At 47.4% G+C, this 576,716-nt stretch overlaps 1 protein-coding gene across 3 annotated transcripts; it reads right to left on the bottom strand.

Moving 5' to 3' along the window:
- Positions 1-103,365: 103,365 nt before the first annotated feature.
- Positions 103,366-535,704, bottom strand: cplx1 (complexin 1). Of its 3 annotated transcripts, none has more exons than XM_072512169.1 (4): positions 535,547-535,704; positions 361,348-361,474; positions 149,410-149,585; positions 103,366-106,822 (listed from the first exon to the last, which is right to left on the bottom strand). In XM_072512169.1, the coding sequence occupies exons 2-4, from the start codon at positions 361,376-361,378 to the stop codon at positions 106,625-106,627; spliced, it is 405 nt and encodes a 134-aa protein (XP_072368270.1). In that variant the 5' UTR covers positions 361,379-361,474; positions 535,547-535,704; the 3' UTR covers positions 103,366-106,624. The 3 variants fall into 3 exon arrangements, with proteins under 3 accessions (XP_072368270.1, XP_072368271.1, XP_072368268.1); XM_072512170.1 differs by lacking the exon at positions 535,547-535,704 and adding an exon at positions 363,250-363,424; XM_072512167.1 differs by lacking the exon at positions 535,547-535,704 and adding an exon at positions 361,618-361,756.
- Positions 535,705-576,716: the final 41,012 nt, after the last annotated feature.

The raw sequence follows: 576,716 nt of genomic DNA, 5'->3' as shown, positions 1-576,716 counted from the left end.
TCCATTTTAAGTCGGGAAGTGGCCAACCCAGGTGGCTACAACATAGAAACTTAGACTTCATCTCACATATTAGTAACATATTTATTTTTCAACTGAACTTAAATTCCACAGCCACCGTGGTGGGGCATGGGTTGGATTCTCCGCCGCGCACCGGCAGCAGCGGAGTTCCCGATGCGGCGGAGAATCCAGCGTTGGAGGAAAACCGGAACCAGCACCATCCCCAATGCTCCAGCCCCCTGTTGATGTCGGGATCGAGGTTCGCGCCCCGTGCCAACAGGAAGATGCAAATGGGTCATTAAGACCCATTTGCATCCTTTTAATGACTGGGCACAATATTCTCTGGGCCCTCATGATTCTCTAGTCCTCTGGGTTGGGAATTACATGGGCGCGAAGCGTGTACCTTACTCTGTTGACCTTATGGTGGGCCAAGAGGGTAACTCTTTAAGGGAGTTGCCCCCACAGTCCTTTGGAGGGCCACCCTCCTACCCCCACAATGAAAAGACTGGCCACCCACCCCCAGTAGACCCATCCACTGCCTCCTTCTTCCCCACCAGAGATGCACTAAATAAAGATCAACCCAGAAAGATCCCTTAATTAAAGAGATCCCCACAGAGATACTCTAATTAAGGAGACCCATTCAGAGACCCCCTAAATAAAGAGATCCCCCACAGAGACCCCTAAATAAAGGGACCTACCCACAGACCCTCTAAATAAAGAAGCCCCCCCACCACAGGCCAGCCCAGAAGAGAGTCCGCTGTTAGGAAGCCCCCCAGAAGGGAGATCGCTGTCAGGAAGCCCCCAGAAGAGAGATCCCTGTCTGGACGTTAGAGAGCAGTCCAGACAGAGGCAGTGAAAGGAATTATTGCTTTAGCACTCACCTGTGCAATACACCTGCTGGCTCAGCAGAGGAAGTAGCACCCGTCAATTCCAGGAAGAGAAAATCAATCAGCTGGATTTAAACCCCTCAGGTCTTTGACCTGCAAGCCATTCATTTATTTCTCTTTGATATTGATTTTACCAGGCTGTGATATAAAACTTCCACAAGCACCTATCTGTCAGCATTGTTCCATTCATCTCCCTTCACGGTTAAGTAACTTTGAAGTGGTCAGCTGTGAAACTAACCACAATGTTTTAAACATCAAGCTATGATTGACAGCTCCTGGACCACTTCAAACAGAGTTAAGTGCTTTGTTAGCTGCTTCCACTGGAATTCCACCTGCTGATTTCCATTCTGTATTTAGCTTCTATCTGCAACACCTGTGAATTATTGGATCACCTTCCACTGTAGAAAAAATGACATGTAGTTGCCACCATCATGGAAATGTCAGCTTGCTAATTTGCTATGTCGACCACTCAACACATATATTTAGTCAACTGTTTTTGTGACTCTGGTCAAATCTGACAATTTTCCTTTCCTTCTTGGTTAAATGTTTGAATTTCATGTGGCAATATGCCTCCATATTTGTACCCTGACACACCTGCCCTGCCTTTCCTCTCTTTGTCACAATTGTACTGGGCCAATACCCTGAGAGAATCCTATCTGCCTTCATATTCATCAGCCAGCCTTGTTCAGTCTGCATGGGCCCAGCAGAAGAATCTTCTGAAGGCTTCTTACAGCCGCTTACCCACAAGAGCATCAAATAAACGTGAGAAATGGAAGAATGAGACAATGCATCCAGATTACCTCAATATTGTATGAGCATTGGGGCAGTGAAGTCACATGGGTGTCTGTCTGATCTCTGGGTATGACAATTCCCCAGGCAAAAGGCAAAGGACAATTTGGGCTCATAGGATTTTCTGTTTTCTAATTATCCATCTTCATACTTTTGTTACACTTCCATCATTCACCAGTTATACAAAATCCTTCTCCGTTATCATATTTCACTGAAAATTACATAAAATATGCACAGCGATTACCTTGTAATGCCCTAATTTAAGGTTTACCATAGAAAATAAACTTCTTCCCCTCAGTCCAGTTGCATAAGCAGTACAACACATCAGTTCCGAAGAAGAGTCAGATTGGAATGGATACCTTAACTTTGTTTCTCTCTCCACAGACGTTGAGCTTTTCTGTTTTATTTCAGATCTCCAGTATCAGCCATATTTTGCCTTCACTTGAGCACAACCCATCATCCTTATCCTCTGAAGATCATGGAATCCATTAAGTGTTGCAGCAAATAGTCAGCCACGCTGTATTAAATTTGCCTAATGATGTCCACAGAATTATAGTTACCAGGAGCTAATAGGGCTAACTATAAGGCAGTGCAAAGAGTAATAGGATTAATTTCTGGAGTTTACAAACAGCTTGAAGAACTAAAATTAGTTTTATTTAAAAAATTACATTTAGACAATAAAAAACACAATACAGAATAAAATTGTGTTGCATTCCTACATCCTATCCCCAAATGCGCATGGAAGGATATGCCTGCTTGTTTTTGTATGTTGGCTACTCGGCCTTCATTGATTGAACCAAGGCTTTTGACTCAGTCAATCGGGAAGTGCAATAGAAGATCTGGTTGTCCAGAGAACTTCATCCGATTCCTCCATGACAGTCCTCACCGCCGGATATAAGACAGAAACCTTTCAGGTCAAGACTGGAGTCAAGTAAGGACGTGTCATCGCTCCCACCCTTTTCTCCATCTTCATTGCCATCATCATTCACCTTGTCAACAGCAAGCTTCCCAGTGGAGTGGACATTACCTATAGGATGGCCAGAAAGGTTTTCAACCTCAACTGTTTGAAATCCAAGAAGAAAACAACACTGATAATGCTCATGGAACTTCAGTATGTGGAGGACATTGCCATCTTCACTCTCTCAGAAGAGAATATCCAAGCCATGCATCGCACCTTTTTGGAAGCATACCAAAGAATCGGTCTCAGCCTCAACCTAAAGAAGACTCAAGTCTTGCCCAGGGCAAGATCGGTCTCCCTTCCATCAAGATCAATGGAGGAACCATCCCAAAAGTGGAATATTTCCCATACCTGGAAAGCCACCTCCCCTCTAAGGCTGACATCGATGCATAGATCTAACATTGTATTCAATCCATGAGCACCTCCTTCAGATACCTCAGGATGAGAGTCTTTGATGACTGCGACATCCGTGCTGACACCACGATCTGTGTGTACAAGGCGATTGTCCACTCAACTCTTCTATACTGCTCAGAAACTTGGACTACATGCAGACACCACTTCAAGGCCTTGGAGAGGTATCATCAATGCTGTCTTAGATGGATTCTCTGCATCAAAAGGGAGGACAGGCATACTAACATCAGTGTCCTTGAACAAGCCAAGAGCACCAGCATTGAGACCATGATCATCCAAAACCAACTCCGCTGGGCCAGCCATGTGCTTCGGATGACAGAGTCCCAGTTGCCAAAGCAAATCTTCTTCGCCTCGGTCAAGGAAGACTTCCGAATAAGAGGAGGACAAATGAAGCGCTTCAAAGGTACCCAGCAGACTTACCATAAAAATGTAACACTGATATCAATGCCTGGGAGACCCTTGCTCAGAATAGACCTACTTGGAAGAACGTCCTGGTTGAAGGGACACAATTCTTCGAGGACACCCGACTGCAAGAGGAGGACCGGAAAAGGAGTCTGAGAAAGGAATACCTCTGATCTAAAGTCTAAGGACCGATCCCACCTGCCAGAAACACCTGCCAAGTGTGCAGTCAAAGATGTGGCTCTAGGATCGGGCTCATCAGTCATGCAATAACCCAAAGAACCCATCACCAGTAACACAAAGGTTCTTAGGTGGACAATCATACTTGTTAGCGAGTGATCGCCGAAGAAGAAGATGTTATTGGAGTTTTTCCTTCTGATTTACCTTTGTTCCTTTGTTTTTTTAATTATTTTTGATCCGTGGACTCATAATTGGAATGTGCCTTTAGTGGACTTAAGCTGAGGCAGCCAGTTAGTCAGGACAGTTTGTTCCAGGATTTGTTTTTGGAGAGGAGAAAACAGACTCATAGGCGCAGAGGAAATTTTAAGGGCCGGCTCTGGAGGAAGTCAGTTCTGGCAACCTATGGATTGGCCAGGGACAGTGTTCTAGCTGACAGCAGTGATGGGTTCTTGCAGGATGCTTTTGACTGTGCTGGTTATAAGTTATTAGACCTTGAATGAAGAACTCTTTCTCTCTGCTGAAGTAAGGACTACTTTATTATTTTAAAGCCAGTGAGTGCCTGACACACCTTTACTATATAGTTGAAATGATCTTAAATCTACAAAGAAAATAAACAACTTTGCTAGAAATGAAAATGAAATGAAATGAAAATCGCTTATTGTCACAAGTAGGCTTCAAATGCAGTTACTGTGAAAAGCCCCTAGTCACCACATTCCAGCGCCTCCAGCGAGGGAAGGCTGTTACGGGAATTGAACCGTGCTGCTGGCCTGCCTTGGTCTGCTTTCAAAGCCAGCGATTTAGCCCTGCGCTAAACAGAGAAAACACACTCAAGCTTAGAAGGAAGAAGCATCTAAGTGAAAAGTTTGAACTCCTGAAAGATTTTAATTGTAAACCATCCTCGTGCATCGGAGATCTTTTATCCCCTTTATTTTGTTATAATTTTTCTCCCTTTTCCACCACTTTTTTCCTCTATGTTGTCTGTGTCTGTGTGTTTGTGTGTAAAATGGGATGAGTTGGAAAGGGGGGGTTGAGTAAGGGGTATTCGGTAGTCAGTTACATTTTGTCAGTTTGATTATATTACTGTTACATAACAAAAGGTTATTTGTGTTAAATTTACAAACCAGGTGACTGCCTTTATTGAGCTCAGACAAGGCCTTCAGGCATTTTAAAATAATAATGATAATCTTTATTGTCACAAGTAGGCTTACATTAACACTGCAATGAAGTTACTGTGAAAAGCCCCGAGTCGCCACATTCTGGCACACAGAGGGAGAATTCATAATGTCCAAATTACCTAACAGCACATCTTTCGGGACTTGTGGGAGGAAACCGGAGCACTCGGAGGAAACCCACGCCGACATAGGGAGAATGTGCAGACTTTGCGCAGACTGTGATCCAAGCCGGGAACCAAGCCTGGGACTCTGGCGCTGTGAAGCAACAGTGCAAACCACTTGCTACCATGCCGCCCAATTAACCATTAAACAGGGAGAAACATAATAATAAAAACAAACACACACATGTATGTGGTGATTTGCTGGTGGGTGTGGTCAGATGTAAAATGCTACAATTATTACGAGGTCAGGTTTGTGATAGATGCCTGAACAGGGTGACACATACTTTTTTATCAAACGAGGAAGAGGAAGTACAGCTTTTCAGCGTGTTTCCTCTGCTGAAACTTTCCCTTGACACTCCGTGTCCCTTGAATCCCTTTGCAGCCTAATTTCAGTTGTGTTGCAACTCTAGGGCTGGAATTAACCACGCACTTGCCCAGGAAGTTGTGACAATGGTTCCCTTCTTAAATAGATAATACCTAAATGCCAGTGCGCAGCTGTTATTTCTGTTAACATGTGCAGAAATCCTTCACGCAAACGTTCATTCATCTGCCTCCATATATGAGTACCACCTTTCTTCTAAAGCCTACTTGCCACTAAAATCTCTCCAATTATTGAAGCAAATCCTGCAGAAAATGTGGGTGGGGATTGCAGCATGGCCAGGACTAACCAAAGGAGATGAGATGGAACGGAAAAGTGCACAAAAAAATGAAAATGGAAATAATTAAAGTGGGGAGGGAAAAAAATAAAATAGAAGACTAGTAAAGAAGGAGAGGGCAAAGGTAAGAGAAGCGAAGAGGAGAGACCAAGAAGGCCGAGAAGGGACATTTTTCATGTGGGGAGGGAAGACCTAACAGTTCCGCCTTACAAAATAATGTAACAGCACAAGAGATCCACAAGTAAACCGAATATTGTTCAAGAAGATTTTCCCTGGTGATACTGACCTGACAAACCATAATTATAACATTCACAACTGTAGTCATTTGAAATAAAACTATATTAAAATGGGAGCAGTATGCAATATGGCAAGACAAAACAGAATAACTTTATTTGACTCGTCATTAGCCTTGACTCATGCAACTAGATATATAATAGAAATGACAGGAATTGTTCCTTCCTCTCCTAACAACAATGAACTTGGGTTTTGAAACCTGATGAGATAGCTGATCAATGTAAAAGCTAATAAGATACGCACTTATACCCATTAGACAAATAAGAGCTTAGGACAGCAAAAAAAATAGTAACGCTAAACAGTTTACTATGATGTTTTCAGAATAAAACCAATTACAAAATATTAAATGTCCTTTTTTTCCAAAATTTAAGCTGTTAACAAGGCAATATGTAATTACATCAAATTCTCTTGACGCACTTTAGATGCAATTATCTGTTCAACCTCACCATGACAACAATCACTGTAGTTTCAGAATTTGTGAAGTGTACGCAGATGGATAACACACTAAATCTGAGAGATGATTTAATTCTCCCAGGAGCTATTTAGAAGCCGATTTTAGCATATTTAAACAAGAAGGGATCAGTTTGTGCGCTTGACTCTTTACATTATTTAAATCAAGCATTCCCAACTTTATGAGTTATCTTTCCATCGCATTTAATAATGAGTGTGCAAATATCTTGGTGCTCATTTCATTTAGCATATATAAAAGAAATCATAAAGGTTTATATATATTTTGGAGCTACCAAAACCAAACAGCGTGTGAAAAACAGTGATGAGATACCAGCAGGAAACTGGAGGGTGATATAAACTCACTCAAAGCCCACTTACACTGAGCTAAAATCATAGTTACATCGGTCACCAGAAGTTCGAGAAGTCACTGGTTTACTTTGCAAAGATAGCTATCTGCTCACTGCTTGGAAGACAAAAGTGAAAGAGTGAAACTAACAGTAAGTCGCACCAGGCTGGGTGGTTTCAAGGGGCGGGATTCTCTGTAGCCCGATGCCGAAATCGAGATCGGCGAGCGGGTGGAGAATGGCTTCAGACGCCGGAATCGGGGCAGGCGCCAGTTCGATGCTCCGCCCCTTCCAAATATGCGTCATCGGAACGTGCACCATGCGCGGTCGCAACGCCGCTGGCACATCGTCAACCGGCCCACCCGGGATGCTCCGCCCCGGATGGGCCGAATGCCCGACGGTGCAGGCCACGTGTGGTCCCAACGGTCGGGAACCTGGCGTGCCAGCTGCGGACATTGTTCAGTGCTGCCATAATCAGCCAGGATCTGTGCCGCTGGCCGGGGTGGGGGGGGGGGGGGGCGTCTGCTAGGGCTGGAGGCAGTGCTGGGGGGTTGCCAGGGGGTGGGCTGTGGGGTCGGGGTGAGGGCGTGCGCGGCTGCAGCTTGTCAGCCCTGCGCATGCGCGGCCTGGAACCCGGCAATTCGCCAGCTGTTCTCCACGCGATCCACGGGTGTTCCACGCAACACCGGTCGGTGCTAGCCCCTCACCAATACCGTAATCGGTGAGGGATTTGTGCTGGTTGTCCTGTCGTGGAGCACCACGGATTCCCCGTTGGCGCCAGCACTTAGCCACAGAAACGGAGAATCCAGCCCTATATCATTTATTTACTTGGGATCCAGCGTATCTAAGCAAGTTTGGAAATTGAGGCACAACACCATAAAGAGGATATAACTGTCACAAGTGGGATGCAGGGAGGCAAAATGTGGTGGATCCTTGAAGTGCCCCGATTATTTTTGTTGAGGCAGGTGGATCCCCTAATACAGGGGACCAAAAGAGAACTTAATAAGGCTTGAGTGGATGGGACCTCAACAGCCTCTCAGAATAATTGTGTTTGGTGGTGTTTCAAGATGTATGGTGCAGGCAGGCACTGGTGAAGTACGTCCAGAGGGGCTTATACCACTTGCTTTATGCTGTTTAGGTGCCTTCCCACTGACGCTGCCACCTTATGCTGGGGAATTTGGTCTGAATGCTATCGCTGCATTGATGTCACATATCATGAAGAAACTCTGATTGTCAGTGTGTAAATTGTTAAATTATGTCAAAACATTGAAAATGTTTATGACATCTGCAATAATTGATTCAATCACATTATATCCTTTTCAGAGGGTTAGAAAAATAATCAGTGCCAAGAACTGCCTGTGCATGTCCTGATGTCTAATTAAAATCGTTACTTTTGGCTTTCCTCTTCTGATGTGTTCAGTTTCTGACAAATCGAGTGCCTTTGTATTTGCTCAATATAAATCATCACTTCTTTTTGTTTTTGCTGAACTGGGAACTAGTGGGCATTTGCCGTTTTCAAGCTTTATTTTGTGAGTTGATGATGTTTACCATGCAGCAACGAAACTTCATGAAAATTTATGAACTTTGCAAGCCATAACTTATATACAACAAATCAGTGGTGCAGAGCTGAATATTTGTGCCATAAAATATCTCTCTAGCGCATGTTAAAAGCTTGACAAATGCCAGCAGGTTCTGCAATTATAAAACAAATGAGCAGTTTCCAACAGAGTACTCACTTTTGTGAATGCATATGCAACTCAGATCGATGCAATTCTCAAGTTCCTGATAATCTCATTGTACCCAGTGAGTAACCAAAATATGAATTGACAAGTGGAAAAGGACGAAGGACCATCTAGAACATAGAACATATAGTGCAGAAGGAGGCCATTCGGCCCATCGAGTCTGCACCCACTCACTTAAGCCCTCACTTCCACCCTATCCCCGTAACCCAATAACACCTCCTAACCCTTTTGGACACAAAGGGCAATTTAGCATGGCCAATCCACCTAACCTGCATGTCATTGGACTGTGGGAGGAAACCGGAGCACCCGGAGGAAACCCATGCAGACATGGGGAGAACGTGCAGACTCCGCACAGACAGTGCCCCAGCAGAGTATCGAACCTGCAAACCATACCAATGAAAGATTATCAAGTAATCTACAACAGATTCAGGCGTGACGGGCGGGATCATATGGCCTCGTCGGGCCCGACTCAGTGACGCAACAAAACCGGCAAACCTCGTGAGAGGCCTCTCTCAAGATCTATGATGCTCTAACAAGATTTCCTGAGACGTCACAATTTGCATATTCACAAGCTTTGCATATTCAAGCGAGTGTCGGAATTACTGCAAGGCACACACGGGAGTACTATTTAGTCTACCTTTATTGACTTGTGCACAAGGACAGCAACTCATAGAACATACAGTGCAGAAGGAGGCCATTCGGCCCATCAAGCCTGCACCGACCCACTTAAGCCCTCACTTCCACCCTATCCCCTTAACCCAATAACCCCTCCTAACCTTTTTCGTCACTAAGGGCAATTTATCATGGCCAATCCACCTAACCTGCACGTCTTTGGGCTGTGGGAGGAAACCGGAGCACCTGGAGGAAACCCACGCAGGCACGGGGAGAACGTGCAGACTCCGCACAGACAGTGACCCAGCGGGGAATCGAACCTGGGACCCTAGCGCTGTGAAGCCACAGTGCTATCCACTTGTGCTGCCTTGCTGCCTAACTCAGTGGGGCTCACTGCATTGCTCTGCCTGAGACCAGCAAAGCAGAAAACGTTGTAGCTTTTTCAACCAATAGATTTATAGGTTGCAGTCTAATCCTTCACTTGCATGTCACACACCAATAATACCACAGTTAAAAATTCTACCCAATAAAAAACTGGGCAAATGGACCAATAAAAAAATGAGCACTTTCAATCCTTCTTTTGCATACTTATCTCCCCTCCTGCCCTTGGAGGTTACGGTAGTTTACAGAAAAGCCCATTCTTGTTACGGCTACCTCCATCATTCTGCCTCCACAGACCCACGTCATTCAATAAGAACCTGGATATTATGGATTCCACACTGAACCATGTCCTTCACTAAGAAACAGGATATTACGGATTCCACACTTTCCCCCTCTTTTGTCCTTCAAGGATAACTCTGAATCTTACTCAAGCTCTATCTCCCCTAATTGTTGGGCTTCCTTGTTCGTACGATTGTGATTATTGAGGAGGAGAAGGATCTGTGCTGCGGGTTGTTACCTGGGGCTTGAAGGGTCCTTTACTGGCAGATAGAGCGAATGCAGCAAAGGAGGAGCTGTATGACTATGTACAGGACGATAAGAAGGGCAAGACCGACCACAAGATACTTGAGCAGGGTCGTAAAGAATCCTTCAAACCACCCTCCAATATCAGAGAGCCATCCCCACCAATCAGAAGGCTTTTCTTGAGCCACAGAATGGGAAGGGCGGCCTTACTCCTGTATGTCGCTCACATCCGTCTCGATTCTTTGGTCCTCATTAACATAAAAACAGCCAGATTCGTTAATGGCTGTGCAGACTCCCCCTTGCATTGCCAATAGGAAATCAAGGGCCATTCAATTTTGGAGTATTACTTTAGAGAGGGACTGATTCTCTGATTGCAATCCCTGGATGGCATCCATGATTCTATTCTCAATGAATTCCATAGTGGCAGGGATGGTAATGATAGCCCTCCTTAATTCTGAGACTCCCAGACCCAGGATAAGGGCCCGGGCAAACTAGTGAAAACCGGTACTACGAGTAACCAGTGGGTTCGAGATTGACCTTTTATGATGCCCCGGAGGTCCCAGGTGGTTATGGAGGGAGTGAATGGCAAAGTGTTGGACCCCAAAGGCTTCAGGGATAATATTGCCAATGGTTCAGGTTCCTGCCCAATCAACGGGAAGTGTCTTTTCGGCCCTATTCCCACAAAGCCAGTAGGAACCATTGCAAACAAGAATCGGGTACCAAAAGATATCAAAGCCAATTCCAAACAAAGGTAGAATTGGTCTGGGCGTACCAGCGAACTGGACAGGTCCGACTAAGTCGTAATGCTAACAGTGCCAGTAGGTCTGGCCATCCAGAAGTGTTTTATAATTACAGGGGCCAAGCCCTTCTTCGACGTAGCCGTCAGAGGCCCAAATGATTGTGGAGTTTCCCAAGGTCAGATTATACGCCCGCTGGCGGTCACACTCATTCCGGGAGTTAATATATATGCGACTATCTCAGAGAAAGGGGCCTGGAGTAGGCATGTCAACTCATTACCCTTGAATTCCGAAAAGGATGCCATTGAGCCTGACTGGTTGTAGAAGTGGAATTGAGCTTCCTGGTAATCATAATCAGCAAGGTAGTCACAGGACCTAATGGTAACTCACCCACCCCAGTACTGCCCGGGGTATAGTTCCTTCTAACGCATAGAAGGCTGACCCCTTAACGGCCTCCTTGGGACCATTCAGAATCTATGGGGAGGGCCAAAAGTCACATCTATGAGGAAAAAGGGTTAGTTGGAAAGTGAGTTTAAATCCAACAATTGGTCCGGTTGCCCTGTGAGGTAACTGTTTGCATCTTTTGGGTCGCAGAATTATCAGTCCATGGTTGGCAGTTAAGTGTCAGTCAACCTAATCTACTTTGATCTAAAAGCAGGTGGAGGGGGGGCGGAGTCAGCTCGGGCCAATTTAAAAGAGCAACTTGTAACTCACTCCCAGTGAGTTCTCCCAGTGAGCCAGAGAAGACACAGCCAGAGTGAGACAGCAAAGAGTGAGTTTGGGAATTTGAAGCTAGGTGGGAATTGAATCCAATCGGTAAGACTGTTCCTTTTTAAATTTCAGGAGTTTAAATTAATCTAGAATTGTGCAGTGAATGTTAACAAGGGCTGCCCCACCCACTCACATAACTGGTTCGCAGTTAAGTGTCAGTCATCTTAATCTACTTTGACCTAAAAGCAGGTGGGGGGCAGTCAACTCAGACCAATTTAAAAGAGAAACTTGTAATTCACTCCCAGTGAGTTCTCCCAGTGATCCAGAGAAGACACAGCCAGAGTGAGACAGCAAAGATTAAGTTTGGGAATTCGAAGCTGGGTGGGGAGGAGGTGCTTTTTAACCTTGGTAAGTGACTGGTAAGTAGTTTTTCTTTTCATTGTCTAATTTATTTATTTATCTTTTCTTTCGTTTTTTGGAATTGTAGTTGTATAAGTGAACCTAAGGTTTAAGACATGGCAGTGGATCCCAGACCCGTGTCATGCTCCTCGTGTGCGATGTGGGAGCTCAGGGACATGTCCATTGTCTCTGGCTCCTTCATTTGCAAGAAGTATGTCCAGTTGCAGTTCCTGTTAGACCGCTTGATGGCTCTGGAGCTGCGAATGGACTCACTTTGGAGCATCCGCGATGCTGAGGACGTTGTGGATAGCACGTTTAGCGTGTTGGTCACACCGCAGGTGAAAGTCACTGAGGGAGATAGAAAATGGGTGACCAGAAGACAGAGCAAGAGTAGGAAGGCAGTCAGGTGTCCCCTGCGGTCACCCCCCTGCAAAACAGATATACCGCTTTGGATAATGTTGAGGGAGCTGGCTCACCAGGGAAAGGCAGCAGCAGCCAGGTCCATGGTACCGTGACTGGCTCTGCTGCGTAGCAGGGCAGGAAGAAGAATGGCAGGGCTATAGTGATAGGGGACTCAATCATAAGGGGAATAGACAGTAGGTTCAGCGGATGCAATCGATACTCCAGGATGGTATGTTGCCTCCCTGGTGCAAGGGTCAAGGATGTCTCGGAGTGGCTGCAGGACATTCCGGCGGGAGAGGGTGAACAGCCAGCTGTCGTGGTGCACATAGGCACCAACGATATCGGTAAAAAATGGGATGAGGTCCTACAAGCTGAATTCAGGGAGTTAGGAGTTAAACTAAAAAGTAGGACCTCAAAGGTAGTAATCTCAGGATTGCTACCAGTGCCACGAGCGAGCCAGAGTAGGAATGTCAGGATAGATAGGATGAATGTATGGCTCAAGAGATGGTGCAAGAGGGAGAGATTCAAATTCCTGGGGCATTGGAACCGGTTCTGGGGGAGGTGGGACCAGTACAAACCGGACGGTCTGCACCTGGGCAGGACTGGAACCGATGTCCTAGAGGGGGGGGGGGGTGTTTGCTAGAGCTGTTGGGGAGGGTTTAAACTAATGTGGCAGGGGGATGGGAACCGATTCAGGAAGTCGGAAGGAAGTAAAACAGGGAGAGAAACAAAAGGCAGTAAGGGGAAAGTGTAAGGCAGAGAAGCCATAGTCAAAAATCAAAATGGGCGACAGTACAAGGTACAGTGACTGAGGGAGCTCAGTGAATAGGCCCAATAAAACTAAAAGGAATAAAACGGGAAGTAAAAACATAAATGGTAAGCGACGTGGCAGGTTGTTACATGAAGATATGGGTTCAATGACAAGGAAAATTAGGAGAAACGTTAAGAGGAAATATAACTTAGGAGAGGTTACTGATCGAGGTGTTAAGATTCAAAACAGAAGTATAAAAGCCAGCATAGGTGTACTTTACCTGAATGCTCGTAGTATTCGGAATAAGGTAAATGAGTTGATGGCGCAAATCATCGTGAATGACTATGATTTAGTGGCCATTATTGAAACATGGTTAAAGGATGGTCACGACTGGGAGTTAAATATCCGAGGGTATCAAACTATTCGGAAGGACAGAGTGGATGGTAAGGGAGGTGGTGTAGCTCTGTTATTTAAGGATGACATCTGGGCAATAGTAAGGGATGACATCGGTGCTGTGGAGGATAAGGTTGAATCCTTTTGGGTGGAAATCAGGAATAGTAAGGCGAAAACGTCGATAGGAGTAGTCTGTAGGCCACCAAATAGTAACATTATGGTGGGGCAGGCAATAAACAAAGAAATAACTGATGCTTGTCGAAATGGTACAGCAGTTATCATGGGGGATTTTAATCTACATGTCGATTGGTTTAACCAGGTCGGTCAAGGCGGCCTTGAGGAGGAGTTTATAGAATGTATCCGCGATAGTTTCCTAGAACAGTATGTAATGGAACCTACGAGGGATCAAGCAGTCCTAGATCTGGTCTTGTGTAATGAGACAGGATTGATTAATGATCTCATAGTTAGGGATCCTCTTGGAAGGAGCAATCACAATATGGTGGAATTTGAAATACAGATGGAGGGTGAGAAGGTAAAATCAAACACTAGTGTTTTGTGCTTAAACAAAGGAGATTACAATGGGATGACAGAAGAACTAGCTAATGTAGACTGGGAGCAAAGACTTTATGGTGAAACAGTTGAGGAACAGTGGAGAACCTTCCAAGCGATTTTTCACAGTGCTCTGCAAAGGTTTATACCAACAAAAAGGAAAGACGGTAGAAAGAAGGAAAATCGACTGTGGACATCGAACGAAATAAGGGAGAGTATCAAATTGAATAAAAAAGCATACAAAGTGGCAAAGATTAGTGGGAGACTGGAAGACTGGGAAATTTTTAGGGGGCAACAGAAAGCTACTAAAAAAGCTATAAAGAAGAGTAAGATAGATTGTGAGAGTAAACTTGCTCAGAATATAAAAACAGATAGTAAAAGTTTCTACAAATATATAAAACAAAAAAAGTGGCTAATATAAATATTGGTCCTTTGAAGGATGAGAAGGGAGATTTAATAATGGGAGATGAGGAAATGGCTGAGGAACTGAACAGGTTTTTTGGGTCGGTCTTCACAGTGGAAGACACAAATAACATGCCAGTGACTGATAGAAATGAGGCTATGACAGGTGAGGACCTTGAGATGATTGTTATCATTAAGGAGGTAGTGATGGGTAAGCTAATGGGGCTAAAGGTAGACAAGTCTCCTGGCCCTGATGGAATGCATCCCAGAGTGCTAAAAGAGATGGCTAAGGAAATTGCAAATGCACTAGTGATAATTTACCAAAGTTCACTAGACTCTGGGGCGGATTGGAAATGAGCAAACGTGACACCACTGTTTAAAAAAGGAGGTAGGGAGAAAGCGGGTAATTACAGACCAGTGAACTTAACTTCAGTAGTAGGGAAGATGCTGGAATCTATCATCAAGGAAGAAATAGCAAGGCATCTGGATGGAAATTGTCCCATTGGGCAGACGCAGCATGGGTTCATAAAGGGCAGGTCGTGCCTAACTAATTTAGTGGAATTTTTTGAGGATATTACCAGTGCGGTAGATAACGGGGAGCCAATGCATGTGGTATATCTGGATTTCCAGAAAGCTTTTGACAAGGTGCCACACAAAAGGTTGCTGCATAAGATAAAGATGCATGGCATTAAGGGTAAAGTAGTAGCATGGATAGAGGATTGGTTAATTAATAGAAAGCAAAGAGTGGGGATTAATGGGTGTTTCTCTGGTTGGCAATCAGTAGCTAATGGTGTCCCTCAGGAATCAGTGTTGGGCCCACAATTGTTCACAATTTACTTTAGATAATTTGGAGTTGGGGACTAAGGGCAATGTGTCCAAGTTTGCAGATGACACTAAGATGAGTGGTAAAGCAAAAAGTGCAGAGGATACTGGAAGTCTGCAGAGGGATTTGGATAGTTTAAGTGATTGGGCTAGGGTCTGGCAGATGGAATACAATGTTGACAAATGTGAGGTTATCCATTTTGGTAGGAATAACAGCAAAAGGGATTATTATTTAAATGATAAAATACTAAAACATGCTGCTGTGCAGAGAGACCTGGGTGTGCAAGTGCATGAGTCACAAAACGTTGGTTTACAGGTACAAAAGGTGATTAAGAAGGCAAATGGAATTTTGTCCTTCATTGCTAGAGGGATGGAGTGTAAGACTAGGGAGGTTATGCTGCAATTGTATAAGGTGTTAGTGAGGCCACACCTGGAGTATTGTGTTCAGTTTTGGTCTCCTTACCTGAGAAAGGAGGTACTGGCGCTGGAGGGTGTGCAGAGGAGATCCACTAGGTTAATCCCAGAGCTGAAGGAGTTGGATTACGAGGAGAGGTTGAGTAGATTCGTACTGTACTCGTTGGAATTTAGAAGGAGGAGGGGGGATCTTATAGAAACATATAAAATTATGAAGGGAATAGATAGGATAGATGCAGGCAGGTTGTTTCCACTGGCGGGTGAAAGCAGAACTAGGGGGCATAGTCTCAAAATAAGGGGAAGTAGATTTAGGAGTGAGTTTAGGAGGAACTTCTTCACCCATAGCGTTGTGAATCTATGGAATTCCTTGCCCAGTGAAGCAGTTGAGGCTCCTTCATTAAATGTTTTTAAGATAAAGATAGATAGTTTTTTGAAGAATAAAGGGATTAAGGGTTATGGTGTTTGGGCCGGAAAGTGGAGCTGAGTCCACAAAAGATCAGCCATGATCTCATTGAATGGCGGAGCAGGCTCGAGGGGCCAGATGGCCCACTCCTGCTCCTAGTTCTTGTGTTCTTATGTTCTTATGCCCCCACAGAATTACCAGTCCTTGCCCCTGCAAGGGCCGCCCAGGAGAAGGTCAGGATTACAGTCCACATCCCGATGGTCCAGTCAAGGTTCTGGTTAAGGCACTTTCATCTGTGGTCAGTGCCCACTTGGCGTGTGAGGCATGGATCCACAAAGGTCTTCCCTCGACTTTCACGGCTGTGTGGGTGGGCCGCAGAACCTGTTAATGGCTTCCCCAACAAGGTTCCAGGCAGTGTTTCCTCCGGAAGACATTCGCGAGGACCAAATCTCCCGGCTGGTATAGGTGGCACCCTTCAGTGGTAGCTTTCTTCTGCACCTCTGTGACAATGCAAGCTTTTAAGAGAATCAGTCAATGCTATGCAATAACCCAGCATTCCCCCATCCATGGAGTGGATGCCCATATGCTTAACCATGAGGCGTGGGGAAACAGGGAGGCGCATGAGACGTCCCATCACTATTTTCTACGATGACAGGGAGGTGGTACGGTTGGGATGGGAGCACATGGTCAAGAAAGCCAAGGGTAAGGCCTCAGGCCACTTTAGATTTGTTTCTTCACACAACTTAGCCAGATTGTTCTTTGGTATACTGTTCTGCCTCTCCACTGCCCCCATAAACTGGGAATGGGAAGGACAGGAGAGGTGGTGTTTACACTGTAGTGCTTTCAGCAATTCTTGCATACTTTTCTTGTAAAATGGGGACCATTGTCACTGGATATGATCTCAGGCATCCCAAAGCTAGGCACATATTTGCATAATAGTAATTTGGCTACAGTAACAGCATCATTCCTTTTAGTTGGGTATGCTTCTACCCATCACAAAAACAAGCACTCAACAACAAGCACGTAGGTATATCCCATACATTTAGGCATTTGTAAAAAGTCCATCTGTAAATGCACAAAAGGGCCCCACAGCTGTGGGCCAAACGCTGCAGTCACTGGAGGTGTCTTTCCTGGGTTATGGCACTGGCAGAGCAGGCATTGGGCAGCAACCTTCCCTGCCATGGTAGAAAATCTGATAGCAAAAATGGAGCTATACAGCCTGCTCATAAATAGCCAATACCCCTTCCATCCATTCAAACTTAATTTTGGCTTCTCCTATTGGAGGCGAGAAACCATAAGGCCAAGAATCTTGGCCTGGGAACCACGAGTCAGGGAAAGGGTGACATGTGGGGCTACATTCAGTGGGGTTTGAAAAAGCGACGCAGCAGAGGGCGGTAGGGTGACAGAGGCGGTGACGCCTTTGGGGCCAACACAATGTGAGGCAATGTTAAGAACATAACACTCACCCAAGTGGGCAGATACCTCTCGGTCATATTGAAGATTGGAGCCATCCGCTGAGTAATGGGCTGTGCAGTGGAGATGACCATGCCAGTATTCTAGGGAATGAGAGCAGTCGCCTAGGGTTTCTAGAACACACTCAGCAGCCGATTGATGAAGGAATATATTTTGCAGGCAGGACAAAAGGTTGACATTACCAAAGTTCCACCACCACACATGGGGTTGAAAGGAGTGTTCAGCGACCTGCAGTAAAGCACAGACTGTTGGGCAAGTTGACTCGGAGACTTTGAGGTGGACACCTTTGGGAGAACAAATGAGTGTGCAACTTATTTTGCAGAGGAGGTCAAGACGTAGGAGATTGATAGGATCATCGGAGCCAAGGAGGAATCGGTGTTCACCAGATTGTCCTGTGAGGGAGAATGGAACCTTTTCTGATAGAAGTAGAGACAGTGGTTGGCCCGTTACTCCGACAACACCAACGGTCTGCTGTGAAAGGCAAACACTAGGAGCCTTATCTGTACGAATAGAGTAAGTGGTGCCAGTATTGATGAGAAAGTTCCATTAACTACCAATGGTATAGTAGATTCTCCAGCAATAATGACAGGAGTTTGACGGGTGTGGCATCCATATTGGGAGGGTCCGGTGGACCAAAGAGTTTGTTTCTGTTATCAGGAACAGCCTGGGAGGTCAGAGGTGGTAGAGGCAGCAGCAACATAGCAGCGGGGGTTGGCAACTGCTGGTTCTGAGGGCAATTCTGGGACCAGTGCCCCTGGAGACCACACAACTTCAATCCAACACCGGATTTGGCCATTTTTAGTTCAACTATCCCAACTTCCAATCAACCCTATCAAATTAATATGATCTCATCCTGACGTGTGTGAATTTGTATCCGGATTAAAATTCCTCATGTTTATCACAAATACCCTGGGAATCATCAGTAAACATGGATTGAGGTTGATAGCTTGTGAAAAGAAAGATTTGTTATTTACATTTCAGTTTGTTAGCTGTTTGACTCAAACCACTTGAACTATGATCACAAAATCTCAATATCATATGACACAAATATCACCACACTCACAAACAAAGGAACCTAGCACTTCAGTGCTTTGACCGAAATTAATTCGGGAAACGTCCTTGTGGTTATTGTTCTAAAATTCCAAATTATGAACTCAAGGTTACTTCCCTGAAGATAAACCATAGGACATCCACATGATAGGGCAGCACGGTAGCCTTGTGGATAGCACAATTGCTTCACAGCTCCAGGGTCCTAGGTTCGATTCCGGCTTGGGTCACTGTCTGTGCGGAGTCTGCACATCCTCCCCGTGTGTGCGTGGGTTTCCTCCGGGTGCTCCGGTTTCCTCCCACAGTCCAAAGATGTGCGGGTTAGGTGGATTGGCCATGATAAATTGCCCTTAGTGTCCAAAATTGCCCTTAGTGTTGGGTGGGGTTACTGGGTTATGGGGATAGGGTGGGGGTGATGACCTTGAGTAGGGTGCTCTTTCCAAGAGCCGGTGCAGACTCGATGGGCCGAATGGCCTCCTCCTGCACTGTAAATTCTATGATACAAACAAAACACACAGATTCTCACAGCTCGTAAGTATCACAGTTAACTGTTAGCCTTCTCTTAAGGCTACAGATTTTTAAAGAGACAGCAATTTCACAATCGCTTAATTAAAATACTAAACAAGAGCTTCCATTCGCCTTTATCAACTTTTATTTATTTTATTCCATTTAAGTCAATTTCCAATGATTGATTTTATAGTCATTAGCTATTCTTAAAGACGTATTTATTTGGGGGTAATTTAGAACAAATCAGGTCTGCTGAAATGGTTAATTTTCCGACAGAACCTAAAGGGGCAGAGAAACTTGGAACGCCATTGCGTCCCTTAACATACTCTAAAAACTTATATTATTCTATTACTTTTATTCTGCCCGAATTTCTTTCCCTTAAACTGATTTAAAATTCCGATGTTTCAATCTTACTGTTTTCTTTTTAACTCAACTGTTTGAAAAGTTCAAATCGGATCTCAACAGTGATTGAAGCTCGAAACATTGTGCAAATTTGGGGCTTCCCCCTCACAGGAAACCTCAACACTCAGTAAAGTTCAAATCAGATTTAATCATCTTATTGATAAGCTTTTGTTCTCGACCCCTAGAAGGGGGACTCTTGGTCGACGCGCTTCCCATGGTGAAAATTCAGATCTTACCTTGTCGGCTGGCGTTCAAGTTAACTTTGATCAAACAGCCAGGGACTCGAACCTTGCTAACTGTGCCTTCTCAGCTGAGGACTCTATCCTCACTGGCCTTGCCTCATCAGCTAGGGACTCAAACCCTACTGACCTGGGGGCTCAAACCCAGTTCCACCGGGGATTTGAACCCCAAGGGGGACACAAACTTCCCTTCCGACCAGTATTTATCAAACTTTTTATCCAGTGACCCAATTTTACCAAGCGGCCGACCTTCACGACCCACGCCGGCCGAAATTTGTGACCCATGCCTGTCGACTTTCACGACTCATGCCGGACAACCTTCACGACCCACGCCGGCTGACCTTCTTGACCCACGCCGGCCAACATTCAGGACCACGCTAGTCAACTTTCGTGACCCACACTGGCCGATCTTCGTGGCCCACGCCGGCTGACATTCGCGACCCACCATTTTCTCTCACCTTCAATGTGAGAGGTGAGCCTGCTTGGTCCTCACAATCTCACTCCAATCAGGTTCACAGGAGGAGAGGGCTATGAAAATATCGGGTGCAGGATTCAGCCGGTTCCTTTTGCCGTCTTCATCTTTGTGAGGACAGAAAATCCAACCTCGCACATGTAGGTCATTGTGAAGGACAAAAGCAACAAAATGCTTGTTTTACTCAGTTCTGGTTACTTCTCGGAGATGCTACTCCAGAATGCTGACAGTCTAATTGACTTGTGCCTGTTTTAATGTGCTGTGAAAGCTGAGGCGCAGAAGTTCAGTCAGCTTCATTTGGAGTCAGGCTTGCCAGTCCATTTACAGTTTCCTTACTAATGTTAGATAAAAGCAAATTACTGCGGATGCTGGAATCTGAAACCAAAGAGAAAATGCTGGATAATCTCAGCAGGTCTGGCAGCATCTGTAGGAAGAGAAAAGAGCTAACGTTTCGAGTCCAGATGACTCTTTGACAAAGCTGGACTCGAAACGTTAGCTCTTTTCTCTCCCTGCAGATGTTGCCAGACCTGCTGAAATTTTCCAGAATTTTCTCTTTGGTTCCTTACTAATGCTGTTTTCTTCATTGTGTCATAGCAGTGTGGGGAACATGTATAAATTTTGTCTTTGCACTCGCAATTGCCAAACTTTCAATGACTTTTTGAAAGTCGCGATTTCTTCACAGTGCCAAAAGCAATCATCATCCTTCCCTTACAACTTGAGGTTCAGTTCATGTAGAATTGAAAAGATGTCTGCAAGGTAAGAAATAGTTAGCATCCAAGTTTCATCAGCAAACAAATCAGCCAGAGTGGACAATTTCTCGAGGAGGAAAGCGTGGGTTTCCTGGTCGCGGCTGCCACTTTGAAAATGCCTGCTTTAGATCAACAATAACTTACCTTGATAGTGTCACATAGGTGAGCATATGCGTTTCTTCTGCCAAAACTTCGTAATGCCGAAATTCATCTCCCAGTTGTTGACGAGTGAGGCATTACTCTATTGTCATGTGAGAGTACCTTTAAGAAATGGGTGTTTATAAATGGGTGTGTATATAAATATCTGTCGTGAGAGTATCTTTAATAAATGGGTGTTTATTACTGCAGTGATGTCAGAGAGGGAATGGAGCTGGGCTGTCTGGCAGCTTTTTACTTTCGTTTTAGGCTGTTTGCTGCAGGGTGTGTTTTGGTTTCGTTTTCAGAGCTGGATAGCTGCAGTTACAGCCAGAAGGTGTATTAGAGTCTCCCTCTGTAATCTAAAGAATGTAAATCGATCCTTTGGTGATTTAAAACTAATAACTGCTCGCAGTAGTGACTGTAACCTGATGTGCTTCTGTTTGAAGTTTTTTTTTAAAGTATTCTGGATGTTAAAAGGACAGCTTACGGATTACTTAGCGTTGTATTCTTTGGGGGTTGTATTTGAATTAATGGTGGCTAAGATGTTCACTGATTGTTTTAAAAAGGTTAACTTGAATTAATAAAATAAACATTGTTTTTTCATTTTGGCTTTTCCATTTCTGCTGTACCACACCAGTAGAGTGGGCCGTGTGCTCCCCATACCACAATTTATTAAAAGTTGTGGGTCAGGTGATCTCCATGATACACTTTGGGGTTCTCTAAACCCTGGCCCATAACACTATGCACCCATGTCCGGGGTTAGTCATCTTGGTGGAACCTCCAATTACTTTCGTAATTACTGCAAGGCACACACAGGAGTACTCTTTAATCAATCTTTATTTACTTGTGCATAAGGAGAGCAACTCAGTGGATCTCACTGCATTGTTCTGTCTAAGCCCAGCGAATCAGAAACAGTTATAGTTCTTTCAACCAATAGATTTACAGGTTGCAGTCTAATCCTTCATTTGCATGTCACACACCAATAATATCACAGTTAAACTTTCATTTTAAACCAATGAAATGACAGTAATTCCAGCCAGGGCAAAAGGACCAATAGAAAAACAAACACTTTCAATCCTTCTTTTGCATAGTTATTTCCCCTCCCACCCTTGCAGATTACGGTAATTTACAATAAAGCGCATTCTTGTTATGGCTATCTCCATCATTCTGTCTCCACAGACCCACATCCTTCACTAAGGAAGAAGATATTGTGGATTCCACACGAGCAGTTAGCCTCATCTGAATACGTCTGCGCCAGAGCATCCCAAGGCGCAGGATCAAATGCCCGTGTCTGAGAGACCTCACTGTGGTGGCATTTAGCTCTGGTTTCCACAAATGTGGACTAGGCTTAACGGCACTTGGGGGTGGACTCCCAGGCAATTGAAGGCCCCTGGGTGGTTGGACCTGGACCTGGGCAGGGTTGGTAGCCTGGCTCCCCTGTCTGATGCCACCCAGGTGCCCTGACAATGCCAGCCTAGTACCTTGGTGCTGTCACCTTGACCATGCCACCTGGTGATACTGGCAGTACCTGGGTGGCATTTTGCCTGTTCTGCTGCTCCTTTTGAGCTGGTGTGAGGGTGGGTTTGAAGACCCCCTAATTGGTAAGTTGGGGCCACGTAGAGTGGTCCGGAGGGCACAGTGAGGGGGCTGAGGCATCGGGATGGAGTTTAAAAATGGCACCACAATCTCTTCCTGCACTAACAAGCTGAGCTCATCAGTGTAGGAAATTAATGTTGGGATGGCCTTGGCGGGGCGTTCCTCGCCAGGGCCCAAACAAAAAAGAGTCCCTATTAATAGAGGAGCCGGCACCAAGAATCATCCCACGAACGGCGCCCACAATGGGACTCTTTGTTAAATCATGCCCAACAAAGCAAAAGCTCCATGGTGGAGAGCTTTGAGAGTCATTAACATATTTATTTTCTCCAAAGCATGTTCCACGTGTCTGAAATTACTGATATACTTACACCAAAAAGTTCAACAACTCCTGATAACATTTTCACCGAGTAAACTTTAACATAAAGGCTAAATGTTGTACAATTGATGTTTTATGTAGAACATTCAGATACAAAATGCAATATCTGATGGCAATTCTCAAAAACATGTCTTGTGTACATCTATTCTTTCAGACTGATGACCTTAATTGAGAACTGGGAATTGTGAATTTTGCTGCTTTTGAGGTAACAGAGGCTAGAAACTGTTATGTTTTTAAGGGGTTTTACTTTTCTTCACAGTAAAGACAAAGGTCAACCCAGGTTACTTAAGCAGTTGTTTATTGCAGAGGTGTTGCTTGCTCAAGATGGTAGGGAGGGAAATCTCCCAAGTACCTCTGATGGTGGCACCATGTGACACACTATACAGAAGGGCTTTGATTACATTATATAATGGAAACATTCTGATATTTTTCCGTGCTCCAACTGGCAATGTTCAGTGCTTTTGTTTTGTGACGACTCACTGCACAACACACAATACTTTTTTTTTAAAGCAAAAATTCAAACGTACCTATTTGAGTGATAACAGGGGACATACAAACTGACTTTTGTGAAAGACATATGGAGCCTCCTAACTATCTTTCACCATCCAACCCATGTCTCCTTTATGTTATGATAACTGGTCATTTTTCATCCTTTCTTTTTGTTTATTTTCTTTCTGCCTAGGCCCTGCTGTGGGCCTGCATTTACATCAGTACACGACAAGCCACAGGCGGGTGGTTTCTGTCCCCTTCTGGGAAGTTCGTACTCCACAAGTCCAACCGGAAGATCGATGATGGTTTCCCCATGGTCCTCGTGGGGGTTATGACAAGAATTATGGGATATTATTAGTGTAATAATTCAAGGATGGCGACCACCAAGTTTAGTGATTAAATAAGCTGTTTATTATAAGGAATAAACTATGTATGGAGTATCAGAAATGTGCCATTGACTACTTCGACTCCAATCGCAGGCAGGGTGGGAAAACCCAACCCAGCTCCAGGATTCATGATCTCCGGCCCAATTGACTGATCAGGTCACGTGACCCCCCTAAACGCTTGTCCCCTTAAAGGGGCTCACTACTGCAATTGGGAATATAACCCGAAAGGGAAGAATGGGAAAACTTGGAAATAAAGTGTACCAGCAAAACCCGTCCATAGTCTTGTCTTGTATTTCTTAAAATGGAAGTCTAGTACCACTGGGGTCAGCACTGCTGACTTTTAGTGGGATTTGAAAATTGTGAACTTTTCTTTCCTTCTGGGAAGCTAATAATTGTTTTATTTACGAGCCTTGATGTTTTAACTATTGATGCTTTTATATAGAAATGCTTATTCTCTTCCATAACTTCATTATTCATTCTTTCCAATTTCCTAATTGAAACTCAAGGCTTAGCATAAATAATGTCAATTTCTGATATGTGCAGGACTTTGGAAAGGGCTAATTTAAAAAGTGAGGTAAAAACAAATGACACAAACTACTCTGGAACATTACAGCAGTTTGAAAAATGTTGAACTGATTAAACAAATGAAGAGCTCACAGTGAATTGTTAATGGAGTGAGGGTGAAACAAAGTGAGAACAGAATGGAAATTTGATGATAGAAGGAGTTTGCATCAAAAGGGGCAAGAGGAACAAAGTAACATTCACGACGCCGCAAACGCGAACCGCATTCGGGTGGAGAATTAGGCATCCAACCAAAACCGAGGTCCACGCCCGCTGCCGATTCAGGCTCCATGCTGGTGGTGACAACAAGGTTTGCACCTTGCGCTGTTGGCGACATGCAAAACTTGCATTTACATGCATTTAAATACTGCAGGTATTTACAAACTGAGACTGGGAGCCATGGCTGCTGACAGGGAGAGAGAAGCTAGGCAAAGTTTGAAAAAGTATTCAAAATTGTACCGTTGGCTGTCAGGGCCAGGGGTATTTTCAGGGAGCAACTTGGTGACAACTCCGTGGATTTAGGCTGTCCCCCTCGGGATCAGGATGGCCTGGCTCAGACTGCCATCGCTGCAGTGTGTGTTTTAAACACACCCCTTGTGATGAACGGTTACTGCCTTATCATCATGTAAGGTGATGTCCCCTTTAAGACCAGGCTTGGAACCCTGGGGACTCCGCCTCTGGCTCCGCCCATCTGGGAGCCATACATAAAGGCCAGCCTCATGGTCTGTATAGCAGTCAGCTCTCGTCCAAATCTGTAGCATAGTTATTAGCCTAATAAAGCCTTCTTTACAGTTTAATCTCTAAGCATCATTATTGAGGGTACCTCAATTTATTAGGCTAAACTAGATTCAGGATGGACGCAGGCCTAAAACCAGAGAAGCTCAATCTGGAAGCACGAACGCCGGAGGCAAAGGACATTTTTAAATACTGGCTGCGGTGCTTCGAGGCCTACCTGGACTCCGCAGAGACTCCCATCCTGGGGCCACGCAAGCTGCGTCTACTCCACGCCCGGGTGAGTCACAGAATCTCCGCCACGCTCGTAAAGGCGACGATTTATGAGGAAGCGATTGAGTTGCTCCGCAAGCGGTTTGTCAAACCCGTCAATGAGGTGCACGCCCGGCATCTGCTCTCTACCTGCCGGCAGCGCTCGGGGGAATCGCTTGACGAGTTTGTTGAGAAACTCACCGCGCTGGCCAGGGACTGTGACTATCAGGATGTGACAGGGGAAGTCCATATGAACCTGCACATCAGAGATTCTTTCGTGTCCGGCATCCGCTCGACCTACATCCGGCAGCGACTGCTCGAAAACGGGGCAAAAGACCTCCAGGAGACGCTAACGCTTGCCTCCTCGCTGGAGGTGGCCCGACATAACTTGGGTACGTACCCCGCGGACTCTGCCAGCCCCCCCCGGACTTCCTCAGACTCGCCCGTATTACAGGCCTGCGCCACGCAGCGACCCGCTCACCATGGGGGCACATCTTGCTACTTCTGCGGGCAGGGCCAGCACACACGCCCACGCTGCCCAGCCCGCTCCGCGATCTGCAGTGACTGCGGGAAGAAAGGGCGCTTTGCGAGGGTCTGCCTGGCCAGACCCAGGGGCCAGAAAAACAAAGAACAGCCGGCCCAAAAATCAGGCTCTCAGGCCCGCAGGCCTCGCAATGCTGCTGCGCACCGACCCGCCACGTCCTCTTCTGACGCGTCATCAGCCTCGTGCGAATCATGGGAGCGGCCATCTGGTCGGTGGCCATCTTCTCGACCCGACACGTGCGACCAACGGCAGCGGCCATTTTACGACTCCGACTCCCCGCGACTGGGTGTGATCACACTCGATCAAACTCGGCCAAAACACCTGCAGAACTCCATGATGCAGGTCCAGGTCAACGGGCACGACACTGCATGCCTCTTCGACTCCGGGAGCACGGAGAGCTTTATCCACCCTGAAACGGTAAGGCACTGCTCCCTACGCACCCATTCCACATCCCAAACCATAGCCCTCGCATCTGGGTCCCACTCGGTACAAATCACGGGGTACTGTATTGCGGATCTCTCGATCCAGGGTGCCAAATACACCCGTTTCAAATTTTATATCCTCCCTCACCTCTGTGCCCCCCTGCTGCTCGGACTGGATTTCCAGTGCAGCCACCGAAGCCTGACACTGAAGTTCGGCGGACCCTTGCCCCCCCTCACGGTGTGCTGCCTTGCGACACTGAAAGTCGCACCCCCCTCGCTATTCGCTAACCTCACTCCCGACTGTAAGCCCGTCGCCACCAGGAGCCGGCGCTACAGTGCCCAAGATGTGGCTTTTATCAAGTCAGAGGTCCAGCGTTTACTGGGAGAGGGGGTCATCGAGGCTAGCAACAGCCCTTAGAGAGTGCAAGTGGTAGTAGTCCGGTCCGGGGAGAAGAAACGGATGGTCGTGGATTATAGCCAGACCATAAACCGATTCACGCAGCTTGATGCGTACCCCTTTCCTTGCATCGCGGAAATGGTGAATCGGATCGCCCAATACTGAGTCTTTTCCACGGTCGACCTCAAATCTGCCTACCACCAGCTCCCCATCCGACCAAAAGACCGCCTCTATACTGCCTTCGAAGCAGCCGGCCGGCTCTTCCACTTCCTCAGGGTCCCCTTTGGTGTCACAAATGGGGTCTCCGTCTTTCAAAGGGTGATGGACCAAATGGTGGACCAGCACGGTTTGCGGGCTACATACCCGTACTTGGACAATGTCACCATCTGCGGCCATGATCAGCAGGACCATGACGCTAACCTCAAAAAATTCCTCCAGACCGCCCGAGCCCTTAACCTGACCTATAACGCGGGCAAATGCGTTTTCCACACCACCCGGCTGGCCATCCTCGGCTATGTCGTGGAAGACGGGGTCCTAGGTCCCGACCCCGACCGCATGCGCCCCCTTAAGGAACTCCCTCTCCCCCGCAGCCTCAAGGCCCTCAAACGGTGCTTGGGGCTTTTCTCCTATTACGCCCAGTGGGTCCCCAAGTATGCGGACAAAGCCCGCCCACTCCTAAAGACCACCACTTTTCCCCTCTCGGCTGAGGCTCAATTGGCCTTCAACCGCATCAAGGCCGACATCATCAAGGCCGCCATGCACGCGGTGGACGAAACCATCCCTTTCCAGGTAGAGAGCGATGCATCAGACATCGCCCTGGCTGCTACCCTCAATCAAGGAGGCAGACAAGTAGCGTTCTTCTCCCGAACCCTCACCGCCTCCGAGATTCGACACTGTGCAGTCAAAAAGGAGGCACAAGCCATTGTGGAGGCTGTGTGGTGCTGGAGACACTACCTCGCCGGTAGGAGGTTTACCCTCGTCACCGACCAACGGTCGGTCGCCTATATGTTCGATAACACGCAACGGGGCAAAATAAAAAACGATAAAATTTTGAGGTGGAGGATCGAACTCTCCACCTACTCGTACGATATCAAATATCGTCCAGGGGAGCTCAACGAGCCCCCAGATGCCCTGTCCCGCGGCATATGTGCCAACGCGCAGGAGGACGGCCTGCAAGCCATCCACAATGACCTCTGCCACCCGGGGGTTACCCGGCTCGTCCATTTCATCAAGTCCCGCAACCTACCTTACTCAACCAAGGAGGTCAAGGCCATGGTCAGGGCCTGCCAGGTCTGTGCGGAGTGCAAACCGAACTTCTATCGGCCAGACAAGGTTCGGCTCGTGAAGGCCTCGGGCCCCTTTGAGCGACTGAGCGTGGACTTCAAGGGGCCCCTCCCGTCCACCAACCGTTATGCCTATTTCCTCACCGTGATCAATGAGTTCTCCCATTTCCCATTCGCCATTCCCTGCACCGACATGACCTCAGCCACGGTGATTAAGGCACTGCACAGCATCTTCACCCTGTTCGGTTTCCCTGCTTATATCCACAGCGACCGGGGTACATCGTTCATGAGCGATGAACTGCGTCAGTATCTGCTCAGCAAAGGCATCGCCTCGAGCAGAACGACCAGCTATAACCCACGGGGAAACAGGCAGGTGGAGAGGGAGAACGCGACCGTGTGGAAGGCTGTCCTTCTGGCCCTGCGGTCGAGAAATCTCCCAACCACCCGCTGGCAGGAGGTCCTACCCGATGCCCTACACTCCATTAGGTCACTCCTCTGCACGGCCACAAATGAGACCCCTCATGAGCGATTGTTTCTCTTCCCCAGTAAATCTACCTCCGGGGTCTCGCTTCCACCTTAGCTGACGGCTCCGGGACCTGTTCTTCTCCGGAGGCACGCGAGGAGCCATAAAACGGACCCGCTAGTTGAAAAGGTCCGACTGCTCCACGCCAACCCCAGTTACGCCTACGTGGAGTACTCCGACGGCAGGCAAGATACGGTTTCCCTTCGGGATCTGGCGCCCGCTGGATCCTCCACCACAGACGCCCCTTCCCGCGCCGCTCCCCTGCAGGACCCGTCGCCCCCTACAACCACCCCCTTCCGGCCCTACCACCCGTTGGTGAGCTCCTGCTGTGCGCCCCCCCTTGCGCCCCCCCTTTACACACCCCGCCGGCGCCGGCTCGGCTACCCCCGGCCCTGCCTAGTTCCTCTGCCCCGACCCGGACCGAAGCTCCGACCGCTGTGCTCCCGGATGTGCCCTCAACCGGGACGTCCGTGCCCGCCGCACCACCGCCCGAACTGAGGAGATCGAGGAGGACGATCCGGCCGCCGAGACGGATGGACCTATATTGGCACTTCACCCCCGCCGGACTCCTTTTTAAACGGGGGGTGAATGTGATGAACGGTTACTGCCTTATCATCATGTAAGGTGATGTCCCCTTTAAGACCAGGCTTGGAACCCTGGGGACTCCGCCTCTGGCTCCGCCCGTCTGGGAGCCATACATAAAGGCCTGCCTCATGGTCTGTATAGCAGTCAGCTCTCGTCCAAATCTGTAGCATAGTTATTAGCCTAATAAAGCCTTCTTTACAGTTTAATCTCTAAGCATCATTATTGAGGGTACCTCGCCCCTTTAGTACAAGCTACAGACCCCTGGCTGCTCACTCTGCTGACTGCTCACTGTAAGTGTTCACAAAGCCTCTGGTCATTAGGGAGCCCACCATGGCCACCCCTCTGGAAACCCTCAGACCCCAGTTGACCTCAGTGCACTCACCAGAAGCCCTGTCCCGCTGCAGGTGAAGCAGGCGAATAGCAGAGCTCACCCCAAACAAAGGACACAAGCACCGTGGCCACTGGCACCCTCCTTGGCACATTGCCCCTCTCAGGGCAGAGGCCTCACCAGTGGCACTATCAGCTAGCCCACTCCACAGGACCACCAGCTGTCTCCAAGCCCTGCCTGCCCACCGCACTCCTGCTCCCATCCATCCTGCCCCCGATCAGGCTGTCACAACCTGTGTCACCACTAGAGCCAACTTCACACTGCAGCTGCACTCCCAGAAGACACACACTTCCCTGCCTCACCTGCCCACACAAGCCTCTAAGCATAGAGGTTAATGGTGACACACAGTGACCCTCCACACCCCACAACCATGCGCCACCCTGCTGGCGGGATAACACACGGCCCACCCAATGAGGGATGGCAGGGATGGCAGCTGAGATAGAGGCTCCCCACATCAGAAGCCTGGTGCCACTCTCTGATGAGGACAGGGGTGCAGTGGGGAAAGCAACATCTGGCTGAGGGGTGGGTGTGGGGGGGCATGTGGGGGGTGGGGCTGAAGTGCAATTCAGGTTCACCATGTAGTTTTTGGATGGGCAAGGGAATACCCATCTTGCGAACATGTCTTCGCTTTACCCCCCTGCAGGGAATTAATTTTGGAGTACAGCCAGGAATAGCTGACCACAGATCCCATTGTAAATGCACGGAGGCTGGAATCACAGGGCCTGCTTAGGTGTGGGGGTGCACCCTGGGGGCACTCTGCACAAGAGGAGCCTGCACCAAAAGAGTATGGGCCAACTGGCGAGGATCCAGTGCCGGCCATCCAACAAGCCAAGAAGGAGGTGTGAAGGAGGCACTGCATCAGGGCACATATACACCGTCAGCGCCTGTCCTTCGAGGAGATGCCGACCGCCTGTACCGCCAAAGACCTTGGCTAACCAAGGAGACCGTGCACCACCATTCCAGATGATAGCGCACCTGGCCCAGCAGGAGGAGGATAGCTGCTCCTGGTGGCTATCAAAGTGACGGTCACCCTGAACATTTATGCCTCTGGGCAAGCTGTCCTACAAGGCAGCCTCAAACTTCAGGCCCTGGTCCACTCCGCCTCTGAGATTGACCCCAGGTGGAATTGTCCTGGGGACCCTTCCCCATGCCATCCTCTAACACCCTACACCACCAACCTCCCACACCCAGCAGACCATCGATACCCAGCCCAGCCCATCCTTCACACCCTCAGACAGAGGATTGAGTCAGGTTGGAATGTTGGTCAAAAGGTATTTAATAGTGACTATATATATTAGTGTAACCTGCCCCCAACCTCTAACCTATGTGCTGCACACATACCAACGTAACTGGCGTCTAACTTCCTTATTTTACATGGCCTACCACTTCTTCTAGATGTGATTCCAGACAGCACATCAGACGTGGAGGCGGCCTGCTGCATATATTGGCCTCTGCCCTGGGATGCCGTTGGCGGCCGTCCTCTGGAGGGTCTAGACCTGGATAGGTCTGGCTGACTTTTGGGTGTCACAGGTGACAGGTGCCACGTTGTTCTGCCCGCTGCCCATCAGATGCGTTAATGTCAGGGGGAGGGGGGGAATTTAGCAGTGGTAAGGTGTTCCAGCACCTTCCTTGCTGGAGGTACTGGCATGAGCCCCATCACGTCATTCTCCCTCGGGGTACTCGATGGCAGCCAAACCACTCTCTGGGACAGAGGTGAGGCCAGTGTGAGCTCCAGAAGCTTCACCGTCACCTGGCGCTGCCATCTCTGGAGGCCCGCTCTCGTTCTAACTAGGGTCTCAATGCCTTTCAACCAGGGAGTAGAGGGACAGGGCCATGTCCCTCAGCGAGTGAGTCATGTCCCTCTGCGCCTTGGTCATGCATCTCGGGGGCTGTGCCAGGTCCCTCAGCCATGACTCTCTGGAGCACCGCAGCATTGTCCATGTGAGCCTGGTACATGGGTGCCTGTGACTGGGCCCCCCTGTCCTGAGCCTCAGCCATCTACCGCACAGTGTGACCCAAGCCTTGGATGTCTTGACCCATGGCTGTGACTTTTTGATCCAAGGCTTACAACGTGGACGCCACCTTTCATTGTTGGCCTGGGTACCATGAATTGTTGAAACGATCTCCTGCATCCTGATGATGGTGGATTCCTCCAACTGCACCTACAGGCCCCTAACAAGGTGTTTCATCTTCTTGCGGCACTGCGTGCTAGTCCACCTGCCAAGATTCACCGTGCTCAGTGCCTCGGTTATGACCGTTGGCGGCAGCCTCCTGCCCGCCACTTCTCCACCGCATCCACCATTTTTCAAGCTCTGCGTCCACGAAGCGTGGTGCTGCTCTTCATGGTGCCATCTTCTTGGCTAGAATGAGAGTGTGTGGAGAACTGAGTGCTTATAAGAAGCTCCACTCGTCACGCTCTCCAGTGCCAATTCTGACCCCAGCGAATTGGATGCCGGCAGGAATGAGAATTGTTTTAGATCCACTTGGACAGAGTGCTGGCCTATTACCATGTCCTGAATTCCTCCAGAAATAGTGCCCCAAAGGGAACACTAACTGCATGCAACTCAGTCCCAAACGGAAAATGTTGCCTTCCTGAAACAGGAGGAAGTTATTGTAATCTATGTTAATTTAGCCAATTCATCCAATTTATATTAACCAACAATCTCATACAGGTTTACTTCGATCCCTACATCCATAAGTTGACTTTAATTTTCTATGGCCAATTACAAACTGGAAGTGGATTGATCGCTGGGTAAGGAATGATGTAGAGAATACAAAATTCCACTTGCGAGCTGCCTTATCTATCTGTCTAGGGTTTCTCTGAGTTCCACCATCAAGTGTTGGGCTCTCATTCTTGTTCAGTACAATTTTACTTTAAATGATCAGGTTTCAGGAAAGAGATCTTCCATTTAAAATGCAACAGTTAAACTTCCTGACATTTCAGCAAAGGGTGAGTGTAAGGGCCCTTTGGCATTTGGTCAGAACTGATAACACTTTTCATTTCAGAATTTGAGACATTGAGAGACCTTCAATCTTCAGATCTTATGGCAGTGTTTGGTTGAAGATTCTGAACGTTTCTGGACTTCCTTTTATTTATTTTTCTCAATGCAGCCTCTGTGCTTTGAGGTTGGTAGTCTGGTTTTGCCCTCATGGATCACCGCCTACCCTGCAAAGAACCCTCAAAATGTTGACTTCATATTGAGGCTGGCTTTCAACTAATAATGTAAATAAAGAACAAACATTAGTATTGGCAATATGGTTCTGTTTCTTCAGCAGTCTCACTTTCTCCCAAGTACAGCAGATTCTGATGTGGGTTTAGTACTGCAATTACCTTTTGTTGGTGATATGTTTGGCCCCGATACAGATAGGAACAATATATGCAACAGTAGAAACTAAGTTATCCCTCGCTAACAGCACTATCAGTGTTCCCATACCACAATGACTGCAATGGTTCAAGATGGGTGCTTACCACCAACTTCTCAAGGATGGACAAGAAATGTTGGCCTTAATAATAATCTATATTATTGTCTTAATAATAATCTATATTATATAATGTAGGCTTACATTAACACTGCAACGCGACACCTGTCCAAGTACACAGAGGGAGAATTCAGAATGTCTAATTCACCTAACAAGCACGTCTTTCTGGACTTGTGGGAGGAAACCAGAGCACCCAGAGGAAACGCACGCAGACACAGGGAGAACATGCAGACTCCACACAGACCCAAACCAGGAATTGAACCCCCTGTGCCATCCTTGACAGCGATGCTCAGATTCCAAGAACAAGTAAAAGAATATTAACCACATAACTGAGTATTCTATGGATGCAAGTTTTATCTAAAATGTTGGTTATGGCTATTGCTCTTTTCTTTTTATGCCGTTGTTTATACCCAGACATCTGCTTTCATCCAATTGTTTGAATTTGAGTTAGTTCCGATTTTTTTCCTTTCGCATAAATGTTTATTTGAAACTTTTTGTGATACTCCATTAATCCAATGGTTTTGTTGTTACTAACAGGGAGAGAACTGAAACCCTGTGCCCTTACCCTTACTTTCTGTAATCATTGGAATTTTGGAAAAGAAGGTGGGTCTGTTCCTCAACCCCTGAGTGCGTGGCCAACTTTTAAATAATCAGCAGCAACTACTATCTGTTTAAATAAAGAGCATTATTTATTTACACATTCACACCTAAAGTCTAAGCATTACATCATTCACTCACAAACACACACACATACTTGAGAAAAGCACAGTTCAAGAGGATAGTGCACATTTACAAGTTGTAATTTAAAAAGACGTCCTTAGGTCGCATGTTTGGCTTGTCGTTAGGAAAAACAATCATTGCAGGCTCATTGAAGAAAGTGTTTCACTCCTAAAAGGCAGTATAAGTAGTTTCAATATCTGGGGCTCTATATCAGCATGGTTGCAGGATTACCTTGAAGAGATAATTTTTTCAACAGATCACAAAATTGGTTGCTTGTGGTTTTCTTTGAGACAAACCAGTTTCTATCTGGTCCTTGGGATAAACTAATCTTTCCACTAAAGGAGGAACTCCCATCCATGGTTAGTCAATTAGGAATTTCTAATGCAATATTTTACAAACTTTTTTTCTTAGTACCCACTTTTGCCAACTGGCTGACCTTTGGGACCCACGCCGGCCGACCGACCTTCGTGACTGATGCCAGCTGACCTTTGTGACGCACACCTTGCTTGCTTACCTTTCTTGCAAAAAGGGTGCCTGCTTGGTCCTCACTACATCAATTGCACTACCCTCATCTACATACCTGATCACATGCTCAAAAATTTCAATCAAATCGTTCAGCATGACCTCCCTCTGACAAAGCCATGCTGACTATTCCTGATCAAACCTTGTCTCTCCAAGTGAAGATAGATTCTTTCCTTCAGAATTATCTCCAATAGTTTCCCTACCACTGACGTGAGACTCACTGGTCTGTACTTTCCTGGCTTATCTCTACAACCTTTCTTCAATAGTGGAACCACATTAGCTGTTCTCCAGTCCTCTGACGCCTCCTCCGTGGCCATAGAGGAAGTAAAAAGTTGGGTCAGAGTCCCTGCAATTTCTTCCCTTGTCTCCCAAAGCATTCTGGGACACAATTCATCTGGACCTGGAGATTTGTCCACTTTTAAGCTTGCCAACACCTCCAATACCTTGTCACTCCTTATGGCAATTCGCTCAAGAACTTCATATTCTCTATCCCTGACTTCCATATCTACCTCCTCACTCTCTTGGGTGAAGGCAGATGCGAAGAGTTTGTTCAATATCCTACCAATGTCCTCTCGCTCCACCCACAGATTTCCCCCTTGGTCCCTAATGGGCTCTACTCTTTTCCTGGATATCCTCTTCCCATTGATTTGCCGATAGAATATCTTGGGATTTTCCCTACTTTTATCAGCCAGAGTTTTCTCATATCTCCAGACTTGAAACATGAATTGCATTCTCGCCTACAAATGCTGTCAGACCTGCCGAGTTGTGCAACATGTTCTGTTTTTAAGTACTTTTGAAGTTTAGCCATTGCTGTAATGTAACAGCAACCATTATGCGCACAGCCCACTCCTACAACAACAATGAGAACGATGACTAGTTAATTTTTTTTTTCTGATGTTAATTAATTGGCAAGGACATCACGGATAACCCCCTTGCCCTTCTTGAATGTAGCACCTTGGGATTGTCTTTATCCACACCTAAAGGCAAGATAGGGCCTTGCTTTAACATCTCATCAAAAAGATGGCAGCTCCAGAAATGCAGTACTCCCTCAGTACTGCACTGTAGTGTCAGTTTAGATAGTTGCACTCAAGCTAGGGCTGTGAATGCAGGAACATGTGACTCACGTTCCATGCGCAGTAGAAGCATGTTTTATTCATAAATTTAAACATGGACTACATTCTGTATTTTCCGGGTGTTATAACCTGCCTACTTACGATTGGCTGGGGACTAATGACTATCCCACAATCCTATGGGAGTATGAACTTCCCCAATGAGGGGGGCGGAGAAACTCCTAGTATAAATAAGCTGGCCATTTCAGGAACCAGCAGGAAGGAGAAGGTAGCAAGGGGAGTTACTGCTACTGTTAGGTATATATTATTATAGTAAATAAACGTTATTACTTTGTATCCTTAAACAATATCACTGAAAACGAGCGCCAGGTGGTCATATTGCTCACCGCCTGCGGGCCGCATACGTTTGGGGTGATTAGGAGCCTTACGTACCCAGCTGCGCCAGACACCAAAACGTTTGACGAACTTGTGAATATAGTGGGGCAACACTTTAACCCAACCCCGTCCACGATAGTCCAGCGTTACCGGTTTAATACCGCTGAGAGGACCCCTGGAGAATCCCTTGCCAATTTTTTATCCAGGCTACGCGGGATTGCGGAATACTGTGACTATGGTGAGACCTTGTCAGAAATGCTACGCGACCGTTTGGTTTGCGGTATTAACAATGCAGCAACCCAGAGAAAGTTGTTAGCGGAGCCAACATTGACTTTTCAACAGGCAATACAAATAGTCTTGTCCCGAGAGAGCGCAGAGCGAGGAGTACAGGAGCTACAGGGAATGGAAGTGCATGCCTTGGGGCGCAACGCTTTCCGCCCAAAAACGCCCCCCCGCGCTCCTGCGGTACCTTGGGCGAGGCAACGACCGGACCAACGCCAGTGGCCATCGGACATTCCTCCCCGAAGGGAGCCTTCTCCAGAGCCAATGGATGAGGAGCCATGTCCGTGTCAGACTTGTAGGCGCCGACCCCGTCGCGGACGGCGGTCCTGGGGACTCCAGAGGCGCCGTCGTTCCGACCGAAACTTGGACCAGCCCAGGGGCCGTAACTGGGACCAGCCCAGAGGCCATACCTTCCATGTGGATGAACCTGTGGCGACCACTCCTGAGGACGTAGAGACGGAGGACAACTGCCTGCAGCTGCATTGTGTGGCAGCTCCCCGTGTGGCCCCCATTAAGGTGACAGTACGGGTCAATGGCCACCCGCTGGAGATGGAGTTGGATACTGGCGCAGCGGTCTCCGTGATCGCCCAGAGGACATTCGAACGCATCAAGCAGGGTATACAGACCCTTACATTAACTGACTCACAGGCCAGGTTGGCCACCTACACGGGGGAACCACTAGACATTGCAGGAACTACAATGACCCCTGTTGTCTATGGACGCCAAGAGGGGCGTTTCCCACTTATCGTAGTGCGTGGCCATGGGCCCAGCCTGTTGGGTCGGGACTGGTTGCGCCATTTGCGGTTGCAATGGCAGCACATCCTCCAAACAGTTTCTGGAGGGTTGACTGAGGTGCTAGGACGATACCCAGAGGTATTCCAGCCTGGTTTGGGGAAAATAAAAGGGGCCGTAGCCCGTATCCAAGTTGAACCAGGAGCCACGCCGCGCTATTTCCGGGCGCGCCCAGTGCCTTACGCTTTGCTCGAGAAGGTAGAAGGGGAGCTCACTCGTTTGGAGAGTTTGGGTATTATTAGGCCCGTCCGTTTTGCTGACTGGGCAGCACCAATTGTACCAGTAATGAAGCCAGATGCCACAGTTCGCTTGTGTGGCGACTATAAACTTACAGTGAATACAGTTTCCCGACTCGACCGATACCCAATGCCTTGCATAGAGGATCTCTACGCGAAACTTGCAGGTGGACTCTCATTCACAAAATTAGATATGAGTCACGCCTACCTGCAGTTGGAGCTGGACCCTGCCTCCCGACCATATGTAACAATTAACACACACCGGGGCCTGTATGAATATACACAGTTGCCCTTTGGAGTATCCTCTGCCTGCGCAATTTTTCAACGTGTTATGGAGGGCATTTTGAGAGGTTTACCACGTGTGGCTGTCTACCTAGATGACGTGTTGATTACAGGGATGTCGGAGCAAGAGCATTTGGAAAATCTGGAGGCTGTCCTTAGACGCCTTTCGGAGGCTGGAGTCCGTTTACGTCACACAAAGTGCGTATTTCAGGCAAAAGAAGTAGTCTACCTAGGTTATCGGGTGGACCGCGAGGGTCTGCACCCCGTCACAGAGAAGGTGCGTGCAATTCAACATGCCCCCACCCCGACTGACACTTCGCATCTTCGTTCTTTTCTCGGTCTCGTAAACTATTACGGGAAGTTCCTTCCCAATCTGGCAACTACGCTGGCCCCCTTGCACCTGCTGCTAAAGAAAGATCACACCTGGGTTTGGGGTCAGCCGCAAGAAACCACTTTCCGGCGGGTAAAGCAACAATTGTCGTCGTCTGGGTTACTAACCCACTATGATCTGGGAAAGCCTTTGCTCGTCACATGTGATGCATCCCCGTATGGTATTGGGGCCGTCCTGTCCCACAAGATGGAGAACGGGGCCGAGCGACCGATAGCTTTCGCCTCCCGCACATTGACTGCAGCGGAGAAAAAGTACGCGCAGATCGAGAAGGAGGGCCTGGCAGTGGTTTTCGCGGTGAAACGCTTCCACAAGTATGTGTACGGCCGCCATTTCACTATCGTGACTGATCATAAGCCCCTGCTGGGACTCTTCAGAGAGGATAAGCCAATACCGCCCATTGCTTCTGCACGGATCCAGCGCTGGGCTTTGTTGCTTGCTGCATATGAGTATTCTCTGGAGCACGAACCAGGTACGCAGATAGCAAATGCCGACACACTGAGCCGATTGCCTTTATCGACCGGCCCCATGTCGACCTCCACGACCAGTGAGGTGGTTGCAACCCTAAATTTTATGGACACCTTGCCTGTCACGGCATCACAGATCCGTGAGTGGACCCAGACGGAGCCAGTCTTGTCAAAGGTTCGGCACATAGTCCTGTATGGTGGGCAGCATAGACAGCTCCCAGGCGAGTTGCGGGCATTTTCCTCCAAGCTGTCAGAGTTCAGCGTAGAAGACGGCATCCTCTTGTGGGGGACGCGTGTGATTGTCCCGGAAAAAGGCCAGGAGCTGATATTATCAGACTTGCACAATGGGCATCCGGGCGTGACCAAGATGAAAATGTTGGCCCGGAGTTATGTCTGGTGGCCAGGCCTCGACACCGACATTGAGAAGGTGGCCCAAAACTGCTCCATTTGCCAGGAGCATCAGAAGCTTCCGCCGGCCGCGCCCCTACATCACTGGGAATGGCCAGGGCGGCCTTGGGCACGCTTACATGCAGATTTCGCAGGCCCTTTTCAGGGATCCATGTTCCTTCTACTAATTGACGCCCAGTCCAAATGGCTGGAGGTGCATAAGATGCAGGGGACAACGTCCTGCGCAACAATTGAAAAGATGCGTTTATCATTTAGTACGCATGGCCTCCCCGCGGTGTTGGTCACGGATAATGGCACTCCATTCACGAGTGAGGAGTTTGCTAGGTTTACAAAGATGAACGGCATCCGCCATATCCGCACTGCCCCTTACCACCCGGCTTCAAATGGGTTGGCAGAGCGTGCAGTGCAAACATTCAAAAGAGGCCTAAAGAAGCAGTCTTCCGGATCAATGGACACGAGACTGGCTCGCTTTTTGTTTACGTACAGGACCACCCCCCATGCAGTGTCTGGGGTAGTTCCCGCAGAACTCCTAATGGGCCAAAGACTTCGCACCCGCCTTAGTATGGTCTTCCCGGACATTGGCGCAAAAGTACGCCGCACACAAGAACGGCAGGGACAGGGATTGTCTCGGCATCGTCCGATTCGGCAGTTTGCGCCCGGTGACCCAGTATTCGTGCGGAATTTTGCTGGTGGTGCCCAATGGGTTCCTGGTATAATCTTTCGCCAAACAGGCCCTATATCTTACCAAGTGCAAGCCCAGGGTCGTCTCCAGCGAAAACACGTAGACCACGTCCGGTCCAGAAGATCATCCCCTCAAAAGATTCCCCGTCCCCGGAGCTCATTTCAACAGCCGCAAAGACCAGAGACAAGGGAAGGTAGTCCTCAAAATCTTCCACTGGTGCCTCACTCGAAGCCTGCGCAGGTCGTTACGGGACCGAATGGAGATAGAGACGCTGACATGACGGAGGCAGCAGACTCTGACTCCGAGATGGAGACACAGGATGCATCAGAGGGGGAATGCTCGGGTTCACAGGCCGTGGATGTACAACCGCGCCGTTCATCACGGAAGCGCCGGTCTCCGTCTCGTTACACGCCGCCTGATCCAGCGCCGCGTGCAAATGGCGTCCGGCTTGCGGCCAAACGAGTTTGACGCCTTCCTTCGCCAGGGTCTTCGGTGGATTCCTTGGACTTTGGGGGAGAGGGATGTTATAACCTGCCTACTTACGATTGGCTGGGGACTAATGACTATCCCACAATCCTATGGGAGTATGAACTTCCCCAATGAGGGCGGCGGAGAAACTCCTAGTATAAATAGGCTGGCCAGTTCAGGAACCAGCAGGAAGGAGAAGGTAGCAAGGGAAGTTACTGCTACTGTTATGTATATATTATTATAGTAAATAAACGTTATTACTTTGTATCCTTAAAACTCGTGCTGGATTCTTCGTGGCCCTTACAAAACCGGGATTCTGTATTCAATTTTTTGGAACTGTATTTTATTTAAACATTGACATTAACAAAGTAGCTAAGATGGCTACTTAAAGTCAGGTGACTTTTTATGATTTCTGCCTATGACTCTAAACCAGGGTATTTTTTTAAATAAAAAATCTTTATTGTCACAAGTAGGCTTACATTAACACTGCAATGAAGTTACTGTGAAAAGCCCCTAGTCGCCACATTCCGGCGCCTGTTCGGGTACACTGAGGGAGAATTCAGAATGTTCAATTCAACTAACAGCATGTCTTTCGAGACTTGTGGGAGGAAACCGTAGCACCCGGAGAAAACCCACGCAGGCATGGGGAGAACGTGCAGACTCCACATAGACAGTGACCCAAGCTGGGAATCAAACCTGGGACCTTGGTGCTCTGAAGAAACAGTACTAACCAATGTGCTACCGTGCCGCCCATGTTTACATGGATTTAAGCACAGCCTTTGACAAGGTCCCATGTGGGAGACTTACAAAGAAGGCAAAATGCACATGGCACACAGGGGAACTTGATAAGTTGGAATTAAAATTGGCTTATATGTGATGACAGACGGCAGCTTCAGTGACTGGAAACCAGTATCCAATGACATACCACAGCGATCTGTGCTGGGTCCCCTATTGTTTGTCATTTATGTAAATGACATAGATGACTATGTGGGGGGTAGGATCAGTAAGTTTGCGGATGACCATAAGACCATAAGACATAGGAGCAGAAGTAAGGCCATTCGGCCCATCGAGTCCACTCCACCATTCAATCGTGGCTGATTTCAACTCCATTTACCCGCTCTCTCTCCATAGCCCTTAATTCCTCGAGAAATCAAGAATTTATCAACTTCTGTCTTAAAGACACTCAACGTCCCGGCCTCCACCGCCCTCTGTGGCAATGAATTCCACTGACCCACCACTCTCTGGCTGAAGAAATGTCTCCTCATCTCTGTTCTAAAGTGACTCCCTTTTATTCTAAGGCTGTGCCCCCGGGTCCTAGTCTCCCCTGCTAATAGAAACAACTTCCCGACATCCACCCTATCTAAGCCATTCATTATCTTGTAAGTTTCTATTAGATCTCCCCTCAACCTCCTAAACTCCAATGAATATAATCCCAGGATCCTCAGATGTTCATCGTATGTTAGGCCTACCATTCCTGGGATCATCCATGTGAATCTCCGCTGGACCCGCTCCAGTGCCAGTATGTCCTTCCTGAGGTGTGGGGCCCAAAATTGCTCACAGTATTCTAAATGGGGCCTAACTAATGCTTTATAAAGCTTCAGAAGTACATCCCTGCTTTTATATTCCAAGCCTCTTGAGATGAATGACAACATTGCATTTGCTTTCTTAATTACGGACTCAACCTGCAAGTTTACCTTTAGAAAATCCTGGACTAGGACTCCCAAGTCCCTTTGCACTTCAGCATTATGAATTTTGTCACCGTTTAGAAAATAGTCCACGCCTCTATTCCTTTTTCCAAAGTGCAAGACCTCGCACTTGCCCACGTTGAATTTCATCAGCCATTTCTTGGACCACTCTCCTAAACGGTCTAAATCTTTCTGCAGCCTCCCCACCTCCTCCATACTACCTGCCCCTCCACCTATCTTTGTTTCATCGGCAAACTTAGCCAGAATGCCCTCAGTCCCGTCATCTAGATCGTTAATATATAAAGAGAACAGCTGTGGCCCCAACACAGAACCCTGCGGGACACCACTCGTCACATGTTGCCATTCCGAAAAAGAACCTTTTATCCCAACTCTCTGCCTTCTGCCTGACAGCCAATCGTCAATCCATGTTAGTACCTTGCCTCGAATACCATGGGCCCTTATTTTACTCAGCAGTCTCCCATGAGGCACCTTATCAAAGGCCTTTTGGAAGTCAAGATAGATAACATCCATTGGCTCTCCTTGGTCTAACTTTTTGTTATCTCTTCAAAGAACTCTAACAGGTTTGTCAGGCACGACCTCCCCTTACTAAATCCATGCTGACTTGTCCTAATCCGACCCTGCACTTCCAAGAATCTAGAAATCTCATCCTTAACAATGGATTCTAGAATCTTGCCAGCAACCGAGGTTAGGTTAATTGGCCTATAATTTTCCATCTTTTTCCTTGTTCCCTTCTTGAACAGGGTGGTTACAACAGCGATTTTCCAATCCTCTGGTACTTTCCCTGACTCCAGTGACTTTTGAAAGATCATAACTAACGCCTCCACTATTTCTTCAGCTATCTCCTTTAGAACTCTAGGATGTAGCCCATCTGGGCCCGGAGATTTATCAATTTTTAGACCTCTTAGTTTCTCTAGCACTTTCTCCTTTGTGATGGCTACCATATTCAACTCTGTCCCCTGACTCTACGGAATTGTTGGGATATTACTCATGTCTTCTACTGTGAAGACTGGCGCAAAGTACTTATTCAGTTCCTCAGCTATTTCCTTGTCTCCCATCACAAAATTACCAGCGTCATTTTGGAGTGGCACAATGTCAACCTTCGCCTCCCGTTTGTTTTTGATGTGTTTAAAGAAACTTTTACTATCATTCCTAATGTTACAGGCTAGCCTACCTTCAAATTTGATCCTCTCTTTCCTTATCTCTCTCTTTGTTATCCTCTGTGTGTTTTTGTAGCCTTCCCAATCTTCTGACTTCCCACTACTCTTTGCCACATTATAGGCTTTCTCTTTTGCTTTGATGAATTCCCTAACTTCCTTTGTCAGCCATGGCTGCCTAATCCCCCCTCTGATAACCTTTCTTTTCTTTGGGATGAACCTCTGTACTGTGTCCTCAATTACTCCCAGAAACTCCTGCCATTGCTGTTCTACTGTCTTTCCCACTAGGCTCTGCTCCCAGTCGATTTTCGTCAGTTCCTCCCTCATGCCCCTGTAGTTACCTTTATTTAACTGTAACACCTTTACATCTGATTCTACCTTCTTTCTTTCAAATTGGATATTGAATTCGACCATATTATGATCACTGCCTCCTAAGTGCTCCCTTACTTTAAGATCTTTAATCAAGTCTGGCTCATTACATAACACTAAGTCCAGAATGGCCTGTTCCCTCGTGGGCTCCATCACAAGCTGTTCCAAAAAGCCCTCCTGTAAACATTCAATGAATTCCCTTTCCTTGGGTCCACTGGCAGTATTATTTACCAGTCCACCTGCATATTAAAGTCCCCAATGATCACTGTGACCTTGCCTTTCTGACATGCACTTTCTATTTCGTGGTGCTTTTTGTGCCCCTGGTCCTGACCACTGTTAGGAGGCCTGTACATAACTCCCATTATGGTTTTTTTGCCTTTGTGGTTCCTCAACTCTACCCACACAGACTCCACATCATCCGACCCTATGTCGTTTAGTGCTATTGATTTAATTTAATTTCTAATTAACAAGGCAACCCCGCCCCCTCTGCCCACCTCTCTGTCTTTTCGATAGGTTGTGAATCCCTGGATGTTTAAATGCCAGTCCTGAACCCCCTGCTACCATGTCTCTGTGATGCCTACCACATCATACCTGCCAGTCACAATCTGGGCCACAAGCTCATCTGCCTTGTTCCGTACACTGCGCGCATTTAAATATAGCACCTTTAATTCTCTATTGACCGTCCCTTTTTGTTTTCTTAGTGTGGTGGACCTTGGTTTACTGAGCCTTTCCATACACTGTGTCATATTTTGTGGGATGGGGACTATCGTAACCTCTCCTGAGTTCTGTCTTTTCGTGCTTTTTTGTATTCCTAAGCAGCTACGCTTCCCACTGATTACTTCACCTCTTGGTTCCCTGACTTTCCCTTCCCCCCCAATCTCTAGTTTAAAGTCCTATTGACCACCCTATTTACTCTTTTCGCCAGAACACTGGCCCCAGCTCGGTTCAGGTGGAGACCATCCCAATGGTATAGGTCCCCCCTGTCCCAAAACTGATGCCAGTGTCCCATGAAAAGGAACCCCTCATTCCCACACCACTCTTTCAGCCACGTGTTAACTTCCCTTATTCTTGCCTCCCAATGCCAATTTGCACGTGGCTCGGGCAGTAATCCGGAGATTATGACCCTTGAGGACCTGTTTTTTAATTTGAATCCTAGCTCTTTATAATCTCTAAACAGGCCCTCTTTCCTAGACTTTCCTATGTTGTTGGTACCGACATGGACCACAACAACTGGATCCTCCCCCTCCCTTTCCACTATCCTTTCAAGCCGGTCAGAGATGTCCCGCACCCTAGCACCGGGCAGGCAACATATCATGCGGGTATGACACAAAGATTGCTGGGTCTTTAGCAGTGAGATTGAGTGTCTTGGTACAGGAAGATATAGACGGGATGGTCAAATGGGCAGAAAAGTGGCAGCTGGAATTTAACACTGAAAGGTGTGAAGTGAAACACTTTGGAAAGAGAAATGTGACAAGGGAGTATTCATGAATGGCCTGACACTGGGAAGTTCAGAGGAACAAAGAGATCTTGGAGTGTTTGTCCATAGATCTCTGAAGGCAGAAAAGCAGATTGATAGGGTGGTGAAAAAGGCATATGGGACACTTGCCTTTATCAATCGATGCAAAGATTACAAAAGGAGGGAGGTCATGTTGGAGTTGTATAGAACTTTGGTGAGGCCACAGCTGGAGTATTGTGTGTAATTCTGGCTGCCATATTATAGGAAGGATGTGTTTGCACTGGAGAGGGTGCAGTGACGATAAAGCAGGATGTTGCCTGGGATGGAACATTAAAGTTATGAAGAGAGGTTGGATAGGCTTGGGTTGGTTTCGCTGGAGTAGAGAAGACCTAATTGAGGTGTACAAGATTATGAGGGACATGTGCAGGGTGGATAGGGAGTAGCACTTCTCCTTAGTTGAACGGTATGTTTTGAGGCTACACATGTGCAAGATGAGGGGCATGCGGTTTAGGGGTGATTTGAGGAAATACTTTTTTACCCAGAGAGTGGTGCCGGTCTGGAATGCACTGCATGGGAGCGTGGTAGAGGCGGGATGCCTCACGTCCTTTCAAAATGGATGCGCACTTGGCACGTCATAACATTCAAGGCTATGGGCCAAGCGCTAGCAAATGGGATTATGTCGGCAGGTCAGCTGTCTTTCATGCGTCGGTGCAGACTCGGTGGGCCGAAGGGCCTCTTCCACACTGTATTATTCTGTGAATCTGAATGACTCATTAGTTATCCAGACTAAAGGCGACAAGGTGGCGCAGTGGTTAGCACTGCTGCCTCACAGCGCCAAGGACTGGGTTCAATCCCAGCCCCAGGACACCGTCTGTGTGGAGTTTGCACATTGTCTGCGTGGGTCTCACCCCCTTGACGCAAATATGTGCAGGGTAGGTGGATTGGCCACGCTAAATTCCCCCTTAATTGGAAAAAAAAAGAATTGGGCATTTTAATTTTTTTTTAAATTAGTTATCCAGATTCGAAACATTAGCACTGTTCTCTCACCACAGATGCTTTCAGACCTGCTGAGATTGTCCAGCATTTTCTGTTTTTGTTTCGGATACCAGAATCCATAGTAATTTGCTTTTAGTCAAAAGTACATAATTGGCTTTAAAGTGCTTTGAAACAGCCGGAGATTGTGAAAAGCAGAGTAGAAAAGAACGTTTTTCTTTTTAATTGCATCATGTATAAAATAGTATAGTTTAACTATGAGCAATACTTAATACCTCTTACTTCCTTTTAAAAATAAATAAAAGGTGCTGCACATTTTGCATGTTACATAATTTTGCATTTATTTCTTTAAAAATAATTACAAAAACTCTGCACATCATGACCATGCATGCAGACAGTGGAGTGACATACATTTAGAAGTGCTGGCTGTCAGGCAATTGCAGTGCCTCCCTCTATACTTCCAGAAACGCTCAGACAGCAATAGATCAAGTTTAATTTTGTTTTGTTTGAGTATTGGCCATTTCAGCCACACCCAAACTTAATTAATAGGGTCAACACTGAGGGAATATTTTTTAGTCAGCATCTGTTTCTTGATATACAGTATTCAACAGGTTTGTTTCGAATCACTAGTTTTCTGAGCGCAGCTCCTTCCTCAGGTGAATGAAGAGGTGGGTTCCAGAAACACATACATAGTCAATGATGCAAGACGATACTTTGAATGCGAACCTTTGCAGGTAAATAAGTCTTTACAGGTCCAGACAGAGCGACTGGAGAGAGGGATAATCACAGGTTAAAGAGGTGTGAATTGTCTCAAGCCAGGAGTTAGTAGGATTTTGCAAGCCCAGGCCAGATGGTGGGGGGGTGAATGTAATGCGATATCCAAGGTCACAGTTGAGGCCGTACTCATGTGGGCGGAACATGGCGATCAGCTTCTGCTCAGCAATTCTGCGTTGCCGTGCATCCTGAAGGCCGCCTTGGAGAACGTTTACCCAAAGATCAGAGGCTGAATACCCTTGACTGCTGAAGTGTTCCCCAACTGGAAGGGAACATTCCTATCTGGCGATTGTCGCGCGATGTCCATTCATTCGTTGTCACAGCGTCTGCATGGTCTCGTGAATGTACCACGCCTCGGGACATCCTTTCCTGCAGCATATGAGGTAGACAACATTGGTCAAGCCGCACGAGTTTGTGCCACGTACCTGGTGGGTGGTGTTCTCACGTGTAATAAGAACAAAGAACAAAAAAAATTACAGCACAGGAATAGGCCCTTCGGCCCTCCCAGCCTGCGCCGATCCAGATACTTTATCTAAACCTGTCGCCTATTTTCCAAGGATTGACTTCCCTCTGTTCCCCTCCCGTTCATATATCTGTCTAGATGCATCTTAAATGATGCTATCGTGCTCGCCTCTACCACCTCCGCTGGCAAAGCGTTCCAGGCACTCACCACCCTCTGCGTAAAAAACTTTCCACACACATCTCCCTTAAACTTTCCCCATCTCACCTTGAAATCGCGACCTCTTGTAATTGACACCCCGACTCTTGGAAAAAGCTTGTTGCGATCCACCCTGTCCGCACCTCTCATGATTTTGTAGACCTCAATCAGGTCCCCCCTCAACCTCCGTCTTTCCAACAAAAACAATCCTAATCTACTCAACCTTTCTTCATAGCTAGCACCCTCCATACAAGGCAACATCCTGGTGAACCTCCTCTGCACCCTCTCTAAAGCATCCACATCCTTCTGGTAATGTGGTGACCAGGACTGCACGCAGTATTCCATATGTGGCCTAACCAAAGTCCTATACAACTGTAACATGACCTGCTGACTCTTGCACTCAATACTCCGTCCGATGAAGGCAAGCATAGTATGCCTTCTTGACCACTCTATCGACCTGCATTGCTACCTTCAGGGTACAATGGACCTGAACTCCCAGATCTCTCTGTACATCAATTTTCCCCAGGACTCTTCCATTGACCGTATAGTCCGCCCTTGAATTGGATCTTCCAAAATGCATCACCTCGCATTTGCCTGGATTGAACTCCATCTGCCATTTCTCTGCCCAACTCTCCAATCTATCTATATTTTGCTGTATTCTCTGACAGTCCCCCTCGCTACCTGGAACTCCACCAATCTTAGTATCATCTGCAAACTTGCTAATCAGACCGCCTATACCTTCATCCAGATCATTTGTGTAATTCACAAACAACAGTGGTCCGAGCACGGATCCCTGTGGAACACCACTAGTCACCCTTCTCCATTTTGAGATACTCCCTTCCGCCAGTACTCTCTGTCTCCTGTTGCTCAGCCAGTTCTTTATCCATCTAGCTAGTACACCCTGAATCCCATGCAACTTCACTTTTTCCATCAACCTACCATGGGAAACTTTATCAAACACCTTACTGAAGTCCATGTATATGACATCTACAGCCCTTTCCTCATCAATTAACTTTGTCACTTCCTCAAAGAATTCTATTAGGTTTGTAAGACATGACCTTCCCTGCTGCCTATCACTGATAAGTCTATTTTCTTCGAAATGTGAATAGATCCTATCCCTCAGTATCTTCTCCAACAGTTTGCCTACCACTGACGTCAAGCTCACAGGTCTATAATTCCCTGGATTATCCCTGCTACCCTTCTTAAACAAAGGGACAACATTAGCAATTCTCCAGTCCTCCGGGACCTCACCTGTGCTCAAGGATGCTGCAAAGATATCTGTTAAGGCCCCAGCTATTTCGTCCCTCGCTTCCCTCAGTAACCTGGGATAGATCCCAACTGGATCTGGGGACTTGTCCACCTTAATGCCTTCTAGAATACCCAAAACTTCCCCCTTCCTTATGCCGACTTGACCTAGGGCATTTAAACATTCATCCCTAACCTCAACATCCGTCATGTCCCTCTCCTTGGTGAATACCGATGCAAAGTACTCAATAAGAATCTCATCCATTTCTTCTGACGCCACGCATAAATTCCCTCTTTTGTCTTTGAGTGGGGCAATCCTTTCTATAGTTACCCTCTTGCTCCTTATATACGAATAAAAGGCTTTGGGATTTTCCTTAACCCTGTTAGCCAAAGATATTTCATGACCCCTTTTAGCCCTCTTTATTGCGCGTTTGAGATTTGTCCTACTTTCCCGATATTCCTCCAAAGCTTCATCAGCATTAAGTCACCTAGATCTGGGGCGGGATTCTCCGATATCGGCGCAATGTCCGCCGACTGGCGCCAAAAACGACGCGAATCAGTCCAGCATCGCGCCGCCCCAAAGCTGCGGAAGTCTCCGCATCTTGGGAGAGCCGAGCCCTCACCTTGAGGGGCTAGGCCTGAGCCGGACTGATTGCCGCCCCGCCAGCTGGCGGGAAAGGCCTTTGGTGCCCCGCCAGCTGGCACGAAACTGACTTTGTCGAGCGGCGCATGCGCGGGAGCGTCAGCGGCCGCTCACGGCATCCCCACGCGTGTGCAGTGGAGGGGGTCTCTTCTGCCTCCGCCATGGTGGAGACCATGGTGAAGGCGGAAGGAAAAGAGTGCCCCCACGGCACAGGCCCGCCCGCGGATCGGTGGGCCCCGATCGCGGGCCAGGCCACCGTGGGGGCACCCCCCGGAGCCAGATCGCCCCGTGCCCCCTCCAGGACCCCGGAGCCCGCCCACGCCGCCGTGTCCCGCCGTCCCAGAGGTGGTTCAATCCACGCCGGCTGGTGTGGGTTGACAGCGGCGGGACTTCGGCCCATCGCGGGACAGAGAATCGCCAGGGAGGGCCCGCCAACCGGCGCGGCGCGATTCCCGCCCCTGCCAAATATCCGGTGCCGGAGGATTTGGCAACCGGCGAGGGCGGGATTCACGCCAGACCCCGGCGATTCTCCGACCTGGCGGGGGGTCGGAGAACCCCGCCCCTTATGTATGCTTCCTTTTTCATCTTAGCTAATCTCACAATTCCACCCATCATCCATGGTTCCCTAATCTTGCCATTTCTATCCCTCATTTTCACAGGGACATGTCTGTCCTGCACTCTAATCAACCTTTCCTTAAAAGACTCCCACATTTCAAATGTGGATTTACCCTTAAACAGCTGCTCCACATTCCCTAGCTCATGCCGAATTTTGTTATACTTGACCTTTCCCCAATTTAGCACTCTTGCTTTCGGACCACTCTCGTCTTTGTCCATGAGTATTCTAAAACTTACAGAATTGTGATCGCCATTCCCAAAGTAATCACTGACTGAAACTTCAACCACCTGGCCGGGATCATTCCCCAACACCAGGTCCAGTATGGCCCCTTCCTGAGTTGGACTATTTACATACTGCTCTAAAAAACTCTCCTGGATGCTCCTTACAAATTCGGCTGCATCTACGCCTCCAACACTACATGAGTCCGATTCAATGTTGGGGAAGTTAAAATCTCCCATCACGACCACCGTATTGCTCCTACATTTTTCTATAATCTGTCAACATATTTGTACCTCTACTTCACGCTCTCTTTTGGGAGGCCTGTAGTAAAGTCCCAACAATGTTACTGCACCCTTCCTATTTCTTAGCTCTATCGATATTGCCTCAGTGCTCGAATCCTCCATAGTGCCCTCCTTAATCACAGCTGTGATATCATCTCTGACCAGTAATGCAACTCCTCCACCCCTTTTACCTCCCTCTCTATCCCTCCAGAAGCATCTATACCCTGGGATATTTAGTTGCCAATCTTGCCCTTCCTTCAACCAAGTCTCAGTAATACCAATAACATCATATTCCCAGGTACTAATTCAAGCCCTAAATTCATCTGCCTTACCTGCTACACTTCTCGCATTAAAACAAATGCACCTCTGGCCACCTGTCCCTTTGCGTTCATCATCTCTTCCCTGTCTACTCTTCCCCTTAGTCACAATGGGTTTATTATCTGGTACCTTACTGGATTTTGTTGCTGCCTCTTTACTGGCCTCTAACTTCCTAATCTGGTTCCCATCCCCCTGCCACATTAGTTTAAAACCTCCCCAACAGTGTTAGCAAAAGCACCCCCTCGGACATTGGTTCCAGTCCTGCCCAGGTGTAGACCATCCGATTTGTAATGGTCCCACCGCCCCAGAACCGGTTCCAATGTCCCAAAAATCTGAAGCCCTCCCTCCTGCACCATCTCTCAAGCCACGTATTCATTCTGACTATTCTTGAATTTCTACTCTGACTGTCTCGTGGCACTGGTAGCAATCCTGAGATTACTACCTTTGAGGTCCTACTTTTTAACTCATCTCCTAACTCTAAATTCCGATTACAGGAACCTCATCCCATTTTTTACCTATATCGTTGGTGCCTATATGCACCATGACAACTGGCTGTTCACCCTCCCCCTTCAGTATGTCCTGCAGCCCATCTGAGACATCCCTGACCCGTGCACCCGGGAGGCAACATACCATTCGGAAGTCTCGTTTTCGACCACAGAAACACCTGTCTACTCCCCTTATGATTGAATCCCCTATGACTAATGCCCTGCCAGTCTTTTTCCCGCCCTTCTGTGCAGCAGAGCCAGCCACGGTGCCATGAGCCTGGCTACTACTGCCTTCCCCTGGTACCCATGTCGATGATCTGGCACATCTTGCAGAGATTGCCATGGCAGGATTGTGTGGTGTTCCCCTGAAGGCTGGGTAGTTTACTGCAAACAATGGACTGTTTGAGGTTGCGGAGTTGTTTGAAGGCAAGTAGTGGGGGTGTGGGGCTGGCCTTGGAAGATGTTCATCTTCATTGATAACATGTTGAAGGCTGTGAAGAAATGTCATAGTTTCTCCGCTCCAGGGAAGTACTGGACGACGAAGGGTACTCTGTCGGTTGCGTCCCGTGTTTGTCTTCTGAGGAGGTCGGTGCGATTTTTTGCTGTGGTGCTTTGGAACTGTCGATCGATGAGTCGAGCGCCATATCCCGTATGAATGTTCAGCTGGCACTGCTCCTGGATTTCACCAGCCTCCAACCTCGTCAGCTACCTGGGGCTGTTTAGCACAGGGCTAAATCGCTGGCTTTGAAAGCAGACCAAGGCAGGCCAGCAGCACGGTTCAATTCCTGTAACAGCCTCCCCGAACAGGCGCCGGAATGTGGCGACTAGGGGCTTTTCACAGTAACTTCATTTGAAGCCTACTTGTGACAATAAGTGATTTTCATTCATGTCATTCATTCATCAAGCTACAGCTAGCTCCCAAGGCTTCCTCTAAGCCCTAACCCTTTCCAGAAATGGAGCCAGCGACCATCGCAACTTCTCTGGACGTTTCTGGGCCTTAACTACCTAAAGTCTTTACCAGCAGCACCTTTTCGCCTGGAGTCTTTTCTTCTTCCTGCTTCTGAGCACACCCAGCCACGTGGCCTTGCTGGAGCCCCACCTCTTAGCTGCATTTAGTTATAACTTGGTTCCTCAGGCTTCTTCAAATTCAGGAAGTTACAAAGGGGATTCTGCTGAGCCCCAAATTCATGAATCTACCAAATGGTTCCGAGGGTTAACACTGAGCCCGCAGCCCAGCTCCACAGAGCTAGCAACAGCACTTTAGCTGAATGGACCTTCTTCCCCCGCTCCTAATTCTCTGACTAGAACTGACTGGCCTTTAAACTGATCGCTATTACCTGTTGAAATACTGCAAGAGGTTCCTGCCTTGTATCCTGAATGTTGCAATCACTACCAATGCTAGCTTACAAAGCACACAGATGAAAAAATGATTTCATTGCCATATGCATAGTAAGTTCTGATATAGGTGTTCTGCTGTGGTTCTATGTAGATCTATCATATTATCCAATATTTTAAAAAATTATATAAACACTCAAAATAGACATTAAAAGAATTGTCTGTAAACAATTGAAAATGCACCCATAAAGCATCGCACTATTATTGTTCAAAATCTCCGGCAAGAAATTTAAATGGGTACAAATTAAGACAAGTGACCACACATTATCCTTACACTTCGTGCACAGATGGAACCCTTATATCCTGAGCGATTGTTGGAAATGTTGTGATGAGGTACAATACTGAAATATTGTTTGAAGTGATCAAAAATTTCAGATTTACTCAGACTTTCTCGGGGCAACAATAAAAACAGAAATAAAAATCACAATTCTCCACTCAGTTGGTTTCTGCACAGTGACCTAGATATAGTATACATTTTGTTTTCTCCCCTCTCCCACTAAGACAGCGTAAAATATTTGCATTGTAACATGCATCCAGTTGGGTAATGTCAGTGTAAAATCAATCTTAAAGATGCCAGCCTTCTCTTAGCAATAACACTTTCAATTTTGGGACAGAATGTTGCAGATTTAGCCTCCTCTCCACAACTTTAAGCATATAATAAAGGATGCCACCTCCATGCATTACTGAGGGATCGTTGTCCTCTCACATGTGCCATCTTTGGGCTGAGATGTTAAAATTGAGATCTCGTCCGACCTCTCAGGTGGATGTGAGATCAATGGAGGAGTGCAGTCAGAGCCAAGTTTGTGGTACCACAGCTGTTCAGGAGATGAGGAAGAAGAGCAGAAGAGCAGCAGTGATAGACGATTCATTGAAGGAATAGACAGGTATCTCTGTGACCATACACAGAACTCCAGCATGGTATGTGGCCTCCCTGACATCAGGATCAAGGATGTCATGGAGCGGCTGAATGACATTCCATTGGGGGAGGGTAAACAGTCGGCGGTCGTGGTCCACTTCGGAACCAATGACTTGGGTAGGGCGGGGAGAAGTAGGTTTCAGCGAGCTAAGAAGGAGCTTGAAAAGCAGAACCACTAAAGCATGAATCTCAGGACTACTTCCAGCCCCACTTGTTAGTGAGCATAGGAATGGGAGAATTGAGCAATTCAATTGGGTCCAGAACTGGTGTGGGAGGGAGGGTGTCAGATTTCTGAAACATTGGGATCAGTTCTGGGGCAGGTGGAACCTGTGTAAGATGAACGGGCTGCATCATAGGAGGACCAGGACTGACGTCCTCACAGAAATTATCACTAGTTCTGTTGAGGAAGGTATAAACTAGATTGGCAATGGGATAGAAACTTGAGAGGGAGCTCAGACTCAAGGGAAGCAATAGGGAAGCATCAAATAGGATCAGAATAGAGAAAGAGAATAGAGAATAATGTTAAACAAAGCAGAATTAATGCAGTCTTTCTGAATTCACAAGCATTCGCAAAGACATTGATGGTTTGAATGCATGAATTGAGGCAAATGGGTATGATTTAATTGCCATAACGGAGATGTGGCTACAGGGTGACCAAGATTGGCTGTTTTGAATGGAGGGCTGTGACAAGCGGTGTTCCATAGGGATCAGTGCTGTTTGTAGTATATGTAAATGATTTGGTGGAAACTGTAACTGATCTGATTAGTAAGTTTGCAGATGACAAAAAGGTTGGTGCAATTGCGGATAGTAATGAGGACTGTCTGAGGATGCAGCAGGGTATAAATTGGCTGGAGATTTGGGCGGAGAGATGGCAGATGGAGGTTAATCCAGACAAATGTGAGGTAATGCATTTTGGAAGGTCTACTACAGCTGGGAAATATACAGTAAGTGGCAGAACCCTTAAGGGTATTGACAGGCAAAGACATCTGGGTGTACAGATCCATAGGTCAATGAAAGTGGCAATGGATGTGGAGGCATGCTTGCCTTCATCAGCCAGGGCATTGAGTATAAAAATTGGCAAATCATGCTGCAGCTGTACAGAACCTTAATTCGGCCAAACTTTTAATATCATGTTCAATTCTGGTTGCCACACTACCAGAAGTATGTGGAGGCTTTGGAGAGGGTACAGAAGAGTTTACCAGGATGTTGCTGATTTCAAGGGCATTAGCTATGAGGAGAGGTTGGATAAACTTGATTTGTTCTCACTGGAACGACAGAGGTTGAGGGGCGACCAGATAGAAGTCTACAAAATTATGAGGTGCATGGACAGAAGCTTTCTCCGAAGGTGGAAGAATTAATTACTAGGGTACTGTTGGGACTCTTATTTTACCTTCTAATGAGAGTCGATAATCCGGTTGATTGGATGTGTCAAAAAATACAATTTTATTGGTATTTATTCACTTGAATACACTTGAATAAGAACTGAATCAAAACCTAGAAACAAAATATCAAACAATAAATATGAGGGTCAAACACGTAGCAATAAAAGCAGTAAACATAAAAGCAGAAAGAAATCACTTTAAATACAAACAAACGGATAGACGATTCATTCGGCAGGAATTCAGGAATGAGACCTCGATCAGGAGGTCTTACTTTTAAGGGAACCACTATCCATGGTCTAATCCCTCATTTACCCTAATTGGTTTCTAAGTCTCAGCTGAGACCTACTGATTTGTTCAAATGGATGCCCATTACTGAGAAGATAATTTATTAATCAAACATTAGCCATTACTTAAGATTGACAGGTCCATCAAACTTAATTCAGCGTCTACGAGCACAGTCTCATGAAAATAGGTTTCTCATGCCACCGCTGGCCATAGACCTTGCTGTAACTAATTAGTGATATATTCTTATTGCTAAAGGCACTGAGATACAATAGTCAATTCATTGTATGAAACATTCACTCAAACAATGTCCAAATGTCCACAGTCAAGACACAAGAGTACAATAGTTGGATCATTATCTAAAACAATGACTGTATTCTCACAGTCAAGTCATTTTTAATTAATTCCACTCTTTAGTTATGCATTCAATTAGCACCTAAAACCATGAATAAGTCAATGAATCAATAAATCTATAATCTATCAGGGACATGGGTTTACGGTGCAAGGGGCAAAGTTTAGAGGAGTTGTGTGAAGGAAGTTTTTTACATAGAGGGTAGTGGGTGCCTGGATCTCGCTACCGGAGGAGGTGGTGGAAGCAGGTATGATAGTGATGTTTAAGGGGCATCTTGACAAATACATGAATAGGATGGGAATAGAGGGATATGGACCCTGAGTACAGAAGATTTTAGGTTAGATGGGCAGCATGGTCGGCGCAGACTTGGAGGGCCAAAGGGCCTGTTCCTGTGCTCTACTTTTCTTTGTTCTTTGTTCTTTGAATATCCAAGGACATTCAGCATTTAGGAGAGAAAGGCATATAAAATGGGGGTGGGGTATTACTCTTAATCAGGGGCAAGATCAGTACATTAGTAAGAGTGGATGTTAGATGGAAGAATCAAGATATAGGCTGGAATTTCCGGCCGTTCACACCAGTGGCATCTTCTGGTCCAGCCAATGGCCCATCCATGCCACAGGTTTCCTGGTGACGAGGGGTGAATTCAATTGTAAACCCCATTTTCAGTGGCAGGACCAGAAGATCCTGCCACCAGACAATGGCAAGCCGCTGCCACGAAACACACGATGGGTTCTGCGTAAAATCCCGCCTGTAGAATCAGCTTGGGTGGAGCAAAGAAACAGCAAAGGGCAGCAAACATTGGTGGGAGTTATTTACAGGCCACCAAATGTAGTGTTAATGTTGGCCACAGTATATATAATAAATTAGAGCTGCACATAATAGTAACAATGGACAGTTTATGCATAGATTGTGTTAACCAAATCAGCACTAACGCTCTGGAAGAGGAATTCCTGGAGTGTGTAGAAGATGGGTTTCTGGAGCAGTACGTTGTGAATCCAACTCGGAATCAGATTATTTTGTATTTTGTGTTGTGCAATGAGAAAGGATGAATGAATAACCTTGCTGTAAAGGAGCCTTTGGGAAATAGTGACCACAATATGATAGATATTGCATTAAGTTTAAATGCAATATAATTCATTCTGAAACTCGGAATTTAAAACTGAAGAAAGGAAATTATTAAATTATGAAGAGCAAGTTGGCTATGGTGAATTGGCAAAATACACTAAAGGATTGTCTGTAGACAGACACTGGCTAGTATTTAAAGAAATACTTCATGGTCTACAACAAATACACATTGCTCTAAGGCACAAATATCCAAAGGGAAAGTTAAATCAACTGTGGTTAACAAAAGAATTTAAAGATGGCATTACATCAAAGGAAATGGTTTATAAGGATGCCCGAGCAATTTGATTCCAGCAAAGGAGAACCAAGAAACCGATTAAGAAAAGGAAAAGATAATTTTCTGTTTGAGAGGCTCTGGGCGGAATTCTCCGTCAGCAGGATCCTCCGCTTCGCTGGCAGCGTACCCTCGCCCGCGGTTTTCCTGAAGGTGCGGGGGTGGCCACAATAGGAAATGGAAAATGGCCGGCTGCCGGGTCAGAGGATCCCGTTGCCGTCGAGGCCAGGCCGCGCCAGAAAACATGCCTTATGGTACGGAGAATCCTGCCCTTTGTTCTTCTGCTGGAATTTGCGCTCCCGCTGGGAGCACGTGCAGTTAAAATTCAGGTCACGCAAATGGCCAAAATGTATAGGAGGTAGTGTCAGCAACTTTCCAGCACCTACAGATACAACTAGAAGAATCCAAACACCTCCAGGTGCAGGAAATGATGCTGACAATGCGTGGGACCCAGGCCAATACTGAAAAGGTGGCATCCATGGTAGAAGCTCTGGGGCAAGACGTCAGGCCCATGTGTCAAGACATCCAAGGCTTGGGCACACTGTTCTCTCCATGGCTGAGACACAGGACAGGAGAGTCCAGTCACTGGCGGACATATCCCGGGCAGAGAGGAACATTGCTACGGTACTCCAGAGCTTGACGCATTCACAAAGGGTCATGGCTGAGGGCATCATGAGCATTGGCCGGCTGTTAACTGACCTTGTCCAGTCACGGAGAGACATCACACAGGCACAATGGAATACGACAGAGGCAGTGAGGGACATGTCTCAATCACTGAGGGACATGACCCAGTCTCAGTGCTCTATGGCTGAAGGTATCGACACAATGGCTCAGATGAGGGCGGCCTCCAGGACTAGCAGCGACAGGTGATGTTGACAACTCCAGAGCTCACTTTGGCCTCACCTCCATCCTATGGAGTAGCCCAGGAGTCAGTGAGCACCTCAGGGAGTGATGGGGCCCTTGTCAGTGTCTCCTGCAGGGGAGGTGCTGGAACATCTCAGCACTTCCGAATCCCCGCCACCTGACTCTAGCGCATCTCATAGGCAGTGGGCAAAACAAGGTGCCACTTTGTCACCTTTGACACCTGAACGTCAGCCAGGCCCATCCAGATCTAGGCCCTCCAGAGGATGGCCACCAAGAGCATCACAGGCAGACACACAGCAAGCCACCTCCTCCTCTGATGTGCTTTCTGGGTTAATACCTAGAATGAACAGTAGGTCACGTAAGATAAGAAAGATAGATGACACTTGAGTTGGCACTGGTGTAGTAGATAGAAGATGGTTAGGGTTAAGAAAACACAATTGCACATAATCACCATTAAACACTTTTACGCCACCATCCGCCTGCCTATAACTCTGTCTGACAGACGTGACGGATGGGCTGGGTGTTGTGCATCTACCGAGTGGGAAGGGGGAGGTGGAATTTGGAGCAGGGCAGGCGCCCATGACACATGAATGTCCTACATGGTGACACCCTCACCGAGAAATGGCAGGCCTTGGGGGGCAGCAGTGTAAGCCGGCCTTGTATGACAGCATCCCCAGTAAATCAGCCCTAACCCTTCACCAACTCCCACACTCCCGCCGCCCCTCCAAGATAAATGGGGCCATGATAAAGTTTAGAAACATAGAATAAATAGGAGCAGGAGGAGGCCCGTCAAGTCACTTTAAGCCCGCTCTGCCATTCATTATGATCATACTGATCATCAAATGCAATAGCCTAATCCCGCTTTCCCCCATATCCTTTGATCCCCTTCATCCTTAGTGCAATATCTAATAGCTTCTTGAGTTTGGCCCGTACACATGCAATGATCACTGGGGCGTCATCCTAAAGACATGAGTCAGACTTTGTCAGACAATGAGTGTTGCTCTCTTTGGTTGGCTCTGAATATGGCGACCACATAAGGTTCAAACCCGAATATTGATCAAAGAGTCGGTACACCAGTTAGTTAGTTCAAAGTCAATACTATTTATTTACACACACAGTTAAATATACTCATGCACGAAACACTACAGACTAAACTATCACTACTGCTAAAGCCTATACTTAGCTTCGGGCGCCTACTCAGTCAGAGGAAGTGGTAGAGGGGAAACAGCTAAGGTCGTCCGTCTGGTAGCGAGCGTTGACCTTGGACTTACTTGACTCTGGTGCAGCTGGTGGACGGGTCTCTCTGCTGTGAGAGCCAAGTCCCAGAGAGCGATTTTCTCTTGGGGCCTTCTTCTTATACCTGAAGGGGCTTCGCACGCTTTTGGGCGGGTCTTGAACTTGGCCCCAATTAATTGGACCGCATCTTGATCATCCGCATTGATCCTGACCAATAAAGGGGTGGGTGCCCTGATGGCTGGGCGTGTCCTAGGTGGCCGTTGGCCTGCTTTGTTTTCTGCTTTCGGTTTGGGGAACTGGCGCCGCGAGGTCTGGAGCCAGATCGGTTACTTAAGTATCTTCCTTTGTTCCCGGAGATGGGCCATCCATATGCTAATGGTCCTACAGTTTCAGTCTTGACTGGGAGCTGCGGCTCCAATATGCAGACAGGCTCTGTGCCTGCTTGCTTTCTTAACATTGTCCATTTTTCCCTGCAATCTTTGCAAATGTCCATTTTGTATTCTGGAAGTGGCCATCCCAGATAGCTACACCCCCTCCTTGTGATCCTCAACGCGAAGCGTGTAGGTTTAAATAACCGCGTTGTCTTCCCAAGTTGGGCACCCATAAGCACTTCATAGGCTCTACACTGCTCTGTCCTATGAATTGCAACTTTTACCTAAATTATTTATGTACATACATCATTATAAAATTCTACGGGGCGCGATGACATTCAGGCATGCATTACAAAATAAAAAACTGGAACCTCTAACTATCCTTAGCTAAACTATCCTTACTCAGACAATCAAAAGAATTTACAACATTTTAAACTGTACAAATAGCAGCAACACAGGTCTATCTGGCTTGGCAGTCAAGCACAGAGTTTTACATTTCTTTTTATTGGAATAAACAAAACACACACAAAAAACGGATGCACTTTAATTCACTTAAAGGGGTTGGGGGGTTTGTTGAAATCTAAAAATAGGAGATCTGAGGGAGTATATCAGAGTGCGAGTGCGGGAGGCTTTCCTCTGCCATTTCTTCAATCTTAGAGTCTGAACGACACTGCCGAGTATCGCAAGTACTAATCGTGATTCCTCAACGTAGGATAAGGAATACCAGGTGATGAACCAGTCACACCAGGTCGGTGTACTGGTAACTATCTCAGGTTTAGTGTATGGCAGGTGTGGGAAACATTCACGGCCTGCGAGGTAGGGGTCAGGGCGGTATCGTCCGTGTGCAACTGGAGGGATCCCGCTAAGATCCAACTGTAGAGCATGGTGGTTGTCTTCACCTTCCCTTCTTTCTATCTTCTTTTTTCTTTTTCTGATGTTCCTGAGGTTCCGGAGTTCTATGGACACAAGCATAATATCTGTTATTATCTTGCTTAAGATCTCGTATGTCTGTCTGTCTGTCCTCTTATTGCCAATTAAACATTATAATTGGTCACCATCTGTGACTCCCTCATTTTTTTTTTAAACCAAATATTTTGGACAAGACATCCGAGAAAAAAACTGACACAGTGCGAGCCGTCTTACAGCCTGTGCGATCTACCATCCCAATGTTCGAGGATGTAAATAGCACTTGGAAGCAACCTAAGGGTTGCCATAAAGAAACAAAAGAGTTTTGAACTTAAAGAGCCAAAATGGGGTGCATATGGGCCGCGGTGGGTAAGAATGGGTGGAATCCCCGGGTAGAACGGTGACCAGTGCCGTGTGTGGTCTACCCGAGCGTAGCTGACCAGATGGGGGGTCCTCAGACAGGGCGGGGAGCAGTGCCGTTTCTCCACTGCCTGAGCGACCGGCAAGAACGGAACGAATATGTGGTCATCGTGGGGGCTGCCTCTCGTGATAACCTTCAAATCAGGAGAGTAGTTATGATTGGTTGTCTGCCGACAAACTAGTTCCATTAACTGCCAGTGGGCGTTAAAAGAGTGGTGGCGTGTGGCCATGAAAACTTTAAATTGACAAACAACATTTAACATTCACAATAACGAACAAACATACATTACAAACATGGTGCAGGTTCCATCAGAAAGGACACCGTAACTCTCCATTGGTTCCTTTTTACCATCATCTGGGTACCTCATTGCTCAGTAGCGAACAGAGTCGCAAAGGGATTTGTTTGGTGGGAGTCAGACTCTATGTCATCATCTTCTCCGGGCTGCCATACTCTTGACTGGAGTAGGTTTGCTAAAGCTGCGTGGGGCGAATTGGGGTCATCATTCCAGATGAGCCTGAACAAATTATCTCGGTGCGAGAATCTTTTGTCGAGGTTGGAGCTGCTAGGTTTTAATCTATAATCATCGGGCGGTGGGTCTGGGTCAGGGGCTTTAATGGACGTCATCTCGAAGGGGTCACTGGAATCATGTTCGGAATCGCTGGGTGTGGGGCCTGGTGCAGGGGTGTAATCGTAGTGTGGTGTGCTGGGGCTGTCGCTATCGCTGCTGGTTGAAGGAAGGGAGAGACGGAGTCATGTGTGGAGTCGAAGTCGTGTCTGAGGACAGGCTGGACTGGTTGTGGGAGGGTAGGAATACGTTATTCGTGGGCGGGGCGTGCTCATCTGCTGCTGCAAGCGAGATGTGGTGTGAATGGTTGTTCTGCGAACCATAAGCCTCAAGCTGGTTTATGTGAAACCACGCAGACTTGCCATTGGGATATGTGATCTTGTATACCGAGGGGCTGACTTTGTCAGAGATGGAGTACGGTCTGGAAAATTTTGGGGAAAGGAATGAACTGGTGTTGTATAGGAATAGCATCACTTGCTGCCCTACTGCAAACTCGGTGGCGTGTGCCGTTTTATCAAAGCAAGCCTTGCTTTGTTTCTTCCGTGTCCCAAGTCTGACAGCTGCTGCAAGCTGGGCTGCCTTTACGTTATCAATAATCTGCTGTGTTGCTTTTTCATGCGTGAGGGCGGTGACTGTGGGGCTGGCCAAATCCAGTCCTAATAAATACTCTGTCCCTTTCATGGGGCGTCCGGTCATGAAGGTGTGGGAGGTGTATCCTGTGGACGTGGATACTGTGTTTCGAATGAACATTAATGCAAATGGGAGAACTGTGTCCCAGGTACTGTTGTGCTTTGCACCATTTTTCTGAGGGTGGCTTTTAGAGTTCTGTTCATCCTTTCTACAATGCCGCTTGATTGGGGGTGGTTTGCTATATGAAACTTTTGTTTTATTCCGAAAATTGTGAGGACGTTTTTCATCACTCGTCCTGTAAAATGGGAGCCTTGATTGGACTCTATACTGCGTGGGAGGCCCTATCTTGTAAAGATGTGCTGTGTTAGGATTTTAGATGTCGTTTTGGCCGTGTTTGTTCTGGATGGAAAAGCTTCAACCCATTTTGTGAAGGTGTCGATGACGACCAACACATACTTAAAACCATTTCTGCAGGGGGGTAGGGGTCCTATATAATCTATTTGCAAATTCGTCCAGGGGCCATTAATGGGGCGGGTGTGACTTAGCTGGGCTTTCCTTGCATATCTGTTTGTATTGTTCTGGGCACAGATTAAGCAATTCTCAATGTAATGAGTAACATTGGCTTTTAAGTCAGTCCACCAGCAGAGAGGTCTGAGGTGGGCTAGGGTGGGTTCAATGCCCTGGTGTCCATGATTGTCATGGAACTGACAAATAATTTGGTTCCTGTCCTGGCTGGGGACTACATAAATGCCGTCTTTTAAAATCACACCGTCATGTGTGGTTATCGCGTTTTTAAACTTATCATAAGGGGCTGGGAAGTTGCCTTTTAAAACTTCCCTGAGCTTCTCATCTTCTTTTTGAGCCTTTGCCAAAACTTGAATGTTGGTCTGTGAGACCTGAACCGCGTGTACTGGGGCGCTCTCGTGGGGGTTCCAAAAGTGACCATGTCTGGAACCTGCCTTTGCCAGGGCGTCTGCTTTAACGTTACCAGGGGGGGAAGAACGATGATGACTGTGAACTTTAACAATGCCATATTTCCTATATTTAGCTCTCTCTAGGATATGTCGGAGTAATGGGGCTGAGGGTAGGGGCTTTCCGTCTGCGGAAACAAATCCTCTAGTTTCCCACAGGGGTAGGAATTTGGTTAAACTGTTGCAGACATATATACTGTCCGAATATATGACGGCTGGGGCCGGAAACGAGTCGGGGTGATCTACAATGTACGCTATGGCTGCCAGTTCTGCTGCCCGTGAGCCTAAGTGTCCTGGCAATTTTAACGAAATCACTTCTAGGGTGCGTCCCTGCGCATCCTCTACATAAATACCGCAACCGGTGATTCATTTCCCATTTAAAACTGTGGAGGAGCCATCCACATAGATTCTAAGGGTGCGCACGTGTCTGTGGGCTGGGGTCTCTGGGGTGTAGTACCAGCTTTCCTGGGATCTGACTTAGGTATAAAGGGTCCTGTATTATGTTTAGTGGAGACGATCTCACACTCATGTTGGGTACCTGCATATTGTAAATTATCAGCTAGGAAAGTGTGGGTCTTGGTTCTCTTAACTGTTATGTCCCGTCCTTGTAAAATAAGGGTCCAATAGGCTGCGCAGATTTGGCTGACTGTGCCATCCTTAAGTCAACCATCTAGTAGTAGCTGTGTTGGTTGTGTGTTCAGTGAGAATGGTGATGGGGTTGAGTCCTGTAATGTAGGTGAAGTATTGTACTACCCAAAAAACTGCGAGCAGGTGCCTTTCGCAGGCAGAAAATCCTTGCTCGACAGGATCTAACACGCGTGAGGCATACGCCATGGGGCCTAAACAGTCATGGCGTTCTTGGAGGAGCACGGCCGAAAGGGTTCGGTCAGTGCTTGCAACTTCAATTGCGTACGGGGAAAGTGGTTCTGGGATCTGTAATGCGGGGGCTGTGCTGAGGGCTCTTTTTAATGCATCCACGGCATCCGTGTGCTGTGGAAGCCATTCCCAAGGGGCTTGTTTCTTGGGATGTTCGGATAGGGGCGCTGCTTTTGTGGCAAAACCGTCAATGTGGTTTCGGCAGTACCAACCAGTCCTAGAAATGGCCGGAGGGCTGTTACATTATGGGGAAGAGGCAATTTGACGATCGAGTCAATTCTCTTTTGCTCGATCTCGCGTTTACCATGTGTGATTACTGTCCCCAAGTAAATCACTTTTTCCTGCAAAATCTGGGCCTTCTTGAGGTTCACTTTACATCCAATCTGTTGTAGGTGTCCTAAAAGTTTGGCGAGAAGCGAAATGTGCTCTCCCTTTGTGTCCGTCTGTGGTAGCAGATCATCTACATACTGGACCAGACAATCGGGTTGGGAAAATTTTGCTAATCCATTTGCCAGCTGTCGGTGGAAAATGGAGGAGGAGTTGTGGAAGCCTTGTGGAAGGCATGTCCACGTATATTGTTGTCCCTGGAATGTGAATGCGAATTTATATTGGCACGCTTTATCCAATGGAATGGACCAAAAGCCGTTGGTAATGTCCAAAACCGAAATTGTTTTTGACTGAGGTCCCTGTTTGAGCATGGTCTCGGGACCCATGGCTACGTTGGGGGCTGTTACTGGGGTTACTTTGTTCAGTTCCCGGTAATCAATGGACAGTCGCCATGATCCATTGGGTTTCCTGACGGGCATAATTGGTGCGTTATTCGTGGAGGCTACTGATCGGAGTACGCCTTGATCAAGCAGACTCTGTATTACCTTTGAGATTTCTCCCTCTGCTTCTTGGGGAAAACCGTACTGCTTTTGGGGTCTGAGGTCAGGACCTGTAATGTTCACTAAGCCAGCGATCTTGCCAATTTGACGATCGAGTCAATTCTCTTTTGCTCGATCTCGCGTTTACCATGTGTGATTACTGTTCCCAGGTAAATCACTTTTTCCTGCAAAATCTGGGCCTTCTTGAGGTTCACTTTACATCCAATCTGATGTAGGAGTCCTAAAAGTTCGGCGAGAAGTGAAGTCGTGCTTGTGCTGTGCAAATGTTGCTTTGTGTTGCTGCAGGACTTCCCTAACTTGTTTGTCCTGACTCATGGCTCGAGGGTCGAACCAGAAGTCTCCTACTGCGCTGATTCTATTTTCATACTCTCCAACTGTGAGCGTGGCGGGAGCTCGTGCTGCCTTTGCCATTCTTCATACACATTTATTTACCGGATCAAATGATTGTGGGAGCTCATGAAGTCAGTTCCTAAGATGTGTTCGGCTGTCTGGGGTAGATCGACCAGAATTACGGGGTGTTTAGTTTTAATGTTCCCTATCTCGATTGCTACAGGGGCTGTGATGGGTCCCTGCTGTAAATGACCTGTAAAACCATTGAATGTAATGGTGTCGGTGGTGGGCCACGTGTCTCATTGAAACATTGTGGAGGAATTGAGCGTGGTGCGGGACCCTCCTGTGTCCCAAAGGAATTCTACGGGGTGTCTCCGGACTGTGCCTGCCAGTACCGGTCTACCGGACTTGTCCCAAAGGGTGTCGCAGACCCAAGATGGGGAGCCCGAACACCATCAGTCGGTGCCGTTCATATCTGCGTTCTCAGAATGGATGCTAATGCTGTGGATTGGCTTTGCCCTATTCTTATTTACGGTACCTGTCTGTTGGTTTCTCTGCTGCTTCTGGGGCGCATTGCACTCTCGTGCGTAGTGTCCTAATTGTCCACAATTGTAAAACTCCTGGGATTTGGGTTGCTGTGGGCTGTTCCTGCCCTCATTTACCCATGCGGGGTTCTGATGCGTTCTAACTGGATGCATGTCTATCTGTTCTTCCTCGGTTTTAACAAATGCGGTTTTGCCTTGGTGGACTGTTCCCAAGTGCGGAACAATCTCTTCAAAACATTTCTCGTTGTGCGCCTCATCTGAGGGGTCGTAATTTGCGCACGCTCTCTGTCCTGCCTCTGTCGCATGAGAGACTAGGATGCAAGTCCATTTGGGCATATTATCTGGGGACAAATGGGCGCGGGCTAACTCTCCAAATACTGCCGCGAAATGTATCCACAAGCGTTCAGCAAACCTGTGGGGTCCTATGTCTTCTTTTGCCTACACTTGTTTAGGCCTTCTACGGGGTCTCCTTTGTTATAGCTGATCGCATCTAGGATCACTGTGTGCATTTTTTGGAGTGTGCCTCCTCCTACATTCTGTGGGTCGGGAAGGGCTGCCACGACTGAAGGGTTGAGGCTTAAAACTGTGAGCTTCACTTGCTCCTTTTCATCCAGGCCGTACATGGTCGCCTGCTGTTTTACTCAAGCAAAGTAATGGTGGGTGTCCGATGTGGGTCGGAACGGTGTAATCTTATCGCACGCGTCCCGTAATTGAGTGACTGTTAATGGGGTGGTGTATAGGAAATCTGGGTCTCTTGTTGTGGCCCTGTGCTGTGTGGTTACAGGGTTCATAGGATTGTGTTCTGCCTGTGCAGTCGAGGTTGGGGGTGCTTTTTGTGTTTTTTGTGGTTTGTCCTGTGTACATGTTCCATGTATATATTTATGGGCAGTCTCATTTAACTCCTGCCAATTGGGGCCATTTTCCTGGACTAACTGGGGTCCAAACGTGCTCTGAAACCCATTCTGAATGGAAAGCAGAGATTGCAATTCTGCAATTTGCTTCCGGCACTTTGCGTGATCTACTGAGCTCTGCCTTTGTTCCGTCGTGGAAGTGTGGAGAGCTCGTAGCACTGATTTTAAGTTGTTGCACTGTTTCTGCAACTGCTCACCCTGTTGTTCGGTTTCCTGTCTTACCAAGACTGTGCGTTGTGTGTCTTGGTTGGCCTTATCATATTGGGTCTGAAAACTACTCAAATGGGCGAGACAAGACTGGTGTGCCAGCTTGGCATCAGCCAACTCCTTTTCCCTCGCCGCTAACTGCTTTCTCAATTCCCTGTTCTCCTTCTCAAATTCGCTCACATCTCCTTCACTATTCCTGTCTCTCTCTTCAATCTCTCTACGGATCGTCCAAACGACCTCCTCTGTGCCTCGCAATTGTGCCAAGCAGAACACGATTGCCATACCCTTGCGAGCTTTCCCTAAGGTCTTCTTATGGATCTCTGTCAGGTTCTCCCACCAAGTATACCTTATACTCCCGGGACCTGTTTCATCATTGGCGCAGAATTCACTCCAAAGGGGCCATCCTTTCCCTTTGAGATAGTTTCTGATCTCTTCTTCCCATACGGGACACTGTCCTACTCTACTGGTCGCTGCGACCTCGAATTCCAGGGGGTTAATAAGGCGTTCCATTGCCTTCATGTTAGTAAGCATGCATTAACACACTTCCGAATCTTGGAGGTTTGATCAGTATCGTTCTTACACTTGTGGGTTTTTTTGTTTCCAATTGGATTCCAATTCAAATTTGGGTTCTCTCGGAGTGACTAGGCCACTTCTAGGTCGAATCCCACCAGAGTCGCCAGTAAATGTTGTTCTCTTTGGTTGGCTCTGAATATGGCGGTCAATATAGTCACCTTCCTTAATCCTAGTTATGGTTGCTTTAGAGTCGCCAGGTATCTTTTGATACCCTTGCGAGCTTTCGGTTCAAACCCGAATACTGATCAAAGAGTTAGTACACCAGTTGGTTAGTTCAAAGTCAATACTATTTATTTACACACACAGTAATATCTACTCATGCACAAAATACTACAGACTAAACTATCACTACTGCTAAAGCCTATACTTAGCTTTGGGTGCCCACTCAGTCAGAGGAACAATGGCCGTTGTTCGGTTCTGAGGGTCCTGGGGTCGAAGTGGTAGAGGGCAAACAGCTAAGGACGTCCGTCTGGTAGAGGGCGTTGACCTTGGACTTGCTTCTGGTGCAGCTGGTGGACGGGTCTCTCTGCTGTGAGAGCCAAGTCCAAGAGAGCGATTGTCTCTTGGGGCCTTCTTCTTATACCTGAAGGGGCTTCGCACGCTTTTGGGCGGGCCTTGAACTTGGCCCCAATTAATTGGACCGCATCTTGATCATCCGCAGTGATCCTGACCAATAAAGGGGTGGGTGCCCTGATGCCTGGGCGTGTCCTAGGTGGCTGTTGACCTGCTTTGTTTTCTGCTTTCGGTTTGGGGAACTGGCGTCGCGAGGTCTGGGGCCAGATCGGTTACTTAAGTATCTCCCTTTGATCCCGGAGATGGGCCATCCATATGCTAATGGGCCTACAGTTTCAGTCTTGTATGGGGCTACGGCTCCAATATGCAGACAGGCTCTGTGCCTGCTTGCTTTCTTAACATTGTCTATTCTTCCCTGCAATCATTGCAAATGTCCATTTTGAATTTTGGAAGTGGCCATCCCAGATGGCTACATGAGCAACATCAGAGCTCATCCCACAGAGCGTCGTCATCATCCTCTGTCCCGTGGACAAGACCCACTGATACTGCCTTTCCAGGGCCAACTCTGTGGTGATGCAGATATGACCCTTGGAGGAGGGAGGGGGAGTCGTGGTAGTGGGAAGGAGTGGAAGGCTATGGGAAAGTTGAAGGACTGAAGGAGAGGGAACTGGAGGAAAGACTGTGGGAGAGGGAAGGTGTAGAAGGTCTGAGGGAGAGGGAAGGGGTGGAAGGACTGTGGGATAGATGAAGAGTGAGAGGTTCAGTGGAACGGGAAATCTGTGTGGGGTAGGTGGGGGGAAATTAAGTTGGGGGTTGGCTGGAAGAGGTGGGACAGGGCGACAGATCTGCCGGTGGCCAGGCTTCCAAGTTGGTAAATCGGGAGGTGATGCGTTTGTCCCATGTACAGCAGCCCTGGATCACATGTTGGAAGGCCTGCCTTGCTCGCTCAGGCTGTATGCCCAGGTCCTCCTGGACACTGTCCTCATCCTACGGACAGCACGGTAGCACAGTGGTTAGCACAGTTGCTTCACAGCTCCAGGGTCCCAGTTTCGATTCCTGGCTTGGGTCACTGTCTGTTCGGAATCGGAGTGTTCTCCCCACGTCTGCGTTGGTTTCCTCCATGTGCTCCGGTTTCCTCCCACAGTCCAAAGATGTCCAGGTCAGGTGGATTGGCCCTGATAAATTGTTCCTAGTGTTGAAATAAAAGGTTGTGTGGGGTTACTGAGTTACGGGGTTACGAGGATGGGGTGGAGGCGTGGGCTTAAGTGTGGTACTCTTTCAGGGCCGGTGCTGACTCGATAGGCCGAATGGCCTCCTTCTGCACTGTAAATTCCATGATGATTCTATGATCCTCCTCGTCAGATGAGGCCTGCCATTCTTCCTCCTCCAGCATGTCACCCGCTGCTGCACAATGTTATGAAGGATGCAGCAAGTCACCATGGTGCTTGAGACCCTCTCAGCACTATATTGGAGCATGCCAGCAGAGTGGTCCAGGCATTGGAAGCAAGTGATTGCCCTGCTCGATGATGCTCCTGGTTGCTGCATCAGCATCATTATAATGGTTCTCTGCCTCGGCCTTGGGCCTCTGCATAGGCGTCATCAGCCATGACCTCACCTGGTAACCCTTGTCGCCCAATAGGCAACCCCTCACCAAGGGACTGATTCAAAGGTGCCGGAAACCGATGAGTATTACAGGATGTATGAGTCATGCACGCTGTCTGGATATCGGCCGCAGATGTGCATATGTGCAGCTGCTGGTCGCATACTGACTGCACATTCATGGAGTGGATCACTTCCTATTGATGAAAGACACCCCTTGTTAAATCTGTACTTGGAGGGCGACATGTGTGCCATGGATCACCCCAGACCTGGGGCATGCCAGCAATGGTGGCAAATCATGCTGCCTGGACATCCTGGTAGGCCAGGTCCAGGTAGAATGTGATGTCGTCTGATGTCAAAGCACTCCGTGCATTCGCAATGGCAGCAGCGACTAGGTAGATAGCGAGCATGGCTGCCTGTTGACCAAAGTCCATGTCTCTTCAGGTGGAGTGGGTAGAGTCAAAGTATGTTTGCAAGATGAGGGAGAGCAGCACTTAAATGGATCCCGTAGAGCAAACCCCACACAGCTCGCAGCCATTCCACTGAGGAGATGAACCCCACAATTCGGGATTGCCAAATGGGCCAGATTGTTGGACGCAGTTCAGACCAGGCCTTGTGCCCCCGAGGGTCGCGGAGGGTTACTCACGGGACAGCCAGTGCCACCTGAGAGGCAGTGGCAATGACCGACAGCTCGGGGAGCATCACCAGGAGGACCGGCACCCAGTGGTGTAAGTAGAATTCCGCACTTTCGGGCACTGTTGACGTCGGAGTGGTTGGCGCCGGTTCTCCCGCCAGCGTGGGGACTTAGTCCCCAGAAGGGAGAAATCCAGTCTCCCAGTCCCCGCAGGAGAAGTTGGCCCACAATTGACAGGAGAGGGCCCAGACATCAGAGTCCTCACTCCCTACAAGGAACGCGCCCTGGAGATCGCGGGGCTGGCCGAAGACAGATCGGTCACCGACATAGAGGTTGGCGTATGGCGCAGAGGTGTGAATCCACCAACCACCACCCAGATGGCCTGTTACACGTGAGTTGTTAATGCCATACAGACTTACTTATCCCTCCCACTGACCACATATTCATTCTCCCGTAGGATCTCCAACCGACGGTACTGGCCCATCCGGGATGCCCCATCCCCCCCAGCCTCCCATAAGAACACCTCAGAGGGGAACTCCGAGGAGAACACCGTATTTGCGGCACAGCTGTCATCCCCACCCTCCGCCAGTGCAGAAACACCCACCCCGGTGGGCGATAGTAGATGTCAGGCTTCTGGAGCGCATTCCGGTGAGCACCACACAGTTGCTGAGGCACCTCAGATGGAGGCACAAACGCCCAGGCGAGACAGCAGACCAAGGTCTGCTGGATCCCAGGACCCAGCTGGGTCCTAGTCAGATGCTGAGCTTCTGGACAAGGTTTACCCGGAGCTGATGCAGTCAATTGGGTGCGGCCGTGATATTCTGAGGGGGATAGAACATAGAACATACAGTGCAGAAGGAGGCCATTTGGCCCATCGAGTCTGCACCGACCCACATCAGCCCTCACTTCCACCCTATCTCCGTAACCCAATAACACCTCCTAACCTTCTTGGTCACTAAGGGCAGTTTAGCATGGCCAATCCACCTAACCTGCATGTCTTTGGACTGCGGGAGGAAACCGGAGCACCCGGAGGAAACCCACGCAGACACGGAGAGAACGTGGAGACTCCGCACAGACAGTGACCTAGCGGGGAATCAAACCTGGGACCCTGGCGCTGTGAAGCCATAGTGTTATCCACTTGTGCTACTGTGCTACCCAAACGACATGCCAGCAGGTCCACAGCTGACTGGAGGGGCGCCAGAGGCTGCGGGCACAAGAGATAGCGCCGGCAATGCTTGGCACCGAGGCCAACACAGCTAGGGTGGCGACTGCAGTGAAGAGCAACGTCAGCAGTATGAGTGGAGGTGTCCAAGGCGTTGTGCAGTCGTTGATAGCCACGGCTGAGTGCCTCCACAGCATGTCACAGTCACTGGGGGACATGTCCCAGTACAACATGGACCTTGATGAGGTGCTGTGGAGCATGTCCCAGTCTCAGGTGGGTATTGCCGAGGCTCTCCAGAGCATGTCCCAGTCACTGAGAAGCATCTCCGAGGGCATTAAAAAACACTTCACATGATAAATATGACACCTCTGGCACTTTCTTCTGCTATGCGGGCCAACCATCAATCCCCTGCCCCAGCCCTTGGGCATGAAGGTCATGGGCTCCATGCCCTCCTCACCCAGGCACACCTTGTGCCCTTGATGGGTGTGAGCGAGCACTCAACAAACAGGCCGGAGTCAGACTATGGGATAGATGAGGGGCACCAGCTCAATGGGTTATCATCACCCCTCTGCCTTCGACAGTGACCCGCTGACAGTGCCGACACAGTCCCATCACCCTGTTACACAGACCCTGTGACGGTGAAACAGGGTGGTGGGGGGAATGTGTGGGAGGGATGGGAGGAGGGGTAAGGGAGAGGTGGATGTTCAGGGAGTGGAACCCCTTCTTGTTGATGAAGGGCACTTCCAGATGGCCCGGTGCACGTAAGGCGACCGTGCCATCTATTACCCCCTGAACCTGGGGCATCCCGGCAATGGCGGAGAATCCTGCTGCTCAGGCAGCTTGTTGTGCCTGGTCCAATGAACCTCATGGATCCACTTGTGGGCTGTAGCTTGTGAGATGCCACACATGTTCCTGCTCGAGCCCTGGAATGATTCTGAGGCGTAGAAGTTCAGGGCTGTGGTGACCTTGATGGTCATCCATGAGGACATGGTACAGGTGCCACACTGTCTCCTTGTTGAGGCGGAGCCTCCTACGGCACACCTGTCCTTCAGATGTTGGAAAGACCAGCGACGCTTGTACACCTTGGCCGTCGCCGACCTCACCTTCTGGGTGCCTCCCTGGCCTTACTGGCGGCCAGGTCCTCGGGTGTGGGGTGGGGCTTTCACATGGGCCACCGATCCAAGTTTCTGTCAACGCTGCTGCTGCCGCATTCTCCAGCTTCTGGCTGTCTGACCTGCCAGCAGCTCCACGAGAGCAGCCTTCGCAGGGTCCAAGATATCATCCATCCCGTGTAATATCTGTAAGAAATTGTCGAGGGTGTGAGACTGGCGACCAACGGTGTCTTCCACCCCAGGACCCTCCATTCCCCCATTGCTCCCTCTCTCCACACCCAGCCCCCCACATCCCCTGCCGCCTGAAACGTCCTGCCCACACATCCCCTGTCCTCAGACTCTATACCCTGTACCCCAGACACCCACACATAACGTTACCTGGGTCGGGTGCTGGTCCGCTTACCAGTGCATACACCCACCCTCTGGTCGCGGAGGTGTCCTCGATGCTGGGGCCCAGCCACTTGGTGTCCGGACGTTGGCCGCTGCGTCCATGGTGTTGCTTCCTGCGACAGTGTTCCGTTGCAGTGTCCAAATCCCAAAAGTTGCGCTTATTAGGTGATTTGGACATTCTGAATTCTCCCTCAGTGTACCTGAACATACGCCGTACAGTGGCGACTAGAGGATTTTCACAGTAACTTCATTACAGTGTTAATATAAGCCTACTTGTGACACTAATAAAGATTATTATTATGTTCTGATTGGGATTCTAGGCAATAACACCCACATGCTACATGGCACTGTCATGTGGGCACACATTTAAGAAATGGGTGTTTATCAAATAGCTGCAGTGATGTCAGTGTGTGGGTGGAGCTGGGCTGTCTTTCTGTGTTTTACTTTAGTTTTGAACTGAAAAGCTGCTTTGTGGCTCTGTTTTTGGTTTTGTTTTCAGTGTTGGAGAGCTGCAGTCAAAGCAAGAAGATGTTCTGATCTCTGTCTCCACAAGCTAAAGAATGTCTTCAGCTCACTTGATGATTTCAAAGTAATAACTGTTGCTGCAGAGAATTTAAACTACTGTCTTTGTTAAAAAGGTTTTAACTTATGGATATTGCTAGGAAAGGTATTAAGGGTTACCTATAGAGTATTGTATCTGTGGGGTTACGTGTGTTGGTGGTTGATAAGATGTTTACTGTGTGTTTATAAAATGTTAACTGGGTTCATAGAATAAACATTGTTTTGTTTTAAAAATACTTAAGGCCTCTGTTGCATCACACCTGGAGAGTGGACCCTTGTGCTCCCCATAACCAAAATCTATTGAAAGTCGTGGGTCAGGTGAACTCCATGATCTCCTTTGGAGTTTTCTAAACACTGGCCTATAACAGCACGAGTACCCACGACAATCCACTTGGGAACTGTGAAATGCTCACTCAACTATGGTTGCCAATTCCCAATTAGCAATAGCCTTCAGCCACATGACCAAAGACCTCCACGGTGTAGCCACTTAAAATGGCCAACTCCCGATTCAAAATGGCGAACGGCAAAGGCTGATGGGAAAGTCAGCCAACAAGACAAAAACCAGCAGCTGCAGGTTGGCTGTGTATTTACCTCTGGAAAGACCAGACAATATCGATACCAGCAACCATCAGCATAACAAAACAACAGCCATCTGCATACTAATGAGCAATCCCCGGGAACAATAAGCAACATTTAGACACACAAAGCCAAAACAGACTCTTCGGCGCCAGCAGGAGCCTACACAAAAGGAGGTGAACGAGCACCTCAAGACCACCCATCGATCAGGGAACCGCTCCAGCATTGGAGAAAATCGAATCAAGCGATTGGGACAAAGTCCAATCACTTGGGACCAGGTACAGGGTCCGCCCCGAAAGGCGGGAAGCCCCTGGGGGCTATAAGAATTGAGCCCCAAGTTCAAATCGCTCTCTTCTCTTCCTCTCCACCTCTTCGAGCTCTTCGTCCTGCCCGGGTCACCCAGCAACAACGAACCAACATTGACCGTGACCGGAGCAGTGAAGATCGAATCGTAAGTTTAATTCAACGCTCGCTACGAGATAGGCGCTCCTAGCTACCAATCTGTACCAACTTCAAATCCCGCAGGCTCAGAACCCGAACGAAAGGCCATTTGTTTCCTTGACGTGGTCGGCCAGTTCCAAGTTAAGTATAGGCCTGTTAGTTGTAGAAGTAGCTTAGATGTAGAATTTATGCGTGAGTAGTGATTATGGTGTATAATAAATGTGCTTTGATTTAAACCTTACTAATCGGTGTATTGGATTATTGATCATTACTCGGACTTGAACCATGTGGCGGTATCATAAAGATACCTGGCGACTCAAGAGCAAAGGTAATAAAACAGAGCAATTGAACTAAGGCAAAATTAGCAACAACAGTCAGTTGGAGTTATGGGTGGTCGATGGGACAGACAGGCAGGGCCTTGGGTTGCCCCTATAATGGGTACACAGGACCTGTGGGTGGCATGGCAGACCCTTGGGCGCTGAGACACCCACTGCACCCCCCTCCCCCACTGAACCCAGGGGCGAACCCCCCCCCCCCCCCCGCCCCCCACCGATGTCGGCCCGACCAAGGCTGCCTCCCACAGGGGCTCCCATGCCATCCCACCCCTCCTCCAGAACTGGGTCAGCAACCTAATGCCCTCCAGCTCATTGCCCCGGGGCGAAGATGGCTCCTCACCTCCTCGGATCCCCGCAGCAGCCATTCCACCAGCTTCAGGTTTTTAAAAAGGTGTACTAATCGGCACCCATGTGACCACTTGCTCGAGAGGTGGTTAGATCACAGGAGGCTGATAGATAGGGGCTCATCCAGTTAGCAGTATGGAGATTGGCCTTAAGTGATGATTATTGGCCTCTTTCCATGCCACGGTGGGATCTTGATTTCGCCAAAGGTAGCTGGCCGGTTATATCACAAACCAATGAGCGCCTGGGGCGATTCTCTATTTTGGCCTCTCCCACGATCTAACGGCCTCATCACGTTCTCGCTCAAGCAGAACATGGCTATTAAACCATACCCTAAGTGGCTAGCCTAGAGAGAAACCCCTCCTGGGCCCAAATAAGTGATTAAGTGTGGTTAGATAACGGTGGGGAACTCACCGACAGGCAGAAACTCCCAGCCAAACCCACCTGAAATGACACTTCGAAACTTTACATTGCGCAACTAGACTAAAAACAATGGTATGCAAGGATAGCATGTAATTAAGAAGGCAAATGGAATGCTGCCCTTTATTCTGAAGGGAATTGAACATAAAAATAAGGATGTTATGCTTCAGTTCTGCAGGACATTGGTGAGACTCCACTTCTTGAATGATGCTGTAGTTTTGATCTCCTTATTTAAGGAAGGATATAAATGCATTTAAGGCTGTTTGGGGATGGGGGATTTACTCGATTGATACATGAAATGAGTGGGTGGTCTTATGAGGGTAGGCTAGGTTTATTTCCACTGGAGTTTAGAAAACTGAGGGGTAACCTGATTGAAGAATATAAGATCCTTAATGGTCTTGACAAGGTGGACGTGGACAGGATGTTTCCTCTTGTGAGTCCAGAAAAAGGGGGCACTATTTTAAAATTAGGAGGTGTCCTTTTAGGACAGAGATGAGAATTTCTTTTCTCTCAGGGGTTGGTGCAGCTTTGGAACTCTGCCTCAGAAGGCGGTGGAAGAGGAGCCATTGAACACTTTTTAAGTAGAGATTCTTGTTGGGCAAGGGAATTAAAGGTTATCAGGAGTAGATGTGAATGTGGAAGTTGAAACACAAACAGCCATGATCTTATTGAATTGCGGAGCAGGTTGGAGGGGCCAAATGGCCTACTTCTGCTCCTACTTTGGATGTGATATTTTCCCGGACAAGCTGTAGGTCTGTCTTGTGGCTCAGCAGGTGGTTGAGAAGAAGGCAGCAATCTGCTACTGATGATATTATTGGTGCCGCTATCATGTTCCTCCTTTGAGATCCAAGACAGAGCTGCATAAGCGGCTGACAGCAAGGGAGTGCAGATCAAAGCAAATCCCTACACTACTGCCAAAATTACCTCCAGAACATTGGGAATCATTTTAAATCAATGAAACCATGCTCTCAGAACAAGACCAGTGAACAAAATTATTTTACTGAAGCAAGGAACTATTTCTTATCTGGCAATTGATCAGCACTATCAACCTTCAAGTGCCACTCACCTTATTTTACCTGGCAAATCTCAGGAAACCCATGCACTCAGAGTTAAAGGCAAAATCCCATGTCAAAATACGATGAATTACCTTTTAACATATTTAAATCCCCGAGCCACTTGTCCCGCAGTGGTTTCCTGAGCATTAACAAATTATCTTAAGTTAAATGTGGAAGTCGATGAGTTCTTGTCAGCTTCCTGCCCCTTGCTCTGTATCCCACTCACCTTAGCCCAATGACTTTCTGAAATGGTTTAATTTATGGTTATTGATAGAACTTTAACGCAATAAGATATTGCCTTGAACAAAAACAAATGGTGGTTCCTATTCGATTGAAATTATATTGGAATGTAACAAATGCAGGGCTGAATAATTTGTATTGTAATGCTAACATTGAAAAGTTTTAAAAAAGTATGGGTAGTATTCAATTGTCCGAATGCACTCCTTCCAGGTCTCCTATATTCTAACTTCACAAATTACTACTTATTCAAAACATTCTGGCACATCATAGGCGTGATCCAGCAGACAAAAGTTAAAGTATCGTTTTGGTGCGTTTGGCGGGGTGTTTCGCATCAGCCACGTTGGCGAGATCACGGCATGTATTCAACAGCACTTAGTGCCAAAAATAAGCCCCCCACAAGAATCTCAACATTCCTCGCTCCCTCGCCATCTGATTCGCCTGACTCGTGCCTCAGTTACTTGCTGCTAACAAGGGGGATCTGTTTTTAAACGCACCCTCAGCACTCACACCCAGTCCACACACAAGCATGGCAGCACACAGACCTGCTCCTCGCTTTAGGGATGATGACCTGGCCAGGCTTCTCGATGCTGTGAATTGTAGTGATCTGTACATCTGTACATACATCTGCACATACACCAGGGACTGCAGAAAGATGTAACAGCCACAGAATCATTAGAGGGCATCAGAGAGATTGGTATAAAGGGGTGAGCCCAAGGCAGGATCCGCCTCTTTCAGAAGCACAGGGGTGGGGAGCAGCAGCAGCAGCAGCACACGGAGACAGCTCAGCATAGGCAGCTTACCTTAGCTTCACTGGTCATACCTCTTGACTGTTTTACATCTAGCTAAGCTCTGGAAACAGAACGAACCTACCGAATAAAGTATTTGTGTTAACTATTCAGACTTAGAGAATAATATATGGTACCGGAGTGATTTCAGACAGCTAGCTAGACACCAGCAAGAGAAGAAAAACTTAAACCGGATATTCGACTGTGGAAGACTTTGCAGCAAATGGATCCTTGACTAACTGATTCGATGGAACTTGTTGGATCTCTATGGCGGCTGGAAACAACCGGTAATTTAAGTTATAACTGAAAATGTTTGAACAGATGTTCCAAATATTTATTACAGCTAATGATTTAAGCCATGCCTCTGATGCAACAAAAATAGCCCTACTTCTCTCAACAGAAGGGCATGAAGCTAGAGAAATCTATAATTGCTTTAATTCCTTAAAAGATGAAGACAAATCGAAAGTAGAAATCATAATCAAAAAATTTGCTAAATGCTGTAAGAGTCCGTCTGGTGAGATGCTGGAAAGATTTAACTCTTGTCAGAGAAACGGAGGGCCCATCCCTGATTTTATTACAAATCTCAAGTTAATACCAGAAGGCTGTGATTATGCTGATTTCAGAGACAGTGTGATAATGCATCAATTAATCTCTGGACTATCTGATAAAAATTTGAGGGAAGAACTATTACAAAATAAGCATCTAACTCTAGAAATCACTATACAAAAATGCCTTGCTTATGAACAAAAACAAAATCAACACTGTCAGTCGTTACAAACACAGAATCAGTGACCAGAAAAGAAAAACGGAAAAAACGGCGCCAAAACTTACCTCGAAGCACAGACAGGACTGAAGGAAGTTCGGAGCGGCAGCCATCTTGAGGAAGGAACCGCCGATGCGCAGTTGTGCCAAGAGCGTATAGTGAAGGAAACTCGAATTGCGCATGCAAAATCGAGTCCGGCACATGACGTCACTAGCGGCATGATGTCAGATGACCCGGACCACGCCCACTTAAAAGGGAAATGCATGAAAATTAACAAAAATAAATTTAAAGCTGCAACACCCAATTTTCTTGCCTCAAAAGACAGAACAATGCCCGAACTTACATCAGCAGTAAAAAATAACTTTCACAACACCCTGGAACAAGTAGTTAGCACCGCCCTAGAAGATGATATGGTCCTTGTAGACTACGACTCAGACAAAAATTTCATCTTGGGAGATGGCTACCCCAGTACCAAATCCGAACCGCAACTAGAGGTGTTGTACCGTGAAGACCCCAACGATGAGTTCTTCGGAATGGGAAATCTTCAGCCCAGCATATATGACATCCCGACTCGTGAGTGCAGGATTATGCTGCGGCCTGATGCCAAGAAACAGAGAGTGGTCCATGCACCACGAAGGGTCCCAGCCTCCACACAAGAAGATGATTTGTTCATTGAACATGAAGAGAACGATCACAACTCTGAAACAAAAAGCGATGATTTGTCTATCGAACAATACACACAATACTGCTCAGACATGGCTGAGTTATTCGGAGATCCTGATCACAGCATCAGCAACATGGTTGAACAGCAATACGACTCTTCTCATGGTAGATGAATCCAATACCATGATGCCATGGCAGATCGTCGATACATTGGATGACAGCAATACCCAAGACGAAGACGACGCCACACAGAGAGCACAGAATGACTCCACAGAGAGCACGATGAAGGGCGCCACAGAGAGAGCGATGACAAACTCCACAAAGTGAGCGACGCAAGCCTCCACAACGAGAGTGACGCAAGCCTCCACAGACAGCTCGGTGACAGACTCAAAAATGGAAGCAAGCAAACCCTCCATAGCGAACGCCATGCATGTACAAGACCATGAAGATCTATCAAGCTTCTTTGAGCCACCATAAAATGACACTGAATGTCTACCCACTGTACGTGAGACAAGTGAAGAAGAAATCACAATTCCCATACAGGATGTGCAGGATCACAGCGAGACTGACATATCTCAGCTCGTCTGCACAGAAGCACTCAATAGTCAGAGGACAGCCACCCATGAATCCAGAGAGACCACGTCAATTGAAATCTTGAAGATTTTGACTCCAGAAGAGGAGCACCAAAAGTCCAGAGAGACCACGTCAATAGAAATCGTGAAGATTTTGACTCCAGAAAAGGAGCACAAAGAGATCACAGATGATTCAAATGCATCTGAAAAGACTCCAAAAGAGGAGCACCAAGAAATCAATGATGATTCAAGTGAACCAGACATGACTCTAGAAGAGGAGTACCAAGTAAGCAAAGAAGAGGAATCGAATTCACCACAAATGACTGATGTCACCAACATCAATGAAACATCAGATCATTCTCACAATTCTCAAGAAGATACGCTCAATGTAGCAGAGACCACAAAGGACACGGACACCAATAACTGTGGCAATGACTCAAATCATCCACACGGCACACTCAATGAGCACAACAAGAACAACAAAAACCGCTCAAAGCACATCAGAAACAAGAACAACAACAGCAACAACAAAAGCAACATGCAGCGCAACAAGAACAACAAAAGCAACAAGAAGCATCCCAGAAACAACAAGCACGACAAGAAAAAGAGCAAGAAAAAAAAGCGAAAACAACGAAAACAGAATCAACAAGCGTGACAAAAAGAACAACAAGAACGACAACAACAAGAACGGCAACGAAAACAACAAAGACAGAAACAACAGAAACATCAACAATGAAACAATGACCTGTACAACATGGTACAACTCTGCACGTGAAGGATAATGCCACAGCACACTGCGAAACAATGACAAGACTGCAAGCATGCCATGGCATGATAAAGAATCATCTACTCCAGAACAAACAAGCAAAACAGCTTTCACGAACGATGACATGCAGAATCAATATCACAAACACAAGAAAAATGTCAGACAATGGTGCGACACAGAATCGCTACCCGCAATCAAATGGAACAGGGGAAAAAGGTGTCCACATCATTAAACGGCTCGTCAGCAAAGCAGCCGAGTCACGTTCCGACACCAACCTAGCTCTGTTAACGTACCGAGCAACCCTATTGAGCTCAGGACTGGTGCCAGCGCAAATGCTCTTCGGCAGAGACATCCGGACAACCCTACCGGCAAAGCAATTCCAAGACCCCGGCAACGCACCGGTTCTCGACGACATGCGGGCACTATGCTCCATACAAAAACTATACTACGATCAACATGCGATCCCACTCAAGCCACTGACAATAGGTGACACCATCAGAATCAGGGACCCAGGAGGTGGATGGTCTGAGTCAGCCACGGTGATCAGGCAGGAGGCACCGCGGTCCTACATTGGCAAATCGTGTGGGAGTACCTTTTTGCCATAACCGCCGGGATCTATTCGAGATTCAACCTACAATGCCAGTATTTCCCAGACTGGACTTGACCGAGTCCATGTGTCCACAGGACGCTCCTCTCCACACAACACCAGACAGTACTCTTGATGACATCAAACCATCATCCCTACTACCCCCATTAAGATGCTCCAGCAGAAGCCATAAGGCACCCGACCGGCTAGATTTATGACGACACTTCAACACACGCACAAGACGAATATGGACATTTCTCACGATGGACTCACAATACAGTTAATTGTTTCTGTATTACTTTAATCATTTTCACAGTGTGCAGATTTGCATATTCTCACCACTTGTTATGTACAGTTTTCTTGAGGCCAGTCTAGGAAACATGTCCAATAAAAGGGGGGGGTGGATGTAGTGATCTGTACATCTGTACATACATCTGCACATACACCAGGGACTGCAGACAGATGTAACAGCCACAGCATCACTAGAGGGCATCAGAGAGATGAGTATAAAGGGGTGAGCCCAAGGTAGGATCCGCCTCTTTCAGAAGCACAGGGCTGGGGAGCAGCAGCAGCACACACAGACAGCTCAGCATGGGCAGCTTACCTTAGCTTCCCTGGTCATACCTCTTGACTGTATTACATCTAGTTAAGCTCTGGAAACAGAACGAACCTACTGAATAAAGTATTTGTGTTAACTGGAAGTCTACAATCTTTATTCACTTGGGAGAATAATATATGGATGAGATGCGAGTCACCCTGATTTTCCAAGGGGATGGAGAACCAGCAGCAGGGTCAGCAATGCCACCTGGGAGGCAGTGGCAGCAGCTTTCAGTGCGGGCAGCATGGCCAGAAGGACCACTGTCCAATGTAGGAAGCAGACGAATGATCTCCAATGAGCTGCAAGGGTGCGTTACCACCTCTCTTCTGGCATCTGTTCCACCTGCCACCACTCAAATTCCCAACCCCCCTCCTCCACCCCAATCCACTAGCTGATGCCCCACACCCTCTCCACATTCGATCTTTAAGCTTGTACCTCAGAACCCCCAGGCTTCACCAGCACAACCCATTCATGTGTAGGGCAGTGCCCATACATACCACGTGTTATAGACCCCAACCCATCAAGCCTGTGGCTCAACATGCCCTCTTTTTGCCCCTGCAGTTAAAGATATCCCAGAATACACAGGAAAGGGCGAGGACAGGGGGAGGACTCCCAGAGATCTGATGCTCACCCCCTATGAGGACTGATCTAGCAGGTTGCGAGTTTGCCTGAGGAGACAGCAGTCATGGACAGCGAGGTTGGCATGCGGCAGAGAGTTGAGGATCCACTCTCCCTTCGCCCAGATGGTCTGTTGTTTATGTTCCACAAAATTATCCTTCCCTGTCACTGACCACATGACCATTGTCTCGCAGGATCGCCATCTGATGAGGCCGGGTCATCCGGAGTTGAACCTCACTCCGCCACCCACAAGAAAACTTCTCAGAGAGAGCTCCGAGGATAACATGGGTGATGTGTCACAGCATTCACCTACACCTTCCACCAGTGCAGAGACACACACCTCGGTGGGCAACATTCGTGGACAGGCTTCGGTGCACAATCTGGTGAGCACCACACATCTGCTGATGTACATCAAGTGGAGGGAGAAACGTCCAAGAGAGACAGCAGTTGGAGGTCTGCTGGATCCCAGGACATAGCTGGGTCCCAGCCAGATGCCGAGCCTCTGGATAAGGTTCTCCCAGCGCTGATGCAGATGATAGGACAGAGCCATGAAATATTAGAAGGGGGAATCAGCAACATTCCGCAAGGCCATTTGGAGGCGTTCCAAAACCTTCAGGCACAGATGATGATGCCGACAATGCATAGCACCGAGGCCAACATTACTAGGGTGCTGACCGCAGTGGAAAACCTGGAGCACGATGTCTGCGCCTTGAATGTTGGTGCCAAGGCATGACTAAGTCTGTGACGACCATGGCTAAGGGCCTCAATGTCATTTCCCAGACTGAGGGATGGGTTCCAGACGTAGATGGACATTACCGAGGCACTCCAGAGCATGCCCTAGTCACTAAGGACCATCCCTGAGGGCATGGTGCAGACAATGGGGAGCCTCCAGGACTGGCAGTGCCAGATGACACAGAGGCTTCTGGAGCTCAGTCCAGCTGCCCCTCTGATCCATTGATTCCCCCAGGGCCCTACGAGCACCCACAGGGAGGAGAAAGCGCTGGAGGCCAGCCTGGGGCCTGCCATCAAGTAGACTACGGCGTTCTTCCGCTCTTCTGAATCTCTCCCTCCTGACACTGGTGCACCTCAAGGGCAGATGGCAGAACAGGGTGACACGCCACCGCCTGTGACACCAGTAAGTCAGCCATGGTCCTCCAGTTCCATTCGGCCGGGGCCCTCCGGCTCCAGGCCCTCCAGAGGACACCTGCCACGGTCATCAAAGGCCATAGGATGCAGAAAGCAGCAGGCTGCCTCAACCTCCGATGTGTATCCTGGGGACCCACCTAGACATAACAGTAGAACATGGAAGATGATGAAGAGTGAGGAGCACTGAGTCGGCACACGGGGCAGTGGGGTCTCACTATCTGTAGCTAGTGGGCATGGAAATCCTCGTATTAAAATGTTCTCTATTAAAACATGTCACAACTCATATACGTGAAGCCTCTGTCACATTAATCTTCCCAGCGGGCTTGCCCCCCCAATGCTGTAAACATCCCCCCCCCCCCCCAGGCACAGTGCTCCAATATCGAAAGGCTCCATTCTGAGGACAGATGTGAGCACACTGCCAGCAGAAAGACAGACAGGAATTAGACTTTGTAAGATCCTGAGGCACCAGAACTTTCCTCATGGCAAGTAGTCATCACCCTCCTTCCTTGAATAGTGACTGCTGACAGTGCCAACACAGGCCCATCACCCTGGAGTGAAGTTACACAGACCCTTGGAGGATGGAGCAAGATAGTCGGGGAGCGGGCGGTGTGATTGGCGGGGGTTGGGGGCAGAAAATGGGTGTGTGTGGTGGGGGAGATATGGGGGAAGTGGGGAAGAATGTGGGGGAGTGGGGGGAAATTAGTGATTGGGGGAATGGGTGTGTGTGGGGGGTTATGGGGTGAGTGCGGGTAAATGGGAGTGGAGTGGAATGGGGGAGTGGATGGAGTAAATAGGGAGGAGGAATGGGGAGGAAATGGGGGGTTGCCCCACTGCTGTGCCAGATTGAGGAGGGCACAACAGACCACCACAATGCGGGAGACACTTTGGGGGGCTGTACTGCAGGGCACCACCACATCGGTCAAGGCATCAAAACCACATTTTCAGCACCTCCATGCACCACTCAATGACAACACAGGTGGCAACATTGGCCTCATACGGATCTCCGCCTCAGTCTCAGGCCTCCGCACCCGTGTTGTCAGCCAGGATCTCGGTGGATATCCCTTGTCCCCCATTAGCCAACCCTTATCCTGGAGTGGTCTTTGAAAATACTAGGGAACTCCGAGTGCCCCAAGATGCAGCCTGGGCATGTTGGTGAGCTTGGTCCAGGTCGAAGCTGATATCATCTGATGCCCGGGCATACAGAGCATCTGTCAGCTCCCCGATGCACCTGTGGGCAGATGACTGCAAGATACCACATGGGACCCCGCTCGAGCCCTGGAATGACCTGGTGGCATAGAAGTTGAGGACTGCCTTGACCTTCACGGTCATTGGGAGCAGGTATCCTCCTCTTCCACAGATTCTGCACTGTCTCCCTGCTGAGATGGAGTCTTCTGCGACATATGCTGTCTGCCAGTGCATGGAAGCATGAACAACACCTGTAAACACTGAGCCTTTGCTCACCTCCCGTTATGGCTCCCTCCTCAGCCTAATTGGTGGCCGAGTCCTCGGGGTGTGTGCACATGAGGTGCCACCTCCAGCCTCTGATTGCTGCCTTCAACCCACATCAACTGCCACAAGGGCTGGTTTAGCACAGGGCTAAAGAGCTGGCTTTTAAAGCAGACCAAGGCACGCCAGCGGCACGGTTCAATTCCTGTACCAGCCTCCCCGAACAGGCGCCGGAATGTGGCAACTAGGGGCTTTTCACAGTAACTTCATTTGAAGCCTACTTGTGACAATAAGCGATTTTCTTTTTTTTTGACAAGCACAGTGAGGGCACAGCCTCCGCGTGATCCAAACATTGTTTTATCGAAAGGATTTGGAGGAGTGTGACCAACAATCAGTTCGGTCTTCCATCCCAGGACCTTCAAATCCCCCAAGCCTCCCGCACCCTTATCATGACTGTCCTGCCTTCTCTCAGAGTGCCATCTAGCAAGCTAGTTGTGCTGGCAAATCATGCCCTGCACTTTCACCCAAGGCCACATTAGGAGATCCGAGGCCCCAGACCTCTGCTGGGGAAATTAGGAAGGCGATGCTCATCCCTCTGCTCATCTACACACTTACTCTTTGGCCATGTGAGGATTATCAGTGCTGTAACCCTTCTCTTTAGTGTTTGACTGTTGGCAGCTTCTATTGTGCTGATGCTCCTAGACTACAGGCACACTCTTCAGGCATCAAAGTTTGCTGGACATGCAGTGTACTAATCATCCTCTCAGACATGGCAACTGTTCCTTCGAGGTTGTGATGAATGATATCTGTACACACATGTACCGTTAATGCGTAGGCCCCTTTAAGACCGGGTTTGGAACCCTGGTGGACTCCGCCTCCGGCTCCGCCCCCAGGAAGCTGTACATAAGGTTACGTTCAGTAGGGAGCGTGCAGTGAGCATACTCCTCGGCAGCTGTCTGGTTCTCTGGTAATTAAAGCCTTTGTATTATCAAACTCCTCTCCTGGATCATAATTAAGGGTATCTCAATTTAATTACCAAACTACATCATGATGGACAGCGGTCTCAAGCCGGAGAAGCTCAATTTGGACGCTCGGTCGCCGGGGGCCACTGAAATTTTTAAATACTGTCTCCGGTGCTTTGAGGCCTTTCTGAATTCCTCAGAGACTGAAGTTGACGGACCTCGCAAGCTGAGCTTACTACATGCCCGAGTGGGCCACCGACTATCCTCCGTGATCGATAAAGCTACGACGTACGAAACGGCGGTCGAAATCCTACAGAAGCGCTTCGTAAAGCCGATAAATGAGGTACACGGCCGACATTCGCTCTCGACCTGCCGCCAGCGCTCCGGGGAAACGCTACATGAATACTCGGAGAGACTCACCGCGCTCACCAGGAACTGCGACCATAAAGAGGTGACGGCAGAAGTCCACATGAACTTACATATTCGTGATGCTTTTGTGTCCGGTATCCGATCCACGTACATCCGGCAGCGGCTCCTAGAAGGCAGAGCGAAGGACCTCCAAGGCACGGTAACGCTCGCCTCTTCCCTGGAAGCGGCCCACCATAATCTCCGCATGTACTCTGCAGACCTTGCAAACCCCTCTCGATCCCCTCCAGACTCGGCCACGCTTCAGGCCTGCGCCGCGCGACAACCCTTTCACACCGAGGGCCCCCAATGCTATTTCTGTGGGCAACGCCAGCACTCATGCCAGCGTTGCCGTCCCGCTCTGCTATCTGCGGCGAATGCGGAAAGAAGGGGCACTTCGCGAAGATCTGCCTGGCTGGGCCCAAAGGCCAGAAACAAAAGTCTCATCGGGCCCCGAAATCGAACTCCCGGGACCACATGCCCCGCAACGCGGCCGCACAGCGGCCGGACACGCCTACTTCCGACGCGTCATCGGCCTAGTGCGAGTCATGGGGGCGGCCATCTTGGTGGCAGCCATCTTCAAAACTCAAAACTTGCGGCCATTTTGCGAGTCCGATTCAACCGAGGACTCTGATTGCCTGCAACTAGGAGTGATCACGCTCGATCAATCTCAGCCGAAGCACCCGCGAAACTCAATGATGCAGGTTAAAAGCAACGGCCGCGACATCCTCTGCCTTTTTGACTCCGGGAGCACGGAGAGTTTTATCCATCCAGACACAGTAAGACACTGCTCCCTGCGCACCTATCCCGCCTCCCAAACTATCGCCCTCGCATCTGGGTCTCATTCGGTCCAAATCACGGGGTATTGTGTCATGAACCTCGCTATCCAAGGCGCCAAATACGTCCGTTTTAAACTTTATGTCCTCCCTCACCTCTGCGCCCCCCTGCTGCTCGGTCTGGACTTTCAGTGCAGCCACCGAAGCCTGGCCCTGAAATTCGGCGGATCCCTGCCCCCGCTCACGGTATGTAGCCTGGCAACACTCAAAGTTGCACCACCCCCCCCCTCTTCGCGAACCTCACCCCCGACTGTCAGCCCGTCGCCACCAGGAGTCGGCGGTACAGTGCACAAGACATGACTTTCATCAAGTCAGAGGTTCAGCGGCTATGAAAAGAAGGGGTCATAGAGGCTAGCAACAGCCCTTGGAGGGCACAAGTACTGGTCGTCCGCTCCGGAGAAAAACAACGTATGGTGGTGGACTATAGCCAGACCATAAACCGCTTTACGCAACTTGATGCGTACCCACTTCACCGCATAGCAGAAATGGTGAACCAAATCGCCCAGTATCGGGTATTCTCCACAGTCGACCTAAAATCGGCCGATCATCAACTCCCTATCTGCCCAGAGGACCGCCCCTATACGGCCTTCGAAGCAGCCAGTTGGCTCTTCCACTTCCTCAGGGTCCCTTTCTGTGTCACAAATGGAGTTCCATTTTCCAAAGGGCAATGAATCAAATGGTGGACCAGTACGGCTTATGGGCTACATACCCTTACTTGGACAACGTCACCATCTGTGGCCATGACCAGCAGGACCATGACGAAAACCTGAGGAAGTTCCTTCGGACCGCCCGGGCCCTCAATCTGACATACAATAAAGAGAAATGCGTGTTCCACGCAGCCCGGCTAGCCATCCTTGGCTACGTCGTGGAAAACAGGGTCCTAGGGCCAGACCCCAACCGCATGTGCCCCCTTAAGGAACCTCCCCTCCCCCGTAGCCTCAAGGCACTCAAACGGGGTCTGGGGCTCTTTTCTTGTTTTGCCCAGTGGGTCCCCAGATATGCGGACAAAGCCCGTCCACTCATTAAGACCACGGTTTTTCCCTTGACGGCTGAGGCTCAGTCGGCCTTCAGTCGTATCAAGGCCAATATCATCAAGGCCGCCATGCACGCGGTAGACGAAACCATTCCCTTCCAGGTAGAAAGCGACGCATCAGACGTCGCCTTGGCTGCTACCCTCAACCAGGGGGGCAGACCTGTAGCGTTCTTAGCCCGAACCCTCACCGCCTCGGAAATTCGACACTCTGCAGTCAAGAAGGAGGCACAAGCCATAGTGGAGGCCGTGCGGCACTGGAGGCACTACCTAGCCGGTAGGAGGTTCGCCCTCGTCACCGACCAACGGTCGGTCGCCTTTATGTTCGATAACGCACAACGGGGCAAAATAAAGAATGATAAAATTCTGAGGTGGAGGATCGAACTCTCCACCTACACGTACAATATTACATATCGTCCGGGAAAGCTCAACGAGTCCCCAGATGCCCTGTCCATGGCATGTGCGCCAATGCGCAGAAAGACCATCTGCGGGCCATCCACGATGACCCCTGTCACCCGGGGGTCACCTGGCTTGCCCATTTCATCAAGTCCCTTACTCCACCGAGGAGTTCAAGGCCATGACCAAGGCTTGCCAGATCTGTGCGGAGTGCAAAACGCACTTCTATTGACCAGACAAGGCTTGCCTGGTAAAGGCCTCTGGGCCCTTTGAGGGACTAAGCGTGGACTTCAAAGGGCCCCTCCCATCCACCAACCGCAACAGTTATTTCCTCACTGTCATCGATGAATTCTCCCACTTCCCCTTCGCTGCCCCCTGCCCCGATATGACCTCGGCCTCCATAATCAAGGCACTGCACAGCATCTTCACGCTGTTTGGTTTCCCCGCTTATATCCACAGCGACCGGGGTGCATCGTTCATGAGCTATGAACTGCGTCGCTATCTGCTCAACAAGGGCATTGCCTCGAACAGAACGACCAGCTATAACCCGCGGGGAAACGGGTAGGTGGAGAGGGAAAAAGCAACAGTTTGGAAGGCTGTTCTTCTAGCCCTACGGTCAAGAAGTCTCCCAATCGCCCGCTGGCAGGAGGTCCTACCCAATGCCCGACACTCCATTAGGTCGTTCCTCTGTACGGCCACAAATTAGACCCCTCACAACCGTTTGTTTGTCTTCCCCAGGAAGTCCACTTCTGGGGTCTCGCTTCCACGTTGGCTGACGACTCCGGGGCCAGTTCTACTCCGGAGGCACATGAGGAGCCGTAAGACAGATCCACTGGTCGAGAGGGTCCAACTACTACACGCAAGCCCTGTCGAGCACCCCGACGGAAGGCAGGACACTGTTTCCCTGCGAGACCTGGCACCCGCTGGCTCGCCCGCCGACGCCCCCCCTTCCACCGACGCTCCCCTTCCCGCACCGGCTGTCGACTCCAACAGCAACCCCCCATAGTGCCCCCCAGCCGGCGCCGGCACAAATCACCCTAGTCACCCCGGATACCCCTCCTGCTCCAACACGGGCAAAGGCTCAGACAACCGTGCTCCCGGATATACTACCACCGAGGACGACCGTATCCGCCGCACCCCACCGGAGCTGAGAAGGCCGACACGGGCAATCAGACCACCCAAAAGACTGAACTTGTAATTCCACTTCACCCCCGACGGACTATGCGTTTTTTTTAAACAGGGGGTGAATGTGATGAATGATATCTGTATACACATGTATCTTTAAGGCGTAGGCCCCTTTAAGACTGGGTTTGGAACCCTGGGGGATTCCGCCTCCGGCTCTGCCCCAGGAAGCTTTATATAAGGTTACGTTCAGTAGGCAGCGTGCAGTGAGCACACTTCTCGGCAGCTGTCTGGTTCTGTGGTAATTAAAGCCTTTGTATTATCAAACTCCTCTCCTGAGTCGTAATTGAGGGTATCTCAGAGGTGGAACTTGAGAGTTGAGGGGTTGGATTCTCCAAAGCCCTGCGCCAAAATTGCGTTTGGCCCGGGGGCGGAGAATCAACTTACGCGCCAAAATCGGGTCTGGCGTCGCATCCGGCGATTCTCCAGGACCCGAGAATCGGCCTACTCGCGAATTACTCCACGCGGCTGGGGGGCCATTGCCAGAGGCCCACCCAGCGATCCCCCGCTTCCAGCCAGCCAAGTTTCCGACAGTGTGGTTCTAACCACCTATTGCCATTCGGGAACCTCGCGTGGCGGCTGCGGAATCAGGGGGTGTGCAGGGAATCGGTCACCGGGGGAGGGTTTATGGACAGCCGGGAGACATATCTGGCCCGTCCGATGCAAGTGCGTGTGGCCAATCGGGGGGGGCCTACATTTCGGAGCTGCCTCCGCGGTCCGAGTCCGCCATGGCGCTCAGCATGGCCGTTTTAGGCCGCCGCCATGCGCATACACAGACTCCAGACCGAATGTGTGGGGGCCTGTATCCACAGCTAAAGCTCCGTGAATCACTCCGGGTCCCTGCTAGGCCCTGCAGAGCATTGAATCGGTTTATCTTTTTTTGAGGAAACCCGGGAGTGCAACGGCAGCGAATTTACGCTGGCGTGGGGACATAGCCCCATTTGGGGAGAATCAAGCCCGAGGAGTGTGAGGTGCTATCATGAGGCTAATTCCTCATTTGAAATAGCATTCAACTGCTCACAGTCAAAGGGGTGAGCTTGACTTTCAGGAGAGAAGCTGCTCTGTCCTGGGTTAGTTTGGTAGGGCAGACAGGCTACAGCTGTGTTTGTCCTTGTTACAAGTCTCCGCAATATTTTAATATGTCTTGAAGGCCTCACAGATGCAAAGCCCTTCACCAATACCCTCCCCCTCCCAGCAACGACCCCTGACCTGGAACACCTCAGCCCCACAACCAAGCCCAACCCTCCTGAAGCTGAAGGTCCCCCTGAGCAATGGGGCAGCAGCTCCGGTGCCCTTGAGCTGCATGCCGGAGAACGGAAATGATTACTCACCTCCTCACTTCCCCTCAGTAATCATTGCACCAGCTTCCCGTTTTTGAAAAGGAGTGCTAAAAGACGCTCACCTGACTTCCTGCTGATTAGTCAGGTAATTCCCAGGAGGCCGCTGCATTTAGCTTCAATCTCGCCAATAAGGTTGAAATGAATGCAAATTAGGGTTACTGATATTCTCGCCATTTTTGGATGAGATCCAAAACTCACCATCTGGTGCAGGCCAGATGGATCACAAACTGGTTTGCACCTGGCGCGAATCTCCATTTTGCCCGCTTCGCTCTTCATCCAGCGATCCTGGATCCTCGCCGGGCAGTCACTGAATCAGACCTCCTGGGTAGGATTCTCCAATAATCGTCGCGATGGCCGGAACCCGGCGCCAAAAACGGCACGTCGGGCCCCCCGAAACGTTAGAAATGCTCCGGCCTGGAATGGGCTAGCAGCGGCGAGATGACATTCGCGATGGCGTCACCAGTCACGGACACGCGACGTCGCAGCACAAAAGACGCCCCCCCAACCAGAGACCCGTCAAAATGGCCGCCCGCCGCGCAGCGCCGAGGTTCCAGGAGCGGGACATCGGGGCGCTCCTGTACGCAGTGGAGCAGAGGAGGGAGGCCCTGTACCCCGGACACGGCCGCAGGGTCGCACCATGCCTCAGCCGGCGCCTGTGGAGGGAGGTGGCAGAGGCCATCAGCATCGTGGCTGTGACAGCAAGGGCAGGCGTCCAGTGCCACAAGAAGGTCAATGACCTTGTCAGGGCAGCCAGGGCATCCCCGACCCAGGTAGAGGCCCAGAGGCCATTGGGCACCCCGAGGGAGGAGGTGCTGATGCCCGTTCCGGGTCCCCCTAGAGGGCTGGTCCCGGAACACCGCAACACCTCAGACTCCCCCCCCCCCCAACTTACGTCCCAGGTGCATCTGGTAGGCAACGGGTAGGACAGGCTGGCAGCTCACCATCCCAGTCGCCTGAGCCGCAGCCTGGCCCATCTAGGCCAGGCCGTCCCAGGAGACGGCCGCCAAAAGGATCCCGAGTCACAGGGCAGAAATCACATGAGTCCACCTCCAGTTCTGCTGTACCGTCTGGGGAACCACCTAGACATAGTCAAAGGGCCCGTAAGGCCAAACAATTAGACACTGAGTAAGTTGGCACGGGTGCAGGGCACAGATTAGTTATAGGGGCTAGGGAACGTGTATGAACTGTTTATCATTAAAATCACTTTCACACATACAGAAGCTGCCTTTGTGCTCTGTCCGATGCGTGCAGGGGTGTGGTGTGAGATGAGCGCCAGTGTGTGCCTGAGGGGTGATAGAACGTCGGCCTCAGGTGAGTGTGCCCCCCGGGTCGCCCTCGCTATCCCCCCGGGCAGACCACGGGACCGTGCGCTGTAGTGTCACTGCGGCATGCAGGGACAGTCCGGGTGGAGGGTAGTACTGTGGCCATGGGTCAGACATTGTCTAACGATGTAGAGCCCAGAGCTCATCGCAGGGCGGGTTGTCATCATCCTCCATGGCCTGCAATAGGCCCGCTTCCACCGGCGACCGTGTGAACCCGGCCCGTTGTGCCGCAGATGGATGTGCAATGGAGGGGTGGTTTGCATGCGGGTGGGATGAGGGTTGTTGGCGGTGGATGGTTGGGGATGTGAGGGTGGTTGGTGGTGAGTGGGTGGGTGGGGTGAGGGTGGTCGAATGGTGCCGTGGTCTGCAGTCTGTGCCCATACTGGGTGATTCCCACGCCCCCCCCAGCCCGTGAACTGGGTGGCTATCAGCCTGTCCCGTGCCGCTGGCCCAACCGGTAACGGTGGGCAGCTTCCCGTCCATGTCCAGCCCGTCTGTCCTGACCATTGCCCCCATCCTCCTCATCTGGGAGGTCTGCGCCTCGTCTTTTTGCTCCTCCACGTCCCGCTCCTCTGCCTGCAGCACATCGCCCCTCTGCTGGGCTATGTTGTGCAGGACGCAGCAGACCACAACGATGCGGCCGACCCTATCTGACGGATACTGGAGGGCCCCTCCAGAGCGGTCCAGGCACCTGAAATGCATCTTCAGCTGCCCAAAGCACCTCTCTATCACACCCCTGGTGGCTGCATGGGAATCGTTGTAGCCGATTTCCGCGTCAGTCTGTGGCTCCGTATAGGCGTCAGCAGCCACGATCGCAACGGGTAACCCTGTCGCCCAGCAACCAGCCCCTCAGCCGGGGGGGGGGGGGGGGGGGGGCGTCCCTCTGACATGGTGGGGGATGAAAGATTGCGCCAATACGAATGAGTCATGTACACTGCCTGGGTACCGGGCACAGACGTGCAGGACCACCATACGGTGGTCACAGACCACCTGAATGATCATGGAATAGGTCCCCTTCCTATTTATGAACACGGCCCTGTTTTCCGCAGGTGGCCGCACGGCAACGTGCATCCCATCGATCGCACCCTGGACCATGGGCATCCCGCTGCCTGGGCATCATGGCTGGCCCGGTCCACAGGGAACTGGATGGAGCGGTCCGCAATGGCATATAGGGCGTCTGTCACTGCACGGATGCATCGGTGCACTGATGCCTGCGAGATGCCATCAGGTGGCAGATATGGGCGACGGTTTCCTGGCTCATCCGGAGTCTCCTCCTGCATGCCCGGTTTATGAGGTACTGGTAAGACGAGCGGGGCATGTACACACGGGGCCTCAACGGGCGTCTCCGTCGCCGTGGCACCACCACCTCCTCCTCCTCCTCCACCTCGTCCTGTCATGGCTGGCGGCCCTCGAGCCTGGCCGGCTGCCACCTGCCACCCTTCGGCACATTCCTCTGCGACAGCCTCCGCGGCCTCCCTGGCACGCTCCTCCTCCTGCTCCCCCAGGACAACATGTAGAAGTGCGGCTCCCGCGACGGCGGCCAACATCGCTGGGTGGTCACCAAACACAACGGTCTGCAGGGGGTGGGGGTTGGGGAGTGGGGTGGAGGGGATAGACGACATGTCATCATTCCCCCCCCCCCTCGCAGCCAGGTGCGTTGGGCTGCATGGTCACTACTGTTGGAAGCTGGCACCTGGCCAGGCGGACAACCTCCCCAAACCTACCCCTCCCCGGCACTCGCCCCCACTACCCGGCACTCGCCCAATTCTCCCCGGCACTCGCCCACTCTTCCCCGGCACTCGCCCCCCCTCCCCAGCACTCACCCTCTCCTCCGCGGCACTCGCCCCCCCCCCCCCTCTGCCCTCCCCGGCACTCGCCCTCTTCTCCCCGGCACTCGACCACACTTCCCCGGCACTCATCCCCCCTCCTCCCCGGCACTCGCCCCGCTCCCCGGCACTCCCCCTCTCCTCCCCGGCACTCGACCCCCCCCTCCACCCAGGCACTTGCGCCCTTCCCCGTCACTCGCCCCCTCTCGCCACCTCCCCGTGCACCCCCCTCCACACCCCACTCCACACCCCCACACTCCACACCCCCCCCCACTGCACACGCACCTCCCCCCACTCCACGCCCCCCCCACTCCCACCCACCCCCCCACTCCACTCCCCCCCACTCCACTCTCCCCCACTCCACATCCTCCCCCCATTCCACACACACACCCTCCCTCCCCACCAATTGCAGCCGCACCGTCACTTCTCCTGCGGCCACCCCACGCCAAGACCTACCTCCACGCTGGCCGGCGTCAACCATCACAACTGGTTGACGCCGTTAAATAGGTGGTTTAATTTACACCGACGTGACCGACTTTGGCCCATCCGGCCGGGAGAATTCGGGCAGTCCTGGGGCCCATAGCGTCGCACTGGTCCATTCTCCGAGGCGGGCAACGCAATTCGCGGCAGCGTGATTTTTGGGGGGCCGGAGAATTCGGCAGCCGGCGGGGGCGGGATTCACGCCGACCTCCGGTGATTCTCGCCCCCTATCTTTCATTAAATTCTATTTCTGTATTGGTGTGCCAGTCCAAACCGTCAGTCTTTCTCTATTCCTCAATATTTTATTTGAAAAAAACAATGATTTTCATCTGTAAGTCCCTTACCTCAGCTTGATTGTGCAGTTACTGTGTTGAAGCACATGCCCTTCAATCTTCTCTGTCTAGTCTGTTGTACACCCCACTGTACCTCTAACTCTGTCCTACTTTCTGTGGTAGAATGATTCTTCAGTTGCTTCAATCCTACACTCTTGGTACCCTCTGCAAAATAAATTACTTGAAAACTTTTTTATCTCTCAGCCACCACTCCTAATTCATCTCCCAAAATTGCTTTGCATTACATTATGTTAGTGATGCTATAAAAAGAGCAATCTGTTCTTGAAAGAACAGATTGTATATGGGCTGCAGATTGAATAGTCTTGCGAAACTACATGTCATTTACATGTTCCAAGATTTCAGATTTTTTAAATGTATACTTCCTTCTTCTCATTCCTTGATATAATTTCCTCCTACATGCTGAGGTATTATTTGATTGCTTTTTGAATTGTGTTCACCTGTATAGAATCAGCAGTTTTATTTAATTAAAAAGTTAATTTAATTTATGCTTCTCACATCATTTTGCAAAATTGACAGCTTTCATCCAATCTTTAATAAGTAACCTTTTTAAAGGAAGTGTTTCTGATTGCATTAAAAGCATAAAGCCAAAAGATAAAATGTTCTCAATTTTGCCACTAATAGCAGAGAAATTGTACCCGAGTATTAAATTAGGATATGATTCAAGATGGAGTCATTTTACTGTTAATAATCATTTTTCTAATTAAACCAGAACATTATTAAGACTGCTGTTCTCTAACTGAGGAGTTTACATGCATAGAGCTATTTGTGCAAACCATTTAAATCTGTTTTTGTTTTGTTAATATTGCTGAGTCTCTCAATCTATCAATCCATGTGCATATATAGATATATGCATATAAATTAGGAGTAACATTTTCAAAATAATACATAAGTGCACATTTACACCAGCATTGCAGATTGCAGATGACGGGAAAGTTGCAATGAACAAAAAAATGTCAACTAACAAGGGATATGCTATCAGCCGACTGCTAACTGCCAGAGCCCATCCAATATGCTCCAGACATAAAATTCTCCATCACAACCACCCATGATTAGTAACGGATAGTTTTAACCCAGGATTGAATCCTTAGTGAATGGCAACATGAATTATTCATTTTATGAGTTTTGATTATTTTAAATAAATGGATTGGACAATGTGTTTCATGAGATGTTCGTTTATTCGCCAACTTTTCAATTCATGTAGAAATGCAAACTCAGCAGACCTGTAATTGTGTCATTAACAGAGTGCTAGGATATTTACCGTCGGTAGTACTTAGCAAACAGAAGAGCATACAGTAAAATAACCTTTGCTTTAGAGCTTGCACCAAAATATTCCTGCTGTTGAGCTGTTTGCATTTTAAATAAATGCCAGCATTTTTTGGGATCATCAAATCAAAAGTATTTTCTTTCTTTAAATTAGCTTTAAATTTTAACACATTTTACAGGGTTTAAGAAAAACATTCATGGGATGTGGTCATCACTGGCAAGTTCAGCATTTGTTTCCCATCCCTAATTGCCCTTGAACTGACTGGCTTACTCAGAGGGCAGTTATGAGTCAACCACATTGCTGTTGGTCTGGAGTCACATGTAGGCTAGGCCGGCGAATGGCAGAAGATTTCTTTCTCCTAACGGACATTAGTGATCCAAATGTTTTTTTTAAGACAATCAATGGTAGTTTCATAGTTACAATTACTGAGACTAGCTTTATATTCCAAATTTAATAACCATGGTGTTAATAACCTCAGCACTAAGAGCATTAGCCTGGGATTGCTGGATTACTACTTACCATTACCATAAGACCATAAGACATAGGAGCAGAAGTAAGGCCATTCGGCCCATCGAGGCCACTCCACCATTCAATCATGGCTGATTTCAACTCCATTTACCCGCGCTCTCTCCATAGCCCTTAATTCCTCGAGAAATCAAGAATTTATCAACTTCTGTCTTAAAGACACTCAACGTCCCGGCCTCCACCGCCCTCTGTGGCAATGAATTCCACAGACCCACCACTCTCTGGCTGAAGAAATTTTTCCTCATCTCTGTTCTAAAGTGACTCCCTTTTATTCTAAGGCTCTGCCCCCGGGCCCTAGTCTCCCCTGCTAATGGAAACAACTTCCCTACGTCCACCCTATCTAAGCCATTCATTATCTTGTAAGTTTCCATTAGATCTCCCCTCAACCTCCTAAACTCCAATGAATATAATCCCAGGATCCTCAGACGTTCATCGTATGTTAGGCCTACCATTCCTGGGATCATCCGTGTGAATCTCCGCTGGACCCGCTCCAGTGCCAGTATGTCCTTCCTGAGGTGTGGGGCCCAAAATTGCTCACAGTATTCTAAATGGGGCCTAACTAATGCTTTATAAAGCTTCAGAAGCACACCCCTGCTTTTATATTCCAAGCCTCTTGAGATAAATGACAACATTGCATTTGCTTTCTTAATTACGGACTCAACCTGCAAGTTTACCTTTAGAGAATCCTGGACTAGGACTCCTGTAAGGTTTTCGGGCAATTCGGCCCTTTTTGGACTGTTCAAGAGTAAAATCCAGAGACTGGAACATAACCAAATTTCCCAGCTGGCTTGGCCTGCTGAGCTGGGTATGTGTATGGATATTTACAAAAAAAACCCCCGGAGCTACAAGGAAGAAGGAGCCAGACAACTAGATAAGATTAAACACAGAGACAAAGGGGCATGGTAATACAAAGGGGCCTGCCTGCAAGCAGGACAATGGGATGGTCATAGCCCCATGCAGATGTAAATGACTTTGCCTCCACCAGAGCAGAATCCAATCAACACCCCATCAACATAGCGAGGTGAGAATAGCAGCGATCTCCGGAGCAGATGGAAGACTTTGAAAATCTTCACAAGGGAGCTTGACCACGTTATCTCAAAAAACAGACTGTCTGGGCTTAGTATATTGCGCTGGAAAAGCCCCGGAAAGATAAACGGTAGAAAAAACCAAGTTGGAGGCGGACCTAGGGGAGGTACTCCAATCTTGACAGAAGCCACCGGCAGGAACTCACTGGTCAGAGGGGGCGGAGCCCGCGCCTAACTCAAACTACCAAGTTGGAGGTGGACCTAGGGGAGGTACTCCAATCTTGGACGGTCTGATTGACAGGAACCATGGTCGGAGGGGGCGGAGCCCGCGCCAAGCTCAAACTACCAAGTTGGAGGCGGACCTAGGGGAGGTACTCCCATCTTGACAGGTCTGACTGGCTCAAAGGGGGCGAGACCAGCGGGAACTTTAAACCTTACCGATTCAATGCAAAAGGCCACCGGCAGGAACTCGCTGATCAGAGGGGCCGGAGCCTGCGCCAAACTCAAACTACCAAGTTGGAGGCGGACCTAGGGGAGGTACTCCAATCTTGGAAGGTCTGATTGACAGGAACCATGGTCGGAGGGGGCGGAGCCGGCTTCCGGTTAGGGATAAACGGCAGGCCTGATCCAAGCTCAAACTACCAAGTTGGAGGCGGACCTAGGGGAGGTACTCCCATCTTGACAGGTCTGACCGGCTCAAAGGGGGCGGGACCAGCGGGAACTTTAAACCTTACCGATTCAATGCAAAAGGGGCTGGCCGAACACAGAAAAAACCCAGGTAAAACGGATATAAAAGGGGCTGTGTTTCGATTGAGGGTCTCTTGGCTTGACCTCTCCACCTTCGACTTGACCTCCCGCTCGAGCCGCAGCCTTGGACTGTAAGTACCCTGCAGCAGCGTGTGAAACTCCCTTGACTTTGATAGTGGTTTTGGGGCAGGGGGCTTGATTTGTGTTTTGTACCATTGCTAAAATTGTGTAACGATAAGATTTTACGTTGTGTCCGTTATAGTACTTCCTGAATAGGCATAGTCTGTGTTAGAGCTTAAGGTTTTATTATATTTTCTTCTGTTTGATGATTTTGACCTGGGTTTTGCAATAAACCTCGATTTGCTGATAAATTGGAGTCGTTTAAATTCTTCAATCTCTCACCAGCGATCTCTGACCAAGTCATTGTTAAAATATTCCTCACCCGAATTCCGGGGTCGAGAATCTGGGGTCATCTTGAACTATTCGAACCCGTTCACTCAGGACAGGCTGCTGGTTAGGTAATAAACAGCAGTGTCCTATTCTCTCTCTTGGGAAAGCTACTCCAGCGAAGTAGGAACCGGGTGGGTGTTTTCCCATCGGCAAGAGAGCGAATCACCTGGGCATTGGTGGGGGTCTGGATATCGGTGTGATATAAGCCTCAGGCTTCCGGTTAGGGATAAACGGCAGGCCTGATTCAGTGCTCTCTCCCGCGGAGCTGTCCCAGTGCGGCATCCCCTGGCCTCTGAAGTTTCAGTGCCAGCTGGAGGGAGACACACACAGATACTCAAACCCCAGATATCGGCCCAGTAGTGGAGTAGCAAAGATGGAACCCTCTACACTCCCAAGTCCCTTTGCACTTCAGCATTATGAATTTTGTCACCGTTTAGAAAATAGTCCATGCATGCCTCTATTCTTTTTTCCAAAGTTCAAGACCTCGCACTTGCCCACGTTGAATTTCATCAGCCATTTCTTGGACCACTCTCCTAAACTGTCTAAATCTTTCTGCAGCCTCCCCACCTCCTCCATACTACCTGCCCCTCCACCTAACTTTGTATCACCGGCAAACTTAGCCAGAATGCCCCCAGTCCCGTCATCTAGATTGTTAATATATAAAGAGAACAGCTGTGGCCCCAAAACTGAACCCTGCAGGACACCACTCGTCACCGGTTGCCATTCCAAAAAAGAACCTTTTATCCCAACTCTCTGCCTTCTGCCTGACAGCCAATCGTCAATCCATGTTAGTACCTTGCCTCGAATACCATGGGCCCTTATTTTACTCAGCAGTCTCCCGTGAGGCACCTTATCAAAGGCCTTTTGGAAGTCAAGATAGATAACATCCATTGGCTCACCTTGGTCTAACCTATTTGTTATCTCTTCAAAGAACTCTAACAGGTTGGTCAGGCACGACCTCCCCTTACTAAATCCATGCTGACTTGTCCTAATCCGACCCTGCACTTCCAAGAATCTAGAAATCTCATCCTTAACAATGGATTCTAGAATCTTGCCAACAACCGAGATTAGGCTAATTGACCTATAAATTTCCATCTTTTTCCTTGTTCCCTTCTTGAACAGGGGGGTTACAACAACGATTTTCCAATCCTCTGGGACTTTCCCTGACTCCAGTGACTTTTGAAAGATCATAACTAAAGCCTCCACTATTTCTTCAGCTATCTCCTTTAGAACTCTAGGATGTAGCCCATCTGGGCCTGGAGATTTATCAATTTTTAGACCTCTTAGATTCTCTAGCACTTTCTCCTTTGTGATGGCTACCATATTCAACTCTGCCCCCTGACTCTCCTGAATTGTTGGGACATTACTCATGTCTTCTACTGTGAAGACAGACACAAAGTACTTATTTAGTTCCTCAGCTATTTCCTTGTCTCCCATCATTAGATTACCAGCATCATTTTGGAGTGGCCCAATGACTACCTTTGCCTCCCGTTTGTTTTTAATGTATTGAAAGAAACTTTTACCATCATTCCTAATGTTACTGGCTAACCGACCTTCATAATTGATCCTCTCTTTCCTTATTTCTCTCTTTGTTATCCTCTGTTTGTTTTTGTAACCTTCTCAACCTTCTGACTTCCCACTACTCTTTGCCACATTATAGGCTTTCTCTTTTGCTTTGATGCATTCCCTAACTTCCTTTGTCAGCCATGGCTGCCTAATCCCCCCTCTGATAACCTTTCTTTTCTTTGGGATGAACCTCTGTACTGTGTCCTCAATTACTCCCAGAAACTCCTGCCATTGCTGTTCTACTGTCTTTCCCACTAGGCTCTGCTCCCAGTCGATTTTCGTCAGTTCTTCCCTCATGCCCCTGTAGTTACCTTTATTTAACTGTAACACCTTTACATCTGATTCTACCTTCTTTCTTTCAAATTGGAGATTGAATTCTACCATATTATGATCACTGCCTCCTAAGTGTTCCCTTACTTTAAGATCTTTAATCAAGTCTGGCTCATTACAGAACACTAAGTCCAGAATGGCCTGTTCCCTCGTGGGCTCCATCACAAGCTGTTCCAAAAAGCCCTCCTGTAAACATTCAATGAATTCCCTTTCCTTGGGTCCACTAGCAGCATTATTTACCCAGGCCACCTGCATATTGAAGTCCCCCATGATCAGTGATCTTGCCTTTCTGACATGCACTTTCTATTTCGTGGTGCATTTTGTGCCCCTGGTCCTGACCACTGTTAGGAGGCCTGTACATAACTCCCATTATGGTTTTTTTGCCTTTGTGGTTCCTCAACTCTACCCACACAGACTCCACATCATCTGACCCTATGTCGTTTAGTGCTATTGATTTAATTTCTTTCCTAATTAACAAAGCAACCCCGCCCCCTCTGCCCACCTCTCTGTCTTTTCGATAGGTTGTGAATCCCTGGATGTTTAAATGCCAGTCCTGAACCCCCTGCAACCACGTCTCTGTGATGCCTACCACATCATACCTGCCAGTCACAATCTGGGCCACAAGATCATCTACCTTGTTCCGTACACTACGCGCATTTAAATATAGCACCTTTAATTCTCTATTGACTGTCCCTTTTCGTTTTCTTAGTGTGGTGGACCTCGGTTTACTGAGCCTTTCCATACACTGTGTCATATTTTGTGGGATGGGGACTATCGTAACCTCTCCTGAGTTCTGTCTTTTTGTGCTTTTTTGTATTCCTAAGCAGCTACGCTTCCCACTGTTACTTCACCTCTTGGTTCCCTGACTTTCCCTTCCCCCCCCAATCTCTAGTTTAAAGTCCTATTGACCAGCCTATTTACTCTTTTCGCCAGAACACTGGTCCCAGCTCGGTTCAGGTGGAGACCATCCCAATGGTATAGGTCCCCCCTGTCCCAAAACTGATGCCAGTGTCCCATGAAAAGGAACCCCTCTTTCCCACACCACTCTTTCAGCCACGTGTTAACTTCCCTTATTCTTGCCTCCCTATGCCAATTTGCACGTGGCTCGGGCAGTAATCCGGAGATTATGACCCTTGAGGACCTGTTTTTTAATTTGAATCCTCGCTCTTTATAATCTCTAAACAGGTCCTCTATCCTAGACTTGCCTATGTTGTTGTTACCGACATGGACCACAACAACTGGATCCTCCCCCTCCCTCTCCAGTATCCTTTCAAGCCGGTCAGAGATGTCCCGCACCCTAGCACCGGGCAGGCAACATACCATGCAATACTCTTTATCCTGCTCACAAAGGATACTACCTATCCCCCTGATAATAGAATCCCCTACAACTACAACTTGCCTATTTACTCCCTCCCCTTGAATGGCCTGCTGAACCATGGTGCCTTGGTCAGCTGACTCATCCTTCCTGCAGCCCTGTTCGCCATCCACACAGGGAGCAAGTGCCTCATACCTGTTGGACAGGGTCAAAGGCTGAGGCTCCTGAGTTCCTGACTGCTGGTTCCCTTTACCTGCCTGACTTGCAGTCACACCCTGCTGTCCCTGGCCACTGGCAGGATTTAAACTACTTACTCTGACAGGTGTGACTGCCTCCTCAAACACAGTGTCCAGCTAAGTCTCCCCCTCCCGGATGTGCATCAGTGTTTGAAGCTCAGACTCCAGCTCATCAACTCTGAGCCGGAGCTCTTCGAGCAGCCAACACTTACTGCAGATGTGGTCGCTGCAGCTCGTAATGGGATCTGCCAGCTCCCACATCAAGCAGCTCAAGCACATCACCTGACCAGCTATCACTAATTAATTAATTAGTTTCAATTAAGTTTACGAGTTGAGCTGTGTTTTTTAAAAAATTTGGGGCAGATTTGCTATCAACCAATCAGATCACAGCTTCCCTCTGACGTCACTTTTGGGGGGAAAAACTGGAAAACAGGAAGTTACCGTTAAGTTTTTATACTCACAGAGACTGCTCCTCCTCCTCCGAACAGCTCCCAAAATTAGGCCCGAAGAAAGAGAGAGAACAAAACAGTCGGGAAAAAGCACCTTCTCCCACTCTTCACCGAATTACCTCACTGCACCAAATTACCAAATTCTCACTCAGGCTGTGCCTCCTTGACCAGCGCAATGCTTACTAAGTGCGCTTTCTGTCTGTCTTTTATACAGACTTTAGGATGACTCACACTAAAACTTCAAAGAGAAGAATACAATGTGTACCTTTGTGCCCCTTAACAAGCCTCAGGTGACTGCCAGATAACTGCCTCTCAGCAATTAGGGTGGGGGCAGCTTCAGCCAATCAGACACTAATCTACACTGTACTTTTAACTGAAAAACAGCACAATTAGATTAACCACTTACCTTTCCTGGTTACCTCACTGCACCAAATTACCAAATTCTCACTCTGTCTGTGCCATAGTGCCAACATCTCCCTGAGAAATAGATGGCCAATTGTTGAACATCTTCTAACACTAGTGTTCAAAGTCTTAGCAGCTGGATTCTCCATTCCTACGACTAAGTGTTGCCTTCAGTGCAGGATTCATGAATTTCCATGACAGCAAAACTGGCGCCGCAGCTGGACCGATTCAGCGAGTGTTAAGGGGCTCGCACCAGCGCCACGTGGAACATAATCGAATCAAAAGAGAAATGATGCCGGACTTGTCAGATCCATGATTGACATTCTGGAGGCTAGCAAGTTGTAGCCGCAAATACACATTACAATCCCCACACACACTCATCCCAGCCAACAAGATGGCACTGGTTGCGTTGGAGCGCGCCCATATGACTGGTGGGTTGGCTGGGGCCAGAGGGGACACCCATATGACCCGTGGCCCTATGTTCACAGTGGGCAGTCAACGGCGTGCGCAGCTGCATGGCTGCCTTGCAGGGCACGGCAATGGTGTTCCATGCCTCCTGGCCATCCCCGCTATACACCCCCCCCGGCAGAAGCCCCACAGCCAGCGGTACATCTGTCAGTGAACTATGGCAATGTTGGACACTTTCCGTACCCCCTCTCTCTCCCTCAGCAGCCACTGCGCTTGTTTCACGATTTTTAGAAGCACAAGTGAACCTCGCCGTTGGGAATTCGGCCCATTGGAGGCGGGAAATTACGGAGGCCCCGGAGAATATTGGGTCGGGCCCGCTAATGATATGCCAGCGGTGTTTACTGTACAGGCGTTCTGGAATGCATCGATGCCGCTATCGAGGCAATATAGAATTGTGCTTTGGCGTGAAACGGGCGTGGCCACGATTTCGGCGTCGGAAACGGTTATCCGCCCAATCACGTTTCCCGATTCTGCCGTTGGCTGATGGAGAATCCCGCCCCCGGTTCTTCCACAAAGAAAGCAAAGTGAATGTTTTTATAAACCATTTTATTTTTAAAGAATAATGAGATCAGTTTGTGACAGTACTACAGTGATTTGCACATTTATGACATGCAATGAAATTACAGTTTTCTATCAGATGAACAGAGTTTACATTCTCATAAATCAGAGTGGCAGAATTTTAAGTTTTGCTGGGCTGCAAAGGTTAATCTTTCTAGCTTGCTATGGAAAAAAGTCATTGCTGAACATATTCAACCTTACTACATCTGATTTAATTCCTTGCAAGAAATAAAATGGCACAACAGAAATGAAAGATGAAAAGTTATTTAAAATATATTACAATTTTACATTTCAACATAGCTCCCAGAATGTAGCAACTACCATAATAAGACTTCTTAGCAGTTCCTTATGCAGAACATTTAAATATGTGGAATGACTTTGTAAAAACCAATAAAAAAAACGCTTCAAATTGAGCACTTTTAAAATTACAATGCTATAGATCCTATCAAAACATAGAGGCATGCCAGCTGAGAATAAGGTTGAACGCGTTCAGTTTCCATTATCTTTAACCTTGTGGCGCCTTTAATTGAAATTCACAATCAGTAAAGATAACACCTCTGTACGTGCATTTCTTCTACAACTTAGTGAATATTAGCTTGAGTGATAAAACATCTGAAGAACAAGCATGGCTTTCATAAATATTCTTCATAAATACATACACCAGGTGTACCATTGTGTTGAGCAATGGGAATTCAACATTAAAAAGCAGATCACATTTCCAAATGGTTGTGGTAATGTAGTAACTATGTAGTATGGTTGATGAGAATGAGAAGTGAGCTCAAGCGAAATACCCTGTTACAGAGACTGGTCCAAAACTAGACAGATGTTTTGACAGTTCACACACAGACAGACAGACATCACTGTTGCTTTAAGTATAAATTATTCAATACACTCTTCTGTTTAGGAAAAGATATTTTCCTTTCAATTTTCCTCTAGTATTGCAGTCTAACTGATATGGCTTTAACTATTGAAAAAGAGTTCAACTGAAGAAGCTTAGCAACCCTAAATTAACTTTAAACATTAACTTAGGATTCTCCTGAATGGAGACCTGGTTTTGTTTTAGTAGGACTGCGGTGGGAAACAGCAAGCATAACACAAACACAAGCAACTCTCCTGCATAGTGGTTTGAAATCCAAGAACCAATACCTGAGATTTTTAAACTAATTTTCTCTAAATTTTAACCTAGTTTTATGCTATGGGAGCAATTAAATCAGTGATATCCAAAGAGAACAGTTCTCTTTGCTTTGGTGTAAAATGAAATGCAGGTGAAACACAATTATTAGTTTACTGAAATTCAGTAGAGCTGAACCAGTGTTATACGCAAGCAGCAAAGCTCACCATCAAATAAAAATCCACATACACAGCACAAGTCAGTCTGCGCCACATCCAAAGACAGATTGCTAATAGTTTCACTCTGTGGTAGCATTTGGAACAGGTCAGTCATATATACATGTGAGTACATTACTGCTGAACAGTTGTAACAGATCACACGTCAACTATTCACTTAAGTTGATCTAAACTACTGAAAATGTAATTGGTGTGTGACTGAGGAAAGAAGAACGTCTAATGTGATTTCTTTTTTGCAATGAAAGTGATTTAAATACAAGTTTTTTTTATTCTTATGGTGGAATTTCATTTACCCTATTTTGGTTTATAATTAAGCATTGTTTAATTGCATTATTTAATGTAGCCTTATCTCATGAGAGGTGACAAGAAAAAGTGTTAAGCCATATATTAACTCTCAAAGAGAAATTTTAGTTCCAATAAGAAAGTGCTCCAGGAATGTTAAGGTTTACATTTGGCAATATTCTGCTTAGCCTGTCATTAAATATTGAGAATGTCTTGTTCCTACGTGCATTATGTCGTCGAAAAGCAGTGCATGACAGTTAGTGTCTAAAATAGAAATAGCTTCTGTTACAAAAAGTAACCAAAGTAATAAGAACTTTCAAAAACTTACAAATGTATAAAATATTAGGTCAATGGCTACAAAAAGTTAAGTGGAGCAGGAAAAAGGCTTCTTAAATAGGATGGCAGTCTGTTACTTTATATAATCAGTACTCAATGGTTATTTTGCAATACGCCACAATTTGTTAAATTTGTTTATAAACTTTATTCCCCCAAGTTCCTGATAGCTGAAGACATCAAAATATTCACACGTTGAACCAAAAACAGTTTAACAGTGGAAAGAAACAATGGCAGTTATAAAGGCCCCACACCCAGGCCGCTCCCACAACTCCAAGAAAGGCTTTGGGCATATCAATATTTAGGAATGTTTCAGAAATAATTCAATTCATTATTCATTTAGTCATTGTATTGTGTAAAGGCGAAGGAATTGAATTAATCATTTTTCTGGGCACTGTGTTCCATGGATTGATGATCGTTATTAAATCATTCTCAATGATGATGGTAAAATTGGATTGAATTTAGTGCAATGGTGGCCTCTTATTATTTTTAAACAAACATGTTTTCTCTGTGATGTACAAAAAAATGACACTGCTACCTTAGTACACTAAACCAGTGAGATCTTCCTTCCTTCCCCAAAAAGCAATAATGCTAGATATTTTTTACAACGTAAAGATTATCAACTTATATTGCAAATTTCCATTATTTAACAGAAAGGCAGTTCCATTTATGATATTGTACAGTTTCACCATTTTAGCAAATCATGCAAAGATATTTGCTACAAAACAAGTGACTGCATAAAACTTTTAAAAATCTCAGTAGAAATCACTGTGAAAATTGTCAGATCTTACACGCATACAACGCAGGGTGCCTAGCTGCATGCCACCCCAAGTTCTTCTGTTACAACCAACAACCAAGTCACACATCACAGTACATTTAGCAATATGGCAACTTAAAAGGGCAAATTCAAAAATGCCTGCAATACGGTAGAAAAGCTCAGCGATGAACACAAATTAATACTGCCAGTTGTGAGGTTGAGAGTTTTTATATCACATGAGCATACGTGGAATCTACAATAGAGACATTTAGGAGTTTACAGGAAGCTTACCGGTTTCCCAGACTCCTCATGCTCATGTCAACCCCCTCACCATGGCTTACATCATAGAGAGGCACAAAAAATCTTTTGTAATTATATTGCAGTAGGAGTATAAGCATTTTATTCTAGTTAGAGAAAAAAAGAAATGTATTTTAATATATGGTCAAAACATATGTAAATCCTATTAATGTAACTTAAAATAATTTACAATATAAAGTATTCTTTTCTTAAACTACTTCTTGAACATGTCTTGAAGTGGCCCAGGAAGATACTTAAGGACAGTATCAAGGATGCTTTCTTCTTCCTCTTCCTCCTCATCACCACAACCAGCAGGAATTGCTTTCTTTGGGCGAGTCAAACTCCCCTCTATTGGTGCTTCCATTGCAGCCTTTTCCTCAGCTTCTTTTTCCTCCTTCTTCTTTAGTCCGTACTAGTGTTTAAACAAAGCAGATAATTTAATATGGCCCCATCTAGAACCAGCAGAAGCATTGAAGAGCATGCCAGATTTTCAATAGTATTTCCCATCCATGCAAAGTTTGTTAATCAAAGTCATTTCAAATAAGCTCCGGTTGAACATTTGCAAAGTAACACTGTTAAAAGTCTTACTTGGCTATTGATTAAAATGTAACTTGTACCCAATAAATACAGATAGACTGCCATAGATACGAATGGTGGCCTAAATTTCCTCCATGTGAAACACCCAAATGTTACTGGGCTTTGAAAATATGCCCTTTCCCACATTGATTATGCTGATACCAAATTATGCTCAAATTTCCAGATTGTATTAAAATATGCTTCAACATAAACATTTGCATCAAGTATATAAATCAGTATGAACAATCAGGTCTCAAGGGAAAGCATCAAACCCATACCATACATTCCACCTTTAGTTCTAAAAATTAACATTTCAACTCATTCAACTATCATTCATGTGTGTCAGGCACATGTTATAGAAATCCCAAAACTGGGGAAACTTATCAAATTTTAATGTGACTTATGCTGATTACAATGTTACTTACAATGAGAAGAATAAAAAAATAGTCAAATATATTTGAGTTTTGCAAATGCAATGCTGTACTAACCTACTGACTTACCGTTGTCATGTGACTCTGCCTTGTGGACTCTGCCTCTGGAGACAGACATCTTAAGATCAGTTCAGTAAAAGCCTCTCACAGAAACACACTGAAGAAGTACAGCATTGCTTATAATTGCAACAAAATATTTGCAATAAAATGCCAGAAAGATGTCTTCCTACTGCACCTGAAAATGTGTCTGTAATTTGACGATAGCCCCCGAGCAAACGCAATTATTTGTATATGAGGAAATGCAATCTATGGTCATGGCCAGTTTTATGGGAAGAGATACACTCAGGTGAAGGATTCAATAGATGACTGAAAAAGATGGAGTTTTGGGTGTATTATTGTTATGTGCACAACTCAGGCACCAAAACTCGACAATCCTTTTGATCACTTAATTGGTTTGAGGTTGGATTAAGCATGACTTTGGGAGCAAAAAGAAAGGAAATTCAAGGCGAACATATTTGTTAAGATACTGTTTCACAATTGTGATGTGTCATCACAATTTGCTCATTAGTTTGCCAAAGGGGAATCTTCAATCTTACTGCATCAGTTTCCTGAAATTATTTCAAACTAAAGTAGTTATAGAGACAACTACAGGAAGCTGTGCCGAAAGAAAGAATAAGTGTTAACTTCAGCACACAGTCAAAAGTATTTTCATACACCTTTGTAATGCAATTCCATTACATTTGTCCATGGGGTCCATAAACATTCCCAGATCTTCCAATCAGGATCAGAAACTCTTGGCATGATTCAACCACCGCGTTGCACCCAGCGTGGAGCCGGCCACAATGAGTGAATCCGGGAGAGACCCAAATTGAGCTCCACGCAACGGGCCAATCGTGAGTCGCCCGAATTGCTGCGCCCGGCATGATCCGGATCATGCCCTCGCTGGAGGTGATCCAGATAATGATATTGAAATGAGCCATTAGGCTCATTAAATAACAGGACACCTTATTCACCTGGTGCCTGGAGTCAACGGCCACACCTGTGAGACCTTGACCGGGCGCCATTTAGCACATTTCCACAAATGTAGATAGCGTGATGGCACCTTGGCATTGTCTCGCAGGCTATTTGAGCCCCCGGGTTGTCAGGGCCAGGGCAGCACCCTGGCATCTTGTCACTGCCAGCCAGGCACCCTGGCAGTGCTACGTGGCCCTTTGACAGTGTCAACCTGGCACTGCCAGGGTAACCATGTGGCACTGCTAGGGTGCCAGTCTGGCCTATGTGCCACATTGGCACTGCCAAGATTCGGGGTCTGTGGGGGGGGGGGGGCCATACCACTGAAAGGGGAGGTGAGGGGGGTTTTGAGGGTACAAAAAAAGATTGGGGGGAGGTCCTGAAAGCGGAGGGGTCCTGAAAAGAGGGGGAACACATACTGTAGAGCTCGGGACAACCGTTCAAAATGGTGCACCAATCTATGAGGAGCCAATCCTGCTGAAGAGCTTGGAACCCCTGAGAAGGAAAACTGTATAACTGTGGATTCGATGGGAAGAAACTTCCTGAGGCCAAAAAAAAACGTAAATGCCGTTGAATAGTTGGGCCAATTTTGGTGCTGCAGCTGCCGAGAAACACCCCATTAAATGCGCCCGAAACTGCACATAGAAATATTCTTGGTTTGGTTTCTTGTCACGTGTACTGAGGTACAGTGAAAAGTATTGCTCTGCGTGCAGCTCAACAGATCATTCCGTACATGAAAAGAAAATACTTAATAGAACAAACATAAAATACACAATATAAATATATAGGCACAGGTGAAGCATATGGAGTGTAGTACGTAGGGAAGATGTGTGAAGGAATCAGATCAGTCCACAAGAGGGTCATTCAGGAGACTGGCAGCAGCGGGGAAGAATCTGTTAGTGCGTGTTCTCAGATTTTTGTATCTCCTGCCCGATGGAAGGAATTAGAAGAGTAAGTAAGCCGGGTGCGTGGGGTCTTTGATTATGCTGCCCACTTTTCCAAGGCAGCGGGAGGTGCAGACAGAGTCAATGGATGGGAGAATTCGGGTGAATCGCCAACCCTGATCAGACAAAAAATTGCACATTTGCCTTCCACTTATTTTTTTGAGCAATATTCTGATGGAGGATCCTTCACATATGGTTCAGTGCTGGAGCCCTCGCATGGAGAAGCATAAAGAATTCACACAGAATATATGCCCCCTTTCTAAGGTTGACGTATTCTAGTAAAGAGTCCCAAAGCTGCTTTGAAAGGTACCAATGAAAGTGGTCCTGAGGATAGGGTAGGTAAGTGAGTAGGGTGACAAAAAAATAAGGTGACAGATGGACAGGGTGGCATATGGGTCATGGACAAGTGCGTGAGGTGGGTAGGGTAGTATGTGGGTTGGGTGATAGGTAGGTTATGTGTGATGATTGGTGAGGTGGGTGAACTAAGTAAGGGGCAGGTGGGTTAGTAGGTTGTGGGGTAGTCAGGTCAGATCAGGAGGGGTTGTCAGGCTGGGATTTAGTCAGATGTGGTTAGGGGATAGTTAGGTCGTCTCGGGGGGAGGCAGCGTTGTCAGGGGGAGTTGGCGGTCAAGAAGGGGGGGTCAAGGGGAATAGTTGGGATAGCTTCCAGGGTACACTTTGTCTTCAACTATTCGTAGACTGGAAGATCTGGACCATTATGTTGTCACACTTATATCTATTTCACAGTTAAGTAATGACCTTTTTGTTCAGCTGTCTGGGCATTCCAATTTTCTGCATTTCGCACAGAGATGGATGAGACTGTACCCATCTGTATGAACAGGTAATCGTGAATTAATGTGCGTGTGAGTGAGCAATTGAATTGAGCCTGTGAGTGCATAGTTTGGAACAAAAATAAATTCTTCAATTGGCACAAGTTGTACCTAAAAGGTTAAGAGATGAGGCTAAATCCAGTTACGTGTAAATGTGTTAAAAGCACTCAATTAGGTATGTCGATGTGTAACTTTATTCACAGGTCTCAGGGCATACTATGACATTTGTAAGGAACATGCAGGTGATAAGCGAGGAAACATATAAATTAAATTTAAAGGAATGGAAATCACTGAAGAAAAGACTTTTGAACTCAGTGACAATCTCTCCCAAAGCTGGAGATGCTGGGGGATTAAGAAAGAACAGACATAAATTAGAACAAAGAAAGTCTGTCTCACATATCGTCTGTGGCCACAGCTGATCAGCTCAGCCACTTTAGAAGTCATCTCAAAGGTTAGAAGTTGATTCCCTTCTTGCAAAGCTCTGCATCTGATTCTGTTAACCCAGACACCAGTTACACTTCCCCATAGAGTGTGCCAAGTATGTGTGCATATACGATTGGTGCCACCTTGGTGAATGGAGCATATCAGATTGCATTGGCTTATGCATTGGCCCCATTATATTTTATTTTATTCAGCATCTGTAGAGCCTAGCATTCAGCATGTCTTCACAACTTTAATGCCATTTTGCCTTCTGTTGTGGGTTTGTTTTCCATTTGAGCACAAAGCTCTCGGTTGTACTTCCATGCAGTACTGAGAGTTCTACACAGTTGGAGGAGCTTTTTTTCAGATATATTAAACATCGAGGCTCTATCTGCCCTCTCAGGGCATGTAATAGATCCCGAAGCACTATTTTGAATCCATGGAGTACTGATCAATACTAACCTCTTAATCAACATCACAAAAATTGATTACCTTGTCATTATCACATTTGTGGTGTTGGGTGTTCTGACACACAGATGAGCCAACACAGTTGCATATGGTACAACACTTCTTTATTTAAACTCACTATTTACAACTTGGTCTTTGCACTCTGCACGTGGGGGGCTCCCTGCTTGTGGTGTTTCATCAGCTCTTTCTGTTCCCTTCTCCCCAGACCTACTGACCTCCAGGTGTCGTGCTCGTGCTTTTTATGTGGTTGGTGTTCTTGTCTGTGATTGGTTGTGGTGTTGTGTACTCTGATTTGCCTGTTAGTGTGTCCATCATGATGTGTGTGTTTGAATATCATGACATCCCCCCTTTTTACAAAGATATGTGCCTACGTGGTAATAAATATGATCGTGACGTGAGTGCATCTAAGAGTGTGTGTGTGTCGTGTGCAGCATGTGTCTATGACGGAACTATGTACATGGGGCGATGTCGAGTGCGTCACATGAATCCAGTTGTACCATAACATAACAGAAATGCGAACGAGAGAAGAAGAAAAAAAAAAATTTGATCAGTTGCCCAGTCAGACGACATCTGGAACGATAAACAACAACAGGTTATCATGTAAAATTGTCCAACTTATTAAGCATATGAACTGTATTATAAGTCCATTCTAATGGGTTTGCGACGAATTCGGGTTGACCGCCTTAAGGGTGGATCAAGAACCACCGGCTGCTGTGCAGGCATGGCCATGGGTGGCGATGGAAAGGGCGTGATGTGCGGCAGCTCCACAAAGTCATCCTCGGAAGCCTGTTGAGGATCTGGCGTGTTGTGTGGCTGTGAGCGTGGAAGTCGGCGAAGGGCGCGCCGATTGCGGCGACGCACGGAACCATCCGGCATGCGAACCAGGAACGAGCGGGGAGCCACTTGTCGGAGGACTTCGGCCGGTGCTGACCAGCCACCATACGGTTGATGGACGCGTACTTTGTCTCCGGAGGACAGGGGGGGCAGGTCCGTCGCTCGTGTGTCGTACCGCCCTTTCTGGCGATCACGCTGCAGTTGCATGTTCCGAAGAACCGCCTCATGGTCTGTTGTCGGTGCCAGGACGGAAGGTACCGTCGTCCTGAGGGAGCGACCCATTAGTAGCTGCGCTGGCGAGAGGCCCGTGGATAACGGGGCCGATCGATAGGCCAGCAAGGCAAGGTTAAAGTCCGATCCGGCATCAGCCGCCTTGCACAGGAGCCGCTTTGCGATGTGGACACCCTTTTCAGCCTTCCCGTTCGATTGTGGATGCAGAGGGCTGGATGTCACATGAGTGAAACCATATGCTGCGGCAAAGGACGACCATTCACGGCTGGCAAAACAAGGTCCATTGTCTGACATGACAGTCCTTGGAATGCCATGGCGAGCAAACGTTTCCTTGCAGGCCCCAATGACTGCGGACGACGTCAGATCATGGAGAGGCATGACTTCCGGGTAGTTTGAGAAGTAGTCTATAATAACAATGTAATCTCTGCCGAGCGCGTGAAATAGGTCAACACCCACCTTCGCCCAGGGGGACGTCACCATCTCGTGTGGTAGAAGTGTTTCCGGAGGTTGCGCTGGCTGAAACCTCTGACAGGTTGTGCAGTTGAGCACCATGTTGGCTATGTCTTCATTAATACCCGGCCAATATACCGCCTCCCGGGCCCTTCGTCTGCATTTTTCGACGCCCAAGTGGCCTTCGTGTAGTTGACGAAGAATCATCTGGCGCACACTGTGTGGAATGACGATCCTATGCGATTTCATAAGGACCCCGTCTATATTGGTGAGATCATCTCGCACATTATAAAACTGGGGGCACTGCCCTTTTAGCCACCCTTCCGTCATGTGGCGCATCACTCGCTGCAGCAGAGGGTCAGTCGCCGTCTCTGCGCGTATGTGGGCCAGACTAGGATCATCAGCTGGCATATTTGCTGCTGTCAGAGTCACGTGTGCCTCAATTTGACGCACGAACCCCTCTGCATCTGGTGGTGTGCTCACTGCTCGGGAAAGAGTGTCCGCCACGATGAGTTCCTTCCCCGGAGTGTAGATCAGTTCAAAATCGTACCTCCTGAGTTTGAGTAAGATGCGCTGGAGGCGAGGAGTCATGTCGTTCAGGTCTTTGTTAATGATGTTGACCAGGGGGCGGTGGTCAGTTTCGACCGTGAATCGTGGCAGGCCATACACATAGTCGTGGAACTTGTCCAGTCCAGTTAACAAGCCCAGGCATTCTTTTTCGATTTGCGCGTAGCGCTGTTCGGTAGGGGTCATGGCTCGTGAGGCATACGCAACCGGGGCCCATGATGACGTGCTGTCTTTTTGGAGGAGTACCGCTCCAATACCAGATTGGCTGGCGTCTGTTGAGATCTTTGTAGGGCGAGTCGTGTCAAAGAAGGCCAGCACTGGTGCCGTGACCAGTTTGTGCTTGAGCTCCTCCCATTCCCGCTGATGCGACTGGTGCCAGTTGAATTCCGTCGATTTTTTTACAAGATGGCGCATGTTTGTTGTATGAGAAGCCAGGTTGGGAATGAACTTCCCAAGGAAGTTGACCATGCCGAGGAATCTTAAGACAGCCTTCTTGTCAGCCGGTCGTGGCATGGCTGTGATGGCGCTAACCTTGTCTGCATCGGGACGGACCCCGGACCTTGAGATGTGGTCCCCGAGGAATTTCAGCTCCGTCTGGCCGAAAGCACACTTCGCACGGTTGAGACGCAGGCCATTTTGCCGTATGCGGGTGAAGACACGTCGCAGACGATGCATGTGTTCCTGCGGAGTGGTGGACCAAATGATGATATCGTCCACATATACACGTACCCCTTCGATGCCTTCCATCATCTGTTCCATAATGCGGTGGAATACTTCAGATGCCGAAATGATGCCGAATGGCATCCGGTTGTAGCAGAATCTGCCAAAAGGGGTGTTGAATGTGCATAGTCTTCGGCTGGCCGGGTCCAGTTTGATCTGCCAGAATCCTTTGGACGCATCCAATTTAGTGAATATGTTGGCTCGCGCCATCTCGCTGGTGAGGTCTTCTCGTTTCGGGATGGGATAGTGTTCCCGCATGATGTTGTTGTTCAGATCTTTTGGATCTATACATATACGGAGCTCGCCAGAGGGCTTCTTTACACAGACCATGGAGCTGACCCATGGCGTGGGCTCCGTGACCTTGGATAGGACCCCTTGGTCCTGAAGAATCTGCAGTTGTGCCTTGAGGCGGTCTTTGAGAGGCGCAGGAACCCTGCGAGGTGCGTGAACGACAGGGATGGCGTCCGGTCTGAGTCGAATCTTGTACGTGTGTGGCAATGTCCCCATGCCTTCAAAAACCTCCTGGTTGTGAGCGAGGAGGGAATGGAGATTCGCGTGGAACTCAGCATCCGGGAAGTCGGATATCTCATCTGGAGAGAGAGACATGATGCGCTGTACCAGGTGAAGGACCTTACACGCTTGTGCGCCCAGTAACGAGTCCTTTGATGAGCCCACAACTTCGAAGGGGAGTGTGGCCGTGTACCTCTTGTGAGTCACCTGTAGCTGGCAAGATCCTATGGACGGGATAACGTTCCCGTTATAGTCAACCATCTTAAGCCGGGATGGTGTGATGGGTGGTTTGACCTTCATGGCCTGGACTGCAGAGTAAGCAATCAGGTTGGCGGATGCGCCGGTGTCCAGACGGAAGGCGACGCGCGATCGGTTGACCGTCAGGGTGGCACACCACTCATCGTCTGGATTGATGGCATTGACCTTGTTGACATCAATGACGGCAACTCGGAAGTCATCCTGGTCATCTGCATCACTTAATTGGAAGTCTTGATGCGTGGGCTGGACGGTCCTGACTCGTGTGCGAGGTTGTCGAGGATGCGCCGGATCCATGGGTTGAGCCGCACGACAGCGGGCTGCGTAGTGGCCTATCATGGCACATCTGTTGCACTGTCGGTATTTTGCAGGACATTGCCCTTTTAAGTGTAGACCTCCACAATTTCTGCACGTCATGACGTCACGGCGTTCGTTGCGCCACTGCGCATGCGCAGTGCGATCTTGCGGTGGGCGCGCCTGCGCAGTGCGTCCCTCGTTGTGGCCGTTATTTTTGGCGCGCACCTGCGCGGGAGACCGCGAAAAGCGCGGGAAGCGGCCGCTGTCGTCCGGGCCGTGGGGCGGGAAGAAATCGACGGCCTGGATGCGTTCAACGTCGTGGGCGGCCTGGCTTGCCGATTCGACGGCTGGGGACCCCCTCCGTGCCAACTCGGACGCCTGAAATCGGGCAAAACGGCAGGTAGCATTTTCATGGAGGACACAGGCTTCCACAGCAGACGCTAAGGTGAGGCTCTTTATTTTAAGAAGCTGCTGGCGTAGGCCACTAGAGGCAACGCCAAAAACAATCTGGTCCCTGATCATGGACTCTGTAGTGGTGCCGTAACCGCAGGACTGCGCTAGAATCCGGAGGTGCGTCAAAAAGGGTTGAAAAAGCTCCTCCTTACCTTGCAGGCGTTGCTGAAAGATGTATCTTTCAAAAGTTTCGTTTACTTCAGTTTGAAAGTGCTGGTCCAGTTTGAGGATGACCGTGTCATATTTGGCCTGGTTTTCGCCTTCTTCGAACACCAGTGAATTAAAGACATCGTTCGGGTGGGGGCCTGCGTAGAAGAGGAGCATTGCAATCTTCGAATCATCCGAGGCATTCTGTTTTTCGGTGGCACGGATGTACAGGTCAAATCGCTGCCTGTAGAGCTTCCAGTTGGTGCCTAGGTTCCCCGTGACTTGCATCGGCTGCGGTTTGCCGGTGTGGTCCATGTCCAGAATGGCAGGTTAGTAGGCAGGTATCGATCCACTCCTGTACCATGTGGTGTTGGGTGTTCTGACACACAGATGAGCCAACACAGTTGCATATGGTACAACACTTCTTTATTTAAACTCACTATTTACAACTTGGTCTTTGCACTCTGCACGTGGGGGGCTCCCTGCTTGTGGTGTTTCATCAGCTCTTTCTGTTCCCTTCTCCCCAGACCTACTGACCTCCAGGTGTCGTGCTCGTGCTTTTTATGTGGTTGGTGTTCTTGTCTGTGATTGGTTGTGGTGTTGTGTACTCTGATTTGCCTGTTAGTGTGTCCATCATGATGTGTGTGTTTGAATATCATGACAACATTGTTATCTGTTGGCCTTGCTATGTGCAAATTGTTATTACATTTTATATATTATAATCGTGACTACACTCCAAAAATACTTCATTATTTGTAAAGTATTTTGGGATGGCCTGTATTCATGAAAGGTGCTAAACAAATGCAAATCTTTGTTTTGGCGTTGCAATTTATCTTGAAAGACAAGAGTCTCCTCAGGCACTAAACATCTACCAAAGGGGGATTTGATCATTGCTTTCAGCGGTGAATTAGTATGGAACATCTCTCATGCAATACAACCCATTTGATAACACTTCAGGGCTCTCCTCTTCCTCCTGCCACTTCAGGTGAAAGAATTACTAATGGAGTGGCTGTACTAGTGCTGGAGAAGAAAAGAAAACCAGGCGGAATCGTATTTGGGACCGGTTGATCGTCAGGGTGGCACACCACTCATCGTCTAGATCGATGCTATATACCAACAGCGGTTGGTGTCTTTGGTCGGTTGGTGACACCCTGTTTTTTGTCACGATGCCGACTCGAAAAGGCGCCTTCGGGTCCTCGGTGTCACTGTTGTGTGGGAGGTCGGAATCGGACTCGGTGACCGTGGGTTGAATTGCCCGGACATTCCTGCAAGACTGGCTGAAGCGATATGAATTGGCAGGCTCAGCTGCTCGGCATAAGGCAGCATGGTGGCCAAGTCTGCCACATCTTAGGCATTGTCGAGATTTGGCAGAGCATTGCCGTTTTAAATGGGCGGAGCCACAGTTGCCGCACATCGTAGCGTCAGCATGCGCGGTGCGGTCGTGCGTGGTGCACGCCTGCGCATTACGTTCTTCGACGTCGCCGTCCCCTCGTTTGGTGCACACAAGCGCGGGAGTCCGTGAAAAGCGCGCAAAATGGCCACCCTCATCCAGGCTGAGGCCCTTGAGTTGCTCAATTGCTCGGACCCGTTCCGCCTCGTGGGGACCTTGCCGCGCCATTTCAGCCGCTTGGATGTGGGAATACCATCTTGTGGTGTTTTCGTGTAGGACACAGGTCTCAATGGCGGTCGCTAGGGTGAGCTGCTTTACTTTGAGGAGCTACTGTCGTAGGGGGTCCGACTGAACACCGAAAACGATCTGGTCGCGTATCATGGAGTCGGAGGTGAGCCCACAGCTGCAAGACTGCGCAAGGATGCGGAGGTGAGTGAGAAAGGATTGGAAAGGTTCATCCTTACCCTGCAAACGCTGTTAGAACACTTAGCGCTCGAAACTTTCATTCATCTCTACGCTGCAGTGAGTGTCAAACTTGAGGAGGACCGCCTTGATCTTTGTTTTATCTTCATCATCCACAAAGGTAAGAGAATTGAAAATGTGGATGGCATGGTCCCCGGCCGTGGATAGGAGGAGAGCAATCTTCCTGGTATCCGAGGCGTCCTCCCTGTCTGTGGCCTCAAGGAAGAGTTGGAAGCGCTGTTTGAATATCTTCCAGTTGGCCCCTGGGTTGCCGGCGATGCGGAGCGGCGGTGGCGGGCAGATGTTGTCCATGTTGCAGGATGACGGAATGCTGGCGGAAGGCAGATCACTTGCAGGTAGGTCTAAGAAGTGCTAATATCCCTCAACACCTGGTATCATGTTGTGTTGGGCTCTCTGGATCCATGGAACACATACAGGTCACCAACATTTGAAATAGTGCAAAACTATTTTATTGAGTCATTAATTGTTTAATATACTCTCACTGTGGGTTAACACAATATTAGCTTTAACTAAAGACCTTTTGCCTAGTCCTAACTAGTCGATGTACTCAGCACATGGTGAATGTCTGTGCTGCAGGCTGTGAGCTCTGTCCTACTAGGAAGCTGCAGCTCGAATGAGCGAGAACTCTGATGCCCCCTCTCTTTATAGTGCGTGTGATCTAACTGGTGATTGGCTGCGGTGTTGATTGGTCCCACTGTGTGTCCATCAGTGTGTGTATCTGCACCATGATATACTGGTGTATATTATGACATACTTGTGACACTAATAAAGATTATTATTATTAAATCCACCATCCTTGTCACTTTCCTCAAAAGCTGAATCTTAACCCTTAATCCTTGCAAACTGGTGTCCTTCTCCAATCTCTCTTTTCTCTCTAAATTTTCTGAATGCATTCTTGCTTCCCAAATCCATAGCCATCGTACCCACACCTTTGTGTTCGAGTTTCTCCAATCACGCCTCTGTCCCTGTCACAGCACCTAATCAATTAGAGAAAATTAGCATTTCTGGACAATTGCCAGGTAAATCCTTACGTGGGAACTTCCTCGAGGGAGTACCTGGTTTACCCATTGGATGTCCAGGAGAGAATATTTCCATCTTTGTTATTTCTCTCTTAACACAATAATTTTCATGAAAGGTGCTAAACCCCCCAACTCCGCACCCGGCCCCGATCGACCCTCTCTCTGATCGATCCCCTCCTTCCCCCTCACTGGTCACCTACTTAAATGCCCCACTTCCTGTGACTTTTTGACTAACCTGCTCCCTGTGAATCAATAAGATCTTGTAGGTCCTCCCTTCTCCCCCACTGTGTACAACTAATATTTAAGAAACAAGCAAAAGGCGAGAAAATGTTTCTGTGATTGAGAGAATACTTAAACCAGTTAAACAGACTGGTGTACTTCTCTAAATTCATCAAACATGCCAGATATGTTCCAAAAAATCTTCAGGATATCTATCATCGCCATTCCTACAGTTATTGAAAATCTGTGATAACATTGTTTTTGAATGAAATCCACAATGGCAGAATTTTATAGCAATGGTTTTTGTAATAAAACCTGACATTATGAAAATAAATATATTTATTTTATTACCGGATAGTACTGGAGAAAATAACTATTCCATATTTTCCCGCTTGATCTGATTGACATTCTTCAATTCTGTCTTTTGTTTCTAATATATACCCTATTATTTAAGTTCCTTATTTCCATCCAAGCCTGGGATGCTATTTTCGAATATAGCACTGAGTTTGGTAACTGATTAACATATTCTCGAAATGAGTCCGAGTAACATATGCGCTGTCAGGTGCAGAATGAAACTTCTCCCCTTGACTAACTAAAATGATACTCACTGAGGTGGAAGATGAAAGAATTCTCAGGAGGGAATGCTGACTGCGTCTCTAACCAGCAGGAAATTATAAGCATGGAGCAAGATCACAATTTTGGTTTGCATTTGCTCGGTGATCGTAACTGTGATCATCCATGAGCAGCAGGTCAAGCCTTATTGAAAATCAGCACTGGTGGTCCCCTGAGTCAAATCTGATCCAAAGTAGAATAAATCCATTAACTCTGCTATTTCATGCATTTTAGTTCTTCCATCTTAACAAAAGTACTGACTCTGGTACGTTCATGCCAGGATTGTGAAGATCTTCCGGAGTACACCAGATAGGCCTATATGTGTATATGTGTGTATTTTAAATATAAAATAGCAAATAATAATTAACATGATTTGTTTAGTGTTACACATTAGAATTAAACCTTTCAGTTTAGCATTTTATGTTTTTGTTGACAACTTGTTTTGCGCCACCATAAAGTTCTTAGTTTCTGAAATAAACAATTGAATTAGGTGACCTAAGTTTAGTCTGTGCCCTCCAATAACATTCCAGTTTTGTTGTCTACCGAGAGAGTTTTGCTATTCCTAGATCCAGGGTGTGAAAGAAGAGAGAGAGAGACACACACTATCACCACTTTATTGTGAACTCTTGTATGCCAAAAGAGAGACCTGGTTGTGACCCTATTCCTGCCCAAAATTTGATTAAATGGAGAAAACCGTGGGCTGGATTCTCTGCCCTCCACGCCACTTTTCTGCCTCGACCCGCCGACGGGATTCTCCGTTACACTGGCCAGTCAGTGGGTTTCCCATTGTGGGGCAGCCCCACGCTGTCGGGAAGCCCCCGGGTGCTGGCAAAACGGAGAATCCCGCCGGCAGAGAATTCCACCCCATGAGTTTTAGCTCTGATACCTGTCCAGTAAGTCAACTTAAAACTTTGAAATGATTCACAATTGATCAATGCTTATCTCTGTTTCAAATGGTTAAATCTGAGTGGATGCATTGTAACCCTGAGACTTTTTATTGAAATGAATACTTTAAAAAGTGATTGCACCAGAACTAATCAAGCTGCAGGTAGGTGGTGAATTGCAAGTAAGGTTGAACATCAGCCATTAAGGTTTTTAATGGAAGAATTGTACTTGCAAGGTACAAATATCATGAATGTTCTCCAAGCAGCCCCATGATGCCCATTATTTGATTCACTAAATTTCAGAATCAGTACGGAACTGTATTGAACACTGTAATTGGTGGGAACCTTAAGTAGCAGTCTGGGCACCCACTGAGATGAATTGAGAGGTCAACTAGTCCTTGAAACTCAGGGTTCTATCCCAGCTCACACTGTCCATTGGCAGTCAGTGTACAGCAGCCCAACCTGTGGTTCTTAGAAGTAAAAAACTAATTTAGAATTGTTATAACCTGCACAAGACCTACAGGGTTGGAGCAATCAGTCTCCCCATGAGTCTCGCTGAGTATGAGCTCCCCCGCTAAAGGGAGGCTGAGGTCATTGATTGATTTCAATATAAAGTTGGCCAGGTATGGAAACGATAGTGCGAGACCCAGCTGGGATCTGATGTATATTGTAAATATAATTTCTTCGCAATAGGCACAGAGCTGGATTTTCCGTTTCTGCGGCTAAGTATGGAGGATCTGTGGCATTTTACGTGAATAAAATCGGGCCCCCCCCCCTCTCTCTCTCTCTCACCAATCCTGCGACCGGTGAGGGACAAGCAGCCACGCCACGTGAAACACCCGGCTTCCACAAAATAAACGGCCGCAGAGTGGCCGGGTCCGTAGCCGCACATGTGCACAGCGATGACCTGCAGCGGTCCCACCGTAAAACATGCCGCCGGCCTTGTGTGGACCTGACCTGCCAGATAGTGCCCCCTGGCCACTCTCTCGCCACTCCCCACCAGTCCCCCCAACCCTCGTGGACCACCCCCCCCCTCCCCCGGCCAGCAGCACGGCTCCCGCCCAACTGTGTTGCCGCTGGACACAGTCCGCAGCCGCCGTAGTTGGGTTCCCGATCGCTGAGACCGCACGTCAACCGCGCGGTCGGGAATTTGGCCCAACAGGGATGGGGCATCGGGGGAGGGCTTTCAGGTGACACGCTGAGGCTGTTCCAATGGCATACGGCGCGCAGCGCGATGACGCCGATTCAGAGGGGGCGGAGCATACGAAACCTGCGTCAAACAGGCGGCGCCCACGATTTTGCCGTCAAAAGGGATTCTCCGCCCGATTGCCGATCACAAAATCGGCTTTGGGGACTGGAGAATCCCGGACATAGATTTTTTTCATCTCGGACTCGATTCGAATGGGCCTAGGAGAAACAGTAATCAATGCTCCTTCTAGCCCCACAAACATTCCACACTCACACCTGAAGCCTGATGCTGAAGTCGCGACCTGCTCAATGAGCTGCTCCTAAAACTAACAGGAATTAAATAAGGGACGACTAAAAATGGTCCGGGCTTCCAGCCGCTTCCAGCAGAAAGGTGACAGCCCCGCTCCGTCTGCCTCCTTTCCAATGAAAGCAATCATTTAAACATCAGCTCTCATTGAGGATAAAATACTCTGGGCCTCTGGAATTCAAAACACAACTGAAGATAAATTTCCTGTGTTACAGCTTTTTCTTGAATTTTATGATATTAAAAACTTACAGCTTTGACACAAATTGTAAATCAGAACTCTTTCACTGAAGGGTTTATTGTTGAACTTTGTTGTATTCTTTCAAGGGATGTGGGTGTCACTGGCAAGGCCAGTATTTATTGCCCATCCCCCTTGAACAGCTTTAAAATATGTGACGTAGGAAAACCAAGACACTGTTAGGTAAGGAGGGATAAGACTTTGGGTGAGATTTCTACGCCCCCTCCTCCCGCTGCATTTTTTCCAGCAATGTAGGTGATTCACCAGTGGCCACTAGTGGGATCTTCTGGTCCTGCAGAAGTCTACAGTGTGTTGTGTGGCTCTCCCATGCAGCTGCCAGGGAACCCGCGGTGGGAAGTTCCCCTTCGGCCGGACTGTAAAATTCCGATGTGGTAGTCACCACTGTTTGTATATATGACGTATATGAGAAGTAATACGGTTAGGCTCCTGTATAGTTAGGCTACAGGTACGGGGGTAGATCCCTGCCTGCTTGCTCCGCCCAGTAGGTGAAGTATAAATGTGTGTGCTCACCGAGCTGCAGCCATTTCGGCAGCAGCTGTAGGAGGCAACACATCTCTGCTTAATAAAGCCTTGATTACTCTCTACTCTCGTCTCGTCGTAATTGATAGTGCATCAATTTATTAAGCGGAGATTTTACAGCGATGGACCTACGCATCAAGTCAGATCACCTGCAGCTGCACCCTCAAGCAGACAACCCCACGTCGGCCTTCGACCACTGGCTAGCTTGTTTTGAAGCCTACATCGGATCAGCGACAGAACAACCCTCAGAAGCACAGAAACTCCAGATCCTGTACACATGGTTGAGCTCCGAGATTTTTCCCCTTATCCGGGACGCGCCCAACTACACTGAGGCCATGGCGCTTCCGAAAGAGAACTACACCCGGCCGATCAACAAACTCTACGCCAGGCACCTCCTGTCCACGAGGCAACAACTCCCGGTGAGTCATTGGAAAATTTCTGGCGTGTCCTGCACATCCTGGTGAGGAACTGCAATGGCCAGGCAGTTTCGGCCATTGAACATTCCGAACTCCTAATCAGGGAAGCTTTCGTTACGGGCATAGGGTCAGCGTAAAACCGCCAGCGCCTCTTAGAAAGGGGTATGCTCGACCTCACGGCAATCAAGAAACTCGCGACCTCACTAACGGTAGCCTCCCGTAATGTATAAGCATACGCCCCCGACCGCACGGCGCCCCCCTCCTGGATATCGTGGACCCCACCAGCGACCGGCCCCAGCCAACCGCAGGCCTGCCTGCGTGGCAGCCAACCAACCCCGGGGGGGCCAAAGTGCTATTTCTGTGGGCAGACAAAGCGCCCCCAGCAGCGCTGCCCGGCGCGGAGCGCAATCTGCAAGGTCTGCTGGATGAAACGACGTTTCGCTGCGGTGTGCCAGGCCCGGTCGATCGCCAGTGTAACCAGCTCCATTTTCCCTGCACGCCCCACGTGCGACCCGTGGGCGCCGTCATTTTCATCCTCGCAACCCACATGCGGCCCGTGGGCGCTGCCATCTTCCTCGCATCAGAACACGTGCAGCCATAGGTGCCGCCATCTTTAACGCCACCCGCCACGTGCGCCCCATGGGGGCCGCCATCTTCGCCGCCATTTTGGACGGCGCCTCAGGACCCCTGCTCGTCGGGCACCTCATCGGGCCGCTCATTGCCCGCAACCGCCGCCGACAAGCCCGGGGCCCACCAACACCAGCCGCAGCTCGCCTCCATCACGCTCGACCAGTCCCGGCCACACACCCTCGCAACCGCGACAATGACGGTGAAGGTCGATGGCCACAAGACACCTTGCCTTCTCGACTCCGGGAGCACGGAGAGCTTCATCCACCCTGATACGGTAAGACACTGCTCCCTCGCGGTGCACCCCATTACCCAACGAATCTCCCTGGCCTCCGGATCCCACTCCGTGGAGATCCGGGGATACTGCACCGCCACCCTCACCGTCCAGGGCGTAGAGTTCAGCAACTTCCGGTTCTACATCCTCCCCAATCTCTGCGCTGCCTTGTTACTCAGCCTGGACTTCTAGTGCAATCTCCAAAGTCTAACTCTGAAATTCAGCGGGCCCCTACCACCCCTTACTGTATGCGGCCGCACGACCCTTAAGGTCGACCCACCTTCCCTGTTTGCAAACCTCACCCTGGATTGCAAACCCGTCACCACCAGGAGCAGCAGAACAGTGCCCAGGACAGGATTTTCATCAGGTCAGAGGTTCAGCGGCTACTGCGGGAAGGCATCATCGAGGCCAGCAACAGCCCCTGGAGAGCCCAAGTGGTAGTTGTAAAGACTGGAGAGAAACACAGGATGGTCATTGACTACAGTCAGACCATCAATCGATACACGCAGCTCGACGCATACCCCCTCCCATGCATATCTGCTTTGGTCAATCAGATTGCACAGTACCGGGTCTTCTCTACAGTGGACCTGAAATCTGCCTACCACCAGCTCCCCATCCGCAAGGCGGACCGCCAATAAACTGCGCTCGAAGCAGACGGCCGCCTTTACCACTTCCTCAGGGTTCCCTTCGGCATCACTAATGGGGTCTCGGTCTTCCAACGGGAGATGGACCGAATGGTTGACCGGTACGGACTGCGGGCCACCTTCCCGTATCTCGATAATATCACCATCTGCGGCCACGGCCAGCAGGACCATGACGCTAACCTTTTCAAATTTCTCCACACCGCCAAACTCCTGAACCTAACGTATAACAAGGAGAAGTGCGTGTTCAGCACCAAGCATACTTAGCCATCCTTGGCTATGTGGTGCAAAATGGAGTTCTAGGGCCCGACCCTGACTGCAGGCGCCCCCTCATGGAACTCCCCCTCCCCCACTGCCCCAAGGCCCTCAAACGATGCCTGGGGTTCTTCTCATACTATGCCCAGTGGATCCCTAACTATGCGGACAAGGCCCGCCCACTCATTCACTCCACAGTTTTCCCCCTGACTGCCGAGGCTCACCAGGCCTTCAACCGTATCAAGGCCGACATCGCCAAGGCCGCGATGCATGCGGTCGACGAGACCATCCCCTTTCAAGTCGAGAGCGATGCATCAGACGTCGCTCTGGCCGCCACCCTCAACCAGGCAGGCAGGCCCGTGGCATTCTTTTCCCGCACCCTCCATGCCTCCGAAATTCGGCACTCCTCCGTCTAAAAGGAAGCCCAAGCCATCGTTGAAGCTGTGCGGCATTGGAGGCATTACCTGGCTGGCAGGAGACTCACTCCCCTCACTGACCAATGGTCGGTTGCCTTCATGTTCAATAACACACAGCGGGGCAAGATCAAAAATGATAAAATCTTGAGGTGGAGGATCGAGCTCTCCACCTACAATTACGAGATTTTGTATCGCCCCGGTAAGCTCAACGAGCCCCCCGATGCCCTATCCAGAGGTACATGTGCCAGCGCACAAGTGGACCGACTCCGGGCCCTACACGATGGTCTCTGTAACCCAGGGGTCAGCCGGTTCTTTCACTTCATAAAGGCCCGCGACCTACCCTACTCCATTGCGGAAGTCAGGGCGGTCACCAAAATTGCCAGGTCTGCGCGGAGTGCAAACCGCACTTCTACCGGCTAGACTGAGCGCACCAGGTGAAGACCTCCCGTCCCTTTGAACGCCTCAGCATGGATTTCAAAGGGCCCCTCCCCTCCTCCGACTGAAACACGTACTTCCTTAACGTGGTCGACGAATAATCCAGATTCCCCTTCACCATTCCATGCCCCGATATGACGTCTGCCACAGTCATCAAAGCCCTCAATAGCATCTTCACTCTTTTCGTTTTCCCCGCTTACGTCCACAGCGACCGGGGATCCTCCTTCGTGGGTGATGAGCTGCGTCAATTCCTGCTCAGCAAGGGTATTGCCTCGAGCAGGACGACCAGCAACAACCCCCGGGGTAACGGGCAGGTGGAGAGGGAGAACGGGACGGTTTGGAAGGCCATCCTGCTGGCCCGATGGTCTAAAAATCTCCCGGCCTCCCGCAGGTAGGAGGTCCTCCCCGACGCCCTCCACTCCATCCGATCGCTACTTTGCACTGCAACCCCTCCATGAACGCCTCCTTGCCTTCCCTAGGAAGTCCACCTCTGGGGTTTCGCTCCCAACGTGGCTGGCAGCTCCAGGACCCGTTCTCCTCCGCAAGCACGTGCGGCTCCACAAGGCGGACCCGTTGGTCGAGACGGTACAGCTACTCCATGCAAACCCGCAGTACATCTCTGTGGCGGACCCCGACGGCCGGCAAGACACAGTCGCCCTCAGGGACCTGGCACCAGCTGGGTCCCCCCTGCCCCCCCAACTGCCCCGTCGCCACCCATCCTCCCCCCAGCGCACCTCACCACAGCCCCCACTCCAGGACGATCCATCCTCCCATTGGTTCCACCCAGGGATGAAGATGAGAATTACATGCTCCTGGAGTCACCAGTGACCAAGCCGGCACCTGCATCGCCACTGGGACTGCGGCGTTCACAACGGAGGATCAAGGCACCCGACCGGCTAAATTTGTGAACTTTTCCCCAAACTGTGCACTTTAAAAATGCTCACATACATGTAAATAGTTTTCCACCACCTCCGCTGGACTCTTTTTTAACAGGGGGTGAATGTGGTAGTCACCATTGTTTGTATATATGATGTATATGAGAAATAATATGGTAAGGCTCCTGTACTACAGGTATGGGGGTAGATCCCTGCCTGCTGGCTCCACCCAGTAGGCGGAGTATAAATGTGCGTGCTCACCGAGCTGCAGCCATTTCGGCGGCAGCTGTAGGAGGCAACACATCTCTGCTTAATAAAGCCTCGATTACTCTCTACTCTCGTCTCGTCGTAATTGCGAGCGAGAAGGGCTGGAAAATCCCGCCCTTTGACTCAGTAATGATGAAAGAACAGCAATCTATTCCCAAGTCAAGTTAGAGTGTGCTTTGAAGGGGAACTTGAAGGTGGTGGTGTTTCCATGTATTTTCTGCCCTTGGGGTCCTTCTGGTTAGTAGAGGGTTTCAGGTTTGGGATGTGCTGTTATAGCCTTGGCGCAAAGCTGTAGTGCAACTTGTAAATGGTGCACACTGCAGCCACGGTGTGTGGGTGATGACGGAAGTGGATGGTTAAGGTAGTGGATAGCATGCATGTCAAGTGGACTGCTTTGTGGTAACCTATCTTTTCTCTGATGCATCTGCTGTGGAATGTGAATCTTTAGAGTGCAACGGGCATTACATGATGTGCTTAAAAAATATTGGGGAGGGTGGCACGGTGGCGTAGTGGTTAGCGCTGAGGAACCGGGTTCGAATCCCGGCCCTGGGTCACTGTCCGTATGGAGTTTGCACATTCTCCCCGTGTCTGTGTGGGTTTCACCCCCACAACCCAAAGATGTGCAGGTTAGGTTGATTGGCCACGCTAAATTGCCCCTTAATTGGAAAAAAAACAATTGGGTACTCTAAATTTTAAAAAATATATATTGGCGAACAGAACACCCAGGGCTGATTTTTATCACGGAGGCTACAAATCCTGACACTGGGGCTGAAAGTAGGAGGTGACAACACTTCAGTCAAAAACAAGACCTGGGGAATTAAATTCTAGGCGTTAGCCAATTAAGCAGTCACTGCCAGGACCATGATCCCTATTAAGAATGATGGTCCACCCCAAAAAGTCTGATGGTTGAATCTGAAGACCAGCGGCCCAGCAACCATCAGCGGGCAACTCTGAGGCTACAGTTGCAGGATGGGACTGCATCAATGATGCCCCTTGAAGAGGGGGACGTGAGGTTGATGAATTTGGTGTCCAGACTGGCAGGCCTTTGGAATGGGGTGGGAAGGTGTCGGGCAGTGGAAAGTCACTGATGGCAGTCATCGCCATTAAAATGGGGATGGCCATTCCTGCAGGTGCCCTGCATGGACCAAAAAAATCGAGCCCACTGGGAGGACATCAGATTTCACTGAACAGCCTTCCAACACAGCAGCAGGCACCTCAGCCGCTGGCAAAATTCCCAAGGAGACATGGGGGAAACCTTAATTGACCAGTGAAGTGGTTCAGTTGGGCTCCCACTTTCCTGAAGTGGGCCCATTGTGGCAGAATCTAGAACGAGGCAGCAGAGTTTCAGTATAAGGAGTCTTCCATTTAAGATGGAAATGAGGAAGAAGTTTGCCTCTCAGAGAATCAATAATCTTGGTAATACTCTGCTATATAGAGCCTCAAGTTTGGGTCCTTGAATACATTCACGGCTGATCTACAGAGGAGTCAATTGTTATGTGGGGCAGGAAGAAAAGTGGAGCTGAGGCCACAAGTAGGTCCGCCACGATCTTATTGAAAAGCAGAGCAGACTCGCTGGGACCGAATGGCCTATTCCTTCCTATTTCCTCTGTTCTTATGACATTCCCACTAACTCCCACCCCCCCTTCCAGGTGTTTGTGTGCTATTTTGCCAGCCTTCCCATCTCCCAACCAATCATCAAGGGACTGGTAAAATTCTAGCCCCAGTTGTTTAATAGAACAGTATTTCAGAATAAGTAAAATACCCAAAGTTTCTGGAAGTACTGTACATATTCACTTATATATAATTGAAATCAAAACACTTGGATTTGAAACCAGTTACATTCTTCTATGACCTGCTGCAGCCCTGAACATTCTGTGATATCTGCGCTCTTCAGTTCTGGCTGCTTTCAGATCACTAGTTTTCACTGCTCTACTTTTGGCAAATATGTCTCCAACTGCCTAGATCCTCAGCTGTGATATTCCCCCGAACCTCTCCAATTCTTAACGCTCCTTTTCGTACCTCCTTAAAACCTACTTCTTTGGCCAAACATTTAGTTACCTGACCTAATGTTGGGTGTGATTCGCCGGTACGATTTCTAAGTGTGGTAGCGAGTGGGAACTGCGCAAGCTTCCCGCCACCCAGCTCAGCAAGGTCGGCAACACTGTTCAATGTTAATTGGTCCATTTAACGAGGCCCCGCAGGCTTCTGACCGAAAATAAAGGTCACCAGCCGATTTGCCGGCAGCGGGCTCACCAGCCCCCCCGCTAACAAGGTCGAGCAGCACTTAAGCTGCACTTGCTCAGCCAACTCCAGCCAGCTCGGAACAATAGCACCCAGGAGACCGGCCCCAAGATTCAGACAATGCGGACCTGGGAGGCTCCTAGACGCAGTGGAAGCCAGGAGAGATGTCCTGTTCCCCGAGGTCTAGGAGGGCGAGTCACAGGGTAGCCAGTACTACCTGAGACAAGGTGGCGGCGACTGTAAGCTCCGGGAGCATGACGGGATGGTGGGAGGCCTCCAGTGCCGAAAAAAGGTCAGTGACCTACAACAGGCACCAACGCCACCCTCCCCCTACCCTGCGAGATCTTTCCACCCCCACGTGAGCATTCACCCCCCCCTCCTGCAACTCTCCATGCAGCCCCCAATGCTCCCTTCAGCCCCCCCTGCCTTCAGCCCCTCCTTCACACACCCCCTCCCACCACTGTGAACCACATGTGTGGCTGACGATGCCCTATCTGTGTCTCCTCAGGGAAAGCTCTTCCACAACCGTCGGGAGAGGGCCCAGACAGATGGAGGCCTACTGAACATAAAAATCCTCACATCCTTGGAGGAGCATGCGTTGGGGGTTACTGGGATGGCCGAGGACAGGGCAGTACCCACGTGGAGGTTGGCGGAAACCACAGTGGTGACGATCCACAGGGCCCCACCCGGTACTAACCGGGAGGGGACATTGGGTGGCAACTTGGATACGTCCCATGGAGTGGCGATGTTGGCCACCAGCTCCCCTGAGTTCCACCCCTCTGATAAGACTGCGTCTCAAAGTCAGCACATGGGACAAGGTGGCATGGCTGTGTATGTGCCGCCGACAAGTGAGCCGGGGCCCTCCGGCCCCAGAAGATGCCTTACAGGGGTATCGAAGGCCATGAGACATGGTGAGCAGCTGGCTACATCCACCACAGATGTGCATCTTGGGGAGACACTTAGACGTAGCGGTAGAGCTAGGAAGACCAAGCACTGAGGACACTGGGGGGAGCGAGGAAAGGATGTTGGTAGGGGAGGGGAGGTGGGGTGGCGGCACCATCGTGAGAGTGGGAAATTGTAATACACATTAAACACCCTTGGGCTCAACTGGTATGAAGCCTCTGAAACGTTTTTCCGCAATGCGTGCCGACCTCCAAATCCTTGATCCATCTCTCCATGCATTCCCCCCCTCCCCGGCCACACTGCGTGCAGGTGATGGGTGTGAACGAGCATTCAGCAGACAGGCAGGGGTCAGATTATGGCATAGATTGGGGAGCACTGGCGCTCAGTCCTCTGCGCGTTATCATCACATCCCTGCCCTCGACAGTGACACGCTGACACAGTCTCAGCATCCTGGAGTGACGTGACACAGACTCGGGGTGTTTGGCTGCTGCGTGTGTGGTGTTGCCTCCAGATGTTTTCAGGCACGGTGTCCAGACATCAGTCTGATTGGGATGCGAGACAATGACTCCTATATGCTATTTGGCCCGTCCACTCCTCCTGCAGTGTCCCCCCCCCCCCCCCCCCACCAATCTCCAATGGCGGCCTTCCACTGCGGAGGCTCCCCCATTCCCAGCTGGGATTCCCCCCACAACCCCCCAACTGAGGATCCCCTGTTCCTCGCCGAGCACTGGATTGGCAAGCCCAGTGCCCCCGGGCTCTTTGCCTGTGAGCAAAGATGGCCACTCACCTCCTCGGTTCCCGACAGAAGCCCATCCGCCAGGTTCACGTTTTTCAAAAGGCATACTAATCGCCGCTAGCGTGACCGCTTGCTGGGGTGGCTGAAGAATCCCGGATGGCCGTTGAATATGGGGTAGGTCTCATTAATTGAACGGAAATAGGGCTAATGAGATGATAATCGGTTTCTTGCCATGCTACGGTGAGATCCCAATTTCGCCTTTGGGGGCGGGCCGGTTGCATTGCAAACTGTTTGGCGTCTGGCGCAGTTCTTGTTTTCAGTCTCTCCCGCTATTCATCAACCTCATTTCACTCGAGCGAAAGCGTAACGAGGTCAGAGAATCGCGCCTGTTGGCTTTTGTGTATTGATGTCTAATTTTGTCTGATAACACTCCTGTAAAGCACTTTGGGACACTTTTATTCCATGAGGTGTGCGATGTAGATGGAAAGTTATTATTGATGTGACTGGTCACCATGTGGGGTTCCAGCTGCAACAGGAAAAAAGGCTCAAAACATTTGTCAGCTGATTAAATAGAAGTCAAGACTGCTTTATTTTATTGGGTAATGTATTTCTGTTTGTGATAGCCCGTAACAGCTAGACCTGTGATCTCTGCTCACCCTTCCTCGGTACATTTACCTGAAGGATGTATTTCTGCCCTCGAATGGACATGAGTATGAGGGATGAAGAGCTGTCTAATTGTTTGACGCTGGTACTCGGCATACGTTTCCCTTCTTCAGTCATCCAGGTGGTGGGGGATGTTAGGCCTATCTCTGCGCCATGTTAGTTCAGGGCCATGCAAAATTAATTTATTTTTTCTCATCAGGAAAGCAACCTCAGTGCACTTTCCCCTTTTACGTGTTCTGTCAGGTGCTTGTCACTGCAGACCTGCTGATTTATTCTCTGTAATGCGAGGACCCAACTGCTTAATAGATTATAAATGCAGTGATTCAGCTCTTCACATTTATTCACATCAGAAGGCTTTCGACAAGGTCTCACATAACAGATTGCTATGTAAAGTTAAAGCACATGGGATTGTGAGTAGTGTCTTGAGATGGGTAGAAAGCTGGTTAGCAGACAGGAAGCAAAATGTCGGAATAAATGGGTCTTTTTCCGATTGGCAGACAGTGACAGGGAACTGTGCAAGGACCCCAACTGTTCACATTATATATCAAAGATTTGGATGGGAGAACTATATTGGGCACGATTCTCCGGCCTCGTTACGCTCTCGCTCAAGCGAAAGAAGGTCAGTGAATCGCGGGAGAAGCAGAAAACGAAAAGCGTGACAGGCGCCAGTTTGCCATGCAATCGGTCTGTTCCCGTACGCAAAATCAGGATCTCGCTGTAGCATGGTGAGAAACCAATTCTGACCACTTTTTCCTATTTCCATACAATTAACAAGAGCCACCCCATATCCAACGGCCTCCCGTCATTCCGCAGCCTCCCCAGCAAGTGCTCACGCTGGCGCCGATCAGTGCTCCTTTTGAAAAACGTGAACCTGGCGGAAGGGCTTCTGTGGGGAGCCGAGGAGGTGAGTAGACATCTTTGCTCACAGGCAAAGAACCTGGGGTGCTGGGCGTGCCACCGCAGTGCTCGATAGGAGGGGTGGGGAACCTCGGCTGGGGGTGGGGGACCCACTGCAGGGATGGCCGCCATGGGAGGGTGGGAGAGGACCTTGGGGGGGCAACCACACACGACACCACCATGCCAATCCCTGGATTGTGTGTACCTGTTGCTGGGGCAACCCTTGTCCCCGCCTGTCAGCCCCACTGAACATCCATAACCCTCACCGACTACCAAAGTCTCTGGCCGTGTGGCTGAAGGCTGCCGCTAACAGGGAATTGGCAATTGTGGTTAAGTGAGCACTTCACACAACCCAAGTGGATCCCTGTGGGTGGGCGGGCCATGTAGTATGTGGGACTCATTGCCTTGCATCCCAATCGCACTTTGATGCATGGACAATGTGCTTGAACACTGCGGAAGGCAACGCCACACATGCAGCAACCATTATCCGACCACCCAGAGAATGGGACACAGCTTCGGGGAAATGTCCACAGCCGGGGGGTGGATGGGCGCCTTGGGGAGGGGGAGATGTCTGGGAGATGGACCAAGGGTTCGAAGGTCAGCTCTCATTGCCGAAGGTGACTAGAGGCCTTGTACAATTTGTACAGAAAGGTGTTTATTGTGTTTGACAATTCCCCACCCACCTGATGGTGCTGCCCCTTCCCATTCCCTTCACCCCACCACTGACCCCCCCCCCCCCCACCCCCACCCCCACCACCCCCGGCCCCCTCCCATAGTGCCCTCAGTGATCCTTGATGTACTTTGCCCTCGTAGCTCTACCATTACGTCTAGCATATACATCTGAGGTAGAGACAGCCTGCTGCTTATCAAGTCTCATGGCCTTTGACGCCCCTGCCGGACAGCCTCTGGGGCTCTGGGTCGGAAGGCCCTGGCTTCCTTGAAAGCAGCACATGCACAGTCGTGCCACCCTGGCCAGTGTGCTGGCTGTGATGTGGCCTCATCAAAGGGGTGGAACTCGGGTGAGCTGGTGGCCACCGTTGTCACTCCATGGGACTGGTCTGGGTTCGCACCCGGCATCCCCTCCTCCCTCTCGGTGCTCATAGGGCCCGCGGGATGGAGGGGCAGCTGGTTCGAACCCCGGCAGCCCCTGCATCGTCTGGCTCTGCCAGCCTTGGCGGCTCCTTAATGCCTGCACCATCGTGTTGACGTCCTCAGCGATGCTCCTCATTGATTGGGCCATGCTCTGCAACATCTATGCAATGCTCACCTGTATCAGAAACAAGCTCCGCAGCCTCTCGGCCATGCTCATCTGAGAGACATGTCCCGCAGAACCTCATCAAGGTCGGCCTGGTACCGGGTGGACATTCCCCAGCGAGGCAGACATTCTGTCTAGAACCTCAGCAATGGCCGTCATCGACTGCGCGGCGCCTTGGACGCTTACACTAATGGTGCCGACTTCATGCAGCAGGCTCTCCACTGTGGCCGCCACACTAGCAATTGAGAGTACCCAATTCTTTTTTTTCAAATTAAGGGGCAATTTAGCGTGGCCAATTCACCTACCCTGCACATCTATGGGTTGTGTGGGTGAAACCCAGTCAGACACAGGAAGAATGTGCAAACGTCAGACAGACAGTGACCCGGGTCCTCGGCACCATGAGGCATCAGTGCTAACAATTGCACCACCGTGCCGCCCTGGCTGTGAGGAGGATGCAGAGATGCTTCAGCGGAATTTGGACAGGCCTAGTGAGCGGACATAAGCATGGCAGATGCAGTATAATGTAGATAAGTGTGAGGTTGTCCTACCGTAGCAAAATAAGGAAAGCAGGTTATTCTTTGAATGGGTGTAAATTGAGAGAGGTGGATACACAGCGAGACCTTGGTGTCCTCATGCATCAGCCGCTGAAAGTAAGCGCGCAGGTACAGCAGGCGGCAGAGCAGGCAAATGGTATGTTGGCCTTCATAGCGAGAAGATTTGAGTATAGGAATAGAGATGTTTTACTGCAATTGTATAGGGCAATGGTGAGGCCACACATGGAGTACTGTGCGCAGTTTGCTGTCCTTGTCTGAAGAAAGATGTTCTTGCTATGGAGGGAGTGCAGCGAGGTTTACCAGGCTGATTCCGGGGGATGGTGGGACTATTATATGAGGAGAGACTAAATTGGTTAGGATTATATTAATTGGAGTTGAGAAGAATGAGAAAGGATCTCATAGAAACTTAGAAAATTCTAACAGGATTAAATAGGGTAGGTTCAGAAGGAATGTTCCCGATGGTGGGGGAGTCCAGAACTGGGGGTCATAGTTTGAGGATAAAGGGTAAACCTTTTAGGACTGAGGTGAGGAGAAATTTCTTCACCCAGAGAGTGTTGAATCTGTGGAATTCGCTACCACAGAAAGTAGTTGAGGCCAAAACAGTGTGTAATTTCAAGAAGGAGTTAGATATAGCTCTTGGGGTTAAAAGGAACAAAAGGTATGGGGGTAAGGCGGGATCAGATTGAACTTGATGATCAGCCATGATCATAATGAATGACGGAGCAGGCTCGAAGGGCCGAATGGTCTCTTCCTGCTTCTATTTTCTGTGTATATTTCTGAGTATTCTTCAGTCCCCTCTACGTTGTACCACTGAATTGAGAAGGGGAATGCTGTGCATTTCCTGGTGGCTTGCCTCATGCAATATAAAATCAGTGTTCTTTGTTCTCTGTATCAGCCTAAGTGAGGTGCAGAGGTTGCAGATATGCATCGGTGCCTGTCAGTGTACTGGGAGACGCATCTATATGCCTGAACAATTTAGGAAACACTCCCTTTTAGGGCAGTGCAGGGTGACAATTCTGAAGAGCTTAATATTTTTCTTCAGTATGTCTGTTAAGAAGCTTTAATGTCGAAAATAATACCAGCTTAGCAAAGGTAAGCTCTCGCTCAGCAGGAATGTGAACAGTTGTCATAGCAGCCCCAAATTTACAGCATAGAAAATTGATTTCAATCATTTTGCCCACCCACCCACTCAAATTGCGATGAAGCACAAAGGGGAGCTATTGCATAGCACATGCCTTTCTGCCTAGGGTACTGCAAAGTTCCCACGATGTATTCAAATCATGTTGCTGAGTTTGCCTGATAATGTTATTTTCAGAAATATGGTCAGGGATAGAAAAGTATTCTAAATTTAAATACTGCCTGCACTTTAGCTTCCTTTTTTGAGATTCATCCAGCAGTACATATTATCTGCTTTTAAGTTCACTTTCATTAGGTTGTTCTTGACTACTTTTATGGTTCATATTTCTTTTCACTTTTTCAGATCCTTGCCTAAATATCAGCTGCAGTGGGCAGCACGGTAGCCTTGTGGATAGCACAATTGCTTCACAGCTCCAGGGTCCCAGGTTCGATTCCGGCTTGGGTCACTGTCTGTGCGGAGTCTGCACATCCTCCCCGTGTGTGCGTGAGTTTCCTCCGGTTTCCTCCCGCAGTCCAAAGATGTGCAGGTTAGGTGGATTGGCCATGATAAATTGCCCATAGTGTCCAAAATTGCCCTTAGTGTTGGGTGGGGTTACTGGGTTATGGGGATAGGGTGGAGGTGTTGACCTTGGGTAGGGTGCTCTTTCCAAGAGCCGGTGCAGACTCGATGGGCCGAATGGCCTCCTTCTGCACTGTAAATTCTATGATAATCTATGACAGGTAGGGGGACCTTATGCCAGACGCTTCACACCTCCAGGGCAGTCAGGACTTGCTGCTGAATAAGGTGATGCAGGGGGACCTGCAGAAAAACACAACACTTCTTTTTCAAATTAAAGATCAGCCCTTCCACATGGGTTGGGAGGTGGGCATGGAAACTTTGCATGGTGGTATCTGGGGTAAGGAGGAGTTGTTCAACATCCTCTCCTATAGAAACAAGGGGCCAATGTCATGTGAGAGTACCTTTAAGAAATGGGTGTTTATCAAATAGCTGTGGTGGATGTACCTTTAAGAAATGGGTGTTTATCAAATAGCTGCAGTGGTGTCCACAGTGGTTCACGTCACTCCTCGGCGCCGGTACGGCCCGCCCCGCCGGGTAGGGGAGAATCCCGCCCAAGGTGTAATTTTGATCTCCCTCTGCATGAAAAGACAGTGGTGCAGTGGAGCTGAGCTGTCTGTCTGTTTTTACTTTTGTTTTTGAGTTGTCAGCTGCAGTGTGTGTTTGGTATCGTTTTCAGAGTTGGAGCTGCATCCAGCCAAACAAGGGGCGGGATTCTCCGGCGCTTGTTTTTCGGCGGGGGTGGGAAGTGCGCCACGCTGGTCGGGGGACGTTGGCAGCGCCCCCCCCCCCTCCCCCCCCGGCGATTCTCTGGCCCACAATGGGCCAAGTGGCTGACCATTTTTGGCGGGTCCCGCCAGCGTAAAATGCACCAGGTCCGTACCGGTGGGACCTGGCTCTGCAGGTGGCCTGCGGAGTCCTCGGGGGGTGCGGGGGGATCTGGCTCGCGATTGGGTCCCACCGATCCGCGGGCGGGCCTGTGCCGTGGGGGCACTCTTTCCCTCTGCGCCGGCCGGTCTAACAGTCCGCCATGGCCGGCATGGAGAAGAAGCCCTTGCGCATTCGCTGGGATGACGGCAACACACGCTGGCTACACTTTGGGGTTCTCTAAACCCTGGCCCATAATACCAGATTGCCTGACTACAATGGGCAAGGAGATGATAGAGATGTATCTGTGGAGGTACATGTGCATGTCAGCCCCATGTGTCACCAATTGTGGAGAGGTCAGCATACGAGAGCATCAGCAGTGAGCATCCTTGATCCAGGAGCACATCCTGCAAAAGACCTGGCTTCATCGCCACATACACCCTTAACTTCCTAATCGAGCTCTAAAACCAGCAGCTAATAGCACACCTGTAAGTGCTGGCATGTGCTTTTGTATGCGCCACTTCATCTGAGATCCCTTCTCACACAAATGTAATTCAGATCTATAGTTCAATGTGTGCAAAAAATGAAAAGTAATGGGTAGTGGTATTTGAGGGGGTGGTGGGAGGAAATAATCAATGTTCTAGCACTCCGTTATTGAAATCAGATGCATATTGATTGAGTCAATCGGATTTACTGCTTATCTTGCTGAACAGCATTCGGAGATTTTTTATGTGACTGACAGGATTGCTGTTTTGAACAAAGGACACTGTGTTTGCTCATGTGAGGTACTCACGTCTGAATGCATGAACCCTGCGGCAGTTTTCAAGTTGCAATCGATTGAGATGATTTGTAATATTTTGATATAATTGTGTTTCTTTCAAAATGGATCACTGCACCTGACCAATCCTTGCAAAAGAGCTGAAGTTTAAGGTACCAATGGGAATTTGGCTGAGAAAATTCCCTCAAATATCTACAATTACACTTCACTTTTAGCAAAGAAGTTTGCAGGAAATTGAGAAAGGCTGGAACTGAATACCAGACAAGATAATTCGAGGTTTCTCTGGACTGCCGGTTCATGGTATTTACAATGTAATTTTAAGTTTACAGCAATCTTTTGGTCTTTGAACAATCTGTAATAACACTGAATAGATTATTCCATCTGTGCAATTTTTTTTAAAATGAGGCTGTAAGTGTTTAATATCTCCCATGGATTTGGTTGGTATGTTCCTGGCCTGACAGGCAGGAGTCTCAGAACATGGGCGGGATTCTCCATTGGCTGACACTGAATTTGTGAAACATGATTGGGCAGAGAATAGGTTCTGACACCAAAATGGTGGCAGGTGCGGATTTGACGCCAAATCACAATTCTCCGTCATCTTGACAGCAGCGTCAATGTGGTCCAAAATGCCCATGCAGTCAACACCACTTTCATGTCATTAGCGGGCCCGACCCGGTATTCTCCGGGGCCTCTGCGATTCTCCGCCTCCGATGGACTGAGTTCCCGACGGCGCGATCACTTGTGCTTTCAAAAATGGTGAAACCGACGTAGCAGCTGCTGAGGGAGAGGGGTACAGAAAGTGTCCAACATTGCCATAATTTGGTGACAGTTGTGCCGCTGGCTGGGGGGCTTCTGGCAAGACCAGGGGGGAGTAGCGGGGGTCGCCAGGAGGTGGGCTATGGGGTCGGGGAGGACATGCACGGACCTCCATTGTCGCAGCCGGAAAGGCAGCCATGCAGCTGCGCACACTGCTGACAGCCCACTGTGAACTTAGGGCCATGGGTCATATAGGTGTCCCCCAGGCCACCCCCTAGGTGCCCTCTGGCACCGGATGACCCATCAGCTGTACGGGCACATTCCAGCACAACCAGTGCCATCTTGTTGGCTGTGATGAGTGGGTGCGGGGAGTGTATTGTGTTTACGCAACTGCAACTTGCCAGCCTCCCGAGTGTCAATACAGGATCCGGAATCCCGCACCATTTATCATTGGAATCGATTTGTGTTCCACGTGGCACCGGTGCTCGCCTCTCCATAGTCGTTGAATAGATCCAGGTTTGGCGCCAGTTTTGCTGTTGTGAAAGTCCACAATCCTTTGGAACGGAGAATCCAGCCCCATATCTTTCCCAATACATTGAAGCCAGAGTTGCAACCCAGCCCTTGCTCCCATTCCCGTCTAGATACTGCTTCAGGTCCTTGCTCCCTCCCCCCATAGCGCCTGATCACCTTTTCCAACTAACTCAAGCCCTTACCCCTCACTCTCTTTCACGCAAAACCAAAAAAACAATTCCCGCCACCGTCCTCACCATTTCATAGAGAAAAGAAAGATACTTTCTTGCACTTTTTCAAAATAGTGTCATGGCATTTTTATATCCACCTTCATGGACAGATGGGGCATTGGTTTAACATCTCAAATAAAAGTCGCAGCATCCCTTTCAGTGAACAATGTGGTATCTATTGTGTATTCATATATTTCTAGTGTTTCCTCATTCAGTCTTGCAATGGAACAGGGAAACGTGAAGAGACCGATCACTTAACGTCATTGGCCATTTGCATGTAACATGGCAGCCTAGAGTGTTTACATCTTCCTAATAAAACTCTTCATTTGTTTGAATGTCTGAGATCTGCAGACCTTAATCCACCTCGTAACAACTGGCGACGAGGAAGAAGCTTTTGTAGGCACCTGGGGAAAAACATTGAACAGCGTTTGTAGGCATCCAAAAAGAAAAATAAATAATTAAGGTTGTTGCTACATGAAAGCTTGCGACCCGGGGGAGCCCAGCAACGGTTGCAGCTACCAGATGAACTTAAAAATCATTGCGGAATCCGAAGGTCAAACAACTTTGGAAAGAAGCTCGCCATGTGCTCTGCCTCAAATGGCCCATAGCATTATCAGGAGCACTGAGAGTAGCAAGCACCCTGCAATAACAAACTTAGAGCTGGGGTGTTCTAAGACACAAAAGGAAAACAGGCTGAGCTCAGGTTTGCCTGGTTTTCGGGGAAAAAGGAAGCAAGGTAGTGCTAAAATAACTGGCACATCGTGCACAAACAGGTCCTTCCATAGTGAAAAATGGCAGGAGGTTTTGGTGCTGTGGTACGGTTTGATGAGAATACAGAGTGATGGAACTCATATACAAGGACAGCACAGTGGCATAGTGGTTAGCACAGTTGCTTCACAGCTCCAGGGTCCCAGGTTTCGATTCCCGGCTTGCGTCACTGTCTGTGCGGAGTCTGCACGTTCTCCCCGTGACTGCGTGGGTTTCCTCCGGGTGCTCCGGTTTCCTCTCACAGCCCAAAGATGTGTAGGTTAGGTGGATTGGCCATGATAAATTGCCCTTTGTGTCCAAAAATGGAGGTGGGGTTATTGGGTTACGGGGATAGGGTGGAGACATGGGCTTAAGTAGGGCACTCTATCCAAGAGCCGATGCAGACTCGATGGGCCGAACGGCCTCCTTCTGCACTGTAAATTCTATGATTCCATACAAGGAGATTCAACTATTTGGTCCAAGAGAACAAAATGGCAACAGATATAAAAGTCCCAACTTGCCTGAGTATAATGGAGTGGAAAACACTTAAGCTCCTTAGGAGTCTAGTACAGTCGGAAAAGTCAGGAATGAAAAACTACGGTGAAACTTTGAGGGCCACTATTTGCCAAAACCATTAGTCATCGCAAAAAGGTTGGTTTCAGAACCAAGAAGATGTTTCAATTGCAGTTTGTAGCTACCCTGAAATGACTGGCTGAACATTTCAAATTTGGAAATGAATTAAACAATACCATCAGAGATAGATTAGTCTGTGATTTAAGGAAGCTATTTAAAACGGTTGTTAACTGAAAGCAACCTGACCTTAAAGAAAGCTTTGGAAGTTGTTGTATCCATGGAATTAGCAGCCAAAGAAGCTCAACAGTTGAGTTCGAGCACAAGATGTTGGCCAAAACTCTAACAAAGACAGAGACTCGCATTAATAATAATAATCTTTGTTCGTGTCACAAGTAGGCTTACATTAACACTGCAATGAAGTTACTGTGAAAATCCACTAGTCGCCACACTTCGGCACCAGTTCGGGTACACTGAGGGAGAATTCAGAATGTCCAATTTACCTCACAAGCAGGTCTTCCGGGACTTGTGGGAGGAAACCAGAGCACCCGGAGGAAACCCAAGCAGACACAGGGAGAACGTGCAGACTCCGAAGAGACAGTGACCCAAGCCGGGAATCGAACCCAGGTTCCAGGAGCTGGGAAGCAACACTGCTAACCACTGTGTTATAGGTGTGCAAAAACCAGGCACTCAACAGCAGATTGTTGGTGCAAAGACATCGTGTGCAGAAATTGCGGCAGAAAGGGCCACATTGTACCCGCTTGTTGGAAAAAGAAACACACTTCAGGCAAAAGTGTCCACTTGGTACAAAAAGGACGCGAGGAGAAACTTAATTCACAGTCCAAAGATGAACTGTCTTAAATGTACTAGCTATCTCTGGTGTACCAATATTGAGTCACTGTATTATTGGATGATCAGCTGGTGAAGATTGAGGTGGACGCTGGGGTAGCTGTTTCACTGGGGTAGCTGTCTCGCTGGGCTAGCTGTCTCGCTGGGGTAGCTGTCTCGCTGGGCTAGCTGTCTCGCTGGGGTAGCTGTCTCGCTGGGGTAGCTGTCTCGCTGGGCTAGCTGTCTCGCTGGGGTAGCTGTCTCGCTGGGCTAGCTGTCTCGCTGGGGTAGCTGTCTCGCTGGGCTAGCTGTCTCGCTGGGGTAGCTGTCTCGCTGGGCTAGCTGTCTCGCTGAGGTAGCTGTCTCGCTGGTGCCAGAGACTGTTTATCAAATAAAGTTCCGACATTTTGCTCATGAAACCCTCAAAGACAGCATTAAAAACCTATACTGGAGAAGTGGTTCCGTTGAGGGGTGTTGAAGAAATGCTTTTATAGATTGCTGGTGCTTTTATTGTGAGGGTCTGCGTGTCGCAACAAGTCAAGCACATTGGACATCAAGGCTGTTTTACTGCACCTTGAACGTCAATCGGTTCTGATGGAATTAGGCCATATAACAAGGCCTGTACAACAGAGGCTCACGGACAGAGACTAATACGTAACACGACCAAACAGCAAGAATTCTCCATTATGTTGACATGTGAGGGGTGATAAAGTGTGTTTCGGTTTTCTTTGTACATGAACTACTGTAGTTTTGTGTTTGTACTGATATTTTGGAGTAAAAAGGTACTTGCGTGTGTATGGCATGGCGCCTTTTCCTTGTTGATTAATGGTTGATGTGATATGTGGACTGTTAAGTAGTAGATTTCATCACTTTGTATATAAGTACTGTTGAATGTTTAATAAACAAAATATTCCCAAGTGGTGCTACAGGTTATGTCTACTGCTGGCTGCTGCTGCAAATGGCTGGAGGCTGCTGCTATTTCCTTCTGTAGTTTGAAAGAAGGGCAATTTTTTCGAAGTTACTTAGAACCTGGAACACTGGGCTCAGGGTGACATACGAGTCCAAAAGACAATCAGGTTTTAAACAAGAATACGTTGCGGGACCTAGTGTGTGACATTGATCCAACTGGGCAACCTGATGAAGATGTTGAAGAAATGCTTCTGCAGATTTCTGATGCTTTTGTTGCTGGTCTGGTGAGTGCTGCATGTAACTGGCACGTCACTGCGGGTGAAACACCCTGGAAGTCAAGGATGTTCAACTGCATTTTGGTCACCAGTAGAATATGTGGATGTCAGGAATTGGTTCCAATGAGATTGGACTGTGTGGAAGGGTCTACACAGCTGCGGCTCCTGGTCGGAGAATGGCACTGATACATGGAACAACCAACGAGTAACACATTGGTGAACATATAATTTCAAAGAGAAATTTTTGGATATGATAAAACATTCTCAGGCTTATCCTCCATTTCTGTTGCGGAAGCTGCAAGTAATGTTACCATGGGCTGGATTCTCTGTCTCAGACACTAAGTTCTGACGCCGGAACTGATCGGTGGTATGCTATGACCACGGAGGTGGCACCGGTCCCAGAGAAATTCAGGATCCGTTAAAGGGCTAGCACCTGCGCCACATGGAACTAAGAGCAATTCCAATGAAAAACAGATCTGATTTCCAGGGTCAGGATTGGCACTCGGGAGGCTGACAAGCTGCAGCTGCATAGAAACTCTCCTCTCCCCACACATGCTCATTCCAGCCAGCAAGATGGCAGCACAAAGAGCGGCAACCCGGTTCGTAGGTGCAGAGCTTGAGACCCTGATGGACGCCGCACAGGAGAGGCGAGGCATCCTGTTGCCAAGGGTGGGAAGGAGGCTGCCACCCACCGCCCGGCCAGGAGAAGGCAGTGCACAACAGCAGATAGAGAGAAAGGACTTGAAGAGGCCAGCTGGCCCTGGTCAGTGGGCCCGGGGAGAGGGCTGTTGCCGAGGCGGAGGTTGGCATTGGGGAAACAAGTGAGCCCCCGCTGAGTTGCAGTCCCAATGGCAATCCCACACCATACCCACACCACCCCAATCCCACCACCTCACCTCCTCCATACCACCTCGCCACCTCACCTCCCCCACACTACTCAAATCCCACCACCTCACCTCCCCCACAACCCCAACCCCAGCACCCCACCTCCTCCACACCACCCCAACCCCACCACCGCACCTCCCCCATACCACCTCGCCACCTCACCTCCCCCACACTACTCAAATCCCACCACCTCACCTCCCCCACAACCCCAACCCCAGCACCCCACCTCATCCACACCATCCCAAACCCAGCACCCCACCACCTCCACACAATCCTACCGCCCCCACACCACCACCCCAATGGGCGATCCAGTCATGCATCATGTGTAGTGTCTTGCAGGATCAACTGGCGATGAGGCAGGGCCTTCTGGTGTCCCTTGCCCCTGGCCACAACACCAGGACATCTCCAGTGACGAGGTGGCACTGGACAACGACGCAAGCCGCCAAACGCTAGCCCGCGACACCCAGAGCACCAGTTCGGGGGTCACCACTAACTTCCAGCTGTCTCCAACAGCCTCCACCATGCCAGAGACGCTCACCTTGGTTGGTCACTTTAGTGAAGAGGCCCCTGGAGCATTATCTGGTGCACACCACACACATATTGTGGTACATCAGGGGGAGGTAGGAATGCCCGAGAAGGCAGATGTCGGACGGCTGCACAACCCGAGGGACGACTTGCCTTCCAGACTGATCTGGGGCTTCTGGAAACGGCGGTCCCATCAATGCTGAAGATGCAGACATAAAGTTGGAGACTACATTAGGGGCTGTCACCAACCATCCAGCACCTGCAAGTCCAGTTGGAGGAGTCCAACCACCTGCAGGGGCATGAGGCGGTGCCAACCATGCGTGCCATCCAGGCCAACACCGCATATGTGGCATCCACAGGGGAGGCCTTGGGGGCAAAGGTATCGACCATGGGTCAGGATGTCCAAGGCCTCGGGCACTCTGTGCGGACGGTGGCTGAGGCACAGGAGAGGCTGCCCTGTTACAGGCAGCTATGTACCAGAGCCACCTGGACATTGCAGCGGCGCTCCGCTGCTTGGCCCAGTCACAACATTTCATGGCTGCGGGCGTCTATGATGTTGCCTGGACGCTGGCTGACATGAGCCAGTCACAGAGGAATGTGGCACAGTCACTGAGGGTCCGTAAGTCCAGCAGCACAATGCTGTCCATGAAGATCAGCTTGGAACTGGAGGGAAGGAAGGTGTGTACAGCGCATTAGGAGCAGTGCACCAGAATGGCATAAAGGTTTTGTTTCATTCACCTCAAAATCTCTTCTGGCCTTGTGAACGTTACTCTTTAGCAATCGAGTTTTAGACAGGCATAATTTCAAGCTGGTGTCATGCAAGATTGGAAGGCCTGATGGGATGCCAGCAGGTAGCCATTTTAATGAGCATTCATAAGTGGCAAATGAATGCAAATGATGTTGAAGCCATCAGCCAGCAGGAAGACAGAGCCACCATTAACCCACCATTGGGAGGATTGCAGCGTAATTTTACATCGGCGAGTTTCTAGTTTTTTTGGCTCCCAGCAGATTCTCTGCTCCCAACCACCACCAAACCTCCAGCGGGCAAATGAGGGAACTGTACCCAATGTTGTGTTTTTTGCATGCACCCTTCATTGAATGTTCATGTTAGTATCCAGCATTGTATTCACCACTCTGTGGAACATGGCTGAACTTGCAGGCCCAGCTGGCCTTCCCTTCTATGCATTATAAAGATCACAGGAAGTGGGGATAATTGAAATGTTGTAGGTGAACTCAAAGGACTTTACCATCCAACACGCCGAGATGGACCTGCATTTGGGCAGTATTGGCACCAATCTTTAGGCCCTTCATTTTCTTACCTTGACCAACTGTCCCCTCCACAGCCAGGATGCCAGGCCCTTCCCACTTCACCCCTCCATGCACCTGACCCCAACCTCTGTCCTCCCTTGGATTTCTCTTCCACTCTCCATCCCCTTGTCGCCACTCCACGCCCTGCCACCACTGAGTCACCCTTGCTCCCCATGAGCCTCCATACAAGCTGCCATTATGCTGCTCCACTCCCTTTGTACCAGAGTTCAACAAGGAAAAACTGATGACTTCAGAAGCTGCAACATGTCAACTCGTGGATGCCACCTTTAAATGAATGCCAAGCAGATGTCGCGAGATTCTCATATGGTGCTGACTTTGTCTTGAAGCTAAGACTTTACCTAAAAAGTCTTACTCTAATGTGTACTCATGTGTTATAGGCATGAACCCACCTCTGGCTGGAATGAAACAAATTTGCTGCTGACTTTATCCCTGCATCTCAGGCAGCTGTTGAGTGATCGGAATTTCACATCCTGCCTGATTCAATCACCCCTCACATCACATTTCCTGCTCTTGTGAGATCCAGAAAATCCAACCCCGGTCCCCACGCTTGACTCCATTCCTCGGCCTTTCCTCCTTTCCCTGTCACATGCTTGATTTTCATTTGTTTATTTCCCTTTAAAAATGTATTCTGGGTTCTTCCTTCATTGTTCCTGGAAGGGCATCCCGTGAACTCACAGCTTCTCCAATCTCCAATTTAAGACTTCTAGTTAAGTACTGTCCTAGTGAGCAATGGACATATTTTTTTTTCTGATTACCTGACCAAACACTTCGTTATTTGAAATATTTCCATTAGATTGCCATGCCTTTTTGATGCAGCTCTGACAGCAAACGATTTCAGTCTACTGAATTATTTTCTAGTATTATGATGTGGTAGTCTGTGTTAGAAGGATTATGGTACCTGGTAATGCCGGAATACCATTGGTGGAGAATGTATTTGTTCCCATTGGTTAAGCCTGTATGTTAGCTTCGCCCTGCAAGGCGGGGTATAAGAGCCCGTGCCGCCCCAGCAGCTTTCTTCTGTACCTGCGCTGCTGGGGGAAACATCTAGCGTATTAAAGCCTTCAATTGTCTCCAACCGCGCTTCTGGAGTTATTGATCGTGCATCATATGATAAATGTACGTTGCAGATTAGTTTCAGGACCCTGCGAATAAATGTAACTATGGGTTCCAGAGTGAGTCGAATTATATTAGCGTGAAACTAGATAGATTTTCTAGTAAAATAAATTTATTAATCTTTGTACTGTGACTCGGCATACTTATCTCACCTGCGCAACGTACATTAACATGCCACTCCACTAAATGATCAGCAAAGTCATTAGTCAGCCCTAATGAAGATGGCTTTTTTAGGGAGTTAAGTTCAATATTATTGACTTGGAACTGTCTCATTCTACAACATTTAACGGATGTATCTTTTATTGTTTGCAGTTAATGTATATCATGTACTTCAATCCATAAAGCTCACATATATTGATAATTTGGAAATTAATCCCTCCAGGCCAATTTTCTAAAGACATCATCATTCACTCGGCACATCCAACTCCGCAGAAGTGATATTAGTTGGCAAATGGCGCAAGTTGATATTCTCACTGAGAGAAGCTCGAAGAAAGGTTAATGGAGAAGAATAGGAACTTACCCTGGTGCAGGTAGGGATGTTCGTTGAGGCATGGGTTAAGAAGCTATTACTAAGAGAAAGCCGAGTGAAATTCATGTCATTTGAATCAGGTATTTGTTATACCGGATGGGGAATAATACTTGTGAAATTAGACTTTGGATTACCCTTTCTGGTAGATGAGGTGAGAAATGGCGCTACTCGTTGAGATCATAGAAGATGATTGATAAGGCCAACACTTGGGTATACTTGATACTTCTTGTCAATATTTTTTTACACAGTGATTTTTGATCAAAGAATGCTGCTCCTGTATTCATGCCTGAAACTGTACCACTCTATATCAAATCACAATCTGCAGCGGTCTCATGTCTCTCCCGTCAAAAGGAAAGTTAACCGCACTCAAATATTTTGGATTTGTTTACAGATTAAAGTTGAGCTGCTAATGAAAAGATTACCAGCTTTATTGTAAACTATCCTGACCTTGATTTGAGAAATATTAAACTTTTTTGGAAGGGTGATTTAAATGAAGATTATTGAAAACAAACTGTACAACAAGAACGGCAATTAAGCAATGTATTACAAGCAACCGAACCAATGAAATACTAAAATCCAATTCATATAGTGAATTTGAGAATATTCAAATTGAAAGGTGGCAATCCTGATGATAAAGAAGTGAATTTTGTTGTATTATTGTACAAATACGGGATGGTGAGTTGGTTGAAAATCTAATAACGTTAATATATAATGAGACTATTTATATGCATGATGATAAAATGATGAAGAAAATTAATAAACAGCCAGGTTTTCTCTCCAGATATTCTGACATTTTGTCAAAAAAAGCAGGGCACCATGTTGCGCACTGTTATTCTTTTGGGGTGGGACTTAAAGATGCTGGCTAGCCCGGCTCTATACAGATCAGGGCCCCATTTTTAAAGGGCGCCCCGATTCAAAGTTAAGAAACAGCACCCCCCCACCCCCCGCAATGCCAATGGACATTGTGGCCATGTCAACGTGGAAGTGCCAACCTGACAGTGCCAGGGGACATTGCCAACATGGAAGCACCATCCTGGCAGTGCCAGGGAGCCAGGGGGCAGAATCAGGGATCTGCCCTGCCATATCTCTGCCCGCTCAGGAGCTGCACAGGCCTCCGCACCCTCGGCGCGGTCATCTCGACTGCTGCAGAACAGTTGTGATTCCTGCTGGCACGACTTCATGCCAGCGGGAGGAAACATACGGCAAACCCGGAAGTTATGGGGCAGGATTCTCCGCTGGCGCGATGCTCCGTTCTGCCAGCGCCCGGGGATTTCCCGACGGTGTAGAGCTGCCCTACAATGGGAAACCCCATTGACCGGCCGGCGTAATGGAGAATCCCACCGGCGGGTTGAGGCAGAAATGTGGTGCGGCAGGGCGGAGAATCCATCCCAAGGTTTTGGCATATTCCAATCTGTTTACATTTATGGTAATCAGGTTCATGCCCTCGCTGAGGGACGGGGATCATCTCATTCTGAGATCTCCCCAGCACAAATTCTGTTATGGCTCTCTCACGCGAGTTAGTGGCGATAACGGGATTTGAGTCCAAGACGAACAGGCCCGGAATATCCAACTCCCGAGTTGACCTTTGAGAGATGCGAGATAAAATGGCATTCAACCAATTAAATGGCTGGTGATTGATTGTTTCAAAATAGCAGGCAGTCTCTGCCTACTGTATTATTGCTGAACACCGTGATGCCAGGACTGTCAACCCAAAATCATCATGCCAGGCATTACATTGCACAGGTCACCCATTTTCACAAGGTAAAATTCAGAACTTTATATCTTAATAAAAGAAAAGATAGTCAGGATGAAATTGGTCCTCAATGGAACATGTCCTGCCGATTTGCTCTGGCCTGTTATGTGTGATCACTGCAGGACAAATTCACCCCAATATTTCTAATAATAATAATGATAATAATCACTTATTGTCACAAGTAGGCTTCAATGAAGTTACTGTGAAAAGCCCCTAGTCGCCACATTCCGGTGCCTGTTCGGGGAGGCCGGTACGGGAATTGAACATGCGCTGTTGGCATTGTTCTGCATTACAAGCCAGCTGTTTAGCCCACTGTGCTAAACCATCCCCGTCTTTATGGAATTATTATTTCTTTATGGAATTACACATCTATGAAAAAATAAACATTAATCAGCAGGCATCATAAAATAAATCCTACTCCTGAAGAAATTCAAGTCCTTCTAGCAACCATGTCAGTTCTCTATCCTTTCCACCTGCCATTGAAAATACGGCGGGAAATTGGGGAAGCCCTGGGGAAATGCTAACCCTTTGTTTTTTTAATCAGCTATGAGTGATGTAATGGAAGGTCACGCAGAATTTTGTAAAAGGGCAGGAACATGATTATAACATAGCCAACCGTGCATAATTTAGTCATTTAATAAAAAATACATCTGTCCCTCAGGATACGTTTTACATTCCCAACCTGACAGTACTGACCTTTGTTATGTGTTAGTTATATCCTATCACTCAGCTAAAGTGCAATTTAAAAATTTAACATGCACCATGTATTAAGACTGTGCAATATTTGCCAAACGAGAGAACAATGGTAAGCCATGTGAACCTAGAACCCAAAGGATCTTTTTAATACAGATTTTTAACTTGGCAATTATTATGCTGGAAGTTGTGTTCAGATTTTGTAGAATCATAGAATCCCTACAGTACAGAAATAGGCCATTCAGCCCATCAGGTCTGCATCGACCCTTCGAAAGACAACCTTATCTAGGCCCAATCCCCCTCCCTATAACCCCAGCCTAAGAGGCATTTAGCATGGCCAATCCACCTAATCTGCACATCTTTGGACTGTGGGAGGAAATCAGAGCACCGGGCAGAAATCCAGGCAGACATGGGAGGTTTTGATCCATTCTTTCCTGTGCTATAGTCCTTACCTGTCATTAACATTATTACAAATATAATTGATAACAGTTAAAGCATCCACTGTTCCTGAAGGAGCAATTAAGTTTGTTTACCTTATCTCGTATTTGTTGCCGTACTTTTTCCCGTTCGACTTCCATTCTAATATGTTTTTGCTTACGTTCATCTTCCTGTTGACGAAGGGCCTCTTGTCTTTCTTCTTCCTTCTTCTGTGCATCAGGGTCTTTCTCTTCATCACCTCCCAACATCTTCCCCATGTCTTTGGTGGCCCCTGTATGAAAGAACACGATGTAATATAGCCGTGAAGATCAAAAGTAACAGGATGTCTTTTCTTCCTTAGATATTGGCTCCAGTTTTGTGATGGAAACACAAGTGAAGCCTTGGTATGAGTGCATCTGGTCCAATCTCTGTGAAAGTGGACCAGGTCAGACTTTGCAATGGGTCTTAAGCTTATTTTGAATAGGTATGTACCACATACACCTTAACGTGCCACACACCTGGCCAGGTAGTGTAAAATCCAGGAAGGTTGCAGCATTGACGGGCTATAGTTTGGCATAAAAGAGGCAATAGTGATGGGGCAGAAAATCGCAAAGAAGGATTACAATGGCAAAGTGAGCCACAATGCTCCCATTAATTGAAGATTTGTAAATCTTGCTTGATAGCTTAAACCATGCTGAAGGGTGCCTCCATGTTAAGCCATAGGCAGCCTTCCGTAGATGCCAGCTGCATGCGGGGAAGGTCATAACTGAGTCACCCTGCTCCCTCTGACCTGGCTGCAAATTAAGAAGATGTTTGCTGGTATTAGGAGCAGGATGATGCCAAATGTGCTTTGCATTATTGCAACCTTTCCTTGGGATCCATTATCATGGAAATTATTGCCTCCACTGGGAAATTTGAAGCGTTGCGTATAAATGTGTAGCCTTTGCTACACAGATGTTCTGTCCTGTTTGAGCTATGGCACATATTATTTGAATCATCGAATCTTGCAGTACAGAAAGAGGTCATTCAGTCCACCATGCCTGTGCTAATTCTTTGCAAGAACTATCCAATTAGTCCTACCATCCCCTGCTCCTTTTCTGGAGCCCTGCAATCCTTTTCTATTTAAGTAATTTTCCAATCCTTTTTGAAAGTTACTGCTGAATTTGCTTCCACTGTCCTTTGAGGCAGTGCAATTCAGTACATAAAAATGAAATGCCCCCCATCTCTGTGGAACGGAGACAACAGCTGAGGAACTCAAACGGGCACTGAGGAAACCAGGCTGAGGGGGTTTGAGAGTGAGTTTAAGTGGCTGGGTTGTCTCATGCATATATCATTGTACTGCAGTAACCTGGTTATTTATTTATAATCAAAGTGCTTAAAATGTGGATTCTTCCGATGAAAAAAATAAAACAGAATTATTTTAATGGTTGCAACTATAAAAATGTCCACAGGTAGACTAAAGTGCAGAACAGAGCGCCTTTAAGTTGACAGCTGTTAATATTTGGTTATGTAAATATAAATTGTTAAAAAAAACAATACTACAGTATTTGACCCCTAAGCACTTATACTCTTGTTCACTCTCACAGCTTCAACAGTAAGCTCCAACAAAGTGCCAAAATGATGTATTTTACCATGGATACAGTATTACACACATTCCCCAAACCAAATTACACATGCAGATTTAATCAGGATTAGCTGCCAGAGAAAAATCTGTTGCTGTTGTTGTGTTGGAAGAGCTGGCACTGAAACACCAAAGTGGTATTTAAACAGTGCCACTTCACTTGCATCCATTCTAGTTCCTTACAACTGCCAACGTGTCTCGGAGCATCTTAGTTCATCCTCCGGGATCTGAAGTTGCTGTAATGTTGAAGTCTAGCTCTTTAGGGAGTGGTCTAAATGTACCACTTCCCGCACGTATACGTAGCTGGTGCAACCAGTGTCCCTGTAAATTGGTTGCACTGAGGGTCTCACTATTCTGTATGCGTGATGGAGACTGGCAGAATAGTGCAAAGTGCTGTCCTGCCACCATTCCAAGTGCTGGCACTGAGGCAGAGCTAACTGGCCCCAGGCAGACTTACAGTTGGAAATAGCCAGTCAAAATTTTTTTTGAAACGGATCCTCTGCATACTGGTCTCAGACAAAAAAGGGCTGACCTGCCCATCTCTGGCTGTCATCTTGTGAGCAAAAGCCATGTGTTGGAACTGGCACCACAAGAATGAAAGAAGGTCATGTCTGTGCGGTCTGGTGATCTTCCATTTATCAGATGAAACCAGAGTGCTCAGTGTGCAACGTCCATTTCCCTTGGCTGTGCGCCTAGTCAGCAGGATGAGTTTGACTTGGGGCCTGAAAAGATTTAATTTTCTGCCCATTCATAATCAATTAGTGAAAAATATAGCATTCAGAAGCTGCTGGTAATGAAAATTACTGATGTTCATTTGAATTGTGTCCACTTCAATTAATTAACCTTGGATGAGAGAATTCTTTAATCCTTTTCTTGCAACTTCACAGAAGATTTAGGGCTAAAAATTGGTTTGCGATTTCTTTATCTGAAACAGGATCGTAATTAGCAACCTGCCCACACTAATTCTGGTGAAGGTAGGCAGCATGTAAATCTGGTGCTGCCACCTCATTCTATAATTGTAGAGTAGGGCCGGGCATCTACAGCGATGCTGACTGCCTCTATGTTCAGCAGGTAGTTGAGCAGCATTCAGAAAGAGCTGTGGTGCAGCCAGCCTTCTGTTCTTAAAGGCATCCTGTCCTTCTTAAAGAAACGGCACTGAATGATAAGAGGGTGCTGCTTAACACTATCGCTGCAATTTTCAACAAGGAAAACATAACTGGGCATTGTGAGGATTCCAGGGTTAAAGCTATGGTGCTGGGACCCTCAGTGGAGGGTGGGGTGGACAGGAGGAAAGATACCATATTTATGCACACCAGGATACCCTCAAGGACCACTCTCCAAAAGGAAACAGGTGGTCAAAGAGCTCAGTCCCCAATGTCTAGACCTAAGCACATTGCAGCAGTGCCCTAAAAAATCTACTGACCTTACACAGTTGGTCACGGTCAGTGAATGCCACTTTAAATGACTGTGACAGAGCCCACAGCATTGCTGCAAAACATTGAGAATGATGGCATGCTCTTGCCTTATGCCCCTTACTCTCAACTAACGTTCATCCTGCTATCTGACATGAGGAGCAAGCTACAGATGGTGTCACCATGAATGTCTTACTTTCCACCCCACTTTCCCTTCCCTCGCACTAATCTTTGACTTCTGATTTTCTGCTTCTGGACACTTAGAAAATGCCACCTGCTCAACCACAGCAGTCCCAGGATGAGGAGAGTAAAAGCACAACACTGTTGAGACCCGTCACTTGATCTGACAGTCGCTGCCACCAGTTCAGGTACAGACCTTTCATCTTCACTGTCACTGGCCACAAATGGGTTCCAACCATGTTGGGAAAAGGAGGGCTCATGCGTCTGTCCCCTGATAGGTGAGGTGGCAGACTATATCAGCTACAGAAAGTTCGGATGAGGACCTCAGTGGGCTCGCATGTAGGTTAATGCTGATCAGGATGCACACAAAGATGCTGGGTACATTGGCTGGTGCAGCCTTCATACGTAACCGCTGCCCTCCCTGAGAGAGTGGTGCAAAACTTACTCCCAAATCCAGGATCTCGCCTCCAAAAACACTCCAGAGTACTTCCAGAGATTTTGTCAAAGCAGAAATTCCTCCAAATCCCATTATCTTCAAGTTGGTGCCTGGCATCTGAGTGCATCTTGTGGGTGAATGCTTGATCTTTTGTACACAATGTATGAATATTGAGTGATCCTGCATGGTCTAAATATCCAATCAACCAATGAGCCATGCAAACTCAAGAACAGACAAGTTCAGTTTCTTTCAGTGCATTCTTGGGACATCTCAAGACGATGCACCACACACGCCGCACCAGAAGCAGCTGGTGGACAGTGTGTACCCCAGGAGATTGATTGGCTTCTGTTGCACCATCTCCAGCTGCGCTACGGATCTGAACTTAATGCTCTGTCTATTTTTTAACTTGCCTCTCTGTTTCTTTGGTTGTCTCAAACTGCCAATCCTACATGAAGACTGTTACAGTGGACACAATGGATACGGGGGAATCATCAGTAGATCTTGTCGTGGGTTTCATGGAATATGAACTTCCCTATTGAGCAGGCAGGATCTCGCCCACTAGGAAACGAGCAGCTTCAACCACTTTCAACCCAGACCGGTATTCTGTATGCCCCCAAGCTTGGATTTGTGTGCTGTAAGCCTTTTCCGTTATAGATATAAAATAATATGGTTTTGGAAGACCGGCCTTGACGAGATTATTACATTGGCGACAAGAAGTAAACAAGTAATTTTTTTCTCCGAGCAACCTTCATTGTCAATAACAAGTCTCTCTTTGGTAAACTTGAACCGTATGAAGTACGTGGAGAACATTAGGCCGAATATGCAAAGGACATGCGTTTCTTCTTCTGGACAAATAATATTGAGGGACATGAAGAACAGAAAATTGCCCGACTGACACCATGCAGGCCCCCGACATTCAGTGTGATTAAAAAGTCTAACCTATCCAGATGCCCCATGACTTGAGGACTTTAACGAGTTAATAGACTTGGTAAGAAACCACGATGATTTGAAGCTCTCTGTTGTACTCCAGAGATGTCGCTTTAACACAGCAGGGAGATCCCCGGGGGAACCTGTCACCGTGTTTTTGGCCAGATTACGAAAATTGTCAGAACATTGTGAATTTGGACCGCCCCTGAATGAAATGTTACAAGACAGATTGTTATGCAGAATAAATAACTTGACAACCCAAAAGAAATTATTGGAAGAACTCAACCTGGATTTTAAAAAAGCCATCAAAACAGCTCAATCACTGAAAAATGCAGAAAAAGGGGCTCAGTGGCTACAAAGGCCAGCAGTCAGCAATGTCCTTTAGTTATGGGGAGGTGCCTGGTATAACAGTGACCATGTCTCAACTGAGGGGGCTTGTGTAAGTAAGATGTCAAGTAACCCATTGCAGTATCGGAGCTCAACTCACATCACCCAGCAGTCAAGGTAATGTAATGATGGCCCCAAGAATGCCAGGGAACTTGCTTCGGAAGATTGCAGATGCCAGACGATGGACAATTGCAAGCACTACCAAAGGGCACAGCCAAGACAATGTTATAGGATAGACAAAACATGTGCTGTTCAGGGAAGAAGCCAAGGCCAGAACAGTCCTGCACCATGCAGGTATACTCACTTCCAGCAACAGGGACAGTGCAACTAAACCGCATCATTACGACTAAGGTTGTCCCAATAATGGTAGAACTGCTGGTAAACCATTGAAAATGGAGATGGACATGGGAGGAGATGTATGATAACCACCAATCTGGTATACAACTCTGGAGCTTAGAAGCCACAAAGCCAGACTAGCCACCTATATGGGGAACCATATGAATAAAGGACACCACAATGACCCCAGTGACATACAGGCAGAAATTAGCCTGACGCCCACTCATCATAGTGTGGGAACAAGGACAAAGCCTTATAAGGAAGAGATTGGCTCCAGCAGATCAGGTTGGAGATCTTCAGGCATGGGAGGACTGTATGAAGTCATCAGTTTTCCAGAAAGGACTTGGAAAAGTATGAGGAGCAAAGCCAAGGTTTATGTCGACTTTGATGCCTTGCCTCAATATTTTCAGTGAGACCGGTTCCATTCACCCTATTGGAAAAAGAGGAGACCGATCTTGGGTACATGGAAAATCTAGGCATAGTAAGACCCCTACAGTTCGCAGAGTGAGCCACGCTTTGCATCAGTATTCACCAAAGAGAAGGAATTGGTAGATGTTGAGTCTGGAGAAGGGGGTGTAGATAGCCTGGGTCACATTGTGATCCAAAAAGACGAGGTGTTGGGTGTCTTAAAAAATATTAAGGTAGATAAGTCCCCAGGGCCGGATGGGATCTACCCCAGAATACTGAAGGAGGCTGGAGAGGAAATTGCTGAGGCCTTGACAGAAATCTTTGGATCCTCGCTGTCTTCAGGGGATGTCCCGGAGGACTGGAGAATAGCCAATGTTGTTCCTCTGTTTAAGAAGGGTGGCAGGGATAATCCCGGGAACTACAGGCCGGTGAGCCTTACTTCAGTGGTAGGGAAATTACTGGAGAGAATTCTTCGAGACAGGATCTACTCCCATTTGGAAGCAAATGGACGTATTAGTGAGAGGCAGCACGGTTTTGTGAAGGGGAGGTCGTGTCTCACTAACTTGATAGAGTTTTTCGAGGAGGTCACTAAGATGATTGATGCAGGTAGGGCAGTAGATGTTGTCTATATGGACTTCAGTAAGGCCTTTGACAAGGTCCCTCATGGTAGACTAGTACAAAAGGTGAAGTCACACGGGATCAGGGGTGAACTGGCAAGGTGGATACAGAACTGGCTAGGCCATAGAAGGCAGAGGGTAGCAATGGAGGGATGCTTTTCTAATTGGAGGGCTGTGACCAGCGGTGTTCCACAGGGATCAGTGCTGGGACCTTTGCTCTTTGTAGTATATATAAATGATTTGGAGGAAAATGTAACTGGTCTGATTAGTAAGTTTGCAGACGACACAAAGGTTGGTGAAATTGCGGATAGCGATGAGGACTGTCTGAGGATACAGCAGGATTTAGATTGTCTGGAGACTTGGGCGGAGAGATGGCAGATGGAGTTTAACCTGGACAAATGTGAGGTAATGCATTTTGGAAGGGCTAATGCAGGTAGGGAATATACAGTGAATGGTAGAACCCTCAAGAGTATTGAAAGTCAAAGAGATCTAGGAGTACAGGTCCACAGATCACTGAAAGGGGCTACACAGGTGGAGAAGGTAGTCAAGAAGGCATACGGCATGCTTGCCTTCATTGGCCGGGGCATTGAGTATAAGAATTGGCAAGTCATGTTGCAGCTGTATAGAACCTTAGTTAGGCCACACTTGGAGTATAGTGTTCAATTCTGGTCGCCACACTACCAGAAGGATGTGGAGGCTTTAGAGAGGGTGCAGAAGAGATTTACCAGAATGTTGCCTGGTATGGAGGGCATAAGCTATGAGGAGCGATTGAATAAACTCGGTTTGTTCTCACTGGAACGAAGGAGGTTGAGGGGCGACCTGATAGAGGTATACAAAATTATGAGGGGCATAGACAGAGTGGATAGTCAGAGGCTTTTCCCCAGGGTAGAGGGGTCAATTACTAGGGGGCATAGGTTTAAGGTGAGAGGGGCAAAGTTTAGAGTAGATGTACGAGGCAAGTTTTTTACGCAGAGGGTAGTGGGTGCCTGGAACTCACTACCGGAGGAGGTAGTGGAGGCAGGGACGACAGGGACATTTAAGGGGCATCTTGACAAATATATGAATAGGATGGGAATAGAAGGATACGGACCCAGGAAGTGTAGAAGATTGTAGTTTAGTCGGGCAGTATGGTCGGCACGGGCTTGGAGGGCCGAAGGGCCTGTTCCTGTGCTGTACATTTCTTTGTTCTTTGTTCTTTGTTCTTTGTCTTTCCTTTCCTTAATGGTTGGAGATACATTGCATGGGCTCCACTACCTTCTATGTTACAATCGAGAAATCACAACAGAGTTTCTGTACGCACAGAATACCAGAAGTCCTGGTTTCTGATAACGGCACTGCCTTCACCAGGAGTGAGTTCCAAAACTTCATGTTGTCCAATGGCATCAGACACATCAGAACAGCGTCACCCATCGTCGAATGGGCTGGCGGAACGGGCGGTGCCGACTTTTAAAACCGGCATGAAGAAACAAACTGCTGCATCCATAGACACCAAATTGGCATAGTTTTTATTCAATTATAGGATTACTCCTCCCACAACAACACAAATTGCCCCAACTGAACTGCTAAAGAGACGGCGGCATCGTACGAGACTAAGCCAACTATTCCCAAACCTGGAGGGGAGGTTGGAGTCCCAACAAGAGAACCAGAAAGTAAATTATACGACTCAGGCGATCAGGTTTAGGGAAACAACTTCGGAGAAGTCCCAGTTGGACCACTGGGATCATAATGGAGAGAACAGAACCAGTGGCTTACAAAGTGAAGATCCGGGTAAGGTCATAAAGGAGCACCTCAAGAGCAGGGAGTCTGCCCTTGGCCAAGCCTCACTACCAGCCATGGAGGTGTCTGCCAACAGATCCAGGCAACACCGTGAAGCTGACCCAACGCTTGCCCTTCTGGAAAACAGGGACCCAGATTCTGGGGCGGAAGCAGCGGAGGCTGGTGCCCCTACTGAAGTGGACCCTGAAGAGGAACCCATGTCAGTAACTCTTCCGGGCTCCCTCTAGATAAGAAGTTTCCCAATCCGGTCCCACCCTCGACTGACTCTGACCTTTCGCCAAGCGGCAGAAGATACTTTCTTGCAGCGGGGGTACTTGGGGAGTGTTATAACCTGCCTACTGACGATTGGCTGGGGACTAATGACTATCCCACAATCGTATGGGAGTATGAACTTCCCCAATGAGGGGGGGCGGAGAAACTCCTACTATAAATAAGCTGACCAGTCCAGGAACCAGGAGGAAGGAGAAGGTAGCAAGGGAAGTTACTGCTACTGTTATGTATATATTGTTATAGAAAATAAACGTTATTATTTTGTATCCTTAAAACTCGTGCTGGATTCTTCGGGGCCCTTACAAAACTGGCGACGAAGGTAAAAGTTAATAGCTGTCTACACTGCTGAAGCCACCTCCCTGGATTTTTGTTGGATACAGGTTGGAAGTTGTTTTCTATTATACCATGCCTCTGTACGGACGTTTGGATGTTTTTGATGCTGCGCTGGAAAGCTGGAACCAGTACACACAACGGATGCGTTACTATTTCCGGGCAAACAATATCACTGAAAACGAGCGCCAGGTGGTCATATTGCTCACCGCCTGCGGGCCGCATACGTTTGGGGTGATTAGGAGCCTTACGTACCCAGCTGCGCTGGACACCAAAACGTTTGACGAACTTGTGAATATAGTGGGGCAACACTTTAACCCAACCCCGTCCACGATAGTCCAGCGTTACCGGTTTAATACCGCTGAGAGGACCCCTGGAGAATCCCTTGCCGATTTTTTATCCAGGCTACGCGGGATTGCGGAATACTGTGACTATGGTGAGACCTTGTCAGAAATGTTATGCGACCGTTTGGTTTGCGGTATTAACAATGCGGCCACCCAGAGAAAGTTGTTAGCGGAGCCAACATTGACTTTTCAACAGGCAATACAAATAGTCTTGTCCTGAGAGAGCGCAGAGCGAGGAGGACAGGAGCTACAGGGAATGGAAGTGCATGCCTTGGGGCGCAACCCTTTCCGCCCAAAAACGTCCCCCGCACTCCTGCGGTACCTTGGGCGAGGCAACGACCAGACCGACGCCAATGGCCATCGGACATTCCTCCCCGAAGGGAGCCTTCTCCAGAGCCAATGGATGAGGAGCCATGTCCTTGTCAGACTTGTAGGCGCCGACCCCGTCGCGGACGGCGGTCCTGGGGACGCCAGAGGCGCCATCGTTCCGACCGAAACTGGGACCAGCCCAGGGGCCGTAACTGGGACCAGCCCAGAGGCTGTACCTTCCATGTGGATGAACCTGCGGCGACCCCTCCTGAGGACGTGGAGACGGAGGACGACTGCCTGCAGCTGCATTGTGTGGCAGCTCCCCGTGTGGCCCCCATTAAGGTGACAGTACGGGTCAATGGCCACCCACTGGAGATGGAGTTGGATACTGGTGCAGCGGTCTCCGTGATCGCCCAGAGGACATTCGACCGCATCAAGCAGGGTATACAGACCCTTACATTAACTGACTCACAGGCCAGGTTGGCCACCTACACGGGGGAACCACTGGACATTGCAGGAACTACAATGACCCCTGTTGTCTATGGACGCCAGGAGGGGCGTTTCCCACTTATCGTAGTGCGTGGCCATGGGCCCAGCCTGTTGGGTCGGGACTGGTTGCGCCATTTGCGGTTGCAATGGCAGCACATCCTCCAAACAGTTTTTGGAGGGTTGACTGAGGTGCTAGGGCGATACCCAGAGGTATTCCAGCCTGGTTTGGGAAAAATAAAAGGGGCCGTAGCCCGTATCCATGTTGAACCAGGAGCCACGCCGCGCTATTTCCGGGCGCGCCCAGTGCCTTACGCTTTGCTCGAGAAGGTAGAAGGGGAGCTCACTCGTTTGGAGAGTTTGGGTATTATCAGGCCCGTCCGTTTTGCTGACTGGGCAGCACCAATTGTACCAGTAATGAAGCCAGATGCCACAGTTCGCTTGTGTGGCGACTATAAACTTACAGTGAATACAGTTTCCCGGACGACCGATACCCAATGCCTCGCATAGAGGATCTCTACGCGAAACTTGCAGGCTGACTCTCATTCACAAAATTAGATATGAGTCACGCCTACCTGCAGTTGGAGCTGGACCCTGCCTCCCGACCATATGTAACAATTAACACACACCGGGGCCTGTATGAATATACACGGTTGCCCTTTGGAGTATCCTCTGCCTGCGCAATTTTTCAACGTGTTATGGAGGGCATTTTGAGAGGTTTACCACGTGTGGCTGTCTACCTAGATGACGTGTTGATTACAGGGACGTCGGAGCAAGAGCATTTGGAAAATCTGTAGGCTGTCCTTAAACGCCTTTCGGAGGCTGGAGTCCGTTTACGTCACACAAAGTGCGTATTTCAGGCAAAAGAAGTAGTCTACCTAGGCTATCGGGTGGACCGCGAGCGTCTGCACCCCGTTGCAGAGAAGGTGCGTGCAATTCAACATGCCCCCACCCCGACTGACACTTCGCATCTTCGTTCTTTTCTCGGTCTCGTAAACTATTACGGGAAGTTCCTCCCCAATCTGGCAACTACGCTGGCCCCCTTACACCTGCTGCTAAAGAAAAATCACACCTGGGTTTGGGGTCAGCCGCAAGAAACCGCTTTCCGGCGGGTAAAGCAACAATTGTCGTCGTCTGGGTTACTAACCCACTATGATCCGGGAAAGCCTTTGCTCGTCACATGTGATGCATCCCTGTATGGTACTGGGGTTGTCCTGTCCCACAAGATGGAGAACAGGGCCGAGCGACCGATAGCTTTCGCCTCCCGCACATTGACTGCAGCGGAGAAAAAGTACGCGCAGATCGAGAAGGAGGGCCTGGCAGTGGTTTTCGCGGTGAAACGCTTCCACCAGTATGTGCACGGCCGCCATTTCACTATCGTGACTGATCATAAGCCCCTGCTGGGACTCTTCAGAGAGGATAAGCCAATACCGCCCATTGCTTCTGCACGGATCCAGCGCTGGGCTTTGTTGCTTGCTGCATATGAGTATTCTCTGGAGCACAAACCAGGTACGCAGATAGCAAATGCCGACGCACTGAGCCGATTGCCTTTATCAACCGGCCCCATGTCGACCCCCACGACCGGTGAGGTGGTCGCAACCCTAAATTTTATGGACACCTTGCCTGTCACGGCATCACAGATCCGTGAGTGGACCCAGACGGAGCCAGTTCTGTCAAAGGTTCGGCACATAGTCCTGTATGGTGGGCAGCATAGACAGCTCCCAGGCGAGTTGCGGGCATTTTCCTCCAAGCTGTCAGAGTTCAGCGTGGAAGACGGCATCCTCTTGTGGGGGACGCGTGTGATTGTCCCGGAAAAAGGCCAGGAGCTGATATTATCAGACTTGCACAATGGGCATCCGGGCGTGACCAAGATGAAAATGTTGGCCCGGAGTTATGTCTGGTGGCCAGGCCTCGACACCGACATTGAGAAGGTGGCCCAAAATTGCTCCATTTGCCAGGAGCATCAGAAGCTTCCGCCGGCCGCGCCCCTACATCACTGGGAATGGCCAGGGCGGCCTTGGGCACGCTTACATGCAGATTTCGTAAGCCCTTTTCAGGGATCCATGTTCCTTCTACTAATTGACGCCCAGTCCAAATGGCTGGAGGTGCATAAGATGCAGGGGGCAACGTCCTGCGCAACAATTGAAAAAATGCGTTTATCATTTAGCACACATGGCCTCCCCGAGGTGCTGGTCACGGATAATGGCACTCCATTCACGAGTGAGGAGTTTGCTAGGTTTACAAAGACGAACGGCACCCGCCATATTCGCACTGCCCCTTACCACCCGGCTTCAAATGGGTTGGCAGAGCGTGCAGTGCAAACATTCAAAAGAGGCCTAAAGAAGCAGTCTTCCGATCAATGGACACGAGACTGGCTCGCTTTTTGTTTACGTACAGGACCACCCCCATACAGTGACTGGGGTAGCTCCCGCAGAACTCCTAATGGGCCGGAGACTTCGCACCCGCCTTAGTATGGTCTTCCCGGACATTGGCGCAAAAGTACGCCGCACACAAGAACGGCAGGGACCGGGATTGTCTCGGCATCGTCCGATTCGGCAGTTTGCGCCCGGTGACCCAGTATTCGTGCGGAATTTTGCTGGTGGTGCCCTGGTGTAATCTTTTGCCAAACGGGCCCTATATCGTACCAAGTGCAAGCCCAGGGTTGTCTCCAGCGAAAACATGTAGACCACGTCCGGTCCAGAAGATCATCCCCGCAAAAGATTCCCCACCCCCGGAGCTCAGTTCAACAGCGGCAAAGACCAGAAACAAAGGAAGGTAGTCCTCCAAATCTTCCACTGGTGCCTCACTCGAAGCCTGCGCAGGTCGTGACGGGACCGAATGGGGATAGAGACGCTGACATGACGGAGGCAGCAGACTCTGACTCCGAGATGGAGACACAGGATGAATCAGAGGGGGAATCCTCTGGTCCACAGGCCGTAGATGTACAACCGCGCCATTCATCACGGAAGCGCCGGTCTCCGTCTCGTTATACGCCGCCTGATCCAGCGCCGCGTGCAAATGGCGTCCGGCCTGCGGCCAAACGAGTTTGACGCCTTCCTTCGCCAGGGCCTACGGTGGATTCCTTGGACTTTGGGGGGGAGGGATGTTATAACCTGCCTACTGACGATTGGCTGGGGACTAATGACTATCCCACAATCCTATGGGAGTATGAACTTCCCCAATGAGGGGGGCGGAGAAACTCCTACTATAAATAAGCTGACCAGTCCAGGAACCAGGAGGAAGGAGAAGGTAGCAAGGGAAGTTAGTGCTACTGTTCTGTATATATTGTTATAGTAAATAAACGTTATTATTTTGTATCCTTAAAACTTGTGCTGGATTCTTCGGGGTCCTTACAAAAGGGAGAAACAGGCTTAAGGGGAGAGGCCATGAAGGACATGGGGGACCTTCAGTAGATCTCCCCTTGGGCTTCTTAGAGTATGGAATTCTCGATTGAGCAGGTGTGAGCTCACCCACTGGGAAATGACCAGCAGGAATTTAAAACCCACAGCTTCAACCCAGGCTGATAGTCTGTAGGTCCGAGTTTGGATTTGTGTGCTGTAAACCGCAGCTGCGGTCTTTACCGTTAGGTAAATAAAAGGTGTCAGAAGACTGGCCTTAGCGAGATTATTCCAAAAACCTCAGTGAAACATGAGACAGAATTTAGTGCTCTGCCCCAAGATGAGTTTGAAGTGCCGGGGGAAGAGTGGGGGGGTGGGGGTGGGGAGGGTTGGTGGGGAGGGAGGGGAGTGAGTGGAGGTTGAATTTAATCGGTTGCGAGGGCCCCTCCTGCCTTCTATTCTCTACCTCAGTTAAGCCCAGGTGGGAAGACTTGTGAATGGCCTTCCCGCCCCACCACCAATTGATGCTCTTAAATGGGTAATTAATATCCACTTCAGAGCTTCACCTCACCACTGCTGGTGTTCAACCAGGGGTGACACAGCAAACCTGGGTCTCTGGTGGGTGCACTGCCAGCAGCTGCCACTGCCCGGCACCAAACCCCCACTCCCTCGCCCCTGTGTCGCTGCCTGAAATGAAGAGCTATTGGCAGCCGGTTGGCCAGTGGGAGGGCGGTGGGGGGGAGGGTTGCAATTGTGCCCAATGTCCTTGATCCCAGAAAAGTCCAGACCACCACTGGCCACTTAAATGCATGACTGGCATTAATATGACAGGCTTTCCCCATAGTTTCCTCAAGAGGAATATTGTTGAATATTGAATATTGGTAAAACCAAAGCTTAACTTTCACAAGCACCTAAGAGCCTCCTGTCTCAATTACTATAACAGCTCCCCCTTCACCCTCACCCGGGCACCAGCTGCCACCCAGAATTGAATCCATGAGGTACGCAACCCTTGTGAGCTGTTTGTCACAAAGTTGAACTTCATCCATTGCTCCAAAGCTGCTTCCTTTCGATCATTGTTTCTCCTGCCACCAGAAAACCTAATCCAAGCCTGTATCGCATATCATCTGATTTTCTTTTTTCAATGTTCTCCTTCTTTGGTTTTCTGTCTCCATCCTCCATACTCTACGCCATCCAGAACACTAGGGTTTGTGCTCATCTGTGTCAGTGCCTGTAACCTATCACATCAGTCCATACCAAACTCTGCTGACTCCCTAAGTCCCAAAGAATCAGCTTCAATATTTCCATCCTTGACTTTGAATTATTGTGTCCCTATCCGCTTGCTCCTGTTAATCTCCGAGATTCCCACCATTCTTTTGTTTTGGTTTGTAGTGTATAGTCCTCCAATGCTGAACACTTTTTATTGGGCCAACAATTTTAATTTTGGTTTCCCTTAATAGTTTTGAATAGTTACTCTCAGCAATTTTTGAGTAAACATTGGAATAATAAGGAGAAACTACTTTTATAATAAAAGGCACCAACAGTGATTCTGTTGTATTATCATAAATCATTTTAAGATGTTACAACAGAGAAATAAACATGTAATCTTTTCTAATATCTGTACTGATTTACTATGAGTTTTCTCTTAGCTCGGTTTCCCCCCATCTTACAGGCGGGATTCTCCGAGCCCGCGCCGGGTTGGAGAATCGGCGGGAGCGTGGGAAATTCATGCCACTCCGACGCTGGGCCGACGATTCTCTGGCAACCAGAGTGTTGGCGTCAATCGTGCCCGCGTGGTCGCCGCGGCGGTCGGGCGTTGCTGAAATAGGCTCCTGCGACGATTCTCTGCGGGCGACGGGCCGAACTCCCGCCGAGTCCCACTGCCGTGGTTCTAACCTGGTACCACCCGGCTAGTGCTTGGACCCGCGGCCGCTGTGGACGTCCTGGTTTGGGGGCGGGAGTGATCTGACTCCGGGGGGGGGGGGGGCCTCCACGGGTCAAGGCCCGCAATCGGGGTCATCCGATCGGCGGGCGGCTGCGATCTGGTGGAGGCCTACCTCCTTCTGCACGGCCCGTGTAAAGTCCCCGACATGTTGCTCAGCGCCGGCATGGAGACAGGCACCACGCACATATGCCGGCGCGGACTTACGCCTGCCATGCAGGGCCACCGTTTGGCGCCGGTGCAGCACGTAGCTCTCTGGCGCCGTGCAAGCCACCTGAACAGCGGTGAATTGCTGGGCCAGGAGACCCGCTGACGCCGGCGTACACCGCTCCGGTGTTTACGCCGGCGTCAACACTTGGCCGGATTTCGGTGAATCCCGGCCTACATCTATGCTGTCTTTTTAAGTTGAAGTGTAGAATGGTTCAGTGTAAAGACATCTGAATAACATCATCCATAGTGCTCTTTGTGTGATTATCAAAGTGGTGCAAAGACCAATAAATTTTCCTTTCAAAGGCTCAGTCTAGATGTTAATTATGTAGGTACTCAACCTGGGTTTTCCAATTGAGTCATGTTTTAATATAAAGATGCAGAGCTGTAAATCATTTGAATTTTCCAATACCCTCAATACAAAATGTGAAAGATTTTCAAAGTTTGCAGCAGAATTCTATAACTGCTATTGGCATCGGCATTACTGTCACTACGAGTCGTGATTTGATTTACCGCAGTATCAAACCAGCATTCAGAACAACAGTCAAATGCACTGTCACAGTTGAGAAATTAAAAACAAAATATTGCCTGTTCTAATTTCCTCATCTTAATTGTTCTCATGACCGACTGTTCTCTGGAAAGCAGCATAAGATAATCATATGACGGCACCAAATTAATTTTATGTCACTGGCTAAGTCGTCTCATCGATGCCAACAGGTCAATGGTTAAATAATACTGAAGAGGAGTACTAGAAATGTTTGGGGATGAATAGAGATGTATGGGGATAAGAGAGGGTGCTTAACTGCTTTCCTTCTGTTGTCCTGTAGCTTGAAGCACTATTGCCAGTGGGAGAGGGAGAAGGGGGGAAACTGTTGTTCATGTGTACGTGCATAAAATCCATTTAATGGGGCAACAGATGGATTAGTGTTTTAATCTATGTGAGGCTTTCTACGCAGTTTAAGTAAAAAGGTACCGCACAGCCTTTTATAAGACGAATGTGTCTTGCATATTATTTTTATTTTTACAATTAAGGGACACTCCTCTACCCTGCACATCTTTGGATTGTAGGGTGAGACCCACACAGACACAGGGAGAACGTGCAAATTCCACACAGACAGTCATCCGGGGACAGGATTGAACCCGGGTCCACGGCGCCGTGATGCAGCAGTGTTAACCACTGCGTCATTGTGCCACCCGCGTCTTACATATTACACAATAGTATAAGGAAGCACATGAAAAGTAAAACTGGAGATCATTAATGTAAGATCATCACCAAGAAATTACCAAGGGAATCCTTTGCCCAGTGTTGTGAAAATGTGCAACTTGCTTCCAGAGCAAATAGTTGAGGTGAATGGTATTGATACATAGATATACAGAAGATAGGAGCAGGAGGAGGCCTTTTGATTTGATTTATTATTATTGTCACATGTATTAGTATACAGTGAAAAGTGTTGTTTCTTACATGCTATACAGACAACGTATACATGGGGAAGGAAGGAGAGACTACAGAATGTAATGTTACAGTCATAACTGGGATGTAGGGAAAAGATCAACTTAATACAAGGTAGGTCTGATGGCAGCAGGGAAGAAGCTGTTCTTGAGTCTGTTGGTACATGACCTCAAACTTTTGTATCTTTTTCCTGACAGAAGAAGGTGGAAGAGAGTATGTCCAGGGTGCATGGGGTCCTTAATTATGCTGGTTCCCTTTCCGAGGCAGCGGGAATTATAGATAGAGTCAATGGATGGGAGGCTGGTTTGCGTGATGGACTGGGCTACATTCACGACCTTTTGTAGTTTCCTGTGGTCTTGGGCAGAGCAGGAACCATACCAAGCTGTGATACAACCAGAAAGAATGCTTTCAATGGTGCATCTGTAAAGGTTGGTGAGAGTAGTAGCTGACATGTCAAATTTCCTTAGTCTTCTGAGAAATTAAGAGTCGTTGGTGGGCTTTCAAAACTATTTTGTTGGCATGGGGAGACCAGAACAGGTTGTTGGTAATCTGGATACCTAAATACTTGAAGCTCTCAACCCTTTCTACTTTGCTCCCATTGATGGGCCCTTCGAGCCTGCTCCGCTATTTATCACGATCATGGCTGATCATCCAACTCAATACCCTAAATAAAAATGGTGTGGAGATGCCGGCGTTGGACTGGGGTGAGCACAGTAAGAAGTTTTACAAAACCAGGTTAAAGTCCAACAGGTTTGTTTCGATGTCACTAGCTTTCGGAGCGCTGCTCCTTCCTCAGGTGAATGAAGAGGTATGTTCCAGAAACATATATATAGACAGATTCAAAGATGCCAGGCAATGCTTGGAATGCGAGCATTAGCAGGTGATTAAATCTTTACAGATCCAGAGATCTGCAAAGATTTAATCACCTGCTAATGCTTGCATTCCAAGCATTGTCTAAAGCATGTATAAACACGTACTGACCATATCACATTGTGTTTACAATAATTGTACCTGCATATTTTACTTTCCATATTAATAGAGCATTAACTCCTATTAAAATTTAGATCCAGGCCACACTTTCATATTTCGAAAAAAAATCATTCAAGGGATGATGCTCGGCCAGCATTTATTGTCCATCCCTAATTGCCCTTGAGAAGTGATGGTGAGATGCCCTCTTGAATTGCTGCCGTGCATGTGGTTTAGGTACACCCATAGTTCTGTTAAGAAGTTCCAGCATTTTGACCCAGCGCCAATGGAGGAACGGCGATATATTTCAGTCCGAATGGTGACTTTAGTTTCTGGACAGCGGTAACCTCCAGGATGTTGATTGTGGGGGATTGAGCAATGGCATTGAATGTCAAGGGGTGATGGTTAGATTCTCTCTTGTTGAAGATGGTCATTGCCTGGCACTTGTGTGGTGTGAGTGTTACTTGCTACTTGTCAGCCCAAGCCTGGATATTGTCCATGTCTTGCTGCATTTGGACATGGACTGCTTCAGTGTCTGAGCAGTTGTGAATGGTTCTGAACATTGTGTAATCATCAGTGAATATTCCCACTTCTAACTATATGATGGAAGAGAGGTAATTCATGAAGCAGCTGAAAATGGTTGGGTCTAGGATATTATGCTGAGAATAACCTGCAGTGATATCCTTTAATTGTGATGATTGACCTCAAACAGCAATAACCTATCATTTGTGATAGGTATGACTCGAACCAGTGGAGGGTTGTCTCACTGATTCTCATCAACTCTAGTTTTGCTAGGGCTCCTTAATGCCACACCAGGTCTAATGCTGCCTTGATCTCAAGGGCAGTCAATCTCACCTCACCTCTGGTATTCAGCTCTTTTGTCCATGTTTGAACCAAGGCTGTAATGAGGCCAGGGGCTGAGTGACCCTGGCGCAACCAAAACTGAGCGTCTGTGGGCAGGTTATTGCTCAGCAAGTGCCGCTTGATAGCACGGTTTTATATTCCAAGCCTCTTGAGATGAATGACAACATTGCATTTGCTTTCTTAATTACGGACTCAACCTGCAAGTTTACCTTTAGAGAATCCTGGACTAGGACTCCCAAGTCCCTTTGCACTTCAGCATTATGAATTTTGTTTAGAAAATAGTCCATGCCTCTATTCTTTTTTCCAAAGTGCAAGACCTCGCACTTGCCTACGTTGAATTTCATCAGCCATTTCTTGGACCACTCTCCTAAACTGTCTAAATCTTTCTGCAGCCTCCCCACCTCCTCCATACTACCTGCCCCTCCACCTATCTTTGTATCATCGGCAAACTTAGCCAGAATGCCCCCAGTCCCGTCATCTAGATCGTTAATATATCAAGAGAACAGCTGTGGCCCCAACACTGAACCCTGCGGGACACCACTCGTCACCGGTTGCCATTCCGAAAAAGAACCTTTTATCCCAACTCTCTGCCTTCTGCCTGACAGCCAATCGTCAATCCATGTTAGTACCTTGCCTCGAATACCATGGGCCCTTATTTTACTCAGCAGTCTCCCGTGAGGCACCTTATCAAAGGCCTTTTGGAAGTCAAGATAGATAACATCCATTGGCTCTCCTTGGTCTAACCTATTTGTTATCTCTTCAAAGAACTCTAACAGGTTTGTCAGGCACGACCTCCCCTTACTAAATCCATGCTGACTTGTCCTAATCTGACCCTGCACTTCCAAGAATTTAGAAATCTCATCCTTAACAATGGATTCTAGAATCTTGCCAACAACCGAGGTTAGGCTAATTGGCCTATAATTTTCCATCTTTTTCCTTGTTCCCTTCTTGAACAGGGGGGTTACAACAGCGATTTTCCAATCTTCTGAGACTTTCCCTGACTCCAGTGACTTTTGAAAGATCATAACTAATGCCTCCACTATTTCTTCAGCTATCTCTTTTAGAACTCTAGGATGTAGTCCATCTGGGCCCGGAGATTTATCAATTTTTAGACCTCTTAGTTTCTCGAGCACTTTCTCCTTTGTGATGGCTACCATATTCAACTCTGCCCCCTGACTCTCCGGAATTGTTGGGATATTACTCATGTCTTCTACTGTGAAGACTGACGCAAAGTACTTATTTAGTTCCTCAGCTATTTCCTTGTCTCCCATCACAAAATTACCAGCGTCATTTTGGAGCGGCCCAATGTCAACTTTTGCCTCCCATTTGTTTTTAATGTATTTAAAGAAACTTTTACTATCATTCCTAATGTTACTGGCTAGCCTACCTTCATATTTGATCCTCTCTTTCCTTATTTCTCTCTTTGTTATCCTCTGTTTGTTTTTGTAGCCTTCCCAATCTTCTGACTTCCCACTACTCTTTGCCACATTATAGGCTTTCTCTTCTGCTTTGATGCATTCCCTAACTTCCTTTGTCAGCCATGGCTGCCTAATCCCCCCTCTGATAACCTTTCTTTTCTTTGGGATGAACCTCTGTACTGTGTCCTCAATTACTCCCAGAAACTCCTGCCATTGCTGTTCTACTGTCTTTCCCACTAGGCTCTGCTCCCAGTCGATTTTTGTCAGTTCCTCCCTCATGCCCCTGTAGTTACCTTTATTTAACTGTGACACCTTTACATCTGATTCTACCTTCTTTCTTTCAAATTGGAGATTGAATTCTACCATATTATGATCACTGCCTCCTAAGTGCTCCCTTACTTTAAGATCTTTAATCAAGTCTGGCTCATTACATAACACTAAGTCCAGAATGGCCTGTTCCCTCGTGGGCTCCATCACAAGCTGTTCCAAAAAGCCCTCCTGTAAACATTCAATGAATTCCCTTTCCTTGGGTCCACTGGCAGCATTATTTACCCAGTCCACCTGCATATTGACGTCCCCCATGATCACTGTGACCTTGCCTTTCTGACATGCACTTTCTTTTTCGTGGTGCATTTTGTGCCCCCGGTCCTGGCCACTGTTAGGAGGCCTGTACATAACTCCCATTATGGTTTTTTTGCCTTTGTGATTCCTCAACTCAACCCACACAGACTCCACATCATCTGACCCTATGTCATTTAGTGCTATTGATTTAATTTCATTCCTAATTAACAAGGCAACCCCGCCCCCTCTGCCCACCTCCCTGTCTTTTCGATAGGTAGTGAATCCCTGGATGTTTAAATGCCAGTCCTGAACCCCCTGCAACCATGTCTCTGTGATGCCTACCACATCATACCTGCCAGTCACAATCTGGGCCACCAGCTCATCTACCTTGTTCCGTACACTGCGCGCATTTAAATATAGCACCTTTAATTCTCTATTGACCTTCCCTTATTTGTTTTCTTAGTGTGGTGGACCTTGGTTTACTCAGCCCTTCCATACACTGTGTCATATTTTGTGGGATGGGGACTATCGTAACCTCTCCTGAGTTTTGTCTTTTCGTGCTTTTTTGTATACCTAAGCAGCTACGCTTCCCACTGATTACTTCACCTCTTGGTTCCCTGACTTTCCCTTCCCCCCCAATCTTTAGTTTAAAGTCCTATTGACCACCCTATTTATTCTTTTCGCCAGAACACTGGTCATAATTTCATTTGGGGCTTCAGCATGCACCTCGGCTAAGGTGAGCATATGACTGAAATGCATGAAGGAAACTGATGGCATTGTTTACATGCATGACCTGGTTGTCTCCATAAAAACATTTTAAATGTGAGTAAAGTTTTGAAGAAAGTGAATATGCCCCATTTTACTGCATATGTAACATGAAAGGTGCTGAAAATAGGTTTTGGTGTGGGAAAACAGCAACTCCCTTATGGTGTGACCTTTATTTGTTTGCAACCAAAACCTGTGCATTTGTACTGGAAGGGCCAATGTGTATTTCCTCAACAGCTTGAACAGCAGTAATGGACTCTCACACTGTGTAGAAAAGCTCAGCATGGCCATTGATCATGGCCAATTGCCATCTGCTTTGCTTGGCAAGAAATAGGCAAGTAGCACAATGAAAATAACTTACTGCCCTATTCTTGCCGTCATCTGCCTGCCTTGATTCTGGAGCAGGATGGGAAGAAGGAGTGCAGCAACCCTGTCCAGGACAGCTGGGAGACTCACTAAATTATGCAGTTTGTGGCAGTCTGATCATTTGAATAGGATTCAGGTGAGATTTCGGGCTTCTACTAGTTGTAGTGCACACCTTACAAACCCCTCCCAATGGAACTGTACGTGGAACAAAATAACTGGTGGTCCTTAAAGGGATGAATGCTCTATCTGACTGCACAAAACCTGTCCCCAAGTTTGGTCACTGCCCCCCACCCCCCCATATTTTGTCTGCTCAACCTATGAAAGTGGTCCTGCCACTTGGTTCCACAAATTAAGTGCTGGATTTCCCATTCCACTCTGAATAAGTGTCCTTCCAGGCTTGAGACCCGTTACAGCTCACCTATCAAATTAAAATGCTGCCCAACCATGAAAATGGTTCACCCCTCTCATTATTAAGTTTAGGTAGGTTGCTACATATAACTCCCTGTTCGTCAAAAAAAAATCACCCTGTCATTCCAGTTGAGGACATGTTTCACTCTTATTCGTAATGTCACCTGACCTCCCCAATTGTGTTACAGTCTTTTATTGTGATTTCAAAAGTAATTGGACCAATGCTTCAATGTACTGCAGTCTAATTTTAACATTTCGCGACATATTCACTTAAACGTTTATCAGATTGCATCCATATTCAGAAGGAGAGTTGCTGGCATTTTAAAATCTATGTGTTGAGGTGGTCAATACAAAGAGGTTCCTAAGAATTCAAGCTTAAAGTCTGGAACCATCTAAACTTGAATGTCTCAAAAACATTGAACAAGTGCTAATCTATGTGCGGTGTATGATTTAGATTATTCTTTACTGGCAGAATGCAAAGATGGCAATGAGCTGGAGTAGGGAATAATAAATGGTTCTGATCTGACCCTGTTTATCTGTGTAGAGAGGTTATTTGCACTTACCAGAGCCTCAGGGCTAGTGTCAAAATGTAACATGTGACAAGTTGGGCTATAGCCACACCACAATGACCCATGTTCACGCTCTCATTGATTTAAATGTATTATTTTCCTTAGGCTGTGTGCTATGCTGTCTCTATTTATCTATTTGTCTCTACTCAGATGTTCATAAGCCATCACCAAATCCTCATTCCCGCAATTGCCATGGGAACACTGCCGTATTCAACCTGTACATCATAAAGTAATTTTGGCTTTGCGAGTATGATTTTGATGCTTTGGGATCTTTGCATTCTTACCACATATAGGTGGGAAAATTATTCCTTACGAAGGAATTTGATTAATTTGGGGCAAGGGGGGAGTTAATGAATGGGATCAGCATGTCTTTGGGTGAGCTTATCAAATCTCCAGTAGCTGCTAAAGTGTACACAATAACCTACATTTTAACCCAATGTACTTCTGTTATAATGAACATTTTAGTTGTGTTCTATAATGGAAGACGGGACAATGGCCTGAATTTTTCAGAAGGCGTGTTCTGGTTTCCTGCCATCCAAAGAGTTTCCCGCCTACTTCAAGTGTCCCAGTCATTTCATGCTCCAATGAGCGTTATGGGGCTTCAGACTGGGACTTCAGCCCTCATTCGTGAGGATGTCCCGCCTTAGAGAATTGCCGACCAATCTGATGCAGGGATGTTTGGAGGGGAGGCTGGAAAGGAATTGCAGAGGAAGTTGGAGTGGAGGTTGTAGGAAGGTTTGGGGGAGGTTGGGCAGATTGGGGGGAGGTTAGAGAGGAGGCTGGGGGGAGATTGGCGATGTTGGGGGGGGTTTTGAATGTAGTTGGGGGTAGGTTAGGGGGATTAGGGGGAGATTGGAGTGGATGCCAGACGTAATTGAGAATTGATGGCCATTTAAAGGCTGCTCACCACCCAGCCTCAATTTGTAGGCTGGTGGGAGGATTTAGCCAGCATGGGGGGGGGGAGCCTGAAAAAAAGACTGGGCCCTCGGGCAGAAAAGGGACAGGAGTAGAGGCAGAGGGGTGCGGGGGCGGTGTGGAGCGCCTCAGTTACAAGCCTCCCTTTGACTGTGGGCACAGCCCACTTAAGGTCAGCTGCTGTACCTCACATCAATCACCCCCTTTGGGCACCCCCATCATCAACCCCTCGCCCTCTCCAAGGCCTTGTCTACCCTCTCCATGCTGGGACCCCTTCTGCTTATCTTGTCCTCCATTCTGTGGGCAGCACGGTAGCACAGTTGCTTCACAGCTCCAGGGTTCCAGGTTCGATTCCCAGCTTGGGTCACTGTCTGTGCGGAGTCTACACGTTCTCCCCGTGTCTGCGTGGGTTTCCTCCGGGTGCTCCAGTTTCCTCCCACAGCCCAAAGATGTGCAGGTTAGATGGATTGGCCATGTTAAATTGCCCTTAGTATCCAAAAAGGTTGGTGTGGTTACTGGGTTACAGGGATAGGGTGAATGTATGTGCTTAAGTAGGGTGCTCTTTCCAAGAGCCAGTGCAGACTTAATGGCTGAATGGCCTCCTTCTGCACTGTAAATTCTATGATTATATGTTCCAAGGATTTAGGCGCAGGCATATTCAAGCACTTCCAGTTCTATTCACTGACCTCTTGTCAGATTTGTCAGCAGTTCTCCAAGACAGGACTTCCTCCCAAGTGAGTCGCGGTTGTACCCTCTGTAGCCAATGAACACTCATTCGAGCAGGAAATGGCTGCTGGGCACTCTCAGCTGCGGGGATATGTTCCCTACCGACTCTTCAGAAGGTTGGGAGAACCCCATCTGAAAAATTCAAGCCCATATTTCCCATGGATAATCAAAAGTAGCAGGATAGAGCTCTGGGATGTGCGCAGATTGCAGGTTTCCCCCAAGCTCAGAATGTCACTGACTGGATGTGTCATCATGCAACTGTCTGAACCTGAGCCTGTCACCCTCATTTTATTCCACTGATGCATAACTGTTGTGTAATCATCACCAGTGTTTCATGTAGTTCTGATCCTACTTTTCTGGCAGCTACCTTGACCTATCTATCGTGCAACAATCTTCTATATCCTACTTTTTTAACCCTATACAAGTAGAGAGAAGCTGGCTGCTTGGTTATCCCCAGTACTATTGACTCATTGTGTCGAGGACGGTTCTTCCTTGTGGATGGCTAGCTGGAAGTCAGATGTCAGTGTCGGCAATGGGTTTGTAGATCCTGACCTTAGTCTTTCCCACATTGAGGACATTGGCTGGTGGTCAGTAGAGGTGGGAGTAGATTATTGGCTTGATCAGCTTCCCAAAGCTTACAAGATCATGGGACTTGCCCTGAACACCAGGAAGACCAGAGCCCTCTACAAACCCACGCCAAATGCAACAAATCCAACACCCTTAATTGAGATTCATGGTGAAAGGTTAGAAAATGTCCCTCACTTCCCAAACCTTGGAAGATATTTTTCTCAAAAAGCTGTCATTAATGAAGAGGTTATACCACTGAATCCAATGTGCGAGCTCAGCCTATGGTAAATTATGGACTTGAACTTTTGAGAAACAAATTACAAGACCGTACCCTAAACTCTTCCCATCAGCAGGATCTCCTGGTGCTGCCGAAGTCTACTCCACTGCCGGGGAAGGATGGGTGAGTCATACAAATTGCCATTGAATTCAGCAGGACCAGAAGATCCCACTAGCAGCCACTGGCAAACCGCCTCCGCCACGGGAAAACCCACTGGACAGGGGCGGGGTGGGGTGGGGTGCTGGGAAATTCCAGCCAATGCCTCTCGGGCAGTTCTTGGACAACTTATAGACACAACATCAAGACCCTGGAAAAAACACCATCAGCACTGTCTTAGAAAGATTTTGCAAGACAAACAGAAGCACAAAAGAACAAAAAAAAACCATAAATACACACAGGGAAATTGATCACACACTCTGCAGTCGATAGCCTCCAGCCTTGCCATCTCTAATGTTGCATGCCCTTGTCCTGCCAATCATGCCAGTGGCATCGTTTGTACATTAGAGTGAGACTTTGCAATGTTAATATCCAAAATTGAGTTGCCGATGTGACCATCGACATTGTGCCCACTACTCCAGAGATGCAGTTTTTAGATGCTTCACCTTGCCTTTATGAGGTGCAGGCTTGCTTTAAGGAATGGCAGACTTACTGTATTTCCCTTGCTCCCAAATCCCAATCTGTCCATTAGCAACATAATAACTCTGATATCTCACCGATCAAATTTAAATTAGCTTTGGCCATGAAAACCAATTGGGCCTGCCACATGGGATAATGTCTCCACTGTTTATGGACTTGAGTGATCACCAGAAAAAGAAAAAAAATGATAACACTGATAATTAACACCTGAAATGAAACCAAGATACACTTGGACTGTCCTACAATTAATCCTCGTGGATCCCAAACAGCTAGCATGGCTCGGGAGCCAAATGAACCTTATTACCGCTTCATCTCCACAGTGCAAGAAACTCCGTTAAATGTTTACAGAATGATAATGTTTATGGAACTACAATGATTCCAACCAATAGCAACACACCCTCTTTATTTATAAGGCACTTAAGCTGAACATTGAGTGTAAGTGCATGATGGCTTCTGTACCATACTGATGTAAGATGACCAAAGCTGCAAATGAACTGAGGTTGAGCAGTATTTTACACTGGATATGAGACCACTTTCACAGTACTTTCACAGCACTTTGGATTTCCAGCAATTGCAGTATAATGCGAACAGTTTGAAACCACGTTTTTAAACTTCCTAAAGTGAGCAAGTATTCTGCTGGATTGAGTTTTAGTTCTTCAAGTTAGAAGAGTCACAATGACACAGTGGTTCGCACTGCTGCCTCACAGAGCCAGGGACCCGGGTTCAATTCCGACCTTGGGTGTCTGTCTGTGCGGAACTTGCACGTTCTCCCTCTGCCTGCGTGCATTTCCTACAGGTGCTCCGTCCGCTTTCCTCCCACAATCCAAAGATGAGCAGCTTAGGTGGATTAGGCGTGCTAAATTGCCACTTACTGTCCAAAAGTTAGGTCAGGTTATGAGGATAGGGCGGAGGATTGGGCTAAGGTAGGGTCCTCTTTTGGAGGGTTGGTGCAGACTCAATGGGCCAAATGGCCTCCTTCTGCACTGTAGGCATTCTAAGATAATCGGTCATTCGAACATTACGGCCTTTTCTAGTATTTGGGATCTGGTCTGCAGAGCTCTGTATGATTGAACAGTGTTATGCAGGGGGCAAAGTATTATAAGCTAAACACTCAGAGCACGGTAGCATTGTGGATAGCACAATTGCTTCACAGCTCCAGGGTCCCAGGTTCGATTCCGGCTTGGGTCACTGTCTGTGCGGAGTCTGCACATCCTCCCCGTGTGTGCGTGGGTTTCCTCAGGGTGCTCCGGTTTCCTCCCACAGTCTAAAGATGTACAGGTTAGGTGGATTGGCCATGATAAATTGCCCTTAGTGTCCAAAATTGCCCTTAGTATTGGGTGGGGTTACTGGGTTATGGGGATAGGGTGGAGGTGTTGACCTTGGGGTAGGGTGCTCTTTCCGAAAGCTGGTGCAGACTCGATGGGCCGAATGGCCTCCTTCTGCACTGTAAATGCTATGAAAATGGTACGAGCACCAAATAAATGGCTGCAGTCTCACAATATTGATTAGCATCTTAGACTGCTGTAGAACCTCTCATTTATATTACCCTGGTAAATTTCACATCCTTTCGACTTTGGAGAGTTCATTATGTATTAATTGACATAATTTGAAATTCTCAGCTCTTCTGATGACTTTAGGACATTACTTGATTTATACTGCACTGTACATAAATGAGGTGTAACACAAAGTACAAAGTGTTAAAAATTCTTCGAATCATAAGTCATTTGGAAATGCCGCAGCCTAGTTTCCCCATTATTATTTTATTGTTCCTTCTCTAATAAAAGTAAAGCAATATTTATGACCTAAATAACCCCCATAATACTCAAATAATTTTGTTCATGGAGAAAGGCACACTGCCTGCAGCCAATCTCTGACAAATTAATAGATCTATTAAAATATTGTCACACAAGAAATTAAAGCAGTAATATGTGTACGTTATGGGAATGTGAATGCTAGGACATTCATTCTGCCGAACTCCATTCAAACATCATGATTGGCATCTTTTGTTATTCGGGACTGACCAACACTGTATACTTACAAACTTCTGTTTCTTTGTAGATAGGCAAATTAAGGGCATTTCTATCTTCATAATGGAAAGCCATGCTCGGTAATTCCTTTAAATCGAGTAATGCAAAACAACCACTGATACCAGTGGAAGCTATTTCTCACCTTGTCTTGACCCCTTATCTACAGGACACACATGCTACATAAAATACGTACAATATGTTATTGGTAAATGGCCAAACTGTTTTCGGTGCAACCTCCAGCATAATGATGATGCAATAGTTTTACACAGTGTAGCCACCTAAATTGGCCAACTCCCGATTTAAAATGGCGAACGGCAAAGGCTGATGGGAAAGTCAGCCAACAAGACAAGAACCAGCAGCTGCAGGTTTACTGTGTATTTACCTCTGCAAAAACCAGACAACATCGATACCAGCGACTATCAGCATAACAAAGCAACAGCCATCTGCATACTGATGAGCAATGCCCGGGAACAATAAGTAACATTTTGACATACAAAGCAAAGCCAGACTCCTTGGCACCAGCAGGAGCCAAAACAAAAGAGGTGAACGAGCACCTCAAGACCGCCCATCGATCAGGGAACCGCTCCAGTATTGGAGGAAATCGAACCAAGCGACTGGAACAAAGTCCAATCACTTGGGACCAGGTACAGGGTCCGCCCCGAAAGGTGGGAAGCCCCTGGGGACTATAAGAATTGAGCCCCAAGTTCAAATCGCTCTCTTCTTCACCTCTTCTTCCCCTCTTCACTCTTCAGCAGCTCACTTCACTGCTCTCTTCACTGCTCTCTTCTTCCTGCCCAGGTCACCCAGCAACAACGAACCAACATTGACCGTGACTGGTGCAGGGACTCCAGTGATCATCAAAATCGTAAGTCTTAACTCAACGATCGCTACGAGATAGGCGCTCCTAGCTACCAATCCGTACCAACTTCAAATCCCGCAGACTCAGAACCCGAACGAAAGGCCATTTGTTCCCCTGACCTGGTGGGCCAGTTCAAAGTTAAGTATAGGCCTGTTAGTTGTAGAAGTAGCTTAGACGTAGAATTTCTGCATGAGTAGCGATTCCTGTGTATAATAAATGTGCTTTGATTTAAATCTTAATAATCGGTGTACTGGATTATTGATCATTACTCGGACTTGAACCTCGTGGCTGTATCATAAAGATACCTGGCGACTCGAGAGCAAAGGTAATAAAACAGAGCAATTGAACCAAGGAGAAAATCAGCAACGTTATTTGGCGACATCCTGACGGGACCCGATCTAGAAGTGGAAAACCACTCTGGGAGAACCCAGAATTTGAATTAGAGATCCAATTGGAAACAGAAAACCACAAGTGTTCAAGCAGTTCTGATCAATACTCATAAATTCAGAAGTGTGTGTATGCATGCGTAACTAACAGGGCTATAAGGTAAAACTGATAGATTTTTTGTTGCGACAAAACTGTCGGAAGTTTGTATATCGGAAAGTAGCGAGAGCCGTACCTGTATTTACAGCACTGTCTTAATACCCCTGTCCCAAATTTGAAGAGCAGCATTCGGATTAATACCCCTGTCCTAAATTTGAAGAGCAGCATTTGGATAGGAAAGATGGCAATGCAGGCAATGCAGCGCCTAATGAACCCAGAGGAATTTGCGGTCGCAGCGACCAGCAGCAGTAGAGTGGGACAATGTCCCATTTGGGAGGAAGAGATCAGGAAATATCTCAAAAGGAAAGGATGGCCTCTTTGGAATGAATTCTGTGACAACGAGGAATCAGGGCCCGGGAGTATAGGACATACTTGGTGGGAGAACCTGAGCGAGATCCACAAAAAGAGCTTAGGGAAAGCTCGCAAGCCGATGGCAATCGTGTCCTGCTTAGCACAATTGCGAGGCACAGAGGAGGTCTTTAGGACGCTCCAGAAAGAAGTTGAGGCATACATCGATGAGTAAGGTCGATGTAAGCGAGGTAGAAAAGGAGAATTTGGAATTGAGAAGGAAGTTGGCAGCAAAAGATGGAGAGGTGTAGGATGCCAAAAGGGCACACCAGTCTTGTCTGGGGCACTTAAACAGCTTCCAGTCTCAATATGAAAAGGCCTATCAGGACACACAATGTGCAGTCCTGGTACGTGAAGAAACAGAAAAGCAGGTAGAGGCATTACAGAGACAGTGTAGTGACTTCAAGGCAGCATTAAGAGCACTCCATGCTGCCACCACAGAACAAAGACAAAGCACGCTAGATCATGCAAAGTGCTGGAAGCAGATTGCAGAGCTGCAATCGCTGCTTTCAGTTCAGAAAGGTTTCCAGGAAACCTTTCGAGCAAAGTTAGATCAGGAAGGCGGCCCTGATTGGGAAGAATTGAATGAAACAGCGCAGAGATATGTTCAGGGAACAGGTGCGCAGGGAAAGCCACAAAAAAGGAAAGCGCCCCAACCCCCCACACAGCAGATAATTCAAGCTCTAATGAACCCAGTAACCACCAACTGCACAGCCACATTGGACGATGCGGAATTTCTATACTCCACCCCCTTAACAGTGATCCAATTACGGGACGCGTGCGATAAGATCACACCGCCACAGAGGCAGGACAAATAGCCTGTACGAATTATGACCCCCTCAGAGGAAGCCCACAATGAGAAATGAGTTTTAAAAAGATTGTCCCGCACCTGGGAGCAGTCTGTACAAAACAAACCCGCAGTTAAAAATCCTGAGGAAGAGCAGGCAGACATGCATCCAGTTAAAACGCACCAGAACCCCGCATGGGTAAACGAAGGAAGGAACAGCTCCCCACAGAAACCAGCGGAATGTTACATTTGCGGACAATTAGGACATTACGCATGAGAATGTCAAGCCCCCTGAAACAGCAACGGAATCAGCCCTCAAATGCCCCCCAAACCAGCAAAGCCACCAACAGCCCCGACCCCCCACCCAGGGAACAATACCCAAGGGAACAATGCACCAGAGAGCCTGCTCCACCTTATGTGCCCCAGGGGTCATGTTACAACTGTGGGCAGTCAGGACACTTCACCCGATATTGCAGGAGACCCCCACCAGCTAGACTAGCCCCCAGATATGAAGGAGAACACCACCCACAGCAGCTACAAGGTTCCAGCTGCCCCATGCAAACTGTGAGCGCTTACCCACCACTTCTCATGGCAGCGTTACCTCAGCAAGGCCACTTAATTTTTGTTTCACTCCTCCTTCCTTTTTTCTTTGGTCACGCTGCACTCCCTCCATATGCTAGCCCAAATGTGATTTACAATGTTCCGTATTCTGATGGAACAGGGAACCGCTCCACTATTGGAGAAAATCGAACCAAGCGATTGGGACAAAGTCCAATCACTTGGGACCAGGTACAGGGTCCGCCCCGAAAGGCGGGAAGCCCCTGGGGATTATAAGAATTGAGCCCCAAGTTCAAATCGCTCTCTTCTTCACCTCTTCTTCACCACTTCACTCTTCAGCAGCTCTCTTCACTGCCCTCTTCACCGCTCTCTTCTTCCTGCCCGGTTCACCCAGCAACAACGAACCAACATTGACCGTGACCGGTGCAGTGACTCCAGTGATCATCAAAATCGTAAGTCTTAACTCAACGCTCGCTACGAGGTAGGTGCTCCTAGCTACCAATCCGTACCAACTTCGAATCCCGCAGACTCAGAACCCGAACGAAAGGCCATTTGTTCCCCTGACCTGGTGGGCCAGTTCAAAGTTAAGTATTGGACTGTTAGTTGTAGAAGTAGATTCGAAGTAGAATTTGTGCATGAGTAGCGATTACTGTGTACAATAAATGTGCTTTGATTTAAATCTTACTAATCGGTGTATTGGATTATTGATCATTACTCAGACTTGAACCTCGTGGTGATATCATAAAGATACCTGGCGACTCGAGAGCAAAGGTAATAAAACAGAGCAATTGAACCAAGGAGAAAATCAGCAACAACAGGACACAAACAGAAATCTTCTATCTCAATCTACATGTTCAGTTGTATTTTAAAAGAATGGAAGGCTGGATGACTGGTCTTTATTTAGCTGTTTCATGCCCTCAGGACGTCCCATGCTGCTTTTCAATCAATGAAGCATTTTTGGAGTGTTTGTTTACAGCATGGAAAGAGGCCATTTATCACATCTGTCGTATTGACTCTACTATACTGATATTAAACAAATTCCATTGTCCTGCTTTCTGTATCTTCTGCATAAAATAATTATCCAGTTTTTTTTAAGAAGATGTTATCTACTGCCTCATCCTCAGAGATTTGTCACTCACATACACAGAGAGGATAGTCAGCAGCCACTCTATTGAAACTAATCCCGCTGCCGTTTGCTTCACTAAGTTTTTAGGATGCACTGATAGAAGCCATCGCTTCAAAAGACATTGCAGACCTCCACTCTTGACTGGAGGTAAGAGGAACTCACAAGTTTGAGAGAAATATATTCCTCAATATAGAGCTTTTGTGAGGGCCACGAAGAATCCAGCACGAGTTTGTAGAATCGAAAGAAATAACTTTTTTTACAATTACATATATACAACAGCAGCAGTACTCCACTACAGCTCACTCCTCTTTAGCTGGTTCCACACTGGCCAGCTCTATTTATGCAGGTTGCTCTGCTAATTATTTCTCCACCCCACCCTCCCTCATTGGGGAAGCTCATACTCACTAACGATTGTGGGATTGCCATTAGTCCCCAGCCAGTAGTAATCATAACAAGAGCATATCGATTTAACTGCATCTATGCATATCTGACCTCCTGAACACTTTTACACTCCGGAGGGGTTAACATTGCCACCATTTCTGTACAGAAATATCAGAAAGATTTCACGGAAGCTGCTTTGAAACACAATGCAGCTTCATTTTACATAGCTTTCAAGCCACACCATCGGCTTTCCATGATGTCACTTCTTGGAGCTTTCCATGACATCACTTCAGCCGATGTCTTCTGGATTATATCCAGCCAGAGATGGGGCAACCCTTTGTTGTCATCTCTAATTGCCCTCGAGAAGGTGGTGGCGAGCTGCCTTCTTGAACCATTGCCGTCCATGTGGTGTAGGTGCACCCACAGTGCTGTGTGGGAGGAAGTTGCATGTTTTTCACCTGGCAACAGAGAAGGAATAGTGCTTTGGTGCCAAATCAGGATGGTGTGTGGCTTGAAGGGAAAACTGCAGCAATGGTGATCTGATTTATCTACATCCCTTGTCCTTCTAGATGGTAGAAGCCAAGGTTTAGAAGGTGTTTCTGAAGGAGCCTCGGTGAGTTGCTGCAATGCAACTACCAACTTCTAGTTGGTACATATTGCTGCCTCTGTGCATCACTGGTGGAGCGAGTGAATGGTTAAGGTGGTGGATGGGGTGCCAGTTAAGTGAGCTACGTTGTGCTGGTTGGTGTTGAGCTCCTTGACTGTTGTTGGGGCTGCAGTCATCCAGGCAAGTGGAGATATTCCATTGCACTACTAACTTGTGTCTTGTAGATAGTGGACAGGCTTTAGAGATCCAGCAGGCGAGTTACGGGTTGCAGAATTTCCAGCCTCTACTCTGTTCTTGTAACCACAGCATTTAAAAGGTTGGTTCAGTTCAGTTTTTGGTGAATGGGATCTCAGGATGTTGATAGTGAGGGATTCAGTGATGGCAATGCCATTGGATATCAAGGAGAGATGGTTAGATTCTCTCTTGCTGGAGATGATCATCGACTGACACTTGTGTGACTTAATGTTACTTGCCACAACTCTGAATGTTGTCCAGGACTTATTGCATATGGACCAACTGCTTCGGTATCCGAGGAGCCGTGTACGGTCCTGAACATTGTGCAGTCATCAGTGAACCTCCACACTTCTGACCTTATAATGGAAGGAAGGTCACTGATGCAGCAGTTGGGATACTTGAGCTGAGGACAATATCCTGAGGAACCCCTGCAGCAATGTTCTGGGACTGAGATGATTGACCTCCAACGGCCACAACATTCTTTTGTGCTAAGTATGAGTCCATCCAGTGGAATTATTCACATTGACTTCCCTTTTCACAGGATGCTTTGATCCCATACTCCGTCAAATGCTGCCTTGATTTCAAGGGCAGTCACTCTCACATCACCTCTTGATGTCTCTCCTAATTCTTGGAAATTGATTACCTTATGCAAATAAAGGAAGCTGTTACCTATTCATTGTGAAAAACCTCCATAACATAAAATAAACCTCTGTTGGACCCATTCCCTATTCATGGCGAATTAATCTCTCCTGGTAGTTATAGTTTCCCAGCCCTGCCAACAATTCAGTGAATCTCTGTTACATACACTCTGCTCTTTTTATTGTGGGATGCTGGAAATTTCAAATTATATTTTGTGACTTACTATTGTTTTGCAAAACTCACTCTAATTTACTGCTGTATCCAATGATTCTCAGTGTGTTGCCATTACAGAACAACACGAGTGCAGATTGGGGCAAAATATATTTTTTAACATTTTATTTAAAAAGAATCAAAAATACATTTATGTTCAACTTTTGATGGCCGTAATTCTCCGGCTGTTGGAATTCTCTTTTCCTGCTGGCAGCATACACCTGCCTGAGGGTTTCCCGGCGGCATGGGGTGGCTTCAATGGGAAATTCCATTGACAAACGGTGGAAAGAGAGAATCCCGCCGCCAGCCAACGCCGTGCCACCAAGGAACACACAGCTGGGGGTCCGGAGAATCCCGCCCAAGGAATCATTCGCATCACATTTTCACAGTTTTAGAAAGTAAATTAGACACATTTGTACCTTAGCTTCATTGATATGATGCTAGGAACCACATGGTGCATTATTAAATGTCAAAACTGGTTGATTTTGTCCTTTTTGGTTCAGTTGTTCTAGGTATACTGCCTGCAATGATTGGTGGTCATTTTGAACTGAGCCATTATCCTTTAGCAGGGTTAGGCCCTCATTCCATGCAGATACACCCCCATCATTTGTTGAAACAAATTGTGTTCCTTCAAATAAAAGATTTCCTTTAGTGAAGTAGCTGAGATGAATTTTTCTTCATATTGCATCAGCTGAAAAATCTGTATTTGGTCTGATTGATGTGTCCATCTATCAAGGGGGAATGGATATGATACAGCACAGAAAGGCATCAACCAGACTACTAGCACTGATTTATGATGGAAGTTGCACAGCCATAGTTATAAACATTTAGTTTTCTTCATGCAGTTTTTTTTAATACTGACAGTTGGACTACGAAGTAGGGAGTGAATGCTATATTTATTTTGCACATGAACTGATAGCTGGGGCAATAAATGTAGATTTATTAGAGTTGTCAGCTTGTGATGATGTAATAGTAATAACTATCAGAGGAGTTAGCTTTTCCCTCCATTTATTAAGTGCACGTGTTGTCTGAATAATTGTTGATTGACATGTTTGTCTTTGTGCATCCATGAAACATGATTTGAAGTAATGGAATGGAATGATGAATAATAGAACATGTCTTCAACATGTTGCTCGATAATTTCATCCATTTTTTAGTCACATTTTTAACTATAATGGTTTTCCTTGAGGAAGGGCATTGCTTTTCAGAGATTACTTTTAATTCAGCCTACATATGTGAAGGTTATCGACCAATTGATTTAAATTACTCAAATTAGTTTTAAATTGACAAACTAATCAAAACATGCTGACAGTCTTTCAGTCGTCAGGATTTAAAATGTTAAAATGTAGTCCCCTAGGTACTGGACATCTTTTATAACTTTTAATTTGTGATACCATTTCTCACCATGGCTGGAATTCTTTCCCTTTCCCATCGATTTCCTGACATGGGGTGGCTTTAATGGGTAATCCCATTGATCAGCGGCGGGAAGAGATATTCCCGGCCGCGGAAAAACATGCAGCTGGGGGACCGGAGAATCTAGCCCCATATAGCGTTGCAAGAAAGTTGATGTTAAATTTCAAACAGTGGAGAGAAAATAGAATTTTGACTAATTACATGCAAACTATAATCTCACCAAAAGTATCTTTGGCAGGGGGGGATATGCATACTAAGCACTCCATAGAGAAATGAAGAATGCAATACATTGAGTACTCCATGATGAAGGCCTGATAATTTATATGCTACTTTGATAGAAGGTCCGGAAGAATTTACTGTGAGAATCAACTGCTGGATGAAAAGTTTGCTTATGAAAGAGTCCTGTTATATTTGAATATCTCTTGCATTGTAGTGCATGTGTGCTTAATGTCAGAGAAAAGGAAAATGTCACAATCAATCAACGTTGATTGTCAATAGGTGGTATTTGCTCTATTTTTACCTGAGGATAACATTACCTTAATGTGTCTCAGTACATTAACAAAATAGGCAGGTGCTGTGGTGTGATTGTTTTTGAGTTTTCCTCTTAATCACGCAGATGTGAAAATGACAGGTGTTGCTGATTTGTTTTCCTTTTTCCCCTTCACCAAGATAAAAAATTCTATTTGAAATATTTGTGATGTTTTTCATCAGTGAATTTTCAAAAATATGATCCTCACTTCGAATATTGTAATGGTAAACAACTGAATTCTTGAAACAAAAGGAATCTTTCAGAAGGTTCAGTTCATAGCGTTTTTCGAATGCGCCTGCTTTTGGTAATATAGAATTCTAGAAAATTTTCAGCTCAGAAACCGCTCTATTCTTTTATTTATGTTACCCTACTTCATTTAATATTATCAGCATATTCTTATATTCCTTTCTCCCTCATATACATATGTACCTTCCCTGAACTGGATCTGTGCTATTCATCTCAACAAGTTGTAGGATCCACAATCTAACCATTCCCTGGACACATATTTTCTTTATAATCCCATATTGTATTTATTGGTGACTATCTTATATTTATGATTTCTAATTTTAGACTTCCTCACGTGGAAATATCAGGAGGGATTCTCCCGCCTCCCAGCCACATGATTCCCGGCAGCGGGAGGGGTTGTGCTGTTCGTTTATGCAGGGGTTCCCTGCTCCTGCTGCTGTCAATGGGATTTTCTATTGAAGCCCACGCATTCCGCCAGGGCAGGGGTGCATTGCCAGTGGGAGCAGGGAACCCTGCCCCTAGCGAACAGCCGGGAAATTCAGGCGAGCATCACCATGTCTACCCTATGAACCGGTTTCATAATTTGGTCTCTCTTCACAGGAAAAGAACCCCAGCCCAAACCATCTTTCAGGATAGTTATGAAATTTCAGTTCTGGTTTTGCAAATATTTTTTGCACTTATTTAAGTGTTTCCAGATCTTTTCATAATATAGAGACCAGGGAACTGTTCATTGTACTGCCGAAGTGTGTTCTGTCCAAGGCATCATATAAGTTTAATATAACATAAACAAGTCTTTCAATTTGATTCCTCCAGAAATCAACCCAAGGGCTTTGTGCTTTATTTGCATTTCTTAAGACCGTGTCAACCTGCATTGCTACTTTTAAGCTTCAAGCCACCAGAATGCTGTGGTATGAAGAATGCATCCTGAACTCTGAAATTTGTCCCTCGGTCTGGTTGGGTGACCTTATGGACTTTTCATATCTGGAAAAGTACACCATCAGGGGATCCATAGTAGGATTCTACCTGAAGTGGCAGCATTTATCTCTCATTGTTAGGGGAGGTGGTAGGGTTTATTGGTGGGGATAGGGGGTATAAGGGGGGGAGGGGTTGGATGTGGTTTTTTTCTTTATCTCTGATTTCTTATGTTGTTAACACGACAATTGTACCGTGTTTGTAACATTTTCACAGTTGTGTTGTAGTTTAGTTCATGTTTGTTAAATATGAAACCTTCAATAAAATATTGTTTCAAAAAAACCCCTGAAGTTTGTTATCAGTCCAGTGAATCAAAAGAACATCCTATTCCAAAGTTCTATTTTAGGCGATTAGCCTAACATTTCAGAAATAATTAAACTTAAATCCTCCAAGAGAGAAATTGCATGAGAAACAGAGATGGGAAAGTCATTTTAGACTTCCTCATAAGTCCATTTTAGCTCCTCCATGCCGATAGATCCTATAGTTTATCCAATGTCCAGTTTAATTTTTTCTTAAATGATTCATGATTCACAGCCTCCACTAAACCAATTGAAAGCCCAGTACACATTGGTCAGTCTTTAAGAAAAAAGGCTTTCTCCTGTGTCTGAAATGTGGCCTCTTATTTAGCAGGTGTTTTCTTGTTCAGTTTCCATGGTTTAGTTTGAAGTTGTTTCAGATTTACTTTCTCTATTGTACCTAGCATTGCTATCAAGGCTAGAAAGGGAAGTTACTCTAATTTTACACATAATTTATTTGATTGAGTTCTCTAGTGTGGTTGGAATGTCACTGAGTCAGTAATCCAAGAGGCCCAGGCTATGTTAATTTGGCGGGGGGAATGTAAATTCAATTAATAAATCTGGAATTGAAAGGTGCTCTGAGTAATAGTGGCCGTGACAACTACCAATGATTATCGTTAAAACCCAACTAGTTCACTCATGCCCATTAGGGAAGGAAATCTGCTGTCTGGTCTGGTCTACATGTGACTCTAGACCCACAGCAATGTGGTTGCCTCTTAACTGCCCTCTGAAATGCCCGAACAAGGTGCTCAGTTCAACACAATTAAGGAAAGCCAAAAAATGCTGGCCTTCTCACATCCCATGAAGAAAAAAAAAATCAAAATGTCAACATAGTGAGGATGAATTTCTTTGCATTTTGTTTGAAGGGCACAGGAATGTGGTAGACAGGAAATTCAGCTGGAAGCAAGTTCGGCCATGAAAATCTCTTGAGTTGCCTTCTTAATTTTGGATCACCTCATGGATTTTCCAACAACAAACAGTCTTTATTTGCATTTGTTTGGGGCAGCAGTGAAGTAACTGCAAGTTTCCTGGTTTTGCACTGCTGACACATTCTGAGTAATTCAACAAAGATACACGAAGTGCCAGGAACAGTTGATGAAAGCAGAAGAAAAATATTTTGCTGTTGTTGCTGCCATTCTGTCTCTCCAAATTCGGACTTATTTTTAACTGAAAGAAATACTTTTCCAGCTTCATACTTGTGTCACGAAAACAAGCTTTATGCCAAATAATGATTTTTAATCGGCTTGAAGTGAACTTTCACAAATAGATACTTTTTAAATATCAAGTTAAATATGATTGAGCTCACAACAGAGACGCCAACCCTACTTTGCATCACCGTACTCTCCCATTGCAACGCACTGAGATACAGATACTGCATCTGCTAAGACCCATCAAGGACATAGGCCTCAGGAGAATAGAAATGAGCCATGTACCTTCGCCCCATTAGCAAGTCATCGCCTGGGATATTCAACACAGGGTTCCCATACACGAACTGATTAAGTTTAAGGGGAAATACATTAGTCATAACCATGCTTGAATCACTGAGTGACGGGCATGTATGTGAAAGGGTGAGGAATGGGGGGGTGGGGGCGGGAAAGGAGGGGTTGGGTACTGGTGGAATGATGGACAAGGCTACGTCCTATGTGAAGCAGTGAGGTTTGCCGGACCCTCGCAGCTGCTGCCTGTCCTCCATCCTCCGGCTGGTCCTGTGGGCCCTCCCCAGGCTCTTCCACCAGGCACCGCCTTGTCCTCCTCCTCTTCCTCGGAGGTGGACACATGGGCCGGGATTCTCCAATCCCGCGGGCAAGTTCTGATGCCGGCATGAAAAGCAGGGTGAACCAATCTGGAGTCAATGGTCCTCAATTGTCCTAAGGGGCTAGGAACGGCACCGGAGTAGTCCCCAAAGCTCCAGCCGGCGCGGCACGGCCGGAGTGAGTTCACACATGCGCGGCATGGCAGGCGTGATTCCGCGCATGCGCATGGGTTCCCGTCTCCATGCCGGCCCCCGGGCAATATGGCGGAGCCCTACACGGGCCCGGCGTGGAGGAACATAGCCCCCGCAGAAGCAGCCCGCCCGCCGATCGGTAGGTCCCGTTCGCGGGCCAGGCCACTGTGGAGGCCACCCCCCGGTGTTGGTTCCTCCCGCGCACCCTCCAGGATGGCCCCCGCAGACACACCTTCCAGGTCCCGCCGTGTGGAACTTGAGTAGCCCACGCCGGCGGGACTCGGCCGGCACTTGGCCATCAAGGCCTGGAGAATCAGCGGGGGGTGGGGGTGCTTTCAACGGCCCCTGATTGGCATGGCGGCGGTCCCGCGGGCGCCCGAAAATCGGCGCCGGAAAATCGGTGAGCCGACGTCGGGGCAGCGTGGTGCGATTCTCGCGCCCCCCCCCCCCCCCCCCCCCAGCCGATTCGCCGACCCGGCGTGGGGTCGGAGAATCCCGGCCATGGTCCTCCACCTCCAGTATGACAGCCCGCAGCTGTGCCAGGTTGTGGAGGGCAGGGCAGACCACCACAAAGCAGGCAACCCTCTGGAACGTGTACTGCAGTGCACCACCAGAGCAGTCGCAGCTTTGGAACTACATTTTGTGGAGTCCAATGCACTGCCCAATAACAGTCCATGTGGCTGTATGGGCCTCATTGTATAGGATCGCTGCATCAATCTGCGGTCTCCACATTGGCATCATTAGCTAGGTCCTCAATGGGTAGCCCTTTTCTCCCAAGAACCAACTGGCCATCCTGGGGTGGTCCTCGAAGAGGCTGGGGCTTTCCGACTGCCCCAGGATGTAGCCGTTGTGCACACTCACTAGAAAGTGTGCACACACGTGCTTGGTCTTCATGCGGTGGTCGCAGATGAGCTGGATGCTCAGCGAGTTCTTGATGTAGGGCACTCCCAGACATCTCAGTGAGTGCCATCTAGTAGCACCTGTACCTGGGGCATCCCATCAATGGCGGAGAATCCTGCTGCCCGGGCATCCGGTTAGATTTGGTCCATGTCAAAATTTAGATAGTTAGCTGCCCGGGCAAACTGGGCATCCATGACTTCACAGATGCACTTGTGGGTTGTAGCTTGCGAGATGCCACACAAGTCCCTGTCGAGCAATGGTATGATCCTGACATGTAGAAGTTCAGGACTGTGGTGACCTAGACGGCCACCGGGAGCAGGTAGCCTCCTCCTCCACGTGGTGCCAAGTCCGCGAGGATATGGCACAGGTGCCGCACCATTTCCTTGTTGAGGCGAAGCCACCTGTGGCATACACTGTGCATCATCTGTTCGAAAGACCAGTGACACTTGTACACCTTGGGCTGTCGCAGGCTCCCCCTCTGGATCCCTTCCTGGCCTGATGGTCGGGCGGGTTTCAGGGTGTAGGTCATGGCCCTGCAAATGGGCTGCTGCCTCGAGTCTCTGTCGACACTACTGCCACCGTCTTATCGGCATTTGGCTGCCTGATCTGTCAGCAACACCACGAGGGCAGCTTCCACAGGACCCAAGTTATCATCCATTCCTTGTAATATCTCTAAGGAATGGGGAGAGGGTGTGAGACTGACAAACAGTCAGTCTTCCACACCAGGACCCTCCAGTCCCCCATTGTTCCCCCCCCCCCCACACACCCAGCACTCCCTGCCCACACCCCGGCCGCAGCACGAGCTCCTGCTCACCGGACCCCAGATCATGTACCCCACACACCGCATGTAACGTCATCAGGAACTGGAGCTGTTCCCCTCCCCGGTGAACACACCCACCATCTGGTCACGGAAATGTCCCCAGTGTTGGTGCCCAGCCCCTGGGTGTTCGGATATTGGTCGCTGCGTCCATAATATTGCTTCCTGCAGTGTTGACACAGTATCCAGGCATCACGGTCTGATTGGGATGCTAGGCAATGGCTCCCACCTGCTACATGGCCCACCCATCCATGGGTTCTGTGAAGTGCTCACTTAACTACGGTTGCCAATTCCCGATTAGCAATAGCCTTCAGCCGCGCGGCCAGAGGCCTCCACGGTTGGTGGGAGTTATGGGTGATCTGTGGGGCAGGCGGGCAGTGACTGGGGTTACTCCCGGAAAGGGACTACAGGATCCAGGGGATGGCATGGCGGACCCGCAGGCGTTGAGACACCCATCTCCCCCATCCCTGCTCTCCACCCCAGGACATGGAAGGCCAAACCCCCTGCGCCGCGACTCACGCTGAGGCTGATCCTGATTTTGCCACTGGACAGTGGGCCTGTTGGACCTCCCGCTCGTTGCGCTCTCACTTAAGCGCAAAGTGGCCATTAAATTGTGCCCTCCAGCCTTTTTAAAAAAATGCTGCAGTCAAACAAGGAGAGGGAAAGTGGGGGAGCCAGTCAACACCTGTACTGATCGTAACACTTTTTGTGAGATACCTTACATGCAGGAAATTTGTAAGATGACATTTCCGATGCCTCTGTGACTGTTTGAAAACCACATGTCGTATGCTCTTAAATTCTGTTGCATGCTCCCAGTGTGCAGAACTTCTTCCCAAGCTTTCAAATTTGTAAGATTATCGCCATTGCTACATTGGATGATTGCTCCTTTTTTTTGATCTTACTAAAGTCAAAATTTCATAGTGAGTTAAAACATAAAAATACAGAAAATAATTTCAGCACTTCAGGTGCATGTGATGCATTTGCAAAACTCTAGGGTCAGTGCACCAATATTTAAAAGTGCTACGGTAAAATCCATTAGTCTCACTAGCTGTTGCAAATGTTGCTTTTTAGAATGGTGCTAAATGCATAAAAGATAGTCTATGACTCTTTCATCTTTGTACTTACCTGACTGCTCTAGTAGAGTTTTACCCTGCAAAACAATCAAGTGAATCCTAGTGAGGCAAAACCATTTTGGTTAAATGGGCTGGAAATTCTTCAGTGGGCGTAATGTGAAAGTGTCCAAAAGAGTGCCCATTCCTGTGCACAGTCTGCCGATGCTAGGTTACACTCAACTTTCCTGAGAATCTCATTAGAATGTGTCTGAATGTAAAACCATCTGTAAATCAGTGGATACAATCAGGTCCCAACAAAAGTGTTGAATCCACAACATATATTCCTGCGTTCAGTGTGAAAATTAAAGTTTCAACTCATTCAACCATCTTTCATGCGTGTTTAAGAACCTTAAAAAAGGGGAAGCTTTTCAATTTTTGACTTGACCTATTCTGTGAAAATGCATGAAAAGAAGCAAAAGATAAAGGCAGCTCTCGGAGAGGATAAAAAGAAGTTCAAAATATTGCAGTAAAACAGCATAAAGAAGATTTTGTTTCCTACTGTGCCTCAGAAGCAGGGTGTAATTTAAAGTCTGAATATATGCAACTGCAAGAAATGACAAGGGGGTGTACCTTCCCGCAAGATCATTATTGTAAGCAGAGATGTGTTTCAATTGTGGGATCATAAAAATCAGGATGATAAGAGTACAGATCAAAACGATGCAACAACATAAAATGTTTAAATTAGGAGGACAGATTGCTTTCCTTTGAGTTGAGAAGGATGAGGAATTAGCTAATTGAGGTGTTTAAAATGATAAGGGGAACTGATGTGTGAGGTAAAGAAGAATTCTTTCCTCTCAAAAACCTCTGAACAAAAGGGCATAATCTTAAAAAATTAAAGCTAGGGCATTTAAACGTGAAATAAGGAATCATTTTTCAGACAAATGGTGGTTGAAATCTTGAACTCTCTCCCCCAAAAAGCTGGGAATGTTGGATGAATGGAAGACTGAGATCAACAGAGATTTTTCAAGTAGTGGTATGAAACAATATATGGAGCAAAGATGAATAGTTGGAGTAAAGTTTCAGATCAGCCAATCGGCTTGATCGACTGAATGTCTTATGTTTGATTTGTTCACAACTGTGACCATTGTTATCTTCTCTGTGGAGACTGATAACTTGCAAAAAGAAATTTGAATTCCCAGTGACCAACTTAAAGGATCAGACAGCAAGATTTCACGTTTTACTGTAACAAACAAATTAAAAGCAACATTGATTAAACACTTTTATTCAGGCAAATTCCACTTTAAACTACATAACAGGCCTTTCCCTTTTAGCTCAACTGAAAACCCCACTCCAAGTTTATACTTTACACTGTTCTTTAAATAGACATTCAATTCTCCTGGAACCAGCCCAAAGTGATTCTTAGCTCCGGAAGGGCTTATTTCTGTTTGTCTCCTTTCTTAGCCTGATAATTTTAACCCCCAAACTGTCTTTCACAGTGAAGGTTTATCCTGGAGATTCCTCTTCTAGCTCAAGTCAGCCAATCTTCCAGCCTTGTTTTGAATATTTCTGAATTTGGTCTTTTAGATCCAAGCACAATCTCCCACCAGCATTCCTGTGTGAAAGACCATAGAGACTTGACACCTATGGAAAACTCTCTGCTGGCTAGTGTCATACCTAGCAGAAAGGAAGACGGTTGTTGTGGTTGGAGGTCAATCATCTCAGCTCCAGGACATCACTACAGGAGTTCCTCAGGGTAAAATGTTCTCGGCCCAACCATCTTCAGCTGCTTCATCAATAACCTCCGTTCCATCATAAGGTCAGAAGTGGGGATGTTTGTGGATGACTGCACAATGTTCAGCACCATTCGTGACTCTTCAGATAATGAAGCAGTTCACGCTCAAATGCAGCAAGACCTGGACAATATCCAGGCTTGGGCTAACAAATGACAAGTTACATTCGAGCCACACAAATGCCAGGCAATGACCATCTCCTACCTGAATCAGCCACAATCGACATCCTGGGTGTTACCATTAATCAGAAACTGAACTGAACTAGCCATATTAATACTGTGGCTACCAGAGCAGGTCAGAGGCTAGGAATCCTACGGCGAGGAACTCACCTCCTGACCCCCCAAAGCCTGTCCCCCATCTACAAGACACAAGTCAGGTGTGTAATGGAATATTCTCCACTTGCCTGATGAGTGCAGCTCCAACAACACTCAAGAAGCTCAACCACATCCAGGACAAAGCAGCCCATTTTATTGCTTCCCCTTCCACAAACACTCAAACCCTCCACCACCAACAAACAGGGGCAGCCACGTGTACCTTCTACAAGATGCACTGCAGTAATTCACCAAGGTTCTCAGACAGCACCTTCCATAGCTAATAACATCTAGAAGGTCAAGAGCAGAAGAGACCTGGGAACCCCACCACTTGGAAGTTCCCCTCCAAGTCACTAACCACCCTGACTTGGAAATGTAATAATAATCTTTTATTGTCACAAGTAGGCTTACATTAACACTGCAATTAAGTTACTGTGAAAATCCCCAAGTCACCACATTCCGGCACCTGTTTGGGTATATAGAGGGAGAATTCAGAATTTTCTCAGCTGGTACGGTAATTGAACCCACCCTGCTGGCCTTGCTCTGCATTACAAGCCAGCTGTCCAGCCCACTGAGCTAAACCAGCTCAAGTATATATTGCCATTCCTTCACTGTCGCTGGTGCAACATCCTGGAAACCCGTCCCTAACAGCACAGTGGGTGCATTTACATCTCAAGGACTACAGTGATTCAAGAAGGCAACTCATAGGGCAGCATGTGTCGCAGTGGATAGCACTGGGACTGCGGCGCTGAGGACCTGGGTTCGAATCCCGGACCTGGGTCACTGTCCGTGAGGAGTTTGCACATTCTCCCGATGTTTGCATGGGTTTCACCCCCACGACCCGAAGATGTGCAGGTTAGGCTAAATTGTCCCTTAATTGGAAAAAACCCAAAAAATAATTGGGTACTCTAAATTTATAAAAAAAAGAAGGCAACTCACCACCACCTTCTGAAGGGTAACTAGGGATGGGCAATAAACGCTGGCCTAACCAGCAACACCCACATCCCGTGAATGAATTTTAAAAAAGGTTGGACAGGCTGGGTTTGTTTCCACTAGAGTTTAGCAGAGTGAGGGATGACTTGATTGAAGTAGATAAGATCCTGAACAGTACTAGCAAGGTGGACATGGAAGGTGAGTCCAGATCTAGGGAGCACTGTTTTAAAATTAGGGAGCTCCCTTATAAGGCAGGGATTAGGAAAATTGTTTTCTCTCAGAGGATTGTGCGACTTTGGAACTCTGCCTCAGGAGGCGATGTAAGCAGGATCAAAGAACAAAGAACAGTACAGCACAGGAACAGTCCTTTTGGCCCTCCAAGCCTGTACCGGTCATGATACCATCCTTGGACAAAACTCTCAGCACTTCCTTGTGCAGTATCCCTCTATACCCATCCTATCCATGTATTTGTTAATGTATCCTTGAACGCGTAACGTGGAACTCAACGCAATCAGATCAGCCATGATCATATTAAATGGCAGAACAGGCTCGAGGGGCCGAATGGTCTATTTCTGTTCCTATTTTAAATGTTCGTAACACCTTCATTCATAAATTTTACCCTGAATTAAAAACCAAGTCCCAAAACATAACAATCTTGTAAAACCTCACATTCGTAACAAAATGAAGAGGCTATCTTTTGTGGAGAATAGTCAGTAAGGCATCTGATTGCCCTGCTATAGCCTTTTTTTGTCTGATATGCCTCTTCTGCCTTTCTTAAGAGTATAAAATTGAAACTGGAGCTGTGAGGAAGTCAATACTTCTCTCATCTAAACATCTCATTTAAAATATACAGTGATATGTATAATAACAGCAATAGACATGTCTAAATCTGGAGATAGGAATTACTTTAGAAGAAAACATGCATCGAAAAACATTTTTATCTCGGTTGCACATTGTTAACATTACCTTTCACTTTTGAATATTAGCAGTAGGATCTCCGCCACACAGTTTGTAACTGAAAATGAATCCAGATGCAAGCAGAAAGTGTTTGATTTTAGAAATGAGGCAGAGAAATAGCAATATGCTTTGATAATGGCACAACTAAGTTATCTAGCTTAATCTTAAAGACTAGGAAGTTCCCATAGAAATCTGGGTTCGTAGTGGGGCATGATAATTGGTCTCGTCACTCTGTTTAAGAAAATGAAAATTAGCCAAGTTTTTCCTGATTTCTATCCATCCAATTTCTATCCAGTCATAACTCTGACGATGAATGGGTAGGACCAGACGAGATTATGATGTCCTTGTGACTGACTATCAAGGCTAACACACTTACTCTGAGCAAGAACAATGCCACAGCAAGGAGTTGTGCAGAGAGGAGGTGATAAAACAGACTATAATGGTTTATTGTACACTCCTTATAAGGAAACAGTTGTCGTTCTGCACATCCTTCTCATTCCACATAAGTTAATTCAAAAATTGCATTTTTCAGATATACTCCTGCTGATAAAAAAGGCAAATACTCCTGCTGAATAAAAAGGCAAATTTATATGCAAAACAAAACTGGAATAATTCAACGGGAGCACTGATCAGCCTATACCGAGCTTAAGGCTGTCTGTGTGGATGAACTGAGAAATAACAGCTGCAGGCAAACGGTGAGGATCAAAATAACCAGAACAGCATTGTTTGTACCTGTGTGTATACAATGAATGCACGGTGCAACCTTAAACAAAATAAATAAATGTACAAGGACAGATGTTATACAACAAGGTCCCACAAGATTGTCTCCTTGCATCGATCCCATCTGCTTTGCTATTCTGTTTCATTATACACACAGCCCATGGAACAATATTCTCTTCCTGTTCAACCAGGTGTCTAAATAGCACCAGTGAATGCAGGGATTATAGCTTGAAACAAGTAGTAGTATTTCATCATTATCTTCAGTACACAATATAGAGAGTAAAATAGATTGTCTTTACGTGGAAAAATATTTCTGTTGCAGTATAGCTGTGTGCTGCTTTTATTTTGCCTATCCTGTATTTTCAAAGGCTCAAAGAAAAGTTATGCATTTCCAGACACCACAAATCAATTAGCAATGTCATAAAAATTCTTAAAAAGCAATAGAAAACAGCTATCTTCATAAGGATCATAACTAACTTTGAAGAAACCGCCAGGGAAATATTGAAGTTTCCTTCTCATATCAATGAACAAAATAATTTTGAGAGGATGGAATTTATGTGCTCAGGGAAGTGATCCTTAAACATCCATGTAATTAAATACATAGACCATATTGAAATGAAAGTGTTTGCTAAGAACGCAAGAATATGTAATCTATTATTTTGAAAGAAGAGATAGCACACTGAAGACTTGAGGGTTGATGAATATACCTGTCTTGTCAGGTCTGAATTGTTCATCTTTTAATCTGCCAGGTTTTTCGACAGATGAGGTACCGGTATAAGGCATCTGGGAGTCACATAAGCTTATGAAAATCAGAGATCCATTGTATCAAAAGAACCCCGATGCAACTTTAAGCCTGAGTTGGGGAAGCCACAGGGATCTAAAACTGCTAATCCTAAAACTTCCCTCGGTAGGACCAGAAGTATGTGTATCAGTTGGAAAATGACTGACGCAATTCCAATGCAAACGGTCGTACTGTGTTGTCGTGCATGGAAATTTAGATGTAGCCTTCTGAAATGTAAGATTTGACTCAATTACTTGACTCTCAAATGACTTCACTGCGTGTTCCATCCATCTTTTTGTATTATGCTTTAAGACCTGCTCTGGAGCACACTGCCAAACAAACAGCAGGGCATGACACCCAAAGAGGAATCCAACTTTTTCTTACTCAGATCTCCTTGATAAATTGAGGTGAGGAGAAATCAGTTGCTGCGTGTGCATGTCAACAAGTATCACAAGAATAATACTCATACCGCCAGGAGGGTGATGGCACAGACACTGAATGCCAAATTTCCCATCCCCCAGGACTGTATACTCTTGCCCCAAGTTGAATTACCACAGCTGAGTCGGAAGGGTAAGTGTAATGACTTAGACTTTGAGATTGGCCAATTGAAATACGAGTTACCTGATTAATGGGCCAATCAGGGAACCTCTTCTTTGTATATAACAGGGAGTGTCAGATCCTCTGCACTCCCAGTAAATAGCAAGCTGAATCCACATGGCCGTACTGCTGTTGGTTTTGTTAATAAAAAGTATTCTGGTGAATGGGCTTCTGCCTCTGTGGACTGATTACAGTAAGATAATGGACACTTCCCCAATCCTACCTTGTCACCATGGGTACCAATGCACTCTTCACCTTCTTAAAGCAGCTTGCCTATCTAATTATTGATAACACATTTTGGTTAAGTGCTGCGCTAATTGAATGTCTTGAATGGCTGTATATTTCCCCCAACAACAACTATTTAATTGCACAACCCAAAAATGACTTCTTCAGTTTTAATAATTGGATGCACCCAGATCTCTTAGTTCAGATGTCCTGTGCCACTTTGCATATACTTATCAACTACTAGCCTTCTCCTCATGTACTTATCTTCTTGCAGTCGAAACAGTGCCTGCATGGACCAATGGAGGGAGAATCCTCTAAATATCTCGGATTATCTCGGAGATTTAAAAAGCGCCGGAGCTGCGAGTCGAAGCAGAGATTTAAAAAGAGCGGGAGCTGAGAGTCAGAGCGGAGATTTAAAAAGCGCAGCAACTGCGAGTCGGACCGGAGATTTAAAAAGCGCGGGGGTTGAGAGTCAGAGCGGAGATTGAAAAAGCGCAGGAGCTGCGAGTCGGAGCAGGGATTTAAAAAGCGCGGGAGCTGCGAGTCGGAGCAGAGATTTAAAAAGCGCGGGAGCTGCGAGTCGGAGTGGAGATTTAAAAAGCGCGGGAGCTGCGAGTCGGAGCAGGGATTTAAAAAGCGCGGGGGTTGAGAGTCAGAGCGGAGATTGAAAAAGCGCAGGAGCTGCGAGTCGGAGCAGAGATTTAAAAAGTGCGGGAGCTGCGAGTCGGAGCAGAGATTTAAAAAGCGTGGGGGCTGCGAGTCGGAGCAGAGATTTAAAAAGCGCAGGAGCTGCGTGTCAGAGCGGAGATTTAAAAAGCGCAGGAGCTGCGAGTTGGAGCGGAGATTTTAAAAGAGCGGGAGCTGAGAGTCGGAGCAGAGATTTAAAAAGCGCGGGAACTGCGAGTTGGAGCGGAGATTTTAAAAGATCGCAGCCTAGTTTCGGGAGCCGTTCGGAGGAGGAGGAGCAGTCTCTGTCAGGGAGAGAACCTGAGAACATCTAAGACCCTCAGAAGGTAAGTAAGTGATTTTTACTCATTTTTACTTTTATTGCCTTTTCAAATTGTGTGTGGGGGGGGGGGAACTAAAGTGACATCACAGAAAAGCTGTGACCTGAGTGGCTGTTTGGGAATCTACACTAAATTAAAGAAATTAAGCATTGATAACTAATTAAACATAATTACTTAATTATAATTTAGAGGAGTATCTAAGCCAGAGATCGGAGAGTACTATATTTAGCTTTCATATTTATAGTAGAAATCTAGTGCTAAGAAACAGATAGTCAACAGTAACTTTTTAAAAAAGTTTTTAACTTTTAACTTTAATTTACTAATTAATTGACGCAATGTCAGTTAGAGAGGTGCAGTGCTCTGACTGTGAGATATGGCAGGTCCGGGATGTGGTGTTGGGTGCTCTGGTGCACAGATGAGCCAACACAGTTGTATGTGGTACAACTCTATTTTATTTTAACTCTTATAATACAGTTCGTTCTGGATACTCTGCATGTGCTGTCTCCCTGAGTGTGTCGTGTAGCAGGTCTGTCCTGGTCCTCCTCTCCAGCTAATACTGACCAGCAGGTGTCGTGTTTGTGCTTTTATATCTTTCTGTGATTGGTTGTGGTGGTGTGTGTTCTGATTTGTCTGTTGGTGTGTCTATCATGATGTGTGTGTTTGAATATCATGACACGGGAGGCTTCCAGCGTCCCGGATGGCTTCATCTGCAGAAAGTACACCCAACTGGAGCTCCTCACAGACCGCATGGTTTGATTGGAGCAGCAATTGGATGCACTTAGGAGCATGCAGGTGGCGGAAAGCGTCATAGATAGCAGTTATATAAATGTGGTCACATCCAAAGTGCAGGCAGAGAAATGGGTGACCACCAGAAAGGGCAGGCAGTCAGTGCAGGAATCCCCTGTGGTTGTCCCCCTCTCGAACAGGTATACCCCTTTGGATACTGTCCGGGGGGATAGCCTATCAGGGGAAAACAGCAGCAGGCAGAACAGTGGCACTACGGCTGGCTCTGATGTTCAGAAGGGAGGGTCAAAGCGCAGAAGAGCAATAGTAATAGGGGACGCTATAGTCAGGGGCACAGGTAGGCGCTCCTGAGAACGTGAAAGAGACTCCAGGATGGTATGTTGCCTCCCTGGTGCCAGGGTCCAGGATGTCTCCGAACGGTCGTTGTACATATTGGTACTAACGACATTGGCAGGAAGGGGCATGAGGTCCTGCAGCAGGAGTTCAGGGAGCTAGGCAGAAAGTTAAAAGACAGGACCTCGAGGGTTGTAATCTCGGGATCACTCCCTGTGCCACGTGCCAGTGAGGCTAGAAATAGGAAGATAGAGCAGCTAAACACGTGGCTAAACAGCTGGTGTAGGAGGGAGGGTTTCCGTTATCTGGACCACTGGGAGCTCTTCCGGGGCAGGTGTGACCTATATAAGAAGGACGGTTTGCATCTAAACTGGAGAGGCATACATATCCTGGCCGCGAGGTTTGCGAGTGTCACACGGGAGGGTTTAAACTAGTATGGCAGGGGGGTGGGCACGGGAGCAATAGGTCAGAAGGTGAGAGCATTGAGGGAGAACTAGGGAATAGGGACAGTGGGGCTCTGAGGAAGAGCAGACAGGGAGATGTTGCTGAACACAGCGGGTCTGGTGGCCTGAAGTGCATATGTTTTAATGCAAGAAGTATTACGGGTAAGGCAGATGAATTTAGAGCTTGGATTAGTACTTGGAACTATGATGTTGTTGCCATTACAGAGACCTGGTTGAGGGAAGGGCAGGATTCGCAGCTAAACGTTCCAGGATTTAGATGTTTCAGGCGGGATAGAGGGGGATGTGAAAGGGGTGGTGGAGTTGCTCTACTGGTTAGGGAGGATATCACAGCTGTACTACGGGATGACACCTCAGAGGGCAGTGAGGCTATATGGGTAGAGATCAGGAATAAGAAGGGTGCAGTCACAATGTTGGGGGTTTACTACAGGCCTCCCAACAGCCAGCGGGAGATAGAGGAGCAGATAGGTAGACAGATTTTGGAAAAGAGTAAAAACAACAGGGTTGTGGTGATGGGAGACTTCAACTTTCCCAATATTGACTGGGACTCACTTAGTGCCAGGGGCTTAGACGGGGCAGAGTTTGTAAGGAGCATCCAGGAGGGCTTCTTAAACAATATGTAGACAGTCCATTTAGAGAAGGGGCGGTACTGGACCTGGTATTGGGGAATGAGCCCCGGCCAGGTGGTAGAAGTTTCAGTAGGGGAGCATTTCAGGAACAGTGACCACAATTCAGTAAGTTTTAAAGTACTGGTGGACAAGGATAAGAGTGGTCCTAGGGTGAATGTGCTAAATTGGGGGAAGGCTAATTATAACAATATTAGGCGGGAACTGAAGAACCTAGATTGGGGGCGGATGTTTGAGGGCAAATCAACATCTGACATGTGGGAGGCTTTCAAGTGTCAGTTGAAAGGAATTCAGGACCGGCATGTTCCTGTGAGGAAGGATAAATACGGCAATTTTCGGGAACCTTGGATAACGAGAGATATTGTAGGCCTTGTCAAAAAGCAAAAGGAGGCATTTGTCAGGGCTAAAAGGCTGGGAACAGACAAAGCCTGTGTGGAATATAAGGAAAGTAGGAAGGAACTTAAGCAAGAGTCAGGAGGGCTAGAAGGGGTCACGAAAAGTCATTGGCAAATAGGGTTAAGGAAAATCCCAAGGCTTTTTACACGTACATAAAAAGCAAGAGGGTAGCCAGGGAAAGGGTTGGCCCACTGAAGGATAGGCAAGGGAATCTATGTGTGGAGCCAGAAGAAATGGGCGAGGTACTAAATGAATACTTTGCATCAGTATTCACCAAAGAGAAGGAATTGGTAGATGTTGAGTCTGAAGAAGGGTGTGTAGATAGCCAGGTCACATTGAGATCCAAAAAGACGAGGTGTTGGGCGTCTTAAAAAATATTAAGGTAGGTAAGTCCCCAGGGCCTGATGGGATCTACCCCAGAATACTGAAGGAGGCTGGAGAGGAAATTGCTGAGGCCTTGACAGAAATCTTTGGATCCTCACTGTCTTCAGGTGATGTCCCGGAGGACTGGAGAATAGCCAATGTTGTTCCTCTGTTTAAGAAGGGTAGCAAGGATAATCCAGGGAACTACAGGCCGGTGAGCCTTACTTCAGTGGTAGGGAAATTAATGGAGATAATTCTTCGAGGCAGGATCTACTCCCATTTGGAAGCAAATGGACGTATTAGTGAGAGGCAGCATGGTTTTGTGAAGGGAAGGTCGTGTCTCACTAACTTGATAGAGTTTTTCGAGGAGGTCACAAAGATGATTGATGCAGGTAGGGCAGTGGATGTTGTCTATATGGACTTCAGTAAGGCCTTTGAAAAGGTCCCTCATGGTAGACTAGTACAAAAGTTGAAGTCACACGGGATCATGGGTGAGCTGGCAAGGTGGATACAGAACTGGCTAGGTCATAGAAGGCCGAGAGTAGCAATGGAAGGATGCTTTTCTAATTGGAGGGTTGTGACCAGTGGTGTTCCGCAGGACCTTTGCTGTTTGTAGTATATATAAATTATTTGGAGGAAAATGTAACTGGTCTGATTAGTCGATTTGCAGACGACACAAAGGTTAGTGGAATTGCGGATAGCGATGAGGACTGTCAGAGGATACAGCAGGATTTAGATTGTTTGGAGACTTGGGCGGAGAGATGGCAGATGGAGTTTAATCCGGACAAATGTGAGGTAATGCATTTTGGAAGGTCTAATGCAGGTAGGGAATATACAGTGAATGGTAGAACCCTCAAAAGTATTGAAAGTCAGAGAGATCTAGGACTACAGGTCCACAGGTCACTGAAAGGGGCAACACAGGTGGAGAAGTTAGTCAAGAAGGCATACGGCATGCTTGCCTTCATTGGCCAGGGCATTGAGTATAAGAATTGGCAAGTCATGTTGCAGCTGTATAGAACCTTAGTTAGGCCACACTTGGAGTATAGTGTGTAATTTTGGTTGCCACACTACCAGAAGGATGTGGAGGCTTCAGAGAGGGTGCAGAAGAGATTTACCAGAATGTTGCCTGGTATGGAGGGCATTAGCTATGAGGAGCGGTTGAATAAACTCGGTTTGTTCTCACTGGAACAACGGAGGTTGAGGGGCGACCTGATAGAGGTCTACAAAATTATGAGGGGCATAGACAGGGTGGATAGTCAGAGGCTTTTCCCCAGGGTAGAGGGGTCAATTACTAGGGGGCATAGGTTTAAGGTGAGAGGGGCAAGGTTTAGAGTAGATGTACGAGGCAAGTTTTTGACACAGAGGGTAGTGGATGCCTGGAACTCGCTACCGGAGGAGGTGGTGGAAGCAGGGACGATCGTGACATTTAAGGGGCATCTTGACAAATAAATGAATAGGATGGGAATAGAGGGATACGGACCCAGGAAGTGTAGAAGATTGCAGTTTAGTCGGGCAGCATGGTCGGCACGGGCTTGGAGGGCCGAAGGGCCTGTTCCTGTGCTGTACATTTCTTTGTTCTTTGTTGTTCTATGTGAGGAGGTCATGGGTCTCGTGCGGGAGGTTGCTGCAAAGATCTTTTTTCACTTGTTGACATATTCAAATGAGGGCAGTTAGATAATATAAATGAGGATGTAATTGATTCACAGAACATAAGGAAATCAAAGGACTAGGAAGTGAGTCATGAACCAATTCCTTCCCCCCTCATTGGTTAGATATTGCATTGCATTCCCCTCACAAAGAACTGAGATGGTAGTGTAGTTCATAATGTCTACTCTCGCGCCTTAGCTCTCCCTTCTGACACCTGATTTAGCAGTTAGGAATTGCCCTGTAGAGTGGGGGGGGGGGGGGGGGGGGGGTCAATTCTGTCAGCTCCAAGGGCTTTAATCCATGATAGTAAACACAAGTTTACACAGTACGTATAAGTACTCCTGAAGGGTAGAAAAGGTCTGTTTAAGTGTTTTGATCTGAACACTATCAAGCGTGAATTAGTGAGAGCTGTGTTAGATGTTTAGTTTGTTTTATCCCACATGACTCCTGACATCTTCCTGTGGTGAGTGATTAATCATACCATCCTCCTTCAATATGTGTTCACTATCATTCAGCTGGATGGGACTGAACTCACCTGGGTTCCATTCTTAACTATCTAATCATAGTCAGAGCAATGGCCTCTCTTCACACTGAACTATTACCTCTGGTTACCACAAGGAATCTCGACCCCCTATTTCTCATCTACATGCAGTTCCTCAGTGACATCATTCAGAAACTGAATGTCAGTTTTCACATGTATGACGAAGATACCCAGATCTCCATCATCACCACCACCTCACTTGACTCCTCCACTATCTTTGAATTATCAGACTGCTTATCAGAGACTCGTACTGAAGGAACAAAAATTTCCTTCAATGGAATTTTTGGAAGACTGAAGTCATTGGGTGGGGTTCTCCGTCCTGCCAGACCCATTTTCTAGCGCAGTGCGCCCCCGCCGGCAGCAGGATCCTCCATCCCGGCGGCTGGCCATTGGGATTTCCTATTGTGGCCACTCCCACACCGTCGAGAAATCCACGGGAGTAAGTGCGCTGTGGGCAAAGCGGATGATCCCGCTGACAGAGAATCCCACCAATTGTCTTTGGTCCTCTCGACAGGCTCTGTTCCTTAACCACTGACTCCATCCCTCTCCCTGACAAGTACCTAAGATTTAACAAGTCCATTTTCCATCTTGACCCCCAGATGAGCTTCTGACCATATATCTACATCAACACCATTTTCCATCACCATCACATCACCTGACTTCATTCCTGCCTCAGCTCATCTACTACTGAAAACCTCATTCATGCTTTTGTTACCTATCAAATTAACTATTCCAACACATTCCTAGTGTCATGATATGCAGACACACACATAATGATATACAGACAAGCAGCTAATGGACACAGAGAACAGGACATGACCAATAAGCATGCAGGACGCTCAGGGGTGGGATCTGACTATAAAAGACACGAGGCACTCACACTCCGCCTCTTTCCACTGATGAGCATCTAGAGAGTCAGTCAAGGGTGTTGTTACAATCTCACACCTCCACCATGTGGCTAAGAGCTAGTCTGGTTCAGTCAGACAGAGTCCCACACTTAAGTTAGCAGAGATCGAACTCACAGAGAACTGTGTTAAATGTGCTGTTAGTTCAATAAACCTGATTGAACTAACTTCAAGGTCTGGAGTATCTTTCTGATCTGAGCTGCATCCAGTTGCAGCCAGTGTCAGACCAGTGTACCTAACACAACATGATACCAGGAACCTACTAATTTAAGGTGGCTTACCTCAGTCCGTTCCATGACGACCAGCAAATATATCCCGGCACCATGGAGAAGATTCAGGCTCCTCACCAGCTCAGGACCTCCGGCAATCTCAGTGCCAACTGGCGGATATTCAAGCAAAAGATTCTGCTGTACATCGAAGCCTCAGACCTCGAGGGTGCATCTGATGCAAGAAAGATTGCGCTTCTCCTCTCAACAGCGGGTGATCAAGCCATCGAACTCTTCAACTCGTTTAACTTCACCCAAGGCGAGGACAAGACAAAGTTTCAGACCATCCTGGACAAGTTCGGTAGTCACTGTGAAGTGGACACCAATGAAATCTTCAAGAGCTACATATTCAAACAACGTCTTCAAGGTAAAGATGAATCTTTCAATGCCTTCTTAACTAGCCTCCGCCTGCTAGCGCTGTCCTGCAACTTTGGTATTGCTGACTCCATAATCAGAGACCAGATTGTGTTTGGAGTTCACTCTGGTCCTCTGAGAGAGCAGCTCTTAAAAATCAAGCATGTGACTCTGCCAGTTGCGAGTGAAACATGTACAGTGCATGAGCACGGCAAAACAAATCGGTATTCCCAATACAAATCGGCTGAAAATTAGAAACTTGCCTCCCACGATGCAGTGAGTGTGCAGGCCATCTCCCGGATGCAGCGCCTCAGCATTGAAGACAGCGGCCATCTCACCCGCTTTTCCCGGAGCCCCACGCATGCGCGATGCGAACGGGATAACAAAGCGGCCGACACACACACTGCGCAGGTGCAGACGTCTGCCGACCGCACTGCGCATGTGCGATGACGTACACCGCGTCACGACGCCAACGTCATGACGTGCCCGAACTGTGGCAACGCCCACTGAAAGGGACATTGCCCTGCAAGAGGCAGGTGATGTTTAAACTGCGGGCAGCCTGGACACTATGCAGCCTTGTGCAGGTCTGCACCACCAGTCAGAGGCCAGCGCTCCCAATTCCGACGACGGCTCGTCCAGAATGTGCAACGACGATTACAGGATTCTGATTCTGGCAGTACAACGGATCCAGAGGATGATGCCTGGACTCCGCCTACCGAGTGGGCATCATTACCACACGTGAACTTGCCACACCTAACTCATCTCGCATTCAGTCCATCCTCGCTGTGGATTCTGCGGACGAATGGCGTGCGGTGATGCAAGTCAACCGCTGCTCCTTCCAGTTCAAGTTGGACACAGGTGCTTCTGCCAACCTCCTCTCACAGGCAGACTTCAAAGGCATCAAGAAGCCCCCCCAAGCTCCTTCCAGCAGCCTGCCAGCTCCCGGACAAGAATGGTAATGCCATTACGGCACTGGGGTCCTGCCATCTACTCGTCTCCAACCGGAGTACCCATGCATGGCTAAGGTTTGAAATTGTCAAGCCGGACAGGGCATCCCTACTGGGTGCGCATACCTTCAAAAAGCCAAACCTGGTGCAGCGGGTTTATTCAACGACATCCTCCAACGTGGATCTTCAAGCTGGCATTGACAACATCCTTGCTTTGTATCCAGATGTGTTTGATAGGATGGGCACTTTGCCATATTGGTACAAGATCCTACTGTGACCTGATGCCAAGCCAATGGTCCATGCACCACGCCGGGTCCCGGCTCCGCTGAAGGAGCGCCTGAAGGAACAGCTCAAGGAGCTGCAGCAGCAGGAGATCATTTCCAGGGTAACCGAACCGACTGACTGAGTCAGCTCGATGGTGGTGGTTAAAAAACCCTCTGGAGACCTGCGCATCTGCATTGATCCCAAGGATCTCAACCAGAATATAATGCGTGAACATTACCCATCCTGAAGCGGGAGGAACTCACCAGTGAGATGGCACATGCAAGGTTTATCATGAAGTTAGATGCGTCACATGGATTCTGGCAACTCCAGCTGGATGAGTCCAGCAGAAGGCTCTACACCTTCAACACACCGTTTAGCAGGTACTGCTATAACCGTATGCCGTTCGGCATTGTCTCGGCATCGGAGATATTTCATCGCATCATGGAGCAGATGATGGAGGGCATCGAAGGGGTTCGTGTGCACGTGGACGGCGTCATCATATGGTCCATGACCCCTGAGGAGCATGTTTCCCGTCTCCAGCAGGTATTCCGCCGTTTCCACGCCAATGGCCTGAAGCTGAACAGGGTCACAAATGTTGCTTTGGCATGTCGACACTCAAGTTCCTAGGAGACCAGATCTCTCAGCGGGGCATGCGCCCGGACACAGACAAGGTCAAGGCCATCGCAGCCATGTAGGTCCCGGAAGACAAAAAGGCGGCATTGTGCTTCCTGGGCATGGTCAATTTTCTGGGTAAGTTCAACCGAAACATGGCCTCACACACCACGGCCCTACGAAGTCCGCTGCCTTCGAGTGGAAGGCGGACCATCAGGCAGAGTGGTTGGAGCTGAAAGCCAAGCACACCATTGCACCCGTGTTGGCATTTTTCGACCCAGACAGGGTAACAAAAATCTCGACAGATGCGAGCCAGGATGGCATCGGTGCAGTCCTGCTGCAATGTGATGACACTTCATCCTGGGCACCGGTTGCCTACGCATCAAGGGCAATGACGCCCACCGAACAAAGGTATGCACAAATCGAGAAGGAATGCCTGGGCCTCCTCACTGGCATTCTCAAGTTTCCTGGTTATGTTTACGGCCTGCCGACATTCATAGTCGAGACGGATCACAGGCCCCTGGTGCACATTATCCACAAGGACCTTAATGACATGACGCCTCGGTTGCAGCGCATCCTCCTCAAACTCAGAAGGTACGACTTTGATCTGGTCTACATGCCTGGCAAGGAGCTCATCATTGCCGATACACTGTCCCGCTCCATCACCGTGCCTAGTGAACCACTGAACGTCATCCGGCAAATTGAGTCACAGTTTGAGTTACAGGTGCAGCTGTGTGCTAGCACCCTCCCGGCATCTGATGAGAAGGTGATTAGTATCCGTGAGGAGACAGTCAAAGACCCCATCTTGCAGCATGTTATGCAACACCTAGCCAATGGCTGGCAAAAAGGGCAGTGCCCACAATTTTTCAATGTAAAGGACGACCTGACGGTGGTTGATGGTATCCTCCTCAAACTGGACCGGATTGTAATTCCACACAGTCTCCAGAGCTTGGTGCTCCGTCAAATCCATGAGGGCCATCTGGGTGTGGAAAAGTGCAGACGCAGAACCAGGCAGGCTGTCTACTGGCCTGGGATCAGCCAGGACATCGCGAACATGGTCCTCAACTGTGCGACCTGTCAACGCTTCCAGCCAGCGCAGAGTAAGGAGACACTTCAGCAGCATGAAATCGAAACCTCTCCGTGGTCCAAGGTTGGCATCAACCTCTTTCATGCAAATAGTCGTGATTACGTATTAATCATTGATTCCTTTTCCAATTACCCTGAAGTCGTGAAACTCTCAGACCTCACATCTCAGACCGTCATCAAGGCCTGTAAGGAGACGTTCTCCAGGCATGGTATCCCACTCACTGTCATGAGTGACAATGGCCCGTGCTTCAGCAGCCATGTATGGTCTCTGTTTGCCCAGTCGTATCAGTTCAAACACGTCACTTCCAGCCCACACTATCCGCAGTCAAACGGAAAAGTTGAGAAAGGGGTGCACATAGTGAAGCTGCTCATCTGCAAGGCCGTGGATTCTGTGTCTGACATTCACGTTGCGCTGCTTGCGTACAGGGCGACCCCACTGTCCACTGGCATGTCGCCGACTCAACTCCTGATGAACAGGGACCTGCGAACGACACTTCCAGCCACACACATGCCCAATCTGGATCACCTCCCAGTGCTGCAGAAGGTGCAGCAACTCCGAGACCGGCAAAAACAGGGCTATGATGCTCATGCCACCGATTTGCCAGTGTTATCCCCGTCAAACACTGTTCTGGTCAAGATCCCTGATGGAGGCTGGTCAACTCCAGCTGTCGTTGTTCGACAGGCTGCCCCCCACTCGTATGTTGTGCGCCTGGCTGATGGTTCTGTTGTGCGAAACAGACGGGCACTGCGCAAAGTTGCCTGCCTGTAACCACATTCTTCTCCGTTTCCTTCTGTTGTTTTGCCACCTCCTGATACCTCGTCTCACGAGGCCACCAGTCAGGCTTCAATCCCGCCCATCAAGGCGCTGTCGTCCCCACCATCACCTCTTTGGCGGTCAACCAGGTTCAGACGCAAGCCAGAGACTGGACTTATGAACATTTGTTCTGTTTGCTATGTTCTGTGTTCTCGCATTAGACAGCCGTTTTCACATGTACATATGTTCACATCCACTGCATGTATATATGTTAATATTGGCCTATTCTTGCCAATACGTTCACATATGTCATCCAAACATAAAAAAAGGGGGAGATGTCATGATATGCAGACACACACAATGATATACAGACAAGCAGCTAATAGACACAGAGAACAGGACACAACCAATAAGAAGGCAGGACACTCAGGGGTAGGATCTGACTATAAATGACACGAGGCACTCACACTCTGCCTCTTTCCACTGATGAACATCTAGAGAGTCAGTCAAGGGTGTTGTTACAATCTCACACCTCCACCTCGTGGCTAAGAGCTAATCTGGTTCAGTCAGACAGAGTAACCACACTTAAGTTAGCAGAGAGTCGAACTCACAGAGAACTGTGCTATTAGTTCAATAGACCTGATTGAACTAACTTCAAGGTCTGGAGTATATTTCTGATCTAATCTGCATCCAGTTGCAGCCAGTGTTAGACCAGTGTACCTAACACGACACCTAGCTAGCCTCCTACATTCTCTCCTCCATAAATCTCAGGCAATTCAGAAATCTGCTGCCCATATCCTTATTGCACCAAGTCCATTTCACCCATCATTCCTGTGCACATTGACTGACCTATCTAGGCTCGTGGTTACGCAAAGCCTCAAATTTAAAATTCTCAGCTTTTTTCCAAATCCCTCCATGGTCTGACCTCTATTTATCTCTCGAAGATTCTCTAATTCTGGTCTCCTGCGCTTTCTCAATTTTAATTGTTCTGCCGGACCTTTAGATGCTGAGGCAGTAAGTTCTGGAATTCCCTCTCTAAACGTCTCTGTCTCTCTACCTCTTTTTGCTCCATAAAGCTGCTCCTTAAAACCTACCACTGTAACAAATTGTTTGGCCATTTTCTCCAGTACCTTCTAAAGTGGCTCAATTTTTTAATGGGATGGTGGGTGTCCCTGGCAAGGCCGGCACTCATTTCCCAGCCCTAACTAACCTTGAGAAGGTGACGATGAGCTGATTTCTTGAACCACTGCATTCCACCTGGTGCAGGTACAACTACAATGCTATTCGGAAAGGTGTTCTGGGATTTTAATGCACAGATAGTGAAGAAATGGCAGTATGGATGCAAGTCAAGATGCATGTGGCTTGCAGGGGAATTTACATACGTACGCTGCCCTTGCCCTTCTAGATGGTAGAGGTCTGGTTTTGGAAGGTGCTGGCAAAGGAATGTCGAATTTTGTTTTCTAATGCACCTGTGAAGCCCCTTGGGATGTGTTATGACACTGGGCGAGATTCTCTGGTCTCCCTGCCCCGTCTTTCTCGGCAGCTGGCCTTGGACCGGTAGCAGGATTTTCTCGTCCCGCCGATGTCAATGGGATTTCCCATTGAATCAATGCCACACTGCCAGGAAGGTCATGGCAGGGTTGCACCATCGGCGGGACTGGAAGATCCTGTCGGTGTGAGCAGTCAGAAGATCTCACCCACTAAATGCACTATACAAATCCAAGTTATTGGTGTTGAAATGTTTCTCAGGTCAAAGGGACCATTGAAAGCAGATTTATTTTACTGTTGTTAGTGGTCCGTCTTGAATACTACTGAAACATCCATTTTTGCTGCATTTGGTAATAAAGCAGAACTGAACTTTGGCTCTCTAGTCTTTGGCAACATAATACCTTATCCAACAACCAATCTATTGTTTATTTTATTATCCCTTTCTCTGCATGCCATGGTGATATTTTGAAATATTGTTACCAATTAAGCCGAATAATGGTAAGTCTGACCCAAGCTTCATGCTGTCTTTTTCCTTATCCCTCTCATCAATTGCTAGTATGTTGCCCTTTCCCCAAGTAATTCTGGATGAATGCCACATGAGTAAACTTTAACCGGTCTTAAGAGTACAGGGAGCCCGTTAATCAGATCTCAGTTCCTTTTCCAGAATAAAAGATTTGTATTTGTATTAGTATCATCTAACTGTGCCTACCCAAAATAATTCAAAGTTTTGGTCGCTCATCACAGAAAATTCTTTGTCACATCTGTCCTGGTTGTTCCTCTCACAAGTTGCAATTCTTTTGATTTTTGGCTAGGATATTCCAAATCTCTTTCCGCACCTAGTGATGCTCTCAGGCTGACTTGTCTGTTTCCATAACTAGTATTTCACGGAACTGGCCGCTAATCTGTCGCCAAGAGCTTATAGCTTGAGGGGTGCCACTCCACAACACGCATAGCTGACCAGTAGACTCTCCTGCTCTTACTGCTAGCCGTTGACATGTTGGGAGGATTTGCAGATTGATACACTAAAGCTGTTTGACCGTGTTATGAATGTACCTTCCTTGGCCATCAAGGGCTAGAATATTAGAATTCCCTTATGCCCCACTCCAAACTAAATATATTTCTACCACTTCATGCTTATACTTATATACTTATTTCAGGTTGCATCTCAGATACTGGGGGGATTCTCCGACCCCCCGCCGGGTCGGAGAATCGGCGGGGGCTGGCTTGAATCCCGCCCCCGTCGGTTGCCGAATTCTCCAGCACCGGATATTCGGCGGGGGCGGGAATCGTGCCACACCGGTCGGCGCCGCCCCCCCCCCCCGGCGATTCTCCAGCCCGCGATGGGCCGAAGTCCCGCTGCTGGAATGCCTGTCCCGCCGGCAAGAATCAAACCACCTCTCTTAACGGCGGGACTAGGCGGCGCGGGCGGGCTCCAGGGTCCTGGGGATCTGGCCCCGGGGGAGTGGCCTGGCCCGCGATCAAGGGCCACCGGTCCGCGGGCGGGCCTGTGCCGTGGGGGCACTCTTTTCCCTCCGCCTCAGCCACAGCCTTCACCATGGCCGACGCGTAAGAGACACTCCACCCCCGCGCATACGTGGGGATGTCAGCAGCCGCTGACGCTCCCACGCATGCGCGGACTTCCGCCGACCGGCGAAGTCCTTTCGGCCCCGGCTGGCGTGGCGCCAAAGGCCTTCCACGCCAGCCGGTGGAGCGGAAACCACTCCCGCGCGCGCCTAGCCCCTCAAGGTGAGGGCTTGGCCCCTAAAGGTGCAGAGAAATCCGCACCTTTGGGGCGGCCTGATGCCAGAGTGGTTCCCGCCACTCCATCCCGCCAGGACCCCCCGCCCCACCGGGTAGGGGAGAATCCCGGTCACTGTTCTTTTAGTCTGGCGCGCCTCTGAACTTAATCCTTTGATGTTGAAAGCTTGATTAGTGTTGCACTTCTTGTACATTGGAATATAGGGACTGGAGTAGGCTATTTAGCCCATTGAGCCTGCTCCACTATTCAATGAGATGATGGTTCATCTGCAAGTAACTCCATACACTCGTGTTTGCTCTTCTTAAAACCTTTAGTTAACAGAAGTCTTATCCATTTCAGTTTTAAATTTAACAATTGATCTAGCATCAATTCACATTTACAGAGTTCCAGAATTCTATCACCCTTTTCATGTGGAAGTGTTTTTGAATCTTACGTCTGATGGTCTGGAACTAATTTATGACTATTTCCCTAGTCCGAGACTCACCAAGTAGCAGAAATAATTTCGCCAAATCTCTCCTCTTCGCCAAAATGCAAAATAATTGCATCTTGTTGGAGGAACATCCAGGTCAGGTGTCACAAAGAATTTTCTGTGATGAGTGATCAAAACTTTGAATTTCTGGGGGTAGGATAGTGGGCTTTCCTGTTCCTTCATTTTTCCTAAAGACTTCAAATCATCCCTTCACCTTTCAAATTCCACAGAACATAACAAGAGTTTGTTTAATTTCTCCTCAAACTTTAATTCTTCATGCTTTACCTTGCAATTCATTAACGTATTTTGCAGACTTTATTAGATGAACATGATGTTATAACAGCCTTGGCTAATGCACGGTCAATTCCAGCCCCACGTGCCCTGGAGCCCCAAGTATCAAAAATTCCAGCCCCACGTGACAATAATTCTTGTAAAATTACCCAAAGACTTTGGCCTTTGGCTATCTAATAAGCACAGTCACCAGGTTTGTAAATGTGAACACGATTATTGTTTATTTATAACAAGAATTAGCATGAAATATGCAGGAAATATATCTGGTTAATGACAAGCTTATACCTACTACCTGCATTAACTGTCCCACCCTCTACCACACACACAAGACAGACAGAGGGGTGGAAAGGGGTAAAAATCATAAGTGGAGGGAAGAAAGAGTATTTGTTCGAGATGATGGTTTTAGCACACTTTTGTTTCACAGCAAGCTTGCAGATTAAAGTCTCTGGTTTACATCCTGTAATGATCTTCCTTGCAAATCATTCATTAAGATACTCTTTAGTTTAGAAATGTATTACTCACAGCTTTTCCTGGAGAGTCACCTTATTTCTGATCAAACTTTGCTTCCAGTTCGAGGTTTGTCTTCAAACCTCTATAGTCTCAGGAAAACAGTGCCCACCAGGTTTCCTGGAGAGGGAGTCAACCCTCATAGTGGCCTTCTGGGGAGAGTTAGATGGATATTTCTGGAGAGAGTTGGCTGGATCTTTCTGGAGCGAGTTGGCTGGATCATTTTGGAGAGAGTTAACTGGAATTCTTCACCTTGCTGCCAGAATCAAAACTGAAACCAAACTCAAACCTTGGGACTTTGAAAAACATCCCAGTGGAATAGGATCCAATCACTACCTGTTACCGGGCAGAGTATAACCTTTTGGGCCAATCCATTGGCCATGAGCTAATCAGAAAGTCCCAGCCCATCTCTCTGTCCCTATACTGACCAGTCTGCAACCTCTGTTTAAACCAGCACAACGTTCAGAATCTTCCTGCTTGAATCAAGGTGCCTTAAAGTGTGATGTCCATTAATTATCCATGGATCAAAAATATAACAGCAAAAAATAAAAGGGGAAATAAGGGAGTAAACAGGAAATAAACAGGAAGGACCTTCACAGTAATTCTATTTCTCGCAAACCTATTTGCTGTTTCTGTAACCACAATTGGTGCTGTGGTGCACAGTTTGGAAATTGCAGTTCTTGCTCACCAGAGGGTGAACTGCTGAGGTCTCCCACCAGGGTAATCAATTGGAAATCATTGGCCTGATGAGAAATTCTACTTTTATGCATTCAATCTCGCTGTAAAAAGGCTTGGAAAAGTGCCACCTTTGTTGAATGAAGTGCAACCTGGGGCGGGATTCGCCTCTACCCGGTGGGGTGGGCCGTACCGGCGCCAAGGAGTGGCATGAACCACTCCGGCATCGGGCTGCCCGGAAGGTGCGGAATCCTCCGCACCTTCAGGGGCTTGGCGGGTTGGCGCCGCGCCAGGTGGCACGGAAGGGCTTGGCGCCGAAGGGCCTCGGCCAGTCGGCGCGCGTTGACGCATGCGCGGGAGCGCCAGCGTGTGCTGGCGTCATCCTAGTGCATGTGTAGGGGGGTTCTTCTCTGCGCCGGCCATGGCGGAGGTTGACAGCAGCCGGCGTGGAGGTAAAGAGCACCCCCACGGCACAGGCCCGCCCGCGGATCGGTGGGCCCCGATCGCGGGCCAGGCCACCGTGGGGGCACTCCCCCCCCCCCCCCCCCCCCCCCGGGGCCAGATCCCCTCCTCCCCTCCCCGAGGGCTCTGCAGGCTGCCCGTAGGGCCAGTCCCGGCGGGGTGTCGGAGAATCCCGTCCCTGGTTTTTAACTGCATATTAAATTTAGAATTACTGCTCAGAAGCCACATTGGCCCCAAAAGAGTAATTTTATGTGTTGAATTTCTCCAGCAGAAAGAAATCCCACATATTCTTGAAATATTTTAAATTAAAATTTGTTTATGTTAGTTTATCCTCTATATCAATCCCACGTTCACGTCCCAATCAATTGCATCATTATCCGTAAGAAAATAAATTAGAAATGAAGGTAGTCAGTTGCTTTGGCTTCTTGTTGTGCAGTCTATGGAAACACTTCAATGCAATTGGCTGCTTATCTTGTTTGCTGATGTGGTTGCTGCTGGAGAGTACTTTGAACTGATGCCAGAAACAAACTGCTGTTGGAAAGAGTAAATCTGCGCCACAAGGTTGCTAAATCTTTACGGACATCTTTCTTCAAGGTCAGTGCCGTTTCTTTGCTGCTGCCTGCGAAATCTAGACAGTGTTTGAATTACCTTCAGCACTAAAATGATTCCTATGGTAAAAAGCCATTTTCTTCTGTGCAGCAAATCAAGATATTCTGACTCTCCTTTAAATAAAACATAGAGCTTTTGCATACATCACATATCTGAATGGCATTAATATTTAAATTCAATAAAGTAGTGCCTAAAATTTCCTTGTGACAGTTTATATTATGATGGTAATCACCATAGATATTAGTTGGAGTGTGAATGATGATCAGCGTTAACAGCCTCAAGAAAAAGAAGCATTTATTTATTAATGTGGTAACTTGTAATTGCTCTTTCCATCTTAGAACCTCACCACTTATATTCAAATATAGATATACAAATATGAGTCTATCACACTCCAAATGTTATATTCTATACAGTCAAACGTATTAAAAAGAAATGATTTACTGCTGGATTTTATTGCCGTCGTAATCTGGCCTCCCCTCAAGGGTCAAAACCAGAATTTATAAGCATCCAACAATGTGAAGAAACTTCTCTCAACAAATAGTGTTTAATGGACAGAGGATGCACCTTCTTAAACAAACATCCAGAATTCTGGAATGCTGGAGGTTGAAAATCCCTTATCCAAAATGCTTGGGGCTGAGCGTGTATCGAATTTTGGAATTTTTCGGATTTCGGAATACACTGCGCAAGTGCGGTGCGTGTTGGGAACTGCGCATGTGTGGAACGTTGGAAACTGCGCATGTGCGGCACACGTGGGGAGCTGTGCATGTGCAGCGCACTCGAAAGGAAGTGTGGATTTTGGAATTTCGGGTAAGGGATGCTCAACCAGTACTGGGTGGCAAATACCACAACTAAGATCACCATACCACACAATTCTTCAGCAGCAAATTTACACAATTTGAAGGAAGTGTAGCAGAAGATGCCTCAGAAAGCATAGTGGTGGATCAGGAGCAGAGTGACCACCACCCAAAATTAAACTACGTGATGCTACTCTAGCCCACAGGTGTTCAAAATAGATGTTTGAAATTTGAATTGACAGGCAGGAATGATCACAACTTCAAATTATAGATCGCTGATTCACCTTGATGGCTGATTTTACATAGATAAAAGTTTATTTGTTTATTAAATTAGGAGTATCCAATTAATTTTTTTCCAATTAAGGGGCAATTTAGCGTGGCCAATTCAACTACCCTACACATCCTATTGGGTTGTGAGGTTGGGACCCACTCAGACATGGGGAGAATGTGCAAACTCCATACGGACAGTGACCCAAGGCCGGGATCGAAACCGGGTCCTCGGCACCGTGAGGCAGCAGTGCTAACCATTGTGCCACCATGCCGCCCTACATAGGTAACAGTTACTCATTAGATAACTTCATCCTTCCTGCTGCGGATGAGAAGCACATAACCAGAGGCAGTCTTCAATTGCTCAAACTATTTCTGATTTACGATTGGAATTTTAATGATATGTAATAAAATGACACTTCCTGATTATTAATGATCACAAGGCATTTGATGAACAATCTGAATTACAAAAAGCTCACTTTTGGATGGTAAGATAAAGAGCTGGAAACAAGTTCAATTTGCAAAGGACACAAGTTCAAGGTGAGGGGCAGGAGGTTTAGGGGGGTTGGGCTTTGAGGAAAAACCTTTTTATCCAGAGTGTGATGACGGTCTGGAATGCACTGCCTGGGGAGGGTGGTAGAGGGGGTTGCCTCAGGTCCTTTAAAAAGTACCTGGATGAGCACTTTGGCACATCATAACATTCAAGGCTTTGGGCCAAGTGCTGGCAAATGGGATTAGGTTGGCAGGTCAGGTGTCTTTCATGCGTCGGGCAGACTCGATAGGCCAAACGGCCTATTCTGTACTGTAATATTCTGTAATTCTGTGAACTGTCCCCTGTAAGATGTATATTCTGATTAAAGATCCACAGGTCTGGACCAATGGCCAGAGTTTTGTGGCCCCCAGGAGGAAGGATGCCCAACTGCCGCCTACCCACTCTTACTTTAATTTACCAGCGATGGGACAGATTTCAGGCAGTCCCCTCATTTATTGGTCAAGTGAGACAACTTAAGGGCCTCCTCCTATCTCCACTGGGGTATTATCCATGGTGGAGGCTATTGGTGCTAAGTGTTCAAGTCTGGTGGCTGGGAATGCAAGGCATTGCCACCTTTACAGGCCCCTGTGCTAATTGCAGCAGTCCACCAACCCCCAACCCCCACTAAGATATTGCCCCTGCAGTATCCCCCCCCCCACCGCCTGGACCTCCATCTCATTGCCTGGTCCCAGTGAAACCCCAGGCTTACTCTTGTCCAAATTCCACTGGCATCTCCTCTTCGGGATTACATGCACTCCCAGCAGGGGCCACCACTCCCAGTGGAGCTTTGAAATTCTACACTTACAATTAGCCATTTGGCAGTAGACATGTATATGGCATATATGACAGAGCTCATCCTCACGGCTTGCTGTGTCCGCATATGCCAAGACACAAAAAAGTGATGTCCCTTTACGTCCTGTTTTATCTATGACCAGTTCTGCACAGCATGAATTGGCCAGATGGTTGGGCAAATTGTAACAACCAGTTTTGAGCAAGTTTTCCACATACACAGTGAAGGATTCCTTCACAGAGTGATGGCAATATGTGTTCATGTGCTCACTTGACATTGCTAGCCTATTCACCAACATCCCACTGAAGGAAACCATAGATTGTTATGCTGCATCACCCTTGTGTGAATCAGTATTCATTGACCTTATGAACTCAACAACTTGCACAGTCGAGTTCGGTTTTAATGGCACCATCTATGTCCAAATAGATGGAGCTACGATGGGATCCCCTCTAGGCCCAGCTATCACAAACATCTTTGATGGGTGCCATGGGAAATATGTCTTTGATGGAATGACACCTAACCTCCAAACCTTTGCATATTCTAATATGTGGATGATATTTTTGCTATAACTCCATAGCTGCATGTAATAATTTCCTTAATATCTTAATCGATTCCATCCTGCACTCAAATTGATCTTTGAAATGGAGCAATCAAAATCACTCCCCTTCCTTGGTGTACTAGTTGAGGGATCTTCCAAGGGGAGGTTCGCGCAACCGCAAGCTTACCTTCACTGGTCAATATGCGTGTTACAGTTCCATACGCCATCAGACTGGTCTTAACGCGACTTTGTAAATAGGGCCCAAGCTATTTGCTCAACATGCAGGCTTGATGTTGAAATAGGGCACATCAAAGACATTATGCGGGATAATAGCATACCTGATCAGATTATTTTGCACTGTATAATCATGCAAACTCATGGAAGGGGCAAAGATCATTACATTCAGCCCTGAAAAGTTCCAGTCTACCCCAGACTATCCTGGAAGGGCATGGTATCTCAAAAGGTTGAGCAACAGGTGCTATCATTCAGTAGCAACGTGAGTGATATTCACCACTCGCAGGATGCTGCCGTCAAATCAAAAAGATGCCCTGCCTATCATGAAATGAGTAATGTGGTATATGAGTGCCAGTGTGATGCCCTACGTCACAAAGACTGGCAGACTGTATCAAACAGCATGTCCCAGTCACTGCTCGCAATGGGCAAGGTACAGACTGTACCCAGCCAGCCCGTGCTCATACAACCAAACAATTTCGAATTTCATATGTTATTCTGCAATTGGACATTTGCGAAATAATCCTCAATGCACTAATAATTATGCTGATAATTAATTTAAGATTGTCAGTTAGGCTCACAGTGTGGCACATTTGTGTATATTGGAAGGCACATATATTAACACATAGGGCCCTGTTCTTTGCAGATAGAAAGAACTGCAGCAATTTAATGATCGCGTTGCGTATAAATAAGAGCGCAGCAAGGTCGTTAGATAGCGGGAGAGCCAAAAACAAGAATCGCGCCAGGCGCCAATCTGTTTGTGTTCTAACTGGCCCGCTCCCCTTGGCGAAATCCAGATCTCGCCTTAGTGTGGCGAGAAACCAATAATCACCAGGCAATTAATGGGAGCAACCCCTTTTCTGATGGCCCCCCCGTGAACAAACGGCCTCCCCAGCAAGTGGTCACGCTTAGATTAGTACTCCTTTTTTAAAACGTGAAACTGGCAGAGGAGGTGCTGTGCGGACCCGAGGAGGTGAGTAGCCATCTTGCTCAAAGGTTAAGAGTTCGGGGCACTGGGTTTGCGGCCCCGGTGCTCGGAAAGGGTGGGGGAGCAACCAAGGGGTCAGCCTCGGTCCGGGTGGTCTGCCATGGATGGGTAGGGGTCGGGGAACAGGGTGGGGGGGCCGCCTATTGTCTCAGCTGGGGGGGGCAGGTCAAATCGTGCTCAGGTCTGCCATGCCAACCCCTGGATCATGTGTACCCATTCCGGGGGCAACGCTAGCCTGTCTGTCTGCTGCATCAACCACCCATAATTCCCACTGATCGTGGAGGCCTCTGGCCGTGTGGCAGAAGCCTATTGCTAATTGGGAATTGACATTCGTAGTTAAGTGAGTACCTCACATTTCTCAAGTAGGCCCCGGTGGGTAGGCTTGCCATGTAGCTCGTGGGGGTTATTGCCTAGCATCCCAGTCATATCCTGATGCTTGAACACTGCAGGAAGCAACACCATGGACGCAGTGTCGAACATCTGAGCACCCATGGGCTGGACCCCAACACCGGGGACATTACCACGGCTGGAAGGTGGGTCAGTGCACCGGGGAGGGGATCTGCGGTAACTTAATGTGCAGGTCTCTGAGGTGCAGGGTGTAGGGTCCGGTGGGCAGGGGTCCCAGCAGCCGCAGGGGGTATGTTGGCAGGGCATGCGTGGGGGACAGGGGGGGTGGAGTGAGTGAGTAATTGTAATTGAGTGCGTGAGTAATTGTGAGTGATTGTCGGGTCCCAAGGTGGAAGACATCGATCGGTGTCAGTCTCCCACACCCTCTCCCAATTCCTTACAGATGTTGCACGTCAATGACAATATTCTGGACCAAGCGGAACTTGCCCTAGTAGTGCTGCGAGCCGGATTCTCTATGCCATTGACAGGATACCCCAGGTCCAGAGGCTAATAGATGGCACGCATGTCGCCTTGCACCCACCAGGCCATCAGGGAAGTGTCCTACATCACCAGGAAGGGGTTCCGCTCCCTGAACATCCACCTTGTGCGCGGCCACCAGATGAGGAACATGCATGTTGTGCACGCTTGCCAGGGAGTGTGCATGACAGCTACATTCTGGAGCAGTCGTACATCCCCGGCCTCTTCGATGAACACTCCTGGATGGCCAGTTGGCTCTTGGGAATAAGGAGTAACCGTTTAGGACCTGGCTAATGACGCCAGTACGGAGGCCGATGACCGATGCGGAGACCCGATATAACGAGGCCGAGGAAGACACCTAGGCTGTCATTGAGCGGTGCAAACTGTTCAAAATGTGGTTCTGATGCCTTGACCACTCTGGTGGTGCTCTCCAGTTCACTTCCCAGAGGGTCGCCCGCTTTATGGTGGTCTGCTGTGCTCCCCACAACCTGGCATAGCAGCGGGGCGACGTGCTGGAGGGGGAGGAATAGGTGGCAGCACTGAGGGGGAGGAAGACGATGAGGACAAGGAGGCGCCGACCTGGCTGGACTGGAGGAACAGCCCGGAAGGACCTGCAGGACCAGCCGGAGGATGGAGGACAGGCATCAGCGGCAAGAGTCCGGCGAGCCCGGAGGGCCAGGGTAGCCCTCAACCTCGCCCGCTTCACATAGGACATAGCCTCGTCCATCATTCCTCCTCTCCCATCCCGCCCACCCCAATCCCTCCATACCCCCTCCCCCCACTGGATTTCACACCCTCCCAGAATCTGCATAACATCAATCCAGGGTGGTGGGACTGTGTCGACACTGTCAGCAGGTCACTGTTTTTTTTTAAAATTTAGAGTACCCAAGGTGCAACAGGAGGCCAGGACCCCCATGTCCAGGGAAATGGGGCATGGGGTTGGTCCTGGCCCCGCATAACAGAAGAAAGTGCCTAGTTGAGGTGCAGATATTTTAATAGGTTTCACAGTGACCATTGCTGCCCCACTCTCCTGATGGTGTCACCCTGCTCTCACAGTCCTGTCACACCCTCCCTACCTTTCCCTCCTAAACACGCTCCCCCCCCTTACCCCCCAACCTACCTCCATTCCCACCTCCCCCAGTGCCGCCTCAGTCTTCCTCAACGTGCTTAGCCTTCTGTGCTCTGCCACTGGGTCTAGGTGTATCACCAGGATGCACATGAGGTGGAGGAAACCTGCTACATACCACATCCCGTGGTTTTCGATGCCCCTGGCGGGTGTCCTCTGGGGGCTCTGGGGCAGGAGGACCCCAGAACACTTGCCGGGGGCACATGCCCTGCCGTGTCGTACTGTACCAGCTGCTGACTGCAAGACACGGCACTGTCAAAGAGGTGGAACTTGTGGGATCTGGTGGCCGCCATCACCACTCCAAAGGACGAGTCTGAGTTGGCATCTAGTGCCCCCTCCTCCTGGTCGGTGCACAAAGGGCCCTGGGGATCACCTTGGGATGGAAGGGCAACTGGTTCAAGCTGTTTCAAGCCCCTGCATCATCTGACTCTGCGAGCCCTGGCGGCTCCCCAATGTTTGCAGCATGGTGTCGATGCCATTAGCGATGCTCCTCAGTGACTGGGACAAGCTCTGCAGTGCTTCGGCTATTCCCATCTGAGATGGGGACATGTCCCGCAGCACCTCACCAAGGTCTGCCTGGTATTGGGTCACGTCCCCCAGTGAGTTGAACATTCTACCGAGGCCCTCAGCCATGGCCGTCACCTACTGAGTCACGCCTTTGACACCTCCATTCATGCTGCTGATGTTGTGCACCAGTCCTGACCCGAGCAGTGTTAGCTTCGGTGCCATGCATTGCCGGTGCCATCTCCTGCACCCATAGCTTCTGTGACTCTTCCAGTCAGCTATGGACCTGCAGGAGTGTCGCTGACGTCCCCCTCTAAATATCACGGCTGCATCCCATCATGTGTATCAGCTCCGGGTAAACCTGGTCCAGAGGCTCAGCATCTGACTGGATCCTGGGTTCCAGCAGACCTCCGACTGCTGTCTCGCCTGGACGTATCTGCCTTCGCCTGATGTGCATCTGCAACCGAGTGGTGCTCACCAGATTGTGCACACAAGCTTGACCACTACCGTTCCCCATCGATGCGTGTGTCTCTGCACTGGTGGAGGGTATGGATGACAGTTGTGCCGCGTTAATGGTGGCATCCCGGAGCTCTCCTTCCAAGTTGTTCTCATGGGAGGCGGGGTGGGGGTGGCGACCACCTCAGATGGCCCAGCTCCATCAGCTGGAGGTTCACCGGGAGAATGAACATGTGGTCAGTGGGAGGGGATTCGCCAGTTCAGCTGGGTGGGGGTCAGTATAAGCTCACCTCTGCGCCGTGCGCCGATCTCCACGTCGGTGACCGACCTGCCCTCGGCCACCCCCCATAAACACTTCCTCATAGGGGGTAAGGAGTCTGGTGTCCGGCACCCCACCGCCCGTCTGGGCCCTCTCCCACCGAGTATGGGCAACTTCTCCTGCGAGGACATAAAGGGGGCATTATTAGCCGCACGCTGGTTACTTGCAGCAGGGGGTGTATGGCAAGCGGAAGTACGTGAGGTGGGTGGGGGGTTCGGGGGTCCGGTGCACACTCATCCGAGTGCACCGGTGCAGGCCGTTGACCATCTTGTGGAACTGGGTGCCAGTCCTCCTGGTCACACTCCCTGAGCTGACAGTCTCTGCCACTTCCTCCCAGGAGATGGTGGCTGACCCTCCTGGTCCCTCAGGGGAACATCCCTTCTGGCCTCCACCGCATCCAATAGACACCGCAGGTCGGCATCACCAAAGTGTGGGGCTGATCTCCATGGTGGCATGGTTGCGAGCGGAATTTAGTTGGCTATGCAGGAATGGTTTAAGTGCTGGTGTCATTTGTTCTCAAGTGGGAGGCTGGCGGGCACGGCCCCGGGCGATTCAGCCAGCAAACCATGATTTGCAGTGTGAATCCCATGGGGCCTCAGTAAGTGGGTCGATTAATGTTTTGTAGCAGTACTGCCTCGCCGGGCTGGGCGTCGGGGAGCTCGCGGCATGTACCACAGTTAGAAACTTGCCATTAAATCTCGCCAAGATGTACACATATTGTGTCTGTTTCAGCTAAACAAAATAAGTGACAGCCATTCGTTGACTCATTCCTCTGGGCAATACCTTGATGAACTAGTGTCAAACTGCTTATTTTAAATTTCAAACAATCCTTGGCAGTTAACTGTCAGTCACCTGGTGCGTGTCCGTGACAATGCCTATACCAATCAGAGTCTAATTGCCAACAAATAGGCACATTCTTCTCATGCAATATAAATTGTCGTTTTTCCTTATATTGGTATTCTTGTGAAGTGTCCTGGTGCGTGCAAGATGAAAAGCTGTGACATGCCTCTTCTTTCAGCAAAATTTATAATTGTTTACTTTCTGGATAGGAGAATTTGATCGGCCAAAATGAACAATTATCTGGCTGTTAAAATGATACATGCACTGATAATTACTTGAACTAACTCTGTGGTGAATTTAATGGGCAATTAATCTGTAAATGCAGCAGGAGGCATTGAGGTGCCATTTTCACAAAGCTAACAGAGGAATGATGCAAATCAGCAAACAACTTGTGGTGATTCACAATTCATGGTGTATCTCTCCCTTGCTCCAAACCACTTGCAAATTTGTTAATTAATAATGGTGTGCATTGTTCAAATGGCATCATTTTTTCAGCAAACTCTTGATGATTTCTATGTGTTTGCTCTTTACATCAGTGATCCTAGGCATGGTTAGAATAACACTTCCAAAAACTTCATAAATTACGATTTCACTCCAGCGCAATGGTCGAAATGGCTGTAGCGATCACAGTGACATTAGTTCAGCAAAGTTTGTTAAGAATTTGAGGAAATTAAGATTTAAAAAATGAAATTGGAATAAAATAGAAAGGGGAATTGAGGAGGGCAGCTGTCTGGAGGGAGCTGCTGATATGCAAATTCGCATATATGTGAGAGAAGCAAGTGTTTACCTATGTGACGAGGGGAAAACAATGGGGTATAGAAGAGGTAACTTCAAAGTGGAGAGAGAAGGGAATTGGTACTTATATGCTAAAAAGCCAGGAGTACAGGGTGACATCAAAGGGAAAGAATGATATGTCTATAACACAAGAACAGGAGAAAGGGACACAGTAGAGACAGTTACCATCACAGTCAGCTGCAGAACACAGTCTCTCCTGAAAACAAGTTAATGCTAAAAGGACTGCCAGTTAAAATCAAAAACTCGAACTGAGAAGTTTACGGCTTCACTGAAACAGAAGACGGTTTTCCCAACCGTGGACAAATAACCTGTGCTTGGTAATTATCTGCTGGATTTAGCTCATCGAATTATATAATATTAGATGTTGTTTAGAAAGAAAGGGTGTCTTAGAGTTTAGGACACATAGGTAGTTGGGAACAAAGGAGTAATTTCATGTAATACTGTGTGTGTATAGCTATCAGTTTCATTAAGTGTACTGTTGTCATCTATCATAGTCATTCCAGTTGTGTGTTTTTCTTTTACATTATTAAATATTCTTTATTAATTGATCACAAAATGACTGGACTATACCTCCATGGTTTGCATATCTTTTTCTCACAGCATGCCAAATTGAAAACATACACCATTAAGAACCAGCGTTCCAAGTTACCCTTCCTGGTTTTGGGATACCCTCGTATTTAACATCAGCGCATTTTGTAACAAATTTACATTGCCTTTGATTTTATCAGCAAGGACTTGTGAGGAATGTTACAAAAGTCCTTAATAAATTATGGGTGTGATCTATCCAAAATAAAACAGTCTGTTCTGGGGTCGATCCTTCTATCTAACGGCACTTTGCCTTGTTTTAACGTCCTGGTGGGGAACGTCCCACTACGCCATAATTAGTGTCATTTCCTGCACTCAGGAGCTCTAACCTTCAGTGCAGGAAGAGGTTGGGACACCATTTTTAAATGGCGCCCTGATCTCTTGACACCCCGATGGAACCACCCCCCCCCCCCAAATGCACCAACTCACCGATTGAGGGGTCTTACACCCCCTCCCCCCCACATACGGGCAGTGCACCCCCGAACCTGATCACCAGAGCAGGCACAATGCCAGCTTGATGCCTTGGCATTACCAGCCTAGCACCCTGATAGTGCCAGGATGCCACCCTGTCGCGGTCTTCCGATCACTTGGGAGACCACCCCCAAGTATTGTTCCACCTGGTTCCCTTTTGTGGCGACTAGAATTGAATGACGCCTGGCTAGGGTCTCCTTGGTGAGGCCGAGTAGATGCTGGGTGGCTGGTTCATCCGGCGTCAGCGCAGCTAAGTGGGCTCTTAAGCGAGACTGAGCCCCGGACATAGTGGGCGGGACCCAGTTCACAATATCTCACAAAATCTGGTTAGATCTTGCGAAGCGTAATGGCTGTTGGGAATCCTGGGGAGGGCCTCACCCAAGATCTAATGGCCACATCCCACACCGATTCTGGTGGGACATGTCTGGTAGATTGCACCCCATGGATTAATAGTTGTAATGGCATCAATAACCCACAACATAATTTCCTGTAATTTTATATTGTAATGTTGATGTACACTGGAGGAACAGAATTTAATACCCCTTCCCCCAACCCAGGAGTGGGCTGGGAGATGATGTGGAGGGGGATGTATTTAATTGGGAGACTGGTCATCTTTCCAACTCCATCTTCCCAACCCCACGCCACATTAATTGATTACTTCAGGGCCTGCTGGGGGTAAAATCCAGTTGGTCAGGGCGCCAGGTAAATTCCGAGAGCCTGCCTGCATGATGGTGTTCAGGCTCTCTGTGCCCAACAGAGGGCCCTCTCAGCACCAAGTTCTCATCCCACAGGGATGATGCAATATTGCCACACTGGACATTTTCAGCAGATTCCAGCCTCATTTTCCCATAAGAGTACTCGAGTACTGACTTTAAAGATAGATGTCAGCTTACACTAACCTGAGAAGAAAAATATCAGAACTGTGCTCCAAAGGGCAGCATGGTGGCGCAGTGGGTTAGCACTGCGGCCTCACGGCGCCGAGGTCCCAGGTTCGATCCCGGCTCTGGGTCACTGTCCGTGTGGGGTTTACACCTTCTCCCCGTGTTTGCATGGGTTTCGCCCCCACAACCCAAAAATGTGCAAGCTAGGTGGATTGGCCACGCCAAATTGCCCCTTAATTGGAAAAAATTGGGTACTCTAATTTAAAAAAAAAGAACTGTGCTCCAAACCTCAGGCTACTCTTGAGAAACAACACTGAAGATGAGCTGGTAATGATTTCCTGTAACTGGTCATCATAGTCAGATTTGTATTTAATGAAAGATGCAGTTGCACTGTTAATTTTATGTAATTGCAAAACCAAGCTAATAGTTTAGCTCCCGAGTCAGTTCCTACTTCAAAGTGTCATACTTTACGGAGGAGATCAACTCAGGTTTGACACGGTATGCTATATAACCACTGAGGTACAAACAGGGTTCATAAAGAGATCAGAGGCTTTACTGACCTTCTGGGTCTGTCATAAGGTTACCCAGAGGTGTTCTAGATGTTTGTGTGAATACTTCCACCCATGCTTTCAAGCATTTAGAATTCATGAAGTTTTGTTCCCGCATGAAGCTCCGCCCGAGACCTGAGAATTCCACTTGTAGCCAGACAATAGTATACTACCAGTAGTTAATCAATGAAGCAGCTACAGATCAAACACTGCTAGCCAGTGCTAGCTATTGCAAATGTCTTACAAATGTCTTGTCCAAACAAAGACTATGGAAGAGGTACTTACTTTTTCTTTTAATTCAAAAATTGATAAAGTGTCTGCCGTCCCTCTATATAAAAACAAGCCGTAAATTCATAAATGAATTGATAGTTGTAATAACGCGTATGTATGTTAGTTAGTGCTTTTATTAGATTTTAAAATAGCCGTTTATGATTGTTATTTTATTACAATTGGTATTACATTTAATTGACCAAAATAATGAGATTGATTAAAACTTGAAGTTACTAAATCTTTGTAGTTATGATTTTTATATTTTTGCATAGTATTATTGACAAAAATATTTATTCTCCTCTATTTTCAATTTACTTACTGTCCCATTGTTAATCTCCCTTCTGCCTTGCTACAACTGCTGGGATGTAACACTGTATTGTGACCTACAAATTCTAGAACTATCTTCTTTACAATATGATGAGATTGAAAATATAGTTTGAGATTTCTTTCACACTCCTGGTTGACTAAAAAACAACCGGTCTTTCTTTGTCCTCTAGAATATTCTGCTTACTCTCTTTATTGTCAGACATCATCTGCAACTTTGTACATGGCCTAAACCTAAAAGCTGTCAAAATTCTAAATTTTCAACCTATACGAGTCCTTAACAATTTGATTGTAACTAGGTATTTTAATGAAATTACATTTTATGTAAAAATTACATTCATTCCAATTTGAATGACAGATTTATCATTATTCATAGTTAACTTCTCTCAAAGGTGACACTTGTGACACTTAAATTGTTGGCTTCAGAAATCAAACAAATATCTTAATGCACATCTTGCTTCTTCACACCTACATGTTCAAATTCTTTTTATTCTGCTTGACAAGTTATTTAAAAAAAAATAGAAAATTGTTCATAATTGCTACCTTGTAAAATCAAAGGCATTGATGGCATTTTGAAATGTCAAGATTGGCTAATTGCAGTCTGCATGGAGGGAGCTGGAGAGCGTGTATCCTAGTGTGCCTGAGTGCCTGAATGCTTTTGCAATCTCCATCGTTTAGTCGGCAGCCTCAAGGTCATTGATGAGGGAGTGAAGGTGAAATGATAAACAATGTGGTATGCCATCAAGGAATGAGTATCAGTGGCTAATGTACCTTGAAGAAAATAGACCCTTCTTTGCTCCTCACATGTCAGAATGTTCCCCATTAATTTAAGCTTGAATTGAGATTGTGTTAGCAAAAATAGCATTGTTTTGGTCTCAGCATCAATCAATTATTCCCCATGCTATTGCAAATGTTTTACAAAATTATAAGACAAGTACCAATGCCATGCAAGACAAAGAGGATGTCATATGTAGCCAAGGATCATGCCGCTAAATACAGGGAATTATTTCAAATATGTTTACATCCCATTATAAGGAAAATGTGTACAGTACTGTAACTATAATGGGGTATAAACTATTTATACCTCAAGTGTAGGAGCCTAGATGACTGAGAGCACTTCTATTTTAAAATTTAAAAAATCTCATTCAACTAATCTGTAAATAGAAGTTTTTAATAATACATCATGAAACAGGTGAATTTTGAACTTAGTGCTTTCGATAGTACAAAGTTATAAATACTGAAGGAGGTTATTCTTTTCCAACTGAAAGTTAAAGTGGCTCCTCCATCTTGCCGTGTCCTTTCTCTCACTTACATGAAAAGGGAGCCTGCAGCTTTTACAGTGCTGGAGGGCCTTCAGCTTTGAAAGCCTACCTGCTGTCCTCAGGTCATTAATTGACCAATCCAGGGAAAATCACAGCCGGGTTTCTGTTCCTCACACAGTGCAGGCTTCTGATCCCCACTTGACAATGACAGTCAAAAGCCCGCAGGGAAAATCCTGCCCTTTGTCGCAATTCCCCTTCTTTCCATGGGAAATTAACTAATTACAATGCAATAACCAAAGCACGTTTTGGATAATAACTCATCAAATTATAGATATTAAAGAAAATAAATATAAATAGTCTAATTGCTACGCGTTTACAGAGCTAGTACTGGATATTTTCTTGCATTCAGGATCAGCGACCAGCTCCAGAAACAGACTTTATGCCCCCAACTATTCAGAGAGTATCGTTATTATCCAATATTTAGTTAATTGATGAGATGATCCAGCTTTCCGAACTTAGCAGTCTTGTGATATAAAGATTCTGCACAAGCAGATATTAAAATGCTACAATCCTCATCGGGCTCAAACGGCATTGGAAATTATGTGAGAAAAGCTTTTAATTGCGAACCCGGAGTTGAGGTTATTGTCCACTGCAAATCAATACTTGGCTCAATTAAAATCATAAGGCTTTAATGTCTGGTAGATGTGAATGACCACCCTAACTTCGGCGATTGCGGACTTGTTTTCTCAGGATTCACAAAATATAATAATAGCCCGGTGTGCAAAAGATTAGTTCAAAGGCATCACTTCCACGCAAACACATTTTGATCCAACTGAAACCACTTATCACAGACTGCTGGCTTTGTCCTGTAATCTCAAATTAAGATAAAATGATTAGTGGTGCATATATGGCTGGCTCTGCTTGTACGCAGGAAATCCAAAAGTTAACAAATTTGAGTTTCTTCTGTAGATGGTACCTTTTATTTTCCAACGTCTCCGGCTTGAACTTTAAGAAAAAAGGAAACATTTTCTTCCATTTAATACATTATAGCAACACTCCTGAGAAATGTCTCAGTTTTACACATAAAGCACTTCTCAATATGTTACCGTATACAGCCCAATTTCTGGACAGCCCACAAAGACCAATCAATAGTCAATGATTATTGTTCTGGTGACTTATTGGCCTTGATTTAGACCCCAAGGGGTGGAAAAGGTCAAGAGTGGAGGGGTTAAAATACCGGGATATCGAGCAATTTACCTAATTTCTGTCACTTTAAATATAAAGTGCAGAATTTAGGCCAAGATCAAGGAAGCCACAAAATGCAGATACAGGCCTAGTTACCTTATTAAAGTTAGAGCCTGATGACATCATCAACACCTTGACTTACATTTAACAGCAAGTAGCTGAGGGAAATGGAACTATGTGATTCCTGGCAGCTGATCCGAACTGGGAGCTTCTGATTCCCCAAATACATAGGCTGGATTCTCCGTTCCTGCATCTAAGTGCTGAGGCCAATGGAGGATCCGTGGTGTCCAGGACAGAAGAATACCGGTGAAACACCCGCACCGATTCCGCTACCTGTGAGGGCGTAGCATCAGCGCCGTGTGAAACACCCGCAGAACGCGCGTAAAACGGTGGGAGAATCGCTGGGTCCATACTGGGCATGCGCAGGGCTGACAAGCTGCAGCCGTGCGTACACTTACGCCCCCGCACACGCACCAATTGTGCCCGAAAAGATGCTGCTGGTTGTGCTGGACTGCGTACCCGTCCACCACGACACAACAGCCCACCTCCTGGCCAACCCCCATTACTCGCCCCAGCCTTGGCAAAAAAAAAACAGCCAGCGGCACAGATGTAGTCGATGTATGGCGGCGCTGGATATTGTCCGTATGCCCTCGCTCTCTCTCTTCACTGCCGCCACACAAGGCTCACGACTGTTCAGACCACACGTGACCCGCGCCGTTGGGAACTCGGACCATCGGAGACGGAGCATCGTGGGTGGGCCCGATAATGAAATGCAAACGCAGTTGCGACTGCGGGCGGCATGCATCTCGATGATGCCGATTTGGAGGGGGCGGAGCATCGCAACTCAGCATCAAACTGGCACCTGCCGCGATTTCGGCGTGGAGCCATTCTCCGCCCGACCGCCGTTCCCGATTTCAGCATCGGGCAACAGAGAATCCCGTCCATAGTTCTTTTAGCAGGAGTGCACTTTCCAGATACCTAATCTTCCCACAACCTCAATCTGTTGCACCTCCCCCCCCGCCCCATCACCCAGCCTCAATCTCCATCCTTCCTCCCCAAGCCCAAAACTCCAGCCCCAGTCCCAATCTCCAACCCCAGCCCCAATCTCCAACCTCCTATCAGCTCCAATCCAGCTTCCTCCCCCCAGCCCCAAGCCAGCCATCACCCCAGCCCCAATCCAACCTCCTCCCCGAGCCCCAACCCAGCCTCCTTCCTAAGTGCCCATCTCCAGCCTCCTTGCCCAGCCTCCTCATACCAGTCCCGGTCCACCACAACCCCACCCCTGAGCCAAACTGATCTTAACCCTCAACACCCCCCCACCTGCAACCAATGATTCATTGCCCTCATCATGAAAGAGAATTTGTAGTTATAATGTGTACCGAGTTTAACACCCTCAGCCAGAGGGTGGTGAATCTTTGCCGCAGAAGGCTGTGGAGGCCAAATCACAGTGTCTTTAAGGCAGAGATAGATGCGTTCCGCTCTTGATTAAAAAGTGGATCAGAGGATATGGGGAGACGGCAGGAGAATGGGGATGAGAAACATGTCAGCCATGATTGAATGGCAAAGCAGACTCGATGGGCCAAATAGCCTAATTTTGCCCCTATGTCTTATGGTCTCATGGAACAGTAATTCTATGTACTGATCAGAAGGCAGATCCAAATATTACAGTGGAAAGTTTGTTGATCTGGAGAAAAGTTTGAAGTTATAAATAATAAAGAAAAGTACAGCACAGGAGTAGCCCTTTGGCCATCGAAGCCTGTGCTGATCATGATGCTCTAACTAAAAAAAGTTCTGCCCTTACTCGGTCTGTATCCCTCTATTTCCGCCCTATTCAGATGCCTCTGAAATGGTGCTAATGTGCACGCTTCCACATCCTCTGGTCCGCCATATCCTCTGGTCCGCCACACCCTCCGTGACACTCACCAGACACTCTACACTGTGTGAAAAACTACCCTGCACATTTCCCTTAAACGTTCACCCTCACCTTGAACTTGTGCCCCCTTGTAATTGACACTCCTACCCTTGGAATAATCCTCTGACTATACATCCTGTCTATGCCTCTGATAATTTTGTAGACCTCTATCAGGTCTCCCCTCAGTCTCCATCTTTCCAGCGAAAACAATCCTAGTTTATTCAACCTCTCCTCATAACCAACACCCTCGAGATCAGGCAACATCCTGGTGAACCTTCTGTACATTTTCTCAAAAGTATCCACATCCTTCTGATAATATGGTGACTAGAACTGCACGCAATATTCCAAATAAGGCCTAACCAAGGTTTTATATAGCTGGAACATGATTTCCCAACTCCTATACTTAATGCCTCAGCTGATGAAGGCATGCATGCCATATACCTTCTTAATCACCTCGGCCACCTGTGTTGCCACTTTTAGGGAACTGTGGACCTGCACGCCCAGATCCCTCTGCATGTTAATGTTCCTAAGGGCTCTGCTATTTATAGTATAATTCATACCTAGATTTGATACTCCAAAGTGCTTCACCTCGCATTTGTCCGGATTAAACTCCATCTGTCATTTCTGTGCCCGAGTCTCTAATCTATCTACATCCTGTTGTATCCGCTGACAACCCTCAGCACTATCAGCAACTCTGCAATCTTCGTGTCATCCACAAACTTACTAATCAGACCACCCACATTTTCCTCCAGATCATTTATATATATTACAAACAACAGAAGTCCCAGAACTGACCCCTGGAGAACACCACCTACTACAGATCTCCATTCAGAAAAACACCCTTCCGCCGCTACTCTCTGTCTTCTATAACCAAGCCAGTTCTGTATCCATCCAGTCAACCCACCTCAAATCTCATGTGATTTTAGTTTTTGTACCAGTCTGCCATGTGGGACCTTGTCAAACGTCTTACTAAAGTCCATATAAACTACATCCACAGTCCTTCGCTCATCAATTTTCTTTGTCACTTCGACAAAAAATTCAATAATGTTGGTGAGACATGACCTTCCCCGAACAAAACCATGCTCCTGTCACTAACTAGTCCATTTTCCTCCAAATGTGCATATATCCTGTCCCTCAGTATCTTTTCCAAAAGCCTCTCCACCACTGATGTCAGGCTTGTAGCCATCTAAGATGGCCACCTGAAAGGACCATGGGAATTATGGCCACACCAGGACTCAGACAGATACACAGCCTATGTGTATCTAAAACACAGGTAACCTGATTGAAACCCCCGCTCGTTTGCATTTTAATGGCCTATTTTCCCAGGACAATAGAACTCCAATCAAGCAACTGGTATAGCCGCAGACTGATCGGCGCCACTCCCCTTACTCAGAAAGCACAACTGCCAAGGTCAATGACCGCTAAGGACCGGCCCAGCTACTAAGGCACCTGCCCATTTATTGGCCGAAATCGAAGCGTGTGATCAGAGCCCTGTCGAACTATTGGGACCAAGGTTAAGGACCGCCCCAAAGAGCGCAAAATCCCAGAGGGATAAAAGAAGACAGAGCCATGTGTTCTGTCTCTCTTGGATCCGGCCTGTGTCACCCACTTGCAGCAGGAACAGCCAGCTAAGTTCAAGACCAACGATCGCTACCTGATAGCTGAGCCCAGCAGAGACAGAGCCACTTTCCTCGAACCAGCCAAGTGAAATCCAGATAAAGGCCTTATCCATTTGCACAGTGCCGGTCGCCCTTAAGTTAAGTATAGGTTATTGTAGCTGATAGGTGTAGTTTAACTCGTAATAGATATTGTGTTTGCATGTTGAGATAACTCTTGTGTATGTAATGGTTGTGTGTTCATTTGATCGATAGAAGGGAAGGCTTGTGGTTCACTCGGATAAATAGAAATACCCACACTATTGGCGACGCTGTTGGGACCGAAACAGAGCAACAGGCTCACCGGCCTATAATTTACAGGATTGTCCTTGCTTCCTTTCTTTCGGGGCTGATTTAGCACAGTGGGCTAAACAGCCGGCTTATAATGCAGAACAATGCCAGCAGCGCGGGTTCAATTTCCGTACCGGCCTTCCAGAACAGGCACCCGAATGTGGCGACTAGGGGCGTTTCACAGTAACTTCTTTGAAGCCTACTTGTGACAATAAGCGATTATTATAATATTATTATTAAGCAAGGAACAACATTGGTTATTCTCCAGTCGTCTGGAACCTCAACGGTGATCAGAGGATGTGAAGGTATCTATTAAGGCCCTAACTATTTCTCCCCTTGCCTCCCACAGAACCTGGGGTGGATCCCATCCCGGGGACTTGTCTACCTTAATGCAATTTATGATACTCAACACTCTGAATGAAACAGAATGCTGGTAAAGTGAGCGAAACACAAATAACACTGAGAGACCTTCTTGTTTTCAATGTGATAGTGAAGCAGCATGTAGCTCAGAAGAGAGACCAGTGAGCACTAACATTACTGTAGAATGTCAGATTCATTTATGAGCTGGTTTAAGCCAAGATGATAACGAACCACGTCAAAAGGTAAACCCCCACACACAAATGGTGTAACAAAGACTGATGCAATCCATTATTAGTAAAAATGAGTAAAGAAGTGTGCTGTTATAGTTGCTTCAAGGAGATCCAGGTTAACTTCAGTTCTAGGTCCTGTTACTATCCTCAATTATTCTTTATTCTTGTTTCATGGCTTAAAGGGTAAATAAAGATCCATAGTTGTATTTGAACACCATTAAAGGCTCCATACGGTGTAGAACAGGGGCTTTAAAGGGCTAGTTTCCCTACTAAGGTCCCTTTTTCGCCATCTGCTGCTGCTGGGAACATGCTGTGGAGCTGGCCTGATGCCAGATGATGGAATTTTCCTGCCCCCAACTCCACCCCACCCCATACCTCCAAATCTACCTTCGCTAGGCTGGGGAAATTCAGTCAACTGTCTTTGAAGCACCATGACAAAGCAGTTCAATGGGTAAAGTAATTGCAGTGCTCACCTCTTCTCTCTTCAGCAGAACCGGGCTAGGCGCCAAACAGTTTGCGATGCAACCGGCCCGCTCCCATAGGCAAAATTGAGATCTTGCCATAGCTTGGCAAGAGACCAATTATCACCTCTTAAGCCCTATATCCAAACAATTAACAGGAGCACCTGTCTCCAACAGCTTCCCATCATTCATCGGTGTCCCCAGAAAGTGCTCACACTGGCGCCGATTAGTATTCCTTTTTAAAAACATGAAACTGGCGGAAGGGCTTCTGTAGGGAGCCATGGAGGGGATTGCCAACTTTGCTCACAGGCAAAGAGCCCGGGGGCGCTGGGCTTGCCATCACAGTGCTCTGCGGGGGGTGGGGGACCCTCGGTTGGGGGGGGGGGGCGCCATGGGAAGGACGGGAGGGAGGTGCTGGGGGGGGGGGTGCCGCCGGAGCAACTACTCGCAGTACCACCATGCCAACCCCTGGCTTGTGTGTACCCATTCTGGGGACAACCCTTGTCCATGCCCGTCTGCTCCACCAACCACCCCCTTAGCGGCCACCGACTGCCAACGCCTCTGGCCGTGCGCCTGAAGGCTATTGCTAATAAGGAATTGGCATTCATGGATGTGAGCACTTCACACAACCCATGTGAATTCCCATGGATGGGTGGCCCTGGGGCTCACCTTGGGATTGAGGGATGGCTGGTTTGAGTCCTGGCTGCTCCTGCGTCATCTGGCTCTGCCAGCCCTGGCGGTTCCCCATGGCCAGCACCATTGTGTTGCCTCCCTCGGCGGTGCTCCTCAGTGACTGGGCCATGCTCTGCAGAACCTCAGTAATGCCCACCTGCGACTGAGACAAGCTCCGCAGCACCTTGGCCATGTCCATCTGAGAGCAGGACATATCCCGCAGAACCTCATCAAGGTCAGTCTGGTACTGGGTGATCTCCCCCAGCAAGGTGGACATTCTGCCGAGACCATGAGCCATGGCTGTCACCGACTGCACAATGCCTTGGACACCTACATTAATGGTGCTGACATCATGCACCAGGCTCTCCACTGTGGTGGAGACCTCTTCTGTAGGGTGATTGTTAGTATTGTCGGAGAGCTACTGGGTATCTACGTTTCTACAACAAAGATTCTTACCTAGCTCATTACATTGAGATAATTACATTTCTTTCTGTATTGCAGCCAGATCATGATGTAAATACGGCTTGCATTTTCTTGCTTTGTCATTTCTCACCATGCTTGTTCACCACTCGGTCTTGCAATCGACTAACTGTCTAAGAGGTCAAAGGGGGGCAGCACGGTGGCGGAGTGGGTTAGCCCTGCTGCCTCACGGCGCCGAGGTCCCAGGTTCGATCCCAGCTCTGGGTCACTGTCCATGTGGAGTTTGCACATTCTCCCCGTGTTTGCGTGGGTTTCGTCCCCATAATCCAAAGATGTGCAGGGTAGGTGGATTGGCCACGCTAAATTGCCCCTTAATTGGAACAAATGGATTGGGTACTCTTAAATTTAAAAAAAAAAGAGGTCAAAGGATGCCACTTTTCTCACAAACTAACTCCACCAATGGCAGCTGATCTTGAAAATGTTTATGGTCCACCAAACCTCTTCTACAGGCAAACATCATTTTGCTATTTGTTTCTTCCCTCATATGTAAAGAAGAAATTCCCCTCCAAGGTACCGCAAAGCCTTAAGAACTGAGAGTCTCAGTTTCTGGTTGGGTTTTACAAGGCAAAGTGGGCCCCACCAACCCACACCCTCCCCCCACCAAATAAAAAGCTAGTGAGAGACTATTCAAGCAAAGAATGGTTGCCCTGCAGTCACTTAACAGCTGATTGGCCATGAATAGACTTAAGGTGGGATTTCAGCCCCTCTGGAACTGGAAGTCCCACCTCAGAGAACTGCCAGTCAATAAGAGGCCGGTTGTTCTCCCGTACCAGCAGCACTACTGGGAGCGGTGGCGACTGCCAGTACTGCATGCAAGGCTTGAGGGGAGGAACTGCACTGGATCACGACTTGGAAGTGTTTTTAAGTATCACTGTGTGCCAAGCTGGCCAGCCAGTTGAAAAGGAGGTTGAGATTTGAGAGGCCATAGAGGAAGGGAACCAAGGAACCACTTTGTGGGGGTAGGGGCTCCAATCGGCCTGAGGAGATTCATTGAGTAAATTGATCTGATTTATACAGGTTTGCTCATCAGTGATAAATCAAACAGCACAAAATATAAGAAAGTTTATGTATGTATCAATATACTTACAAATAGTATATACAATGTACTTACAAATAGGATAGCCAATTGGGACTCCGAACTACTGAACAATCTAGATGAACTCAGAGCGCAGAACATCAAAAAACATTATTCGTGATGGTATTTCTTCATCCTGAGAAACAGTTTCAATGTAACACCCAATGACTGCTATGCAGCTATTAATTGTGCGAATATTATCATGTGATCCTTTTGTTCCATGTTGCAGTTTCTATGCTCATTCCTTTATTGTAGTCTTCAATGTTACACATGGCATAATTCCCTTACCTTTTATCTCCCAAGCTGTCAATCCATTTTGTTGCACGGTATTCAACAAAGTCCCCAACCAATTACATTGGGTAGCCATTATTTTTACCCTACCTACTGATTTTATGCACTGGCAGAACATGACTGGCTCAACATCTCAAAATGTCTTCTTCTAGTTTCTGAGGCATTCAAGGATGGACTGAAAACTTCATGAGTCTGCTAAAATCCAATGTAAAAGTTACACTATGAATGCTGCTCCAAGACAAATATTATTGAGGGAATTGGTGACAATGCTATTTTTGTAAATTCTGTATATTTCTGCAATCTGTTATATTGATGCTTGCTATTGTTTGTCTGTTACTTTTAATAAAGTTTACATCTCAAACCACAGTTAGATAGAAATGTTTGTTCTCTCACTTGAGATCATGGGAGGACAGAACTATGCAGCCAGTGAGCGATTACAGTAATAAAGGTTTCAGTTTAAGCTCAGGCAGATTTTGTGCCTGTTTAGTTTGCATGGTTTGAGGGATTGCTTAGAGGAGTGGTTCTTGATATTGAGTACGAGAGAAATGTTCGAATAAAATCCAACGCTGCAACTATGCCCTCAAGTCAATACTTTATGGTGATGTTTTTTCTTTGTTTTTCTCGAAAATGTACTTTGGAGTTGGTTTTATTGACCATTTTCTGCAGAGATCAGTGACTGTGACAATACATGTAGTTGACGAGTGATGAGGTTGCTGATTGTGGTGTAATCACAGCCATTTATCTGCAGTTTGATTACCAAAAGTAACAGTTAGTATATGTTGCTCAATCATTCATGTATTTTTGATACAATTCAAGCCCTCCATATTTTTCACAATTTTTCACTCCATACTGCATGTCTATTTTTGCATGGTAAAGTTCCATAAAATTGTATTTCATCCCTAACCCTGTTCCTTTTTACGCTATTGCTGTTAAATCAAGAAACAAATGACAAAATCACATTTTACCACTTAGTTGCAGTGTGTTTATCCAAGATGAACTAAACACACACCCAGTTCAATCCATTTGTGTTTCCTAGCAATGCAAGTGGTGAGATCTGGGTTCAGCTTCCTCATAACAGGGCATCAATTAGATAGTGAGGCTTTTGCTCAACCTCTTTGCAACATTATTCAAATTCTTCTGAAATCACTTCATTGAAACATAATTCTCTTCTTGAGGAACAGTTGTCAGATGATGATCCGTTTACAGAGGGCAAATAGTTCAGCAATTAATCGTGTGCAAATGAGCTGAACTTAGATTTTTCTGAATCAACAACAAGTTGCATTGTAGAGCACCTTTAATATAGTAAAACAGGCCAAGGTACTTCACAGATATATTGCCAAGCAATATTTGACACCAAGCCACATAAGGGGATATTAGAATTGCTAACGAAAAACTTGGTCAAAGAGTTGGGCAACCAGATTTTCAAATGCCAAAACTGGGTCACATTGAAGAGTCTTGGGCATGTGGAGCTCCATATTGATTGACATGTTAGGCAACCAATGGCAGGAGTCTGGGGGAGGGTAGGTAGGAGGTCATATGATGATGTCTCCCAAATACGTCTGGCCAGAATTGGTAACCCTATTAACACACCCAATTCGTAAAGATGGCAGTCACATTTCTGTGATTCTATGATTCAATTACCAACCACAGACTTTTGTTTCAATGTTATTTCCCTCAATTTTGTAAAAAGAAACTGAACCAAGGCTTAAAGTGTCACAAGCCGACAGCCAGTTTTCTTGATTCCACTGTAACTTTACTGTGCAAATGGACAATGATAAGGCCAATCTCTATTTACAATCCTAATTTATTTTCATGCAAGATGGGTTCTAACAATGAAATTTGAAAATTGTTTTGTGGGTTTTTTGAGGAGGTGTGGTGACTGCTACAGCGGCATTGACGCTGTGTAAAGCTCACTTTGTCTTCAATGGATGCTTGCAACAGGCAGCAGGAAGATGAGAATTATTGCTACAATCGAGAAAGGTCATTTAGCCCATCTAACTTCATCCATACCAGTTAATGTGCTATTTGATGTTGTTGATTTTGGAAGGAATAAAGGCATGGACATAAAGGAATGTACAAGATTAGAAAAGACCATTATATCCCAGCCAGTCTCATTGTCCCAGAATGATCATCCCCTCTCCTTCACACATCTTTGAACAATATTATCTGATCTTTTACATCCACCCAGACAAGCAGGTAGGATCTTGACTGAACATCCCAGCTGCACAAAATGACACATAAAGTGCTTACAGTAAGAAGAGAAAATGTATTCTATATGGATCAGCAAAAGGAAAAGATTGTGAACGTACATACTTCTGCAAATACCCTATGAACAGGAAAAAAGGTACTTTACAAAAGTAACTTATCACTTGCAAAGCAAAACATATAGCCAGAAAGCTGACTTGCACTTGTTGCTAACTTTCGGTTGGTTCAATTGGCTCTGTTTTATAACCTTTGCTCTAGAGTCGCCAGGTATCTTTATGATACCACCACAAGGTTCAAGTTCAAGTAATGATCAATAACTCAACACAACAATTAGTAAGATTCAAATCAAAACACATTTATTATACACAGTAAATCACTACTCATGCATAAACTCTACTTTCTAGGCTATTCCTATCACTAAAAGGCTTATCATTAGCTTCGGACTGGCCCACCAGATCAGGGGAACAAATGGCCTTTCGTTCAGGTCCTGAGTCTGCAGGATTCAAAAGCTGGTATGGACTGGGTCCTAGGAGTGCCTATCTCGTAGCGAGCGTTGACTTGAGACTTACTTGTTTGGAGGCCGCTGGACAGTTCACTCTCAGGGGTTGCTTCGCGTTGCTGAGTGACCCTGTCAAGATGGACGATTTGAACTTGGGGGCTTTACTTTATAGTCCCCAGGGGCTTCCCGCCCTTCGGGGCGGACCCTGTACCTGGTTCCAAGTGATTGGACTTCGTTCCAATCGCTTGGTTCGATTTCTCCAATACTGGAGCTGTTCCCTGATCGTTGGGCAGTCTTTAAGTGTCCGTTAACCTCTTTTGTGTTGGCTCCTGCTGGCGCCGAGGAGTCTGGCTTGGCCTTGTTTACCTTAAAATGTTTCGATTGTTCCTGGGGATCGCTCATTAATATGTAGATGGCTGATACATTACTAAGCAGATGGCTGCTGGTTTTGGTGCTGTCTGGTTGTTTTGCAGGTTTTATATATATATGATTTCTGTATTTGCTAGTCTTTGCCTGTGTTGGCTGAATTTCCCTTCAGCCTTTGCAGTTCTCCATTTTAAGTCGGGAAGTGGCCAACTCAGGTGGCTACACACTGAAGTGTTAGCCTTGATCGTGTGCTCAAATCTGGGATCAAGTAACAACTTTCTGACATGGACAGGTGAAATAATGAAAATGAAAATCGCTTATTGTCACGAGTAGGCTTCAATGAAGTTACTGTGAAAAGCCCCTAGTCGCCACATTCCGGCGCCTGTTCGGGGAGGCTGGTACGGGAATCAAACCGTGCTGCTGGCCTGCCTTGGTCTGCTTTAAAAGCCAGTGATTTAGCCCAGTGTGCTAAATCAGCCCCTAAATAATAATAATTTTTTTTTGTCACAAGTATGAAGTTACTGTGAACACCCCCTAGTCGCCACATTCCGGCGCCTGTTCGAGTAAGCTGGTACGGGAATTTAACCCGTGCTGGTGGCCTGGTTCTGCATTACAAACCAGCTGTCTAGTCCACTGAGCTAAACCAGCTGTCTAGTCCACTGAGTGTCACCATATATTACCAACTGAGCTAAACTGACAACACATTTTAAATCTTGCCTGGACCGGGTACACATTCACATATCTACCTCCATAATCACAGTAATCAAATACATATAGCTGCATAATCCAATAACCATTAAATCATGAGAAATTGAGGTGGGATACTATTGAGGCAATTCTGTTGTGGTTTCTCAGCTGACATCGACAACATGGGCAACAGACTTCTCTCCATCACAACATTGCAAAGCCCAACGCGGCTCTGACCAGAAACTTCAGTCCACACCAGATATCAATTAGTTTGAGTGGACAAAGACACTTATCAGATCAAGTAGAATACTACAAAAATGGCCAACCCGAGTCACAGCTTTCTATGGCTCTTTTAAAACACAAAAAAGGCCCACTTAACTTGAAATGAAACACTATTTGATACAGTCAGAAACATCCAGGAGGAAGTTGGGGGAAAGTGGAACAGCTGGAGCAATGTTGAGTTACTTCATTCAGTTATTACCAGAAGCACATTACACTGGTAGTCACTAATTGGTTCATGTCCAGCCCAAGGGCAACCTTGCATTCACCCGAGTTTTAAGGTGTGCACTCACCTCGAATGACCCAGGGCTGTGAGGGGGAATTACATCAATTCAGTCAGAAGCTAGAAACTGGTAGATGTACTTCAAGTATTAAATAATTGCATACTGAACCGCAAACAGGAACGATTCTCATTTGCAATCTTCCAATTGAGAAGTTTGGCTACCTGCCTTGGTTCAACCAAACTTGCCTGCCACCTCGGCATTGATTGGGAGACACCACCATCAATCTCCTGCGGGCGCCCAGTTGACTCTCTCCTGGGAATGGTTGTTGTCCATGTGGATGCATTATCGTGCAGCTGCTAATAGTTAGCAAGTGGGCAGCATGTCAATTGGCAGAATGCAGTGCACTGCAAATGTTTATTTTTTAAACCAACAGCAAATGGAATGGGAGGGGAAGGGTAAAGGCGAGGGCAGTTGAAGAGGGCGTTGCGCTGGCCAAAGAGACACAGCCTGAGTGAGTGAGACACAGACAGAGTGAGAATTTGAAACTTGGTAATTTGGTGCAGTGAGGTAATTCGGTGCAGAGTGGGAGAAGGTGCTTTTCCCCTACTGTTTTGTTCTCTCTCTTTCTTCTGGCCTGTAACTTTTAATCAGCAGGGAGAGAACCTGAGAACATCTGAGACCCTCAGGAGGTAAGTAAGTGATTTTTACTCATTTTTACTTTTATTACCGTTTCAAATTGTGTGTGTGTGTGTGGGGGGGGGGGCACTGAAGTGACATCACAGAAAAGCTGTGACCTGAGTGGCTGGTTGGGAATCTACACTAAATTTAAAAAATTAAGCATTGGTAACTAATTAAACATAATTACTTAATTATAATTTAGAGGAGTATCTAAGCCAGAGATCGGAGCGTACTATATTTAGCTTTCACATTTATAGTAGAAATCTAGTGCTAGGAAACAGATAGTTAACAGTAACTTTTTAAAAAAGTTTTTAACTTTTAACTTTAATTTACTAATTAATTGACACAATGTCAGTTAGAGGGGTGCAGTGCTCTGACTGTGAGATGAGGCAGGTCCGGGAGGCTTCCAGCGTCCCGGATGGCTTCATCTGCAGAAAGTGCACCCAACTGGAGCTCCTCACAGACCGCATGGTTCGGTTGAGCAGCAATTGGACATGAGGTCCTGCAGCAGGAGTTCAGGGAGCTAGGCAGTAAGTTAAAAGACAGGACCACTAGGGTTGTAATCTCGGGATTACTCCCTGTGCCACGTGCCAGTGAGGCTAGAAATAGGAAGATAGAGCAGCTAAACATGTGGCTAAACAGCTGGTGTAGGAGGGAGGGTTTCCGTTATCTGGACCACTGGGAGCTCTTCCGGGGCAGATGTGACCTATATAAGGACGGGTTGCATCTAAACTGGAGAGGCATAAATATCCTGGCCGCGAGGATTGCGAGTGTCACACGGGAGGGTTTAAACTAGTATGGCAGGGGGGTGGGCACGGGAGCAATAGGTCAGAAGGTGAGAGCATTGAGGGAGAACTAGGGAATAGGGACAGTGGGGCTCTGAGGAAGAGCAGACAGGGAGAAGTTGCTGAACACAGCGGGTCTGATGGCCTGAAGTGCATATGTTTTAATGCAAGAAGTATTACGGGTAAGGCAGATGAACTTAGAGCTTGGATTAGTACTTGGAACTATGATGTTGTTGCCATTACAGAGACCTGGTTGAGGGAAGGGCAGGATTGGCAGCTAAACGTTCCAGGATTTAGATGTTTCAGGCGGGATAGAGGGGGATGTAAAAGGGGTGGCGGAGTTACGCTACTGGTTAGGGAAGATATCACAGCTGTACTACGGGAGGACACCTCAGAGGGCAGTGAGGCTATATGAGTAGAGATCAGGAATAAGAAGGGTGCAGTCACAATGTTGGGGGTTTACGACAGGCCTCCCAACAGCCAGCGGGAGATAGAGGAGCAGATAGGTAGACAGATTTTGGAAAAGAGTAAAAACAACACGGTTGTGGTGATGGGAGACTTCAACTTCCCCAATATTGACTGGGACTCACTTAGTGCCAGGGGCTTAGACGGGGCAGAGTTTGTAAGGAGCATCCAGGAGGGCTTCTTAAACAATATGTAGACAGTCCATTTAGAGAAGGGGCGGTACTGGACCTGGTATTGGGGAATGAGCCCGGCCAGGTGGTAGAAGTTTCAGGAGGGGAGCATTTCGGGAACAGTGACCACAATTCAGTAAGTTTTAAAGTGCTGGTGGACAAGGATAAGAGTGGTCCTAGGGTGAATGTGCTAAATTGGGAGAAGGCTAATTATAACAATATTAGGCGGGAACTGAAGAACCTAGATTGGGGCGGATGTTTGAGGGCAAATCAACATCTGACATGTGGGAGGCTTTCAAGTGTCAGTTGAAAGGAATTCAGGACCGGCATGTTCCTGTGAGGAAGAAGGATAAATACGGCAATTTTCGGGAACCTTGGATAACGAGAGATATTGTAGGCCTCGTCAAAAAGAAAAAGGAGGCATTTGTCAGGGCTAAAAGGCTGGGAACAGACGAAGCCTGTGTGGAATATAAGGAAAGTAGGAAGGAACTTAAGCAAGGAGTCAGGAGGGCTAGAAGGGGTCACAAAAAGTCATTGGCAAATAGGGTTAAGGAAAATCCCAAGGCTTTTTACACGTACATAAAAAGCAAGAGGGTAGCCAGGGAAAGGGTTGGCCCACTGAAGGATAGGCAAGGGAATCCATGTGTGGAGCCAGAGGAAATGGGCGAGGTACTAAATGAATACTTTGCATCAGTATTCACCAAAGAGAAGGAATTGGTGGATGTTGAGTCTGGAGAAAGGTGTGTAGATAGCCTGGGTTACATTGAGATCTAAAAAGACGAGGTGTTGGGCGTCTTAAAAAATATTAAGGTAGGTAAGTCGCCAGGGCCTGATGGGATCTACCCCAGAATACTGAAGGAGGCTGGAGAGGAAATTGCTGAGGCCTTGACAGAAATCTTTGGATCCTCACTGTCTTCAGGTGATGTCCCAGAGGACTGGAGAATAGCCAATGTTGTTCCTCTGTTTAAGAAGGGTAGCAAGGATAATCCAGGGAACTACAGGCCGGTGAGCCTTACTGGAAATTACTGGAGAGAATTCTTCCGAGACAGGATCTACTCCCATTTGGAAGCAAATGGACGTATTAGTGAGAGGCAGCATGGTTTTGTGAAGGGGAGGTCGTGTCTCACTAACTTGATGGAGTTTTTCGAGGAGGTCACAAAGATGATTGATGCAGGTAAGGCAGTGGATGTTGTGTATATGGACTTCAGTAAGGCCTCTGACAAGGTCCCTCATGGTAGACTAGTACAAAAGGTGAAGTGACACGGGATCAGGGTGAGCTGGCAAGGTGGATACAGAACTGGCTAGGTCATAGAAGGCAGAGAGTAGCAATGGAAGGATGCTTTTCTAATTGGAGGGCTGTGACCAGTGGTGTTCCGCAGGGATCAGTGCTGGGACCTTTGCTGCTTGTAGTATATATAAATGATTTGGAGGAAAATGTAACTGGTCTGATTAGTAAGTTTGCAGACGACACAAAGGTTAGTGGAATTGCGGATAGCGATTAGGACTGTCAGAGGATACAGCAGGATTTAGATTGTTTGGAGACTTGGGTGGAGAGATGGCAGATGGAGTTTAATCCGGACAAATGTGAGGTAATGCATTTTGGAAGGTCTAATGCAGGTAGGGAATATACAGTGAATGGTAGAACCCTCAAGAGTATTGAAAGTCAGAGAGTTCTAGGAGTACAGGTCCACAGGTCACTGACAGGGGCAACACAGGTGGAGAAGGTAGTCAAGAAGGCATACGGCATGCTTGCCTTCATTGGCCGGGGCATTGAGTATAAGAATTGGCAAGTCATGTTGCAGCTGTATAGAACCTTAGTTAGGCCACACTTGGAGTATAGTGTGCAATTCTGGTCGCAACACTACTAGAAGGATGTGGAGGCTTTAGAGAGGGTGCAGAAGAGATTTACCAGAATGTTGCCTGGTATGGAGGGCATTAGCTATGAGGAGCGGTTGAATAAACTCGGTTTGTTCTCACTGGAACGACGGAGGTTGAGGGGGCGACCTGATAGAGGTCTACAAAATTATGAGGGGCATAGACAGAGTGGATAGTCAGAGGCTTTTCCCCAGGGTAGAGGGGTCAATTACTAGAGGGCAGCACGGTAGCCTTGTGGATAGCACAATTGCTTCACAGCTCCAGGGTCCCAGGTTCGATTCCGGCTTGGGTCACTGTCTGTGCGGAGTCTGCACATCCTCCCCGTGTGTGCGTGGGTTTCCTCCGGGTGCTCCGGTTTCCTCCCACAGTCCAAAGATGTGCGGGTTAGGTGAATTGGCCATGATAAATTGCCCTTAGTGTCCAAAATTGCCCTTAGTGTTGGGTGGGGTTACTGGGTTATGGGGATAGGGTGGCGGTGTTGACCTTGGGTAGGGTGCTCTTTCCAAGAGCCGGTGCAGACTCGATGGGCCGAATGGCCTCCTTCTGCACTGTAAAATCTATGAAAAAACTAGGGGGCATAGGTTTAAGGTGAGAGGGGCAAGGTTTAGAGTAGATGTACGAGGCAAGTTTTTTACACAGAGGGTAGTGGGTGCCTGGAACTCACTACTGGAGGAGGTGGTGGAAGCAGGGACGATAGTGACATTTAAGGGGCATCTTGATAAATACATGAATAGGATGGGAATAGAGGGTTACGGACCTAGGAAGTGTAGAAGATTGCAGTTTAGTCGGGCAGCATGGTCGGCACGGGCTTGGAGGGCCGAAGGGCCTGTTCCTGTGCTGTACATTTCTTTGTTCTTTATTTGTTTGTATAGAGAGACGCTGATGTTGTGCGAAAGCTAGAAAAGGTGAAAACTTGGACATCTGACCAGTTTGGAGAAAACTGTTTGGACACCGCTTTCGTGAAACGTTGGGCCTGTTCCGGCAAAAGCAGATTGTCTCAACATTGTGTCAAAGCGAAAGGTTTTAAGGAGCATCTTAAAGGAGGAGGGAGAGGTAGAGAGGCAGAGCGGTATAGGGAGGGAAATCAAGAAATCAGGGTCTAGATCAGGGTCTTTCAAGCTGAGGGTCGCAGACAGGTGTTGGGAGGGCCACGAAGCATTGGTCGCGGCGAACATGATCGCGGGTGAAGCACCCAATGACCGCGACCGGCTGTTAAATTGAAAATGCCAGCCGAGACCAGCTTTTAAATGGAATGATGCAGTCTTCTGATCAGAAGCGGTGGCAGAAAGCAGGTCACGTGGTCTGGCACGTACACTGGCGACACACACCCTGTACGTCCATGCTTAAGATTTGAAATCACAGAGGAGAGAGTCCTCCAATTGCTAGCTGTGAACAAGCAAGGCAACAGGACTGTGAAGAACTGAAGATGGATCGTTTTATTATATGGAAGAGAGGGCCAGAGACACAAACAGGCCTGGATTTCACAACTGTATATGCTGGAGAGAGCTGCACCGGAGACCGTTATCAGTAATGATCTCTTGGCACATCAAATAAACTGAAAGTAGCACTTAGAGTGTGCGCAACAGTTGACTTATTATGCAATTGTTTGAATAATAGGATAGTTGGTAAACTAGTTGATGATGAGGTCAGTGCCATGGACATGAAGGTAGTCAGATGCAACTTTGGACCAAGGATGATTCGGAACTTCATGTGGAATCAGGAGTGTTTTGTGCTGACTTGGCATGTGATCTTGCATGTCTCATACTTCTTGATGACAACATCAATGTCATTGTTCATACCCAACCAATAGACTGTCTCTTTTGCAGGTCTTTTCATATGATCCATGCCCATGTGTGAGTGATGACATTGTTGAAGAACATCAGGATGCAAAAATGTGAGTATGATAACCTGCCTTCCTTTAACAATGACTCCCCAGGAGATGCCTTGCTCATCCCGGTAAGGCCAAAATGGTCTCACATGCTCGCAGTCATGCTGACTCGAATCAGGCAGTCCTTTAATTATGGTTTTCCAGTTTCTTTTGTGTACAATATTTTACTGTTTCCTCTTGGCATTTGCACTACAGAAAATGTACCAGGTCAATTTGGAGAACATCTTCAAGTTGTGTGTCAATTAAGTCAACTTGTCAATCTAAAAAATATATCTTCTATTTTTGCTGGGTTAGGCAATCTGCTAAGTGTATCTGATGTAAACACCAAATTACCTAGCTTGTATCTAATCTCACAATCGTAATCGTAAATCTTTCATAAGAGGCAGTGCAATCTGGTGGTGCACTGGTCAATTGCTTTCAACAAATCATCTCCAGTGCCTGTGGTCAGCCTCTACCACAAATCTTTTACCAAACAGATATCAAAATGCATTCATTGTGCAGTGACCTAGAATATAAACTGTGGACACATTTTCGAGCCTGTTTTCTGGACAAATTTGAGCACTACGCTGGCACAACAGTAAAAATGTCCTTTAAATGCACCCCACTCTTAAAAATATTACATGAAAATCCTGTTTTTATGTAGTACCATTCTACCAGCAATGCTGGTTTTACGGAATGTAAGTGATTGGGCTGTAAACTGTCAGTTGGCGCTGGCTGCTCTCCTCAACCATGTGAAATCACTTGGGGACACACTTCTCTGTTCAGTCATTTGTGGAGGATATCAGAGAGAGCTTATTTTTAAGGAACACCTTCATATAGAACAGGGGTGAATCCCTGGAAGAGGTTTTCTCCAAGTATGGGCTGATCTCAGAGGTGAGAGCGATTAAAGACAAAGACGGGGACAAATTGGCCAATTATAATCTAGCTGAGGAAGCACAAGGCTGGGAAATTAATGGATCTCCATCTCTCCCCTAAACAATCAAGAAGAAAATGCCTGTAACTGAAAGGGAGGAAGTTGGATCTCAGAACAAGATCAAGACTCCATGTGACTGGTTGCAGGACTGCGCCCTCCAACTGTCTCCTCGGTCCTGGGAATAGCTGCCTTTCCAAGTGTTGTACTGCCGAGAGATGTGGCTGCCGCCTCCCGACTTTTTCTTGGATTTGCCGCCCAACGAGGGATTTTCCGTTCGTCACCTCCAGTGCACCCCTGGCATCCCCCAGGTTTTCAACGGTGATGATGCCAAAACCGGTGTCATCCACAAGGTTTCCCCAGCTAGATTATAGTTGGCCAATTTGTTCATGTCCCTGTACCAGAGTCAGAGACTGGTGGCTGCTGAACCATCCAGGGTGAATAATATCGGTTTTATGGAAAATCCTTTTTTACGGAATTAACTCTGCCCTGACCTATTCCGTAAAAACGGTATTTGCCCAAGACATTATTGAATACTTATTCAATACACTGTTAGGTTAACATGAACACATTGATCGGATTTAGATGAAATAGTTTTGCATTGGAATACATAATTATTAAACAGTAATATTCACAAATTATAGAAATATTCATTGAAGTAATCCTACTTGTGTTGCAAGGGAGCAAGAAACAAGAAAACTAATTGCAATCATTGAGATTGTTTTGGGGACTCTTGAAATGCCTGAGAATCCCTCGGTGAAGTAAGGTGGGCCATATGATGACTGTACATTCCCTGGAGTGATAAAGATGCTGCAGAAAAGAGACTGGCACTCTTTCAGGCTGTACACAGCATGTCAAGGTGACCCACCTTGGACTGCCTTCATCCAATTCTTCACTCATACAATAATCTAAGCATTGATAGGATTGAACATTTGAGCTCAAAATTAAATATACTACTGAGAATGCTTTGCCTGCCCTGTTGTGTTTCCAGTTTATGCGAGTAGAAAGAGCATTTTGAATGGCTGAATTAATTTTCTGTGCTTTTTCCAATACAGTACATGAGACCAGTTGCATTATTAGACTGTAAAAGGTAATGATCTATTAACTAGCATCACAACATATAATAATAATCTTTATTATTGTCACAAGTAGGCTGACATTAACACTACAATGAAGTTACTGCGAAAATCCCCTCGTTGCTACATTCTGGCGCCTGTTCGTGTACACTGAGGCAGAATTCAGAATGTCCAATTCACCCAACAGCACATCTTTCGGAACTTGTGGGAGGAAACTGGAGCACCCGGAGGAAACCCATGCAGACACAGGAGACCCGACTCCGCACTGACAGTGACCCAAGCCGGGAATCAAACATTGGACCCTGGCGCTGTGAAACAACAATGCTAACCACTGTGCTACCATGCCATCTTCCTATTAAGTCAAGTATTATAAAAGTACTCCTTTTTGAGTAACCCATTTAATAGCTATGAAGCTGCTAAAAGCAGAAGAGACACCATCATATTGACTTTTACTCCCAACAGTCCCACTGCTGATATTTTCCTACTGTCAAAATACAGTAAATGCATGTTACTACTATATAAACCAACATTTCCAACATTCTCAATCTCAATGATGAGTCATTCTGCAGTAATATGTGATTTAGGACTGGACTAAAACACTACTTAAAATACATCTCTTTGACCAAACATTTAGCCAAGATCTCCCTGTGCGACTCAGTGTCTAAGTTTGTTTGAAAATGCTCCTTGCGACGTGGCATCAAAGGTGCTACATAAATGTGAGTTGTTGTAGTGGAATCCACTTCAGTAATTGAAGTTCTAGTCAAATCTACAGGCTTAGAGCCTACTAGTTTGAATTTTAAAGATAAATGCATTCCCAATATAATTTTATAAAAGATAATTCTTTGTACAACATATTCTAGATAATTGAGTAAAATGGTCTGTTTCAGTACATTTTTACCTTGATACTAGCACAGCCCTTTATATAAGATGTTAAACCATGGGTACTAGTTTCAAATACCAGGGAAAGTCATATTTTTCTGGACAATATTTTCTTCAGCTCCAAGACCCTGCTTCCCTAAGATGAAAAACAAATGATTTATGCAATCTTATTTGGCTACCTTCTCCTAGTCCTCTAATAACTAGATAAATCTCTTAATTGTTAGGTATAAGGAGTCATACTTTACACTGTGGGGAGCAAAAGAAATCCGTGTTCAGTTACATGCCAAATGCTGAGGGAGGTGTTGTTCATATGTTATTTTGACAGAGCATGAAAAAGAGATGAGGGTTTATTAAATACAGGCCATGCTTTCTTTATTTTCTGAGGAATTCAAAATATTTGGAAAATGAAATCATTGTTTAATTGGATTAAAATATGGTGCATGCTCATCATACATATGTGGTTCAAATAGTTGTAAGGAAGTAGATTTAAATAATTGCATACAGTGGGAGGTGAGATACACGCAATTTAATTAATATTGCTCATCAGTGTTACAGGTACTTCTATCTTATCTGATTGTTATTTGATAGAACAGGCTGTGACTAAAGATAACCAGAATTTCTTATTGGCAGATCAGGACAGAGTAATTTAGATTTGAATTGATCAAACGTATTTTAAACAGTAAGTTAAACTTTTAGAGTTTTAAAGTTATCATATTAATGATAAAAGGCCTTTGAGAGTATAGCACTCACTCCATTTGTCAAGAATGGTTGCAGAAGCCTACGGCCATACTAGTCTGAAAACGCACGATCTCGTCTGATCTCGGAAGCTAAGCAGACTCAGGCCTGGTTAGTACTTGGATGGAAGAATGGTTGCAGAAAGATGGATCTGTTTGTTCTAATTGCTGCAAAAAGGATCGGATATTTTTGCGTGGTTATAATGTCCCAAGTGACTTGCTTTTATTTGTTCTTTCTCTCTAAGATCATAAAGCCCTTTGGTATTTCCCTCCCCTTGACATTTAATCTACAAAGTGAACACTGAGAATGACAAACTAAACAGCAGCAGCTATAGGGCTGGATTCTCCGTTTCAGCGGCTACAGCAAAGCATGTGTGGCCTTTTACGCCAAAAGGATTGGCATGAAACCCTCACCGATTCTGGGACCAGTGAGGGGCTAGCACCGGCGTGGAGTGAAACCCCCGCCTCGAAAACGGCTGGAGAATAGCCGGGTCCAGGGTCGCACATGCGCACGGCTGACGACCTTTAGTGGTTGTGCCGTACAACATGGTGCAGGTCGTGCGCAGACCCAAACCGTCATCCGTGACCCCACAACCCACCCCCTGGACACCCCCGACCAGTCCCCCCAACCCTCGCAGAAGCACTCACCCCCCCCACCCCCCGCCCATCCCCCCTCCGACACGGATCGTGACCGAGTGTCGTGGTGCTGGACACAGTCCGTAGCCACCATGCCGGGTTCACGATTTGTGTGGCCATACGTGGTCCGCACCATTGGGAACTCGGCCCATCGGGGGCAGAGCATCGCGGGTGGGCCAGCAGGTGATGCGCCAACGCCGTTGCAATGGAGTGCGGAGCGCGTCACGATGACGGCAGTTTGGATGGAGTGGAGCATGGCTGACCGGCGTCAAACCGGCGCCGGCCCTGATTTCAGCGGCGGAGCCTATTCTCCGCCCAATCACCGAACACGGTTTTGGCATCAGGCAATGGAGAATCCCGCCCATGGACTCAATGGCTATTCAAATCTGTATTTTTGGGCTGGATTCTCCATTTGGGAGACTATGTGCTGATGCCAGCATGGGAACAGTGCCGTTTTACGCCTGTAAAAATGGCACAAAAGCTGCACCAATCACCCATCAGGTGGGGGGCTAGCAGGCATGCAGCTTAGAGCCCCCGCCTGTAGCTGCGGGTATGGCCGGAGAATTGCCGGGTCCGTGGTCGTGCATGCGCGCAGCCTGCAATGGCCGCACCGTGCAACATGGGGTGACAGCCGCGTGCGGACCCAGCCTGCCAAATAGTGCCCCCCTTTGGCCAGGCTTGCCAGCCACGGACCACCCGCCACCAGTGTCCCCAGTCCCCGCGCCCGCAGATCAGCTCCGCCCCAACTGCGGCGGCGCTGGACACAGTCTGCAGCCGCCACGCCAGGTTCCCGAAAAAAAAAGAGCACACACGTCCCATGCCGTCGGGAATTCGGCCCATCGGGGGCAAAGCACCGGGAGAGGGCCTCAGGTGACGTCCTGAGGCCGTCCCGACGGCGTGCGCCATATTGTCCGAGTATGCCGTTTTTGAGGGGGCGGGGCATCGCAAAAGCAGCACCGCCCCCGATTTCAGCCCCAACGGGGATTCTCCGGCCCATTGGTGAACGCAATTTCGGCATCGAATACCGGAGAATCCCGCCCAACATGTTTTTCTCTCTGTTTATTCTGCTCTCACCGAAGACCTAATAGCTTCTGTGATTCATCCTGCGAAGAATTGAACTTGCCAGTCACACCAGCTCCAAGACTGACTGATGCGAGAGAGAATAGTGCTGTACATTTCTCTGCCCAGGGATGTTGTATGATACTTGGTGAACTTGCAAGCTGAGGCACAATGAACTTCTTCTCAGGGTGGACAGAAACAAGCTCCTGGCATTGCCTGAAACTGACTGAAGCCACGTGTGATTAAAGTTTCCACTGTTTATCGAACAGATGCTGTATAGACACTAGAATGTTTTTGGCATCGCTTTTACCTGTAGCAATGAACTGCCTCTGCATTGGTTGCATGTATCTTTCAGCTCTATTTTCTATTGATTTTCCCCTCTTTGTGCCACGTCATCCTTCCACTCAGTCTCCTTAAGTCACACCTTTTTGCAACTCTGTCCCACTCTGTGCTCAGTGACACTGGCACTGGAGCAACATGCACTCTTTCCGTATTCCTCCCTCCATCGGGAAATATCCCACAGGGAGCTCCAGTCAGGAGCTGACAAAACTCATTAGAAGTGTGAAATCTGAAGCTGTGACTATGGGAGTGTGAAGCAAGCATCTCAACCCTGAGGAAACAAAAAGCATATTCTCTGTTGATTATTTAAAGGAACTCTGTTATCCGCAGTCTTTTCCTAGCAAATCAATCATCTTATATAAACTCATCAGTAAATTCCAAATCTGCAGTGATCTTTTCAATACATGTTTAAAAAAAAAGCCTCAACAGAGAGGTAGCACTAATCGAACATGTCATAATCAGGATTAGTTTCAACAGATAGCAACTGAAGTGTAGAACAGTCGACATGGGGGCACAACTATTCCGACTGGTGTTTTTCTTTCAGAGGAAACTCCTGGCAGGAGAGGGTGTTGGTGGAACAAACTTCCTGGCTCCGCCTCAGCTTCAGGATTGGATGGAAATATTAGGTGCACAATACAGGGTGCCCATTGAGGGCCAAGAACACTGGTATTTCCTAACACAGCCAAAGCCCCTTAGCAGGACTTATGGGGAGCTGAAAATGGGAAGAAACTAAAGCTCTGCTCAGGGGTCAGCTTTCCCACCTGTACGGAGGACAGTAACCTGTCATTTGCAAGCTTTGAATCTCATCATTGGTAGAATGATGGACATGCAGCCAATCTGAAGGGGATGGCGCAGCTACATATGCTGCACCTTTGCTAAGAGAGCCCCCACAAAGACCCACAGAGTTGTGCTGTCAATTTCTAGCTGATCACTTCAAAATCACGAAACCCTGAAGGGAGATGGTTGGCGGGGGGCACTTAATTCTGTTTGAAGTGGTCCAGGACCTGGCAATCAAAGTTTGATTGTTATAAATATTGCATTCGAGCATTTCTGAATTACCCAACCACAAAGGAAGATGAATGGAGCAATACTGACAGCTGAGTGTGTGGAAGCTGTCAATCACAGTGGAGTAAAATAAATATCAAAGGGAACTGAATGAAAGGCTTGCAGATCAAAGATCTGAAGGGGTTTAAACCCAGCTGGCTGGTTTTCTCGTTCCAGGAATTGACACGTGCTGCTTCCTGTGACTAAGCCAGCAGGTGTATTTCCCAGGTGAGTGTTAAAGCAGTAATTTTTCACTGCCTCTCTCTGGACTGCTCTCTAGCTTCCAGACAGGATTCTCTCATCTGTGGGGGGATTCCTGATAGGAATTTCTCTTTTAGGGGGGCTTCTTGGCAAGGGTCACTTTTCTGGGGGGGTTCTGTGGGGAAGGTCTCTTTATTTAAGGGGTTTCTGTGGGGGTCCCTTTATTTAGCGAGTCTCTGTGGGAGATCCATTTATTTTGGGATCTATGTGGGGGGGGTCTCTTTATTTAGGGGGTCTCTGGTGGGGTGGAAGGTGTCTGCTGGGGTGGGGGGCAGGTCTTGCATTGTGGGGGAGGGTGGCCCTCGGATTCACTTTGGGGGCAGCTCCTTTAAAGAGTTACCCCCTTGGTCCCCTGCGAGGTCCAACATACCAGGGCCACACTTGTCAAGACCTGAAGTGATACCTGCCCATCCCGCCCAGAGGACCAGAGAATTACGCGGGCCCAGAGAATATGGTACCCGGCCTGCTAAGTGGTTGCAAATGGGTCTTATTGATCCTCCTGCATCCTCCCGCTGGCAAGAGGTGTAAACCTCGATCCCGCCACCAGCAGGGGGTCGGAGTATTGGAAACAAACCGGCCCCTGGTGACGATCCCGTTTTTTTTCACGACACTGGATTCTCCACCTCATCGGGACTCACTGGCAGAGCGAGATGGAGAATTTAGCCCTATCACTTTGGACAATAGACTTGTTTGCTTCCAGTCAGTTTATCGAGTTCCCAACAAGCTATGAAAATAACCATGTTCTGAAATCGTGATACAAGCTGCAATTCAATGATACTATTGAACAATTCAGCAGGGTGATAATGGACAGTGTGAGATCTAGTATGTCAATCCACTCATATTCTATTTCGCATATACTGTCACGCACCCTAGTGTGCAATCAAGTACATCCCCACTTGACTTGGAGTTGCAACACATGTGAAATTAGATTTTATTTAAAATAATAATAATAGCTTATTATCACACGTAGGCTTCAATGAAGTTACTGTGAAACGCCCCTAGTCACCACATTACGGCACCTGTTCGGGGAGGCTGGTACGGGAATTGAACCCACGCTGTTGGCCTTGTTCTGCATTACAAGCCAGCTGTTTAGCCCACTGTGCTAAACCAGCCCCTACCCGACGTCCTTTGTTGAACCCAGTAAACTGTAGTCAACAGTTTGTAATTTTAACACAAGTGATCTTTTATTATGTACAGTATTAGAATTAAACAGTCAGAAATGTAACTGACCATCTAATACCCCTTTCCCAACTCCCTTTTCTACACACACACTACACACATACACCATAGTGGGGAAAGGGTGGTTGAGAGGGAAAGAAAATATTAATAAAATTAAAGGATAAGGATCTTTGATGCACTGAGATGCGTCCAGTTAATCAATCAAGAAACTTCAGAGTCGTGAACACAGCCCAGTCCATCACACAAACCTATCTCCCATCCATTGACTCCATCTACACCTCCTGCTGCCTGGGGAAAGTGGGCAGCATAATCAAAGACCCCTCCCACCCAGCCTACTCACTCTTCCAGCTTCTTCCATTGGGCAGGAGATACAAAAGTCTGAGAACACGCATGAACAGACTCAAAAACAGCTTTTCCCCGCTGTTACCAGACTCCTAAACGACCCTCTTATGGACTGACCTCATTAACACTACACCCCTGAATGCTTCACCTGATGCCGGTGTTATGTAATTACATTGACTACCTTGTGTTGCCTTATTATGTATTTTATTTTATTTCCTTTGCTTTTCATGTACTTAATGTTCTGTTGAGCTGCTCGCAGAAAAATTATTTTCACTGTACCTCGGTACACGTGACAATAAACAAAATCCAAATCCAAATTTCTGAAGTTCAGGACACCGGAGCACACGGAGAAACCCCACGCAGGCTTGGGGAGAACATGCAGACTTCGCACAGACAGTCACCCAAGCCGAGAATCGAACCGGGATCTCTGATGCTATGAAGCAACTGTGCTAACCATTGTGCTACCATGCCGCCTGGACCGGGGATAGGGCGGGAGATTGGGCCTACGTAGGGTATTCTTTTGATGGGTCGATGCAGACTCGATGAGCCGAATGGTGTCCTTCTGCACTGTAGGGATTCTATGATTCTGTACCCACCTTGGGGATGAAAATCGAGCCCTCTCCCAACATCACCCTGGCATCAGGGACACATCAATATGATACCGCTACAAACCATTACACGTGACATTGTTAGACTTGGTTATAATGAACAGAAATATTATTTTACAATATATTCTTTGAGTATTTCTGCAGTTTGTATACATGCTATTTTAAAGCTTGATACAGCATAAAATGTTTACATAAACAAGCTAAACTGATGATTAGCATATTTTTTGTGAATAAAGAATGAGGAGAAAGTGATTTTATTTGCACCTCGGCTATAGTATTGTTATTTTTAAAATGTGTCCGTACAAAGCCTAGTGATGTTGATTAAATCACACTATAAGTTATGCTTTACACAATATAAAATAACAGACTTTTTCCGATCAAGAAGCAAATATCCAGAAATATATCTGTCATTTTGTTTCACATATATGTTATTTTCATTAACAGATTTATGATATGCTAATTGATAGCTTTGGATTTGCTTTTAAATTAACCAGCTATTCCTAATTTCACTCAGTCTTCAATGCTGATAAATAAACCTTCCATAAGTCATGACAACCACAATTTTTTCTGGTCATGATGCTGTACTAAATGCCCAAATACATTGTCATATGGAATGACCATGAGCAAAACTGTAATGCTGCGGTGACACCAATAATAAGAGCAGGTAGACAAAACTTACGCATGCCAATTGTCTTAAATGGGTGGAATTACATAATAATAACCTAAATCAAGGCCTTCAGTTACTATTTACTTTTAGTACTTGTGTGTACCTATGTACCATGTATGCCTCCTTGAAGTTGTGTTTAGTTCTGTTTGAATTAGTCACCTCTGCCACTTTATGCCATGCTATGTCATGTTGAAGTATATCTGAAGAGAGAAGTAATGGTCAGAACCCTTCCAGTGACAGGCACCTTCACAGCCATTGGCAATGCTCCACTGGGCAGGAAGTCTTGTTCCAGGAAGCTGCACATGTCAACAGTGACCTGCCTTGTGGTCCACGGTAGGGGCCAGGAGGAGAGACTGAGGGAGCTCCCACTTAGGATAGTGGAGAGGAGCTTTCGGTACTTGGGGATACAAGTGGCCAGGAACTGGGATGCCCTGCACAGGCTCAACTTAACCCGGCTAGTGGAGCAGATGGAGGGAGAGTTTAAAAGGTGGGATATGCTCCCGCTTTCCTTGGCAAGATGGGTGCAGACTGTGAAGATGGCGGTTCTCCCCAGGTTCCTCTTCGTGTGCCACCCCATTTTCATCCCCAAGTCCTTTTTCAAGCGGGTGAATAGGATTGTTACGGGATTTGTGTGGGCAAATATAACCCCGCGAGTCAAAAGGATATTCTTGGAGCGTTGCCGGGGGGAGGGGGGGGGGGACACTGGCTCTGCGGTTATTACTGGGCGGCCAATATGGCCATGATCAGGAAATGGATGATGGAGGAGGGGGCGGCATGGGGGCGGTGGCGTGTAGAGGCACCAGTCTAGGGGCACTTGTTACGGCTCTGCTGCCGTTCTCGCCGGCTCGATACACCACTAGTCCGGTGGTGACGGCGGCACTGAGGATCTGGGGGCAGTGGAGGAGACACAGGGGAGATGAGGGGGCCTCGGTGTGGACCCCGATATGGAATAACCACAGATTTGCTCCTGGTAGGTTGGATGGGGGATACCAAGACTGGTATAGGGCAGGTATTAGGAGGATGGGGGACCTGTTTATAGACGGGACTTTCCCTAGCATGCAGGTGCTGGAGGAGAGGTTCGGCCTACCCCCGGGGAATGCATTCAGGTACCTCCAGGTTTGGGACTTTCTTAGAAAACAGGTGGGGACATTTCAGCTGCTGCCCCCGCGTAGGATCCAGGACAGGGTGGTGTCTGACATCTGGGTAGGGGAGGGGAAGGTGTCGGATATATATCAGGAGGTGAGGAAGCCTCAGTGGAGGAGTTGAAGGGCAAGTGGGAGGAGCTGGGTGAGGAGCTGGATATGGGTCTGTGGGCCAACGCCCTGGGCAGGGTGAACTCCTCCTCATCATGTGCCAGGCTCAGTTTAATTCAGTGTAAGGTGGTGCATCGGGCGCATATAATGGCGGCAAGAATGAGTACGTTTTTTGGGGTGGAGGACAGGTGCCCGTGATGTGCAGGGTGTCCGGCGAACCATGCACATATGTTTTGGGCATGCCCGTCGCTTAAAGAATTCTGGCAGGGGTTTGCGAGGGTGATGTCTTGGTTTTTGGACACTCGGGTGAAGGCGAGTCCAACAGTAGCGATATTTGGGGTGTCGGAGGATCCGGGAGTGCAGGAAGCGAAAGAGGCCGAGGTACTGGCCTTTGCCTCCGGTAGCCCGGAGACGGATCTTGCTAATGTGGAGGGACTCAAAACCCCCGGGTGTGGAGACCTGGGTTAGCAATATGGCGGGGTTCCTCAGCCTGGAGCGAATAAAGTTCGCCTTGAGAGGGTTCTTGATGGGGTTCCCCGGCGGTGGCAACCTTTCCTTGACTTTCTAGGGGAGCAGTAAGTGTCAGCAGCAGCAGCATCCTGGGGGGAAGGTTCAGGTGAGGGTACTGTTGATATAATGTGAGTTGGGCATGGAGACACCTTGTTCTATTTTTAAAAAAGGGAAAACTTTTCTGTTGTGTAAGTAGTTTCCCTGTAAGCTTTGGGATATGTTGATTGTTATTTTTTTATCATCTGTATTTCTATTTTTGTTATGGAAAAACGCTCTTTGGAAAAACTTTAATAAAACATTTATTTTAAAAAAACAATGACCTGCCATGAGATCCTGCGCCTCCTGAGGCACTGGTGCTCAAACATGCGGAAAGTGCTGATGCTAGCCTGCAGAGCAACAGGCAGCTGAGGAGAAGGCAGCTGGTCCTGGTGGCTGGTGCTACTCCTGCTGGAGCATTGGTGGTGATGTGGTGTCTGCTCCTGAACCTTGGCAGAGATAAAATATGTCAGTGCCTTCCCACCCACCCCCAACCCAGTGACAATGGTGAATAAGACGCGGCCCTTAGGCCTTTTGAGGCCATGAAGTGGTGAATTATTGCCCACTTAAGGCAATCTCCCTCCATTGTCATAAAACGCTGGGCAGTGATAAGTGGGCAGGAGTCAGAGGGCTGATTTTAAAGAACTTTTTGAAAATGCAGGATGGAAGGTGGGGAACATTCGTCGGGGCAGGTGGGGGATGCCCTCTACGTATCGGAGGCACCTCCATCCCAAGATGTTACCTCTCCCCCTTGTTCTTCCCTGTCTGGCCTCCAAAACCCACCCTGCCCACGCCCCTCACCCAGCCTCCCCGAGGTGACCGATCTCTTTTTCCCTTTAAAAGCCAGGGACTTACCTGGGTCATGATGTCATTAATCTTTATCTTGGGGCCGCCTTGGAGTCCCAGCTGTGCCCATTACTGAATTCTCACATTGCTAGGACTGCTGACCAATCAGATTGACCGTCAGCTCTCGAGGGTGGGTCAACCTTTCACTGACTAACGGAAGTCAAACCTTCAGCTTATTTAGACTGTTGGCTGTCTATCACTGCAGGGGGGAGGGGGAGGGCCTTGTTGAACAGACTGACTTTTCTTCTGGAGGGGGGTTTGGCAAGGAGAATGTTCCCTGACTGCAACCCCTCCCACGACACCCCTGGTTAAATGTAGCCCTTCATTTGTAAAGAATACCGCAGTTATTGAATTATGTTATTGTTTTCAATTATTAAATAGCTAGATATTAACTGAAATGTGCAGTCAGCCAAGCAACTAATAAACATTTTAACTGCTTTAAATAGAATTTGATATTTTAACAATATAAAGATACTTGCTGCTGGGGATGACATTTGCATTTAGCATCGTAATGAACAACAATCTCTTAAAACTGAATTGATATAAATAAAAGCCATTTTAAAACTGAATATAATTAAAATTGAATACAGTCATTTTGATTTGATGAAGCTAAAGAGTGAAACATTTTATGAAGAATGTCTACATGACACTTTACATTGAACACTTCAGATGATTTCCAAACTATGTGAGTGAAAGAGAGGCTTTTGCAAATGTCACCTGTACCTAGGGATTAAATTCTATAGAGAAACTAGCTTCCTTGGCGCAGAATGTCCAGTCTTCCTGACATGTAAATATATCTGCAGGATTTTGGTAAATTTTGATACTGGTAATAACTGCAGCATTGCTAAAGCTTATATCGCAGAATGCACTATATCTTGTTCCCCAAACTACCTGAATAAGACCGAGCTTTGACAAAGTCCTCCAGACTCTAAACATTGGGCTGGATTCACCATTTTTGAGACTAAGCCTGCGGAGCAACTTTGGCGATTTACGACAAAGAAATCGGCGCCAACCCCTCACCGATCCTGTGACTGGTGAGGGGCTAGCAGCCACGCCGAGTAAAGCTCTTGGCTCCCACGATATAAACACCTGGAAAATGGCTGGGTCCGTGGCCGCGCATGGCGCCGATCTGCAGCGGTCGTGCCGTAAAACATGGCGCAGCCATGCGCGGACCCGACCTGCCAAATAGTGCCTCCCTGGCCACCCCCCACCAGTCCTCCCAGCCCTCACAGAAGCCTCCCTCCCGGCCAGTAGCGTGGCTCCCGCCTAACTGTGGCAGCACTAGACACAGTCCGCAGCCGCCACGCCAGGTTCCCGAATGCTGAGGCCACACGTCAACCACGCGGTCGGGAACTCAGCCCATCGGGGATGGAGCATTGACGGGGGGCTTTCAGGTTGATGTGCTAACGGCGTTCCAATGGTGTGCGGAGCGTGACACGATGACGCTATTTTGGAGGGGGCAGAGGATTCAAAACCGGCATCAAACAGGCGTCGCCCCCGATTTCGGTGTCAGAAGGGATTCTCCGCTCGATCGCCGTTTACGAAATCGGCAGCGGAGAATCCACCTGTTAGCTCCCTTCTCTCTCCATAGATGCTGCCAGACCTGCTGAGATTGTCCAGTATTTTCTCCTTTGTGTCCGAGTTGCATCATTCTTTTGAGAGAGTATTCATCACTTACACCAAAACATCATTATGCATGAACTTCCACAATCATTTCCACTGTCTCTTAAATTACTTCTACTGAAACCCTATCTGAATCATGAACAAAATCTCACACACCACATTCTATCCTCCCTGTGGAAAATAACAGAGAATAAATGCTTCTGCTCTTATGCCCAAAGTTTTTGTGATGCAGCAGCACCCACAGTCAATATTTCTGGTGTCTTCTGGTAATTGGTTTTCATTTTGGCATGGTGGCACAGAGGTTAGTATTGCTACCTCACAGCGCCAGGGACCAGGGTTCAATTCTGACCTTGGGTGACTGTCTGAGTGGACTTTTCACTTTCCCCCCGCATCTGTGTAAGTTTCCTCCGGGTGCTCTGGTTTCCTCCCAGTCCAAAGATGTGCAGGTTAGGTGGATTGACCATGTTAAAATGCCCCTTAGTGTCCAAAGCTTAGATGAGGCTATGGGGTTACAGGGATAGGACGGGGGAGTGGACCTTGGTAGGGTGCTTTTTCAGAGGGACAGTGCAGACTCGATGGGACGAACGGCCTGTCTGCACTTTTGGAATTCCGCTATGGTTCTCATACTAAGACTGGCACTGTGCTTTCTACATTATGTTTGTTAAAAATAAATGTTGGTATTAAAATTTAATAGAATAAAGTTTCAGTAATTGATCTGCTAAATGTTTGGAAATAATAGTTTGATGACTCCAAACTTTAATTTTCTTAACATATGGAGAAGAAGTGATGGAAAAAGAACAATGGTGAATTTTAGTGCTGTCCTTGGGTCCTGATCGTTCACACCTGTTTTCTGAAGTTTTTTGTTCTCAGGCATAAGTTGCATTAACAAGGTCAACCTATAAACTGGTGTAAATCGCGGTGTAAATTTGAACTAAGTTGCACCAAGGAAATTGAGTTGGTGTTGTTTGTTAAATTATCACGTTGTGGAGGACACTGCTGATTCAGGAAAACATTAAAATTGGTGGAATTAACCTATTTAGTGAAAAGTATCATCTTCAAAATTTACTTGGCCTGTTGAGCCTGGGCCACCATTCACTAATCTCACAGCTGGTTGTCCAACTCAACTCCATCTTCCTAAAGTATCTCCACATTCCTTGGTTCCCCTAGTATCCAAAAGCATATCGATTTCTATCTTAAATAAACTCAAAAAATCAGCATCCACAACTCTTTGCAAACCTTTGAGTCAATTTTTCCCCCTCATCGCAATCCTAAATGGCTAACCACTTACTTTAATTCTAGGTGCCTCAGCCAGGGAAGGCCACCTCCCTCATCTACCTTGTGAAGTCACTTAAAAACGTTATATACTTCAATGGGATCACCTCTCATTCTTTTAAACCTTAATTCCATGGGGAATATTGGCCTAATCTACTCAAGTCTCTCCTCATCACAGGAATCAGTGGTGAACTACTGTTGCACCCCCCTCTAAGGGACGTTTAGCCTTCTTCATGTACAGAAATCAAAATAGTCCACAATAATCCTGATGATGTCTCATGAAAGCTCTGTATAATCACAGTAAGACTTCTTTATTCCAGTACTCAAATCCTTTTGTTATAAAGGCTATCAAACCATTTACTGCCCAAATTGATTGCTGTACTTGCATGATAGCTTTCTGTGATTCATGCCTAACCCGGATGCATTTGAATACCAATGTTTCTCAGTCTCTCACAATTTAAAAATATTCTGCTTTTCTATTTTCCTCAGCATTGTGGATAAATTCAGTTCTCCATGTGCTTGACCACTCACTTATTCTATCTATTTTCCTTAGCAGCCACTGTGCTTCCACACAGCTTATTTTCCTTTCCAACATTGAAGATTGTATCCTTAGCAACCTTGGGTACATTGGGCAAGATCTTCTGGTCCCGCCAATGGCGCACTCCCTCCCACTGCGGGTTTCCCAGCGGCATGGGGTGGATTCAATGGGAAATCCCATCGACAGCGGTGGGACCAGAAGATCTCACTGTGGAGAAACACACTGTGGGGAGGCCAGATAATCTCGCCCATTGTATTTAGTTCCCTGATCCAAGTTTTTTTACAGAGATTGGAAATTGCTGGGACCCAAGCACTGATGCTTGTGGCACTGTACTAATTACAGCCTGCAAACCCATAAATAAATTATTCATTTTTATTCATTTGTTTTTGTCCATTAGCCAATCCTCAATCCGTGCTAACACAATTCCCCCAACCTAGTTTTGTGCAATAATCTCTTGTGTGGCACCTTATTGAATGCCTTTTGAAAATCTGAATATGCTACATACAATGGTTTCCCTTAGTTTCCCTTATCTACACTGTTAGTTATAATCTCAAAAAAATGTGAACCTTTTTCTGAAGCATGATATTTTCCTTTCATAAAAGCATGTTGGCTATGACCAATTATGTTATGATTTTCACACACTACATTATCATGTCCCTAGTAATGTATTTTAGCATTTCCCTGCTACTGATGTAAGGCTAACTGGCCTTTATTTCCCTGTTTTTCTTTCCCTCTTTATTTTTGTATGGTCGGGTTACATTTGATACCTTCCAATTCACGGGACCATTCTACGATCTAAAGAACTCGGGAAGGTCAATACCAATGTATCCAAAATCTCTGAGCCACCTCCTATAAAAGGTTGGAGGTTATCAGATCCAAGGGATTTATTAACTTTTAGTCCTATTAATTTCTTGATTAAGATTTCTTTACAATTATTAATTTCTTTAAATTCCCCGTCCACACTAGATCGTTGGTTCCCTGTTATTTATAGAATTTATTTTAGTTTTCTATCATGAAGACAGATACAAAGGGCGGGATTCTCCGATCTCGTCTGTGAGAGGACCCACTGTGAGTGAGAACTGAAGATTTGGCATTCCAGCCAAGACTCCATTCCGTTTCAGCAGCACCGCAAAAGCCCAGCCGTGAATGAGAATGGAAGATTTTGGCCACAGTATTTAATATCGCCGCTACTTCCTTATTCCACACTATTTCTCCAGTCTGTGCCTGTAAAAGATCCACAGTTACTTTCGTCAAACCTTTCCTTTTTTCCTGCCTATTGAAACTTTCACAATCCTTTTGTATGTTTCTTTCTAGTTTACTCTTGCATTGGGCTTTAGCTTTCCTTTTCAATTTCTTGACCAGCCTTTGCTGAAACCTAAAACCCTTCAATCTTAGAGCATACTACTCTCTCTAGAATATTAAAAGATACTTCCTTCAATCTAATACTATATTAACTTTATTGTTACTGTTATGGACAAGGCAGAGATGGAAGGATGGTTCCCCCTTTGTTCACCCCTCAACTGACTGAAGACAAAAGTGTTTCAAAAGACAAAGGGTGCAATTATAAGCCTGTGACCACCATCAGTGAGAATGGCGACACGGGCGAAAAATCCAGAGATAATCGGGAAACGTGATTCTCACCAGGGAGGTCGCGTTTCCCGATTTTCCCCGTCCCTCCCCGGCGGCTTCATAAGGTCCATGCACACAAAGGACTAGAACCTCACTTAAATACATTTGACTACATTTTAATATTATTAATGTGCCTCCCCCCACATGATCCCTCCTCACTAAATATTCATATCTCGCCAACGTGACGTCACAACGGCAGTGTTTACAGCAGCCTTTTAAAAACTAGAAACAGTGAAGGGACCCTCCCGGGGGTGCCAAGATAAGTACAGCCCCTGTTGGGGGATGGGGGGGATATGCCCCCTGACACTGCCACATGGCACAGTTTGGCGCTGCCAATTTGGCACTAAGCAGAGTGTCCATTCTCCATTTTGTGTTAATGTAAAATGCTCATGCTGAATAAATCTGTGAGTCCATATTGCATGTTCACCTCCTCACAAAAAAGAAAATGATTAAATACCTTGACATTTATTTTTTTCTTTGTTACATTACAGAATGAAATATAAGTAAAATATCCAATAGCAGAAATCCATATGCTTTCATTAACATGCATTCATCAGGGTTACTGTCATTGCGACTTCCACAGCTTACTGATGACAGTTTGCTTGTTTAAATTTTGGACAGTGTATCTGTGATTCCATTACTTTTTTCCCCATAGTGTGCTTAATTTTCAGTTAATTGGCTGAAGCATTAAACATTAGGCTCCACCTGAATACCCTTGATTTGTTGACTTTAAATTTCTTCAAGAACATTAGTGGATTGTGGTCAGTGTATATTAATATCTCCCCATGTCCATTACTGACATCAACCTCAAACTGTTGCAGGGCTAACAGAAGTAAGCCTCCTTTGTTATTGTGGAATATTTCCATTGGCGGCTATTTAATTTATTGGAAAAGCAACCAATTGGTCTCTCAATACCTGAATCGCTTTCCTGGAGTAAGATGGCCCTAGCCCCACATCACTCGCATCAATTGCCACCACTAACGGTCAGTTAAGGTTTGCAGCTGTCAGCACTGGTTCGTTGTTAGAAGCTCCTTCAATTTTTGGAAAGTCATCTGGCACAGTTCTGATCACACTATCTTGACATTTTTCTTCGGCAGATCAATCAGTGGTGCAGCTTGGGTACTGAAATTAGGACACAGTTTCTGTAAAATCCACACATCACTAGAAGTTGTATTATTTCTCTTGGGAACGGGATAATCCATTAGTGCTTTTACTTTTGTGGCCCTTGGTAACATTCGACTTTGACCTGTGTCATGTTCCAAGTAGGTCAACTTGGCCTTAGTGAACTTGCTTTTGGCTAGATTTACTACTAGCTGAGTGTTTTGTGAACTTTGGAATAGTGCCCTTCAATCATTTTGGTGGTCTTTTCAGTTGTTGTTGTAGACCAGCAAGTCATCAGTGTACACACCACAGTTGCGCAAGCCAGCCACTACCTGATTTATTAAACTTTAAGAGGTGGTAGACGCATTCTTGAAGCTGGATGGCACTACTTTGTACTGATATAGGTAATTTGGGTATCAAAAGCTCAAAATGTTTTAGCTGGGGTGGTCATGGGGACTTGCCAGTACCCTTTTAATAAATCGATTTTGCTAACGTAAGTGCTTTCTCTCTACTGTCTCTGTCCTATCTTTTATTATCATGGAAAACCTTATTATCATAGAAAACCTTCCTCTTGCTTAATTTTACCTAATTATTCAAAAAGTCAACTTTCCTACAACATTTAGTCCCCAACCGTGGACACTCTGTTCCCACATCTCCATCAAGCCTATTCAATCAAACCAATTTATTTATATCTGTGCTGTTAATTCATCTATTTTATTGTGATTGCGTCATGCATTTAGATAGAATACCTTAAGCAATAGATTTTTTTCTATCTTTCCCCAATTTCACCTTCGCTACAAATGCTCTACTACCTTTGATAAACTTTCTTTCCCTTCCTGCCCACTTTTCTTATTTTTACCAAATATCTATTATGCTATGTATGTATCCTTACCATTTCTCTTACTGCTTTTGAATTTATGCCTTCCTTAATTCTGCCACCACAAGCGCATTTACTATCCAAATCATTCATTTTGTCATGACAACCCAACGGATTAGCTCCCTCTTTCCCAAAAACTGGTGCCAATGCCACATGAATTAAAACCACTGACTCACATATTTTGCAGCCATTCTTTCAGATTTTTCACCCTCCAATCTGTTATCTCTTTGTAAATTTGTCCTTGGTTCAGGTAACAATCGAGAGATTATTACCTGAGAGGTTATGTACTTTAATTTTTAAGATAGCTCTGCAAACTCTCTCAGTAGAACCTCATTCCTAGTTCAGCATGTTGGCAATAGTTCCTACTTGGACTGTGTTAACCGAATCCTCCCACTCCCAGTCCAAATTCTCCAGCCATGAGGACAACTCCTGCGCCGGGTGACAACACAAACTCTATCTAAAAAGGCATTTCATTAAGTTAAAACACACTTACACCTAAATTGGGACTTGTGGATCAATACGCAGTTGTCTGTTGAGCTCAGGGACCTCAATTCAATTTGTCCCAAATGTTGGACAACTACTTGCCTGCCTCACCAGTTTGTTGTGAAACAAGCTTGGATTGTCTCCACCCAATAACTAATGGATACACTCACATAACTACATTTCCTGATATTTTTTACTAATGAGAATTAAACTAACTATTCGTCGGTGAGATTCAGGATATTTTTTGTCAGCTGTATATAATGCAGATTTGGTGGAGTAAAATTGAAGGCTTACTACTCTACAGCTGGCCCATGCAAACATAGCCAAGCTATCAGTACATAATGGTCACACCAAGCGTCTGGTGCGAGACAGTTTCATTTTCATCTTGACAAACTCAAATTTATGGACGCTTCATCCATGTTGCTGATTTGACTTAATTGGTACTTATGTTTTTGCCACTTTCTGATGAAGAACTACTGGAAACTGGTAATTTTGGATTGTGATTTCTTGGTAGCCTTTGAGAGATCTTGGTCTTCAGTCGCAACATGACTGCTTCTTTCCATCAAGTGGCTACATTAACTAGTTGTAGGTCTGAAACCTTTGCTGGACTCATTTTGATTTGGTTTAAGTGCGTATTATATGCATTGCATTTCTGGTAACATTCTGATGACTATCGAGGACTCATTCCGATACATGCTTCTCAAGATCAAGCCAGTGGCTGGTCCCTGTTCTCATGGCACATTAAGTCTTGGGCCTCTTCTTCCTGGTGGAGTCCTTCTTCTTCCATTCTCGCACCAGTTTTTCACTAACTCCAGCTTTCCACGCTGCGGCAGAGTTGTTTGACAAGTTAGCAAATGTTGCAACTTCTAGCTTGAAAGCGTTTTGTATTTCATTCTTTTCTGTTCATCACTCCACAAGCCATGCATGGTCTGCTCTGTGTGGGCCTGTATTAAACTCCCATGCACCTTCTTCGTGACACGTTCCATATTGCCTGCTTGATCCCATGTGCCGACTTACAGTATAAGTTAAGCATACATTTCTGGAGTGAAAAATTGAGGTAACTACTAATGTGAATATGACATTTCATAGCTGAAAAGAGATTCAATTAAAATGTTGATGATATGCAAAAGCATGATTTTTAGTGCCGGAGGAAATGGGGATCATCTTATACGGGGGGGTAAAATTATATTCTGAAACCCATGATAAATTTTCTTCCTCGCTATATAGGCAGTGAGCAAATTGCCTACCCAGAATCGATAACATCTGATTTTTACTCTGTTGAGAGTGGGTGATCTGCTGTGCGAGAGTACTGCCCATTCTATGTAGATAAAAACACAGCCCTCTGATTCAAAAAAGACTTATCTTATGCTGTATATGTAATTTTCCCACATTTGCTGAGTGCACTGACTGTTGCTCCAGACTGGTTCCATAGATGATAACCAGGGCCAAAACCTTCTCAGCAGGTAAGCTATCAGCTCCCAGGACCAAAAGCAGGAGCCCACACCGTCCAGGCAGGTCGTGGGACCCTGGGTTGAGATTTTAAAGATGTTGCCGCTGGGTCCACTGTCCGGTTGACAATGGCAGCTTGCCTCCCAACTAGAGGGCCAATAGTTTGACAGCACCATTGATAGAAATAGCCACTGCAAAGACAGCAGAAAGAAGAGGGTACCTTAGCATGGAAACATCCTCAGAGGCAATGGAAGTTATTTTATTTACTGTGCCCGGGCTATGCAGGCAAGTCCCAATGATCACAGTGGCTCACCTTCCAGCAGCAGCTGTTGTGGTGGCTATTGAGTTCCTTCCATGGGCTATGGAGCATTCATAAAGGAGCCCTGCTGCCCCCCCCCCCCCCCCCCCCCCCCCGCCCCCACCAAAAAATCGCTAGGATTTAATCTGCTCATTAATTGGTTGAGGTTCGTGCCCCGGTAAAAGCCTGCAGCTCCTCTTCCGACACCTTTTGCTGCCATTTTATAAGGCTTCCAGCCTGTCTCCAGAGGGCTGGTAAAATACAGTTCAATTTTTTGGTCAAATGACCAAATGGTCATTATTCACAGCAAGAACAGGTTGTGGAATTGTGGAGTATCTCACATTAGAGCCTGATCCATAAAGGCAAAATTCACACTCGAGTCACTTAATATAAACCATGGGTGGTACCTTGGTTGTTTTTCTCTCCTTCCTCACTCAGGTGTATTAAGGTGATTTGTTGCAGCTCAACTCTTGCCCTAGTTATGCTCAGCTAACTCAATAGAAACTGAATGTAGGACCTTCTTGTGTGTTTAGCTTTGTCCCACACCATGTGTACAATCACCCACTAATGCTATATTGTGCTATATTGACTTGAACTGAGTTGTTGAGTTCTTAGTTTATTTACTCTTTTGTTATTGGAAGTCATATATATATATTATGGGCAAGGATCTGTGGCCTCCCTGTGGTGTGTTTCTCGGTGGCGCGAGGCAGCCTGCCATTGGCCAGCAGCGGGATCTTCTGGTTTCACTGCTGTTGGTGGAATTTCCAATTGAATCCACCCCTCACTGCCAGTGGGACAGGAAGATCCCACCAGTGTGAACAGCCGCAAGATCTCGCCCCATGTGACACATAGGAATTAGTTTAAAACATTTAATTAAAACATTTCAGGCAGGATTTTTTGGTTCTGCCTGCCACCAGGATTGTCCAGTCCTGTTGAAAGTTAATGGCCTTTTGGCTGAGCCGCTGAAACGCCCGACCGTGCCAGAAAACCTCGGCTCTGGTAGTCTGTGAATAGCTATTTGTTCAGCTTATATTATTTTTTCCTCAGAGTTGAATTCTACAGGCATTTACTATGCCTGGTTTGAATGTATAGACACTTGTTTTCGCTAATATAACATTGATAAATAGTTGCAAAGGTAGTGGAATAGGTGCGACATGTAGAATGTGATTTAATGTGGATGTTTTTATGCATTTCATATTACAGTACAGTTGACAAAAAGAATCCTATTACGTATGTGTATTCAGTATTGGAACGTATTCAAGGTATTTGCATTTTATCCCATATGCCAGTCAAAGATAGCAATATTCAATGTCAATGTTCATTAGTATTTATCGGAGAGAACACATTTTACAAATTTGCAATGAGCAGGATGGATTGTGGACAAGTCGAATACTGGCAGGTAAACAAATTATTAGAATATAAATAAATTATTGGGTTTAGAGTTCAGTATGTTCCTAGGCAGCAATTATACTATAATATGGTCGTGGAATACTAATTTAAAATTAGCACTGCAAAGTCAATATCAATTTTTAATAAGGAGAAAACACTTTGTGAAAAATCAGCATTTTCCAAGCTTGTAGACTGTACCTCCAGAATAATAGATGGCTGATACAATTTACAATTCTGTAGGTGTTTCTGAGTTTCACCCACATATGCATAAATCTAGTTTTAACAAAGGATATCACAGACAACCATAACTCATTCTCTGCATGTCTGTTATTTTATGTAGTGGCCAAATGGGTGAACTGGGATGAATACTTTTGTTTTCTATTTTGGTTTCAGCTCAGGAGTTTAGAATGTGGAAATTTCCTTCAATCAAACAACCGAACACACCCTGAGACTGATCGATGCATATCTTACTCTTGTGCTGCCAGCAGTGATTTATGCATTGCCAGCTGCAGATTGCCCAGGATCTGGCAGATCAGAGTAGGTTTTCCTTTGATTTACTACCTACCTTTGATTGGGCTGCAAAGTAGAGTAAATTTGGTTCTCAAAATCACTTGTGAATCAGCATTATCTTCCCACAGATAGTGTGCTCCTGAAGGCTTGATGAACTCCTGATCCGCTACATGAAAATGGGGTCAAGAGGACATGGCGACTCCTGTCAACCCATAACTCCCAACTTCCACCTCAAACCTATCTCAAATTATTTTCATTATTTTGTAAATGGCAGTAGGAATCAAAGCAAGGTTTCCTAACACAGACACCACCACCTTGAGAAGGCCATTCTGTGAGCTGCTACTGAAAGCTGATGTTACTTTGCCTGAAGGTTGACCCGTTTAATTATATACAATTTAGTCGGTACTTTTGCTGCCATCTCTGCTCAAATACTAGTGGGCATGGACTTACCAGAAGAAATCCTTCTATTCTTAGGCTATGAAAAGGGAGAGGATGATGAAAAACCTGAATCAACATCAGAATCAGCGATCACAGAAGTTTGCGATAAAACTCATATAATGCCTCCAGATTTTGAACCAAGAAGGCTTTCCTATCAGCAGCTCAGAAGACTGGATTTTCTCCGAGGGAACGATGTCAACTGCTTATAGTGGCAGAAGAGGAAAATAAATATAATGAGGTCCATGCTCTGAAATCTTATTTTAAGTCGACAGCTCAGTGGCACAGTGATTAGCACTGCTGCCTCACAGTGCCAGGGACCTGGGTTCCATCCCAGCCCCTGATAGTTGCCTGTGTGAAGTTTGCACTTTCTCCCCGTGTCTGCATGGGTTTCCTCCGGGTGCTCCGGGTTCCTCCCACAGTCCAAAGATGTGCAGGTTAATTGGTATTATGGGGATAGGACATGGGAGTGAGCCTAGGTAGGGTGCTCTTTCAGAGGGTCAGTGCAAACCCGATGGGCCGAATGGCCTCCTTCTGCTCTGTAGGAATTCTAAGTGCCTCCATAAACGGAGCTCCCAAATGCAGATCAGGGAGAATTTCAAAAATCGTTAATGCAAGCACAAAATGTTGAAGGTATGAGGTGAAGATACTGAAAGGGACTTGAAGGACCTTTCTCCCTCTCCACTGCATGATGACAATATACAAAGTGAAAAGGATGTGGAATAGGGCAATCACAGCCAACGACCAGAGAAATCAGCAGCCAACTAATAGTCTCGTACTTTCGATGAATAAAGGTTGACTCTGTAAATAACTTCACCTGATTGTTCATCTCACACTCTTTCATCCATATCGTCACAGAATCCTACACTGTTGAAGGCTTCTGTCAACTTTTTTTCAGATGGCTGTACTTTCTTTGCTATCATCTAGGCACACAAACTGAAAGCATAGGTGGAAATGAAGTCAGAACTTAAATGTGCAAACTGTGTCTACTTTATGGTCAGCATTGATCAAAATGTGCAAAAATTCCCCAATTGCCCAAAATACACTGCGTCACTGCCAACTCTTATGATAGGCTATGTGAGTTTGCAGTGTGGTTAGAAGTTAAATGGTTGTAAGGTTTTCGGGCAATTCGGCCTCTTTGGAACTGCCCAAGAATAAAAACCCAGAGACTGTAAACTGACTTTTCAGCCAAGAGAACAGAACCAGTTTTCCCAGCAGGCTTGGTCCGCTGAGCTGAGTAGGGACGTAAGTACATAAGTATTTACAAAAACCCCCCTAGGAGCTACAAGGAAGAAGGAGCCAGACAACGAGATAACATCAACACACAGACAAAGGGGCACGGGAATACACAGGAGGCTCGCCTGCAAGCAGGACAATGGGATGGTCATAGCCCCATGCAAATGTAAATGACCTGGCCTCCACCAGAGCAGAATCCAATTAACACCCCATCAACATAGCGAGGTGAAAATAGCAGCCATCTCCGGAGCAGCTGGAAGACACTGAAATTCTCCACAAGAGAGCCTAACCTCGTTATCCTAGAAAACAGACTGTCTGGGTTCAGCATATTGCGCTGGAAACGCCCCTGTAAGATCAGCGGTAGAGAAAAACCAAGTTGGAGGCGGACCTGGGGGAGGTACTCCAATCTTGACAGAAGCTACCGGCAGAAACTCACTGGAAGGAGGGGGCGGAGCCAGCGCCAAATTCAAATCGCGCAGGTCTGCCTAGCTGGAAGGGGCGGACCTGCGAGGAATACCCGGAAACATACAGCTCTGACCGGCTCAAAGGGGGCGGGACCAGCGGGAACTTTAAATCTTACCTTTTTCAATGCAAAAGGGGCTGGCCGATCACAGAACAAAGCCAGGTAAAACAATATAAAAGGGGCTGTGTTTTCGATTGGGGCTCTCTTCGTTCTTGGCTCGACCTCTGCACCCCTGACTTGACCTCTGCAGCCTGTGACCGTAAGTACCCTGCAGCAGCTTGCGAAACTCCCTTGACTTTAATAGTGGTTGAGGCTTTGGGGAAGGGAACTTGTTTTGTGCTTTGTGCTATTGCTAAAAACTGTGTAATCATAAGAATTTTCGTTGTGTCCGTTATATTACTTTTGAATAGACTTAGTTTGTGTTAGAGCATAAGATTTTATTATATTTTCTTATGTTGATGATTTTGACCTGGGTTTTGCAATAAACCTTGATTTGATGATAATTGGAGTCGTTTAAATTCTTCAATCTTTCACCAGCGATCTCTGACCAAGTCATTGTTAAAATATTCCTCACCTTAATTCCGGGTTCAAGAATCAAGGGTCATCTTGAGCGATTCACTCAGGACAGACTGCTGGTTAGGAAATAAACAGCAGTGTCCTATTCTCTCTCTTGGGAAAGCTACTCTAGCGAAGTAGGAACCGGGTGGGTGTTGCACCACCGGCAAGAGAGAGAATCACCTGGGTATTGGTAGGGGTCTGGAGATCTGTGTGATATAAGCCTCAGGCTGCCGGTTAGGAATAAACGGCAGGCTTGATTCAGTGCTCTCTTCAGTGGAAGTGTCCCAGTGCGACATCCCCTGGCCTCTGAAGTTTCAGTGCCAGCTGGAGAGAGACACACACAGATACTCAAACCCCAGATATCGGCCCAGTAGTGGAGTAGCAGAGATGGCACCCTCTACAATGGCGACCACGAAGGGACCCCGGTGGTTTGGAGTATGTGACTTGGCAGAGGGGGTGAGGGAACGAAGCAAAATGGAGGAGAGAATATCCTCGTATTTGTGGCAAAAGGTCAACCTCACCAAACCTTGGGTATCAGAACTAATCAATGCGGAGCAACCGGTAATGGCAGCGGCTGCATGGACAGAAAGTAAGGCGCACAAAAAGCACTTGGAGAAGGCAGTTTGGCTGGTTTGCCTGTCCGAGCAGGTAGTCAAAACAGAGCAAAGGGTCGAAGAGTTAGAGCAGGAGTTGAGAGAAGTGAGGGCCAGCGCAGGGGACAGCGCTAGCGCAGTGGAACGACTGCGGGAGGAATTGGCAGAAATGAAACAGGAAAGCGAGTCTAACCGGTGTGAGAAGGACTATCTCCACTGCCAGATAGTGGAGGGTAAAGAAAAGGAACGGAGGCTCCAGGAACTCTATGCTCGGAGTACAGAGCAGTGTAGGAAGCTGGAGGGGAAGTTCCGGGACATCCAGGCAGCGTACCGGGTGGCTCGCGAGGAAGTAGGGGACTGTGCCCATGGGCCGTGCCAGGCACGAATAACGGAGTTGGAGGAGGCCTTGTCCAAGGTCAGGGGACAGGTACACCTGGTAGGTCCAGGGGGGTTCCCTAGGGGCAAGGTGCTCCTCGCAGCGGATGATTCCCCACAGGCCAAGGGGAATAGACCGCCTCCTGAGGCACCGGGATCGTGCCCGGGTCGGCAGGCGGGGAACGGACTGCACGTTCAGGGGCAAGTCCAAGGGGGGTCGGCAGGGTACCCCCAGCTGGAGGCGTGTCCGCCTGGTTTCGTATGTGGGTCCCCATGGGATGGGGACAGACCGCTGCCTGGGATGCCGGTGATGGGGCCGGGTCAGCAGGTAGGGTTTGGACCGCCTGGTCAGGGGCAGGTCCAAGGGGGGTCAGTGGTGTATCCCCAGATAGCGGCGTCTCCTATATGGGTAGCTAGCCCGGGGACAGGGGGGCTACCCAACGGGGCAGGAGAGCTGGACAGTGGGGAGGAGGAGCAGGAACCCCAGGTAGGGCAGATGTGCCCTGTCAGGCAAAGAAGGTATGGTCCCCCGGCGGGGATGGCAAATAGGGGACCGGTTGAGGGCGACATTATCGTTCCTCATGAGGCATCCGCGCTCAGGGGGATGGTGGCCCACGTTCCCAGGCTAACTCCAAAGGGGGATCCGTCGCTTCATTTTATGGAGGTGGAACAGGCAGCCAGCATCAATGACTGCGACGAAGGGGAGCAAATAAGGATGCTCCTGATGACCCTAGATGCACAGCTATGCAGGACAGTGACCTCTGGGAATGGGGGAAGACCTGACACATGGGCGGCAGCACAGACTGCTGTTCTGGAGGCGATGGGCTTGAATCTGGGGAGCCCTTTCATGAGGGTGGGGGAAACCAAGCAGCAACCAGGGGAATCTCCCACCATGTTCGCAGACAGACTGTGGACTGTCTATATGGAGGCATGCGGGGTTCCCGCGGATAGACGGAATTTAGATGAGAGAACAGCCCACTGGCTGAAGACCCTCGTAGCCAACTGTCTCCCTCACGTTAGGGCAAAGGCCGAACACTGGTTCGACCCGCAGAGTCCGGACCTTAATGAGGCAGAGGTCCTTAGAAAACTCACCCTTGCATATCGCAACGGGGAGAGGAGAGAGGAAAAGCCCCATAAGGGTCAGGTGCATGGAATCACACCAGCACCCCCTAAGAGCGAGTGGAAGCATGAGGGCTCCCGGACCTCCGACAAGAGACCGGTATGCTACGGGTGTGGAAAGACCGGGCATTTCAAGAGGGAGTGTGAGAACCCTAGCAAGGAGGAGAGGGCTCCCGCAGTAGAGAGTCAGACCCCGGCGGCAGGAGCAGCTGCCCCGGAAACCTTCGAGGTAAAGAAACTTTTAGCCTTTTTGCAGAGCCTAGCAGCTGGGTCGGGACAGGTGGCAATGGCAACGGGCCAGGGCCTGCCCGCACCCACACCACAAGAACCCGTATGACTACCCAGGGAGCAGCCTCAGGAAAAAGGGAGCGCAGGGGTAGTTCTAGCCCCAGACCCTGGTCCGGTCCAGGTGCAGGGTCCCATTCTGGAGGCTGCCTCAGCGGCTATTTGCAGTTTAAATCCCTTAAGGTGGGACCCATGCGAACGCCACATCAGTCAATTTAAATTGTTCCACCCCATAAGGGCAAGAAAGAGCAAGGTGGGGGGAAGACTGGGGGTGGTAGTGGAGAAACCCCCCGTAGAATTAACGACGGTGGGGGAGGTCCCTGACTCCACGGTCACACAACCGGTGACAAGGTGCTGTCCCGAAGGGGCAGTCCCAAAGAAACCGACAGTGCTGCAAGCACCCAGCCCAGGGACAGTAACGATTCCCAAGCCATTACCTGTGGGTCAGGTGGCCTGCCTTAGTATAGAGGCTAAGGAGGCGGAGGAAGTGGAGGTATCACCTTGGGCTTGGGAACCAGTCAGGGGACGAAGGAGCAATCGGGTCTCCAAGCCCCCGGTAAGATGGTCCCCATCACACCTCCCTAGAACCCGGTCCCGCAGTAAGGGGGCCCGAGTAGAAGGGAACGATGAGGGATCACCGAACCCTGTCGGGAAAGGAGAGGCAAGGGGCAGCCCGAACCCCCGGGAGGGGACGGTCTGGCCCGAGCCGTTGGACCAAACAGGTGAACTGCCCCAGTTTAGCGGGGCACAGTTTTAATTTGGCCACCCGGAGACGGGTGGCATTGTATATAGCATTCCCCCCCTGTTAGTTCTAATTAGTGTGTAGTGGTGTGTGAATTATTTAGGATCGTGGGGTCACAGAAGCGCCTAGTGCAATGGTAAAATGATGAAGCAGCAGGCACTAGGACCCTGGTGCAGCCGGGCTGTGGACACAGAATCACAGACAGGCTGCGGCAACTTCAAAGCGGGAGCTGCTGCTGCCGCCGGATAGAACCCATGCACTTTAAGGTAGGTAGTTCTGTGGAGGCAAGGATGTGTTTTGTTTTTTACAGATGGGGCACCCGACGATGTGGAGTTTGATGATCTTGGCGATGGTGGGACCGGGAGAACTCCGCAGAGGCGAGACAGAAGAGTCCTTCGACTGACCGGGTTAGGGTGACTGAGGGCAGGCGGGTGTGTTTAACCTGTGAGGGGGACGTTCCTTTGGGGAGATGGTGGTGGCCCAGGAAGCTGAGGCTGGACATGAGGGATCGGTCCTCGGACTGGGAACGCCCGGACACCAACACCTACCGGACCATCACGGGGTCACCGGGTAGGATCACCGTTTGCTGGGATAAGTGGTGGGCTTCTGACCAGGGCATTTATTTGTGTTCATGGGGATCTACCAAGGCATGTCCACAAGGGGCATCGATCACTTTTGTAAGGTGGTGGCAGAACCCAGGGAACGGGATAAATTGACCGCAGTGGGGAGGGATGTGTAACGCCCAGGGAAGGGATGACTGTAGAAGCTACCGAACTGCTGGTTCAGGTAAAGCGACCCCTGCCCACAGCCCAACCGATCGACCCTCACAACTGTCCGATCACCACCAGGGGGGGGCCTGAGAATGGTTTAGTGTTTGCCCCCACAAAGAAAATGTTGTACAGGGGGTACATTATGCTGTCGCCTCAGTTGGACTAAACCTCTCAGCTGCAGGTATCGACGATGGAGGAAAAATGAAGAGCCTTCATCGGGCCCTGGGGAAGACGCGGAGTGCAGCCCACAAAAGAGAAGCCGTAGTATAATAAACAGAGTCACATGTAAATAGTTGTGTGGATCGCGGGTTTCAGTTATTTGATTGTAATATATGTACAGGGACCCTTACGTTTGGGGTTCCGGTGAAATGTGTATATGTTACTGGGTGTTTAAATTAGATATGGTCTTGTCTTTCCCTTTCATTGAAACCAGGGGTAGCCTAGATTAAGGGAACTGTCTTGGGAATTGTAATTTCGCATGTTGTTGAGGGGGGGCCTACGGTCCACACAAAAGGAAATAATTGCCCTTCACCTGTGTCGATACGGTCCAAGCAGGTAGGGACGTATCGAAGGGGCATCTGTAAGGTTTTCGGGCAATTCGGCCTCTTTGGAACTGCCCAAGAATAAAAACCCAGAGACTGTAAACTGACTTTTCAGCCAAGAGAACAGAACCAGTTTTCCCAGCAGGCTTGGTCCGCTGAGCTGAGTAGGGACATAAGTACATAAGTATTTACAAAAACCCCCCTAGGAGCTACAAGGAAGAAGGAGCCAGACAACGAGATAACATCAACACACAGACAAAGGGGCACGGGAATACACAGGAGGCTCGCCTGCAAGCAGGACAATGGGATGGTCATAGCCCCATGCAAATGTAAATGACCTGGCCTCCACCAGAGCAGAATCCAATTAACACCCCATCAACATAGCGAGGTGAAAATAGCAGCCATCTCCGGAGCAGCTGGAAGACACTGAAATTCTCCACAAGAGAGCCTAACCTCGTTATCCTAGAAAACAGACTGTCTGGGTTCAGCATATTGCGCTGGAAAAGCCCCTGTAAGATCAGCGGTAGAGAAAAACCAAGTTGGAGGCGGACCTGGGGGAGGTACTCCAATCTTGACAGAAGCTACCGGCAGAAACTCACTGGAAGGAGGGGGCGGAGCCAGCGCCAAATTCAAATCGCGCAGGTCTGCCTAGCTGGAAGGGGCGGACCTGCGAGGAATACCCGGAAACATACAGCTCTGACCGGCTCAAAGGGGGCGGGACCAGCGGGAACTTTAAATCTTACCTTTTTCAATGCAAAAGGGGCTGGCCGATCACAGAACAAAGCCAGGTAAAACAATATAAAAGGGGCTGTGTTTTCGATTGGGGCTCTCTTCGTTCTTGGCTCGACCTCTGCACCCCTGACTTGACCTCTGCAGCCTGTGACCGTAAGTACCCTGCAGCAGCTTGCGAAACTCCCTTGACTTTAATAGTGGTTGAGGCTTTGGGGAAGGGAACTTGTTTTGTGCTTTGTGCTATTGCTAAAAACTGTGTAATCATAAGAATTTTCGTTGTGTCCGTTATATTACTTTTGAATAGACTTAGTTTGTGTTAGAGCATAAGATTTTATTATATTTTCTTCTGTTGATGATTTTGACCTGGGTTTTGCAATAAACCTTGATTTGATGATAATTGGAGTCGTTTAAATTCTTCAATCTTTCACCAGCGATCTCTGACCAAGTCATTGTTAAAATATTCCTCACCTTAATTCCGGGTTCAAGAATCAAGGGTCATCTTGAGCGATTCACTCAGGACAGACTGCTGGTTAGGAAATAAACAGCAGTGTCCTATTCTCTCTCTTGGGAAAGCTACTCTAGCGAAGTAGGAACCGGGTGGGTGTTGCACCACCGGCAAGAGAGAGAATCACCTGGGTATTGGTAGGGGTCTGGAGATCTGTGTGATATAAGCCTCAGGCTGCCGGTTAGGAATAAACGGCAGGCTTGATTCAGTGCTCTCTTCAGTGGAAGTGTCCCAGTGCGACATCCCCTGGCCTCTGAAGTTTCAGTGCCAGCTGGAGAGAGACACACACAGATACTCAAACCCCAGATATCGGCCCAGTAGTGGAGTAGCAGAGATCGCACCCTCTACATGGTGTATTAAAATTCTGAGGCGTTGCATTTTAAATTATTGAGTTTCCTTGATGCCCAGGTACTGAGAGAGAGAGAATGATAGGTTTGGAGAGACCTGGTGATGACTGGCAGAGGCATTGCTCATGGTGAGTTGACGGATGCATTATTTTGTAACAAGCAGTTCTATGTCGCCTGCTGAGTTCTTCCACCAATTTCCAGCTATTGTTTCAGATTCTAGCATCCGCAGTACTTGGACTTTAGTTCTATGTCATTGTTGCATTTCAGGATTTTTAACTATTTAGCCCAGAAGAGATTTTTATTTTTGTCTTTGACATGAAGTCATATTTGGGCTTTTAGTGATTGACTGCCGTAGGTACAGTAACTTACGGGCAGCACGGTAGCCTTGTGGATAGCACAATTGCTTCACAGCTCCAGGATCCCAGGTTCGATTCCGGCTTGGGTCACTGTCTGTGCGGAGTCTGCACATCCTCCCCGTGTGTGCGTGGGTTTCCTCCGGGTGCTCCGGTTTCCTCCCACAGTCCAAAGATGTGCAGGTTAGGTGGATTGGCCATGATAAATTGCCCTTAGTGTCCAAAATTGCCCTTAGTGTTGGGTGGGGTTGCTGGGTTATGGGGATAGGGTGGCGGTGTTGACCTTGGGTAGGGTGCTCTTTCCAAGAGCCGGTGCGGACTCGATGGGCCGAATGGCCTCCTTCTGCACTGTAAATTCTATGATAATCTATGATAACTTATTTGTCTGACAGAAAAAAATAGTTGAGCTCCTCAAAGGGGCACCGGGTATAAGCTCTCCCCAGAAATAATGAACTAATCATTGATAATGAGATTCATGTGTGGAAGAGACATTTCCTATTGATAGTTCACAGTATATGTTAGAAGGATTCCCTTTTCAACTTTGCACAGCAGGGCTCAACTGAACTGACTATTTTGCCAACTGGATTCAGAGAGAAGGTAGTCAAACAATAGATTTTGTCTGCTAATCATAAAGTATACTTTGTTATTTTTGGTTACATGGGATGGGATTCTCCACTCCCGCGCCGAAGTGCCCACGCCGTTGTGAACGCCGTCGAGGTTCACGACAGCGCGAAACGGCCCCTATCCCAACCGATTCCGGGCCCGATAATGGGCTAGGAGAGGGGGCGCGTCATCTACACGCGCCAGGCCTTGTCGCTGCATAAAGGCGGCGCCACATACATGACGCGACCAGTGCCGCTTAACAGGTGTCACCCGCGCATGCGTGGTTGCCGTCCTCTCCGAGTCCGCCCCGCAAGAAGATGGCGGACGGATCTTGTGGAGCCGCAGAAGAAAGGAGGTCCTCCTTCAGAGAGGACGGCCCGACGATCGGTGGGCACCGATCGCGGGCCATCCCACATTTGAGGTACCCCCCGGTGCAGGATCCCCCCTCCACCCCGCCCCCCCCCCCCCCCCAGCTTTCCCGCGCTGTTTGCAATGGCAGCGACCAGGTGTGGACGGCGCCAGGGGGAACCTGCCGTTTTGGGCTGGCCGCTTGGCCCATCCGGGCCTGAGAATAGCAGGGGTGCCGGAGAATCGCCATTTTGGGTGTCTCGGACGATTCTCCGGCCTGCGGCCCGCAGAACTCGACGGGGCCGTTCCCGCCGCTTGGGAGAATCGCGGGAGGGCGTCGGACCGGCGTCGCGGGAAATTTTGGCTGCCCAGGCGATTCTTCCAACCGGCGGGGGAGTGGAGAATCTCGCCCATGGTGTGTTACACAATAAGTATATATTCACTGTGAATGTTTCTCTATTCACTTAAATGTACATAATAAATCAGTGCATTCAGCCTTTTTTCACTACAATAGCTATCAGTCCACCTTTCAGCACATTGAAGGAATTTACCATGGAGGAGGGTTCCAATATCCAGTTTGTATAACAATATGGTTTTATTGGTACACTCCCTGATTCACATTACTCCATGATTAGATACAGACTATAAAAGTGCAGAATCTTTTAGTGGAGAGATTATCGAAGCCCAAGCTGAGATAAGTATTATTTTTATTTTATTTTTTTTCCTTTATAAATTTAGAGTACCCAATTCTTTTTTTCCAAACAAGGGGCAATTTAGCATGGTCAGTCCACCAACCCTGCACACCTTTGGGTTGTGGGGATGAGACCCACGCAGACACGGGGAGAATATGCAAACTCCATACGGAAAGTGACCCAGGGCCGGAATGGAACCCAGGTCCTTGGGGTTGTGAGGCAGCAGTGCGAACCTCTGTGCAATCGTGCCACCCCCAACTGAGATAAAGTATAATACAGAGATATGGTTTGACATGTAACGATCATGAACTTATAATTGCTCCCTATTTTGCCTGTCTGTGCTCCAAAGACACCTGAAATATTTTTACAGTCATATTGACAGTCAACAAATTTCAGGTGCCCCAGGCAATTGCCTGCAGAGAAATAGAAAGTGTGGTGTTGGGTTCTCTGGTGCACAGATGAGCCAACACAGTTGTATGTGGTACAACTCTATTTTATTTTAACTCTTATCTACAGTTCGTTCTGGATACTCTGCACGTGCTGTCTCCCTGAGTGTGTCGTGTAGCAGGTCTGTCCTGGTCCTCCTCTCCAGCTAATACTGACCACCAGGTGTCGTGTTTGTGCTTTTATATCTTTCTGTGATTGGTTGTGGTGTTGTGTGTTCTGATTTGTCTGTTGGTGTGTCTATCATGATGTGTGTGTTTGAATATCATGACATCCCCCCTTTTTACAAAGATATGTGCCTACGTGGTTATAAATATGATCGTGTCGTGAGTGCATATAAGAGTGTGTGTGTGTGTTGTGTACAGCGTGTGTATATGACGTAACTATTTACATGGGGCGATGACGGGTGCGTCACAATAACAAGGTTGTACCATAACAAAACATGAATGCGAGAAAAAAAAAACTTGAACAGTGGTCCGGTCAGACGATATCTGGAACGATAAACAACAACAGGTTATAACACAGAAGTGTTTGACTTTTTTGAACGTATGAACAGCGTTATAAGTCCAGTCTAATGGGTGACCGCCTCAAGAATAGGCTGGTCCTCAAGCCGGTTCAGCTGTGGAGATTTGGGTTCACATTGGTTCACCTTGGACTGTTGGAGGTGATGCTGTTGCCGAAGTCTCTACTTTTCCATTTGTTGTACTTCGTGCAGTGCTTGGTTTTTCATTCGTGCAAATATAACATTCAACATCTTTGTTAGTGTTGCCTTGGCTGTGGTTTGGTTTACTAAGTTTTTTTGCTGGCCAGGTGTATATTGTAGCGCGTTCTAACAGCCTGTAACACAGTTCCTTCGTGTATTTCTATGTGCTGAGATGTTACTGTAGTTAGTAAGGCCTTAATTATCTGCAACTGAACACCTTCGTCGGTTTGTGGTCCTTGAGAACAACCACATATTGTCTCTATAATTCTATCAATTAATTTCTGTAAACAGTCAGATGATGTGCTGACGATGCGGGGACATTTCGACTGGCATGCCAACTCAAAAGGGAGAAAATACTTGTCTGCTTCAATAAAGTTTGCTCTGGATTTGACAGGTGGCAAGGTCCCAGAAACAGCCTTAGCTTCTGCATGGGGAGGATTTTAGCTGCTGTGGCCTGGTCACGGGTGGCGATGGAAGGGGCATGATCCGTGGCATCTCCACGAAGTCATCCTTGGGAACCAGTGGAGGATCCGGCGTGTGCGTATGGTTCAGTTGCGAGCGTGGAAGGCGGCGCAAAGCTCGCTGATTGCGCCTACGCCCCAATCCATCCGCCCTGCATGCCAGGAACAAGGTGGAGTCTTTTTTCTTTTTATGTTTGTGGTGGACGGCATCTTGTAGCCGATGGGTCGTTGCCATCGAAGAAGCACCATCACTAATATCATGCAAGGCGATGACTGTGCCAGATGTGGAAGTTGGCCGAGACCGTGCACGCTGGTTCCGGCCACCTGCTGTGCCGGAAGGGCGACTCCGCAGAGAAATGTCGAAGCATGTCGCCTTGGAGAGAGAATTGTTGCTCGCATCAACGTCTGGCGATGGCGCGAATTGGTGTGTCCGTCTTGGACCGCCGGTGCTGGTCGCCACTGCCGACCCAGTGGGACTGCCACGCGATCCATTCCCTTTCGCCGTGGCATCCGCCGTCACCCTGAGCGTGCCATCACCGAGGCCGCGACACCGCCCGTCTGGAGCAAGGTCTGGCGTGCGCGAATCAGAGTCGGCGCTTGGCTGCTCCACATCTGGAGTCCCAACAGGTTCACTGGAGGCAGCCGAGATTCCCTGAAGCTGCACTTCTGGAGTCGGAACATGCAGGAATGCACCGACCAGTGGAGAGGCTCGAGCCATCGAGGGTGGAAGCGGTGCGCCGCCACTGCAGTCGTCAGTGGTCCCACCGTGATCGTCGAGTGCCTCGGTACGCACTAGGCGAGGTCTGTCACCTTGCACCTTTTGCATGGGAAGTGGGATGCTGTCGTCACTCGTCTCACATCCCGTGGATAGAACCTCATTAGCAGCTTGCTGTTCACTAGGGTTGGGTAAATTGTCAGAGTTTTCATCTGGTGGTGCACACCATGTCGGTGGGCTGTCATTGTCTTGCCGTTGTCCTTCATTTGGGCTTTTCTTCTTTGGAATTTTAAATCTGCCCCCAGACATTGCAGAACCTTGTTTATTACCCCCAAATTCTCCCATATGTATGGTCTCGAATATAGGATCCAATGTTACTATCGACACTGTACTATTTTCCAAAGAACATTCCATTTCACTTTTCTTCTCAGGTACCTCATATGTATCTTTGTCTAATGTACATGCCTTCATGGTCTCTGGGTCTGATTTTGCTGGGACTGGCATGGTCACAGTCTCTCTTTTACTGTTCTCAATTGCCCACATTATACTCCCCATACATAACTGCTTAATCACTGGGGTTAGTGTGGTTAAACATATAGGTAATTTCTTTAGCAAATCCTCAGTATCCTTCTGTGACTGTGCAGCATTATTAATCTCTGTTCGGCTACAATGATTCTGAAGGTCAGCGCATGAACCTTTTTCCTTCGGGCTTGGAAGAGGAGATTCCTTTGGCTTGTCTTCAGTTGGGCTTGAACAGTCATCAGCGCTGTGCCCTTCATTGTAGCATGAGAGACCATCATGGTCATGCTGCTGTGCAGTGGAGCATGGTAGGCTGTCATAGCCTTCGCGCTGTTCACGTGAGCATGGCAGACTTGCATCGTCTGCCGCTGGTTGGTCAGGATAGGTTGCTAGACCCTCATGGTCTTGTTCCTGCAAGGACTGCGCATCGGAGTCAAGCGTTTCTTCTATCGTGGAGGCTGTCCACGAGCTCTCTGTGGAGGCTTGTGACACTGGAGTCACTTCTTGTTCCTGCAAGGACTGCGCTCTGGAGTCTTGCGTTTCTGCAATTGTGGAGTCTGTCCACGAGCTCGCTGTGGAGGCTTGTGACTGTGGAGTCACTTCTTGTTCATGCAAGGACTGCGCTCTGGAGTCTTGCATGCCTTCTTTCATAGAGTTGGGAACGCTGAGCGGGACGTGGACCATGCTCTGTGTGGCAGCAGGCCGCTCTCTGTGGGCTTGCACCGCTCCCTGTCTGTTAATGTCAGGCTGCAGCATCATCCGGCACTGTTAAGTTGGGATGTCATATCTGCTGGGTTGAAGATCTTCAAATCCGAAAAATGAATCCGCATCTGCGTCGGATTCAATGTGGGGGCCGCCAATGTGCAACACGAAAGGTTCGTCCGAGTCATAGTCGTATAGGACCACAGAGTTATCATTGGGCTCGCGAGGTCCGGAAACACTGTAAAGATCGTCATCGAAGTATTCGAGGTCGGAATCATCGGCTTGTGCGTAGGTAACTGCTTGTCGGAGGGTTCTTCGGAGGTCAAATTCATCTCCTGGGTCAATTTGCGGCAATGTGCTGTCATTCCAGGTGAGGGAAGGTTGTTTTACAGCTTTAACAGATTTTTGTTTTTTTGATTTGGGACGTTTCCCTTTTAAATTGGATTTGGGACGTTTCCCCTTTAAATTGGTGCGGTCTGGGGCCTCTGACATCCTGACGCTCGGTATGTAGCACATAGGAAGCGACTGCGCATGCTCAGATCGCTGTTCCTTTACCGATGGCCGTTTTCTTGACTGCGCATGCGCAGCATCTCGCGCATGCGCAAACGAAACTTCCGGTTCTGCGCACTGCTCGCGCAACTGTGCTAGCGTGATACCTTTAGCAAGATGGCCGCCGACCTCGACCCAGCCCTCTCTCAGGCCCAGGATTTCGGCCTCTGGGAATTCGGGCTCCGGGATCCCGGCCACGAGGTGAGTACTGCCGCTTTTCTTACCTTTACTTGCCGATTGGATTGCGTTTTCTTCACAGTACTTGGAGAATTTGTCCAGGACTGTCTGGTAATCGTACCTTTGCTGCCTCCTGAAGAATCTGAACCTTGTGAATATTTCTCTTGCCCTTGCACCGGCGATGGTGAGGAGAAATTCAATTTTATCGCTATCATCCAGGTCTTGGAGTTCAGCTGCCACCAGGAACAATTCGAACACTTGCCGGAATCGCCGCCAGTTTTCGCGGAGATCGCCGTGGCACTGGAGCAACTGCGGAACCGGGAGCTCTATCATTTTGCCTGGGCACTGCTGGTTGTCGGTGTACACTGAGGTATGCCGGCAGGTATCGATCCACTCCTGTACCATGTGGTGTTGGGTGCTCTGGTGCACAGATGAGCCAACACGGTTGTATGTGGTACAACTCTATTTTATTTTAACTCTTATCTACAGTTCGTTCTGGATACTCTGCACGTGCTGTCTCCCTGAGTGTGTCGTGTAGCAGGTCTGTCCTGGTCCTCCTCTCCAGCTAATACTGACCACCAGGTGTCGTGTTTGTGCTTTTATATCTTTCTGTGATTGGTTGTGGTGTTGTGTGTTCTGATTTGTCTGTTGGTGTGTCTATCATGATGTGTGTGTTTGAATATCATGACAGAAAGGCTGATATTTTGTTTGGAATTTGAGAAATTAACAGGGTTAACTGCGAACTTGAGGTGAAATCAAAATAATAGACAAGTAACAAGACTAGCAGGCATCTGGAGACATTGAGGTGTGAATTGCCATATCAGAACCATTGTTTACCAGAGATCAGTAGGGCTGTACAAATAATAACTTCTAAAGGCAAATAATTCAAGAGATTGAGACAGCTGTTTCCACAGGGTGGGATATCAAAAAGTCTGAACAGTATAAGTGCTCATTGGGGAAGTAGGCTAATTCACTATCCAACAGTCAGACAAGCCAGTTCCATCTATGATCCAAGCCTCGGAGGCCTGTTCCATCTAACATTTAGAAACATGGCAGATTTCAGATATTCTCCTCTAAAAGATGCAGTTTTGTGCCTTCACAGAACCAGACGAGAACTCTTCCAAGTCTTCCAAGAGGCAGCACGGTAGTACAAGTGGATAGCACTGTTCCTTCACAGCGCCAGGGTCCCAGGTTCGATTCCCTGCTGGGTCACTGTCTGTGCGGAGTCTGCACGTTCTCCCCGTGTCTGCGTGGGTTTCCTCCGGGTGCTCCGGTTTCCTCCCATAGTCCAAAGACGTGCGGGTTAGGTGGATTGGCCATGATAAATTGCCCTTAGTGACCAAAAAGGTTAGGAGTGGTTATGGGGTTATGGGGATAGGGGGGGAAGTGAGGGCTTAAGTGGGTCGGTGCAGACTTGATGGGCCGAATGGTCTCCTTCTGCACTGTATGTTCTATGTTCTAGGTCTTGGTCACCTAAGCGGTATTGCGTAGTAACTATTGGCTGGATTCGACCTATGGTTACTAAAATTGGATGTTGCTTGGGAAAAGAGGTGAAATTAAAGTGACTGTATGAAAACAACTTTAAAGGCATAACTTTCACCTTCACCTCACAGGCCTTTAAACTTGGCACAGTGACAGACTTTTTAAAGGGTTTCGGGATGCAGATAGGATCACATTCACTTTATTATTAGGGATGTGTATTTATGAGATAATGAGCGGTATAGGGGTACAGACTAGCTATTTAATGGGTTTAAAGGCTGCAGATGGGGAGAGCAGCCAAAGGATCTCCATCCCACCAGGAAAGACCCCAACCTGAATCCCTCCAGCTCTGCACAAGCCCCTTGATCCCAGCCTCCCAGGAAGGACTTTCTTGGTACTGTGGAGGCAATTGTTGGGATGGTACTTATTACCTTGACACCCCTTGGAGTGCAAGCCACCAGGTATGCACTCTTCAATATTTCCACCAATTCACATCAGTGGGACTCTCGGCTTTTGGGGGAGGGGGGCAACGTTTGGGGATCCCACCTGGCTAGTGATTGGCGCATCTTGCCCCCCCCCCCACCCCGATGACATGCAAAATAGTTCTAATGATCATTTGCACAGTCCCACTGGGTCAGGAGAGGAAGCCTGACTGGCCCATCAGGAAACTTGCTATGGCCGGTGGTGTGAGAAGGAGACTCGCGACCAGTTTGCTGCTCAGCACGAAGCCCAATTTTGCCCCGCCATGGGATTCTTCAACCGATTGGGATTCCCAATCTTAGCGGTAGGGAACGGAGAATCCCAGCCAGAGGGAGAGAAAGAGATGCCTACATTACCTCCTGGACTATGGCAAATTATCGACCTATTACTGGGTCTTCTGTTTAATCAAATTTCAGGTTCTACCACCCCTCAAAAATAATTGAATTATATGGTTTCTAAATCTTCAATGTGGTTGAAAGATAACGGATGTGATTTAATGGAAATGAAACAGAGTCCTGTGTTGCGTGTGTTTAATCAGGTGTTTTCCAGTGCTGGCAGCGCCAAGAACAACCCTGCTATTAAACGGGATTCTATTTCATTTCGGGGTGTTGGCAAGGAACACCCCACTGAGGTCGTACTTAGTCCCATTTCCTGTATTAATAAGCTCCGCTCGCCAGTGCAGGAAGAGATTGGGGCACCATTTAAAAAGGTCCCCTGATATCTTGACCCCGCTCCGCGGCCCCCGGACTCCCCAATGCCCAACTTACCAATAAGAGGTTAGCGAGTCCCACGCATCCCACTTCATAAGGGCAGATCTCCTCTGGGCCCGGTCCCGAGATGGGCATGATGCCATCCAGGCACCTTGGCACTGCCATCCTGGCACCCTGGCAGTGCCACCTGATCCAGGGTGCGTAGGTGGCACTGCCAGGGTGCCAGGTCCGCAGTACCAAGATGCCCGGCTGGCATCAGAGGTGCCAGGGTACCATCCAGCCCATAGCACAACTACCCAGTGGCTCCCAATCGCCTGGGAGACTCCCGCACGTGCCAAGGCGAGACCTTTCGATCCCAGGCGCTGGGTAGATTTGGTGTAGACATATTCAATTGATACTAACTGTTCCCTTGAATATGCAAATCTGGGTCCAGACCTCATTGGCAGCATCCAATTCGCGAAGTCTCATGTCATTTCATTAGATCTCACGTGATGAGGCTGGTAAATCTCGCGAGAGGCCTGTTGAGAGGTTTACCGACTTTGTCACATTCTGAGTCAGACACAGCGAGGCCGGTAGATCGGGCCCAATTTTCTAGCTATTCCCGATGCATTTTTGAACACTAGGTTGACTTATTTGAATCAGCATACAGATAATACTTGGTCTGATTAAGGTGCTGTCATTTTGCTGTCAAATTGATGGTTTTAATAAGAGCACAGATTTTATTGTTAAGTGGCATTTATGTTAATAAAGATTTGGACCAAAAATTAAATGCTTAATTTATTTGACAGAAAATTAAATCATTTTAAATTAATAGTATATTTAGATAATATGATATGAAAGGAAGAATAAATTAATAAGTGGTCATATTACAAAATACTTAGCAACACCAGCTGGATAAGATGCACTTCAGAAAGCAATCTAAAATATATGTGACAAATTTTGAAAACATTGATCCTCTTGCTCACAGTCTATCCTGCTCCCTGACCCTCCTGGAATCCACAGAATCCCTGCAGTGAAGAAGGAGGCCATTCGGCCCATTGAGTTTACATCGACCCTCTGAAAGAGCACCCTAACCAAGGAACACTCACCCGCCTTATCCCAGTAACGCCACCTAACCATTGGACACTCAGGGACAATTTCGCGTGGCCAATCCACCTAACCTGCACATCCTGCACTGTGGAAGGAAACTGGAGAACCCGGAGGAAACCCCCGCAGATAGGAGGGAATGTGCAAACTTCACACAGATAGTCACCCAAGGTTGGAATTGAACAGAACCCTGGAGTTGTGAGGGAGCAGTGCTAACCACTGTGCCACCCAGAACCTGGGGCGAAATTCTCCGGTATCGGCGCGATGTCCGCCGACTGGCGCCCAAAACGGCGCAAATCAGTCGGGCATCGCGCTGCCCCAAAGGTGTGGAATGATCTTTGGGGGCCGAGCCCCAACCTTAAGGGCTAGGTCGGCGCCGGACGAATTTCCACCCCGCCAGCTGGCGGAAAAGGCCTATGGTGCCCCGCCAGCTGGCGCGGAAATTACATTGCCAGGCGGTGCATGCGCAGGAGCGTTAGCGGCCGCTGACGGCATTCCCGCGCATGCGCAGTGGAGGGAGTCTCTTCCGCCTCCGCCATGGTGGAGACCGTGGCGAAGTTGGAAGGAAAAGAGTGCCACCACGGCACAGGCCCGCCCGCCCGCGGATCGGTGGGCCCCGATCACGGGCCAGGCCACCGTGGGGGCAACCCCCGGGGCCAGATTGCCCCGCGCCCCCCCCAGGACCCCGGAGCCCGCCTGCGCCGCCTTGTCCCGCCGGTAAGGTAGGTGGTTTAATCTACGCCGGCGGGACAGGCATTTTAGAAGCGGGACTTTGGCCCATCCGGGCCGGAGAATCGCGCGGAAGGCCCGCCAACCGGCGTGGCGCGATTCCCGCCCCCGCAGAATATCTGGTGCCGGAGAATTCGGCAACCGGCGGGGGCGGGATTCACGCCAGCCCCCGGCGATTCTCCGACCCAGCGGGGGGTCGGAGAATCTCGCCCCTATAGAACATAGAACATAGAACAATACAGCGCAGTACAGGCCCTTCGGCCCACGATGTTGCACCGAAACAAAAGCCATCTAACCTACACTATGCCATTATCATCCATATGTTTATCCAATAAACTTTTAAATGCCCTCAATGTTGGCGAGTTCACTACTGTAGCAGGTAGGGCATTCCACGGCCTCACTACTCTTTGCGTAAAGAACCTACCTCTGACCTCTGTCCTATATCTATTACCCCTCAGTTTAAAGTTATGTCCCCTCGTGCCAGCCATATCCATCCGCGGGAGAAGGCTCTCACTGTCCACCCTATCCAACCCCCTGATCATTTTGTATGCCTCTATTAAGTCTCCTCTTAACCTTCTTCTCTCCAACGAAAACAACCTCAAGTCCGTCAGCCTTTCCTCATAAGATTTTCCCTCTATACCAGGCAACATCCTGGTAAATCTCCTCTGCACCCGCTCCAAAGCCTCCACGTCCTTCCTATAATGCGGTGACCAGAACTGTACGCAATACTCCAAATGCGGCCGGACCAGAGTTCTGTACAGCTGCAACATGACCTCCCGACTCCGGAACTCAATCCCTCTACCAATAAAGGCCAACACTCCATAGGCCTTCTTCACAACCCTATCAACCTGGGTGGCAACTTTCAGGGATCTATGTACATGGACACCTAGATCCCTCTGCTCATCCACACTTTCAAGAACTTTACCATTAGCCAAATATTCCGCATTCCTGTTATTCCTTCCAAAGTGAATCACCTCACACTTCTCTACATTAAACTCCATTTGCCACCTCTCAGCCCAGCTCTGCAGCTTATCTATATCCCTCTGTAACCTGCTACATCCTTCCACACTATCGACAACACCACCGACTTTAGTATCGTCTGCAAATTTACTCACCCACCCTTCTGCGCCTTCCTCTAGGTCATTGATAAAAATGACAAACAGCAACGGCCCCAGAACAGATCCTTGTGGTACTCCACTTGTGACTGTACTCCATTCTGAACATTTCCCATCAACCACCACCCTCTGTCTTCTTTCAGCTAGCCAATTTCTGATCCACATCTCTAAATCACCCTCAATCCCCAGCCTCCGTATTTTTTGCAATAGCCTACCGTGGGGAACCTTATCAAACGCTTTGCTGAAATCCATATACACCACATCAACTGCTCTACCCTCGTCTACCTGTTCAGTCACCTTCGCAAAGAACTCAATAAGGTTTGTGAGGCATGACCTACCCTTCACAAAGCCATGCTGACTATCCCTGATCATATTATTCCTATCTAGATGATTATAAATCTTGTCCCTTATAATCCCCTCCAAGACTTTACCCACTACAGACATGAGGCTCACCGGTCTATAGTTGCCGGGGTTGTCTCTGCTCCCCTTTTTGAACAAAGGGACCACATTTGCTGTCCTCCAGTCCTCTGGCACTATTCCTGTAGCCAATGATGACATAAAAATCAAAGCCAAAGGTCCAGCAATCTCTTCCCTGGCCTCCCATAGAATCCTAGGATAAATCCCATCAGGTCCCGGGGACTTATCTATTTTCAGCCTGTCCAGAATTGCCAACACCTCTTCCCTACGTACCTCAATGCCATCTATTCTATTAGCCTGGGGCTCAGCATTCTCCTCCACAACATTATCTTTTTCCTGAGTGAATACTGACGAAAAATATTCATTTAGTATCTCGCCTATCTCTTCAGACTCCACACACAATTTCCCATCCCTGTCCTTGACTGGTCCTACTCTTTCCCTAGTCATTCGCTTATTCCTGACATACCTATAGAAAGCTTTTGGGTTTTCCTTGATCCTTCCTGCCAAATACTTCTCATGTCCCCTCCTTGCTCGTCTTAGCTCTCTCTTTAGATCCTTCCTCGCTACCTTGTAACTATCCACCGCCCCAACCGAAACTTCACACTTCATCTTCACATAGGCCTTCTTCTTCCTCTTAACAAGAGATTCCACTTCCTTGGTAAACCACGGTTCCCTCGCTCGACGCCTTCCTCCCTGTCTGACCGGTACATACTTATCAAGAACACGCAGTAGCTGATCCTTGAACAAGCCCCACTTATCCAGTGTGCCCAACACTTGCAGCCTACTTCTCCACCTTATCCCCCCCAAGTCACGTCTAATGGCATCATAATTGCCCTTCCCCCAGCTATAACTCTTGCCCTGCGGTGTATACTTATCCCTTTCCATCATTAACGTAAACGTCACCGAATTGTGGTCACTGTCCCCAAAGTGCTCTCCTACCTCCAAATCCAACACCTGGCCTGGTTCATTACCCAAAACCAAATCCAACGTGGCCTCGCCTCTTGTTGGCCTGTCAACATATTGTTTCAGGAAACCCTCCTGCACACACTGTACAAAAAACGACCCATCTATTGTACTCGAACTATATATTTTCCAGTCAATCACACCTGCTCCCTGAACTTTCTGTTAGCGAATCCTCCCACTAGCTGATCCTCCCACTCAGTGCTCATTCTGTTCCATAACCCTTCTGCTCCCTGGCGTTTCCACGTACCCATCTTCCCACTTGCTGATCCTCCCGCTTGCTGCCCATTCTGCTCCCCAACTCTTCTGCTGCCCAACACTCCATGACCCTGCCACTCATAGCTCCTCTCACTCCCTGGCTGTGTTACTCCCTCTTGCTGACCCTGTCCTGAGTCCTTGTTCTCAGTGAGCATTTGAGAGAGAAAGCAGAAAACGAAAGGGAACGGAAGAGGGAAGTGGCAATGAGATGAGCCCATGAGAGGCAGGATTGGGAGCAGGAACGTTGGTGAGCAGGAGAGTTGAGGATCAGAAGAGGTGACGAGCAGGAGGATCGGGGAATGGGATGGTCAGCACCCACAAGGTTGTTGAACGGTGGGTAGGGGAGCAGGAGTGTCAGCAAGTGGGAGAGTCAGGAAGTGGGAGGTTTAGCGATCAGGAGAGGCAGTGCATGTGGAGGCAAGTAGAAATAATTAGCATATTTCTTTTAGATTTTTAAATTTATTCAACTTTAAAAATTATTACCAATAGAAGAATTTAGGAATGTACAGTATTTCAACTTACAGGGTGAAATGTTTTAATGTTCCTTTCTGACAAGAAAGATCCTAAAAAACCTAACTGCAGCTTTCACATTGGTTAGAATGGGAAAATCTGATTTGCTTAACGTCTCATTTAATATTGCACTTGTCAGGAATGTAACTACAATGTGAGCAAGGAATTTCTGTTTGGGAAAAGGAAACCAGTAAATTGAGGGTCAAATTTAAGCCAAGACATCTAAATACAAAAGGAACTGCTTTAAAACTGTGAGCCATTGTATTGCGGCATACAGTCTGTGGATTTCCCATTCTTTAAACTTAGTACTGTTATGATGACTGATTGACCACCTTCAATGATGGAATTAGCCCACTGGCTGTCCCTCAAGCTGTGTCTGCTTGATCCCTTTGCAGACAGATGCAGAGTTTCAAATTAAATGTTTGAGAAAGTGCAAAACAGTTCTATTCAAAGCTGTTCCGGAGGGTGTGAGGAAGAGGATGTATTCTTTCCCAGTTACTTGCGCTTCAAATTTGAGAGTTCTACCGATGGGACCAGAAAATAATGCAAGGAAAAGCCAGAAAAAAAACAAATCAAACCACAGGAGGATAAGCCTCATTTCAAACACCATGAACCATAAACAATGAAACACGAGGGACATGAAACAAATTACTTTGTTGGAGACAATTTATCCTTCTGATGACCTAAGTATTGTATTGTTTCACTGTAGACTTTGAAATCTATATCAGAATGAGATGATTACTTTGTTGTAATTTTGCATATGTCAGATTATACATTGTTGTGTCTGGAATATCATTGTTTTATTCTGATACTTCAGCAGGGATTGAGTATCTTGGATTTCAGAAGGATCTTTATCAAGTGTCACATGAGAAACCGTTGGTCAAAGCAAAAACCATTATATTGGAGGAAGTAATAAATTGAATAATAAATGGAATCATTCATGTTATTGTATATCAGGGCCGGGATTCCCCGGCCGTTAGGATTCTGTTCCCACCGGCAGTGCTCTTCCGCCCATGGGTTTCTGGGTGATGTGGGGCGGTACAAGGGGCAGCAACAGAGAGTCCCGTTGCCAGTGAATGGCACGCTGCCCAGAAACACATGGTTGAAGGATCGGAGAATCCAGCCATAGATGTCCTTGATTTAGTGATGGGTCAAAGATATTTACACTCTTTGTTCGCCTTCTATAATAAATGTGTTTTGTCAACCACATGGTTCATTACAATTCAGTTCCTTCGTGATTTGAATGATTCCTTCTTCCTCAATTTGATTGTCCACTCGGTGCTTCCGATTAACTTGTTGGCTCTTATGTACCATCTTGCTCTTCACTCAGAGCTTTGAAAAAATAAGAGCCCAAAACATGCAGAGATAAAGGATGATATTCAAATTAAGAGCCGCTTATTAATGAATACAAGAATAATTGAGCCCATAAATTTATACTTATCACAAAAAATTAAACAGTTGTGGAATTGGATGAAAACACATTGGAGTAAAAATTCACTATGGCTTGTTCACGAGCTCATATTGGACAATGACATGCATGAACCAGATGGACCGAACCTGATCCAAACACGGTAGCACAGTGGATAGCACTGTTGCTTCACAGCATCAGGATCCAAGGTTTGATTCCCGACTTGAGCCACTGTCTGTGTCGAGTCTGCACGTTCTCCCCGTGTCTGCGTGGGTTTTCTCCGGGTGCTCTAGTGTCCTCCCACAAGTCCCGAAAGATGTGCAATTGGACATTCTGAATTCTCCCTCTGTGTACTCGAACAGGTGCCGGAATGTGGCGACTAGGGGCTTTTCACAGTAACTTCATTGCAGTGTTAATGTAAGCCTACTTGTGACAATAAAGATTATTATAAATTGGTCTTTGGTTGCCTTTTAATAATTGAGGTGGCTGCTAGCGCATGTCATGCCAGATAGCTTATCCCTGTGGCCCTATACAATTAGGATGCTTCCCTTGTGCACAGCGACACCAAGGTAAACCTGGAAGTGGGTGAAATGGGAAAATAGTGGGAGGAGTGGAGCATTTGAGGCCCAGCAGTGGTCTTCAGACCCCTCTCAGCTCTACAGGTAAGCACGTAAAGAAGAAATAATTTTTGGTATTCAGATCCACATTAGTCCATAGTAATACCATCAACACCTGAGCAGAGTAGATCGAAAGCTTGCTGCGCTCTGTGCCATTTTTTGCTGAGGGAATTTAAATAGGCTTTAGGCCGCACATTAGCACATGTCAAATTATGGTTCAGTTGGTTGTATTTTACCTCTGAGTCAGAAGGTTGTGAGACCACATCCCACCTCAAAGACTGGTATAAAAATCTAGGTTGACACTTAAGGGTGTGTTGCAATGCCAGAGGAGACATATTTTGGGTGAATGGTTAAGCGTGGTCCAATCTTTTATTTCAGGATCACTTGTCACCATCTTGAAGACGAATAGGGATTTCCCCTCTGCGTTTTGGCCAATATGTATCCCTCAATCAGCATCACTAAAAATCAGTTTATCTAGACATTATCACATTGTTATCTGCGGGACTTCACTGTGTTAAAATTGGCACCAGATAATTATTGAGACCCCCACTGATGTTACCTGCGAGAGTGTCTCAAAACCCTGAAGGACAACTTGAAACACTGGTTATTAGTGGAATAATGTGAGGAACCATGTACAACGAAGTGACAAACCAGACCAGTAGTTGTGTAAACAATTAATAAAGAATATTTATTAAAGTAAAAGAAAAGGGAATAAAACACTTAACAAAAGACTAATATTCACTATGACACTTGTGTATATTAATAACTAAACACACCATTATTCTGATGTTACCTCTTCTTTCCAAAATATACTCATGTTCCCACATTTATTTTATTGAGCCTGCCTCTTGGTTCTGGGGAGAAGCAGCTGTGTGGGGCTGTCTTCACTGTCTATGAAGCACCAACCAAAGAACAAAGAAGCAGACTCATGAAAAAAATTGTGGTTAGTGAACAACTGCTACCCTAACTTAATGGATCCCTGCAGAGCTATAAAAATAACAATCTAATTCATCACTTTGAAGTTCCAGCAGGTTGTCAATCATGGTGCTTTTAACAGGCAATGGAGTATGAATTTCAAAGTTAACAGTACAGTTCAGGCCATTGAGCCTCCTAACCATACACACCTTCTTCAATACTTCAAAAAGCAATGAAATTGACTGTGTGAAAACCACTTCAAAGGTTTCCATCATTTTAAAGGTATAACTTTCACCTCATCTCACAGACCATTAAAATTTGCATACTGGCAGACGTTTTAAAAGGTTTAGGGGTGCAGATGGGATCATTTTCACTATATTATTAGGGATGTGTATTTATGAGGTTATGAGTGACTGTTTAAATGGTATAGGGGTACAGCTGAGCACATCTGCATTTTATTATAGAAAAACATTAACTGTTACATACAGACTGTCTAATGGGTTTAAAAGCTGCACCGCCACCTCTCAGGAAGATCCCTTTCAACACCCTGGTGGCAATTATTGGGAGGGTACTTACCTCCTTGCTACCCCTTGGACTGCAAGGTGCCAGTTTGGCACTGTCAAGCGGCAGGGCCTGAAGAGGGGAATGATGGGTTGGGGGGCTGAAGGTGGTTGTAGGGCTGGTGAGGTTTGGGAATAGGGGGGTTAAAGGGAGGAGCTGGACAGGTGAGGGGGGGAGGGGATGAATGGGGGGTTCTGAAAGACTTGCCAGTGATTAGGGTGGGGTGGTGGACTGCCAGAAATCCGGGTTGGGGTGGGGTGGGGGGGGGGGGGGGGGGGGTTGATGCAGAGCAGCTAATTGAGATTGAAGCGACATTTTTAAAGGGATTCTCCAATCTCAGAGTTGCGAGACCTATCTGAGAGATTAGGTCCCACCCCTCTCAATTGCAGCGGGGATCCCGGCGCGGCATGGAATGGCATGGGAAACCCGATTTCCCAAAGTTGTTTTCCAAGTGTCATAAATGGCAATTCGGGGGTGCTCCTAGTGTCGGTGGAGATCAGTCCTGATTCTCTGCTGGCGGGAACACTTAAGACTCGGGAACGGAGAATCCCTCTCTCTACTAGTGGGAGCCAATTAGTTATAGAGCTGAGGGGCACTACTCTGCACCAAGCATGGAGCAAGTGAGAAGGTAGGTCCTCAGCTGGAACAGAAATGGAACCGCACTGTTGGCTTTGTTCGAAATCACACCCTGAGTACCTAACCAACGGAGAAAACTGGCCCCGTTATTACAATAACTATTATTTACATGGCACAAAAGATCCCAGCCGGGACTCTCCTCTTTGTCGGTACCCAAACCAGCCAACCTTTTACAGAGGTTTAGGTATACATGGTTTAGGGTTCCCCATCCCCTTTAACGAGGGAAGCTCGTATTCCACGAGACTCACAAGGAGTTTAATCATTGCCGCTTCGCAAGTCCCGTGCTGGTTATGTCAGGAACACTCCCAAATTAGATTAAATAGGAGAAGGAATTTATAATTCGGCCTCACTCAGTTGTATTCAGAGTGAATTAGGGTGTAAGTACTTAGGGAAATGTTTTACAATCAGAAATGTTATCCGTTCTTTACAATATTAAGAGGCTGGCAATATTTTTCCGAAAACCAATCTATGGTAATTACGTATAAGCCTAAAGTATTGAATAAAACAAAGTACTCTTTTATAATCTCAATCAAAAATACGAATACGCTTCTTTTACTGAGGAAAATCAGATGGCAGAAATAAGGGGCGTCATTCTCCGACCCCCCGCCGGGCGAGGGGGTTGGCGGGACCCCCCGCTCAATTCTCCAGCCCGTATGGGCCGAAGTCCCGCGCAGAAATTGCCAGTCCCGCCGGCGTAAATTAAACCTGGTATTTACCGGCGGGACCAGGCGGCGTGGGCGGGCTCCGGGGTCCTGGGGGGGGCGCGGGGCGATCTGGCCCCGGGGGGGGGGGGGGGGGGGTGCCCCCACGGTGGCCTGGACCGCGATCGGGGTCCACCGATCCGCGGGCGGGCCTGTGCCGTGGGGCACTCTTTCCCGTCCGCCTCCGCCACGGCCTCCACCATGGCGGAGGCGGAAGAGACTCTACCCACTGCGCATGCGCGGGAAACTGTCAGCGGCCGCTGACGCTCCCGCGCATGCGCAGGGAAACTGTCAGCGGCCGCTGACGCTCCCACTCATGCGCCGCATTACCGCACCAGCTGGCGGGGCAACAAACGCCATTTCAAAGAACAACAAAGAAATGTACAGCACAGGAACAGGCCCTTCGGCCCTCCAAGCCCGTGCCGACCATGCTGCCCGACTAAACTACAATCTTCTACACTTCCTGGGACCGTATCCCTCTATTCCCATCCTATTCATGTATTTGTCAAGATGCCCCTTAAATGTCACTATCGTCCCTGCTTCCACCACCTCCTCCGGTAGCGAGTTCCAGGCACCCACTACCCTCTGCGTAAAAAACTTGCCTCGTACATCTACTCTAAACCTTGCCCCTCTCACCTTAAACCTATGCCCCCTAGTAATTGACCCCTCTACCCTGGGGAAAAGCCTCTGACTATCCACTCTGTCTATGCCCCTCATAATTTTGTATACCTCTATCAGGTCTCCCCTCAACCTCCTTCGTTCCACTGAGAACAAACCGAGTTTATTCAACCGCTCCTCATAGCTAATGCCCTCCATACCAGGCAACATTCTGGTAAATCTCTTCTGCACCCTCTCTAAAGCCTCCACATCCTTCTGGTAGTGTGGCGACCAGAATTGAACACTATACTCCAAGTGTAGTGAACACTATACACTAACTAAGGTTCTATACAGCTGCAACATGACTTGCCAATTCTTATACTCAATGCCCCGGCCAATGAAGGCAAGCATGCCGTATGCCTTCTTGACTACCTTCTCCACCTGTGTTGCCCCTTTCAATGACCTGTGGACCTGTACTCCTAGATCTCTTTGACTTTCAATACTCTTGAGGGTTCTACCATTCACTGTATATTCCCTACCTGCATTAGACCTTCCAAAATGCATTACCTCACATTTGTCCGGATTAAACTCCATCTGCCATCTCTCCGCCCAAGTCTCCAAACAATCTAAATCCTGCTGTATCCTCCGACAGTCCTCATCGCTATCAGCAATTCCACCAACCTTTGTGTCGTCTGCAAACTTACTAATCAGACCAGTTACATTTTCCTCCAAATCATTTATATATACTACAAAGAGCAAAGGTCCCAGCACTGATCCCTGTGGAACACCACTGGTCACAGCCCTCCAATTAGAAAAGCATCCTTCCATTGCTACTCTCTGCCTTCTATGGCCTAGCCAGTTCTGTATCCACCTTGCCAGCTCACCCCTGATCCCGTGTGACTTAACCTTTTGTTCTAGTCTACCATGAGGGACCTTGTCAAAGGCCTTACTGAAGTCCATATACACAACATCCACTGCCCTACCTGCATCAATCATCTTAGTGACCTGTAGAACATACAGTGCAGAAGGAGGCCATTCGGCCCATCGAGTCTGCACCGACCCACTTAAGCCCTCACTTCCACCCTATCCCCGTAACCCAACAACCCCTCCTAACCTTTTTGGTCACTAAGGGCAATTTAGCATTGCCAATCTACCTAACCTGCACGTCTTTGGACTGTGGGAGGAAACCGGAGCACCCGGAGGAAACCCACGCAGACACGGGGAGGACGTGCAGACTCCGCACAGACAGTGACCCAAGCCGGGAATCGAACCTGGGACCCTGGCGCTGTGAAGCCACAGTGCTATCCACTTGTGCTACCGTGCTGCCCCTCGAAAAACTCTATCAAGTTAGTGAGACACGACCTCCCCTTCACAAAACCGTGCTGCCTCTCACTAATACGTCCATTTGCTTCCAAATGGGAGTAGATCCTGTCTCGAAGAATTCTCTCCAGTAATTTCCCTACCACTGAAGTAAGGCTCACCGGCCTGTAGTTCCCGGGATTATCCTTGCTACCCTTCTTAAACAGGGGAACAACATTGGCTATTCTCCAGTCCTCCGGGACATCCCCTGAAGACAGCGAGGATCCAAAGATTTCTGTCAAGGCCTCAGCAATTTCCTCTCCAGCCTCCTTCAGTATTCTGGGGTAGATCCCATCAGGCCCTGGGGACTTATCTACCTTAATATTTTTTAAGACACCCAACACCTCGTCTTTTTGGATCTCAATGTGACCCAGGCTATCTACACACCCTTCTCCAGACTCAACATCTACCAATTTCTTCTCTTTGGTGAATACTGATGCAAAGTATTCATTTAGTACCTCGCCCATTTCCTCTGGCTCCACACATAGATTCCCTTGCCTATCCTTCAGTGGGCCAACCCTTTCCCTGACTACCCTCTTGCTTTTTATGTACGTGTAAAAAGCCTTGGGATTTTCCTTAACCCTATTTGCCAATGACTTTTCGTGACCCCTTCTAGCCCTCCTGACTCCTTGCTTAAGTTCCTTCCTACTTTCCTTATATTCCACGCAGGCTTCGTCTGTTCCCAGCCTTTTAGCCCTGACAAATGCCTCCTTTTTCTTTTTGACGAGGCCTACAATATCTCTCGTCATCCAAGGTTCCCGAAAATTGCCGTATTTATCCTTCTTCCTCACAGGAACATGCCGGTCCTGAATTCCTTTCAACTGCCACTTGAAAGCCTCCCACATGTCAGATGTTGATTTGCCCTCAAACATCCGCCCCCAATCTATGTTCTTCAGTTCCCGCCTAATATTGTTATAATTAGCCTTCCCCCAATTTAGCACATTCATCCTAGGACCACTCTTATCCTTGTCCACCAGTACTTTAAAACTTACTGAATTGTGGTCACTGTTACCGAAATGCTCCCCTACTGAAACATCTACCACCTGGCCGGGCTCATTCCCCAATACCAGGTCCAGTACCGCCCCTTCCCTAGTTGGACTGTCTACATATTGTTTTAAGAAGCCCTCCTGGATGCTCCTTACAAACTCTGCCCCGTCTAAGCCCCTGGCACTCAGTGAGTCCCAGTCAATATTGGGGAAGTTGAAGTCTCCCATCACCACAACCCTGTTGTTTTTACTCTTTTCCAAAATCTGTCTACCTATCTGCTCCTCTATCTCCCGCTGGCTGTTGGGAGGCCTGTAGTAAACCCGCAACATTGTGACTGCACCCTTCTTATTCCTGATCTCTACCCATATAGCCTCACTGCCCTCTGAGGTGTCCTCCCGCAGTACAGCTGTGATATTCTCCCGAACCAGTAGCGCAACTCCGCCTCCCCTTTTACATCCCCCTCTATCCCGCCTGAAACATCTAAATCCTGGAACGTTTAGCTGCCAATCCTGCCCTTCCCTCAACCAGGTCTCTGTAATGGCAACAACATCATAGTTCCAAGTACTAATCCAAGCTCTAAGTTCATCTGCCTTACCCGTAATACCTCTTGCATTAAAACATATGCACTTCAGTCCACCAGACCCGCTGTGTTCAGCAACTTCTCCCTGTCTGCTCTGCCTCAGAGTCACACTGTCCCTATTCCCTAGTTCTCCCTCAATGCTCTCACCTTCTGACCTATTGCTCCCGTGCCCACCCCCCTGCCATACTAGTTTAAACCCTCCCGTGTGACACTAGCAAACCTCGCGGCCAGGATATTTATGCCTCTCCGGTTTAGATGCAACCCGTCCTTCTTATACAGGTCACACCTGCCCCGGAAGAGCTCCCAGTGGTCCAGATAATGGAAACCCTCCCTCCTACACCAGCTGTTTAGCCACGTGTTTAGCTGCTCTATCTTCCTATTTCTAGCCTCACTGGCACGTGGCACAGGGAGTAATCCCGAGATTACAACCCTCGAGGTCCTGTCTTTTAACTTTCTGCCTAGCTCCCTGAACTCCTGCTGCAGGACCTCATGCCCCTTCCTGCCTATGTCGTTAGTACCAATATGTACAACGATCTCTGCCTGTTTGCCCTCCCCCTTCAGGATGCCCTCTACCCGTTCGGAGACATCCTGGAACCTGGCACCAGGGAGGCAACATACCATCCTGGAGTCTCTTTCACGTTCACAGAAGCACCTATCTGTGCCCCTGACTATAGAGTCCCCTATTACTATTACTCTTCTGCGCTTTGACCCTCCCTTCTGAACATCAGAGCCAACCGTGGTGCCACTGCTCTGGCTGCTGCTGTTTTCCCCTGATAGGCTATCCCCCCCGACAGTATCCAAAGGGGTATATCTGTTCGAGAGGGGGACAACCACAGGGGATTCCTGCACTGACTGCCTGCCCTTTCTGGTGGTCACCCATTTCTCTGCCTGCACCTTGGGTGTGACCACATTTACATAACTGCGATCTATGACGCTTTCCGCCACCTGCATGCTCCTAAGTGCATCCAATTGCTGCTCCAACCGAACCATGCGGTCTGTGAGGAGCTCCAGTTGGGTGCACTTTCTGCAGATGAAGCCATCCGGGACGCTGGCGGGGCGGAAATCCCTCCGGCGTTGGCCTAGCCCCTCAATGTTGGGGCTCGGCCCCCAAAGATGCGGAGCGTCTGATTGGCGCCGATTTGGGCGCCAGTCGGCGGACATCGCGCCGTTGGGGGAGAATTTCGCCCCAGTTGTCAAATATGCTATCCAATCATTTCTATTTATGCAGTCATTTTCCGTCTGTAACCCTAGTGTGGGTGGGTTGGGCACTGGAGTCATGAACCCTGATTGGGATTCTCCAATCCCGCGGCAGTGTCCACGCCATCATAAATGCCGTCGCGTTTTACGACGGCGTGAACGGGCCGCTGCCAGGATTAATTCTGGCCCCTACAGGTAACCAACACGGCGCTGGAGCGGTTCGCGCCGCACCGGCTGCCAATCCTGGCGCGAACTGTGCACCGCGGGATCCGCGCATGCGCAGTAGCGCCGGCGCCAACGCGCACATGCGCAGTTGCCTCCTTCAACGCGCCGGCCCCGACGCAACATGGCGCAGGACTACAGGGGTCGGCGCGTAGGAGAGGAGGCCCCGAGCCACAGAGGCCGGCCCGCCTACCGGTGGGTCCCGATCACGGGCCAGGCCACATCAAAGGCCCCCCCCCGGGGCCGGACCCCCCCTCCCCCCCACAGGCCGCAACCCCGACCCTTCCACACCGAGCTCCCGCCGGCTGAGAGCAGGTTAGAACGACGCCGGTGGGACTCGGTTTTTTTTTCACGGCCGTTCGGCCCATCCGGGCCAGAGAATCAGCGGGTGGGCCGCGGAGAGCGGCCCCTGACCAGCGCCACGCCAACCATGCCGGCGCCAATGGCGCTGATTCTCTGCTCTGCGGAGAATCACGTGCCGGCGTCGGGGCGGCATGGCCCAGTCGCGGGGATTTGCCGGTCCGGCCCAGGGCTGGGAGAATCCCGCTCCATGTGTTCAGTAGATAGCCCTTGTCGCACAGTAACCACCCTCTAGTTTGTCCTGCTGGTTGAAACACAGATGGTGCAGAGGACTACCACAGAATGAAGCCATCATGCCTGCTGCTAAGAAACGGCTATTGATTTTCTTAACATGCTGCACATGGTTGCACACTAGCAGAATGTTGAGGGGGTGGAATCCCTTTCTGCTGCATTATGTTGGAGAGTGAACGTGTGGCACTTGCAAAGCACCATGCCTGCAGTCACTGAGACCTTGCACCACAGGAAAGTCTGCAGTGCTCGTGAATCTGTGTGCTCTGTCCACCTGCTTCTCTGGCAAGAAATGATTAAATGTATTCAACATTCTTGGAATACAGAGCCTCAGTGACTGCCCTTACCCAAACTTGGAGATTTTACAAATATCACCTGCACTCGCCTGAAGGGAAGCAACAAGTTTATAGCCACATTGACACAGCCAGAGACAATGCTGTCCTTGCCCTGCTCTAAGGCTGCAACAGTTATCAAATTTCAGTGAGCATGTCCTTGATGAAACAAAGATAGCTGACACTGAGTTCAGATAGGAGAATTGCTCCCTGGACACCCTTTGGGGAAATGGCCTCCTATTGAGAATCCTTCTATTCTCAGCTCCACCCTCTTCTAGCAGCTTATCCAGCTCTATGTCACCTGTACTTATTCTCCCTGAAGTCCGGGGCAATGCGTCCCAGGTCAGGAAAAAAGTAGAATAATCATAGTGGGCTTTTCAGCTGGTCGTGGATTTGGAAAACTCTCTAAAATCTGAGGGAAGCACCAGTGGACAGTCACTCACAATTATTACTTGATGAAATTGCAAAATGTGAACCAATCGGAAGCTGCAATCGACTATGGACTGTTTGCTCCAAGGACTGTGATTCTACCGAAAGTGCAATGTGTGATTAGTATAAATAAGAGACTTTCCCTTCCGTGGATTACAATATAAAAGTGTTTTTAATCGTTTGTCACAGGAAAAGTCTTAAAACGTGAAATCTTGTTGTGTTATCCTTTTCAGCTATTGGGCGGGATTCTCCCCTACCCGGTGGGGCGTGTGGTCTCGGCGCCGAGAAGTGGCGTGAATCACTCCGGCGTGGGGCCGCCCGTAAGGTGCAGAATCCTCCGGAAGGCGCGGAAGGGGCTTGGCGCCGTGCCAATCGGCGTCGAAGGGCCTCTGCCGGCCGGCGTGAGTTGGCACATGCGCGAGAGCACCATCGTGTGCTGGCGTCATTCCAGCGCATGTGCAGGGGGGTTTGTCTCCGCACCGGCCATGGCGAAGGTCCACAGCAGCCGGTGCGGAGGGCAAGAGTGCCCCCACGGCACAGGCCCGCCCGCGGTTCGGTGGGCCCCGATCGCGGGCCAGGCCACCATGGGGGCACCCCCCGGAGCCAGATCCCCCCCCCTCCCGAGGACCCCGGGGGCCGCCCGCAGAGCCAGGTCTCGCCGTTAAGTACCAAGTCTAATTTACGCCGGTGGGACCGGCCTAAAACGGGCGGCCACTCTGCCCATCGCTGGCCAGAGAATCGCCATGGGGGCCACTGTCAGCAGCCGCCGACCGGAGCGGCGCAATTCCCGCCCCTGCCAAAACCCCGGCGCCGGAGAATTCGACATCTGGCGGGGGCGGGATTCACGCCACCCCGGGCGATTCTCCGGCCCGGCGGGGGGGGGGTCGGAGAATCCCACCCATTAATGGGAAGTTTAAATTTCTTTTAAAATATTACCAGTTTCCACAGCGATTATGACAGTAGGTTACAATCGTCAATAGAACAATCATTTTATGGCTCTTTATTGCTGTACTGGGAACAACTGCCGTTTGATGACTTGTAAATGTCAGTCACGGCGATGGTAACACTCTTGTCTGTAAGAAGGCTTTGAGCTCAAGCCGGACTCTAGGGGCGGAATTCTCTGGAGAATCGCCGGGGGGCGGTGTGAATCCCGCCCCCACCGGCTGCCGAATTCTCCGGTGCCGGGGTGTTGGCTGGCGGGGGCTGGAATCGTGCCGCGCCGGTCGGCGGCCACTGGCTGCGGCCCCCCCAGCGATTCTCCGGCCCGCGATAGGCCGAGTGGCCGCCCGTTTTAGGCCGGTTCCACCGGCGTAATTTAGACCTGGTACTTACTGGCGGGACCTGGCTCTGCAGGTGGCCTCTGGGGTCCTCGGGGGGGAGGCGGGGGGATCTGGCCCCGGGGGGGGTGCCCCCTCGGTGGTCTGGCCCGCGATCGGGGCCCACCGATCCGCGAGCGGGCCTGTGCCGTGGGGGCACTCTATTCCTCCGCATCGGCTGCTGTGGACGTCCGCCATGGCCAGTGCGGAGACGAACCCCCCTGCGCATGCGCTGGGATGACGCCAGCACATGATGGTGCCAACCCGCGGAGGCCCTTCGGCGCCGGTTGGCGCAGCGCCAAGCCCCTTCCGCGCCGGTTGGCACGGCGCCAACCCCACTGGCACCGGCCTATCCCCTGAAGGTGGGATTCGGAGGATCCCTGAGGATTCCACACCTTCCAGGCGGCCCGACGCCTGAGTGATTCACGCTACTCCTCGGCGCAGGGACCTCCTGCCCCGCCGGGTAGGGGAGAATCCCGCCCTAGATACTTGAGTGCATAACTCAGGGCGACACCTGAAATATGGAGGGACTGCTGCACTGTTAGAGATGCCATCTTTTGGGTGAGAAATTGAATCAAGGCCGCAACTGCCTTCTTACATAAATGTGAAATATCCTAATACTGCAGAAAAGCAATAAATTTATTCGCGTGTCATGGTCAATACGATTTCTCAATCAACACCACTAAAACAGATATTCTAATCAGAGATCTCATTGCTATTTATGGTATCTTGCAATGTGCAACTTGGCTATCACATTTTCCGACATAACATCAATGACTGCCCTCCAAGTTGTTTTGGGATGTCCTGAGGTCATGAGTGGCTCTATATAAATACAGGTTCTTCTATTAATTTGCTTTATTTTTTTCCGGAAGACAGTATTACACAATATATTTTCGCAGCATATAAACATTGATGATGGAATTCACTTTCGCCTAATGTACATATCTGCCCATTTGAGGGAAAAACATTTAAGAATTGCACATCGAGTGTGCACATATCAAATGGCTACCTGTGACCTGTAGTTAGTTAATTGCAGAAAGAATGTTAGTGTGGTATCTAGCTTAGACTCAGAGCATGCAATTACAACACAATTGTTCTTCATTGGATAAAGCTGTTGTAGGTGCAACTGCCATTTTCAGTTTAACTCAGTTTAATAATTTATTTTTAAAAATGAGAAACTATTACAAAGGAACCTATCGATTTAAAGGTAAGGATGCAGTGAACTCAGTGGCTCGTCAAGCTTTCACTACATTTAGAATTTGGTTTTGTCTTGTGTCAAAACAATCCCTGTTTATTTTCCTGATATATGCACTTTGCTACACATCTATGATGGCCATAATCTTCCACTGATTACCTGAATCTTTTCTCAGGCCAGATTGCTTTTCCTTTTACAACTGTGTCAAGTCCATAACTAATTTAGGTGAGAGCTCAAGGTGACTGTATGTCCTGGTGAAATATGGCACAGGAGATAAACTATACTCTAATGTATAACCTAGAAATGAATATTTGCATGATTACATTGTTGGGTCAAAATTTGGGAATGGATTTAGTGTGCGGAGATTCAAATTGCGGATGCACTGTGAACGAATTCAAGCTCAAATCTGTATGGAGAAAGATTTGCTCCCATAGGGTTAACCCAACTAATAATTTGACTAGCATTCAAATTATATCTGTATGATATTATTATGTGCAAAATATGTTGTAATGCAATGTTAATTAGAGCACCCCTGCTGGGTTGCATTCAACACAAATAAATCAACTGATTGTTTTCCAGACAGGTTATAGTTTGCAATACTGTATCTATTGTATTCATTTGGCTGACATTATGTTAACCAATATAAAATATAATCAGGAGCTAATTAAACTATATTTGTTTTGTTATCTATAACATTAACTCACGCTGTGTCTGTCAGTCTCCTAAAACCTACAAATCTGTGCCAAAAGGCAGAAATTTGGCTAAACCAGAAGGGAATGACTAACTTATTCACTATATCCTCATAATGTTTTATATAAACACATATTTCTGCAAACCAACACCGAAAGACAGACACAGATGATGAAAACTATTGAATGAAGTAGGTTTCTCCCTTAATGGCTTAATGGATGAATGCACTCCAGGTGCTGCAGTAAACTGAAGCTATAGGGTTTCTCTAAATTAGTTGCTTTTTAAAAACCCTCTCTATCTCTGTAATCTCCTCCAGGCCCACATCCTCTCAAGACAAGTGCTCATCTTCAGTCTGGGGCGGGATTTTCCGCAACCCCCCCCATATCCCACGGCACATTTTTTGGCAGCAGAGGCAGCCTGCCATTAGCCGATGGCAGGATCTTAACAGTCCCGCCGTCAATGTCTACAGAGTTTTGTATGCCCCGCACCCTCCGCACTTGGAAATATGCCACAGGGGGGTGCCACCGGCACAACTGGAAGATCGCGCCAGTGAGAAGGGCCGGAAAATGTTGACCCTCGTCTCTTCAACATCCCTGACTCTAATTGCTGCACTATAAGCAGCCGTACCTTCAGCTGATTAGGCTCTAAGCTCTGGAATACCCCCACTGAACCCTCACACAATCATAGAATTATTACAATGCAGAAGGAGGATATTGGGCTCACTGTATCTACAACCAGCTATCTTAATGAACAATTCACTTGGTGCCATTCTTCTACCTTCTCCCCATAACCTTACGCATTCTTCCTGTTCAGATAATGGCCTTACTCCCTTTTGAATATTTTGATTGATGCTCCAAGTGCAATCCAGACCTTAACCACTCACTGCGTAAAAAAACTTCCTTTTATGTTGCCTTTGCTTCATTTGCCAATTATTTTTAATCTGTGTCCTCTCCTTTTCAATGCTTTCACAAGTGGAAACAGTTTCTCCCTATCTGCTCTGTCCAGATCCCTCAAGGTTTGGATACCTCTGTCAAATTTCCTCTATGATATTGTGTGCATGCCACTGCACTGTAAAGGTGCACAGCAGAGCAAGAGTTAACGTGGGACTGGAGAATAGCACCACCCACGTGATGAATTATAGAGTCATATGATAATAGACTCCAAGGGAACACTCAGGAAGACTAGTTTGCATGGAGAGGTAGCTCCTTGAATGACAGTAACTCAGATCTGTAAAGAGTTAAAGTTAAAGACTAATAATAAATGGTTCATTTTCAATATATCAGTCTCCATGGGGCGTCATTCTCCGACCCCCCCCCGCCGGGTCGGAGAATGGCCGTTGGCCATCGTGAATCCCGCCCCCGCCGAAGTCACCGGTACCGGAGATTGGGCAGGGGCAGGAATCGGGCTGCGCCGGTTGGCGGGACCCCCCGCTCAATTCTCCGGCCCGGATGAGCCGAAGTCCCGCCCAGAAATTGCCTGTCCCGCCGGTGTAAATTAAACCTGGTATTTACCGGCGGGACCAGGCGGCGTGGGCGGGCTCCGGGGTCCGGGGGGGGGGCGCGGGTCGATCTGACCCCGGGGGGTGCCCCCACGGTGGCCTAGCCCGCGATCGGGGCCCACCGATCCGCGGGCCTGTGCCGTGGGGGCACTCTTTCCCTTCCGCCTCCGCCACGGCCTCCACCATGGCGGTGACGGAAGAAACTCTCCCCACTGCGCATGCGCGGGAAACTTTCAGCGGCCGCTGACGCTCCCGCGCATGCGCCGGGAAACTCAGCGGCCACTGACGCTCCCGTGCATGCGCCGCATTTCCGCGCCAGCTGGCGGGGCAACAAACGCCATTTCCGCCAGCTGGCGGGGCGGAAATCCCTCCGCCGCCGGCCTAGCCCCTCAATGTCGGGGTTAGGCCGCCAAAGGTGCGGAGCATTCCGCACCTTTGGGGCAGCGCGATGCCCATCTGATTGGCGCCGATTTGGGCGACAGTCGGCGGACATCGCGCCGTTGGGGGAGAATTTCGCCCAAGATCTCACCATTGAGACATCTAGGGCGAAATTCTCCCCCAACGGCGCGATGTCCGCCGACTGGCGTCAAAGACGGCGCCAATCAGAGGGGCATCGCGCCGGCCCAAAGGTGCGGAATGCTCCGCATCTTTGGCGGCCTCACCCCAACATTGAGGGGCTAGGCCGACGCCGGAGGGATTTCCGCCCCGCCAGCTGGCGGAAATGGTGTTTGTTTCCCCGCCAGCTGGCGCGGAAATGCAGCGCATGCGCGGGAGCGTCAGCGGCCGCTGTCAGTTTCCCGCGCATGCGCAATGGGGAGTCTCTTCCACCTCCGCCATGGTGGAGGCCGTAGCGGAGGCGGAAATGAAAGAGTGCCCCCACGGCACAGGCCCGCCCGCGGATCGGTGGGCCCTGATCGCGGGCCAGGCCACCGTGGGGGCACCCCCCGGGGTCAGATCGCCCTGCGGCCCCCCCTAGGACCCCGGAGCCCGCCCACGCCGCCTGGTCCCGCCGGTAAATACCAGGTTTGATTTACGCCGGCGGGACAGGCAATTTCTGGGCGGGACTTCGGCCCATCCGGGCCGGAGAATTGAACGGGGGGTCCCGCCAACCGGCGCGGCCCGATTCCCGCCCCCGCCCAATCTCCGGTACCGGAGACTTCGGCGGGGGCGGGGGCGGGATTCACGGCGGCCAACGGTCATTCTCCGACCCGGCGGGGGGTCGGAGAATGACGCCCCTAAACAGCCCACATTACAACACCTCTCCATCCTAACTTCTCCAATATACATAACTGAAGTTCCTCACCCCTGACCATTCTCGTGAATCTTTCCTGCACCTTCTCCAAAGCCTTCACATCCTTCCTAAAGTGCAGCACCATAACTGGACTGCTAGAGGCTGCAGCTTCTAGAGGCTGGCAGCTCTTCTGTACTTAGAAGCACAATTTTCAAATGTTGGAGTTCTGGGGCGAGATTCTCCGACCCCCCTGCCGGGTCGGAGAATCGCCGGGGGCTGGCGTGAATGCCGCCCCCGCCGAATTCTCCGGCACCGGATATTCGGCGGGGGCGGGAATCGCGTTGCGCCAGTTGGCGGGCCACCCCCCCGCGATTCTCCGGCCCGGATGGGCCGAAGTCCCGCCGCTAAAATGCCTGTTAAGGCAGCAATACGAATGTGCGGGCCATTCGTAATGGCTAACATGCACGTGGTTGCCTTCCCTGATCGCCACTCCAAAACAAAATGTGAGTGTCCATTCTTTCATGGATGCAGACATCAGTGCAAACGTCTGAGACAACTTAGCAATTATGATGGGGGCAGACTCCACCAATCTCTCACCAATAATGCACAATGCATTTTGAAAAGCCAGGAGAACCACCTACATTTTCTGCTACTGATCCAGAATAGTTCTCCTTATCACTGGTATCCATGGCTCAGCATCTTTGCCCAGTTGAGCAGAGATTGAAGGGTCTTTTGCTTGCCGGCGGGGGACTCACGACTGCGTTTCCTGCTCACTTGTGATGTGTGTTTCACCATGTGATTACCTTTCTTGAAGGCTCCACCGAGGTGTGCATTTCTGGACTGGAGGGGCACATGAGTCATACAATAGTGCTTCTTTAGAGTAAGTGACCTCCTCTGAGGAATGTTCACCCTCCCCCGACACCAGGATCATCATTCTACCGATCATGAATTCAGCAGAAGTTAAGTGTTGTATGCCATCTAGCTGCATTATATTTAATTCAGTCACCAGGGGCGAAATTCTCCCCCAACGGCGGGATGCCCGCCGACTGGCGCCAAAGCTGGCGCAAATCAGACGGGCATCGCGCCGGCAAAAAGGTGCGGAAGTCTCCGCATCTTTGGCGGCCTAGCCCCAACATTGAGGGGCTAGGCCGACGCCGGAGGGATTTCCGCCCCGCCAGCTGGCGGAAATGGCGTTTGTTGCCCCGCCAGCTGGCGCGGAAATGCGGCGCATGCGCGGGAGCGTCAGCGGCCGCTGTCAGTTTCCCCGCGCATGCGCGGGAGCGTCAGCGGCCGCTGAAAGTTTCCCGCGCATGCGCAGTGGGGAGAGTCTCTTCCGCCTCCGCCATGGTGGAGGCCGTAGCGGAGGCGGAAGGGAAAGAGTGCCCCCACGGCACAGGCCCGCCCGCGGATCGGTGGGCCCCGATCGCGGGCCAGGCCACCGTGGGGGCACCCCCCGGGGTCAGATCGCCCCGCGCCCCCCCCCAGGACCCCGGAGCCCGCCCACGCTGCCTGGTCCCGCCGGTAAATACCAGCTTTGATTTACGTCGGCGGGACAGGCAATTCCTGGGCGGGACTTCGGCCCATCCGGGCCGGAGAATCCAGCGGGGGGTCCCGCCAACCGGCGCGGCTGGATTCCCGCCCCCGCCCAATCTCCGGGAGCGGAGACTTCGGCGGGGGCGGGGGCGGGATTCACGGCGGCCAACGGCCATTCTCCGACCCGGCGGGGGGTCGGAGAATGACGCCCCAGGTAACTGGGAGATCCCCATTTCTCCATTGCCAATGCGTATGCATGCCAAAATCCTACTTATGTTCACTGTCTGCTCCTTTGCAGCTGTCAAAGTGGTGATTGAGGGCCATTGCTAGTTCTGTTTGTCTATCCTCATTTTTGCTGCATGAAGAGGCAAAAGAGACCGATGGGTTTGAGCAGTGGAATGTTTGGAGAGATTAAAAGACAGCAGGCGGAATTCTCCGTTGTTGAGGCTAAATGCCGGTGCCAACGGAGAATCCGCGGGTGATTCACGACAGGAAAATCGGCGAGAACCCCTCACCGATTCTGGCACCAGTGAGGAGCTTGCACCGCCGCCACGTGGAACACCCGCGGAACGCACGGAAAGTGGCCGGAGAATCGCCGGGTCCCAGGCCATGCATGCGGAGGACTGACAAGTTGCACCGGTCGTGCCGGAAAATATGGCGCCGGCCAAGCTGGAACCCTAACCCATCTACCCCGACCCCACAGCCCACCCCCCTACCACTCACCCCAGCCCTAGCAGCATCCCCCCCCGCCAGCGGCACGGATCCCGGATGAATGTGGCGGCGCTTGACACTGTCCGTAGCCGGCACTCCATGGGCGAAATTCTCCCCCAACGGCGGGATGCCCGCCGACTGGCGCCAAAGCCGGCGCCAATCAGACGGGCATCGCGCCGGCAAAAAGGTGCGGAAGTCTCCGCATCTTTGGCGGCCTAGCCCCAACATTGAGGGGCTAGGCCGATGCCAGAGGGATTTCCGCCCCGCCAGCTGGCGGAAATGGCGTTTGTTGCCCCGCCAGCTGGCGCGGAAATGCGGCGCATGCGCGGGAGCGTCAGCGGCCGCTGTCAGTTTCCCAGCGCATGCGCGGGAGCGTCAGCGGCCGCTGTCAGTTTCCCGCGCATGCGCAGTGGGGAGAGTCTCTTCCGCCTCCGCCATGGTGGAGGCCGTAGCGGAGGCGGAAGGGAAAGAGTGCCCCCACGGCACAGGCCCGCCCGCGGATCGGTGGGCCCCGATCGCGGGCCAGGCCACCGTGGGGGCACCCCCCGAGGTCAGATCGCCCCGCGCCCCCCCCCCAGGACCCCGGAGCCCGCCCACGCCGCCTGGTCCCGCCGGTAAATACCAGGTTTGATTTACGCCGGCGGGACAGGCAATTCCTGGGCGGGACTTCGGCCCATCCGGGCTGGAGAATCCAGCGGGGGTCCCGCCAACCGGCGCGGCCGGATTCCCGCCCCCGCCCAATCTCCGGGAGCGGAGACTTCAGCGGGGGCGGGGGCGGGATTCACGGCGGCCAACGGCCATTCTCCGACCCGGCGGGGGGTCGGAGAATGACGCCCCATGTTCCCGACCGCTGGGACCACACATGGCCCATGCCATCGGGAACTCAACCTATTGGGGGCGGAGCATCGCAGGTAGGCCAGCTGATGACACGCCAGCGGCCTTGCGACTTTGCGCCGTGGGTCCCGATGATGCCGATTTGGAGGGGGCGGAGCATCACGAACTGGCGTCAAACCAGCGCCTGCCCCAAATCTGCCGTCGGAAGCCATTTTCCAGCCGGTCGCCGGTTCCGATTTTGGCGTCGGGCTACGGAGAATCCCACCCATGATTTGTGGAGGAGGACTATAAAGATGATCTTGCTATAAGATCAGCGTGAGTGCCAGTGGTGGCTGGTCAGATAGGAATGGGTAGAGATGCCTCCAGAGAGGGATAGGAAGTGATGTACGGGAGAAAATTGGCAAAGGCAGAGATTGGTTGCACTTGAGTGTGTCATGGCACAGGTCTTTCCGATCCTAATTATTTAACCTTGCACTGTATCTAGGAAATAGGCACCATTCTACTGCTCGTGGTCGCCACAGCCACCTCCAGCTATGCCTGCTTGTTTACTTCAGCAAGTTTCTATCTGTATGGAATTTAATCTTCCTGTCCAGGGATGCAACTGAGAACCCGAGTGCTGCCTTTTCATGTTGACACTCTACTTTTCCAGTTGCTGACTCTGATATAACGTTTTTACAATTCTCAGTCTCACAGGGACCCTACAAATGAATCATGGAATAGTTACAGCACAGAGGGAAGCCATTTGACCAACTGTCTCTGTGCCGATCTTTCTAAGAAGATCTTAAGATAGTCCCACTCCCCCATCTTTTCCCCAGAGCCCTGCAATTTTCTTCTCTTCAGATGCTTTTGAAAGCCATAACTGAATCTGCCTCAACCACACTCTGAAGCAGTGCATTCCAGATTTTATCCACTCATTTCGTAAAAAAACATTTTCCCATGGACCTGTTGGTTCTTTTGCCATTCATCTTATATTAGTGTTCTTCGACTCACAACCCTGCTGCCAACGAGTATAATTTTTCTCTACCTAGCCTGTCTAGGCTCCTCATGATTTTGAATGCATCTATCAAAATTCCTCTCAGCCTTCTCTTCTATAAAGAGGACAAACTCCATCTTCTCCAATCTATCAATAACTGAAGTCTCTCATCCCTGAAATTATTCTTGTAAATCATTTTTTGCACCCTTTCTAAAACATTCCTATCCTCGCTATATTGGAAATAATCTTCCAATTGTGGATAAACTAGTGTCCATCGTAACCTTTTTGCTTTTGCATTCTCAGCATCTATTTATAAAGCCCTTTTATATGCCTTTTAAAAAAATATTTATATTCAGTTTTCAACATTTTGTATATAAAAGAAAACAATGCAAAACAACAAGAACAACTTCCCGCCCCCACCCACTCGACCAACCAGCACCCCAAAAACATCAAACAATAACACGCCCCTCCCTACTGCTCTCCAACTCCCCAACCTTCCCCAGCAGCTGACAGGCTGACCTTCACCTTAACAGGACCCGCCTCCCGCCTGCGAGCAATCAGCGAGGCAAAGGCTAAAACATCTGCCCCCCGCTCACGTCTGCAGCTCTGGCATGTCCAATACCCCAAATATGGCTCCCAGTGGGCTGGGCTCCAAATCCAAGTGCAAGATCACCGACATAGTGCTGAAAAACGACCCCCAAATGTCTCCAACTTTGGGCAGGACCAGAAAATATGTACATGGTTGGCCAGACCTCTCTCACACCACTCGCAAGTATCCTCCACCCCCTCAAGCAACTGGCTCATCCTCAACCTCGTTAGGTGCACCCTGTGCACCACCTTTAACTGTATTAATCCCAGCCTTGCACATAAGGTTGAGGCATTCACCCTCCACAACACCTCACACCAAAACCCCTCCTCCAATCCTAGCCTCAGCTCCTCCTCCCACTTGGCCTTAACACCCTCCAATGACACCATATCCTCCTCCAAAATCATCCTTTATGCCTATTTGGCCACTTTTTCAACCCACCCAGCCACCTTCAAGACTTTGTGACTATATACCAGTAACACCGCCTGTTCTTGCACCCCCTCTAGAATTTCACCCTTTGTTTTATTTGCCTCTCCTCATTCTTTCTGATAACATTTTTGCTCCACACTTCTCTGAATTAAATTTCATCTGTGCCCACCCCTTCCACCAGTCAGTCTCTGTACTCTAGAAGTCTATCACTAGCCTCTCCGCATTAAAATTCTTCCAAGTTTTGTGTCACATGCCAATTTTGAAATTGAGCACCATACAACCAAGTCTAGGCCATCATTATATATCAATTATCTAGAACCAACACTTGGGATCTGTTTGAAAACAACTACTCACCAGTTCGTTGCCACCAAGTTTACAATATGCTGCCACTGTTCCTTTAAGCCCATGGGCTTCAAATTTGCTGGCAAGCCCACTGTGTAACACTTTGACAAAGGCCTTTTGGATGTCCATGTACAGCACATCCGCCACATTACCCTGAGCAATCCTCTCTATTACCTCCTCAGAGAACCCAATCAAGGGAATCTGAATCAGACTGATACAGGTTGTCATCATGCACACCCCCTCTAATTGGTCAGGAAACCGGGAATTCAGATGCAAATGTCATGACTGAGTTAAAAAGCCACGAGAAAATGCGCTGCTGAAACCTTTGGGTTCCCGACTTGCTGCGGGACCCACTTGCTGTGGCCAGGATGGAGAGATAAAATTTAGCTCAATGACTGAAATCTTTCAAGTTGACAGGCAAGCAACAGTGTTAGGTCTCTGATTATTTTGGTGCCATTATTTCAAAAATATAAATGACATGAATTTGTAGCAAACTTACATGTATTGAGAAATGCATCACTGCACACATAATAAATGGAAAACAAACATTTCACTGTATTAGTTGTAGTATCAAACATTAATTGCACATGGGAATACATAGTAAAGATTTTTTTTATTTCCTGTATATGTTATAACCAATTATTAGCATGGATATGATTACATATTGTTATCTTTTAAAATTTGGAGGATTTGTTCTGCTTCTCAAAATCATGGTGTTAATCTTGGGATCTGTTTTGTTTAATGGAATGAATAAACATCATATCAGTTTTCAATAAGTGAATTCACTGTTTTAGTTTTATTTGGTATACATTTTGGAACTTTTACTGACTGAGTTCATTGTTTTAGATTATTTTAGAGCACATTTTGGAACTTTTGCCTACAAAGAATGAAAATAGTTTAATTTTAATTCAAGTTATCATTAAAAATTAGATTCAGTTTCCAAAAGGATAACTCCCAGATGTACAATAATTTGTAACTCAACATTTAGAGACATTTAGGATACTAATTGGGAAAGCAATGGGGAGTCATTAAATATATCCCACAGCAGATCACACCGTGGTACTAGAATGATTTTCATTCATTATGCCCAGCAGGGAACGTTGCTGAATAGATTTTCAAGTGTTGCCAGCTTCCATATCAAGTAACCTTCCGTCAAGGTGGTATCTTTGTTGTTGGTTCAGTGGAATAATTTTTTTTAAGATTCCAGATTGAGAACAAGGTCAGATGGCCATTCTTTGAAGGAGCAGTGTGAGAGATGAGGTGCAACCCAATGAAAAATAAGAGCGCCAGAAACAACCCCGCTATGTAACGGCACTCTATTTTTTGGGGGGGGATTCAGCGGGTAATGCCTGCCAAGCTGGCACTTTAGTGACATTTCCTGCAAGAGAAAATGGTGCCCCGATCTCTCGATCCCGCAACGCAACCCCTGGACCTCCCCCAATGTCCCAACTCACCTGTTGGGGATCCTTGAGCCCGCTGCACCCCACCTCATATGGGCAGGGCACACCCGGATCTGACCTCTGGCATAAGTATAATGACACCTGGGTACCTTGGCACTGCCAGCCTGCACCATGGCAGTGCCTCTTCTAGTGCCACGTAGGTACCCTGGCAGTGCCAGACTGGTGCCAAGGTGGCACTGCCAGGGTGCCAGGCTGGCAGTGCCAAGGTGCTCAGGTGGCATCAGCAGTGATAGGCTGCCACCCTGCCCAGATACCAACCGCCCAGTGCCCTCCAATTACCTGGGAGACACCCCCAAGTGTTGGGGGAGTCCCCATTTGTGGGGATCAGTGCTAAATGGCGCCGGGCTGGGCGTTGTTTAAACTCACTTAACTATGAAGTCTGGGTCCCACCCTTTGTGGACCGGATCCAGATCGCGATCCCGCGAGGCATAACGACCGCTGGGAATCCCAGAAGAGGCGTCTCACGGGATCTACCGACCGCACCCTGTCCTGATTCCGGTGGGGTGCGGCCGGTAAATCTCACCCAACAAGTGGTCTTTCTTAACTGGACAAAATGTGACAATGAACTCACAGTAAAGGAACAGGAAAGCTTGAGAATGTCAAGATTAATTCATAATGCTTGTAACTTGAAGGACCATTTAAGCAGGGCTTCCGAAAATGTAGGTGTTGGCCTCCATTGGGGTAACAAGACGACATTTAAAGGGGCCTCACATTCAGTCCGAATCGAACAAAATGTGAGGCCAACTGAAATCCTGGTGGATTTCACTGGTGGGTGTGACCTAATGGGCAAATTTTTGAGGCTTGACTGCTGTTTCAAAAAAGTAGCCTGTGTAAAAGTAGTTTTTCACCTTCTTAAAAATTCCTCCAATTTAATCAACTCCCAACATGCTGAACACCACTGCACACTCTCTCCCCCAAACCCCCCACCCCCAACACCACCACCACGCTCCCCACACCATGAATCAGGAGCTAATCACCTCCTTGGCTCAGGAGATTAGACATGCCTCCATAAAAGAGCTAAACAGCTTTTTCTCTCTCTCTCTCCCCCTGCCCCCCCTCCCCAGCCAACCAGCTCAGGAGCTAAAATATTTCCTCCCCAGCTGGAGATAAAACTTCCAGCTCAGCAGATAAAGCTGTCTGAGGCTTGAAAATAGGGTTGCACCAAGAAAGCAGTTCAGAAAGTATTGCACACATCTAGGGACAATTTTAAAAGGATTCTACCAAAATAGTGTGGAAGTTGTATGTTGTCAAGCATTGATAAGAAATCAATAAACCTCACTGCAAAACTATATTCTGTTCATTCATATACTTCATATTAAAAAAACCAATTTATTGTCTTTTAACTGTATCTCATTTTAGCGACTTTCTTTAAAGGCAGGAAAATGCATGACGTGACACATGCAAAATTATATCCATTGTATTTAACAAGAGATCTCTGTTCCATTCTGTCATTATTTGAATTGACCAATAAAGGCGCACGCATGATCATGGGGATGCAAGGTCTCCCTTTTGGAGTGATTGAGAATATTGTCAACTGCTAATTTTAAAACTGAGATTGATAAATGTTTAGTAGTCAAAGGTATCAAAGAATATGGAGCACGGTAGATGTCTTGAGTTAGGTCACAGAGCAGCCATGATCTTACTGAATGACAGGACAGCTTAGAGGGGTGGAATGGTTTACTCCCGATCTTATGTTCTTAATGCTGAACATAAAAAAATATACAGTGCAGACTCATGGGCCCAGATTTTCCTCCACCATGGCAAAAATCCTGGACATTAGTCAGAATTTCTAAGTCCCACCTGTGAACATAAGCATGTTCCACTTTTGCGGGAACAGGAGTAGAATCGGGCCAGTGTTTGCACATGGGTGTTTTATGGAAGCTGCTCGCCGTTTAACGCATCAGCTTATTCCGCTGAAGTGGAATTTCAGTAGGCCAGGCGTGTGAAACCTGGAGTGTGTAGATTAGACCAGGTAAGAGCTGGTCGAAACTTGGTGGATTCATTTGGATAGTAACTTCTCTGTTTGGATAGGGTCCCAGGACACATTTGGGAGACGTAAGGCAAACTTTGGATTTCTTCAAAGTAAATATAATTGTGCATAAAAGTACATAAACTCATTGTAATTCCATGCTCTCTTTTCCTCCCATTGTATAGCTCAGTGGATCTTCCCTTGCATGCTTCTACTGCCTTTACCTCAATGCAGACAGGGTATCACCAGGGATAACATCCCTTCTTCCTTCTCAAAGTTCACTTCTCATGGTTCCTACCAAGGCCTTTTCTCCTCTTCCTTTACATGTTTTCCTTCAGCGCAAATACCGCAAGAGAGTTGCAGAACAGGAGGAGGTAAGAGTTTTGGATGAACTCCAGTTGATGAAGGGCGGAATGTGGGGGGCCATCCTCAATACAATCGTACCAGCTTAGTAGGTGAGCAAATTACTACCTAATTTCTTTCAGTGGAAAACTATTGCAGTTGTCTCTGGAAGTTCATTAGGAAAGGCTTCAACAGATCTAAATGAGCAACAGAAGAATACTTCCAAAGATATTGGCTGGGATTTTCCGTTGCAAGTCTGCCCTGCTACCGCTGCTAGCAAGGCCGGAGAATTTGGCGTGCTGTTCGCTGGCAGCGCGCCACTTGTGCATGGGATTTCCCATCTAAGCCATCCCACACCACCAGGAAACCACAGGCGGGGGTGCACTGCCAGCGAGACCAGAGAAACCTGCCACCTGGGATCGGCTGGAGAATCCAGCCCATTGTTATCAATTTCATTTGCCACTGTTCTTTCTTTTTCACAAGAAATGAAGAGCAGCGCAGAAAAGGGGAAAATTCTGGTTTATATTTACCTTTTGCCGGTGATAATCCTCAGGTTTGCTGCTGTTGCAGTGAATGACCCATGTATGCACTTAATGAGATTTTGAAAAATAATTTTACAGAAAAGTAAGTATATTTTCAATAAAACCATCCATAATTTATTTTGTGATTAGATCTTATGAACTGAGATGAGTTGAGTAGGAAAACCTTTTAGCAATCGCATTAATATTCAAAATTTCTTCTTTGCAATCTTGTCACCTCAAAGAATAATCACAGCAGGTAATGCATGTGCAACCTCGCTGAGTTGTTCAAACATATGTTCAGTAGATGACTTATGATCTTCATTGACATGGTCAGTATGATGTATTTGTGTTGATGCCATTTTTCATCAAAATATTGACAGAATACTTAGCTACCTTTCATTCTAAAGCACTGTTTTAATGAATAGTAAGTAGGGCATAGTCATTAAAGTGCATGTTTATTTTAAACTACTATCCATTTTTGTAGAGATCTTCAAATTATTAATCGGATTGCCTGCCTATTATTTTATCAATTGGATCTGTTTCAGTGACAAACATATACTTAGCCCATCAGTATGTATCGAGCTTTGAGCCAAAGCTGCCCTTAGTATTTTGTAGCACTCATCTGTATTCCTGCAATACTCAGGGAAGGAAATCAGACCCTTTTTCACAGCAGTCAGACACATTTTCACAGCAGCCCCTTTATTTTTTGTCATAGCAACTGAAAAAGTATAATCGCATGGGTTCATGATTGAAAGGACTCTGGACTTGCATTGTAAGAGAAAAAAAAATTAAACAACTGCAATAACTGCTTGATGATTTCAATGCCCCATTGACCGTGAAGGTAGGACAAAAGCCAAGCACTCTTAGCATACCATACACCAAACAACTCAGACCCTGCTGATCAACTCTTCATGCTGTGCTTTTGATAAGAAGAGCCTTCTTTATTGGCTGCTGCAGGATTATTATCCCTAAAAGTGAAATCTACATGGTGCCTTTTAATGTGCTTTACAATTTTGAATTGTTTATTAAAATTACAGATTGGTACACAAGCTCTTCTAGCTTGTGTCTATAAATAGATGAAGTTAACTTTCCTGCAAATCCCTACCCGCAAAGGACACGAACATTTGGACATACTGCAGCCGTATCTGGTAGTGCAGAATGGATTCTCAGCCCATATAACAACTGCACTCAGCTTCCCCACACGAAGAACACATGTAATTATTCAACATTTATGCAAAGTAACACTTAACATGATTGCCCTGTTAAACTGTATGCGGACAGTCATGCATTAGAATGCAGGCATAATTAATAGAAACTTTAGATTGGAAACAAAATGGCTACTCTAATTGATGTTGCAAACATTTTTGAGACATAATTACAAGAATGGGGGTCACCAATGCAAGTAAAAATGTAACCTTGAGTATCCTTGATAGCTCAGTGGGTTCATTCAGTGGGCAGTGAGCCAGATATATATACATAGACATAGAAGACATAGAATTTACAGAGCAGAAGGAGGCCATTCGGCCCATCAAGTCTACACCATCCCTTGGAAAGAGTACCCCACTTAAGCCCACACCTGTAACCCAGCCCCTTTGGACACGAAGGGCAATTTAGCATGACCAATCCACCTAACCGGATGAAGAAAGTCCCAGGTTGCAAAGTGCTCTATGTATTCTTGCCTGGGATACTACAGTGTGACTGGGCTCGGAAAAATATCGATAAGGGAAGAGATCCAAAAGTTGCCTGCTGATTTAAAATGTTAAGGGATGGGTTATTATCTTGGCGAGGAAGGTGAATAATCACAGCAACAGATGCTCAACATGCCCAACCACTGTTAAGTAAAAATCAGCAAAGTAAATAGAATGGAAAAATATATAATTAACAGAATAAAATATAAATCAGCGGAAGTCATGCTCAAATCCTGATCAAACCTTCATATTTGGTCTAGTTCTGCTGTACTAGACTAGAACCTTAGTTAGGCCACACTTGGAATTCAGTGTTCAATTCAGGTCGCCACACTACCAGAAGGTTGTGGAGGCTTTGGAGAGAGTACAGAAGGTTTACCAGGATGTTGCCTGGTATGGAGGGCAATAGCTATGAGGAGAGGGTGGATAAACTTGGTTTGTTCTCACTGGAACGACGGAGGTTGAGGGGTGAGCTGATAGAAGTCCACAAAATTATGAGGACCACGGACAGAGTGGACAATTTTTTTCCAGGGTGAAAGAGCCAATTTACTAGGGGATATGGATGTAAGGTGTGAGGGGCAAAGTTCAGAGGATATGTGCAAGGGAAGTTTTTTTTACACAGAGGGTAATGGGTACCTGGAACTCGCTGGCGGAGGAGGTGGTGGAAGCAGGTACGATAGTGATGTTTAAGGGACGGCTTGACAAATTCATGAATAGGATGGGGATAGAGCGATACGGACCTCGGAAGTGAAGAAGGTTTTAGGTTAGACGGGCAGCATGGTCAGGGCAGGTTTGGAGGGCCGAAGGGTCTGTTCCTGTGTTGTACTTTCCTTTGTTCTTTGTTCTGGTCAGTAAAGCACATAGGAACTGGAAGCAGAGTAGAGTTTTACGGTCAGACCTCAGGGGCGAAATTCTCCGACCCCCCGCCGGGTTGGAGAATCGCCGGGGGCTGGCGTGAATCCCGCCCCCGCCGGTTGCCGAAGTCTCCGGCACCGGATATTCGGCGGGGGCGGGAATCGCGCTGCGCCGGTTGGCGGGCCACCCCGCTCGATCCTCCGGCCCGGATGGGCCGAAGTCCCACCGCTAAAATGCCTGTCCCGCCGGCGTAAATTAAACCACCTACCTTACCAGCGGGACAAGGCAGCGCGGGCAGGCTCGGGGGTCCTGGGGGGGGCGGGGGACGATCTGGCCCCGGGGGGTGCCCCACGGTGGCCTGGCCCGCAATCGGGGCCCACCGATCCGCGGGCGGGCCTGTGCCATGGGGGCACTCTTTCCCTTCCGCCTCCGCCACGGTCTCCACCATGGCGGAGGCGGAAGAGACTCCCTCCACTGCGCATGCGCGGGAATGCTGTCAGCAGCCGCTGACGCTCCCGCGCATTCGCCGCCCGGAGATGTCATTTCCGCGCCAGCTGGGGGGGTTACCAAAGGCCGTTTCCGCCAGCTGGCGGGGCGGAAATCCGTCTGGTGCCGACCTACCCCCTCAATGTTGGGGCTCGGCCCCCAAAGATGCGTAGCATTCCGCACCTTTGGGGCGCCGCGATGCCCGTCTGACGACTTTTAACCCAGAATCAGCACAGTAAGAAAAATTTGTAATCATCAAAATTTGTCAGGATGAAATGTGATTTTCTTGAATAATAAGAAATGCTGATGCATGTGACCTGGCATCTCTTGGTCTGGCAGCAGTAGCAACAGGAAGGAAGATACGTTATGAAAGCCATATGGTCAGTTACAGAGAAAACAGGCAAAGGGTTGAATTCTTGCAGTTTCGGCAATACCTTAACTCACAGTGTGGAAATCAATTTATGGTGGAGTCTATAAACGTTTCGGGACGAAGTTGCATTTCCCTTGTGCAGAACTCTGAAAACGTTTAAGTTTTGAACACGGAAGCATTGTTTCAGAGATAGAGGTCGATGCTCGATCATGAGGGGTGAGGCAAGGGGCCAGGGGTTGTGGAAGTGCAGAAGGGCAAATCTGTGTTTCCCTCAGAATATTCCTTGGGCGCGATTCTCCGCTCCCGCGCCGGTTGGGAGAATCGCCTGGGTCGCCAAATGTTCCCACGACACGGGTCCGACGCCCTCCCGCGATTCACGGAAGTGGCCAGATCGGCACAATCACGTTTTGCGCGGCACGGTCCAGTGAATCGCCCGAGACAGCCAAAATGGCGATTCACCGGTACCCCCGCGATTCTCAGTGCCGGATGGGCCGAGCGAGCGGCCTGCCCAAAACGGCAGGTTCCCCCCCCGGCGCCGTCCACACCTGGTCGCTGCCGACAGGAACAGCGCGGGATCGCGGGGGGGGGGTGCGCGGCGCCTGCGGGGGGGGGGTGGGGGCGCCTGCGGGGGGGGGGGGGGGGCGCCTGCGGGGGGAGGATCCTGCACCGGGGGGGGCCTTAAATGGGGTCTGGCCTCTCTAAAGGAGGACCTCCTTTCTTCCGCAGCCCCGCAAGATCCGTCGAACACCTTCTTGCGGGCGGACTCGGGGAGGACGGCAACCACGCATCCGCGGGTGACGCCAGTTATGCGGTGCCGGCCGCGTCATGTATGCGGCGGCGCCTTTACGCGGTGCAAGGCCTGGTGCGCGGAAATGACGCGGCGCCGCTCCTAGCCCATTTTCGGGCCCTGAATCGGGCGGGATAGGGGCCGTTTCACGCCGTCATGAACCTCGACGGCGTTCACTTTGCCGCGAACACTCTGTCTCCATTTCAGAGAATCGCGCCCCTTGTCTCAGGCAGCCAGGCAGGAGATAGAACAGGCTCATTGAGTGAAAAGGGTGTGGTGAAGAAAGAAAGATGAAATAATGGGGGTGGCACCTTCTCACATTCAGGTAAATGAGGAAAGAAGCTGGTAGCAAAACGCAGCTAGAGCCGGGATACCTGCCCAAGTGTTGGCAGTGTCACCACAGAAAAAGAAGATAGTACCCTGAGAGAACGGTGTACTGTCTTCGAAGATCTTAAATTGACATGAGTGACAGGCAGTGTAGGAGAAAGCTCCAGCATTGCAGACACCAAGGGCAATGGGCTTCACCTCCATAGCCAGCTTTCCTCAGGTTTGAGGAGTGGCAGGCTGCACTTGTATTGCTGCAAGGGCATTGTTGCAGCTGGAGCCAATTGTGAACAGAAAATCGTTCCGTTCTATTAACTTGCAAATATATGTGACCACAATAAGCCCTTCCTGCATCCATGTGTATGTTTCCCTGAGAGTTGCCTTCACTCCTTTATTCTGAGACACTCATGTCTGCCACATTTACCTCCCAGTTAATGATTAGTTTCTGGGGACAACAGGGTATCCATTAAGGAGGTGACTGCTCATTCTCCTGAGGGTATGCAGATGAGGCCCAACATCCACTTGAAAATGAGGACCAACACTGAGCAAGTTATTAGTCTGTTAAAGTTGTGATGCAGGTGCCTTGATCTCTCGGCAAGAGCACTCCACTTCCTTCCACAGTCTCCACCCACCACCGGCGCATAGTGTCATCAGTATGTGACATCCACATCATGCAGTTCTGCAACTCACCCAGACTTGATATCAGCCCATGGCCTCTAACACCCAGAAGGACAAAGACGTCAATCGCAATTGGATCAAACTGCTCTACACAAACATCTATAGCGCAGTCTCAATCAATGGGTGGGAATCAGAAAAGTTCCAGATCAAATCCGGAGTCAGGCAGGGCTGCCCTCTCTCCTCTGCCCTTTTTGTGTGCTGCATAGAACCTTTTGCCGAGTCCATCAGGAAGGATCCGAGTATAAGAGGAGTGACGATCCCAGGCAGTGGAGGTACGCAAGTCAAGGCCTCCCTGTACATGGACGACGTTGCCGTCTTCTGCTCGGATCCTGCGTCTGTACGCAGGCTCTTGACCACCTGTGACCAGTTTGAACGGGCCTCGGGAGCCAAGGTAAACCGTGGCAAGAGCGAGGCCATGTTCTTTGGGAACTGGGCCAACCGGTCCTTTGACCCCTTCACTGTCAGGTCAGATTACCTGAAGGTGCTGGGAATATGGTTCGGAGCTGCTGGGGCATGCACCAAAACCTGGGAGGAGCGCATAGCAAAGGCAAGGCAGAAACTGGGCTGGTGGGAGCAACGCTCCCTCTCCATTGCGGGCAAAACCCTGGTCATCAGGTGTGAGGTACTCTTGGTGCTACTGCACGTGGCGAAGGTCTGGCCCATAACCCGACCCTACGCCACAGCAGTCACCCGAGCCATCTTCAAATTCATCTGGAGATCCAAGATGGACCGTGTCCGAAGGGACACCATGTACAAACCTCTGGAGAAGGGAGGGCGGAACGTACCCAACGCCTCCCTCATCCTGTTGGCCACCTTTGTGTCCAGCTGCATCAAGCTGTGCGTGGACCCCCAGTATGCAAACACCAAGTGTCACTACATACTGAGGTTCTACCTGTCCCCGGTGTTACAAAGGATGGGCCTGGCCTCATTGCCGCGGAACGCTCCAAGTAGTTGGACCGTACCGTACCACCTGTCCTTCGTGGAAAAGTTTTTGAAGAAAAACACCTTTGACCACAAGGCAATGAAGCAGTGGTCAGCACGTAATGTCCTCGAGGCCCTCAGGGAAAAGGAGACCGTGGAGGACGTTTGATGGTTCCCTGAGCAGACTGCCAGAGTCATCTGGCAGAACGCCTCATCACCAGAACTTTCAAACAAGCACCAAGACCTAGCTTGGCTGGTGGTGAGAAGGGCCCTCCCTGACAGATTCTTCGTGCACACCCGAAGGCTCTGCGCCAATGCACGCTGCCCTCGGAGTGGCTGTGGGGGAAATGAGACGGTCACACACCTCCTTGTGGAATGTGCCTTTGCAAAGAAGGTCTGGAGAGATATGCAGTGGTATTTGTCAAGGTTTATCCCGAACAGATCTGTGACACAGGACTCTGTGCTCTACGGACTGTTTCCAGGGGGACACACTGAGACAAATATCAACTGCTGCTGGAAGGTTACCAACTCAGTAAAAGACGCTCTTTGGTCTGCCCGAAACTTGCTGATCTTCCAGTGCAAAGAATTGTCCTCGACCGAGTGTTGCAGACTGGCACATTCCAAGGTCCAGGACTACGTGTTGAGGAACGCACTCAAGCTTGGGCAGCTGCCGCCAAGGCGCAATGGGGAAAGACCACTGTGTAAGGTCTTTCCAGCAAATGTACACCGAGCGGCGGGTAACAGTGTAATCCCCCCTCGGTCTGGGCCACCAACACTCAAATGTATAAAACAAGCATGACAATGTAAATATTTAAGAAGGAATTGTAATGTAAAGAGTGATATGTGTATAATAATATCAAAATTGAATGGAAGAAAGTCAAGGCAATGTGTAGCTCTGACGGAAATGTCAAGACAATTCGAGATGCTCTGTAATGCTTATGATAAATTTTATGAACAAAGTATATTTTTTTGAATAAAAAAAAAAGTCAATTGCATAGTTGCTCCCGTATGGGCAAGCTTCCCTCAAGGACACGTATCATGCTGATGTGGACCGACCACTGTGACTCAGACACCTTCTCCTGCACTCTGGTGTGGTGCCCTTTACAGGTGCATCGGACTCTAAATGTGCACCGCATGTCTCCAAAGTGCTGGTATCCATGTTTGCAGTGTGTGGGCTGGTCAGATGTGATGATGCTTCCTCAGGCATCTGTTCCTCCTCCTGATACCTAAGGGATGAGACGGCCTGGTGGAGAACTGGGTGAACACTGCTGGCATGTGTGATGCACAAAAGGAGGCAATTAGAGTAAGGCCTGGACATTTTGAAAGCAGGCGCAGATCCAGGTCGATACCTTCAAACACCTTAGCAGAACATTTATCATGCAACCCACCCTTCACACTCCCCCTCAAACCAACTTCCCAATCTGTTTAGTGCATTGACAACATCACCTCCGCCATAGACACCACGATAGAAAGTGCCTCTTAACACCACCTTTGGGACCTGTTATGAGCATGTCAATATCTCTGATGACGAGTTCCGAGGGCATCCTGAAATGAAAATGAATGAATGAAAATCGCTTATTGTCACAAGTAGGCTTCAAATGAAGTTACTGTGAAAAGCCCCTAGTCGCCACATTCCGGCGCCTGTTCGGGGAGGCTGTTCCGGGAATATCCTTGCAATCTCCATTGGCATCCCCTCAACTGATTGAATTGCCCTTAGCCCCACTAGTCCACCCCCCAGTCTGGCCATCACTCTAGCAATGGGAGCCCTCTTTTCTGCAAGTACAAAATACAGAGTGACGTAAGCCCATTCTATTCTGAATCCATGGCTAGATCTCAGTAATAAAGTAGTGGACAATAATAGACATTCACATATCACTCCATAACAGCTCAGACCTATCAGTTTCCTGGCCGTACACAGGAGTGCTGCATGCCAAGTGTGCCCAGCTGGTACAGCATTCATCTGTCATCTATCACAGGGAAATCTGTGTGGCTTCTGCTTAACAATTCATCTTGCCAGAGTGCAGTAGTTTGGGAACCGCTTGCGATGCTAGATCCATGGCTTTTGGTGTCACCCTCCTGAATTCACTGTTAGTGCAATCTCCTAACTAGCTTGCTTTTTTATGTTGAGAGCATTCTTTATTCCTCTGGGATAGAGAGTGCCTCTCCAGCTCTACACTTCCTGGACATGAATCACAAGGTCCTGGCTGCAGAATGGAACAGTGGAGACCTCCCAAACCTTCCTGCTTTGTGACATGTTTGCACAGCAACAAAGAAAGCACACGGGCAATTCATGGTTTTCATTTTATAACCTGTGTCTATTCACATGCAGGAACCGGATAATCTATTTACGTGTACACTGACATTGCTGGATGGGGGGGGGGGGGGGGCATGTGCCCCCGCTAACCTGTTCCCTCTGAGTCATACTCATCTATTATAACAGTCTGATGCTGTGAGGATATTGGCAAGACACATTCACTTGCCTGACTTTGATAGCTGGCTAGGGAAAGGGTAAGTGGAAGGGCAAAGGTTCTGCATATGACATCTCAATATCAGCCCCTGAGGCACTATGAAACTCTAACTTAATGCACTTGAAACCTGCGGATGCTTCCAAGTTGCAGTCATCTCCATGGTTGGCTGTTGGGGAGCTTTGTCAGGCTTAAGTTACTGCTGTGTGGTCCTTCCTTCGATAAGGTCGGTATTAAATTCCATAGTTTCCTACGGAAGGTCCATGATGGGCCATCTCTTTGAGTGCAACTAATTGGCCAGCAATTAAAGTTCTTACTCACCTGACTACTGAACGATGTCTCCTCCCACCAGCGAGCAACACTACACATAGCTTCCTCCCTCACAGCAGGAACTGCATCCAGGGCAGCCCTTCATATCAGGCCTGAGACGTGATCAACACTCCTCATCATCACGGCCCTGCCTCAATCTCCAATCCGCTTCCAGATTGGCAGGCTAGCTGCATCCCACATCCGTCTATCCGCTAACCACTGCCCCAGAGCAAAAATCACATGATGCAAGGTAGTTTTTTTACTGAGCCACGTCTGGTGAGGCGGGAAGTTTCTCAACTTGAGCTATTCACTTCAATATCAAAAATCAGGCCCAAAGAAGAAGATAGGAGGACTGCGGAAAGAAGGCAATCTGCATACAGATGCAGATACAAAGGGAAAGCAGACAAAGCCAAAAAATAGAACACAGAATATGTGGGATGAGAAGCTAGCAAAGTTCTCTTTGAAAAGTTCAGTTTCCTAATTGGCAATAAGCAGCAAAATATAACTTCAGAAGGTCTTGTACAAATAAGGGAAAAGAGACTGGAGCACAGCTTGGGTGAATTGTGTGAGTGAAACTAGGACTATACAGGCAGAGCGAGCGGCCTAGAAATTATGTCAGATAGTCCTTATTGGATCTGTTACCCATGCATAATTTACATTGACTCTGATTTGTGTTAAAGTAAAAGGTACAAAAAGTGAAATTTTGCAGGTTATTTTTTCATTTGGGGCGTCATTCGGTATAGTTGGCTGTTTTGGTAGTTTCTCCACAGGCAATATAACACCTGAAAGAATCTTACAAAACAGTAAACAATATAGAAATGATGGATCCAGCATATTCCTTCAAACTGAACAGGGTAGATAGGATTAAGGGTCTCAGATTCAAGCTGTTTCAGATTGAACTCACAACGTTCTTCAGACAACAGGTAAATAAACAGCTGGGATGGGTTTCTGGGTAGAACAATGAAGACTAAATACGGGAACATTTAACAATAATGGATGGAAATTTTCTTTGGGTGGGTGAACTGTGATTGGCCTTCTCATCTGTATCATGTGATCAGTTCATTTAGTGTGTAAAAGCAGTATCATAAAGGCAAAAGGTTATTCACGAAAATCACAAATTAGATCAAGAACCTTCAAACCTCTGGACTGAAGAAGATAATTCTGGTTTCAAACACCTTGTACAATCTTCTTTGTGGCATTTACATGGCTACTAGAATAGTTCACCTTGGTTTTTTAAAAATTTAAAGTACCCAATTATTATTTTTTCCAATTAAGGGGCAATTTAGCACGGCCAATCCACCTAACCTGCACATCTTTGGGTTGTGGGGGTGAAACCCACACAGACACGGGGAGAATGTGCAAAATCCAGACGGACAGTGTCCTAGGGCCGGGATTAGAACTCGGGTCCTCAGTGCCGTAGGCAGCAGTGCCAACCACTGTGCTATGTGCCGCCCTAGTTTACCTTGTTTCTAATAGAAATTTTCTTGGCATCATTCCCAGCATCACAAGTCAATCATCCATGCAAGTAAATGATGAGAAGTCGTTTTGATAAATATTATTACTTTTCTCCGCCAACTGAAAATGAGGTGGAAGACCATTCCAAACCTAAATTAACTTAAAATTAATCCTGTTTGAAATAATATGTATAGTTCTGAATTTGTCAGCTGTGGATCAGTTCAGAATTTAGACATTTACTGGAAGAGAGGGGCAGAGTAGATATGCGTATAGGCAGTTTGGATTTCCCCATGAAGGGAAATTTACTATTCCAGAAAACACACAGCTCAGGGGCGTTATCGGTGCGATGTCCGCCGACTGGTGCCAAAAACGGCGCAAATCCCACCTGCATCACGCCGCCCCAAACGTCGCTAAGTCTCCGGCCCGGAATGGGCTAGCAGCGACGTGACGCTATCCGCGCTGGCTTACGTGGCTCACGCCGTGCGGCGTCATGCACGCCGCACAGCGTAACGGCGCATAAGACGCGCTGCTCCCCCCACCCGACCAGAAGACCTGACCGGATGGCCGCCTGCCGCTCAGCCCCGAGGTTCCAGTCTCGTGACATTGAGGTGCTCCTGGATGCAGTGGAGCAGAGGAGGGAGGCCCTGTATCCCGGACACGGCCGCAGAGTTTCCCCACGCCACAGCCGGCGTCTGTGGAGGGAGGCGGCAGAGGCCGTCAGCGCTGTGGCCCTGACACCACGGACAGGCACCCCCAGTGCCACAAGAAGGTGAACAACCTCGTCAGGGCAGTCAGGGTGAGCCCCACCCCCCCCCGCCCGATATCCATATCCCCCCTCCCCTATATCCCCCTTCCCCCATATCCCCCTCCCCTATCCCCCATATCCCCCCTCCCCAATCCCCCTTCCCCCATATCCCCCCTCCCCCATATCCCCCCTCCTCCATATCCCCCCTCCCCCATATCACCCTCCACCATATCCCCCTTTTCCCCCCTCCAACATATCCCCCCTCCCCATATCTCCCCTCCCCCATATCCGCCCTCCCCCATTTCCCCAAGTGAATCCAGCCCTAACCTTAACCTCTGCAATACACGTGCAACCGATGGCGTGCATTCGTATACCTGCCTAACACTGTTGCCTTTTACCCCTGCCACCACCCCCCACAGGAGAAGCGCGCACACAACACTAGGGAGCATGTGAGGACTGGAGGAGGCCCAGCTGATGAGAGGCCACTGACCAAACATGAGGGAAGGGCCCTGGAACTGGCTGGCGGACCTGAAGAACGGGAGGTTGCTGATGCAGAGGTTGGGGGCCCACCAGCAAGTGAGCCACCGACAGCCCGTCCCCATATCCCCCCTCCCCCATATCACCTGATCACTGTCTGCGTGTCTAACCATGTATGCTTCATTGTGTATCGCAGGAGCAAACGTCGAGGCACCCATCCCTTCAGATGCAGACCGCCCGCATGACGCCCCTCGGAGACCACGGGAGACGGAGAGACCCGGACCCTCTGGCATGTGACGCCCTCACGATGCCCCTCGGAGACCACGGGAGACGGAGAGACCCGGACCCTCTGGCAAGCGACGCCCGCACGATGCCCCTCGGAGAGCACGGGAGACGGAGAGACCTGGAGCAACAGGGAGACGGCGCCCCCGTCTCATGCGGGTGCGGCGACGCAGGCGTGTGCCACCCAGCGACGAGAGGGGCAGCCACAGGCCCCCGTCACAGCTGAGCCACGAAACCACAACTCAGGACACCCCTACCCAGGAAACTGAAATACAGGAGTGACACAGATTGGATGGGCGGAGACGAACCGCCACCCCAAAGTGCCATGGACTCAGAGTCGGACGATGCGCACGACACAACGCCACTGCTGTCACCAACACCCTCCACCATCGCAGAGACGCTCACCTCAGTTGGGCACTTTAGTGATGAGGCGTGTGGTACACTCACTGGTGCGCACAACACAGCCGTCCCGGTACAGCAGGTGGAAATAGGAGCAGCAGAGGGGCCGGGTGGTCAGAGGGCAGCCCGGCGCATGCGAACATCAGCCGCCCAGATGGATCCCGGGTTCCTAGAGTTACCACACCCACCCATAGGTCCGATGCAACCACCGAACCTGAGACGAATGAAGAGGATGACGGCCAGCTTGCGGCGGCTGCAGTCGCAGGTGGAGGAGTCCACCCGCGTCCAGGAGCTGACAGTGGTGCCGGTCATGCGTGCCACCCAGGCCGACACCGCACGGGTGGCGTCCGCGGTGGAGGCAATGGGTGCGACGGTGTCAGACATGGGGAGCGGTTTGCGAGGCCTGGGGCTTTCCGTGCAGGAGGCGCCTGTGGCCCAGGACATGGCTGCCCTCTCACAGGAGGCCATGAGCCAGCGCCAGCGGCAGATGGCAGAGGGGCTCAACTCTGTGGCACAGTCTCTGCAGGCCATGGCCCAGTCTCAGCAGGCCATGGCCCAGTCTCAGCAGTCCATAGGCCAATCTCTGCAGGCCATGGCACAGTCTCAGCATTCCATAGCCCAATCTCTGCAGGCCATGGCCCAGTCTCAGCAGGCCATCGCTGAGGGCATCGGCGCCATTGCCCATGTGCGAGCCAGCGTCGCACAGTCACAGACAGGGATTGCCAACCCCCTGAGCTCCATGGCTGCAAACCTGCAGACCCCTGTCGATACCAGCACAGGCCTCCAGGACTGGCAGCGCCAGATGTCGGGGGGGCGTCGGATGGCCAGTCCGTTCGCATCCCCCACCCATGTAGAGGCCTGGGGGCCATCGGGCACCCCGAGGGAGGAGGAGGTGCTGAGGCCCATTCCGGGTCCCATGTAGGGGAAGTCCCGGAACACCTCAACACCTCGGGCTCCCCCCCTTCCGTCCCAGGTGCATCGGGTGGGCAATGGGCAGGACAGGCTGGCAGCTCGCCATCCCAGTCACCCGGGCCGCAGCCTGGCCCATCTAGGCCAGGACGCCCCAGGAAATGGCCGCCAAAGGGATCCCGTGTCAGAGGGCAGGAATCACAGGAGTCCACCTCCAGTTCTGCTCTACCGTCTGGGAAACCACCTAGGCGTAGTCAAAGGGCACGTAAGGCTAAACAATTAGACACTGAGTAAGTTGGCACGGGTGCAGGGCACAGATGAGTTTTAGGGGCTAGAGCACGTGCATGAACTCCTTTCGTTATTAAAGTCAATGTTACACCTATAGAAGCTGCCTTTGTGCTCTGTCCAAAGTGTGCGGGGGTGTCATGTACGTTGAGCGCAAGTGTGTGTGTGAGGGGTGGTCTTACCTCAGCCCCAGGTGAGTCTGCCCCCTTCCCCCTAGGCCGCCATCAACATCCCCCCGGGCAGAGGACGGAACCGTGCGCTGCAGTGTCACAGCCGCATGCAGGGATGGTCCGGGTGGATGGTGGTACTGTGGCCATGGGTCAGACATAGTCCAACGATGTGGAGCCAGGAGCTCATCGCAGGGCGGGTTGTCATCATCCTCCATGGCCTGCAATAGACACGCGTCCACCGGCAACTGTGTGAGCCCGGTCGTTGTGCCGCAGATGGATCGGCAATGGGGGGGGGGGGGGGTGTGCATGCGGGTGGGGTGGGTGGGGTTGGGGAGGGGGGTGAGGGTGCTGGGTGGGTGGATGGGTCGGGGGTGTGGGTAGTCGGGTGTTGCCATGGTCTGCGGTCTGTGGCCATACTACCTGATTCCCACGCCCATCTCGTCAGTGAAGCGGGCGTCTATCAGCCTGTCCCGTGCCCGCTGGCCCAGCCGGTAACGGTGGACAGCCACCCGCCCGTGTCCAGCCCGTCTGCCCTGACCATTGCCCCCATCCCCCTCATCTGGGGAGGACTGCGCCTCTTCCTGCAGCTCCTCCACTCCGCCGTCCTCTGCCTGCGGCACATCGCCCCTCTGCTGGGCTATATTGTGCAGTATTTCTCCACACCTACTTCCTCTCCAAATTTCCTAATGCTCAAATTAATTTAACACGTGTTACCATCCTATGACTATGGATCACTTACTGTGTCCCTACTAATGCAGTGTGTATGTGTATGTATATCAGTGTGTACCTTGACTAATCTGAGGTTCTGGAGAACATGTGGCTGAGACAACAAGTCTGAAGCAAACGTTTTAAAGACGACAGTGCCCTCTAGCAATCATGATGGAAAACAAGTCAAAAGAATTTTAGTATCTGCTTCAAATGTCCTGTGTGATCCATTTTCTTCACAGCTCTTTAATATTTGATGATGCCTTTAGCCTGCTGGGCCCTAAGCTTTAGCATTCTCTCACCAAACTCCTCTGCGTCTCATCTCACTCTCCTCCTTTAAAGCCCTCCTTAAAACCCATCACTCTGGCTTTTAGTCATCCATCTTCTGGTCATATTGATTTATTTGTCTCACCGCTCATTTTCGTCTGATCACATTTCTGTGAAGCACATTGTGACATCTTCCTACATGAACAGTTCTTATGTAAATGCAGTTTGGAGCTGCTGTTATACCGACATAAGTTATTTCCCGTAAATTTCGGACTAATGTTTCCTAATGCACTGCTGCTTCTAAAAATCTCAAACTGTCGTCTTGTTCTTTTGTATTAATATTTTGAAGAAATTTTAGACTAAAATCCTCAAATGGAACACAGGGTGATGTGTGATTTTGAAACGTCTCAGTTTACAGAACACTTTAAAGATTACATTTTAATGACAGGCGAGCTGACAGGTTAGTGAACTCTTTCTTAACATAATGCATATCACTTGCAGAAGGAGATAAGCGAGCCGAGCTCTAACTAACTATGTATTAAAGATTGTGCATCTGCACGTCATTGATTTTTAACAATTCTTATGCCCACATATTCTTTGGGAAAACTACCCACAAAATGATATTACACTCTCCTGTTGTAAATTAGAAGAGAATAAATATATACTATATATATATAAAATCAACTTGAAATAGATCAGAGAGTAGAGTTGTGCTGTAAATTTTGTCTCCTGGAAACTGCTTGAGGTTTTGTTTACAAAGGACTACATGGGAGAGAAAGATGCTATTTGGTCCAATCAGTCCATGCCGGTGTTTATGCTCCATTTGAGCCTCCTCCCATCTGTACAGACTTAAATCTACAATCCAACCATCTATTCCCTACTCCTTCAGTGCTTGTCTAGTTTCCCCTTAAATGTATCTGTACTCTTTGCTTCAATCACTCTCTGTGGTAGAGAGTTCCACTTTCTTATCACTATTTTTTCTTCTGAATTGCTGATTGGATTTTCTTTGGTGACTATCTTATATTGATGGCCTCATGTTATGCTCATTCCCACAAGAGGAAACATTGTCTTTGCATCATTCTATCAAAACCTTTCATCATTTTAAAGACCTCTGTCAGGTCACCCCTTAACCTTTTATTTTCAAGAGAGAAAGGGCTGCCAATTCTTTCCTAGTATGCTTACTTATGCATTTCTCGTCTCTTCTAAATCCTCACTGCAACCTCTCAAGTGCCTTTATGCCTTTTTTATAATATGGCAACCAGGACTGCATGCAGTATTTTAAGTGTGGAAGAACCAATGAAACACACTTCTAAATTGTTTTATCATAATTTCCCCACTTTTCAATTATATCCCTATAGAAATAAAACTCAGTCTGCTCTATTTATGATCTTGCTAACCTGTGGTCCAACCTTTAGTGATTGATGTATTTATACTCTGGGTTTCTTTGTTCGTCTACCACACTTAGACTTGCACCTTTCAAAATGCACTCACTCACATTTATCTGTGTTGAACTTCATTTACCAATTCTATAAATTTATAAATATTTCTCTGTAACAGGTTGCAGCCAACCGTCCCTCCCAATTTATTGTCATCCACAAATTTAAAAATTGTGCATTTTATTCCAAAGTTCAAATCATTAATGCAAATTGTGAACAGCACTGATCCTTGTGGAACATCGCTACCTACACTCTGCTACTCTGAAGAACTATTCTTTACTCCCATTCTCTGCTTTCCGTCATGAATCCTGCTAAAAAACTATTCGGTTACTTGTCCCAGACTCCACGTTCTCTAACATTTATCAGTCTATCAGGGGTACCCTTATCAAAGGCCTTTAGAAAATCCAGATAAATTATGTCTACTGTATTACCATTGTCTACTTTCTCTGTTACCCTGTCAAAAAATTCAATAAGTTTGGTCAAGCAAAGTTTTCCTTTTCCAAATCCATGCTAACTATTTATTATTATATTTATTGTTCCTTGATATTTTTCTATTCTCTCCTTTATTATAGATTTAATTATTTTTCGAGCAAAGATATTAAGTTAACTGACCTATAATTCCATGGGCATGTTCTGTCCCTCTTCTTAATAGAGAAGTCACGTTACATATGCCCCAGTCCTCTGGCATGACACCTTTTTCTAATGAATCATTAAGTATGAGTAGTAATGCCTCTGTTATCTTTTCCCGGAGGTCATTTTTAAATATGTAGGCCGAATTCTCCGGCCCTTCGCTGGCAGCGGGATTTTATGGTCTGGCCCGCAGTGCATCCCCGCCTGCGGGTTTCCCGATCATGTGGGGTGACTTCATTGGGAATTCCCATTGGCAAAAGTGGGAACAAAGAGTCCTGCCGCCAGCAAATGGCGCAGCACCTTCCATCCCTGAGAAACATACGCTGGGAGGCCGGAGAACCCTGCCCACAGATGTAATCCATCCAGACCAGGGACTTTATCTTCTTTGAATTTGATTAATTTATTCAGTGCATCCTGTTATTTTTATTTTGAATGCACTTATCCCATTTTTCATTTCATCCCACAATGTCATGTCTTTCCGATTTATGTCCTTGGTAAATACTGAAGCAACATAATTATTTAATATTTCTGCCATCTCGCTATCAATGCCTATCAATTGTCCTGTCTATCCCTAAAAGTCCTGTTCCCATTACGGCCTTCCCTTTTTTATTGAACCTGGAAAACACCTTATTTTTGTTTTATGTTCCTTGATAAATGAATTTCACAGTTTCTCTTTGCTTTTCTAATTGTGTTTTGACTTTTTTTCTAAGCCCTTCATATTTTCCAGAAACAAATGAGTGGAATAATTACTCTAAAGTAATGATACCTGTAGCCGGGCCTAAAACAAGCACATACAACAAAGCTGTATTTGGCTTTTCATTAAACCTTGCCTTATTAAGCTGCTTGCTGAAAGTTCATCAGTGTATGGAAGTAGAATAGAAAGTACTTAAATGAACAATTACTTAAGCACGGTAGCCTTGTGGATAGCACAATTGCTTCACAGCTCCAGGGTCCCAGGTTCGATTCCAGCTTGGGTCACTGTCTGTGCGGAGTCTGCACATCCTCCCCGTGTGTGCGTGGGTTTCCTCCGGGTGCTCCGGTTTCCTCCCACAGTCCAAAGATGTGCAGGTTAGGTGGATTGACCATGATAAATTGCCCTTAGTGTCCAAAATTGCCCTTAGTGTTGGGTGGGGTTACTGGGTTATGGGGATAGGGTGGCGGTGTTGACCTTGGGGAGGGTGCTCTTTCCAAGAGCAGGTGCAGACTCGGTGGGCCTAATGGCCTCCTTCTGCACTGTAAATTCTATGATCAACAACACCATGGTTCAACTGTTTGATCAGAAATAAGAACAGCTCAACTGAATGACGATTATGAACAGCTTGTTAAGAGCTGTTCTTAAGATGGACAGCATAGACATAAATAACTTACAATGGAATAGATAAAAATAATGAAACTTCTGCAAGTTAGCTTTGAAAGCCTGAGTGGCATATTTTGGGGAAGAATTAAGCTAGCCAGGGAGAACAGCTTGAGATACAATCAGGCACGGTTAAGGTAAGAGTGGTTGTTCAAGGACTGAATGTGCATGCAATGGCATAGGAAGTTGATGGCACTTGGAAAACATTAAAGATGGGGTTTCCCCGATTGGTATTTTAAAATAAAATAAATCTTTATAAGACCATAAGGCCTGCTAATAATCGACCCAGGTGTCCAGCCCTGAAACATTCTCCAGACGTTCGCCGAAGCCGATTTCGGCATCGCCGACCGAAGAATCCAGCCCTTCATAAGCATTTTCCATTACAAACGTCATAAAAACTTATAATAATTATATAAAAATAAAGACAGAATGTATGACTTGTAAAGGAGATTGGCTGCATTCTGATCTAAAAACTTCCATTCATCCTGATAAAATTATCTCTCTCCTTGCTTCACCTGATGACTACATTGCTACAGGAGATTGGCAAGTGTCTTAAGGTCTGCTTTACTTGATTAGATAGCGCTATGATTATGTCCTGTCCAAATGTCGCACTCTAAGAGTCTGTGGATGTAAAACAATTAGATACAATACAATAACACTTAAGTAACTGCAATGAGAATATTATACTCTGTCACAGACTTTAAAGCGATACAGTTCAGCAAAGTTCACTAGTAGAACACACATTCAAATTCAATGCCATCACATATTTCAACTGGATAGGATGCAATTTTCTCCTCAACGTCTTTCATTTTTACATAAATAGAAACGCAAGAAAACACTTGGGAGGACAATACTTCCGATGTTGAGCTGAATTCAAAGGAACATGGGTCAGAAATACGGCTAATACACTGGTTTTACCTTCAAATTCATTGTTAACTTTAATTATGTTGAGTAAGATCAAACGTAAGTTATAAAGGTAACTTGCAAAATGTGATGGGCAGCATTTTTTGCAATATTGAACGTGTTAATTATATTGAAAATAAGATATTGAATTTTAACTGTGATCACATTCAAAGAATGACTCTACTCTTTGAAAGTCTTCTTGTCATTCACACTGCAGTGGGAATTAAACATAGGAAGAGATTTTGCACTCAGTGATCAAAAAATGATACTAATTATTCCTTACACTTACATTTGCCCGAAGATTTTCTATTGGTTTTTGCACTGAAAATTGAGGTTATTAGATGTCAAAACCAAGGAGTGTGGGGAACCTGTGCAAACAGGGCAAGCAATTTTCATCTCCTTAATCAATCAGTATGTTGAAACCTTCCTGCGCCATGCAGGGTCTAAACCACGAATATAAGACTGATGCAGAAAAGGGCAATTAAGGGAGAAAGAAATGACAGTGGAACATTAAAAAATTGATGTCTTTATTTTTTCAAACATGCAAAAGCAAATAAATCTGCAGGAATGAGACTTCACATTTGTAGAAGCCCATTTTTAGTGACACTGCGGTTCTTCTGCTTGGCTTCTCTGCCTGCACGCAGGTCCTTGGTGATTATGCACACAACAACAGTTGAGTGCAGTGCTTTTTTAACCATAAATAGGGACCATGGGTGAAATTCTCCCGAAACGGCGCGATGTCCGCCGACTGGTGCCCAAAACGGCGCCAATCAGACGGGCATTGCGCTGCCCCAAAGGTGCGGAATGCTCCGCACCTTTGAGGGCAGAGCCCCAACATTGAGGGGCTAGGCCGACGCCGGAGGAATTTCCGCCCAGCCAGCTGGCGCGGAAATGACATCTCCGGGCGGCGCATGCGCGGGAGCGTCAGCGGCCGCTGACAGTTTCCCACGCATGCGCAGTGGAGGGAGTCTCTTTCGTCTCCGCCATGGTGGAGACCGTGGCGGAGGCGGAAGGGAAAGAGTGCCCCCACGGCACAGGCCCGCCCGCGGATCGGTGGGCCCCGATCGCCGGCCAGGTCACCGTGGGGGCAACCCCCGGGGCCAGATCGCCCCGTGCCCCCCCCAGGACCCCGGAGCCCGCCCGCGCCGCCTTGTCCCACCGGTAAGGTAGGTGGTTCAATTTACGCCGGCGGGACAGGCAATTTATTGGCGGGACTTCGGCCGATCCGGGCCGGAGAATCGAGCGGGGGGGCCCGCCAACCGGCGCAGCGCGATTCCTGCCCCCGCCGAATATCCGGTGCTGGAGACTTCGGCAACCGGCGGGGGCGGGATTCACGCCAGCCCCCGGCGGTTCTCCGACCCGGCGGGGGGTCGGAGAATGTCGCCCCACAAGTCTGCCTCAATTCAAACTGGAATCAAGTCCCATGCTCTTGGGGCTGATCTGATTCACATGGTAGTCTTACAGCTAACTGAGCTAACCGTCTTCTGTCCCGCCCTCCAATAAGTTTATTTGACAGTAATTAAGACTCATCATGCCATTACAAATATAGTTACACTTGAATGGACAAACCCTAACTTTTATCTTGAAGGTTTAATGGGTAAGTATCAACTTAATGCCCTCCCTGAGTTTCTGTGCCAAACCTTTCAGGGCGATGCTAGTGCAGCAACTTTCCTGGCGGGAGCAACATATTTCCCTGAGTTCCCTGTTTGACTGCACGTGTGCAGATGTTGCTGTCCAACTTACTCTTTAATAATGGTGAGTGATGATAGTTTCAAACTTATTTCGACTGCAAAATTAGTTTTATTATTAACCTGACGATTTTTGTCTTTCTTAAAAGTTAAAGTATTAAGAGTACAAAAAATGTTTTTCAGTGACATTGAAACATTTTAATTAACTATATATTGGTTTCATAAGGAATCAGAAGAGATGTGATCTTATATTGATTAGCAACCTCCAATATTAGCTCATGTTTTGTTTACTTTCTAAACTATAGAACCGTTTGGAAAGACTATCACAGAATTATAATAGGTTGCTAGCAAAACCAACAATAATTTTGATCTTTCAACGTGAAGTCTGATTTTCTAAGAAATGTCATGAGCTCTTCACACCAAACCGCAAGCGATGATATGTCCAATGGCAGTGCTGAAATATAAATCCATCATCCTTGTATCCACCCACACTCCCACAGTCAATAATAGATGTCTCCTATTAGACTGCAAATAAAACCATCAATGAGTCACTGAAAAATCAGACTTCACCCATAAAACATTCAAACATCTGATAGAACACCCTGAACGGCATTCTTAATGTCATAAAAACTACCAAAATTATGTAAAATTTAAAATAAACTCTGGTTTGATTCATTAGCTGCAGCCACAAATATGTCAACAATTCAGTAAGATAGTTAGAATCTATGGGCGAGATTCAGCGACCCCGTTGCAGCTGGCGTGGTTCTGGGCGCAATGGGTGAATCTTGCCCCACATTGGGGTGCGGCCAATCGCAAGTCACCCGACTCACTCCGCCCGCTGCGATCTGGATCTCACCCGCATAAACATGAGCCAGGCATAACGGCACCTCGGGGGTCTCAGGCCATTGGAGACCCCGGGTGGTTGAGGAAAGGGCAGCATAGTATCATGGAACTCCCCCTGGTACTCTGACACTGCTATCCTGGCACTGCCAGGGTATCAGGCTGGCAGTACCAAGGTGCCCTGGTGCCAGGTTGGTACTGCCAGAGGCCGAGTCCAGGGAGCCTTGCGAATTGGAGGAGAGATGAGAGGGGGTGTTCCCATTTGCCTCTACACATTTTGAGGGGTTCCCAGGTGCCTCTATACATTTTGCGGCGTGAAGGGGGGGTTAATAAAGTAGGAAAGAACTGAAAGTGTCGGGTGGGGGGGGGGGGGGGGGCGTGGGTGGAAGTCAGGGCTGCAGATCAAAATGGAAATCTATGTGTGGCCTCGGTGGGGAGAAAGTGTCGTTGAATGGGGGGGTTGATTCTCTGTGCTGCAGCCACCGAGAAATACCCCGCCAAACACGCCCAATATTGGACTTTAACTTCTGTCCGCTGAATGGAGCCCTATGACTAGAGAGCCAATTCCAGAAACCTGGGGTGGGATTCTCCGTAATCGGCGCCAAAAACGGCGCGAATCAGTACGGCATCGCGCCACCCCAAAGGTGCGGAATTCTCCACATCTTGAGGGGCCGAGCCCTTACCTTGAGGGGCTAGGCCCGCGGAGATCATGGCAAAGGCGGAAGGAAAAGAGTGCCCCCACGGCACAGGCCCGCCCACGGATCGGTGGGCCCCGATCGCGGGCCAGGCCACCGTGGGGACACCCCCTGGGGCCAGATCGCCCCGCGCCCCCCCCAGGACCCTGGAGCCCGCCCACGCCGCCGTGTCCCGCCGTCCCGACGTTCAATCCACGTCGGCTGGCGTGGGTTGACAGCGGCAGGACTTCGGCCCATCGCGGACCGGAGAATCGCCGGGGGATTCCCGCCGACCGGTGGCGGAGAATTCGCGACACGGCGGGGGCGTGATTCACGCCGGCCCCCGGCGATTCTCCGACCCGGTGGGGGGTCGGAGAATCGTGCCCCTGAAGTGAGCAATCTGCGACGCACAGACTGTTGAGTGTTAACGGTCGCGGAACTTGCCCTGGCACAGTGACAAACCAGGACCGCCACCCTCCAGGAGTGGATGATAGGTAAAAGCCTCTGAGCACAGTCGCCTAGCACACCAGATACGCAGGTGATAGATACGACACGCTTAACACATCATGGAAAAAAGAGGCACGAGGCCGCTTTTCTGGGGTCCCCCGGGATCCATGAGTCTGGTGTATGGACAAGAGCGGAAGACTCTGGTACAGAAAATGATCAGAGATGGGTGGGATCCTGACGCAGCCCCTGTAGAACAAAGAAAAGGATGGGATACACAGGAGCGAGATACGGCAAAAAAGGCAGGAGTTATCTCCATTCACCAGTTAGAAGAACAAATGACAGAAATTAAGTGCACCCCCGTGCAGCTTTCCGCTAAAAATGTAAATGATAGATATAAAGCCTTCACACCATTAGAAAAACAGGCTAAATTAAAGGAATTGAGCACTCACTCTCCCACATTCACACCAAATCATTTTAAGCATACAGATAAAACGAGAAAAGATAGCGGCAGTACAGATTGTGCAAACCGGCAAAAGAATCACAGGAAACTGCTCCAATTATGGCTAAGGACTGTAGGGTAAAGAAAGGGAACTGTAAACATTGCGAGAAATCAGGACACCATAGTCATAGTTGGCATTGCTGGCAAAAGACAGAATTCGGGAAATCTAACACAATTAGCCCAAAAGATCATGTAGCACTTCTGGAAGCAGAGGGGAAAGAAACAGGCTCCCTGGGGATGGATATTTTAAATTAACTAAAAGTTTAGACATGTCCAAAGGAAAAGAAAAAAATCATATAAAGTAAAAATCCAAAAGATCAGGGGCACGATTCTCTGAAATGGAGACGGAGTGTTCGCGCCGTCGTGAACGCCGTTGAGGTTCACGACGGCGTGAAACGGCCCCTATCCCGACCGATTCAGGGCCCGAAAATGGGCTAGGAGCGGCGCCGCGTCATTTACGCGTGCCAGGCCTTGGCACCGCCGCATACATGACGCGGCCGGCGCCGCAAAACTGCGTCACCCGCGCATGCGCAGGTTGGCCGGCGCCAACCCGCACATGCGTGGTTGCCGTCCTCCCCGAGTCCGCCCCGTAAGAAGATGTCAGACGAATCTTGCGGGGCTGCGGAAGAAAGGAGGTCCTCCTTCAGAGAGGCTGGCCCGCTGATCGGTAGGCACCGATCGTGGGCCAGACCCCATTTGAGGCCCCCCCCGGTGCAGGATCCCCCCTCCCCCCCGCCCCCTCAGGTCGCCCCCCCAGCATTCCCGCGCTGTTCCCGCCGGCAGCGACCAGGTGTGGACGGCGCCAGGGGGAACCCACCTTCCTGGGCAGGCCGCTCGGCCTATCTGGCACTGAGAATCGCGGTGGTACCGGTGAATCGCCATTTTGGCTGTCTCGGGCGATTCACTGGACCGCACCGCGCAAAACGCGATTGTGCCGATCTGGCCGCTTCCGTGAATCGCGTGAGGGCGTCGGACCGGCATCGCGGGAAAATTTGGCGACCCAGGCGATTCTCTGAAATGGCGCGGGAGCAGAGAATCGCGCCCCAGACCTCATGGTCATTGAGGAATGAGGAGGGGAAGGTACAATGTCCCAGAAACATTGAAAATTGAAATCAGTTAAAAGAACAAGAAAGAAATTTGAATAACATTAAAGGAAAGAATAAATAAAGTTTGAGATCATGTAAAAGACGCAATGGCATCATTCCAAGTTCTCCACCCATTCTACGCCCCCTTAGGTTCTGTCCAAAATTTAACCATTTCAGCAAGCAGGTCATCTGTAAAAAAATATTTACGTCTCTAAGAATGGCTAATGCCTATAAAATCAATCAATGGAAATTGAATTAAATGGAATAAAACAGATAAAGTTTTATGATGAAGTAGAATGGAAGACCTGGGGCGAGATTCTCCGACCCCCCGCCGGGTCGGAGAATCACCGGGGGCTGGCGTGAATCCTGCCCCCGCCGGTTGCCGAAGTCTCCGGCACCGGAGTTGGCGGGCCCCCCCGCGCGATTCTACGGCCCGGATGGGCCAAAGTCCCGCCGCTAAAATGCCTGTCCCGCCGGCGTAGATTAAACCACCTACCTTACCGGCGGGACAAGGCGGCGCGGGCAGGCTCCGGGGTCCTGGGTGGGGCGCGGGCCGATCTGGCCCCGGGGGGTGCCCCCACGGAGGCCTGGCCCGCGATCGGGGCCCACCAATCCACGGGCGGGCCTGTGCCGTGGGGGCACTCTTTCCCTTCCGCCTTCGCCACGGTCTCCACCATGGCGGAGGCAGAAGAGACTCCCTCCAATGCGCATGCGTGGGAATGCCGTCAGCGGCCGCTAACGCTCCCGCGCATGCGCCGCCCGGAGATGTCATTTCCGCGCCAGCTGGCGGGGCACCAAAGGCCTTTTCCGCCAGCTGGCGGGGCGGAAATTTGTCCGGCGCTGACCTAGCCCCTTAAGGTTGGGGCTCGGCCCCCAAAGATGCGGAGCATTCCGCACCTTTGGGGCGGCGCGATGCCCGACTGATTTGCGCCGTTTTGGGCGCCAGTCGGCGGACATCGTGCCGTTTCCGGAGAATTTCGCCCCTTGTTCAGAATTTTAATTAAGCGATTGTGAAACTGCTGTCTCTTTGAGAATCTGTAGCCATGAGAGAGGGCTGATAGTTAACTCTGATATTTGCGAACTGTGAGAATGTATGTGTTTGGTCAGTGAATGTTCATATTTCTTTGCTAAGATTTATCTTCTGAGGAGTAACCTGGGGCGAGATTATTCAACCCCCCCGCCGGGTCGGAGAATCGCCAGGGGCTGGTGTGAATCCCGCCCCCGCCGGTTGATGAATTCTCCGGCACCGGAGATTCGGCGGGGGCGGGAATCGCGGCGCGCCGGTTGGCGCCCCCCACCCCCCGGGCGATTCTCCGGCCCAGATGGGCCGAAGTCCCGCTGCTAGAATGCCTGTCCCGCCGGCGTGGTGCTTTATATAATTTTATTGACGGGATGTGCAACCCAGCAGCCAGAGACTGGAACAATGGTAGAACTTATTTTAATGCGTGGCTGCAGCTACATTCGGGGAAAGACAGCAGATGCAAATACAAATTGTGTCTGTACTTCTCGCGGGTTAATCACAAAAAATAAACATTTTAATCAGAGGACGGAAATTTACCTAAACAGACATGGTGGCAGAGGCAAAGAGGTGGTGAAAAGCACCTGGGAATGTTGGAGAAAGTACGCATCATGGACTGCTCCTTAGATAATGAGCAGACAGAAGGATCGGTTGGCAGTGCTCACAGACGAATTGGGCTTTGTGGAAATTAAACTGGTTGATGTAGGCCCTGGATGGATTGTGAAATTACCTGCTGCACTTGCATGCAAGCTTTTTGTGATTTATTCGCAAGGAACCCCAAAGCCCTCTGTTCTGCAGCTTTCTGAAATCTTTCTCTATTTAAATAATATTCAGCTCTCCCTCCATCGCCCATGCGCTGCTACCAAAATTCCAAGGGACTTATAAAATCACTGTCAATCTTTCCGCAATGATCTCAATTGATTTCTGATTGCTTGTTTTGAGATTGCAAGTAGCACCCCCATTGGACTTGCCGGCTTGATAATGGGGCGGGAGGGTGGTCAGAAACTCAAAGGTGTACTTCATATAATTTGTGAAAACAATTCCACAATCTTGTAATATTCTACCCTTATTTAGCCAAGGTTGAGCAAATTGCACCCCAAGAAAACCAGGACAATCATGTGGAAAATCCTACCCTAAATCCACAAGATTATTGCTCTTTCTTTGAGCAATGCTCTCTTCAAATGCAGCTTTGGGAGCAGGAGATCATAGAATTAGCCAAGAGTATTAAAAAAATGACAATTTTCATGAAAAGGATATTTTGGTTTTCCACAGATATATAGCACCTTTTTTTAATTAAAAATGATAAGAGGAACCTAAGAACTAAATGATCTTTTGTGGCAATTCTTTGTATTTCCAAATTGTGCAAAATGGACAATTTGTGTTATTTTGGAAAAGTGAGTCTATTTAACACCACTATGTACCTTGAAATTGGTTCCAGCCTGGAAGTCAAAACATGTTTCTAAAGCCCTCTATCACAACCTTACAGCTCTTTCGCTGCATCTCATGCAAGCCTATACTTAGTCAGGGCACACAATCAGGTTGCAACTTCCAGTTGAAAGCCTTTCCACATTCACATCTTCCAAGTGCTTCACACATTAAACCAATGCAAAGTAAGCATCAGTGTTTTCTGTTTCTGAACATTACCTTAGCTGAGGCAGTGTGAACCAGGAAAAAGGCATAGGATTCACAGCTGAGGCAGTGATGACCTTGCCAGCCATGGCTGTGGTGTCCCTATGTTGCAATGTGGTAAAACTCTGCTTCGAGCTCCCTGCTGACTTCGGAAAAGCTGTGGCAATTACCCTTCATAATTGACATGTAGATGTGTTAAGATGTGCAGATATGGTTTAGTGATTGTTGATGTCACTTGTATACCTGTTTTCATTTTGGACCAACTAAAACATTTGAGGCAGTTTAAAAGTATTGCCTCCATTTTATTTTCAAAATTAGCAAGAAAATTAAGATTTTATTTTAAAGCACTGTTTATAAAGGTACTGCCGCTCTTTCGAATAAAAATTATGTAAGGTCAGTTCCTCCTAAGAGCTCTATTGCTAAGGGACTTTGTTCCCATATCAAGTGGGACTGAAAGAGAAAAGGAGCAGAACAGGGGCATATTTGCACCGACATGAATGAAAAACCAATTTGAACATGCCCTCACCAATCTGCTGTTGCTGGTACAGCTGCCCTCACCAATCTGCTGTTGCTGATACAGCTGCCCAAGTGTGATGATTGGAAGATTTTAGGAATATTGGCTTCTAAATATTGGGACAAGTGAGGTATAGTGTGTGGCTGCAGTGATCATAATTTTAAAAAGGACTTTGTTTTGCTTCTAGCGAACAGCATGTGAAATTGACAAGGAATGTGTTTTTCAGTCTAGGCTACTGGACTATGGTTTGACTGGGGAGGTCCTTGGGGAGCTAATGTGCTTTTTCAGCCTTCAGAGAGAATTTGCTTTTTTTTTTAGCTTCGAGAGATAAGGACATTACTGGATGCAGCCACGGAATGCAGAGAGACCTTTTGAGAAGCCGCGGAAGGAGGCAGTTTGGAGTAAATTGTGGAGAGAGACATCGTTTTGGAGAAAAGGCTATTGGAAGTGAAGTCTGATTTGAGAACCCTTGTTTTGTAGACCACAATAAAAGGCAGTTTTCTTTCCCAGTAGGATAGGGCGAAAAGAGTAATAATATTTTGAAAGCAGAGCATTCGTGTCTGAAGACAAGAGGCTGAAACAACCGAGTTGAAGCAACTATTTGAAGATATTCAGCCAGGGTCTGAAGGGTTTCTACCAAGAGCAGGAATCTGGGGCGAAAGTCTCCGTTAACGGTGCGATGTCCGCCGACCGGTGCCAAAAACGGCGCAAATCAGTCCGGCATCGCGCCGCCCCAAAGGTGCGGAATCCTCCGCCCCTTGACCGGCCGAGCCCTAACCTTGAGGGGCTAGGCCCGAGCCGGACAGATTTCTGCCCCGCCAGCTGGCGGGAAAGGCCTTTGGTGCCCCTGCCAGCTGGCGCGGAAATGACATTGCCGGGCGGCACATGGGCGGGAGCGGCAGCAGCCGCTCACGGCATCCTCGCGCATGCGCAGTGGAGGGGGTCTCTTCCGCCTCCGCCATGGTCTCCACCATGGCGGAGGCGGAAGGAAAAGAGTGCCCCCACGGCACAGGCCCGCCCGCGGATCGGTGGGCCCCGATCGCGGGCCAGGCCACCGTGGGGGCACCCCCCGGGGCCAGATCACCCTGTGCCCCCCCCAGGACCCCGGAGCCCGCCCACGCTGCCTTGTCCCGTCGGTAAGAGAGGTGGTATAATCCACGCCGGTGGGACAGGCATTCTAGCAGCGGGACTTCGGCCCATCCGGGCCGGAGAATCGCTGGGGGGGGGGGGCCCGCCAACCGGCGCGGCGCGATTCCCGCCCCCGCCGAATCTCCGGTGTCGGAGAATTCGACAACCGGCGGGGGCGGTATTCACGGCAGCCCCGGGCGATTCACCGACTCGGCGGGGGTCGGCGAATCTCGCCCCTGTTCTGTACAGCAAGTGTTGCTCTGTGCCCTGCTAATTTTAAGATGGTTTAAAAGCTGGATGTATTTTTTTGTTTGTTTAATGGGAAATGGTATAGTTGTGTTAATTGTAAACTTCTTTTTTCCACTCTTGTGGAAGGAGGAACAGTCAAGCCGCTGCTTTGTCTTGGATGCTGTCAAGCTATTTGAGTTTTCGTGGAACTGCACTCATCCAGGCAAGTGGAGAGTATTCCAATACACTCCTGACTTGTGTCTTGTAGATGGTGGACAGCCTTTGGAGGTCAGGAGGTGAATCACTCGCAGTAAGATTCCTAGCCTTTGATCTGCCCTGGTAGTCACAGTATTAATATGGCTAGTCCAGTTCAGTTCTGATCCATGGTAACCCTCTGGATGTTGATTCTGGGAGATTCAGCACTGGTAATGCCATTAAATGTCAAGGGGCGATGCTCAGATCCTCTCTTGTGGTACAAGAAGACTTGAACTTACAAGAACACATTTAATTTTTGTATTCCAAATCTGTAAGGTATCAGATATTGTGTCATAGCTAAGTAAAGGCATTGAATACCTGCAGAAAGATCAGGTATGACACAAAGTGGAGTGCTTCAGGATCATTCTTCAGCCTTCTAAGCCTGCTACACTCACCAAGCTAACTATTCATATCTCAATTACTCATATACTGTACCATAAAATGTTGTTTTCTGTAAGTATCTATTGCATTTGGATTTGAATGAATAAACACCAACTCATAGAGTCATAGAGTTTTACAGTGCGGAAACAGGCCCTTTGCCCCTTCGAGTCTGTGCCAGCCATCAAATACCTATCTATCCTAACTGATTCCATCATCACCCTACAGAGCCTTTTCCGTAGCTTGATCACTCGCCCACTGAAATATTACATTTAGCAGGTACTGCTCTTCAAGCACATACCATATGCTTTGTGACAGTGACCACAACTCCTTGACCTTTACCATAGTCATGGAGAGGGATTGGAACACACAATATGGGAAGGTATTTAATTGGGGGAGGGGAAATTATACTGCTCTTAGACGGGAGCCGAGGAGCATAAAGTGGGAACAATTGTTCTTGGGGAAATGCACAACAGTAATGTGGGGATTGATAAGGAGCACTTGCTGCGAGTGTTGAATAGTTTTGTCCCACTGAGACGAGGAAGGAATGGTAAAGTGAAGGAGCTTTGGATGACAAGAGAAGTGGAGCTTCTAGTCAAGAGGAAGAAGGAAGCTTACGTAAGGTTGAGGAAGCAAGGATCTGACTCGGCTCTAGAGGGTTCCAAGGTGTGGTGATCTCTGTAGATGCATCATGACGTGTCATAACTGCGGACACGCACACTTAAAAGGGCAATGTCCAGCTTATGGCAAACAGTTCCTGAGGTGTGGAAAGTACAATCACTATGCCTTCAAATGTCGAGCTGTGCTACAGATGACTTCCACGGGAGAACAACTAAGACCCTGTGATGTTCGGAACGTGGCATCTATGGACCGCCAATCAATATTCAGTGATTACCTGTCCGAAAACGATGACCTTGCCTCTGATGACTCCTCCGGTGTGGACACGGTTACAGTCGCAGAGGAACCTTACATCACCACGCCTCATCCAAAATGCCCGAAAGTAAACAAAACGGGGTTTAAAGTCTCAAAACAAAAAATTAATTTCCCCAGCGACAGAATGAAGCTTGAGCCTCCACTCACAGTTAAAGATCACTGCTGCAGCACCCTGAAACATACCGTTTGCAACAACCAAAGAGAAGAGCACAATGACAAATCCAGAGCAAAATATTTGTTCATTGACGATGATTACTCAGGGGATGAGTTCCTCACTGGACAAATAGAGCGCCATGACACATCCTTGACAAGAAGCGATGATCTGCTTGCTGACGAATGCCACTCAGCCATGGATCAGTTCTCCGGATCTGATGGTCATTGCAGCAGAAACATGGGTGCCAAGTTCCATACGAGTCTCATGGTGGGAGAATCCAGTACCATGACGACATGGCAGCTCGTCGACAAAATGGATGACAACCACATCATATATCCTAGCAGAAGGCGACGCCACGCAGAGAGCACAGATTGACTTCACTGAGGGAGTGATACCGGCCTCCATAGCGAACTTGTTGACAGGCTCCAGAATGGCCACAAGCGACGACTCCGGAGCGACAGCCGTGACGAAGAAGATTATGACGGTCTATCTGCCTTGTATGAGCAGCCAGCAGCAGACATTAAATGTCTACCCACTGTTGATCAAAGCAGTGAACAAAACCACAACAACTGAGATACAGACCGAGTGAAAATTTGGTAATTTGGTGCAGTGAGGTAACCAGGAAAGGTAAGTGGTTAATCTAATTTTGCTGTTTTTCAGTTAAAAGTGCAGTGTACATTAGTGTCTGATTGGCTGAAGCTGCCCCCACCCTAATTGCTGAGAGGCAGTTATCTGGCAGTCACCTGAGGCTTGCTTAGGGGCACAAAGGTACACATTGTTTTCTTCTCTTTGAAGTTTTAGTGTGAGTCATCCTAAAGTCTGTATAAAGGACAGACAGAAAGCGCACATTAGTAAGCATTGCGCTGGTCAAGGAGACACAGCCTGAGTGAGAGAGATACAGACCAAGTGAGAATTTGGTAATTTGGTGCAGTGAGGTAATTCGGTGAAGAGTGGGAGAAGGTGCTTTTTCCCTACTGTTTTGTTCTCTCTCTTTCTTCGGGCCTAATTTCGGGAGCCGTTCGGAGGAGGAGGAGCAGTCTCTGTGAGTATAAAAACCTAACGGTAACTTCCTGTTTTCCAGTTTTTTTTCCAAAAGTGACGTCAGAGGGAAGCTATGATCTGAGTGGTTGATAGCAAATCTGCCCCAAATTTTTTTTAAAAACACAGCTAAACTCAAACTTAAATTAAACTAATTAATTAATTAGTGATGGCTGGTCAGGTGATGTGCTTGAGCTGCTTGATGTGGGAGCTGGCAGATCCCATTGCGAGCTGCAGCGACCACATCTGCAGTAAGTGTTGGCTGCTCGAAGAGCTCCGGCTCAGAGTTGATGAGCTGGAGTCTGAGCTTCAAACACTGAGGCACATCCGGGAGGGGGAGACTTACCTGGACACTGTGTTTCAGGAGGCAGTCACACCTGTCAGTGTAAGTAGTTTAAATCCTGCCAGTGGCCAGGGACAGCAGGGTGTGACTGCAAGTCAGGCAGGTAAATGGAACCAGCAGTCAGGAACTCAGGAGCCTCAGCCCTTGACTCTGTCCAACAGGTATGAGGCACTTGCTCCCTGTGTGGATGGCGAACAGGGCTGCAGGAAGGATGAGTCAGCTGACCAAGGCACCATGGTTCAGCAGGCCATTCAAGGGGAGGGAGTAAATAGGCAAGTTGTAGTTGTTGGGGATTCTATTATCAGGGGGATAGATAGTATCCTTTGTGAGCAGGATAAAGAGTCCCGCATGGTATGTTGCCTGCCCGGTGCTAGGGTGCGGGACATCTCTGACCGGCTTGAAAGGATACTGGAGAGGGAGGGGGAGGATCCAGTTGTTGTGGTCCATGTCGGTACCAACAACATAGGCAAGTCTAGGAAAGAGGACCTGTTTAGAGATTATAAAGAGCTAGGATTCAAATTAAAAAACAGGTCCTCAAGGGTCATAATCTCCAGATTACTGCCCGAGCCACGTGCAAATTGGCATAGGGAGGCAAGAATAAGGGAAGTTAACACGTGGCTGAAAGAGTAGTGTGGGAAAGAGGGGTTCCTTTTCATGGGACACTGGCATCAGTTTTCGGACAGGGGGGACCTATACCGTTGGGATGGTCTCCACCTGAACCGAGCTGGGACCAGCGTTCTGGCAAAAAGAATAAATAGGGTGGTCAATAGGACTTTAAACTCAAGATTGGGGGGGAAGGGAAAGTCAGGGAACCAAGAGGTGAAGTAATCAGTGGGAAGCGTAGCTGCTCAGGAATACAAAAAAGCACGAAAAGACAAAACTCAAGAGAGGTTACGATAGTCCCCATCCCACAAAATATGACACAGTGTATGGAAAGGCTCAGTAAACCAAGGTCCACCACACTAAGAAAACAAAATGGGACGGTCAATAGAGAATTAAAGGTGCTATATTTAAATGCGCGCAGTATATGGAACAAGGTAGATGAGCTTGTGGCCCAGATTGTGACTGGCAGGTATGATGTGGTAGGCATTACAGAGACATGGTTGCAGGGGGTTCAGGACTGGCATTTAAACATCCAGGGATTCACAACCTATCGAAAAGACAGGGAGGTGGGCAGAGGGGGCGGGGTTGCCTTGTTAATTAGGAATTAAATTAAATCAATAGCACTAAATGTCATAGGGTCAGATGATGTGGAGTCTGTGTGGGTAGAGTTGAGGAACCACAAAGGCAAAAAAACCATAATGGGAGTTATGTACAGGCGTCCTAACAGTGGTCAGGACCGGGGGCACAAAATGCACCACGAAATAGAAAGTGCATGTCAGAAAGGCAAGGTCACAGTGATCATGGGGGACTTCAATATGCAGGTGGACTGGGTAAATAATGCTGCCAGTGGACCCAAGGAAAGGGAATTCATTGAATGTTTACAGGAGGGCTTTTTGGAACAGCTTGTGATGCAGCCCACGAGGGAACAGGCCATTCTGGACTTAGTGTTATGTAATGAGCCAGACTTGATTAAAGATCTTAAAGTAAGGGAGCACTTAGGAGGCAGTGATCATAATATGGTCAAATTCAATCTCCAATTTGAAAGAAAGAAGGTAGAATCAGATGTAAAGGTGTTACAGTTAAATAAAGGTAACTACAGGGGCATGAGGGAGGAACTGACAAAAATCGACTGGGAGCAGAGCCTAGTGGGAAAGACAGTAGAACAGCAATGGCAGGAGTTTCTGGGAGTAATTGAGGGCACAGTGCAGAGGTTCATCCCAAAGAAAAGAAAGGTTATCAGAGGGGGGATTAGGCAGCCATGGCTGACAAAGAAAGTTAGGGAATGCATCAAAGCAAAAGAGAAAGCCTACAATGTGGCAAAGAGTAGTGGGAAGTCAGAAGATTGGGAAGGCTACAAAAACAAACAGAGGATAACAAAGAGAGAAATAAGGAAAGAGAGGATCAAATATGAAGGTAGGCTAGCCAGTAACATTAGGAATGATAGTAAAAGTTTCTTTAAATACATTAAAAACAAACGGGAGGCAAAGGTTGACATTGGGCCGCTCCAAAATGACGCTGGTAATTTTGTGATGGGAGACAAGGAAATAGCTGAGGAACTAAATAAGTACTTTGCGTCAGTCTTCACAGTAGAAGACATGAGTAATATCCCAACAATTCCGGAGAGTCAGGGGGCAGAGTTGAATATGGTAGCCATCACAAAGGAGAAAGTGTTAGAGAAACTAAGAGGTCTAAAAATTGATAAATCTCCAGGCCCAGATGGACTACATCCTAGAGTTCTAAAGGAGATAGCTGAAGAAATAGTGGAGGCGTCAGTTATGATCTTTCAAAAGTCACTGGAGTCAGGGAAAGTCCCAGAGGATTGGAAAATCGCTGTTGTAACCCCCCTGTTCAAGAAGGGAACAAGGAAAAAGATGGAAAATTGTAGGCCAATTAGCCTAACCTCGGTTGTTGGCAAGATTCTAGAATCCATTGTTAAGGATGAGATTTCTAAATTCTTGGAAGTGCAGGGTCAGATTAGGACAAGTCAGCATGGATTTAGTAAGGGGAGGTCGTGCCTGACAAACCTGTTAGAGTTCTTTGAAGAGATAACAAATAGGTTAGACCAAGGAGAGCCAATGGATGTTATCTATCTTGACTTCCAAAAGGCCTTTGATAAGGTGCCTCACGGGAGACTGCTGAGTAAAATAAGGGCCTTTGGTATTCGAGGCAAGGTATTAACATGGATTGACGATTGGCTGTCAGGCAGAGAGTTGGGATAAAAGGTTCTTTTTCGGAATGGCAACCGGTGACGAGTGGTGTCCCGCAGGGTTCAGTGTTGGGGCCACAGCTGTTCTCTTTATATATTAACGATCTAGATGGCGGGACTGGGGGCATTCTGGCTAAGTTTGCCGATGATACAAAGATAGGTGGAGGAGCAGGTAGTATGGAGGAGGTGGGGAGGCTGCAGAAAGATTTAGACAGTTTAGGAGAGTGGTCCAAGAAATGGCTGATGAAATTCAACGTGGGCAAGTGCGAGGTCTTGCACTTTGGAAAAAAGAATAGAGGCATGGACTATTTTCTAAACGGTGACAAAATTCATAATGCTGAAGTGCAAAGGGACTTGGGAGTCCTAGTCCAGGATTCTCTAAAGGTAAACTTGCAGGTTGAGTCCGTAATTAAGAAAGCAAATGCAATGTTGTCATTCATCTCAAGAGGCTTGGAATATAAAAGCAGGGATGTACTTCTGAAGCTTTATAAAGCATTAGTTAGGCCCCATTTAGAATACTGTGAGCAATTTTGGGCCCCACACCTCAGGAAGGACATACTGGCACTGGAGCAGGTCCAGCGGAGATTCACACGGATGATCCCAGGAATGGTAGGCCTAACATACGATGAACGTCTGAGGATCCTGTGATTATATTCATTGGAGTTTAGGAGGTTGAGGGGAGATCTAATAGAAACTTACAAGATAATGAATGGCTTAGATAGGGTGGATGTAGGGAAGTTGTTTCCATTAGCAGGGGAGACTCAAACTCCCTAGGACCCGGGGGCACAGCCTTAGAATAAAAGGGAGTCACTTTAGAACAGAGATGAGGAGAAATTTCTTCAGCCAGAGAGTGGTGGGTCTGTGGAATTCATTGCCACAGAGGGCGGTGGAGGCCGGGACGTTGAGTGTCTTTAAGACAGAAGTTGATAAATTCTTGATTTCTTGAGGAATTAAGGGCTATGGAGAGAGAGCGGGTAAATGGAGTTGAAATCAGCCATGATTGAATGGTGGAGTGGACTCGATGGGCCAAATGGCCTTACTTCCGCTCCTATGTCTTATGGTCTTATGGTAACAACAACAACAGATCTCGTGATTTTGTGTCTGCGCCGCAGCAATCACTCAACCCAGCTTGCGAAAAAGATGACATACGGGTCAACACTGCAAGCACAAAAGAAAGTCCGCTACTAACGTCAACTTACTTCGACCATTCCGATGTCTCATGATGTCCTCACGGACACACATAAACACTGACGGTCACAATGACATGGCGACATCAACACTGCCACCTCAAGGACAGGCGAAAGGATCAACCCACCTGATCAAACGCATACAGTCTGGACACAAAGTTTTTCATTAGAATTGGACTTTTTAAAGATTGATTGACTTTGTACAGTCATTAATATCATCCCATTCTGTACACAGCGTTACTTGTTTTATCTGTTCCCAGTTGACTTAATTCATTATGTTTGTTTAGTTTTCATTACACCATACAGAAAACCTGTAGCACATTAAAAAGGGGGAGATGTGGTGATCTCTGTAGGTGCATGCACACAAGGGGTTAATGGGTAGATAGCAGCACCACAAGATCACCAGAGGGCTGGACCAACAGGGGTATAAAGGTCAGCCACATGGGGTCTCTCTCTCTCTCGCGGGTGTGCTGTGAACAGGGAAACATCAGAATCACTTAGATAGTTAGTGGAGTTACATTTAGTTACAATTGTTAAATCTTTATCCAATTCCTAGTTTCCATGTTGAGGTAAAGAACTCATGCATTAATAGTTATAGTTACTCAATAAACCTTTGTTGTTACTGGACGAGTTTGAGTCTTATTCAACAAGATTCAGAGGACCTCACCATCAGCCAAGGATTGAGTAACATGTGTTATTGACCATGCAGGTAACACTACACAAGGTAGCCAGGAAGGACTGAGGAGAGCTAGAAGGGGGCATGAAAAAGCCCTGGTGCGAAGGATTAGGGAAAATCCCAAGGCATTCTACACTTATGTGAGAAATAAGAGGATGATCAGAGTGAGAGCAGGGCCAATCAGGGATAGTGGAGGGAACTTGTGCCTAGAGTTTGAGGAGATGGGGACGGCCCTAAATGAATACTTTGCTTCAGTATTCACTAGAGAGAGGGACCTTGTTGCTCATGAGAACAATGTGAACCAGGTTAATAGACACAAACAGATTGATATTAAGAAGGAGGATGTGCTGGAAATTTTGAAAAGCATCAGAATAGAAAAGTCCCCTGGGCCTGACGGGATATACCCAAAGTTACTACGGGAAGCGAGGGAGGAGATTGCTGCGCCGTTGGCGATGATCTTTGCGTCCTCACTCTCCACTGGAGTAGTACCGGATGATTTGAGGGAGGCAAATGTTGTTCCCCTGTTCAAGAAAGGGAATAGGGAAATCCCTGGGAATTACAGACCCATCAGTCTTACGTCTGTGGTGAGCAAAATATTGGAAAGGATTCTGAGAGATAGGATTTATGATTATTTAGAAAAACATAGTTTGATTAAAGATAGACAGCATGGCTTTGTGAGGGGCAGGTCATTCCTCACAAGCCTCATTGAATTCTTTGAGGATGTAATGAGACACATTGATGAAGGTTGGGCAGTGGATGTGGTGTACATGGATTTCAGTAAGGCATTTGATAAGGTTCCCCATGGTAGGCTTATTCGGAATATTAGGGGGCATGGGATACAGGGAAATTTGGCTGTCTGGATACAGAATTGGCTGGCCGAAAGAAGACAGTGAGTGGTAGTGGATGGAAAGTATTCCACCTGGAGGGCGGTGACCAGTGGTGTCCCGCAAGGATCTGTTCTGGGACCTCTGCTCTTTGTGGTTTTTATAAATGACTTGGATGAGGAAGTGGAAGGGTGGGTTAGTAAGTTTGCCGATGACACGAAGGTTGGGGAGTTGTAGATAGCGTTGAGGGTTGTTGCAGGTTACAGCAGGACATTGACAGGATGCAGAGCTGGGCTGAGAAGTGGCAGATGGAGTTCAACCTTGATAAATGTGAAGTGATTCATTTTGGAAGGTTGGATGCTGAATACAGGATAAAGGCAGGATTCTTGGAAGTGTGGAGGAACAGAGGGATCTTGGGGTCCACGTACATAGATCCCTCAAAGTTGCCACCCAGGTTGATGGTGTGTTGGCTTTCATTAACAGGGGGATTGAGTTTAAGAGCCGCGAGGTTTTGCTGCAGCTTTATAAAACTCTAGTTAGACCACACCTTGTATATGTCCAGTTCTGGTCACCTCATTATAGGAAGGATGTGGGTGCTTTGGAAAGGGTACAGAGGAGATTTTCCAGGATGCTGCTTGGACTGAAGGGCATGTCTTATGAAGAAAGGTTGAGGGAGCTAGGGCTTTTCTCACTGGAGCGAAGAAGGCAGAGAGGTGACTTGATAGAGGTGTATAAGGTGATGAGAGGCATAGATAGAGTGGATAGCCAGAGACTTTTCCCCAGGGTGGAAATGGCTGTCACGAGGGGACATAATTTTAAGGTGATTGGAGGAAGGTATAGGGGAGATGTAAGAGGTAGGTTCTTTTCACATAGAGTGGTGGGTGTGTGGAATGGACTGCCAGCAGAGGTGGTGGAATCAGAGTCATTAGGGACATTTAAGCGACTCTTCGACAGGCACATGGACAACAGTTAATTGAAGGGGTGTAGGTTAGGTTGATCTTGGATTTGGATAACTGGTCGGCACAACATCGTGGGCTGAAAGGCCTGTACTGTGCTATGTTCTATGTTCATATCCAATGGTTTTTCTGTTCTGGAAAAGGTGAAATAACTTGTGATTGGCCAGATGATCTAGTGTCTTCCAAATCCTAAAAATTGCAATCCTATCGCCTCTCAGTATTCTCTTTAATGGAACGCCATTGCATATGAGCACATTATCATTTATTATATTTTGGTTTTGCCTTATGTGGGACCTGTCTGTCTTGCATAGTGTAGCTCCCTGTGGCATGAATGGAGCAATCAGAAGTCATTGACAGCTAAAGACAAATCTCACTGTTCCTCTATAAACCCACCAGTTTGAGAATATTATCTCTTTATTTTGTTTTTAAGTTGATTTTTAAAACGTTTATTGCAATAAATATGTAAATATATAATCTTATTTAGTATTCAAGGAAACCTCTACAAATGCAATATTTAAAAAAATTATTTTACAGTTTCAATGACGTTTGTGTTCATTGGCGCCTTGAAAGGATCAGTTGATGTCAAAATTAAGACAGCACGGTAGTATAGTGGTTAGCACTATGGCTTCACAGTGCCAGGGTGCCAGGTTCGATTCCCAGATTGGGTCACTGTCTGTGCAGAGTCTACATGTTCTCCCTGTGTCTGCGTGGGTTTCCTCCGGGTGCTCCGGTTTCCTCCCACACGTCCCGAAAGACGTACTAAGAGGTGAATTGGACATTCTGAATTCTCCCTCTGTACCTGAACAGGCACCGAATGTGGCGAGTAGGGGCTTTTCACAGTAACTTCATTCCAGTGTTAATGTAAGCCTACTTGTGACAATAAAGATTATAAAAATAAAAAAAATGCATCTGAGTAGAACATAGTGCATTAAAGAGTGACATTTCTCAAAATACTGCTATTGAATTAAATACTTCGTTTTGATTTGTATAGTTTGCCTGAGATGCCCAGTAACAAGGTGTAAAATTGCAATATTCTCATCATTTTTGGTAAAGGTTGCTACCAAATCAGTCGGGTGGTTGACGATTTAATCAAATCGTACTCTCTCTCAAATTAAGAAATGTATTTCTGGAGAACCTGCATTATTTCTGATTTCCAATTCTTTCTGAGAAAACACTTTGTTCTGCAGTAAATGGAAGTCACTGTGCTTAGCACAGGCTTCAGCCCATGGTGGTTGAGACCTCAAAGCACCTGTTAATAAACCGACTTCCACGTTTGCTCTCTGTGCGGGAGGGAATCAGCAAAGAATAACGACACCAAAGTGACACGTTTGTAACTGAAGCTGAAAATAAACATCCAGAACAATTAAAACCAACAGAAGGTATGTGCACGGTAGTCAATATCCAGCGTGACTCCCTGAGCTTGGCCGGAGACTGTGCCCCTAGTTCCCAGCCGAAAGCAATAACTGTGCAGCCTGCCAATTGAACAAATGACTTTTGAATTGTGTCGATGTGTCTTCTGACCGAGTACACCGCACCTTCGGTAACATTTCACCAGCAACAAAACATCGACAATCCCTGTGTTTGCTGACGGCGCTGCAACGTGCCGCACATTTAGATACATTTCGATATCTCTACACTTTCCCAAAAGGCAAGTGAACTCGATCTTGCCACTTATTCTCAAACAAGTGTCTTGGATTCCGCTCAATCCGGCAGATTTACCTCAAAAAAAAACGCGCGCATTCTGCAAATGAAAGTAATTTCAAAGAAGATTGTTTTGTTTGGCGGCCGGGAGAGTTTGTTTCCCAAGACTGTTGACGCCCCTTTTGCAACAGGCATCCACAAGCGGGTATTTCATCCTGCCAGACAGCTGGAGTTACAGAGCAATCGCCTACTTGTGGATTTTTTGTTGATTTTGCAAGTACCTACGAGGTGAATTTAAACTTCAGCAAAGATTTTGATTGCATGTGGTCGGGGGGAGTGGGGGGCGGTGAAACGTCACCTACTACAGAGATGAAGTTAAAATAAGAGATGAAGTGCACTGTTCCTTTAAGAAGACATGCCCAGTTTCTGAACATAATGGTCTGCACGCCAGTACACCGCCTCTCGGGGACCACAGGTTCATTATTATCGGCACTAATCCCTCAACACCCCAGCTGCCTGACCTCCTATAGCATCATTTAACCTTTTCACCGGCTCCGAGCAGACGGCGTGACCTTGAGCGAACAACAACCTCTCAGGGAACCTCCCCCACCCCCAGACATGCTCCGTCTGTCTATTCCCCTCCTCCCCCCCCCCCCCCCCCCCCCAAGTCAGGTTAAGAATGGGACGGGAGCAGGAGGTGGATGATGGACACGGCGAAATCCCCCGGGGACTGTCAGGGTAAAAATCAGGACAGGTCCGCTTCCCAAATGATCCTTCCGCGCTCGGTAGCAACAGCGTTTCACAGACTTATCCAAACAGTCAGTGCCTTTACTCACCGCCCAGCGCCTGCTTCATAACGAAATCCATGCTGCTGAACTAATCGTCTTCACTGCGGACTTCAGAAAATCTCATTCAAATTTTTGGTTCCCCCCCTTGTTGAATCGCTCAAGAGCGTCGTCAGACCTGGAAACAAGATACAAGCAACATAGATTAATGTGCTTCCAATCGCCCAGCTGCCTCGCCCGCGCTTTGCCAGAAGTTGGTGTGTTTATATTTCGGAGCAGGCTTCGCGCTCCTAAACCCAAAATATTACGGGACGTGTGTACCGTTGCCTTAGTCGCTGTGCAATGGGATCTGCGGACGCCGACTCCTTTTTCACTTATTTTTTTTGGATGTACAACTAAAGGCGTGTCTGCAAGTTACGGAGGCTAAAGGCAAGCGAGCGACGTTCTGTGGGAAACATGACTCTCTCTAGTGGTGGAGGCGCAATATGCAGTTACCACACCTTCGATTGTACAGAACAGCTCGTGCACTTGTTACATTAGAAGCCGCAGTTAGATATATGTATTATATAAATACATATTTGCTTCTCAATGCCGTTTTTCAAAAAAAGATACTGCAGGAAAGCGGTGGTCTCCGTGCCGCCAATGCAAAAGCAATATACTGCGGATGCTGGAAAAAGTGCAATAAAAAATGCTGCGAGTATTCCGCAGATATTCCAGCTTCCAGTTCTGACAAACTGTCGCCCACCTGCTTCCCTGTCCACGGCACAGCCTGAGCTGCCGAGTATATCCCGGTTTAATGTCATTTACCTGTTGATATTGACTTTAATCTTCACTAAATTGAACAGCTCCTATCGGTGGGGTGGGGCGAGGTTACTTTCTCTTTTGCTAACACTGTGGAAGTTATTGCAAAGTATAAGGTACGATTACACACGGATTTAAACTAACCACTCCACACAACTCAGTGTTTGACATAAGCGCTACCCGACTTCTAAGTCAGTTTATGTGGGTACGGCAGTGGTTTGGCTAACATGGAATATTTATCCTGAAAGTGAACCTGGGCAATAGATGACCACTTGTCCAGTCAGTGGCAGAATTACCCGGGCACACACTGTTCCCAAGTTTCATTCCATGTCCGGTCTCATTAAAGAATCCCACTTCCTCCCTCGGTGCTCTGAAATTCAAAGTGAAGATTCGAACAGCGAAACTTCAATGAAAACGAAGCCAATTAATGGTCTAGCCTGGGACCACATCCGCTCCCCCCATTGTAGCAATATTGCGACTCGTAAAAATGCAGATATCATGCACGAATCCTTTAAATTCCACATATGCACATATTTGGAAAACGTTAACCGAGCTCGGTGGGTCTTGAACATGTTACTAACGGCGGTCAGGAGCCGGGAGGGGATCTGGAGGGAATTGTGTGTGTAGTGAACTCGCATCAAACAGCGCTTTGAGTGGTGGGCTTGGCACAACTAAGCAGCAAAGGTCTTGGTACTGTGTCAGTGCAAATAAACGGAACTCAATCGAGGGATTCAGTTTGATTTCACGCTTTTGCTGGGGATGATTAGCAATAAAATAACCTTCTTGCAGTAAGTATTCTGCTGGTGTCACCAGTCATGTCTCGGTCTCCCAGCCCCCCAAAAAGTAATCAATTTAATTTCCGTGCAGCATGGCAATGAATAGTCTGAGTAGGAATCTTATCTGATGCGCGCCACAAGGATGTGAAAAGTGATTCACAGAGGAGATAATTCCAAACCCTATCTGCCTTCAAACCTTTGAACGTTCCACATATTTACAGCGCTGCTGTAAATGGGTGCATTCGACAGCGAGCGCCAATCGTTCATTTTTCACTTCATATGAAGCAGAATTGATGCTTTCTTTTTGTTGTTGTCTAGATTAAAGGTATCGGGCAACCTCAGCACGTAGCAATAACATTGATCAAATAGAACCAACCGTTCTGGCGCCTTGCCTTCCGGGAAGGGTGCAGCTCTTCAGCGGGGTAACGAACCACACAAGTGAGCTGGTGGAACACTTTGGCGCTAACCTGACTGATGACGGAAACATAAAGCAGCCAGCCGCTGGCAGCCTCTGAATGAGGAATTTAAAGCAACCTCACTTGCAGATTGATCGATGTGCAGGATGCTGAATTCAGTCCGAGACGTACAGACTGAGAAGCCCCTATGAGCCAGTGGGTTGTCCTGAATATTGATACCTCTACATTTATCGATTCCTTGCTGGCATCCGCAGCGAGTCTCGATCAGAAGTGTTTGTAGCCCTGATAACACTTCCTATCCACAACTCTCTCTCCCCCCTCCCCCATCAGGACCTCCTCACAGACTGACCTTGCTGCTATACTGACACAAGTCACTCCATTATCACCGGCATGTCTCCGCCATTCGGTTAATATTCATTTTAGGCTTCCCGAATGTCGGTCTCCACGCGGGCGCATTCATGTTTAATCCCCGAGGGAAAGCGTGTGTTGTCAGAAGCGGTTAAATGTTGCTTAATGGCAATGTGCGGAAATTGTATTTCCTCCATTCTGAAACCGCACTGTCCGGGCAGGATAACACTTCAGTTTGAATCCATCGATCATCTTTACGATTCAGATGTAATCAGTGTGACTACGGATATTTCAGAGTACGGGGATATCAATGAAGCCTGCCCAGCGTTGTCTCCTTATCATTTGAAGCATTTTGTTTCTGTTGTTGGGTGTTAGGCTCGGTGTGCGCTCGCGAACAATCTCCAACACAAACTTGCAACCTGAATGTTTAAATGGGTACTTGTAACCTGACCTTCAACCAGGTCAGCAAGATCAAATATACATTTTGGCAGTTACTATGTGTCTGTCTGTTGCAGGTACTGAGGTGGGGATCGCCGATTCCACCTGCAGGTTATTTTCCACAGGGTTCCTGTTCTACTGTAATCGGCTTGGGTGTGATTCGCCCACTGCCGCCCTTTCTACTATTCCAGTTCACTGCCTCATATGCCTTTTCTTTCTCTGATTAGGATTGTTTTTGTCCCCCGCGTCTATCATCAGTCCTGCCATTTGATCATCTGCTGTTCTCTACCTGAACACTTCACAGGCCATTCGCTCCTTCTGCTGTGTGTGTTGGCCCCCTTGTCTCCTGAGCCGCCCAATATCTACCCTCCTGTTGTGAGGAAGGGCGCGCCCGAGATCCGAAACCTCCACGTGTGATCTCTGGATATCTACTGAGCCCAGCGATTTCAATCTTTTCCAGGCTTTTGTGTATCAGCGTCTTCAGAGACTGGCTGTTTGAAGATAATTAATTCCATAAGTGGGAATGTTATTAGCAAAGGGATATGGCGCCAATCTTTCTTTAAAACTGAGACGAAGTAAAATTGAAAACCTGACGCTGTATTTTACAACGGGCTTGGCCGGATTTTCAGGATTACTGTTCGGGACTGATCAGCAACCTTGGTTGTTTCTTTTTAATGTGGTGACTGAACTGGACTTCGATGCGGTTCCTCCTGCCTGCAATGAATGAGCAAGCCATGCTTAAAAGAAATGGCACTGCATAAGCCATGACTGAACATAAACCAGGCCTGTGAAACTTTTAACAATGAGAAAGGAACCATGGTACCAGCTTACCCACTGCACAAAGTCAGCGGGACAGCAAATTGCTTGGAGAAGTACAATCTAGAATACACATCGCCCGCGTCCAAAGTGGCGAAGAGGGAAATCGCTTTTTGTAAATAGCCCCCTGTAAAACGTCCTGGTTTCTCAAGCTTCTGCGGCCCTGGGTAAAGTGGTGACACCAAGGCAGGCTGCTTGCCGCCTTAACTGCTTTCATCTTGTGCTAGGCAGAAACGAGCAACCCGACACTGCAGCTCCAAACCTCACTGAGCAGGCAAAAAAATAGCGTCATGATCATTGCTTTCCTCTGCCATTTTCCCCACGGGGGATGCAGCGATGTATCCATTACTGTAATCACTTACTTATTATTTGCTGGGAAGTATTGTTCCCATTATTATCATTATAACCATCTTTAATTTTCACTGATCAAATACAGTATTAATCTATGTGTATGAATGTGACTAGAAAATCAGAGTATTGTGTGACACATGCAAGTCACCGAAACTCTCTTGTGACTGGAAGATTGCCCAAATAAACTTTTCCAGCGGTTTCTTCTTTTAGTTCGTTCAATCGCAAAGGCCAGGCCAACACAGCTTTGACAAAGAGTCATTGGGCTCGAAACGTTAGCTCTTTTCTCTCCCTACAGATGCTGCCAGACCTGCTGAGATTTTCCAGCATTTTCTCTTTTGTTTCAGATTCCAGCATCCGCAGTAATTTGCTGTTATCCAATACACATCATGTATTTCATTCACACAGCAAGACCAATTAGTCAACTTGAAATGACCATTTACTGCCTTGACTCATTTACTGAAATCTCAAAATGAACCACGCGTTAGGTATTGCATACCCAAATGATAATCTGTAGGTTTTAGACCAAGGTGATGTATCCAATTGCAGAGATACATGGCAGTTGTGAAATTACGGAAGCTGGTTTATCAAAGACATTTTTACATTTATGACATGTGGGGAATTAAAGTCAACAACAAGATAAATCCTCTCGATGCATTCGCACTAACAGTATGGAAACATATTTGGCAGTAACTCTGCTCTAATGAAAATACTCAATTTAGGTTAGTCAGCTCTATTTTATCAAAGGACACTTTAAAGCGCCATTTGTCTGTGGACAGGAGGGGGCTGAATATAAACAGCCCTAATTTCTCTCACCACCCATCAGTAAACAGAAAAGTGTTTTTGATTTTTTTTTTATTGCCTCCTTTAGTATCGGTGGTATATTAGCCAACCACTCAGGTTTGATGTGATCTAATTTTCTATTAATAACCCCACAGTAAACTTGAGTTAGGTTAAACTTAGAGGGTTAGTTTATTTTACACGTATTCAAAATACGAGGAGAGTGTTTGCAATGTGACCTTTTTACATTCATAAAGTAAAAGAGGGAGATAGGGGAGGCAGTGGCACAGTGGTATTGTCCCTTGACTAGTAGTCCAGAGACCGAAAGAAATGCTCTGGGGATCCAGGTATGAATGCCACCACGGCAGATGGTGGAAGTTTAAAAAACTCAATAAAATGTCTGGTATGAAAGCTCTATTGATGACCATGAAGCCATTGTCATTTATCAAAAATACTCATCTGGTTCACTAATGTCCTGCCAACTGTACCTCGTCTGGGCTACAAGTGACTCCAGAACCTCTGAAATGGTCTAGCACGCCACTTAGTTGTATACAACCACAAAAAGGAATGAAACCGGATGGACCACCAGGCAACCACCGAGGCACCAGAAATGACAAGAACAAACACAGCCCTGTCGACTCTGCAAACTCCTCTTTACTAACATCTGGGGGATGGTGCCAACAGTCTGACATAGTCAATCTCATGGAATCATACCTTACAGATATTGTCCCAGACACCACTATCACTATTCTTGGGTAAGTGCTGTCCAACCGACAGGGCATACCCAGCAGAGGTGGCAGCACATTGGTATATAATCGGGAGGGAATTGCCCTGGGCGTCTTGAACATCAATTCTGAACCCAATGACGTCTCATTACACCAAGTCAAACATGGACAAAGAAGCTTCCTCCTGATTATCATGCACCCTCTCAGCTAATTAATCAGTACTCCCCCATATTAAACACCACTTGGAGGAAGCACTGCGTGTGGCAAGGGTGCAGAATGTGCTCTGGGCGGGGTACTTCAGTGTCCATCACCAAGAATGTCTCGGTAGTATCACTATAGACCAAGTTGGCTGATTTCTAAAAGTCATAGCTGCTAGACTGGCACTTTGGTAGGTGGCGAGAGAGCCAACCACAGGGAAAAATATACTTGACCACATGCTTACCAACCTGCCTGCCACGGATGCAAATGTCCATGATGCTATCAGTAGGAGTGACCACTACATAAGACATATCTCTGTCTTCACATTGAGAATACCCTCCACCAAATTGTGCAGCACTACCATCGTGCTAAATGAGATAGATTCAGGACACATCTAGTAGCTCAAAACTGGACATCCATGAGGCACTGTGGGCCATCAGCAGGATTGTGCTCAACCACAATCTGTAAACTCATGACCCAGCATACCCCCCACTCTACCATTACCACCAAGCCAGGTATCAACACTGGCTCAATGAAGAGTGGAGGAGGGCATGCCAGATGCAGCATCAGGCATACTGAAAAATGAGGTGTCAAACTGGACAAGCTACAAACTAGCATATCAGTGCAAAAGGTAAGGCATTCACAACAATGTTTGGCCAGAAGTGCTAAGTGGATGGCCCATCTCGACCTCCTCCAGAGGTCGCCAGCATCACAGATGTCAGTCTTCAACCAATTCGCTTCACCTCACGTGATATTATAAAATGGCTGAAGGCAATGGATACTGCAAAGGCAATGGGTCCTGACAATATTCAGCAATAATACTGAAGACTTGTGCTCCAGAACGTGCCGAGCCCCTAGCCAAGCTGTTCCAGTAAAGCTATAACCCTGGCATCTACACGGCAATGTGGAAAATTGCTCAGGTGTGTCCTGTACAGAATAAAAAGGCCAAATCCAACCCAGCCAATTACCATTCTGTCAGTCTACTCTCCATCATCAGCAAAGTGATGGCAGGGATCATTGAAAGTGCTATCAAGCGGCACTTACCCAGCAATAATCTACTTGTTGATGCTCAGTTTGGGCCCCGGCATGGTCACTCAGCTCCTGACCTCATTACAGCTGTGGTTCGAACATGGATAAAACAGCTGAATGGCAGGGGTGAGGTGAGAGTGACTGCCCTTTACATCAAGGCAGCATTTGGCTGAATATGGCACCAAGGAGCCCTAGCTAAACTGGAGTTGGGGGAAAACTCTCCACTGGTTGGAGTTATAACTGGCACAAAGGGAGATGGCTGTGGTGAACTGGAGGTCAATGATCTCAGCTCCAGGACATCGCTGCAGGAGTTCCTCAGGATAGTGGCCTTGGCCTAACCATCTTCAGCTGCTTTATCAATGAACTTCCTTCCATCATAAGATCAGAAGTGGGGATGTTCGCTGAGTACTGCACAATATTTAGTATAATTCACAACTCCTCAGATCCTGAAGCAGTCCATTTCCAAATGCAGCAAGACCATGGCACTATCCAAGCTTGGGCTGACAAATGGGGAGTAACATTTGCCCCACACAAGTGCCAGGCAATAACTATCTCCAACAAGAGTGGATCTAACCACCACCCCATGACATTTAATGGCATTGCTGAAGGCCTCACTATCAACATCCTGGGGGTTAGCATTGACCAAAAACTGAACTGGACCAGCCATATTACTACTGTGGCTACAAGAGCAGCTGGAAGGCTTGGAATCATGTGGCAAGTAACTTACCTCCTGACTCCCCAAAGCCTACAAGGCACAAGTCAGGAGTATGGTGGGGAACTCTCAACTTTCCTGTATGAGTGCAGCTCCAACAACACTCAAGAAGCTCGACACCATCCAGGACAAAGCAGCCCGCTTGATTGCTCCTCCTTCTGCAAATATTCAAACCCTCCACCATCGACGAACAGTGACAGCTGTATACCACCTGCAAGATTCACTGCAGGAACTTGCCAAGGTTCCTCAGACAGCACCTTCCAAACCCACGACAACTCCTATTTTAAAGGAGAAGAGCAGCAGATACCTGGGAACCCACCCCCTGGGGATTCCCCTCCAAGTCACTCGCCAACCTGACTTGGAAATTTATCGGCGCTCCTTCATAGTCACTGGGGCGAAATCCTGGAATTCTCTCTCTAACAGCAGTCGGTGAAACTACGCCACAGGGACTGTAGCAGTTCAGGGAGGCAGCTCACTACCACCTTCTCAAGGGCAACTAGGGATGGGCAATAAATGCTGGCCTGGCCAACGACGCTTACATCGCATAAATACATTTTTTTAAAAGAAAAGAAAGAGGTACAGGGCAAAGTTCACAGAGAAAATAAGAGTTATTGGGCACGATTCAGTGGACAAATGTTAAAGTCTGCTTTTGGGTCCATTTGGCGGGGCGTTTCTTGGTGGCCACAGCGCTGATAAACACCCCGCTAATCAACAGCTCTTTGCCGTTTTTTAATGTCCCCGTGGAGTTTCTCCCTGCCGAGGCAGCATTTAAAGGGGCTTCCTGCTGGCACGCTGATCTCATCCCTTATCCACCATCTTATCGAGGCCCCTGGGAATCCCCCCCCCCCCCCTCCAATTGGCAAGGCCCCCTCTTGGGCCCGAACCCTGGCAGTGGCAACCTGGCACCTGGGAATTGCCAGCCTGGCACCCTGATACTGCCCACCTGGTACCCTGGCAGTGCTAAGGGTGCCAGGCTGGCAGTGCCAAGGTGCTCAGATACCAGTGGGAACGCCAGGGTACCACCCTGCCCTACCCCCGACCACCCCGCAACTGCGAGATCCCCAAGATGTCATTATGCCTGGTCTATGTTTGTGTGGACCAATACTAAACGGCACACTGGTGAGGTCCCACAGGCATGACGATTGAGTCCCAGGCACCGGGTGAATCCAACGTCCAGGTATTTAAATGAACCATTGTCCTTATTTAAATATTCAGATCTGGATCTCGCCCAGCGATTCACCCACTGATCCTGCATCTACGCTGGTCGCAATGGAATCGCTGAATCTCACCCGTTGTTTCATGTCAGTCTAGAATCAAACGTCCAATGGCCTATTCCTTCACAGAGGTCATTAGACTGAAAGTGGTACTGGAAAATTCACTTTTCCAGTAGAGGTGACTTCTGCAATGAGATGAGCATGCAGAGGTGAATTATTCTTGTAGGCATACAGGAATTCCGGTAGCACCAGCTTAGGTGGGATCAGGCATTCAAACCTGGACACAGCTCTTTTTCTGAGTTGGCGCCATGATTGATGGAAGATGGCATGCTGAGCTTTGCAGCTCAACAAGGTGATATCGGTTCCATGGGTTTGGGCTGAGGGTGTCATGTGATTCCCCCTCTCCACTTTGGCTTTGACAAAGGATGTATATTCCTTAGTTTGCATTCCTTGAGATTGTTAATATTTCAACCATTAAGTATTTCAAAATAGTTTTCAGAGCACTATGTCCTAGCAGACTGGCAGTCTCCATTGGTCAGGCCTGACTTGAGATCTGGCCGTTGTATAATTCTCTTCAGAGATAATGAAGTGTTAAGTTCTCTGAATTCCAGAAAGTACTTTGTGTTTGAGTCATAGCCAGCCATAGCTTCAGTCATTTAAAAATCTTTATCCAGTTTTTAAAATGTTAGAAATTAGGCATGATGATATGTATATTTTAGAAAAATGCTCCCTGACATCCCTCGACATCTCGAGGAAAAATTGAATCCCATTTCATCTGTTTAATGTGGTCTATGAGGGCGGCATGTGGCGCAGTGGTTCGCACTGGGACTGAGGCGCTGAGGACGCGGGTTCGAATCCCGGCCCTGGGTCACAGTCCATGTGGAGTTTGCACATCCTCCGCATGTACAAGCCAAAGATGTGCAGGTTAGGTGAATCGGCCACGCTAAATTTCCCCTTAATTGGAGAAAAAAAGATTTGGGTACTCTAAAATTTAAATAAATAAATAAATAATGTCGTCTATGATGGAGGAATAGGAAGTGAAGAAGTATACATGCATTCTCTCATTCACACTGGCACATCAGACTCACAGCTAGAATTTCCCTGCTGCATTTTCATATTGAAGCTTAAACCTGGACCCGTGCGTCACCAAGGCTATTGTCTGGTGCAGGCATGTGGCAGGTCTAGTTGATTTGGGAAGGTTCAAAATCTGTCATTTGGGAAATTCCAATTGGTGTAGAGGTCTGAATTTCCTCTGTTGGGGATCAGGTATAAACAAAGCCATTGGTTTCAGCACTCTGTCAGTCCAACTCCTGATTAAGTATCCCCGAAAGGATCTGGGGAATTTTCAGGGTCTTTAACAAGTGATGGTCAAGCTGCTCTGGGCAATTTCAGGGAACGGGCATCTCCCTCTGTGGATGCCATGTTCTTTGATCATACGGTTGAACTGCTCTTGTCCAGCTTAGCTCCTGTCTGTCCACTTTGGTTGCCGGTGAGTTCAGCTGTTCAGACCTAGGGACTGTGATTGGGCTGAATATCAGGAGATTTGGGTGCTTTGCAGGAACTTTGGCTTCGTTAGGGGATTCCAGTTCAGGTCCGGCATGTGCACTAGCACAAAGAACAAACAAAGAACAAAGAAATGTACAGCACAGGAACAGGCCCTTCGGCCCTCCAAGCCCGTGCCGACCATACTGCCCGACTAAACTACAATCTTCTACACTTCCTGGGTCCGTATCCTTCTATTCCCATCCTATTCATATATTTGTCAAGATGCCCCTTAAATGTCCCTATCGTCCCTGCCTCCACTACCTCCTCCGGTAGTGAGTTCCAGGCACCCACTACCCTCTGCGTAAAAAACTTGCCTCGTACATCTACTCTAAACTTTGCCCCTCTCACCTTAAACCTATGCCCCCTAGTAATTGACCCCTCTACCCTGGGGAAAAGCCTCTGACTATCCACTCTGTCTATGCCCCTCATAATTTTGTATACCTCTATCAGGTCGCCCCTCAACCTCCTTCGTTCCAGTGAGAACAAACCGAGTTTATTCAATCGCTCCTCATAGCTTATGCCCTCCATACCAGGCAACATTCTGGTAAATCTCTTCTGCACCCTCTCTAAAGCCTCCACATCCTTCTGGTAGTGTGGCGACCAGAATTGAACACTATACTCCAAGTGTGGCCTAACTAAGGTTCTATACAGCTGCAACATGACTTGCCAATTCTTATACTCAATGCAAACTGGAGAGCTCCAGCTTCTGTTGCTAGATGCTTTGCGTTGGCACGGCAACGGATGGGCAGTTGGCCCCTAAACTTGAACCAGCATTAAGGGCCTGGATGGTGGGAGGATGGCCTTCTGCCAGGGGCCTCTGTCACATCCATACTGGGTGGCACAACAGTGCTGTAGCCTGGTAGGCTGTTACAGATCATTTTACACATGGTGGGTAACCTCGTCTGGTCACCCTGCTATTATAGATCAAGGTGGGCAGGTATGGGGTCCAATCTAGTTGGGGTTTCTCGGCTGGTCTCTTTTAATTTTACTAGCCTGGCTTAGGTCTTGCTGAATTCGAACAGCCCTTGCTCATTGCCTATGTGTGCGATCTCACCCCCTCTGCTCTCTGGGACTTCCATAGCATTCTATTCTTCTGCAGATTCCTGCTGGTTCACTTCGATCTCTTTTATTTTGCATGCTAACACTATGATGCCAGACAAATTATTCCCCTGGAGGAAATTGATTCCTGCTACTGGTAATTCAGGGCCATTTCCTACAGTAACAGGTGTCGTGTTGGGTGCTCTGCTACATAGACGAACCAACACGGTTGCGGATGGTACAGCTCAGTTTTATTACTAACAATAATAACATCTGTAAACTGGTTACTGTGGTTCGTTCATTGCCCTCTAACCTGTGGACCTAGCCCTAACAGTATCTTGGAGAAGCACTCAGCACATGGTGAATATCTGAGTCGCTTGCTGTGAGTTCTGTGCCCTGAGTTGTCTCCTGCTGGAATGAGCGGGAAGTGTTGTGTTCCCCGTTTTATAGTGTGTATGCTCTTGCCTGTGATTGGCTGTGATGTTGTGTGTGTATTGATTGGTCCATTGATCTGTCCATCAGTGTGTATGTATGTTTGCACCATGATGTTTATCTGAATATCATGACAACAGGGACTGGTACAATGTGACTCTCTACGTGGACCTCATGGTGGGAGGCAAATACTGATCCTCCTCCCACTCCTATGTGTGCACTCCTAGGTGTGCACATCACTAACAATTTGTTCTGGTCCACCCACATCGACGATATGACCAACAGCGCCTATACCCCCTCAGGAAACTAAGGAAATTCGGCATGTCTTACCAATTTTTACAGATGTACCATAGAAAGCATCCTGTCTGGCTGCATCACAGCCTGGTATGGCAACTGCTCGGCCCTAGACTGTAAGAAACTACAGAGAGTCGTGAACACAGCTCAGTCCATCACGTGAACCCACCTCCCATCCATTTACTCTGTCTACACCTGCCGTTGCCTTGGGAAAGCAGGCAGGATAATTAAAGACCCTTCCACTCAGATTATTCTCTCTTCCAGCCACTTGCATTGAGCAGGAGATACAAAAGTCTGAGAACATGCACTAACAGGTTCAAAAACAGCTTCTTCCCCGCTGTTACAAGACTCCTGAAGACACTCTTATGGACTGAAGCGGAATGCCATGGCGAGCGAAGGTGTCTTTGCATACCCTTATGACAGTGGACGATGTCAAATCGTGCAGGCGTATGACGTCTGGATAATTTGAAAAGTAATCTATGATGATGACGTAGTCCCTGCCAAGCGCATGAAAAAGGTCCACACCAACATTCGCCCAGGGGGGCGTCACCAACTCATGGGGCTGAAGCGTCTCAGGGGGTTGCGCCGGCTGAAACCTTTGGCAGGTGGGGCAGTTGAGCACCATGTTGGCAATGTCATCCCTGATGCCCGGCCAGTATACAGCTTCTCGGGCCCTCCATCTGCACTTCTCAACCCCCAGGTGGCCTTCATGTAGTTGGTCGAGGACCAGCTTGTGCATGCTGTGTGGAATCACAATCCGGTCCAGCTTTAGGAGGACACCGTCAATGACGGCCAAGTCGTCCTGGACATTGTAGAATTGTGGGCACTGTCCTTTGAGCCACCCTCCCGTCATGTGGCGCATCACACGTTGTAGAAGGGGGTCAGCCGCAGTCTCCTGGCGAATACGGGCCAGACTTGAATCATCAGCTGGCAGATTTGCCGATGTGAAGGCCACCTGCGCTTCGACCTGACAGACGAACCCCTCCGAGTCGGGCGGTGTGCTCACTGCTCTGGATAGGGCATCCGCAATGATGCGGTCCTTTCCCGGGGTGCAGACCATTTGGAAGTCGTACCTCCGGAGCTTGAGTAGGATGCGCTGGAGGCGATGGGTCATCTCGTTCAGGTCCTTATGTATGATGCTGACCAGGGGCCGATGGTCGGTTTCCACGGTGAACTGGGGGAGACCATACATGTAGTCATGGAACTTGTCTATGCTGGTTAACAAACCCGGGCACTCCTTTTCGATCTGCGCATAGCGCTGTTCTGTGGGGGTCATGGCCCACGAGGCATAGGCCACCGGGGCCCATGATGCAGTGTCATCCCATTGCAGGAGTACCGCCCCAATGCCGGACTGGCTGGCATCCGTCGAGATCTTCGTATCACGAGAGGTGTCGAAGAACGCCAATACCGGGGCTGTGGTGTGCTTAATTTTGAGCTCCTCCCATTCCTTCTGGTGTGCGGGCAGCCACTGGGACTCCGTGGACTTCTTTACGAGGTGGCGAAGAGCCGTTGTGTGGGAGGCAAGGTTGGGAATGAACTTCCCCAGGAAGTTGACCATGCCTAGAAAGCGTAGCACTGCTTTCTTGTCTGCCGGCTGCGGCATGGCTGTAATGGCGCTCACCTTATCTGCATCCGGACGCACTCCCGACCGGGATATATGGTCCCCCAGAAACGTTAGCTCAGTTTGGCCGAAAGAACACTTGGCTCGGTTGAGGCGCAGACCGTGTTCCCGTATCCGCTCAAAGACACGCTGGAGACGACTGATGTGCTCCTGTGGTGTGGTGGACCAGATGATGTCGTCCTCAACATAGACGCACACCCCTTCGATGCCCTCCATCATCTGTTCCCTGATTCTGTGAAATACCTCGGATGCTGAGATGATGCCAAACGGCATTCTGTTATAGCAGAACCTGGCGAAAGGAGTGTTGAAGGTGCACAGCTTTGTGAAAATTTTAGCCCGGGCCATTTCGCTCGTGATCTCTTCCCGTTTGGGTATGGGGTAGTGTTCCCTCATGATGTTGTTGTTCAGGTCTTTCGGGTCGATGCAGATCCGGAGCTCGACGGAGGGCTTCTTAACACACACCATGGAGCTGACCCATGCGTGGGCTCCGTGACCCGGGATAGCACCCCATGGTCCTGGAGATCCTGCAGCTGCTGCTTGAGGTGGTCTTTGAGTGGTGCTGGGACACTGCGAGGTGCGTGAATGACCGGGGTGGCATCCGGTTTGAGCCGTATTCTGTAGGTATAGGGCAGTGTGCCCATGCCCTCGAATGCCTCCTCGTTGTGGGCGAGGAGCAAGTGGAGCTGTGCCCTAAATTCCGCATCCGGGAAGTCTGATGTGCCTTCTGGAGACAGAGCGTGTACCCGCTGAACGAGGTGGAGAACCTTGCATGCCTGTGCGCCTAGCAGGGAATCCTTCGATGATCGAACTATCTCAAAGGACAGTGTGACCGTGTATGTATTGTATGTCACCTAGAGCTGGCAGGATCCCATGGCCGGGATAACGTTTCCATTGTAGTCGACCATCTTACAACGGGATGGCTGAATTGGTGGTCTGACCTTCAGGGCGCAGAAGGCTAACCATGCTATTAGGTTGGCGGAGGCACCAGTGTCCAAACGGAATGTTATTGGTGATCGGTTGACCGTTAGGGTGGCACACCATTCATCACCCGGATTGACACTGTTCACTGGCATCGGCTGGTGGGTCCTGCTTGGAGTCATCCGGTTCCTGTCAATGACCGCAACACGGAAGGCTTCCCGGTCGTCTCTATCAGCGGTTTGTATATCGTCCAAGTATGACTCGGAGTACGGAGGCAGAATGGTCCGCACGTCCCTGCGAGGCTGTCGGAATTGGGGAGCGTTGGCAGGTTGAGCTGCTCGACAGCAGGCAGCGTAGTGGCCCATCTTGCCACAGCGGAGGCATTGTCTGTTCTTTGCCGGACATTGCCGCTTTAAATGTGCGGATCCACAGTTGCCGCACATCATGACATCATGGCGTTCGTTGCGCCATCGCGCATGCGCAGTTCGGTCCTGCGTGGAGCGCGCCTGCGCGTCACGTCCCTCTGCGTCGACGTCCCTTTTGGCACGTACAAGCGCGGGAGGCCGCGGAAAGCGCGCGGAATGGCCGCCCTCGTCCGGGCCGGGAGGAACTCGATCGTCTGGACCCACTCAGCCTCGTAAGACCCCTGCCTTGCCGATTCGGCCGCGTAGGACCCCTGCCGTGCCGATTCAGCCGCCTGGAATTGGGAGTAGCGGCTGGTTGCGTTTTCATGGAGGACGCAGGTTTCGATGGCGGTGGCTAGGGTGAGGCTTTTAATTTTGAGGAGCTGCTGGCGTAGGGTGCCCGAGGTGACCCCAAAAACAACCTGGTCCCGAATCATGGAATCGGAGGTGGCCTCGTAACCACAGGACTGCGCGAGGATATGGAGGTGTTGCTCGAGTTTGAGAAGGACCGTCTTTCACTTCATCTTGTCCTCGCCTTCCCCGAACACCAGGGAGTTGTAGATGTGGATGGCGTGTGCCCTGCCGTGGAGAGGAGGAGGGCGATTTTCCTGGTGTCCGAAGCATTCTCCCTTTCTGTAGCTTTGAGGAAGAACTGCAAGCACTGTTTGAACAGCTTCCAGTTGACGCTGAGGTTTCCAGTGATTTGGAGCGGCTGCAGCGGGCTGATGGTGTCCATGGCGCAGGATGGCGGATTCCTTAAGATACGTAGGTAGGTCTCACAGTTACTGGGTTCCAATCCTGGTACTATGTCGTGTTGGGTGCTCTGGTACATAGATGAACCAACACGGTTGCGGATGGTACAACTCAGTTTTATTACTAACAATAATAACATCTGTAAACTGGTTACTGTGGTTTGTTCATTACCCTCTAACCTGTGGACCTAGCCCTAACAATATCTTGGAGAAGCTCTCAGCACATGGTGAATGTCTGAGTCGCTTGCTGTGAGCTCTGTGTCCTGAGCTGTCTCCTGCTGGAATGAGCGGGAAGTGTTGTGTTCCCCGTTTTATAGTGTGTATGCTCTTGCCTGTGATTGGCTGTGATGTTGTGTGTGTATTGATTGGTCCGTTGATCTGTCCATCAGTGTGAATGTATGTTTGCACCATGATGTTTATCTGAATATCATGACAACAGGGACTGGTACAATGTGACTCTCTACGTGGACCTCATGGTGGGAGGCAAACACTGATCCTCCTCCCACTCCTATGTGTGCACTCCTAGGTGTGCACATCACTAACAATTTGTTCTGGTCCACCCACATCGACGATATGACCAACAGCGCCTATACCCCCTCAGGAAACTAAGGAAATTCGGCATGTCTACGTTGACTCTTACCAATTTTTACAGGTGTACCATAGAAAGCATCCTATCTGGCTGCATCACAGCTTGGTATGGCAACTGCTCGGCCCTAGACTGTAAGAAACTACAGAGAGTCGTGAACACAGCTCAGTCCATCACCTGAACCCGCCTCCCATCCATTTACTCTGTCTACACCTCCCGTTGTCTTGGGAAAGCGGGCAGGATAATCAAAGACCCTTCCACTCAGATTATTCTCTCTTCCAACCTCTTGCATTGAGCAGGAGATACAAAAGTCTGAGAACATGCACTAACAGGTTCAAAAACAGCTTCTTCCCCGCTGTTACAAGACTCCTGAAGACACTCTTATGGACTGATTTTATCTCTTCACACATCTTCTTCACTAAATAATACTACACTCCTGTCTGCTTCACCTTATGCCTATGTCTATGCATTTACATTGTGTATTCATGTATGCCCTATGTTTTTCATGTAGGGAACGATCTGTCTGGACTGTATGCAGAACAATACTTTTCACTGTACCTCGGTACACGTGACACTAAATCAAATCACTCTACTGATCAGTGCTTTAGCTTTCAGGGAGGATTTGGGGGTGGTGGAGGTTCGGGAGAGTTGTGGGGGGATAAGATTTACATTTCCCTCCAACATTAAGGACTGGGTGAGCCTGCATCCTGGAGCAGAATAATGGGCTTGCTCTCATTTTGGGCTGAGTAGGGGGACACTGTTCCTTGCAGGAAAAAAACCTCTGAAGCTCTCCGTGAGTTTTTCCGGCTCAGACATACATGGTGCCATGCCTTCCAAAAGATAAGTTTCTGTACTGAAGGTCTCTGCTGGTCAGCTGCAGTACCCACTGGGGCATCCTTTGGGGGACTACTTGTATGGACCCCTATTATGCCAATGGGCTGCTTGTGCAATCTCCAGCAATTTAGTGCGGCAAATCCACCTAACCTGCACATCTTTGGGTTGTGGGGGTGAAACCCATGCAGACATGGGGAGAATGTGCAAACTCACATGGTCAGTGACCCAGGGCCAGGATTTGAACCCGGGTCCTCAGCGCGATAGCGAGCAATGCTAACCACTGTGCCACGTGCTGCCCTTTCTGATGGTCATTTTAGCTGTCCTGCAATGTTTCGGGAGCAGCAAGATTGATTCTGTCTACACCTCCCGCTGCCTCAGGAAGACAGACAGTATTATCAGAGACCCCCTCCCACCCAGGTTTTGCCTTCTTCCAGACCCTTCAATTAGGCAGAAGATACAGATGTCTGAATATCAGCAGATCCAGACATAGGAATAGCTTCTTCCCCACAGCTACTAGACTCCTCAACGACTCTCCCTCGGACTGATCTGTTCCCTGTAAGAACATTATTTGCGACGTACTATGCTGCTCTTGCTCATGTATTTGCTTTGTTTGGCCCCTTGTTCCGCACTGTAACCAATCACTGTTTGTCGATGTACCATTTGCCAATGCTCTCTGTCGATCATCCTTTTTTTGTCTACTATGTACATAGAGTGTACGTTACCTTGGCCACAGAAAAATACTTTTCACTGTACTTTGGTACATGTGACAAGAAATCAAATCAATTAATCAATCAAAAATTACTTCATACTACTCTGTTTGAATTTGGGAGTGAATCTAGCAGATTTGAGGGCCTCGGAGATTCGGGAGATAGGAGGTGCTGGGGGTAGAGAGAGATTCTCTCTTGCAGCTTCCAATTTTCTATTAATAACTCCACAACAAATTTGAGATAGGACAAACTTAGAGGGTTAATTCATTTTACATACATTCAAAATGTGAGAAAAGTGTGCGCAACTCCCCCTCTTTTTGTATTCATACAGTAAAAGAGGGATTTTTAAAAAGTGGTACAAGGCAAAGACCATAGAGAGAATAAGAATTATTGTTTCATGTCAGTCCAATGATGTAATCCTTCACAGAGGTCACCAGACTGAAACTGATGCTGGAAAATCCACTTTTCGAGTGGGAATGACTTGCGTGATGAAACAAGCACGGGGCTGTGAATTAGTATTTTAAGTGATGATATTGTCACGAAGCATGCTGAAGTTATCTGCAAGGGTATTCCAAATTGGAACACCAGTTCGTGGGGATGTATAGTTTTGTTTTTTGGAATAGTGTGAGGAGTCAAATAAAACCGCAGTGCGAATAAGCAGTCCAGTCACCGTGTAACAATTATTTAAAGCTATTTATTAAACTAATGAAAAGATAAATATACATGGCAGGACTAAACTACTCTAAGGCAATTAAGTATCTGAACCACTAAACCCACACACAGTTTAGGTAGAATGGTACCCCATGTCCAAAAATATATCTATGATCCCTGAATTCCTTTAGACTTACCCTTTCCCCAACAACATCCAAATTAAGTAAATCTATAAGTCAAATCCAGCTCATAATTACCACACAATACAGGGCTGATGATAAAGTCTGGGAAATATCTTTTCCTGGTCCAGTGAAGATATGTAAACGCCCTTTACAAAGGATTCTGCGCTGTCTTGGCTCCAAGACGTAAAGACTGTTTGGTGTAAAACTGCCCCCCTTGGCTGTTAGATGTGAACTGGTCTGCCTGCTTCTGAGGGTGCTGGCAATTTTACAATTTCTCTCCTTTGATTCTGCATTCTATGCATTTGGCTATGCATTTGGCCAGCCTGCCTCGATCAAATTCTTTCTCTCTAGATATTAGCATGTGTATACCACATTGATCTCCCAATCATCTAGGTAAGCTGTTTCTACTAATATGCGATTCACTCCTGAGTCTATCTAAATGCCTGCTAGTCTCATTACTGGGAAAGACGCATCTTATCCGGCCTTTTGAATACTGGCTACTGCTGTCACGAGGCAGATTTCTACCTGTTGCTGGGCAGTCTGTGTCCTAAGCTGTCTTGTTAATTCTTGTTACTGCTGTTACTAGCCAAATCCAAGACAGTACAGAAATCCAGAAGTTCCAGTAGAAAGAACATTAATAGAGCCAGATATTCAAACCTGTACTGAGCCTTTTACTGAGCTTTGCTGCTTAAAAGGCAATATTCCAGGTTCCACCAGCTCTGGGTGGTGGAAGAGCAGCGGGATTGGCGGGGGGGGGGGGGGGGGGGGGGGGAGTGTCATGTGACTATCACCTTTCTACTTTGGCTTGACAAAGAATGTATATTCCTTAATCTGGATTCTTCAGATTAGGAATTTCAAAAGAAATATCAAGGTCATGTGTCCGAGCAGACTGGCAATCCCTATTGGCCAGGCCTGTTTTAAGAAATGTAAATGAACTTTGTATAATTCGCAGAATTCTGCAGTTTACTGGCTCTTCAGAGATAAGAAGCTGTCAGCTTCTCTAAATGTCAGGGTGCTACTTTTGTTTGAGTTATAATCAGCCGTAGCTTTTAAAGTCTTTGTCTAGTTGCTAACATTTTATAAATTAGCCACAATGATACACATATATATATTATAAAAGCAAAGAGTGAGCTCTTAGCCCTCTAACAATGAGAAAGTTGAGCTAGGTGAACTTTGCTTCAGGTGAAGACAATCCACAGAGTGGTGGGGTAGTCAGAATTTAAGTGGCACTGAGAGTCAGTAAACACGTGCCATCAGACACAGCATCAATAACCAGCCTGCCAACATATGTTTCCTACTTGAGCAAGCTTGTGTTAGGCAGTTTAAAACTCTTTCCCACAGCATTGCAGTCTTTTCCGTTTTCATTTGATACCATAGGCTATTATCCGTGCAAGTTTCCTCATGAAGTCTCCATGGGCTAAATCTAAGTTCCACTCCCACTTTGCATGGACACTGTAAATATATATTGGTTTCTCACTATGGAGCACGTTTAGAGCAATAGACACCTCCCCAAACGATATTGACATCTAAAGTCAGACAAAACAGGAATAATTCTAAATTGGGAATTGTATCAGTTGCTCACCACAGTGAGTGCCTGTGTACAAACATATAAAGAAAGAGTAGCCCTACCCTGGCACTTGACTACGGAGAATCTGTGTTGATCCAACAGCCAGAGTGGCATGGTGTGGCCAGTTACATCGAGTAAACATGGTTGATGGCCTCACCCCAAGGCAGTTATTTGTGAACTCAGCCAACATCTGTCCTTTCATTCAAGACATCCAGACTGCAAATGGCCTGAGGAACCAAAACTTCTGCACTTGTAGAATTACTGTTGGCGAGGAGCTGCTCACTGACTTTCCAAAATCGATTATTATAATATTGACAGGAGTCCCGAGAAGGTTTAAAGACACAGATTTATTTTGTCAAAGAAAAGCAAGGTTGCAACATGACGAACAGTACACCAGTCCCAGCCCAGTCCAAAGTGCCGATTCCAATCCTGGCCGGCTTTTAACGAGCCTCTCAGTGGGGGAGCTCGTATTCCACGTGTCCCATGGGGAAATCAAGCGGGTCATCCCCGTGGGTCTCATGGTTATTACATGAACACAGATTTTGACCCAGTTATGCTGCAATTGCATTCTTTCTTGGCCTCACATTATGTATCAACTGCTGCCCTCCCAACTGAAAATGTGCCATATTTCTGATTGATTTGAATATATGGTGCAACTTGTTTAAGGCACAAGAGGGAATCAAATCTCTTGCCTAAGTAGCAGCTAACCATGCTACACACAACTTTGGAAATGGTAACAACAGACAGTGTGACAGTTATCTGAAGTGAGAGGAGGGGATGTGCGGACCATTAGTGAGTCATCTTGGCATACAGCCTCCTCAATCACCACATACTGTGATTGCTAAAATCATCTGGAAATACAATAGCAGCCACTTAGAGACGGTACTATTGAAATACTTGAAACAGTCCCTTTGTAACTGCAGAGCTGGCTCATGTAGTGCCCTACAGAGCTGATACAATTACCCTGACAAATCATGGAGGGTTAAACATAGCATACGTAGCACTGACTTTTCTAAATGTCTAAAGTTGACTTTTAAAGTGCAATATCATCTATATGGTGTATTTTTTTCACATTTCCAAGTAACATTTAACTGCAAATTCCCTAAAGTCACAACTTGTAGTGAATCAAATGTCAAACATTCTCAGGGTACGTCAAAGAAAAGGTCATAAAAATGGAGTAAAAGTTATTATTTGTATAGGACTCTTTATGATCGGTCCCCCACCATCTCAAACTCTCATTATTCTGCACTTTGTGTGCCAGAGCTGCTGTTGTGAAATTACACCTGATAAATGCACAATCTTGCTAAACATAATGGATTGGATTTTGCTGTGAGCAGTGAACTGTTATAACTTGCATTTGTCCATAGAATTTAACATGGAAAGGATGTTCTTTTCCCCCAAAAGGTTACTGCCATCCAAACAGAGCAGGTAAAGAACATCTGGAACCTTTTTGAGCAAGGTATAATTCTGTGTATCCCCATAACCAATCAGATTGAAGAATCGTTAATGGCAGGGGTGGGCACATGGAGTGTTTCTTGCGGCAACAGGTTGGTGAGAAAACCCACGAAACGTCTCAGTCCTGACCTCTTAATTATACACCCAGGAGTTTTGCACCACATTAAGTGGCAGAGCACGTCTGGAGGACGCATAGACCGCCATTGTGTCTGGGTGCCATAATGAAATGGCATTCAACATCACCAACCCACTTTTGAAGAAAGAAGATGGACCACCTGAAGATGAAGTTGGATCTCCAGGAACATTCTAAGGCTAGCTGAAAGACCCCTCCCGGGCACCCAAACTGGAAGGCCCACCTGCAGAAGCTCTCCCCCACCCCCCCACCCACTATTGCGGTATTCGAGGATCCAGGGTTGTGACTGGCCTCCATCATGAACTTTGGAGGCAGCCTCAGGCATTGTTCAGGTGAGTCCCAACATCTGCACGGCACGTTGTTCCGAACGTGTTTCACACAGGAATGTTTTCCCATCAGAATCGCGGAGAATCTGGTATGTGGGTGCCATCGCTTAATCTGCATCCCATTAACGGGATACAAATGAATTTCACGTCAGCCTCTTGTGGTTTTTCCGAACTGCCATGGGAGGCACAAGTGGAAAATCCCACTATAAATTCATGCCAGCATGAAACTGATTTCTGGGCCTCTTACCATATTATCCCCCACACCAACCATCAAACTCGCCGGTAGTGCAAGTCACACCCTATAATGCAACTTAGAATAGTGAAAGATCAAGTTAGGTAAAGAAAGCAAAATAAAAAGATAGATTAGATTGAGAAAGAAAGATAAAGAGACAGAAAGAAAAAGTAAAATAACAATGCTTTTATAATATCAATGATAATTGAAATTTGAAAGAATGAAACTGGAAAGGTCAATTTTAAGTGCTGGAGAAGCTTTGCAGTGATCAAACTTTACCATACTGATAAAATGATACATACACTAGGAAGGGCAACAGGTACAATTTTTCATCAAGTTTAGTCTGTAACTACAATACCAGTGTAAGAACTTTATACCATTATGAAGGTACAGCGTATCTCTGACAACAAATTGCGATTTTTGCATTTGGGAATTTCTGTCCGATTTGTGCATAAGGAACATTGAAGGCTGCTAACCTTACCATCGCTTTACAACAAACTCTGGCTCAATCTAACAAATCTTATGGAACGCAGTAAGGCTTTAGATTTTGATGAAAATTCTGATTTATCATTATTTGACTTCGAACACTTTTTCAGGTTACCATCATGGACCCAATTCTAATTCTGTATAAAGGAATAGCTTTTGAATGAGTTAAAATTGAGTCTATATGATACAGATCCTTTGATGTGGCTACCACTGTCTTACGTTGCAAGGGAACAATACTTATTGTGACATGTACTTCGGAGGAAGTGGATGCATGTGTACCTAAATAGTGCCAGTGATTCGATAAACACAGCTCAGAACATTTTAACACACGAAGAATGCCAAGAGCATCAAATAGATAACCAACTACTAGATCCAACCCCCCTAAAAAAACAGAAACTTAGTAACAGATTTCAAAAAAGCTAATTTTGCTAAACTAGCAATTTGGAATGGGTGAATTGGCTAACACAACTGAAGATAATGTAGAATAGAAAGTTTTTAAGAGCGTGATAAAAAATATGTGGAAGGAAAATCTACACAAAGTCAAAAGAAAAAACCCAAATGTGGCTAAAAGAAAGCCAAAGTGGCTGACTGGCAATGTTCCCGCTAATTTTTATTTGTAAGCGTGATCTGTTCACTAGCACTTTACATTTTATTGCACCACAAACGCATGGTAGTTTAAAGGAGCCAAATAGTGCTCGGCCTCCTTCGAGGGAACATTGCTGGCTGGCTAAATATAAAGACAAATAAACGGCAAACAAAAAATCTTCTACAAATTGAAAGCATTAAATGCTCAACTAAACAGAGCTAAGTCCAAGGATAGGCTAAAGAAAACAAAGATTGCTCCTCGATCAGCTAAAACGATAATGGAAAATGGGCCATAACTAATTGTGGAAGTATTGTGAAAAGCTTTTTTCAATTCATGTGAAGAGTCAGAGAACTTTTCTAGATTGTATTGTGCCATTGAAAATGTACAAGAACTGGGTTTGAAGGACTCACTGCGTATGGCGGAAATATTAAATTAGTACTTTGCGTTAGTCTTCACTTTTAAAGATGATGCTCAACTGTTAGAATCAAATGATGAAGTTATTAATAAAATTAATATTAACAGAGATAGAATGAAAAATGGAAAAAAGCTAACAATCCATATGCCAAATAGAGATTACCAAATTTAAATCTGTTTAAATTAGAGATAATGCAATAACATATGAGTTAAGTCAAAATTGTCATTTGGTTTTGGATCCTACTTCTAGTGCTACATTTTACCATTCAATATTGTATCATAAAGTCTGTAATGAACACAAATCTACTTGGTAGTGATTTGATAATGATCACATAAACAGTGGTTCTCTGTTTGTTCTTCAACATAAATAACTTTTATAAAATTGTAACAGTAGTCATTAAAATTCAGTTATATTTTCCCTTCAGGAAACATTTTAATTTCAATTAAACACTTCATAATTTCTTGGAAAAATTGGTTTTGAATTTCTAAAACCATGCAACTTTTGAAATTGGTTGTAGCTTGACAAACCTATAGTTGCATTTGAGAAAAAAATGCCACAGTCCTTAGCATAATTATGTCTCTGCAAAGATTCAAGAGTGAATCTCAATTAAAACTTCTTCCCAATATAACAATTCCAGTAAGCTCATAACTCATTTCACATTTTGTAACTTTCAATTTGCAGCTGCTCGAACATATGTTTTTTCTGATGCATCTAGAATTAATTTTAATACATTGCATATCCCCTTTTAAACTTATCTGGAATATGACCAGAGATTGGTTTTTAAATTTTAAATATTAAGCATTTATTCTGTACCTATGAAATTACCACCATATTTCACTGTTGTGTTGCTTTTACTTGATATATAAGTTTGACTTGCACAGAAACATGAAAGTGATTTAAAAAAAGATTTAAAATGTTTCTTAGAATGTTTTAAAATGTTTCTTGTTGATATGGAGGTTGCACAAAATAAACTAAATGTCAACACAGGAAGTCTATATTAACCCTGTGTACTCAACAAAAACAATAAGAACTTGCATTCATATTGTGCCTTTAATGTAGCAAAACATATTGAACCAGGATGCTTAACAGGAGTATTATCAGATAACATTTGGCAGTGAATCATATAAAGAGATTTCAGGATAGGTGAGAAGTAGGGTTTCGGGCGCATCTTAATGGAGGTAGCGAGGTGGAGAGGTTGAGGGAGCTGGCGCGATAGGCAACTGAAAGGTAAGGCAATGAAATTTGGGTGTACAAGAAGCCAGAATTGAAAGAATGCAGAAACCTCAGGTGGTTGTAGAACTAGTGGAGGTTACAGGGATGGGGAGGGTTGAAGCCATTGACGGATTTGAACACGAGGTTGAGAATTTTAAACTTGAAGCATTGCCACACCAGCAGCTAATGTAGATCATCAAGCAGAAGGAATGGTGCAAGATGGGGGATTTCTGACGAATTTCAAATCAACCCCGTGATACATTGAAATCAGCAAGTCACTCTCAATTAACATGTCATTTGAAATGATGGCGTGTAATTGTTTTCTGATAGTTTACATATTTGGGTGCAAATTTGAGCTTCTTGGAATTTCACTTCAGCTCATAAGGTGCTAAAACTTTGCTGTATCAATGTGAAAAATAAATTATGCCAGTTGATTCACAATTCACTCCAAGTTGTGGGACAACATGGCTGCATTCTCATTTTACTCTCCTGGAAAACATATGCCTTTACTGCCAGGAATGTGAGCTCATAACCACCATCATCTAGTTGTCAGGTAAGGTGTCCCTGTGCTTTGGGAATTGGATACCCTGTCCCCCAATAAACTTTGGGTACAGGATAATAAACGTTATAAAGCAAAAAACAATGGCTGACACTTATTATTGTAGTTGACTGCCACTTGTCTTGCTTATCCACCACCATGGTGAGAAAATTGTTCTCCTAAAAATAGTGGTGGTGTGCGACAAATAACTCAGGGAATCTAAGTTGCTGTGGCAACATGCACTTTTGCATGCTTTGGATAGTGATGGTAAAGGCTACAACATTCTTTACATCACATTGCTTTCACTCTTAAGAGCCCCCTCAGGCTGTTTGAATCACACTGAATGTACACAGAGAATATTACATATATCACAATTGTATTGAAACACTTCAGAGTACAACTTGACCTAGCAGACAACATAAATGCCTTTGCACCATTTGTACTGACCATTTCGAAAAATTTGGAATGTTTATTTAACTGTGTTGAAGCACCTCAAGAGTGCAACATGATATATGTAGAGAACCTCTATGAAAAGGGCAGCATGGTAGCACAGTGGTTAGCATAGTTGCTTCACAGCTCCAGGGTCCCAGGTTCGATTCCCAGCTTGGGTTACTGTTTGTGCAGAGTCTGCACGTTCCCCCCGTGTCAGCTTGGGTTTTCTCCGGGTTCTCTGGTTTCCTCCCACAGTCCAAAGATGTGCAGGTTAGGTGGACTGGCAATGCTAAATTGCTCTTAGTGTCCAAAAAAGATTGGGTAGGGTTACTGGGTTACGGGGATAGGGTGGAGGTGTGGGCTTGGGTAAGGTGCTCTTTCCAGGGGCCGGTGCAGACTTGTCATGTTCTTTAAGATAATTTACGAATAAAGTAGATTTTTGCAAAAAAAGAAAGCCGGCAATTGGCACATATTGAAAGGATTTGCAGGTCAATAATCAACCTGTTTGGCTGCATTATGAACCCGCTTTCCTTCTTTCGCCCATTCAGTCCTGGGGTGGGACTTGAGCCCGGAGCTTTTGGCTCATAGGTAGGGGCATTACCACTGCGGCACAAGATCCCCCTTCGAAAAATTGTAGATAGCATTAATAGAAATTACACTTGAAAGATATACTAAAATCCAAAATGGTTTATTATTCGGATCATTACATTTGTAATTAAATTCAATGCACCATTCCAGCCCTTGGAGGTGAAAATTTTACAAAACATCTTGGTCACAGGCATCAAGTACAACATTAAAAATAAATATATACTTTTCTTCATTGATACGATCTAACATGTTGGGCTTCAAATAACCTGTAAAGACAGTGCATGAGACCTTTTGTTTGACTTCTGTAGAGCAAATTTGGTTGGAATGAAGGACACAAGTTTTACAAACCATTGAGGTCTTCTTCAGGAGCAAAGTAAATTATTGAAATTTTTGGACGATTGAAGTGTTTTCTATGGAATGCATTTTAATGTTCTTGCAATCAGGAGCCATTGCAATAAATATACCAAGAAATCACAGTTTTGCTATATTTAATTTGTCATTTCCTTCACTCCAGATTGTTGCTAGTTCCCACCACAATTTGATTATTAGGGCTGCATTGTCATGGAGTCAGGAAGATTCCACGAGCCGTTGAAAACGGGAGCCGAACCAGAAGTCTCCCACTTCGCCACCCCCCTTCCCCCCTCACAATCTCCGACAGATTCTATTTTTGTTGGTAGGGGAAAGGGATTTTACACCGGCAGGAAAACCAAGCTCAGCAGGGAAATGTGACCTCAGTGTTGAGTTTAAACAGACCCCATTTTGGCTGTTGCAAGGGCCTTAAGACGCAGTTTGGGAGTACCAATTTATGGAGTCAACATAAATGCTTTGAAAGGGTAGATAACCTCTGTATAACTGTCATGATCTGAAGTTTTTTGAGTGCTTCACCCTTTAATCTTGAAACAAATAGATTTGTGTAAGTAAAATTAAAAAAACCCTACTTTGATTAACAGCTATAGTTTGGGGGAAAAAAAGTAGCATCTAGTTGTGCAATTTCAAAAGAGCTCTTTGTTGGCATTTACCCAAAGGAAAATCATTGTTTCAATGTAAATGCTTGGCTGAGTTTCAAAATCTACATTTATCTCAGCAGGGGTTCTGACTTTATGGTTTGATTGACAGCTTAAAGAGGTTTGATGATGTGGTGTCTGAATAGAAATGTGTTTTTTTAATAAGTAATTAACTATTTGAGGGTATTTAAAATATCTGAATGGATTTTACGAATGGAAGGTTTTTCCACTATCAAGTGTGCATGAGTGAGAGCTGTAATAGATTCTTAGAAGTATTTTTTTCATTCAAATATCGTTCCTTAGGTCTTCATATGGTGGAAACTGGGTGACTGGCTATCAAGGTGTTATGGAGCATTTGAGGGGCCATGGAGGTGAGTGGGGGGCCTGAGTTTGCTTTGAGTTAGTGTAGAGCATATGAGGCGACACGGGGGGTGGGGGGGAATGCAGAGTGAGAGGTAAGGGATAGAGGCCTATCAACGTCTAAAATAACTATAATGAAGACCCAGAGAACAAAGGTGGGCTTTCTAACTGCCTTGACCCTTATGCCACCTATGGTCTGCTTCTGAGATTGGTGGGCCCATCTCTCTTTGTTCCTCGGGAGCAATGATCACATGATTTGGGGTACCTTTCGTGGGCCTAGTGAGAGAGGAAATTTCTCAACACGAGTTACCTGCTACTGGAGACAATCTGGCCCCTAGTCACTAATCCTTCAGCCATTTCCATTATGGAACATGCACCTGGAGCTACTTTGGGTTGCAATATCTGTACCTAGCTTCAAAAGCTTCCTCAAATGTTTCACTTTGAAAACACCTTAGATTCTCTACATTTAAGCTCCCAATATCTCGCTCTGTGCACACCTCTTCCCTTCATAAACACTCTATGAGAATTTCTTTATATGAGAAATACTACATAAATGTAAGCTACTCTGCTCACCAAAGAATACCCAGTAGTGTATTCTGTTGCTACAGAACCCAGAAGCAAAATAACAATAACAAAGAAGGAAGGCGTTAAACAAGGTTGGTGGATAGGCTTGTTTTTAGTTGTAGTGGTAGATATAGGGAATAAGCCTCCATTGAATGCGTTTGTGCGCACCGAACGAGGGGACGTCGACGTCGACGAACGTACTACGCAGGCGCGCACCATGTACGACCGCACCGTGAATGCGCGGTGGAGCAGCGAACGTACTGATGCTACAATGTGCGGCAACTGTGGCTCCGCCCACTTAAAGCGGAAATGTCCTGCCAAATCCCGACGTTGCCTGCGATGTGGCCACTATGCTGCTTTATGCCGATCAGCTCAGCCTGCCAACTATCGTCGCTCCAGCCAGCCTTGCAGGAATGTCCAGGCCATTCAACCCACGGTCACCAAGCCCGATTCGGACCTGCTACCCGATATTGACACCGAGGACCCGAAGGCGCCTTTTAGAGTTGGTATCATTACAAAAAACAGGGTGCCCCCGAAGCAAAGAATCCAGCCTCTATCGGTATAGAGCATCGATCCGGACGATGAGTGGTGTGCCACCCTTACGGTCAACCGGTCCCAAATACGATTCCGCCTGCACACCTCCAAAGCCTTTGTGTCAAACCAGCCATCCTGCCATCAGCCTGTCAGCTATTAGATTATAATGGCAGTGCAATTGCTGCCAGCAGCACATGCCAACTTGAAGTGACGCACAGGTCACGCAAAGCCATCCTTCCCTTTGAAATCGTGGGCTCCTCGAAAGCCTCCCTGCTTGGCGCACAGGCATGCAAGCTGTTGAACCTAGTTCAGAGAATTCACTCTCTCTCTCCTGCTGGCACGTCTGCCTTTCAGGACACTGACTTCAGGGCGCAGCTCGACGCCATTATCAACCAGTACGACGACATCTTCGAGGGCATGGGCACGCTCCCGTACACCTACAAGATTTTATTAAAACCGAATGCCACGCCTGTGGTGGACGCACTTCGCAGGGTCCCAGCACCCCTTCAGGACCGCCTCAAGCAGCAGCTGCAGGACCTCCAGAACCAAGGAGTGATTTCCAAAGTCACGGAACCGACCGACTGGGTCAGTTCCATGGTATGTGTAAAAAACCTTCCGGAGAATTGAGAATTTGCATTGATCCCAAGGATCTAAATCGCAATATTATGAGAGAGCACTATCCAATTCCCAAGCGCGAAGAGCTCACATGTGAGATGGCTCGCACCAAGTTCTTTACCAAACTCAACGCCTAAAGGATCCTGGCAAATCCAGCTCGATAAATCCAGCAGGAAACTCTGCACATTTAACACCCCCTTTGGAAGATATTGTTACAACCGGATGCCGTTTGGGATCATCTCTGCATCAGAAGTGTTCCATAGGATTATGGAACAAACGATGGAAGGTATTGAAGGTGTTCGCGTCTATGTTGATGACATAATCATTTGGTCTACCACCCCGCAGAAGCATGTTAGTCGCCTCCAGCGCGTATTCAGACGTATACATGAGCATGGCCTCCGCCTCAACAGGGCCAAAGGCTCTTTTGGTCAGACAGAACTTGAGTTCCTCAGGGACCATATCTCCCAATTGGGTGTGCAGCCGGATGCAGACAAGGTAGCTGCCATCACAGCTATGAAAACGTCAGAGGACAAGAAGGCGGTCCTCCGATTTCTGGGCATGGTCAGTTTTTTAGGGAAATTCATCAATAACCTCGCCTCTCATACCACGGCTCTCAGGAACCTGATCAGGAAGATGACAGACTTCCAATGGCTCCCTGCCCATGAGTGTGAATGGAGGGAATGCAAGGCAAAACTGACCAATGCCCCGGTTTTAGCTTTCTTTGATCCAGCAAAGGAGACCAAAATTTCGACCGATGCCAGTCAATCCGGCATTGGGGCAGTGCTCCTTCAACGTGATGAGGCCTCATCATGGGCCCCCGTTGCATATGCGTCACGTGCGATGATCCCCACGGAGCAGCGCTACGCGCAGATAGAAAAGGAGTGCCTGGGCCTTCTGACTGGTGTTGTTAAGTTTCACGATTATGTCGACGGACTTCCTCAATTCACTGTCGAGACCGACCATCGCCCACTGGTCAATATAATACAGAAAGACTTGAACGACATGACGCCTCGCCTCCAGCGTATTCTTCTCAAGCTCCGGCGATACGACTTCCAGCTGGTATACACCCCAGGCAAGGACCTCACCATTGCTGACACTCTCTCCAGGGCAGTCAACACTCCATGTGACCCAGCGGGATTTGTCTGCCAGGTTGACGCCCATGTGGCATTCGCGGCCTCCAATCTACCTGCCTCAGATGAACGCGAGACGGCGGCTGACCCCTTGCTACAGCGTGTCATGCGCCACCTAACGGACGGGTGGCTCAAGGGCCAATGCCCTCAATTCTATAATGTCAGAGATGATCTGGCGGTAGTAGACGGGGTTCTTCTAAAACTGGACCGCATTGTCATCCCACATAGCATGCGCCAGCTTGTCCTGAAACAACTACACGAGGGCCACCTTGGCGTGGAAAAGTGCCGCCGACGGGCCCGAGAGGCAGTGTACTGGCCCGGCATTAATGAGGACATAGCCAACACAGTGCTCAACTGCCCCACTTGTCAGCGCTTCCAGCCGGCCCATCCACGTGAGACCCTGCAGCCCCATAAGTTGGTTACGTCACCATAGACCAAGGTAGGCATTGACCTGTTCCACGCGCTGGGTAGAGACTATGTCCTGATCATTGACTACTTTTCGAATTACCCGGAGGTGATACGGTTGCATGACCTCACCCCATCAGCAGCAGTCATTCGTGCATGTAAAGAAACCTTTGCTCGACACGGCATCCCGCTCACGGTTATGTCGGACAATGGCTCCTGCTTCGCCAGCCAAGAATGGTCCAACTTTGCCAGGTGGTACAATTTTGCCCATGTGACGTCCAGTCCCCTGTGCCCCCAATCCAACGGCAAAGCAGAGAAAGGAGTACACATTGTCAAATGGCTCCTATGCAAGGCTGCCGATGCTGGGTCTGATTTCTACCTCGCCTTGCTGGCCTATCGCTCCGCCCCACTGTCCACTGGCCTGTCGCCAGCCCAATTACTCATGAGTCGCACCCTGAGGACGATGGTGCCGTCCATCCATGTCCCAGACCTCGACCACGTTCCAGTCCTTCACCGGATGCAGCTGTCTCGTGCACAGCACAAGGCTCCCATGCAGCTGATCTCCCTGCTCTGGCTCCAGATGGCAACATCCGCGTCCATCTTCCGGATGGGGGCTGGTCTGCAACCGCTGTTGTCCTTCAGCTGGTGGCCCCCCGCTCGTTCCTGATTCGTCTACCGGATGGCTCTATTCTGCGCCGCAAACGAAGCGCCCTTCGTTTCGTTCCACGCTTGCCATGTGATCCTTCAGTATAGCCTCGCCCTCCTGATGACCCTGCAACGGACTATGCAGAGCTCCCTGTCACTCTGCCTCCCCCTGACTTTGACGCAGTCCAGGCCGCTCCTGAACTGGTGGCTCTCGACCCACCCTTGAGGCGGTCAACCAGAACTCGTCGCCCACCTCAGAGACTAATTTTATGAACTTTTCGAATTTATGGACTCTCTGAATTGTTTCATTGCTTTGTTTGATTGTTTCCCTGGTTTGTATATAGTGTTGATCTCGTTACTCTTGTTGCATACTGCTTCTCTGCACCTGGCACCTTCCCATGTAAATAGCTTAGTTCTCATGTACGTAGTCCTGTAAATATGTCTTCGCACCCCACATGTAGTTAGGAACATTCTCACCACACATTATTTATTGCCACACACATACATTTTTTTATAAAAGGGGGGACGTCATAATATACACCTGTATATCATGGTGCAGACACACACACTGATGGACACACAGCAAGACCAATCAACACACACAACACCGCAGCCAATCACCAGTTAGAGCACACTCACTATAAAGACAGAGGGCATCAGTTTTCCCGCTCATTCGGGATGCAGCCTCTCAGAAGGACAGAGCTTACAGCTTACAGCACAGGTCTTCACCATGTGCTGAGTGCATAGACTGGTTAGGACAGGCATAGGTCTTTGGTTTAATCTAACATCGTGTTAACCCACAGTGAAAGTATGTTCAACAGTTTCTAGCTTAATAAAATAGTGTTGTACTATTTTAAGTGTTGGTGGCCTGTAAGTGTTCCACGGATCCAGAGCACCCAACAAGTCAACGTGGACCTCACAACAATGCACTTGTTCTAGGCAAGAATAGACTGCATAAGTTAAATGGCCATTATAAAATAATTTATTATGTTCTTACATTCTTTGACTGAACAGTGAAAGTTAGGGGAAGTTTCTATTGCTGTGTTGACCTGTCCCCTGAACTTTATGGAATGATAAGAATCAGTTCCAGTAAAAGGGAATATCAAATTGTTTTTCTTCTTCAGCATATCCTGAAAGATTCTTGATGGCTGATGAATAACTTTTTGGGGGGAAATTGCCCATGTGCTGGAATGCCTAAAATGTATTGTTTCAAAAATATACTGTCACCTCAGACTGGATGATAGCAAGTGTCATCGTAATATCCTACCTGGAATATATAATATCAATTCAATCTAAAATCAGTCTTGAGGAAACAGTATTGAGATACAAAACAATGCATTTTACAGCTGCTGTGTCTGACACAGAAGTTTGTGTATTATAAACGTCGAACACAAATTTGGTGTTCATAAGTCGCCAACTTGCTTTTATCCAGCACTTTTAATTTAGCAAAATAGTCACATACATAAAAAGTGCTTTGCAGCCACTGACCTTGACCGTTGAATCCCTTTTCTATATTTCTGGAATGCGTGGCACTCTGCCAAAAGCTCAACATTTGTAGGAATCTAATCTCACTTTTCAAAATATCAGCTGTAGTTCCTTGTAGATACAAACTTACAGCATATGAATTAGGAGCAGGAGTAGGCCAATCAGTCCCTCGCGCCTGTTCTGCTATTCAATAAGATCATGTGTATCTGCGTGGATTTCCTCCGGGTGCTCCGGTTTCCTCCCACAAGTCCCGAAAGACGTGCTGTTCGGTAATTTGGACATTTTGAATTCTCCCTCTGTGTACCCGAACAGGCGCCGGAATGTGGCGACTAGGGGCTTTTCACAGTAACTTCATTGCAGTGTTAATGTAAGTCTACTTGTGACACCAATAATAAAGATTATTATTATTTGATTGTAACCTCAAGCCCACATTCCCGCCTACCCCCGATTACCTTTCACATCCTTGCTTATCAAACATCTATTTCCCTCTGCCTTAAAAAATAAATGAAAGACTCAGCTTCCACCTCCTTTTGAGGAAAAGAGTCCCAAAGACTCATGACCCACTGAGAGGAAATAAATTCTCTCATCTCTGTCTTAAATGGGCGGCACTGTGGCACAGTGGTTAGCACTGCAGCCTCTCGGTGCCGAGGACCCGTGTTTGATCACGGCCCTGGGTCACCGTCCGTGTGGAGTTTGCACATTCCCCCCGTATCTGTGTGAGTCTCACCCCCAAAATCCAAAGATGTGCAGGGTAGGTGGATTGGCCATGCTAAATTGTCCCTTAATTGGAAAAATTAAAAGAAACATTTAAAAAATCTGCCTTAAATGGGCAAACACTTGTTTTTGAATAGTGACTCCTAGTTCAAGATTCTCCCAGAAGAAGAAACATCCTTTCCATATCCACCCTGTTCAGACCCCTCAGGATTTGATTTATTTCAATCAATTCACCTCTTATTCATCTAAACTCCAACGGATACAGGTCTTGCCTGTCCAACCTATCCTCAGAAATAAACCTTCGCTGAGATACTTACAATGCATTTACATCCTTGCATAAGGAGACCAACACTGTACATTGTGCTCAAAATGTGGTCTCACGAATGCCCTGTAACTGAAGCATAACCGTCCGACTTTTGAATTAAATTCCTCTCACGGTAAGCAATAACATTCTACTCACTTTCCTAATTGCTTGCTGTATCTGCTTACTAGCCTTTTGCGATTCATACACTAGGACACCCAGATCCTTCAGATGTAGTGACATTGGTAGTGGAGTGAGTCTTGAGAAAGAATTTGGTAAAATTTTACATGTGAGACAAAAGAAAATTAATAGCAAACACTGGATTCATAATATTGATGACAATAAAAAAAGTAAGGTATGTCTCCAGTGATCAGTGAGGAAGCAAAACTCTAAAGGTCTTTGTTCTGGATACTTTGCTGTTTACATTATTCAAGAATTCTATAAACTCTATTGTAAATTCCATTCACTGCCAATATAACATTTGCTGTTGATATCCTTTTGTGTGGTCTTATAATTTGCTCTCCACCACAACACATATTTTTGAAACTTGTGTAATGTGCCTACATGTCTGTAATGGACAATTTGTGCAAAATCTAGCTCAAAAATCTAAATATCAATAATAATGTTTTTAAAGATAGAATTAAGAAAAGCTTTATCTGTTCATATTATTTATTTTCCTGTTCCTCTCCTCACTGTAAAGTGTCTTGGAACATTTTCCACAGTAAACGCACAAGTAAATATCAGTCAGTAATAGTCAATATGTAATTCACACCAGAACTACCTTTTGGGTGTTTTTTTACAGCAAGAAAACTAACAGTAACAGAATTTACAGTGCAGAAGGAGGCCATTTGGCCCGTCGGGTCTGCACCGGCCCTTGGAAAGAACACCCCACCTAAGCCCACATCTCCACCCTATCCCCACACTTCCACCCTAAACCCCATAACCCCACCTTACCGTACCTTTTTTGGACACTAAGGGCAATTTAGCATAGCCAATCCACCTACCTGTGCACATCTTTTGACTGTGGGAGGAAACCGGAGCACCCAGTGGAAACCCACGCAGACACGGGAAGAACATGCAGACTCTGCACAGACAGTGACCCAAGCCAGGAATCAAACCTGGGACCCTGGCGCTGTGATGCCATTGTACTAACCACTATGCTACCGTGCTGTAAATTCACAACTCCAAACTTTCAACGCTTAAACTTGGCAACACTACTTTTTGATTTGCTGCCTCTCTTTTGTTGATGTGGGCCTTGGAGCAAAATTGAAGCTCCCGCAAGTAGAAGGTGCATTAAATTGATTGTACTTCATTAAACATAGCAATCCACAAAGGGAAGCACTGTAGAATCCATATCAGTAGCATACATAAGAACATAAGAACTAGGAGCAGCAGTAGGCTATCTGCTCCGCCATTCAGTAAGATCATGGCTTATCTTTTTGTGGACTCAGTTCCCTTAACTGCCCGTTCACTATAACTCTTAATTCCTTTAATTCAAAAATCTATCTATCTTTGCCTTAAAAGCATTCAACAAGGTAGCCTCAACTGCTTAATTGGGCAGGGAATTCAACTTTGCACTTTCATATTAAGTCCAGCTTGCTGTCGGAATTTGACTCCAAAATTATCTTAATCAATTCCAAGCATTGTGTTCAGATGATATTTTCTGTGAAGGTAGTGTGGAGCATAAAGCAGGTTTGCAGCACATCATAAAATATTTAATCAGAATTTTGAATGTTTCAGTGTCTTCAGGGATGATAGGTTGTGCTTGATGTTTGCAATGACAATCAGGGGTCATTTTTGAAATGGAAGAGGAATTTTTCAAAATTGCCTTACATGCTGAAAAATGGGATTAGAATAGTTAGGTAGTTGATTTTGACCGCCACAGATGTGATTTGCTGAAGGGTCTTTTCTGTGCTGTAGACCTCTTTGACTCTAAGTGTCGACAATAACTTTTATGCCAAAAGTCATTGCCAACATTACTCATGTGGTTTTTAATTCTTTCATGGGATTTGAGCATTTCTAGCAAGGCCAGCATATGTTGCCTATTGCTAATTGCTCTTAAGAAGGTAATGGTGAACCACCTTCTTGAACTGCTGTAGTTCATGTGACGTAGGTACACCTATTGTTCCATTAGGAAGAAAGTTCAGGATTTTGACCCACTGACAGTGAAGGACTGGCTGATGATGTAGTTCCAAGTCACGATGTGGCGTGACTTGAAGGGGAAATTGCAGAGGGTCCTGTCCCGACTAGTAGACTTGTATGCTGTATGACTTTCTAAGTGCTGGATGTCACAGATATAGATGATGCTGTTGAAGGAGACTTTGCCAGTTGTTGCAGTTACTGCACCTTAGTCAAGAAGCACGTCTGGTTACTCATTATTGTGTATGTCCCTGGTCTCACTACAGTATCCAGAATCATGGCGAGGTCACCTTATTTCAATGGCAAATTGAGAGAGTGGTTATTGTTCACAGGTAATCTGCGCACCTCTACAATTTTAGCCTTTTGCCAAGTAATTCCCTTGATGTTGGTGTTCTGAAGAGAGATTTGAACTTGGACCTTTAGGTGGGCACCCTTTCTGCCACATCAACTGCCACAATTGGGGTGGGGCAAAATTTACACACACCCAAGCCCCAATGCAAAATGCCTGCAGTTAGGATTTTGAGCAAAGACCCAGCATTCCCTGCCGCCATCAGAAAAAACACCTCTACCAAGTCTCTTGGGGGTTCAACTTAAAGCACCCAGAGTTTCATTGCAACCAAAATAATCTGATCCCAGTAGTTAGGCAAATGATTTGATATATCAAAACATTTTGTAACTGAATCGCCCAAGCTTCCGCAATCAGTGCTTATTTGGTAAGTCAGTACTTATTACTTATTTGTGTGTTACTGTCTTTAAATAATACATAAATTACATTAAAACATTAAATTAATACATATTATTGGTTTTTAATCTAAAAATGATAACTCAAGAATGTAACTCATCCTTATTGCATGTTTTCTCATGGGAAAATTATTTTTGTTCAGCGTGTTTTTGTTTAGTATATCATTTTTCAGGAGCACATTGGGCGCGATTCTCCACTCCCACGCCGGTTGGGAGAATCGCCTGGGCCGCCAAAATTTCTGGGGCCGCTGATCCGACGCCCTTTCGCGATTCTCCCGAGCGGCGGGAACGGGCCAGTCGAGTTTCGTGGGCCGCAGGCCGGAGAATCGCCGGAGATACCCAAAATGGCGATTCTCCGGCACCCCCGCGATTCTGAGGCCCGGATGGGCCGAGCGGCCAGGCCAAAACGGCGGGTTCCCCCCAGCGCCGTCCACACCTGGTCACTACAGTCGTGGGCGGTGCGTGAACGCTGGGGGGGCGGCCTGGGGGAGGGGGGGCGAGGGGGGATCCTGCACCGGGGGGTACCTTAAATGTGGGTTGGCCCGCGATCGGTGCCCACCGATCGTTGGGCCGTCCTCTCTGAAGGAGGACCTCCTTCCTTCCGCCGCCCTGCAAGATCCGTCCCCCATCTTCTTGTGGGGCGGATATGGACAGGACGGCAACCACGCATGCGCAGGTTGACGCCGGCCAACCCGCGCATGCACGGATGACGTCCGTTATGCGGCGCCGGCCGCGTCATCTAATCGGCACCCCTTTTACGCGGGCGACAAGGCCTCGCGCGGGTAGATGACGCGGCCCCGATACTGGCCCATTGTCAGGGACTGAATCGGTCGCGACCGGGGCCGTTCCGCGCCGTCGTGAACCTCGACGGCGTTCACGACGGTGCGGCCACTTCAGCGTGGGGGTGGAGAATCGCGCCCATTAGGTCTGATAAATGAGGGGTGATTGGATGGCAAATTCTAATTGCTTGTTCTGATTATTCAAATCTAGTACGCATTTGGACTTCCCAGGAGCAATATTAGTCTCCTGGTTCATTTTGCTGACAGAAATTATCTGTACCCCATGGTAAATAGTATAGGCATCATACACCAGTGCTTTGCAAAATATTTTGGCTCCCTCTCAGGTTTTTCTATCTGCCAGGGTATCAAAATATATTCTCTTTTTGTTTCCCATGACTGTTTCATGGATAATTATCTTTCCCAAGTAAAGAATGTCAAAGAAAATAGGGGGCTATAATATGAATAGGAAAACTGAGCTTAATCATTAGAATACTTTCCTCTTTAGGTATGCTTACCAAGCTAGCTATACATTAGCAATTTATACTACATGTGCTACAGCAGATTTGTTAATCAAGTTTTTATCATAATATTATTACCATCAGCTCCATGGTCTGCACTTAGATAAGAATAATAATCTTTTATTGTCACAAGTATGAAGTTACTGTGATAAGCCCCTAATCGCCACATTCCAGCGCCTGTTCGGGTAAGCTGGTACGGGAATATGTTCTGCATCACAAACCAGCTGTCTAGCTCGATGAGCTAAACCAGCCCTTTGTGACCAGAGTGCTGCTTTATGTGCATTAGAGTACTCAAGTTGAAATTTGGCGAGTGAGGGAATTCGGTGAAGTGGGGATGAGGTGATCCTTTCATTTTCTATTTTTCCTCAGTCTCCAGTACTGGCTCTTACTTTGTTACAGTGTGTAAAACCAGCGGGAGTTCTGAGAGAGCGAGCCCACAAAGTAGCAGAGAGACAGAGAGAGAGACGGGGGTTTACAGAGCAAATATAAATTTGACATCACAGGTGTCTCGCAGGTTGATTGGTTGGTACGTTTAGGAAGTGATATCAGAGGGTAGTCTCAAGGTAAATTGAATACTTGAAGAGTTTGATAGAATTAGAGTATGCAAAAGTAAGTCATTAGATACGGTAAGGGGGGAATTAAAATGCCTAAATCAGGGTAATGTGCATGCATGTGAATACGTGGAGTGTGGTTAATAGGATTGGTGAACTACAAGCGCAGGTTGACAAATGGAACTATGATATTATTACTATAACAGGGACCTGGCTCAAAGAAGGGCAGGATTGGGCTATAAATATTCCTTGGTGCAAGGTGTTTTGATGAGATAGGAAAGGAAGTAAAAGTAGGGGCAGTGAGTGACAGTATTGATTAAAGGTGGTATTGCAGAGCTGGAGAGAGAGGATATTCCAGAGCGGTAAAAGACAGAATACCTCTGCGGTTGTGGTGGAAAAAATGGGGCCAGTTTTGTATCAAGTCAGAACCAGGGAGAAGACCATATGGAAGCAAATGAACCACCTCAAGGGCAAGGAACCCGCTTCGGAGGAAGCCATGCTGGACATATTATTGCCTCCATCACTCCTTGCACTGTGCTACAGTCAGAAGGCACACTCTACCATGGGCCAGCATCTGGGCCAGCAGTATGATGATGGCTCAACCTCGGACATGGGCATGGAGGCATCAACCAGAGCCGAGACCCCAGAAGTGACCCTCCATCATTCTTCACGGAAAAGGCAATCAACGTCTCATTTTCTGCCTCCCAATACTGCCGGCGGACAAGCAGCCACATCAAAGAGGTGAAGAAGGCCCCCTCAGTTAGCCACTGGAAAGGAACGTTTGGACTTTGCGGGGGTGGGGGAGGGGGGGGGGTGGTTATAACTCTGAGGAGGGCCCCAGGATATAATAAGCGATCTCCCCGTGGGACTCATAGAATACCACCTTTCCCGTCTGGGGCCTATCGTGTTGCATACGGCTGTAGCAGCTGTTTCTTCGACGTGAAATAAACTCCAGTTCACTTACCTTCTCATGCCTCTTGGATCTTTATAAAGGCTACCCAGGCCAGGTGAGAAAGGTCATAACTGGTGCACAATTGGTGCACTAAAAGGATTTGCAATTGAGAAGGAGGAGGTGTTAGAGACACTGTGGGCACAATTCTACTACTGCGTTGCACCCGGCTCCAGGTCAATGCCAGGGGAGGCCCAAATTGGGCTTTGGGCTGGGTGCTGGACTGATCGGATGTCACCTGACCCGTGGCTCCCGACACGATCTGGATCATGCCATCACTGGCCGTGATCCAGGTATGATGTTTAAAATATGCATGGCTATCTTGACGCCACATTAACCCGGCGCTCAGGAGTCACCAGCCGCACCGGCAAGTCCTCACCCATGCGCTGAATAGCACAAGCAGCCATGATGGTGCTTGGGGGTCTTGTAGACTATTGCAACCCTCCGGGTCATTGGGGACAGGACAGTACCCTGGCACTCCCCGGCATTCAGTGCCTCATAGGTATTGCCAGGGCGCTATGCTGGCACTGCCAGGGTACCCACGTGCCAGATTGACACTGCCAAGGGTCGAGGCCTGAGGGGGGGCCATGTCTATGAAAGAGGGGGGAGGTGAGGGTGTATTAATGGTGTGGGATGAAGGAGGGTATGACAGGGCCTCATGAAGGTTGGGGGTGTGAAGGGGGGCTCCTGAAAGGGGGGGGGGCAGAAAGGTCGGTGGGGGAGCCAGATAAGGGGAGGGGGGTGTCAGTGATCCCATAGTGGGGTGTCCTCACTTGGGGGGGTCGATAATGCCCATGCCTGTGGGGTGGGGAATTTCCCGTGGGTGGGGGGGACCCTCAAGTACACTTAGATATCATGGCACCGTTTCGACATGGTACCCCAATCTCTGAGGAGTTGGTCTCACTGGCAAGTTCAGCTCCTCTCTGCAGAAACAATTTCGAAGTGTGGGCTTGACTTAGAAGTGGTTGATGTTTGCAAACATTGTGGTTACAGCACTATAGAGTTACTCAAGCATGAAGTGAAATAAACAAAGCAAGGCTGAAAGCTATGTTTGTGGAAGTTGCCAATCACAGTCCATTAAGGGAAATGAATGAATGCCTTTCAGCTCAACGGTCTGAGGGGATTAAATACAGGTCGCTGGTTTGCTCTTTCCAGGAATTGACACATGGTGCTTCCTCTGTCTGAGCACATGCATGTCCAAGTGAGTGTTACAACAGTATTCTTTTTCACTTGCCTCTGCCTGGACTGCTCTCTAGCTTTCAGACAGGGGTATCTTTTCTGGTGTATGTGTCGGGGCTCCCTTTATTTAGCGGGTCTTTGGGGGAGGGTCCCTTTATTTCAGGGGTTTCTGGTGGATCCTTTTTTAGGGGGTCTCTGAGGGGGGTTCCCCTATTTAGTGGTCTCTGGGAGGTATATAGGTACATGTCACCCCTGTACTTGGGGGAATGGGAGGCCCAGAAAATCTAGGGATGGGGCTGATTTGCGATGCATGGAGGGGTTGACCAGTGCGGGACCTCGCGATCGAGCTGTCATTTTGAGCGGGTGGCCCTATAGCGGGATTCCTTCATGACAAAGGATAATGAATTGCTTCCTGATCTGCGCTCCCTATCACATACTTGTTCACAGCACCAGTAGATCCACTCTAGAAGGCAAGAAATACACAAAAACAGGGCCACTATGGATTACTTATTTTATGATTCCGCCATAAGCTTTGTATATTGTATAAGAGAGAATGGTGGGATTAATTAATTTACAGTTATTTAACATGTATAGTCCTCAGAATTATCTTGGTTTTTATCTAATTATGGTGCTAGAGTTTGATTTGACTGGAAACTGACAGTCCTAAAAATGCATCGGGTATGGAAAAATGTCTTGAATATGTCTTGAATATGCAAGAACATGGAACACTGGAATTTGAATAAGGGAGGAGAATATAATGACAACTTTATAAGATGTCTGTGAAATAAAATTTAGAAGTTTTACATATCTGGCCCTAGGAATTAAGATGCATGAGGTGAACCGCAGTGAAATGTTTCCTATGATAGCACAACATAAAAATTTATGGTTACTATGGAAACCTCTTTGTCACAGTGCTGCCATCTGTTGTTCACTGTGGGTAAGTCTTTGGCCGCTATAATTGAGGGAAAAAAGCAATATTTGTTTGAAATGTTCATAAAGCGCTGGTTTATGATTATATATAATTAAATTGAAGAACAATAAAAGAACACATGTGATTGTGAAAAGTATACTAAAATGTCTGCATGCAATAGGTCAATGGGTATTTAATAGGCATAACATTAAAAAGTACTTTATTAGCTGTAAATTAATTTGGGACATCCTGACGTTCCAAAAGATGCTTTTTAAATGTTTCTTTTTTTCCTTCCTTCTTTCCTTCCTTTCCCTCTTTCTTTCTATGGTAGCATACTGAAACATGCAGATAATGAAAGTGCCAGGTTTTTATCCTTAAGTTTGTTGATGAGTCATGCAGGAAGAAGAGAAAAAGCTGTGAGGGCACCCATTTATAATTATCAGTAAAGGATCTCTGTTGGAAAGTGTATATGTGCAAACATTAGATGAAGAAAGGATGATGCTTCGTTTTAATGCTATCTCACTGTCAAATAACCCGCTGAACATCATTATCCATGCTGACACACGAAGAACTGTCACTTGAACAAAGGGTCTGATAAAGAATCAGCTGCACTGGGTGTCTTGGAGTGATATACCAATTGAGTCGCGTTCTTCGTAAGGGAAGAAACAAAGCCCACCCACATGAATAAAATAAAAATGAACGTATGTTTCACATATGCCACTAACTGTCGAAGTGGTAAAAATATTAATTACAGTGTAAACATACTATGAGGCAGCAGTGAGTTCTTTTGAGCGTTTAAACAGAAAGATGTGAGAGCATTGTCTTTCTAAAATCGTGGAATGATATTTCACAAATGGAGGCCATTTGGCCCAGCTTGTCTATGCCAGCTCTTTACAAGAACTATCAAATAAGTGTCAGTTCACTGCTCTCTTCCCGGAGCCCTGCAATTTTTGCCAGTTCAAATACTTATCCAATTTTCATTTGAAAGTGATTATTGGATCTGCTTCCACCATCATTTCAGGTACTGCATTCCAAATCGTGACAGGTTATTGCATTTTTCTTGTTACCTTTTTTTTCTGCCATTACTTGGAGTCCTCGGGTGATTGACCTTCAGCCACTGAAAACAATTAGTCCTTATTTACTCCATCAATACGTTTTATGATATTGACCACAGTTTTGAATATCCACTTAATCTTCTCTGTCCGAAGAAGAAAAACTCCAGTTTCCCCAGTCTGTTCGCACAAAGGGCAGCATGGTAGCACAAGGGCAGCACGGTAGCACAAGTGGATAGCACTGTGGATTCACAGCACCAGGGTCCCAGGTTCAATTCCCCGCTGGGTCACTGGCTGTGCAGAGTCTGCACGTTCTCCCCGTGTCTGCGTGGGTTTCCTCCGGGTGCTCCGGTTTCCTCCCACAGTCCAAAGACATGCAGGTTAGGTGGATTGGCCATGATAAATTGCCCTTAGTGGCCAAAAAGGTTAGGAGGGGTTATTGGGTTACAGGGATAGGGTGGAGGTGAGGACTTCAGTGGGTCGGTGCAGACTCGATGGGCCGAATGGCCTCCTTCTGCACTGTATGTTCTCTGTTCTATGGTCTAGTGACATACCTGAGTGTAAAACAGGTGAATTGAAGTATTTCATCCCTGGTGCCATTGTGGTAAATCTGCTCTGGAATCTCACTAAAGCCTTAATGTCCTTTCTCTACACAGGATATATGGTGCAGAAGCAGGCCATTTGGCCCAATCAGTGCATGTCAGCATTTATGTTCCACTAGAGTCTCCTCACATCTTTCCTCATCTAAATCTATCATCATAACCTTCAATCCCCCTTCTCCCTCATAGGTTTGTCTATCTTCCTCCTAAATCCATCTATATTATTCACTTCAACCACTCCCTGTGGTCAAGAGTTCCATGTTCTTATCACTCTTCTGAGAAAGAAGTCTCTTCTAATTCCCTATTGGATTTCTTGGTGACTATTGTTGCTAACTTTTGGTTGGTTCAATTTGCTCTGTTTTATAACCTTTGCTCTAGAGTCGCCAGGTATCTTTATGATACCGCCACGAGGATCAAGTTCAAGTAATGATCAATAACTCAATACACCAATTAGTAAGATTCAAATCAATGCACATTTATTATACACATTAAATCGCTACTCATGCATAAACTCTACTTTCTAAGCTACTTCTTTTTTTTTTAATAAATATTTTATTGAAAATTTTTGGTCAACCAACACAGTACATTGTGCATCCTTTACACAATATTATAACAACACAAATAACAATGACCTATTTTATAAACAAAAAATTAATAAATAATAAATAACAAAAATGAAAACTAACCCTAATTGGCAACTGCCTTATCACAAGTAACACTCTCCAAAAATATAATTTAACAGTCCAATATATAATTATCTGTCGCAACGACCTATACATATTATACAGTATATATTAACAACCCTGAGAGTCCTTATGGTTCCTCCTCGCCACCACCCCCCCCCCCGATCCTGGGCTGCTGCTGCTGCCTTCTTTTTTCCATTCCATCTATCTTTCTGCAAGGTATTCGACGAACGGTTGCCACCGCCTGGTGAACCCTTGAGCCGACCCCCTTTGAACGAACTTAATCCGCTCTAGCTTTATAAACCCTGCCATGTCATTTATCCAGGTCTCCACCCCCAGGGGCTTGGCTTCTTTCCACATTAACAATATCCTGCGCCGGGCTACTAGGGATGCAAAGGCCAAAACATCGGCCTCTCTTGCCTCCTGCATTCCCGGCTCTTGTGCAACCCCAAATATAGCCAACCCCCAGCTTGGTTCGACCCGGACCCCCACTACTTTTGAAAGCACCTTTGTCACCCCCATCCAAAACCCCTGTAGTGCCGGGCATGACCAAAACATATGGGTATGATTCGCTGGGCTTCTCGAGCACCTCGCACACCTATCCTCCACCCCAAAAAATTTACTGAGCCGTGCTCCAGTCATATGCGCCCTGTGTACTACCTTAAACTGAATCAGGCTTAGCTTGGCACACGAGGACGACGAGTTTACCCTGCTTAGGGCATCTGCCCACAGCCCCTCCTCGATCTCCTCCCCCAGCTCTTCTCCCCATTTCCCTTTTAGTTCATCTACCATAGTCTCCCCTTCGTCCCTCATTTCCCTATATATATCTGACACCTTACCATCCCCCACCCATGTCTTTGAGATCACTCTGTCCTGCACCTCTTGTGTCGGGAGCTGTGGGAATTCCCTCACCTGTTGCCTCGCAAAAGCCCTCAGTTGCATATACCTGAATGCATTCCCTTGGGGCAACCCATATTTCTCGGTCAGCGCTCCCAGACTCGCGAACTTCCCATCCACAAACAGATCTTTCAGTTGCGTTATTCCTGCTCTTTGCCACATTCCATATCCCCCATCCATTCCCCCCGGGGCAAACCTATGGTTGTTTCTTATCGGGGACCCCCCCAAGGCTCCAGTCTTTCCCCTATGCCGTCTGCACTGTCCCCAAATCTTCAGTGTAGCCACCACCACCGGGCTTGTGGTGTAGTTCCTCGGTGAGAACGGCAATGGGGCTGTCACCATAGCCTGTAGGCTAGTCCCCCTACAGGACGCCCTCTCTAATCTCTTCCACGCCGCTCCCTCCTCCTCTCCCATCCACTTACTCACCATTGAAATATTAGCGGCCCAATAATACTCACTTAGGCTCGGTAGTGCCAGCCCCCCCCTATCCCTGCTACGCTGTAAGAATCCCTTCCTCACTCTCGGGGTCTTCCCGGCCCACACAAAACCCATGATGCTCTTTTCAATCCTTTTTAAAAAAAGCCTTCGTAATCACCACCGGGAGGCACTGAAACACAAAGAGGAATCTCGGGAGGACCACTATCTTAACCGCCTGCACCCTCCCTGCCAGTGACAGGGATACCATATCCCATCTCTTGAAATCCTCCTCCATTTGTTCCACCAACCGCGTTAAATTTAACCTATGCAATGTGCCCCAATTCTTGGCTATCTGGATCCCCAGGTAACAAAAGTCCCTTGTTACCTTCCTCAACGGTAGGTCCTCTATTTCTCTACTCTGCTCCTCTGGATGCACCACAAACAACTCACTTTTCCCCATGTTCAATTTATACCCTGAAAAATCCCCAAACTCCCCAAGTATCCGCATTATTTCTGGCATCCCCTCCGTCGGGTCTGCCACGCATAGTAGCAAATCGTCCGCATACAAAGATACCCGGTGTTCTTCTCCTCCTCTAAGTACTCCCCTCCACTTCTTGGAACCCCTCAACGCTATCGCCAGGGGCTCAATCACCAGTGCAAACAATAATGGGGACAGAGGGCATCCCTGCCTTGTCCCTCTATGGAGCCGAAAATATGCAGATCCCCGTCCATTCGTAACCACGCTCGCCATCGGGGCCCTATACAACAGCTGCACCCATCTAACATACCCCTCTCCAAAACCAAATCTCCTCAACACCTCCCACAAATAATCCCACTCCACTCTATCAAATGCTTTCTCGGCATCCATCGCCACTACTATCTCCGTTTCCCCCTCTGGTGGGGCCATCATCATTACCCCTAACAGCCTCCGTATATTCGTGTTCAGCTGTCTCCCCTTCACAAACCCAGTTTGATCCTCGTGGACCACCCCCGGGACACATTCCTCTATTCTCATTGCCATTACCTTGGCCAGGATCTTGGCATCTACATTTAGGAGGGAAATAGGTCTATAGGACCCGCATTGTAGCGGGTCCTTTTCCTTCTTTAAGAGAAGCGATATCGTTGCTTCAGACATAGTCGGGGGCAGTTGTCCCCTTTCCTTTGCCTCATTAAAGGTCCTCGTCAATACCGGGGCGAGCAAGTCCACATATTTTCTATAGAATTCGACTGGGAATCCATCCGGTCCCGGGGCCTTTCCCACCTGCATGCTCCTAATTCCTTTCACCACTTCTTCTACCTCGATCTGTGCTCCCAGTCCCACCCTTTCCTGCTCTTCCACCTTGGGAAATTCCAGCCGATCCAAGAAGCCCATCATTCTCTCCCTCCCATCCGGGGGTTGAGCTTCATATCATTTTTTATAAAATGTCTTGAACACTCCATTCACTCTCTCCGCTCCCCGCTCCATCTCTCCTTCCTCATCCCTCACTCCCCCTATTTCCCTCGCTGCTCCCCTTTTCCTCAATTGGTGTGCCAGCAACCTGCTCACCTTCTCCCCATATTCGTACTGTACACCCTGTGCCTTCTTCCATTGTGCCTCTGCAGTGCCCGTAGTCAGCAAGTCAAATTCTACATGTAGCCTTTGCCTTTCCCTGTACAGTCGCTCCTCCGGTGCTTCCGCATATTGTCTGTCCACCCTCAAAAGTTCTTGCAGCAACCGCTCCCGTTCCTTACTCTCCTGCTTCCCTTTATGTGCCCTTATTGATATCAGCTCCCCTCTAACCACCGCCTTCAACGCCTCCCAGACCACTCCCACCTGGACCTACCCATTATCATTGAGTTCCAAGTACTTTTCAATGCACCCCCTCACCCTTAGACACACCCCCTCATCTGCCATTAGTCCCATGTCCATTCTCCAGGGTGGGCGCCCTCCTGTTTCCTCCCCTATCTCCAAGTCTACCCAGTGTGGAGCGTGATCCGAAATGGCTATAGCCGTATACTCCGTTCCCCTCACCTTCGGGATCAACGCCCTTCTCAGCACAAAAAAATCTATTCGCGAGTAGACTTTATGGACATAGGAGAAAAACGAGAACTCCTTACTCCTAGGTCTGCTAAATCTCCACGGGTCTACACCTCCCATCTGCTCCATAAAATCTTTAAGTACCTTGGCTGCTGCCGGCCTCCTTCCAGTCCTGGACTTCGACCTATCCAGCCCTGGTTCCAACACCGTATTAAAATCTCCCCCCATTATCAGCTTTCCCATCTCTAGGTCCGGAATGCGTCCTAGCATCCGCCTCATAAAATTGGCATCATCCCAGTTCGGGGCATATACGTTTACCAAAACCACCGTCTCCCCCTGTAGTTTGCCACTCACCATCACGTATCTGCCCCCGTTATCCGCCACAATAGTCTTTGCCTCGAACATTACCCGCTTCCCCACTAATATAGCCACCCCCCTGTTTTTCGCATCTAGCCCCGAATGGAACACCTGCCCCACCCATCCTTTGCGTAGCCTAACCTGGTCTATCAGTTTCAGGTGCGTTTCCTGTAACATAACCACATCTGCCTTAAGTTTCTTAAGGTGTGCGAGTACCCGTGCCCTCTTTATCGGCCCGTTCAGCCCTCTCACGTTCCACGTGATCAGCCGGGTTGGGGGGCTTCCTACCCCCCCCCCCTTGTCGATTAGCCATCCCCTTTTTCCAGCTCCTCACCCAGTTCCCACGCAGCTGTATCTCCCCCAGGCGGTGCCCCCCCACCCTTCCCCTCCCATACCAGCTCCCCCCTCTCCCAGCACCAGCAACCCAGTAATTCCCCCCTCCCACCCCCCCCCGCTAGATCCCCCGCTAGCGTAATTACTCCCCCCATGTTGCTCCCAGAAGTCAGCAAACTCTGGCCGACCTCGGCTTCCCCCCGTGACCTCGGCTCGCACCGTGCGACGCCCCCTCCTTCCTGCTTCTCTATTCCCGCCATGATTATCATAGCGCGGGAACCAAGCCCGCGCTTCTCCCTTGGCCCCGCCCCCAATGGCCAACGCCCCATCTCCTCCACCTCCCCTCCTCCCCCCATCACCACCTGTGGAAGAGAGAAAAGTTACCACATCGCAGGATTAGTACATAAAACTCCTCTTTCCCCCCTTTTTAACCCCCCTCTTCGCCCCCCACATTCGCCCCACCACTTTGTTCAAACGTTCTTTTTAATAACCCGCTCATTCCAGTTTTTCTTCCACAATAAAAGTCCACGCTTCATCCGCCGTCTCAAAGTAGCGGTGCCTCCCTCGATATGTGACCCACAGTCTTGCCGGTTGCAGCATTCCAAATTTTATCTTCTTTTTATGAAGCACCGCCTTGGCCCGATTAAAGCTCGCCCTCCTTCTCGCCACCTCCGCACTCCAGTCTTGATAAACGCGGATCACCGCGTTCTCCCATTTACTGCTCCGAGTTTTCTTTGCCCATCTAAGGACCATTTCTCTATCCTTAAAACGGAGGAATCTCACCACTATGGCTCTGGGAATTTCTCCTGCTCTCGGTCCTCGCGCCATCACTCGGTATGCTCCCTCCACCTCCAACGGACCCGCCGGGGCCTCCGCTCCCATTAACGAGTGCAGCATCGTGCTCACATATGCCCCGACGTCCGCTCCCTCCGCAGCTTCAGGAAGACCAAGAATCCTCAGGTTGTTCCTCCTTGCGTTGTTCTCCAGTGCCTCCAACCTTTCCACTCATCGTTTCTGATGTGCCTCATGTGTCTCCGTCTTCACCACCAGGCCCTGTATGTCGTCCTCATTCTCGGCTGCCTTTGCCTTCACGACCCGAAGCTCCCGCTCCTGGGTCTTTTGTTCCTCCTTTAGCCCTTCGATCGCCTGTAGTATCGGGGCCAACAGCTCTTTCTTCATTTCCTTTTTGAGCTCTTGTTGTTCAGGGCCCCATGTTAAACTGCCACCTTCCGACGCCATCTTGGTTTTTGCTTGCCTTCCTTGCCGCCGTTCTAAAGGATCCACTGCAATCCGGCCACTTTCTCCTTTTTTCATCCGTATCCAGGGGGGATTCCCTTCTGGTTTACCGCACAGTGTTTTTAGCCGTCAAAATTGCCGTTGGGGCTCCTATCAAGAGCCCAAAAGTCCGTTTCACAGGGAGCTGCCGAAACGTGCGACTCAGCTGGTCATCGCCGCACCCGGAAGTCATCTTCTAAGCTACTTCTATCACTAACAGGCCAATACTTAGCTTCTGACTGGCCCACCAGGTCAGGGGAACAAATGACCTTTCCTTGGGGTTCTGAGTCTGCGGGATTCAAAAGCTGGTATGGACTGGTAGCTAGGAGTGCATATCTCGTAGCGAGCGTTGACTTGAGACTTACGGGGTGAGATTCTCCACTCCCGCGCCGGCTGGGAGAATCACCTGGGCCGCCAAAATATCCCGGGATGCCGTTCCGACGCCCTCCCACGATTCTCCCAAGCGGCGGGAATGGCCCGGTCGAGTTCCGCGGGCCGCAGACCGGAGAATCGCCGGAGACACCCAAAATGGCGATTCTCCGGCTCCCCCACTATTCTCAGGCCCGGATGGGCCGAGCGGCCAGGCCAAAACGGTGGGTTCCCCCCGGCGCCATCCACACCTGGTCGCTGCCATTGGGAACAGCGCGTGAACGCTGGGGGGGGGGCGGCCTGCGGGGGGGGCGAGGGGGGATCCTGCACCGGGGGGTACCTCAAATGTGAGGTGGCCCGCAATCGGTGCCCACCGATCATCAGGCCGTCCTCTCTGAAGGAGGACCTCCTTCCTTCCGCTGCCCCGCAAGATCCGTCCGCCATCTTCTTGCGGGGCGGACGTAGAGAGGACGGCAACCACGCATGTGCAGGTTGGCGCCGGCTATCCCGCGCATGCACGGGTGACGCCAGTTATGCGGCGCCGGCCGCGTCATCTATGCGGCGCCGCGTAACCTGGCACGTGTAGATGACGCGGCCCCGATCCTAGCCCATTGTCGGGGCCTGAATCGTTCGGGATCGGGGCCGTTTTGCGCCTTCGTGAACCTCGACGGCATTCACAACGGCGTGGGCATTTCGGCGCGGGAGTGGAGAATCCCACCCATGTTCTTTGGAGGCAGCTGGACAGGTCACTGTCAAGGGTTGGTTCGCGTTGCTGAGTGACCCTGTCAAGAAGGACGATTTGAACTTGGGGGCTTTAGTTTATAGTCCCCAGGGGCTTCCCGCCTTTCGGGGCGGACCCCGTCCCTGGTTTCAAGTGATTGGACTTTGTTCCAATCGCTTGGTTCGATTTCTCCAATACTTGAGCTGTTCCCTGATCGTTGGGCGGTCTTTAAGTGTCCATTAACCTCTTTTGTGTTGGCTCCTGCTGGCGCCGAGGAGGCTGGCTTCGCCTTGTTTACCTCAAATGTTTTGATTGTTCCCGGGGATCGCTCATTAGTATGTAGATGGCTGCTGCATTATTATGCCGATGGTTGCTGGTATCGATGCTCTCTGGGCTTTTGCAGAGTCTAATACACAGTAACTTGCGCCTGCTAGTTTTTGCCTGTGTTGGCTGAATTTCCCTTCAGCCTTTGTTGTTCTCCATTTTACGTCGGGTATTGGCCAACCCAGGTGGCTACACTATCATACATTGATGGCCTCTAATTCTGCTCTTTCCCACAGGAGGAAACATTCTCTATCAACCTACCCATTCATAATCTTGAAGTTTTGCCACAATACTCCAAATGGGGCCTACCGAGTGTTTCATGATTTTTTTAGCATAACTTACTTTCTTTTTATTTTATCGCTCTATTTATAAAGCTGAGAGTCTTGTATGCCTTTCTAAAAACCTTCTAAACTTTTCACCAATAAAGCTTTGCATTTGTACATTGAGTAACATCGAGTGTGCAGCATAGACAAAAGCCATTCAGCATAGTTGGTCCATACTGGCCTTTATGATCTATAAAAGCTCCCCTCCCACCCTATTTCATCCAATGTTATTTTGTACCCTTCTATTCCTTTCTCCCTCATATGCTTATCTAGTTCTCCCTTAAATACATCTGTGCTTCAACTAAACTTTGTGGTTCCCTCAACACTTCTTGCATAAAGTAATTTCTCCTGAATTCCATATTGGATCAATTAGTGGCGATCTATTATGAGCTCCACTTTTAGAATTTCACACAAATGGAAACATTTCTTTACATCTACCCTGTCAAACCCTTTCATTAACTCAAAAATCTCTATCTTGTCACCCCTCATCCATCTCTTTTCTAGATAAAAATATCCCAGCCTGTTTTGCTTTCCTGGTAAGTATGTCCTCTCAATGCAGGTGCTTTCCCTGTGCATCTTTTTTTTTACACCCTCTCCCATACCTGTTTCTTTTTTGAAGAGAAAAATGGGGCCGAGAATGGAGGTAGATAGGGCTCTAATTTCACGCCACTCAGCATCACGAGATGGTTCCAATGTAGTCAGGAAGTGGGATTCAGCAACCTGCCCAACCAAACATTGCAAACCAACAAGTGAGGATGTTAACAAGCTAGTTGACTGCTCATTAAAAGTCAGTCTGCAATTTTAAAACCGAGACTTGGGAGTCAAGCTGGATCTCAAGCACGTCAAAGGTTATTGCGAAAAATAAAAACTCGTGGTGTAGCGGGTAACTTATTGGCATAGATTGAAATTGGCTAACTTACAGGAAACAGAGAGGCATAACTCGGTCTTTTTCTGGTTGGCAGGATGTGGTGTTCCACAGGGATCAGTGCTGGAGCCTCAACTTTCTGCAATTCATATAAATGAGGTGGACGAAGGGGCCAAAGGTATGGTTGTTAAATTTACTGATGACACAGGGGAATGGAAATTATGAAGAGGATGTAAGGAGGCTACAAAGAGGCATAGATAGGCACGTGAGTTGGCACAAATCTAGCAAATGGAGTATAATGTGGACAAATGTGAAATAGTCCATTTAGGCAAGAAGAATAAAGGAAAAACATATACAAATGGCGAGAGATTGCAGAGCTCTAAGGTGCAGAGGTATCTGGGTGTCTTAGTGCATGAATCACAAAAAGGCTAGTAGGCAGGTAAAGCATGTAATTAGGAAAGCTAATATAATGTTATTGTTTATTGTGAAGATAATTCATTATAAAAGTAAATAGGTTATGAGGGCATTGAGACCACATTTGGAGTATTCTGTGCAGTACTGGCCACCTTATTTGGGGAAAGAGTAAATGAATTAGAAGCAGTTCAAAGAAGGTTTACTAGACTAATACTAGGATTACCAGGGCTGTCTTATGAGGAAAGGTTGGAGAGGTTAGGTTATTGTCCACTCGAGTTTCGAAGAGTAAGAGGCAATTTGATTGAAACCTTTAAAATCCTGAGAGGTATTGACAGGATGGATGTGGATAGGAGCTTTCCTCTTGTCAGACAATCTAGAACGAGGGGTCACTGCTTAAAAATAAAGGGTAATTCATTTAAGATGGATATGAGGAGAATTATTTTCTCTTTGAGGGTGGAGAGTCTCTGGAGTTCTCTTCTCAAAGGCAGTTGGAAGCAGAATCTCTGCATTTTTTAAGGCAGAGCTAAATAGATTCTTGCTTAACAAGGGGGTGAAAGGTTATTGGGTAGAAGCATAAATGTGGGCATGAGGCTACAGTCGGATCAGCCATGATCTCATTAAATAGTGCAGCAGGCTCGAGGGAACGAATGGCTACTCCTGCTCTTAATTTGCATGTTCTTATGAGGAGGTCCAAACACAGCAGGCAGCCAGTCATAGCTGCGCCATTCAATGAACCAGGCTCATAAAAGGTTGGAAGGACCAGTAAAGTGCTCATCTATTGGCACACAGTTGCCACCATGAAGTTCTCTAGGCAAGTTGTCTGTGAGTACTGGAACAATTGTGGGTGAGGAGTCATTACCCCTCAGGAATCATGCAGCCTTATGATGGGAGGTGCACGAAACATTGCGAATGTGGCTGGCCGCTAGTAAGGCAGCAATTAGCAAGGGATTACAAGGGCAGTGTCATGATATTCAAACACACACATCATGATGGACACACTAACAGGCAAATCAGAGTACACAACACCACAACCAATCACAGACAAGAACACCAACCACATAAAAAGCACGAGCACGACACCTGGTGGTCAGTAGGTCTGGGGAGAAGGGAACAAGAAAGAGCTGTTAAAACATCACAAGCAGGGAACCCCCCACGTGCAGAGTGCAAAGACCAAACTGTAAATATTTAGTTTAAATAAAGTAGCGTTGTACCATATGCAACCGTGTTGGCTCATCTGTGTGTCAGAACACCCAACACCACATGGTACAGGAGTGGATCGATACCTGCCTACTAACCTGCCATTCTGTACATGGACCACACCGGCAAACCGCAGCCGATGCAAGTCGCGGGGAACCTAGGTACCAACTGGAAGCTCTACAGGCAGCGATTTGACCTGTACATCCGTGCCACCGAAAAACAGAATGTCTCGGATGACACGAAGATTGCAATGCTCCTCTTCTACGCAGGTCCGCACGCCACCGACGTCTTCAACTCACTGGTGTTCGAAGAAGGCGAAAACCAAGCCAAATATGACACGGTCATCCTCAAACTGGACCAGCACTTTCAAGTTGAAGTAAATGAAAGTTTTGAAAGATACCTCTTTCAGCAACGCCTGCAAGGTAAGGAGGAGCTTTTTCAACCCTTTTTGACGCACCTCCGGATTCTAGCGCAGTCCTGCGGTTACGGCACCACCACAGAGTCCATGATCAGGGACCAGATTGTTTTTGGCGTTGCCTCTAGTGGCCTACGCCAGCAGCTTCTTAAAATGAAAAGCCTCACCTTAGCGTCTGCTGTGGAAGCCTGTGTCCTCCACGAAAATGCTACCTGCCGTTTTGCCCGATTTCAGGCGTCCGAGTTGGCACGGAGAGGGTCCCCAGCCGTCGAATCGGCAAGCCAGGCCGCCCACGACGTCGAACGCATCCAGGCCGTCGATTACTTCCCGACCCACGGCCCGGACGACAGCGGCTGCTTCCCGCGCTTTTCGCGGTCTCCCGCGCAGGTGCGCGCCAAAAATAACGGCCACAACGAGGGACGCACTGCGCAGGCGCGCCCACCGCAAGATCGCACTGCGCATGCGCAGTGGCGCAACGAACGCCGTGACGTCATGACGTGCGGCAATTGTGGAGCTCTACATTTAAAAGGGCAATGTCCTAAAAAAAACCGACAGTGCCACAGATGTGACACGATGGGCCACTACGCAGCCCACTGTCGTTCGGCTCAACCCATGGATCCGGCGCATCCTCGACAACCTCGCAGACAAGTCAGGACCGTCCAGCCCACGCATCAAGACTTCCAGTTAAGTGATGCAGATGACCAGGATGCCTTCCGAGTTTCCGTCATTGATGTCAACAAGGTCAATGCCATCAATCCAGCCGATGAGTGGTGTGCCACCCTGACGGTCAACCCGAACTCGTCGCAAGCCCATTAGACTGGACTTATAATACCGTTCATATGTTTAACAAGTTGCACAATTTTACATGATAACCTGTTGTTGTTTATCGTTCCAGATTTCGTCTGACTGGACAACTGTTCAAGTTTTTTTTTCTTCTTCTCTCGTTCGCATTTATGTTATGTTATGGTACAACTTGGTTCATGTGACGCACCCGACATCGCCCCATGTCCATAGTTCCGTCATATGCACATGCTGCACACGACACACACACACTCTTAGATGCACTCACGACACGATCATATTTATTACCACGTAGGCACATATCTTTGTAAAAAGGGGGGATGTCATGATATTCAAACACACACATCATGATGGACACACTAACAGGCAAATCAGAGTACACAACACCACAACCAATCACAGACAAGAACACCAACCACATAAAAAGCACGAGCACGACACCTGGTGGTCAGTAGGTCTGGGGAGAAGGGAACAAGAAAGAGCTGTTAAAACATCACAAGCAGGGAACCCCCCACGTGCAGAGTGCAAAGACCAAACTGTAAATAGTAAGTTTAAATAAAGTAGCGTTGTACCATATGCAACCGTGTTGGCTCATCTGTGTGTCAGAACACCCAACACCACAGGCAGAACGTTCCGTATTTCTTTTCAAAGTTTTGCTGGATGCCTTGCTGGGGTTTCCCGCTGTATTTTCAAACAGGGAAGGAGCGGGTGCCATGACTGAGGCACCCCAGAAGGGCACCCCAATTTAAGGAAAAATACAAATCAAAATACAAACCCCCCATGGAACTTCCCCAACCCAGAACTCCTCCTCCCCCCCCCCCATCACCACCACCATGGAGCTCCACCTCATGGACATGGAAACCATTCCCCCCCCACCCCCCAATCCCAATGGAAGTCCTCCCCCTTGGCACTGCCCGGGCAATGTCATGGGGCAATGCTCAGGCAGTCCCAGGCTCAGTGCCAGAGGGCGGTGCCTGGGCAGTACCGGAGGCAATGCCATGAGCCCAGGCATGGCCCTCTCCCGCTGGGCGCTATATTCATCGGTGTGCCTCCAGCAGGTTCTGTTCGGCAGTTGCACACTGTGGGAGAACCTGTTGTGATTCACGTTGACGTGAATAGACAATTGAACATAGGGCGACAAGTCGAGGTGAAGGCCTGATAATGAGAAAATTGATGGAAAGGGGGATTCTGACTTTTAAAGTTGAGATTCCCATTATGTCAATGTCATGCGGTGGGGACAATTGCATTTGAAATCCCACCAGCGTAAAAGCTGTTTTGGGACTCCCATTCAATTCTCCTCCCCCTTGCTGTTCCTGCCCCCTAAAAACAGGGGCAGAAAATCCCATCCAAGGGGTTAAAGCACTTGTAGATAATAGCAATGAGGATCACCATCCCCAGCAGCAAATGCAGAGCTCTGGCAAAAGGAGAACATAGTCAATGCAGAAGAGGCAGGATGACAACGGAGGCCAGACCCTTGACTTTGAGTGTAATGCTGAAAATAAGCTGGTTGGACATATCAGAGAATCAGTGCCTCAGGGGACTGTGCCTATCCAGGAAGATTGTTTCGGACAGCTATGCCCTTGTTACAGAAGAGCTCGGTGCTTGCAGGATTAACGGGGCCAGTAATGTGAAAGTCACTATGACCTTGAACTTCTTCACCTCTGGATTATTTCAAGGGTCAGCCATGGACCTTGGCGACTTCTCTTCTGTGCCAAGGCTCGATGGGGACCTGTGTGGCATCTCACAATCTACAGCCCACAAGTGCATCCGTGAACTATATAAAATTCGACATGGAGGCCCAACAAGATGCCCAGGCAGCAGGATTCTCCGCTATTAATGGGATGCCCCATGTCCAGGGGCTAATAGATGGCACACATGTAATAATAATAATAATCTTTCTTATTGTCACAAGGAGGCTTACATTAACACTGCAATGAAGTTACTGTGAAAATCCCCGAGTCGTCACATTCCGGAAACTTTTCGGGTACACGGAGGGAGAATTCAGAACGTTCAATTCACCTAACAGCACTTCTTTCAGGACTTGTGGTAGGAAAACAGAATACCCGGAGGAAACCCATGCAGACACGGGGACAACATGCAGACTCCGCACAGACAGTGACCCAAGCCGGGAATCGTACCTGGAACCCTGGCATTGTGAAGCAACCATGCTATCCACTGTGCTGCTATGTCAACTTGCGCTCACCAGACCGTCTGGGACAGCCCTACATCAACAGGAAGGGGTTCCACTGCCTGAACATCCAGCTTTTGTGTGACCACTACATGAAGATCATGCCCATGTTTGCACGCTTCCGAGGGAGTGTGCAAGGCAGCTACATCCTGGGGTAGAAAGACATCCCTGGTCTCTTCGAACACCACCCCAGGGTGGTTAGTCGGCTCTTGGGTGATAAGGGATACCTGCTGAGGACTTGGCTAATGGTGCCAGTAGACCGAAGCAGAGATCCGATACACTAAGTCCCATGCAGCCACCCGGGCTATCATTGAGCGGTGCATCGGACTCCTCAAGTTGCGGTTCCAATGCCTTGACCGCTCTGGTGATGCACTCCAGTACACCCCCCACAGAGGGTCGCCCGCTTCTTGGTGTTCTGCAGTGTCCTCCGGAACCTGGCCCAGCAGCGGGCGACATGCTGGAGGTGGACGAGAGGGAATATGTGGCCACTCCAAGGAGGAGGATGAGGATGAAGAGGCGCCGGACCAGGAGAAGCTGGAGGATGAGCCTGGGGTGGTCCTGCAGCCGGTGGATGGAGGACAGGCGGCAGCGGTGATGGTGCGGCAAGCTCGGGGGGACCAGGGAGGCCCTCATGCTCATCCACCACATAGGATGTGGCTAAGTCCATCATTTCCCCGCTCCCCACCAACCCCCATTCCCACCCCCTTGCCTATCCCTCAGCCTTCTCCCATCCCCCCATTCCCCATGCCTTTACCCCTTCCCCCCACTACCCCCCCCTCCCCCACCCTATCCCACCCTCACAGGGTCTGTGTATCATAGCTCCAGGGTGATGGGACTGTATTGGCACTGTCGGCAGGTCACTGTTCAGGGCAGGAGGTTGATGATAGCCGAGAGCTGAGCGCTGGTGCTCCTCAATCTATGCCATAGACTCACCGCAGCCTGTCTGCTGAGTGCTCGCTCATACCCACCACGTGAATGTGGTGTGCCGGGGGGACTGTAGCACATGTGACCACGGCTGGCCCAATCCCCCGATGGTGCCGCCCCACTATTCCAACCTCTCCCCCCCCACCCCACCCCCGCCCCACTATCCCAACCCCTCCCCCACCACCCCGCCCCCGTGCTCTTTCAGTGAGCCTTGACCTACTCCCCCTAGGTGTGTCCCCAGGATGCACAACAGAGGTGGCGGCAGCCTTCTGCCTACGACATCACATGGTCTTCGAAGCCCCTGGTGGACGTCCTGTGGGAGCCCTGGGGCTGGAGGACCCCGGCCTACTTGCCAGCGGCACATGGCTTGCTGTGCCACCATGTTCCCGGTGCTGGCTCCGAGATACGCCATTGTCAGGTTGGTTGGTCTCAGAAGAGTTGGTGGGCGCCATCGCCACTCTGTAGGGTGGTTTTGGTTTGGCACACAGCGCCCCCTCTTCCTGGGCAGTGCCCATAGGGCCCTGGGGTTCCACTCGGAGCTGAGAGACAGCAAGAGCGAACCCTGGCTGCCCCTGCATTATCTGGCTCTGTCAGCCTTGGCCGCTCCCCAATGTCTGCATCACGGGGTTGACGCCCTCGGCGATGCTCCTCAGTGACTGGGACATGCTCCGGAGTGTCCCGGCAATGCCTACCTGCGACTGGGACAAACTCCATAGCACCTTGGATATGCTCATTTGAGACTGGGACATGCCCCGCAGTGCCTCAACAAGGTCCACCTGGTACTGGCCCCGTCCACCAGTGACTGGGATCTGCTGTTGTGGTGCTCAGCCATGGCCGTCACCAACTGCGCCACACCTTGGACGCCTCCCTTCATTCTGCTGACATCGTGCACCAGGCCTTCCACTGCGGCCGTCAACCTAGCAGTGTTGGCCTAGGTGCCATGCATTGCTAGCACTATTTCCTGTGCCCGTAGCCTCTGAGACACCTCCTATCGGCTATGGGCCTACTGGGATATCACTGACATCCCACTATGAATCTCTTGGCCACATCCTCGCATCTGTATCAGCTCCGGGTAAACCTGGGTCAGAGGCTCAGCATCTCACTGGGGCTCAGCTGGGTCCTGGGAACCAGCTGACCCCCGACTGCTGTTTGTCTGGGCGTTTCTGCCTCCACCTGGTGTGTACAATAATGGTGTGGTGCTCACCAGAATATGCCCCAGAAGCCTGTCCCCAACAAAGTGTGCGTCTCTGCAGTGATGAAGGATGGAGATGACAGCTGTGCCCCAAAAAAGGTGGTATCCTAGGAGCTTCCCTCCGAGGCGTTCTCATGGGAGGCGGGGGCGTGGGAGGAAACCACTCCGGATGGTCCAGCACCATCGGATGAAGATCCTGCTGGAGAATGCCCATATGGTCAGTGGCAGGGATGGGTCATTCTGTAAGAATTTAACAACTCATGTATGACTGGCGGTTCCTCACCTCTGCGCCATCTGCCAACCTCTATGTCGATGACAGGCCTGTCCTCTGCCAGCCCCATGGCCTCCAGGGCCTGTTCCTCATAAAGGGTGAGGATTCTGATGTCCGGCACCCCGCCGCCCATCTGAGCCCTCTCCCGTTTGTTGTGGGCCAAAGGCTTCTGCAGGCACACAGGTGGGAACACAGGTGGGGGAGGGGGGGCGTATGTGGGGTAATATGGGGGGATGGGAGAAGAGGGTGGATGGAAGGTTGGGGAGGAGGGGTGGGGAGAATGGGGAGGGTGGGGGGTATGGGCATGTGGCAGCGTGGGTGGCATTGCTGGACATGGGTGTGCCGGGGCATGGAATGCTGCTCGGCAGGTGCGGTGCCAGTTGCATTCTAGGGGATGGGGGGGTTTGGGGGTCCGGTGCCAACCCACCCGTGCAGCCCGGTGGAGATCGTTCATCTTCCTACGGCACTGGTCACACTCTCCGAGCTGATGGCAGCTGCCACTTCCTCCCAGGTGGGGGAACAGGGCATCCTGTCTGGCCTACACCACGTCCAACAATCTGCCCGGGTCAGCATCCCCGAATTGTAGAGCTGGGCTCCGCAGTGGCATGGCTGCGAGCTGAGTGGGATTGGCTGTGCAGGGGCAGTGTAAGTGTTCTTCTTCCTTGTTAGCAGGAGGTTTGCGAGCGCGGTCCTGGAAATAGGCCGGCAGGACCATCATTTGCAGCCTGAAGCCCGTTGGGGTCTCGTTAAGTGGAGCAATTCATGTTGTTTAGCGGTGACGACCTTGGCAGTGTGAGTTTCGGGAAGCTCAGAGCAGTTACCGCTCACTACCCCACTCAGAAACCTTTTGGTTAAATCACGTCATTAGAATTACTTTAATCACTGGGGTGCTGAACTCGCTGGTTTGACCAGCTCCGCAAAGATCGGGCCACTATTTTGAAAGGGTCACCCGATATCTAAGAAAGCTTGTGGGCCCCCCACATCCCCAGCCACACATACATGGGCATAACCTTATGCATCCCGAAGTGGTGATCCCCTACTATGACAATGCTGAATCCTCCCCCTTTTCAGGCCTCCCCACGCCCCATTTTGGATCTCCCCCTTCCAGGACCCGCACCCTTCACCCCCTCAACTTTCCAGAGGCCCCTTCATACCTGCCCTGCACCCTCCCCATCCTTCACACCTCCCCTCCACCCACCATTCATGGGCATGGCTCCCCCAGGCCCTGCCCCTTGGGGCAGTGCCATTGTGGCACTTGGGCACCCTGGCACTGCCACCCTTGCAGTGCTCCTGCCGGCTTTGCAGTGCCAGAGTGACAATGCCAGGGTGGCAGTGCCATGGTATCACTTTCAAGGGGGAGGGCCAGGGGCCACCCTGCCCTTCCCTGACCACCCAGGGGCCTCCGCCTAGTGCACGTTTGTGTGGGCCAATACTGAATGGTGCCCAGTCGGGACTCCCTGGGGTGGCCGTTAGATGCCGGGATCCCGGCTGAACACACCTAAATGGGTTTAAAACTGACTTAGGCGCGCAAGACTTGTTCACGCAATTTTGGGTGTGGAACCTGATCGTGACGGCTCGCAAGATATGGGTACATCTCGTGAGGAGTACTGGCTTCCGGGAAGCCCGCGGGAGACTTCTCATGGCACCTACTGGCCGCGTCACGCTCCCGTTCGGGCACAGCACGGCTGGTAGATCACGCCCTTAATTTCTACCTGTATTTAGCTTCCAACAATTGTATCTGTATTCCAGCATTGACGTGACTACATTAGCCTCTTAGAAAATATACTGGAATGAAGTGCTTTGTAATATGTAAAACTACATTAACTTCAAAGACATATTGTCAAAATCCACAAAAGTGAAATAGTTTTGTGTACCAATCTATCTACATAATTGAAATATTTTAAATGCTTGAAGCTCAATAGACAAGTTTGTTTTCAAACCATGTGCACACGGTCATTGTTATAACAAGTTAATTTTCCAATTCCCCACCTAATTGAAAGGCTCATGAAGAACGAGGGGTATAATTGCAGAGTGGCTATTTTACTGGATGTGTAAACCAGAGGCGTAGATTAATAATCGGGTGACAAAAACCCAATAGCAAATAGAGAACTTAATTCAACTGAACATTCATCTGCCAAAGAAAGGATGGGTCGAATGGCCTCCTTCTGTGCTGTAAATGTTCCTAAATTAAGTTTTATTGTATTACCAACCAGAAAGAGGAGATCTGGTTGGTGCAGAATGATGTTGTGGAATCTAGCTGCAGATTTCTTTTGAGAAAACAAACACATTTAATGAATAAGTATCTCACTCGGCAGCAGTGACAGAAAGTAACATTTCCACCTTTGGTATGAATCAAAACACAACAGCATTTTTTCTCTGAATCCAGTTTGACTGCAATCCTCAATCCTGGCTCTGCAGGAATAAAGAACCTAGAAAGAGTCATGGACAGATGGGCTCAAATTGCAGTGATGCATGAAATATTCATTTTCAGATTAGTTACACAGGAATCTGTAAATGAATACTCAGTCACAATGACAATGAGCAGTTTGTTGCATATTGAATGATTAGTTTATTTGATGCAGGATTTTCTAATACATTTTGAAGGAACTTCATGTTTCTCTCTATTGTGAATTTTGATCCCAACAGAAGCATGAGATTTATAGCCAATCTTTACCATTTTATTCAGTATAATGCCAAAACACAAAGGTTACACTTGGTGAGAGCAAGTTTTATTTTTACAGTTTTCTCATGGAAAATTGAATTAGTGGATGGCAAACAGAAAATCCAGCATTCACCCCTTTCTCCATTATATTTAATGACCATTGCAAATCAGCAGCACATCTGCGAACGTTTAAGAAGGAACCATTACATGAAGATAAAAAGCAGAAAATGTTGTAAATACTCAGGGGTTAAAATGTTGTAAATACTCCCCCACAGCATCTGTGGGGAGAGAACCAGACTTAATTTTTCAGCTCTGTGTCCTTTCATCAGGGCCAGCACGACCCAATATGCACATCGGGATAGCGCAGAGGTCCTGACATGCTGACCTCCGTGGGAATTGCCTGGGAAATTTGAGGTTGTTCCTCTGCTTCCAGGGACCCTCTGTTAATGCCTCTGACTCTGAATTAGATCGGAGACTTTAGTTCTGCAGTTACATACTGGAATAATTACCCAGGAAATGATAGACAGAAAAATCCTAGTCTAACTCCTGGGCAACTACAGAAATGGATTCCCAATCACTGATACTGACCCCCAAGACTCCCCTCAACATGACTCGACTACACCCCCTGATCATTCGACTACCGCCCCATCAGACAGGACCACACCACCCAACTATCCCCTCAACTCAACTTGACCCTACCCACCTAGCACCCTATCCACCTGCCATGCAATCTAGCTGACACCTGCCCACCTGACATGTCACCCACCTGCTACTGACCCACCTGCCAAATTACTCATCTACTGCCTCATCCATCTGCAATCCCATCCACCATATTACCCACATGCCACCCTCCCCACCTACTCCACCCTACTACTGTACCATTCACTCATTCATCCATACATCTTCGCTAAAATTCATACTGGACATTTAAACTTACCTCAGTATCATAAAGAGACATGTCCTGACTTCTCCTCCCACTTCCCCCTTTATCACGTGCCCCCCCCCATCCCCCCCACCCGCCCCCCCCCCCCACCTTCCACCACCCCCACCCCACCCAACTGACTCCCCCACTCCCCCACCCACTAATGGTCCTGACCCTCTAACCCCACCCCCCCCACCCCCTCCCCCCACCCCCACCCACTAATGCTCAGTGCTGCAATGGAGTTTTCTGAGGGACACTGTGCTCTACATCTCTGGAGAGCCAGGCTCGCAAGACAATAATAATAATCTTTATTGTCACAAGTAGGCTTATAACACTGCAATGAAGTTACTGTGAAACCTGTCAAGAAATGCAAAGCAGTGTCTAGGCACGGAAAAGTTCGAATGGAGTGACAATCCAACAAATGCCACTTCATGGAAAATCGGGACGATTAACTCGGTTTCCCTCTCCACCTATGCTGCCAGACTTGTTGAGTATTTCCAACATTTTCTGTTTTTATTTCAGATTTTCAGCATTCACAGTATGTAGTTTTGTGTCACAATGATATCTGTAATCTGTATTGAAAAACAATTTTTTTCATCGACATGCTGTCAATTTGCTTGATATGGGCTAAAACAGTCGACTTTTTAAAATAGAAAGGACTACTTTCTGTTCATAACATTACACTTTTACTGTACAATTTCTTATTTATTTTTTATGGTTCTCTTTTAAAATCAGAATCGATGAATTTTACAGCATAGCAACAGCAATTCGCTTAGCTCTTTGAAATACACTCAAGTGCCACTTGACTGCCCTTTCTCCATTTTTTTTAATGTTATCTTAAATTTATGCCTCAATTTACTATTTCTTCAACTAATGGGAATTGTTTTCACCTATTACCTCATCAAAACTTTCATAATTCTGAACACCTCCAAAACCGTTCTGTTTAACCTGCTCAGTTCTGAAAAAAAAACACCGGTTTATTTGGTCTCTCCTCACAACAGAAACCTCACACCCTTGGTATCATATTAATAAATCTATACTGCTCCTTCCTGCATTGGTGTGTACAAAACTGGGCAATATTCTAACTGCAACGTAACTGGTGATTTTCATAGGTTTGGCATTACCTGTTTTACCCCTTTTTATAAAACATCAGACCTACACTTTGTTTTGCACATTAACTATATATATTGTGAAGAGTAATGGTCCCTGGGTGTTTATATCCCTTCAGTCTGAACTAAATCATCAATTAACCACACCCTTCAGTGTTGTCCTTTGGTTAAGTTCCTGATTATATCCCCTTTAATACTGCGCATGCTAATGTTGTCAATATTTACATTTTTATGCAGCATCTCATCAAATGTCAATTCAAAATTCATATACATAGCATCCACTTCTTTGTCATATGCTTTATTTCCTCAAAACATTCTACGAAATTTGACTGACACAACTTATTTTCTACAATCCAATGTCTTAATTGGTGCCTTCGGTAAGATTAAGTTAGTTACCTATTGAGCTCTTTCTCCTTGATTGGTCCTTAAGCTTAACAAAATCGATGCAACATTCTAATCTTTTTGTGGAATCTTTGACTGAAATCACTGCTCTTTTTCTCTTCTGTCTGTCTTTAATATTCTGTGACACGAAAAGGTTATCACAGAATCCCTACAGTGCAGAAAGAAGCCATTTGGCCCATCTAGTCTGCACCAACCCTCCGAAAGAGCACCCTACCTAGGCCCACTCCCCTGCCCAATCCCCGTAACCCCACCTAACCTTTGGCACTAAGGAACAATTTAGCAAGACCAGTCCATTTAACCTGCACATCTTTGAACTGTGGGAGGAAATTGGAGTACCCGGAGGAAACCAACACGGACATGGGGTGAACCTACAAACTCCACACAGACAGTCACCCATGGTCAGAATCGAACCCAGGGCCCAGGTGAAGCAGCAGTGCTAACTATTGTGCCACATGGACTTTAGCAAAGAGTTTGACAAATTCCCACATGGCAGATTGGCCAAGAAAGTGATAGCCCATGGCCTCCAGGGCAATGTGACAAACTGGATAAAAAGTTGGCTTAGTAACAGGAAACTTCTGCACTGTAAGTTCTATGTAAAAGGTAATCGTCAATGGCTGCTCTTGCAATTGGAAAGTTGTTTCAAGTGGTGTTCACAGGGCTTGTTGTTGGGACTTTATTGTTTGTGTTATATATTAACGATTTGGGCGTGAACATGGGGTGCATCATTGGGAAATTTACAGACGATACAAAGATTGGTAGAGTGATCGACAGTGCAGAGGATAGCTATAACCTTCAAAAGAATATGGATGGATTGGTGGAGTGGGCGATAAAGTGGCCGATGGAATTTAACACAAAGAAGTGTGAGGGCACGCATTTAGGGAGTGCAAACAGTTGTAAGGGGTACACAATAAATGGGAATATACTAAGATGGGTAGATGAAGTGAGCATCCCCAGTTCTTCTTGTAGCTTTGCAAATTTGAGCTTGAAAGCAGTTTGTGACATTTCCCAAATGCGTGTTCTTACCAGAATTAACCATCCAGAACCTCTCACATGACACAAAATAGGAGTCAATCATTCTATTGCACTAAACCCGATGGAATTTTCTTATGGCTTATTGTTTTAAACTTCAAACATATGCTTAGGCCGAATATACCTTGGGTCTGGGCTCGCCCCTGAACTTACACTCAATGCATTTTCTACAATTTATACTGGTTCTTGTTGCTTTCGCCACCGCCTCTAATTGTTTACTCCATTACACTAAGATTAAAACTAGCATACTCATGGGAAGTTTTCTGTTGGATTTGACAGCCTTTACATTCAAATTAACAGAAAATCTTTATTCCCATGGCTATATTGATTTACATCCTTAAATAACATTCAAATGTGCCTACCCCAAATGGAGGAGAATCATTCCCCAGTGAACGAACTGGAGTGGCCCATGATAGCGGTGTTCCTTATTAGTGTTGCAGATGTATTAATGGGGTAGGAGGTGGTGCGACATAGCTCGTGCTCAAAGTACACCTACTGTTGACACCTTGCAGTTTTCATTTGACTTGAGAAAAATCTGCAAAGCAAATTATTTTACACTTGGAGCAAATTAGGACAGTAGCAAGATGGCAAAAGATGGGCATAAGAATGTAAATTAGAAATCTTGCAGCATCACTGCGCGCAGGTGTAGAGACTAAAGGAGCCAATGTGGTATATATTTGGACAAGGGAAGGGACGGGACTTTCACTCGAAATGAGGGTTCTTTGGGGTGTAGGTGGATATGCGGGGTTTGTGTGCTGAAAGGGGATCTTTGGGCTTTCCTAGGGCCGGGCAAGTGGGAAAGGGACCTGGGCGGGGACCTCCACGCTGGGCCAGTTTAAGCCGGCAAGTGAACGGGAGTGAGGTGGGGGGAGGGGCTGTGGCCATCGGAGTCTGGCAGAACAGGGTCCAAGTGGTCTAGCCGGGGTGGAAAGTTGGGGGGAAGGAACCGGGGTTGGTAGGAGGAGTTTTACAAGAGGCAGTGGACGGGAGGAGCTGGAGACCTGAAGGGGGGGGGGGGGGCTGTGTAAGATTAAGGGTGACTACGGGTAATCCCTGATTCCTTTTTGTCATTTGTTTATGTAAACATACGGGTTGAGGTTTGGGGGTTGGTGGGTAGATGGGATTGTTGTTATTATGGGGACTAACATATCTTGCTGATTATTGTTTATTGTTGATGGATGTAAATGTGGGAGAAAATGTGAAAAAGGAGAATAAAAAAAAAATTAAAAAATAAAAAAGAAATCTTGCAGCATTAGGGAAGGTTAAGGAAGGTTAGGTGAACAATCGTGGAGTTGTTGTCATGAAGGGTGATCTGGACTTTCTTATTGAATTGCAGCTGAAAGCAATTAAGTTAGGTTTGCAACGGATCCCACGTCTGATTACTCTGAGAAATAAGTCAGGCTGTGTGTCCCCACAAATTGAAAAATATTGTGATAAATGTCCTCTTTTTGCTATTTGGTATCAAAATCATAGATATAACTAAAATTAATGAACACAGTTTTAGAATCAGAGAACCTCAGTAAAATGAATAAAATGATCCTCGGTAGCTTGGTTTCGAGTTCGTGGACCCATAGAATCCTTGGGCGGAATTCTCCGAATCCCCACTAGGTAGGAGAATCACCGGCGAGCCGCGCGAATCGCGCCATACCACCCCAAGGCCCGGATGCGATTCTCCGCAGAGCGGAGAATCGGCGCCACTGAGGCCGGCGTGGTCGGCGCGGCGCCGGTGGGGTATGCGCCGACTCTCCAGCCTGGACCGGCACGGGCCGGCGCCCCGATTCTCCAGCCCGGATGGGCCGAGCGGCCGTCAACAAAAAGCTGAGTCCAGCCGGTGCCGTTCTAACATCCTCTGAGCCGGCGGGACCTCGGCCTTGAAGGGTCCAGGGGCAGCCTGCGGGGGTGGGGGGGGGGGGGGGGGGGGGGAGTGTCCGATCCCGGTCGGGGCCTCCGTAGTGGCCTGGCCTGCGATTGGGGCCCACTGATCAGCGGGCCGGCCTCTCTGTCGGGGGGCCTCCTTTCCTCCGCGCCGGCTCCTGTAGCCCTGCGCCATTTGGCATCGGGGCCAGCGCAGGGAAGAAGGCCACTGCGCATGTGATAGTTGGCGCCGGGCTAACTGCGCATGCGCGAGTTGGTGCTGGGCCAACTGCGCATGCGTGGACCCCGCGACGCCAGGTTCAAGCAGGGACCAGCAGCTGGAGCGGCGTGGGCCACCCCAGTGCTGTGCTACCCCACTGTGGCCCGGGAATTGGGTCTCGGAACGGGCGCCGACGCCAGAGTAAAACACTCCCGCTTTTACGCCGCCGACGACACTTAGCCGCGCAATGGGAAAATCCCGCCCAGTGCAGAAGGAGGCCATTCGGCCCAGCGAGTCTGCACCGGCCCTTGGAAATAGCACCCTCCCCAAGCCCACACCTCACCCTATCCCCGTAACCCAGTAACCCCACCTAACGTTTTTTAGACACTAAGGGCAATTTAGCATGGCCAATCCAAACTGAGTGCTGAATTTGGTGCATTTGAGTGCTATAGTAAGAGTTTGGTGACCGAGGCAGTTAGGTGAGGAGGGAGTAAGGTGCTCCTTTCATTTTGTTTCCGACATTTCCGCAAAGAGTGCGAAGACAGTCCAAAGATGTGCGGGTTAGGTGGATTGGCCATGGTAAATTGGCCTTAATGTCCAAAATTGCCCTTAGTGTTGGGTAGGGTTACTGGGTTATGGGGATAGGGTGGAGGTGTGGACCTTGCGTAGGGTGCTCTTTCCAAGAGCCGGTGCAGACTCGATGGGCCGAATGGCCTCCTTCTGCACTGTAAATTCTATGAGCTATGAGCTATGAGAGCCAGGAGTTTACAGAAAGTGTAGCTGACTGGGAGCAGAGTCGGAGGGCGGAGATCTAGTTAGTCCACACGGCAGCTATATTCTGTAAGGTAAGAGGGGATGGAGGCTAGGGCAGTTGCATGCTCCTCCTGTAGGATGTGGGTGGTGAGGGATACCACTGGTGTCCCCGCTGACTATACCTGCGGGAAGTGCACCCAACTTCAGCTCCTCAAAGACCGTGTTAGGGAACTGGAGCTGAAGATGGATGAACTTCGGATCATCCGGGAGTCAGAGGGGGTGATTGAGAAGAGTTGCAGGGAGGTAACCACACCCAAGGTACAGGACAAGAATAGCTGGGTTACAGTCAGGGGGAAAAAACAAACAGGCAGACAGTGCAGGGATCACTCGTGGCCGTTCCCCTTCAAAACAAGTATACCGTTTTGGATGCTGTTGGGGGGGGATGACCTACCGGGGGAAGGCCCTAGCGGCCAGGACTCTGGCACTGAGTCTGGCTCTGGGGCTCAGAAGGGAAGGGGGGAGAATAGAAAAGCAATAGTTGTAGGAGATTCAATGGTTAGGGGAATAGATAGGAGATTCTGTGGTCGCGAGCGAGACTCCCGGAAGGTATGTTGCCTCCCGGGTGCCAGGGCCAGGGATGTCTCGGATCGTGTCTTCAGGATCCTTAAGGGGGAGGGGGAGCAGCCAGAAGTCGTGGTGCACATTGGTACCAACGACATAGGTAGGAAAAGGGGTGTGGAGGTAATAAACAAGTTTAGGGAGTTAGGCTGGAAGTTAAAAGCCAGGACAGACAGAGTTGTCATCTCTGGTTTGTTGCCGGTGCCACATGATAGCGAGGCTAGGAATAGGGAGAGTGCAGTTGAACACGTGGCTGCAGGAATGGTGTAGGAGGGAGGGCTTCAGGTATTTGGATAATTGGAGCACATTCTGGGGAAGGTGGGACCTGTACAAGCAGGACGGGTTGCATCTGCACCAGAGGGGCACCAATATCCTGGGAGGGAGGTTTTCTAGTACTCTTCGGGAGGGTTTAAACTAATTTGGCTGGGGAATGGGAACCGGATTTGTAGTCCAGCAACTAAGGTAGCCGATATTCAGGACGCCAAAGCGTGTAATGAGGCCGTGGGGAAGGGAACACTGACAAAGGAGAGTACTTGCAGGCACGGAGATGGGTTGAAGTGTGTATACTTCAACGCAAGAAGCATCAGGAATAAGGTGGGTGAACTTAAGGCATGGATCGGTACTTGGGACTACGATGTGGTGGCCATCACGGAAACTTGGATAGAAGAGGGGCAGAAATGGTTGTTGGAGGTCCCTGGTTATAGATGTTTCAATAAGATTAGGGAGGGTGGTAAAAGAGGTGGGGGGGTGGCATTATTAATTAGAGATAGTATAACAGCTGCAGAAAGGCAGTTCGAGGAGTATCACCCCATTGAGGTAGTATGGGTTGAAGTCAGAAATAGGAAAGGAGCAGTCACCTTGTTTGGAGTTTTCTATAGGCCCCCCAATAGTAGCAGAGATGTGGAGGAACAGATTGGGAAACAGATTTTGGAAAGGTGCAGAAGTTATAGGGTAGTAGTCATGGGCGACTTTAACTTCCCAAATATTGAGTGGAAACTCTTTAGATCAAATAGTTTGGATCGAGTGGTGTTTGTGCAGTGTGTCCAGGAAGCTTTTCTAACACAGTATGTAGATTGTCCGACCAGAGGAGGGGCAATATTGGATTTAGTACTTGGTAATGAACCAGGGCAAGTGATAGATTTGTTAGTGGGGGAGCATTTTGGAGATAGTGACCACAATTCTGTGACTTTCACTTTAGTAATGGAGAGGGATAGGTACGTGCAACAGGGCAAGGTTTACAATTGGGGGAAGGGTAAATACGATGTTGTCAGACAAGAATTGAAGTGCATAAGTTGGGAACATAGGCTGGCAGGGAAGGACACAAGTGAAATGTGGAACTTGTTCAAGGAACAGGTACTACGTGTCCTTGATATGTATGTCCCTGTCAGGCAGGGAAGAGATGGTCGAGTGAAGGAACCATGGTTGACAAGAGAGGTTGAATGTCTTGTTAAGAGGAAAAAGGAGACTTATGTAAGGCTGAGGAAACAAGGTTCAGACAGGGCATTGGAGGGATACAAGATAGCCAGGAGGGAACTGAAGAAAGGGATTAGGAGAGCTAAGAGAGGGCATGAACAATCTTTGGCGGGTAGGATCAAGGAAAACCCCAAGGCCTTTTACACATATGTGAGAAATATGAGAATGACTAGAGCGAGGGTAGGTCCGATCAAGGACAGTAGCGGGAGATTGTGTATTGAGTCTGAAGAGATAGGAGAGGTCTTGAACGAGTACTTTTCTTCTGTATTTACAAATGAGAGGGGCGATATTGTTGGAGAGGACAGTGTGAAGCAGATTGGTAAGCTCGAGGAAATACTTGTTAGGAAGGAAGATGTGTTGGGCATTTTGAAAAACTTGAGGATAGACAAGTCCCCCGGGCCTGACGGGATATATCCAAGGATTCTATGGGAAGCAAGAGATGAAATTGCAGAGCCGTTGGCAATGATCTTTTCGTCCTCACTGTCAACAGGGGTGGTACCAGGGGATTGGAGAGTGGCGAATGTCGTGCCCCTGTTCAAAAAAGGGACTAGGGATAACCCTGGGAATTACAGGCCAGTTAGTCTTACTTCGGTGGTAGGCAAAGTAATGGAAAGGGTACTGAAGGATAGGATTTCTGAGCATCTGGAAAGACACTGCTTGATTACGGATAGTCAGCACGGATTTGTGAGGGGTAGGTCTTGCCTTACAAGTCTTATTGAATTCTGTGAGGAGGTGACCAAGCATGTGGATGAAGGTAAAGCAGTGGATGTAGTGTACATGGATTTTAGTAAGGCATTTGATAAGGTTCCCCATGGTAGGCTTCTGCAGAAAGTAAGGAGGCATGGCATAGTGGGAAATTTGGCCAGTTGGATAACGAACTGGCTAACCGATAGAAGTCAGAGAGTGGTGGTGGATGGCAAATACTCAGCCTGGATCCCAGTTACCAGTGGCGTACCGCAGGGATCAGTTCTGGGTCCTCTGCTGTTTGTGATTTTCATTAATGACTTGGATGAGGGAGTTGAAGGGTGGGTCAGTAAATTTGCAGACGATACGAAGATTGGTGGAGTTGTGGATAGTAAGGAGGGCTGTTGTCGGCTGCAAAGAGACATAGATAGGATGCAGAGCTGGGCTGAGAAGTGGCAGATGGAGTTTAACCCTGAAAAGTGTGAGGTTGTCCATTTTGGAAGGACAAATATGAATGCGGAATACAGGGTTAACGGTAGGGTTCTTGGCAATGTGGAGGAGCAGAGAGATCTTGGGGTCTATGTTCATACATCTTTGAAAGTTGCCACTCAAGTGGATAGAGCTGTGAAGAAGGCCTATGGTGTGCTCGCGTTCATTAACAGAGGGATTGAATTTAAGAGCCGTGAGGTGATGATGCAGCTGTACAAAACTTTGGTATGGCCACATTTGGAGTACTGTGTACAGTTCTGGTCGCCTCATTTTAGGAAGGATGTGGAAGCTTTGGAAAAGGTGCAAAGAAGATTTACCAGGATGTTGCCTGGAATGGAGTGTAGGTCTTACGAGGAAAGGTTGAGGGTGCTAGGCCTTTTCTCATTAGAACGGAGAAGGATGAGGGGCGACTTGATAGAGGTTTATAAAATGATCAGGGGAATAGATAGAGTAGACAGTCAGAGACTTTTTCCCCAGGTGGAACAAACCATTACAAGGGGACATAAATTTAAGGTGAAAGGTGGAAGATATAGGAGGGATATCAGAGGTAGGTTCTTTATCCAGAGAGTAGTGGGGGCATGGAATGCACTGCCTGTGGAAGTAGTTGAGTCGGAAACATTAGGGACCTTCAAGCAGCTATTGGATAGGTATATGGATTACGGTAAAATGATATAGTGTAGATTTATTTGTTCTTAAGGGCAGCACGGTAGCATTGTGGATAGCACAATTGCTTCACAGCTCCAGGGTCCCAGGTTCGATTCCGGCTTGGGTCACTGTCTGTGCAGAGTCTGCACGTCCTCCCCGTGTCTGCGTGGGTTTCCTCCGGGTACTCCGGTTTCCTCACACAGTCCAAAGATGTGCAGGTTAGGTGAATTGGCCAATGATAAATTGCCCTTAATGTCCAAAATTGCCCTTGGTGTTGGGTGGAGGTGTTGAGTTTGGGTAGGGTGCTCTTTCCAAGAGCCGGTGCAGACTCAAAGGGCCGAATGGCCTCCTTCTGCACTGTAAATTCAATGATAATCTATGATTAATCTAGGACAAAGGTTCGGCACAACATCGTGGGCCGAAGGGCCCGTTCTGTGCTGTATTTTCTATGTTCTATATGTTCTAATCCACCTAACCTCCACATCTTTAGACTTGTGGGAGGAAACCGGAGCACCCGGAGGAAACCCACGCAGACACAGGGAGAACGTGCAGACTCCGCACAGACAGTGACCCAAGCCAGGAGTCGAACCCGGGTCCCTGGCACTGTGAAGCAACAGTGCTAACCACTGTACTACCATGCCGCCCAAAAGTTATTACATTTTAATTTTAGCTGCTTATTAACATCTTGCACAAATATAAAATGGTGCTACTGGTTGCAGGTTCCCAGAAGGTTCGGCTAGAATATAAAATGGTGGGTGCAATGCCATTTTTCAGAGGTTGCAGTGAATGTTTAATGGCTGACAAAGTGACATGAGGAGTATATTCATTGAGCCCACCGACTCAGTGCTGCCACCCATATTCAAAGTGAGACAAATTCAGAATTTATCTGGTGAACTGATATTTTATGGAACTGAATGTCCCACATAGCAGACATTATTAAAAATTGTGTCGCGGTGTGTCTTCAGTATATAATGTTCTGGAGCTGTCTTTTCTCTAAAAAATTAAAATTAAAAGGCTGCTGGATGATGGTCAGTGTCAGATAATTTGGCAATTTCTGCGTAGAAGCAGAAGGATCTCAAGTCTCTGGAAAGTTCTTACTTGAATGACAATGGATGGAGTTCCTCCCTTGAATGGACTTACTAAAACAAACGCACTTGTGGAGTTCATACCTCATATGGAATCATAGAATTTACAGTGCAGAAGGAGGCCATTCAGCCTATCGAGACCGCACCGGCTCTTGGAAAGAGCCACCCTACTCAAGCCCAAGCCTCCACCTTATCCCGTAACCCAGTAACCCCACTTTACCTTTTTGGGCACTAAGGCCAATTTAGCATGGCCAATCCACCTAACCCGCACATCTTTGGACTGTGGGAGGAAACTGGAGTATCCGGAGGAAACCCACGCATATACGGCTAAAATGTACAGACTCCGCACAGACAGTGAATCAAGCCAGGAATCAAACCTGGGACCCTGGAGCTGTGAAGCAACTGTGCGAACCACTGTGCTACCGTGCCAGTTTGTGGACCTACCCAAAACACAACATTTAGATACACCGGACAGAATCTTCTGCTCTTGCCAGCAGCGGGAATATGTGGGGGTAGAGGGGAAGGTGGTGGTGAGGGGAGACAGGGCAATTCATTTGGTATCAGTCAAAAAATCAGCTTCCCAATTACGGGAAAATACCTCAGAATTTGTTCTCCTGAATTTCAAGGCAGGTCAAGCTTCCTGATGAGCAATGTTGGGAATCCCATTTCATTCATTTGCAAACCATAATTGACATTAAAAGGCTAACTCACCAGAATCATGTTCCCCTTCAAAATTAAGTTTCCCACAGTAGGTTGTTAGAGTGTTCTGCTTTAACATAGTGTATCAGTGGCATGCATCTGGCGATCTTCACTTCATCCATAACTTTGAGGTAAGTAGAAATTGTTTTCATCTTCCTTTTAAACAGTCACTGCTACATATTGGGTGCTTGTAGCACAAACTGTGCCAAGGCTGGGCAGGGGTATTGTCCATGGGTAATGGTATTGTTGCTAGACTAGTAATCCAGAGATCCAGCATCATGTTCTGGGGAAATTTGAACTCAATAAGAATCTGGAATTAAAGTCTAATGATGATCATAAAACCATTGTCGATTGTCGTAAACACCCATCTGGTTCACTAAAGTCCTTTAGGGAAGGAATCTGTCATCCTTACCTGGTCTGGCCTACATGTGACTACAGATCCACAGCAATGTGGTGGCTCCCAAATGCCCTCAGGGATGGGCAATACATTTTGTCCCAGTCAGCGACACCCACCTTCCATGAACGAATAAAAAAAATGGAGGCAGGACTAGGAGGGGAGAGTGAAGGACCAAATGGCAAGGGTGAGACAAAGGCAGTATGGAGGGGAGGGATGCGGGGAAAATGACGAGAGGGAAGGGTGAAAGATTACCCGTGTTCCATTTAGTTATGACGCCAGCACCTTTGACCATATGAAGGAATAGCAGGTTGGGTAACTTCCTGCCTACCGTCATGAGGTTCGCAAAGCTCCTTGCAGATGTATAATTAATGAGCTGAACAGCTGACGATTACCTATATTTAGCCATGCAGCAGGAACCATTGTAATTTTTCCACTTGTCACTGGACTTTGGTCAGAATTTACCAGCCCTGTCATGGTGGGACGCACCATGGAAGATTCAGTGGCCCATCAAAGTCCATTGACTTTTGGTAGGCCCGGACGATCCCAGTGGTGGGCGGGCCTGGAAAATGCCACCCTTACTCTCCAGAACAAAAGATTCCTCCCACTGTCTCTGAGTTTGAAACTTCTGAAAGTGAGCTGAAGAGAAGCCAACCAAATTACAAGTAGGTGTGAATGGTTATTGTCCATCTTCCATTGTGTAGCCATGGCTTCGAACTTCAGATCACTCTGTAAGGGCAACAGAAGTACTGATTACTGATCATGTTGTCAGCTTACAAAACGGTCTTCAGATAACCAATCTTACTTCCACCAAGTACCTGAAGCACACAGCAGTCAGTCTGTGAACAACTGAAATCACAGAAATAGCCTAAATGGTAGCACATCTATGCCTTAAACTGGAGACTGAAACATCGTAAGGTCTCAAAATCTGTTCTTTTTTAGTTTCCAGTTTAGATAGCTTACCTCTAATTTAACATATGGCCCACCCTCTGTCAGACATTTGTCTCAAATGTGACATTGAATTTCTCGAGTAATATGTTGGTCCAATCCTTTGATTAACTAGAAGGATGATTAGTGACCTCAACATACTGATGGATCTATCCATATCTAATACTAATATAAATTTGCTTTTGCTCAATGTGAATGAAGGTTGGCAAATTCATGGGAGTGATTAGCCTATGCAATCCACATATTTAAAATATTACCACCTGTTACCCACATGCTTTGCTATGCTAAGAATCCTTCATACCCTTAGAAAATAGTTTTGCCTAAACTAATTTATGTACTGACCTCTTTGCTGTGCTTTGCAAAATATGTTATTGGGTTGAAAGAATTATCTTTTCGCTACCTGGGTGTTATCTACCAGCTGCATCCTGCTGGAATCAGGATGCGATGCGGCTGATAGAACCCAGGTAAGGCCTCTTCTGGGATTTACACGGCTCATAGAACATAGAACATAGAACATAGAAAATACAGCACAGAACAGGCCCTTCGGCCCACGATGTTGTGCCGAACCTTTGTCCTAGATTAATCATAGATTATCATTGAATTTACAGTGCAGAAGGAGGCCATTCGGCCCTTTGAGTCTGCACCAGCTCTTGGAAAGAGCACCCTACCCAAACTCAACACCTCCACCCAACACCAAGGGCAATTTGGACATTAAGGGCAATTTATCATTGGCCAATTCACCTAACCCGCACATCTTTGGACTGTGGGAGGAAACCGGAGCACCCGGAGGAAACCCACGCAGACACGGGGAGGACGTGCAGACTCCGCACAGACAATGACCCAAGCCGGAATCGAACCTGGGACCATGGATCTGTGAAGCAATTGTGCTATCCACAATGCTACCGTGCTGCCCTTAAGAACAAATAAATCTACACTATATCATTTTCCCGTAATCCATGTACCTATCCAACAGCTGCTTGAAGGTCCCTAATGTTTCCGACTCAACTACTTCCACAGGCAGTGCATTCCATGCCCCCACTACTCTCTGGGTAAAGAACCTACCTCTGATATCCCTCCTATATCTTCCACCTTTCACCTTAAATTTATGTCCCCTTGTAATGGTGTGTTCCACCTGGGGAAAAAGTCTCTGACTGTCTACTCTATCTATTCCCCTGATCATCTTATAAACCTCTATCAAGTCGCCCCTCATCCTTCTCCGCTCTAATGAGAAAAGGCCTAGCACCCTCAACCTTTCCTCGTAAGACCTACTCTCCATTCCAGGCAACATCCTGGTAAATCTTCTTTGCACCTTTTCCAGAGCTTCCACATCCTTCCTAAAATGAGGCGACCAGAACTGTACACAGTACTCCAAATGTGGCCTTACCAAAGTTTTGTACAGCTGCATCATCACCTCACGGCTCTTAAATTCAATCCCTCTGTTAATGAACGCGAGCACACCATAGGCCTTCTTCACAGCTCTATCCACTTGAGTGGCAACTTTCAAAGATGTATGAACATAGACCCCAAGGTCTCTCTGCTCCTCCACAATGCCAAGAACTCTACCGTTAACCCTGTATTCCGCATTCATATTTGTCCTTCCAAAATGGACAACCTCACACTTTTCAGGGTTAAACTCCATCTGCCACTTCTCAGCCCAGCTCTGCATCCTATCTATGTCTCTTTGCAGCCGACAACAGCCCTCCTTACTATCCACAACTCCACCAATCTTCGTATCGTCTGCAAATTTACTGACCCACCCTTCAACTCCCTCATCCAAGTCATTAATGAAAATCACAAACAGCAGAGGACCCAGAACTGATCCCTGCGGTACACCACTGGTAACGGGGATCCAAGCTGAATATTTGCCATCCACCACCACTCTCTGACTTCTATCGGTTAGCCAGTTCGTTATCCAACTGGCCAAATTTCCCACTATCCCATGCCTCCTTACTTTCTGCATAAGCCTACCATGGGGAACTTTATCAAATGCCTTACTAAAATCCATGTACACTACATCCACTGCTTTACCTTCATCCACATGCTTGGTCACCTCCTCAAAGAATTCAATAAGATTTGTAAGGCAAGACCTACCCCTCACAAATCCGTGCTGACTATCCCGAATCAAGCAGTGTCTTTCCAGATGCTCAGAAATCCTATCCTTCAGTACCCTTTCCATTACTTTGCCTACCATCGAAGTAAGACTAACTGGCCTGTAATTCCCAGGGTTATCCCTAGTTCCTTTTTTGAACAGGGGCACGACATTCGCCACTCTCCAATCCCCTGGTACCACCCCTGTTGACAGTGAGGACGAAAAGATCATTGCCAACGGCTCTGCAATTTCATCTCTTGCTTCCCATAGAATCCTTGGATATATCCCGTCAGCATTTTCAAAATGCCCAACACGTCTTCCTTCCTGACAAGTATTTCCTCGAGCTTACCAATCTGTTTCACACTGTCCTCTCCAACAATATCGCCCCTCTCATTTGTAAATACAGAAGAAAAGTACTCATTCAAGACCTCTCCTATCTCTTCAGACTCAATACACAATCTCCCGCTACTATCCTTGATCGGACCTACCCTCGCTCTAGTCATTCTCATATTTCTCACATATGTGTAAAAGGCCTTGGGGTTTTCCTTGATCCTACCCGCCAAAGATTGTTCATGCCCTCTCTTAGCTCTCCTAATCCCTTTCTTCAGTTCCCTCCTGGCTATCTTGTATCCCTCCAATGCCCTGTCTGAACCTTGTTTCTTCAGCCTTACATAAGTCACCTTTTTTCTCTTAACAAGACATTCAACCTCTTTTGTCAACCATGGTTCCCTCACTCGACCATCTCTTCCCTGCCTGACAGGGACATACATATCAAGGACACGAAGCACCTGTTCCTTGAACAAGTTCCACATTTCACTTGTGTCCTTCCCTGCCAGCCTATGTTCCCAACTTATGCACTTCAATTCTTGTCTGACAACATCGTATTTACCCTTCCCCCAATTGTAAACCTTGCCCTGTTGCACGTACCTATCCCTCTCCATTACTAAAGTGAAAGTCACAGAATTGTGGTCACTATCTCCAAAATGCTCCCCCACTAACAAATCTATCACTTGCCCTGGCTCATTACCCAGTACTAAATCCAATATTGCCCCTCCTCTGGTCGGACAATCTACATACTGTGTTAGAAAAGCTTCCTGGACACACTGCACAAACACCACCCCATCCAAACTATTTGATCTAAAGAGTTTCCACTCAATATTTGGGAAGTTAAAGTCGCCCATGACTACTACCCTATGACTTCTGCACCTTTCCAAAATCTGTTTCCCAATCTGTTCCTCCACATCTCTGCTACTATTGGGGGGCCTATAGAAAACTCCTAACAAGGTGACTGCTCCTTTCCTATTTCTGACTTCAACCCATACTACCTCAATAGGGTGATACTCCTCGAACTGCCTTTCTGCAGCTGTTATACTATATCTAATTAATAATGCCACCCCCCACCTCTTTTACCACCCTCCCTAATCTTATTGAAACATCTATAACCAGGGACCTCCAACAACCATTTCTGCCCCTCTTCTATCCAAGTTTCCGTGATGGCCACCACATCGTAGTCCCAAGTACCGATCCATGCCTTAAGTTCACCCACCTTATTCCTGATGCTTCTTGCGTTGAAGTATACACACTTCAACCCATCTCCGTGCCTGCAAATACTCTCCTTTGTCAGTGTTCCCTTCCCCACTGCCTCTAACAGGATCTTGCGAGACGTCGTGATCCAGATCCCTTCCACAGTGGGCGGGACCCAGAACCGGCTAATCTGCATATTAAAGTGTTGCAGTCAGGCGCACTTTACTATGCACTCGCCGGAGTTACGCAAGGCGCGGGTTCTAACCCCCTCGCCTTGGCGACCCTGAGTAAGCGACTATTAGTACTGGTCTCCACAAACAGGGACCAGGCATGCTGACTCTTGGGGTGGGTCTGCCAGGGGATCTGTGGCTCATGGGTGGCTGGGCTCTGGGCACGGTGGTATCCTGGCACCTTCAATGCCATCTGGGAACCCTGGCATTGCTAGCCCGGCACCCTGGCAGTCCCATCTGGGAACCGTGGGTGACACTGTAAGGCTGGCGGAGCCCCGAGGACATTTTTCCCATGCCGGAGATTGGGTCCGGGGGTGCTCTGCCTTTATTAGATGTGGTTTAGGGCACTTGATGACCGCCTTACTGAGACATTGGGGGTGGGTTGCATTCGGGGGGGTCTTGAGATTGGCGCGACGCGATCTTACATAAGTGCGGTCTCAGCAATTCACTGCTGAGGCCCAAAATAAAACAGAGTCCCATTAGATAGCAGGGTCTTTCTCACCGCAGTGAGCACTGGGAAACACCCGGCTAAATGCTCTGGATACAGGACTCTGTTTCAGTACAGTTAGATCGCGCCAAAATTCTGGGGCTGGATTCTCCGCCCTGTCGCGCCATATTTCTGCCTCGACCCGCCAGCGGGATTCTCCGTTATGCCGGCCGGTCAATGGGGTTTCCCATTGTGAGCAGCCCCAAGCCATTGGGAACCTCCCGGGAGCCGGCAAAACGGAGCATCCCGGCAGCGGAGAATACCGCCCCGGATGTCTACAAGCCTGCATCAGCTATGTTATGGACATAAGATAGGGATGCAGGGATACTTTTTCCCATTTCCTCTCACCTCTCATCCGTACACAAGAGGATGTGTTTTAGGGGAGTATTTTTAAAGTGTTGTGATCTTAAGTAATAAAGCCAAAGCGGGCTTTTGGATAATCACACGATCAATACTTCTATTGTCCACACAAATGATTTGACGTTAGAAACTATTGCTATACAATGGAAGATGAATGGTGGATGTTAACATCTGCATGTGGTATTGGTTACTCTGCAGTTCTCTTAATTAAGTGTTGAACTTGTAGACACTAGGGGCGGGATCTACTGGCTGACTTCCACCGGAATCGGAGAGAGCCACGGCAGGTAGATCTCGGGAGAGGGCTCCCCGGGATTCCCATCGGTCATTACGCCTCTAATTAGATCTCGCGAGACATCACGATCTGGATCCCACCTACAATGGGTAGGACCCAGTATTGCATGGTTAAGTGGCTTTAGAAAGGCACTTAGCCATGCTGTCACCGGATCGAACGGCCAACAGGCATCTATCAGCCTTGCCAAGGAGACCCCAGCCGAGGGTCGATTAGTATTGATCCCCACAGGAACCAGACACATTGGCACTTGGGGGTCTCCCAGATGATCAGAGACCCCAGGTGGTCAGCCTCTGGGCAGGGTGGCACCCTGACACTGCTGGTGCCACATGGGCACATTGGCACTGCCAGTCGGGCAGGGCACCTCTAGTCCAATACCCGGCATGGGCAAAATGTCAGCCTGCACCTTGACACTGGCATCCTGGCACCCTTGCAGTGCCACATGGGTACCCTGGCTTTGTCACCCAGGTGCCACCCTGGCACTGCCAGGGTGCCAGGCTGCCAGTGTCAAGGTGCCAGGCTGGCACTTTGCCCATGCTGGGTATTGGTCCCAGGGGTCCCCTGCCCGTGTGAGGAGGGGTATAGTATGTCTTTCAAGGTTACTTAGAGATGGTAATGAATATTCGCCTAGACAGCAGAGCCCATAATCCCTTCAATGAATATAAACATGCTTTAAAAGTCTCTAGGGTGTGTATTTAAATGGTTGATGAATGAAAAGTAAAGTAAGGCATAAACAATTCAAACAAAGTAAAGATTTATTTTATGAAGTGTGGTCTTATGCAATCTGTCAAACTATGCAAATTTTTATCGAATTAATTTAAGACTAATACAACATACGTCTTATGTGTCAGTGATTGCAATGAAAAAAAATTAATTCATATAAATTATGGTAGTGCCAAAATAATTTTTTGACCTCAATACTGGTCCATTGAAAAAATGTGATATTAATCTCACTGTTTATGATCAGTTTGTTTTTCGTTTAGTTGTGTACTCCGATTCTGAACACCTGTACAAAACATTTTACCTTTGCATTCTAGTCTATAAAACACTTCATTGAACATCAGGGCTGGAGTTTTCCGACCGTTCACCCTGGCGGGATTTTTCGCTCCCACTGATGGTGCACCCTCGGCGGCGAGGGGTGCATTCACCTGGAAACTCCGTTGACAATGGCGGGACAGAAGATCCTGCCGTCAGCGAATGACGGGCCACCTCTGCCTCCATGAAACACATGGCGGGTTGCATGGAAAATTCAGCCCATTTATAGTTGAAGTACAGAAGCTGTTTTCAATCTCATGAAATAGACTATCCATATAACATTATTTGCAAAATTTGGAATGACTGTTCTAGATATATATCTCAAAAATCTTACCTGGAGAAGTAAACATTAATGTTCTTATTTTTCAACATACGGTAGGTTAGATGTAATATGTGTGAAAGACAATTCTAATGATCAGTTCAAAAACGATTAATTGGAATTTGTTTACTGAATAGAAGTAAAAATAGTTTTAAGTCCATTTAATTACAAAAATATTCACTACTCACAGATTCTGTCATAAAAGAGTTCAGCAATTTCAATTATTTTCTCATGTGATGTCCTACTTATCGCACTTTAGTCATACAAAGCTAGCTACAAAATTAAATATTTTAACTGAACTACCCAAAACTAGAGATAGAAAACATACTTCTTAGTTATGAAAGGAGAAATTATAAGCCTATGTCTCACAACAGCGACAGATTAGGAATATCGGAAGAGGGGAAGACCAGCTAGCCTCTCAAGACAGTTCTGTCATTCAAATTGACAATGGCTGACCTGCATCTTAACTTCGCCAACAGCTGACACTCCAGTGCAGTATAGAGGGAGTGCCGCAATCTTGGAAGTGCCATTTTTTAATTAAGATGTTAAATCTAGATCTGTATCAGCTGGACATAAATGTTCCAATGCACTACTTAAACAAAAAGCAGCTGAATCATCCTTGGCATCTTGGCAAATATTTATCCCTCAATCAACATTACATGAAAAGAACAGAATACCTAGTCATTATCACAGTACTATTTGTGGGAGCTGTATGTGTATAAACTGTGGGAAGTAATACTTCCTGGTTTCACCATAAAATAGGCCAGCTCTAATTTTAAGGTTCTGTCCCTGTGTTCTCAACTCCACAACCAGAGGAAATAATTCCTCTCCATCTACTAGTTATCACTTCTATACTTGAGGGAACATGAAACTAGTCTTTGCAACCTGTCTTTATATAATTAAGTGAGTACTACTGAGAACATCTTGATTTTCCCAATTGTTGTACATATATGACCAGGATCTACTGAAATAATCTGTTCACATCTGTTGGACTAAATGTTGTACCATTCAAGAAGTAATTTGTTTCTACCAGCTTCCATGGCTGCTGTTTTGTAAATCCTCCTGTTTCGTCAAAGCACAATAAGATAGTAAGTTATGATGGGATAATTAATTAATTGATTCTATCCTATTGAAAATATTCTATTACTGAATAAGCCAGAAGATTTATCATGGATTGATTTCAAGTCCAAAACTTGTATTCTTTCTTGTGTCCATCAAATATTCAGAGATGTTGGTTTGTAAATTAGTTCATTCCCTAAACCCAGTCAGTGAAGTGTTGATCTCTAGAAAATTTAAATGCAAAGCGAACAATAAAAGTTAAATTAAAGAAAGACTTGCATTTATATAGTGCTTTCCAAGTCCATCAGGTGCCTCAAAGCACTTTTCAGCCATAGAGACCTAGCCCTACAGGATAGAAGAGGCCCTTCAGGTCTGCAAAACTACACTAAATCTGCACTAATCCCACTTTCCCGCACTTTGTCGATAGCATTGAATGTTTGACATTTCAAGTACTCATTCAGGTTATTTATTTATTTATTTAAAATTTAGAGTACCCAATTCATTTTTCCAATTAAGGGGCAATTTAGCGTGGCCAATCCACCTATCCTGCACATCTTTGGGTTTGTGGGGGCAAAACCCACGGAAACATGGGGAGAATGTGCAAACTCCACACGGACAGTTACCCAGAGCTGGGATCGAACCTGGGACCTCGACACCATGAGTGCTACCCACTGCGCCACCTCATCCAGGTAATCTTTAAAGGTTGTGAGGTTTCCTGCTTCTACTACCATCCCAGGTAATGCATACCAGACTGCCACCACCCACTGGGTGAAAAATGTTTCCTCAAATCTCCTGCCCCTCACCTCAAAATTATAGCCCCTCATTATTGACCCTTAAGCTAAGGGGATCAGCTGCCTCATTCCCACTCTGTCCATACCCCTCATAACCTTAATACACTCAATAATGTTCCCCTCTCAGACTTCTCTGCTCAAAAGAAAACAACCCAAGACTATCCAGCCTCTCTTCATGGCACAAATGCTCCATCCCAAGCAACATCCCGGTGAATCTCCTCTGAGCCTTCTCTAGTGCAATCGCATCCTTCTTTTAATGAAGCGACCAGAACTGCACACAGTACTTCAACTGTGGCCTTACCAAAGTTCTGTACAAACTCCAACATAAGCTCACTGCTTTACAACCTTTGCCACAAATGATTAAGTTAAGTGTCCCGTATGCCTTCTTACTATCCTATTCACTTGCTCTGCCACCTTCAGAGATCTGTGTACAGGCACCCCAAGATACCTCTTTCCTCTGAGCTTCCTTGCCCCTCAGTGAGTATACTGTTGTCTGTTACTCCTTCCAAAGTGTATCACCTCACACTTTTCAGGGTTATATTCCATCTGCCCCTGATCTGTTCAACTGGCCAACCCATCTATATTTTCCTGCAAGCTAAGATCTTCTTCCTCACTATTAACCACCCTGCTAATTTTTGTGTCAGCTGAAAACGTACTTATCATTCCGTCCACATTGTCATTTATATCATTTATATATATTACGAGCAACATGGGATTCAGCACTGATCCCTGTGGTACACCACTGGACACCAGTCTCCAGCCACACAAACAGCCTTCTGCCACCACCCTTTGTCTCCTACCATGAAGCCACGTTTGGATCTAATTTGCCAAGTTACCCCGGATCCCATGTGTTTTTACCTTCTTAATCAGTCTCCCGTGTGGGACCTTTTTAATGATTTTGCTGAAATCTATATAAACTACATCATCTGCACTACCCTCATCTATACAACTGATCACTTCATCGAATAATTCAATCAAATCTGTTAGGCATAACCTCCCTCTGACAAAACCATGCTGACTAGCCTTGATCAAACCTTGCCTCTCCAAGTGGAGATTAATTCTCTCCTTCAAAATTTTCTCCAATAGCTTCCCTACCACTGATGTGAGACTCACTGGTCTATAATTCCCTAGTTTATCTCTACCACCCTTCTTCAAAAGCGGAACCACATTAGTTATCCTCCAATCCTCTGGCACCTCCCCTGTGGCCAGAGAGGAATTATAAATTTGGGTCAGAGGCCCTGAATTTCCTCCCTTACTTTCTACAGCAGCCTGGGATATATCTCATCTGGACCTGGGGATTTGTCAACTTTTAAGCCGGCCATAACCTTCAATACCTCCTCACTCCCTATGTCAAACTGTTTAAGAACCTCACAGTCCTTCTCCCCAATTTCCATGCCTACTTCCTCCATCTCTCAAGTGAAGACAGATGTGAAGTACTCATTTAGCACCCTACCAATGTTTTCCAGATCCACGTGCAGATTGTCCTCCGGTCCCTAATAGGCCCTACTCTTTCCCTGGTTATCCTCTTCCCTTCAATATGCTTATGGAACATCTTGCCATTCTCCCTAATCTTACCCACCAGTGCTTTTTCATGCCCCTTCTTTGTTGTCCCAGACCTTCTTAAGTTCCCCCCTGCACTTTCTGTACTCCAGTAAGGCCTCCACTGATTTGCTCTTTGTACCTGCCTCTCTTTCCTTTCTTATCCAGTCCTGAATATTCCCAGACATCCAGGGTTTCCTGCGCTGATTGCTCTTACATTTCACCCTAAAAGGAACAAGTTGAGACTGTCCTCTCCCCATTTCCTTTTTGAACACTACCCAAGGTTCTGCTGTAGATTTCTCACAAGAAGCTGTTGCCGGCCTACGATGCTGCCTTATTTTAATAAATCTGCCTTCTCCCAATCCAAAACCGTTTTTTGCGGACCATCGTTTTCTTTTTTCATAACAAACTTAAGTTGTACTGTATTGTGGTCGCTATGATGTCTCACTGTCACCTCAAACACCTATCCAGCTTCATTTCCCAGAATTAGATCCAGCACTGTGCCGTCACTTGTTAGACTTTCTGTATATTGAAATAAAAAGCTCTCCTGAATACATTTCAAGAAATTTGGCCCTCTAAACATTTTGCCATATGACTATCCCAATTAATGTTGGGGAAGTTGAAATCCCCTAATATAATTAGCCTATTATTATTATTTTTACACACCTCAGTGAATTGTCTACATATCTGTTCCTCTATTGCCCACTGACTGTTTGGGGGACTCTAATACACTCGCAAAACTGTGACTGCCCCCTTGTTATTCCTAAACTCTATCCACAAAGCCTCATTTGAAGACCCTTCCAAGACATCGTCGCACCTTACGGCAGTAACTGACTCCTTAATTAATAATGCAACATAATCTCCTCTTTTACACTCTTCCCTGCCTCACCTGAAGATCCTGTAATGTTGAATTGCTAGTCCTGCCCCTCCCTCAACCACATCTCTGTGATGGCAACAGTATCACAATTCCATGTGTCAATACACACTCTTTACTCAGGAGTCTTACCTCTAGTGCTCCTCGCATTAGAGGCTATCCAGCCTCGCTTTATTCCCATGGAACTCAACATGACTGAATTCCCTCTGTCTTGGTTTCTTTACTATAGTATGCTCTGTTCCTATTATACTAGCACTCTGGCCGGGATTCTACGACCAGGGGGAGGCGTGAATCCCACCCCGACGCCGGCAGCCCTATTCTCCTGCACCGTTTTTCGGGGGCCGGCGGGATTCCCACCATGCCAGTTGGGGATCGTTGACAGCGGCCCCCCCCCCACCCCCGGCGATTCTCCGGGCCCCATTGGGCCGTGTGGCCGTAAAGATTTGTCCAGTCCCGCCGGCGTGAATTACTCACCTCACGCACGGCGGGATCTGGCAGGAAAGTGTGCGGGGGCGGTCCCGGGGGGGGCACGAGAGGATCCGACGCAGGGGGGTGGGCCCTACGGTGGCCTGGCCCGCGATTGGGGCCTACCGATCTGCGGGCAGGCTGGTTCCATGGGGGGCCTTCTTTCTTCCGGCCGGGCCACTATAGGGCTCTGCCATATTGCCTGGGGGCAGGCGCGGAGAAGGGTACCCCCACACATGCGCGGAAATACGCCGGCCGGTCCGCGCATGCACTAGATCACGCCAGCCATTTCACCCATGTGCGAACTCCCGCTGGCCCTTCGGCGCTGGCTGGAGCAGCGGGGATGACTCCGGCGGCAACCTAGCCCCCTAGAAAGGTGAGAATTCCTCACTTTTGGGGACCGTTGATGGCGGAGTTGTTGGCGTTGGTTTTCCCGCCGGTGTGGGGACATAGCGCCATTTTCAGAGAATCCCGCCCTCTGTGTCTCCTGCCCCTGCCGAACTAATTTAAACTCCTCCCGACTGCACTAGCAAATCCATGCACAAGCATGTACTTCTGAAGTATAGTCACTATTGTAATGTAATGGAATGTGCATGCAGAAAACCCTCTCAAGCAGCAAGGTGACACTGACCAGATAATCTGTTATTTTGTGATGTAATTGAGGGAAAAATACGGGCCTATTCATTGGGCATAACTGCCCTTCTCTCCTTTGACATAGTCTCATGACATCTTTTATATCCATCCAAGTAGGCAGATAGGGCCTTGATTTTACGTCTCATCAGAAAGAAGGCATCTTCAACAGTGCAGTGATCCTTCAGTACTGCAGTGTTGTATCAGCCATGACTTTTGTGCTTAACCTCTGGAGTAGGACTCCAACCCAGAACCTTGTGACAGAGAGATAAGAGTGCTATCAAAGTTGACATTCAAATGGATGTATTAGATCATAGAATTTACAGTGCAGAAGGAGACCATTCGGCCCATTGAGTCTGCACCTGCCCTTGAAAAGAGCACCCTACCCAAGCCCACCGTATCCTCATAACCCAGTAACCCAACCTAACCTTTTTTCCGGACACTAAGGGGCAATTTAGCATGGTCAATCCACCTAATCTGCACATCTTTGGACTGTGGGAGGAAACAGGAGCACCCAGAGAAAACACGGGGTAAGAGTGCAAACTCCATACAGATAGTCACCAAGGCTGGAATTGAACCCGGGACTCTGGAGCTGTGAGGCAGCAATGCTAACCATTGTGCCACCGTGCCGCCCCTTGTGAATAATAATTCGCAAATCCCAGTTGAAATAAAAGGTATTCATGGGAAAAATATTAATTAGCTACTTCATTACCATTTGGGCCAAATTATCAGTAGTTTCATCACTTTAAATGTACACTATCACAAGAAGGAAAAACTTGCATCAGCTTTAAATGGTATTCTTCAGCCGGAAACTGAAATGGTTCAATATCCATGATTAATTTCAATAATCCGGATAGTAGAAGTGTCCTCATCATAAAGTAACAGGGCAAACCTGACCCAATTTAACGGCAACCAAATCAATACTGAAAACTCGATACAGCAACAGGTGGTAGAAAATTAACCCTTTAGCTCAGGCACTTGGGATTAAATTTAGCTCAGTATGTGGAATAAATTCTGCTCTCTCTGATGGCTATTAATTTGGAAGGATTTTGGCAGTGCCTATCAAGTTCATAGTGACTGTGATTATGCAATAGCAAACTGCCAGTAATTTGGAATTAATTACATTACAACTGTGACTAAACTTCAAGAGTACTTGATCTTTATAAATAACCTTGACTTGGGTGTAGGGCACGGTTTCAAAATTTGCAGATGGTACAAAACATGAAAGAGAAGTGAACTGTCAGTAGGATAGTGATAAACTTCAAACGGACAGAAACAGATTGGTGGAATGTGCAGATATATGACAGGCAGAGGCGGATTTACAATCAACACACTGTGCCTAGGCACAGGGCTCTTCCCCACAGCTACTAGATTTCTCAGAGACTCCCTCAGACTGATCTGTTCCCTGTAAGAACACTATTCACGATGCCCTATGCTGATCTTGCTCATGTATTTGCTTTGTTTGGCCCCTTGTTTGTAACCAATCACTGTTTGTCGATGTACCATTTGTCAATGTACTCTTTCGAGTGGGAAACCTTGACGAAAGGCGAGGGAGAGGCTGCTGGGGTTTGCGATTCAGGCCCACGAGGAGCCGAGCAGATGAGACGGTTTGTGCCAGGCGCTGGCACCAATGGACCCAGGCCAGCAATAGCAAGGAGCGACCGACTGCCGAATCAAGCCATGAGGTCAGGCTTTGAGCAAGCGAAGCAAGGTTTGCACTGGCCGTCGGCATTAGCAGACCCAGGCCAGCTACAGCAATAGGCGCGCAAGGCGCAATGCCCCGAATCAAGCCATGAGGAGCCATCGAGCAGGGGAAGGGACCAAGGTCAGTAACAGGCGCACAACGGTGCCCTGAGGTGAGGGAGAGGCCTGCTGGCCACGGTCAGTGAGGCAGACTGCCTTGAAAACCCCAGGCAAGCGAGATGAGTGAGAATGGTATAGTGTAAGGGGTTGGGGGAGATTGTGAGGGGATGGTGGGTGGGGAAGAGTATGAGAGTGCAGGAGGAGGGTGTATGAAGGGATTGATTTGCAGACATGCAGGGAAGGAGAGTATGTGAGGGCTGGGTTGCATTTTGGAGAGCGGGAGAGATTGTGATTGGGTTGAGGGTCCATGGAGAGGTGATTTTGTGAATTAATGAGGTGAATGAATGGGCAGGAGGAGAGTACAGTGTGTCTTGTTTGAAATCCATGATCAGAATCATAGCCTCATGGTTAAAAGATTAATCCAATTTTCACAGAGCCTGAACCTTTTAAAAATGTGGGATTAACTGTGCCAAAAAAAGCCTGCTCTTTCAGATACTCTATTAGCTGTCTAAAATCAAGGTCAGTTTCTTTACCAATATGAAGCGACACTATCAATCTGGCAGTTAAAAACACAGAAAATTGAAGGCAAGGCAAAAAGACAGGTTGTTATTTTACTTTTAAAAGTTTGAAATATTGAATCGTGCACAAACTTATCCTCATTCAAAAGAATGGGTGAATTATCTGATGACTTTGACTTGCTGATTTCCAGAGATACTATAGCGCCTGAAAAAGTTGAACAAGTAGTGGACTCTGAAATGGCAATGGAACTACAAGATCTTGCTGATTCTTCTGTTAAGTCAGTGAAGAAATCCCAAAGACATTTCCTTATAGCCAAAATCTGTTCCGCTGGGAACAGATAATTGGGAAATGTTCCTTTCATTGGTGGCCTTGGCTGTAATTTGGAAATAAATCATTACTGATTTACTAGCATGAGTGTAATCAACTTCTTGACAAAACTTCTGTACAGCTTTAATAAACTGAGAATGCTCCATAATTCCCATATTAGAAATTGGTCTTTTCCCATTTTTGAAGCGTGCGTTTGTAATTTGCAACTGCCTGAACATGTCAGATCACACATCTAATGCTGCTTCATCATTAAATTGATTATTGCATTGACTCCTGAAGGGCCTGCACTCCTAGATGCCTGAATGTTCAGGAGAGCCAGCCTGCTCTTCTTAAAGGCAGCCCACCTCTCTTAAAGGGAAATTGCGCTGAATTACAGGAGGCTGTTGCTAAAAACTATTGCTGTAACTCTAAGCAAGGAAAATGTAACACCAGGGCTGAGAGAGGATCCCCAATATCTTGGATATGATGCTGAAGGCCTTGATGGAGAAGGCGGACAGAAGGCGAGAGATCATTAAAGAGCAGAATATTTTCCTCTTAGAAGATTCTCGGGTATATAGACTAGCTGCAAATCCTAACCCCAAAGGCCCAACCCATCAATACAATCTTCCCTTAGCGGACAATTAACAGAGCACAGGGAAATTAATATGGTCTTGCCCTGAGGACCTGGCAGTATTGCTACAAGAAGTCCAATTGTTTGGGTGTTAAACTCAGTGAATTCATCTTAATTTACCATCTCCTACCCAACAGAACACTGAGCTGTCAAGTTGCTTAATGTGTCACACCCTCAGCGTGTCACATCCTCAGCAGCACTTCCTGATACTCAGTTTCCATGCCTGATATCCAGATACTCTACCTGACCCTCACACACCTACCAATCTGCCAGACTTACATCCACCTCTCACTGGATCCAAATACCTAGTTATTCAGCAATGGGAGGCATATCACCCACACATGACATGCACAATCACTGAAGTTCTGCTCTCCGTCTTGAATGACAAGGTCACTCACAATACAAAGGGCCAGAACAAATCTAGTGGGGACAAGGACGCCCGCATCTCCTGAACGCTATGGAGGTGAAAGATTTTTGCACTATGGGACCGGCTGTGACAAAGCCCATTATATCACTACGAATGGTGTGTGCCTGCGATATGCCTTTTTTCAACTCTCAGCTCACCCTTATCCTGCTGTGGGGCACGATAAGCAAAATCCTGCTGGTGTGACCATGGACCACTTGCTTTCCACCTTTGTTCTCTCTAACCCCCATCCTCACCAAATTTTTCCCTTTCGGACTTTCTGCTTTCAGACACCAAAAACTGCCACCTACCCATGAGGAAGAGCTTTGGTGAAGCCCTGTCAATTTAAAAAAACAAAAATTTAGAGTACCCAATTAATTTTTTCCAATTAAGGAGCAATTTAGCATGTTCAATGCACCTACCTTGCACATCTTTGGGTTGTGGGGGCGAAACCCACGCAAACACGGGGAGAATGTGCAAACTCCACACGGACAGTGGCCCAGAGCTGGGATCGAACCTGGGACCTCAGTGCCATGAGACTGCAGTGCTACCACTGCGCCACCGTGCTGCCCTGAAGCCCTGTCAATTAATCTGATACTCACAGCTACCAGCTCAGATAATGGCACACTTATGCTTTAGATTCGGGATCAGCACACGGTGAGTCATTGGGCATGAGTGGGTTTGGTGACAGGATAGAAGGAGGCCATTCGCCCTGCTATGTTTGTGCCAGCTCTCTGAATGAACAGTTCACCTAGTGCCACTGCGTGCCTTCTCCCCATAACCCTGCACATTCTTCCTTTTCAGATAGTGATCCAATTCCCTCTTGAATTCCTCAACTGACTTTGCCTCCAATGCACCCTCAGGCACTGTATTCAAGATCCTAAACACTTGCTGTGTGAAAAAAGGTTCCTCATGTAGCCATTGCCTCTTTTGCCAATAAACATAAATTTATACCCTCTGGGCGGGATTCTCCAATAATGGGGCTATGTCCCCACTCCAGCGTCAAAATGCGGGCAAATCACTCTGGAATTTCCTGAAGAAATTCTGTACAGTTTTAATAAACTGAGAATGCTCCATAATTCCCACCTTGTTTGCATGTTAATGTCAGTAAATTCATCTTCATTTACCATCTCCTACCCAACCGAACACTGAACTGTCAAGTTGCTTAAGGAGCGGTCCCGTAAATATAGCCCCCCCCCCCCCCCCCCGAGATCGCGCGTGCCCGCGGATCGGTGGCCCCCGATCGCTAGCCTGGCCGTCTGTTAGGCCCCCCCGGTGAAGGATCCAACCACCCCCCACCAGGGCGGTCGTGGACTGGCTCCACAGCCGCCCCTGACCGTTCCCTACAGGCAAAACGTGGTTAGAACCACGCTGTTGGGCACTCGACCAGTTTTCATCGGAGAATTGCCGCGGGGGCCTCTGTCAATGGCCCCCTACCTGCGCCGCATACACCGCATACGCGTGATTCGCGGCGATTCTCCAGGGACCAGATTTCGGTGTCAATGGCCATTCTCCGCCCCCACGCCGATCGCGATTTCGGCACGGAGGCTCGGAGAATTCCGCCCTCACTTTCTCCATCCTGCCACCAATGAAACTGTTTTTGCTATCTTTTTTGCACTTTCTAAAACTTTCAGATTCTTCCTCGATTGCGGTGCCCAGAACTGGACACAATATTCTAGTTGAGGCCAAACCAGTGTTTTACACAAAATTAAAGTAATTTCCTTGCTCATGGAGTGATGTTATACAGTCACTTGGAGGATGGGGAAGGGTTGTCAGGGGTGGACGGTGTGGTGGGGAGTAGGGCTGGGGGGCTGGGGAGTGGGTGTGTTGAGCTGAAGGACAGAGCCTCGTCTCACAAGAATCTGGAGACGTCAGAGGCCTCCCTGGTCCTCCATGCATGTCGGACCCTTGTCGCCTTCTGTCCACCATCGTCTGGCTCCTCCTCGGTCTCGTTCGTCCAACACACTCTGGTCCTCCTCCTCAGATTATAATGCATGTTCGTCCTCCTAGTCCAGCATGTCACCCTGCTGCTGTGCCAGATTGTGGCGGGCGCAGACCACCAAAAAGCAGCAGACGCTCTGGGGGCAGTACTGTTGAGCCCCGCCAGAGCAGTCCAGGCAGCCAAACCACATTTTGAGCAGACGAAGAGAGAATGTGTGAATGTGTTATCATGTCCAGAACTTTGCCGTAGAAATGATCTGTCCATCAACGTGTGTAACTTGTTTCACGTATCAGTGCCAGTCTCCGTCCAGGAGTCGCCACTGTGCAGGTCCTTCCATATGGCCCAATCTCACCGGAGACAAGTCCTGGCATCCACTGGTGCTCAAGGTGCAGTTGAACATCCTTGACTTCCAGCGTGCTTAACCCGCGGTGATGTGCCAGTTACATGCAGCACTCACCACACCAGCAACAAAAGAACCAACAATTCTGCGAAGCATCTCTTCAACAGCACCATCAGGTGGCCCATTTGGATCAATGTCGCGCACCGGTTCCTGCAGCGACTTCTTGCTTCAAACCAGACCCAAAATATTGTCCTTTTTTCCAGCAACAGAAAAAGAAGGAAACAGCGACAACAGACTCCAGCAACAAGCAGCCGCAAGCAACACAACCTGCAGCTATAAAGTCCTCTCGCAACTATTAGCAATTTAGCTATTCAAATGGAGTGGGATTGACTTCCCTGACAGAAACGGCAACATGGCTCTGTCCTGGGAGAGTTTGTTAGGACAGATAGGTTGCCACTATGATTGCACCTATTATGGGTCTCCACAATATTTAAAGATGGGTTGAAGGCCTCAAAGCCCCTCTCCTATGCCCTGGACCTGGACCCTCTCCTGCCCCCCGAACAACCCCAACCCTAACCCCCCTGAATGCAATCCCCCTTCCCTAACACTGGGGCAGCAGCTGCAGTGCCCTTGACCTGCATGCCAGTAAATAGAGAGGGCGACTCACCTCCTCATTTCCCCTCGGTGGCCATTGAGTCAGGTTACCGTTTTGTAGAGAAGTACTAAACAATGCCCATGTGATTTCTCACTGGAGACTCCCGGGAGGCCTCTGCATTTGGATTCAATCTCGCTAATGAGATTGAAATGAATGCAAATTGGCCTGGATGGGCTTTTTGCCATTTTGGGAGAAATCTGGATCTCGTCATCGGGTGCAGGCCAGGTGAATTTGCAAATGGTTCGCGCATGGCGTAAATCTCGATTTGGGCCTCTCCTGTGATTCACCCACACGCCCAAATCGGTACCTGGCACAACAAGATGGGAAAATCATGCTCCATGTCCCTGTTGATAAAGCCTAGGATACTGTGTGCTATATTAACCACCCTCCCAACCTGTCCTGCCACCTTCAATAATGTTTGCATTTGTGTTTAGACCCGGGGTGGAGCCAGAGGACACTGTTATGGGCCAGGGTTTAGAGAACCCCAAAGTTTATCATGGAGTTCACCTGACCCACAACTTTTAATAGATTGTGGTATGGGGAGCACACGGCCCACTCTACAGGCGTCGTACAGCAGAAATGGAAAAGTATTTTTAAAGCAAAACAATGTTTATTCTATGAACCTTTTTAAAACATACAGTGAACATCTTAGCAACCATCAATACAAATACAACCCCCAAAGAATACAACACTAAGTAATCCTTAATAACTTCCCAAACAACATCCAGAAGACGAAATAAACACCTTTTAACAGAAGCACATCAGGTTTGCATTCACTACTGAGAACATTTATAATTCTGAATTCACTAAATGATCAAGATATTGACTTTTCATGGCAGAGAGAACAACAGTACGCCTGCTTTGTCTGGCTTCAGCTCCAACCCTGAAAAGACGGAACAAAAAAAACATCGACACACCCAAGCCTTTCTCAAAGTGAAACTAAAAAGCAGAGCCAGAGCTCAGCTCCATCCACACTCTGGCATCACTGCAGTAACATGAGCAGACACACATTTCTTAAAGTGACATTCTCATGACAACACCCTTGTTCAAAAACATTATAAAGATAAGCCCAGTGTTATGGGCGAGGCGTTTTCTGAACCCCAAGATGTATCATGGAGTTCAACCAACCTCACCCTTTAATGGATTTGTTGCTTTTCCTAGCACACGGCTTTTTCCCTAGGTGTGGGATTACAATTATGGACACGTGGGTTTTTAAACACAAAACACAATTTATTCCATGCACTCAACTTAACATATTAAATAAACATTGGATCTCTTAACACCCCTTACTTCAAAGATAACTCAGAAAATGTTGCAACAGTAAATAACTCCTTAAAATGTTCCGTCAAACTTCCAAGAAACTTAACACCTTTAAACAAAATCACATCAGGTTAAAGGTTTTACAATTATGATTTTAAGTCACCCAAATGATCCAGAGATGGTCTTTTATGGCAGAAATCCCAGCAAGCCCAGCTCACTGCAGAACAGACACTCACACGCTCTTTTCAACATTGCCTGCAAAACTAAACTGCAAAAAGGCTGACCTGACCTCAGCTCCACCCACTCTCTGACATCACTGTTTTCTTAAAGGTACATTGCTTAAACATCCATGTCTTAAAGGTGCCCACACATGACACCTCCCCCCTAGAAAAAAAAACCCATCAACTGCAAGATGGTTTCATTTTTCACGTTTGCACCATCCAATAAGAAATGTACACAGTAAATATACCTTTTCGTTTTAAAAAAACAACACATGCAAACAAGTATAATAATATAATCCATTTTTCTTTGTTCTTCTTCCTCCAACCGAAATCCTTCTCGATTAGGGTTAGGGTCTCTTTGAACAAAGTCTCTGCAAGATCCATCCATTCCTCTACTCCTTGGCATTTCTCTTCAGAATCAGACAATTTAGTTCAATCTGACCACAGAGTCCCTTGCAATTCTCCAATACAGGAGCATTGGTGATCACAGCTTTCAGGCAGTCAAATGTCTGTTGAAAGTCCGCTGTCCATTGACATTTTTTACGTTTCTTCAGCAATTCCATCAGTGGAGTAATCACGCCACAAAACGTTTGCACAAATGTTCGATCAAATCCACTCATGCTAAGAAATCGCATTATTTCCCTTCATCTTGAGGATAACGGAAACTCCGCAAGGAAAGTGATTCGGGCTTCTCCAAATTCACTTTCGGCTAGGTTCAGCACCAAACCCGCCTGCTGAAGTCGATCGAAGAACTCCATACGATGTTTTAAATGTTCTTTCCATGTCTGGAAGTTGAAAATAAAAGCGGATTGTCCCACTTTCTCAATGCAATCCTTCAAACGTGGGATAGGATAAGAGTTTGTTCTTGTAACTGCATTCAACTTTCGATAGCCCACACACAACCGTTGGGTACCATCTGGTTTAGGTACCAACACTATGGGTGAGATCCATTGGCTGCAACCCACTTCAATTATGCCATTATGCATACTCTCAATCTCTCTGTTAACCTGTGCCAATTTTAAAGGATTTAATCTATATGGATGTTGTTTGATAGGAACAGCATTTCCCACATCTACATCATGTATAGCCATTTTAGTACTTCCCAATTTATCTCTACAAACTTGCCCATGTGATATCAATAACTCTTTCAGGTCAGTTCGTTTTTCCTCTGGAAGGTAACTTAACAATTCATCCCAATTTTTAAGAACATCCTCATTTTCCAATTTAATTTGAGGTATGTCAAATTCACAGTCATCTGGATTTGGTTCGTCACTTTGAGTTAGAATCATTAAAATCTCCTTTTTCTCTCCTTCCCTTTCAAAGTACCTTTTAAGCATATTCACATGACACACTCGGTGAGTCTTCCTTCTATCTGGTGTTTTTAACCACATAATTCACCTCACTTAATTTCCTTTCAACCTGATATGGTCCACAAAACCTAGCTTTCAAAGGCTCCCCTACCACTGGTAACAACACTAAAACTTTATCCCCACTGGCAAAACTATGAACTTTGGATTTCTTGTCCGCTACCCGTTTCATTACATTTTGTGCAACTTTCAAATGTTGTCTAGCCAATTCACCTGCTCTATTTAATCGTTCCCTAAAATTTGACACGTAATCCAATAATGTAATTTCCCATTTCTCACTCACCAATTTTTCTTTAATCAATTTAAATGGTCCTCTTACCTCATGACCAAAGATTTGTTCAAAAGGACTAAATTTGGTCGACTCATTAGGTGCATCCCTAATTTCAAACAATACGAATGGAATTCCTTTATCCCAGTCCTCTGGATAATCTTGACAATACGCCCTCAACATTGTCTTTAATGTCTGATGCCATCTTTCTAATGCTCCCTGCAATTCTGGATGGTACGCAGTTGATTTAAATTGTTTTATTCCTAAGCTATCCATAACTTCTTTGAATAACTTTGAAGTAAAATTTGCTCCTCGATCCGATTGAATTTCTATGGGTAGTCCATATCTAGTAAAGAATTTAAGTAACTCCTCCACAATCCTTTTAGCTATATTACATACTGGAATGGCCTCTGGAAACCTAGTAGACACATCCATTATAGTCAAAAGATATTGATTCCCACTTTTCGTTTTAGGAAGCGGTCCTACACAATCGATTAGGACCCTTGTAAAAGGTTCCCCAAATGCTGGAATGGGTATTAAGGGCGCTGGTTTTATCACTGCTTGAGGTTTCCCTATCACTTGACATGTGTGACATGATTGACAAAATTTAACTACACGTTTATGTAGTCCAGGCCAATAAAAATGTTTCTGGACTTTTGCTTGAGTTTTCCTTATTCCCAAATGACTCCCACTGGTACCTCATGTGCAACTCGCAACACCTCCTTTCTATACCTTATCGGCAATACTACTTGATGAACTTCTGCCCACTTTTCATCCACCTGCATATGTACAGGTCTCCATTTTCTCATCAAGACATCATTTTTACGGTAATAACACTCTGGTATACTCTCAGTTTCCTCTTCCGTATATGCTTTCTGATACATCCGTTTTATTTCTACATCTTTCTGTTGTAACTCCGCCAATTTTCCTGAAGTAAAAATATCTGCCTCATCCTCCACCTGTTCTTGTTCTTTTTCAACCATCTGATCAAAAATCATTTCTGATAATTGCACTTCAACTTCATCTTCACACCTTGATTTCTCCTCTTGTCTTAACCTATGACTTTGCGACCTTGTTACTACACAATCCGGAAAAATCCCAGGATATTCGTCCTTCAACATTTCAGTTGACTGATTTTCCACTGGCTTATCAACCACAGTAGGCATCACTCCCACCTGCGATCCAGCAATATCATTATCCAAGATAAACTGTATTCCTGGACAAGATCGTTTATCTATTACTCCTACTACTTCACCACTCTTCACTGGACTTTCCAACCTTACCTTATATAATGGAACTCTACTCCTCTCACCCTGAATTCCACATATCACCATATTTTCTGGCAACATTCTTCCCAAACTACATAATTCCTCATAAGAACATAAGAACTAGGAACAGGAGTAGGCCATCTGGCCCCTCGAGCCTGCTCCGCTATTTAATGAGATCATGGCTGATCTTTGTGGACTCAGCTCCGCTCTCCGGCCCGTACACCATATCCCCGAATCCCTTTCTTCTTTAGAAAGGTATCTATCCTTTTCTTAAAAACGTTTAAAGAAGGAGTCTCAACTGCTTCACTGGGCAAGGAATTCCAGAGATTCACAACCCTTTGGGTGAAGAAGTTCCTCCTACACTCCGTCCTAAATCTACTTCCCCTTATTTTGAGGCTATGCCCCCTAGTTCTGCTTTCCCCGACCAGTGGAAACAACCTGCCCGCATCTATCCTATCTATTCCCTTCATAATTTGATATGTTTCAATAAGATCCCCCCGCATCCTTCTAAACTCCAATGAGTACAGTCCCAGTCTACTCAACCTCTCGTCATAATCTAATCCCCTCAACTCTGGGATCAACCATACCATCTCATCTCATACCATTAAAAATTGACTAGCCCCTGTATCTCTTAAAATTGTAACTTCTTTACCTGCTCCTCCTGATACACATGAGTAAACTTTACCCACAGAAGTAAATTCTTTAAAGACATCTGGCACCTTCTTAACAGTTACTTCTTGAACAGGCTGTACAATTGTTTGCATCTCCTTCGCTTCACTTGGGCTTTCCTTTACCACTTTAACAAACCTCACTGTCTTATCCTGTTTTACCACATCAGCCTTCCCAGTGCTTTTCTTCAACCAACATTGTGACTTTACATGGCCTAGTTTATTACAGTGAAAACATCTGACATTTTTCATTTCTTTTCCACCCTCCTGGATTTCTTTTTTAATCTGAGAAACACTCTCTTTCTTGTCTCCCATCAGATCACCTTTACCTTTACCACTTGAGTATTTCTCATGTCCCCAGTTTCTATCCCTCACCGGCTGAAACTGATGTCGGAAACCAATCTTTGATTTATGAACTAATTCATAATCATCTGCCATTTCCGTTGCTAATCTCACAGTTACAACCCTCTGTTCTTCCACATGAGTTCTCACTACATCAGGAATTGAATTGTTAAACTCCTCCAAAAGTATAATTTCTCTGAGAGCTTCATGGTCTATTTTCAAAGCCCTTATCCACCTGTCAAAATTACTCTGTTTCAGCCTTTCAAACTCCATGTATGTTTGACCAAATTCTTTCCTTAAATTTCTAAACCTTTGTCTGTAAGCTTCAGGCACTAGCTCATATGCACTTAAGATGGATTTCTTCACCTCCTCATATGTTCCAGATACCTCCTCCGGTAGTGATGCAAACACTTCACTAGCCCTACCTACCAGCTTTGATTGAATCAGTAACACCCACATAGCCTGTGGTCATTTCATTTGTTTAGCTACCTTCTCAAATGAAATGAAAAAAGCTTCCACTTCCTTCTCGTCAAACCTTGGCAATGCGTGGACATATTTAAATAGATTCCCACCAACCCTTCGACTATGACGCTCTTTATCACTATCCTCATCACTATCATCCAACTGTATGTTTCCCTTTATGTCTGCCAATTTTAACTGATTGTCATGTTTCATGGCCATTGTCTGAAGTTCAAACTCCCTCTCTTTATCTTTTTCCCTGATCTGTATCTCCCTTTCTTTTTCTTTTTGTTCTGCTAGGGCTATTCTTTCTTTTCTCCTTTCTTCTCTCTCCTTTTCTTTTGCCTCGCTCTCTCTTTCTCTTTCTTTTTCCTCTCTCTCTCTTTCTTCTTCCTCTCTCTCACTCTCGTATGCCAGCCGCTTTAATTCTTTCTCATGATCCATTTGTTTAATTTGCAACTGAATTTTTGACATTTCCAAAGAGTCAAACTCTTTCTCAGGCAACTTTAAATGCTTAACCACCGCCATGATTACCTCATCTTTTCGCATTTTGTCAGGTAATGTTAACTGCAATGTTCTTGCCAAATCTAACAGTCTGCTTTTCGTTTCTGTCCGTAAGGTACTATGTGTAACATTCTCCACCCCCAAAAACTTCTGAGCCTCTGAAAGAGCCATTGTTCACAACACTCTCCCCACTTAAACTAAAATACCACACCAGAAAAGCAACAATCCTTCACTGTCTTTAAGTTCACAAAAGCCAATCCAATTGATAGACTTTTATCCTAGATGAGCCCCCAATTGTTCTGGGTGAGGCGTTTTCAGAACCCCAACATTTATCATGGAGTTCAACCAACCTCACCCTTTAATGGATTTGTTGCTTTTCCTAGCCCACGGCTTTTTCCCTAGGTGCGGGATTACAATTATGGACACGTGGGTTTTTAAACACAAAACACTGTTTATTCCATGAACTCAACTTAACATCTTAAATAAACATTGGATCTCTTAACACCCCTTACTTCAAAGATAACTCAGAAAATATTGCAACAGTAAACAACTCCTTAAAATGTTCCTTCAAACTTCCAAGAGACTTAACACCTTTAAACAAAATCACATCAGGTTAAAGGTTTTACAATTATGAGTTTAAATCATCCAAATGATCCAGAGATGGTCTTTTATGGCAGAGATCCCAGCAAATCCAGCTCACTGCAAAACACAGACACTCACAAGCTCTTTTTAACACTGCCTACAAAACTAAACTGCAAAAAGGATGACCTGACCTCAGCTCCACCCATTCTCTGACATCACTGTTTTCTTAAAGGTACATTGCTTAAACATCCATGTCTTAAAGGTACTCTCACATGACACCAGCAACAACAGACCTGTCAATGGGTAGGGAAGCTTCTAGAAACAACAATTTGAGACAAAGTTAATAGTCCTCTTGGTCAAATGGAGATTAATTGAGGAAAACCAGCACAGACTTGTTAGGGACAAATGATGCTTTTTAACAAAGTTGCTTCAGCTTTTTATTGAAGCAATAGAGCGGGTTTATGAGAAGATTGCATTTGATAAAGTGCCTGCCGCACAATAGACCTGTGAGCAAAGTTAGAGCACATGGAATGAAATGGGCAGTCTCAAATTGGATATTTAATAGAATTTACAGTGCAGAAGGAGGCCATTCGGCCCATCAAGTCTGCACCGGCTCTTTGAAAGAGCACCCTACCCAAGCCCACACCTCCACGCTATCCCCATAACCCAGTAACCCGACCCAACACTAAGGGCAATTTTGGACACTAAGGGCAATTTAGCATGACCAATCCACCTGACCTGCACATCTTTAGACGGTGGGAGGAAACCGGAGCACCCGAAGGAAACCCATGCACACACGGGGAGAACGTGCAGACTCCTCACAGACAGTGACCCAAGCCGAGAAATATTCAAATGTAAAATTGGCTGAGTGACAAGAAACAAGCGGAAGTGGACAATGGTTGTTTTTCAGACTAGAACGATATTAAAGATCAATGTTAGGAACCCTGCTCTTCCAATTTATATGAATAACCTTGGCTTTGGTGCCCAAGGTACAATTTCAAAATTTGCAAAAGTATTGTGAACTGAGGATAGTGTGGATCTTCAAAAGGACTTAGACAGTGGAATGGGTGGACAAGTGGCAGATGGAATTTAATGCAGAGATGTGTGAAATGATTCATTTTAGCTGAAAGAATGCAGAGAGACAATGTAAAGGGTACAATTCTAAAGGGGGTGCAGGAGTACTGCCAGAGGAGATTCAGGTAAAGACGTTGGTGGGTCGGCATGCAGGATATCATCAATGAGCATGGACAGATGGAGATGCTGTTTGCTTTGGCTGGCCTGCCAATCAGTCAACTGTCATAGTCGAGTAGCATGGAGGAGATGAGCGCCAACTTGGCAAGGGCATCACGCCAAACTTGCTGTCTCCGCAGCCTTTTCTCCAGCTCCCTGTTGTGCTTACCTTTAAATGATGCTCACGGTGCATTCCTCTTGCAGCTTTCAGAATGTTCCTCAGTGAGTAACAATTGGATATATCGAATGGACCTGAGCAGTACAAATTTTTAAACTGTGCAATAAAATAAGTTGGTTTGACATTACAATCTGGTCAGTTGGGAGGATACTAGCGCGCACACAGCATATTCACACGTGCACCCTTCCCAGCATGGGACACCATGTGGGTCACAACGGAAGCAAACTTATGTGCCTCACTCAATGGGTCTCCAGTTTCAACAGCATTAGCGCCAGTGGTAATATGGATCTGAATTTTGAGTGTCCAGTGTGGTTAAAAACTGGTACAACAGAGTGTGATGTCTACATGTGTCACATCTAATTACTTCCATCCATGGATGATAGGCAAATAACATACATACATACAACCTTGCAAGAGACAGTAGCAGAGTGAATACAAATCTGGTGAAGGGAGAAAAAGTCGGGAGATGTTGTGAATTGTAGCCATCAGACAGGAGGGAGGTACAGAGCGGTGTTGTGCAGGGGTTGGTATTAGGCCCACTGTTTTAGATGACATGTATTAATGACATGGACAATACAGGGCATAATTTTGAAGACTGCATATCATTTACATACTCAGAAATATAGTAAACAATGAGGTGGATAGAGTTAGGAAACCATGGGCTGAAGATCTGGGCAGAAGCATGGAAGATGAAATTTAAAGTAGAGAAATTCAAAGTAATATATTTTGGCCTGAAGAATGAAGACAGACACGATTAACTGTGTGCTACAGTTTTAAAGGGGAAGCAAGAACAGAGAGATTAAGCTGACAGGGAAGGTTAAGGAGGCTGTTAAAAATGCATGAGCTCTTTGCCTTTAGTAATGGAGGAATAGATTATAAATTCAAGGAAGTTACGCCGAACTTCATGAATCACTTGTTAGACCTTCACTGGTATATGTTCAATTTTGAGTATTTCAAGACTTCGGACAGGGCGTACAAGAAATTTACTCTCATGATACCAGGCCTAGGTGGGAACGTCAGTCGTATGGAGAGAATGGGGAAGCTGGGGTTGTTCTCTTTAGAGAAGAAATGATTAACAAGAAATTTAATAAAATGTGTTCAAAATCATGAATAACGGGGGACTGTTCCAGTGGCATAATTACTGTTAAATAGATAGTGATGGATAAAAGAACCTGAAGAAATATGAGGAAGCATTTATTTTACAGACCCAGTTATTGTGAACTGTATCTCACTGCATGGACGGATTGGGGAAGCAAAATCACTCAATTCAAATGCGAATTAGATAAATACTTGAAAGGAAAATAATTGAAAGGTTATAGGGAAATAGTATGACAGTGGGATGAATTGAATATCTCTATCAAAGAGCTGGCATGAGCATGATTGGCTGAATGGTCACCATCTATGATGTACCATTCCATGATCCTGTATTATAATTGATAAAAGGCAAGGACAATAACTTTGACTTGAAGCTCTTTATTTAAACTTTTGTAAAATAAATGTATATAACTGAAAGCCTCTCTAAAGTGCAGAAACTTTCTATGATTGAGAGTACTAAGTATATTTCGAATAAGCACATAAATATATTATGTAATGTAATAAGTAATAATGAATAATATAAATAGACTGCATGGACTAACTTTGCTGGAAGCAAATGTAACAATAAATTCTACCAGTGTGATAATTATATTGCCCTTCTTGAACATAAGCCAGCACACTCATCAAATCCAGTGGGTTGCACAAGCTCTGCAGTTTATCAGAAGCTGACTAAAATTATTGATAGCACAGCCTTGCTACGTAATTAGCCACTCTGAGCTAAATTATCCTTACTGTCAGACCAGCACTGTGAGGGCATTAGTCTTGAACTTGTTATAACTTATGACTGAAGTATGTAATATTCTTAGCCACAGCCAGTTTCACTGATCACTTGCATTTGGGAAGAAGCTATGAATCCCATATCTAGAAGATTTCTTTCCTCATTGCAAAGCTTCTACAGCACAAAGAACAGGTGAAAACTGCAGCAAGATGTAAAGTGGGGTAATAATAATATTAATCTTTATTATCACAAGTGGGCTTACAATTAGCACTGCAATGAAGTTACTATGAAAAGCCCCGAGTTGCCACATTCCGGTGCCTGTTCGGGTACACAGAGGGAGAATTCAGAATGTCCAAATTACCTAACAGCACGTCTTTCGAGACTTGTGGGAGGAAACCGGAGCATCCGGAAGAAACCCACGCAGATACGGGGGGAACGTGCAGACTCCACACAGACAGTGACCCAAGCCGGGAATCAAACCTGGGAGCCTGGCGCTGTAAAGCAACAGTGCTAACTACTGTGCTACCGTGCCGACCTTCGTATGAACTGATAGAAAAAAGACATTAGAGTTCACCAGCTCTTAGCGATCGACAGCTGTATCAGTTCACTTATCTGATCCAAATTGCCTGTATGGAATATCACAAACATTACTACTGGTCTGTTTCAAATATATGAGATTAAATGATAACATTATGAACAGTTAAAAAAATTGGATATTAGTGGTGACATATAACATGATGAAAGGTGCCCTCAGTGCCAAAATAGAATAATCTCTGCAAAAACTGTATGATGGGTAATCCTACCAATGCTGATATAGACGTAGCATCTTGGATGGGTGGATTGGTGAAGTTGAGGTCAAGCAGCTTTCTCCTCTGTCTTGATGATCCTATAATTTACCAGAAGCTGGCAGTTAAGTCCTTCAGGGTTCGATCAATGGTGGTATTACTGACAACTCTTGGAGATGGGCAATGAAATCCATCAGCTAGAGTATATTGTGTGCACTTACTACCTTCAATGTCTCCTCCAGGTATTGTACAATTTTGAGGAATGCTGATTTATCAGCTGAGGAAGAATGGCAGATGATAATCAGTGAGAAGTTTCCTTTCTCATGTCTAAACCGAAGCTATGGAAATGGATAGGGTACAAATTCACTAGGCATAAGGACACTTATAGGCACATTTTAAAGGTTTTTTAAAAAAGTTACTGAGAAACTGACTACCGTAAAATGGGTTCTTTACCTATCTCAATGATGAGATCTTGGCCTGAATTCTCCATCCGTTCACTGGCCATGGGATCCTCCGGTCCTGCTGGCAGCGCACCCCACCTGTGGGTTTCCCGGTGGCGTGGGGTGTCTTCAATGACAGTGGCAGGAGCAGAAAATCTCGCTACCCGTGAATGGTGCGCCATCTCCTGCTGCCGGGAAACACGCAGCTGGGAGACCAGAGAATCCCGCCCCTTGTATTTAAACATTAATTATTTACTGCTAATCTTGAACAATTTACAGAGCCCAGATATTGCCACGCATGATGCTATTTCTCCCTTGCAGGCTGCATTCACAGTGTTCCCTCTGGGTCTATTACCATGTGAATCTATACATCATGCTGTGAGCAGTGCTATTGTTATGGGCCAGGGTTTAGAAAACTCCAAAGTATATCGTGGAGTTCACCTGACCCACAACTGTTTATAGATTTTGGTCATGAGGAGCTTAAGAGCCTGCCTTTCAGGTGTTATTCAACAGAGGCCTGAAGCAGTTTAATTCAAAAACCAAGTTTATTCTACAAATTCAGTTAACATTTCTATAAGCACACATTTTATAAGTCAGCATTTTTATCAACTACAAACATAAATACCCCACACAGCTACAGTTCCCTGTATATATAACCCTTAATAACTTCCCTTTCAACTGCTTCAATTTGATAACAACATCCAATACCAGAAAACTCCTTTTACCAAAACAGTAGGTTTGAATTCTTTCCAGAAAACAGTGAGCACTTTTAAATAATCAAGTGATCTGGACACCTTTTTACATGCAGAGAGAGAGGGAGACAAGGGAAGCCTTTTTTTGTCTGAATGCAGTTTCCTGCTGTGAAAATGAAAATAAAACTCAGAGCCACAGCCTAGCTCCACTCACACAATGACATCACTGAAGCCATTTAATAAACACAAATTTCCTAAAGGGACATTCCCATGACACTATTCCCTTACTCTAGTGAGACTCTTACATTACATAATACAACATCGCGGCACGGTAGCATTGTGGATAGCACAATTGCTTCACAGCTCCAGGGTCCCAGGTTCAATTCCGGCTTGGGTCACTGTCTGTGCGGAGTCTGCACATCCTCCCCGTGTGTGCGTAGGTTTCCTCCGGGTGATCCGGTTTCCTCCCACAGTCCAAAGATGTGCAGGTTAGGTGGATTGGCCATGATAAATTGCCCTTAGTGTCCAAAATTGTCCTTAGTGTTGGGTGGGGTTACTGGGTTGTGGGGATAGGGTGGAGGTGTTGACCTGGGTAGGGTCCTCTTTCCAAGAGCCGGTGCAGACTCGATGGGCTGAATGACCCCCTTCTGCACTGTAAATTCTATGATCCATGATCTATGAACATCCTCCTTTAATCTCAATTGAAAACTTTAATTTCATCTTTTTTTTGTCACAAGTAGGCTTACATTAAGAATGCAATGAAATTACTGTGAAAAGTCCCTAGTCACCACATTCTGGCACCTGTTCGGGTTCACAGAGGGAGAATTCAGAATTCTCAGATGGTACAAGAATTCAACCCACGCTGCTGGCCTTGTTCTGCATCACAAACCAGCTGTCTAGCCCACTGAGCTATTTTGCCTGTAGGACAGCTTCATTTACTTTTTGTATGCTTTGCTTTTTCTGAGTTACCTCATTCATGGCCAACTGTACACTATGCACTGCTATTGCAGTTTCGATACTGTATCAGTGTTTTCAAGAAACTTTGTTTTTGAGCCTTTTGACTCCTTCCCAGTCATTTCTTCCTTCTGCGCTAAACCCTTTGGCTCGTGTATTTCACTGTACTGGCATGGTTGGAAATCATGTTGTGGTTTACTTGAATATTGTCTCCTCGCTCTGGGGTCTTCTGTTGCCCTCCCTCTGGGGTCCCTTGTTGCCCTCTTTCTGGGGTCTTTTATTGCATTCTCTCGGAGGTCTTAAGTTGCCTTTGGCACTTTATTGGAAGTTGCGCTCTCTCTGGGGACTCTTGTTGCCCTTGGCATTTATTGTGAGTTTCCACCTCCCTGGGGTATCGCCTAAAATTCTGTCCATGTTTTTTTCATACTTCCAGCTTTAAATGCCATTGTCCCTTTCATGATTTTGGTGGGTTCCCAGCAACTGTGGGCCTTTTTGAAAAAAGGTTTTTAAAACTGCAGCACTTTTTTATCGGGCGATTCTTTCCATTTTTTTTCTTTTACCTCTGCAGCTCCTTTTCACGTTGACCATCCAACGCTTTGAGAGTTTCAGTGGGTGCACGCTTTTTAAAAAATTACAAGCTGTTAACTCTGCAGCACCTTTTGCTTCCGTACAGGAAGCAATGGGCGTGACTGGAAAGGGTTCCCTCTCTCCAAACCTCTGCAGTCCCTTCTCTGTACTCTGCATTTTTTCTTCCAAAACATTTGCTCTGCTAATTTTTATTTGACTTCGCTTTCTTTTTAACTTCAGCACAGAATGGCCACCACTGCTGCAATCTGCTATGCCCTGGGACCGCCACCTATTCAACAATGTTAGTACAGCTTCCTTTTTGTAACTTTTCTCCCAGTTTTGTAAACAAACCAGGTTATTTGATTCTCCGTTACTAAGGGCCTTGCAATTTTCATAATTTTTGCTCACCTATCTTTGTGATCTGACCAGTTTTTTTTTCTTTTTTATTCTGTATCACTCAGTTGATATCACTTTCAATGGACTTTCACTCTGGTAGATTGTTGAACTTTTAGGTCTGGAGTGAAACTTCTTCAATTGTTTCTTCAATTTTTCTTCTTAGGCACATGTATCTCTGATCAGGTTTCACTGTTTTTAGTTTTTCATACCTTGGGTTACCGTTCTGGGTTCAACATTTAAAATGACAACTTTCATGTCACTTGACACTGTTGATAGTGATATCTTTTATGAGCTCCTGCTGCTGCCAGCCATGTTGTATTATGGTATTAGCTGCAGTGGTGTCTCAGTTATGAGGAGATTGAGACTTGTATGTTTAAACGCAAACCATTTACTGTTAGTATTCAACTGCTTAAGATCCTAGATATTGTCATGCTTGGTGCTGTTTCTCCCGTGCAGATTACTTACAGAGTGTAGTCTAAGAGTCTGTTACCATGTGACTCTACCGTGGGTGGTGTTATTCTCTAGTCCCACATGAACCTTTGCTCTGCGGAGCACCTTAATATTACAATGGCATGCTGACACATACTACAACACTGCAATCTACCTAATAGACAGTTCTATATGGGATTGTTTAAGTAATTTTCTAATAATTAAAATCGGGTTACTCACAAGTGGAGGAATAGTCACTGATTAAAAAAGCTTATTTTCTGTGATAAATCCATTTTCAGTTGTATTAATAAAATTGGAAGATGTTGCATTCTGTAATGTTATTGGATTATGCTGGTTCATGAAGATTTTACATTCAGTGACACGCAAATATGCTTGAGCAGAAACCTGAACAGATAAAACATTTTTCAAAACTTATGCAGTTTTGAATGCCAGTTTTACCCAAATGGAACCACAGTTTTCTCATAATCCAGTTGATTTATTCCCAGTGTGTGTATTGAATTCAGATGGACACATCACTGGTTGCAGTGAGATTTTACTGACACCACTTTCCAAAATTAATCATAGCAATGGCTTGAGTAGATCTGTAGTTCCAACAACACTCTCTTCCTCTTTATTATATCCTCACTGTGTTGAAATGAAAACTCACTGCATCAATGGTGTCAAAATTAATTAAGGACAATAGTGCCAACTGGGCTGCCAATATGGTATTACATAAGATGAGATTTTTGCTTATTATTTCTTACTGTAGTCTATTCTTCCCATATCAGAAGCTGTGCACCTCCTTACTTTTTTAATGTTTTACTTCTGGTGCAATATGCAAGCAATATGCATGCAATATCTTCAAATTCGCTGGCGATACTAAGCTGGGTGGCAGTGTGTGCTGTGAGGAGGATGCAAAGGGGCTGATGGGTGGTTTGGACAGGCTGGCTGAGGAGGCAAATACTTGGCAAATGCAATATAATGTGGGTAAATGCAAGGTTATCCACTTTGGTAGCAAAAGCAGGAATGCAGATTATTATATGAATGGTGACAGTTTAGGAAAAGGAGAAGTGCAACGATACCTGGGTGTCATGATGGAACAGTCGCTAAAAGTTGGCATGCAGGTACAGCAGGCAGTGAGGAAAGCTAATGGCATGCTGGCCTTCATAGTCAGAGACATAGAATTTACAGTACAGAAAGAGGCCATTCGGCCCATCGAGTCTGCACCGGCCCATGGAAAGACCACCCTACCTAAGCCACACCTCCACCCTATCCCCATAACCCAGTAACTCCATCTCACCTTTTTGGACACTAAGGGCAATTAAACATGGCCAATCCACCTAACCTACACATCTTTGGACTGTGGGAGAAAAGCGGAGCACCCGGAACAAACCCACGCAGACATGGGGAGAACGTGCAGACTCCGCACAGACAGTGACCCAAGTTGGGACTCAAACCTGGGCCTCTGGAGCTGCGAAGCAAACTGTGCTGTCCATTGTGCTCCGTACCACCCTATATAGGAGTAGGGATGTCTTGCTGCAGTTATACAGGGCCTTGGTGAGGCCACACCTTGAGTATTTTGTGTAGTTTTGGTTTCCTAAGTTGAGGAAGGACATTCTTGCTATTGAGAATGTCCAGGGAAGGTTCACCAGACTAATTGGCAGGACTGACATATGAAGAAAGACTGGATCGACTGGGCTTGTACTCACTGAAGTTTAGAAGAATGAGAGGGGATCGCATAGAAACATATAAAATCCTGATGGGACTGGACAGGCTAAATCCAGGAAGAATCACAGCCTAAGAATAAGGGGTAAGCCATTCAGGACTGAGGTGAGGAAGAACTTCTTCTCTCGGAGAGTTGGGAACTTGTTTAATTCTCTACCACAGAAAGATGTTGGGGGCAGTTTGTTGGATATATTCAAGAGGGAGCTGGATGTGGCCCTTGTGACTAAAGGGATCAAGGGGTATGGAGAGGAAGCGGGAGTGGGATACTGAATTTACATAATCAGCCATAATCACATTGAATGGAGGTGCAGGCTCAAAGGGCCGAATGGCCTACTCCTGCACCAATTTTCTATGTTTCCATGTTTTAAGTTCCACCTTCTTGGCTTTTTTCATCCACTCTCCAATCCTGTTTGGCTTTGGTGCTATGTTGCTCTCGGCCCTTCACCTGAGTTGCTCAATAAACCTCCCTCCCTGGTGGTGTAACCAATAGGTCTTACATAATTTGCACTTATTTGAGGGCAGCATTGGGAAGTTCCCATAGGAAGTCCCATCCACACTCCAACTATTGGGCAGCACGGTAGCATAGTGGTTAGCACAGTTACTTCACAGCTCCAGGGTCCCAGGTTCGATTCCCGGATTGGGTCACTGTCTGTGCGGAGTTTGCACGTTCTCCCCATGTCTGCGTGGGTTTCCTCCGGGTGCTCTGGTTTCCTCCCACAGTCGAAAGATGTGTGGGTTAGGTGAATTGGCCATGATAAATTGCCCTTAGTGTCCAAAAAGTGTTAAGTTGGGGTTACTGGGTTACGGGGATAGGATAGATATGTGGGCTTCAATAGGGTGCTCTTTGTAAGGACCGGTGCAGATTCGATGGGCCGAATGGCCTCCTTCTGCACTGTAAATTCTGTGATTCTATGATTTGAAACACAGAGAACTCTCACATTTTGTTGCTTTCAGTAGTTCATAGAATCATAGAATTTACAGTGGAGAAGGAGGCTATTCGGCCCATCAAGTCTGCATTGGGCTTTTTGAAGAGCACCATACTTCAGCCCACGCCTCTATCCCTTGTTTTCGTATTTCATTTGCTTAGTAACACAAGTCTCAAAGTAGAAATGTTTCACTTTCCGAAGGTCAGTGATTAACTGCCCAGGGGAGTTCATTAACAAGCTTTTATTGCCAGGAGATAGATTTTTTTTAAAAATGGACTCAGTGTACAAAATTTAGGCAAAAGGTTTCATTAATAATTAAAGAGATTAGGGTATTAAATGGCTGGATGATCTGCTTGGAATCACTGTTAGGAATTTGTCCCAGCCTCCAGCAACACCAATGGTGTGTCATTCAATGATAAATAGCCTTTCTTTTTTGGAGAGAATAGTAGAATGTCCTCATATCTTATTTGTCAAGTCGCAGCAGGGAGCCTCATCAACCAGTGAATTGCTACATGTTTTGGGTTGTAAAATTTATCATCGCAAAACCACCACACAAAACTACACTTCAACTATCATTGAATCATAGAATCTTAGAATCCCGACAGTGCAGAAGGAGGGCATTTGGTTCATCGAGTCTGGACCAACCCACAGGTCTATCCCGCCGCCCCATCTCTGTAACCCCACTGAACCTTTGGACAATTTATCATGGCCAATCCACCTAACCTGCACATCTTTGGACTGTTGGAGAAAACCAGAGCACCCGGAGGAAACCCATGCACACACGGCAGAATGTGCAAAGTCAAGGTCAGAATCGAACCTAGGTCCCTAGTGCTGTGAGGCAGCAGTGCTAAGCACTGTGCCATCATCTCGCTCATTTAATTATCTTTGAAAAAAAGGTTAGGCCTCTTTAAGGATCACTTGGAACCCAATCCACCATGTATAATTTAATAAAAAGGTACATTTAATTCTTCCAACCAATTTCACTAAACTTCCACTTCAAATAATTACCACTGCTATATAAATGGCAACAGGAGCATCAGTAAAATATCTCCAAGACAGATTCCCGGCTTGGGTGGCTGTCTGTGCAGAGTCTGAGCTTTCTCCACGTGTCTGCGAGGGTTTCCTCCAGGTGCTCCAGTTTCCTCCCGCGGTCCAGGGATGTGCAGGTTGTGTGGATTGGCCACGATACATTGCCCTTAGTATCCAAAAAGGTTAGGTGGGGTTATGGGGGTAGAGTGGGGTGCTCTTTCCAAGGGCCGGTGCAGACCCGATGGGCCTAATGGCTTCCTTCTTCTGCACTGTAAATTCTATGATTCTATGACACATTGAGGATGTTATTTTGTCACTATCACCGAGGTTGGTGTTACTTTTTTTAATGTATTGCCTTCCTTAGTATTCTGCAGGTACAGTCAGGACTTTTACTGAATGTTTTGTTGATCTCCATTCAATGTACTGATTTGAACTTGAATTGTGGATTTTTTAATGCCAAAATCTTCTGCTATTAAAAGGATAATGATAAGGACATTGAACAGGCTACATTGGAGGTATTTAGACTGAAAACTCAGTGAAGGTGTCTCTCCTCCACATTTCCATATGCATCACCAGTCTCTACAGTCTAAGTAGTGTTCCTTAAACCTTCCTGACAATCAATGCACACCTCCCATCATCGCTCTTCCACACATCAGCCTCGCCAACTGTGGATATTGGAGCTGTCTGAAGCCCACTAAGAGGTCCTCTAGTCACGGTCATCAATGCCTTGAAATGTTTTGAAATTGGATCCTTCCAAGGAGTACCAGGTCACATTTGCCTCTCCAATATATCAAGAGCATCATGTATGTTCTATTCTGAGTGCTGACTCCTTTTCATTACAGCCAGCAAAACAGACAGAAAGCTATTTAATTCTACAAATAAGATTCCTGCAAGCACAATGATAGAATGCAAGTGCAATGAAATTTCAAATAATAGCTCCTACCATTTTATGAGCATAGAAAGGCTTTCACTCCATCAATTTGCAGTTAACATGAAAAGTCGAACACTTCATAATGCAGTTCAATGTCATGATACTTTGATCATCTGCCAATCCACCATACAACCCTCAAGATTTGGAGCCATACATCAGGATGGTTTGTTCATGATCAGGCTATCCCCTGCAGTCAAGACTGATGATTCAAGCGAGGTTTGAACAGATCAAGAGGAGTAGCAAATATAATGAGACCCATGTCACAGCAAGAAGTGTAATAGAACAGACAATAGGCATTCTGAAGTCTTGTTTCGCACGCCTACTGCATAATATCATGATGAAGGAATGATTGCTGCTTGCAGAAGCTAAAGATGATGACGATCAAGAGTGTGGAAGGATCTCGTAGTGTTCAATTTTGGTTAATTGTTCTGTGTTTGATCATGTGTATCTGTTGACTGCTCACTGTGTACGATTAGTTCAGCCTACATGTGGCCACCAGGAGAGAGAGAAACTGACCTGAAGCTAGCTGCAACAAGCTTGGGAACAGACTAAAGCATTGTAAATAAAGCTCCTGCATACATAGAAACTAGTGTATCATCTCTACATACCTTCGAGGCATAAAACACAATGGGTGGGATTTTCCACAAGTCCCCCCCCCCGCCTCCCCAGTGACGTATTTACACCGGGGGAAATGGTCCGCCATGGGCTGGTGGTGGGATCTTCCAGTCCTGCCATTGTCAATGGGGTTTTCCATTGTTCACACCCTCCGCCACCAGGGAACTCACAGCAAGGGGTCACTGTCGACAGAACTGGAAGATCGCGTTGGCGGGAAGAGCAAGAAAATCCTGCCCAATAAGTGGCAATGAGCATGATGAAGTTTAAATATATCGGCTCTCGTGTAATTTCTTTCTGCACCAGGTGATCCACCCATGCCATGGGACTGCTGAATTCTGCTTCCAAGGCCGACCTGCTTACTGCTTCCATAAAGGCCTCCATTGCAAACACCTGAGAATCTGGGAGCCCTTCCAGCTTTGTTATATTTGTTCACAGGCTGGGCCAGTATGCATTACCATTCTTAATTGCCCTTGAGAAGGTGGTGGTGAGCCACTTTGCTGAACCTCTGCAGTCCATCTGTATGATGGTACAACCATCGTGCTGTTCAGAAGGGGGTTCCAGGATTTTGATCCAGCAACAGTGAAGGAACAGCGACACAGTCCCAATTAGGATGGTGAGTGGCTTGAAAAGGGAGGTTGCAGTTGCTAACAAACCGAGACAGTTGCATGATCAGACATTTTGGCAGTACTGACTGCTGCTGTCGCGAAACACCAGTGCCAGTTTAAATAATTGCAGTAGATTATTTTTTTTAATGGACTCAGTAGACAGATCATTTTCTTCACAAGGATATGAAATATGTGTCCCTTTGTTGCATATATACTTTTCCATTTTACTCGTATGGTCAGCTATCATGGAAAAGAGGCTTCCAAATTACAGATTAAAAAATACTCTGGGACTTTGTGGTCTTTCTGGAACACTTCTGTCTGCATTTTACACAACACAAACTGCAGAGAGCAACGCCGTGAATATTATCACAATGGCAGTTTTACAGAGCTTTCAGCATTTCAACGCCATGGTTTGTAATAATCACTTCTATTGTTAAGCTTTCAGAATGGATCCAATTATCTAACAAGGACTGGAGAAAATAAAGGGTATTGACAGCTGTACATTCATCCTGTAACTAGGCAACATTCATCAGTGCACCACGGTCCTTGATAACAATCACCAGACTGCTTATTATAGTGGAGCTGGAAAGTGACTCAGTCCGCAGTGAGGAACCATTGTCTGTTGTGAATATTGTCTGGAAAGTGAATACACTCATCCCCAAACTCCTGCATTTCTTTAATATAGCAAAAGTATTTTCTCCAGTTAAGTAGATTGAAGATACACCGGCATGCAATCTGAAAAGTACAGCATATATAAATTGTAAATAATTCATTTCTGCATCCTCAAATCTTATGGTAGCTTATAGTGGCATACAAAAAAGTAACTTCCCAAACCAATGTTTAATATTGACAGGAAGTGTGTGTTTGCTAACTGTTTGTTTTTTGTACAGAAGGATCTGTAGATCGTCAATTCGGGGTCCAGAAATGCATTTGTGCCAACTTGCTGGTGGAAACTAGCTGCAGGCAATGGTTCCTGCTTCACGACAGGTAGGCTGGACCTCTGCAGGCAGCTCACCAATGAAGAGACTTGAAATGCTAGGCCATTGCATCACTAACAAGAGCCTCAGGTTAATGTCTAAAGGGAAGAGGAGGAACCGGGAGAACAGCAGTCAGGAGAGAAGTGACTGGAAAAAAAGGCATCCAGGACAAGTGGGATAATGGAGAGGCAAGCACTCCTGAGCCACCCGTTCTGCATTCAGGTGAGTGTTTCAGGTGGTGACCAGGTGGTGTCCCTTTCAGAACTGCTGGTCAGGCCACATGTAGCTCTGGTATTCGTGAATGCAGACAGATTTGAACTGATTTCTGTCAGGAAAACTAATTTTACGTGGGGGAGGGCGGTTTAAAATCCTTTATCTGCATAGGCAAAGGGGTAATGCCACTTTCGTGTGTGAGTCCTGGATGCCTATTATTTTGCTCATACTAATATCTTGGGGGCACACTTCTGGCTTGCAGTTCTATGTAGACTTTCTTGGTTATGTAACAGTAAAATGACTTTCAAAAAGAGGTGGTCATGTTTGAATTTTACTGCCAAATCTTTGCAAAGGTGCGGTTGACTTTTAAACAAAGTTAATAGAATATTATCCAAAGTGTTCCTACTCAACAGGGGTTTTGCTACATGACCTGCTCTCTGGTGGGTCAAATGATTTTCTGGTCATTCGCATCAGCTGGATCTTTCAGCAGCGGGAGAAGGATTCAATGGGAAACACCATTGACAGCAATGGGACAAGAAGATCCCGCTGCTGGCCAATGATGGGCCACCTCCTCCTGCTGAGAAACATATGACGGGTGGGGGGGGGGGGGGGGGGGGGGCGGGGGGGGGGGGGGTGGGGGGCGGTTTGAGAGGTAGGGGAATTGACTGCAATCTTTTGCTTCTGAGTCACACACAGGAACATAGGGCGGGATTCTCTGATCCTGAGGCTAAGTGTTGACGCCGTTGTAAACGCCATCGCGTTTTACGATAGCCTCAACAAGCCCCTAGGATCAGCGACCCTGCGCCACATAGGGGACCAGCATGGCACTGGAGTGACTCACGCAGCTCCAGCTGCCGATACCGGCGTCAAACATGCGGCGCGGGTTTGCGCATGCGCGCTGCGGCCGGCGCGCATTTGCGCATGCACATTACGACCGACGCGAACCCGCGCATGCGCGCTAGTTTCCTTCTCCACGCCGGCCCCGACGCAACATGGCGGAGAGCTTCAGGGGCCCGGAACGGGCCAGGACACGGAGTAAAATAGGCCCCCACCAGGAGAAGCCGGTCCGCCGATCGGTAGGCCCCGATCGCGGGCCAGGCCACGGTAGAGGCCACCCCTGGGGTCGGAAAATCCTGCCCAAAGGACTTAAGAGCAGGAGTAGGCCGTTCAGGCCTTCAAACCTGCTCTGCGACTCAAGATCACAGCCGGTCTGGTTGTGGTCCCAACTCCACTTTGCATCTTCCTCCCAGAACCCTTGGTTCTCTTGTCTATCAAAAATCTACTTAATTCTGTCCTGACAAAGCTGAACCATCCTGCTCACCAATTGTACAAGGTACAGATGTAAAAATCCAACAGAAATAGTTTAAAGTAAAGTACATTTTTTAAAAAAAGGATGGGGTGGGGCGGGGAATGGGGAAGGGCAGGGTTTAAGGGGGTAGGGCCTTGGGTGTTATCCCTAACTTTTGATTTTTGTAAATTGTATCTGGTCTACACAAACCTGTTTATTTTGTATTGTATAAAATGAAAAACCTGAATAAAAACATTTTCAAAAAAATTCTCCTCATCTCTGTCTTGAATGATGTGGTGATGCCGGCATTGGACTGGAGTGCACAGTAAGAAGTCATACATTGGCAGGTTAAAGCCCAACGGGTTTGTTTCAAATCACTAGCTTTCGGAGAGCAGTTCCTTCCTCAGGTGAATCCCCTGAGGAAGGAGCTGCACTCCAAAAGCTAGTGATTCAAAACAAATCTGTTGGACTTTAACCTGGTGTTGTAAGACTTCTTACTCTGTCTTAAATAGTAGACCTCTTATTGTTTAACTCTGCTCCCTGGTTCTAGTCTCTCCTACAAGTGTGCCTACCCTAGTATCTACCCTAGTGAATTATATTTCAATAAGATCACCTCTCATTCTTCTAACATCCAGTGGGTATTGGCACAACCTGATCAACTTTTCTTCATAAGATAAGCCTCTAATTCCAGGAATAAGTTGAGTGAACCTTCTCTGAACACAGTATACCAGATGTGGCCTCACCAAGGCCCTGTGTGGCTACAGTAAAACTTCCTATTTCTGTGCTCCATTTCCCCAGCAATAAACACCAACATTGCATTTGCCTTCCCAATCATTTGCTGGACTTGCAGACTAACATTTTGCGATCCATGTACCAGGAAACCAAAGTCCCTTTATACCATTGAACTCTGCAATCTCTCTTTGTTTAAATAGAATGCTGCTTTTCTATTCTTCCTGCCAAAGTGGAGGAGTCACATTTTCCCACATTAACTTCCATCTGCCAAATGTTTGCTCACTCACTTAACCTGTCCATATTTGTTTGCTAGACTCCTCCTCCTCCTGACAACTTACTTTTCTACCTATCTTAGTCGTAGGCAAATTTACTTACCATACTTCAATTCCTTCATCCAAATAATTCAGGTATATTGAAAATAGTTGAAGACCCAGCACCCCAATTGTCACAGCTTTCCAACTCAAAAAAAGGTTCATTTATCTCTACTCTCTGCTTCCTGTTGGCTAACCAATCTTCAAACCATACTGATATCCCTATACCGTGTAATCTTATCGTGTATAGTAACCTTAGAGGTGACACTGATAGAAATTGGCTTTCTAGTTAGCTATAGATGATATAGGTAAAAGGTTTAATTGAGAACTCATTAAGAGTAATTAACTGAACCATATTAACCATGAGAGTGAGGAAAGCCGAATAGCTGGGAACATTTTGCAAGTTGCTTGAGACTTGCTTAAGATTGTAAGAACAGTGACGTCAAATAACTAAAAGGGCTCGTGTGTGAAAGAACGGGCAGTTCCATTTCTATTGTAACAACCAGTCTAGGGTGATAAGTCCCAACGAAGAATGTGTTTTTCTCAAACGATGGAATGGGAAATTCACACCAATATCACACTAATATATTTAAATACATATCTCTCTTAAATTGATGTACAGGCAGTTTGGCTGAATTGTGTGAATTATAAATGAGTTAAAGCTGTAAAGAAGGCGATACCTTAAGATAATAATCCCCTTAAGAATCACTTGTCGGGATGGAAAATTCCATTCCGGAATCAATCTATCTCTTTCTGAAACCTATTTCCTTCCTTGCTTTTGCTAAATCGCCATCTTTCTTTTGTTTAAATCACTCAGTCATTTTATACTGTGTATTATGATTTGAAGAATGACCACGATTTGTAACTGAATGAAAACTCAACTACTGCATTCACTAAAGACAATCAATCTGACCTAATTTTGTATTGACAAATTAAGTTTACCAGTGGCACAAGCTGACAAATAAAGTTCAACTGAGCTTTGCCAAAAAGCACAGACTTGACCTCTGTTATTTAGGAACTAAGAAAGGATAATGGATATCCAGGGTTCCGAATAGACACAGAGAGCCACCAGACACCTTATCAAATGCCTTCTGGAAATCCAAGTACACCACATTTACCAGTTCCCCTTTATCCACCTTGCTTGTTACTTCCTCAAAAGACCCAAACAAATTAGTTAAAAATGATTTTGCTTTCAGAAAGCCACATTGGCTCTGCCTGATCAAATTATCATTTCCTAAGTATCCTGCTATAACCTCCTTAATAATGGATTTAGCAATTTTCCTGCTACAGATATTAGGCTAACTAGCCTGTAGTTTCCTGCTTTCTATCTCCTGCTTTACGTGAATAAAGGTGTTACATTGGCTATTTTTCAATCGACAGGGACCCTTCCAGAATCTAAGGAATTCTGGAAGATTGTCACCAATATTTCTACTATCAGCAACAAGTTGAACGGCAACTGCAGGAAAGTTCTGGATGGCACCTAGTCGTCGAGAACCTTACTCAAGAAAGGAGTCACAGCTTGACCATAGGCAGGGAAAAATGGCAAGAAAGTAAGTCTGTGAGTTTTCAATGCAGAAAAGGTGCATTTCATCAGGCAAAGGAAACCCAAACTACATATTTATGTGTGTTGAAATTATCAATAAACAAAAGTTCGGTTCGCCAAGCCCTTCTGCGCCGGCTGGCGCAGCGCCAAACACTCCGGTGCCAGCCTAGCCCCTGAAGATGTGGAGGATTCTGCACCTTCGGGGCGGCCCGACGCCGGAGTGGTTCACGCCACTCCTCGGCGCCGGAGTGGCCCGCCCCGCCGGTTCGCGGAGAATCCCGCCCATGGAGTGGGAATGGAGTGGGATTCTCCATTGGCTGATGCCGAAATCATGAAAGGCGATTTGGCGGAGAATCCGTTCTGTCGCCAAAATCACGGCAGACGCCAATTTGATGCCAAATCGCAATTCTCAGTCACCTCGACAGCGAAGTGAATGTGTTCCGGATTGCACGTATGGGTAAACACCATTTGCATGTCATTAGCGGGCCTGACCCGATATTCTCCGAGGTCTCTGTGATTCTCCGCCACCGTTGGGCTGAGTTTCCGACGGCAGGGTTCACTTGTGCTTTTAAAAATAGTGACACTGGTGTGGTGGCTGCAAGAGGGAGCGAGAGGGGGTACGAAAAGAATCCACCATCACCATAGTTTGCGAACAGTTGTGCCGCTGCCTGAGGGTCTTCTCCAGGTCTGGGGAGAGTAGCGGGGCATGGCCAGGAAGTGGGCTGTGGGGTCGGGTTGGATGGGCAGGGAACACCATAGCCACAGCTGGAAAGGCAGCCATGTAGCTGCACATGCTGCTGACTGCCCACTGTGTACTTAGGGCCGCGGGTCGTATAGGTGTCCTCCCAGGCCTCCTCCCCAGGTGCCCTCTGGCTCCAGCCAACCCATGAGCTGTATGGGCACGTTCCAGCACCACCAGCGCCATCTTGTTGGCTGGGAAGAGTGTGCGTGGGGATTGTAATATGTATATGCGGGCTGCAGCTTATCTGCCTCCCGAACGGTAATCACAGACCCGGCGAATCTCGTTTCATTTCTCATTAGTATCGATTGTGTTTCATGTGGCGCTGGTATGAGCCCCTCCACAGTCGCTGAATCAGTCCAGGTTCGGCGCCAGCTATGCTGTCGTGAAAGTCCATGAATTCTTCACCAGTATAAACACTTAGGCAGGATTCTCTGATTGCCGAAGCCGAAATCGTGTTCGGCGATTGGCCGGGAGATTCAGTTTTTTATGCCAAAATCGGGGGGCGGCGCCATTTTTTCGGACGCTCCGCCCCCCTCAAAAACAGCGTAATCGCTGAGTACGCCGCACGCCATTGGGATAGCCTCAGTACGTCACCTGGGACCCTTCCCTGATGCTCCGCTCGCGATGGGCTGACTTCCCGAAGGCGTGGGGGGGTGTCCTCTCAGTTTTCGGGGACCTTGCGTGACGGCTGCGGACTGTGTCTAGCGGCACCACAATCGGGGGAAGAGCCATTCCACTGGCAGAGGGGGCTTTGGCGGGGGGCTTGGGTACTGTTGGGGGTTGGTCTGGGGGTGCTGAGGGGGGGTTACAATGGGGCGCTGTCTGGCAGGCCGGGTCCGCGTACGGTCTGCGCCATGTTGTAAGGCGCAGGCCGCAGATCGCCGCCGTGCTCATGCGCGGCCACGGACCTGGCCATGCTCCATCTGTATCTGCAGTAAAGCAGGGGGCCATACATGGCGTGGCTGCTAGCCTCCCATCGGACGGAGGCATCGGTGCGGGGGCGACGCCGACGTTTTGGTCGTAAAACCAGGGGCAAAATTCTCCGGAAACGGCGCGATGTCCGCCGACTGGCGCCCAAAACCGGCACCAATCAGAACGGGCATCGCACTGCCCCAAAGGTGCGGAATGCTCCAGCATCTTTGGGGGCCGAGCCCCAACATTGAGGGGCTAGGTCAGCGCCGGACGAATTTCCGCCCCGCCAGCTGGCGGAAACGGCCTTTGTTGCCCCGCCAGCTGGCGCGGAAATGACATCTCCGGGCGGCGCATGCGCGGGAGCGTCAGCAGCCGCTGACAGTTTCCCACGCATGCGCAGTGGATGGAGTCTCTTCCACCTCCGCCATGGTGGAGACCGTGGCGGAGGCGGAAGGGAAAGAGTGCCCCCACGGCACAGGCCCGCCCGTGGATTGGTGGGCCCCGATCGCGGGCCAGGCCACCGTGGGGGCACCCCCCGGGGTCAGATCGCCCCCCGCCTCCCCCAGGACCCCGGAGCCCGCCCACGCCGCCTTGTCCCGCCGGTAAAGTAGGTGATTTAATTTACGCTGGCGGGACAGGCAATTTATCGGCGGGACTTCGGCCCATCCGGGCCGGAGAATCGAGCGGGGGGGCCCGCCAACCGGCGCGGCGTGATTCCCGCCCCCACCGAATATCCGGTGCCAGAGACTTCGGCAACCGGCGGGGGCGGGATTCACGCCAGCCCCCGGCGATTCTCCGACCCGGCGGGGGTTCGGAGAATGTCGCCCCAGATTCTTCCTCCGGACATAGTCGTAAAATCGGAGAATCCAGCCCTTAGTCTCAGGAACGGAGAATCCAGCCCATGATGTTCCCGGAAGAATAACGTTAAAACAGTTTTTAATATTTAAGTGCATTTAAATGAATGGTAATCAGGTTCACACCCTTGCTGAGCGTGAATCTGATTATGTTGCTGGCGGAGAGTGGAGAAGGTCTCATTCTGAGATTACCACAGCGCAAATCCCGTTGCTGCCTTCTCGCGAGAGTTTCCGGCCGTAATGAGATTTGTGCCTTCATCAAACGGGGCTGGAAATCCAGTGACTTGATTTTATTAATTTTAATTAGAACAATGAACGTGAACTGGAATTAGATTAGTACCATATTTCTTTGATCACAATTAGGCTTGGAATGTTCATAAATCCAGAGAAATCTGTTTTTGAAATATCTATGAAATTCATACATGATTTCCAGTATTTCAAAGGGGAATATCTCAGTTTTCTAATTCACAGGATTAAAATTATATATTCTCATTTTAGCTTTGCCTGGGTGGGTGGCAAAGTGAGTTGAAAATTCATCCGCTGGAGCAATAGTCAGGCATATGTTTTTAAAAATCTCATTAACATGCTGCTGGCCTGTGTCTTGTCTGTTCTGGGTAGAGAGTGAGTGTTGGCCCCAGGAAAATCAGGGAGGCCTGGCTGCTCAATGGCACTTCCTAAAATCAAACCACACTCAGCCTCTGAGCCCTCACTGACTTTTTCAAATCCTTCCCAAGGCCATTCAATATAATGACACTGACCAGCTTTTTGCCCACCTCTTACATCAGGGGATGTACTCTGAACTCTAATTCTCCACAATCTCCTTTCTCCATTTCATTGAATCTGCGTTGTCAGACTTCCAGTTAAACAACATGAGGACCAAGGCCACCATCTTCAACCCTCACCGTAAACTCTATAGTTTGGCATGATTAAACACTTCAGTGTGGAGAGGCTGATGACCATAAGAAATGGGGACCGGAGTAGGCCATTCAGCCCCTCGAGCCTGATCCACCATTCATTAGGATCATGGCTAATCAGACATTCTTCACATCCTCTTACCTGCCTTTTCCCCGTAACCCTTGATTCCCTACCTGATCAGGAACCTATCTATCTCGGCCGATAAATATAACCTCCACAGCTCTCCGTGGCAAGGAGTTCTGAAGATTCCCGACCCTCTGAGAGAAGAAATTCCTCCTCTTCTCAGTCTTAAACTGGCACCCCTTTATTCTGAGACAATGCCCTCTGGTCCTGGATTCTTCCATAACGGGAAACATCCTCTCGGCATTTACCCTATCAAGCCCCTTAATAATCCTATAAGTTTCAATGAGATCACCTCTCATTCTTCTAAATTCCAATAAGTAGAGACCCAACCTGTTTAACATGTGTTCATAAGGCAATCTCTCCATACTGGGGAGTTCTAGCCAGCGGCAAGTGAAGTGCAACATCATGCCATGTCTGATGACATAGGTCGCAGCTTTCATTGTATGGCAAACAGCTTCCAATGCACGATGGACATTGTCCATGAAACAACAAGGTGGTGCATCGGAAGCAAATGCAATTGATTTGGTGACTCGGGAGTCCTCAGTTGAAAGGGGCCTGCAGATTGTCTCTGATGCCCACAGGTCTGACCTTGAGCAGATCACCTCATGGGCTGAAGAGGCCCCTGGGTAATGGTGAGGGAATCAAGAACAGAAAGCAACAGATGATAACCATCCCGTTCGATTTCCCAGCCACTTCCCAATTCAACTTGCACATTGGAGAAGCACTATATTAGCTAAGAGCACCTTGTAATAGTCACACAGTGTGAGCACCACAGTGAAGTTTAATATTTGAAAATTATGTTGGTTCTGTTATGTTCGCACAGTTTGTTTGTGATGTTTATAAACAGTGATTCGGGTAATTGGTATTTGAGATGTTTTTTCATTGTGCTCTTCATGGGAAAGGAGTTGAAAGTATTGAGTGCAGATGACAGACTGCGTGTTGGATCCACAGTTGTGGAAGATATGGAAGAACAATGCAGTTGATGGTAAAGCACGTCTCTCAAAAAATGTTGTTCAATTAAATGACAATGAACATCCCGCCCAGGATAATCTTTTCCATCTCATTTTCCTCTTCCTCTTCCGATTTTCCTAATCTTCCTCTGCCCTCTCTTCTTGTGGATTCTGAACACGATTTCTGGTGGTAATGGCTGGAATCGCTTAATCAACAAACTGCGGTGTGTGAAGAAAGTCACCATGAATGTGGACACCTTCTCAGTCAAGTACTGAGGGACACTTCCTGACAAACCCTCTGCTTGAGGACCCAATAGTCTGCTCCATATTCTTTGTGGCCAAATGGCTTATTGGAAGAGCGCTCAGCTATTTTCTGAGAGTTTTTCACTGGAGCCATGAACTGTGGCATCAGAGGGCTGAACATTGAGGATGTGGAATCCCCCCTGACCTTGAGCAGATCACTTCATGGACGAAAGAGGCCTCTTCAGTGTTCCTGAACACTTCTGAGTTTAATTGAGAGTTCACAAAACCACATGTATTCAGTCAATGTCACCTTGGATCATGTAGAATCCTGGAATCCTCTTGAATCCTTACTGACAATAGGGAATGACATATATTAATTCCTCATAGAGTACAGAAACACAGCGACTCCCTTATACAGAAGTTCAGAAGATTATGATATCACTTGGGGCAGCCAGAAATGTTCCAGTAGCTTAGAAATGAAATGTTGTCATGACTCCAGGAAATAGGACATTTGAGGGCTATATTTTTGTGGAGTTAGGAAAGCGGACAGGACCTGGATGCACAAGTCACGTCTGTTATAACCTGCCCAGATCCTATTTGCTGGGGACAATTGGTTACCCCATGATCCTTGGGGAATATGATCTGGCCAATGTGGTGCTGGCTAGAGAGGGAACCAGCTGGTACTTTGTACGTACTGTTGTAAATGAAGTTACTTTCTGTTTGACTCTACAAACTTGTGCTGGATTCTTTGTGGACTTCACAAAAGCGCCCCTATTTCCGACAGATCCAAATTTGCCGGCTGGGGAAAGGGGACGGACATGATTTATACATATGGAAACTAGAACTCAGCAGGGTTAATTGAACTTGAATTCAAAATGATCCCATTTTGGTTGTTGCAAGAGTCTTAAACCACAGTGTAGAAGTCACAAATTGATGGAGTAGGCATAAACACTTTTATGGGATGGTTAAGGTGTCATTATCTGAAGCTTTTAAAAATCCCCCATTCTTTAAACATTAAAAACTAAGATTAAGCTGTTGATTAGGATTAAACAATAACCTTTACTGGATTGCTTTTAATCACAGGACACATGGCGCGTTTCCTGATGGCGTCAAAGTGGCCTCAGGATGAGCAATTCTGGCCGCTACAGGGGGCCAGCATGGTATTGGAGCGACCCACGCTGCTTCAGCTGCTGATCCTGGCATCAGATGGGCACCGCAGGTCCGCGAATGCGCAGTGGGACTGGCGCAGTTTCTGCGCATGCACGGTGTCTCCCTTCTCCGCGCCGGCCTCGACACAACATGCCGTAGGGCTGCAGGGGCTGGCGCAGAACAAAGGAGGCCCCCAGCACGAGAGGCCGGTCCGCCGAACGGTGGGCCCCGATCATGGGCCAGGCCACAGCAGAGGCTCCCCCACGGGATCGGACACCCCCCCCTCCCCCCCCCCCCCCCCCCCCCCCACACACAGGCTGCCACCAGACCCTTCCACACCGAGGTCCCACCGGGTAAGACCAGGTTAGAACAGCGCCGACGGGACTCGGGTTTTTCGGTACGGCCACTCGGCCCATAGAGTGGCACGTAGAGCAGCCTCCGGTTGGCGCTGCTCCGACCGCGGTGGTGCCAATGGCGGAGAATTGGCAGACAGGCGTCGTGATGGCATCGCGCAATTCGCGCCGGTCGCGCCGATTCTCCGGTCTGGCCCCGGGCTGAGAGAATTCCGCCCATGATGTAGATTAGAAAAATAGTACCATCTTGTTCTTGCAGTCTCAATGGAGGTTTTTGTTGAAACTTTCCAATGTTTATTGTTATGTAATTATGAACTCTTGGCTGAGTTTCATGTGCATGGGGTTCTGTATTCACAGTTTGTTGTCAGCTTAAAGAGGTTATTGAAGGATTAACTGTTTCTGATGTGGTGCCTAAATAGACATTGGCTTGTAATAAGAGATGTAACCATTTGAGTTTTAAATGCTTTTAATGAGTTGCATGAAGAACAGTTTTTTCAGGAAGAAGTGTGTTTGAGTGAGTGTTTTATTAGATTGTTAGAAGTTTATTATTTGGGGGTTTGGTGAGGTTGTGTGAGGGGTGAAAGTTAGAAAACATAACAGCTTCTAAAATAACTGGGAAGAAGTGCCAAAAAACCAAGATGTGTCTTCTAACCAGTCAACTTCAGCATTTACCCACTGCCTGGGACCTGCTCAGAGCGGGTGAGTTGACCCAGGTAGGGTGTTCTTTCGGAGGGTCATTGTGGACTCGATGGACCGAATAGCACTGTAGGAATTCTATGGTTCTATCCCTTTTTCCCAGAGTGAAAATCTGGTTTAATGGGGCCCTTTAAATCTGCCAAGACAGGATATATGGAACACCAGCAGCTGCAAGCTCCTCTCCCAGTCTCACACCATCTGAATTTGGGAATATATCACCGTTCCTTCATTGTAACTGACTCAAAATCTAGAATGTTCTTCCTAAAAGTAATGAGGATGCGCCACCATCACATGGACTGCAGCGGTTCAAGAACATGGTCCTCAAGGGAAATTAGAATCATAGAATCATAAAATGCCTTCACTTAGGGATTTAGGGATAATGGAAAAATTAAGGATGGACAATAAATTCTGGCCTTGCTAGCAATGCTCAAATCCCATGAAGAAATAAAAAAACACTGGATTAGTAACTCAAAGACTCAGGTAATGCTCTGGGGACCTTGGTTCGAATCCCACCAGGACAGATGGTGAAATTTCAATTCAACACAAATCTGTAATTAAAAAGTCTCATGTTGATTGTCGTAAAAATCCATCTGTCCTTGAATGTCCTTTAGGGAAGGAAACCTGCCATGCTGACCTACATATGACTCCAGACCCACAGCAATGTAGTTGACTCTTAAATACCCTCCAGGATGGGCAATAAATGCTGGCCAAGCCAGAGACGCCCAGATCCCACAGACGAATAAAAAAACATTTAGTTACAGACACTCGTCTTCTGGCTGTTCTACGAGGAAGGTGTGAGATTGACACGTCCCTCATGGCCGGCTGACTGTTCACTCTGCAGTTACCGCTCTTCAACGGCCACATGCCCTGCATTTTCTATGGTCTTCCTCTTCAGGTTCTCGCCGGCATTCCAGGGTTCCTCTTTTAGGGGGTGCCATATGCCGGGAGGGGGCATGTCCGTCTATTGACTTCCATACCTTGCAACTCCTTCACTCCCTTTTCTGTGCTCTCTCTCAACAGTAAAATTTCTAAAGCCCTCTCTAGGTCTAGCAGTGGCTTGTCGAGTAACCTCCGTTGGGTAACCCTATTATTCACACCCAGACCAATCTGCCTCGAGCAGTTTAGGGATAGCAGGGCCATACTCACAGGGGACATCAGGCTTTTGATTACGTTGAAAGCAAGTGCTCCACAGGCAGTCAACAGCATCACTGTCTGGTGCTCATCACCAAATATCGCATTCGCCGTGAAAAAATAACGCATTCATTCTATGTATTGCGGCCTATCTTCTATACTCGCATCAAATACATCCAATCTCCCGAAGAGCGGCATTTTGAAAGTACGTATAGAGGTGGCCATGTTTCCACGATTAGTGGTGCGGTCTGCAGCTCCACTTTATCCTCATCCACATGAGAGGCGAAAAGAAACTAGTTATTTATTGTATAAGTAACTATTTACACATTGTACACAGGTCCGAGCCAGGTCTCCCTACTCGGTTCCCACTCGGGCCAGGTTTTTATGCATAGTGTCCGTAGCTCCGCTGAAGGGATTCTTGCCCCTCAGCGGGGAAGCTCATACTCAATGAGACTCACATGGAGACTAATTGATCTGATCCTGTAGGTCTCGCCTGGGTTACTTATCACAGAAGATTAGGGAACTTCTCTCTGGTGTTCCTATCTATTTATCCCTCAACAAAACCCATTAAAGCATAGCATCAGGTCACTATCACACTGTTTGTGCGACCTTGCAGTAGACAGATTAGTTACTTTGCTTCCCTACATTACTCGAGTGACTGTACTTCGAAACTCCTTCACAGGCTATAAAATGATTTGGGATATCCAAGTGTAATATAATTTTTTTATATATAAACTACATATTAATTTAAAATCATTCAGAGGTTGAATTAAACTTGTTGCCGAGTACACTGGAATGATTATTATGTTGATTAAAAAATACAAAAGTGAGTCACAGACTTCCAATTGAACATTATTTTATTTTAAAATGTTTATGTGATTTCTAATATTTGTTGTGCCCATTATCGGTTTAATTTCAGTTTACCTAAACAACTGTCTGGTCACCCCTGTTTCAAAGAACCAAATTTATAATCATTGCTAAGTTAGCTCTGAACACTGTGCACAATGGCACTGATGTTTGCACATTGACTGAGTACTTATGAACATACATACAAACATATGAATTAGGAGCAGGTGCAGACTATTTGGTCCTTCGCGCTTCGCCATTCAGTACAATCATGGATGATCTCAACTCCACAACCCCACCCACCCTTGCTAATCTGTGACTCTCTTGTTAGTTGCAGAATCTACCCACCTCTGCCCTAAAAATAGTCAATGACTTTGCACGGATCTCTGGGGAAGAGAGTTCCAAAGATTCACTGCATAATTATTTGTAACCTTGTACAAATCCTATTAATTTCAATACTCCAAAGAACAGACGTTATAGTGATAAACTGTCATTCATGCCACAAGGCAAGTCAAAGTACTATTGCTTTGAGGATCACAGACAATACAAAAAGCTTTATTTCGCTTTCAGATGCTCATTGATCTGCTTTGCATTGACGGTAGGTTTATGCGCAGCGTCACATTCGACTGTTCCAGCTATTGGAGCATGAGCTTAAACTGGTTTGCAGCCTAAAGGAGATAATAGCTACCAGTTAATCAGTAGTGAGGAAAATGCTGGAATCTATAATAAAGGACGTGGTAACAGGACATTTTGAAAATAATGGTCGGATTGGAAAGAGTCAACATGAATTAATGAAATGGAAACCTGTTGAGGTTTTTGAGAATATATCTAGCAGAATAGATAAGGGGTGTGCTATATTTAGATTTTCAGAAAGCTTTTGAAAAGGTCCCACACAAGACATTAGTTTAAAAAATTAGAGCACAGGGTACTATTGGTAATACACTGGCATGAACGGAGAACGGGGTCTGGATTCTCCGATTTTCAGGCTATGGCCTGACAACGGCATGGGAACAATGGTGTTTTACGACTGGAAATTTGGCGCATAATGGCCACTGTTCCTCCATTTGGTGGGGGCTAGTAGGCAGGTAGCGTAGCTGCTGATACAGCCGGAGGATTGCCGAGACCGTGGCCGCATACGGCCCCGACCTGCAAAATGGTGCCCCATTTGGCCGGCTCGCGACCCCTGTACCACCTCTCAAGAGTGCACCCAGGCCCTGTCAAAGTCCCCCTGCCCGTGGATTGGCTCTCCTCCTACTGTGGCGATGCTGGACTGAGTCTGCAGTCACCACGCCGAGTTCCCAACAAATGATAGCACATGCAACTGACGGCGTCGGGAACTCGGCCGGTTGGGGGTGGAGCATCGGGGGAGGGCCTCAGACAATGTCCTGAGGCCGTCGATACAGCGTGCAGCGTACTCGATTTTGTCGGAAACGTTGATTCTCCGGCTGATCGCCGAACACGATTTCGCCATTGACGACCGGAGAATCCTGCCCCAGGTTTCTGGACAGAAAACAAATGGGCAGCACGGTAGCACAGTGGGTAGCACTGTTGCTTCACAGCGCCATTGTCCCAGGTTCGTTTCCCGGCGTGGGTCACTGTCTGTGCGGAGTCCTCACATTCTCCCTGTGTCTGCGTGGGTTTCCTCCGGGTGCTCCGGTTTCCTCCCACAAGTGCCAGAAGACGTGCTTGTTAGGTGAATTGGACATTTTGAATTCTCCCTCGGTGCACCCGAGCAGGCGCTGGAATGTGACATCACAGTAACTTCATTGCAGTGTTAAATAAGCCTACTTGTGCCAATAAAGGTTTAAAAAATAAATAAATAAAATACATTTTTTTAAATGGGTCATTTTCAAGTTCTGCTTGGCAGGTTGTGGCTATTGGGGACTCGCAAGGAACAATGCTTGGGCACCAGCAGTTCACAATCCATATCAATGATTTGGATGTGGGGGTTAAATAGAATATTTTGAAGTTTGCAGGTGACACAAAACTAAGTGGAAGCGTGAGTTCTGAGGAGGATAGAATGAAGCTTGAAGGAGCTTTGGAAAAGCTAAGCGAGTGGGCAAATATTTGGCAGGTGAAATACAATGTGAGATTATCGACTTTGGTTAAAAAAAAAGCAGAAATACAGAGTAATTCTCAAATGGCAAGAAGCTGGGAAGTGTTGAACTTCAAAGAGACTTGGCCGTCCTTGTTCATGAGCCATTGAAAGCTAACATGCAGGTTCAAAAATTCATTTATGGTATGGGGCATCACTGACTATTCCCACATTTATTGTCCAGCCTTATTTGATCTTGAGAAGGCGGCGGTAAGCCAGTACAGTGAAAACTTGAAAGCAGGCTTCTTGCCCCTATCTTCCGCAGCTGGACAGAAAATATCATTAGAGGCGGAATTAGGCCCTGAAGTGGCCTGGCCTCTATTGGTCTAAGGGTGGACCGACAAGCTTCCTGACACCTGACTGTAATATGAGAGATGGTACGGGAGTGGGTGGGATGATGGCAGGCATTACGTGTCCCCCCACCCCACCCACTTTCAGGTACTCCGGTGGAGGGTGGGAGTGTGGAGCATGAATTTCACCTCAATGTTGCAGGTATGACCTTGCAACAGAATGGGTTGTGGTGAAAGTTCATGACCTAAAACTCTGTTTCTCTCTCCACAGATGCTGAATATTTCCAGTATTATTTTGTTTTTAATTCCAGATTTCCAGCATCTATAGTATTTTACTTATTTTGGATCACTGTGTGAGCTGGTCGATTTCCTGACCTCCAGTACTGCAGTGGGAAGCCTGCTTTATGGCCACTGATCACTGCATGTAACTGAGTCCTTAGATTGCTTGCTCTCCCCAACACCCGCCATTGTGCGCCTCAAGTTAAAACTGCCCTACGCTATCTTTCATGCTGCACCTTATATGGTTACGTTTTGTTTTTTTGTTAGTTGTTACATTACGTATTTTTGCTACTATGTCATGTCTAACAGCATGAAGTTAAGTGACAGTTCTCAAAATTGATTCTTTAACTTCAAAACATAGTAAAAGTAATAAAAGAATAAGAGTGGTATGAGAAAATTAACCTGCATGCTGATATAAATGGTGGGTGGGAGCAATGATGATGAGCTGACATTAGCCCTGCTCCATGTGCAGTCACTGAGTCTTGAAAAGGACTAAACAGCAAGTCAGCTGCCTGGTGTTTCACGGTTCTAAGGATAAACCAACTTCAGTTTTCTGCAAATTCCAGATAAGTGTTCTACCTCCGCCACTACTGACTATTATTATTTCTTATTTTATGGCATTATTAAAGATAAGTGCGGGCAACTAATTGAACGAGCTGCTGCTGCCATGACAATTGCAAGATTGTACTCTGTAGGATGTAAAGTTAACTAGACGTTGTAAAGATTTGCACATTATTTTGAGGCATGGGTGGGTGTTGGGCGGTGGAAAGGAAGTATTTCCGGCCTTTCCTCAGTTAATTCACTGTGTTGGGTGGAGCCTATGATGGTAGAATGTACCAAAGCCTTCATGAATAACCTCAGCTAGCCTGGGAACTGAACCCTTGCTGTTGGCGATGGCCACGCCGTGAACAAGCCGTCCAGCTAACTGAGCTGACCGACCCACAGCCTACCTTGGATGTACATGCTGTAACAAGAGGGAGGAGTTTTTAAACTCCTTGGAGAGAGCCTTTTCAAGGCTGCCTGCCCAGAAGTTGCATTATAGAATCCATAGAATCTCTACGGTGCAGAAAGAGCTATTCGGCCATCGAGTCTGCATTAACCCTTCGAACAAGCACTGTACCCATATCCACTCACCTAATGACCCCTGTAACCTCATAACCTAAACTGCACATCCCTGGACACTAAGGGACAATTTAGCATGACCAATCCACCTAACCCGTACATCTTTGGACTAGGGGAGGAAACCGAAGCACCCGGAGGAAACCCATGTAGACACGAGGCGAACGTGGAGACTCTGCATACACAGTGCCCCAAGCCGGAATTGAACCAAGGTCTTTGGTGCTTCGAGGCAGCAGTACTAACCACTGTGCCACCGTGCCGCCCACAGAGAATGAGTCTTGGTTGCATTTTAATGCTCAGTAAACAGTGAAAATTGCATCTTGGTCCTATCTTTAGAAGTATTTATGTTGCTCTTCTTGAGTCAGCCACCCAAGAAAATTGTGAGGCAGGTTTCTCTGGAATCTCCGGGAAAGATGACTGGGCAGGGAATGGGTCGTGAAGCAAAACTGTGGCAGGCACCGGGTGCACACCAGAATGCCATGTTCCGGTGCCTCGGCAGCGGAGCCAATGCGTTCTACTCTGCACGGTGCTCACGACCCCTTCCGCCTGCGCCCAGGCCCGATGCACAGCAGCTGGTGGTATGTGGTAGCCCGCCTCTGCACTACTGCGTCAAGTAAGGTCTCCTGCTCAGCGTCCATGAAATGGGGTGCCGCTCTCCTTGCTACCATCTTGTTGGTTGGGATGAGTGTGTGTGGGGCGTGGAGTGCTTATGTGTGGCTGCAGCTTGCCAGCCTCTCAATTGTCAATCCCTTCTCAAGTGATCAGACATTGGAATCGGTCGAGATCCATGTATGGTGCTAGCCCATTAACGGTCAGAGGATTGGTCTGGGAACGGTGCCAATTTTGCTGTCATAGAACACCACCAATTCAGTCTCAGCGTCAACACAGTTTGTGGCACAGAGAATTCAGCAGTTGGTGTTAAAATAACTGCAGGGTGGGAAATGTGTGATAAATGAACTGCTTGAAATTTAACAACAATTGCACTCATTTTTTTTGCCAAGCAGAGCATGTTACAATTTTCGCTGTGGTTCATATTGCTGTATTAATGGAGTGATTTTATGAATGGGTGGTGAAGTTAACTTTTCACAATTTAGCAGTGTAATTTCCTTTCACTGACTCAGAAATGCCTGGCAACAGTCAATTGACATCGACCCTCAATGCATGTCTTCTCCTACTGCATGTATAATGATTGACTATGGAAATAGGGAAGGGAAAGTTGAACAGAAAACATGAAAGTTATGCTACCACAGCAGATGTTATTTGCAGAGCAAGCCAATCCCAGAGGTAAACCTATCTTGCTGATCATAACCCATTTTTTTGTCTTCTGAAAACAAGGACAAAAATCTACTGATCCCAGGAGCATATAATTTGAGTAACACTTTTGGGAATTGAAAAAATTGAACAATGTATGAACAAGAATAAAGGAAATATCTAAGCACACAAGGTTAAAGTTAAATAGTTAAAACTGCCTTATAAAACATCCCCCCCAAACAAACATTTAGTCAGAACACACAAGTAAGCATTTACTTGGTTCCCAGGGCAAGATTGCACGTCAGAATGCCATGTTACGGTGCCTCGGCAGCGGAGTCAATGCATTCTTCTCTGCACGGTGTTCACGACCCCTTCCACTTGCGCCCAGGCCCAATGCTCAGCAGCTGGTGGTACGTGATAGCCCGCCTCTTCTCTACTGCGTTAAGTAGGTCTCCAGCTCAGCGTCCATGAAATGGGGTGCCGCTCTCCTTGTTGCCATCTTGTAGGTTGGGATGAGTGTGTGTGGGGAGTGGAGTGCTTATGTGTGGCTGCAACTTGTCAGCCTCTCGAGTGTCAATCCCTTCTCAGGCGATCAGACATTGGAATCGGTCGAGATCCAAAAAAAGGCAAAAGTGTACCACATGACGTCTCACTCGCTTCCACTCTGTTGTGGAAATCCAAGAAAATTCAGAAGCAAAACAGTCTTCTGAAACAAAAAGTCTTCTGGCTTTTGGATTGTTACTTCAGATTTCACACCTTCTCACAGCATAGAACTGACCTCAGGATATTTTCCCCTCACAGGCAACACAACTCAACTTAATACCTCTCCTTAAACATCCCTTTTCCCTTTCATCTCCAATTCCATGGTCCGCAGCACCTCTTTGAACTCAGATTTTCCCAAATATAAAATCTTTCATACTTCTTATTGCCTCTACTTTTGGGACAAATTAAATTTAATAACCTTCTTGTGTTTACTTATGAAACTTTTGTATTTTGTAAAACTTCTTTACTCCCCTTTGAAATTTAACAGCTGAAAGGTTAAGCCGCTATCCATCTCCGAATGCAAAATTTTAAACCTAACCTATTTACTTATAAATACACAACACTTATTAAAATATATGCATTCAGCACTTGGCCAGCTCATCTCTTAACTCTCACAGACATAATGTCGCTATTAACCTTTCCCCAGCTTAATAATTATAATAATAATAATTGCTTATTGTCACGAGTAGGCTTCAATGAAGTTACTGTGAAAAGCCCCAAGTCGCCACATTCCGGCGCCTGTTCAGGGAGATCGGTACGGGAATTGAACCCGCGCTGCTGGCCTTGTTCTGCATTACAAGCCAGCTGTTTAGCCCACTGTGCTAAGCCAGCCCCATATTAAATAATTTACACACACCGAATCACAGCCTTATTTACAGATTAATATAACATTCCCCAAAAATATTTGTTAAAAATACAACTCACAGTACCAAACAGTATTTCCAAATTTGGAAAGAAAAATAATTTGTCTTTTAGCAACATTATGATGAGTGCTTTAAAATTAAATATAACTTACTGCACTTTCTGACTGATTTATAGAGATATTTTGATCAATGACTGTTTTCCAAAATAATGTACATTATTGGAGAATCAGTGCTGTTGGCCTAAGTATCTTTAAAAATAACTCTAAATAGGAAGTTATTAATTACAGATCTGTCTAAAAACAACAAAAAAAACTTGGCTGGAAAGATATGCCTACTGTGTAACTCTGACCTCAAATTCGGATAACATTTTGGAATACCGCGCCTGATTTTACAGATCCAGTGCCTCAAAACCAGCAACCTCGGGATTGAGTGGGTGCTGGATTTCACATATTGCCGGTTTTTGGAGAAAAAAAATTGAAATCTTAATTCAATTAATAGGACAGACCTGAAATTAAATGAATACGTTTCCGAGGAGGGGCAACGATCGCATGGACCACTTGGAGTGTGGGAAAGGACTGGCATGAAAGCTGATAACTGGTCGGTTACCGCACCAATGTCACACCTAGCCAAATTGTCCTGGTAAATTATTTTACTAATTTATGCAAGGCTGTTGATAAAAATGTGAGGGTTTCGGACAACTCTGGTTTTCAGATAGCCAAATCTGAAACACTGTACCTGTAAGACCATAAGAAACAGGAGCAGAATTAGGCCCTTTGGCCCATCGAACCTGCTCCACCATTCAATCATGGCTGATGTGCTACTCATCCTCATTCTCCTGCCTTCTCCCCATAGCCTCTGAGCCGCTTGTACGGTCAATTGCATAGAGTTCAAAACGATTGAAAACAGCTAGCCAGGAAATGTAAATTGTCATGCTAGAGTACATTGTTGTGATCTTAATAATGAATTTATATAATGGCAGGAAGTGAAAGTCTTCGCTACCATTTGATAACTTAGCCGTGCTTCAATTATTAATACTTTGCAACCTCAGACAACAACACAATTGTTTTAATAATGCAGCAGGAAGAGAATTATCACAAAAATAATTCCCATAAGCATTGGCTGATGTTGTTCTTTCCTTTTGAAAAGTCAACTTGAAGATGAGAAGAAAGCAATGAGTGAGCACTATTTTGCATTGAGTATTTATTATGTCTACATTCTCAAAAAGATTCACTCGTGCTACAGTTACTAGTCTGAGTTGGGAAGATTCTGCACTGGTTACAGTTTGGCTGTATCTTATTTATGCTTCAACTGGTATTCTTCCTGTCAGAATAAAACTTTGGCCCAGATCTTCCAGTCTCGAGAATGCAGGAGATCGGGCATGTGAGCCAGGACGTGCATTGGGACCCTGCAGAAATCCCGTCACACTGACCTCTGAGGGAATGAGACAGGAAGTTTGAACTTCCAATAGGTAATTTCCCTGCTCCTGGGGACCTGCATACAAGTCTCAAACTCTGAGTTAGAGTCAGAGACTTTTGGTCATTCCAATAAATTTACCAGGAAAAATTAGAGAGAAAAATGTAACTCTGGGTAACTACAGGAATTGACCTCCCACCCCCAATCATTCACACAGGCCCCTCAACCCATAATTACTCTCCTGACCCCAAACTACTCTCCCTAACCCCCCCCCCCCCGCTACTCCAGACCCCATTACCCATTGCAACCCTACCTAACTATCCCCTGACTAGACCTGACTAGCCCCCACCACCCAAATACCCTCTGACCTTATGTGAGTAACCCCAACCCCCCATGCACTAACCAACCTACCACCTCACCTATCTCACCCATCTCCCCAATTCACCCACGTGCTACCTCACCCAACTGCCATCCTACCCACCTGTCACCCTACCCACCTGCCACATTACCTACCTATCACCCTAACCACCTCACCTATCTCAACAACCTACTCACTTTAGCCATCTGCTACCCTACCCATCTGTCATGCTTCACACCTACCACACTACCCACGTATTACCCTACTCACCTACAACCTCATCTGCCTGCCACTCTACCCACTTACCTCACCACCTCCCCACTCTACCATTCACTCATTCTTCCACTCATCCATTCACTCATTCTTTAACATTCACATTGGATAATTAAACTTACCTTATGGTGGCAAATGCTGTAAAAAGGAGGCATGTCCAGTATTCTCCTTGACGCTACTCCACTGTGTCAGAGTTTTCTTATGGACTGGACACTCCGCATCTCTGGAGAAGCTGAGAAGACACGACTAGAAATGCAGAGCTGCATTGGGCACAGAAATGTTCAATCGGAGCAGCAATCTGACAGTGACTGTTGCTTTGCGGATGATCCAGGCCAATGGGTTTTTGGGATGATTAGTTCTGAAGGATCAAAATTAATGGCCCAAATTGCCACAGGATTGTCCTGATCCCTGACTGTAACAACATATATCTCCATTTGCCTCTGTTTTTCCAGACTACCGTAAATCAACCAGATCGGACATGAGTAACAAACACAGAGCACCCGTACAACCACTTGTGAATTCTTAATTTTTCTCTTCCTACCACTTCTTCAAAGCGTTTCCCTAACATCTGCAGCAGGGGTGGAAACATCCTGGTGACCAGTTTGCCCTGTTGTCTTCAATGACCTCGACGACCAACTTTGACCAAGGCCTGAGGGCCCTGGCTTACATTAGCTGTCCTGCTGTGCATCAGCTGCTCCCTGTGCCATCACAGAGGATGAGGCGGAAGGGGTCATTGGCAAGTAACAATTGGAAGGGCTCAACACCCTCATTGAGTCCTGACTGCCATTTCTTTTGACTTTGGGTACCCCAAGGGCCACCGCCTAACTCAGTTTTGGAAAGGGGCACCTGGATGGATGTTGAGGTGTCCTGTCTCCCTGTAGTGTAACCACTTCAAAACATCACCCATGGTGACAGCAATGGAATGCAGGTCTATGCACATCTCTGCCAGAATCTGCTGGACCAAGTTCTCCTCAGAATCTGCCACGTTTCCAATGGAGATCTCCAGGCATGTACAGGTGGGCACCACCTCATCAGTAAGTACGCGGACAGACTCCACCACATCGCGTGCCACACTGTTCACAGCCTCACACATCTTTGCCTGATGTTCCCCTGTCCCTTGCTGCTTCTGCAGCATCTCTCGGAAGGCTGATTCCAGAGGTCCATCATCCGTCTCAAACCTCGCTGATGCCTCTTCCCCAGCAGTCTCCCAAGTGCCAGTGACCTTGGCTGACCCTGCCTCCTCCTGCTCTGGACACGTGTCCGTGCAGTGACCACCAGAATGTCAGACCCTTCTTAGACTGACTCTAATACCCACCAAGGTGTGTGTCTCTGGGTTGGTAGAGGGTGAGGTGACTGTTATTGCACTTCTACAGGTGGACTTTCTTTCTCTGCAATGCCCTCGGTCTTCTCTAGGCTTGTCTGTGTGCTGGACAGGACTTTGTCTCTCATGGACCTTTCGGTCTTCATGCTGGCACCTGTAAATGAGACAGGAGAGAACGAGTAACTGCATGAGCTGCCTCCAACATGGAGGAACACATGAACCTTCGATTTCTATGGCATGCATGGGTCCTTCTTGGATGGAGGGTGCAAGCCAATCTCTCTATTTCCACAGGCCGGTCCCGGTCCACGCCTGCCAGCTAGGCTGCATGCTCCTCGACATTGTTGAGGCCTTGAAATGTGCTCTTAACCCCCTCTTGCTTATTATGGCTTAACATATGTTGCATAAAGAGAGATGGGTTTGAGAACGATTGGGTTTTAGGTATCTGTGTCATGCTTCCAGTCTTACAAATAACTCACTGGATTGAGTGCCATCTGATTGATGCATGGCAAGTTGTCCACAAGGGTTCTGGGCAAGCTCCCACCAGATCAGTTAAAGCATGCTGATAGAAGGAAAACGCACACAAAGGCATGTTTTGGATTTGGATTTGATTTATTGTCACATGTATCGAGGTACAGTGAAAAGTATTGCTCTACGTACAGTCCAGACAGATCGTTCCATACATGAAAAAATATAAGACATATAATAAATACACAATGTAAATACATAGACACAGACATTGAGTGAAGCATATGGAGTGTAGTACTACTCAATAGAGAGGATGTGTGGAGAGATCAGTTCAGTCCATAAGAGGGTCATTCCGGAGTCTGGTAACAGTGGGGGAACAAGCTGTCTTTGAACCGGCCAGTGCGTGTTCTCAGACTTTTGTATCTCCTGCCCGATTGAAGAGATTGGAAGAGAGAATAACTGGATGGGGGACTGGTCTTTGATTATGCTGCCCACTTTCTCAAGGTAGCGGGAAGTGTGGACAAAGTCAATAGATGGGAGGGGGTTTTGATTGATGGACAGGGCTGTGTTCACAACTCTCTGTAGTTTCTTATGGTCTTGGGCTGAGCAGTTGCCATACCAGGCTGTGATGCAGCCAGATAGGATGTTTTCTACGGTGCATCTGTAACAATTGGTAAGAATCAATGTGGTCATGCCGAATTTCCTTAGCTTCCTGAGGAAATATAGACGCTGTTGTGCTTTCTTGGTCGTGGTGTTAACATGGGTGGACCAGGCAGATTGTTGGTGATGTGCCCACCTAGGAATTTGAAGCTGTTAACCATCTCCACCTCGGCACCATTGATGCAGACAGGGGATACTTCACTTCCTGAAGTCAATGACCAGCTCCTTAGTTTGCTGACACTGAGATTGTTGTCGTTACAACATGCCACTAGGTTTTCTATCTCCCTCTTATACTCTGACTCATCATTGTTTGAGATCTGACCCACTACACTTGTGTTATCAGCAAACCTGGAGATGGAGTTGGACCCAAATTTTGCCACACAGTCTTACGTGTACAGGGGGTATAGTAGGGGGCAAAGTATGCAGCCTTGCGGGGCCCCGATGGACTATCGTGGAGGAAGTGTCGTTGTTTATCCTCACTGATCAATTTCTTATCATTCTTACTTATCATTCTTTCAGGGGTGTGGGCATCGCTGGCTGAGCCAGCATTTACTACCCATTCCTAATCGCATTTAAGTGTCAATCACATTGCTCTGGCAAGAAACAGTCCCCATTCCCGCTCCTAAATGGGATTAGCTCTGAAATGGAAAATTCTGCCCCTGTGAGTCACTTTAAGCACACCTAATGATTCGAGCTTGCTGCACAGGGAAGAAGTTTATTTTGAACTGAATGTCTGTGTTGCAGTCAGATGGGCCGAAGGTCCTCTTTCTGTGTTGTAAAACTCTATGAGTCTATGGCTGTTTGAAACTGGTAATCATTGTACCAGCTTTGCAACTGTACGAACAATTATGCTGATTTGTACAACATTATCTGTAGTTTATCGAATACAATAAAATGTTTTATTGGGAACTATCCCCATTACCTGAACTTTCTGTTACTCTCACAGATGGAAATAGATGTTAACAAATGAAAGAAAGCTAACGGAATATTTGCTATCCGTGATTGCTGCATGTAATCCCTGGCTTACCACCTTTCACATCTGTCAGTTTAAAGTCAATTATGACTGTTGTTTGGTTTCTGGCCTCCTGCAAGGTTAAACAGATAGTTGCCATAGCATTAATCCCACTGATAATGCTCTCTCAAGCTTATTTTCTAATAAAGCGTGGAGTGTGCACCTGAGATGAATATTTCTACATTCAGGGCAGTACCTTTTCCGCAATGATTGATATCTGCGTGCGAGAAATGTCCTGTATTTTTTCTGGCGTATGGCTTTGAATTATCCAAGCAGCTCATTTAGATTGAAAATTTGTTTTCTTTGCAAATTGTACATCATGCATGAATATTATTTATATTAAAGGCTCCGGTTGCTGATAGCTGGAGAATTGACTGTTGGAGCAAAGGTCACTTTACACTGCACCTCATGCTGTCTTGACTGAAAACGCTTGATCCTTACATTGGACCGAGAAAATTAATTGCTCCCCAAAAAATGGGTGGTGCATGGTGCTGGGATGAGGGTGGGAAGCAGTGCAGGAATAGTGACTGAGGCAGTATATAAGATACAAAAGACCCTCATTTAAGTAGATTATTCTGGTGGGCAGTGTGTGTTTTGACTGTGAATGAACATGCGCTACCTGCCAGTCACTTTGGAAGCTATGTAGGTGATTCAGTGCCAGAAAGTCAAATGACTGAGTCCTGGTGCTGCAATTCTTCTATTTGCGAGCTTGTTAAAAATAGAAAACACTCTTGTGGTAATGAAAACTCTGGATGACCACCAGTGGATTAAGGCAACACCTATTTATTTCCAAGCAGAAAATATACTTACATCTATATACAATAAGAAGTCTTACAACACTAGGTCAAAGCCCAACAGGTTTGTTTCGATGCCACTAGCTTTTCGGAGTGCTGCTCCTTCCTCAGGTGAATGCATACCTCTGCATTCACCTGAGGAAGGAGCAGCGCTCCGAAAGCTAGTGGCATCGAAACAAACCTGTTGGGCTTTAACCTGGTGTTGTAAGACTTCTTACTGTGCTCACCCCAGTCCAACGCAGGCATCTCCACATCTATTTACAAGGCACAGCAACAGCAAAGCAAAACTCCTACAATCTCCTAGTCCAGGCCTTTACTGTGAGTATTAAAGTCCGCACTCAGCTTTGATCTGTGCGTGCTACCTGTCAATTGGATGGTGTGTCACATGACCTCTGAGACTTACAAAAACCTCAGTAGGGAAAGTCACATGGCCTCTGAAGTTCACTGCACCATTTTTATTCTTTTTTCTTTAACGCATTTTATTCAAACTTGTATCAAAGTAGGTTACAGGAAACATTTTTCCCAACAATCAATTGTACAGTTTGTACAGATTTTCCTTCTTTTTCACCCCCCCCCCCCCCTCCACCCCATCACCCACCCCCCACCAAACCCTGCGACGAACAGCTCATCAAACACGGTCACAAACATCCCCCACCTTTTCTCGAATCCCCTGCTGAGCCCCTTAACTCATACTTTATCTTCTCTAACCGCAGGAAGTCGTATAGGTCACCCAACCATGCTGCTACTTCCAGTGGCGATGCCGACCGCCACTCCAGCAAAATTCGTCGCCGTGCAATCAGAGAGGCGAAGGCCATGACATCGGCCTTCCTTCTCTCCATGAGGAGCACGGTAGCATTGTGGATAGCACAATTGCTTCACAGCTCCAGGGTCCAGGTTCGATTCCGGCTTGGGTCACTGTCTGTGCGGAGTCTGCACATCCTCCCCGTGTGTGCGTGGGTTTCCTCCGGGTGCTCCGGTTTCCTCCCACAGTCCAAAGATGTGCAGGTTAGGTGGATTGGCCATGATAAATTGCCCTTAAATGTCCAAAATTGCCCTTAGTGTTGGGTGGGGATACTGGGTTATGGGGATAGGGTGGAGGTGTTGACCTTGGGTAGGGTGCTCGTTCCAAGAGCCGGTGCAGACTCAATGGGCCGAATGGCCTCCTTCTGCACTGTAAATTCTATGATAATCTATGAGCTCCGGCTTCTCTGAAACCCCAAATATCGCCACCAGATGGATCCGGGTCCACTCCCTCCTCCACTAACCTGGCTCAGACCGCGAACACTCCTGCCCAGAATCTTCCCCATTTTTCACAACCCCAAAACATGTGCGCATGATTCGCTGGCCCCCGCCCACACCTCTCACACTCATCTGCTACCCCCTGAAAGAACCCACTCTTTCTCGCCCGAGTCATATGCACCCTGTGCACCACCTTGAACTGTATCAGGCTCATCCTTGCACAAGAGGAGGTCCTGTTTACCCTTCACAGTGCCTCACTCCACACTCCCCAATTGATCTCCATTCCCAACTCCGCTTCCCATTTCTCCTTGATCTTCACCACCCGCTCGCCTCCCTGCTCCCCCAGCCACTTATCTATATCCCCAATTCTTCCCTCCCCTTCCACATCCGGAAGCAGCAGTCGCTCCAGCAGGGTGTATCCCAACAATCTAGGGAACCCCTTCCAGACCTTTCGTGCAAAGTCCCTAACCTGTAGATACCTGAACTCACTACCCCTTGGCAGCCCTACCCTCTCCCTTAGCTCCTCCATACTGACGAACCCTTCCTCTAAATACAAATCCCTCACATTGACCAGCCCCAATTCCCTCCACCTCCTGTAGGCACTATCCATCCCCCCCGGTTCAAACCCATGATTCTCGCACAGCGACTTTAGCACCAACATCCCTTCCACCCTAAAATGCCTCCTCAGCTGATTCCATATCTTCACCGTGGACTGCACCACTGGGCTCCCTGAATATCTACTCTGAGCCATTGGCAATGCTGCCGTCACCATAGCCCTCAAACTAGACCTCTTACAAGATTCCTCCTCCATCCTAACCCATTCTACCGCCGCCGCACCTTGTCCACATTCGCCGCCCAATAATAATGAAGCAGGTTTGGCAACACCAACCCCCCATGCTGCCTCTGCCTCTGTAGCAGGGTCCTCCCCACCCTCAGCACCTTCCCCGCCCATACAAAGTCAGCGATGATTGTGTCCACGTTCCAAAAAATGGCCTTTGGTATAAAGATCGGGAGAGCCTGAAAGATAAACAAGAACCTTGTGCTATGGGCCAGGGTTTAGAGAACCCCAAAGTGTATCATGGAGTTCACCTGACCCACAACTTTTAATAGATTGTGGTATGGGGAGCACATGGCTCACTCTACAGGTGTGGTACAGCAGAAATGGAAAAGTATTTTTTAAAGCAAAACAATGTTTATTCTATGAACTCCAGTTAACCTTTTTAAAACATACAGTGAACATCTTAGCAAGCATTAATTCAAATACAACCTCCAAAAACTACAACACTAAGTAAACCTTTAAGCTTTCCTTTTTAACATCCACACAACTTAAAAACAAAACCTTTATCAGAAGCACATCAGGTTAAAGTTACGACTGAAAACTTTTATAATTCTGAATTCACCAAATCATCAAGAGATAGTCTTTTGATGGCAGAGAGAACAGTAGTACACCTGCTTGGTCTGGCTTCAGCTCCAACACTGAAAACGAAACTAAAACACACCCTATAGCCTGCTCAAAAACGAAAATAAAAAGCTGACAGACAGCCCAGCTCCACCCACTCTCTGACATCATTTATAAACACCCATTTCTTAAAGTTACACTCACATGACACTCTGCAGAATATTCATTTTCACCACTTGGACCCTCCCCGCCAACGTTAAGTGCAGTGTATCCCACCTTTTAAATTCCTCCCTGGCCTCCACCACCAGCTTCGTTAAGTTCCACTCCCCATCCATTCCCTCGCTACCTGAATTACCAAGTACCTAAGCCTATCCCTCGCCACTGTAAATGGCATCCCCCCTAAATTAGCCTGCTGTGCCAGCTCATTCACCGGGAATACCTCGCATTCCCTACATTCAGCTTGTATCCCGAGAACCCTCCAAACCTCCCCAACAGACCTATAATCCTTCCCATACTCTCCAACAGATCCAAAACATACAGCAGGAGGTCATCAGCGTAGAGCGACACCCGATGCTCCCTGTGTCCCTTCATTATCCCCTGCCACTCTGCCGATCCCCTGAGAGCCATCGCCAACAGTTCTATGACCAGCGCAAACAGCAGCGGCGACAGCGGGCACCCCTGTCTCACACCCCTTTTTAAGTCAAAGCTTCATGAACTCATATCATTCGTCCTCACCCTCGCTCTTGGTGCCACATACAGCATGCCACAAATCTCGGCCCAAACCCAAACCTTCCCAAAACTTCAATCAAGTAACGCCACTCCACCCGATCAAATTCTTTCTCTGCGTCCATGGACACCACCACCTCCGGTACGTCTCGCCGGATTCATCACCACATTCAACAGCCATCTTATATTACTCGCGAGCTGCCTGCCCTTCATGAAGCCTGTTTGATCTTCTGCATCCACCCCGGGACACAATCCTCCATCCTCCTCGCCAACAACTTAGCCAATACTTTCACATCTGTGTTCAATAGTGATGTGGGTCTATACGACCCACATTCAACTGGATCCTTCCCTTTTTTGGGGCTTAGTGTGATTACTGCCTGCTTCATTGTCTCCGGCAACTCCCCCTTCTTCAGTGCTTCATTAAACGCCCCCAACAGATGTGATGCCAGGTCCGCCACAAATTCCTTGTAAAATTCTGCCAGGTACCCATCCGGACCAAGGGGCCTTCCCCGACTTCATACCCCTAATACTATCCAGCACCTCCCTCAACTCCAGGGGCTCCTCCAACGCCTGCCTCTTTGCTTCCTCCACCTGGGGAAATTCCAGCTCGTCCAGAAACTGCCCCATGCCCCCCTCCTCTCCTCCTGGGTCTGCCTCATAAAGTCCCTGATAATACTCTCTAAATGCCTCATTTATCTTCCCTGGCTGTGACACCACATCCCCAGCCCCAGTCCGGATCTTCAATATTTCCCTGGACGCAGCCTGCCTCCACAGCTGGTGCGCCAGCATGCGGCTCGCCTTCTCCCCATACTCGTATTGCACCCCTTTTGCCCTATGCAGTTGCCCTACTGCCCTCCCCATTGTCAGCCTGTCAAATCGCCCCTGCAACTTTTTCCTCCTCGCCAATCCTCCACAGTGGGCACCCTCGAATATTCCCTGTCCACCTCCACTATCTCGCTCACTAGACGGTCATGTTCCGTCCTCCTTTCCTTATTCGCATAAACCGTAAATGAGATCATTTCTCCCCGGACCACTGCCTTCAGTGCTTTCCAAAAAATGCCCGCCGACACCTCCCCATTCTGATTGAACTCCACATGATCCCTAATCGCCTTATCAAAAAAACCTCCATCCGCCAACAACCCCGAGTCAAACCTCCACCCCGGCCTCTGCTCTCGTCACGTACTGAACCGAATATCCAGCCAGTGGGGTGCATGGTCTGAGATAACTATCCCCGCATGCTCTGCCCCCTCCACCCCAAGAAAATCTCTCGAACCACTACAAAGTAATCAATCCTCGAATACACCTTCTAGACGTGTGAAAAGAAGGAATACTCCCTTCCCGCTGGGTTCTGAAAGTGCCATGGATCCACCATACCCATCCTCTCCATAAACCCCCCCAGCTCCCTTGCTATTCGTACCCTACCCATCGACCTGGGGCTTGATCTATCCACCCTCGGCTCCAGGACACAGTTAAAATCTCCTCCCATGATCAACTGATACGTGGCCAAATTCGGGATTGCTGCCAGCAACCCCCTCACAAAACCCACATCATCCCAATTTGGGGCATACACATTTACCAACACTACCCGTGCCCCTTCCAATACCCCACTCACAATCACATATCTCCCTCCTGGATCCCTCACCTCCTTCACACTCATGAATCCCATTTTTCTGCTCATTAAAATCGCCACACCCCTCGATTTCGAATCAAACTCCGAGTGAAAAGCCTGCCCAACCCACTCCTTCCTTAACCTAACCTGGTCCATCACACGGAGGTGTGTCTCCTGCAAAAAGACCACCCCCGCTTTCACGCTCCTGACGTGCGCGAACACCCACGACCTTTTAACCGGCCCATTCAGTCCCAGACGTTCCACGTTACCACCCCTACCGTCATCGTCCCCACTTAACCCCTGCCCCTTTAATTCCACTCTGTACCTAGCCCATCCCAGATGGCCCCTTTCTTCGCCCTTGACCAAGTCATCTCTCACCCCCTGGCCCGTCACAAACCTCCCCCCCCCTGCTTTTGCACCATTTTTACTTTATACGATACTGGCCTTGTCTTAGTCACAACGATGCTTATGAAAACTGGGTCATTTATTTAATATCCCGGATGGGACCTACAAGGTGGGATTGCTTATTTTCCCCATGCTCCTTGCGGAGTATGAGCTCCCCCTCCTTGCGGAGTATGAGCTAGGGGTGGGGTATCTCAATTACCCAGTGTCCAAATGGTCGGCCAGTAAGGCACCGACCAAGCACAAACCCAGTAGGGGTCTATCGGGAAGTCAATCTACCGTTTGTGAATAAAACCTTGTACTTATTTTTACTTGGTGTGGATTTATTTTTCCTTGATCCAGGACAAACCAGCCCGCTTGATTGCTTTCCCTTCCACAAACATTCAAACTCTCCACCACCCACGACAGTGGCAGCCGTGTGTACCATCTACAAGATGCACTGCGGGAACTCACCAAGGTCCCTTAGACCACACCTTCCAAAACCACAGCCACTACCATGTAGAAGCACAAGAGCAGCAGGTACCTGGGAACCACACCACCTGGAGGTTCCCCTCCAAGTCACTCATCATCCTGACTTGAAAACATATCGCCGTTCCTTCACTGTTACTGGGGCAATGCACTGCAACTCCCTCCCGAACAGCACACCTCAAAGACTGCAGCGGTTCAAGAAGGCAACACACCACCATCTTCTGAAGGGTAATTAGGGATGGGCAATAAATGCTAGCCTAACCAGCGACGCCCACATCCCGTAAATGAATTTTAAAAACTCCCCGTGCCCTTATTTAACTGGTGATGAGCAGTAAACTGTTGCCACTGCGACCTGCTCAGCTGAGCCATTGCCCAGATTTTCTGGACCTAGGTTTGGATTTCTTTGATTCACCTTGCCTCTGTTCGGACATTTGTCGCCAGTGCTGATGACTGGAACTAATATGCTGAACGAATGCAATACTTCTTCCAGGCCAACAATTTCACAAAGAACGATTGCCAGACGGCCATACTGTTGCTAGCCTGTGGACCGCATACTTTTTGGGTGATCCGGAGTCTCATATACCCAACAACACTGGATACGTGAATATTTAACCGGCTCGTGACACTTGTGGTTCAACACTTTAACCTGCCTCCGTCGATAATCGTTCAAAGATATCAGTTTAATATGGCGGAAAGATCCATCGGTGAGTTCATCACCGAGTTGGTATGTTGGCTCCGGAAGATGGCCGGCTTTTATGAGTATGGAACTGTTTTGTCTGATATGATCCGTGATCACTTGGTCTGCGGTATCAATTATATGGAAAACGTGAAAAAGTTTTGGGGTGAAGTCTCCCTAACTTTTCAGCAGGCACTGCAGATTTTCCCAACCCAAGAAAGTGCAGAAGGCGGCATCCAAGAGATACAAGTGATAGAGGTGAACGTTTTGGGGAGTCACCCCTCACATGGTACCCCCACGACCCGGGCCGAATACCTCTGTGACTCTGGCTTCTGGGCGAAGAACTGGCCGCCGAGACATGCAATGTCCCTGGACATGGCTGAAGGCAATTCCGACCCGTGTGCGACATGTGGACGCCGGTCTAGACATACCCGCAGGCAGCAGGAGGACCAGTGCTCCAGGCACCCTGGTCGAGTTAGGTGTCAGCCTAGGCACCGGACCTTGCATCTGGGTGGCCTAAACATGGTCGAGGGTGAGGCTGAGATGTGACTGGAAAGCTTGGGTATTATTCTTTCTGTGTGCTTCTATGATTGGGCGGCACCGGTAGTGCCCATCATGAAGCCAGGATAAGACAGTCCGCCTCTACGGAGACTATAAATTGACAGTGAACACGGCTTCAAGATTAGACCATTACCCTTTCCCTTGCATTGAGGATTTATATGCAGCATTGTCCGGTGGCTGTACATTCACAAAATTGGATATGAGCAATACTTATCTACAGTTGAAGCTCGATGAATCCTCACGTAAGTACATCAAGATGAATATGCACAAGGCTCTATAAGTACTTCTATGAGAACTTCCATTTGGAGTCTCTTCGACGTGCGCAGTCTTCCAGCACGTTATGGAGAACATCCTACATGGATTGCCACACGCTGAGGTTTACTTAGACAACGTGTTAATCACAGGTCACGGAACAAGAACATTTACAGAACCTCGAGGCGTGTTGAAGTGGTTTCCCAAATATGGGGTCAGTCTACGCTGCGCAAAGTGCATGTTTCATGTGAAAGAAGGGGTATATTTGGGATAGCAGGTGGACCAAGACAGCCTGCACTTGGTCACCGAAAAGGTACAGGCAATCAAAATGGCCCCGCTCCACAAGACGCCACGGAACTTCACTCTTTTCTTGGATTATGGAATTATTAATGGCAATTTATTCTGAATTTTGTGACCATCCTCGACCCCCCCTCCACTTGCTTTTGAAAAAGCACCAGCCTTGCTTGGTGCAAGACCCATGATATGGCGGCGGTTGTTTTCTTCAGGGGTGATGACATATTGTGACTCCTCAAAACCATTGTGCATCATATGCGATGCTTCACCATATAGCACTGGGGCAGTTCTGACCCATCAAATGGACGACAACCAGGACCATGCAATCACTTTTGCCTCCCAGACGCTGGCTACAGCCAAGAGAAAATATGCCCAGATCGAAAAAGGCCTGTTGGTCGTATTCCCTGTCAAGCGATTTCATCAATATGCCTACAACCGCCATTTTCTTCGTCACCGATCACAAGCCATTTCTAGGCCTCTTCCGTGGCCACAAGGCGGTCCCACCGATTGAGTCTGTGAGGATTCAGTGCTGGGTTCTGTTATTGGCTGCTTATGAGTACTCTTTCGAGCACTGTCCGGGGACCCAGGTTGTGCTTGCTAACGCGTTGAGCCGTCTTCCCCTGCAGGTTGAATCCGCGAACCCTTCTATGGCAAGTGATTGCTTTCCGAGGTTGCAAGGACGCCTTGTCCATCACTGCCTCTTGTGGTCGTGACTGAATGCAAACCAACCCTTTATTTGCCAAGATGCCTCATCTGGTTCAATACCGTGGGCAGCATCGGCAGCTACCAGGGGAGTTGAAGGCTTTCTCCTCAAAATTGTCAGAGTTGACCATGGCATCCTCCTGTGGGGCACCAGGTTGGTTGTTCCGGCAAAGGGACATGCTGCTGTGTTGAAGGACCTTCACAACGGATATCCAGGCGTGTCCAAAATAAAGATGCTGCTGAGAAGCTACGTCTGGTGGACAGGTTTGGGCATGGACAGTGAGAAGTTGGCCCCAACAGAGCTCCATCTATCAAGAGCACTGGAAGCTCCCTGTTCCAGCACCCCTACATCCTTGGAAGCAGCCGGAGTGCCCTTGGGCCCGTGTGCATGCTGTTTTTTCCCGTCCCTTCTTGGGTTCAATGTTTCCCGGCCTGGTGGAAGGCAACTGGAAGTGGCTGGAGGTCCACCAGGTGGCGATACCGTGGGGTTGCCTCACAAATACCGTGGGGTTGCCTCACAAAGGGAAACCCCATTGACCGGCCTGCGTAACGGAGAATCCCGCCGGCGGGTCGGGGCAGAAAAGTGGCGCGGCGGGGGGGGAAGAATCCAGTCCCTGATGTGGGAATGTTTGTCTTCCCCATGCACCAGAGTACGAGCTCCCCTCAATTACCCAGTGTATATAAGGTCAGCCAGTTAGGCACCACCAAGCAGGAACTCGATAGGGAGCTACCAGGAAGTGTATATATCGCGGGCTGAATTCTCCACCATCGGGATTCTCCATTTTGCCGGCAGCCCAGGGGTTTCCCGACGTGGGGCTGCCCCATAATGGGAAACCCCATTGACCAGCCGGCAAAACAAAAAATCCCGACCGTGGGATGGAGAAACCGTCCCTCACTTGTAAATAAAACTTCGTTCTTATTTTTACTCTGTGTGGACTCCCCTTATTAAAGTTCATCCCAAATGTTCCCTTGCCTTTGGTGAGTCATGATTTCTTTTTTGAATATCTTGCCTGCACTCCACCATTCCAGACAAATTTGGGAATATGAGGCTCAGTTTGGTACATTAGCAATCCTGCTGGTGTAATGCTTGTTCTTGAGTGTGGGGTAGTTCCATATGCTAATAAAAATCATGTGATATTGATATCTATGGATGCATCTATGGATACTGGCAACTGCTTCTTCATCCCAGATTTAAAAGTTTGTCCAGCCCGTTCTGTCAGACAGTTAAACGATGGGAGGTATGCTGCTATTTTGATGTGCTTATTGCCATTGAAAACTGTAAATTTTTGAAACTCCACATTGGTAAAAGCAATACCGTTATCTGAAACTAGGGCTTTGGGTACTTCATGAATGCAAAAACATTAACATAATTTTTTGACTGTTGCATAAGAGAGATTGGCCTCCATCTGGTTTGAGTCCATCCACACTGAATGCGCGTCCACTATTAAAAATAACATTGAGCTCATGAAAGAACCTGCAAGGTAATGTGTACTCTCACCAAGACCTACTAGGCCATTACTATGGGTGCAGAGGGGCAGCAACGGGCAAGTTCCATTGTTCCTCACATTGATCACATTGATCACATTGTTTAACTATGTTCATTATATCAGCGTTGATTCCGGGCCACCATATGTAGCTCCTTGCCAATAGATATGCCCGGGTGGGCATTGTGCAATTCTTCCAATAATCATCATCTTCTGGGATTGAGAACAATCATTCCTGACCCCCAAATGAGTACACTGACTTTGTAGCTTAGTTCATCTTTTTGGGTCAAATAACGCTCCATTACCTCTGATGGTTGACCATAGAAACCCCTGCTTTATATCACACTGGAAGCGTTTCAAAAAAGTTTAAAGTGATTGTAATTTCTTCTGATACCGGTAGGAGTTGGCTTAAGCATTGGCGTTAGCTATCTGGGTCTCAGGTCGATGCACCAAGGTGTACTCGTATACCAAGAGCATTAACGGCCAGTGTTGTATCTAGGTCGAGGCAATGGGAGGGATTGCCTTATCTTCCTGGAATAGCCCTAGTAATGGTTTCTGGTCCATCACTATTGTGAAATGCCTTCCATATACATATTGGTGGAATTTGGGAGGGCCCCTTCTCCGCCTCAGAGTGGGTTCTGGACACACAGTTCCATAATTCAATCTATGAGAAAGTACAAATCCAATTCCATATGGAGACGTGTCACAGGTAAGAAGAGCTCCTTTTTTGGGTCAAAATTAATCAGTAGACTAGTGGACAAAAGTTGTTGCTTCATCTGATTGAAGGCCTCACCTTGAGGCGTCCTCCACAACCACTTTTAATGTTTCTTTAATAAGATGTGCAATGGTACCAACAAGGTGGCCAAATGTGGGATGAATCTACGGTAGTAGTTTGCCATATCCAGGAAGGACCTCAGCTCGTCAGTATTATGGGGGGCAGGTACTTCTCTTATGGCCGATAATTTTTCTTCCAAACAGTGCAGTCCTTTTGCGGGTTTCATGGATGTGGGCATCACTGGCTGGGCCAGCATTTATTGCCCATCCCTACTTGCCCATGAGTGGGTGTTTAGGAGTCAAAGATCTGTGGATCTGGAGTCACATATTGGCCAGTCCAGATAAGGGGGCAGATTTCCTCACTAAAGGACATTCATGAACCATCTGCCATAGTAGGATTTGAACCTGGGTCCCCAGAACATTACCTTTGGTCTCTGAAATACTCTGACAATGGCACTGCATCACCACCTCCCCACAATGCCTGAACCCCCTTCCCCCACTCTTCCCTCCCAGACAGTGGCCGTTATTTGGGGGGCAGGAATTGCAGAGAGGACAGAGAATCGAGGGGGTGTCCAGAACAGCTTTTATGTCGATGGAAATTCTGTGTGTAAGCAGGGTGGGGGTGGGGGGGGGGGGGCTAGTAGTGAGCTCAATCAGAGCACCAGCGTGATCAGAGCACCACCTCCCCGAACAGGCGCCGGAATGTGGCGACTAGGGGCTTTTCACAGTAACTTCATTTGAAGCCTACTTGTGACAATAAGCCATTTTCATTTCATTTCATGTTGTGAGATCCACCCCTCCCAAGTTTTGAAACAAAGAGTTGAGTTAAAAAGGCGGGAAAAGCTGGCAAGGCAGCCAGCGGGCTACCTACTACTTTTCACGTCCAAGACAACTCTGTGAAAAACAAATCAGAAAATTCCAGCCAGTCGATGAATACTCTAAGTGGAAGGGCGAGGGACCCACAATGTCAGCTCCATCTGCAGAATCGAGGGACTACAATGGGGCTATGAGGCATCACCTTCTCATTTGACACTGATTTTCATGTCCCCTCTATCATTCAGTGAGGTGAAGGTGAGCAGTTGAGTGTTCACCTCATTCACTACCTTAAGGGATGGGCAACAAATGCTGGCCCAGATATGAAAGCCCACATCCCATAAAAATGAATTTTAAAAACAAATTCCTCTGTTGCACACCTTGGGCACCGACTGTCCTTGAGATGTCTTCCCACGTCGGGTTTGTTTCACTGCTCAGCCCCCTAATCCTAGCCAGTAGATAGAGGATTCCTCCCGGTCTCCACTTTGTCGTTTAGGACGCCCATCGTGGAATTTGGGCGCCGAAGCACCCTGTCCTCTTAGTGCCATCTCGTCCCTCAACGTTGAGCGGGTTGCTGCCCGGGCATCTTTTAAAAATGGAGCCCAGATATGATGGCGGGGTGTGTGTCATCCAGCCCAGCCCAACACGCGATAGTTTGAAAAACCTTTGACTGCATAATTAATGAGGTCTGGATCTCGCAATATTGCGCAAAGTCCTAGTGAGCTCCAGGGCAAGAAACACTCCCTATTCCCGCTCCTCGATGGGGCTCAGCTCTTGAATGGACCATTTTGTCCCGTGAGTCATATTAAGTCCATCTAATGATTGTAGTTTTCCGCATAGGGAAGAAACTTATCTTGGACTCAATCAGGAGTATCCATTGAGGATCAAATGCATGTTGTATGAGCCAAGAACTGATGAGGACATATGTATGCAGAAGGTTAGAAAAAGCTAAACGTCTCTGATTTCAGTTAATTGTCTCTCCTGACAAATGAAAAATGGCATGTATTGCATTCTTAGGCGAGGAAGATGCTTGATTGCCTTTGCAGACATGAAGGGCATGAAGGGCCTCTTTCTGTGCTGTAAAACTCTATCACTCTATGGGTGGCTGAAAATAGTAATCATTGCACCAACTTTGCACACGTATGAACAATTAGGAGACTTGTACATTACTGGATCTGTACTTTATCGAATATAATAAAACATGTTTGACTGGAAACTATTCCCATTACCTGAACTTTCTGTAACTCTTGCTGTTGGAAATAGATGTTAACAAATGGAAGGAAGATCACGGAATATTTGTTTTCCATGATTGCTGCATGTAATTCCTGGCTTACCACCTTTCACGTCTGTCAGTTTAAGGTCAATTATGACTGTTGTTTGGTTTCTGGCCTCCTGCAAGGTTAAACAGATAGTTGCCATAGCATCGATGCCACTGATAATGTTCTCGCAAGTTCATTTTCTAATAAAGCGTGGAGTGTGCACCTGAGATGAATATTTCTACATTCAGGGCAGTACCTTTTCCGCGATGATTGATATCTGCGAGCGAGAAATGTCCTGTATTTTTTCTGGTGTATGACTTTGAATTATCCAAGCAGCTCATTTAGATTGAAAATTTGTTTTCTTTGCAAATTGTTCATTATGCATGAATATTATTTATATTAAAGGCTCCGGTTGCTGATAGCTGGAGAATTGACTCAGTGTTGGAGCAAAGGTCACTTTACACTGCATCTCATGCTGTCTTGAATGAAAGCGCTTGATCCTTTCATTGGACCGAGAAAATCAATTACTCCCCCACAAAATGGGTGCATGGTGCTGAGATGAGGGCGGGAAGCCGTGCAGGGTGTGCAGTGCAAAGTAATAGTGACTCGGGCAGTATATAAGATACACAGGACCCTCATTTAAGTCGATTATTCTGGTGGGCAATGTGTTTTTGGCTAGAAACGAACATGCACTACCTGCCAGTCACTTTGGAAGCACTGTAGGTGGTTCAGTGCCGGGAAGCCAAATGGCTAAGTCCAGGTGTTGAAAGTCTACCAATTCCATACTTATGTGCCTCACTTTGCAAATCATCAAAATATGCAATTCCTTGGTCCTGGAAAATAAGTAATCTGGCAGTTGGCATATTCATAACACATCAGTATTGTGACATTTACTCTTGAAAGGCAATTATTATTCAAGGGCTTAGCACTTTTGACGGGATAACTACACAAACCGTCATTTCTTGGTATTGCAATTCTTCTATCTGCCAGCGTGTTAAAAATAGAAAACGCTCTTCTGAGACCCACTTAGGTGAAACCCATGATATCACAAACCTCTGCACTGATCATAACCTTACCGCCCATCCCACAGTATTCTGTGTTGCAACAGCTGCTGTGATTGTTTAGGCTGAGGTTTAATCTAAAATCTTATAGTTTTCCTGGGCAACATTCATTTCAAATGTAAAATGTTTGATCTTTGCAGCCTGAAAACCTTCAGCAATGAGAACATTTTACTGGTAGTCAGATTTGTTTTTTTAATGTTAGTTTAATAAAACATAATATTGATATCACTGTTTCCCTGTTCGTCCAATGTAAATATCTATGTATTTTAAGTAAGTTACATAATTTACATAAAACTGTCTTAGTTCTGGTGGTATAATACCTCTTTACAGAGCTTTGTGGAGTTCTGCCAACATTATTTGTGTAGCCTTGCACAAAATCAGGCATTAGATGTCAGAAAACGAAACACAGCTGGTGCCAATTCTATGGCTATATTCCTGTCATCTGCCATACTTGTGTACACCTTAGTGAATGATAAGACTGCACTGTCAATGCAACTCCAATGGTCATAATTCACTGTTGAATGCACTCATAATGCAGACTTTTATTTTGCTGAAAACACTCTTGATATGTACTGATTTTATTTTGCGTTTCTTCCTCATTTTTCTGACGTTGACTGTTATAACCCCCACAAAGACCAGGGGGATCGTCGATTGATCTCCACATGGGGTTTGTGGAGAATGAGTTCCCATATTAAGTAGACGGAGACCCCCCCCCAATAGAGGTTCACTAGCAGGTGCTTAAAAACTGTGACGCAGAACCAGACCAGAGTTCCCAATAGTCCCAGACTGGGGCAAGAGCATTGTAGGCCGCAACTGCAGTTTTACAATAAATGTTTGCTTTGCCTAAGCTGACCTCCACTGGAGTTATTACATTGGTGACGAGGAGCAAGAAAGGGATTCCACCCTTTAAAGTAAAGTAAAGAAATCACTCCAGTAAGAAAAAACAACCTGGAAATGGCCTTCTTTGGAAAACTAGAGCCATGCGAAGCAAACATGGAAGACTGGGCCCAGTATGCTGAGCGCAGACGCTATATCTTTCACACCAACTGCATTGAAGGGGATGATAAGCAGAAGGTAATCCTCCTGACTGCATGTGGGGCCCCAACATTTAGTATTATTAAAAAAACAACTTTCCCAGTGGCCCCCAACTCCAAAACATTTGACGAGCTCGTAGAATTACCGTGAAATTGCTATGATCCAAAACCTCCAATCATCCTCCATTGTTACCATTTTAATATGGTTGGAAGAATGCCAGGGGAGCCCATTACAGAATTCCTTAGTAAGTTACGGAAATTGTTAGAGTACTACGAATTCAGCCTGTCCCTGTCCTAAATGCTACGCTATAGACTGGTGCGCAGAATTCACAATGTCACAACTCAAAAGAAATTGCTGGAGGCATCCAACCTAGACCGGAAAAAGGCCATTGAGATAGATTTGTCCCTGGGGAAGCTGAAAAATAGGCTGAGGAGCTTCAAGGGTTACCGAACAGTAGCATTCTCAGGTTTGGGGGCGAGAGACCTTGTATCGAGAAGCCACCAGTTCAAGTGGAGCACCCACATGTATCAGCCATTATAAACCCAATATTCCGTAGGGACGCCTTGGAGGTCTAATAAACCACAATACAACCCCACGCACAGTGGCACAGTGGGTTAGCTCTGCAGCCTCAAGGCGCCGAGGTCCCAGGTTCGATCCTGACTCTGGGTCACTGTCCGTGTGGAGTTTGCACATTTTCCCCGTGTTTGCGTGGGTCTCACCCCCACAATCTAAAGATGTGCAGGCTAGGTGAATAGGCCACACTAAATTGCCCCTTAATTGGAAAAAATAAATTGGGCACTCTAAATCTTTTTAAAAACAATACAACCCCATGTATACCAGAGAACCCCCCCCCCCACCCACCCCCCCCCCCCCCCCCATTCTCAGCCGCTGGACTGCAGAAGGACACACCTCACAAGGCTGCCGGAATCGGCATTACGTGTGCCACCCAGACAAGAAGCCACTATACAAGTGATTGGGAGATTATAAATAAATAAAATAATTAATTAATTAATAATAATAAAATAAAATAATAATAGATAAATAAAAATAATAAAATAATCATAATAATTTTTTTCTAAAGCTTATTGTCACAGGTAGGCTTACATTAACACTGCAATGAAGTTACTGTGAAAAGCCTATAGTCGCCGCCTTCTGGTGCCTGTTCGGGTACACAGAGGGAGAATTCAGAATTCTCTGTCGGTACGGGAATTGAACCAGCGCTGCTGGCCTTGTTCCGCATCACAATGCAACTGTATAGCCCACTGAGCTAAACCAGCCTCTGATATTACTAAATACCCAGAAGTCTTCCAAAGGGCCTCAGTAAAATAAAAGGAGCAAAGGCCAGAATCTATATTGACCCCGATGCCATGTTGAAATAGTTCAGAGCACGACCAGTCCCAGACTCATTACTCAAGAAGGTGGAGACTGAGCTTGGGTAGTTGAAAAACCTTGGGATAATATGACCAATGCAGTTTGTGGAGTGAGTGACACCTGTTGATCCAGTCCTCAAACACAACTAATCAAACCGCCTTTGTGAGGATGACAAACTCACAGTCAACATGATTTCGAAACTTGACCATAAAGAATTTGTATGCCAAATTAGCAGGTGGCCAGATTTTCATGGAGCTGGACATGAGCCACGCCTACCTCCAGCATGAACCGTCCCATAAATATGTCACAATGGGGCACACATAAGGGCCTGTACAAGTATGCACACCTGCCTTTGGAGTCTCGTCGCCATGTGCCATTGGCACATCATATAACATTCAAGGCTATGGATCAAGTGCTGGCATTAGATAGGTAGGTCAGGTGTTTTTCATGTGTTGGTGCAGACTCAGTGGGCTAAAGGGCCTCTTCTGCACTGTGTATTTCTGTGATTCTGTACCTTATTTCAGTGTGTCATGGAGAATATCCTCCAAGAACTACCCAAGGTGACAGTATACCTCAACAATTACTTCATTGGCTGCGAAGTGCTTTGGAACATGTTGAGGTCTTGAAAGGTGCTACAGAAATGCAAGTCTTTCATTTTCTGTCTTTCATATTGACTACACACACCTGTACACCTTTCTTCAGCTAAAAAGGCAAAGCATCTGCCTGCTCCTCTCTAACTCCAGTGCAACTATAATTATAGTTAATTCACCAAGAAGCTAGGTTATGTCAAGAAAATCATTGACTGCACCAGAGATGTGATAATTCTCCATAAAGGTATATGGCTAGCAGATCTGAGAAGGCACAGACAGGGACTTAACTTATGACCTTAACAGTTTGAAGCGACAGGTGCTTTGTAATTGCTTCACTTGAATCCTATTTAACATTTGAATTTTTATCAGATATCAGATCGAGTATTCAATTAAGTCTAGCACTTGATGTTTTCACATTAACCCATTTCAATAAACCTAGAAGTAACATTTGAATCCGCACACTAATCATTTTGGTTACTGCACATTATTATTTTTTATCTTTTATTTTTCCAATTAAGGGGCGATTTAGCGTGGCCAATCCACCTATCCTGCACATCTTTGGGTTGTGGGGGTGAAACCCACGCAGACGCGGGGAGAATGTGCAAACTTATCCGGACAGTGACCAGGGGCCGGGATCGAACCCAAGTCCTCGGCTACTGCACATTATTTATTTCATCATGTTTTTATCTACATAATGTGAGACAGTTCTGAGCAATGCCCATCACATTTCAATGTGATAGAGGTGTACTGACAACCTAGCGTTCAACTAGATTAAATGCTCCATCATGGTCATGAGGTGAAAACGAAGCGATATATCAGTCTACACAACAAAGTCTATCTGATGCATTTAGAACTGTAAACCTTAATTTGGGTTTATTAACTATATATTGGACAGAATTAATTGCTCAATGGGGAGGCAGGCTGGAGGCAGGAAGCCATTTAATTAGGTGGGTAAGTGTGAAGTAGGGTCCTTACCACCTTCTTGACACCCCTGAATACCTCCAGGGTGGGAAGGGTCAATAATGGCCTTCCTGCCCAGAGGTCAATTGAGGCTTCATTGTGCTGCTGCTGGTTTTCTATCAGTGACAAGTGGCAAACCATCAAATAAACAATGATGGGCATGTCTTTCGGCTGGTGGGCAGCCCCCGCCCAACGGGAGCAGTTGACTGTAACATAGTCCACTCATGAAGGAAGGTACCCTCCCCCTGTCGTTTTTAGGGCCTGCCTACTATTCCTCCATGGTACCAGCGACAATCTTCAGCCTGGGTCTTTTGCAGCACAAACTGTAGTCACCGATCCCGGTGGAACTGCCACTACTGGAGAGCTGTCAACCTCTGATTGGCTGGTAATTCTCAGAGGTGGGAAATTCCCCCTAAAGGTGCTGAAGATCCCATTGCCAACAGGCAGGTGCCTGATTGCACTAATCTGGGTTGTGGAGGCTATGACATGATTGCCACTGGGTCGCTAGCCAGTGGATGGGCCCAACTCCATAATCATTAAGTTCCACCCATTATTTAATAATATTGCCTCTGCAAACATAATTTTGGAACATATTACAAGTTGTTCTAATTTGCACACAATCAAAATAGTTAATGTTGTCGATAGAATTTCCTTGTCATTTTTGTTAATCTCCTTCCTCTTCAAAGAATGGATTTAATCCGTAGTTGATCAAACAAAGCATTTTGAGAATCTGTTGCAGACATATACTTCTGTTTAAAATATTGATTGTTGAGTATATTAACTTTCTTATAGTCTGAAATGCTAACCAAATGCTGATCCAGCTCACTGTATCAAACAATTCTTCATACACTGAGAAATCGAGGTGCAGAATTGTGTTACCAAGGCAATCCTTCATTACCACAGCAACAAAACCAAAGCCTGCAATAATTGACAAAGATACTTATTTTGCTCGAGCCATTGGTGGACTCTTGTTTGTTTATTATTATAAACTACTGAATTAGTATTAAATGTTTCTCAAGAATGGTATGAATGTTTCTTATCTTAAATGTATGTGAATATGAAATCATGTAATGACTTAAATCATGAGGCTACAAGTTCCATAGTTCCACTATTTATAATTATTGGTTTCCTTGCGAACTCATTTCATCCTGAGTTTTCATGTCCTCCAACAGTAGTAATTATTGGAATTGATGTGGCCATGTATCAGGCCATGTCTACATTTAATTCAAGCTGAGAATTTTACACACAGATTCTGTTCTATTTTAGAGTAACGACTAAGTAGTTGAGGTTCGGCTTGACGTTAAAGCGTAGCTGATTCTAAATGACCAACCCAACACACCCCCCGCCCCCCCCCCCCCCCCCCCCCCACCCCCCACCCTGGTCTGAAGATACTTTCTATTCTTTTGTGCGGCACGCAACAGCAAACAAAGTGAAGCATAACAACATGAAAGAACTGTAAACAGTAAAACATTTCAAGGATCAATATTTCAGAATAAATTGAATGTTGGAAAATATACTTGTCTAATTTCAGTCAACAATAAGTTCACTAAATTTCAGCGAGAGTTTCCACGGACTGCAAAATGATTAACATAATCAGATTTTTTTAATGAGTTGTGATGCATACTTGAAAACAAGAGACAAGTAAGACTCTTTGACAGCAGTTTCCAAATTCGCTACCACTAGGAAGGACAAAACTACCAACTGCAAGTTCCACTCCAACTCTAAAAACATCCAGGGGGAGATATTGGTGTGGTGGTAAAGCCATGGAGAAGCACTCCAGGCTAAGCTAATGTTCTGAGGACATGGGCTCAAAACCCACCATAGCAGTTGATGGAATGGCCTAGCAAACAACTCATTTGTAACAGCCTACGACAAAGTCTAAAAGTGATTCAGCCAGATGGACAGCCCGGCAGCGACCCAGGCACCAAAATTGACAACAACACACCCAGCCTTGTCAATCTTGCAAAATCCCCTTCACTGACATCTCGGGGCTTGTGCCCAAATTGGGAGAGCTGGCCCACAGATTAGTCAAGTAAGAGCAAGTAAGAGTCTTGGTCATTGAATCATACCCTAGACAATGTTCCAGACACCAGCTTCACCATCCCTAGCTATGTCCTGTCCCACTGGCAGGACAGATCCACCTGAGTTGGAAACACAGTGGTTCATAGTCAGGAGCGAATTGTATTGGGAGTCCTCAGCATTGACTCCAAACCCCACATGAAGCCTCAAATATGGACAAAGAAACCTCCTGCTGATTTTCACATTCCACCACATCCTTCAGCTGATGAATCGGTACTGAACACCAATTGCAGGACGATTGAGGGGGGTAAGAGAACAGAATGTACTCTGGACTTCAATACCCATCACCAGGAGTGGCTTGGTAACAGTTACGCCTACTGAGCTGGCTGAGTTCTAAAGAACATAACTGCTCGACTGGGTCTTTGGCAGGGGTGAGGAAAGAAACAAGAGGGAAAATGCTATTTGACTTATTCTCACCAATACATCTGTCACAGATGCATCTATCCATGACAGTATTGGTAGGAGGGACCATCGCACAATCCTTGTGAGATGCAGTTCTGCCTTCACATTGAGGGTATACTCCATCATGTTCTGTGTCACTTCCACCGTGCTAAATGAGATAGATTTAAAACAGATCTAGAAACTCCAAACTAGGTCAACAGCAGCAGCAGAATTGCATTCAACTGCAATCTGCAACCTCGTGACGAGGCTTACCCACCACTCTACCAGTGCCAGGTCAGAAAAATGGAAAGGCAACTTTTGGTTGGAAAATGGGAAGGCAATTCATTATCTAAATGGAGAGAAACTTTGGAGTGCTTCACTGCAGAGGGATCTGGGTGCCTTTGTGCATGAATCACAGGTAACTAGTATGCAGTTACAGCAGACAATAAGGAAGGCAAATGGAATTTTGGCCTTTATAACTAAAGGATTAGAGTATAAAAGAAGGGATGTGTTGCTGTAACTGTACAAGGCATTGGTGACACCACACCTGGAGTACTTTGTAAAGTTTTGGTCCCCTTATTTCAGGAGGGATGTAGTTGCATTAGAGGCAGTTGAGAGGAGGTTCACTAGATTGATTCTAGAAATGAGATGGGGCACAGTGGTTAACACTGTTGCTTCACAGCTTCAGGATCCCAGGTTTGATTCGCGGCTTGGGTAACTGTCTGTGCGGAGTCTACGCGTTCTTCCCGTGTCTGCGTGCGTTTCCTCCGGGTGCTCCAGTTTCCTCCCACAATCCAAGGATGTGCAGGTTAGGTTGATTGGCCATGCTAAATTGACCATGGAGTCCAAAAAGGATAGGTGGGGTTACTGGGTTGCGGGGATAGCGTGGATGTGTGGGCTTAAGAAGGGTGCTCTTTCCAGACTCAATGGGCTGAATGGCCACCTTCTGCACTGTAAATTCTACGATTGACTGAGCTTAGAAGAATGAGAAGAGACCTAATTGAGGTAAAAAAAGATGATAAGGGGTATTGACAAAGTAGATGTAAAACGGGTGCTTCCTATTGTGGAGAAATCTAGAACGCGAGGTCTAAGTTTTAAGATAGGGATAGCAGTTTTAAACAGAGAGGAGAAGAAATTATATCTCTCAAATGTATGAAATTTACAACCCGAGAGCGAGGTGGATGCCAGGACACAGAACATTTAGGGAAGAGATAAGACGGATTTTTAATTAGTAATGGGTTGAAGGGTTATGGAGAACGGGCAGGAAGGTGGAGTTGAGGCCGAGATGAGATCAGTATGATCGTATTGAATGACGGAGCAGGCTCGAGTGGCTGAATTGCCTACTCCTGCCCCTAGTTTGTTTGTTCTTATGTACTATAAAGCTGGGGGAGATCTGGTTCAACAAAGAGTGCAGGAGGACATGCCAGGACCAGCACCAGGCATACCTAAAAATGAGGTGTCAACCTGGGGAAGCTACAGCACAGGACAGCACAGGACATGTGCATGCCAAACAGTGGATGCAGCATGTAATAGAGAGAGCTAAACAATCACACAACCAACGGGTCAGATCTAAGCTCTGCAATACTGCCACATCCAGTTGTGAATGATGATTTGGGCAGCACGGTAGGATTGTGGATAGCAAAATTGTTTCACAGCTCCAGGGTCCCAGGTTCGATTCCGGCTTGGGGAGTCTGCACATGCTCCCCGTATGTGCGTGGGTTTCCTCCGGGTGCACTGGTTTCCTCCCATAGTCCAAAGATGTGCAGGTTAGGTGGATTGGCCATGATAAATTGCCCTTTGTGTCCAAAATTGCCCTTAGTGTTGGGTGGGGTTACTGGGTTATGGAAATAGGGTGGAGGTGTTGACCTTGGGTGGGGTGCTCTTTCCAAGAGCCGGTGCAGACTCAATGGGCCGAATGGCTTCCTTCTGCACTGCAAATTCTATGATCTATTCTATGATCTATGATGGGCAATTAAAAAACGCAAATGACAACCTGGTCAATTCCTGCCCCACTTGACATGGCGTCACAACACTAGTGAATTAACCAATAATTTTAAGAAAAATACCCAAAGTCTTTCGTCTTTGGCTGCCCAATAATTACAGTCACCACGTTTTTAAGTTTAAACACAATTACCGTTTATTTATAACAAGACCGATAATGAAATATGCAGCAAAACTGGTTGACTGTTATCTAATTCCTAATTCTCCACTTTAACTTGCCCCCACCCCCTATACACATACACACACACACACACACACACACACACAAAGATAAACATGATGTGGAGATGCCGGCGTTGGACTGGGGTGAGCACAGTAAGAAGTCTTACAACACCACGATAAAGTCCAACAGGTTTGTTTCAAGTCACTAGCTTTCGGAGCACTGCTCCTCCCTCAGGTGAATGAAGAGGTATGTTCCAGAAACATATATAAAGACAAAGTCAATGATGCAAGACAATGCTTTGAATGCGAGCATTTGGAGGTAATTAAGTCTTTACAGATCCAGAGATAGGGGTAACCCCAGGTTAAAGAGGTGTGAATTGTCTCAAGCCAGGACAGTTGGTAGGATTTTGCATGCCCAGGCCAGATGGTGGGGGATGAATGTAATGCGACATGAATCCAAGGTCCCGGTTGAGGCCGTACTCATGTGTGCGGAACTTGGCTATAAATTTCTGCTCGGCGATTCTGCGTTGTCGCACGTCCTGAAGGCCGCCTTGGAGAACACTTCCCCGGAGATCAGAGGCTGAATGCCCTTGACGGCTGAAGTGTTCCCCGACTGGAACGGAACATTCCTACCTGGTGATTGTTGCACGATGTCCGTTCATCTGTTGTCACAGCATCTGCATGGTCTCGCCAATGTACCACGCTTCGGGACATCCTTTCCTGCAGTGTATGAGGTAGACAACGTTGGCCGAGTCACACGAGTATGTACCGTGTTCCTGGTGGGTGGTGTTCTCACGTGTAATGGTGGTATCCATGTCGATGATCTGGCACGTCTTGCAGAGATTGCCATGGCAGGGTTGTGTGGTGTCGTGGTCGCTGTTCTGAAGGTTGGGAAGTTTGCTGCAAACAATGCTTTGTTTGAGGCTGCGCGGTTGTTTGAAGGCAAGTAGTGGGGATGTGGGGATGACCTTGGCAAGATGTTCATCTCCACTGGTGATGTGTTGATGGCTGCGAAGAAGATGTCGTAGTTTCTCTGCTCCGAAGAAGTACTGGACGACGAAGGGTACTCTGTTGGTTGTGTCCCATGTTTGTCTTCTGAGGAGGACGGTGCGTTTTTTTGCTGTGACGCTTTGAAACTGTTGATCGATGAGTGGAGCACCATAACCCGTTCATACGAGGGCATCTTTCAACGTCTGTAGATGTCTGTTATGCTCCTCCTCATCTGAGCAGATCCTGTGTATACGGAGAGCTTGTCCACAGGGGATGGCTTCTTTAATGTGTTTAGGGTGGATGCTGGAGAAGTGGAGCATTGTGAGGTTATCCGTGTGCTTGCGGTAAAGCGAAGTGCTGAGGTGACCGTCCTTGATGGAGATGAATGTGGCCAAGAATGCAACCGATTTTGGAGAGTAGTCCATGGTGAGTCTGATGGTGGGATGGAACTTATTGATGTCATCGTGTAGTTGTTTCAGTGATTCGTGCAAAAGGCCAGGTTGAGGCATTTGCAGCCATCTTCACCAGAAGTGCTGGGTAGATGATTCACCTCAGCCACCACTTGAGGTCCCCAGCTTCACAGATATCTGTCTTTGGCCAATTTGATTCACTCCACGTGATATCAAGAAGGCACTGGATACTGCGAAGGCTATAGATTCTGAGAGTATTGAAGACTTGTGCTCCAGAATTTTTAACCACGCCAGCTGCGATTTTCCAATACAGTTACAACACGGGTATCTATCTGAAACATGGAATCTTGCTGAGCTATGCCCTGTCCACAACAAGCAGGCCCAATCCAACCCAGCCAACTACTGTCCCATCAATCTACTCTTAATCATCAGCAAAGTGATAGAAGGCGTCATTTACAGTGCTATCAAGTGGCACTTCGTCAGGAATAACCAACTAACTGATTCTCAGTTTGTATTTCGCCAGGGCCACGCAGTTCCTGAGCTCTGTTACGAAATCCTTGCCACGTCCGCGGTCAATTCCAGACCCACTCTTCCCGGAGTCAAAACACAAATTAATTAACCAATAATTCTTCTAAAAATACCCAAAGTCTTTTGACCCTTGGCACCCCAATATTTACAGTGACCAGACTTATAAATTGAAACACAATGGCTGTTTATTTAACACAAACTATTATGAAATATGCAACAAATACAGTTGGTTAAATATTAATAATTACCTAACTCCGACTTTAACTTGCCTCCCTCATCCTCGACACTAAGGTGGTGGTGGGATTGTTTTTTTTTCCAAAGAATTACATGGAATTTACAGTGCAGAAGGTGGCCATTCGGCCCATCGGGTCTGACCGGCTCTTGGAAAGAGCACCCTACCCAAGTCCACACCTCCACCCTATCCCCATAACCCAGTAACCCCACCCAGCACTAAGGGCAATTTTGGACACTAAGGGCAATTTAGCTTGGTCAATCCACCTAACCTGCACATCTTTGGACTGTGGGAGGAAACACAGAGCACCCGGAGGAAACCCACGCAGACACGGGGAGAACGTACAGACTCCGCACAGACAGTGACCCAGCGGGAATCGAAACTGGGACCCTGGAGCTGTGAAGCAATTATGCTATCGACCATGCTACCGTGCTGCCCGCGTGCTCGTGGGAGGATGTTAATGGGTCCAAGTGACCCATTTGCATCCCATTAGCAGGCCTGGCACTAGATTCTCCAGGCCCCCGTGATTCTTCGGTCCTCAGGGCCGGGAATCACATAGTCGGGGATTACTACAGGTATCACCAAATGTGAACCTGATGTGGCGGCCCTCGCGGTGGTCTCAGAATCTAACACCTTAAGGAGTTATCCCCAAAGTCTATTCAAGGGCCACCCTCCCCCCCTCCCCGCCGCCCCCCCCCACCCCCGCCGCCCCATGCATGACCTGCCCACTCCTCCCCTACCAGACTGACCCCCACAACCCCATCCCCGAGAGACCCCCTAAAGAGGGAGACACCCCCCCCCTCAGGGACTCCGTAAATATTGATACTCCCCACAGAGACCCCCTAACTAAAGGAACCCCCCCCCAAGAGATCCCCTAAATAGGAAGACCCCCACCGTGGCCCTTAAACTACAGGAAGACCGTCAAAGAGATCCCTAAATAGAGAGACCCCCACAGGGACACCCAACACCACAGGGACCCCCTAACAAAAGGAACCCCCCACAAAAAGTCTCTAAATAGGGAGGCCACCAACAGGGACCTCTTAATTAAAGGGACACCTCCCCCCCAGATACCCCCTAACTGAAGGAACCCCACATAGCCCCTCTAAATAGGGAGACCTCCACAGGGACCTCTAACTAAATGAAGACTCCCAGAGACCCCCTAACTAATGGTACTCCCACAAAGACCCTCTAACTAAAGGGCCCCCACACACAAGGACCCCCTAACCAAAGCTCACTAGAGTCACCAAAGTAAAGAACACCCCCCCCCCCCCCACAGGAGCCCCTTAATTAACAGGGACCCCTCCCACACACACACACACACACACACACACACAGACTCCCCAGAAAAAAAAACCTTGACTGGAAGCTAGAGCAGTCCAGATGGGGCACTGCTAAATATTACGGTTTAACACTCACCTTGAAGTACCACATGTCATTCCTGGAAAGAGAACAGCTGTGCCCGATGTTTAAATCCCTCATCCTTTAGCTGCAAGCCATTCATTAATTTCTCGTAGTGGGCTGTGATTTACAGCTTCCACAAAACATCTGTGAGCCCTGCTTCATTCGTCGTCTTCATGGCTGAGAAACTCTAAGTGTTGTAACCGCAATGTTTACAAACATCAACCACACCAAAGAGAGTAAAGTGCTGTCAATATCTAGCTCAGCACATCAAAATCACTCAAGTGTGAAGGGGTGTGATTGAAATGCAATCACCACCCATTACCAGACAAATTGCAGTCGTTCGGGCCAATTAATTGGCCACCAGCCAAAACAGTCAAACTGAGCCCCAGCCAATCTCTGTCATCGATGGCAGTTGGTCTACAACTCCAGTTTAAACTAGCGCAGGCTTCTACTTGAACTAAAAGCGCAGGCCATGTCATGGCTTCTCTAACAAGAGGGAATCTAACCATTTCCCCTCAGCATTCAATGGTATTACAATTGATGAGCACCCACTATCAGCATCCTGGGGGTGCTGGTCAAGAGCAGCTCAGAGGTTGAGAATCCTATGGTGAGTAACTTACCTCCCGAATCCCCAAAGTTTCCCCACTTGCCTTAAAGACACAAGTTCATTAATTATCCATGGATGAAAAATGTAATGGCAAAAATAAAAGAGGGAAAATACGGGAATAAACAGGACGGATCCTTGCCGCTCATTACAGCCTTTATCAAAATATGAACACAAGAGCTGAACTCAAGGAGTGACATAAGAGCGGCTGCCCTTGACATCAAGGAAACATTTGACCGAGTGTATCACCAAGGGTCTTGAGCAAAACTAGAATCAATGGGAATCAGGGGAAAAGTCTCCTCTGGTTGGAGTCATACCTAGCTCAAATAAAGATAGCTGTTGATGTCAGTCATCTCAATCGCCCCAGGGAAGTGCTGCAGGAGTTCCTCAGGGTAATGCTTTAGGCCCAGGTATCTTCATCAATGACTGCCCCCCCCCCCCGCCATTATAAGGTTAGTAGAGGGGATTTCGCTGATAATTGCACAATTTTCAGCACTATTCACAACTTTATTGAAACATGTCCATCTGCAGCAAATCTTTAACAATGTTCAGACTTGGGCTGATAAGTGGCAAATAAACAATCAACATACAAATGCCAGGGCTTCTCCAACAAGAGCGAACCTAACCATTTCCCCTCAGCATTCAATGGTATTACCATTGCTGAGCACCCACTATCAGCATCCTGGGGGTGCTGGTCAAGAACAGGTCAGAGGTTTAGAATCCTATGGTGAGTAACTCACCTATGAGTCCCCAAGGCTTTTGCACCATAAACAAGTTACAAGTCAGGAGTGTGTGTGATGGAATATGTTCCACTTGCCTCAATGAGTGGAGCTCCAACAACACTCAAGAAGCTTGACATCATTCAGGATAAAGCAGCCCACTTGATTGACACTCATCCACTACCTTAAACAATAATTCCCTTCATCACAGATGCATAATAGCAGCAGCCTATTCCATCCCCAAGATGCACTGCTGCAACTCACCAAAGCTCATTTGACATCACTTTCCAAAGCCGCTCAAAGGATAAGAGCAGCAGAAGTATGGGAACACCAGCAGCGGAAAGTTTCCTTCCAAACCACACACCATCATTACTTGGAACCTTCACTAATGCTGGGTCAAAATCCTGGAACTAGCTCCCTTGCAGCCCTGTGGGTGTACATATGTACCTACACCCCAGAGATTGCAGCAGTTCTGGATGGCAGCTCACCATCATCTTCTCAAGAGTAATGAGTAATGAGCAATAAATGCTGGCCCAGCTAGTGAAGCCCATATTCCAGGAGGAAATTTCAATAGTTAGAGACAAACATTTGAAAAGATGTCAAAAGATCTAGCAGGTGAAAAGTTCAAAAGCACACATCATGAAAATGTAACGAAAAATTAATGATTTATCTAAGTAAAATTGGTTTAGCACAGGGCTAAATTGCTGGCTTTTAAAGCAGACCAAGCAGGCCAAGCAGCACGGGTTCAATTCCCGTACCAGCCTCCCTGAACAGGCGCCGGGATGTGGCGACTAGGGGCTTTTCACAGTAACCTCATTTGAAGCCTACTTATGAGATTAAGTGATTTTCATTTCATTTCAAAATTGCACTTGTCAGCTATTCATCCAAAGGTCTAAAACATATTGCTTACATGCCCATGATCTGTCCTTTTGAACTGTTCATTCTCTAGATCTCTTAAGATTTTTTTCATAAATATATAATAATTTAAGCACAGAGAGGTGACTCTTCTAGAGAAGCATAGACGTCCGGCAGATTTGATTGAGATCTTTGAATTGGATAATCATAGAACAAGTTAGATGGCAGGAGAAAAATACTGCAGGTGCTGGAAAGCTGAAATAAAAAGGGAAAATGCTGGAAGTTCTCAGTGGGTCGAGCAGCATCTGTTGAAAAGAAGGATCACAGGCCTGAAATGTTAACTCTGTTCTTCACAAATACCGTCTTGCTGGCTGAGTGTTTCCACCATTTTCTGATTTTATTTTAAGTGACAGGGCATTTTGTTTTCTTTGAGATATAATGACATGTGGGTATACGTTTCTGGCTCACTGCGGCTTCACTGCCTGTGTTCTCAGCTGGAGCTGATTTTGCAGTGTAGGAAAGGTAGGTAAGATATTGCAAATTGCATGTCATTAACCTTTCAGAAAATAATTTTGATTGCCTTTGAAGGTCAGCGAGGAAGTTCCCAAATTGTTTCCTTAAATTGGTTCTGGATATTTTCTTTGTTTGGCTTTTCCAAGTTGATTTGCTGGCTGGTAGTGGGTAGAGGGCATTAGCGAGTGTTCAGTTGCAGCAGGATAATATGGGGCAGTTCCGGTGGACCAAGTGGCCATTTCATGCTCATCGCTATTATATGTTCACAGCTTGTTTCTGATTGCCACAAATAATCAAAAAAGTGAGCCTGTGTTCAGCTGATAAGTGCGACAATATTACAGAAGAGAGATCCAGGAATTGTAGCAAAATAACTGCAGGTCACTTAGGCCATAAGACTGTTCCGCTGCCATTCAAAGAGATCATGTCTGATCTGCAATCTAACTCTATACCTTTAAATACCTTTAGTTAACAAAAAGTCTATCAAACTGAGATTTGAAATCAATGATTGATCAATTGCCCTTTGCAAAAGACACTGCAAAACATCTGTCACTCTTTGTATGCAGAAATGTTTTCACTCCTGAAAGTCTGGTTTAATTTTTAGAATATCTCATATTTTCTCTCTTATACACCCTATCTGTTCTTTTTAATATCATTTAAACTTTGATCAATTTGATCCCATTGCCCTTGAAACTCCAGGAAATATCACACTAGTTTCTATAATCTCTCCTTGTACAATAACTCTTGGTGTCCAGATATCATTCTGGTATGCTGCATGAACTAATCTGTGATACTGCCAGTGATAGTCAATGATAGGGCAGCACGGTAGCATTGTGGATAGCACAATTGCTTCACAGCTCCAGGGTCCCAGGTTTGATTCCGGCTTGGGTCACTGTCTGTGCAGAGTCTGCACATCCTCCCCGCGTGTGCGTGGGTTTGCTCCGAGTGCTCCAGTTTCCTCCCACAGTCCAAAGATGTGCAGGTTAGGTGGATTGGCCATGATAAATTGCCCTTAGTGTCTAAAATTGCCCTTAGTGTTGGGTGGGGTTACTGGGTTATGGGGATAGGGTGGAGGTGTTGACCTTGGGTAGGGTGCTCTTTCCAAGAGCCGGTGCAGACTCGATGGGCCGAATGGCCTCCTTCTGTACTGTAAATTCTATGGTAAATTCTATGATAGTCTTCAGGTTAAACAAAAAGGCAACTACAGTACATTGACAGAAGGGCAAAATTACAATATTTAAATTATTTTTTCGGTTACGAGTTATGCTGCCTCGGACATGTTTTTTGCCCAGCAATAGCTGAGAAGATAGTGCTCAAGTTCACAATTTTGCACATTTTGTATTAATAGGAAATAGTTAATCCAACTGCACCCTTGGTACAACTGCACTCCAAGTCTATTCTGTTTCCCTGTCCCCTACAAATGTTCATGTTGGAATGACCTCTGTCAGCAGAAGGAGGAACAACTTTGAGCTCAACTGAGGGCCTTTCAGGCCTTCAGTTATGTTTCCAGTTGCTGGCATCATGACTTTCTTGAGTATAAGAATTGGCAAGTCATGCTGCAGCTGTACTACACTTGAGTATAGTGTTCAATTCTGGTCGCCACACTACCAGAAGGATGTGAAGGCTTTAGAGAGGGTGCAGAAGAGATTTACCAGAATGTTGCCTGGTATGGAGGGCATTAGCTATGAGGAGCGGTTGAATAAACTTGGTTTGTTCTCACTGGAACAACAGAGATTGAGGGGTGACCTGATCGAGGTCTACAAAATTATAAGGTGCATAGACAGAGTGGATAGTCAGAGGCTTTTTCCCAGGGTAGTGGGGTCAATTACTAGAGAGCATAGGTTTAAGGTGCGAGGGGCAGGGTTTAGAGGAGATGTACGAGGCAAGTTTTTTACACAGAGGGTAGTGGGTGCCTGGAACTCGTTACCGGAGGAGGTGGTGGAAGCAGGGACGATAGTGACATTTAAGGGGCATCTTGACAAATACATGAATAGAATGGGATTAGAGCGATATGGACCCAGGAAGTGTCGAAGATTTTAGTTTAGAAGGGCAGCATGGTCCTGCACAGGCTTGGAGGGCCGAAGGGCCTGTTCCTGTGCTGTACTTTTCTTTGCTCTTTGCTCTTTTGTTCTTTCTGTCTGCCACTTGAATGCTCCTGGGCTCAAAGGTCATTGAAGTACATGAAAGAACTAACGTAACTTCTTCAGTCCAGAATTGCCAAAGACCCTCTAGGCTGCAGGAGTCCTGGTGTTAATTCCAATGCCTATTTTCTCTGAACATAATAAATAGGAGCGGCATTAATCCATACCACCCCTCAAGGCTATTCCACCACTCAATAAGAACATCTTTGCCCTCAATTCCACTTTCCTGTCCAGTACCTTTGATTCCCCTAGAGACCTGTCAATGTGGGTTGTAAACTGCTCTTTGCACTGGAAAAGAAGCCATTTCTCAGAACAAATGTCAGGAAAATGATCTTTACCTTCCCATTTGCTGATTAAGCTGACTATATTAATAACAACACATTTCTATGTGTTTGGTACAAATGATTATATTTGTGGTGTACTGTATACCGAGTTGAAAAATCTTCTAGTTTTACACTTTTAGTTGTAAATATTGAGAACTACAGATGTATGGCATTTAGATTGTTCAAATTAGCAGTCATCTTATTTTCAGCTTTAGCAACAAAATAAGTATTTACATAAGCAATTTTAAAATATATTCTATTGTATTGAATATTTATCTTTAATAGCACCTATGCTATAAATTTGCAAAAGTATCAAATCTATATATAATTTAACATCAGGCAGATATGTTAAGTATAGCCATTGTTGACCTGTGACGATGTAGAACTGTGTTTCATAAGTTATATGAAATGTACGTCTGTTTAAAATGAGCCTGATGAAATCCTGTTGATAAGAACACTTTAATAACACTTCTACTGTAATTTCAATATCTATCCATAATCTGAATTTAGGAAAATAATGCAATCTACCCTTTAGTCTAAACCACCCAAATATTTTCAAACATAAATCACACTGAGAAGGGCAGCGCGGTGGCACAACGGTTAGCACTGCTTCCTCAAGGGGCCGAGATCCCAGGTTCGATCCCTGCTTTGGGTCACTGTCCGTGTGGAAATTGCACATTCTCCCCGTGTGTGCGTGGGTTTCACCCCCACAACCCAAAGATGTGCGGGGTAGGTGGATTGGCCCCCGCTCAATTGCCCCTTAATTGGAAAAAATGAATTGGATACTTTAAATTCATATTTTAAAAAAGTTTTTTTTTAAATCGCACTGAGTAACAAGTTTAGGGATAAACCCTTTTAGTCCAACAATCTGACTAATCTGCTCAGGCACTATCCACTCAAAAAAAGGGTAAACTTCAAAGTTAGGAATGCGTTTAATTTTTGTTTACCTATTAATGCCGTTTTTCTTTCTAAAGATAAAAGCCTAAAGGTGATGATTTAACAGATCTTGGGGGTTGGATGTGTACAGTCCAATCTTTAGTTAATTGCCTGTTCGACTAGTTGAACCACGCTTTCAAAGGCTTATGTTTAAAGGTCAAGTGGAAGATCAGCAGACAAACCGCCCTGTACTTTTGCATTTATCTGTACAATCCTATTAACACAGTAATTGGAACCTAATAACCTTCAGGCGTTCATAACTGTCCAAACTGCAGCTTTAAAAATGCAACTTCTTTGCATAGGACCACACATTGATCTGTACAGCTCAAGTGATGCAACCATCAACTATTTGTTTGACACACAAAAAAATCTCCTTCCAACTATTCAAGTCACCGGTTAACATTTACATTTACAACTTTGGTTCTCTAGTGTTGCAATGTTCGAAAGCAGCGTAGACAACACGCCAACAACCATAAAGAGCCGATTGTAGCATCTGTAAATTGTTCATCATTTATAGCGGATCGTGCTAATATATATATTTGCATGTTCTTAACCTCTTCCGGTAGCCCTGGCTTACCGAGATTGCTAACTGTTCACTGCATTCATAGAACAATTGCCAGCACCAATGTTCCATTCTAACCAGCCGCTTATACACCAACACTTTGCAACTATAAATTCAGAGAAGGACAATACGGCTTCCTTCTCAGCGGCGATGCATGAAAACACGACACTGCATATTAATGTTAATCTTTGCTGCCGTGTGATTTATTGCACGATCCCGTGACATGTTGACGTATTGTAGGAAGCGGTGGGAGAATCTAAACCTTCACCATTACGGAAACACTGACGATGTTAACGTTCACTTCTTGAATATTTACGAAATGACACTGGGCATGGTAAGATTGGAGGGGAGGGCGGGGGGGGGGGGGGGGGGGGGGGTCGGTCAGATCGTATCTCTTGCCAGTTGTGTTTACTCAGGCTTCAATTACTGCAGCCTATATTCAAGTTTCCGCTTGGTGTGTGCATGCCCCGGATTATTTACACACGGTGGGGTTGCAAACGTAACAGGCACAATGGTATAATGCCTCACTTGTTCGTACACATGAGTCGCTCTCTTTAAAATTCCAATTAAACACAGCAGGCTCGGGCATTATCGTTCTCTAATATCAACAAAAAGAGGCGGTAATCAGTCAAGCCCTTGTATATACTGTAATTATTGTCAGTGATCGTGGTCTCATGCATGCACGGAGTTCCTGGGTCTGCAACAAGGCTTGGGCCCTATTGTGAAAATGGGACTGTTACGCCCAAACCCAAATATTAGGAATGGTTTTGTCGCTCGAGAGAAGGGTTGGAGAAAAGATGCAAACCTTGTCGACGTGCTGGAGACCTTGGTGCTGAAGAACAGCTCCTTCCGCGCCTTGCCGTTCCAGTAAGAACAGTCCCTCTCCGTTCCTGCTCTACCCCACTTTAGCTGCCGGAATAAAGACACTGCTAAAAATAGCTCGTTATGCCGGCTGCCTTGGATAAACTGACACATCTGTACATTTATCGGATGTGTACTCACCTCCCTCCCGCCCCGCGATTGTTCACTTGAAGCGAAACCATGCAGTCAACAAAATGTGTTTTCATTCGCAGGTGACCCGCTCGTCACGTACGAGGCAGAAGTGTTTGAAAGATAAGAGGAATCTATTCACCCATTAACTCCAAACGGTGTACCCTTGGAATAATAATAAACACAACTGGGGCATAAAGAGAGATAAGGGGAGAGCTAGATGGGGTGTTTTATTGCATGGGCAATACTTGTGATTACACTCTGTGTTTGGAGCTGAAGTTAGACAAGGGAGGGGGGGGGGGCAATAGCGACGACCATGGGCATTCGTTATGCAATTTAAGTTATATTCTATGAAGTTTAGACAGTTTAAAGAACACTACCTTCCCGGGCTGTGATGCTCCCCGCCTCGAACAATTCTAAAATGAAGATAAAAGTTCCTCAGATATTTTCGACAACAAATTCAGCAAGGCTTAGAAATTCACGATGAAGAAATCAAAGCAGTCACTGGCCGCAAGCAATGACACTAACACCTATCCCTTGGCATATGACAGGCAGGGAAATAATCTCTCCATTTTTTTCTTTCGGATCATCTTATTTATTTTGCTACTTAATTATTTGCTTGCTTTACAGAAACGCGAGTTGCTAGTTTGACACACTAAATCAGGATCAGGACGCTTGGAATGCAATTAAAAACGGTCATTTTAGTTTCATAGAATATTATTTCCTTGCAGTCAGTTAGAAGCCTATTTTGGTACAGCAAACGTATGTTAACTAATTTAAATGCAAATAAACAGCACGGGAATCATTTTAGTGAGTGATGCCCTTAACTTTGTTTTATTTCGATTCTCCCATTCCTTTTCAATGGAAAACGAACTCCACAGCAGAAAGTAATGTTTAAAGTGACTTTTTTCAAACATAAAAATGACATTTAAATTATGTTATAGCAAGGATATATATCACTTGCAAATTTAATAGGATTGCAAATTGAAAAGCGATAGAATGTTGAGACGAGGATGAAACGCCAACTGCTCAGTCTGTCTAGTCAAACTTTTGATGGCAACTTGACAGTATTATTATTTTCTGATTAGAATAACAGATAGTCATACAGGAATTACAAAACTTATCCTAGTCTCCAGTTTTACTAGCCTGCTGGACAAAGAGCCTAGAACATTACCCTTCACCCCTTCTTTCTAAGATTCAATTATTTTTTCTTATTTTTTCCATAGATGTGATTAGAATGATTTTGCTATCACTGCTTATGTCTATATCATAGAATCACAGAATGGCTACAGGATAGGAGACCATTTAGCTTGTTGCATGGGTGCAGGCTCTCTGCAAACACAATTTAACTCAGGCCACTCCCTTGCCTTTCCCCATAGCATTTATTTCCTCTTCAGATAATTATCCAATTCTTTTTTGAAAGCCATAATTGAATTTGGCTCCAGCACACTGTCAGATCCCACCCACTCGATGAGTGAAAATCTTTTTCCTCATGCCACCATTGCCCCTTTTGCCAAACCTCTTAAATGGGTAGCCTCTGATTCTGGATCCTTCCATCAATGGAAATAATTTATCCTTGGCTACTTAGTACAGAGCCCTCATGGTCTTGAATACCTCAATTAAATCACCTTCCAACATTCTGCAAGGAAAATCACCCCCATCCTCTCCAACCTACCTACATAATTAAGTTCTTCATCCTGGAACTGTTCTCAGGAATCTTTTCTGCACCCTCTCTAATGCCTTCAAATGCTTCCGAAAGTGTGCTGCCCAGAACTGGACCCAACACTCTGATTAGAATCAAGGTTTTATAGGTTTATCTTAACTTCCTTACTCTTGTACTCTATGCCCCTATTTATAAAGCCAATTGTTTTTGCTGCTCTCTCAACCAGCCCTGCCACATTCAATAATTTTAGCACAAAGAATCAAAATGATCATAGAATTCACAGTGCAGAAGGAGGCCATTCGGCCCATCGAGTCTGCACCGGCTCTTGGAAAGAGCACCCTACCCAAGGTCAACACCTCCACCCTATCCCCATAACCCAGTAACCCCACCCAACACTAAGGGCAATTTTGGACACTATGGGCAATTGATCATGGCCAATCCACCTAACCTGCACATCTTTGGACTGTGGGAGGAAACCGGAGCACCCGGAGGAAACACACGCACACACGTGGAGGATGTGCAGACTCTGCACAGACAGTGACCCAAGCCGGAATCGAACCTGGGACCCTGGAGCTGTGAAGCAATTGTGCTATCCACAATGCTACCGTGCATATGTAAAACTTCACACATCTCTGCATTAAATTTCATCTGCCACGTGTCCACCCATTCCAGTAACCTGTCCATGTCCTATTGAAGTTTAACACTATCTACCTCACAGGTCAGAGGAACATAGAATCAGGAGTACGCCATTCAGCCCCTTGAGCCTGTCCCACCATTAATGAGACCATGGCTGATCTGTGGCCTAACTCCATATACCAGACTTTGGCCCATATCCCTTAATATCTTTGCTTAACAAAAAACTATTTATCTCAGATTTAAAATTAACAACTGTTCTAACTTCAACTGCTGTTTGTGGGAGAGAGTTCCAAACCTCCACCACCCTTTGAGTGAATAAGTTCTTCCTAACATCTCTCCTGAATGTCTAGCCCTAATGTTTAGACTATGGTCCCTAGTTTTAGAACCTCCAACCAGTGGAAATAGTTTATCTTCATCTACCCTGTCTTTCCCTGTTAATATCTTGAAAATTTGAATCAGATCACCCCTTAATCTTCAAAATTCTGGCAAAAACTGGTCTAATTTGAGTAATCTCTCCTCGTAACTCAACCTCTGTAATCCAGGTATCATTTTTGTAAACATGCGTCACAATGCTTGCAAGTTTTGTGTCATCTGCACATATTGAAATTGTGGCCTTAACACTAGAGTCTAGGTTATCAATATATCAAGACGAGCAAGGGTCCCTGCACCAACTCCAGGAACCAAACTATAAATATTCTTCAAGTGTGAAAAACATCCATTCACTACGACTCTGGTTCCTGTCACTCTCCTTAATCATTATTGCCACCCCTACTTCTTTCATTTCTTAAAAATCTTTCGTGAACACCTTGCATCCTGGAATATTTAGTACCCACTTCTGGCTACTACTATGAGAAGTGCCCTGGATTTCGTAACTGAGATAGGACCTGTACTTAACAGTCTGAGCTGTCCTGCCATAGCTCTATTAGACATGAAGCCTTACTGAATAAATAAACTCACCAATCAGCTGCTTCCTTTTTGACTTGCATCATTTTATTTTGTGGAAAGGTTAACTGAAATGTTTCATTTATTTCTTATTGTCTAAAAACCTTCGCTTTTGATGTACTAAAAAATTCAGACTGCTTCAGTGTTACTATCCCTTGTTATTTAATTATAACATTGTCCTCTAGATCCGATTAATTGACTGAACACTAATTGTAATTATGCGATAAAGTATAAAATTGGTTTCAGTTTTTGGAATCTGCAGTAATTATTCAATCAATCAATTTAGCTTTACTTTATATTTGATTAATTTAGATTAAATTAAAATCCGGCCAAAAAATTTACCTCATGTGACTCCTTGTCCTGTGTTGTCACTTCACTTCGGGGATAGCACAATGTGCATAGCGCTTGCTCTAAGCTCCATTTATTTAAAACCTCTGCTCTGGATCTCAGCTTCCAGCCCCCCCCCCCCCCCCCCCCACACACACACACACACACACACACCATCCCCAGCTGCTGGTCACAAAGAGCTCTTTGAAGACGCTGGTGAACTGCTTCCACCTGGAGTGAAACCTTCTTCCAACCCTCAATGGCAAACATGATCTTTTCTAGCCTCAGGAAATTCCACCAGGTTGGCTAGCCAGTCTGAGGATTGAGGGGGTGTTGCCGATATCCATGTGAGTAGGAGTTGTTGCCGGTCTATCAGGGAGGTGAAGGCCAGGAAGTTGACCCCCCGCCGCTCGAAGAATTCTGGCTGTTCAGACATCCTGAAGACTGCCACAAATGGGCATGCCTCCATCAACCTTGGACATGGCCTCGAAGAACGTGGTCCAGAATCCAATCAGTTTTGGGCAGGACCAGAGCATGTGGGAGTGGATGTCCGGATCCCCCTGGCATTGCTCACAGCTGTTTTCCACTCGTGGGAGGAACCCGCTCATGTGTGTCCTGGGTCTGGGGTGCCCTGTGCACCACCTTCAGTTTCATCAGAGTCAGCCTCGCGCATAAGGAGGTGGAGTTTAGTCTGTCCAAGATGTCACTCCAGAGTCCTTCCCCTAACACAAGGCTTGATTCTTCCTCTCATCTCTCTTTTGTTTCATCCAGTAGAACCCTTTTGACCTCTAGCATATATGTTCGCACAGTTTCCTTCCCCTAACTTGTCCTGTGATACTAGCCTGTCAGCAGGGTGTGCCTGCTGGGTGAGCCTGGGTATCTGGGGGAATGATGGGGTCTCCTTGCCGAGGAAGTCCCGTACCCAAAGGTACCAAAGCTTTCGGGAGTTGGAACTTCTCTGTTAGTTCCTCCATGGTTTCCACTCTGCCATCGACATACATGTCCCTGACCCTCAACACCCCCTCCTCCCTTCTCCAGGTTTTTTATGGCGTCCATTCTGGTTGAGATAAATCTGTGGTTTTTACAGATAGGAGCTGAGATGGACATGTCTTGAAATGGTGCCTGAGCTGGTTCCAGGCTTTCAGTAATGCTACCACCACTGGACTCATCGAGTACTTGGTCGGGGAGAATGGGAATGAGGTTGTGACCTGGGGAATTTTCCTGCCCACTTTAAGGCTGAGATTGGTTTGTCTATCTTGGCGAAGAAAGATTTGGGGATGAAGATCCAGGAGTGATCTAAACACGAAGAGGAACCTTGGTAGGACGTTCATCTTTATCGTCTGTACTCTCCCCGTTGAGAGTAGGAGTAAGTCTCACCTCCTCAGGTCCTCCTTCACCTCCTCCACTTGGCGAGACAGGTTCCACTTGTGGAGTCAGACCCAGTTGTGGGCTATCTGGATCCCCAGGTACCTGAACTTGGTTTGGGCCAGTTTAAACTCTGTTTTAAATCTACCACCCCGGTTCCTAAATCTATGACCTCTCGTTCTAGGTTGCTCCACAAGAGGATGCATCTGCTCTACGTCTATTTTGTAAATACCTTGTATCATTCTATATATCTCAATTAGATCTCCTCCCGTTCTCCTAAACACAAGAGAGTACAGGCATCAACTGCTCAAACTCCCTTCATAAGACAAACTCCTCACCTCTGGAATCAATCGAGTGAGAGATCAGGGATGTGTATGAAGAGAGATTCCTCCGACGGAGAATCCAGAATCCCACCTTTGATCTCAGAAAACTTGAAAGCATTTCAAAATAGTGGAAACCAACAGGAGATTTTTTTTTTTTTTACCTCCACAGGAGATTTTGAGTGTCTGTTGGGTGTATTTGATTTGTTAACAGTTCCCAATCTTTACTGTTGATTAAAATTCATCACTTTGTATTTTTAATGCATTCCTTTCAAGAGATCCCAGGTGTTAAATTCCATGCAACATTTCAGAGCAGACCTGCAGTGCAATCCGTATCAGAATTGTACAGAATAGTGATCAAGTTACAATACCAGACATGTGACAAACAGCAGCCATCTTTGGTCAGTGTCTTATCTTGTATTTTTTTAAAAAACATGTCCTCTGAAAACAGTTCAAATGTTTTTGGTTAGCTAGTGACATTATAGGTAGATCTCACCCAGTTTCAATTTCCCATCATTGTGACAATTATCAACTAATGGGAATCAAGGGCAGCACGGTGGCACAGTGGTTAGCACTGCTGTCTCACGACGCCGAGGTCCCAGGTTCGATCCCGGCTCTGGGTCACTGTCCGTGTGGAGTTTGCACATTCTCCCCATGTCTGCGTGGGTTTCACCCCCACAACCCAAAGATGTGAGGGTAGGTAGATTGGCCTCACTAAATGTCTCCTTAATTGGAAAAATGAATTGGGTACTCTAAATGTTTTAAAACTAATGGGAATCACCAAAATTAAGACCTTAGCTTTTTTTTTTAGTATTGCACATAGTGAGGCAAACTGTGTGAATTAGTTATTGCTATTTCAAATTAATCATACTCAGCTAACTAGAGATGGGGCAGTATTTTTGTCCTCCTTATTTCTCCTCTATAATTCAACAAATGGACATAAGCCCAGAATTGTAAGTCCCATCCACGAATGCAGCACTTCCCATTTCCATTTTTTGTTTATGAGTGTTTTACAAAGGCAGCTGGCCATATAAATCTCCAGCTGCCTCGACTAGTTGGATTTTGATAGTCTAGGAAGTGAGATCTGAAGTGTGCAAAGTAGACCTGGTCTGAACTTAGCATATTTGTTTGGCTAGCCATGGAACCCCTTTGGAGAGGTAGGGCACTTGTGTGGAATTTGCCTTAAAATGTTATTCACTGCTCCAGAAGTGACACAAAGCAAATTGTAACTATCTTCCCTTGACCCAAGGGAGTTGGAATGTGAGGCTCCAAGGTCTCGCAGGGCAATTCCTTTTGCCACCACTGATTTGTGCAACCAGGTGGCAGGAAGAACATGGTGGAGAAGGGTACATAGCTCTTTTGGGTGATGGAACATAATAGATGGGCATTGTCCCCCGCACATTGAGGCAATAAAAGCCCATCACTGTGAACACCTGGAGACCAGAAGGAGGGCGGAAGGTCAGGACAAAGAGGCTGCTGTTCATGAAGCATGTAGGAGGAGGAAGAGGAGAGGCAGGACAACCAGGTACCACCCTGTGGGAAGAGTGTATTGACCTAGGGCATCCTACCTCAATACGAAGAGAACTAGTGCTAAAGGCAACTGAGGCTAAGCCATGAGTTAGTGACAGACATATGTCGCATTGTCCAGTAGTAACTCAAGCCACAATCCATCGACCCGCATGCCCGCCAGTGGCTGTGAAGGTAATTGTCATTCTTAACTTCTATACTTCAGAATATTTGCAGCGATCATCAGGAGACATATTCAATATATCCCAGTCAGCAGCGGTATTTCGGCTGTAACTTATACCATGTTTGGTTGAATGGATGATAACATTGATTTGACTCCTCAGATGCAGAGAGCCATGGCCTTTGCCCAATCAGCAGGCTTCCCTCAGGTGCAGATTGTTATTAATTGCATCCATGTTGCCATAAAGGCCCCAGTTTAACGTGCGGACTCATTTGCCAACCACATGTCTTTCCATTCAATAAATGTACTGGTGATTTGTGATCACAACAAAGTCTTACTTCATGTGTGTGCAAGGTTCGCTGGCAGCTGCCACGACTCCTTCATACTAAGGAGTTCCCAAACTCCCTCAGAAATGTCAACCACCTATGAAGATCTGCGTTGGCTTCAAGGGGGCAAGGGCCACCCCTTTAGAACTTGGATAATGACCTCCTTTAGGAATCCACAAACAGAGACAGTGTGCAATTACATCCCAGGAGTCTCATCGAGCAAGCAATTAGCATTTTAAAAATTCACTTCCGGTGCCTTGATCACCTCGGTTGGAGCTCTGCAATATGTCCCAGAAAAGGTGTCAAGAACTGTGGTGGTGTGCTGCATGTTGCAAAACATTGCACAGTGGAGGGGAATAAAAATGAATGCCTTGGGCAGAGTTCCAACTTTTGAGATAGAGGAAAGCCCTGTTCATTCAGAAGATTCTGACATGGATGAGGAAGGGAAGGACGTCAATGGCAGAGAAGCTGGAAGGCTGTCCATGTAGCCAGGTATGACTTTGTGCCAGAGGGGATCATCATCGCATGGGTCCTTGTGCAAAATAGATTCTCTTAAATTGCTCCCATTTCACAATTACCATCAACAAATCCCTGGTGACATGTGAATGAAAGTTGCCATAGTCTCAGAGGACCTTAGGCTGCTCTCTCCTTTTGAGACAGAGCTGACTGGGGTTATTTAACCTGAGCATCACCACACCTCAGGCACGATTGAGAAGGCTTGGCCTTCATGGATAACCTCAGCTGGTACGGGAATTTAACCCACGCTGTTGGTGTGGCTCCAAATCACAAATCAGCCACCCACCAAGTAAGCTAAGCAAACACTCCTGGTGACATATATCCACCAAAAGAACCTTGCACATTGACTTCATAATTGCTCAGGGAACTGCCCATTCCCTACAAGGGAGAGACTAAGTCAGTCATAACCTGGCCCCATCACTTGAATACCAGTGACTATAAACAAGAAGCCCATGCTGCCAAATTTTCCATTCTCAATCCATGACCACAATGCTGAGCGTGACACAACACCAGAATTCAGACCTCAAAAGTTTTAATACCATGCAGTGTACAGCTGTATGGGGCCTGGTCAAGGGCCAACTGTGTGGTCACATCCTGATAGATGGGTGGCAAGAAGGCATGTGGATAAGATAATGAGCATGACGCCATTCATCATTCATCCACACACACTGAGTCTTGACAGCCAATTACAGTACAACATAATATCTGTACAGGTAGTGGTGGCAAGACAATGCCACCTCCATTGCTGCGTCATGTTATTCCACTCCAGTGGAGTACACTTTGATTAAGCAGCAACAATGACAATTCCCCCATCGGGAAAGCTCATCATGAGCTATCCATTCCAGAGTCAGTTAACTGTTGGACAGCATTTACAATTTAGACACTCACTCAACAAGGTAATGATGTTTCCGCTAAGGCGCAGGGACTTCACCATTGATGATCTACTTCTTAAATGGGTATTCTACCCAATCAATACTGGGCCCAGCTCTGACCCCTCATTACTTCTGGAGTCACCCGCCCTGACTGCTATTCTAGCGCCCCTCCCCAAATCGAAAAGTGGGTGCCTGCGTAGAAAAAGTGAAAGGTCAGGTTCACGGGGCCAGGAATTCTTCTGTTTCTCCACACCCGACGCCAAATTGAAAATCTGGGCCATAAATTTCTGAACAAATAAAATAGTCCATAATGGCATAATTACATCAACAAATAGAAATTTGGCAGTATAAAGCAAGCTAGTTGTCATAGGAATGGGAGTAAGGCATTTAGTCTATTGAACCTATTCCACCACTGAGTGAGATCATGGTTGATCATCAACTTATCTCCAAAGATCTACCCATACCAAATGCTCATTGATACCTATGGATAACAAAAAACTATCAGTCCCATGTTTACATTTAACAATTAGGCTGGCATCAATTGTCGTTTGCAGAAACAACTTCCAAACTTGTACCATCTTTTGTGTGCAGAAGCGTTTAGTAATTTCAGTCCAGTATAGCCTGATTCTAATTTTTAGATCATGCCTCCAGTCCTGTACTTCCCAACCAGTCTAAGTAGTTTCTGTCTAAGTACCTCTCTGTTTCTCTACATATCTTGAAAACTTCAGCCAAATTAGACCTGGTGTTGAAGTAACAAATCAACCATGATCTTTTTGAATGGTGAAATGGATTCAAGGGGCTGAATGGCCTACTTCTACTCCTATTTCTCATGTTCTTCTGTTATTAACTTTCTAAATTCCAGGATGTACAAGCTTAACTTGTTTAACTAATCTAACCCTTGGAGCCCAGATATGATTTGGGTAAATCTATGCTGTACTCCTTCCAAGGCCAATATATTGTCCTACCGACCCTTCAAAAGAACCCTCTACCCATGTCCACTCCCCGGTCCACCCCATCCTATCTCTTAACCCCATAACCTAATCTCCAAATTCCCAGACACTAAGAGTCAAGTCAAAATGGTCAATCTACCTAATCTGCACATCTTTACACTGTAGGAGGAAGCCGGAGTACAGTTTTAATACAGTATAATGATGTGCCACTCAGTAAATGTAGACGCAGTTTCCAATATAAGGGGCCAAACCTTAAATATATTGCCTTGTTGGCTGAGAATAAAAGTGTTTCCTGATTATCTCCAAAGTCAAAACAGAAGTGAAGGAGGTAGATTAATGATGACTGATGAAGGACACCGTTTTCAAATCAAACCAATAAATTAAGTTTTTAATTAATTGTTTTAGTTTTTTAATCCTTTTCTATAAGTCTTCACAAAGTGCAATTGATATTGATCAAAAAATAACACTGCTTAGCTGATATTAGCGAAATGTATTTGAATGTTAAAAAGTTGCTAATGTTGGTGGTCCAGGATCTGGTGGAATTGGATAATTATATCTCAAGGCATTTTTGCATGATAGCTAATTAAATGTTATGATATTCACTATGGATTCCATTCTATGATCCTAATGCATGTTATACTGATCCAACAGGATAATTAAGGAAAGTTTAATTCTCAAAGAAAATATGCTTTCTTTTGGTGCATAGGCCAACGTCAAACATCAAGCCATTTGAAATGCAAAAGCCCTGAAATTCCATTGGCTTGGGAAGGAAAAGTTAAACTGGATTTCGCAGCTAGCTGGTGGGATGTGGGAGTGGGTTTGGGAACAGGATTGGGTGAGATAGAGGTGATGGTCCTGACGAGCTGGTGGGATGTACAGTTGGGGGGGGTGGGTGGTTGTGGCGGCAGAACTCTAATCTGGTGTGAAACCTGGATCTGTTGGGATTTTAACACACCTAAGGAACAGTCCAAACATTATTGTCTCATCCACCTTAAGGCTTTCTATATGATTCTGCCACCTTTATTGACATGTGTAACTGAATAGCAAGATCCCATGTTTGTCTACTATATGTAGCTAATACATCTCACTTTCAAAACAGGTGATTTCACTTTTTCCCATCCTAAACTATGGCTCAGGCTATCTGCTCATCCAAATGGCCTGCCTGGAATTTTTCACAACCTTGTCACACTTTGGCCGGCTACCGAATTTACTGTCAACAACACATTTCAATATGGTTCCTTCAATTCCTAAGTTTGAATCATTTATCAGTACATGAAGTAAGAAAAAGCCCAGCACAAATCCCTCTGGAACAGCAGTCGCCTTTCCAGTCCAGGATTTTTTCTTTTGTCCTTGCCATTCCATGTATCTACATTTCTAAATTCCATGTTCCATTATCTTTGCCTTAAGACATATTTTACAACATGATGGAGGGCAGAGTGCGCCATTAAATAACCCCCCTCCTACCCAGCCTAGGATGATGGCTGCTGACAGACATGTGGGGCATGTAACAGCTGCTCTAGTGTTTGTTTTAGGAATTCCTTTGTTAAATTCTAACAATTTGCTCTCCTACTTCATGGAATTTGTAGAGTCCTGAAAGACAACTTGACTTTCACCTGCCAACTCCTGCATGTACTATTTGGGGGGGTGATTCTCCAATATTGAGCCCAAGTGTTCACGCCGTCGTGAACGCCTTCGCGTTTCACGACGGCGTGCACCGGGTCCAGGTACGACGGATTCTGGCCCCATAGGGGGCCAGCATGGCGCTGGAGCAGTTCACGCCGCTCCAGCCTCCTTACCGGCGTGCCAACCCACGCATGCGCAGTTGGGCCACGCCAACATGCGCAAGCGTGGGTGACTTCTTACGCGCGCCGGCCCCGACCCAACATGGGGTCGGTGTTCAGGGGCCGGTCACGCCAGAAAGTAGGCCTGGGGGTGGGTGGGGGGGAGGGGGGGAGGCTGGCCCGCCGATCGGTGGGTCCCGATTGCGGGCCAGACCCCATCGGAGGCCCCTCCCCGTAGAAGGAGCCCCCCCTCCCCCTCCCCCACAGGCCGCCCCCGACCGTTCCCGCAGAGCTGCCGCCAGCAGCGACCAGGGGTGAACGGCGCTGGCGGGCCTCTGTTGTATCGGCGCAGCCACTCGGCCCATGCGGGCCGGAGAATCGCCGGCCCCGCCGATTCCACTGGCCCGCGGCCGGCACCGCGCCAAACGCGCCGGCGCAAATGGCGGCGATTCTCCACACTGTGTAATATGGTTCACAAGCAGGGCTTGGCTGCTATTGTATTATCCATATTGACCCATTGGCTGTTTTACTAGGTAGTATAATGTGCATCTTGTCATTGTTCAGACAACAGGAGCGGGATTCTCCCCTACCCGGCGGGGTGGGGGGGTCCCGGCGCCGAGGAGTGGCGTGAACCACTCCGGCGTCAGCCGCGCCAAAGTTGCGGAATCCTCCATACCTTCAGGTGCTTGGCCAGCGCCGGAGTAGTTTGCACCCCCCGGCACCTTGCCAACCCGGCGCCGAAGGAGGCCGGCGCAAATTGGCGCATGCGCAGGAGCACCAGCGTATGCTGGTGTCATCCCAGCGCATGCGCAGGGGGGGGGATCTTCTCTGCGTCAGCCATCACGGAGGACCACAGCGGCACAGGCCCGCCTGCGGATCGGTGGGCCCCGATAGCAGGCCAGGCCACCATGGGGGCACCTCCCGGGGCCAGATCCCCCCGCGCCCCCCCAAGGACCCCGGAGGCCGCCTGTGCCGCCAGGTCCCGGCGGAAAGGACCTACTCTAATTTACGCCGGCGGGACCGGCAAATAAACGGGCGGCCACTCGGCCCATCGCGGGCGGAGAATCGGCAGGGGGTGGCCGCCGACCAGCGTGGCGCGATTCCCGCCCCCGTCAAATCCCCGGTGCCGGAGAATTCGGCAGCCGGCGGCAGTGGGATTCACGCCGCCCTCCCCTCCCCCACCCCGGCGATTCTCCGACCCGGCGAGGGGTCGGAGAATCCTGCCTCAGACTTCCAGAGCTAACTTTGTCCCAGCAGCACTGGTGTAAACATTTGGAAGAGGCTTGGAACCAGCTGTACTTTCCTGAACATTCAGTGTTTAGCTGAAACAACCGCATAGCCAAAGAAATCTACTCTGTATGTAATGTATTTAGTTTGCGGATGATACGACTGTGGTGGGCCGTATCTCAAACAATGATAAATCAGACTACAGGAGAGAGATAAATCACTTGGTTGCATGGTGTACCAAAAACAACCTTTCCCTAAATGTTGGAAAGACCAAGGAACTGATCATCGACTTCAGGAAGCGTAGCACGACGCACTCTCCCATCTGCATCAATGGCTCCGAAGTGGAGATGGTCGATAGCTTTAAGTTCCTGGGGGTCACCATCACCAACAGTATGTCCTGGCCCACTCACATTGATGCAACAGTCAAGAAAGCCCAACGTCTCTACTTCCTATGGAAGCTCAAGAAATTTGGCATGTCTGCATCGACTCTTACAAACTTCTACAGATGAGCGATAGAGAGCATCCTATCCGGCTGCATCACATGCTGATGTATGACAACTGCTCGGTCCAAGATCCCAATAAACTGCAGAGTGTGGTGAACTCAGCCCAACGTATCACACAAGCTTGCCACTCCCACATTGACTCTGTATACATCTCCCGCTGCTTCAAGAAGGCAGACAGCATTATCAGAGACCCCTCCCACTCAGACATTGCCTTCTTTCAGACCCTTCCATCAGGCAGAAGGTACAGAAGTCTGAAGACCCACACATCCAGACATAGGAACAGCTTCTTCCCCACAGCTACAAGACTCCTCAACGATTCCCCCTCGGACTGATCTGCTCCCTGTAAGAACACTATTCACGACACCCTATGCTGCTCTTGCTCATGTATTTGCTTTGTTTGGCCCCTTGTTCCGCACTGGAACCAATCACTGTTTGTCAATGTACCATTTGTCAATGTTCTCTGTTAATTATTCTTTTGTCTACTATGTACGTACTGTATACGATCCCTCGGCTGCAGAAAAATATTTTTCACTGTACTTCGGTACATGTGACAATAAATCAAATCAGATCAAATCAATGTATCCTTTTGTTCTATAGTCAGGTACAAAAAGCTACTTTGCCATGGATGAGATATTATGTTGAAATGATATTGTGCCAAATCTGGGGCTCCTAACTCATTGGTAAGGGAAGGGTGTGTGTTGGGACGATAATAAATGGCACAACTTGACAAAGAGCAGACTTCAAGCTTTTTGAATGCTGCCCTCATGGTCATGGTGGAGAAAGTGGAAAGTAAGAGACATGTCCTAAATCTGTAAGGGGGCGGGAGTTAGGAAGCCCTCCATACAAAAGTCAGTGTGAGCAGATAATAATGGAGGCCAATACCAGGAGTCAAGTCCGGAAGACCTGAATGAAGAGACTCAAGAAGTTCAATCACGTCACACAAGTGGTCACAGTCAATGCCCATATCCCTCCAACTGCACCAATAGTCTCAGCCATATCTCAAATTGCCACACCTCAATCGCTCACTTACCAACAATTCCTATCAGATCTGATACCCAAAATTCATATGCTTCACAGTTACCATCACATACTCAGAACTGCTGATAGCTTCACACCACGTTTCCTATTTTGCAGAGACTGTTAGCTACGCAACCATCACCACGCAACTCAAACAGATTTCATCACACTCACAGACATACTTCTTTGTCTCTTGCAGGACAAGTTGAGGCATCATTAAGGGCAGTGAGAGTTAATTAGAGGGAGATAGGCACACCTGGAGGTAGACAGTGGTGTCAAAGACACAGCATAGTCACTTGATTTCACACTTGCAGTACAATAAAATGCTTAGTGCATTGGGAAGCCTGCCAGCAAACCTGTGTTCAATGCCAAAGAGCAAAGAGGAGTCCTGCACAAACTTGGAACGGGACTTTGTGCAGAGCTTGGAGATCAGTTCACAAGTGGTGGCCACCTTCACGAGCATACTTGTGGACTGAAACCCAGTGCCTGAGGCCAATGTTGCAAACTCAACTGCAGCACAAGCAGCAGCAGTCTCCCCCCCCCCCCCCCCCCCCCCCCCCCCACCCCCGACATCTAAGTGCAGCTGTGGAAGTTCAGACTGATATTATGCATGATCAGATGACTGCTATCATGGCTGCAGATTACAATTTTGAAAGGGCTTACTGGGTATCACAGCAGTCCGGCAATCTGTCCTTCAATAGATTACTGAGGTGGCACACCAGTGGATGCCAGTGGAACCTGAACACTGCCACTCAGCCAGTGCTCCAGCTGGTGCCTGTCAGCCAGTGAGCCCAGAATGCTGATGTCCATGCCAAGATGATGCAACCTGGAACCATGCCCTCAAGGACCAAAGCTGTTGGAGAGCAAACTGCAAGAATATCAGAAGTCTCCCCCAGTGAATGCAGCCCTCCACCAGCCATACTGCAGCATCTGGTATATGCATGCTACACTGAATGGATCAGGGTATGTCTGCCATACACTGCCAGATGGAGGTAACCTTTTGAATCCCATTTGTGATTGGGAATTGTAACATGCAGGTGCACGAGGAGAGGCAAAGGCACATGGAAGGCAAGGTGGGGAATGCACAAGAGTGATGAATTAATGTTTGCATACAGTATGACATTTATCTTAACAAATTTGGTATAAAATCTTAATTTTGAGATGGTTTTTCCTTTAACATTGTGACCAAGCGAACATTGTGATTTAGTGATAGGGAAAAGATAATGTACAGGATTGTTGGTGATTGGGGATTTATGGTTAGGATTGCTGGGAACGCTCTCAAAAGGAGCTATCTAGGTTGCCTCCTCCCTTCCTCCTTCTCCTCCTTCAATTTCTGCTCTAGCTCTTCGGCTGCTAACCAGCTGCTGGTGAACAGAACACTGCCCTCATGATGGTAATATACAGCACATCTCCATGAATCTTGATACATGACAAGAGCTAAGTTGAGTACCACAGGCCTTCCTCCAGAGTGTTCTGGGCAAGGGAGCTAAATTTTGCCACTGTGATAGGCAGTGAGACTCGGGGTGGTGCATAGCCAGCAGTGGATAATTCAGGAATGCAGCCCACACCCAAAAGCTCATGGCCCAATCATGGGTTGATCCCGCTGGTGGAGGTCCTTCCTGCTATTCTGTATGCATTCAGCTGGAGAGTTGAGCTCCAAAATGGCATCAAATCAGTGATACATGCTAGTTAACATCATGACCTGCATGCTCTGCGTATTTCCACCTAACAATAACTGTGTTAACACCCCCACCAAGACAATGCCGCATGATTGACTGAAGAAGCATTTGCATTGATTGCCATTTTGTTCCCTCAGATGATAGCTGTTGTGGTCGTCACCACTAGCTGTATTATATGTATTACAGTAAGACACATATACTAGAGGTACAAGGGTAATTCCCTGCCTGCTGGCTCCACCCAGTAGGCGGTGTATAAATGTGTGTGCTCGCCGGTGCTGCAGTCATTCTGGTTCCAGCTACAGGAGGCACAACATCTGTGCTCAATAAAGCCTCGATTATTCACTACTCTCGTCTTTGTGATAATTGATAGTGCATCAGCTGTAACATTCAAACAATGGGCATTACTCCAAATGTGCAGCTAGGTCCATGCCTCTGCATAGTTCCTCATGAAAGAAGAGTTTGCCAAACCTCTCCTGGTCCTACTTAGTTAGCGTTAACCTGCCTCACAGAGATAATTGTTCAACCAGTGGCACCAGGGGGCGGTGCAATGGTTAGCACTGCTGCCTCACAGTGCCAGGGACCAGGGTTCGATTCTGACCTTTTCTGTATGAAGTTTACACATTCTCACCCTACTTGTGTGAGTTTCCTCTGGGTGCTCTGGTTTCCTGCCACACTCCAAAGGTGTGCAGGTTAGGTGGATTGGCCAAGCTAAGTTACCCCTGAGTGTCCAAAAGAATATGTGGGGTTATGAGAGTGCGGGAGAGTGAGCCAAGGTAGCATGCTCTTTCAGAAGGTCTGTGGTAACCTGACAGGGCCTGGTTTTGAGTCCGATTCAAATTGGCTATCCTAAATCAAAGAATTGGACACTTTAAATTAAACTACAGTCAGCTCCAGCAAATGACCTGCTGGGAATTCGGACTTGGCCAAGTTCGAATGTACAAACTCAGACAGGCTGCCTGGCCATGTCTGGACCAGCCCTGTCAATCGCCCATTAAGAGACCATCGCACCCTATTGATATGCACTGGTCTGTCCACAGCTTAGATTGAGCCAGACTCTCGGGCACCCAGAATTTCTGCTGTTACCTGATATGGGAACAGGTTATGTGCAGCCCACTCTACCAGGAATGGACACCTGGGGTGAGCCTGTGTCCTGTTAATGGTCGTCAACCGGACCATTGGATGCTGAGATTCCCTCCTGAGGCCTCGTTGGCAGAAAGCCAGAGGAAATGGCAAAAGGGCACGATGCGAGGGGGGGTAAAAACAGGCACCCGAGGCACATCAGTAACGAAAACTCCAGGCAGAGGCAATCGAGATATCTGAGAAGGAAGGAAGGAGGAAAAAAGCTGCTAGCGCGACTCACCTTTGTGACGATAGACCAGAGGAGCTCCAGGATCCGACGCACAGTTCAAATCAAGTCACCTGTGCTGGTAGTATAACTGAATCTTGGGTGTTTCTGGTATATATTTTGGGTTAATTTATGGGTTAATTGTGTGTTTAATAAAGATTGTTGAATTTATATTTATGTTTGTCCTTTTTTCTCCTTGCTATTAAAAGACACCTGGGTAAAACCTTTGAATAAGCAAGCTGGGCGAAAGTATCTGAATTGGACAGACACAACATTTTGGCACCGTCAAATGGGACTTAAATAAGAAGTGACTATGTTGCTCCAAATTCGCACCCATTAATCCCATATTCTCCAACACTCTATCTGAGGCTGAATTAAGAAGACAAATGTCCCATGTGAAGGCCAGTCTTAAGTGAGTGAAGGATTCATACTGATTTTGACCAGTAAATTGAGGCATGAACTAGGTGCGAGATTCTCCGTCCCCCCGCCGGGTCGGAGAATCGCCGGGAGCTGGCGTGAATCCCGCCCCCGCTGGTTGCCGAAGTCTCCGGCACCAGAGATTCGGCAGGGGCGGGAATCGCGCCGCGCCGGTTGGCGGCCCCCCCCCCCCGCTCGATTCTCCGGCCTGGATGGGCCGAAGTCCCGCCGCTAAAATGCCTGTCCCACCGGCGTAAATTAAATCACCTACCTTACCGGTGGGACAAGGCGGCGCGGGCGGGCTCCGGGATCCTGGGGGGGTCGCGGGGCGATCTGGCCCCGGGGGTTGCCCCCACGGTGGCCTGGCCCGCGATCAGGGCCCACCGATCCGTGGGCGGGCCTGTGCCGTGGGGGCACTCTTTCCCTTCCGCCTCCGCCATGGTCTCCACCATGGCGGAGGCGGAAGAGACTCCCTCCACTGCGCATGCGCGGGAATGCCGTCAGCAGCCGCTAACGCTCCCGCGCATGCGCCGCCCGCAGATATCATTTCCGCGCCAGCTGGCGGAGCACCGAAGGCCTTTTCCGCCAGCTGGCGGGGCGGAAATTCGTCCGGCACCGACCTAGCCCCTCAATGTTGGGGCTCGGCCCCCAAAGATGCGGAGCATTCCGCACCTTTGTGGCGGCGCGATGCCCGTCTGATTTGCGCCGTTTTGGGGGCCAGTCGGCGGACATCGCGCCGTTTCCGGAGAATTTCGCCCCAGATTAGCCAATTAAGGCAGGAGAGACTCAAATAGTACAGTCCAGTTTAGGTAGGGAAGAACAGCCTAATCAAATAAAACAAGAGAAAGATAGTCAAATAATGCAGTTAAAACAGGCCCCGGTGGGCGCGACCGTGTGCATTCAGCAATTAGAAGCCGAAGTAGGAAGGAGAGAGGAGAGAAACCATGTCAACATAATAAATATGAGCCAGTTCCAGGCTCAGTATGATGAAGCAAATCAAAAAACACAGCACGCCATCAGTAGGGATGCCGCGCAGAAGCAGCTAGAAGAACTCATACAAAAATGCAGCGACCTGAAGGCTGCAGTAAAAGTCTTGCACCAAGCAGGAAAATACAATAGTGCCCATGCAATGGACCCCACCAAATGCCTGTGTGAGATAGAGAAATTACAGTTCCAACGAGCCATTAATGTGCACCTTTACTACGGATTCCCTGGACAGTGGCACAGGGGTAGAATGGTCGGAATTAGAGGAGGATGGCTGTTCTTATGCGATGGCCAGCCCACTACCGACTGGGACGCCCAACTCCGTTCCAGGCAACAGAACCGACCATACCACCCAATCCAGTTTCCATCCCGGTGAATCCAGTAACCACCCGCCGATAGGATAGACAGAACCCCAATGTAACTTACGTGACCCTCTACACTATGGCACAACTCACGACCATTGCTAAAGCCATTGGCGTATTTGAATCTTCAGGGGATCCAAACGCTCTTTTTGAGAACTTTGCTCAATACCGTATTCTAAATGGCCTAGACAAGGCAGAGGAGGTCAAGCTCATCTTATCATGTTTAAGTCCCGCAATCCGTTCCACCCCACCTGATGCCCAAAAAGTAGCGGAGGGAGCCCGACTCAAAATGAAGGCAGCCATTCTGACTGCTGTAGAGTACAATAGGGACAACCCGTTTAACGGCCTAAACAATTATCAGAAGAGAGGGGAACATCCGATGGCATATGTCGGTCGGCTCTGGAATCAGTTTATTGGTGTCTTTGGGTAGTTAAACAGAGTACGATTGGGCAGTACCAGTGGCGTAGTGGATGCCACTGCTGCCTCACCGAGGTCCCAGGTTAGATCCCGGCTCTGGGTCACTGTCCGTGTGGAGTTTGCACATTCTCCCCGTGGTTGCGTGGGTTTCGCCCCCACAACCCCAAACATGTGCAGGGTAGGTGCATTGGCCATGCTAAATTGCCCCTTAATTGGAAAAAATGAATTGGGCACTCTAAATGAACCACACACCACCGACTCACATGGATCTTAATCTGATCGCACATGCCACTGACGGAGGTCGGAAGGCAAGCAAAAACTTCAACCCCGATGGCAATGGCCACAATGAAGCATGGGCTTTCTGCAAACTGATTCATGCTTGGGAATGGGATGTCGAACAGATGAGTGCCCCAAACCCACAAAAACAGGAAAAATGAACCCCATATGCCCAAACCTACCTCCTGGCCCAGTGTAGCAGAACGAGGTGGCGGGGGGGGGGGGGGGGAGACAGACTCGGTGGGGGTTATGAAAACATCGGACACCCACCCCCATATACCCCTGCCCATTACCAAAGCAGGGAACCGCACCCCGCACGGACCCCCAATATCCTCCCAACCCCAGACACTGGGAGCAGTACAGAGTCAATCCCAGCTATCCACCTCCCAAGGCAACTGTTATAATTGTGGCCAGATCAGCTATTTTGCCAGAGAATGTTGGGCACTCCCCCCGCCAACACCCACAGTCTTATCAATGATATTCCGATGAGGACCCCTAACTGATGCCATTAGAGGGACCTGCCCGATAGACCATAATAACCTCGGTAGATGACCTGGACAGTCGCTACAACTTATACCCCCAATTAAAGTCTGAACCGGATGCATGGGTGTACAACATGGGTGTACAACGCTAAATGGGATAGTGTAGGTAGACCCCTGGTGCAAGGCGAGGTAGGAGGCCCTCCTGTTGAGTTTGAATGGGGCACAGGAAGATCCCACACTAACCTCAACACATCCTGCGACCTCAGTTGCACATGGCGCACCCGGAAAAAGAAGTTAATGTCACCCACATGCAAATCCCTGATCGAGGTATCCGCAGGAAAATATACAGACTGAATTTCTACCATTGGGGAATTGAGGATCAAACCTACAGAGATGAGTGACGGTCCAAGAGCACAGGAAATATGAGCCAAATATTTGCAGGCGTTCACCAACCAGAAGCATGATTGTGGCCGAATGACAGGGGGAGTAATCATAGAAGACCCTGATCCAAAACCTCAGAGACAATATGGCTTCCTCAAGGAAGCCGAAGGGGAAGTGGGCAAAGTAATTAGCAGTTTATTACAACAGGGCATCTTGTCCCCCTTGCCTCCACCAATAACTCCATGATATGGCCAGTAAGGAAACCAGATGATTCCTGGAGACTCATGATTGACTATTGCACGCTGAACCAAACAACCCCCATCACAGCCCCCACCATTGCGACAAACCCAGAAGCCATGATGAGGTAAGCTACGCACGCAAAATATTTCACAGTTTTAGAGATGTATCCGCTTCTAGTCCATCCTTTTAGACCATTACTGCCAATACAAATTCACCGTAACATTTCAGGGACAGCAGTACATGTGGATGTGCACTGCTCAAATGTGGATGAGAAGCCTGCACTGTGTGAGAAACCTTCAGTCATTGGGCATGATTCTCTTGTCGCATCGCACTCAAGCGAGAGCACACATTGCCGGGGAATCCGGGGAGAGCCCTCCAGCAGGCCTCCTGACAGCTTCTGCGCCTCGCGGGATTTACCCAAGACCATCCTTTTGGGCGGAGTTCCAACTCTGATGTCTTGATGGTCTTGAGTAAATCCCGCAAGGCAAATGATGCTCACAGAAGTAGGTCTTAAACCAATTTAAGATCTACCTGCCTGATATTCACTGGCTTTGATCGATTCTCCAGCCTCCCCAGAGTAGGCTGCAACCAGGCACCGTTTAGCACTGGTCCAGATAAATGGACCAGGCGGAACAGAACCTGAAGGGTCTCCCGGGCCATTGGAGGCCCCTCGATGGTCAGGGTAAGTGCAGGATGGATCCCTTGCCACCCCGCCTGGAATGTGGGCATCTTGGCACTGCCACCCTGGCACTGCCAAGGTGCCTGGATGGCACTGCCAAGCTGGCAGGAGCACTGCCTGGGTGCCAGAATAGCAGTGCCAGGGTGGCACTGCTAAGGGTCAGGGGCCAAGCGGGGCCATGCCCATGAAAGAAGGGTGGGGGGGTTGAAGGGTGGGGATGTGCAGGGCAGGTAAATAAGGGCCTCTGGGAGGCTGGGGGTGATGGGTGCGGGAAAGGAGGCAGTGCTGTTATGAGGCTTGGGGGGCCTGAGGAGGATCACCAGGGATCCCACAGAGGGGTGTCCTCACTTGGGGGGTGTGGGGTAGTGCCCATGTGTGTGGGGGGTGACATTGCCCATGGGTGGTGGGTGAAGCTCACTTAGAGATTGGGGCACCCTTTCAAAATGGCGGTCTGATCTCTGTGTTCTGCTCCCCAGTGCTAAAAGAAATTCTGGGTTGGATTCTCCATTGGCTGATGCCAAAATCAGGGGCGAAATTCTCCCCCAACGGCGGGATGCCCGCCGACTGGCGCCAAAGCCGGCGCAAATCAGACGGGCATCGCGCCGGCAAAAAGGTGCGGAAGTCTCCGCATCTTTGGCGGCCTAGCCCCAACATTGAGGGGCTAGGCCGACGCCGGAGGGATTTCCGCCCCGCCAGCTGGCGGAAATGGCGTTTGTTGCCCCGCCAGCTGGCGCGGAAATGCGGCGCATGCGCGGGAGCGTCAGCGGCCGCTGTCAGTTTCCCCGCGCATGCGCGGGAGCGTCAGCGGCCGCCGAAAGTTTCCCGCGCATGCGCAGTGGGGAGAGTCTCTTCCGCCTCCGCCATGGTGGAGGCCGTAGCGGAGGCGGAAGGGAAAGAGTGCCCCCACGGCACAGGCCCGCCCGCGGATCGGTGGGCCCCGATCGCGGGCCAGGCCACCGTGGGGGCACCCCCCGGGGTCAGATCGCCCCGCGCCCCCCCCCAGGACCCCGGAGCCCGCCCACGCTGCCTGGTCCCGCCGGTAAATACCAGGTTTGATTTACGTCGGCGGGACAGGCAATTCCTGGGCGGGACTTCGGCCCATCCGGGCCGGAGAATCCAGCGGGGGGTCCCGCCAACCGGCGCGGCTGGATTCCCGCCCCCGCCCAATCTCCGGGAGCGGAGACTTCGGCGGGGGCGGGGGCGGGATTCACGGCGGCCAACGGCCATTCTCCGACCCGGCGGGGGGTCGGAGAATGACGCCCCAGGAATTGCGATTGGGCGGAGAATAGGTTCCGTCACCAAAATCGCAGAAGGCGCCGATCTGACGCCAAATCACAATTCTCCGTCACCTCACCAGCAGCGTCAATGCGGTCCGGATTGCATATACAGTAAAACATCGTTTGCATATTATTAGTAAGCTTGACCCAGTATTCTTTGGGGGCTCCGCGATTCTCCACCTCCGATCGGTCGAATTCCCGACGGTGTGGTTCACCTGCGCTTTTAAAAATTGTGAGACTGGCTTTATGGCTGCTGAGGGAGAGAAGGTAGTTACGGAAAGTGTCCAACATCGCCATAGTGTGCTGATAGTTGTGCCGCCGGCTGGGGAGCTTCTGCCAGGGCCTGGGGGAGTAGCGGGGGGTGGCCAGGAGGTGGGCTGTGCAATCGGTGTGGATGGGCACGGACACCATTGCCGCGGCTAGAAATGAAGCCATGCAGCTGCGCATGTTGCTGACTGCCCACTGTGAACACGGGTCGTATAGGTGCCCCCCAGGCCACTCCCCTAGGTACCCACTGGCCCCAGCCGACTCATCAACTGTATAGGCATGCTCCAGTGCAACCAATACCGTCTTGTTGGCTGGAATGAGTGCGTGTGGGCATTGTAATGTGTATATGCAGCTGCAGCTTGTCAGCCTCCTGAATACCATTCACGAACCTGGTGAATCCCGCACCATTTTTCTTTGGAATTGGTCGTATTCCACGTGGCGCCAGTGCTAGCCCCCCCCACGGTAGCTGAATCGGTCCAAGTTCAACGACAGTTTTGCTGCTGTGAATGGCACAAATCCTGCACTGGCGTCAACACATAGGGCGAGGTAGAACTTAACGATGTTGGTGAATAGCGGGAGAGGCCAAAAATGAGAACAGTACCAGGCACCAAACAGTTTGCGATGCAACTGGCCCGCTCCCATAGGCGAAATCGGGATCTCGCCCTCGCGTGGCGAGAAAGCAATTATTGCCACTGAAGTCCCATTTCCATACAATTAACGGGAGCCACCCCATATATGATGGCCTCCTGTCATTCAGCTGCCTCCCCAGCAAGTGGACACACTGGCGCCGATTAGTTTGAAAAATGTGCACCTGGCGGAAGGGCCTCTGTGAGGTGCTTGAGGAAGTGAGTAGCCATCTTTGCTCACAGGCAAAGAGCCCGGGGGGCACTGGACCTGCGGCTCCAGTGCTGAGCGGGGGGTGGGAGACCCTCGGTTGGGGTGGGGGATCTCTGCAGGGGTGGGCCACCATAGGAGGGTTGGGGGGAAGTGCTGGGGGGTCAACCAGGGGGGGGGCAACCGGGTGCAGCACTACCATGCCAACTCATGCATCATGTGTACTCATTCCTGGGGCAACTCATATCCCTGCCCGTCTGCCCCACCGACCTATAACTCCCACAGACTGGCAAGGCCTCTGGCAGTGTGGCTGAAGACTATGGCTAATAGGGACTTGGCAATCTTGGTTAACTGAGCATTTCACACAACCCTAGTGGATTTCTGTGGGTGGGCAGGCTATGTAGCATGTGGGAGTCATTGCTTAGCATCCCAATCACACCTTGATGCCTGGCCACTGAGCTTGAACACTGTGGGAGGCAACACGACACACACAGCAACCACATGCGAACACGCAGGGGATGGGACATGACTCCGGGGACATATCCACGGCCGGAGGGTTGGTGGGTGCCATGGGGAGGGGGAGATGCCTGAAGAGATGGGCCAAGGGTTCGGGGTCGGCCCGCATTGCGGAAGAAAGTAAAAGAGGCATCATAATGATTGTGTACAAAGGTGTTTATCGTGTAATACAAATCGCCACTCACCCGATGGTGCCGCCCCCTCCCCCATCCCCATCTGGCCCTGACAGCCTCTGGCAGTTCCTCATGGTCTGCACCATGGTGTTGACGCCCTCGGCAATGCTCCTCAGTGAGAGAGAAACAGCGTTAACATTTCAAGTCTGTATGACTCTTCTAAACTTTCCTGAAACAGTGCCCTCCTGGTCTGCTGCCAGGAGCCTAGAGGCTGACTGAAAAATCCCATTCAGCTTTCACAAACTGGCCTTAATGGCTTTAAGCAGCTACCCACCATGTATGGGTGGGTAAAGTTTCTGCTGATCTATCCTGATTGTGGGGCAAATGGCCTGAGGGCTGGATGGAGCTGGAGAACCAGCGCACAACCCCAATTGATGCTATTTTAGTGCTTACCTGCTCAGTTTCTGTCTTCCAAAACGGTTGAAAATTAAGCCTCTGGTATCTATAATAGGCACCATGGACTGAGTTATACAAGGCACCAGATACCCTGCAATCCCAGCTAAAAGATCAGGATGGGGAGGTGGTGTCTACCAAGGGGAACATTGATTCCATCGTAGCCATTTGGCTGGAGGTGGGATTTCCAGACCTCAGGAACAGGAAGCCAAAGCAGCTATCCAGTAATGCGGGACAGGCGTGCTACGTTGGGTTCGGATTTGGATGTCTGTTTCGTGCTATCACCAGGTGCCAAGCTGATAGGGAAATCTTTTGGACTGGGCGCTTGGTGTGGGTCTCATCTACCGCCTGTTAAATCCCAGCAGTGGTGGGATGAGGTCCTTAAGTGGGAATTAATTGCTCACTTAAGTGCCTTAATTTGCCCACTGGTGTCAGGGCCCTGGGCCCTCCAATGCCACCCCTGCTGGTGGTATAATTATGTTGGGGGCAAGGGCAGGTGGTTAAATGGTTGTCAGGCAACCCAGCCCGTTTAAGAAGCCTATCCTGCCTTCAAACTTGCCATGGTAACTACCTGAATTGTTCACTCAGCCAGTTCATGCCTTTTGACTGCATTCAGTCTTCCCAAATATGCTTCAGCACATCTTTGGGCTGTCCTCTTTTGCTGTCCTGACTTATAGCATCCATTTCATTTAATTTCCCTTTCATTGTCCCTCTGTGATCCGCAGGCTGCAGGTTAATCATCTGGTTTGGTTATTCGGCAGCTGCTCAGTCAGTATAGGACATCTGTTTTACCAACTGCTTCTCAGTTGCTTGGCCCACAAGATGAAACAGATGATTAGCTTACTCGGCCATCTGATTCAGGGCTTTCAGCTTCGAACCGAGCAACTACTCTGTCACTGTGAATCACTGGAGCCAACTCTGGAAAATAATCTTCCAACATTAATTGACATTGCTGTTCATATAATGTTATATTTTCCTATTTAAACCACAAAGTTCTTTTTTGTCTCTTGTTGCAGTTCTAGATTTTCTGTAGCTGTTAACATTTTTGCCTATTTGGGCCGAATTCTCCCAGCTGGGACTAAGTCCCGTGGCAGGGGTGGGAACATGGAGGGTTTCCTGTTGCAGAGGTCAGCAGGAAACCACGCCATATTATACAGCCCCGACCTAATTAATTATGCAATCGGGTGATACACGCTGAATTCTGTGGCAGGGCAGGTCTGTATGACACGTAGTCTGCCGTCATAGACAGGCACCATATTGTAAAGGCCCACTGACCCACTATTGAAGAAAGAAGATGGATCTCCGAGAGCACTCTGAAACTGGAAGATGAACCTCCTGAAAAAGAAGATGAATCTCTGGGAAGGTTCTGAGGCTGGAAGATGGACCACCTCAATGACACTGAATCTGGAAGATCCACCTTTAGATTCTCCCTGGCCTCCCGCCCCACTGCAGTGGCTTGCTGGTGCCTTCCATTCCAATCTCCGCTCTTGTTTTTGGGGGTGGGGGGGCAGTATTGTTGGCAGGGGCGGAGAATACTGTGAGAATTCCAAAATGACAGGATTCTCCCTAAAATCGCAATCCCCGTTTGCATATACTCAAATATACTTATTAGGCCTTTACGCCCAATAGTCTGCTTCTGTTAAAGTGTCCAGTTCTCGTCACAACTACGTGAATTGGAGGCAGCTTCATGCACTGTTTAGATGAGTCCCAACATCTGCATGCTACATCGTTTCCAGAGGTGTTTTGCACCAGCATGTTTTCTCGCTGAAATCAAGGAGAATCAGGCATGGGTGGAAAATTCTGGCTGGGTCTTTATCTGTATTCTGTCAACGAGATGTAAATTAGCTTCATGCCGGCCTCCAGCAGGTTACCCAATAAACCATTACATGCGCCAACGGAAGATCCCTCAGGAAATTCACGCTGGCGTAAAATAGGTTTGTGGACTCCCGTCGAACTTTCCTGAGTCGGACGCGATGAGGTTGTATAATCATACCCCATGACACATGGAACTCAGGGAACTTTGGTCTCAGGGGTGGAGAATTGAGATTGGATTCTGTGAGGGAACCACCCGTATTTATCCAATATGTATTCATATGACGGAATAATGTCAAAAATGACTGGCAACACTAGGTTCTCGCTCCACAGATGCCTCCTGAGCTGCTGAATGTTTCCAGCATTTTATTTTCATTTCATTCAAATTTCCAGCATCCGTAGTAATTAGATTTTGCATTGGTTTTAAAGAAGCAGCTTAAAGGAGGACAGAGATGTATAGAAGTGGACAGGTTTTGAGGGGGAACTCCAGAGATTAGGGCAAAGGCAGTTAAAAGCATGTGGATGTGCAAGAGGACAGAATTGGAGGAGTGCTGAGATCTCGGAGGTGCCCAGGTGGTATTGAGGGAGGTTACAAAAATGGGAAGAGGCTGAGGACATCATGGGATTCAAAAACAATGGAAAGGATTTTAAAATTGAGGTGTTGTCAGGCCAGGTGCCAATGTAGATCAGCAAAGACAGATACATGGGGCGAAATTCTCCGGTATCGGAGCGATGTCCGCCGACTGGCGCCCAAAACGGCGCAAATCAGTTGGGCATCGCGCCGCCCCAAAGGTGCGGAATGCTCCGCATCTTGGGGGGCCGAGCCCCAACCTTAATAGGCTAGGCCCGCGCCGGACGAATTTCCGCCCCGCCAGCTGGCGGAAAAGGCCTTTGGTGCCCCACCAGCTGGCGCGGAAATGACATCTCCGGGCGGCGCATGCGCGGGAGCGTTAGCGGCTGCTGGCGGCATTCCCCTGCATGTGCAGTGGAGGGAGTCTCTTCCACCTCCGCCATGGTGGAGACCGTGGTGAAGACGGAAGGGAGAGAGTGCCCCCACGGCGCAGGCCCGCCCGCGGATCGGTGGGCACCGATCGCGGGCCAGGCCATCGTGGGGGCACCCCCCGGGGCCAGATCGGCCTGGTCCCCCCCCCCCCCCCCAGGACCCCGGAGATGCCCGCGCCGCCTTGTCCCGCCGGTAAGGTAGGTGGTTTAATCTACGCCGGTGGGACAGGCATTTTAGCGGCTGGACGTCGGCCCATCCGGGCCGGAGAATCGCGGGGTGGGGCCCGCCAACCAGCGCGGCACGATTCCCGCCCCCGCCGAATATCCGGTGCCGGAGAATTCGGCAACCGGTGGGGGCGGGATTCACGCCAGCCCCCAGCGATTCTCCGACACGGCGGGGGGTGGGAGTATCTCGCCCATGGGGCGAAATTCTCCCCCAACGGCGGGATGCCCGCCGACTGGCGCCAAAGCCGGCGCAAATCAGACGGGCATCGCGCCGGCAAAAAGGTGCGGAAGTCTCCGCATCTTTGGCGGCCTAGCCCCAACATTGAGGGGCTAGGCCGACGCCGGAGGGATTTCCGCCCCGCCAGCTGGCGGAAATGGCGTTTGTTGCCCCGCCAGCTGGCGCGGAAATGCGGCGCATGCGCGGGAGCGTCAGCGGCCGCTGTCAGTTTCCCAGCGCATGCGCGGGAGCGTCAACGGCCGCTGTCAGTTTCCCGCGCATGCGCAGTGGGGAGAGTCACATCCGCCTCCGCCATGGTGGAGACCGTGGCGGAGGCAAAGGGAAAGAGTGCCCCCACGGCACAGGCCCGCCCGCGGATTGGTGGGCCCCGATCGCGGGCCAGGCCACCGTGGGGGCACCCCCCGAGGTCAAATCGCCCCGCGCCCCCCCCAGGACTCCGGAGCCCGCCCACGCCGCCTGGTCCCGCTGGTAAATACCAGGTTTGATTTACGTCGGCGGGACAGGCAATTCCTGGGCGGGACTTCGGCCCATCCGGGCCGGAGAATCCAGCGGGGGGTCCCGCCAACCGGCGCGGCCGGATTCCCGCCCCCGCCCAATCTCCGGGAGCGGAGACTTCGGCGGGGGCGGGATTCACGGCGGCCAACGGCCATTCTCCGACCCGGCGGGGGGTCGGAGAATGACGCCCATGATTTTTGGCTGAAGTTGCATTATGATATACATCTTTGGGCATTTAACCATAAGAACATTGTAAAAGTAATGGCAAAAGTACAGTCTAGATTTATATTAGTGGGAGAGATTTTTCGTTCTCGTTTTTGAGGGGGTGAGGCGGTATTGTTGGCAGGGGCGGAGAATACTGTGAGAATTCCAAAATGGCAGGATTCCCCGGAATCGATTATCTCCACACCCACCCCGTCAATGATCTAGCGGGAATCCCGACTTTTAAAATCCCAAAATCATTTGCATATATTCAAATATACTTATTAGGACTTTACCATAAGACCACAAGACATAGGAGCTGAAGTAAGGCCATTCGGCCCATCGAGTCCACTTCACCATTCAATCATGGCTGATTTCAACTCCATTTACCCGCTCTCTCTCCATAGCCCTTAATTCTTCGAGAAATCAAGAATTTATCAACTTCTGTCTTAAAGACACTCAACGTCCCGGCCTCCACCGCCCTCTGTGGCAATGAATTCCACAGACTCACCACTCTCTGGCTGAAGAAATTTATCCTCATCTCTGTTCTAAAGTGACTCCCTTTTATTCTAAGGCTGTGCCCCCGGGTCCTAGTCTCCCCACTAATGGAAACAACTTCCCTACATCCATCCTATCTAAGCCATTCATTATCTTGTAAGTTTCTATTAGATCTCCCCTCAACCTCCTAAACTCCAATGAATATAATCCCAGGATCCTCAGATGTTCATCGTATGTTAGGCCTACCATTCCTGGGATCATCCATGTGAATCTCCGCTAGACCCGCTCCAGTACCAGTACGTCCTTCCTGAGGTGTGGGACCCAAAATTGCTCACAGTATTCTAAATGGGGCCTAACTAATGCTTTATAAAGCTTCAGAAGTACATCCCTGCTTTTATATTCCAAGCCTCTTGAGATAAATGACAACATTGCATTTGCTTTCTTAATTACGGACTGAACCTGCAAATTTACCTTTAGAGAATGCTGGACTAGGACTCCCAAGTCCCTTTGCACTTCAGCATTATGAATTTTGTCACCGTTTAGAAAATAGTCCATGCCTCTATTCTTTTTTCCAAAGTGCAAGACCTCGCACTTGCCCACGTTGAATTTCATCAGCCATTTCTTGGGCCACTCTCCTAAACTGTCTAAATCTTTCTGCAGCCTCCCCACCTCCTCCATACTACCTGCCCCTCCACCTATCTTTGTATCATCGGCAAACTTAGCCAGAATGCCCCCAGTCTTGTCATCTAGATCGTTAATATATAAAGAGAACAGCTGTGGCCCCAACACTGAACCCTGCGGAACACCACTCGTCACCGGTTGCCATTCCGAAAAAGAACCTTTTATCCCAACTCTCTGCCTTCTGCCTGACAGCCAATCGTCAATCCATGTTAGTACCTTGCCTCGAATACCATGGGCCCTTATTTTAGTCAGCAGTCTCCCGTGAGGCACCTTATCAAAGGCCTTTTGGAAGTCAAGATAGATAACATCCAATGGCTCTCCTTGGTTAACCTATTTGTTATCTCTTCAAAGAACTCTAACAGGTTTGTCAGGCACGAACTCCCCTTACTAAATCCATGCTGACTTGTCCTAATCCGACCCTGCACTTCCAAGAATTTAGAAATCTCATCCTTAACAATGGATTCTAGAATCTTGCCAACAACCGAGGTTAGGCTAATTGGCCTATAATTTTCCATCTTTTTCCTTGTTCCCTTCTTGAACAGGGGGGTTACAACAGCGATTTTCCAATCCTCTGGGACTTTCCCTGACTCCAGTGACTTTTGAAAGATCATAACTAACGCCTCCACTATTTCTTCAGCTATCTCCTTTAGAAATCTAGGATGTAGCCCATCTGGGCCCGGAGATTTATCAATTTTTAGACCTCTTAGTTTCTCGAGCACTGTCTCCTTTGTGATGGCTACCATATTCAACTCTGCCCCCTGACTCTCCTGAATTTTTGGGATATTACTCAGGTCTTCTACTGTGAAGACTGACACAAAGTACTTATTTAGTTCCTCAGCTATTTCCTTGTCTCCCATCACTCGATTACCAGCGTCATTTTGGAGCGGCCCAATGTCTACTTTTGCCTCCCGTTTGTTTTTAATGTACTTAAAGAAACTTTTACTATCATTCCTAATGTTACTGGCTAGCCTACCTTCATAATTGATCCTCTCTTTCCTTATTTCTCTCTTTGTTATCCTCTGTTTGTTTTTGTAGCCTTCCCAACCTTCTGACTTCCCACTACTCTTTGCCACATTATAGGCTTTCTATTTTGCTTTCATGCATTCCCTAACTTCCTTTGTCAGCCATGGCTGCCTAATCCCCCCTCTGATAACCTGGGCGAAATTCTCCCCCACGGCGCGATGTCCGCCGACTGGCGCCAAACACGGCGCCAATCAGACGGGCATCGCGCCGGCCCAAAGGTGCGGAATGCTCCGCATCTTTGGCGGCCTAGCCCCAACATTGAGGGGCTAGGCCAACGCCGGAGGGATTTCCGCCCCGCCAGCTGGCGGAAATGGCGTTTGTTGCCCCGCCAGCTGGCGCGGAAATGCGGCACATGCGCGGGAGCGTCAGCGGCCGTTGACAGTTTCCCGACGCATGCGCGGGAGCGTCAGCGGCCTCTGTCAGTTTCCCGCGCATGCGCAGTGGGGAGAGTCTCTTCCGCCTCCGCCATGGTGGAGGCCGTAGCGGAGGCGGAAGGGAAAGAGTGCCCCCACGGCACAGGCCCGCCCGCGGATCGGTGGGCCCCGATCGCGGGCCAGGCCACCGTGGGGGCACCCCCGGGGTCAGATCGCCCGTGCCCCCCCCCAGGACCCCGGAGCCCGCCCACGCCGCCTGGTCCCGCCGGTAAATACCAGGTTTGATTTACGCCGGCGGGACCGGCAATTTCTGGGCGGGACTTCGGCCCATCCGGGCCGGAAAATCCAGCAGGGGGTCCCGCCAACCGGCGCGGCCCGATTCCCGCCCCCGCCCAATCTCCAGTACTGGAGACTTCGGCGGGGGCGGGATTCACGGCGGCCTACGGCCATTCTCCGACCCGGCGGGGGGTCGGAGAATGACGCCCCCTTTCTTTTCTTTGGGATGAACCTCTGCACTGTGTCCTCAATTACTCCCAGAAACTCCTGCCATTGCTGTTCTACTGTCTTTCCCACTAGGCTCTGCTCCCAGTCGATTTTCGTCAGTTCCTCCCTCATGCCCCTGTAGTTACCTTTATTTAACTGTAACACCTTTACATCTGATTCTACCTTCTTTCTTTCAAATTGGAGATTGAATTCTACCATATTATGATCACTGCCTCCTAAGTGTTCCCTTACTTTAAGATCTTTAACCAAGTCTGGCTCATTACATAACACTAAGTCCAGAATAGCCTGTCCCCTCGTGGGCTCCATCACAAGCTGTTCCAAAAAGCCCTCCTGTAAACATTCAATGAATTCCCTTTCCTTGGGTCCACTGGCAGCATTATTTACCCAGTCCACCTGCATATTGAAGTCCCCCATGATCACTGTGACCTTGCCTTTCTGACATGCACTTTCTATTTCATGGTGCATTTTGTGCCCCTGGTCCTGACGACTGTTAGGAGGCCTGTACATAACTCCCATTATGGTTTTTTTGCCTTTGTGGTTCCTCAACTCTACCCACACAGACTCCACATCAACTGACCTTATGTCGTTTAGTGCTATTGATTTAATTTCATTCCTAATTAACCCCGCCCCTTCTGCCCACCTCTCTGTCTTTTCGATAGGTTGTGAATCCCTGGATGTTTAAATGCCAGTCCTGAACCCCCTGCAACCACGTCTCTGTGATGCCTACCACATCATACCTGCCAGTCACAATCTGGGCCACAAGCTCATCTACCTTGTTCCGTACACTGCGCGCATTTAAATATAGCACCTTTAATTCTCTATTGACCGTCCCTTTTTGTTTTCTTAGTGTGGTGGACCTTAGTTTACTGAGCCTTTCCATACACTGTGTCATATTTTGTGGGATGGGGACTATCGTAACCTCTCCTGAGTTTTGTCTTTTCGTGCTTTTTTGTATACCTAAGCAGCTACGCTTCCCACTGATTACTTCACCTCTTGGTTCCCTGACTTTCCCTTTCCCCCCAATCTCTAGTTTAAAGTCCTATTGACCACCCTATTTACTCTTTTCGCCAGAACACTGGTCCCAGCTCAGTTCAGGTGGAGGCCATCCAAATGGTTTACGCCCAATGATCCGCTCATGTTAAAGGGCGGGATTCTCCAATCCCACGGCAGAGTGTCCACGCCGTCGTAAACGCCGTCGCGTTTTATGACGTCGTGAACGGGCCGCACCCAGGACTAATTCTGGCCCCTATAGGGGGCCAACGTGGTTCGCGCCGCTCCAGCTGCCGATCCCGGCACGAACTGTGCGTCGGGGGATCCGCACACGCGAAGTTCCGCCGGCCCCAACGCAACATGGCGCAGGACTACAGAGGCCGGCGTGTAGGAAAGGAGGCCCCAGCTACAGAGGCCGGCCCGCCGACAGGTGGGCCCCGATCGCGGACCAGGCCACATCGGAGGCCCCCCCCCCCCCCACAGGCCGCCACCCGACCCTTCCACGCCGAGGTCCCGTCGGCCCCGAGCAGGTTAGTATGGCGCCGGCGGGACTCAGTTCTTTTCTGACGGCCGCTCAACCCATTTGGGCCGGAAAATCGGCGGGCCGGCTGCATAGAATGGCCCACCGCCGGCGCTGCACCAATCAAGCCGGCGCCGATTCTCCGCTCTGCGGCGTCAGGATGGCGTGGCCCGTTCGCGGGGTTTCTTCAGCCCGGCCCAGGTCTGGGAGAATCCTGCCCAAAGTGTCCAGTTCTCCTCACACCTACGTGAATCATGACCGGTTCCTCATGACGTGCACCTGGCGAGCAGAGTTCGCTGGAGGCGTGCAGGTGAGTCGAGCAGGGTGTCGAGGGTCATGCCCAGGCAGGATCCTGTCACTTCTCACTGGCACTTCCCCCCCGAATTGCCCCCTGCCTCAATCTTTTAAAAACCTAAATTGCTGGTGGGCGGGGGGGGGGGGGGGGGCGGGGGGTTCAATCAGAACCTACCCCACCAGCATGATGTCGCGATACCCACCACTTATGTTTTGCTTGTCCATCAGTTTAAAAATATGATGGGAAACCCGCCAATGCCTCCAGTGGGCTACTCTCTGCTTTTCCTGCCTGAGATGACACTTTACCAAAGAAATGGCAAAATTCTGCCCTGTGTCTCTCTGAAGTGCTCTAACCACAATTTTGATAAACATCAAGCTTTGATTGACAAGCCCTGGACCACTTCAAACAAAATGAAGTGTTTTCCAATCACCTACCATTATGCTTGAGTAATTGTGAAGTGGTCAGCTGGAAATTGACAACACTTAATTCTGTTTGAAGTGGTCCAGAACCTGTCAATCAACGCTTGATGTTTATAAACATTGCCTTTAGAGCATTTCAGAGTTACTCACCGTGAAGGGAGATGAATGGAACAATGCAGACAGCTGTGTGTGTGTGGAAGCTGTCAATCATAGCCTCCCAAAATCAATAACAAAGATATATGAGCGAATGGCTTGCAGCTCAAAGATCTGAGGGGGTTTAAACACAGTTAACTGGTTTTGTTCTTCCAGGAATTGACAGGTTCAATGTTTGAGCCAGCAGGTGTATTGCTCAAGTGAACGTTAAAGCAGTGGTTATTTTCACTGCCTCTGTATGCACTGCTCTCTAGCTTCCAGACAGGAGTCTCTCTTCTGGGGGGCTTTCTGACACAGGTCTGTTTTCTGAGGGGGTCTGTGGGGTGTCTCTTTAATAGGTGGGTCTCGGGGGGGGTCCCTTTATTTAGGGGTCTCAGGGTCTCTTTATTTATGGGGTCTGTGGGGGTTCTCTTTATACAGAGTGTCTCTGTGTGGAGGAGGGGCAGTAGAGGGGGGGTCTGGTGGGGGTGGGGTGGGCAGCTCTTACATTGAGGGGGGAGAGTAGCCTCAGATGGACTTTGGGGGAAACTCCACACCCAGGAGGTCCACCGTGTCAGGGCCATGTTTATCCATGTGATTCCTGGCCCAGAGGTCCAGAGAATCACATGGGTCCAGAGAATATATGGTACCCAGCCCGCTAACCGGATGCAAATGGGCCTTAATGATCAATTTGTATTCTCCCACTGGCGGAGGGCGAAATTCAATCCTGGGGGTGGTGACTGGAGCACCAGAAACAGTTTGGCGCCTGCCGCCAAGTCCGGGGGCTGGATTCTCCCAAAATGGGACTATGTCCCCACGCCGGCGTAAAAACGCTAGCGTTGCACTCCGGCGTTACCTCAAAAAAAGATCAGTTGATTCACTTACCTTCAGGGGGCTAGCAGGGACCTGAGTAATTCACGTAGCTATAGCTGCGGATACGGACCCCCACACATCCGGTTTCGAGTCCACGCATGCGCACACCAACGGCCTGCAGCGGCCGCGCCGAGCCCCATGGCGGACTCGGACCGCGGAGGCAACTCCGAAATGTAGGACCCCCCCGACCGGCCAAACGCCTTCGCATCAGACCGGCCCGATCTGTGCCCTGGCCGCCCATAAGGCCACCCACCCCCCCCCCCCCCCCGGTGTCCGATCCCCCTGCCCCCCACCAAGGCAGCCGCAGTCTGAGTCCGCAGCCGCCACGCACGGTTCCTGAACGGCAATAGGTGGTTAGAACCACGCAGTCGGAAACTCGGCCGGCTGGGAGCAGAGAATCACTGGGCAGGCCTCTGGCAATGTCCCCCCAGCTGCGCAGAGTAAATCGTGGAATCGCCGATTCGTGGGTCCCGGAGAATCGCCGGAGCAGCGCCGGGTGCGAAAGTTGATTCTCCGCCCTTGCGCCATTTTCTTCACTACCATGGGATTCTCCCCCTCACCAGGAACTCTGCTACTGACAGCGAGAGGTGGAGAATTCTGCCCCGTGAACTTTGTGTCCACCCAATAGACAAGTTTCATACCCATCCAACAATTCCGGTTTTACAGTACTGGAAATATTTCAAAAATATTATGAAATTGTTGGGCTACTTTTATTTAAGTGGTCAATTCATGAACTATACATGCAAGGAAAGCCCCAAGTCCAGTCTCTTACCTGCGCAGCCTTTCACTTTCTTTACCCAAGGATGTTGAAGCTAATTCTAACACATCTATCACTGCCCTGATTGAGGTTGAGCAGCTTAGTGTCAGGAGCCACCCGAGGACCTTTTCGTCTCCTCATGTATAAACATGGTGAGCTATCAGGGAATAAAGAGATTCATTAATGTATTACCAACACCATTGTTTCAATGGTAGTTGCTGCTGCCCGTAACTATACAACAGATCATTTTGCATTTAAATTTTACCTCATGTTTTTAACAGTTTGAAATTACGGAGCCACCAAAGTGAATACCTGAGATGAATGATCAGTTAATCAGCGTTGATTGAGAAAATGGCACTCTAATTTCTCATGTTGTCAGCAGTTTTAACATGCTTACAGCTCGTCTTGTTATGCGGGCTTTTAATGTAAATTAGATGTAATAAAAGCTCAATCATTAATCTCTGCTCATCCCCTTGCAATATCTCCTCCAGGTTTGATATTAGAGGAGTGATTTTACAAAATCACACTCAAGAGTATGGAGCTTTGCCTTCTGGGAACAATAGTGGAAACTCAGTAACGCTTCCTGTGCTTTTCTGTTCATTCGGTCTAATTGATGGAAAATCATCGGAAGCACACGCTGGAAATTGTGACATACGCTTACAGCAGGAGTGGCTTGAAACCTGACCTCTTTTGACTATTTTTGTGCCATTTTTAAAAATCCAGTCCCGTGTCCTACCCAGTCATTCTGTGGCTTCTTATATTTCAATTGGAAGTTTTTTTGTGTGGAAATTTGCCAATTTTCTACAACTCTAAATAATGGTCACTTTAAAGAGCTGAAGCAGTTTATCAAACAGGATTTTCCTCCTCCAAATCAAGATCTGGGCCGGGATTCTCCCCTACCCAGCGGGGCGGGGGGGTCCCGGTGGGATGGAGTGGCGGGAACCGCTCCGGCGTTGGGCCCCTTTAGGGGCCAAGCTCTCACCGCGAGGGGCTAGGCGCGCGCCAGAGTGGTTTCCGCTCCACCGGCTGGCGTGGAAGGCCTTTGGCGCCACGCCAACCGGGGCTGAAAGGACTTCGCTGGCCGGGGGAAGTCCGCACATGCGTGGGAGCATCAGCGGCTGCTGACGTCATCCCCGCGCATGCGCGGGGGGGGGTGTCTCTTCCGCGTCGGCCGTGGTGAAGGCTGTGGCCGAGGCGGAGGGAAAAGAGTGCCCCCACGGCACAGGCCCGCCTGCAGATCGGTGGGCCCTGATCGTGGGCCAGGCCACCGTGGAGGCACGCCCTGGGGCCAGATTGCCCCATGCCCCCCCCAGGACCCCGGAGCCCGCCCACGCCACCTAGTCCCGCCGGTAAGAAAGGTGGTTTGATTCTCGCCGGGCCGGAGAATCCAGCGGGGGGGGGGGGGGGGGCCGCCAAACGGCGTGGCGCGATTCCCGCCCCGCCGAATATCCGGTGCCGGAGACTACGACAACCGGCGGGGGCGGGATTCACGCCCGCCCCCGGCGATTCTCCGACCCGGCGGGGGGTTGGAGAATGTCGCCCCAGGTTATTTTAGATTTAGGATTATGTCACGAAGAAGGCTTGATGAATAGATTTGTCATTAAGGATCTTCTTGGACGGAATGATCACAACATGCTAGAATTTCAAATTCAGATTGAGTAAAAGAGGACAGAGTGCCAGATTAGAGTTTTAGCGATTGGCAGAGGTACTTATACAGGCCTGAGGAAAGAGTTGGCCCAAGTAGGCTGGACACAAAAATTGAGGGTCGGACTGTTGAGGGACAATGGCGGATGTTCATGGAGATCTTAAGCTCCTCGTAATTAAAGTATATTCCTGAGAAGAAGAGGAATTGTAAAAGGTAGAAAAACATTCCATGGCTAAACAAGGAAGTCGAAATGCTAGGGCAAACCATACTGCAAAAGTTAGTGGTAAGGTGGAAGATTGGGAGAACTTTAAGGGTCAGCTACTAAAAATAGAATCCAAAAAGCTAAGATGAACTACAAAAGGGAACTAGCAGTAAACATAAAAACTAATATCAAAAGCTTCCATAAGTATATAGGGCGGTAGTCCCCCCCCCCACCCCCCGCCGGGTGGGAGAATCGCCGGGGCGCCGCGCGAATCGCGCCATGCCGCCCTGACCCCCGCACGCGATTCTCCCACCCCCCTGAAACTAGTGCCGCGCCAATCGCGCCGGGCCGCTTGGAGAATGGCCGCAAACAGCGAGCGGCAATGCTCCGGCCTGAATGGGCCGAGCGGCTGCGCGTAAACGGCCTAGTCCCGCCGTCACCATCCACACCTGGTCGCTGCCGGCGGGTACTCGTCGTGAAGGCTTGGGGGGGCGGCCTGTGGGGGGGGTGGGGCTCCGTTCCCGGGGGGAGCCTCCAGAGTGGCCTGGTACGCGATCGGGACCAACCGATCGGCCGGCAAGCCTCTCTGTCGGCGGGCCTCCTTTCTTCCGCCGGCGAGCCTGGATCCATCCGCCATGTTTGTACGCCGCGGCCTTAGGGAGGATGGCCACCGCGCATGCGCTAGTTGGCGCCGGCCCAACTGCGCATGCGCAGGACCCAAGGCGCCGTGTCTTTTACGCGCCGTCGGGTCTCTGACGCCGCGCCGAGGCCCAGCCCCCGTAAATCGCGCAACGCCCCTGCTAGCTCCACAGAGGGGGGAGAATAGGGGTCTGGGAACGGGCGCCGAAGCCGGAGTAAAACACTCCGGTTTTTACTCCAGCGTCGGCACTTAGACTCCCGTTGGGAGAATCCCGCCCAGTAAGAGGAAGAGAATAGCTAAAGTAAATGTTGGCCCTTTAGAGACGATACTGGTGAGGTAATAAGGGGAAGTCAGAGATGATGGAGGCACTGAACCAATATTTCGCCTCTGTCTTCACGGTAGAGGATAATAAGAATTTTCCAAGAATTGCACTGAATGCTGAGGAACATCATGCAATAACCATCAGTTGGAAGAAGGTATTGAATAAACTAATGGGACTAAAGGCATATAAGTCTCCGGGACCTGATGGCCTGCACCCTAGGGTATTAGAGGAGGTTGCAGAGATAGTACATAGAACACAGAACATACAGTGCAGAAGGAGGCCATTCGACCCATCGAGTCTGCACTGTTGCTCGTTGCTGTTGTTTCTTAATTTGGCTCTGTTTAATTACGTTTGCTCAAGAGTTGCCAGGTATCTTTCGATACCGCCACAAGGTTCAAAGCCGAATACTGATCAAAGACTCGATACTCCAGTTAGTAAGTTCAAAAGCAATGCTCATTTATTTACACACAGTCAAATATACTCATGCATAAAACTCTACAGACTAAACTATCATGACTGCTAAAGCCTATACTTAGCTTCGGGTGCCCACTCAGTCAGAGGAACAATGGCCATTGCTCAGTTCTGAGGCTGCTGGGTTGAGCTGTTTACGGGATAGTAACTAGGAGCGTCTATCTGGTAGCGTGCGTTGACTCGGAACTTACTTAGTCTGGAGCAGCTTTGGCAGGTCTCTGTTCGCTGAGAGCCAAGGGCAAGAGAGCGATTCTCTCTTGGGGAATCCTTTTTATACCCAAAAGGGCTTCGCGCGCTTTTGGGCGGGCCTTGAACTTGGCCCCAATTAATTGGGCCGTTCCCCAATTGTCCTTATCGATTTTCCACCAATAGAGGGATGGGTTCCCTGGTTGCTGGGCGTGTCCTAGGTGGCCGTTGGTTTGTTTTCTTTTAGTCTCCTCTGGCACCGGGGTGTCTGTCTTAGCATTGTTTACTTAAATGTTGCCTTTTTGTTCCCGGGGATGGCTCATTAGTATGTAGATGGTTCTGCAGTCTCGGTCTTGTCTGGGAGCTATAGCTCCAATCAACAGACAGACGTTGCACCTGCATGCTTTCTCGGTATTGACCAATTTTACCTGCATTCTTTGCAAAATGTCCATTTTGTAATCGGGACATGGCCATCCCAGATGGCTACAGCACCGAACCACTTGAGCCCTCACTTCCACACTATCCCAATAGCCCAATGACCCCTCGTAACCTTTTTGGCGACTACGGGTAATTTATCATGGCCAATCCACCTAGATGCATTGGTTATGATATTTCAAAATTTCCTGGATTCTGGAAAGGTGCTGGTGGATTGGAAACATGCTAATATAAGTCTCTGTTCAAAAAGGGAGAGAGGCACAAAGTAAGAAACTGGTTAGGACCTGGAATGCACTGCCCGAGGGATGGTGGAGGAAGATTCAATAATAATAATAATAGTCATGGGTGTCATTCTCCCACCCCCTGCCGGGTCGGAGAATGGCCGTTGGCCGCCGTGAATCCTGCCCCCGCCCCCGCCGAAGTCTCCGGTACCGGAGATTGGGCGGGGGCAGGAATCGGGCTGCGCCGGTTGGCGGGACCCCCCCCGCTCAATTCTCCGGCCCGGATGGGCCGAAGTCCCGCCCAGAAATTGCCTGTCCCGCCGGCGTAAATTAAACCTGGTATTTACCGGCGGGACCAGCCGGCGTGGGCGGGCTCCGGGGTCCTGGGGGGGGGGCGCGCGGGGGGATCTGACCCCAGGGGGTGCCCCCACGGTGGCCTGGCCCGCGATCGGGGCCCACCGATCCGCGGGCGGGCCTGTGGCGTGGGGGCACTCTTTCCCTTCCGCCTCCACCACGGCCTCCACCATGGCGGAGGCGGAAGTGACTCTCCCCACTGCGCATGCGCGGGAAACTTTCAGCGGCCGCTGACGCTCCCGCGCATGCGCCGCATTTCCGTGCCAGCTGGCGGGGCAACAAATGCCATTTCCGCCAGCTGGCGGGGCGGAAATCTCTCCGGCGCAGGCCTAGCCCCTCAATGTTGGGGCTAGGCCGCCAAAGATGCGGAGCATTCCGCACCTTTGGGGCTGCGCGATGCCCGTCTGATTGGCGCCGATTTGGACGCCAGTCGGCGGACATCGCGCCGTTGGGGGAGAATTTCGCCCCTAATCGTTATTAGTGCCACAAGTATGCTTACATTAACACTGCAATCAAGTTACTGTGAAAAGCCAATTATAGCTTTCAAAAGTGAATTGGATAGGCAGCTAAAGGGAAAAGGTTTGTGGGTTTGAGCAGGAGATGAGCTGAGACTGGG

The sequence above is a fragment of the Scyliorhinus torazame genome, chromosome 7 (assembly GCF_047496885.1).
Source record: "Scyliorhinus torazame isolate Kashiwa2021f chromosome 7, sScyTor2.1, whole genome shotgun sequence".
In the NCBI taxonomy this organism is placed as follows: Eukaryota; Metazoa; Chordata; class Chondrichthyes; order Carcharhiniformes; family Scyliorhinidae; genus Scyliorhinus; species Scyliorhinus torazame.
This window is presented reverse-complemented; position numbering and strand designations above follow the sequence as displayed.

What these genes read in the sequence shown, in the direction of transcription:
- cplx1 (XM_072512169.1), bottom strand. Translation starts at nt 361,378, where the DNA reads ATGGATTTCGTTATGAAGCAGGCGCTGGGCG. An exon ending in TATGAAGCAGGCGCTGGGCG is followed by an intron (nt 149,586 to 361,347) that starts GTGAGTAAAGGC and finishes TCTTTCATACAG; the next exon opens with GGGCCACCAAAGACATGGGG. An exon ending in GGCAACAAATACGAGATAAG is followed by an intron (nt 106,823 to 149,409) that starts GTAAACAAACTT and finishes TTTAAACACTAG; the next exon opens with TACGGACTAAAGAAGAAGGA.